This window comes from Phyllostomus hastatus, unplaced genomic scaffold (genome assembly GCF_019186645.2).
Source record: "Phyllostomus hastatus isolate PE091 unplaced genomic scaffold, TTU_PhHast_1.1 phas_contig_58, whole genome shotgun sequence".
In the NCBI taxonomy this organism is placed as follows: Eukaryota; Metazoa; Chordata; class Mammalia; order Chiroptera; family Phyllostomidae; genus Phyllostomus; species Phyllostomus hastatus.
The window spans coordinates 46,474,154-47,050,869 of NW_025333916.1; the positions used below are offsets into that span (position 1 = coordinate 46,474,154).

General features: G+C 35.7%; 1 protein-coding gene and 1 pseudogene across 2 annotated transcripts; one reads left to right on the top strand and one right to left on the bottom strand.

Annotated features, from left to right (window-relative positions):
• Positions 1-110: 110 nt before the first annotated feature.
• LOC123824566 lies at positions 111-685 on the top strand (annotated as a pseudogene).
• A 236,952-nt stretch (positions 686-237,637) lies between these two features.
• Positions 237,638-460,053, bottom strand: CDH12 (cadherin 12). 2 transcript variants are annotated; one of them, XM_045848011.1, is made up of 12 exons: positions 459,660-460,053; positions 391,564-391,858; positions 322,975-323,094; positions 312,182-312,349; positions 293,794-293,981; positions 282,651-282,904; positions 269,483-269,619; positions 250,174-250,295; positions 244,210-244,327; positions 240,943-241,194; positions 238,044-238,151; positions 237,843-237,927 (listed from the first exon to the last, which is right to left on the bottom strand). In XM_045848011.1, exons 1-12 carry the CDS (start codon positions 459,888-459,890, stop codon positions 237,908-237,910), a joined length of 2,013 nt encoding a protein of 670 aa, XP_045703967.1. In that variant the 5' UTR covers positions 459,891-460,053; the 3' UTR covers positions 237,843-237,907. The 2 variants fall into 2 exon arrangements, with proteins under 2 accessions (XP_045703966.1, XP_045703967.1); XM_045848010.1 differs by having other exon boundaries at positions 237,638-238,151.
• Between the last annotated feature and the right edge of the window lie 116,663 nt (positions 460,054-576,716).

The window sequence follows — 576,716 nt, forward strand, 5'->3', positions numbered from 1 at the left end:
GGAAGGGGGGAGGGAGTTGGTTGAAGTGTAAGAGGGTATAAGGGGGGTAAATGGTAATGGAAAAAAGCAGTAAAAAACATAAAAATTTTACATTATACTTTTCACTTTCACCTCGGAGGAGGCAAAAATGCAACTTTCTCTGGTCGTCCCCAACCAAGGTTCATCATATACCAGCTGCCTCCACCATGCTGCTGAAGTTCAACTCCAAAGACATCAAAGTCATATACCTGAGGTGCCCCAGTTGGGAAGTGGGTACCACATTTGTCCTGACCCCCAAGATTGGCCCCCTGAGCCTGTCTCCAAAAATGGTTGGTGATGACATCACCAAAGCAACCGATGACTGGAAGGATCTGAGGAGTACAGTGAAACTAACCATTCAGAACAGACAGGCCCAGGTTGAAGTAGTGCCTTCTGCCTCTGCCCTGACCTTCAAAGCCCTCAGAGAATCACCATGAGACAGAGAGAAGCAAAGAAACATTAAGCACAGTGGAAATATCACTTTTGATGAGACTGTCAACATTGCCTGACAGATGTGGCACCGATCTATAGCTAGAGAACTCTCTGGAACCATTAGAGAGATCCTGGGGACTGCCAGTCTACGGGCCGCAATGTAGATGGCCACCACCCTCATGACATCATAGATGATGACATCCACAGTGGTGCAGTGGAATGTCCAGCTCATTAAGAACTACAAAGGAAAATATTTCAATAAAAGATAATTTGACCACTAAAAATTTTTTTTATATTAAAACATTATGAATATACATTTTCTTGCCTGTTCTTCCCCATCACCCTTATCATTATCTCTTGTTTTGTCTTTTTTCCCCTGAGCAACTTTTCATAACATCACATTAATAATATAAAAATTATATGTGCACTTGAATTAATAATATAATTTGATGTTTATGATATTAATTTTAAAATTATTTAATTTAGCAACTATGCTTTTTCCCCTATTATCCCTAAGTGTATTTAATCAATCTCAAAGTGTTAATTTGTTAAAGAAAGAGAAATAGTATTTCCTAAGCAATTATATTATGAATATTTTTCTAAATTTTATAAAATCTGACATAAATGGTTTTAAATATACTTAACATAAGTAAGGTGCAACATACAATTTATTATAACAACTAGTCTTAAAACATGTTAAAACATTTAGACTTATTGATATAAACTTTGGATTGTTAATGGAATCGTTACATACAGGGTACTACTTTAGTGGTCTCTTTATTCAATGTACCATGTCACACATATCAGTTAGCTAACACTGGAAATGTCTTCTTCCCCACAATTAACTCATTCTGTGTGGCTCTGCTGATCTCATCTGAGATTGGTGTTCCGTATTTTCTAATTCCTCTTTGTAACATTCAGATTCCAACAAGTGCCAACACAGGAGATTCTTTGTATCAATGTTTTCCTTTACCTCTTCTGAAGAGTAGGCTCTAAAATGATCCTTAATGACCTCTGCATCTCTGTATCCTGGAGCAGTCTCCCTCATCTGAGCATGGGTGAGGTTTTTGACTTTTTTCTAACAAAAAAAATTGGTGTAATGAGAGACTACGTTTATGCTATGACCATGTTTATGCTATGTTAGGGTAAAAAAAAATGACAACTTGTTTAGCAGATTATTTTTGTTGCCTTTTTGGCTTTCTGCTTTGAGCAAACAAGCCTCCATGTCTGGGAGACCCAGTGTCTTGGAACTGAAAGCTACTCCATCCCAACAGGAGGCAGACTGAGGATGGCCTGCAACTGATGACCCACAAGAAGTTGCAGTCCTCAAGCTTACAAACCACAAACAGCTGAACTGGAACAACAGGCCCATGAACCTGGAGGCAGGTGAGCCTCAAATGAGAACATAACCCTGGCCAAAACAAAGCATTCATTGCAGCCTCATGAGAGGCCTTGAAGCCAATGGACCAGGAAAGTTGCGTTTGGGTGCCTGACCCTCAGAAACTGTGAGATAATAAATATACATGGGTTCTTAGCTGCTAAATTTTCTGAAATCTGTTATGAAACATTAGATAACAAATATATTTCTGAACATAGTCTCTTAGTTCTGACCTGACAAATTTTATGTGCATCCTTGATTTTGTGTTGATCATGTACAGGAGCCTCCCTATATATTTTTTTTTTTTACTCTCAGTTGTAGCCCCTTTAGAAATGCAGATGCATAAGTCTCTAAGACAGAAAGTGCTCAATCTGAAAATGTCTCCATTCTAAAATTATAATTCTTACAAAGAGCCAGACTTGTAAAATGTTTAATGAGTAATGGCATCCTCAAAGTTTTTAAAGTATGAAATAAGCATTACTAATAGTTGAATTCAGAAATTTCCTTGTCACTGGGGGTTGTTTTATTCATACGGATATGTTTATATATATACATATATATCTACTAGCTATGTCATGTATAACATATATATATCTACACAAACATTTTCTTATGTAAATATAGATATACATACACACATACATTTGTATATACATATATATGTGGTTAATATAAAACTCTACATAAAATTCCTACTCATGATAAATGCATGCCAAAATTATGTTGCATTTAAAATATAAGCCAAAGTCATGATTATTTTCCTAACATTATTTAGCCTTGCTAATGCCAACAGAAGTCAGTATTGTTGGACATTTTATCATCCATGACTCAAAAGAAAATTATATTTCTATCTTAATCCTACATATGGTACTAGCCTTTGTATGAACATGTTGTTCACATTCAGCATTTGCGACACCAGATTGCTGGTTTCCGTGGAATTTGAGATGACATGAATAGTAATTTTGAATTAGATAAGTCAGTGGGCTGTCAGTTCTCACAGGCCTTCCATTCACCTGCTGGAAAGTCCGGGTGACAATGCTATGATGTTGAATCCCTTTTTGTAGATTTGGATGGAAACTATTTTTTGTCCTTTTCAAATTTTAATAACTACTTGGAAGCACAGAGGGAGTAATCTAAAAGTTTCATGAAACATTTCGGCAGAGAACTCTGCCTTTTAAAGCTTCTAAAATACCTCTTTTTTTTTAACAAGGTTGAAGTAGTTAGAAGGCACTAATGCTTAACTGTAAATATACATGTATTTATATATATGCATGTGTGTATACACAGACATGTATATGTGCATTTTTCCTAAAGTTTTGCCATTCAGGCAAAAATGCAGAACATCAAATAAAATGTCTACCTTCTGATTTATGGGTGTGAGGGTTTCACTAAATTGGAAAAACTCTTTGGTGGGATATTGCAAATACATACTTTAGATACTCAACTTGAAATGTCAAAATATAAGATTTTTGGTACACATCTAGAATCTCAGAATAACCATCGTGGAGACAATATTAGTGACCAGAAGGCAATAAATCAGATATGTGTTCCTGTAAAGCTTTGAGTGGAATTTTGTTTCCTAGTTTTTTAATGAAGTTTCAAATAAAGTTGAAAACCGCTATAATGAGCATGCAAATATCCTCTAGAATTTTAGAAAATCCTCTAGATTTTAGAATATAAATAATTTTCTTTGTACTTAACTCTTTTTTATTTATCTATATATCATTTTGACAAAATCTATTGTAGTGGATCCCAAGATAATAATCACTCATATAATTTATGAATCACATATAACACCTATAAAATAAAAATTCCATGATGCCATTTAATATCCAGATAATATTTAAGTGTCCCCCAAAACCATCAAATTATTTTGAACTCTTATTTTTCCCTGCAGTCGGATTAAATTGAGATTCGCACATAAGTTTAGTGATTGTGTTACTTTGGGGCCAAAGCTTCTGATAAAACAGCCATGAGAACTATCAAATGTCAATTCTTTAGATAATATCAAAGAACCCACTTATTGAAGCAAAGCTAATTTATTAGAGTTCATTAAATTAAAATCCCCCTTTACAGATTTTGGTATTGTTTCGACATGGTAAAGTTAGGGGAGGATACTTAGGGATTTTTAGGGCCTCACTGAAATCAAGGAACTGGATGGAGCAGCCAGTTTATGATGTGAATGCTTTGCCTGGTCAGGCACAATCAGATGAGGTTTTAAAATGAGCTTTGGTGAGCAACTTGCAAATCAAGAAAAGTAAGCAAGTTTAGTTGATTCACAGACTCCAGCTAATATTTCCTGGAATAAACAACTAGCTAGCTTTTTATTTGTTTGTTTGTTTCTTCTCCTCATCAACTTCCTCCTCCTCCTTGGTCTCCTCTTCATTTTCATTGCCTAGACCAGAGTCATTTAGCACAGACAGAAAACTATGAAAGGGGGGCAAAACAAGAAAAAAGAATTATCTTCTGGAAGGCAGGCCCCTTGTAATACAGGCTACCCCAACTAGGTGAGTGTCCTAGGAACACACCTATATCAGTGTGCCAGCTGGCTTTGTTGTGCTTGGCTACCTTTGGCTTCAGAGAATTTTTTTTTGAGGACTCTTTCACCGCCTTTGCTCATTGCATGATGGGTGATTTATGAGCTCAACCTGCCTACACTGTGCTGAGTGTTCAGCAAGTTTTGACCAAAAAACAGCATGACCTCTGTGCCCCATACTCCCTATTCACCCAACCTCACCCCAAGAGACTTTCTTGCATTTCACCAGGTGAAAAAAGTCCTCAAAAGGAAACATTTTACTGATGTGGAAAGGTGAAAAAAATCACTAAAAAAAAATCACTAAAAGGCATCAAAATCTACAAATGAAAAATAGTTTTGAGCACTGGAAAAAATTCTCAGTAAGTGTATTGCATGAAATAGAGAGTACCTTGAAGGTGACTGAAGCTTAAATATGTAAGAATAAATACACAACTTTTATAGATAAATGCTGTGTTTTAGGGGATTCCCGCTTGTGTGTTGCTTTCAACTCTCAGAAACTATTAAATTCTTATTACTTCTACAACTTCTATAGCTTTACCTTTAATGTTTAGATGCATTACCAATTTTATTAATTTGATTTATTATATGAAGTAAGCATGCTATTATTTTTTTCCACATATATATATAAAGGTTTCTAACACCATTTATTAAAATGACCATCTTTCCTCACAGGAGTCCCTTGATAAATCAACTTTCCATTGCATTAGTTTCCTGGGGCTACTGAAACAAAGCGCCCGTAAGTTGGGCAGCTTAAATAACAGAAATTTATCTCTTCTTAGGTCTGGAGGAAAGAAATCTGAGTTCAGGGCTGGAAGTGTTGAGCATTTCTAGGCACCTGGAGGCAGATTTGTTCCATGCCTCTCTGCTAACTTCTGGTGGTCTCAGGCATTCTCTGATTGCAGAAGGCATTCTCTGTGTCTTCACATTGTCTTTCCTTTATGCACATCTATGTCCGTGCCTGTTTTCTCTGTTTACAGGAACGTAGACATTTTGAGTCAATGTTTATAAGGAATTTTGTTAGGTTTCATCTCCTTGAGTACTGCATTCACAGAATTTGGTTTAATGTAACATAAAATATAACAAAAATTTTGTGCATAAATTTTGTGTGGAGTAATCTCTACAATGCATAAAATGATTAAATTTAGACAATAAAAAGGTACTTTATTTTTGAAATCCCATATCAATCACTACAAAAATATTGGCCAGCACATATTAGTAGAGCTTATTATGTCTTTTGTACTTATTTTACCTCACTGACTTCACACAAACACTCCCTGCTTACCTATTTAAAAATATCCATGAAATAAGAAATATTATGCTATTTATTGAAAAATTAAAGCACAGAAAATCTATGACATTTTCCCAATGTCACATGACTAGTAATTATAGAGAGATTTACAGGCAGATTTAGCTAAATTCAGAATTCACATTTTTAACATTTTACACACACACACACATGCATTGTACTACATTATATATTTCACAAGAACAATGTAGAAATAAAATTAATATAGAAATAAAAATATTATTCTACAACCTCAACTGTTTAGTTGTTATCATCTACAAAAGAATTATTTTATTACTTGGATGTGATGGACATCAAATTAGATAACATATAAAATGCTTAGCAGAATTCCTATTATATATAAAAGTTCAACAAGTGTTAATCAGTTCGGTATAAAGAGTTTTAACAGAAAACATTAGAAGGAGACTTGACTTGGGGTGGTGAACACACACACACACAAATGCTACTGGACCGTGTCCTCAAATGTGAAACATTGGAGTAGGTATTGCAATGAAAAGCCACCCGCTGCACTGGGCTTCGTGGCGTTGGTCTGCTCAATGCTAGTGTATCACCTGCATGAACCATATAAATGTCGAAGTTGAATATGATGAGGAGAGAATTGTATTGCAGAGAACTACCAGTGTGCTTACATTACTCTCCAGTTCTCAGGGGTGGGGAACACAAGAATAGATCCCTAACACTGTACTTAAATAAGGGGAGGGGCACTTCGAGAGAATATCTGGCGTGGCTGACATGGGTGCCCTGAAATTAAAGGACGCAGGGAAACCATACCTACATCCTAACCTAGCAAGTCTGAGAATCAAGTTTCTTCTTTCTAGGGGAAAAGTGGGCCATTAAAGAGTGAGCCCAGGAAAATCTATGGCTCTTTTTTCTCTCTCTCCCTCTGTCTCTCCTTTCCCCCTCTTCTCTCCTGCTCTCCCCATGCAAGCTTACAGTGTGGCTTGGGGCATGCAGTAAGCTGTGTATCCTCCAGGAGTTGTAAGAATAATAACCCTTGAGTTTTCAAAGTTTACAGATGGCTTTTGCTGAGGTGCATCTTTCAGTCAGAAACACAAGGGCTGTTCCAGCCACATGACAGCATTGACTTAAGTGGGGCGAATTTCACCAGGGATTTACCAAAAGTAGTAAGCATTCATGTGAGTTCCTGGGCACGCCTAGCTATTAGCATCACTCTTTATAGGCTTACACTGACACAGAAAAGTATGTCTGTACATATGTATATTTATATGTATATTTGAATTTCTTCTTCTTCAAGCCTCATTTGTTATTACAAAGTTAGTAGTAGAGCATTTTAATACAATTGAGAATAGGACGATGCTACATTAAGCTAAATGTCATCAGGTTGGGGGATGAAGACAAGATGGTAGAGAGTTTCATTTTTTCAGTGTTGACATGGTATGTGTGTTTGAGTTTAGCCTTTTTTTCTTGGTTTTATAAGGGGAGTTACTCATTCCATTGAGGATAAATGACATCTGGACATTATTTTGGGGTCTTTTCATAACATAACTTTAACCAAATAGCATCTATTACTGGTGGCTATTAAGAAAAACTCATGTACTCCACAGAAAAAGAAGCTCTTTATTTAAAACATGAGTCATATATAGCTGTATTTAGCCTTTTTATTTGCTTTTATAACATGAATTACTGTTGGTACATGTCTCATAAAAAGAATTATTATTGCCTTTAATTAGACATTTAGTATACTGACTGATGAGAAGTTCTTAGATATCCAAGTATCAATGAGTCAGTATATTTCTAATCTTTATAGCTCTACCCAAACAGTCCTGCCTGAGAGTTATTACTCCTGACCAATAGCGAAGTGTAGGTATTAAAAGAAAAAGCCTATATATATTCTTTATTTCCAACTGCATGTTCATATGCCAGCTGCCATAGAGTTTATTTAGCTGGACATTTGGAACACATGGGCTACATTTTTATAGCTGCTCCAGATAGAAAATCTTCTCAATATTTATATTCAATATATCCAGACAACAAAAGCTACAATTTACAGTTAGCAGCTCTTCTGCACTTTCCTAGCTTCCTTGTGACTTAATGAAGTGATATATATCTTAGTAGAAGCATAGCACCAGGCATTTCGGTTCCCATAAGTAAGCCTTCCAGAATGAAATTGTTTTTATTTTGATTTCAAGTTCTGCATTTTCTATATTTGGAAATTTGTCAAAATAAACTTCTGAAAAAATGAGACTTTCTCCCATATTGCCACCATCCGCCAACCTGATGACATTTAGCTTATATAGCATCATCCAATTCTCATTTATATTGAAATGCTCTACTACTGACTTTGTAATAGCAAATGAGGCTTGCAGAAAACTCCATCCAGAGAGTCATGTTCTTCTGTAAATTTTATAATTTCCCCCACTTGACTACTGATTTATTTGGCCTTCATATGGGTAATTAAGAACAACAGAACTGTGGTAACTACCTAACCACATAGTATTCTGAACACTCACAACATCCTTTTAAAGCATGCCAATATAATTAAATACAATACATTCTGCAAAAGCCCACTTTAAATTAAAAAGTGATTTTACAAAAATGTATACTTGAAGGTTGAAAGCAGCTACTATAGCATTCCTTGTTCAGATATAATAAAGTCATAATGTGGTGTTGTGTTCATTCATAAGTTGTATCTCATTTTACTATAATGTGTGTGGAAATTTCCTTGAGCTACTTATGTAGAAAATATAAAATTTCATATATAAATATTTATTTTGATACATTACAAAGAAGCTTATACTTTACATTAGATGTTTGTTTCATGATTGCCTAAAAATAAAAGGAAAACTTTGTTTATAAAGGATAAAATGATCAAAGAATTTAATCATCGAGGCAACATTACTTTTCTAAAACATTCTGTTTGACTAGTTGGTTAAATTGATTTTAATAATGATTCAGTTTTCATTTGCGTTGGAATAATTCAACATAACCTGAAGTTGAATTATATTTATTTTTGCATTTGCATGAAATATTTATAGATTTCAGCATTTCACACTATCCATACATTAATAATATTAACTTAATTTCAGACACTTCAGTGTCCATTATAAGAAGGCAAATGAAGAAGTGAAGGAGAAAAGACAATTTGATGAACAGTATTCCATCTCTAACTTAATTGCCAAAATAACTGATTGTTCTCCCTTTTTAAATATGTGAGAGCAACAATGGGCTTAGAAGTGATGGTTTATTCCAACAATATTAAGGAATAAACTATGATGTTTTTCAGTCAATTGTTGGTAATTTCACTGTTCTTTATCTGTTACTAGTTTATGATTGATCAAATTCTGGCCGCTGAGACATCAAAGGACACCTGATGAGAGCCTTGTGGGAAAGATTATATTAATGGTGAAGGAGAAGGAGAGAATAATAAACAGAAGACCACTTCATTTTTGGGCTAAGAGATACTGTCATAAGAAAACCTAGAGCAGTGTTGGCTCTGTTGGAACAGTGATGTTAACCCAATTGAAATCACAGGAAATAAAGTTTAAAACACTCCATTGTTGAGCTACTGAATTAAGTATTCTGGAAATACCTTCCTCCAGAATATGTACTCAGTGATAGTGTTGTAGGTCGGGGTTAGGCTTTTCCACAGAATTGTGAGGAAACATTCCAAGGACTCATATGTGGGAGACTGTGGTGTGGCAAATGGAAGTTGCCCCCTGGGTTTCCAAAGCCTGTCTCCCTGTGTCCCACCATGAAAAAAAATCTAATCTTATCCTCAGAAAGCCAAGACAAAAGCCAGTGTCTATAGCAGGGGTGTCAAACTCATTTTCACCGGGGGCCACATTAGTTTTACAGTTGCCTTCAAAGGGCCAAATGTAATTTTAGGACTGTATAAATGTAACTACTTTTTAATTAGGGGCAAAGACCTTGGCACTGCCACAGGGTAGGAACAAGGTGCAGGGCTGGGTTTGGCCCATGGGCCTTGCATTTGCCACCTGTGGTCTAGAGTGTCTGCTTCACATTAAAGCTTACTGCTTTGGAGCCTGCAGTCAGTGCTAAGCAGTCTCAGTCCCCACCCAGGTGGCCTAGTTTATTCCTTGCTCCTCTGGTGGAAGAGTCCATGTGGCTGCCAGCCATGATGCTGCTAAGACCACATGGCTATGGAGAGAGAACAGAATGCAGGAATGCATGGGGCAAGTGCTGGTCATGAGCAAAAGAGAGAGTGGGAGAGAGAGAGAGAGAGAGAGAGAGAGAGAGAGAGAGAGAGAGAGAGAGAGAGAGAACGTCTTGTTCCCCAGGAATTATATATTTTGCTCTTGGCAAAGACCAGAAGTTTTTCAAAATGACCAGTGAACTTTCCAGGCATTTGTGGATTTTGGATGGGTCTGCACCCTCTAGTCAGACTGACAGCCCTCTCAGGTCAAGCAAACTATCCCTGTATTCCCCAACAATTTGGTACCAGATTGGGAAAAGAAGCAGTGTTAATCCTCTTGGTGGAGCAATGCTGTGGTCCACTGGACTATGAAAAGCTAATCTTTTGTTATCATTCTGTATTAATTAATATGTAAGCTTTATTAAGTCTTGGCCATGTCTTATTTTCTAATACACTATTTTCTTACAGTTGATATAGGTATTTTTTTAACTTATAAACTTAAATGTGTTAGATCTTCTTTTACTTCAATTGCATTTTAGAAGTGGCATATATATATATATATATATATATACACACACATATATATATTACTTTTTGTTTTATATTTTTAAAGGTAGCTTACAAGAAATTATCCTTTAAAATCTTTAAAATAGTTTTTGCTGTTGTGACTCAGTGGATTGAGCACCACCCCATAAACCAAAAGGTTGTGGGGTCCATTCCCAGTCAGAGCACACACCTGAGTTGTCCTGGTCCCTAGTTAGGGGTGCATGAAAGGCAACCATGCATAGATATTACTCTCCCTCTCATTCTGCCTCACTTCCCCTCTGTGTAAAAACAAATAAACAAAATCTTTAAAAAAAAACAAAGAAGTAATATGAGAGAGACACCAAGGAATGTGGGCAAATGAGTGGAAGAACACGTGACCGTGATGCCAGATACAAGAGCATCCTTGTTCAGCTCTAGAAACAGCTGCTGGGTTCGTGGCTGTACCCTTAGAATGTGATTCACAGCTTCCACAGAGCATCTGGCCATACTATTACCTTCTTAATGTCACTGGGAAATACCAAATTATTTCCTGCCCATTGGCTACTGAGCTCATTCTTCCCCTAGCCCCTTGTGTAGCATACTATTCTCCAATATCAATGTATCTCTCACACGTGGATGTTTCTCTCCCTCTCTTTCTTCCTTCCTTCTCCTCTCTCTAAAAAGTAAATAAATAAAATATTTTAAAAATATTTAAAATAATTATTATATCAGTTAATACTCTGGCATTTAATTTATCAAATGTCTTTATAAAATGCATATGAATATGTATTTGCATGTGGTGTACCTGTAGTATCATTTAAATGGAGTTTTAAGTATATATATATTATTCATGTTATGAAACTAAAAAGAAACATAATTTTAAAATATTTCCTAAATTATTTAATTCTTAATTTTTTAAAATATATTTTATTGATTATGCTTATCACAGTTGTCCCATTTTCCTTCTTCATTACCCTCCACCCTGCACACCCTCTCCCACCCACATTCCCCCCTTTAGTTCATGTCCATGTGCCATAAGTTCTTTAGCTTCTACATTTCCCATACTATTCTTGCCCTCCCCCTGTCTATTTTCTACCTACCATCTAATTAATTTTTAAATTTATAATGTTTAAAACTGTTATAAGAATTTGTATAAGAAAATAATAAAATCTCCATGTGTATATATGTGTGCACATACACAAACATAGGTATATCTATATCTATACATACATATATACATAGAGAGAGAGAGAGAGAGAGAGGAAGGAGTGGAAAGGGAAGCGGGGAAGGGGAGAAGGAGAGAGAAATACATGAAGAAATGCTTTAAGTTTATAAAATATTCACCAAAAATTAATGGTAGAAACATGTGATGTTGAAATTTATCCTATTTTTAGTACATATTTATCTGCCTTAATGGAATTTTAGACAACCGTCCAATTAAGAGCAGCTGAGCCAATTTAAAAACCACTAATAAACCATGTGGATACGAATGGTTCCTGACACTCAGAAAAGAGAGGAAATTTTCCTTAAGAGGGACACTAACTGCAGGAGTCAGCAACACTAAATTCTAGCTCATGACAATAGTTTTCAAACACAAGATAGATGCCTGGATAGAATGTCCAGTTCCTCAGAGGATTTGCCTAAGCAAGTGTAAAGTTTGTATGAAAAGTCAGTATCTATAGTTTTGATTTTTGAGTTTCTACTGTCTGAGATTTTTTCTTTTTTTACCTCATAGTTATCAGCTGAATTGTGTCTTCCCAAAATTCATATATTGAAGTTCCAACTTCAGATACCTCAAAACATAATTGTGATGGTTATTTTATGTGTCAGTTTGACTGGGTTAAGGGGTGTCTAAACCATGATCTGGGAAAACATTATTTCTTAGTGTGCCTGTGAGGGTGTTTCAAGAAGAGATTAATATATGAATTAGTAAGCTGAAGTAATAAGACTACCTTCACCAAAATTTGTGGGCATCAACTGATCCAGTGAGGGCCTAAATAGAACAAGTAAGAGGAGGAAGAGTGAATTTGCTCTCTGCTAGACCTGGGACATACATTTACTCCTGACTTTGAACTTCAGCACACCGGTGATTCTGTTTCTTGTAACTTCAAACTCAAAGGAAATTATATTATCAACATTCCTTGGTCATGCTTGGAGATATCAGATTGTTGGATTTTTTTCAGGCTCTGTAACCATGTGAGTATGTGTGTGTGTACACACACACACGCACACACACACACCTGTATACACACATATATATGATAAGGCAACAGAGGGTTGCCATCTGCAAGACAAAGAAGGAGGCAGAAAAAAACAACCCTACAGTTACCTTGTTCTTTGACTTCTAGTTTCTAAAACTGTGAAAAATAAATTTTTGTTTAAGCCTCTCTGTATGTGGTATTAATAAACTCATTAGCAAATTAATAAACTCACTAATAGGGAATAAGGAAGTTGAGGGAGCTTTTTCTTCTCTTATACCCTATACCTGGTATAGGACAAAAAGCATGCTACAAATACTAGTTGATCAAATTCCGTTCCAGAGGAATAGAGTTTTTGAAGTGTAGTCTCCTAGTACTATTATTATCAGCATCATCTGGAAACTTTTTAGAAATACACATTTTTGCTCCTCAAGCCATTTACTAAATCTGAAATTCTGGGTGTGGGATTGAACAATTTGTTTCAAACAGCCCTCCAGGAGACCTGAGGCATATTAAAGTTTAAGGAAAAGTGCTTCTGATGTACTTATCTAGAGACCAGACTAGAGACATGCATGAGTGATGCAGCCCAGGTGTAAGTCTGCAGGAAAGTTCTGGAATCATGACAGACTGGAGAAGGCACACATCTCCACTGGGTCAAGGCCAGTCAACCCAGCTGTTCAATGTAAAATGATTTTTTTAAAGTAAGAAAGCAAAGTGGGTTTGTAGAATATCTCATAAATTATAAATGTTGGTAGCCAATTCTAGTAATTATTAACTGATGAAATAAAACATGATTATAGGACAGTTCCATCCCAAGTCAGCTGTAATTAATAATGAAGCAGTTTAGAGGTGAGGGGTGTGCTAAACCTTTTCTCTTTTATCTGTAAGATGCCTTGCTACTGGATTCAAAGAAAAACAGAAGATATTGAGGACATTAAACTTTCTTTCTTACTCACTATGATTTTTTTAATTTTATTTTAATCATTGTTCATTATGATTTTTTATATGCGTTCAAGTAGAGATGTTGGTGTACTGTGTGCATGTAACTTATCAATCTGAAAATACAGTTTCAGAGTTTACAGTGTTCTGTTTTTCAGTGTTCGTATCCCAAGGCATGATTTTGCTTTTGGCTCATTTAGAAACAAGGCAGGCTGATCTTTAATAGCACGTCTCAGGTGGACTGAGATCTGTTTTCAGAGTCCTTGCTGCACAGAGCGACACTCCCACAGCCATCTGTGACTTGTATTTGGGGATTTAAAGATGGAGATGAGCTGACTGGGACAATTTCTCCTCCACTGACCATCTGCCACAGATGCGGAAAAAACACTGGTAGTATTTAATCTTCAGATGAAAGGTGGAATTAGCTGGCATGCATTTCTTACTAAATTGCTGGGCCTACTGTTTGAATGCCACTTTCTCTTGAAGGAACTAACCTAGGTTTTGGATGCTGTTGTTTGCTTATTTGAAGGGATATTTTGGCACCGTTTAAAAATTAATGCAGGGAGAGACATAAAAAAACATTTTACTAAGGTTTTAATGGTTCTAATGTCAAAACATTCACAGGTGTCCTAACAATCTGTTGTCTCCCTCAAACCCACCTCTACCCTTATTCCCATTCCAGGTCTATAGCAAAGAGCTTGAAGATGTGTTTTCTGCTAGTGGAACTACCACTGAATGTTGATTATTGTTGGAAGAACATGAAAAAAAGTCACTTTAAGTAAAAGACAAAAAAAAAGTTTATCAAATAACCTATACTATAATTAACAGAATTGCTAAATATTTTATCTTGATTGGTTCAAATATGATAATGTACTTAAACCAGCTTAAACCATATATCGAGTTTTTCATTTTGGATACATTAATGTTATTTTATAATTTAAGCCATTGGTTCTATTTAAAACAATATTAAATTAATTAGACACTTGTAAAAGAATTATGACCTTTATGATAAAGATACAAATGTTAATTTTGAGAGGAAAAGTAACAGATCAAACATATGACAGAGTTAGAATTCAAACTCTGTCTTAATCCAAATAATAGTAGTCTTTGTCTACACAATGAACTCACTTATTCCAGAACACAGAAATTCAACATTGTCAAATAATCTTGGTGATCTTTAAATTTATTAACTCATTCCCAAATTCATCAACTGATTCAAGATTCTAAAGGCTGCTTTGCTATACTTTTACATCTCAGGCAACAGAATGTTTCTCCTTATTTCTTCTCCCCAGACATAGTGGGAATTGAATAGCTCTTCATTATTTAATCCTTCAGACAGAAATTATAATACTTTTATGTATTTTATATGAGTTTTTCTGTGTGAAATCTGTGATCTTCAAATGTAGGTTTTTAGTGTTCCGTTAATAAATCTTTTTGGAAGTTTACTCATTTATAACTACTATGATTTCTCTCCTCTTCTTCAGGTCATGATATTTCATCTTTCTCTAAATTAAGGGTCACCTGAGTAAACTCAGAGCAGTGCTCAGAAAGGATTTATGCTTTACTTATATAGAAAAGAAGTACATATAATTTAATGTTTTCAGAAGTTAGGTGGCAGCTACAGCCTCAGGTTTCTCTCAATGAAATTACTATGAAAAGCAAATTTAAATTTATAAATATGTCACCATAAGTCCCTATACCCACTTCTCTTTCTTTTTTCTTTTAAGATTTTATTTATTTATTTTTAGAGAATGGGGAAGGGAGGGAGAAAAGGAGAGAAACACCAATGTGTGGTTGCCTCTTGCATACCCCCTATTGGGGACCCGGCCTGCAACCCAGGCATATACCCTAGACTGGGAATCAAACCAAGACCCTTTGGTTCACAGGCCCACACTCAATCCACTAAGCTACACCAGCCAGGGCCACCCACTTCTCTTTCTGGTAATGACACTGGAGTTACCGAATTCTGTCCTTCCATGGGTATATCTCATGTACAATAGATTATACAGCTCAGACAGAAACACTACTTGTTGTTTTATCTAGTAGCTAAATATATCCCCCTCAATCTTCCATTCAATTTATGTTTATCTACCTCACACCCTTATATGTAAATTATTGACTTTACCAGATACATTATTCCTTTGATGTATCAATATGACTAGGTTGCATTCCCCAGTTGTTCAACTAAACACGACCTTAAGTGTTTCTCTGAACATGTTTTGTGGATACCATTAAAATACATACTCACTGATTTAAGTAAGGAAGATCCTGCTAGATAATCCAGATGATCACTTTTCAATCAGGTGAAAGGCCTTAAAAACAAGACTAAAATTTCCCTATTGCCTCTAGGCAACAGCTTCAGCCTCTGCTCGGGTTGGAGTGTGCTCTTCCCGAATGCTTGTCCAACCTACAAATGTCAGGCTTGCCCAGACATCCCTGACAGTCGCATGAACCAGTTTCTTGCCATTAAAAACTAATATTTTAATTAAATAAAAATAATATCATAATCAATAGAGTGGAATTTTTTTTTACAAAGTTTATAACAGGAGAGAAAGCATTATGAGTCCAAATTTCTATTAGTTTTTGACCACTGTTTTAACATATTACTACAAAATCAGAGGCCGAAAACAACACAGACCAACAGTCTTCCAGCTCTGAAGGTCAGAAGTCCATAACACTGTGTTAAAATCAGAGTGCCCACATGACTGAGTTCCTTCGGGAGCCTCTTAAGTACAGAAATGCTACATTTGTTAATTTTTTAAATAAAATTAAATGCGGTGCTACATCTGCCTAAATTATTTTGTGAGAAAATTAAATATCTGTTATTTTAACACCCTTCTCCCTTTCTTCAATATTGTAAAAATCTTAGAAATTTTGTGGTTCAGAGAATTAGAGGAAGAGACTTCTGTTCCTCATGTATTCCCGCCACCCCTTAGATGGTCCCCACTCAAGCCCCCACGGGCCATTCAAAAGCAAACAGCCCCAGAGTTCACAGCCTTGCCCTACTGCTTCAGAATGTTTACCAATTAAATACATTGTTTTAGGGCTTCAAAGCCATACATTTATTATATGGACAAAAATATAACTTTAAACTTTAACTTTTCTATACATTTTAATGTTTTTGTTTTAAATTATTAATAGAATAATTTTTTGCTTAAAATTGAACTAAAACATAAATGCGTGGAGGATTTGAAGTACATTACTTAAAAAAGCATTCTGGGAAACATTATCACTTAATAATGTTTACTCTGTAAATTCTTGCATCCACAGATAAATCTTGTTTATTGCTAGAATGCAACAGGGTTAGAATCATTCCTGTCCCTATATTTTTATTTTTATAGGTTTAAGCCCTGAGAAATCTTGTTCTCAGAAATAAGTAGACGGGGAGTAGAAGGGGTTTTCTTATAAACAATGTCACTCGGTTCCTCCAAGAATTATGACAAATGTTGCAGAGTGATTTACCTTCAAGCCTGATTTATAATCATGTGTCTACTAACCACTCAATTAGATTTTACTTCAAGTTTTTTAAGTCATTCAGTATAAGTACCTCAGAAATCTTTTTTAAAAGGTTTTATTATCCATTCATTAGTCATTTACTATTTAAAAATTGAGATCAATGTTTTGAATTGAACCCTTTGTTTTTACATCCAAGTTATTCAAACTTGACATCTGAAAACTGACAAAATTATCTTCCTGTCCAGAATAGTCTTCACAAAGTCTTCCCTTAATTTTAGAAATAAATAGACCTTAGATTGCAATTAGAAATCTAAATAGCAAATTAATCAAATCAGTTGTATTTTCTGTAAAGTCAATCTGCAAATTTATTTTTCATTTCAATCTATTTTGAAGTGTCCCTTTGAAGACCATCTCAATGCTGAATTGTAATTCTCAATAGATATGTGGATTGTTACTTTAAGAAATTGCTACATCAGTCTCAGGCTGCATTTTATAAAGGACTGAATACAACACTGAACACATTACTGGTTAATAAGGGAACTATATCCAGCCTCACAATCTCCTCATAGCAACCACACACGGGCAGGAAAGCCTATGGAGTAAGAGAAGCACAGGAGAGAAGCCTTGCAAACCAGGGAGACAGAGGACTTCTGAAAGGTCCAATTATTTTTGTTCTAACAGACATTTTCGTTTCTCTACCTTTCCTACATTTTGCAGACCACAGGAGCAATGACACTTCAGAGATGAAGGCAATGGTGCAGTATCATTGAAGGTATTTGCTTGTGAAATGTCTTTCCATCTCTTAATGCAGTAGAAGGAATAACTGAGGTAGAGGAGTGCATTAATAAGATTGTATGCATAGACTTACTCCACAAAGAATATGTACATAACCTAAGGATATGTACATATGTACACATTCTTGAGATAAAGGCATTTGCACAATGTCCATTTGAAAGTGTTTAAAAGGACTTGAGATGCTGGTTTAAAGTTGTGACCCATCTTTACAGAATTATCAGAGCTGTGAAGGTTATAGAGGTAGCAGGTAAAGCAACCTTGTGCATCTCCACTAATACGTTAGTAACATGGATTCCCAGTCATCTTTATTATTTTAGCTATAGCAATGCAGGATTGTAGTAGGGTTCTTTGTATGAATTTAGGTATCACCAATTGGCTATCTCTGAACTGCCATATAACTCTTAATACATATAAATTTTGGAATATTGAGCAATTATTTATCAGTACATAAGACCAATTTGCACTGTTATGGTTCTTTCAGATGATTAACGTTGTATAAAGGAAAAGACTGGCAAGTAATAGGGCACTGTTTCTATTTTACTGTTTTAACTTAATAACATATAATTCTTAAAGAGTCAAATAGATTGTCAATTTTCTTTTTAATGTCTTTACCTGAAGCTATGAAGTAGAAAATAAAGATCCATACTCTTCAACATCACCAACTGTTAATACTGTGTACACTAATACTATCCTAATATTATCTATATAAATGTCTGTCTTCTCTCTTTCTCTCTCTGCCTCAGGTTACGTTCCACTTCCAATTAGAAGAATTAATTCAACTACCCAGGCAGATTGAGTGTTCAAAAGTAATAGCATATCAAAAACAAGGTTACCATTCTCTTTCCTAAGGTAGAAACTGCCAACAGATAATATGAGTTCAAGATTAAAAATCTGTCATTTAACCCTGGACGAGATGAGAGCTTCAATCACTACCACATAAATATGTGGTTTTACTTCATCCCTGAGGGACAAAACAGAATCAGGCTAAGATTAATGCATCTTTGCTAATGGTATGATATGTGGATTGCAAAAGAACCTCGTACATAGTAATAGCATATGTTTAAATATACTGTGTTACCTTGGAGAAGTAGTATTTCTATAATATAAGAAACCCATATGATAGCACAAAAATGAAAGAGGAGAATAAATAAGCAATGCAGAGCCTCTACTAATTTAGCAGCAACCACAAAGTTTTAGGACAAAGGGGTGTTCATCGGTAACATGGTCTACTAGGGGTGTCCAACCTTTTCGCGTCTCTGGACCACACAGGTAGAAGAAGAGTTATCTTGAACCACACATTAAATACATTGTGATACATAATCACAAAAAAATATCATACTGTTTTAAGTAAATTTACGATTTGTGTGGGGCCACATCCATAGCCATCCTGAGCCACATGCTGCCCGCAGGCCACATGTTGGACACCCCTGACTCCGAACAGATATTTATTTAGGTAAAAAGTAAAGATACATGTAGTGTAAGTGTTATTGCAAAGCCTCCTTATTAGTTGTGAAAATAAAGAAAATCCTGCCAAATGGGAATGAGCAAAGGATATTTTTCAGAGCTCGATAGGCAAGGGAGTCAACCTTTGTGACTTGCATTTGGCAGAGACTAAAAACCAGGCAGAGCGGTGAGAAAGATTTGTGGTGGAAAAAAAATCCAGAAATCTTCACATATGCCCTGATGGGATATTGCTGTCATGGGGAATCTGGGAAGTGGTCTAACTAGAACTGAGGGATCGATTAGGGCACATAATTGGCTTTTGGAGGTTGGTCCTAGGTTGGAGCTGGAGAGCAGAAATTAGAGAAGTTGTCATCATCTAGTATTTCTTGCCATGTAGGGCCAAATGCTGCAGAAGTTGTGGATCAGTGATCTATTTTTATATATGGTCAGCCCATATTGAATATGTTTTCCCATATATCCAATCTCCCATAGAAACTGTTTCAAAGTAACAGGTAATAGGGATTTAGCAAAATCACATAATACTTAATCTCTGCTTTCTAGATGTGGTGATTAGTCCAAAAAGACATCCTTCATTTAGGCTGCATGTATAACATTGTGCCAACTCCCACAGACTCATTAGATAGGTCCAGGAGGCTAAACTGGAATCCAGAGTCTTTCAGTAATATATTTGCACTTGGAACAAAAATAGAGTGGGAAACAACTAGAAAAAATATGTATGAGAATATGAAACTTGGACTTGACAATTCTACCTCCACAGCTGTGGCAAAGACCAGTCTAAAGACAAGGCTGAGATCCAGGGCAGAGTAGTGATGGAAAATCAGTAGAAAGAACATCTAAAAACAGAAAGGGCATAATTTTGTAAAATATGAAGCCAGCCAGTACTACTGCCTTCCTTGAGATTTTGCATAGGAACTAATTAATTCCTCTTGTTTGCCAACTGTATCTGTGTCTGTCTCTGGCAGTCACAGGGATCCTGATTATTACTCATTAGGCATTTATAAAGAATCTGTTATGTATCTGACACTGCACTGGTGTTTCCTGATACTTGGTTCTTTTTTCCCGGAGGCACAGAAGACTGCACTTCTACCTCCCATCCCTTTGCAGTGAGTAGTCAAGTGATTGGTTCCGGGCAATGCCATATGAGCCAAAGTGGCATATGTCACTTCTGAACTGAGACATTTAAATGCTGAAGCAATTGCCTCATCTTTTCTTGTCTTCTCTTATAAAATATTATGGAAGAGGCTTCATGTCACCTTCGTGACAGTAGGTGATGATCAGTAATGAAGCTGAAAGGTCACGGAACACTGGCAAGTGAAGATAGATTACAGTTTGGACTTTACCCTGGGTATGCAATATTCAGAAGAGATTTTTGATTATATATTCTGTTCAAAACAATATGCTTGTGACAACTGAAAGTGATTATAGCCTTTTTAGCAGGGAGTTGGCCGAGTCAGATTGCAAAGATCACTCTGGCTATCTTGTGCAGAGTAGATTAAAGAGAAAAATGAGTTAAAGGGAGAGACCAGGCAAAAAGCTTACAATCTGCATGAGACAGGAAAAGTGGTTATACTTCACTTTTCAGACTTCCATACACAACAGTGAATGTTTTGGGGGTTCTATGGGTTGGTCAGTGAAAGAGAAAATAATACATTCCCTAAAATGCCTAAAGTTTATAACTTAAAAAAATAGTTATGTGCCAGCCTGCTTATAATTTAATTTTTATGCCTGAGAGAATGTTCTATAAGCACATTCTAGCAACCCATAAAACAAATAAATTGAAACAGAGTAAAACCTATTAGACATTAGAACTGTAGGACCAGATTAAACACATTGCTACAAAATTTAGTATGCAATTTTATATCTATAAGCACCTTAAGTTGAAAGAAACTTTAACTGAATTTATGTAAATTAATCAATAAAATATGATGATTTATGCATCATTTTGGGGAATATTGAGTATTCTTAACCTATAAAGAACATAGATATAATGTCTCAGGAAATATCTGTTCTTTACACATTTCCTTTATAAAGTGAAGAAGAAATATGAAGAGTGATTATACCTTCCTCTTCAGTGTGATTTTGGTTTACGTTTATAAGACTATTGGTGAATAAAAGCACAGAACAGAAGTTTATCATTTTTATAATTTTTTCTACCTTTTAAAAATAAGATTGAGGTAGAGGCAATTTGAAGAAACAACTGTCTTCTAACAGCTAGCTTGCAGAAACTAAAACAACTTGCAATGATGTACAAAGTTGTTTAGACACTTGTAAATCAAAGTGTAAGAGAAATAGGAATGTATTAGAACTGTGTGTATATCTGCAGCTGGTGAAAATCATTATAAATGAGAGAGTTATGACCCCTGCTTCTGTCATAATTTGAATACAGTATACTAGTAATGAAAATAATAGATACATGTTAATATAAGAAATATTAGAGGAGTGGGTGCAGAGTTTGGGAGAATTACTTCTTTCCCTCATTCCCTGCATACATATGCATACATAAACTGAACCAGATTCAAAGGGGAAGCTAAAGAACCAAAAATAGACTGACAAATTTGATATTATAGGCTACTTAAATTACTATGTTTGATGTTCTCTATGTCTATCCCATGTACATTCTATTGTGTTTACTATTATTCTGAGTCTTCTTTTAATGCGTTAAATAATGCAGAAAAATCTGCAGAGCTATGCAGAAAATGTGGATGCAGTGGTTTTTTGCCACAGCAAATCCTAGTAGTTTTCTCATAGCACAAGATATTTCTTCAGAGCTCTGAGTGTGTGTGTGTGTGTGTGTGTGTGATTGGCTAATCTTAGTCTTTTCAAAGAAAAATAAATAGACAACTGACATAACAAAGATATTTCGCAGCTAGTGTCAACCAGCTTCTATTTAAACAAAAAAAAAATCAAATAGCTTGTGAGAATGTTAGGCACATATTATTTAAGACAAAACAACTAAAAAATGGAGAAGGGCATTTAGATGTGGATAAGTAGACATGCAAATAAAGCAGAGAATAAAACTATTCAGCTCTGTACCTAAAAACATATGATCATCTTTCCATGTTTCTAAGATCCTTCAAAGCAACAATGATTCTTTTTTAAAGCAGAATGATTTTATCATTTTATTTTTTACTATCCACATTACTTAGACCAGTGCTCTACAGAAATAGTTTGCTTAGATAACTTTATCAAATACCAGAAACTTTCATTTCACCACTCTAATTATCACAGCATTTCAGTGTTTCACTGAAAACCAAACCAAACAGAACTGGAATTGATAAGTGGTTGGCAGAAGGACCTTAAGTTTCATTTGCCTTTACTTCAAGATATGACAACCCCTTCCTGCCTGTGTGTGTCCTCTGTAGTTACCAATGTCATTAGTCACTTCAAATTCATGAAAAGGCCAGACACTGACATCACCTGGAAAATCAAATAAAACTTAGATATGAAAGGAATCCCATTCAAGTTCATGAAAAAAGAATGTATCAAGAGGTTGGGCACCAATGTTCTCATTAGGAGAACCCAGCTACTGATGATAACTTCTGAGGAACTAAAAGTAACCTCACACTTCAGAAAGCTCCACCTCCTTATCCAAGTGAACCCTTACACTCACAGCTTGAACCTTTCTTTTTTAAGGCTTGTTGAGACCTGGTTGTCTTCACTTATCATGATTTACAGTATGCAATTTGACTAAAGGGTACAGCATAGGTCAGTGCATTTAGGCGTAACAGCAGGCCATATTAATCATCCTCAGTGACTTCAGGCTAGGTAATCCTCCTTGAAGTTTTTATGTGTGCTTAGAACTGGAACAGAATTTCAGAACTAGAGTAAGGGTCACTAAGCCCCATGTTTCTGGAAGCTCATGAGATCCACTGTGCAACACTTGAAATGTCTTTATCCATAAGAAGGTTAGTATTTTACCACCATCTGTTTTATGCCCAGACTGTACCTCAAATCATTCTGGATTTGAGTGGGGAAAATAGAGTTTTATTTATTAGTCTCTTATAACAGCTTGGATGGCACTAGCTACTTTAACAAATAATCCTCAAGGTTGAAGCAGATTACAGGCTTCTTTTTTTCCTCATGGGCAATATTCAAATGAAGACATTTTTGTCAGTGGTTGCCTTTCTCAATATGGGAACTCAAGAACCTGGCCCCCTTCTCTCTTGTAGCTACAGTCTCCCATAGGGGCCAGAATTCTCCATTTTCAATAACAAATGTGGAAAAAACTGGAGGATTAGGGAGAGATTTATATGGTCCAGCTCTGGGCAGTGGGACCTACTCTGTCACATGAAAATGCAGTCAAGTAAAATACCTAAGGAGAAGAGAAAAGATTTTTGATGAAGAGCTCTCAATCTCTCTGTCTTAGCTTTTCATAATCCAACTCTGTGGAACATGGGTTTGGAAGACTACGTAGACCTTGTATTATGTAAAGCTGCTCACAACACATTTTGTTGTTATTACATACCTGACTGTGCCTGTGACATTGTCCCGTGAACTTGTAGCTTTTTGGACCAGTGGCCTTCAAAATTAGCCTGAGATAAAGGGGTTGTTATATACATACCCAAAATACCTGGAATCAAGTATTTACATATAATGTAAATCTTATTTACATTATATCAATATAAGGAAAACATGGTAACAGACCCTTAGATCAGTGAAAGACTCTTTCTATTATCCACTCCTCTCTATATAAATTTTTATATCATAGCACATGCTCTTGTACATAAAAAAATACTTTCAACCATCCAACAGAAATTACAGAAACTATAAAATATCTACATATTTCATATTCCATTAGTACAATTGTTATTTTCCATTTAAAATTATTTCTATTATTTTCTGCATATATATTGAATGGAGCATATTGATTCTGTGTTTTTCCTCCCCTATCTGCTGTCTTCCCCCAGCTATCGGTTCCCCATGCTTCCCCTACTGTCTAGTGTCTAGAATTCACTTTCCCACCATAGACCCTACTACTTATCAACACCCTATGATTTCATTAGGTATCACTTATGTAAAGTATAAGCCCATAATTGCAACATGTTAAGTTTTGCTTCCTTGTTAAAGTGTAATGCACAAATCATAGAGGTATAGATTATAATTTTCCCAATATCCTAAATGTTTCTACCATGTCCTATATGTTATATAACATTTGTTACTGGGAGTATAACTTTGGGTACTCAGTTGGAAATGGAAAAAAAAAGAGAGATTCCCCCTTGGAGTTGAGCAATGTCAGAGATTTGTATATTGCTAAAACAAAGAGATTCTAAAATACAGTGAATAAATGTAACAATTGATCTCTCTTTACTGTAGTAAATAGGCCAGAAGTCCAGTCTTGCATGACTATCCTACTAAAAATATATTATAAGCTAAGACATATTATGATGATATAATATAATTATATGTACATTCCATACTTTCATTTGATATGAGTATTGACCTCATCTACATGATCCAGAAAGAACAATTTTTGTAAGATCTCTAGTCAAATTCACCAATGACAAAAATTATACTCATCTGAAGCAAAAGACAGTATTGGGATGGGAAGCTCACTCTCCATCATGTAACACCATCTTTTGCTCTCACCCTAACATCATTTGTATATTATTTGGTAACCCCAAATAAAGGAGTTATATAAAGTATGGGCAATGGCATGTTAGCCTGGAGAATTTTAGCACTTACAAAATAACATATCATTCATATCATCCATTAATGTTCCATTACGCCCTACAGCCCCTAATGTGTGTCCAGATGAATGTTTTTCTCGTATACGAGAACAAAGTCTACATCCATTTGCCTTCTGTCGGGATCTTGGAAATCAGTGTTTGGTGTACAGGGTTACACGCAGGACACTGAGACCAAGCAGCTCTCCCACAGATTGTGGATAATGAAGCCTAAATGTGTTTGCTGCAGTGAATTCATCATATTCTGGTATGGCAACAATCTAAAATTATGTACTCATTTTATTGTTTAATAATGTTTTGTAAAATTAGAAATAACCCTCTTGGCAATGACGAGTTCAAAAAATGTGTGTTTAATGAAAAATCAATGCAATGTTGATGAGAACTGTGTTACTTGCAAAATTTGAGGGCTGCAGTTTTGTCACTAATTGTATAAAAACAGATGTATCAAAGCTTTTTTGTTTTTTTTTAAAGGGGAAAAAATAAGTGCTCTTTGCTGTAGCATAAATCCCAGGGTGGGGAAAGACAAAAGATTTTTCCAACAGCTTCATAATTACATGCAGAGGACAGAACATTCACCCTGAACAAAGATAATATTAACTAGGTTCAGGAGACTTAACAGGAGTATGTTTTCCCCCAGACATCTCATTTTAATGCAGCTTTGTGATCAATGTTCACCTCACAATTTCACAAATATCATTAACATCATAGGACCTACACATCTACTCTCTGTAGGAGATGGTTCCTACCACTTAGAAACCACTGAGAAAATTAAGAGTCATAGAAGAGGAAGATACTCTTTTGCAAACTCCTCTTTTTTTATATGAGCTTATGTTTCTGATTTTTTTTGTGTGTGTGGTTAAAATAAACCTGGGGCTGCCCTGGCTGGTGTGGCTCAGTGGATTGAGTGCTGGCCTGAGAACTAATGAGTTGCTGGTTCTATTCCTGGTCAGGGCACATGCCTGGGTTGCAGGCCAGGTCTCCAGCAGGGGGCATGTGAGAGACAACCACACATTGATGTTTTTCTCCCTCTCTTTCTCCTTCTCTTCCCCTCTCTCTAAAAATAAATAAATAAAATCTTAAAAAAAAACCTGGGGAAAAATTTCTTGTAACAATAAAAATAATTTAGATTTCAAATCATGTAACTCATACTAAAGCCTTTTTCTCTCTCTTCGATTATTTTTCATCATCAAAGCTTAAGACATATTAATGTCTTACTGTTACTGAAAGTAAGTGGGGTCCTGATGCCCACTGCTACCCTATAGGCAACATTCTGGAGGCAAAAGTTTGGTGAGAAAGGAATCTTTATTCAAAAGTTACACAGTTTTGAAATAACAGCTTTCCATGTGTATTAGTCACTTAAGGCTATCAATAAGGCTAAGCCCTAACACTAGTTACAGCTTTAATCACTTAAACCTATCAATGAAGGCTAAACACTTTAACACCTGAGTTCCTCCATCATTCCCTCTGTTAGTTTTTAATTATGTTCTTTCTACAGGGTTAGTTTATAAACTGAAACAACATAAGATACAAAAGCTACACAGTTTTGGAAGAATGGCAGCCTTTTACCTCAAAGCTCACCCCCTCTGAAACACCCAAAGAAGAATAACCCCGTCACCATCTGGCCAGCCCTGTCCTAGGCTACTCTGTCCTATACCCAGAGTTCCTTCCAGTCCAAAATCCACCCAAAATAACTCCCTTCAGGAAATGCTGGCAGCTGTAGCACAATCATTCAGGCATCTAAAGGAAGAGCAAGGGAGTCAGTCTCTGCCCTCCTTTTATTTTAAATCTTCTGGCCCATAATTCTGTGTGCTCTGGAGGCCTTCAGCTCCTCAGCCAGTCTCATCCTTGACAGTTTACCATTACCTGGGGCAACCTCCTCCTACGGCCCCTCCCTGATCCTACCCAGTGATCGGATCAGATCTCTCCATATCATTATCACAAATAATGACTCCAGGAGATTATACTTGCTTGGGAATTTCAAAATTATTTCAGAAGAATTAATTCAGCTGTTTCACATTTTTCTGGAAAGCCTAAGTAATATCTTTAAAAAGCCCAGTTGAATTGCTTTGGAAAACTATGTTTGACACTATATCCAGTCTTTCAGATGTTTTCACATTTCACTCTCTGTGCTTCAGCTCCTACAATGACACTTTTCTCTGTTTTATTCCTTTTTATAATTTAAAAGCATTAAGGCTTAAACCTTTTAAAAATCTATGAGATAGCATATGATTATCTATACATCCAGAATAATTTATTAAGAGTCTAATCAGAATTTAAATTAGTCTTGAATCTACAGAAACAAACACATACAAACCCTTTTGCAAAGGGTTCCAAATTTCATTAGAGGACAATGGGAAAACGAGCAAACAAAAGCAGACTATAATGTTTGGTTAGTCCCAAAATTGTGGCAAAGATAAAGGATGCTGATGGCCCATGGAGGGTTGAGAGAAGTGATTTTGAACTGAGTTTTAAAGATTGATGAGATTGTGGGCAGGCAGAGATGAAAGCTACTCTGTTATGTTGAATTGTATTCCCCCAACTCCTGGTTGATAATTATTGTCACCATCTTCAGCTTTCCCACTCCAGTTACATTGGGTACATGATAATAGTACACAAAACGTTAGGGGAAAGATTCCACTACATCTTACCCTGGTTGCTATGAGTTTAGAATAGAGGTATAATACTTGAGAAAAAGATCATTCAGTTTAGTCCAGTAATACAAAATTTTTAAGCTTTGGATAAATTTGATGTGACTTTACCATAACTACCTGTGGGTAAGGGGAGGTAATAAAACATTGTTTGTGGGACCACTCCCAGGTACAAAGATGATATCCTGGCCAGTTCATTGGAGGTTTGGAGGAAGAGTGTAACAGCAGCTTGGCCGCGCTGATGGCTTAGAGAGTAAAACCAAGGCACATACGGGTTTTTGTGAAGCTCCACTTCACAATGTTGATCAAATTGTCTAAATATTGATAAAATGGTCTAAGTATTGATAAATTATGGGTGAAGTCTAAGTAATCTGCTGGTCTTGCTTTGTATGGACTTCTCTTCCATCCAAATACTATAAACATGGGAAAGGACTGTCAAATTAGCCGTAACTTGCAACTATTTCTTCAATCCCTCACAGTGAGGGGTGTGCTCGAGTGAGCTCTGAAAGTAGCCTGTGGCGGTATCATCCTCCATCCAGGAACCCAGCAGACCAAATCCTACATAACACAGTATACTGCTCTCTCAAGAAATGTACTGAGTTAAATAAATAGTAAATCAGAAATGTTGCCAAAGCTAATGATAGCTCCATCAGAACTGAAGAGGGATTAAGAAAATATGTGTTCTAAATAGTCATGCAAGGAATTAGTGTTTCCTTCAAAAATAATCATGGATATAAGAACTATTAGATCCCACACTGATGGAATTTTAATCCCTATGTGGATAGATGGAACACACATGTTGCACATTATTTTTTATCATCTGTGCATATCATTAGATGATAATAGAATATCAGACTAAAACAACTCACAGAATAGTAAATGGGGTGTTAATAATTGCAAGTTTTTAATATAAGAAAGGGAAATTCTTAGTAATTAGCATTGGAATTTAAATTATGAATTTTTTCTTCTGAGCTACCATGATGAAAAATCAAAGAGAGCCAGAACTTATAGGACTTTCACATGAACTAATAACAGACAGAGTTCTTTGGTACTTTGTTTTATCAGTGCATTTTAATAATATTACAATGAAGTTTATAAGAATTTTTCAAAACCTAATAAATGCAAAAATAACAGAGAGATTAAATATAGAGATTGACATTCCATAACATTTTATTATTAACACTAAGGAAAGGATGAGTATTGTGTGTGATAATTTGGTTGGGCAGGAAAGTGTAATCACTTTGAAAATGTCTTGACATTGTTTGTATAAGGCTGGAATATAAAAAGGAAACAATGGCCTTGTTACCAGTGGAAATGAGGTCCTTCTAAGGAATCACAAGAAAAGCATCCATGGACCCATGTATGGGAAGATGAGGTTTAGTGGTAAGATTCACTGGGATAGAAATAAGAGACTGCCCCTTGTTCTCCGTGTCTCACTTCCACGCCCATCCTGCTGTGAAATGAGTCCAGCCTTGCCTTCATCAAGCCTAGAAGGAGGGCCAGGGTCCAGAAATTCTGTGTCATTAGTTGAGTCCATGCCAAATATTGTCCAGTTCAGTCTCTGTCCTCACCCAGCTAGCTCAGTCTCTGTTCCCTGTTGCTCTCTGGCTGGCCGTGCCCTGTTGTATCTAAGCCTACACTTGGAGCCCACACTTGGGCCTGTGTGAGTGCTAGGCCCATGTGGCTGAGAGAGATAGGGAGGGAGGGAGGGAGGGAGGGAGGGAGAAAGAGGGAGAGAGAATGTACAAATAGGAAACCACATGTTACTGTGTGAAAAGGCTGTGTTAAGCATTGATTACATTACCCTGGATTTTCAAACTGACCAATCTCTTTCCCAATCCTTTGCATGTTGGCCCTGGGCCTTCATCCCAACCAATCCATTTTCTGGGTCTTCAAAACTTGTTCCAAGTCCTCTTCCTAACCAATCTATTTTTTTCCCCCAGATTAGACTTCTCTCTTTTATGGGAACCATCTTGGCTCTTACTGCACACACCTCAAAGTAAAAGAACCACTCCCTGTCCCTGCGCTCCCTTGACCTCTACTGTGCTTGTGCCCAGCAGAAAAATCTCTCCTCCATAATTCAGGTACTGGGGGGACCAGCTGTTCCCTGGGGAGATCTCTCCCTACATGGGAAGGGGTGGGGGATGGACAGGTATCAATACCCTTGGAATAACAATGCTGCTATATCCTGGAGTATGTGAAGTTACAACTTTCAAAATAAGTTTAGACAGTTTTGCTTTCTTCTCTCTAATATTATGTAGCAAACTACCTACTCTACCAACCTCAGTAAATATTTGATAGTAATGTGCTGCAAAATCCAGTACAAAAAATATTGTTAAAATGCCTGTAGATTTCATTCAATTTTACTACATTGTGAATGAGAGATTTTATTCAGTGTCACTTAATATAAAATAAAACTTTTTGTTACCTCCTAAAACATTACATTTAGTTTTATTCCTATTTTATAATATAACAGGTAAAAATCTAATGAATGATAATGAAATGGTTTTAACTCGAATCATGGTAAAGGTAAAGTTGCTATGGAAAATACATTACTTAAACTAAAAGGATTTTAATTTATTTATTTTTGAAGTCTTTCACAGACAGTATGTATGTTTAAATGAGCATATTATGAGATATGATGAGTACACCCTAAATACTTAATATAGAAAAAAATAGAAATGTTTTGTATAATATCATAAAAAATTAAGCTATGAATCTGAGATGTAATGGATTAAAAATTTTCCAGAATCTAAGAATAATAAAATATTTGTATGATTTTTATCTGAAAATGTCTCAAAATAATTTTTAAAGACTGAGAGTTAACTTCAACCCACAAATAAAGGGTAAAACCAATATGAAAGCTAAATAAAATGGTTTTACTTTCCCAATATTAAATTATGATTAATTTCAAGCAGTATTTTTTTTAAGATTTTACTTATTTTTTAAAGATTTTATTTGTTTATTTTTAGAGGGGAAGGGAGGGATATAGACAGAGAGAGAGAGAAACATCAGTTTGCGGTTGCTGGGGGTTATGGCCTGCAACCCAGGCATGTACCCTGGCTGGGAATCGAACCTGGGACACTTTGGTTCCCAGTCCGCGCTCAATACACTGAGCTACGCCAGCCAGGGCCCAATTTCAAGCAGTATTGATTATCAATTATTGATTGTAATGAAAATCCAGAGTTCATAATATCTAATTATTTGAATGTTATGAATATCTTCACATAAAAAATACACATTTTATTTATGTGAGCTTAAATATATTTCCATGTAAATAATTCATTCTCTCAGTAAAGAACAAATGAGTGACTTTTTGTTTGGTTTGTTTTATGTATGAATTAAAACTTTGGAAATTTCCATGAAGCAACGGTGACTGTCCTATGTAACAGTGCAATGCTGTATAATGTTTCCTTTTTCTTCACCTTTTGGTTTAACTACTAGTGCTGCATTTTTCTTTAATGATTATTTTATCAGTTAAACTACATAGTTTGTTTATAACTGGAGAATATTGGACAACTATTAACTTTTTTATCATCTCTAGGGCATCCTGCCTGGGTCACCTTCCAGCCTATTTGTTTTTGCTACTCTACATATTTAATACCCGTGAATTTTCTTTTCATAATATTTGTTCACTCACCCACATCATTAATGATGTTAAGTGAGAACGAGCCCAGTACCAGGACTCCCTTCCACCTTGAAAGGTTGTGCTGATGTAGGGGTTGTATCTGATTGAATTCCTTTTAATTCTTCAAGGATTATTGATGTGGAGTCAGCTTTCCAGGGATGGAAATATTAATACATATTTAAAACAAAGTACTTTAATGCACACTAAAAGGGTGTCCAAAACACTGTGAGCACACTGATGGAGAATCATTTTTTGAGGTTCAGGGAAAAATGACAAGTAAAATCTGAAGAAAGGGTAGGTAGAGAAAAGAACAACTTTTTCTTTGCCAATTTCTTAAGGACCATTTGAGAAAATGTTTCAGTTTTGTAAACTCTAAAATGATACATTTGTTGAAATTATTAACTTGTTTAAATTGACAATATGTGTTTTCATTCAATTATTGGAATAGGAAAATTCATTTGTCAAGGAATTAGATTTCTAATCTGGGTCTATTTTCCTATAACTGAAGTTAATATATATATTTTGTAAAAAAAGTATTTTAATGTTTTTCTATTCTTTCAAAAGTCGCTCTATTTAAAATTGCTTAGACATGATTTTCATACTAACAGTGTAATAGAAACAAGTGAAATAAGAAATTTTACATTTTCTGTATTTAAATTAAACTGAGGATAGAAGAGGTTGGTAATTTTTTTCAGAGAATATATACCAAGCTTTGCACAACACAGCTCTATTTCAATAAAAATAATATTTCCCCAAAACAATATTGAGCAAGGAAATAAACTGGAAAACAAAGGCACATACTTTTAGAGATCATCTTATTTTTCCATTTTATTTGTCTCTTTCAATTTCCACTTTATTTTATCCTTTCTTTCTTTCTTTCTTTTGAATGTATTGGGGGGACATTAGTTAATAAAATTATATAGGTTTCAGGTATACGGTTTTATAATACATCATGATTATATTATGTTGTGTTCACCACCCCAAGTCAAAGCTCCTTCCATCACTCTTTATCACAACTTAACTCTCTCCTACTCTTCCTCACCCCTTTTTTCCCTCTCATAATTATCACTCTGTTGTCTGTCTATGTGGGTTTTTTTCTTAGTCCTTCAGCTTTTTCACCCACTCCCCTCCTCCTCCATTCTGACGACTGTCAGTCTGTTTTCTGTATCTATGAGTCTGTTTCTATTTTGCTTGTCAGTTTAATTTGTTCATTAGATGCCACAAATAAGTGAAACCATATGGTATTTGTCTTTCTCTGATTTGTTTATTTCAATTAGCTAATACATTTTCTTGACCATAGTTGTATTAAAATAAAAAATATAAGAGAGAGATTGAGAAGATCATCAAATATTTGGAATTTAAATAATGCACTTCTAAATTATGCGTATCTTAAAAAAATCCAATAGGATATTTGAAATTGTTTTGAATTAAACAAGTGTTAAAATGCAACATGCTGAAATGCCTGGACTAAAGCTAAATCTATAAACACACAGGAATTTTACATATCAAATGTTCATATTCAAAAGCCAAACATATCTAGAATCAATGATATAATGATCTATCTCCAAAACCAATAAGGACAAGTTCAAAAAAAATGAAAGCAAGAGTACATATAGCCAAAAAATTAAAAGTTAGATTTCAAAAAGATATTTGCATAAACTTTTTTCCTTATCATTGGCTAAACTCCTTCCATTAGCTGATTTCTTTGCTTCATTCAACCCAGTGTCTCTTTTTTTGTTCAACAGAATCCCCTGGCTCATGTCTCAGAGGCTTTGTATTGTTACGTCCTCTCATTAATTCTGCTGGCAACATTCCAACTCCGCATTCCGGGGTATCGTGTTAACATTGTGAAATTAGACATGGTGGGAGTACTGTACCCCTGAGAAATCAGCAAATACTATAAATCAAGGCTTTGTTATTTGGAACACGTTTTTATTAATACCACTACTTAGTAATTGTAACTTAAACTGGTTTATCAAATCAGTTGTGAAAACAGAGAGTTACATTACATACATATTTAAAAATAAAAACATGTACTTCTAAAAACTTCTTTATATCTAATTTATCTAATTAAACCTTTGGGACAACTTTGATATGTATCCCCAGGAGACAAGAGAGTCGAGTGATCACTTAGCAGTTAATTTTGAGGTGATGGGGATGACCCCTTGTGGAGAATTTGCAGTTCTCAGAACAATTAGATTCAAAGTGGGTCATAGCTTACATGATTTTTAGAACACCTCTCAAGAGGATATTTAATTTTCTTTTATTGTTTTTGGCCTTAAAATGTACATTAAGCATTTGTTTTCTGGCTTTTAAAAAATATACTTCTAAAAGTGGAGAAATGCTTGTGGGATAAATATACTGAAGTATTCATGCACATATTTTAATTACTTGTCATGGTTAGTATCTTGACTCTTTACTGACTGACACCTTGGTTTTATAATAATTAGTATTTATTCAATTTATTTAAACTAAAAGAAAAATACTTCACCCATTAATTAATAAATTAACACAAATTTTTAAATAGATATTTTCTTTAATTTCAAATTCTATTTCATAGTGAGAAAGTAATTTATAGAAAATCATGTTCCGGCCCTGGCTGGCATAGCTCAGTGGATTGAGCATGGGCTGGGAACCAAAGTGTCCCAGGTTCGATTCCCAGCCAAGGTATATTCCTGGGTTGCAGGCCATAACCCCCAGCAACCGCACATTGATGTTTCTCTCTCTCTCTCTATCTCCCTCCCTTCCCTCTCTAAAAATAAATAAATAAAATATTAAAAAAAAAGAAAATCATGTTCCAAAAATATCATTTAGTCCTAATCTCTGATTGAAAATTTATAAAGGAGACATTCTCTTGGCTGTATTAGTGTCAAAAGTGTTGGGAACCGCCCTGACTGGTATCAGAGGCTGAAACCCCCGCCTAAGCTAAGGCTAAGGGAACGCCCTTGGAACCGTAAGCCAGCAAGGAGACAAAAGCTTATCTCCCTGGCAGGAATGCTGCTTCTGCTGCTTTATTCATGACTGAACCCCCAAAAGCTTGGTCGGTTAGCCAAAGACGGGTAAGATTCCCCACGGGGGGAACGACCTAAGCCAGGCACGATCACTTTGGGAGGCCCCCCCCAAAAGAAGGACTTTGGGGGCTGCAGCAAAAGGGGGGTGATGGACCCTCACTCCTCGGCTTTGACAAAGTCTGAGTTCTCAGCGTCTGGGAAAAAATCTCCTTATCTCTTGGTTACCTAGTTCCCTTGCTCCACCTAAGCCTGAAACAATGACAGGGTGGTACAGCTCGGTACTGAGAAGTGCGGATTTCCCGGGGTGATCAGGCCTAAGAAAGAACATGTAAATTACTGTGAAACCTTCTTTGTTTAGAATGCTCTCAGTTGAATGAGAAGGGTCTTAGGAGGAAGTTAGTTTGTTCCTCAGTCTTACAGCTCTTTGACCCCAACTCAATAGACCGGCAGAGTTCTTTGTTTTCTATAGTTCCTTACTTCCCCTAATGAGTACTGTACTTTACCTGAATTATTATGCAAAATGAGCCTAATAAAAGCAGGTATGGACGGTAAATCAGCACGCTCCCCACTAGGGGGGTGGCCATTTCGTCCCTACTTCTCCACAGAAACTAGTTTGTCTCTGTGCATGTGGTGTTTTTTCTCGCGTGTTTATCGTCGAGCCATCCACAGCGTTCTGTGGTCACTGCTGGCCGGTGACCCACGCACAACACAAAAGTAGTCTTCCAACACACAATGATGGAAGACTCCATTTATTTAGATGGACTATTCATTCTAATACAACTAAAGAATGCAATCTTGTATAACACACATACATGCAAGCAATACATGACTATGTGGTGTGCTGAGACCAAGGTAAGCTCCTATGTTTGCCTCTGGACCAAACGGAGGCATTGATTTATTTAGGCTGCTGTTTGCTGGCTAACACACCAACCCTCAAGTTGTAACAGATATATAGTCTCTGTTTGGTCCAGATGATGGAGGTGTTTAATTTGTTTTTCCCCTAACATTCAGAAGATTGAGTAAACCTTCCCTTAGCTCAGTCTTGGATTTTAAGAAATCACTATAGAATCCCCAATGGGGAGGGATATTCTACATGGTAAAACTCCACCCAGGTGGTTCTTCCCTACTCCCTTCCAATGCTATGCCTTACTATGAACAAACTAGAAACTGATTGGATGAGCTAGTAATGATAGACCTTATTCAATTTCTGTACTCCCTGAGATGGGTATTGTTGAGGAAGAGCTAAGAACATGCTAGACACCAGAAGTGCATGTTGGTTTTTATACAATTCTTGAATTTTAGGCTGCAGTATCCTTGCCTTTAAGAAGGCAAATTTGAGGAAGTAAAAGATTTAAGGCAACCTACAATTTTCCCTTCATGATTTTGTATAATGTACAAAATATCACATTAAAATGTATGCATAATATATATCATATGTAAATATATATTAAATTGCATATTAAGCATTCACATTAAAATAGCATTTTTTATGAAAGCATTTTTCTATGAAAATTTACAGCAGTGTAATTCTTCACAAGTCTGGTATATGTGTGAATCACCTACCTGATTTCCTGGTTTTCCCCAACCCAAGGAAGTAAGCTAGGGAGTAAGGGAATAGTCTATTTTCAACATGACCAGGGGTATTAACTACTGATAGTCGTATAGTTGGTTGTATACAAAGACATAGCATAGGGGTTTGGGTCATGCTCAATTACTAAAAGGATTTTTGAATTAATTTTTATTCTTATGAAGGAAAGATCCACAATTAGTGGCAACAATAAAACTTAGAAATGCCTCATTTCAAATAGCTTGCTTAATCAGCAAATCTATCTTATGTGTTTGAAGTGTGACCAAAAAAAGCTATTCTTATCCAAGATTATGCTTTTGTGTCCAATGAGGTATTTACTTAAATCCTATTACAAAATTCTTAGCATGTCTCAGAAGAAAAATAAAACAAGCAAACCAACAAATAAGTAAACAAATAAAAGATTCCAAGTAATTTTAATGAGTCAAAACTGCCTGGTGTCACATTTTTTATTATAATTTTCATGACTTTTGCAGCATTTAGCTCTAATATCCATACAGCCCTTCATCAGTTTAAAAAAAAAAACTCTAATTTTTATCTGGACCCATGCTTATTGGGAAAAACTATTATATTCCTAATTATTCCTTGATACTGGGCATGACAATTGTGATTAATTTCTGGACCATGAATTGCAAGTGGAAACAATGTAACTTCTAAGAAGTTAATTAAATGTGAGGGGTCTGTCTTATTTTTCCTGCTTTTATCCTTCTTGGGTGAGGAGCTGTGGTGGCTGAATCTGGAACATCCAGATGAGAGCATAAGATGCAGCATTTTAAGGAAGGCAAAGCAACAAGGTGAAATGAGCCTGGATGTCTGATGATGAGGAGGACTTCCTGCCTCACCTGGGGTGTTTGCGCATAGCTAAGAGGAATAGAAAATAACCTGTCAATATTACTTAAGTGAATTCTTAGCCTTGCCTGTACATGAGAATCATCAGAAAAAGTTTCATAAAACATCAATGCCCAATCTTATAAGGGTCCCTGGAAAATTGCCTGTGGCCTGTAACTTTTCACTCAGTGATCTCTAACCCAATCTTACCCGTCTCTTATATACAGAGACCATAAGCTACTTCTGAGTCATCTTGCCCTCCCCATTTTCACGTATGGACTTGAACTTACTCCCTGCCTTTCCATAACCAGGAGTGGAACAGTATTTGTTCTTAAGCTGACTTTTGTGCTGCAGAAACTTGTCAAACAAACAAACAAACAAACAAAACACCTGAAAGTATGGTTTAATCTTTTTTTTAAAGATTTTATTTATTTATTTTTAGAGAGGGAAGGGAGGGAGAGAGAGAGAGAGAGAGAGAGAGAGAGAGAGAGAGAGAGAGAGAGAGAGAGAGAGAGAGACATTAATGTGCGGTTGCTAAGGGTCATGGCCTGCAACCTAGGCATTTACCCTGGCTGGGAATTGAACCTGCGACACTTTGGTTCACAGCCCGCACTCAATCCACTGAACTACTCCAGCTAGGGCTTAATCTTGAATCTTAAACTTAAATCTGTTCACATTCACAATATTTTAGAGTCCAATTTAGTTCATCTGGGGGAGGCCCAGGGACCAGTGCTCTTCCTTCTCAGCCAGATGGAGATTACTGGGAACATGTTATTGTACATTCAGCTACACAGAGCTGATCATAACCGATGATTTGGTTAATTGTACAAATTCAAATTTTTGTTAGTAAAAGTGGAATTCCAAACCATAACTTTCTGAAGTACATGACATGGGGTAAGATGAAAATCTTTGAGTCACAAATTTGATCATCACAGAAACAGAGATCTCCAGTCATTCCCTTGTACATTAATAAAAGAAAACAAGAAAGAATCAGAGCACCTACTAGTAATTTAAAGCATTTATTTTTAAAGTTTAAATGATTGAATCAAGCAAATTGTAAAGTTATATTGTACAGGAAAATTCTTAAGTCCTTAAAAAGTGACCCTTGTACATGATTTTATTTTATAAAACAAAAAAAGATAAAAGTTTTGATTTTCCTGGGGTTTTTTTTTTATATTATTGTCATGGGACCAAATTAGCTATCATTTAATTTAAATTACAATTAATGCTAATTTAAAGTTTTAAGTCTTATAGTAATTATAATTTATTTCAAAAAGGTATTCACGATATTACCATTTGATGAAAACCTATGACAATAGTACTTGTTTAAATAAAATGTTCAGATTTTAATTCTTTTTGATAATGGCCCATAAACTTGTAGTTGAATTTTTTTTCCTATTGTGCAAGGTTTTCATGTAACAAAGTATCAGAAGCCAAAGCACCCACATAGCATGAGTATGAACAGAAAACATTATTCCTGAACAAGTACAGGCTTTATAATTTAATTATATTTACACTGATGAGTGCACACAAAGGAAAATCAATTTGTGGGAGTTTATTTCATTGGTATTGAAATTGTATCTTCCTTGATAAGCTTGGCACAAAGTATGTACTTTGTCTTCTAAACTCATTACATCATTCTTTTATCTGTTTTCTGTGGTGTTTTGTATTTTTATGTGGGCTTTCTAGTTGCATCGTCAAAATTGCTTTTTCCAAACTACAGAATAATAACTTCCAATATGTACCAAAAAATCTCATTTATTATAGAGACACAGTAAAAGGGCATAAAATGAATATAAATATCCAATTTATTCAAGGTTCTTCTGGAATCATTCTGAAAGCATTAAAAAGAATAGGCTGAAAATGCGGGTTTATAACATTGATATTGTCTTTACTGACTTAATACCATTAAAGCTTGTTCAGTAGGCATTTAGAAATAAGAAAAAAGTATTTTTTTCTTTAACTATATTGCAAAAACTCCAGGAAGAAAGATAGAAAACAACTGCAATGTACTTACCCAAACAAGATGGCCATAGACATCCCTCCAAATCAATCAGTCAATCAATCAATCAGAAGAGCTGTCATTCATTCCCTCTGAAACTCACAAATACGTCCACCATAAACTTGCTGGTGTCCTGAATATGACCATCCCAGAAGCAAGGTCTTCATCTTCCCCGTGCCTTGCATATTAGAATTCAGAGGTGGAATCCTCACCTTATTTAATTTCCATGGTTTTGGAAAATTTTAATTCTACACCCAGGAATAGCATCATCTATTCTCCCAGGCACAAGCAAGCATTTGCCCTCCTGAGTGTGAGCTTTATCAGTTAAATTGTTGGCAGCAAGCTGATAGATCTTTCTCCTGTGTTCTGTTTCATTGAATGATATTTATAATTTATCTCACCTTAGTCTTCCATCCATTTAAGCCTGCCTCTCTCCAGATCAATCCTTTTATTAATGATCTGTTACTGTTTTACTTATTACACTGAAAGTCAGTGGACAAAACAAAGAAACATTCATGATGCCACAGTTTCTCCAGGTCAAGTATTAATTAGGTCCTATAGTTCATGGTCTCTCACGAAGCTGCAGTCTGGTGGTGGTCCTGGGCTGCCATCACCTAAGGCATGACTGGAGAAAAACCCACTTCCAAGATCATTCTAGAGGCTGTTGGCAGGGCGTAAGTCCTCACTGGTGTTGAGTGCTGACCTTGGTTTCTTGACATGTGGGTTTCTCATAGAGTGTCTTTCAACATGGTAACTGATTTCTCTTAGAGTGTGAGAACGTGGCAGAGATAGCTGCCAGAATAGAAATCACAGTTTTTATGCAATATAGTCCTGGAAGTGGCATCCTATCACATCTGCCATAGACAGTTTGAGAGAAGTGAGTCCGTTGGTCTGCCAGAGCTCAAAGGTGGCAGATTTCTCCAGGGTATGGCTACCAGAATGTAGGGACTAAATGGGGAGATTGTAGAGTGTTGGGGTCCTCTCTGCCATGCCTCAGGAAGCTGTAACCCCCATGGCGAAGGCTGAGTAAGAGACCTCCAAACCTGGAGACACTAAGGAGACAAAACTTATTTCTCTGGCATGAACGCTGCCTGTTCTAATGCCTGGCTCCCTTTGCATGATCGGCAGTCAATGACGGGTAACAATTCTCTAAAAAGAGGATGAATCTAAGACAGATGAGATCACGTGGGAAAGCCCTCAGGAAAGAGACTCAGGAGGCTGTGGAAATGAAGGGGTGATCGACATTGACCGACAAAGCCTGTCCCCTCGGCTTTGTCAAAGCCTGAGTCCTTGTTCTGGCTGTGAGAAATCCAAGTCTCCCGGCTGCCTTTGCCTCTTCTGCCCGACTCAGGCCTGCGGAAATAACAGGGGTGGTGCAGCCCTGACCAGAGTCAGCAGACCCCGGGGTAATCAGACCTGGGACATAGAATATGCAAGATCTTGTGAGATCTGCTCTTGAATTAGAATATGAAGGCACGGACAGGAAACCAAACTAGCCTTTTAAGTCCTGTAGTCTTTTTAAGTGATAAAACTCTAAAATCTTAGCTCAGAATCCCAGTGTGAGTTCTGCCAGCCCCTTTGAAAGCTACCTATTCGTTTGATCTTCCCTGCCAGACTATAATCCACAAACTGTATCTGTATTCTTAATAAAAGCCTGCTAGGGTGGGAACATGGGATTCTCTCCACTAGAGAGAGTGGCTGTTTTGTCCCTATTTCTCCATAGGACTTGTCCATGTGTATGTTTTCTCATGTTTCGAGCATCTGCAGCATTTCGCGGTCACTGCCGGCCAGTGGCTGCCTCAGTAGAGGCTGCCTATCAAGTGTCTAAAATAATAAATTACTGAGCTGCTGTTTACTAAATTAAGCACAGAAATCTTTTACCAATGTCCTGTCCACCCTGCATGTGTCAACAGTTCCCACTGTGGCTGGCCTTCTGCATCGTGAAGACTTCCAACCATCAGCACTTCCACTTTCTACCTTTCCAGGAGATCCTTCCTGTAGGTCAGAGGTGCCAAACTCATTTTCACGGGGGACCACATCAGCCTCGTGGTTGCCTTCAAAGTGCCAAATGTACTTTTAGGAGTGTATAAATGTAACTACTCCTTAACTGTTAAGGAGTCAAAATTACATTTGTCCTTTTGAAGGCAACCCTGAGGCTAATGTGGCCCCCAGTAAAAATGAGTTTGACTCCCCTGCTGTAGGTAGTTACTCCCTATGAACCAAAATGGTTTATTGCTTTTCTCAACCCTTGCTTCATGTTAGAATCAACTGGAGAAATTATTCAATTTCTGGTGTCCTGAAAAAACAGATCAGCCCAACCAGTATTTCTGAGGCCAGATATTGGGCACTAGTACTTTATAGCAGCTCCTATTATGATTCTAATATGCAGTCATACTTGGCAATCAACACTGCACATACTATGATTAAATAATTTAAAGTCTATTCCCAGTAACCGAAAACAGGGGTTGTCCAACTTCCTCTCTTGAGCTATACAACCTAATTTTTTAATTTATTGTTGTTCAGTTACAGTTGTCCCATCTTTCCCCCATTGCTCACTCCTATCCTGCCACCCCCACTCCTACAGTCAATCCCCCCCATTGTTTATGTCCATGAGTCCTGTATGCGCGTTCCTTTGCTTGACCCTTCCCCTTCTTTGCCCTGTTATTCCCCTCCCCCTCCCATCTGGTCACTGTCTGTTTGTTTTTTATGTCCAAGTCTCTGGTTCTATTTTGATCATTTATTTTATTGATTAGCTCCACTCATGGGTAAGATCATACGGTATTTGTCTTTCATCGTCTGGCTTTTTTCACTTAGCATAATGTTCTCTAGTTCCATCTGTGACTTTGCAAAGAGTAGGAGCTCCTTTTTTCTCTTTGCTGCATAATGTTCCATTTTATAAATGTACCATAGTTTTTTTTTTTTTATCCACTCATTTACTGACAGGCATTTAGGTTGCTTCCAGCACTTGACTATTGTAAATTGTGCTGCTATGAACATTGGGGTGCATAGGTTCTTTTGGATTGGTGTTTCAGGGCTCTTAGGATATAATTCCAGAAGGGGGATCACTGGATCTTAAGAAAGTTCCATTTTCAGTTTTCTGAGGAAATTCCATACTGTTTTCCACAGTGGCTGCCCCAGTCTGCATTCCCACCAACAGTGCACTAGTGTTCCCTTTACTCCACATCCTCTCCAACACTTGTTGCTTATTGATTTGATTATGATGGCCATTCTGACCATTTAATTATTTGAGGAAGCTCCAAACTGTATTCCATAGAGACTGCGCCAGATTTACATTCCCACCAACAATGAACAAAAATCCATTGTTATGATGGTCATTCTGACCAGTGTGAAGTGGTATGTCATTGTGGTTTTAATTCGCATCTCTCTAATGGCTAGTGATGTTGAACACTTTTTCATGTGACTTAGAGCTTTTTGTATGTCCTCCCTGTAGAAGTGTCTGTTCAGGTCCTTTACCCATTTTTTTTAATTGGATTGTTTGTATTCCTGGTGTGGAGTCATGTGAGTTCTTTCTATATTTTGAAGATCAAAACCTTGTCCAAGGTATCATTGGCAAATATATTTTCCTGTACGGTTGGTCCCTTTTCATTTTGTTGATGTTTTCTTTATCTGTGGAGAAGTTTTTCAATTAGATATAGTTCCATTTGTTTATTTTTTCCTTTATATCCCTTGCCCTAGGGAATGTACTAGTGAAAATATGGCTGCATGGAATATCTGAAATTTCACTGCCTTTGTTTTCCTCTAGGATTTTTATGGTGTCTCAACTTATATTTAATTAAATATTTTATCCATCTTGAGTTCATTTTAGTGTATGTTGTAAGCTGGGTTGTCCAACTTGCTGTGTCCAACTAACTCTGATATACTACCTAATTTTAAAACTAAGCTTTATTAGATCCCAGCCACATTTATGCATTATCTATGGGCTGGTTTTGAACTACAAGGTCAGCGTTGAGTATTTACTACAGAGACTGTAGAGCTCATAAACTGAAAAGAATCATAATCTAGCGCTGTACAAAGATTGCTGATCTCTGATCTGTCTGCTGTCACATCGTTTTTTTCACTATCATGTTGCCAGCTTCTTCCTTGAAGTAACTCAAGTATTTCTACGTATTTCTACATATTTCTCACCATTGAACACTACTGAAGGAAACTGTACAGGCAAAAACAATGCTTTTCTCTTGAGATACTGATCATCATTATAAACTGGACTCTTAATTGTGGCTGACACAACTTTTCAAAAAGTTCTACCGTCCCCTAATTGCTGACATCCGCTTCCTCTCCTCTCTTATCTCTCTCAGCAGATACTTTTGCCACTATTACTGAGAAAATAAAAGTCCCTGAACTCCCACTTTCTCAGCTTCCTGGCACTGAGTCAATGTACCTGGCTCCACTTGCAGCCATCACCTTCCTCCCTGGTCCTGTGAAGGTGAATGAGCTCCTCCCTCTGTTGAAGGTGAGTTCCTTTCTCTGAGCTCAGCATCTGTTCTCACTTTACTTCATGAGGAAATTTACATTTTTAATAATCACCTCTCTTTACTGTTAAATCAACGTTCCCACCTAGATGTTCTTCATCAATATTTATATAGATTGCTTGGTTTCTATGAATACTTTTTTATCAATAGTTGTCACTTGAGATCACTATTTTTTTAAAGCTTCATGTCTATATAAATGAAATTTCTACTGAACACATCAACATTCCCCCACCTCAGCTGGACAAGCTGCTCTAGAAAGTGAATCTTATACCATCTGCTGTGCTAAAAGAAGAATTGCTCTTTAATAATGGTAAGAGATTTGGAAACTTAGCTGTTCTTGACAGAAAGTTTCAAATTACACACTTGTATTTTCATGCCAAGCCCATCAACATTTTACTACCCCCACCTGATAATCCTCTGTAAGGTGTCTATGGTTTGAATGACTTCATGTTAAATTGACTTCTTCTCCTCACATAAAGACACTTTCAGTTTTGTTAAAGAGAAAATTTTATGGTGGACACTTGTTAGAAACAGCAAAGACTTTATTTAGGACTATTGCAATACTCGAGTGACTATTGCAACAGTGGAGAGAGATTGCACTCAACTGCAGATAAGCAAACACAGCTGGGGACTTACAGTGAAAAGGCAGAACTGAGTGAGGGCTCAGTGGAAGAAAAGCCATTAGATAATAAGTACAGGCATTCTTGTAAAAATGGATTTTGTTAAAGAGAGGAAAAGGTGATCCACTATCAAGAGTGAGGAAATCTAGACACACTGTTTGCCACGTTTCTTTGTTAAAACTGGAATTGACAAGAGGGCCAAGAGGAGCCTGTCTTTTTAATAAAGGATAGAGTCCCTTTTAGTTTCTTGGCTCTAAGTGGCTACTTGCTGGAGACCTTGTTAAGACACATGCATCCTAGAAGTCCTTTAATAAACCCTATTTAAGATTCAGGAGTCTTCCAGGACCGTTCATCCATATTAAAAGTGCATCACTTGCTTCTCCTAACACAAACAAGAAGACTTGCTCTCTGAACCTCTAATCACAAAGAGGAATTAAAATGTCTAGTGCACCTCTTCCAATTCTGACTGAAATATTAAAATATGTAAACATACTGCTAGCAGTATTTGGTTTTCAAACTATGCTTATGAATTTTAAAAATTAAAAGTATCTTATATTAATTACATCTTATATTTTACTAGTTACATGGTATATAAGTGTGCACTTATGTACATGTATACCCAGTTTATATTGTTAAAAGATAAACTGAGGCATATTAAATTTTTGAAGAGTTTATTCGAGCAAAAGTCGATTTGAACCAAGCAGCATCTAGCAGATAGAAGCTCCAAGGAGCTGTATGAAATAAAAGACTTCATAGGCAGAAGGGAGCAGGAACAAGGAAGTTATAGCACCTTAAAAGCAAGTTGATTTTTGCAGTTACTTTTCTTTAGGGGATGGAAGAGGTTCCTCATGCAGATTACCTAACTGGTATTTATCAAGCCATTCCTGATAGAGTAGTTTAGGAATCCATTTAGGGGAGAGCCAAAACTGAAATTAAATGAGTCTTGGTTTGATGATAGGGAACTTAGATAAGGAACTCCATTCTGGATGTGTTATCTTATCTTGTTCTTTTTTTTTTTTTGAAAAACAAGGAAACGGTCTCTACTTTTCTACTTTCTGACTTTTATTATCTCATCAGAAAAAGACATAAAAGGTACATTGGTAACAGCTCAGTTCTGGTTATGCTCTAATAAACAATTTGAAATATTTGACTGAGATACATTGATACTTTTTATTGTATTTGATGTTTCAAAATACAGATTCATAATTATATATCTACTATTACAATTATGCTAGATATGATAAGCTATACATATGATGATGCAGGTTGCTGCAGTAATCTATTGCTGGCTCAAATACCATCAGTAGTATTGCCATTGCAATAGAGTTTATTTTTCCTTTAATTTGAACAGTGGTTGCATTCTTGAAAATTGTTACATAAATTAAACCACTCCAAAGAGTCTACATGTGGAAGATTTAGTGCTTTTGTTACAGGGTGCAGCCAAGAGGGGGGACCCCAAATGGGCATTTGAAATGGGGTCCAGAACTTAAGGTGTCCAGGAGATTTTAAGATGTCTCCATCCCCCCACCCAGGGTGTGGGCTGGGGGAAGGGACAAATGGAGCAAGGCCATTGAGATCTGTTTTGCATAGCAACAGCCTTGCAGCTACCCTCTGGCGTGGTCATTTAACATATCTATAGCCTTTGGCTGGTCACTTAGATATGTTAAATAGCTGTGATCATCTCTGAGCCAGGGGAATGGAAGTAACTTCCCCACCAACATTTGACTGGGGGCAGATCCCCCAAGCTACAGCGCCTGCCTGCGTGGGAGCTCAGAGAAGATTGGCTCCAGGACATGGGGCCACGCCTGCCCAGACTCAAGATGGCAGCCCAGTAAAGCTGGAAGGATATGAATTCTGGCAAGTGAAGCCGAGTGTGGGAGGAGTCGGAAATGAGGCTGCAGAAGAAGATTGGCCGCGAGGATTTAAAACCCAGACTTGGCGGCCATTGGGAGAGAACCATGCTGCTTTGAGAAGGAGAGCCATGCGCAGCCCTGAGGAGGAGAGAACCATGCGGCTTTAGCAGAATACGGAGGACCTCAGCCATTGAGGGAGAGAACCATGCGTCTTTAACGGAGTGGAGGACCACGCTGCTTTAGGAAGGAGAGCCATGCGCAGCCCTGAGAAGGAGAGAACCACGCGGCTTTGGCAGAGTGGGGACTCTCCCCTTCCCACAGCCCTGAGAGGGAGAACCACGTGCCTGTGCCAGAGTGGGGACCCCTGCAGCTTTAGAAGGGGGAACCACCACCTGGTTTTAGCAGAGATCCCGGCGACTCAGAGGAGGGTGCCGGGAACCCAGGGAGGTCTCCCAGTCGAGATGGAGGACTAACTGGGAAGAACCAGAGGACTGCCTGAGCCATGGACTTCTATTTTCTTTCCTGAGATACGGTACTCTGGACTGGGCAAAGGGGGAAGGAAGGAAGGACTGCGTGTTTGTGGGTGTTTTGGGGGACTTTGGGATTTTTGATAAAGACATTAGGTCACTACTTTAAGTTTGTATAGCATTAAATAAACATTTCCTTTCCTTTTCACGAATCTCTGGCATTGAGAGACGTCTTTCCTCTGGCGGTGGACATAACGGACCTGGGGCCTTCTTTCAATAATAGTATATCGTCCCAGGCCCCCCACTTGTTGTGTTCTGTAACACTTTGACTAAATAATTACAGATAGTCAGGCAAATATCCTTACTGGAGCATTTGATGAGGAGCACTTCCTCACAGTGTAGGAAAGTGAAGAATTGCATTGTTAACCTCAACATGTAAAATGCAATTGACATCTTCCAACCATTGTTAACAAGTGAAACACCCAGGAATTTATGAACAGAGGAAGCTGGTACAGTAATATTTGAGAACCAATACCTCAGGAAGGCACATGAGCATTTCAGTAAGATGTCACATATATGACAAGGCCATAACTTAATTATTTTGTACATACTGATATTCTAGTATAAACGATATGTCTGAAGATATTTACCATGATATTTAGACATTCAGCTGATATTTTTTTTATTTTCTATACAAATGTTTTATATACTGTAGAATTTTTTCTGGTTTTCTTCATGATGACTTATAAAAAATGTTTGATATATTTTTACTCAATGATTTTCTCAATTAATATATGATATTGAAAACAAAAAGAGTAATGAATAACCATCTGTGTATATGTTTTGTGGTAATTATGGAAGTTAGCTCTAAGCTATATAAATTTTTTCAAATTCATACTAACATTTTATCCTTTGTATTTCTAACAAAAATGTGAGGTTGGAAGAAGCCAATTAACTCAAGAACTCTTAGTTCTGAAAGAAGTAATATAGATTTTCAGACTTTTTGGCATGAAATTTTCTTGATAATACTTTAATACATACCTGAATTTTTTTAGGTAAACATATATTTACATTGCTATCTTAATCTTAAAATAAAAATTATAATACATATATTATGTAAGTATAAAAACATTATTTTCTTTATGATGCTTGTTTTCCATTTTCAAAGCTAATACATTCACTTTATAAATCCTTATTCAATTAACACAAAAATGTAATGCTCATTTTTTGAATGAATTAACAAGTGATAAAAATATCATAAAATTTACCAAGACCCTGTTTAGTTTATAATTAATTCACATAAATAATATGGTTTAAGGAAATTAATTCTAATAGAGCATAAATATTTATGTAAGTAGACCCAGGATAGACCTGAGTGCAATATCTAATTACTATCTTTAAAAACTTTATTATAATTGCTTTCTAAGATTGCATAAAATCCAATTATGTATATTAATTTAATTATTAAAACTCAAAATTTTCTTGATTGGTGTGTTATTATGTCCACAGAGTGCTAAAAATATACCAGCATACAATCAGTTCTGCTCTAAACAATATTCAATAGTATGGATCAAATAACGCCCCTTTTTATTACAAAATCTTTTATTACAAAATCATAAGCATGTAATTCTGTAACATAATGATATCACACTCAAGCACAACATATGACATTTTACATGAAATGTTCACATTAAAACTATAAGTTACTACACCCATATTATTACCCTACCAACCACACTCAAGCAGGCGTTGCTTGTGCCGAATCCTGTATGTGTTTAAAAACTTTCTGCCATGCAACACTGGGCAATCAACACCGTGGGGTCAGTGGGAAGAACAGAATTAAGGACATAGCACATGTTGGGGAAAATAATAAATGGTAGCACATGTTTACATAAAACATGAATGGTTAAATACATAAATTCTACATTCAATATGGCACTTTACTTTGAAACTACCTGAAATTTGCTGATGGAAGGAGATGTTGGAGGGGTTTTAACTTGTGAGTTATCATGCAGTAGTGAAAGGAGGGTTTTCTGTGACTGGAAAGCCACAGCTACTCACATGTAGTTAACTAAGGTAGCAGTTAGATATCTGAGGTAGGCGCATGTTTGCATTTTGTGTGTTTTTATGTGCTGGATTCAACTGGCATCTTTTCCTGCATTCACCTGGTTTATCCTTAGGTCACATTGTCATATAAGCAAGCCCATCTCCACACCATATCTCTTTGTCCCTCAATATATTCATCCTGTTAGAACAAGTTCACGTTTTCAAAATAGGCATTAGAGTAGAACTGTACACTATGCTCCTTCTTTGGAGCAAAATATTTCAATGGCATGTATTTGTGTGTGTGTGCTTATTGAAAGTGCAGATTTTACTGAATCTCATATATGAAGAGATTCCAAAGAGTATGTGTGGAACTGGGTGGAATCATGGAAGATTAACATGGACATAAAAACCCCGTTACTTTGGCCTTTGATGAGTGACAATATTCCATCAGTCGGACATCTCCACAATCTAAAATATATTTTTTATACTGTGTATTCTTTTTAGTTATTTATGAGAAACTAATAACTCTACTAATTACCTTAGCTGTAAAGAACCAATAACTCACATAGACATTGTATATTTGTGAAGCCATTTTCAAGTTAAATTACAATTGAAGAGAATGAACACACATGATGACCTGTTGGCTTTCTGTGGTAGAGCTGGTTAACTATAGGACTGTTTATTATTGCATTGAAAGCAGGTAGAACAACACTATTCAATTAGAGCATTTATCAGTTCTACCAAACTGAAAGTGACTTTTGTCATTAAGTCCCTCCCTAGAGCACTGACCAGTCTTTAATTTGCCTTAACATTTAACACTGTTAAGATACACTATTTAGATTTTTTGGGTCTCTGTCTACTCAAATATAATTGAAGCTCAATAAGAGGAGGAATTTTTGTAATTTAGTTTATTCTTGTTCATTTGTATGTCTTCTATGTCTATAACCATTCCAAGTATACAACAAGTATTCATACTTCATTCTCTTTTAAAGAGAAGACAGAATTTTAACCTGAGTGGAGGGAATGCATGTTTGCACCTGGCTCTGATTATATATTCTTTTTGTGACTCTTTTTCTACCAAAATGGTGAATTAATGTTAGAAAAAAATCATTTAAAGTAATTTTATGTCTGCAGGATATTTTCCTCATATAAAATTTAAAAACAATGATAGTAATTTTGACTTTTATGATAATTCAATATTGGATAAAGTTTTCACAACACAATATACTATGCACTTGAAAACTCCTCATGCATTTAAGTGCTGGCATTTATGAATATGTAGTATGTAAGAGTGGGAGGAAGGATAATGAAAATCTGTATTTTACGTATCTCTTTCCCTATAACATAATTTAGTAGTATATTGATTTTTCTACTCTATTCCCCTAGTAAAATTTTACAATGGGCATTTTGGCAACTCTAGATATAAGGAGAAATTTTAATATGCTACACTTAGACAAGAGGTGACTTCATTTTGATTTTCCATTTAAAGTTTACAGTCTAATTAAAGAAATGTACATATATCTGGAGGTAATTGTGAATAATAAAAACATGTAATTATTTTTATCATTGAACATTACTACAACTGATACATATAAGGAAAAAAAACTATCAGCATTATGCAAATGTATATTCTCTGTAAGGATTAGTTATGTGAAAGCATTAAAATAATTCAACACATTCGGAGCTCATATACCATATCTTTTGTGACCATCTTTACAATGTATTCAAAAATATTTCTGTGTGCAAAGCATTTTTATGATGATCTTTTTAAATGAAAGTATTTAGCATGGTATAAAATTACATTGCAGAACACAATTATTTTTCTCTCTAGAACACATATAATAAAATACAATTATCTGTATTTTTTCATAGACATAATTTTAATGGTGTTACTTGACCCTGAAAAATATGGATACGTTTTTCTTAATATTACTGTAGGTAGCAGCTAGGAATGAGCAGCTGGAGGGGAAATAAAGCAGGGCCTCCACCATTACAATCTAACAAGAACCTAAAACGGAAGGCGGGAAACAAAAGTGAGACATGCCTCACTTGTTGACCTAGTAGTCCATAGCCTGGTCTGATAGGATGGTAAGGCATTCCCAACATCATGAGCAAAACTATGATAGCGCAGGAGGAGGGAAGTCCTTGAAAGTCTGTGTGCATCATTTCCACTAGCCGAGAAAGAAAGCCTTAACAACTGTGTATTAATCTCATGGTCTGAGAGTGAGAGTAGAAGAGTCAACCTAGAAGCCAATGAAACTATATAACTGCTGACCCCCAGTAGTCATCGCACTGGGATTAGCCAGGTGCCAACTTGCAGCCAGGTGCTCAAGTGTATAGAACACACTTACTAACAACATGTTTCCTCTATATATTTCATAAGTCAACTTGCTGTCTCCTTTCCATTATGTGTGTTTGCCTCTCATTTGAATCTGCCACTTGTGGGTGAGGCAAGAACTGAGGAACAGCATGGGGTAGGGGAGGCCCTGACTCTGTCTCTACCCAGTAACACCAAGGTAAACATAGCATAGTCATTATTCAGTCAGAGTGTAGTTCCATGTGTAGGGTCTGAAAACTTTTTCCTTCTTTTAGTCTAGGTTTTTTGGTCTAATAACGAAATGGATGGAAAACAGATTAACAGGAGTAAAACAAATTTTGTGTGTATAGGAGCCCCATAAAAAGGTGAGACTCCTGCATAGTCAGGTCACTGAAGCGTATGTACCACAGTGAGGTAAGGAGATAGGGTAGGAGTCTGGGGCTTCAATGGGGAGGAAGACAATTCACAGGAGATGAGAAGAGCAAATGTTTGGTAAACAGATGCTTGTCATACCCTGTAGATAAATGTTTCTGATATTAAATATTATCTCTTGTTGTAGCTCTCTGTTAGTGCAGGGCACCTCTCCAGTATTTTAGATAGTTAATTCAGGAGATATAAAATTCTCCTGAGTCTGCGGGGCCCTGGATTGTCTTCAGTTCCAAATAACCCAATGCCAATGGGGCACATTCTTGGGTGTCAGACACTGCTCCCCCGCACAGTCCAAGAAGAGGAGATCCGAGGATCATGCAGAGGGGCGGTGAATGTCTCAGTCCCTTAGAGTTCTAGAGAGAATTTGGAAATTCTTATTTGTTACCAGTGCATATAGACAGATGACAGTTCAACAGTGAACTCTACAAACATATAAAATCTCTCATTTCTCCCCAGAAAGCTTTTCTAAAGTAAATATATACACTTTCTCTCTACAATTCGCCCATTCACACCCGGAGGGATGCATTATTTATAAGGTTGGTGAGTGTCCTGGCAGGAAAGCCTGCACCTGTTTCTAATCACTCCCTTTATCTTCGTGTACAGAGTTGTCTCCATGGTCTGCACTCGATACACAGTGCAGTAAAAGGAAAGAACAGTCTCTTGTCCTTCAGTGCACTCCTGAATCTTCTTAGGAAATGTCATTTCAGATGATAAATAGGAAGAGCCCCCTAAGACCAGTTTAGACAATTTTTTCAAACAATAAGAGATATAGCTGACATTTTGATCTTTGTGTAATCACTGCTTCTGTAATTCTATTGATTCTCACATTGAATTAAGCAGGAAACTTTTATATTGTTATCAAGCTATAAACACAATTAGTATACTAGATAGCAAACAGATTATCATATCCCTGAACATTTATAACAATTAGGCCCTAGGCAGATTAATCAGATACACTGCTTTTGTTTTAACAATGAGGCTGAAGAAGAAAAGGACACATTGTGCTTCTCTGCTTTGATTACAGGTGAGTTTTCTTCCTCCCAGAGAGGAAAAAATAAACTTTACTACAGTATAAGAGAAAGATGCTTCACCCAAATGGGAGCAAACACAAGACGGAGAGCCTTAGCCATCATGATGGAGTCCTGCCCCTGACTACAGTCACTAGGACCCTTGAGATGCCCTGCTTCCTAGATATTCTCAGGTGAGCCCATGGCATCTCCAGTATCTGCGGTATCTTCATTTAGTCTAAAGGTAAAGTTTGGTTAGCGATGCTGCAAATGAAAGAGCTCTGACTATAAAGGCTCTCAAACCATTTATTTTCATTTAAATTTTAATTCTGATGGAATAATTATGTACTAGAACTAGTGCCTCCAAAAATTTAGTGAATGAGCACAAGATTATGAATAACATCATGTCAAAGCAGCATCCTACAGATTACTTAGGAACTGCAAAAGAAAATTGTCATCTTATATTTGAACCACAAATGTAACTTAGCATTAGCGATAATGGAACAACCCAGCATGTGCCTTATGATGTGGTAAAGAATATACCACTTATGAAGCATTCTTGCAAAAATGTGTAACCTAAAACTAATCAAGCCTCAGTAACATCCAGTGTGCAAAAGAATCAGACAGTATAGAGGCAAGATACTTGACACTAATAGGAAACTATTGACCAAATGCAGGAGGTAGAATATTCTTTCCAATAATAGCAACTGATCTCAACACTCAAAAAGTCAATATTGGTTGAAATACTGATAGATTGTTTAAAGAGACAAAAGGGTACAATGACCTAAAATCAAATGTGAAGCATAAAGTTGAACAGATAGTGCTTTTTAAAAGTCCACAAAGCTCAATTTTAAATAACTGGTAAAAGCCAAATGTAGACTAGATACTAGATAATATTAAATAATTTTATAACCTCTATTATAAAGGGAAAATCTAATAACCTGGTCACTGAATTCAGTAATTCAGGTTAGACATTTTGGAGAGTTTTATTTGAACTATTGTCAGAAAAATAAATAGAGGCTAATTGTCTCATTCAACTTTCAAAGAATTTCAAAAATATACAAGTTTAACTTCAGCCTAAATTCTCTCTACAATTTTAACATCCATATGAAATATAATCACTAACTATTCCTTCTAAAAATCTATTTCCAATGAAAACATTTATTTTTGTTACCTCCTATTTGCTGAGCATTTTTAACAATGCAAGTGATTTGTCCTTCAATTTTTATGCTACATAAGTAGCAAAACCCAGTAGGATCAAAGGTGATGCTTAGAAAAAGAAATTGGCAATATACTTAGAATCCTGTCAATAGCTGGGAAATCAATAAGATGATGTCCACAAAATGGCCCTCCTCCTGAAATAAGAGTAAAATAAATAGTTGCATACAGGTAAGTCTGAGACAAACAACAGGAAAAGAAAACTTACAAAATGGATTACAGACTGTACATCGAGAGAAGATATTATTTGGGGGGGAAATGTTAAAATCTGAAAAGGATAAAATCTTTTGTGTGATATAAGAAGAGAGTCTAGGTTTCATTTTTCTGCACATATCTACCCACTTTTCCCAACACCGTTTATTAAATAAACTGTCTCTATCCCATTATATTGCTTGCTTCCTCTGTTGAATATTACTTGACTATAAAGGTGTGGGTTTATTTCAGGACTCTCCATTTTGCTCCATTGATCTATGTGTCTATTTTTGTGCCAATACCATGCTGATTTGATTACTATGGCCTTAGAGTATAGTTTGATAGTAGGTAGTGTGATTCTTCCAACTTTGTTCATCTTTTTCAGAATTGTTGTTGCTCTGTGGAACTTTTTGTGGTTCCATATAAATTTTTGAAATATTTGTTCTAGTTCTGTGAAATATGTCATTGGAACCTTGATAGAAATTGCACTGAATTTGTAGATTGTTTTGGGTAGTATAGACATTTTAATGATGTTAATTCTTCCTATCCATGAACACCATATGGGCATCCACTTATTTGTATCTTCTCCTATTTACTTCTTCCATGTCTTATAATTTCCCAAGTATAGGTTTTTATATCCTTGCTTAGATTTATCCCTAGGTACTTTATTCTTTTTGAAGCAATTGTGAATGGGATTGTATTTTTAGTTTTCCTTTCTGTTAGTTAATTACTAGCATATAAAAATGTAACTGATTTCAGGATATTAATTTTGTATCCTGCTACTTTGCTAAATTTATTTATCAATTTTAGTAGTTTCTTGGTGGAATCTTTGGGGTTCTCTATGTACAGCATCATGTCATTTGAAAATAAAGACAATTTTACTTCTTTTTTTCCAATTTGGATGCTTTTAATTTCTTCTTGTTTGATTGCTGTGGCTAGGACATTCAGAACTATGTTGATTAAGAGAGGTGAGAGCAGACATCCTTGTCTTGTTCCAGATCTTAAGGGGAACATTTGTAGTTTTTGCTCATTGAGTATGATACTGGCTGTGGGTTTGTCATATATGGCCTTTATTATGTTTAGGTACGTTCCTTTTATTCCCACTTTGCTGAAAGTTTTTATTATAAATGGGTGATCAATTTTATCAAATGCTCTTCCTGTCTCTATCGATATGATCATTTGTTTTTTTTTCCTTCATTTTGTCTATGTGGTGAATCACATTTTTTGAATTGCAAATGTTGCACCAACCTTGCATTTCCAGAATAAATCCCACTTTATCATGGTTTATAATATTTTTGATGTACTGTTACATAATCTTTCTGATGTATTGCTATATTTAATATTGTGTTTAGGAATTTTAGCATATATGTTCATGAGGGATATTTGCCCATAATCTTCTTTCTTTGCAGCATCTTATCTGGTTTTTGAATTAGGATAATGCTGTCCTTGTAAAATAACCTTGTGTGCCTCCCTTCTCTAAATTTTTTTTAAATACTTTGAAAAGGACAGGTGTTAGTTCTTCTTGGAATGTTTGGTAAAATTCACCTGTGAAGCTATATGGGCCAGGGCTTTTGTTTGTTGGGAGTATTCAGATAACAGCTTCAAAATCACTCTGTATAATCTGTCTATTCAGATTGTCTGACTCTCCCTGATTTGGTTTTGGAAAATTGTATGTTTTTAGGAACTTATCCATTTTGTCCAGGTTGTCCAATGTGTTGGCACATAGTTGATACAAGAATAAATTCAAAATGGATTAAAGACTTAAATATTAGGCCCAAATCCATAAAAATCCCAAAAGAAAATATAGGCAGTAAAATTTCAAACATTGTTGGTAGCAAAATGTTTATTGATATGTCTCCTAAGGCAAGGGAAACAAGAATGAAAATAAACAAATGGAACTATATCAAACTAAAAAGTTTTTGCATAGCAAAGGAAACCATGAACATAATAAAAAGACAACCTATGGAATAGGGGAACATATTTGCTGATGCATCTGATAAAGGGTTAATATCCAAAATTAATAAAGAACATACAAAAGTTAATGCCCAAAAAACAAACACTCCAGCTAAAAATGGGCAAAGGACCTGATTAGATATTTCTCCAAAGAGAACATACTGATGGCCAATAGACATATGAAAAGATGCTTAACATCACTAATCATCAGAAAAATGCAAACTAAAAACAAAATAATCTATCACCTCACACCTGTCAGAATGGCTATCATCAATAAATCAACAAACAATGAATGCTGGCAAGAATGTGGAGAAAGGGGGACTCTTTTGCATTGTTAGTGGGAATGCAGATTGGTGTAAGCACTGCGGAGAGGAGTATGAGAATACCTCAAAAAAATTTTAAATGTACCTGCCTTTTGACCCAATGATTCCACTTCTGGAAATTTAGTTGAAGAAACTCAAAACACTAATTTGGAAGAACATAAGCACCTTTACATACATTGCAGCATTATTTACAATTGCCACATTATGGGAAGAGCCCGAGCATCCATCAACAGATGAGTGGATAAAACAATTGTGAGACATTTACACAATGGAATACTACTTGGCCAAAAAGAAGAAAAAATTATCCTTTGCAACAGTATAGGCAGACCTGGAAAATGTTTTGATAAGTGAAATAAGCCAGTCAGAAAAAAATAAATACTATATGATTTCACTCATATGTGCAATCTAGTGAACCAACTGAGGTGAAAGGCAAAATAGAAACAGACTAATAGTTAGAAAGCAGGATGACAACTATGGGAAGAGTTTTTGGCATACAGGGATGAAGCAAAAAAAAGAAAAGGACTTGGAAATCAGTGTGGAGATTGTGGTGAAGAGGGTGTATAAAGGGGCTAAGTGGCAATGAAAAAATATGAAAAATGTAAAAAGGATAAAACCATGTTTCTTCAAAAGAGAAAGTTAATTATTGTTCTTGTACTGAACTCAGAAATGCTGTTTGTTACTAAAAAATTCACATTGTAAGTAAAAATACTTCTTTTGATATAAAACAGCTTTTATACATAATACACTAAGCAAAACTGAAAATCTTTATACAATTATTGTTAAGTAGTCTATGAAGGTCCTTTTTTACAAGAAAAATAATAAAAGAAGGAACTCCTAAAGCTCTAACTTATTTTTAAACTTATTTTGGTGATCATTTTGCAGTGTATACAGCATCTAATTATTATGTTTTAAATGTTGACTTTACTTAATGTGGTGATCTTTCTGCAATGCATACACATACCAAATCATTACATTGTATACTTGAAACCTATATAATGTTATATGTCAACTATACTTCAATTTATAAAACCATTTATGTTGTACATCTAAACCTAATACAATATTATATGGCATTTATATCTCAATTAAAACATTATTTTTTTAAATGAAAAATATATATGGCTGTAATTTAAAATAAACATTTTAGAGGTACACAAGATAGGAGCAGATTGTACTTCATGGCACTCTGTCAAAATGTAACCACTAATTTATTAAATATTTATATCCACTTATTAGCACATATCTGATGAATGCCTCCTCCACCAATAGGCAGCGTGTGGGCATCCAACATACAACTGTTGGAGGAGAGAAAATGCACCATATTACTTAGCTTAGAGAAAGTAAACACAGACACAAATATCATTATTTCTAGGTGTAAAAAATAATCCACATCAAACAAATATGGACTGAGAAAATAAGCAGAGAATAGCAACTTAGAGTAAATAAAGAAGGCTTCACTGAGGCAGTTCCATTCAGGCAGAACCCTGACTTATGGAGGGGAATTAGCAGAGAGAAGGCAGTGAAGAGACCTTGAGCAACAGTGCCAGAGCAACGTGCACAGTCCCTGAAGCTGAATGAAGTTTGCAGTCCTTGGGGAATTAAGACCAGTTTTTCCTCACCATAATGGGCTAATGATTGAAGGACATGAAGAGATACAAATGGATCAATAATGCATGGCTTTATACAGAGATGGAGTTTGACTGCAATGCCTGTGACAAAGGGATCCATCGAGTGATTTGGAAAAGAAGGCCCATGGCCATTCTTTTACCATATAGGGTCTGCTGAGATGAGAATAAATAAGGACTTTAGAAGGTGGAAGCTGGGAGAATAAATTGAGAGAGAATTTTCCTCAGATATGACTTACCTTCCCCAAGTTTTTTTCATTTCAGTAGTGGTGGTTGATGTTTGGTGGGGAACTCTCCCACTTGATAACTCCTCTGCCCTGACTCATCCCTAAATAGCTTTGGGAAATATTTAAAATTTCAGGTCAGAAGACCTGATGGCTAAGCAGATCACTTCTTAATTAAATTCATCTTTTTAGATAGTATTCAAAATTTGTACTTTGATATTTTAAGGAGACCACAACATTTGAATATTTCAGTAATGCATATAACCCTTTACTAAACACAAGAGGATGTTTTTGCATCCTCATATTCTCTGAATCTCTAAATGATTCTATCTGTAGCACTGTTTTTGATTCAGATTGTCAGATAAGGGAAACAATGGCACTTGCCCCAATGGAGAGAAAAATATTCCTATCTCTCCCTTGATTACTTTGGACAATGAGAAAGGTGTATCACCATTTAACGAAGGAGGAATCCCTTCAGGAGCCACTGTAAAGTGCTTTCAGAGGTAGACTTGCTGAAGAAAAACAGATTGAAAACAATTAGCTGAGCTGTTCAGAAATTGGAGAGAAGGAAACAGTAATCTGTCATTGTGTGTGCAGACAAGTTGCTGGAAAATTGGGCAAATTGGAAATCACTGGAAGGCCACTCTTTTGTCCTTGAGTGCATTAGCTGTCTTGGGAAAATGTTATTAAATGGTGAACAATTGCTACTTAAAATTTCTAGCTGTTTGGAATATAAAGTTATGTGAAGTCAAAGATTCTATTCTTTTTCTAATAATAGATCAATCTGAATCTAAAGACAATGGATCCTATTCAATATTAATTTCATTCCTACTACACTGGTGTTTTAAACAACATGGGTTTGCCTGTGCTTGTGAATGTATGTTTAGTAAAGTAACCAAACACTTTATTTTTGTCCTTTTCTATTTTAATCCATTCAATAATTAAGAATATAAGACCCTACTATAACCCTACAAAGTCTACATTTTGATAAATCCTTAAGTCACTTACAAACTTGTTAAAATCTGATAAGTACTTTTTTATATTTTTTGAGAGTACAGCGTATAATACAAATTTGTCCCTCTTCGTAATTTTCAATGCCATTCTTAAAACTTAAAAAAGAAGTTCTACTTTATGACAATTAGCTACATTTAGGCTTTTTTTTTCACTATTCATGCTGCTCAAGACAAAAAGTATATTTTAGTTTTAAAATTATATTTTTGTGGCAATCCTTAATCCAGGAACCATCCTCTCCATCTTTAACACGTGTTATCATCACACAGTTCCAAGGGGACTAGGTTTTATCAACTACAGAATGGAATACACGATCTGTGGTCTATTTCTATTCAACTGGTCACTGCAGGGCCTAGTTCAATACCTGTGTTTACCCACAACCAAAATCAATACATCTTGTCCCACACTCTACTGCCCAACAGGTCACTAAAAAGCATGGGAAACTTAGAAACGCTTTGAACGTGGAAAGTTTTTCATTCTGTTTCAATTCATGCCTGCCACTTTCTCTTTTTTAATTAAAAATTGATTAATTTATATATTTACTATTATATCATTGATATGTCCATAATAATTGATAACAATGCATCACAGAAACTTCTCCGGTTTTTGTCAGTACCTCGATGCGTACTTAACACAATGCTGTGAGTTCTGAAGTGCACATGATGTTCTCAGCTACGGTTTCATTTTCTTTCGTTCACATTACATCTCCATATATCTTCAAACACACTTTTGTTTTTAAGCAGTGTGTCTCATGTAGTTTAAGAATAATCTCTTCCTTGTAAAATGTTGATTTCCACCTCTTCTAAGGAAATGAGCTGGTTTGCATTTATAATTAAAATGCTTAAAGCTTTTCTGCTTTTGTGCTTCCAAGCATTATCTTAAACATGTCCCTTTGCAACTGCAATAGCTATGAGTATTTATTTGCAATTACTTTCAAAATAAAATAAAGGTGTATATATTTTGTTTTTAAATAATTTATATAAATGATTTTATTTATAAAGCAAAGAAATAAAAATACTAAATATCGAACAAGGGATATGTTGTTTAAACAATGTTATTTTCTTATTTATTTTTAATCTGCAGTATAATCCCATTTGCTATAATACTTTAATTTTATGTCTTGCTTTTAAAAATAGTTTTATTTCACATTCTGTATAGTAACTATAGTTTTACTTAAATGCATCTAGTTGGGTTCATAGTCCCTAAAAGCATTTTTTACTTATTTCTGAATATGATGTTTTGACTAAATTTTTCAAGTGCAATTCCTTTTTTTCTTTTTAGTTTATTTAAATGTTTGAAAGGTTTTTATGTCTTATAAATATGAAATAAAAATTTCTGGCAGAAAACATTTTTTAAGACACAAAAAGTTTTCTTCATTTTTCAGATGTTAGAATACAGAAAAATATTCAAGGTAATCTAGCCATTTTACACTACAAATATAAAAATATTAATCTTCTGTGTTCATTATAGGCTTTTTCTTACTATTGTGTCTATAATTATATATATATATATATTTAATATTTGATTTATTTATTTTTAGAGAGAGAATGGAGGGAGAAAGAGAAAGAGAAACATCAATGTGCAGTTACTGGGGGTCATGGCCTGCAACCCAGGCATGTACCCTGACTGGGAATCGAACCTGCGACACTTTGGTTCACAGCCCATGCTCAATCCACTGAGCTACGCCAGCCAGGGCATATAATTTTATATTTTTAAGAAATGAGCTTATTTTTATTAATACAGTTAGAAAACTAGTTTGCATTTTGATTGACAAATTCAGCACTATTAAAATGTTTTTAAATAAACTCATTAAAATCTGCTTTATCTACTATCTTAGTTTGTATTTGCATAGTTTAAAATTTAACCTTCAATGACATCAAACCTGCAAAAAATGTCAGACACCTCTAAAATCTCATTCCATACCATATTTTAATAAGCAGGCCTAAGAGACCAAAATCAAAATCTCCATTAATTAATTTAATTTGTCCTTCCATGTAGAGAACTGGGTTGAGAGAACATTTTTCTTTTGAAATAACTAAAGTTGTATACACAGGTCTCATAGAAGCTAGTTATTATAATGCAGCAAAGTAAGTGCAAATTCAGTTTGGCTCCTGAGCATCTCTCCAGCTTAAAATCTTGATATTTCTGGACAGAGGTCCCACCAATTTTTCATATGAAATCAGTAATTCTCTAAAGATGTTGCACTGTGTTATCTAAACGATTTTGCATATACTCTCACCAACTAGATTAACCTCTCCCACCTGGAATGTTTGGTTTCACAAAGTCCTTTAAATTTCAACTCAAGCATCAATCACCTTTTTGTAACTCCTTCCTTTCAAGATTAATTAAGTGTATTTAGCTGTTACATCACCTATTCTGTCTAAATTATGTGATTTTGTCCTGTAAAATTTGAAAACTAAAATCATGTATCTCTGTTTCAGCGTTACTTAGAATAGCAAAATGTATGCAAAATGTCGATATAAGAAACTGAGAGCAAAGTAAATGTGACTGAATTTGGGGGGTTGCTGTTTGAGATGTGTTCTATTTTCCAGTAAATAACCAGAAACAGCTGATTAAATAATTAAAATGTAAGTATCAGCAATTCTATGTATAGGACATAGGATAGAGTTATATCCTGATAAACCTATCACAAGTTGAAAATGCAATGAATACACCTAATGTAACAATGATCATAGCTTTGCCTAGCTTAGCTAAATGTGCTTGAGACACTTACATAAGCCTAGGGTTGAGCATAATCATCCAACAGAATGGACACAGTGTAGAATATCAGCCATTTACCCTCATGATAATGTGGCTGAATCTGAGCTTCAGCTCGCTGTCCCTGCCTGGAATCAAGACAGTCCCAGCCTGGGCTGGTGTGGCTTGGTGGTTGATTGCTGGCCTGCAAATCAAAGGGTCACTGGTAAGATTCCCAGTGTAGGGCACATGCCTGGGTTGCAGGCCAGGTCCCCTGCAGGGGGTGCACAAGAGCAACCACACACTGATGTTTCTCTCCCTCTCTTTCTCCCTTCTCTAAAAGAGAGAGAGAGAACCATACTGTATATGGTTAGATGTGGTCAAAGATTAAACTTCAAAATATGCAGTACATATTCAAAAATTATATAAAACCAAAAACAACCCCAAATAGCCTCAGCAATCTTGCAATCTTGAGATAGAAGAACAAAGTAGGAGGGATCACAATACTCAGTCAGGACACAGTCAGGGCACAGTCAGGGCACATGCTTGGGCTGCGAGCCAGGTCCTCAGTAGGGGGAGTGTGAGAGGTGATGCATGGGTCCCCGGCCAGCAGTGACCACAGAACGCTGCGGATGGCTCGACGATAACACGCGAGAAAAAACACATGCACAGAGACAGACTAGTTTCTGTGGGGAAGTAGGGATGAAATGGCCACATCCCCTAATGGGGAGCGTGCTGATTTACCGTCCATACCTGCTTTTATTGGGCTCATTTTGCATAATAATTCAGGTAAAGTACAGTACTCATTAGGGGGAAGTGAGGAACCATAGAAAACAAGGAACTCTGCCTGTCTATTTTGAGTCAGGGTCAAAGAGCTGTAAGACTGAGGAACAAAATAACTTCCTCCTTGGACCCCTCTCATTCAACTGAGAGCATTCTAAACAAAGAAGGTTTCACAGTAATTTACATGTTCTTTCTTAGGCCTGATCACCCAGGGAATCTGCCCTTTTCAGCACAGAGCTGCACCACCCTGTCATTGTTTTAGGCTTAGGTGGAGCATGGGAACTAAGGCAACCAAAAGATAAGGAGATTTTCTCCCAGACGATGAGAACTCAGGCTATGTCAAAGCTGAGGAGCAAGGGTCCATCACCCGCTTTTGCTGCAGTCCCCAAAGTCCTTCTTTTGGGGGGCCTCCCAAAGTGATCGTGCCTGGCTTAGGTCATTCCCCCTTGGGGAATCTTACCCGTCTTTGGCTAACCGACCAAGCTTTTTGGGGTTCAGTTATGAATAAAGCAGCAGAAGCAGCATTCCTGCCAGGGAGATAAGCTTTTGTCTCCTTGCTGGCTTATGGTTCCAAGGGCATTCCTTAGCCTTAGCCTAGGGTGGGGTTTCAGCTTCACATACCAGTCAGGGCGGTTCCCAACAGAGAGGCAACCATGCATTAATGTTTCTCTTCTCTCTTTCTCCCTCCCTTACCCCTCTCTAAAAATAAACTTAGAAATTAAATCTTTAAAAAGGAAAGGAAACATATAGATAATGGAACAGAATTGAGAGCCCAGAAATAAACCCATGTCTTTATGGTCAATTAATATTTGACAAAGGGGGCACAGTCATAAAATGGAGTAAAAATAGCCTCATCAACAAATGGTGTTGGGAGAACTGGACTGGTTCATGCAACAAAATGAAACTAGACCACCAACTTATACCATGCACCAGAATAAACTCAAAATGGATAAAAGACTTAAACATAAGCCGTGACACCATAAAGTTCCTAAAGGGAAACGTAAGCAGTAAAATTTCAGATATCCCATGCAGATATATTTCCCCATTATATCCTCTAGGGCAAGGGGTATAAAGGAAAGAATAAACAAATGGGATGATATCAAACTACAAAGTTTCTGCATGACTAAAGAAAACATCAGCAGAATGAAAAGAGAACCAATCCTATGAGAAAACATGTTTGCCAATAATACCTTGGACAAGGGTTTGATCTCCAAAAATATACAAAGAACTCACATGACTCCACTCCAGGAAGACAAAAAATCCAGTTAAAAATGGGCAAAAAAACCTGAGCAGACACTTCTCCAAGGAGGACATACAGAGGGCCCATAGGCACATGAAAGAATGTTCAACATCACTGGCCATCAGAGAGATGCAAATTAAAAACACAGTGAGACACCACAGCAGTCAGAATGGCCATCATTAACAATCAACAAACAACAGCTGCTGGTGAGGATGTAGAGAAAAGAGAAGCCTAGTGTGCTGTAGGAAAGAACGCAGATTGGTGCAGCCACTGTCCAAAACAGTATGGGATTTTCTCAGAAAACTAAAAAGTAACTGCCTTTTGATCCAATGATTCCACTGGTGGGGTTATACCCTAAGAATCCTGAAACATCAATTCAAATTACTTATGCATCCTCTGGTAATAGCAGCATTATTTACAGTAGCCAAGTGCTGGAAACAGCCCAAGTGTCCATCAATAGATGAGTGGACCAAAAAACTGTGGTAATTTACACTATGGAACACTACACAGCAGAAAGAAGGAAGAAGTTCCTACTTTTCACAACAGTGTGGATGGAACTGCAGAATATTATGCTATGTGTTATAAGCCAGGCAGTGAAAGACAAATACCATATGATCTCACCTATAAGAGGAACCTAATGAACAAAACAAACAAACAAGCAAAATAGAACCAGAAGCATGGAAACTAGGAGCAAACTGACAGTGACCAGAGAGGAGGGGAGAGAAGGATAATGGGGGGAAGAAGGGGAAGGATGTATTTAAGGAAACGGTATAAACGACCCATGGACATAGGCTACAAGGTGGGGATTGACTGTAGGAGCAGAGTGAGGGCAGAGTGGGTGGGGCAGGGACGAGCAACAGGGGAAAATAAGAACAACTGTAATAGAACAACAACAAAAACATGACGTGCAGTTTCTACTGAATGTATGGCTTTCCCACCACCCTAAAGTCTAAATATAGGCTGAAGGACTGTAACTCAGAGCAGTCTGTATGCACACACACAAATCTAAACCACAGTAAAACCTGTAGAGATAGGGAGACAGATGGATAGATACAGAAATGTGTGTGCACATCACTGCTATTTCTTGTGGGACTGGGGCTGTAAAATAAACCCCTTCATTATCATTTGTGAAATATATATTTTATATAAAATCATGCAATATGCACTTACTAAGTGTTTAATTTTTCTTAGACAAAAATATTACTTTGTTCTTTAGATTCTGTTAAATATGAGTTCAGGCAGTCATATATAGTCAAAATAAACAGCACATTTTTTAATTCTGGAAAATATGTGCTTTAGAATGTATTATTACCTCACTTCAAAAGAAGAAATCAAAATTTCTGGCAGACAAGTACATTTCAGTCTGATAAAAAAAAAGCAATAGTGAGTTTAACAGATGGCAAATTGCTCACATATGGAAAAACATGGGACTATACCAATATCTGTAAAAAATGTTTATATATTGCTTTTAATTCCCTGGAGAGAAGTATAGAATTCAAACAACAATTCAATTTTTATTTCTCGATTTGTAATTATATAACTCTAACAATTTATTTTTATTTTTCTTTATCCAAATAGTTTTACCTGAAGCTTCAGAGACTTATGTGAAGATTATATAACACTGGGATTTTATTTACCTTCACAGGAACAGAAGGAAGTATATACTTTTATGCCCTGAAGAATTAACTCTTTTCTGTAAATGACACATGGTAGAGAATCTTTTAAAAAATATTCTTTTTATGCTTAACAGATTTTTCAATTTAAATTCATAACAACATATCAAACCTTAGCAATAAAAATGCAGAGCAACCAACTGAAGTAATATAGGACTCCATAATACAAGGTTTAAACAACTTCATAGTTGTTCCATTCATTTTAAGTTGAAAGTTTAGAGAAGACATTTTGGAGTACACTGACAGACAGAACACACACACACATGCACACATACATAACCAGCTGAAGGAAATTATCATAGCTACAATGATTTCACTGAAGATCAGAAAGTAATATTTTTATGATTTTCAGTAGAAGCTCATAGTAAGTAAAATATGATTTTTGTTTAATACTATTAATCAGTAACACACAGAAACTTTAGACTATATTTACCTTGCTTAATTATCAGAACTGAAACTGGAGGCGATATGTGTCAACATGATTTAAAAATTTATTTCAGAAAATGATTTTCATGAAGGTAGCGCTATAAACTAATAAATAACTTCATTGCTTGCTGCAAACCAATTTGTGTTTGCAAACAACTCTCCCCTCAGACAAAAGATGATTGATCATTGGGGCAGAAAGCTATTTATTAAACTGCAGTTTATTTATGAAGACTCACTTCAAGGCCTTCAATGCACAGTGTTCTTCAATCCTAAGTGCTTAGTGATAAACTTGACCTATTCTACACAATTACATTTCATCAGGTGTCACTTTCAGTTGCTTTAATTGGGAGCAGTACTTGATGGAATTAATCATTTGGTTTTCCAAAAGGAGCTCATATTAGAGGACTCCCTTCCAATCTCACCATGTACACAACACCTTCTTTGGATGAAGACTGGTCTTCGGTGTGGTTGGTGGTGGTTCATTTCATTTGTCCCACAATCTCTTCTGTTCAACAGTAAAGAGGTACTTGTAAAGTATCCATTTTTTAAAAATATTTTATTTATTTATTTATTTATTTTTAGAGAGGGAATGGAGGGAGAAAGAGAGAGAGAGAGACATCAATGTGCGGTTATGGGGGGCCATGGCCTGCAACCCAGGCATATGCCCTGGCTGGGAATCAAACCTGTGACACTTTGGTTCGCAGCCCAAGCTCAATCCACTGAGCTATGCCAGCCAGAGGTGTAAAGTATCCATTTTTCATCACCTGTTACAATTTGTTTTTAAAATGGAACATTTGTGTTATTTTTAAATAGAGAATCGAAAGTGGAAATACAGTCAAGGTTTATTTTGTTTGTTTGTTTTTTGTTTCTTCCTTATGTAGAACCCAAACATCAAAGTGATTAACATAATCAAGCTGGTTCAAATGATTTTCCATGCTGAGTTTGGATATTTTGAGTATATTAACTATCTCCCGTATGATACAACACTGATTGTTCTCAATTAATGTCTTGCTTTGGTTGTTGTCAACTTCAACTGGTTTACCCAGCCGATGGAGCAAGGTCCAGTGAGAAATATCCATCACAAAGCTGTGCAAACCACTATTGACACATTCAACCAGTCACAGCATCTTCTCTGTTCACTGCACAAATAATTTTGTGTTTCATTTGCATTTTCACCTTTCTTGAAATAATAAAGCATAATATGCCGAAAATGTTGCTTATTTTCTTCCATCTTCAATATTAAAATGGCTAAAAAATTCACCATTTTTGCTTTTTTTTAAGCACACTGATATAACAGCTGTACCAATACAACCTAGCAAAACTGTTTTGAATGAAGATAAAGACAACTCAGTGCTACTAGAGCCATCTTACAGGAAAAAAAAAAGGACCAAATGTTTTGGCCAACCCAGTGTTTCATTTAGCTTTGCCTAGTCAGTGTTTCAGTTGATATGGCAGGGAGTCAGTAGAGACCACTCCGGAGTTTTCCCATGCACCACACACCACCCTTTCCCACTGTGGTTTAAGATCCTGGCCCGGAGGCTGTTTGGATCATCCACTGGACATCAAAGTGTTGAAATAAGTTTTCTGTTGGATTTGAAATAAAATTCCTTTTCATTGGATTACCAAATTCTATATTTATTTTGACTCCTAGAAATGAGAAATGCTCTTTAGGATTCCTTTGATTGTATTTTATCCTTGACAAAAACATATCTTAATATTTATATTGCTGATTTAATCCATGCATTTTCTCACATTTTATAAGCCTATGAAGTGAAATTTATAGTAAAAAGAACAGGGTTTAGTCTAATAGATTTCTCTCTCAGTGTCACCTTAAAGGACGATGCGTTCAGAAGGTCTTGAGATCCACATCTCCACAGAATGCAGTGTGTCCTGAGTCACCTGTTAGAATTTTAGAGGAACTTTCCTTCCTGCTGCTATGTTTTACGGAATCTATTCCTGAAAGAGACCCCAACTCCAAACATTCTGCCTTCTTGGAACTGCAGATTATTGGGCCTCAATTAAAGAGATCTAAACACTAGGTTAGAGTCCCAAGACAAATTTCAGAAGGGAGTCCAGCTGTGCGCTGTTGCCCATGGGACAATTTGAGAGGCAGAGGTTTGGTGAAAAAGGAAAGAGGTCTGTATTCAAAAACTGCACCATCTGGAAGACTGCAGGCTGCTGCCTCAGAGCCCATCCCCTCCAGAACACCCAGAGGAAAACCCTGCCACCCTCTGCCAGACAAATCCCAGACTGCACCCTGAGTCCCTTCTCCCATTTAAAACACTGCCTTTGGGAACCACAGTTCCACACAACCATCCAAGCAGCTCAGCTTCTTTCCCCACCACTGTCAGTCCTCAGGCTCCTTCCTGGAGTCTGCATGTGGGACTGGCACTACCATGCTGCCACCACCGCTTCCCTTGCAAGGGGCTGGGGTTGCAATCAACCTCTACAGCGGGCCATGCAGGGACTCCATCATGCCAGCCGTGGGGCCCAGTGCCTGCTGCCCATAAAGCTCCAGCCTGCAAGCCCATGCCTGGTTCCCAGTGAGGAAGGGGCGCACGTTTCTCCCTTCTCTCAGCTTGAATGTCCCTGCCTAAGCTTCCATGCACTCAGGGATGGCCCAGCTGCCCTAGCAAACCCCATCCTTCTCCCAGGCTAGACTGACAGGGCAGCAATTCTCCCTGCAAGCATATTGACCTTTAAAAAAAAAGATTTTATTTATTTATTTTTAGAGAGAGGAAGGGAGGGAGAAAGAAGAGGAGAGAAACATCAATGTGGGATTGCCTCTCGTGCATCCCCTACTGGGGACCTGACCCACAACCCAGGCATGTGCCCTGACTGGGAACCAAACCCGCCATGCTTTAGTTTGCAGTCCTGCACTCAGTCCACTGAGCTACACCAGCCATAGCCCATGTTGACCTTTGTGGTATACATGCCACTGGTCCCGAGGTCCCACCTTCAATCAGGGATCTGAAGGGAGGTGTAGGGCTTTTTCTTTTGTCAGTCACTCTTGCTAACCTCATGTACTCCCTGCAAGGCCTCCTGTGCATCTGTGTGTGAGGTAAGGAGGCTATAACCAAGTGCTGTGCTAGCTTGTTTATTCAGGCAGCAGGCAGCGCGACAATGCCATGCCGTCTCTGGCAGCCTCCTTCTCTGCCTTCTCCCCTCTGCCCCATGGTCTGGCCAGGTCTGGCCAGGTCTGGCGAGATCTACCTGTACCAAGTTTATTTTAGTTTAGATCCATAACTCCCTTAGGTAGTTTCCTGGTTTTATAAATGTCCTCACAATAATTCTGTTTCATGGACTCATAATTCTAAATGTATACTTTTATCAATCATCATTTAAATCTAAGTAGCCTCTTTAGAGACCTTTTCATAAGATATAAATATTGGATGAATTTTTTATATTAATAATTGAACAAAAAATGTTAAAACTTTATATAATGCCCTGAAAATTTTCACTGTTATATGGAAGCTTTCAAAAGAAATTCAGATTCCAAACTGTTTTCCTAGAATAATTATAATTATTATTATAATCATTATCATCATGCAAAAGGAAATGCAGTGAAAAGTCTGAAACGAGCTCAGTTTTACTGCCCTTCCTTCTAAAATCTTGACTCGAGATCACTGTTTATTACCTACCATCTCGCCTTCTTTCATATTCCTTGTATTAATATTCTTTCTGTCATTTTTCTCATCCTAAATATACAAAAACTCAATTATCTCCTAAAATTAAATTTTATTATAGAGAAAGCCCATTGTGGTTACATTTTAGTCCTGGTATTGATCTTAGCTGAGATTTATTTTCTGAGACTCTCCAAGGCCTAGACAAGATACACAGAAATATATAGAGGGATTTAGAATAGTTTTAAAACATATAATTTAGAACTCCCAGATCTATATCAAACAGTTTATAAAATACAATGCAAAAAAAAGATAGAACAGATAAAGCTCTAAGAATGACATAACATACCCTCACTTATATGAAAAATTAGAACTCAGAAACCTGTACACATGGTGAAAGCCTACTGCTTTTCCCATTAAAAAGATGTTATTTATATACAGATATTTATATATAATACATACTAGACACAAGTCCAGTTCCAGAAGCAAAGAAAACATGTTCATTGGAAATGTTTTTGTTAGAGCCTGAAATACTTTTTTACAACATTTATAAATGGACCCTTATGCAAATGGAATGGCATCATTCTCTGCATTTTCTGTAAATAACCTTAAGCAATAAAATAGGGACTGAATATCAAATTAAGACTGGAATGGAAGATAGCCATATTGCTATAAGTCAACATCTTTTGAAGTATTTTAAAACTCCTTAAAAGAAAAAGAAAATATGAAACCAAGAACAGAGTTATAGTTCTACAAAAGCAGGTTATCAATGAGGATGTTAGAAGGGAGAATTAAAAATGGAATTTACCACTTTATCCATAAAGTCACAAGGTTAATTTTTCTGAATATTAAATAACTTAGCAAATTTTGAATTGACACAGGTGCTAAAAATATTAATCTTAACCCTCCTATCATTTTTAGAGGATGTTTATTAAGTTGGGGACAGTGAAGCAAGGAAGGGCCTGGTATAGCAGAAGCAACAGGGGAGGGACCAGGTGGGAAAATGAGCCATGACTCGTTGCTTTAGCTCACCAAGAAGTCAGAGAAAGAGGGACCTTGGGGACAGAGGAAGGGGGACAGCTTCTCTGGGCACAAGCTAAGGCCCTCTCTTGCTCCTGGGTTGAAAGCCTCATGGGGTCCCTTAGGGTTTGGGAGATGTGTGTCTGTGGGGGGTGAAGAGAGGTTAGGAAAAGGCACCGGTGTGCTTCTGGGAGGGAGAGCCACAAGGAACTTTGTTTTGAGGAATTGTGAAGGCTGGGAGTTTAGGGGAGGTCTGGGGCAGGGATCTCAATAGAATGTTAATCAGTTTTATGTGGACCTGCCACAATAAGATTTGTTCAATTAACTTCATCTGTCCTTGGGTGTGGTTGGAAAAAGGTACTAATTGGATTTCTGCTAACTCTGTCCCTGAGTAAGGTGATTTAAGCTATTTACCTCTGAGTTTAGAGGAGAGGTGAAAACAATTTAATCTTAAATTCCTTGGTTTAGGGAAGCTAGGAGTTTGCAATTTACTAGCTGGCTGCAAACTGCTTGTTTAACTACCTCAGTTTCCCTATTCTGCCGGTCCTGGCTTACCAGCCTGTCTCATTCTGCAGTCAGACTTCAACCTGTGAAATCGCTTAGAGGTGATGGAGGAGGACAGTATGTCTTCAGTAACTGCTCCTGGTGGGGGCACTCCAGAGTCAGAGATTTTAGCTTAAGTTGTAGTGGACAGGTTTAAGTGTGTAATGCCTGTAGAAAGCTGTTATTCCACGAATTGGAATGCATGACCTACCTGACTTCAGGAGGCTGTGGATAATTCAACCTTGTGCCCCAGGGGGTCTGCAAGTGACCCAGATGATCTATGAGCCTTTGTGTTCCAGGGAGGGAAGTCAGTGACTGCGTTACTTTACCAGGCAAAAGGGATTTTGAATGTGTGATTATGTTAAAGACACAGATGAAGATTATCTTGGGTTTTCCTCTTGGGGAAGAGCTAATCATGTGGGTTAGAAATAGAAAGCTTTTCTTGGATAGAATAAGAGGAAAATACAACTATGGAAAATTGTCAAAAACACAACCTTTGCTAGCTTTGAAGAATGAAGGAAGAGAACCACAAGCCAAGGAGTGAGGGCAACCTGTAGAATCTAGAAAAGACAAAAAGATAGATTCCTCCCTAGAATTTCTGGAACAGATCACTGTACTACCCATGCCTGGTACTAGCCCTAGCAGAGCAATCCCAGCCCTTTCCATCTCATGACATACCTAAACTATACTAAAATTCTGCGGCACACTAAAATAATATTTTTGCTGATCTGAAAAAATTGTATATTTTTGGTTACAAACAGCAAGTGGGGTCCTGCTGCCTGCCACCACCCTCTAGGCAAAATTCCAGAGGCAAAGGTGTGGTGATAAAGGAAAGGAGTCTTTATTCAAAAGCTACACAATTTTGGAATATCGCTTTCTATGTGCGTTAGTCCAGGGATGTCAAACTCATTTTCACTGGGGGCCCACATCAGCCTTGCTGTTGCCTTCAGAGGGCCAAATGTAATTTTAGGACTGCATAAATGTAACTACTCCGTAACTGTTAAGCAAGAGCTCAGCACTGCTGCTGGGTAGAAACAAGCTGCCAGGTCGGGTAAAACCAGGTGGTGGGCCAGATTCGGCCTGTGGGCCTGGTGTTTGCCACCTCTACATTAGTCACTTAAGCCTATCAATTAAAGTGAACCTCTTTACCCTTTAGTTACCTCTTTAATCACTTTAGGCTTCAATTAAGAATAAAAGTTTTAACTCCAGAGTTTCCCTATTTCATATCTTACTTCTGTAGGATTAGTTTACAAACTAAACATAAGATATTTGGAAGAACAACAGACTTCTGCCTCAGAGCCCATCCCCTCTAGAACAATCGAAGAAGAATAACCCCACCACCCTCTGCCAGGCCAGCCCAATCCTGGGCTGTACCCAGGTTTTCTTCTCCCGTGCAAAATCTGTCCGAAACTACTGTCCTTTGAAAAACTCAGGTAACTGCAGCACAATCATCCAAGAGCCAGTCTTAACACTTTTGGCCCCTAATTCCATGTGCTGAGAAGTGTTCAGCTTCTCAGCCAATTTGGTCCTACACTATTTGCTGTTGCCTCAGGCTACCTCTGCCTCTGGCCCTTCCCTACTCCTTCCCAGGGATCTGATCGCATCTCTCTGTATCATTTTGAGTCATTCACATCACATAGCTATTGTTGTGTAGGATGCTGTCATTTTTCTACTCTACAATAAAGGGGAAAAGAGGTCAGTGTCACTGACTAAAGAGTCAAGCATTGAGTGTTTTAAATACTCTTGTGTTTCCACTGTGCCTTTTGCAGCTTAGAGGTTGGAAATCTCTGGCTTAGTGAAACCCACTTCAAATATCTGACATACAGAACAGTAATATAATGTATTGTGTTGTTTTAAACCACTATGCTTATAGTAATTTGTTACATGAACAATAGTAAACAATGAAGAGTGGTTGGATAATGAAGAAAATATTATAAGCATGACAGTAGAATTTCTTTTCTTCACATTATTTATAACAAAAAAGAGAGCAACATTAAATGTACAAGATCCCACAAATTATTACATTTTAATTTAAGTGGATGTTATGCAAAAAAATGGGAACTCTTTAGAATATAGAAAACATTAATTTAACTTATTCTTAAATAGCAGGAAATGTTTATTATTAAGTATTATTTTGGTTGTAAGTAACAGTTATATTAAGCGAAAAGTGAAAGTTTGCTTTATAGTGACACAGTGAAAGGAAATATATCATAATGGTTTTAGGTATCAACCTTAAACCGAAAAAAAAAATTATAAGCAGTCTGACCCTTAGAAACGATGTGCCTGGTTTTAAAGATCACAGATCTAAAAAATGTTCATCCTGAATCAAGAGCTGTAAAAAATATATATACCTTAAAGTATTAGGTCATAAAATGTATATAATAATAGAAATTAATTCAGATGTCTCCATGCTGTCCTGCCATCTTCTTTTACACCAGCATGGGTAGATGGAATTGCCCTTCAGGGCCATGGAGCACATCCTGGGATTAAGCTGATGAAATTGCACACTCAATAAATAGTGATGAGACTTGGAAAAAGAAAATCATCACTTAGTAAAGAATGTTAGTCATATTTTATACTTTCTTGGCAGGTGAAATAATATCAAGAAGCTGTGTCTGTCCCTTCCCAGTTTTGCGTATGTTTGATTGTGTCAGCTGAGTTGTTTAGGTGACTTTCTCTCTGAAGTGTCAAGGACATTCATCCCGCATCTGGTTTTTCTATGAATATGTCAGAGTGGTGAGGATTCCTAACCACAAGTGAAAGGGGTGTCTGTGTTGCTTGATTTTCTGTGTGATTACTGTTTGTGTGGGTCCTTTCTCCCAAGATGACATGTAATTTTCTAGCACAGATCAGATTATTTTTCAAAAGAATTACATTCTCAGGTTTTGCAGAAAGAGATGTCCATTTACTGAAATGTAAACTTGAATTTCTGGAAAAGAAATATCAAATACTCCTATAAATCTGTGTAGTAGCTATGTGCTGTTATTTTTCAGAAACAGTTCTCTAAGTGGCTAGTTCTGATGTGTAATAGAAACAATGTTTTATTCCCTCTATTACGAGCAGAATATAACAGATCGTGGGTATGTGTGCATGTGCAAATGAGATATAATATTATGTCCAAGGAAAAAGCTCAGTTGACCAAATAAATGCTAATAACTAAAACAGAAGTTTTAAATAATACTGTTGGCTTTTGTCATTGAATAATTAGAACATCTAATTATTGGTAGCTGCTTTACTATACACAGACACAAACAAATGGACTCTGCAAATGACCTTGTATACTTGTGTGAGGAAAAAGTGCTCACTGAAAGTTGCTTGTTGCTGTGATACTGAATATGTCAGCAAGTTACCCGTTTAGCATAATACAACATGAAGCTCTGTATGTAGCCTTCTACAAGAATACACATTCAATGAAGAGATTGTCTCTGTGCATGTGATCTAATCGAGTACCTGCAGTCTAGCATGCACTCAGAAAAGTCTCTTTAATACACAGTTAGTAGATTTTGAAGTATTTCATGCTGTCTGCTGTATATACCACAGTCATAACCTTGTAAACATTTACTTTAACAAGTATTATTTTGTGTTTTTACCAGTGTAATCCCCCAAATATTATCAAATAAATTGCTTTTAAAAGTTTATTAAAACTCACTGTGTCAAGGAAATATGACACTGTAATAGATTGTTAGAAGCCTCTTAAGAGGCTTAATAGGCTTAATAGAACTCAGAGTAGGATTTTCTCTGATTGCGGAGCATAGGCTCACATGAGTTAAGTGACTTTTGAAAGGTAAGTAACATTGAAATTGGTCAGAATTGGTGGCCACAGCAAGGTGAAAATTGCAAAGCAAGTTTCGATCAGTAAACTATTGTCAAATAGGTAGATATATGCCCTGGTGGGTTGCTTCAAATATTGAGACAAACATTAAATTTATTTAATATTTGAAACTGTTTTTTTCTTGGGCAAAAGCTTACAGAAAATAAAAAGAAAAACAACTAAAGTATATTGACATAAGTTGTTTTATATTTTATATCCCTCCTTGTTATTCCTCCTTACCCTGAGTTTGAAGAAAGACCATTATTATTTGGGGATATGATCAATCCAGATGTATACTAGTATGTGAAGAGATGATTATATATAAGATTTCAGTTGAGAGATATTTTGACCTCGATACAGTCAGTCTTATTTCTGTCCTTTTGTTTGTATGATCACCTGTTGCATCATTTGATCTAAACAAAAGACTTTAAGACTCAGGAAGTCACATTTTTGAACAATGTTACCGACAAATACCAAAGGAAGGATTATGATTAATGTTTGTAGTCCATGCCTAAAAGAGCCAAGAAAACTCATTTTAGTCATTGGGTATTTGTTTTTCTTTTTGTTTGTTTGTTGCTTTCAGTTTCACATCCCACATATGAGTGAAATCACATGGTTCTTCACTCTTTCTGTCTGACTTATTTTGCTTAGTAAGGTATTCTCAAGGTCCATCCATGTTGTTGTGAATGGTAGTATTTCATATTTTCTTATGGCTGAGTAGTATTCCATTGTGTAACATACCACATCTTCTTTATCCAGTCCTCCATTGAGGGACACTTTCATTGTTTCCATATCTTGGCCACTGTGACTAAAGCTGTAGTGGACAAAAGGGTGTATATATGTTTGCAGATACATGTTTTCAACATTTTGAGGCAGATATCAAGGAGAGGGATTAATGCATCATATGGTAACTCTATTCTTAATTTTCTGTATCATTTTGTTATCAATGTTCAAATACAGTTGTCTCCATTTTCCCACCACGATTTTTCCCCTCCCCACCTACCCCCACCTCCCACCCTCAATCCTAACCCATATTCTTAATTTTTTAAGGAAACCTCCATACTGTTTTCCATAATGACTGTACCAGTTTACATTCCCACCAGCAGTGAATGAAGGTTTATTTTTCTTCACAACCTCTCCAAAACTTGTTATTTTATGTGTCTTGTCGATAATAGCCATTCTAACAGGTGTGAGGTGGTATGGAGATTACCAAAGAGAATAGGGTGGGGTTTACTACAGGGTAAAGTGGGTCAAATATATGATGATAGAAGATTTTACTTTGGGTTGTAAGCATTCAATGCAATATACAGATAATGTGTCATAAAATTGTACATTTGAAACCTACATAATTTTATTAACCAATGCCATTCCAAATAAATTTAATTTTATAAAAACAAAAAATGTTGACTTATTATATTGAACATCTGACACTAATATAACAAAATAAAACTGTGTACCAACTATACTCAAATAAAAATAAATTAAGAAAAAACATTTTGATTCCAAAAGATACGATCCTATTCTCAATTTAACAACCCTGAGGAGCCAGAGATGGGGGTTTTGCTGGTCATCTATTGCTATGTCAACATCACCCCCAAACATCCAAAACATAATGGCCTAAAATAATAATAAGCATTTATTAAGTCTTGCATTACTTGGGAGATTTATAATTTCAGACAGGCAGCTTATCAAATTGTTCTGGCTAAGAATCTTTCAAGACTTTACACTTTCTTGGTTGGCTGAAACTGTTGTCAGCTGAAGGCTTGGCTAAGTCTGGGACATCCACTTCCAGGGTGGCTCATCTGCATGGCTGGTGAGCTGCTATTGGCTGTTGGTGAACAGCCCCAGCTATTCTCTACCTGCATCCATCCATATGCTGTTTCAAGGTTCTCACCCTATGATGACTGACTTCTCCCAGAGTGAATGACCCAAGAGACCAAAATAGAAACCATCATGCTATTTATGACCTAGCCTCAGAAGCCACACACTGTCACCTCCACCATACCTAATAAGTTACCTGGACAGGTTCTAGGTTAATGTGGGAAAAGACTACACAAGCACATGGATGCCAGTAGATGAAGATAATTGGAGATATACTTGATGGTTGATTACTACAGAAGAATTTGCCAAATCATCTAATCATATTATTATATGTATCTCGGTATCTTATGTTTTCTTAGTATAATTAAAAATCTCATAAAATTCTCTAGATATCCATTATCCTTTCCCTACAGTATCCATTGTACCACCTGGAAAGGGCAATGTCAGTCTAGTACTTCTCGATTCTAAACCATAATTTGCCCATTGTCATTAGCTTCTCAGCCAAGGAGTTGCTGTCATTTTATGCCTCACCTTTAATCACTGAACCATCATATGTAGATATTTCTCAACTTCCATGCCTTGTGTAAAATGTAATGTCAAAAGGCTGGATGACAGCAGAAAACTTTACAGAATTCCCCATCAGTGGTAAAATTTCAGATTTTGACTAGATGTTTAGTTTTTCTTCTTTAAAATATCAAGTTGTTTAGTAACATTGTATTTAGTGTCTTTGTTTGCTTGTTTATTTTGTTATTTTTGATGGAATATTAAAATAATGGGCCAAAATGAAACCTGAGTGATTTCACTGACCATCATGAAAAATTCATTTGTTTACCAAAAGTATTACCGTATTTTTCGGACTATAAGATGCACTTTCACCCCCCAAATTTGGGAGGAATAATGGTTGTTAATGCTGCTGTTGAGTTCTGTTTGCATTTACATTGGTGAAATATTATGTTATTTATGTTACTAAATATTTTACCACATTTTTTCCTTCAAATTTTTCCTATTTTCTTCTTCTAAAACCTAGTTGTGTCTTATGGTCCAAAAAATACAGTACTTACCTATAGTTGCCGCAAAAAAAAAAAAAAAATAACACACATTCAATGGCTTAAAGCAACAGAAACTTTCCTAATGGTCCTTCAGCTTAGAAGCTCTCAACTGGTCTTACTGAGAAATACAATCATGCTTTAGTCTCTGTGGGAGAATCCACACTACTGCCTTTCCCAGCTTCTAGAGGAGAGCCGCTATCCATGCTTCATCCTCCTTCTGTTAGTCAGCTCAAGGGGCTTTAACAGAACACCGTAGCCTGGATGGCTTACACAACAGAGATTTTTTTTCAATTCTCTGGAGTCTGCAAAGTCAAAGATCAAGGTACTGACAGAGTCACTTTCTCAAGAGAGCTACTTCCTGGACTATTGACAGCTACTTCTTGCTTTGAGCTCCTATGGCTTTTTATCAGTGTGTGCTTATGGAGGGAGAGAACTATCTCTTTTATGTATTTCTCTACTCACGAGAGCACTAATTCCATCATGAGGACTGTCTTCATATCCTCATCTAAACCTATTACTTCCCAAAGGCCCCAGATTCAAATACCATCACACTGGAAATTAGGGCTTCAACATCTGTATTGGGAGGGACAAAAACGTCAATCCGTTTAATCACCTTTCTCCACCTTCTGAGTTATCAATAGTGCATCTTTCTGACATTATACCACTCTGGTTTTCTTTTCTGTCTTCCTCTTGTACTTACGAAGAGCCTTATGGTTATATTTGATAACTCCAAATCTTGGATAATATCCCTATTTCAAGGTTCTCAACTTTAATCACATCCACAAAGTCCCTTTTGCCCATGTAAGTCAACATACTCATTAATCCCAGCAGTTAGGATCTTTGAGAGCTCATTATTCTGCCTTTCACACTAAAAAGATTAGTTTCTGTAAAGTTTGCTTTAATAGTCACTAGGTTTTGGTACCACAAATCTAATTGTAGTTATGAGGGCTGATAAGTTTTATTATTTGCTTTCAGTGCCATTTTGTGTTAATCCCCTCCCCACACACACACACACATTTTGCATGGGGTGTAAAGAAGAGACCTCATCACTCAGAGGACTGGTCTATCTGATAGTTGTCCATAGTAGGTAGGCAACTACCTACTATACTATCTACTATAGTATAGTAGATCTGATAGGCCTTTTTTAAAAGTTCTGTAAATGTGAGAAAGATATTAAATGTATGCCATTTTATTTATTCTTTTTCCAAGACTTATGTTTCTGAAATTTTAGTTACAGGGCTGCCTTCTATACATGGTCCTTAATATTGTTCCATTTTATGTGTAATCTTCCCTTCCTATATGTGGCATAATTGAGAATTTAGATTCTTAGTTATCTGATATTCTTCTGTCTTCCAAATAAAATATCAATCAGGAATTAAACCAAAAATATTTCAAAAACTCTAATGAAGGTAGTATACATATTTATTAGTTGGACAGGCAGATTTCTGAGGAGCAGGAAAAAATGATGGTAAGTAAAAGGATTTGTAAGATACTGCTAAATAATCAATCTTCCCATATTTAGCAAATATACAAGTTGTATGTACACTATGCTCCTACCTTGGGGCAAAATATTCCAATGTTATATGTTTGTGTGTGTGTTTGTTGAAATCATACATTTTACTGGATCTCATATATGAAGTGATTTCAAAGAGTGTGTCTGGAACCGGTTGGAATAATGGAATATAAACATGAACATAAGAAGCCCATTACTTTGGGCTTTGATAAGTGACATTACATCATCAGTTAGACATCTTTGTAGTCTAAAATATATTTGTATACTTTATATTGTTTTTACTATTTATGAGAAATTAATAACTATATTTATTGCCCTAGAAGTAAATAACCTATGACCCAAACTGACTTATTGTGTCTTTGTGAAGCCATTTACATATTAAATTACAGTTGAAGGGAATAAACACACATTATAACCTATTGGCTTTGTGTAGGGGATATGGTTAACTACAAGACTGTTGTTGCATTGAAAGCCAGTGGAAGTAAGTTATTCAATTGAAGCATCTATCAGTTCCACAAAACTGAAAGTGACTTTTGTCATTAAGCCTCCTCCCAAGAGCACTGACCAGTCTTTAATTCACATTAGTATTTATAACTAACACACTATTTTGATTTATTTTTTATCTCTGTCTGCCCAAATACAATTAAGGCTCCATGAGAGGAGGTATTCTTGTCAGATAATTTGTTCTTGTTCATTGGTATGCCCTCTGTCTATAACCATTCCAGCTATACAGCAAGCATTCAAACATCATTGTTTTTATTTTTTGAATTTTAGAGAGGGGGGAGAGAGAGAGAGGGACAGAGAGAGACTTCTATTTGTTGTTATACTTACTTATGATTTTATGGATTATTTCCTGTATGTACCCTGACCAGAGATTGAACCAACCTTGGAGTATTGAGATAACGTTCCAACCAACTGAATTACCCACCCAGGGCAAAAATCATTCTCTTTTAAAGAGACGCCAAAATTTTAACCTAAGTAGAGGGAATAAATGTCTGCATCTGACCCTTATTATGTATTGTTTTTATGACTTTTTTCTACCAAAATGATGGTTTAATGTTAGAGAAAGTCATCTAACATGATTTTATGTCTGAAGGTTATTTTCCACACATTTAAGTTAATAATAGTGATAGTAATTTTGACATTTATGTTAATTCATTGTTGGATAAAGTCTTCTCATCACAATATACTATGCACTTGAAAACTGCTTGTTCATTTAAGTGGTGGCATTTATAAATATGTAGCATGTAAGGGTGGGAGGAAGCGTAATGAAAACCTGTATTCTGTGTATCTTTTTCTGTATAACATAATTTAGTATATTGATTTTTTACTCTCTATTCCCCAAGTAAAATTTTATAATTCACTTTTTGGAAACTTATGGAAGAACTTGTAATATGTACTATGAGACAAGCGTTGACTTCATTTTGATTTTTAATTTAAAGTTTATAGTCTAATTAAAGAAAATGAACATATATCTAGAGATAATCATGGACAATAAAAACATATAATTACAATTATCCATGGATATTACAACATCTGAATCACATACAGAAGTTAATAAAAAACAGTCAGCATTATGCAAATGAATATTCTTTTTAAGAATTATTTATGGTGAAAGTATTAAAATAAATTCAACACATTCAGAGCTCATATACCATATCCTGTGATCATCTTTAAAATGTACTCAAAAATATTTGTGTGCAAAGCATTTTTATAATGATCTTGTTTAAATGAAAGTATTTAGAATAGTATGGTATAAAATTACATTGCAGAATGCAATTATTTTTCCCTCTAGAACACATAAAATAAAATGTAATTATCTGTTTGTTTTTTTAAAAGCTTTTATTTATTTATTTTTAGAAAAAGTGTAAGGGAGGGAGAGAGGAAGAGAGATATCAATGTGTGGTTGTCTCTTGCATGTCCCCAATCAGGGACCTGGCCCACAACCCAGGCAGGTGCACTGGCTGGGAATTGAGCCAACTACCTTTTGGTGTGTAGGCTGGTGCTCAATTCACTGAGCCACACCAGCCATGATGATTATCTGTATTTTTTCTTAGCCATGACTTTTACTAGTGTTACTTGACCCTGAATAATAAGGGTATTTTTTTTCTTAAGGTAAATATAGTATAGTAATTCTCTACTTAGAGAGATTAGTGACAGTTGTGGGGTCTGAAAACTTTTCCCTTCTTCTAGTTTCTTTGCTCTAATAATTAAATTGACGTAAATCAGATAAACAGGAGAAAAACAAATTTTGTGTGTATAGGAGCCCCATAAAAATGTGAGACTCTTGGACAGTCAGGTTTATGTACCACGTGGAGCTAAGAAGAGGGCTAGGTGTCTGGGGCTTCAATGGTGAGGAAGACAATTCACAGGGAGATGAGAAGAGCAAATGTTTGGTAAACAGATGGTTGTCATACCAAATAGATAAGTCTTTTTGGTATAAACATTATCTCTGGTAATAGCTCTTTTCTCATATATGCTGTTTCTCAGTCTTTTAGGTAATTCATTTAAGGAGATAAAAACTCTTCTAAGGTCTTTTGAGTCCCAGATTATCTTCAGTTCAAAATAACTCACATGTCAAAGGGGTGCATTCTGGGGTGTTAGACTCTGTTCCCCCTCACAGTTCATGTAGAATAGATATGAGGATCATGCAGAAGCAGTGAAATGTCTCAATCCCTCAGAGTGCTAGAGAGAATTTAAAAATTCTTATTTATTATCAGTGCATATATAGCTGACAGTTCAAGAATTAACTCTCCAAATTTACAAAATCTCCTGTTCCTCCCCAGGAAGTTTTTCTAAAATAAATCTCTACAGTTTATCTCTGCAACTCACTCATTCACTGCATGGAGGGATATATTCTTTACAAGGTTGGTGGGTGTCCTGACAGGGAAGCTTGGGCCTGATTCTAATCACTCCCTTTATCTTCTTGTACCGAGTTGTCTCCATGGTCTGCACTCGATACACAGTGCAGTAAAATTAAAGGACAGGCTCTTGTCTTGAATCTTCTTAGGAAATGTTGTATCAGATGATAAATAGGAATGGCCCCTTAGGATCAAGCTTAGACGATTTTAAAAAAATAGGTTATAGAGGAGACATTTTAGTCTTTTTTTTTTCTGTTTAATCACTGCTGTAATCCTACAGATTCCTACATTGAATGAAGCAGGAAATTTATATGTTATTATCAAGCTATAAAAATTCTATAAATATACTACATATCACATGCATTATCATACCCGTGAGTACTTAAAATAATACTGTTTTCTTCCTTTACTTTTTTAACCTTTATTGATTGGATGCTTTATATTGATACCATTCATACTGTCAAACTCTGAATATAATGAAGATGTGGTTCAATGAAAATATAAATTCCTTTTTCTAAAATTAGAGTCTTAGAAAGAGTAAACTCCCTAAAATGGAATGTTTTTCCATTTTAAAAGTCTTTGAAAGTCTTGTTTTGTTATTATGTATTTCTATTATTTTGTCACTATTTTTAGTCACTTTTTGCTGCTTTTGACACAAAAACATGTACTAACAAATTTTGCCTTATTCCATCACAGAAATTTTTATTCTCACTATTTTTACACATTAATAGACCATGGGTATATAGCATTGCTTGAAGACTTAACTCAGTCAGTAGTCATATGTTATCAGAGATTGCTATTGACCTTCCAATGTTCATAGTTCAATGCTGAGTTAAAAAAAAAATTTAACTGAGCACAGTGCCACATTTCTCACTCTTCCTTATGTCTGGGTGGAACAAGGCAAGTTAAGTGACATTTTTTAGATTGTCCATTAAATGCAGTTGTCTCAGCAGAGAGTTATAGCATTGTTTTCCTTAATTTTCGTACCCTCTTTGCTGCTGGCCTGGAAATGCAGATTTGATGGCAAGAAGCATGGGGTTTAAAACAAAAAATCATGTGCTGAAGTTAGAGATAAGTATAATTGCTTAGATTCCTGGTGGCAACATGAAGCTTACATACTACCAATGGAATTATGATTTACAAACTTCTTAAATGTTAAAGAGAAAAACAAACAAACCACTCTGCCTTTTAGATTTTCTGCAGTTTGCCCTGGCTGATGTGTCTCAGTGGGTTGAATGCTGGCTTGCAAACCAAAAGGACTCCTGTTCAATGCCCAGTCAGGGCGCATGCCTGGGTTGTGGGCCAGGTCCCTGATTGGAGGTGTGCAAGAGGCAACCACACACACTAATGTTTCTCTCCCTCACTTTTTTCCTCCCTTCCCCTCTCTCTGAAAATAAATAAATAATTTTTTTTAAAAACCTACCTTCCAAGAAATAAATACAAATAAAAGAAAATTGCTGCAGTTGGATCTCCAAATGTTAGACATGTCCACAAATAAAAGTGTTATAAAAATTTATCTATCAAATAATCATATTTTACTGAAATAGTACTCTAGGAGTTTAATCCATGATAGATAGGCAGTCTGTCCGTGAAAACACAAAACAAACTATTATGACATGCTGTGTCTCCATGATACCTCTTAATTTTTATTGGCAAGAATATTATTTACATGAACACAAAAGCTACTATAAAAGTTTTGTATGTACAAATGAACAGTGTTTGTTAGAACTGATTGAAGAAGACTGTAATGACAATTTTTTTTTCATTTTCATTCAAGTGTCTGAAAATGTTTGTGATTGTGTTTTATAATACACATCAACTTAATTGAAATTTTATTATCTTCAACCCTTTTATTAATTTGATTAGCAAAGCAACACACAATTCAAATAGCAATGTATTGCCCCTGTAGGGTGCCTTTTGGAATAGTAATGTCTGTTCTGTTCATTATGACATGGACATCTTTAAGCAACTTCTAAGTAGTTCATTAATGCTTAAACCTTAAATCTGTGGCAAAATAGTATTATTATAAATGAGCCTATAGCTTTTTGAGAGCATACATTTCCAATTTATTGGAAAATTTAGCAACAGCTTTTCTAGAACCATTCCTTGATGTAGTTACTGAAAGGGCACAAGAAGAGCCTAGGCTATATATTAGGTTCAGAAACTCTCAGTATGTTGTACGTGCTGGATGCAGGCATGCGAATCTATCAGTGAAACTACTTATATAGGCTAGTTGCACTTCAGTAGACCCAATCAAAAGATAAACATCAAAACATAGTTACAAGTCACATGGCAAGAAAAAATCTTTCAAAGTGCATACTGTAAGAAATACCTAGTTATGGGGGGGGCTTCAAAGTGTTATACAACATTTATGACTGGAAATGTTAACACAGCACAGATTAAAAGGTAATCATTCATACTGAATTTACCTGCTTATGAAAGTAGAGTAGTGTGTTCCACTTTTCCTGACAGCAGGACCCTAAGACATATATCGCTCTGGTATAAAAGATGTAAGAAATGCATTTCTTAAGTTTGAAGGGAGAAATATAGAGATGCTTAGACAGAGGGCAATATTGATGGTGATCAAAGATTACTACCATCTCCAAAGTTTTGGCTCATTACAACATTTTCTGACTTTCCTTGAGAGTACGATTTTTCCATGGATGACTCTTTTTATATCCATAGAGTTTGAGAGTGAGAAGAGGGAATAAAAAAATGGAATAGCAGGGAATCAGTACAGAATCCTGAGCTTGGGTCACATCATGAAATAATGCTCAAGCTTAAAGCCAAGAAAGAATAAAACCTCAAATATTGTGAAGTTACTTTTATATAGATTTTCAGTCAAATCAGAATTTAGGATGTACAAAGGACATATCAAAGTCTGTCCAAAAAATGTCTAGCCACTGTAATATAATAAGAATGGTTTGCACAGCATTAATGTAACCTGATATCTAAGGAGGGTGGACTGGAATGTACATGTGTGAACATTGACAACTTCATTGTATTAGTCAGTGGGGGCAGTAGACACCGTTGAGTGAGCATATGTATTGTATGGCCATCACATTCAAAATGACTGAGTGAACAGAGCAGTGAATCTGCACCAAATTTTGCATTATGCTTGGGCATTTTTCCATGAAAACTATTTGGATGATTCAGAAGGCTTTCAGGGACAAAGCAATGAGTGCAGTGTAAATGAAAGTATGGCACAAATACTTCAAAGATGGGTGCAAATCTGTTGAAAGTGATCCATTTTCTGAAAGGCCTGCAAGAAGCAGAACACCTGAGAACGTTGCACATGTATGGGATGCAATCAACAAAGATCAGTAACTGACAGTGTGAGAACTAGAATCTGATCTGGGGATTCCAGGAAGTACTGTGTCTGAGATTTTGATTCAGGATCTTGACATGAAATCTGTTCCATGGCTTCTGCTACCAGAGCAGAAAAAATATGGTGCTGCAGTTGCTAATGACTTGATTCAAACTGCTACCAAAAAAACAGATTTCCTCAAGAAGGGCATAACTAGAGATGAATCATGGGTATACAGCTCTGATCTGGAAACCAAGGTCCAGTCATCCCAGTGGAAGTCACTTGGTTCTACATGCCCAAAGAAGCTGCAGCAAAGTCGTGGCAAGATTAAGACCATGTTAACTGTGTTTTTTAGTTAGGAAAGTGCTGTCCATCACAAGTATACTCTTCCAGGCCAAACAATTAATAAGAAATACTACCTCAATGTTCTTTGGTTGAGAAATGCAGTACGATGAAAACATAGCTATGGACAACTGGTGATGGGCAACTTCATCACAACAACACACCCACTCACGCATCATGTTTCATGTAGAGTTTTTTGGCAAAACATCAAATCACCCAGGTGATTCAGCCCTTTTACAGCCCAGATTTGTCATCCAGCAACTTTTGGCTTTTCCCAAAGCTAAAATCACCTTTGAAAGGGAAGAAATTTCAGACTGTAGCTGAGATTCTGGAAAATATCATGAGGCAGCTGATGGTGATTACAACAAAGAATTTTGCAGGGTTTCTTGAACAGTGGAAAAGACAGTGGGAGAACTGTATAAAGTCCCAAAGTGCCTACTTTGAAAGGGACTGAGGTGTCATTGTCTTACGTACAATCTTTCTTGAACCTTGCATCTTCTTCAAAATGTATCTATTTTTTCATAGCACTAGTATGGATACTTTCTGGACAAATCTCCAAGTAGCTTATCCAAAATGTCTTAGTTCAGAGTGGATTCAATGACCTTCCCCAGTCAAGACCCTGTCAGTTGTTTGGTGATCTCAGTAGCTATGTAGACATTAAAAGCCACTATTCTTAGTAATCCAGGTCCCAGGCCTGTCACCTTTTTGTAATTTGAAAATGACCTGGAGGTAGGAAGCAGGAGTAAATCAACATTGAAAGGTCTCCTCTATTTTGGTATAGGAAAATTCTTGCACCACATCTAAATTTTTCCAAACTGTATCTCTTTGGGTTTATGTAAGGCTTTAATACAACTCCTGGCCCTGGCTTACATAGGACACAAGTTTCTGCATCTAATCTTCAAACATAGCCGGCAGTTTGCCAGAATTGGAGGGGAGGTAAAGCTGGTGGTTGAATCATTAGAGATAAACTTTTTACATGCACTATAATATTCTTCTTATCCTGATTTCTATCCAGACTCTCTGTGGCCAAAAGTTAATCTTAACTCTTTTTGAAAGTGAATATAATATTTATCAATTACCCATTTTGACAAGTTGTCTCTTGTGAGATAGATGAGACTATCTAAGAATAATTTCTTATAAATATGTGTATGGCTTTGATAACAATTGCATATTCTGTCTATTTTACTGCTTCTAAATTCTAAAGGTTATTTTATCTGTACAAATTACATAATTTACACATCAATTTGCTTGCCAGGATCCTTGAAATTGTTGTCAGCTATCAACTGGGTAGGAGCCTGTTAGCCTCCACTGGGAAGATGATACTTCTGAAGTTATAATGAATTTACAATTGTTAGTATTTCTAAGGAACATTTGAATTAAAATGATGGCTTTAACAGAGACAGTCATTTGATAAAAAGACAACCTGGGGTTTTAATGTGATATTTATTTGCAAGTGGTATATTTAATTTCAAGATAAATAAATAGAAGGTGTGCCATTTTACTGTAAATTACTCTATGCTTCATTTTACATAGATGTTTTCCATATTATGAAAAAATATGCCACAAAAAGTTATCAAAATAATTGATTTAAAAATGATAAAATATTAATAAAATATTTTAGAATTATACATTCTAAAATATTTTAAATCCTAATGTAATATATATCTTTCTAAAATTTTTCCTGCCGTTATATTTTTCTGCAAGATAGTTTTTCTTGAGTAAAGTTTTAAAATAAACATTTTAAAGGGGTTTTGAGGAATTCAGTAATTTTAAGCATACTTTTCTTCTGTAAATTTATTTGTTAAGGTTTTAACTCTATTAGTGTTATACCTATATAAATAGCTCATTTAAATAACCAAATTTTAAAATTTATGATTTTACCCCTGGATTTCAAGAGGTCATATGCATTTTTAAAAATTACTTTTTTAATGCTTTACTTATTAATTATATCTTATCAAAGGTATAATTATACATGGTTGATTTTAAATGTTAAGTAAATTCTACAATGTTTACAAAAATAGAAATCCCTTATGTCAACCTTGTATTAATGCATGTTCACTTTTAAACCATATTCAGTTTTAATAGAGAGAGTACAACTTGCAGTTTTGAATAATATTCTGTTATGTAACTGCCTGCTGATCTACTTTATAGGTTTTTCCCTAAGTAAATTGAGATGATCAACCTCTTCTTCATGATGTAACACAAATGCAGCATATAGACCTTAGTGATTTTCTATTTTTTTTAATCCTGGAATTTCATATGGTACTTGAAATGCAGAAAGTGCATATTTATCCAATAACTAAATAAACTATAAAAATAACTTTACAAATTTAAATATTGACTTTGACTTTCTGAAACATAAAATCACTCTTGGCGTATAAACAATACCTGACCTAATAAAGAAAGTAAAAATACAAAAATGTCAATATATTTTATTTTATTTATTTAATCTTATTATTGTTCTAAACATAGGCAAAACTGACAGTGCCCAGTGATAGCACATTGAAAGCAATTTGGTTCTTCATTGTGATTGTTTCAAAGACCTCTCAAAGAGAGGCTATGCTGCACTTCTGGTAGCAATGTAAAAGTCCCATAGCCTGTCAGATGTTGTCTTGAATCTGTAAGTGTGGTAACAACCCTGTTATTCAAAGATGTTCATAAAGCTTCAGAGTCCTTGAAAACAAGTTCCTGAATATAATGAAGGGAAATTGTTCACTTCTGCTTCTACTTCCACTGTCTTTGTTGGGCAGTTAATTCTCTATGTATCAACAATCTCCTTACAGAAATAAAATAGGAGATTGAGCTTCATTGCTGAGTCCAAAGTTCTGTCCCAGCAACAGCGATAATGTAGAGAGGCAAAGTAGTTGTGTGGAAACTTGATGTGTTGGGGCAACTTTGTATTCAACTAGAAAAAAAAAGAGTTACATTCTGTGCAGAGAAGTTATCTTTTTCCCTTCTCTCTCATCTGTCCCTCCATCCATCCCTCCATCCATCCCTCCATTCATCATCCATCTGTTTATCTATCTATCTCTGACCTTTATTTCAATATTTCCCTCCTTATCTCAATTTTATGTGCTCCATCAACCCCCTGAAACTACCCTCTTCCAGGTAGATAAGTTAAGCTAATGTACTTCTGTCTGTATATATATTTATTTATATAGCATTTGTCTTATAATTTTTATTTTTCATATTGTATCAGGACTGTAAAATATGATAATGATCATCAAAGTCACCAAAATTGACTGAAGTTCTTCTTACTCTTAGACGACATCCTAGTCCATGTGGTTAACTCCAGAGTCTCATTCACTATTCTCTTGATGGCATGAAAGCAACCACTTGCCAATTTTCTCCACCTTGTTTTACACACTTCTTCACAAGTTTCTGTTGCGCGTGGGTCACCGGCCAGCAGTGACCACGGAACGCTGTGGATGGCTCGACGATAAACACGCGAGAAATAACAACATGCACAGAGACAGACTAGTTTCTGTGGGGAAGTAGGGACAGAATGGCCACCCCCCCTAGTGGGGAGCACGCCGATCCACCGTCCATACCTGCTTTTATTAGGCTCATCCTGCATAATAATTCAGGTAAAGTACAGCACTCACCAGGGGAAGTAAGGAACTATAGAAAACAAAGAACTCTGCCGGTCTATTGAGTTGGGGGTCAAAGAGCTGTAAGGCTGAGGAACAAACTAACCTCCTCCCAAGACCCTTCTCATTCAACTGAGAGCATTCCAAAAAAAGAAGGTTTCACAGTAATTTACATGTTCTTTCTTAGGCCTGATCACCCCGGGAAATCCGTACTTCCCAGTACCGAGCTGTACTACCCTGTCATTGTTTCAGGCTTAGGTGGAGCACGGGAACTAAGGCCACCGAGAGATAAGGAGATTTTCTTCCGGACGCTGAGAACTCAGACTTTGTCAAAGCTGAGGAGTGAGGGTCCATCACCCCCTTTTGCTGCAGCCCCCCAAGTCCTTCTTTTGGGGGGCCTCCCAAAGTGATCGTGCCTGGCTTAGGGTTGTTCCCCCCGTGGGGAATCTTACCCGTCTTTGGCTAACCGACCAAGCTTTTTGGGGTTCAGCAGCAGAAGCAGCATTCCTGCCAGGGAGATAAGCTTTTGTCTCCTTGCTGGCTCACGGTTCCAAGGGCGTTCCCTTAGCCTTAGCTAGGCGGGGGTTTCAGCCTCTGATACCAGTCAGGGCGGTTCCCAACAAGTTTCCATTAACTTATATGCATTTTTAATTATAAATCTAAACTGTTCATTTCTACTAAATAGAAATACATTATCTCCTTCAATGTATTAACTATTTCATTAGAGCAACTGCCATATCAAATCTTAAAATCATTCTCTAGCACAAGCAAGTGATATAATGAGGAAAAAAAGCAGCTCCCTCCCTTATCATGATGAAAAAAAACAACAATAGAAGTAGAATGAAGGAATGCATTCAGAGGGTAAAAATATATCCCCACTCAACTTCAGTTCACTAAATGCAGAAGTCTTATCCCCCTTGCTCACATTTGCATTGTCAAACGGTGTTCATTCCTTGATAATCAATCATTCAACAAATATTTTCAGATCCTCTGCTATGTATGAAGCCCTGATTTTGGTTGTAAAAATTAGGCAGTAAGCAATAGGCAACTCCTGACCTTAAAGATCTTAAATAAAAGACACACCAAAGAGATGTGACTATGAATTTATTCACTTGAGGTGTGAACCGCTTAATTTTAAGTGTAGCAATCTGATGTCATTAATGTTGTTATATCTCATTTGATGGTAAGTGACAGAAATCCAACTACAGAGAAAACAGGCAAGGAAAACTATATTGAATACATAGCAGTCATGTGATACAGTTTGGAAGAAGGTTAGATAAGCAAAGGCCAAAGAGCATGGGCATAGCTGGACCAAAAGGACACTGGTCAGGAGAAAGAAAGTGCTGCTGATCTCTCGGGAGGGTTTCTGCTGACATTTTCTGAACAGTATGTGTCAAGGATTATCTGTATTAATGCTGTAAATTGGGAGCAAGTCTAGCTGATATTTAAATCACTTTTTTTCAACAGACCGTGAAACCCGTGAGGACTCGGGTTCTTAGGTGAAAAGGGCAGGAGGGAAGGAAGCTTGCACATAAACTATCCTTTTTGTTAATCTGTCCAATAAAAGGTATTTTTACTTGTTCTAATTTCAAAACGAACAAAACCTAAAAATAAAATTTATGTAAATTTGTGTTTAACCCGAGCTAGGGGAAAAGCACTGTATTTACATTTTTAATATTTCTAAAGTTTCCTTTTCTCCTTGTCCAAGTCTATCACAGCACCTTACAGTTTGGAGAGGGTATTCCATGAAGGCTTGGACCTTCTTTTCTGGTGCATTTCCAGTCCTGGCCTAGTGCCTGGTAAGTACCAAATAAATATTTGATATATCTCTATGTTAATCAAGACAGAACCATACCATTGTAACAAACTATAGTGAAGAAATATAATTGGTTACAAGTGATAAAAACAATATGACTTTTTTGTACCTACTAAATGTTTGGCACTGTGCTGTTTTAGACTTGTTATTTCATTATATCTTTACTCCCTACCACATTAAAACAAGTTATAATTTCTCATATTATAAAAATAAGGATATAAGCCCTTAATAAGTTTTATTAACTGTGATATATTCTTGAGAAATTGCCAGAAATGTGTTTGATCACAAATAAATCTTGTTGCAAAGCCTATGTTTTTATAATGCCATCTGGTTTACTTTACTCTCTGGACATAAATTTGAAAAATGAATGTGTGGGCTGAATTTATAATATAATTAAAGGAACCAAAATATCCAAGTGCATTCTCTTGAAATCTTTTGTTAAAATGTATAAGGAGATAATTTTACTATGTAATAAATGACATACATTATCCATCAAATCTTTTAGGTGCTTAGGTTCATTTTATATTAGACAAAGACTATATTTGTTTTCTTCTTTTAAATCCAATCTTTAAAGTCTTCCCAAGGGTAAAGTTAATAAGCACTCCTCTAAAACCTTCTGAGCATAATATGTCAGAGTAGGAAGATAATTTGCTAAAATGGTATATATTTTTTGGTGTTTTCCTTCTCATATCTGAACTCTCCCATTTTGCTGAGAACCCCATGCGTGTGTAGGTGAACATTTGGAATCAAATTGAAAGCCAAATGCTTCAGGTGCCATTTGTGCCTCTTCCCACCTGATCAGTTTTGAGTAACCATTTCAGCTTTGCCTTAAATTTTAGTTTATTACTTTTTTAGCAGTAAATTAGAGATAGATTTTAGCTTTTATCTTAACACAATCTGATTTTTTTTAAAATAAAGAAAAATAAAATTTGATGAACTAAAATAAAGATGGCATGTGATTGAAAAAAGTATGTTTGATTTTACCTTGGAGAATATGTCCTTTACAGCAGCAACTGGTGAAATCAGATTACTATGTAATAGATTTGGTGGTATTAGTTATACAAAAGTTTCTGATGCCTAAAATAGTTAGTTAAATTATACCATTGTTCAGTCAATAAAAATCTATTAATATTTCAATGCATTCTTTATTAATTTCCATTTAGTATATTTGGACACAAGATTAGGATATAGAGCTACTTACATAGTAAAAGGTCATGTTTACCTTATTATATCAATATATATATCAATATTTATATTTGTGATAATTATTAAATATTTATGAAAATTTGTGAACTTTTAAAATCTTAAAATTGTGACAAACTATAACTATGTAATGCTTCAGTCTTATATAGATTTGTCAATGATAAGCATAGTATCTCAATAAGAGCTAATATATACTTTCAGGGTTTAAGAAAAAAAAGAATTTAAAAAAGAATGAGGATAGGGTAAGCAGCCCCTGGGACAACTTCAAGTGTTCCAAAATTCACATCACAGGAGTACCAGAAGGACAAGAGAAAGAACAAGAAATTGGAAATCTGTTTGAAAAAATACTGAAAGAAAAATTCCCTAATTTGGTGAAGGAAATAGAGACACAAGTCCAGGAAGCACAGAGAGACTTAAACAAGATAGATGCAAAGAGGCCCACTCCAAGGCACATCATAACTAAATACCACAGGTTAAAGATAAAGAGAGGATCTTAAAAGCAGCAAGAGAAAAACAGTTAGTTGCCTACAGGGGAGTTCCCATAAGACTGTCAGTTGATTTCTCAAAAGAATCTTTGTAGACTAGACGGAGTTGACAAGAAATATTGAAAGTCATGAAAAGCAGGAACCTATGGCCAAGATATCTGTACCCAGAAAAGACATCATTTAAAAAGAGCAGATAAAGAGCTTCCCAGACAATAAAAATCTAAAGTTCATTATTACCAAACCATTATTATATGAAATGTTAAAGGGACTTATCTAACAAAAAGAAGATCAAAACCATAAACAATAAAATGGCAATAAATACATATCTGTCAACAATTGAATCTAAAAAACAAACTAAGCCAACAGATATACAATCATGGATACAGAGAGTGTTTTAAAGGGCGCCAAATGGGAAGGGTTTTTGGGAGAACAGTTGAAGACATGAGGGGAAAGAAGTACAAGTGAGTAGTTACAGAAGAGCCATGGGGATGTAGAGTACAGTATAGACAATGGAGCAGCCAAGGGACTTACACACATGGCCTGTGGACATGAACCATGGGGCGGGTTGCCTGCAGGAGTCGGGTACGCTGGGTGGAGGCAGTCAAAGTGGGGAAACTGGGAAAATGCGGTAGCATAGTCAATACAATCGAATAAAAATTAAACAAAATCATTTTATTTTAGATTTGTAGAAATTATAATGATGTTCTACATAAATATCTTCTTTCAAAATTTAAATGAATAATCCTGGATTAAAAGAAGTGTTTCTGAAAAATACCACATGAACTGATTTGTATTTTTTTCCCCTCCATTTGTTGATAAATTAAAATAAAAGTACCCTTCAGGGGCCATACTTTGATAATAGGAAAAATTCTGAAATAATAGCAACAATCCTATACTTTGGAATTACTTTGTAATTTTTATAAATACTAGCCCAACTGCATGAGATTTAAAACTGCTAAAACTCTAGCGAGGCCTAAGCATAAAACTCTAGCAAGGTCTAAGCATCTGGCAATTTTAAAAATTCCATTTTTTCCCCGATATGCAGCCCTAGCCACACTGCAGAGTGTAAAGTTTCTCGAATGTATTTTGAACCCTAACACACACTGCACATCTATTCTGTTCAATGTTATAATATATTTTATTTAACTCAAATATCAAAAATAGCATTTCAACAAGCAGTGGATACAAAAATTATTCATGGAATAATTTAATTCATTTTTTATACTGTTTTAAAAATCCAGTGTGTTCTGCAGAACAGCTCATTTCCTTTTCTTGTATAATTTGCATAAATTTTCCTTTTGAAATGAAATGGCCCAGGCCTTCAACACTGGTCCTGGTGCCGCCTCTTTTAAGATTAAGGATTATGATACAGCAAAGTCCAAGTGACCCCAGTATGCTAATGCAGAATTTCCCTAGTATCTTCTGACATGCCACGCCATTAATAGCATAAATTAAAATTATACTAAAGTCTTTTATGTAGTTAAAAATGATACTTTAAAACTAAAACAAAACAAAACTATATAATAATAGTCCTTCCTCTTCCTTCTCCAGTTACTGAAACTAATTATCTCTTTATTTGACCACTTAAAAGTTATCCAACAAATAATAATACTATTATTAACATCAGAAACTGCAAGTTCACTCTCTAAAATGATCCAAAATGTCACTTTTGAGATTTATTTATAAATTTATTTTTCATTTGTATGAGGGACTTTTTTAAGAATAATATTAAGATCAATCCATTTTTCTGTATATTCATATTGTTTTCTACAGATTAAACTTCTCATCTAATATCAGATTCCATGCAGGAATCTAGATCTAATTACTCTGGTAGTTTTGCTTTAGAAAATGCAAAACTAAAATGTGGAGATTCATATTGGCAGATTTACTACTGGGGTTCAAGTACTTTATTAAATAAATTGTTTTGTTTAAAACTCTTAGTTTTGCACAATATAATTGAGACTCCTGAATATCAGAGCATTTAAAATAGATTCTTACTTTAAACCTGGCAGATGTCTTGTAATATATAATATAATTGCATTGAACGTATCTCTCTGAAAAACTATAAATATGATCAGAAGAGACTCAAACTAAATTAAGTTTTAGCAACCATCAATTTATTCTGCAATGACATCGACATGAAAAATAACTCATTGGGGTTTGTAAATCTTACACTGTTAGCTATTGCTAAAGATAGTCTAAAAGTTTTCTTCTCAGAATATGTAGTTCGAGACAAAGTTCTTTTATTAGTAATAGTATTGAGAAGATTTTTTCCTTTGAATGCACACATATGAAATTCTTAAGGTATTTCCAACATTATCTTCCATCCCTAAATTTATTTTATTTATAAACAAATTTCATTATTTTAAATATTTAAATTATTTAGTTGAATTTTATCTAATGTTTTAGTTCCCAGATAGATAGAAATTAAACAGTGGCATTCAATGCCACCAAATTATGGTCTCTCTTTTGTTGCTGCCAAACACCGTGACCTGATACATGTGTGAGATGCCAGTAATGCCTGCACTGTCTCTAGTTCACCTTCTCACACGATCATCACTAATTACACAATGATGCTTTAATGTACTAGAAGATGCGTTGATAAAAATGTATTGCTAAGCTCATTGAGAACCTAAAGTTATAACAGCAATAACAAAAAGCACATAATAAACTTTTATACTCAAAAGCACTCCTCAAAACTGATTAACATATAAATTCAAATATTATAAGTACTTAATGACTTCCATTTTTTTCTAATCCTCACCTGAGGACATGTTTCCTGATTTTAGAGAGAGGGGAAGAGAGAGAGAAATAGTCTTGTGAGAGAGAAACATTGATCAGTTGCCTCCCATACATGCCCTGAAAAGAGATTGAACCTGAAACCTAGGTATACCCTCTGACTGGGATTGAACCCGCAACTTTTTTGGTATATAGCATGATGTTCTAACCAACTGAGTCACCTGGCCAGGGCCTCATGACTTTTATTTAATTATGATGTTCTGTTAGATTATTTGCTTGATGAAGATACTAAACAAAGTATTCAAATCTACAATGGTTTTTTGGAATAAAAAGTAGCAGTGATATCCAGGCTAAAGTTACAACCTAAAGAAAATATTATTCACATTTGTTATTCATTTGTTACATAGCAAATATTTAAGTCCCTGTTTCTACCTTTTGAGAAGCCAAATATATATAATTTTTAAAAAACTAGGAGACATTCACTTCTCTCATATTCTCCCCTTATACTCCAAGAATTAGTTACTATAGTCACAAAATAAAAGGATATAAGATAAAATAAATATATATTACTTGTTCTTGAATAAGGTTAGAAAAAATATAGAAAATTAATTTTGCCCTAGAAAAATCAGAATATAGTGCATTAGACACTTATTAAAAAGTATTAAACAATACAATATAGTCATATCGATTTAAACAGATATATATATATATATAATCATATACAGCATTAAGTAGAATATAGTAACCCATGCAAAGGAGTTATAATATTATTAAAACACATCTTATAAAAATATTTGAACAATAAAATTCAAAAGTATTTAATACAAAATATTGTTATAGTTCTCTATACTTATTATCTGTCTATGAAGCCAAAAACATGTTTATACTTCATTATGCATTTATATTAAAACTCACACTATGTTACCACAAGGAAGATAGATTGACTACATTAGTTCTACCCCCTCCGTTTTCCCCACTCTCATAAACTGAACTTTGTTCTGGTATTTTGTAACCCCTACCCACCTGTGGAGTTTCTTTTCTTTTTTTTTAATGCTTGCCAGTTTCTGCTTCCCGTTTTCCTTCTTAGAGATTGCCTAAGAACAGGATAATGGAGAGATATCACAGTTTCAAAGAAGTGAAAAACCTGTGAAAGTAGTCTTGTTGTCCCAGGTGAGATCATCCTAGACCAGCCCACAGCTAGTCATCACCTAAACGTGAGCAAAAGCGCAGCTGAAATCAACAGAGCCTCCCATGTGGCCCACAGATGATCACATGGGGTGGACGAGTGAGCCTAGTCAATCACGGGACACACACAACAAGGCCAGACAAGTCAGAGACTCAAAAGGAATAATAAATGCTTTTTTTTTTAAGTCAGCAGACTTTGAGGTGATATGTTATGTAGTATTAGACAATGAGTTTTTGAAAAGTGAGTTGGCCATTCAAGATTTGATTTAAATTTTTTTTTCAGATTTTATTAAACTAGTTCTCATTTACTAGGCCAAACAAAGCTAAATGAGGAAACAGTCAACATCCTCTGTCCCTTCCCCACCAGTGGCTTGGTGCAGAAGTATGAAATCTACACAGTTTTAGGCACCATCTGTCTCATTGGTCTGAAACACAGAGTGGTTGGGTGACCATGTTGGGACCATGTGGCTCCAAAGTTAAACAGGGAACAGAAATCTAAAAATCTTGTGTCGTATAAAGGAGTTTTGCTTTTACACTTAAGAAGTGAGCTTACAGTTAAAAAGTATTGAGAATACAAATCCCAAGGAAAGTAGAGAGTTTTGGGGAACAAAGGAGTAGACAGACTGGAAACACATTATGAAGAACATGGCATCAGCGATGGCTTCTCGGTATGCTGAGCCCGCTGCCCAGTGACCTGGACACCCAATGTATCTGCACTGATAGTGCCATTTGTCTCCGTCTTGTTTTTTTTTTTTTGGATTCTGTAACAAAATTAAGAAGAATAAAACCGCAAGTCTGATCATCATTTAACATTCTAAATATGTGGATTGAATACATCTATGTATCAGGCAGTGGGCTAAGTGTGGAGGGTGGAAGGTTAAGATAGGTAACATTCCTGACTGACCTGTATAATATAAGCTTACCGTTGCTAGGCAAGGGAGCCTGTACAAATATAGTCAGAGAAGTGAACAGCCATTAGAAACCATAACATTTTCTATGCCTTATAAATACATGTAAGCAAAAGTAAGGGTGTGATGAAGCGTTTTGGTATTGGTTGTATGATTTGGCTTTAAAGAGCTATTTTTTTAAAGGTTTTATTTATTTATTTTTAGAGAGGGAAGGGAGGGAGAAAGAGAGAGAGAGAGTAAAACATCAATGTGTGGTTGCTGGGGGCCATGGCTTGCAACCCAGGCATGTGCCCTGAATGGGAATCGAACCTGTGATGCTTTGGTTAGCAGCCCACGCTCAATCCACTGAGCTACGCCAGCCAGGGCTAAAGAGTTATTTTAAAGACAATTCTGAGAAAGAATCAATTCAACAGAGAACTGAGAAGATGCACTGAGATCACCATCCAAAGACCAAGACAAACAATTCTAGGTAGAGAAAATGGTTCCTGTAAAGTCCCTGAGTTAGGATAGAGCTGAGCTTCTGGATGAATGAATAGAAGGAAACAGTTTAGAATATAGAGACTGAGGGAAGCAAACATAGACTATTGCTGGAATGGCAGGTAGAGGTTTGTAGGACAGATTGAGTTCTGCATTTTATTTTACATTCACTGACAAGGTTCTAAGTGTATTTTAAGTTTGGAAATTCACCATTGAGATATATTGAAAAATGTAGTCCTTTACAGTTTAGAGAGGTATTTGGGTGGAATTTCTGGGGATGGAATTGTGCAAATCAAAACAGGAGGTTAACTTTTTAAAATATTGTAATAATTTAGAAGAAATTGATAATGGTGGTGTTATAGGTGGAAATTGGGCTCTTCTACATGATCATAAGGAAAGCATTTCAAGGACACATGCATGGGAGAGTGTGGGGTGACAAGATGTTTTTTTCATGTGGAAATATGGTGACCCTCTGGGTTTCCAATGTCCCATCTCCACCTGTCTTCCCAAGGAAAAGCCCAACTATCCTAATCAAGGCCAAGACAAAAGCTAGTGTTAGAGTTTCTGCTCCAGATTAAAGAACAGCCCAGTCCAGCATCCAGCTAGCTTACTGTGTGTTTCCATCTACAGTTTATTGCTGTGCTGCAATATTCAGGCTCTGCTAAGTGTTCTCCATCTCCATCCAGGCAGCTTAACTTGTTCCTGCTGCAGCCCATCTCAGGCTCCCTTCTGGACCATGTGGCTGCTAGGACCATGTGGTCCTATGCTCTTGGGCAACAGAGTGCATGAACAAACAGGGTGAGTGCATAATCAGGTGGGCAAGAGAAAAAGAAAGCTTATTCCTTTTGGAGTGCATGTGTCTGCTGTGAGCTCAGTAGCTGTTAGACCCACATGGTTCTGTGCTCCTGGGAGAGAGAGTGCACAAATGAATGGGCAAGTGTGTTATGGGATGGGCAAGAAAGACAGCTTCTTTGTTCCCTGTGATTATATTAACTGGGTTTGGGATGGACCAGGTGCTCTTTCAAAAGGACCAATCAACTCCACAGACTCATGGCTTTGGATGTGTCTGCACCCCCTAGTCAGATAGACAGACCTCTTGGTCCAACACATTCACCTTCATCCCCAAACAATCCAGTACCAAGGGGGAGGGGGAGGGGGCTAATTCTCTTGGCAGAGCACTACTGTAACCCCATGGGGTGTGAAGCAGTAGCTTTCTGGCTAGCAGGCAAACAGGCTTATGTTCCTCAGTTTATTAAACTCAGTGTCTAGTTCCTTTTTGCTCTCCTTTTCTTGCTAAATACCAATGATAAAAGTGGCCCAAACAACCTTTTGTTAAAGGGAGAAGAAAATTGATGTATATTGTTGAGACTAACTTGACGAGACTAAGTGATAGATTGGATGGGGCAATAAAAACTGACTTACAATAGAACCATGTTCTTATCTGCATGGTAAGATATTTATGAGCACAAGGGGATATACCAGTAGTTGGTTAAGTAAAGTAAGCTGGAGTTCTTAAGATAGATTTGGCCTGGAGATACACATTTTGGAGCCTCTGATTATAAATGGGATTTCAAGCCAAGTGAGAGAATTGATTTTCCTAGTAAGAGGGTTTGGCATTAGAAGACATAAGATTAAACACACAGAAAATTCAAATTTAGTTGGCAGTTGTAGGAAGATGAGGAGGTGGCTCAGGGGACTAAAAATATGTAGTCAGAGAACCGAGAGTAGAATGCAATGATTTCAAGGAATTGGACTTTGGACTGACTCAAGAACGGGGAGATGGGAAATAGAGAAGAACTGAGTAGTAACCGGAGGGAACAGTACTGTGAAGATATTCAGCTCCAATTAGGTTTGCTTGCTTACTGCGTATAATGGAAATTGTTCTCGGAGAATAATAAAACTGAGAAGTAACATTACAGAAAGAGCATATGACTTAGCCAAAATAAAAGAAAATTTAGGAAATGGGGAACAAATATGTTTAAGGATAATGTTCTCATCTCAATGTATAATCTCTGTCTCTTTATTTTTTTTAGATTGTAAAGTAGCCATGTTATCACTTTTGTAAGGTGTTTTATTACTTGTTACTCATCATTCAAGCCCCAGGAAATAACTTGGGTTATGTTTGCTAAGACATTACTATAATGTTACAACATTACTATTACTATAACTATTATTAATCCAGTGGCCAGAAAACGTGAACCAACTTCCTTATCCTCTAGATAATCATGGAAAAAAGATGTTACATGAAGATTACTTAAAGAGGAGCGGTTTTTATTTCTCACATTTACCTACACATAGCTGTATCAATCAGTTTGATGAATGGATTAAAAAACCCACAGAGAATAACATAAAAAGCAAAATTTATAAGTAACATATAGAAAAATTTCTCCCTCTACAATTTTGTATAGTTGTGCTATTGTAGTCTCTTAATTGGTATAATTCATTTTTTATCCAGTAGTTTCTTAGATTAAACCATGATGTAAATAAAGCATTATAAAATAATGTGTGACTAAATTTAAAAACACGATTAATTTATTTAAAACTGGCCCACTTTAATACTGACAGGAAATAGCAAAGTGTAGTGATTTCTTCTAGCACTGCAGCTATTTACAGCCTGAAATCACCTCTCCCAGTCACAAATCAATATTACTCTCTTTCATTCATCAGTGATCATAAAGCTTTTCAATAATTCTAATTTTAAAGAATGATTACAGTGAGTACATAGTCATTGATTGCTTAAAGGTTGCAGCTGAAATGAACACAAAGGTAATTTTATCTTTAATGAATGAGCCTTTTTGAAAGTCAAGCATTTTTTCCTCTAACAAAACTTCACGCATTATGGCTGTGCATCTGATTATGGGTGAGCTGGCACTGTGAGTGTGTGTGTGTGCAGCTCTAGCAATAAACTCCTGTATTTTTCCACAGCTCAGAAATTCTTCTGCTTAATTGAAAATTCAGTTTAACTGCAAAAATATTTATTATTTTAAAGTTTAAAATGGATTTTAAATAGTTTAATGATCTGTGATAATAGTAAATTCATGGTCACAGATTCTTTGATATGCCTCACATCAAAAAGTAGAGCTTACTGCTCCTCCCCTCCGAGTTTGGGCTGAGCTGAAGGACTTACATCTAAGAGATAAAATACCACAGAAGGATTGGAATGCAACTTCCAAGTTTAGGTTGTAAAAAAACTACGGATTTTGACTCAAGTGACTTCTCTCCCTCCTTACAAGTGGGGGTGCTTTCTCAGTCTTCCCCTCAATTCCTCTTCATCCTCCTCTTCCACCTTTTTCTATTTGTTTACTCTTCTTTTCTCCTCCTTTCTCCTCCTCCTCCTCCCATCCTCCCTCCCTCTTGGAGCATGGCTTTCTGCAGAGGTTAGGCTCCTACCTTGCTGCAAAAATTGGGAAATAGAGGCGCTATAGTCCTAGATACAGGGTCCAGCAGAAGTAACTCCTGCTTGACTGTGGTTGATAGAGTAGTAATATGGGTGTAATAATTTACAGTTTTAATTTGGACATTTTACCTAAAATGTCATATGGCGTTCTCAAGCATAATATTGTTATGTTATAGAATTTCATGCTTATGATTTTGTAATAAAATATTTTATAATAAGAAGGGGCATTATTTGTGTGGGACCCTGTATTTACATTTCAAAGAGATGGCTCCCAAGTGCTTGAGAAAAACATTCCTAAGTGTTAGCACTCCAGGGAGCTTATTTAGCCTTTAAAAATTTTTGCTTACATCTTAAAGAGACAAAAAGAGAACTTACAATTACATATTTTCTAAAGTGAATGCTCTAGGAAAAGGGAGGAAAAATTAACCTCTCATTTTTATCATTTGCCCTAACAGTGCATATACTCTGCACTCAGTGAATAAAATGAACTGTCACAAATTATATTATTGACTTCTGCCCCAAGTGTGCCCTCCTGGGAAGATGAGGAAGATGTAAATAGCGTAAGCCCACTGGGCCATGGCCTTCTTTTAGCAGACACAACTGGACCCAACCCTAGGCCTCTCTTCCAGGACTCCCCTGGCAGTGCAGCAGACAGGTCCTTTCGGCCTGAGGCTCCTCACAGGGTCCCCCTTCCCTATCCCAAGGACCACCATTTTGCTTTTGGCTTCAGGGCCTTCTCTCTCACTGCTGGAACCCATTCAGCCTCATTCAAATAAACATGAAGAGCAGGGAAGTCTTCATCCCCAGAAAAAACTAGTGGTGGGGTAGAAGAGCTGAGGGATAAATGTTTCAATGTTCATCTTTCAGACACAATCTAAAGTCTCTATCGGTTAGCTCCTGGGAAGTTTTTGGAGAATTGAGCTTCCATTGCCCACAGCACCAGTCACAGCATTGCATCCTATACTGTCTTTGCATATTTTTTCTCTCACTTCTACTGCTACTTTTCTCCAGCCCCAGCCCTAAAAGATCCTTCAGTTTTAAAGATTCAAGGGTTTGTGTATCATACCAGTTCCAAATAGATAATCCAGGATAACCTATGAGTCTCAGGTGTGTAACACTCATAACATCTGCAAAGCTCCTTTTGTCATTAAAGCAACCTATTCGCTGGTTCCAGAAATTGGGGCATAGATATGATTGAGAGACCTTTATTTCACCTGCTATAACACTCACAGGCAATAACTGCATTTCTCTGCATATGTCCTGAGTAGCAAAAAGTGATGTGTGGAGTGGAGTCTGAAGTCTCTAGCATTTAATTTTTATAAGACATAAAAACAATAAAATAAGATGCACAAAAAATCAGATTTTGAAGGGATTAGAAAATTACTCTTACTAATCAAGAAGTTGTAGCATCTGAAACTTAAGCAAAAGAAATGTGGAAATGCCCCACGTTTGAATAAGCCATGTGTCAACATATTTTGTTTACCAGCCTGATATTAACAATTGACTAACAGCTCCAGGCTGTTCACTAAAATGTATCATTGCCATCACAGGAGCTAAAAATGTCCCCGAGGGCTTTTGGTGAAAAAAGATATGGAAACCTGACCACATTATATAATCCACACTTCCTCAGAGCCAATGAAACTTTATATAAGGAAATGTATTCAAAATAAAGATAAGTGGATTTGGAGAGAAAAAAAGAGGGGGCGATAGAAGTGAAATTGTAACAAAATGAGGGAAATTATGTTTCAAAATATCCAGTCCTTTTATAGGGGGATTATGATTCAGTTATTCTGTAACATTTTCAGTTTCTACTATGTGTCAGGCTTTGACATATATAAAATTTAGCTATTTATAAAGTTGTAGGTGGTGGTATCTTCTCATTCCCTCATTGGAGTAAGAGCTTTTTAGAGCTTTTTGGTATTTGGAACATCTGGTCCCCAAATCATTTAGCTTTACCCTAAAATGTGCTTAAATTGAATATGCAATGATTGAAGGGAATGGAACTTTTATATCTGTTATGCTTTCAGCCATAGCAATCGAGGAACATCAGACTAAATTTGTCAACAGCTAATAGATTAAGAAAGTGGTCATCAGGAAATCACAGTGCCACTGCCACCCCCTCTACTTACCCCAAGGTTAATTTCAGGACTTAACAGAGTGAGGACCGCCACTGCCCTTAATGACGCCTCTGCGGTCACTGTGTTTTATCCTTTCTAATGAACCTGACTGACATTCTCAACTTCGTATTTTCAATCTCGCTCAGCTTGTGTATTTCTACTAGATTCCAAAGTCCAGAGTCAGATTTGTTTTGAGAAAGTACTTTAATTTTTGGGCAAGTGTTCGTTTTGGTATCTGCAGACACCGTGAGAGACACAGAATACCAGAGCACTTTTTACCATCCCCACGGCATCCATCAACTGGAGAACAGCATTTCAGCTAAAGGTCCCCAGATTAACTCCTCCCCCTTTGGAGCTGTGGCCTTTGGGTGATGAATGTGTCACTAACACAAATATTTTAGCAGCTTTTAAAAGAATATTTTTTGTCAAAGCTTGGGACTAGGATATTTTATGAAATATTTGAAATAGATTTATGATATTAAAATATGATGAATGAGAATGGTGAAAAATAATAAACTTTAATGAGACTGAGCTTTCAAACCTGAGATCTCATGCCCATCGGGGAAATTGCAACTCAAGTGTTTAAATCTCATAAATCAGAGCTTAAGACATTGCAATCAGAAGAATCATGTGATAAATTTGTAAAACTGTAAATTATCAAATTGTGCACATAAATATTCAAGAAGAGTAATTAGGAATTTGAGTGTTTAACATTTGACCCTACATGGGTCTACTGAGAGATAGTGCAGAGACGTGATGAAGACATGGCAGTCAGCATATCAGCATTTAAATCCAAACCTCACCTCTTACTAACCATCTAAGCTTGGCAGTTTCTTTAAATTATAAGCATTAGTTCTCTTCACTGTGGAATGTGGGGAATAATTGCACCTACTGTGTAGGATTAACCATAGTAATGCACACACAATGGCACACAGTCCTCACAAACATTGTCTGTTGTCATTATTGTCACTGCCTATGGCAATGCAACAATATAAGCTTGTCTTTGCAAAACACACCATTTGTACATAGGCAAGCTAGTTCCAAGTAGATATTTTCTAAATATTAAGTGAGATGTCAGAAAATATTGTAAGAAATTTTCATGTAGGGGCTGGCGTATGTATACTCAACAGAAACACAGTTATCTTGTAATAATGGTTTAAGTGTGATGATAATTTCTGTGACTCACAAAAACCCAGAGATGAAAACAAACACTCTCTAAAATATAGAACAAAATGAATGTCTGTTCTTTTTGTAAATTATTTTTTTTAATCTTAACCTGTAGTTCAATCTACCCCCTGACATCAGGCAGTATTCACAACTCATTATCTGAGACATAGAGAAAGGAAAGCCTTCATTCTCCTCACTAGAGGAGGTCATACTTGTGATGAAATCCATATTAACTACCCACACTCTGGATCTGAAGCTGGGTGATTCATGTTATTTGATCAGCCTTAGAAGAAAGGTCAAATACGATTAGAAGTTCATGTAAGGAGATTGTCGGCATGATCTTTTCTAGCAGGGAAAGAAGGGAGTTAGCACTTACAGAGCCCTCGTTTTGGGAAATTTAGATCTCCTAAGCTACAAAATGACAAAGCAAAGCAGCCAGAGGCTTTCTTCTACCAAATTATACTCCAATTTGTAGAGCACAGGCCAAGATCTGGCAATAAGATAAAGCCCTTGGGTTTAAAACCAAGTAATAATGTCAAAACCTTAGGAGCACAAGTAGAATTGAGGTAGTGCTGTCTCCTCATTCAGTGTTGTTATAAAGGCACTTTTATTGCTTACTCTCAGATGGGGACAATATTTAATAAATAAACTATTAAGATTCATTAAAATAAAAAAAATGAATGAGAATCAGGTACCATAATTACTATCTGATAATCTCAAGCAGGATATTTAGTCTAGCAGGTAACACATCCTAGCCTCAAATAAATACAGTTTGGAGGAGATACCTGAATCATAGGCTGTAAGTCACCAAAAAGAATAACGATTTCTGAGTGTAGACTAGAAGAGTAAGAGCCAATGATTGATTTGATGCAGTATGTGTCTTGCACTGATGGGAACTGACCTACATTATCACCTTGATCTGCGGCCACCATCCCTGAGGGGTATCTAATGAGAGTTCTTTGTGAACAACTGAAGAGAAATGATTAAAACATCCTGGCTGTAAAGCTGCCTAAGGTGACTGAGCTGCCCTAGCTGAGCTTGAGTGGCTTGATGGGCAGGTGCCCCACGGTGCTTGATGCTTAGTGACTGCTGTGGTTTGAATTATGCTCTCCCTCATATGTTGAAGCCCCAGTGTCCATGGTGATGGTTTTTGGGAAGGGACCTTTGGGAGTTAATTCAGTGTAGACAAGCTCATGAAGGTGAGCCCTCATGATAGAAGTAGTGCACTCATGAGAAGAGACACCAAAGAGTTCGCTCTCTCTAACGATCTGCAGGCCAGGAAGATGATTGTCACAAGAAGCTGATCAAACTGGTACCTGATCTTAGACTTTTCAGCCTCTGAAACACTGAGAAATAAATTTCTGTTGTTTACTACACACAGTGTGTGGTGCTTGATATTGCATCCTGAGCAAGCCAAGAGAGTGACAAAATGATCCTATATGAAATACCAGGAAGGGAATGGCTCTAGCGCCATACTGGGCTTCCAAATACAGGTCACTACAATGTGAGTCATACCCATAATGCCTTAACACTTAGCCTTTAACATGCATTGGTTTTATGACTTTGGGCATTAAAACCAAGTAATGTCCCCTTGAAATTCATTAGAATTTCCTTGTACTTTCAAAACTAGAAACCATTTGAGAGTTCTCCTCTGTGAATAGCATGTGCATACCAGATCTAAAAATTCTATTAATTTGTTGGGTTTTAAAAAATGTTCTGTGTGTTCTTTATGAAGTTTGGCATCTAACAAGAATTAATTAAATTATGCTAAATTGGGATCTAGCATGGAAAAAATATATATATTACTTTTTTATCTACAACATTAAATATGTTGTAGAGAAAAAAATAAAATAATACCAGAAATAAACCTACAGGTTTATATGCCATTCATGATATGAGTTCATTATGAGTTACCTGGTCTTTTGTTTCACATAAATCTTACTCTGAGATCTATTGCTGAGCACCAGTCTCCTGGTAAGGACATTTCTGGTTCCCAGGGGCAAAGAAAAAGAAAAGAAACAAATGGAGAGTTGGCTTTCAAAGCTCTGACCCAGAAGTGCCATTGTTACACATGTCAACTATGATTGAGATTTTGTTCATCAAAGAAAATCAATGGCCACACAAGTTCTAAGTTGGCATTAGGCAAGTAAAGTAATCTCTGTCACATTTCTGAAAGGAAAAATGAAACAGCTCTTATACAAAATGGTACAAGTATAATCATAGTTAATTGGAGTGTATTTTTTTCCCTTTTGCTTCATTATTTTGTTGGCAGGGTGATTCCTAGAGAAAATATTTAACTGATAGAGTTACCGTATTTATTAAAGTTTCTTGTTAGTGTGTTTTAATGTTTTTAAATATTTGCCTACAGGCATTCTACTTTATATTTAATCTTTATAAAGTTTGATTTTTCACATGGACACTTTTAACTTGTCTGAGATATTTTTGCTAATCATTAATATTATAACTACTTCTCTATTTACTTAATATTTTTATTGATATACATTTTATATGCAATACCATACAAGTTTAAGATGTATGTACACCATATTGACTGGATACATCTCTAGTTGCTGCCAACTAGTTGTTGTCATGGCAGCATTAGCTACACTTCTACCAAATCACATAGTTATCATTTCTTTTTCTGCCGTTGTTTTCTTTCTCCATCTGTTACTCCTCCCAGGTTTGCCTTTGTTTTTCTCCTTCCCTCCTTTCTGTGCTCTTTCTTCTTCTCCTTCCTTCCCTTCTCCATTCCACTTTTGTTTCTGACCACCCCTGACTGTCAGGTACTGTGTCTACTCATCACATGTTGGACAAAAACCTGGCTACCTACCTTCAGTCTGAAGTTCAGAACACTGAACTTCAAGTAAATTATTGCAGCATAATGTGAATATTGCTCTATTTAATTCTCTTACTTCATTAATTTTTGTCCATTTTTTTACTAGGAGGCTTTGTGATATCAGCTTTGTAAATTTTAACTATACAGCATTTATTTCTAGAAACGGATGAAACATAAGCTATGTGTACTGCTTCATTATTAAACCTGACCTGAGCCTTTTTTTTTGCTTCCTTGAGTTTCTTCCATATTTCGCAGACAGAATAAATTAGGCTGAATCTATATATTTATTATATGTAAGCATGAAGCACAAATGAAACCGATAGCAGTCAATAATTATGTCAAAATACATTTGGTTTCATTTTATGATAAAATGCCAACCTCCCATTAAAAGCTAAATACTGTTTTTCAAAAGTTTAAATATGATACCACTTAAATGGAATTCTAGCATATTATATTTGGAATGCAGAATATGATCAATAGAAGAATAATTTCTGGCCTTATTGAGTTGTAGAGAGAAAATGGGCATATTTGCAGTTCCTAAATTGCTATGGTGTTGCAATTTTTCATTTTGTTTGGAACTGTTTCATTTTAAAAAATTCCCGTTAAAAAAGACATGGTGATAATGCATTCTACATAGGCATTAAAAATGACACAAGGTGGTACAATACATTGTATCACATGAAAAATGGTAAATAAAAATATAAAAAAGTAGGTTTGAAAGAGTTAACTATAGTATAAAGAATATACATGCACACAAATTCCTCAGTTTGCAGAGAAATATAAAATTACATTAAAAATATTCAAATTGCATTGGTAAAAAAAATAACAGCCTAAAACCTGTGTCACATTCTTCTCTGCCAATATGTTGTAAAACATCTCATGGAAATAAGTACTTCTACTTCTGGCATACCAATTCATCTTCCACGGTAATAAGTGTTTACAATTTTAAGCTCAAAAGAAAATCTATTTACATATAAGTCAATGAATATTTATTTCTGAGTACTAATATTACGATGTATTCCTTTTTATTTTATTTGTTATACTTATTTTCCAGAGAACATATATATTGTCTTTCAAACGAGGGTATCAATATAAAATCAATTTCAGAATGTAAAGTACATAAAAAATCAGCAATGCCTAATAATAAAATGATACACATTTGTAGTTTTGTTAACTTTGGCCAAAGACCTATTGCATTTGGACATATTTTAATACTGACGGGAAGTAAAAAATATATAGATTAAATCAATTCCTTATTATTTTAAGCAAAGCATTTAATTACATTCATAATGCATTAATTCTGCCATTTGACATTACATAAGTCTATTATTTTAAGGCATAGCTTGTTATGAAAATTTAAATTCAGGTTTTCAATAGTAATAAGAAAAATAATTATGTGTTAAATTCTGTGTTTCATGTAGTTCAAGAGAGTGGGAACATATTACTAAACAAATGAAACTATCATAAATTATGAGTGCTATGATTGATAGACATTAGGGTAACATAGAATCTGGGCCTTATGAGTTTAGTGGTCTAGAAGGATCTTTTAAGAAAATAATCTTTAAACTGAGGTTTAAAAATATAAAGAAAAATTAGAGAGAAAGGAGCTATTTGGAAAGAAAAATGATATTATGACATTAGCCCTTAAGAAAAAATACCGGAAATAGAAAAAACCTTTTCATCAATAAGCATATAAATGAAACATGTTGAGCTAAAACAGAGGGTTAGAAGAATATGCCAAAAAGAAAGCATTACTCTCTCTCTCTAATTTTATACAATTGGTATTCAATAATTTATATGTATGACATGCCTTTACAAGGTGGTATAATGACCCTATTGTTTATAGTAAATAATTTCCTGTTATGTTTCTGCTTCTTACCCTACTGTCATAAAATTTGCACTATATGGTTATAACTTTATTTAAAAGGATGCTGTGTGTGCTTGTATTTGTATGCATATGTTATAAGTAGGAGGACTTATTTCTTGTCTTATTTCTTGTTTCTTTATTGTGTGAATAAATGTTTCTTACCACAAAAGGTATATGAGCTGTACCTAATATGTTCTTTATTTCTTTGTTTATATAACAATGTTAAATAATGTATTAATTAAGGCAAAGTAACAGTAACTCCAATTGTTTCTGTTTTCTAGCAGGATACAATTATGTAAGTGCCAGTAAAAAATATATACCAAGTTCTGTCAGAAAAATCCATCCATTGTTAACATAATAAGAACCGTTTGCCAGACATTGATGTAACTTGACAGCCAAGGGGAGTGGACTGGAATGCACGTACATGAACAATGATGACTTCACTGTACTACTCAGTGGGGGTGCTAGACGGCATTGAGTGAGTATGTGTACTGTGTAGATTGTATTCAAAATGACTGAGAAATCAGAACAACAAATCTGCATCAAATTTTGTGTTAAGCTTAAACATTCATGCACAGAAACTATCCAGATGGTTCAGAAGGACACAACTATGGGCAACTGGTGATTGGCAGCTTCATTCTGACAACACACCTGCTCACAAATCATGCCTTGTGCAGAGTTTTTTGGTGAAACATCAAATCACCCAGATGACTCAGCCCCACCAAAGCCCAGATTTGGTGACCTGCGACTTCTGGCTTTTCCCAAAATTAAAATAACCTTTGAAAGTGAAGAGATTTCAGACCATCAGTGAGATTCAGGAAAATACGACAGGGCAGCTGATGGTGACTGGAACTGTGAGAGGTCCCGGGGTGCCTCGTTGGAAGGGGACTTAGAGTGATTGTCTTACATACAATGTTTCTTGTATCTTGCATCTTCTTCAATAAATGTCATGATTTTTGATACTATGTGGCTGGATACTTTCTGGGCAGACCATGTTGTATTTACTGCTGCCCATCAGTTCTTGCTAATTGTCAAAATCTTTACAAATAGAAACTGTGTGTGTTTGTGGGGGCCGGGCAGGGGTGGGTAGGGAGTCTAACCACTATCCATTAGTCCTGCATTCTTAGGAAATAAGTGGAAGTTAGTCTTAGTTTTGTGTTTGCCTGATTCTACAACTGCTTCAGGGAAAGTTATTACCAAAAATGGAAATAGAGAAGGAGGGTAATGTTTGTTAAAAGGTTTCTCTATGAATGACAGAACCAATACCAGTCATCATTTTCACTTTCCTGAAGAGATCTTTACTTTCGTTGTTAAAGAACCATATAAACCTAGAGAAATGAGACCGTATTCAGGTTAAGAGAGTACTACTTGGGTGAAAAAAAAATGGCATGTTGTTAATTTTTTTTAGTTCATGTGGTACTTCTCAAATGCAGGATATTATTAACTCTTTAATACACTAGGGGAACATTTAATATACTGAAGAACTTAATTTAATAGGACCCTAGGAACCTGAAAGAATGTACTCAGTGGGAGAATCTGTCTCATTAAGTTCAGTGATGCAGCACCCAAAGGTATTGAATTTTAAATGAACTCACAAACCTAATAAATCATCCTGGCTGACAAGTGAAATATAATTTGTGAAAAATTTATTACCCATGATTATCATGTATTAAACATAAGGTTTAAAATCTAAGCAAATATTATACTCCTGGTTGGATAAATACTCTACATTGCAAGGAGTCTTTAATGCCCTCTGATATCAAGCTGGTCATGGCAGAGTTTATATCTTTAATGAACATCAACTCAGTCTTCAATACTTCATCCATTACTTGTCATTCAAAGTAGTAAACCCATCCCTAGTCATGTCACACCCATCCCTGTGCTTTGACTTTTAAATCCATTCATCATCTCACCTTCAGTGCTCGCATATCTCCCATTCTTGATCCAATGTCCTCAGTGTCATTTTGTAGGGGACAACCAATAACATAGGTTCTGCAGAAATAGGTTGTGTCCACAAATAAACTCTAAATTCAGCTTTGTGGCTTATGTCTGCCCTTCAATGCAACAATGCAATTCAAGGAAACATATTTTTTTAACTCCTTTCTTGACCAGAATGGGTTATCCCTATCTGTGAAAGCAGACATTACCTATATCTTCATTCCTCTTTGTGCATGGCTAAAGATGTCAAACTTCACAAAATAAAACCCTAATTTCTTAGACTTATTTTCAATTTAATGACCTAGTGGAGTTCATCAAGCAATCATTCTTCTTATTGAAATTTATACTTTATCAATGCAAAAGTTGATAAGCATTTATTCTGCAGTATTCTATATGACCATACTAAATATAATTCAAACCCTGGCCTTTAGCAAGTCAGACAGCAGAGAACCATTTCCATATTAAAACACTGGTTGCTAAACATTCTAGGAAACTTCTTATAATCTATCCAAGTTGTAATTTTTAACGGTCTCCACATAATTGTTTAAAACTATTTAAATGAATTTGAAATGATGGAGTTTCTTTGTGAAATTTATTGTGGAGAAATATCAAGCTGTTCTTTAGGAAAAATATGAAACTTAACATTTACATTATAAATCAGAGATAATACATACAAATATGAAAAGAACTGTATATTTTAGAAAGTGTACATATATAATTTCTAAATAAGTTTTCCTTATTTCTATAATTTCTATTAATGCTAAATTAATATTGCATTCATTCATCTATTTGTAAATATATTTAATATGTACTTTTAGTCCCTACTTTGTGTGCCATGTACATAGCAATTAAAATCAGGCTTTTTGCGGGGATCCTTACAATCCAGTGTAAGAATTCACATCTTATGTAATAAGATGTATAAGTATTTACATCTTAGGTAATAAATTCCATGAAAACAAACAAAAAATGACTAGAAATTAGGAAGTGTGATAATATGTAGATAGATTTTTAATCAGGGGAATGAGCACATGAAAAGGCTAAGAGGTAGGATGTCTCTGGCACGTTCAAGAATAACAAGGAGGCTGCTGTTTCAGAGGAGGACAAGTAGGGCAGTCTGAGGTGACGTGATATAAGTGAGTTATGGCTGTGTGGGGTCAGGGATCAGAGGGCATTTTATGGAGCTTGTTAAGACTTAAGCTTTTATTCAGAGTGACATGAGAAACCATATAAGGATATATGACAAGTGACAAGATAGAATTCACCATTTTTTAAAATTTAACCTTTATTGTATTTTTTACTTTAACTTTTAGTCACCTTATACTCCCCTGCCCCCAGTAATCACAGCACTGTGTCCATGCCCATGAATCCTTTCTAATTTTTATTCAATCCCTCCACCTCCTAAGAACCCCCACTAGCTCTCCTCCTGCTCTCCAACTATGAGTCTGTCCCCATTTTACTTGTTAGTTTAGTTTGTTCACTAGAATCCGCATATGAGTGAAATCATATGGCACGTCTCTTTCTCCACCTGGCTTATTTCACGTAACATGATGTTCTCCAGGTCCATCCACACTGTCACAAAGGGTAAAATTTTATTCTCTTCTTAAGGTTGAGTAGTATTCTATTCTGTAAATGCCCCATACTTGTTTTATCCATTCGTCTTTTGATGGACTGCTTCCTTATCCCGGCAATTGTAAATAACTAATGATACAATAAACAAAGGGGTGCTTACATTTTTTTTTGAAATAGTGTTTTGGGTTCCTTCAGATATATTTCCGGAAATGGGATCTCTAGGTCAAAAGACGTATCCATTGTATCCATTTTTAATCTTTTGAGGTATCTCCATATTGCTTTCCACTGTCGTTGTACCAATCTGCATTCCCACCAGTAGTGCACATCCCTTTCTCCACATCCTCACCAGAACTTGTTTGTTGATTTATTGATGATAGCCATTCTGACAGGCCTGAGATGGCATCTCACTGTGGTTTTTATTTTCATCTCTCTGATGATTAGTGATATTGAGCATATTTTCATGTCTATGGGCCACCTGTATGTCGTCTTTGGAAAAGTGTCTGTTCAGGCTCTTTGCCCATTTTTTAACTGGGTTGTTTGTTGTTTTATGTTTTTTTTTTTCTTTTTGGTGTTGAGTTTTGTAAGTTCTTTATAAATTTTGGATATTAACCCCTTCTCAGACCTATCAGTGAATATGTTCTCCCATTCTGTGGGTAGTTTTTTCATTTTTTCGATGTTTTCCTTTGCTGTGCAAAAACATGTTAGTTTGATGTAGCCTCTTTGTTTATTTTTTCTTTTGTTTTCCTTGCCTGTGGAGATATATCCAATAAAAACTTGCTAAGAGCTATATCCAAGATTTATTATGTTTTCTTCCAGGATTTTTATGGTTTCAGGTCTAACATTTAGGTGTATCCATTTTGAATTTATTCCTATGTGTGGTGTAATGTAGTTCACTTATTTTTAAAAACTGCAATATAGAAAAATATACAAAAGAAGCCAATGTGTTCCATTTGGTGATTGTTTCAATCCTCTCTGTAAATATTTTTTAACAAGATAATAATACCCAGGAGAGCTGGGTTTTTTTTTTTTTTGTCTGTCTTCTACCTCTTTATCCATAATAGAACTGTGTCAGAGACATAGCCACTCAATCAATACTTTCTACTGAATGAATAGTGACTTGATTGAAGGTTATAATATATGGTGAGATGATAGAGTTCTGAATGTAGTTTGAAGGTAGAGGTAATTGTTTAAATAGTAGAATTTCATAAGCTGTCACAGAAAATAAAGATGAGTCTTTTGGATTAACTGGAAGAATATAGTTGCCATTTGCTGAGATAAGGAAAAAAAGTGTGGGAAGTGAGCTTAGGAACAGAGTGAGGAAATGTGTGTTGGAACTAATAAATTTTATGTATTTAACAGATTTCCAGATGGAAATATCAACTAGGACATTGAGTATATAAAAATGATTATATGTGAGAAATCTATTTATTTTTCGTTGATTACAACAATTTTACATTGACTTCAGTTCTTATGATGAGTCTGGATTTTATTTTCCATAGTAATCTAGTAAAAAGTGATGGATAAAACCTGTTTAAATGTCATGTAGGGTTTCAGTATAATGTTTTATAATCAGTACTCACTGGGAGTATCAAGCAGTTTATGAATGGCTTATGAGAGGAAAAGCACATTTTATGGCCATTGGGGGAAGGAAGCCAAGAAGATAACTGGACAAACTAGGTACCGATGACAGTGTACAATCATGAAAGCCTATGTTCAAAGAAGAATAAGCTGATTTTTCCATATATATATATATATATATATATATATATATATATATATATATACATGCATACACAGATATATATGTAATTTAATTTTTCAACTACAATTTATGTCCAATGCTATTTTGTATTAGTTTCAGGTGTACAACACAATGATTAGAATTTACAAAGTGGACCGCCAATATTTCAGGTATCCACCTGACATCATACATAGTTTTTACAATATTATTGACTATATTCCCTATGATATACTTAACATCCCATGGCTATTTTGTAACTATTAGTTAGTACTTCTTAATCCCTTCACCTTTTTCACCCAGGCCCCCAACCCACCTCCCTTCTGGCATGCTTTAAAAGTGACCAAAGCCTCTCAAAATTTGAGCATAATAGAGCAAGTGGGTGATGGAGGTCAATTAATTTAGTCAAATTACTACTTTTGTTTATTTTTGGTGATTTATTTCAAAGTCCCATAATGTAACAGGCAAGCAATAAGAATTCAGTTAAAGTTCAGTTAATCATTCAATATGTACAATATATCCTGCAAAAATGATGGTTAGCTCTGTATACCAGAGACCTTTAACTATTACTTGTCTTTAAGAAGAATTTTTGCCCTGGCTGGCGTAGCTCAGTGGATTGAGCGCGGGCTGCTAACCAAAGTGTCGCAGGTTTGATTCCCAGTCAGGGTACATGCCTGGGTTGCAGGCCATGACCCCCAGCAACCCCACATTGATGTTTCTCTCTCTCTCTTTCTCCCTCCCTTCCCTCTCTAAAAATAAAAATAAAATAAAATCTTTAAAAAAAAGAAGAAGGTTTTTATACAAGATCTAAAGAAATACTAGTGGGAGGGGGCAGAATATATAATTAATTACCTTATCCTAACATACTAAAAATCATTGTTTTGGAGTGTATCTTAATGGAAGCATGTTATCAGGCAGACTTTAAGATCTAAAACTATCTCAATAACATAGAACAGTTATTATAAATAAACATCTATTTAGTCAAATCTTAACTCTCCATATCAAGATAAACTCCCCAGCTTCCAACACATGCTTAGCACTAAAGCATAATACAAATTACATCTAAATTTCCCGGCCTACCAAAGTCTGCTGGTGAAGACCCTGACTTAGAGTTTTGTCGCTGCTCCTTTACTTTCAAAAATAAATGTAAACTAATAGAAAACGTTAACTGTAAAGGAAAAGAATGGGAAAGACCTCAAGGTCTGTTCAGTCATGATCTCCATTAACAGTTTGACATATTACTTCTATGTATAACTACTACATCCATTTAACCATGCTTAATATGCCTTAATGTTGTAGCAGATAGCATAGAAAGAACTCAGCAACTGCACCGCTGTTGCTGGCCAGTGTGGCTGGCTTCCTGGTTGCCAGGCAACACCTTTCAGCGTTCAGGTAGCAGCTAGGAATGAGTGGCCAGAGGGAAAATGAAAGTAGGGCCCTTACCATTGCAATCTAACAAAGAACTTAATACAGGTGGCTAAAAGCAAAGACACCCGTTGACCCAGTCATCCTGAGCCTGGTTCTGTAAGGTTTCCAGGCATTCCGAACAATGAGATAGTGTAGCAGTGGGGGAGCCCTTGAGAGTCTGTGTGTATCATCTCCACTAGCTGGGAGAAGGAAAACCTTGAAGCTCTGTATTCATCCCAAGGCCTGGAAGAGGGGAAAAGGGGATCTACAGCGCCCAAAGAAAAGCCCCTAAAACAACTTTGGTTAACTGCCTGCCTCCTGTCACGAATGCGAAATGAACAAATAGAGTCTGCACCAGGATAAGAATTCGCGCTAGCAGACTTTATACATATCTACCTTAGGGTAGTCAAATCTCCCCAGGGAAAAGCTGGCACCGCCTTTACCCATCAATCAAAATGTAAGTCCCTCACCCCCATCCTGCCAACCACATAGGTCCTCAGAACAAAAGACTCATCCCTTTTTGGTCACCCAGCCTCTGGCCACCCTGCTGTAGCCACTCTTGCTCTTGCCACCCTTGCTTTTGCTCTCCCATGAGAACTTAACACTAACAAACTTTGCTTGCATGCTAAATAAGCTTGCTGACATGTAACACTTGACTGCATCAGCAAGAAGAACCAGGGTTTCTCCAGTAACATTAAGATCATTATAACTGGCACTACTCATGATGGTTGACATTTCAAATTATTTTGAAAGTCACACACATAAAAGCTGCTCCAAATGTTTGTTTCTTGCTCCTTGTTTTTATCAACAGAGCTATTTGTAACTAATATCTCCCTACTCATATAGATTACTATAAAATGAAACTAAAGCTACCCTAAACATTCTGCCTAAAATAGCATGTAATCATAGAATAATTTGTTTTATAAAATCTACACTTACAACGGCCTTTCCAGTTTAACTATGGTCTCATACTCTCAATGCTATTTATTTTAAAGTTCTTTACAGATTTTCATAGTAAATATTTGAAACAAGTTAATAATATAATGTTCCGTGATTACAATTTCATAAAATGATGGAGACATATGGTATGCTTTTTATTGGATTCTTCTAATGAATATTTAAAATCAACATTTGCCTATTTAACAACAATGGATTACATGCCATAAACAACCATCCAAAAGCCAGAAAAAACTTTAATAATAAGGAACAGTTTGTTTGGCAATAATAATTCATTCAGTTCATCTGCTTAGCATATAAATTAACGTGGATCAAAATGATTAGTATAAATTGATTAGCTCTCTACAGACTTAGTGCTATCATGCTAGGCTGTATATTAGCATCTCTTATGAAAAAATACCTCATAAAATCCAAATATTTATTTAGAATTATTTTAGCTGAGTTCTGGAACTTCATATTTAATATATTGTTAATTGTTTCCAAAAATACTTAAAGCAGAAGTGAAATGCCACCTAAGATATTCATTTAAGCAAGGTATAGTTATAATTATTTGATATAATTTAATTTAAAATGTATTTGAAATGTATATTCTTAATACAAATCTTTAATGTTTAGAATGATTTTAGTTAATCACATAAGCCAGAAAATTTGTTGTTAAATAAATCACTTGTACATTAATATTTTTTTAACTTAAATAACTATTAACAAGTATGATTTTTATATAGACACATTTGTGAAGGTTTTATGTGGACATAAATTTTAAAAAATATTTTATTTATCTTAGAGAGAAGGGAAGGGAGGGAGAAAGAGGAAGACAAATATCAATGTGTGGTTGGCTCTCACGCACCCCTTACTGGGGACCTGGCCTGCAACCCAGGCATGTGCCATGACTGGGAATCGAACCAGCGACCCTTTGGTTTGCAGGCCTATGCTCAATCCAGTGACCTATACCAGCCAAGGCTTATCTCCTGGGATTTTTATAGTTTGCATTTTACACATAAGTTCATGACCATTTTGACTTAATTTTTGTGAAGCATGTAACGTCTGTGGCAAGGCTTATGTGGTTGCATGTGGTGTCTCGTTCTTTCAGCACCATTTCTTGAGGAGATTTGCCACACTGGATGGCCCTTAATCAAGAATTAGTTGATTACATTCATGTAGGTCTATTTCTGGGGTTTCTTTTTTTATTGTACTGATCTATTTGTTTATTTCTTTTTGTCAACACCACACTGTCTTGATTACTGTAGTTTTATAGTAAGCCTTGAATTTGGGTAAATTTCTCTTTATTCTTCAATATTGTTTGCTATTGTTGATTATCTATCTCTCCATATAATTCTTTGAATCAGTCTCTTGATATCCACAAAAGAACTTACTGAGATGGTTCATTTAAAAAAAAATTTAAATCTATGGATTTTCCCTTCATCTTTTTAAAATAATAATTGATTTTTATTCTATTGGAATGATTTCTCCTTCTGTAAACTTTCAAGGTAGTCTTAAAGAAAAATCCACTATCAAAACATTAAATTTTCCAAAAGCAAAGTTTCAATGATATAGAAATACACTCTCACCACTATTGATCCAACTATATCACTTAGTTTTAGATAAAAAATATTTTAATACAGCAAAAGCTGTTTATTAGTATTCAGCTTTTAAAATCAACTTATAAGGAATAAACGACCTGATTAGGGTTAAAATTTTAAAACACAAATCCTGTAAAATAACAAAAACTGGGAAGTAATGGAGCAGAGAGGGGTAATTGGCACATCATTTCCTAACATTTAACAGCAGAGTATGACTGCATGTGACCTGAAGTTGACAGAGCAAAAAATAGAAGTAGATTAAGTTTATAAAAATAATCACTGTAAGAACAAAAAGCAAAAGAATGCAGCAAATATTTTCCTTTGCACATTGGGGTTGGTCAGCAGGCCCAGTAATTGCAGACAACTTTCCTTTCTATACCGCCCGATTCTCTAAGGCAGCAATTTTCAACCAGTGTACAGCAAGAATTATTAAGACATGCAATACTTGACTAGCCAGGGCCACTGACCTCTTTTACTTTGGACTGTCAACTACAAAAATGACAACAGTTAACACAGTAGCCATTCTGTGTGAACAAGCCAAGATTATACCTATTTTTTACAGGTTGGCAAAAATATATATTTTTTGGCGTGCTGCAGTATTTTAGTAGCTTATGTGTGCCATGAGATGAAAGAGGTTGAAAATCAGTGTTTTAAGGAAATTAAGGCATTGCTTCTAAAATTTAAAAAAAAAAAACATTTTTCTATTACAATTTACATTCAATGCTATTTTGGATTAGTTTTACGTGAATAAATAAAAAAAAAGGAAGACAGAGGGATTAGGTACTGGATGAGGAGAAGGTCCACACAGCTGCTAAATTCATCGCTCATGCACGCACCGCGCAACGTCACCTGAAGAAGCATTCGGCAGTGCCTGGCCTCTACTTAACAATGACAGTCTCCTCAGGGAAGGGGCAGCACGTGCGTTTGCCCACTACAACATGGGCCAGTTCACACATTCTAAGTTTCCAATATAGAGGTTTTCAAACTCTGTTTTTATTTCACCAAACAGTTCCAAAAGTGTACTGCAAACGGAGGAAGGCAGTTTAGAATCGTGTCCTTCTAACATTTGTCTTTGCAGACCCGTCTTCTCCTACTCAGAACTGTCCGTCCTTAGAAAGGCTCTGAGGTTTGTACTTGCTTGGCTTAGCGAGCTGTTGAAAACTCCCGTTTTCTGCAGATGTCACTTCTATAGGGTGATGGATGCCCCGTCACTCCGGTCACTCCGGCAGTGAGCACTCTTGTACCAGGCGAGCCTGCTCCCCGTGCCGCCCAGCGCGCACTGCCACCCGTAGCTCCCCAGCCACACGCATCTGGAACTGACACAGACATGCAGGACCCTGACTCAGCTCTGATGCGTCCCCATTACCTGGCCCACCTTTTCTTCTTACTTATTTTATTCCTGAAGAACTTGGCATATTTGAGTTGTAGATCTTTCTATAGGTTAGATTTTCTTGATATTTTTTTTTCTGACTGCATATTCATGGTGAAATTCAATATGCTCTTCTCTCAATATTTCTGGCAAATTGACAGCTGAGCCAAAGTGTTGATCAGACTCCTGTTAAGTAATTTGGATGTAACTATCAAAAAAATATATATATATACACACATACATATATATTTAATGTTGGGCTATTTTATTAAAAAGAACATCGTATCTGTTCTTTCTCTCTTTTTAGTTATTTATTTTTTGTTTCGGTATGTTAGTAAAAGTTGATACTCATTACCTACACTCACTTGTTCATTGAGGACGCTGAAATGTTGCCATTCAAAATATCTTTTCTTTTGAGTTATTAGTTCAATTTTTGTTGTTTTTCAAATATGAATACTGGCACTTTTCCTTTAAAAAATGCATTCTTTTTTTTAAGATTTCATTTATTTATTTTTTAGAGAGGGAAGGGGGGGAGAAAGAGAGAGAGAGAGAAACATCAATGTGCGGTTGCTGGGGGCCGTGGCCTGCAACCCAGGCATGTGTCCTGAATGGGAATTGAACCTGCAACACTTTGATTTGCAGCCCGTGCTCAATACACTGAGCTACGCCAGCCAGGGGAAAAAATGCATTCTTATCTAATTGATAAAAACATTGTTATTTTTAGATGTGGGCATTGTTATTACTTCGGTTATAATACCTAATTGCTAATTATTTCAAGAGTAAATTCTAACTGAAGATTTACTTAGCACTGCTCATGTATTGAGTTTAAAAACCATAAGCTCCTTAAAGGCAGCTTCTTTTTGTCTCCATAGTGGACATCATGTTGGTTCATGCATGGTGTTGGTAATCTTTTAATAAATGAATGATTTTTAAGGTATCAGCAGAAATGACTGACTTAGAGAGCAAAATGCCAGCTAAAATGAAAGTTCCACTCATAAGGATGGAGTCCTGGTTCAATGGGACAATGAAACACTGAAACAACAAAACTCAAGTTTCTTTCAAAATTGACAGCTCAAATGTCCATGGCAAAGTATTGTCTTATTCATTCAACTAAAGTATTCTTTAGGCAGAAATAATTTCAATTTACCATGCTCAGCAATGTTTTATTTAACTGCTTCCAGTAGGTTCTTTGACCAAAATTTGAAGTGTGTGAGATCCTCAACAGCTATGTTTGCTGTGTTGTTCCCCAAATGTTCAACCACAATGACACCGCGTACCCTGACATACACTCCTGTCTGTTACCATGAACATCTCATTTGCAGTAGAACTTAATTGAAAGGTTTTTATGATGAGGATATGCATGCTTCGAGATGAGGTCTGAGGTGGCACTGCTGAAGAATTTATGAATTAGATTTGTCTGCTGAGCTGCAGCAAAGGTGACAGCCTCCCCAGTTTACAACCGTGTTTTTAATTTAGACATGTTATGCATGGCCAGAAGCGGCAACATTCATTTCCTTTTTACAAGCCTTATTACTTATGAATCATGACAGCAGCTTAGCTGCATTAATTTGAAGGGATGAGTAGATAACAGTATCAAAACTGCTTAATTTTTAAAAAATCCTATTCTCCGAGGAAGCAAAAGAAAAACAAAGTAGCGTTTTCTATGTTTTCACATAAAAAATATATGATGGCATTGAAATATTTAGAAAGAAGGATATTGATGCTGAAACTTGCTTTGGATGATGTCCTAAATTAAGAAGTGATCGTTACAGGTGGAGAAGTGAAAAGATGACCAGACAAACAAGTACAGTACAATGTTAATTCTAGTATCAAGGTGGTAGGTTTAGATTTTTGCTATAAATCCTATGCAAATTTCTGTATGTTTGAAAATTTCACAATAAAATGCTGGGAAATACAGGTTAAAATAGTTAGTACAGTTTTAAGGGATATGTAAAAAGTATACAAAGATGTATTTCATTTCACTGTTGCCAATTGTCCTTTGAAAATCGAAGCAAGTTGGGCTAAATTGCTAATACACTCTTGTTGCTGGTGGAAGTGGGGCTCTTCCACATGATCCTGAGAAAAGCATTTCACGGACCCACACACAGGAGACTGTGGTGTGACAAGATTTATTCAGCTGGATAGCTGCCCCTGTGTCCCATCTCTGTTTGTCCTGTTGTGGAAAAAGCCCAACTGTATCTTCATTCAGCAAGACCAAAACCAAAGGCCAGTGTCCCGAGTTTCTGTTTCATAGTAAAGCTTAGTCTTTCGGAGCCCACAGTTGGCTTCTAAGTGGTCTCCATCCCAATCCGAGTTTAGCACTGTTCTCAGCAGTGCTGCTGTACCCGGCTTCTGCCTGGACCCTGAACTTGGAGTCCACCTGGCTGACAGCTGTGTGGCTGCTAGGGTTACATGGTTATGAAGGGAAGGCTCACGAGAGAGAGTTTTGTTCCTTGGGATTATATTATGGTGGGCTTGGACTGGACCAGGAGCCTTTTCAAAATAGCCAATTATCTTCCCAAGCTTTTGAGGGCTTCTGATGTGTCCACCCCCAGCCAACTGATTCCTTTCCCAGGTTAGACTGACAGGCCATTATGGCCAAGATCCCCCCTGCACCATTTTGACTGCTATTGTGCATGTGCTTACCTTCCTATGTTCCCCCCAACAAACTGCTGCCGGAGTTGGGGAAGGGAGGAGTGTTAATCCTTGGCAGGGCGATGCTGTGATCCCCTGGAGTGTGTGAAGCTGTAGCTTCCTGGTGAAGTAAATAGGCCTATGATCCCTGGTTGATTGTGCTCAACAATGTCCAATTCCCTTTGCCTCTTTTCTTATTAATAATTAGCTTACTTTCTATGGTAAGACTCCATTTATGTTGCTAAGTATTTGGACATTGGAACTCCTATGTATTGAGTAATGCTCTGAAAACCTCTCTTCGTAGTGCTAACCAGTTCTACCTATGATAGATAGTTGAATGAACTTCACAGGTAGCATAGTAGATCCATTGATTATACAATTTTCCATGTTTATGACTAAATACGAGTCTAATCTATTGTATACTAATCAATCCCAATGACAATTAATGCTAAACTGCTTTCTTTTGAGTATTAATTAGTTATCCTAAGCTATTGATGCACATCAGCTGTCTCTTGCATTTTTCTCTTGTATTTTCACTCATTTGTGATAGTTCATACCATTCTCTATCAAAGAATATTGCTACAGGCTTTGCAACAAATTCTAGGTAGTATATCATATCAAAAGGGATGAATTAAATGCTTGGAGACAGCATGACGTTCCATTAACAAATAATACATGAGAGCTACTAAGATGGTATGTTGTGTGGGACTGAGAAACACTGAATGGCCGGGCTCTGGAAGCCCAGAGCTCTGCACAGGAACATGCTTCAGGCAAGGCTGGCACTTTTATTAAGACAAAATGGTGACTTGAAAGGAAAAAGTCTACCAAGTTTTTCGGGAAACAAGGTAAGGCTTGCAGACTTTGCGGCAATATAGTGTGATATTTAAGCAAGTCTCAGGTCAGAAAGCCTAAACTTAGAGTCCTCTTGTGTGCAGCTCAGAAGCTCTGCGGCCATATCTGAGTCCTGGAATACCCATGAGCCTAAGTTTTCTCATCTTCAAAGTTGAGTAGTAGTACCTTATATTTATAAGGCTTCTCATAAATTATCAGGTAAAATTATACACACTTATATTCTATAATGCCTGGAAAATAGTACATAATCAATAAGTGATCATTGTTATTAACACCTCTTCAGTAAGTAGCAAAGGTGAGTATTCAAAATTAGGTGTTGCTTCTTTAAAAGTAAACAAGTCAGGTATCATTTTGGAAAATAAGAAATATATAAATTTAGATTATTTAATAAAACTATATTTTTGTAGCTAAAGGACTGGAAAATCTACTAGATTTGTGCAGAGAGCTGGGTTTTTAAAAAATATTTATTTATTTTTAGAGAAAGGGGAAGGGAGGGAGAAAGAGGGGGAGAGAAACGTCAATGTGTGGTTGCCTCTCATATGCCCCCCACAGGGGACCTGGCCTACAACCCAAGCATGTGCTCTGCCTGGGAATTGAACCAATGACCCTTTGGTTCACAACCCATGATCAATCCACTGAGCTACCCCAGCCACATGCAGAGAGCTGTTTTAAAAAATATTGAAAAAATAATGGTTGCTGAATTTATATTTAAAAATATTTTTCTTTGGAACCATATTAGCTATGTTAAAAATAAGATATATTTTATAAGCAAATTAATAGAGCAATAATGCCACATGTTTTTAATGATTACCTGTATAGAACTGCACATGCATTTTTAAAAAATAAAAGAAGATAAACATTAAAATTAAAAATTGTTACTTCTAGGAATGGGGCTAAAATATAGTCTTATAAAGACAAGGTAGCCTGGTATCTCATGTCTTACAAAGAACGTAGATTTAACCAAGACCATTGTCCCTAGAGATGGCATATACAAACTATAGAAGTGAATCTTTAGAGTAGAAAATATATATTTTACACGCTTGCAATTAGTTTGTAATAATATATTGATTTATAGTATTAGTAGGCACTAAAGTGTATCAGCATTTCATAAAATATTGTTTGCTAAAACACCAGTTTTGACAGAATAGTTATTCATCTTGGATTATTCCTAAGGATCCTAAGGATATTTTTAATGATTAATGATATGTCATTGTTTTATAAACCAAAATAAAATAGATGCCAGGAAAATATTTTAAACACAAATATAAGCATAAAGAACATATTACATATTTTAAAGTTGACATATGTTGGATACTAGAAACTAAATTTTATTCTTAAAGGTAGGAAGAAAAAGAAATATTATAAAACTAAAGAGAACATATGCTATAGTGGTTTTTTTCTGCATTATTTATATATAATCTATATAAACTGAAAGAGTCAATGATAAAATCTTCCTGACAGTAGCAGGTTGAAAGAAATGAAGTGCCCTTCCATATCTTGGCTATCGTGAACAGTGCTGCAATGAATACAGGAGTGCGGATAACTCTCCCAGACCTTGGTTTAATTACTGTTGGACAGACATCCAGAAGTGGGATTGCTGCATCGTATGGTAGTTCTATTTTAATATTGAATTTTAATTTTTTGAGATAACTCCATACTATTTTCTACTGTGGTTGTAATAATTTACATTCTCACCAATGGTACACAAGCATTCCTTTTCTCCACAGCCTCACCAACACTTTTTATCTTTTGATAATACCCATCTTAACAGGTGCAAGTCAATATCTCACTCTACTTCTGATTAGCATTTACCTGATGATAAATGATGTTGAGCACTTTATATGACCTGTTGGTCCCTTGACCCATTCCTCTTATTTCTTACTGTGTGAATAGACTTTGTTTTCCTTAATAAATTATTAGCCCCGAAGACCTCTCCTTTAGGGTTTGCTTTATAGATAATCAAAGTTACAATAACCCCCAATGTTAGAGCAAAAAATTCAGTTTCATTCCCAGAAGGGTAGGGATTTATGAAACAGTTACCTACTGGAATCATTAGAAAAAGATAATGCCTTGGTCATCTAAACCTTTATAAGATCATTTCCTAAGGTTAATCTTTCCACTGTGGTGCCCTAAACTGATTTTATTTAAAGTTTGTATTTCTTTAATAGACACTGCAGAATTTGAGCTAACTCAGATCGGGAGTTTGAGCAGTGATTTCAGCAGATCAATTTGGCTCTGTTATATGTCCAGTGAAGCATATGCACAGCACAATCAAGGATGAACGACTCCTCACTCCACTAAGAATTTGTAGCAGTAATAAATAAAGCATATTAAATCTTATAAATTATGTTGATAAGTATTTCCACTTAGGCATAAATCAAATTATGATGTCTATCCACAGTGTGAGTATTGTACAGAATAGTTTCACTGCCCTAAAAACTCCCTGTGCTCCATCAATTCATCCTGCCCATCCTCACTCCAGGACTTCTAGCAACCAATGATCATCTGAAATGTCATATATTTGGAATCATACAGAATATAGCTGGCTCAAATTGATTTTCTCTCAGCAATATCCATTTGTGATTTTCTACATTTTTTATGGCTTGAACACTCATGTCTTTATTTTTTCTGATTAATATTCCACTGTATGAATTATCATACATTATTTACTCTTTCAACTATTACATTTTTATTGCTTCCATATTTAAAAAAAATTATTAACAAAGTTGCTGTTAATATTTGTGTGCATGTTTTTGTGTAACAGATTTTAAAGTTATGTAAGTAAATACTACAGAACACAGTTACTGGACCATATGTTAAGAGTATATTTTGTTTTGTAAGAAAATTTGACATTTTCTTACAAAACAAAAGTCTACCAAAGTAGCTATATCATTTCCAATTTAAAGAAAAAACCTAAATCTTATATTTATTTCTAACATTTAATGAGAACAATAAACTACAACAACTTGAGATTTCATGAATTTATATAATATTTTAGTAAAAATATATTTTAGTGAATACTTTTTTTAAAGGTGTAAAGAAATAAATATTGAGGTTTTGCCCAGGTGGTCATATCTGGTCATCAGCTCCATCACATTTTGGAAAGTAATAGTTTCTTTGAATAGAGCATACTAAAATATGTGAAGTCTTAGTTTCTGCTAAACATGTATTACATGTAACATTCATTATTCATTTTAAAGAAATTTCAATGTTTCTAAATGTATGTATGCTTTAGTTCTTTAAAAATTACATGAAATAAGATATTTTTAAGATGAAGAGTTTCAGAAAATTTAAGAAGTTTATTGTTATATCTCAAATAGAAGCCACTAAAAGTTTACAAAAGGTAATTTTAGGAGCATAGGACAGTCACTACTGGTAAAGAATCCAGCTTGTGAAACAGCTAGATTCCAATAAATCAGTTTATAATATTATGTGTCTCTACTTTTAAAACTGTTTCTTCTTTCTAAAAAATTCTATTACATCAATATTGCAGCTTCTAAAAATCTTTGGATAAGAAGTAAGGAAGTTGAAGCAATAAAATTGGTAATTTTCAGTTGTGCAGTGTTTGGACATATGAAGTCAGAGGAATGTTTCACTTCAGTTTTAGTTCTATCTGTACAAATCACCCAATTGCCCTTCTAGGCTTTCCCTATGGTGATATCTTACAGTGTCATCAAACACTGCAGAGTTTGAACTTCAATAGACTCACAAAAATGAGACAATACATACCATCAGTTCAGCAACAAACTTCTTTTTCTTATTACTTTTTATTTCTAACTGCACATATTCTGGTTGATGAGTCCTATAAGAACTTTTAAGGACTTCTAAGGTAAAACTTTGGACCATAATACCTGCATGATTTCAAAGTGCTTTTTATATATAAAGTGACATTGGATTTTAAAATATATTAGTCAGAATATATTAAAAATCCAATGTGTATTATTAACACACATTAAATGAATGAATAACTAGAAAACTTTAATGAAGACAATAGCAAATGAACTAAATGAAGTATTGATTTTTTATAAATCATTATCAACTTTAAGTATGTATATTTATACAAATTTATGTTTTAGATGTTTTTTCATGGTTTTATTGTTTTCAAGATTGTCAGTTCATAAAGATATATGATGTCAGAGGCATAGAAGGAAAATTACATTTTTTATTCTGTCTTCTCTATGTTTAAATTAAACTCACTGAAACTGATAAGCTTCAAGCCACATCTGGCTGCTGAAGTTGGGTCCTGTGAAGGCAAAACATAATTTTTTAATTATCTTTAGAGTGACCAATTGTGGATCTGACATATCAAGTCACCTAAATGATTTTTTCCTTTGTACCCCATCTATAGGAACATACAATACTTCATCTGAGATGATACAGTATATGACTACACATAATCAGACAGATTAAAATTGTCCCCTACTCTAGGAAATATATTGGAATAATATCAGATGTTGATAGCCAACAACAGGTTTGTCTCTTTCTTACAGTACCACAAAGAAGAAAACTATTATAATTTTTAAAGTTTGTGGTCATATTAACAAGATATAGCCTTATCACATAGGGCTCTCAAATATTGAGTAGTGTCAATAAATCCTTGGGGAATATATTTCAAGTTGAATATACTGTATATAAATCTAGAGCTCCAAAGAACAGTCTATGGTTTTGGACACATTTGGATACTTTGGATTTTTTTTATGATTTTATTTTTTTATTTTTTAGAGAGGGAAGGGAGAGAAAAAGAGAGAGAGAGAGAGAAACATCAATGTGGGGTTGCTGGGGGTCATGGCCTGCAACCCAGGCATGTGCCCTGACTGGAAATCAAACCTGTGACACTTTGGTTTGCAGCCCGAGTTCAATCCACTGAGCTACGCCAGCCAGGGCTGATACTATGGATTTTAGTGTCAGTGTTATCCATTTTGTATAATAATCCAGGGAAAATTACTTAGTATAAAAAGAAAGGAATCTCAAGATTAAAATTCCAGTGAATTCTCACTTGTATGTGCAGATACAAGAAAGAAAACCAAAGAAAAACTTAAAAACTCAGAAGAAAAACATAGCAAAGTCAGAGAATTCAAGGGACCAGAATTCTCCAGAAAGTAAGATCCAATTTCTAAAGAATGCAGATGGAATCCTTTAGAAATTGGTAGCTACTTTATATCACATACATGTCACTCATTTTTGCATCTCTTATTCCTATTTTGACACTGTTTCTTATACATGTAATTAAATTTTACTTATTTCCAAATCTTATTTATAGATGTATGATTGGTTTCCTCCAAAACCCTTTCCTATTCCCTCCTATTAAGATGAGATATCACCTTCTTTTGAACTGTAATAATGCTACCATAAAACAGCCAGAGCACTGGGGAGTGTGCCCCATTGGCCAAGATGGCAGCAAGTGGGTTGTTGTAATGAATACTCAGAAAGCTAGAAATCTCAATAGACAGGGTCCCAAGCACAGAAAAACATGCCAAGATAACTGGATAGAAAAAAAGTCCTTCCAAAAGACCTTCCTCTCCCATAACACCCATATCAGATTGAAAATGGGACCAGGGGAAAGCAGGCTCATGCACCATAGAATTCAAAATGGCAAGGGGAGGTGCTGGACCAAAGAAGACTGTCAGTCTAGATCAGGGAAAGGAGAGATTGGTTGGGAGGTGAATCCTGTGAAAGTTTGGAAAGTCGATTGGTCATTTTGAGAAAGCACCTGGTCCATCCTAAACCCAAGCTAGTACAATCCCAGGAAAACAAAGAACTCACTCTGGCCCACATGGTGATGCACTCACTGGTGCATTTGTATGCTCTCTTGCATGCTTTCATAAGGTACACAACTGTATGACCTTAGCAGCTGCATGACCCAAGCCCATTTGGGCTCTACATGCAGCTCCAGGAGGAAAACTGAAATAGAGAGCATCTGGAAACAAGCTAAGCCACCTGGATGAGGACTAAGACTGCTTAGCAACACCTGTGGGCTCCAAAGGACTGTACTTTAAAGCTGAGTGGAAACTCTGGACACTGACTTTTGGCTTGCCCTTGCTGAGAACATGGTTGGAGTTTTCCCCTGGTGGAAAAAGGAGAAGGTCTTTGGGATGGGAATCCATCATTCTCTCTGATCATACAGCACCCACATAAAACCTATTTCCTTTTGCTCCAGAATCTGCCCCACTCACTAGTTTGGCTTTTGTAACTACAGGCAGCCAAACCTCCATTTTTGTTCAGTTACCAAAACAGTAATTTCTATATTTTTGGTTCTGTTTATACCCCTAGAAACTTTAAAGTAGCAAAGTGGAACGCAATTGGTATCTTATCTCTCCATGTTCCAGGCATTGAAAGCAACCCAATCTTGCTCTTAAAAATAGCCCTCTCCCATCCATTGAAACAATTTTAGGATGTAAATTTTGAATTGAAAATTGGGCCATTGCTCATGAATCATCACATACCTTACCATGGCTTAACTGTAGTAGTAAAGATAATTAAGGGTGTATAATCTTGAACTCAAAGAACTAAAAGAAAGAAAGGTGTGAAAAAATGCAATGGAAAAAGGAAAAGTGATGTGAATACTGTTGAACCCAAGGCACTTTTAAATTTGATTTCTAAAAATTCTAGTGTAGGTTTGTCGATACATACATAACTAAAAAATAGAATTAAAAATATGGGGAATATACTCTGGAAAGAATATATATGTATACCCAATATATATTCTGTCCAGAAAAGTATCCATCCATGCAATCAGCTGCCCCATAGTGTATTTCTGAATCTCATCAATGGACTGAAATTTCTTCCCTTTCAAAGATGAATTTAATTTTGGGAAAATTCAGTCTCAGGGTGCCAAATCTCAGCTATAGAGAGGCTGAGTCACCTGAGTGATTTGATATTTCACCAAACATCTCTTTATGAGACATGGTGCATGAGTGGGTACATTGTTGTAGTGGAGATGCCAATCACCAGTTGCCCATAGTTGCAGTTGTTTTCATCATATTGCATCTCTCAACTGAGAAGGAATATTGAGGCAGTACTCCTTATTAATTGCTTGGCTTGGAGGGGGGCGTACTCATTGTGGACAATACCTTCTCAAAAAAAAAAAAAAAACACAACACAGATAACATGGCCTTGGTCTTGCTGCAACTTTGTCGTGCCTTCTTCAGCCATGGAGAACCAGGTAATTTCCATTGGGATGACTGGGCCTTTGTTTCCAGATCACAGCCATGGAACCATGTTTCATCTCTGGTTATGCTCATCTTGAGGAAATCTGGTTCATTAGCAGCGGTTTGAATCAAGTCATTAGCAACTGCAGCATGATGTTCCTTCTGCTCTGGGAGCAGATGCCACAAAATGAATTTTGCCACGACATTTTCCATGCAAAGATCCTACATCAAAATCTCAGAAACAATAGTTTTTGGAATCTCCAGATCAGCTTCTAGTTGTTCTTCCCATATTGTCAGTTACTGATCTTTGTGGATTGCAGCCCATACACATTCAACATTCTCATGTAGTCTGTTATTAGAGGCTTTCCAGAATATGGATCATTTTCAATAGATTCTCAACCATTTTTGAAGCATTTCTGCCATACTTTTATTTGCATTACACTAATTGCATCATCCCTGAAAGACTTCTGAATTATCTAAATAGTTTCTGTGAAAGAATGTTCAAGCTTAACTGGAAATTTGGTGCAGATTTGTTGTTCTACTCCCTCAGTCATTTTGAATGTGATGGCCACACAGTATTCATGCTCACTTGAGGGTGTCTACTTCCTCCACTGACTAGTACAGTGAAGTCACCATGGTCATGCACACTTATTCCAGTCAACTCTCCTTGTCTCGCCCATTACATACATCAATGTTGTACAAGCATTCTCCTTATATTAAGTGACAGGACTTTTTCCAAACTGCGTATATTTGTAAATGATAAATATAGTCTATATTTGTATATATAGTCTATATAGAGAATATATAAAATATGTATATTTTTATGAGAGATTCATGAAGTTTATGCTGAGTTCATGGTTATGTGGCTGCAGATGAGCATCCTCAATGAGTATGCAGTTTGGTCCAGATTAGGATAAACTAAAATGGGTCCATGGCTGTAGTTAGATATACTTAACCACATAAGGGAAATCAATACACTGTCTCTAGCACATGGTTTAATTCAGGGTTACCACATGAGCACCAAATTTTTCCATTTCCCATGAAATACTATTATTTTTCTTCTGGTTGGTCTCCAGATTGCTAGTAGTAGGGTTATTTGGGTTGGTGAAATTTTTAATTTAAATCTTGAGAACTGGTAGCAACCTATTTGAAACACAGGATCTAAATTGAAAACAGAAAGACCAACAATATTTATGTAATACTACTAATTTTACTAAAAATGTAGGTGCCTATAAATTTGTGGCTCCTAGGCAACTCCACCTGTGGAAGATAATTGCAGTTCTGCTGCTGCCTTTCTTGGTTCTTTGGGGTTATGTTTATTGTTAAATGTATACATTTCTTAATTGAATTTTAAAGATACTGGACAGAAGTACTTTCTCCAAGCTCAAGCCATTTGATACAGAGTGTGGACTGTGTCTGAGGTTTGTCTGCTCACATAAAGTTTTAGGCCTTGTCAAATTGTCAACAAATAATAATTTAATATGAAGTTTCACCAGAGAATCTACATAGGAAGCAAAGGTGTCCATTTTATTATAATCTCACCAAGTGAGCCTACAGGGGGCTTGTTTACATAAATTTGGATCTTTCATCCCAGTTATTGAAAGGCCAATGGCCTAAATAATAGGACTATCCATTAGGCACAGTCTAGGGATATGTATCAGTAAATATTAAGGGATATATATATATATATATATATGGATTATATATGTACATTATATATAATATATAGAATATATAAATATTATAAAAATATTTTTTCTATCAGCCCAAACAAGACAGATTCATCATCTTCCAAGATCTCGAAAGCAATACTATTAAAAAAGACCACACGATTGAAACATTTTCAAGGAATGACTGCACACAGTTTTTAGATGATCAGAAGGTGGAGACTCACACTGACTGCTGGTATTGTACTGGGTTACTAGCCAGCATAAGAATGAGTGATGCCAGGCTGTGGAATGAGACTTTGTCCTATCTGGTATGTGCCATATTCAATAATATTGGAGTTCTCATTTTCTGATCAGCCCCTTCTCTTTAATCTCACCTCTTAGGCTAGTGCAGTGTCTCTGCTTATTTATGTGTCACCTTGTCAGTGCAACATTTCCTGAGCACCCTCTGTTGAAAAGCACTATCTCTTTCTGATTACATTCAACTTAATTACTCTGCTTGATGTTTCCTTATGGTATATAACATCTGATATATGAATTTATTCTTTTGAAAACTTTATTATCTCTCTTCAGTTAGAATATAATCTTGAGAATTTGGTTTTAATTGCTCATGATTTTGGTCTTGATTCCTAGAACAGTGCTTGGAATATAGTTAGTACTTTATATCTCTAAAATGAGGGAATAAAGGAAGCCAGAATGGGAGGCATGCTTAGGCTAGAAGACACCTCATTGTTCAGAACTTATATTCTTTTGGATGTATTTTATTAATATGAAGTGGAAGGAACAATCCTACTAGATGTGAGACTTCCAGAAATAAAATAAAGTAATTGTTTTCTACGTAGTATTCTTGCTGTTTAAGAGACTGAAGAATAAATGCTTTTGTCTGTTCTTGAGCACGTTTGCCCTAGATGGCTGTGGCTCTATTGTCTAGGAGAGTCTCTAGCTTATTTTCTATTTAATATCCTATGTTTTTTTTGTAATAAAAATCAATAAATAAAGACAGAGCTTCAAACACAACTATTTCACAATTACTTTCAGCTACTATGGCATCAGTATAATGAGTAACTGTAGCATTTGAATTAGATTTAGGCCACCTGTTTTATGTCCACCTACTAAATTATGATATCACGCCAGATAATTTAAATACCCAGGTGGCTGAACAAACAATAAATCAAACTGCTGGCTCTGAAAGAAAAGAGCATTTTGTTCTTGATAACCAGCATTAGCAGTGACTCATAAGATCACATAAGCCAAATCAATGACTGCACACTGATCAGGAGTAATTAGGAAACATCCTTCAATGTGGAAATATGGTCTGTCACAGTTCTCATATAACTGTGGCAACCTTTTTTAAAATCTGTAAATGATTCTAATAACATTCTTTAAGTAATGGCCAACACTCATCAGATTTTTCACCAGCCAAACAGAGATCATAGTTAGGATAGTGTTGCCATTGACCATCACCTACCCCTCTGATTTTCATAGTGACAGTAGAACTTTACTTATCCTCCCTAAAATACAGAAATCATGATTTCATATTAATGGTTGTATTGTGGCATGATGACTTTCAGGACTGCCATTTTGATGTGCAAAAAAGTCTCCACCCTGTGTTACTTCATCCTTTCACACAAGAACTTCTCCTTCCCCCAGAACCACAATAAACCAACTGATGTGTCTGTTTACAGACGGGGGGAAGCCTCCGCAGGAAATCACCGTGGTTTTCTATGTCCAACTTGGACACCGTAAAATCTGGCTGCCTTAAATTATTTCTCCTCAGTAGGTCTGATTATTAATACAATCGCTGTTTTCTAAATCTCCTCCCAATTTTTGAACAACAGTGTTTGTCAGAAACATTTGTGTTTGAGTGTAGAACTTATGGTCTCCAAAGAGTTATTTTTATGAATTAATTATTTGGAGCAATAGACATAGGGATAAATCCAAGGAGGAGTGTTGCAACAGTCCCCTTCTTCTTGCTGATGCTATAGGTCTTGCAAAGTAGAATGAGTGTGTGTCTTAGTGTGTGTGTTGCTGCTGTTGTTGACAGGCAGGGACTGGCTTTTGTATTAATTTCCTAAGGCTGTAGTAACAAATGACTACAAACTAGGTGACTTAAAACAACAGAAATGTATTGACTCACAGTTCTGGAGATTGGGAATTCAAAATCATGGTGTGGGCAGGGCCATGCTCCTTGGGGAATCCTTCCCTGCCTCTTCCTGGCTTCTGATCACTTGCCATAAATGTTTGGCATTCCTTAATTTGTAGATATACCACCCAAATCCTCAAACTTCACAAGGCCTGCTTCCTGTGTTTCTATGTTCAGATGACCATCTTATAAGGACACCAGTGTGACCAGGTTAGGGGCCCACCAGGCTGCAGTACATGATCTCATTAATTTAACTGTGTCTGCAATGATGATCTTATTTCCAAGTTATGTCACATTTTGAAGGATTGGAGGCTAGGTCTTCAAAATGTCTTTTTTTGAGGGATATAATTCAGCTTACAGCAACCTACCTTCTTTATTTCCCTTAATTTGGTTTCTGGCTTTTGGGAGGGACACTGGTCAGTGTGTCCATGGCTGCCAAGTGGGCAATTCCACCACAGCTCTGCTGCAAGTGGAAGTGATCACGTGTGCTAGTTGAGACCTTGGACCCCTGGAGTCCAAAATTAATGAGCCCTGAGCAAACACTTGTCTCCATCTAGAGCGAGTGATTGTCATGTTGGCTGAGCAAATCCTTCATTACCCAGAGACAAAGACGTTTTTAGGGTTAGCTTATCCCCAGTTATAAGCAGCCAGCAAAATAGAGTGAATTTAAGAAAAAATGTACTTGAACTTCAATAAAAGGAAAATTGTCTTGTTTGTATTTAGTCATCCAATTATGGTGATGACTATAAAGATGTAGTTACTTTTTCACTAACCTCTTGGTCTTTTCCCTTAAAAGTGTACCTCCCTGTCCGGTGTGGCTCGCTGGATTGAGCGCAGGTCTGTGAACCAAAGGGTCAAACCTTGACTCCCAGTCAGGGTACATGCCTGTGTCATAGGCCAGGTCCCCCGTGAGGGGCACACAAGAGGTGACCACACGTTGATGTTTCTCTTCTTCTCTTTCTCTTTCCCTTCCCCTCTCTCTAAAAATAAATAAATACAATCTTCTTTTAAAAAGTGTTCACACTTTTTTCCACAGGTAGGATGTTGTTCACAGATTGGGGCTTTATAATCTGTGTGTTTTCCTGCTTGCTGTCCCAATCTGTGGGACCTAAACTCTTGAAGAATTGTATTTCTGTGATGAGGGCATCTTCACTGAGGTCTTCCAAACCCTCTGATTAAGTACTGCTCATTTTGTCAGTATATTTTGTTTAATTTTACAATCACTGGGTTAGCAAGATACCTGCTATATTTTACATGAAACTGAACAAGAATTTTAACTAATCATTGCTATTACCAGGTGAGTACATAGAGATGATTGTAACATAATAATGGCTTATCTAAGATGCTTAAACAACATCAGCTTCAGGGGAAAGGAAACCTCTTAAAGAAGAGAGAAAAATAAGTGTCTGAACTATGAGAAGTCTACCTGATCTTTCCTGCCTCTGGGAAAGAGGAAGATCCAACTTTAGGCATGATTGCTAAGCTACTGTGTCATTCATTTATTTCTACTTAAGGAAACAACACAAAATAATGAGTACTTATTTCTCATGATTCTGTGAGTTTTCTTGGGCACATCTGGTCTCACTTGAAGTCTCCTACAAAGTTGCATTGAGCTGAAAGATTGCTTGATAAATGTTTGTTTATTCTCCAAGACACTTTCCATGTGGTCTTTAATCATTCAGTAGTCTAGCCTGGCTTGTGTACTGCGTGACGACTGGATTTGACAATGGCAAATCTCTGCTGTCATGTTTCAGCCATCAAAGCAAGACACAGACTGGTCTATAATCAAGGGGAATACAGCAGACTCACCCCTTACATGGGGAGTGGTATGTGCGTACATATTGGGAATAATTGTTAGCAATCATACCTGGAGACAGCTTACTTAAGTATCAAATACCTGCAATTCAATACTGTCACTAATTTTACTTCTTACTGTTAATAAATGGTGATATCTTACTTTACTGAAAAATGTCCAGTCAGAAGAATGAAACCATAAGATAACTTGTACAGGTAGATTTTCAAATAAAAAGTTGAACTATAACAGGGTACTGAAATAATGAGGAATTTACTGGTAACAAAAGACCTCTAAAGATATTAAACTAGCATATATAAGAAAGACTGTATAGACTTAGATCTGAATTAAGGTACCCAAGTAAAAGTTATCTCCCTCCCAAGGAAGTTAGAAATGATAATAGCTTTAAAAGAAAGAGATATTCTATTTTTAATCACTTCCACTGGGTTAAAAATTATGGATAACAATGGTATGTAATTACAACATATTTTCCTTATTCAAGTCACTGAGAATATTTTCTATTAAAAACTAGAAATATGAAAATAACAAATAAGATGCATACATTCTCAAGATATAATGTACAGTATGGTGATTATAGTTCATGATATTATATTAAAATCTTGAAAGTTCTTGAGAGAGTAGGTCTTAAGTGTTCCCACCACAAATAATAAATGACAAGTATGTGGTGTAAAGAATATGCTGGCTAACACTACACTGGCAATCGTTTTGCAATATGTAAGTATGTCAAATCAGCATGTTATGTGTACACCTTAAACTTGCACAACGCTGTTGGTCAGTCAAATCTCTATAAAGCTGGGGAAAAACTAAAAAGTCAAAAGTATGATTATTACTGATTATAATAAAGAAACCATAAGAATGATACCAAGCAATATAGATTTTATTTATTTTGCCTTTTTGAAAAAAGTTACAAAGTGCTGCCACACTTTAAATGTCTACACAACTTTGCAGCACATTGTTTAAGGACAAATAGTGACAAGTTTCATGACATTTTTCCTGGGATATGGAAGACATATCACATGGCCAACTCTCTGAGATCCTTTGGCTTAAAAATAGTATTTTCTAAGCATGTTGTGGAAATGTTGAAGCCATGGTCGTCTATAGTTGTCTTTGAAGCTTTTGAATGAAAATCAGTGAAGAGTTTTTTTCACATAGACTTAAAAGAATGAAAGGTAGCATGCCTGGCAAATCTAAAAAATATAAAATCTTTCCTGAGAAATACCTTTTGCTTCAAATATCCTTAGTAAAACACATAAATCAACAACTTTGATTGTTTGTAGAGTCCTCAGTTTCATGATTTTAGATTGCAAATATCTTAATCTCTATGTTTTGACCCAAAAGACATTTAGACATTATTGTTTGGCATTGACAACTTTATATTCCCTGTGCTAATTATATGGATTATTAAACTAAACTGTGCAAAATAATCATAAATATATTGAACACCAAGATGGCCATTGAAATGGGTAAATTTAAAAAAAAAACAAGTGTAGATTATCTTATGAGGAAATGTTAAGAGATTTCTTATATAATATTTAGGAAATAACAGCTAACTCTCTTATCTTCTTCAGAGCAAAAAGTATTGCTGGCTGGCATCATGACAAATAGATTTATCAATCATTAAAATATGCATGTGATAATAATCAGTAACCACAGAAATAACAAACTCGCTGAGGAAGCACACTTAGTCTGAAAATATCGGTAAGAAATTGTATGATGTTATAGCAAATGTTAAATACTCAGTAGTCATGTTTAGATGATGTGAATTTGGAGAAACTAAGGGGGTGACAGTTATCTTGGAAAACCTACACGATAAATGTAGGTTTAAATGAAACTATTTTAAATGTCATTAAAAAAACATACAGCTGATGATAGAATAAAGTATTTTAATAAAAATAAAAATCTAAAAATGTTTTTTACCTGTGACAGTAAACCTGGTAGAAATAACATCCAGAAGAGCAAGCCCACAGTAACTAAAGTACAATCATCAAAATATATGGAATAAAACAAATAAATGAATCAATGCTAATTAAAAATTCTCAATATCTTGATGAAAATAATTGCATACAAAACATAAATGAAATGGGAAAAATAAATAAAACTGTTTTAAGTGCAATGTACCAAAAATTGATAAATGTTTTAAACTGAGTTAATGTATTTACTCCAGATAATACATTTTCCATAAAGATTCCATAATTCTGCAGAAAATGATAGGAATAACTGATTTTACAAGCAAAGAGTCAAAATCATCATGTCAAAAACACAGTGAAAATATCCATGTATGGCAGTGCTAAAAGTGTCACAGAAAAGGGACAGGGCCAAGGGGGTCTCCCTCCGGGTTGGCCTGTAGTGTATGGGTTGTAATGTTGCGCAGGGAAGATTTTGCAACAGGAGTCCAGGTGACTCTGAGAGTACATTTATTAAAACAAGAGATAGTGAAATAAGGACAGGCTTAGGACAGAAAGGGCAACAGGAGACAGGCTAGTCAGGGTTGTGGAAACCTCTAGAAACCTCACAGGAAAGAAGTGAGCTAAGGTGGGGCTGCTCTTAGCTCAGTGAGAAGTAAAAGTCACAGTGACAGGAATGAGCCAAGGCCTCATTCAGGAATGACCCAAGGCGGGGCCTTGGTTAGGTCCCTGGAAAGTCAGCAAAAAGGGGGCCTTGGAGACCGATTCAGAGGGTTAGCCCAGGATGAGTTGCCTCTGCCTTGTGCTCCCCTAGTTGCAAGCCTTGTGGGGACTCTTGGAGTTTAGGAGAGAGTTCACACCCTAGAAAGAGAAGGTGTGGGAGAGAATCCCGTTGGATCTTTTGTCTTGAGGCTTTTTATTTCTCTTTTGCAAGTGGGAATCTAAGGGGAGGTCTCAGGGCAGACTTTCAGCAGAATAGTCACCATTTTATTTCAGTTTTTTAAAAAAATATGTTGGTGTACCAAAACGAGTACATAGAAGGACCAGGGTTATTTTCTGGTCAGCTTGGCCTCTGTCTTGAATTTGTTTGGTTTTAATATGTTTTGTTTTGTTATTTATTCCCCTGACTTCACTGTCCTTGGGTTCGGCTGACACTAATGACACTAATTGGGCCTCTGTTACCTGTTTCCCTGACCAGGGTGATTTAAGCTATTTACTCTCTAGTTAGGGAGGACAGGTGTAAACCATTAGCTCTCATGCGACCTCGGTAAGAAAAGACAAGATCCTGTGATTTACTAGCTGGCTGTAAATTGCTTGAATTATTTGTCCCCACTCGTCTAACCATCTGTCTGAGTTTCCCTTTTCCCACTTGTCCAAAATTCTCCTAACATTAAACAGTCATGCTGAAAAGGATGGGGTCCAAGGAGCCGAGTCAACATTTCCTGTATCCAGCATGAAAGATACAGTTCAGGAAACACACATAGACTAACCAATTAAAGTGAAACCAGGATGTTAAATTTGGCTATGCTTGCAAAGAAACATTTAGGAAAATAAAGAAGCAATTATCCATGAGCTAAGTTTCAGACTCCTTTTGCTCAATGTTTTTGTATTCGTATAATGAATGGACAGCATTGTTAAGAGCACATTTAAGTTCCTTAGGATAGGACTGGCATCTAGCCAGGAAATTCAGCAAATGAGATTCTACGAGGAATAAAAAAGAAATATAGAAACACAGAGTAAAAGTTGTACCTTGCATTCCCTTTGTGTCTTTTGAGCTGTCCCAGAATACTTTTACAAATCAGTTCTACAGCAATGGGACACAATTCTGAATTTTTTCTTGAAGAGAACGGAAGCTGCTGAGATTACAGTTAGAGAACGACCTCCAGTGGCTGTTGTAGAATGAACAGAACAGCCCATGAATTACATCTGTCCCAGATCTAATAACCTCCATAGAATCGCACTGTTACAGAACTGACAAATAGCTTGCTCATGTCAAAGACATTTCTTATTCCCCAAAGAAGGTAACCTAATTTTAATAGTATTGTAATATCATAGACGTCTTCTTGGATTATTTGGTGGATCTCACTAAGTATATGCTTTGAGAATAGGTATATGCAGTCTTAGAATTGAACACGGAGCAAAATTGTGTGGGTTCCCGATGGAGCAAGAGATAGAGGAAACTCTAGGACATGAGCGCAGAAATCTGTAAACAGAGAAAGGGTCAGGTGAAGAAAAAGAGCTGAGTGAATGCATTCTTTGGATCAAAGGAGAACATCTAGTGGTGCAAGGAATGGAAGAGAAACTTTATTCTAAACATAATGTAGTTTTTTACACATTTGAAGAACTCTGTAGAGAAAGGATTCTTACAAAGAATCAGCAATTCCATACAAAGTTTGCAGGGAGTGGTGCTTAGGACAATCTAAAATTTCCTAGTACTTACATAAAAAAGACCTGATCACATGGATGTTTCATTTCATCAAATAATTCTGTTCCTGCTGAGACTGTGTTTCTGCCATGAAACCAGGCCTCTCTGGGGCATGTTCTCCAGCTGGGACAAAATGCTGCAATGTAGACACAAAGGGGGCAAGTTGGGAAGTGCAGGTTCTGGACTTGCTCAACATTAGCTCATCAAAAAAAAATGTAAGTTTGTGTCCAGATTTGGAGAGGAAATTATAGACATGAGATATTGGGAGGAAAACACCTACAGCCCTTGCCAAGTGGCAGCCAAGCGTGACTGAGCATGTCACACAGGGAAGAGGAGGCAGGGTGTCCCGATACACATGTCCATTTTCAAACTGAAAACGCAAATCTTGAAAATTATTCTGGGCAAAAAAGGAGGTCAAGCAGAATGAATGCTTCATCACACCATGCAGCTAATGCCTAAAATAGAAAAAGAAGGCAGACCACAACCACCACCACAGAGTTATCGCAAAGAGGCAAAGCAACAAGTATGTAGAGAACAAAACTCAAATCCAGCCTCTCATAAGTAAAGTAACAGCAAAATTGATGGGAGGGAAATAACAAACACCCACACAAACAAACAAACTCACTTTACATTGCAAATGAGAAACCCAGCGATTAGTGTAAATATTCAATAGTAGTCTCTCATGATTTTGAAGGTAGTTGACAAAGTGAAAGAGGAATAGATTCTGGAGTAATTTCTAGATGTTTCCTGCCTGGAACAATTTTCCCACACTCTGAGCTGGCAAGCAGGAAAAATAACCAAAATTGTTCTGTCGCCCCAAGTCTAAAAGAGCTCCAAGGGAAAGTGCTCTTCTCTAATGCTAAATTGGAAGATTTCATGTGGTCCATGAGTTAAATGGCCTAACTCCTGATCTCTCCATTTGCCAGTCTAGATGTTCCAACAGTCCGTTTGTTTTAGTTTCTGCAAACACAATCATCTAGTTTGAAAACCACAACTGCTTTTGGAAGGAGAGGGAAGGGGAGAGTGAATCGCTACACTAAAGTCATTTGATAGATTAGTTCTCCTGTTGTTCACGACATTCTTGGAGAGGAGTGTGGAGAGATGCAAGTGTCCAGGACGGTGCAGGAAAACACCCTGTTCACAGAAATGATGGGAGGAAAAGGCTTCTGTGACAAATGCCTAAAGCTGAGTCAACTGAAACCAAAGAATGTTTAAAAGGGATAATTTATATTATTCTGCACACAATGTTTTTAACATTCTAACCTAGGGATTATATGTTATAAAATTTGTGCATGTTCATCTCAATTCTGCCTTCTATGATAATAAAATAGTGTATATTCTATTTAAAAGTGAAACCTTGGAGTTGGGCTTCCTGAGGTTGGTGAATATTTATGCTATATACTAACTCTATTATTCGTTTATTGTGTGTTTGAAATTGTGAATAAATATGAAGCGTTATTAGAAGACATACACTCATTTTTGCACAACTCTGTATATTTAACACATTGCAATAATAGTTGCTTATAATTAGTATAGTTTTATTTGGCTATTATTATTACCATATTTTGCTGTGCATAATATGTGCCCACATTTTTGGCCTAAACTTTCAGGAAAGAAATCTTTTGTTTAAAATTTTTAATTAAATTTATTTATTTGTTTCTATTTAGATACTTGTTTTTTTTGTATTATAAAGGAATTTTAGCATTTATTTTCAACATATTATGGTACAAGAAATTTTATGTAACAAATAATTACAAAGTGTAAGGACAGATACAAGGTATTTCAGGTACTACCCATGGGTAACGTACATCCTTATTTTCACTCAGAAATTTGGGGAAAATGTGCCCACTATACATGGCAAAACATGATGGATGATAATAGAATGCACTTTAAAATACAGTTGTAAATCAAAGAAAGATACGAATAAAGAGTGGACTCAAATGAGATATAAAATTAAACTTTCTTGAAAGCTAATATCCTAAATCTTAAAATTAATTTACTTAAGTGGTTTTCATTAACATTTTAGCATATTTCTCTGATTTTTCTACAAATATCTATAATGTAAATTTACTTATAATATATACCAAATATATTTATTTACAAAAATATATTAGTTGTTAATGAATGAAAAGTGACTCCCTTTTTTTAAGTATGTATGTATGTATGTATGTATGTATGTATGTATTTTTAGAGAGAGAGGAAAGGAGCAAGAAAGAGAGGGAGAGAAACATCAATGTGTGGTTGCCTTTTTTTCACCATCAACTGGGGACCTGGCTCACAATCCAGGCACATGCCCTGACTGGGAATCAAACCAGTGATCCTTTGGCTCATACATCAGCACTCAGTCCACTGAGCCACACCAAACGGGGCTGATTCCTTTCTAAGATGCAAAATATTTGTTCTTATAGCTATTTTCAATCACATGGATTTTCCTTAATAGTAAGTTAATGCAAAATATAATTCTAATGATATCTTAGTAAACATTTTAAAAGTTCTTCATTTGTTTGAGTTTCTGGTATTCAAACAAGGTTTCTCTTGGGGGGAAATGCTTCTTTAAACAAGTCACTAAAAATACTGTTAAGATTTATATTCTTTGTACAAAGTAATCAGAAAATATCATTGTGAAATAAATTTAGAAAATAAGACAGGAATGTCTCCAACCTATTGATATTTAATTTCAATCTAGCAAAGTGGATTTTGAAATAGCACTTATTTCCACACTGTATCACACAGATTTATTCTTTGCAGATACTATGACATCTATGTTACTATGTTTCCTCACTATTTAAAAATACTCTCTAAACATCAGAATTGAAAACATGGTTTTTATAGATACCAGTATAAACCTTAAAGGTAAATTGATGGATTTAGTTGTACACAGATACATAAACCATGAGATTTTAATTACAATTTACTTATCTCAATATTTGGAAATACTGTTTTAAACATGCTATTATAGCTAAGCTAAGAAATCTGCTCCGATTTTGCACCGAAGTAGAAGGAAAATCAACCTAGATGCATTTATCTGCTGATGAACATAAAACTGGCTTTACGAATGGTGTGCAATAAACTGACTTTATGAATTGGGTAGAGATTGTCATTAATGGAAGTAAGTGGATGTGGGGAGACTGGAACCCTGCAGAGGCTTTCTTCAGCACACTTCCCAGTAAATAGACACCGGCAAACACTCTCCTATGCAAATTTATGCTGACATAAAGTGAATTCTTTAAAATGCCAGGGCGCTGGGACTTCTCACATGGCTCTAAAAAGGATTTAAGGTTGGTAGACACATTTTTACCTCCAAGATTGTCATAATTAGAAGTAAAAATATTAACTTTGCCTTAGATTCATTTTGGATTCCCATACCACTAACGGTTGTTATAAGTAATTGTGCCAATTATTTTTAATCATTACCAATTCCTTCACTATGTCCTGGGATATTCATGTCCAAAGCAATATAAAGCAAACAAATTTCTTAAGGTATTTTAACCTGACTGTGGGGAAAATTTGCCCTTCAAAATATCTCCAAATGATTTTCCTTTAATTCAAAGAAATAATGTGTCCAACTGAGCATGTTAACAAGCTACCGAGGGCCAATAACCTATCCTTTGAAACCAGGTTATTACCATGTGTTAATGTGCTCCAAAGAAAATCAAGAGTAGGAGGTACTTTCATCTCTTACTTATGCCACAGTTTATTACACATTCTGTTAAGCAAATTCCTTACAGAGAAAACTTAGCAAATCTGTCCTGTTGATTTTGTCAATTAAAACGTGTCGTTTTCTCTAAGAGACTTGGGCATGAGCCCACAGGTCATAGATGAAAGAATAAGTTGACTTATAAACACAATACTGAACTAAAAAAGTCATCATCAGCTCTAGCACTAACCCAATCTGTTTCGAGTAAACCTGTTTGGTTAAACCTTGTCTCCTTCTATTGTTGTTAATACACCCTTTATCCTTCTCTGTCCCCCGCCCACCACATTTCCCTTCTCTCTGGCATTTACTGTGTTGTTTGTTTCCATGAGTCTTTCTTTTTTTCTTTACTTAATCTCTTTACCATTCTCACCTAGCTCCCCAGTGCTTCCCTCTGACAGCTGTCAGTCTGTTCTCTGTATCCATGAGACTGTCTCCACTTTGTTAGTTTATTTTGGTTATTAGATTCCATGTATAGGAGGAGGGACCAAAAAAAGGAGACTTTATTTATTTGAAAATGTGAATTTATTCTTACACTTTTAAACTTCAATCACCTTCAAATTATTTTCCACTCGATGCAATACACTTATCAAAACTTTTCTCCACTGCTCAAAACAGTTTTTGAACTTGTTGAATTTGATGTCTTTTGGCACTACTGCCATTTTTTTGTTTCTTCTCTTCTACATTACCCAAACATTTCCTTTTGAGGACTTTTTTCATCCGAGAAAAAAAAAAAAGGCATGAAATTGGGTGACCAGGGAGAGCGGGACATGGGGTCAAGCTCTTTTGGGTCAAAAAATGCTGAACATTCAGTGCAGTGTGGGCAGGTGTGCCATAAATCATCCACTATGAAATGGGCAAACATGTTGAATGAGTCTTCAAAAAAACTTACTGAAGCTTAATGCAGCCTCTCACAACAATACCAGATGGAACACTGATATAGATAGGTTCCTAGAACACTCACGTAGCTGGGGAAGCCTGTACTACAGGGGGCCCACCCTCCAGAAGATAATTCCATTTTGGGGGAGATCGTCCTTGGTAAGTGAAATTTCATGGTCATTTTCTTTCTCGGACTAGCTTATTTCACTTATTATAATGCTCTCCGGGTGTATCTATGCTGTTGCAAATAGTAAGATTTCCTTCTTTTTTAATGGCTGAGTAGTAGTTCATTGTGTATATGTACCACAGATTTTTTACTGTTGGACACTTGGGTTGTTTCCAAATCTTGGCTATTGTAAACAATGCTACAGTGAACATAGGGATACATGTTGAATTATGTTTCAGTTTCTGTTGGATCTATTACTTGTAATTAGATTGAGAATTGGTATAACTACATCAGAAAAACAGTTTGGCATTTTCTACACAACTAGAATATAAACACGCCCTATCACTCAACAATTTCACTCTTTGATATATAATCAAATGCATAGTTATTACATAAAATACTTTTCTTTAAAGATTTTATTTATTTATTTTTAGAGAGGGAAGGGAGGAAGATAGAGAGAAATGTCAATGTGCTGTTACTGGGGGTTATGGCCTGCAACCCAGGCATGTACCCTGGCTGGGAATACATAAAATACTTTTATTGAAATGTTTATATGCACATTACAGATAATATCTAAATAATCTACATAATTTGTCACTAATACAATTAAGATTTTTTGGTATACTTTCTATAAAGATTTATTATAACATTGCGAAACTAAATCAACTATTTAGCTGCATAATTGCACATCAGTGAATCTTACAAATGTAATTCTGAGAAATTATGCAAGGTATAAAAGAATGCATGTTGTGTATATGACATTAGTTATGGATTTAGAAGTTAAGGTAGCAATTTTCTTTCATTGAGGGAAGAGGGATTCATGGGCAGGAAAGCCCATGAGAAGTTTTTTGTAATGCTGGCGATATTCCATTTCTTCACCTAAGAGTAGCGGTCACCAGGGTGTGCTCATTTGCTGTTGTGCACTTGAGATCTGTGATTTTTTAATGTATGTTACACTACAAAAAAGTTTCCTATAATTGTCTAAATATACAAAATGATTCATGTCATGATTATCCTAGGTAGTTCTGAAGAGTACAATGAGGGTTTTAATGAGCATGGTTCCCATAAATTCTTGCTCCTTCACTTTCATGAATGCTATCTTCCTCCAGAAGTAATATAGCCCCTCCGTATCTTCTTGTCTTCATCTGTAAATATACAATCATTTCTAAATACTTTTATCTCAAACATTTTATACCATATGCCAAAAGATTCCCTAATCAAACTCCTTAAGTCCTCATTTTTATTGCATTCCTAAAAATTAATATAACCATTACCTTAAAAAGTATATTTTGAAATCACTAACCCTAATGTTTATGATGAAAAGTACTGAAGAATCAAGCCACTGGTCAGTATTAGGATTCAGTATTATCCCCAAAGCCATGCTTTAGGCATTGAGACATTTACACAATGGGATACTATGCAGCCATAAAAAAAAGAAGAAAATTTTACTGTTTGTGACAGCATGGATGGACCTTGTGAATATTATGCTTAATGAAACAAGCCAGTCAGAGAAAGACAAATGCCAAATGATTTCACTTATATATGGAATGTAATTAATAAAATGAACTAACATGCAAAATAGAGACAGGCTCATAGATAGCAGAATGACAGCTCTTGGTTGTTAGTGGCAGAAGGTTAGAGGGTGGAGGTATTGAGCAAAAATAAAAAAGGACTCATGGACATGGACAACAGTGTGGTGATTGTGGGGGGAGGGAGTATAATGACAATGGAAAAAAAATCAGTAAAAATCCTTTTAAAATTAAAAAAATATATTTACAATATTAAACCTCATGTACCTTATCCAGCACTTTAAACATTTACAAAACAGCATCAGGTAAGCTGAGGAGAAAGTTGCCTAAATGAGCATGGTTATGTGATGATGTCTTAACGAGGCAACGGGTTTCCCATAGGGCCACCCCAGCTTCTCCTTGTGCTCAGTGGATAATTAACATACTATAATATTTTAAAAATATTCACAATTATGGCAACTAGTTTCACTTGATTATTTAATGTCACTGAAGTTCTTTTGTCTATCCTCTCTTAATGACAGGCATGGCTCAGTTTAGCCAGCAAAGTATTCTACTTCTAAGATTTTGACTTGCGATTAATCCAATTATCTCCTCTGCTATAAGGAGAAAAGATTGTATTGGATGGTTTTGTTTCCTTCAGCAAAGTAATTTTCTGCATGAGCAGCAATAATATAATGGGGGAGATTTTAATAAGAGGCAATTATTTTTAAAATTAAACCTTAAACAGAATGCAGATTGTAATAATATGGCAGAAATGTGCACAACATTAGAGTCACTTTAAGAACCATTAACCCTGTGATGTGCTCCATTGGGAAATGGTGTAATGAAAGATGCAAAAGGGAAACAGGAAATAGTTCTATATGTCCTAGAAACACATACACAATACTGAACCTGACAAGGTAATACTCCCTTCTTATGGCATTCCATAATTTAATGAGCTACATTGCTTTCATCCTTGAAGTTAATGGCCTGCTTTAAGACAAGGGAATGCTTATGAAAAAGGCATGCAATAATAGAGTGTGTGGCTTTTTGTTTATTTATTTTTTATTTTTTTACCAAAGAAAATATTTAATATTTGAGGTTGGAAAGTGATCAAGAATAAAAAGTGAGTTTTAACAAAATTAACTCAATGAGTGGGCTTTGGAAAAATAGAATCTGGCCCTCACTGCCATGGTATACAAATTAAGATTATTAATGGTTATCTCTGAAATCCAGGATCCTTATGACTTGGATTAAATTTAGTTTTGAATTCTAGCTCTAAAAATCATCTTTCTCTATCTACACCACTATTAGACCTAGTCTCTATTCGGGATAATTAGTAACCTCCTAGTCAACCACCTGACTAATGGTCAGAAGGTCTGGACCTCTGGCAGGCTAGAGTTAACATTTTGACCAAAGTTATGTTTCAGTTTCTGAACCTTAAGTTGGAACAACCCCTTGGCTACTTTTTTTTTGTGAAACCAGACAAAGGGGCCCAAGAACAGACGTCAGGGCTGTCCTTAAGACCTGACAAAAGGAATTACTGCCTTACCTTTTCTCCAACCAAACAGCTCCCAACACAAATCTGAATCCCCTAACCCATAGTGTCTCGTGATTTTGCCCATATAATCTGTAAAATATGCCATCAGGGAGTTGGGTCTTTCAGAGCACTACCTCTTTTTTTTAAGACTTTATTTATTCATTTTTAGAGAGGGAAGGGAGGGGAAAAGAGAGACAGAAACATCAATGTGCAGTTGCTGGGGGTTATGGCCTGCAACCCAGGCATCTACCCTGACTGGGAATCGAACCTGCGACACTTTGGTTCACAGCCTGCGCTCAATCCACTGAACTACCCCAGCCAGGAGCACTACCTCTCTTCAGTTTGGATTGGCCAATTCAATATTAAACTACTACTTTTCTAACTGCAAATTCCTGCTCATGCATTTTTTGGGGATCAGTGCATGTAGGCAGATGGACTCAAATATTGGAGTCTTCTAACACTATCTCAACTTTAATCATTGAAATGATCAAAGTTATTATTAGCCCTAGTGACAAGAGAGTCATAGACTGTTGATTCAGAATTAATCTTACATTTTGCAAGTCCTTGGTGTGTAGTGGAGGCCATGCAGAGTTCAACTACAATAGCCGTGTATTTTCTTCCCCACTGCAATAAAAGTATTTCATCCTATAAAACAACAAAGGGAAATTAAGATGGAGCCTCACCTCAAACCAGGGTTTTATAGTTTAACTCTTTATAACATCAATGAGCTTTGGAAGTCCCCAGATACTTTTTGCAATGAAGCTATATTTTTCTAGTGATTGAAATAGAAGTTTTATGTCAAAAGACCTGGGGAAAAAAGGGAAGAAACATGAAGCTGAAAATAAAGATGGACACAAAGATGAAGAAAAGGAAGAAGGAAGAACAGGAACGAGGGGAAGGGGGAGAAGAAATGGCCCAGAAGCACATTCTCAACCTGCCTCAAGGACTGGGCCAGTGTATCTAGATGTTAAAAGAACTTTGTTATTCAGCTATATGATAGACTCTTGATATGTGCTGTTCATTTAAAATGTAAATAAAATGTACAGTGTATTAGATGTAGGTAAGTGAAATGGAGAAAAATTATCTTTTCAAATAATTATTTGGAGAGCAGCCGAGGGGAGACTTCTTAGTTAAAATTTGTTACCAAATTTCCCAGTTTTTGTCACTCAGTTTTTAAAAGAACTGTAACTCAAATATCAATAAGTACCACTATGTGTAAGATATTTTGATATTTTTCCATTTAGAAACTTTATTTTTGTCTTTTGTTTTCACTTTGTAAAATGTTATAATGACCACATTTCTTTTCCTACACTCAACTAATGAGTTTAGAAGTTAAATTCCTTTTTGTTTTTGCCTCCAGTGACTTGATTGCAGTCTGACATTAATCCTAAACATTATTTTGAGCGTGGATTGCATTTGTTTCTAAGGTAACATTGTGTTTATTTCTAATGGAAGGAACTATGTTACCTCTCTGTCTTAAACACTCACTTCATTGTTTACACATCTTTATTTCAACCAGGTATCCATCCTCTATTCCAGAATAGAGCTTCTATAATTAATAAGCTGACACATGAAAAGTAAGCCAAACTGCTAAAGTATCAAGTGCTACCAATCATAATAATTCCAGGGCATTTTTTTTAAAAGAAGTTACAAGATGAAGCTAGAGTGTATTTCATAAGAAAAAAGTCATTGTAGAGATGGGTTTGAGATGAGACATTAAAATACTTCCTTACATTCAAGAGTCTGATCTCAGCCCCAGTGATTATTGAGCTTGCATCAGCACTGGCCATCTTTGTACGCTCCTGTCAAAGTCAGAAGAGCCTACCTAGCCTGGGTAGGTGTTCCATTTTCATCAGGCCAAAATGTGAAGCAACTAAATCTCAGGTAAGCTTAGGCTTAAAACCTTCACTCCAAGGAGAGAAATTATTTCAAAAAATAAAAATTATGACAGAGCCTAGAGGATTAAAGCAGATGCTGTAGAAAGTGTGTGGACACAGCAAGAAAATTGAAAATAGAAGGTTTATCTTTAGCTCATAAGCTGGTAGAAGTTGTCAGGAGAAACTTCATCAATAACACATTTAATGAAATTGTAACTGAGCCAGCCAGTGGCAGTCCTACTGCTTGCTGCCAAACAGGCAAAACTCTGGAGGTACAGTTTGGTGGAAAGAAAAAGGAATTTCTTATTTAATGACTACACAACTTGAAATAAAGTCAGATTTCTTCTTTAAAGTCCATTCCTTCTAAAAAATCCAAAGAAAAATAACCCTGCCACATTCTGCCAGACCAGACCAGTCCCAGCCTGCACCCAGAACACCTCTTCCCATTTAAAAGTACCATCCTTAGGAAATGTACGTAGCTGAGGCATGTTCTGATCATTGTCTGCTGTAGGCACCTTTGGAGTCTGTGTGCACTGGACAAAATCCCACTTGCAGCACACTGCTGCTTCCTTGGCTTCTGCTTGCATCTAGCACTTGCTCCCCATCTCTTCAGTATCAGCTTGCTGGTGAAGCTGTGCTCCTGGTCAGGCAGACCAGAAGCACACTGTCTCCGGTTTCCAGTACTTCTGTGACTTCCCATGCAGGGGGAAAAGCCATACCACCCAGCCATACAACCCCTTCTGCCCTACTGGCCCAGAACCTACTCTGCTCCTGACCAAGCGGGCCTTGGTGTGCTCAGGGAGGGGTGCCAGGAATGTTCCCAGGCCAAGTAGTATCCACAACCCAAGAACTCAAGCCACTAGCAGCCAACTGGACCAGTGAGGGGGGGCAAGAGAGCAAAGAGCTCAGCATGCCATGTTCTCTACTTTCTAAAGACAGGACCCAGAATCTCCTGTGTAGCCGAAGTAGATAGGAGGGTATGTCTGTCTATCCAAATACCTCTGTAGCTCAACACATGTACCCTACAGTTTCCTTATGCTGAGTAATGCCACATTACCCTGGTTGCTAGGACAATGAACCCTGGTTTGTACAGCCAAACTACAGCTGCTGCTCATGCACTGTCTTGGTGCTTCCCAACCCCTCCCTGATTTCCATGGGTGTCTACCTGTTACAAAATAGCTGAACCTGCACTGTGTAATAAAGAACCACTATACACTAGAAATTATTTTAACATAGTTATATAACTAATTTTTAAATAATGAAGATTTCAAGTCTTGAGATATTTTACCCACACTTCAAGTGCTCAATAGCTACATGTGGCTCATGACTACCATGTTGGACTGCACAGATATAAAACATTTTTTGATTTTAGGAAAACATTGAAAGTTAAATTAGACAGGGCTGAACTAGTCTCGTAAGAGAAGAGCAGAAGAAAGATAAGAGTTTTTTCCAGTCTGGGGTTCATGTAACAGTATTTTTTTGCAGAGAATTAAACACATTTTTCATGAATAAAACATAAATTATAAGGTCATGAGTAAAGGAAGATGTAATTGGATTTTTAGCCAAAGGCAAGATTATGGCCTTTTATGTTATTCTAAGTAACTTTGACTTTATAATCTAGTCAAGGTCATATTTCTATAATGTTTCTGCAAGCACAAATCCATGAGATATTGATTGGGGCTGAAACAAAAGAGGGAAGAAAAAGTTTTATAGACAAAATAAATATGAGAAAGCATTTGCTCTAAATATACCTTTTTACTGGATGGCCATGCACATGAGCCCACATGTTTAATGGCTACAATGATTGGTTTCCTTAGGAGAATAAAATTACAGATATTTGTTTTGTCCTTGATTGCCTGATGGATTACATTCCATCAACTCTGAATTTGTTTGGATCCTATCAGAGTTTCCTCAGTTTTTTTCCAAATTACTAAATATATACATTGTTGTGACTCTTGACAACTAATAAGCTAATTAGACCACTTGATTTATTTGTAGCTATTGTCTGCCTGTTTATATTTTCTGATAATTTAAGATATTTGCTTCCCGAAAGAGGATTTAAAATTTCCTTTCTATACTAGCTTACTGAATGCGAATTGTTCTCGCTTCTTGTGTTTACACATATAATTTGGGTGGCATTTGAATGTATAAAATTATTTGCTTCTAAAGTATAGATTTATGATTAAGCAATAAATTGCAATTCATATAATATATAAAATACCTATGATTCTTGTTAGATTACCTCACTGTAAAATACACTACTTTGTTGTCTATTTGTCTTTTCCTGTTAAGTGTACAGATGCGAGAGACATCTTGAGACAAATTAGCTTTTCTGTCCCATTTACAATTCCTATCTATCTAAGAGACTTATTCTGAGGAACAAGAGGTGCACTGCTTAGGAGAACTGTAACACATTTATGCTAAGATGTATACAAATATAAGTGTATGTATGTGGTATGTAAAGTTACTGTTTGCATTACTGTACAAATTTATTGTTATACAATGGATTACTTCTAATACTAAATATAACTGAACAAAATCCTTTGAGGACCACTTCTTTATCTAAAATATTATAATTGATCTAAGCCCTGGCTGGCGTAGCTCAGTGGATTGAGCGTGGGCTGCAAACCAAAGTGTCGCAGGTTCGATTCGCAGCCATGGTACATGCCTGGGTTGCAGGCCATGACACCCAGCAACTGCACATTGATGTTTCTCTCTCTCTCTCTATCTCCCTCCCTTCCCTCTCTAAAAATAAATAAAAATAAAATCTTTAAAAAAGTATATTTAAAAAAAGAACATAACAGTTTATTAGCTTGATTATTAATTTTGAACAATTTAAAAACTATCTAAGCCTCCATTTAAAATAAACAAACAAACAAACAAACAAACAAACAAACAAATAAATAAATAAAATATTATAATTGATCTGATTGAATTACGTTAATACAAGACAATATCTTTTAAAAAATTATTCTGTTTTATTTCCTCATTAGATTTTTGGAAAAAGTAAGAAATATACTATTAACAGTGTTCTGCATGCCTACATCACAACATCCCAAAGAGTGAATAACAATGAGCTACTTTCAGGATTTACCTGATCCAGAGAATGTTAAGCCTATGGTAATCTACATTGTCAAGATATTAACAAATGGATAATGGTTTTCACAGAACAAAAAACCCATATGCTTTAGATAGGAAACAACAGACATTTGATTTCAGTTTTATAAATATATGAAGTTAACAAATAAATCGAAAGTACTATACTTCTTACAGTAGATTATAAACATTAGAGTGCTATTAAAATCTCTGCTAAAGAGAGATAGTAGTGCATGAGCAAGTGAAAATCATTATTCCAAACATGGTAAGTCTGGAAATGTCAAGGATATACACATAGAATTTGGATGATTAATCCATAAGACTAAAGGAAAATTAGATGGCAATTAAGGAGCCCCTAAACAATGAGGTTGTTTTAGGTATGTTCTTAAATAGAATAAAAATGCTCCCTTGATATCACCTGCAGGAGGATATGGAGATGAATTGGCCACTGGCAATTTCTTATTCCTTTTTTGAATATTCAGATGAGGTCCCTTACATGGAACAGAATAAAATCCACACACCAATGCCCTTGTATATGCATAATGTGATTTATAAAACTTTCTTCAGATAATAGTGAAAGGCCTAAGCATACAGGTATTTACAAACAAGATCATCTTAAAGAATGTTTTATAAATACTGGAAGCCTACAACCAAGAATGAATTGGCTCATCAATAACACAAATAACACTATTTAAGGAAACAACGTACAAATAACAAGGCAGAATGGACTTATATAACAGAACCTGGGAACTCATCCAGGAATATTTTATGTTTTCTCTGAAAGAACATTTAATGTGCATGAAAAACAGGGCAATTTTTATGACAAAGTCCTAAGTAAGTGAGAACATTCAAATGTCATGAATTAGGCTTCCTCTAAAGCTAAAGTGTGAAATGTCCTTCTAATTTTTTGACTAATATAATATATGTGACGTGCTTCCTTTTTTCTTTGACAGATTCTTCTATTTAAGGTGCCAATTTCAATGTATTATCAGAAATTATAGTGACTGTATTCACTGGGAAAATATTATATTTATTCAATTAAAATATACAATTATAAAAATTGTTCCAAATGAAAGTGAGTGCCACAAAAATTAAAACTTAAAAAATTATCTTCTATTCCATATTTAGTTACCAATGGATGAATTAAATTAAAAAAATATTTTGTTTTCATATTTAGAAATAACCATGAGTTTTTCTTCTGTGTATCATATTTGAAATACTTGTTTTATATGTATAGATATCGATTAATGTTCATAATTAATTGGTACAGATACTTTCAGTAAATTTATTTATTTTTTAAGACTTTATGCATACTTACTTTCTCAAAAATATTCTTACAATGTCTTTTATGAAGAACTTGATAGCTAGTAAAATTTCATGCAGTATAGGACGTGTATGCAAAAAGTGAGGCAATAATCTTCACATAAAATGAACTAGTTTCCTAGATTTCTATGTAGACATTAGGTCTATAATGGTAGCCATGTCTGCAAACCTAGAGATGTATGTGCCTGTATGTGAGAGGGTAGGTTGTAGTATTTTCTAACATGGCAAATCACTCTAAATTATGTCATAAACACTTAGGCATTATGAGGGAAAACCCAAAGGAAGAAATGCAGAAGAGAAAAATAGAACTATGAGAACTATGCAAAGAAAAAAACAAATATATAGAAAGAGGCAAATGTCTTCTCATAATGGTGCATCCACATGTAAAGAGATTTTATGGCATACAGAGAATATATGTTAAGAATGCCAACTTATTGACTTCTGCCATTAGGAAATGGTATTCATCCTATTAAAAATGGAAATTCATTTTCTCCATCACAATGCAAACCAGTCTTCACTATGAATAGTTTCTTCAAATTTAAAACTGTCTTCTCCATACATTTACATTTTCTAAATTTTAATATCTCCTGCCAAAACCCCCTTTTTAAGTCTACATCTGGTTTTCCATTTCCACCTTAATAAGCCACTTGTCTAAAGGATAATGGATAAGCTGCTGTTTCCTTAAGATTTGTTCTTCTTTCTCCATTTCTTTTTCTCAAAAATGCACAAAGCCACAGAAATACCCAACACTTGCATGGCTCCTTTTCTGTCATACGCAGTAAGTCACCACATGACCTGTGAGTTATACACCTGGAGGGAGCCTTCTCTCCACCTGAAGCACCAAGGTCTAAAGTCCCAGCCAACTTGCTGCTTACTTTGTGGATCACTGATCTAGTATTAGATGGACCCCTTTGATTCTAGGATGATGCTGATCCAGTAACACCTTCCAATCTACAGAGAGTGATTTTTCAACACTGCAATCCTGTCTTTATTCTCAGATATACCTGAGGGTGAAGTGGAAACACGATTGTGAATAAGACTAGAAGGCCGATGTCTCTCTCTTACCCTACAATGCAGAACACTGCTCTTCTGAGAATCCTGCAGCTGCTCAATGATTCTAATATGATGTCTGAGTGCAGCAAGGTTGATGCTGAGGAAAGTACTTACATAGTTACACCTGGGGTATTTCCCTTGTTTCTCCTCAGAAAACACACAACATGTATTTCCAACATGTGTTTCTGGTATATCACCAAAAATTTCCCGTATGCCCCAGTGAAGCTAAAATAACAGACCTGAGAATGCGGGATTGAAGAATCACTTGGAGGAGTCCATAGCAGAAGTGGGGTGGATAGACAGCTGCATGGATAACAAACGACCACCACTGGGTGGGTGCATTTTATGCACTCACATAAAAATAAACAGTTAAACAAAATAAGGTAAGAAAGTTGTGTATGAGAATCCAGAGGCACCTAGCCAGATGAAAAATGTACAAATTAAACATAATAATTTGATATTTTTCTGCATGCATTCCACTTTCTAGCCATATTCTTAACATGCCCCTATATTACTAAATCTCTGTATTAGTTTATTGTTGCTGTGACACATTGATTGTAAAATTTTGCAGCTTACAACAACACAAAGTTATTATGCTACAGTTCTGGAGCTCAGAAGTCCTAAAATAAAGGTGTTGGCTGAAGTAGGTTCCTACTGAAAGGTCTAGAGGAGAAGCTGCTCCTTTTTCCAGCTTCCAAAAGCCCTCTGCATTCTTTGGCTCCTGAGCCTTCTTTCTAGGGCTCTTTCCTCTGCGTCCTCACTGCATCTCTTTCTGACTTGGTCTTTTGTCCCTGTATGGAAAATCATGTGACTACATGGGGTGCAACATAATATTCCAGTGCTATGGTCTCGTTTCACGATTCTTACCTTAATCATGTCTTCAAAGTCTCTTTTGTCAAATAATGTAAACACATTAACATGTTTCAGGGGTGGTCATTTTTTGAGGGGTGGGGCATAATACAGCCTATTACACTCTGCCAGAGTTTCCACTCAGATCATTTTAGAGTTATTTATTAATTTTTTAGGTTAAGGTGATAAGAACAATGGATATTATAGATAGGAAATGAGCAAAGGAAACATAATGAGAAGGAAAGAAAGAAGTAATGAACTAAGAAGAAGTCAATTTAAGATTGTTACAGTAAAAAATGTAGTATTTATCGTTGAATTGTTAAAATAAGACCATAGGATAGCCAGAACTACAGCTATTTTGAAAGGGGCATTTCAAATGACCACTTCAACATTTATTTATTTACATGCACAAGGATATTAATATTAATGTATTGTAATGTTAAGAGAAAAACTTTAGATTCTCAGTCTTGGTGACTTGAAATTATTTTAAAATCTCTCAAAAGCAGTCATATGTTATCTTTACAATATGTGTAAAACATACTTTTACTTTTCTAGCACTAAAGCTATACTGGTACCAGCTAGATCATGAAAAATGAGAGGGGTAAGATGTTGCAGTGTATTTTTAGCTCTGCAGCATTATCCCTCAATTTGTCCTACTGAGTGAGAATTACTGACCCTCCAGGCATGGTGAGAGATCTATTATTTCACCATTTTACAAAGCATGGTGTAGTATATAGAACCCATCTACCAACATAAAAGAAATTCTTTGTTAAACTTGGATACAATGCCTGCTTATTGGCTATTATTCAAAGCATGACTCTTGTTAAATAAAACTACATTTATAACTGTATACTTCAAATAAAAGATGTAGAAACAGTCTCTAGCACTAAGTAGGAAAGTAACAGGTTCTTACTGCATACAATATTTGTTCAATATATCTTTCTTTTTAAAAATTCATGACATAGGTATTCCATCAGTGGTGATATGTATACAATTTTCTCCTAAAACACAGGTTTTATTGAAGGAGTCATTTACTGTTGATATGGTATATGTCCCAAATATATCTTTTTTTACTGCCTCATAGGAAAAGTAGCTCTTCATTTATTTTATTACTGAAGGAGAACCCAGAAAATACTTTAAGCTGATTCATCTCAGAAAAATCTGTTCTCTCACCTGTAGTAGAGCAAACCTCCCAAATTGACTAATTTGTTCTAATGCTATTCCTTTTGAAGTTGAAGCAATATTTTCAATTACCTTTAAAGCAGTATTTATTGAGTAAGAGTTGCACTTACTTTATTGCCGTTCAGTGCTATAGATATTTTCGCTTTTCACCATGGGAGAAAGATCAAGTGCTTCCCCAGTGATATATGTTGTTTTGGATTTTGCTATTATATAAAGTGTTAGACACAAAGTCTAAATCTTTTTATTATATTGCCGGTAAGACAACCAGTAATCCACTGTGGATAGAAAAGCTTTCAGGGTCATTCTTCAACCCTTTCTAGAACAATTAGATGTGCAATTAGCCACGTCTTTGCCATCCTTTTAAGCCTTTACTTCTACTCAAACCTTCAGTGGCTTTTTACTCTGAATTAATTTAAAATTCCTTGAATCAGAGGATACAAGCCTCAAAACACCCTGCCTCTCTGCTCCTAATTCCCTGAACTAACTGCTTACCGACTCTCCTCGGTGTCAGCCATTTAGGCCAACATATTTTTTTAAACATGTGAAGGATCTATTTAATACTATGACAAACTGAACTGACATGTTTTCTGTGATGTTGGATTTAATGTAAAATTATTTTAAAAACATCATTCATGAAGTTTAAAAAAGGTAATTATAAGGATACTGTTAAAGTTTCTATAACCATCAAATGTGAATATATTTATGGTTTTAAAGATCAAGGAAAAACCCAATTTAAAAAGGGATGCAGTGATAGTGGGTGTTTTGCATTTGCTAATAAATTTAAGACCAAAAATAAAGTCTAGATTGACCCTTTAAGCAATGTAATTATGAACTGTCCAATGCAGATAGTGTTTTTTAAATAACATCAGAGATGGAGAAACATCTAAGAAACAAAACTTTTAATTCAGGTATTTCTCAACATAGCTAACTGGGGCATCTAAGAAAAGCACACCGATGCTTGAAACTAAACAACTTTGTTTCAATAGAAAAATAAATTAAAATGGCAATATGCATAATTGGCCAACTTGTTTTTAAATGTGTGCCTTGCTCTTGTCACCACACATTTGCACTTCCTTCAGCCTGGAATGCTATTCCTCTGCCCCCACGCATGTATAGAGCTTGCCCTCTTATCTCCGTCCAACATCACTATGCTTGATCACAGTTTGGAATATTGCAAGTCCATCAAAGCCCCCTTTTCCCTCCCGCACTAGTCATCTCCTAATTGTATAAGTAACTTGTTTTCTGTGTTGTATATAAATGTCTACTGGAAAGTAAGGACTCTGAACACAGTGATTTCTTTCATATGCTTTTTTATCCCCTAACTTAGAACAATGATTAGCACACAAGGAGTCAATGAGTATTTGTTGAATAAATTTCTACTGTTCTAAAATAAGGGAGGTTTTGTTCTCTTTTTGTGAATTATCAGTTATCTTTTAATTGATTGTCTTATCTACTTTTTCTTTCTTATAACATACAGTCTCAGTAAAGTAACCATTTATGTAAAATGTTTGCTCAACAGCTTTTGACTAATGGAGAAGTGGAGACGAAGAGAATTCTTAGAATGGGCAAGATCTAAGAGAAATAGAATATACTGGAACAAGGGCTGTAAAGAAAATGATTCTGCCACACACGCATTCCACAGAAGATGGTGCTGCCAAAATCGAGGTTTAATCTGTGTACAAGCAGATCAATACAAACATAGATAAATTACTTCTTAGGCACAGGATTTGTTTTCAAATTTTCATTGCCTATAGAACTACAAAGGAAACTAGTAAAAAAGATGGGGAAATTTTACTGAAAAAGTCATTATAATATAATTTTTTGGAAAATAAATTACTAATGTTATCTCTATAAAGTTAGAGTATTATCCTTATGTTGTATGAATATCATCTCTAATAATCAAATGCCAATGAGGCAATGTCAAAACACTAACCAAACACATTTTAAAACAGTTGATAAGTAACAAAGAACATCAGAATATGGAAGCAGAATCAAATGCCTTTTTAAAATGATAACCACTCAGTAGTTAGTATTAGGTTGGGGGGAACCTGAGGTAGTACAGAAGTTTCTGGGTCAATTCAATTGTTTTCAGGAAGTAGGAAATTTTCAAAATGTTGATGACTTCTTCCAGTAAGCAAAATTCTACAAATGGATTTAACAATGTTGAAGCAAAGATTTAAAATATTAAAGGTTGATGATAATAAATTTAATATAATTTAGAACCACAATGTTTCTCGTTGACAATAGTTATGGTACATGTCAATTAGAAGTAAAACACAAGTAATTATTTTCTATGTAACAAAGAGCTGATAATTCAAAGATTAAAAGACCAAACATGAAAAATTAAATTATATTATGTTTATATGATTAAAGATTAGGAACTAAGGCATGTTTGTATGATTTGATTATCCAATAGAACTTATTAAATATTCGATGATATTTAATAATTTATATGAAAATACAAAAATCAATATATATGTATATTTATATCCACCTATCTTTGATGTGACATTTATTAATAATTTGAATACTATTTGTCACCATTGTGTCCTATGAAGACAATGAACACAGAAAATATATTTCATTTATTCTGGTATTTTCCCATTATTCAAGTTATAAAAACTCCAAAAGATTTTATTGAATTGAATCCATAATTAAATAATATTTTTGAAATATTTTATTAGGGTAGACATAATCAAACATCATTTAATTAGGTACACAGCATTTAGAAAAGTTTAGTCTGTACTTTTTTAGCATTTTATTTTGGTATATTATATAACTTCTTCAAAAAACATGAACTGAAAGTGTGTAATTTTTAAGCATTTATGTTGATTAAATATGAGTTTGGTTACAAGATTCTTAGACCACGATGTTTGTGAAGAGTTTTTATTACCCTAAGTTCATGTGGTCATAGAGAAGTTCTGGTCAGCACTGGCTGGTGTGTCTCAGAGAGCTGGTTGTCCTAAAGACCTAAAGGTTGCAGGTTTGGTTCCTGGTCACGGCACATCCCAGGTTGCATGTTTGATCACTGGTCACCAATTGATATTTCTCTCTCACATTGATTTCTCTCTCTCTCTCTCTGAAACCAAAGGAAAATGTCTTTGGCTGAGGAAAAAAATAAATGCCTGGCCATGTGGTTCTTGGCTTCCTCTGTCTTACTTTATTGCACTTAGCATGCCATTTTCAAGGTCTGTCCAGGTTGTTGCAAAAGGCAGTATTTTATCTTTTCTCATTGCTCAGTACTTTCAATTATATATATTTTTCTTTATCCAATCATCTATCAAAGAATATGTTAGTTGTTTCTATGTTGTGGCAACTGTAAACAAAGCTGCCATGAACATAGGGATACATATAACTTTATGAAAAAATGTTTTCAATTTTTTTGAGAAAATACTCAGAAGAGGGGTTGCTGGGTTATGTGATAATTCTATTCTTAATCTTTTTAAGGAAACTCCATACAGTTTTCCATTGTGGCTGTACCAGTTCACATGCTCACCAGCAGTGAATGAGGGTTTCTTTTTCTCCACAACCTTTGTGACATATGTTATTGCTTGTCTTATTGCTAATGTTCATTCTAACAGGTGTGGGGTGTTATTTCATTGTAGTTTTGGTTTGCATTTCCCTAATAGCTATTGAAGTTGAGCATCCTTTCATATATCTGAAGTGTCTCTTTAGAGACAAAAGCTGATAGACATAGAAAGGGGGATGGGTGAATGGTAGAAAAGGGTAAAGGGCGTCAAATAGGTGGTGATTGAAGACCTGACTTTGGGTGGTAAACAAACAATGTAGTAGTAGAGAACTGTACACTTGAAATCTATATAATTTTAGTAACCATTGTAACCCCAGTGAATTTAACAAAAATATTTTAAAAGATCAGATCCCACACAGTCACAAGTAAAATTCTCAGTGGAATAAAAACTTTATGAGCTTAGCATTTTGCTGCACAATTACCAGTCCTTAAGGAAAATGTCAGGTTTAATATAAATTATTTAAATAATGATGTTTAGATATTACCTCCTTATTTTTTCTCTTCAAAAACCTTCCTTAAACTAGTAGGTACACTTGACCAGAAGGTTACTTTTAATTGGAAAGGGGTCATGTTTTCCAATACTGAAGATTATGCTCATAGGTCCTTGCATTATTTTCCATTTAATCATGAAATGGAGAGTAAGACAATGTACTGAAATTTAGGGGACCTGGCTCTTCTGATACATCATCTCACTGGGTCTTAATTTACTTAACCCTCCATTTAAAACCTTTCTTTTCCAATTTTTGTGTTTTTAGAGGCCCACATCTATCATGAAGCATCAACAAATATGATGAGGGTAACTTTATATTCAGTGAAAACACATCTGTAATAGAAATTAGCAGATATGCTGACACAGAAGTAATTTCAAACATAAAATGTGTCACACTAAAATCATTGCCATTCTGACAAAACCAGGACTTTATTTTAATTTTCTTATTTCCACCAAGCATCTTTCCTATCAATCACCCCATTCTAAATTGTGGAGCCAACCCTGACTCTAAGTTCGCATAATTTGCCGTACTCAGTTGCCTAACCCTATTGATTCATACTCAGGTGTATTCCTCAACATTTTTTTTGTTTTTTTTATTTACTTTACCAACTCTGCTATAATCCATCTTAATGACAAGTATACACCCACACAAATTAAAATGTCAGTTTTTTTTAACTTTTATTTTTTAGGAAATCTTGTTAAAATAGCAAATGCTTAACCTGGTATAGAAACATTTTCACAAGAAAATCTAAACTGCTTCATGGAATGTTTATAATAACAAACAGTAATTAATTATGTGCCAGGCATTATTTCAATCACCTTAATTTTATATAATTTGAATTAATTTATTTGTCATAATAACTTCACAAGGTAAACACAATCAGTATCACCACTATTCTTTTGACACACTGTTATGATCAGACTGATGATTTGAATTCAGGCTTCCGGGATCAAGTGTGTCCTTTAGTTGCACTACAATGCCTCCCACCTTAGGTTTTTGTTTTTGTTTTTTGTTTTTTGACCTCTGAACGCTTATTTATCTCAGTATGTTCTACATTTAACATGTATTCCTTGCTTGTTATCTCCTATCCAAGTATATCTATCTTTAAAAAACAAGTTGAGGAATCTTTGTAAAGTCTGACTCTATTACTTTGTCCACAGTGTTGTCTTTCCCTTTTAAAGTTGTACCTATTGTCTGTAGTAGTACCTTGTTATCAAACTGGTGCTATCTTTTGTAGGAATGCACATTATGTGTGTTGTGTCTCCTGTCTCAAGAGAATTGAATATGTGTCATATCACCAGGGCACCAAGCGCCGTCTTAGACATAAAAATTCTTCAATAAAAATGTCTGAATGCATAACTCACATGTATTCAAATAGGCTGCACATCAAATAGGCTACACAAAAAGTGTATTTGACCAGTACACTCTTTCATTGTGAACAGAAAATAAATAACTAGATAATTTATACAAATTTTTTAACGTGCATTTGAGAATTCACCACTGTTCTCTATCTGAATTTAAAGAGAACATTATTTTTCAACATAGGATTGACTTAGAACCCATAAGCATCAACCTGTTATTTGTGGAGCAACAAATAATCACTCATCTAGACAGTAACTTTAAGATAAATGTATGCTATATATTTTTGGATACACTATTAATATTGAGTTTTTCTGAGAAACCTAACATGTTATGTTTTTTGAGAATAATTAATAGGAAGTCATAAATGAAGTTTCTTATTAAATATTTCCATTTGTTTACATATCTATATGAATAAACATAAGAAAATGTGCTTAATTAAAAAGAACAATGATGAATAATTTAAAATAATTTGCTCATACAGATTAAAACAATATTAAAAATTTATGACCTTGAGGTTTTTTTACCTATTCACTTTAAATATGAGGCAATCGATAGTGAGAGATGAAGTGATACATTCTAATTTAGCAACATAAACTGACATAGGCAGATAAATTCTTAGAAATGCCATTCTGCCCTGGCTGGCATAGCTCAGTGGATTGAGAGTGGGCTGCAAACCAAAGTGTTGCAGGTTTGATTCCCAGTCAGGGCACATGCCTGGGTTGCAGGCCATGACTCCCAGCAACCGCACATTGATGTTTCTCTCTCTCTCTCTCTCCTTTCCTTCCCTCTCTGAAAATAAATAAATAAAATCTTAAAAAAAAAAGAAATGCCATTCTATATCCTAATATTATACCATACTGCTGTGTCAAATTATAAATCAAATTTGAAATTACTTACAATTTGTTCATATAATAATTTTATTTCATTTAATCATAGGTTGGAATGGTTTCAAAATATAAATACTGATAGAGTTCATTGAAAATGAATTACATACACTACAGGTGCATTTCAGAGCAAAAATGTGGAATTGGAATTAGATCATCACTAAGATTTTGTAAATAATAATTTGTTTAAAGACAGATATTGGAATTAGAACCATCACTTGTAGTAGCTAATGAATATTCTTACTTCCTCACATTACCAATGCTATGAAAATGTTATTTCATAAATTAATTAAAAACACAATAATAAGGTTTTATTTAGAAAAAAATTGCTATTTCATGTACTTTGGGTTTTCTCTATTCTATAACTTTACTTTTTGCTTCTTAATATAGAAAACTTAAATAAAATAACCAGACATTTTGTTAAGATTGACTCATTCAGAAAATTCACTCTTGTTTTATATAGTAATATTCACATTTATGGTTATCTTATTTTTCTTTTTTTTAAATTTATTTATTTTTTATTTTTAGAGAGGGAAGGGGGGGGAGAGAGAGAGAGAGACAGAGAGAGAGAGAGAGAGAGACAGAGAGAGAGAGAAACATCAATGTGCAGTTGCTGGGGGTTATGGCCTGCAACCCAGGAATGTACCCTGGCTGGGAATTGAACCTGGGACACTTTGGTTCCCAGCCCGCGCTCAATCCACTGAGCTATGCCAGCCAGGGCCCTTATTTTTCAAATGCTTAAAAATATCGATGGATTTATTTCATCCAAACTACCTTCCATAGTCCATCATGGCTCTCACTTCCATCCTCTATATCAGTTCTAAAGGAGGTTGTGAAATTAGCCATGTAGTTAATAATGATTCTCAAGGTTTATTTCAAAACTCTTAACTTGACATTTTTAATATTGTGATGTAGTGCATTTGGTCTTCTAAATTTATATTCAATACACTGTTTTGAAAGCAGGCTTCATAATAGCTGTTTGACTTTGGATATGACAAACACTAGAGTTCAAGAAACCTCCAAGAAATAAAAGGAGTGGAAATGTGGCTGTGCTTGAAGGCAGACAGACCGTGGGGGCCGGCTGCTAGAGGCGAGCTTTAATGACTCCAGAGGACTGCAGATCAGAGGAAGAAGGCAGTGAATGTACCAGATGCTGATTCAAAAAACTCTGGAAACTACTTAGAATTTTATAAACTACAGTCAACAGAGTTGGAATGGTAAGAAAGGTGGCTTAAAACATCTTTGAAAGAAAGCATATTGTGAAATTATTTTTGTCAAGGTATATGCTGATATTTCTTTCTTATTGAGTTAAAATCATGATTTAGATCCCTCTCCATCTTTCTCAAATACTGTTATCCTTCCTGATATGTTGAATCAGAGTTGCTGATCATTGACAATTTTTGACAATTTTATGTACTTAATCTACAATAGTAAATTAGTTCCTATTTCCATATCTATTACCGTATAAAAGTCTATCTTGATTCTCTCTGCTTTAATCCCTCTTCCTTATAATCTATTTTTATGTCAAAGAAAAAAAAAGACTAGCAGCTCAATTTGAAGATATTTCAACTAAAAAATAATATGATATTTTTAGAAGAAACAGAAAAGGCAATCTTATAACACATTGGAACAAGAGAGCAAAAATGCTTCAGCTGACACAGATCATGGTAGTACTAATGTGAATTAAAGGAGACCATCAGGGTGTTTCTGTTTCAGCACTGAATGTGTGTGCATGTTTGGGTTTATTTAGTAGAGTTGCTAAGTGAAGTTTGGAATCTTTTTAACTCTCATATTCAATTACCTTCTGTAATCATTTTTATTTAACTACTACTAGTTTATATTTTTCTCATACTCATCCTGCAAATTTCTTCTCCTCTTTCCTCTTAAATGATTTCTAAGCTTTTCATATTGTTTTTCATTGTTCCCGGTGGGATTTCTTTCATTATAAATACTAGATTGACATTGTTAGTGAGATAAACTTCTAATGTTTTTCCCTATACCCAACATTCTGAGACTATTCAAATTATGATAGTACCAGTTGCACCAAAAGAGATCATTTCTGCCTGACTAACTTTTGTTCATTAAAAATGACCTTGTAACTGTGAAACAACCATTAAACCTCAGCCCTCTCAGAGATATCTTTAGAAAAATGAAAAAAAGAAAGAATTCTGAGTCTTTCAGTCATACAACTTAGATAATATTAAATTCTTATGGTGTTATTAATATCATTTTTAATAAGATGATCATATGTCTTATTAAGCAAATAGCTGGTTGTCTCCAATGAACACTTCAATATTGTTAAAGATTCATTGTCCTGTGATGTTGATGTCTGTACTCTTTGTAACAAATATGTGCACTAATAGGATATGTGAAAAACACAAATTTTCATGATTCTATGATATGCTTAATTATACTATATTGAATTACAGTGCATTCTCCTTTTAAAGAAAAAAAATTTTTTTAATATAGCAATTAAGGGAGAGTATACTTTAATCATCACATAATAGAGTATAAAGATGATGTGTTATAGAATTGTACACTTGAAGCTTATATAGTGTTATTGACCATTGTAACACCAATGAATTTAATAATATATATGTATAAATATATGTGTGTGTGTATATACATATATTAAATATGGATGCTTATATTTAATTGTGTTTTTCTTTATTTTTCAAAGGTTAAACACATGATCTATTTTCAGTTTTTGGTTTTACTTCAATTGTAACTATCAGAAGAAGCATTAGTATGGCAAAATTTGGTGAAATCCTTTTAATATACTTTAATTCACCACTACCAACACCTCTGTTAGATTAAAAGATATTAGTTTACAAAAATAATACATATTCTTAGGGGCTCCTTTTCAATATTTAGTTAGATTTTTGTTCTATAATCAGCCATATATACATTTCACTAAAAATCACATAATATTGACTCTTACTACACATTTCTAAACAATTCTCATCAACTCTTTTTGCTATTATTTTTTACCACTTATAGACATTATCTAAATTCTCTCTCTACACACACACACACACACACACACACACGCACACATAAATAGTAACAGACTTATGTGAACTTTCTCAGTTACATTGTGACGATATAATGTGACTAATAAATATTAGAATTAAATACTGGTTTATATCTAGTAGAAAAAATACAGTTTATCATTAAAAGGTTCTACATCATATTTAGACATGAAAGTATTCATTTTTGAACTTGGTATTCATGAGATAATATTAAAGTTCAAACTGCAGATATCTATATAAAAGGTAAAATAAGGAAGCATATGTTTAGCAGTAATATGAGTTTGCATTTAAACTTAAAGCTTATATTTGCTGGCATGGATGAATAAAGGAAGTCCTTCTCATTACATTAGAAGAAATATTATGCTGCAGAACTGATTGGGTCTCACTGACAATTATATTGATGTTGTTGGTCACCCTGGGGAAATCATTCTTCTCTGGGCCTCAGTTTCCCCCTTCATAAAATAAAAGAATAAGACTAGGATCAAATTTCTCAAACTTAAATGTATATAAAACATATCCTGGGAGCTTTATAAAAATATTTATGCCCTAGTCCAATAACCAGAATTTGTCTAGAGCAGGTTTAAGAATTAGTATATTTTAAATTCCCTGGAAGTTCATAAAACTGCATTGAATGAACTTGAATATTTTTTGTAGTTTTAAGAACTATAAAAAATACTAATAAACTATTTGTTTATATTATGTAGCCTTTAGAAACCAGTGAACCTAAAATACATCCTTAAAAACTTGAAATGCCTATGCTATTTGAAAAAGAGATAATTCATATTCATTTCTTACTATTATGCACCACTGCCTGTGAGAATCAACATGTGTTTCTACAAATAGCATCTGCCTGGAGTTTTTAATGACCGAAGCATGCCACTCTTGCCATTCATCAAAAACACACACCCTGTGGGTAACTACTTTACAGTCTGCCTTCTATGAAAAGTGACAGCAATTCACTAAAGCAGTACAGTGAGTCCTATGGACCAGAAGCTTATTGCTCCAATTACTCTTCAATTCTTAAAAGGGAACAAAAGAAAATAAAATCTAGTCTCAGTTTGTTTCAAAGATATTTCTCCACCAAACAGAGGTATATGTTTTAGAAGATGAAACCAAAAATTTCAAAGAATGTACCAAATTCAACTTCTTTAAGACATATATTTAGCTACAAAGAATAAAGCAAACTAAAGCATAAAATTAAAGATTAATTTTAATTGCATAAAGTATGTAGTTAAAATAAGCAAAACAATCTTTATAAGGGTAAAATAATTAAAAATATTTTCTTTTCTATAAGCTGTAATCAAGAATTTCAATAAGCATTAGAATAGTTTACTAATTTAGATATTAAGGATAATTTAAATATATAATATATAATAATATTTATATTTATGTACTATAATTATACATAACTAGTATATATACAATTAAGAGTTTAATATATTTGCTTAATTTTAATAGATGGCCTTGCTTCCCACTATAATTTATAATCCAATATATTTCTAAATTATACTCTAATATATTTATATATTAGGAGTTTTTCAATCAGCTATTACTGTAAACAACCTGAACACAGAGTAACTTAGACAAATAATTTATTTCTCACTTATGTTTTTGTGGGTCAGCTCTGGATCTGTTGAGCTCAACTCAGATCAGCTGCTTGACTCTGAGAGGCTGGTTGAGTTCAAGTCCACACCATATCTGTTTCCATTCTGGGATCATAATTACCTGGGATGTGTTTTCTAATAGCAGATGAGAGAGCAAAAAATGACCAAATCAAAACTTCCTCTTGTGATCTCATCTTGGAAGCAGAATGATGTTACATTAAGCATATATCCTCAGCCAGAGCAAGTTACATGACAAAGGGTGGATGAACATTTGCAAATATATTTTGGTTCACTTCATTAGTTTATTGGTTTATATATACCAGGAGCAGAATATAAGGGTGGTACAATACAAAACACTGAAGACACAATAGTGAGAAACATAAATACGGCATCTTTCTTCATTGAGTTCAAAGTCCAGTGGAGCAAGAAATAATATAAATCAAACAATTGCAAAACACATTTATAAATAAATATTTTATAGTATATTTAAATAAAAACACTAGTTTTTATGTCATTAATACTGAAATTTAATAAATTCTTCCCAGAGCAAATAATAAAGGAGCTGAGAAATGTGCATTATGTTACCTAGCCATGGCAGAAACTTTCTTCCAGTTACCTGGCAGAAAGAGACAAGAGTATTCAAGACAAATGAAGGTGAATAGAGGGCTTTTCCACATCATTTCTGTAGGTTTCTTATCATGAACTGAATGGACTGTGGATTAAAAATATATTTTTTGTTATACAAATGACCCTTGAAAGTATAGTCTTTCAAGGAAGCGTTTTATTTTTTATTTATTTTTTTTTGTTTTATTTTTAAAATTTTTTCCCACCTCCCTCTCTTGCTTCCACCTCTGCCTTGTTTTGTCCATGTGACCTTTATAGTTCCTGAAACCCTTCCCTACTGTTCCATCCCCCCTCCTCTCTGGCTATTGTTAGATTGTTCTTAATTTCAATGTCTCTGGGTATATTTTGTTTGCTTTTTTCTTTTTTTATTATATTCCAGTTCAAGGTGAGATCATATGGTATTTGTCCCTCACCGCCTGGCTTATTTCACTTAGCATAATGCTCTCCAGTTCCATTCATGCTGTCACAAAGGGTAGGAACTCCTTCTTTCTCACTCCTTCTTTCTCTCTGCTGCATAGTATTCCATTGTGTAAATGTACCACAGTTTTTTGGTCCACTCATTTACTGATGAGCACCTTGAATACTTCCAGCACTTGGCTATTATAAATTGTGCTGCTATGAACACGCAGCAATATCTTCACCAATATGTACCCTAAAGTAAGGGACAAAAAGGAAAGACTAAACAAATGGGACCTCATCAAATAAAAAAGCTTCTGCATGGCTAAAGAAAACAGCATTAAAATGAAAATAGAACCAACTATCTCAGAAAGCATATTTGCCAATGATACCTCGGACAAGGTTTGATCTCCAAAATATATAAAGGACTCACATATTTCCACTCCAGGAAGACAAAAAACCCAACTAAAAATGGGCAAAAGACTTGAACAGACACTTCTCCAAGGAGGACATACACAGAGCCCAGAGACATATAAAAATATATATTTTAAAAGTAATGTCATTGCTGACATGTACTATGTAGTTACACCTACAATAGCTGCATCTGAAGTGAATACATAGATAATTTTTTCTTGTTATTATTCCCTAAACAATATAGTATAACAACTATTTATATATAGTTTACATTTTATTAAGTATCATAAGTAATCTAGAGATGTGTTAAAGTATACAGGAGGATGTTTGCTTGTTATATGTAAATAGTATTCCAGTTTATATAAGGGACTTGAGCATCCTGAGCAATGTTGGATTTTTGGTATCCACAGAGAGTCCTGGAGCTGTGAGCAAATGTTTCACAATACCAGAGATCATGTTTGTTTGAAGGAAATTTAATAAAGAGAGGCAAGAGGAATGAAAGAGAATGGCATGGGCCATTAGAGGTAAAGAGGTATACGTTGAGGGTAATCAAGCTGTCAAATGTTGAATTTTTACCTAAGAGCAAACTGATGAATGCTTTTTGATCTGTCAGATGTAAAATGTTCATATATCATTTCGGATTTATTAAAAACATTGACTAAGACAAGAGTGGATTTAGAAGTCGTTCATTCATGAGACAATGTAGCCAGTTCTATTTTGGTATTACAGAGACAGGTGCATTGGAGGAAGATGTTGAAGATAAAAGTCAACATACCTGGTGAAAATGTAGTGGGAAAAGTTTGAGGGAAGGGGAGCATCAAGGCTCATTCTTACAATTCAGGCCTGTAAAGCTGGGTGTCTCCTGTACTCTCAGAGGATGACTCCTTGACTGGTCTTTTCTTTCTCTTGCCTAATTATTTTAGGTCGTGCTGTCACTTGTCCATGAAACTACACAGTTAGTTACATTTCTACTACAAATATTTTCTTGTTTGTGTATTGGAAATGAACTAGAATTAGAATTAAAAGTTTTTTAAGTAAAAACAATGTAATCATATATAATCTTTCTCAAAATATCAAATTTTAAACTGATTACTGAAATCAGTTCCAAATTAAAAAAAAAAAAGTTTTACTAGAAAAAATTAGGGCTAATATTCTTGGCAATGGTAATCACAAATTTAATCAGTTAAAATTACTGCAAGTGATAAAAGTGATCAGTTCATATAAATCATTTGATGTTCCTCATATTGTATTAGAGATATTTTTAATTGGATCGATATGAACTAATTATGTAAGCTACTCTGTGTTCAGGTTGTTTAGCTGATTTGAAACTATTTTTGAGGGAAAAATGGATAGTCATTAATCTTTAATTTTAGCTCACAATACTTGTTACAAAGGAGGAACATTATTTTCCATTTTATTCTAGTCACTACTTGAGCAAATAATTACACATTTGCTTCCTCATTTACATCATTTTTCCTAAGATATATAAATACCCAATTATATGGGGAAAAAACTATTGGTTATTAATTTGGACAGTTATCCACATTAGTCATTCTTCTGAAAACCTTTCCCTCCAGTAATTTTTAGAGCTAAAAAATTTATCTGATAATAACTCAAAGTTAATGGGATTATTATATCACAGAGATCATAATTATTCAATTATAGCCATGTTAATGATCTTGCTAATGTCCATCGTCAATCTGATGGTATAGCAATACACAGGAATCATTAGAGCACCAAAATGAAAGTACTATCTTGAGACCAAATATATTTTGCAAGTTTTACTGAGTTTCTAATATACGCCATGGCCTGTGTTAGAATTGGTGATATATTAACCTCATCCTCAAGGACTTTAAATTCCAACATATATAAAAGTCTAGGTATTTTTTTATGTGTGTAGCATGGTTTCTATCTAAATATTGCTTTATTCTATACAGAATTTTAAAAGTGTGTGGTTTTGCTATAATTCTTTTACTTGTGAAAATTTAAAGCAGTAAATAATAATTTGAGAAGAATAAATGAGATTTTTAAAAATATGATAAATTCTGTAAGTTAAGCAGTAGTAAGGAACAGCTTTGCAGATAAATTAAAAACCTAAAGGGTGACATTGAAATCCAACAGAACTGTGATATTAGCTTAGTAACTTGGTAAGGTCTTCATTTCTCTCACCTTTATTTTCATTTTTTAAAATAGTAATTAAATCAGAACTAATATTATTAAGAACTTATATATACTAGGCTATGTTGGGAACCAGGAAATTAAGAACTAAATTTTAACCTTAATAGACAAGAACCACATTGTAGCTGAAAAGAAATGATAAAAGAGACAAAGTACAGTCAAAGCAAACATCCTGTGTCTAGCAGACACTCTCCCCTGGGTAGGCTAGATAAGCAGTGCTTTGTAGTTTTTTAATGAGAAAATAGAAAACTAGCTAGCTAGAGCCAGGAGATTACTAGGTTAATGAACAAACATCCTGCCTTCCCGCCTTATGAAAGAATGCTTGGTTTGAAATTCCCGCGCGCGGTCTTTGTAAGCTAATTACTAATTGCCACGTCTGCTTCTGTATAAGGCTTGCTTGCCTGCCCATATATAAGAAAGTAGTTGTAAGCGCTCAGCGCGGCTCTCGTTTGCAGCTCCTTGTGGGCACTGTGTCGCTGGACACTTTAAGAGTTTGCCCCTGCGCAGGTTAAACTTGGCCAATAAAGTAACATCTTTGATACCCTGAAAGTCTCCGATATTCGTTCTCGAGTTTGCTGGATGCTACAGGCTACAAACTGGGGCCTAAAACATACCATCTCTTTACTGAACACCCTGTTTTAAGGGGCTCTATTTTTATCCATCACCTTTTACAGAAGGGGAATAAAACTTAAATGCACAAACTTAGTAGGGAACAGAGATAGAAGTTTAACTCATTTTAAATTCAGAGCCCATGATCTAAACACTATAACAAGATACTAGTATAAAATATTAATTTCAGAGGGCTCTTTCCAGCTCCCAAAGAGATTTTTAAAAAGGCAGATGGCTGTCAACTGAGGGTCAAAACATGTTAATACTTGTCCTTCCTTCCATTAGAAATACAACAAGAATGTCCCTGAGACAAACACTTTCTAAACTAAGGAAGAGTAATTATATTTGCTATATATTAATCAAGTGATTTTCAACCGATGTGCTATAAGGGGCACACTGGTGTGCCCCAAGAATCTTCAAATCATGCAATGCCTGGCTACTTAGTGGCAATGACCTCTTTCCCTTTAAATTGCCAAATAAAAAATGACAACAGCTGACACAACCAGAGCCAACTGGTGTGAATGGATCAAAATTACACCTATATTTTTGTTGTCAGATCAACAAAAAAATCTATTTTTTGGTGTGCCGCAGAATTTTAATAATTACTTTTCATGTGCTATGAGATAAAAAAGGTGGAAATTTGTGTTACTCTAGCACTAAAATGTCAAACAAAGGTTCTCAAACTTTGTTCCTGGTACCAAGCTGACAGAGGAGATGCACATGCATAACACACCCCAGTCAGCTGTCTCTGCAGGATAGGGGTTACTCAATAGGTCAAGATGAGCTGGTGCAGGCACAGCTTCTGCAAGTGTACTAGTAAACACTGCAGCTTCTCCTCCACTGGCCCTTACTGGTGCCTGATAATATGACATGTAAGGCTGTAAGCATACGCAGGTTCCAGGCAACTCGTTCTTCCATGAACACTATACCTGTGCTCACTTTAATGCCTAGCACATAGTAGGGCACAGACTTTTGAATAAGTGAAAAAATTATTCAGGTGACAATGTTAAGTTTGTACTTGACAGTCTTCTTAGAGTAAATAAAAAATGAGTATGCATGTCACTTTAAGAAAGACCTAGCTAGTACCTATAATGTATAGTGTATATATGATGCATGTGCTTTAAGGGTATAGATCAGTACAAAAATTTTATCTGTATCTACTTGTTTAAGAACATGTAGAAATATGCCATTGGTACTTTAATAGGTATTGCATTGAATGTCTAAATTGCTTTGAGTAGTATGGACATTTTGATGATCTTAATTCTTCTGATCCATGAACACAGTATATGTTTCCATTTGTTTCTATCTTCCTTGATTTCTTTCTTCACTGTTGTGTAGTTTTCTGAGTACAGGTCCTTTACCTCCTTGGTTAGGTACTTGAACAACAATAAAAAAATGAAAAATAAATAAATAAATAAAACTAAGAATAAAAATAACATGTAGAACAGATCAGAATTACGCCACATTATTAGGATCAGAAAAAAAAACTAGAGGTGTATATTATTTGCCTACATATAAAAATATAACATGAATTTGTTGGACAGTGCCTCATAACAGATACATGGCATCTCATAGTCATTATCAAATGATTTCTTGGACATTTTGGCAAATAGACACAAAATGAAAATACAAATTTTCTAGCAACATTAGGTAGTCAGAGATCAAAGAAACTTAAATCATTTCTTGCTACCAAATTTTGCTTTAAACACATTTAGTTTCCAATGTACTTGTGTTTACCTAGGCTTTCAAATATACATTTAAAAGAGATTAAAATCTGTGGTAACAAGGAAGAAATACCTAAAGAAAAAAAGAAGGAAAAAATGATCATCACACTTTTTTCTTTTTATTGAATTTATTGAAGTTATGCTGGTTAACAAAATTGCACTGGTTTCAGATGCACAATTCTACAATGCACCATCATCTTACACTGCATTGTGTGTTTAGCATCCCAAGTCAAGTCTTCATCCATCACCTTTTATCCCCTGGCAATCAGCACACTGTTGTCTGTGTCCATATGCTTTTTTTGCTCTCTTTTTTCTTTTTTGCTCGTAGTTCAGAGTCTAAATCAACCTGGCTTATATGCGCTCTCTTTTTGGTGGGAATATTTTTTCAATGTGCAAAGAGAATTTCCTGTTTTCAGAGAGAACTACTAAGAAAAGTAAGTGGGAAAGATATAGAAAAGAGGTAATAGTCTTTTAATACTTTTTTCATGTACACATACCTATCTTTTAAATGAGACTTCTCAAAATTTCTACTTTATGTAGAAGTAAAAATACATATAAAATAATTCAAAATGCATCATCAAATATATTAAAATATATTTCTTCAAAGAATATAATGGATCATGTCTAATTAAATTTTTCCAAGTTTATTGAAATGTAATTGACATATAACATCATGTAAATTTTACGTATATAATGTGATAATTTGGTATTCATATATATCTCACACCATGATTACCATAATGAAGTCATTTAACACTTATATCAGCACACATAGTTACCTTTTTCTTGTGTGTGGTGAGTACATTTAAGACCTACTCTTGGCAGGTTTTAAACATACAGCACTGTATTGTTACTAAAGTCACCAGTCTGCACACTAGATCCCCCGAACTTTTTCATCTTATAGCTAAAAGTGTATACCTTTTGTCCACCTCTCCATTTCTACCACCACAATTTCAAGTCAACGGTTGTTAATGAGTGTTCATAAGGATTATTTTCCACCAAGACTTTACTATGTTTGAGTAAAACAACACTTACAGACAATGGAAAACTTGGTGACACTATTTCTGTATGAGATTAATCATTAAATGTTATAGTGTAATGAGTGTACTCTTCCTCATACCCAACCCCACTACCTTCCAATGTGCATATTGTCATAGGCCCTTTACAAATCAAGCACAAAGCATTCTCTCAGTGCTTTGATGATGCTTACAGATTTCCTTTGCTGTGGCAGAGAGGAATTTACTCATAAAAGGTCCTTTCTATGAAGATTCAGAAAAATTCATAGCATGATTAGGCATCTTTCTGATGAAAGGGTTGCTGGTGATGGTTGATGGAAAGCATAGTTCTTTAGGAAGATGAACTCCAGCCGATTTACTTGGCTTCAGGAGAAACAAACTGTTCACTTGACTTGTGAGCAAAATATTTCAGTGTTATTTTGTCTCTATTTGGCAGGCTACATAAGGTTCCTTTGTCCAAATTCCCCAGGTTATAAATAAAAATATATGTTCATATATATAGCCTCCTGTTTTGGCACTGAGTTTCCTTCAAGGCCATGACGCACTATCTCCTTGACTCGGTTCACGTTCCGTGTAACTCTCCTATGGGCTGCTGAATTTTTTTTTCTTTTCCTCTTTATACCATTTCTGAAGTTTTCTATGGAATCAATTTGATATTCACATACCCTCCACTTGTAATTTTTTGAGATTGAGAGCCTGGTGACAATTTTTTAAAATTGAAGTTGTGTATGTTTTTAACAGTAGAAATTTTTCAAGGTAATTCAGTTTTTACAAAGGAAAAGGAAAAGGAACAGGATGCATATAAATATAATGATTAATATTTTAAGATCTCTTCTTTCTAAAGTACCATAATAGAATCTACAGTTTAACTTTCCCATATTTTATTTTCACATTCCATTTCAGCCTACTGATCATATTTTAGCATCTGTCCTACATGCATCTGAACAAACAAAAAAAGGAGAGCAATGGTTTTACACTGATTCTTCAAACCAATTACTCCTACTGACCACAATTTCTTCTTGTCCATTTGTGTTGTCTCAGTCACCCACCCTTGACCACTGATAGTGATACTTCCATTCCCATTGTTATTATAAATAGAAGGCTGAACCTGTGATGCAACTTAATAATTTGTTCAATTTGAGTATTTTCCCCACTCATCTTTTCTACTAGATTAATTGTTATTAGATTTCTATGCCCATTGTTTTAAATATTATTTTAAGAATGCAACCATATAGAATATTAAATAGTTCAGAGGTGCTTATGACAAAAGAATTGACTGTTCCTGCATGTTTTGTTCCTAGTCTAATTTTTCAAACTCAGCAACTGGTATTTACACATAGATCCTTATTTATACATTACACACTTAAATGATCTTTTCTAAAGTATCAATTAAACATATTCATTCTTGATGATCTTCTAGGAAAGGTGAGGGTTTAGTTCACAGATATAAAACTTCACCTCTTTCTATCCTCTGAATGAAAATTATTTAGTCATTTTACTAAGTACCACTTTACAGTTAAATTATACATTGAATTTGAAGAAGAATTTGATTTGTGCCTTCTCTTTTAACAATGTTTTGCCTACTTTTCTTTGGAGTCCCTTCCTATTTAATGTTAAAATATCTATTTTTATTGCTTTTTTAAATATCAGTACTGGTTTCCATATCTTTATCTTGTGCAGTACATTGTAAAAACATTTTTTACTGAGGGATCCGTTTTATTCTTCTTTGCTATTATAAGATTATTCTTTTGATATAATTTTATTAGTATTTTATAAAAGAACAGAACAAATGCTGAACTCAGCCATCTGTAAAGAGAAATAATTGTATGAATCTTTCTAATTTACTTTTTGATGGTAAAACATTCTGCAATCCCCTGTTTTTTCATGGACTACAACTTTTGAAAGTCAGGCTCCCAAGAAAGCCGAAGTATGTATTAGCATGCATTCAATTGATTAGGGCATGTCCACAGGTAAGCAACTATGGGAGAAGGGAAGTAAACAGAACTGGGAACACTAAAACAGACTGTGATGTATTCATAACAGCTAAGTTAACACATCTTTGTTATCCTGAATTGTAGTCTAGGGGCAGAGCCCTTACAGCTGAAACAGCTATCACATGAGGGCTGTCCCCAGGGAGGAGCTTGACAGATGAGCGCTCTCTGCCATGAATCCCCCCAAATCAATGGAGACTTCAGTCCTCATTTCTGACGGTGAGACTCAACTGCTTAGCACCGTGTCAACTACAACCACAAAAATCCAGATTTTGGCCTGGAATTCAAAACTGTGTCCAGTCTGTCCTTAGTAGATTTATAAAGTTTTATGCCCACAACTCAACAGTATAAATCCAAGTATTCTACTAAGTATGCTCTATTTTTCCATAAACTATCTCTGTTTTCCTTTGACATCTGAGGTCAGCTTAGATACCACTTTACCTTTGAAGCTATTTCTGATCAGACAGGTTCACATGAGCTTTCATGCCTCTGAATTCTTCTAGAATATTTTAACATAGCCAACTGTACTTAATGACATTTCTCTGTACTTTGATCATTAGAATATGAATCTTATCTCATCATTAGAATCAAATTAAAGTGCTCCATAATAGTTATTAGCATAGTTATTAAGTAGTTATCAAAATAAGGGGATTTTAGAAGGAGAGTAAAATTTGAACTATGTAAACAAAGCTACAGGCAAGGATCAAATTTGAATTGGTTTCTCAAGTCTTAGTAAGCATGGCTTTCTTCATATGCTGGGACTCCTCAGGTTGTATGAAGGCTTGCTGCTCATAGTTTACTGTTTATAAGGCTCAGGGCACTTGTTTCAATACTTTATTGTTACGTGACCTCAGATGTGTGACTTTTGTTTCTGAATACTAGTTTCCCAGACTCTAAAGCATAATGTTTATAGGTATGTAAGAGGATTAAGTAAGATAATCTTAGAGCTATAAAAATCAATATTAAGTTGATTACAGCTTAACTTCAATCACATAAAAGAACTCCACGTTTTCACTTCCCTCCCATCTGCACATTTGGTATTACCAATGTCAAGACTGACATAATTTTATATTGTATATCCATTAACATAATTTTGCAGTTACAGGTATTTTAAATACTTTTGTGTCTTAACTTTTATACTATAGTTAAAACTACTATTGTGTTATTATAATAGTCTGTATCAATTTTTATATTTAACTTTATCAGAGACTTTTATACTTTTGTATTGCTGTTTAGTTTAATAAATGATAGTCCCATAAACCCCTTACACGTTCTTCATTCTTTTTCAGTTTTTTTTGTTTTTGCTCCTCTGACTGGATAATAAATGATCTGTCACTGATTCTTTCTTTCACTTGATGATGTCTGATGTTGAACTCCTGTAGTAAATTTTTCAGTTCAGTTATTGTATTTTTCAGTTTTAGAATTTATTTTGGTCTTTTTTAGAGTTAATATTTTTGGTTGATTTCTTCATTCTATTCATGTATTATTTTCTTAATTTCTACTTGCCTACTATATTCTCTTATAACTCACTATTTCCTTAAGATAATTATTTTAAATCACAGATCCCCATTTTTTACAGTCAAGTCACTGAAGATTAATTCTCTGATTGGGTCATGTTATACTGAATATTTTTTATCTTTTGTGGACTGGAATCTTGTATATTTGAATTAGTAACTGTGCATCAGTATTTGAAGGTACACCTCTCCCAGTCCATAGAGACCGACTTTGACAGGAGATGATCTTCATCAATTATCTTACCTCTCAAATCTCTTCCATGGATTTGCCTTCTCTGGCCTTGTGCACATACATTACTAATTAGATAGACTTTTTTTTTTCAAGAGATTGTGCTTACTTGCATTTTCAAGACACTATTTTGCCTCAGACCATTTTACCAAATACGCAGATGTTGGAAGATGTTCCATCTCTTTTCTTTTTATAGAACAGTCTCAGGTTCCATGCTGTCTCCTACTCTCACAAAGTTGTGTCAGTGACAGTATGTTTCTCTTCCTTTTGTTTTTATTTGTTCCCAGTTGCCCTAACTATGCCAGTCCTATCAGCTCCTTGGGTGAAGCAAAACAGAAAACGATCCCTCAGGCAGTGTACCAAAAACCCTGGGGCATTGGAATTGGTCTCCACTCTTTCTTTCCATTCAAGGGAGAAGTCCTGGGCAGAGGTGATTTCTCTTAGCACTGAGCTGTGCTGGTTTGAGGTAGGAAATAACTTTGGTAAAGTAAACAACTGTTCATAGTCATATCCGTGTTCATCTGAGGAACTGCTGTCCTTTAACTGGAATCTGGATTTTGCTTAAAGCTATGTTGGTCTGGATATTATTATTATCTGAAGATAGCTGAAGTTTAGAGAGGTTAGCTCAATTATACCAAAATCACAAACCAAGCAAGATTCAAATCCAGGGTTGGTTTTAACACGCAGCTCATCACTTGCCAAAAAACATCCCCGAATCGTATTTTACCCAAATACCCAATATACTCAAATGGTATTTTATGTTTTTTTAAAAAAAACACTTTCTCATAACCTACTTAATTTATCATGTGAGATATCCTTAATAGGGCTGTGGTTGACAGGAAAGACGACATTGCTCATCTGACTTGTCAAAGGAGATTAAAGGTTTTCCTTCAATTGATACACATACTGCTTGAGCTACAAGTAACCTGATGTAACAGAAAGAGTCAGAAGTCAGAGATGTTATTAACTTATTCATTCATCTTCTATACAAATAAGCATAAATATCTTCTGTGTCATAGGCACTGTGCTTTAACGCTCCTTTTGCCTTTGTTTATCGCCAGGATGTTAGGTAATATACTGCCTCATGATTTCATATAATAAGAGCAAGAGATACCTATTCAAACAGTTCTAGATAGAAATCTTAACATTTAATTTGTCAATTAAAAATATATCCAATGTATAAAGTTGCCATTATCCTTCTGATATTATTTGTGGAATAAAAACCACACATTATTTAATTCTTATTATTTCACTGATAATAATATAAACACTTTAAAAAATAAGAACACATTTAATCCTGATAACTCTGTAATAGAGTTATCATCATTATCACATCCATTTAAAAAGTAATTTTACAACTGAAGCAAAGAGAAGTTAAGTAACTTTCCCAAGATTATACCCCTAGAAGTGGTAGAGTTTGGATTCTAATCCAGAGAATCTATTTCCAAAGCATGCTTGCATTCACAATTTATGATGCATCATAATGTTGCTCTGAGGGTCAAATAAACTGGATAATAAATATGACACACCTAACATAGTCTGAGATGCAGTATATATTCAATAAATGTTAATATGTTTTCCTTGTGAGCTTAGGTTTTATGACTGAAAGTCTGTGCTATTTTTATCTTGCCACTTTGCCTCTATAAATAGTGACAGAAAAGAATGCTATGTAAGAGGGATTCTAAACAAAGGATCATGTTATTTATATCATAATAGCCAAGGAGAAAATTTGGTTTCCTATAAGAAAACAATTCTCCAGTAGACTTTTTCTTTCTTCAGTGTGAATTTTTATAACATCAGGTCATTGAGTATGATTTCAATGACTTGTGTTCAGACACAAATTCAAATCTAGATAGTTAATGAAACAATGCATTATTTAGCTGGTAAGAGAAGGCAATATATATTCTCGCACTACATTGAAATATCTCAGAAATGAAGAAAATCTTGGTAAAATAATTTAACTCTTTGCCTTCCAGATAACTGACAACCTATAATGATTTTGAATTCAGAATGTACATAAAATAGGTATGCATATTAATATAGTCCTTATTTTTGAAGATCAGGCTGACTCATACTTGATTGGTTGATTGATTGATTGCATGATAATATATTTGGTCATTGTATATGTCCTCCACTACAGTTTGCCAACACTTTATTTAGTTAGGGGATGAGAAGCTAGCAATTGTAACATAATTACAAGAACTCTAGAATATTCTCAGGCTGTACCAGGATATAAACCACATTTAGTTATCCAATAAAGACACAAGATCACTTCAGTAAAGTCAGGAAAAAGTAATACTTTTTTCCATTTTGTTCTTTAAGTGTGTAACAAATTAAAAATATCATGTTTTCCATGAAATTGGAATCAGAGATTGCTTAATTCTTCAAATACATATTTTGAAAAAACCATAATGTTCTGTTTCTCTGATTTTTTTTCTACCAAAAAATAAATTAGAACACTTTTTCCTTCATGCAATCTAAAAGCTCCCCCTACTGTCAGAGAAGCTGTTAAGAATTTACATCTTTCAATTTTAGCTTCTTGATCAAATCAAACAACCAATGCTTTGTTCCCTCTGTAGGACTAACCAGAGGGGAAAATTGAGTTGGGAAATCAAACTTGACATATACTTAAAAGGATCATATGGATTGAATAGGAGAAGGATGCTCTAACATTTGTTCCTTCAATCTGCCTCATTTTATACATGTTTTGAATAGTACGAATATTTCACCATGCTAAAAAGGATTCTAGACATTAAAGATATTTCTTTTTATAATATATATTTCTAATAAAAATCAACTCATTCTTCTGATGCTCAGCACAGAGTTAAATTATGTGTCCTAGCTGCTGGAGGAAAGAAGCATATTTTGGACTTAATGAGTAAAGGCACATCTAAATATGACCTTTGCTATATCACCCACAGTTAAAGATTGAGTACCTGAAGACAAACAGAATTTGTAGAAAGGATTTATGGGACTTCCCTGATTCTTAGGCCAGATTCCTTCAGAAGTAGACATTGAGATAATACTTTGAATGCAAGAAACTTATTTGGAAAGAATCCAGGACACAATAGAAGAGAGTGGAAGTAGGATAAGATTAGAAGAAAGCCAATCATTGTGACTTCTGAAAAAGGTATTCATTCCTCTTGATGAATGAGCCTTGATCATGTTAACAAACTTAGAGAGACCTAGCACATACCTCAGAGTTGCTTTCTTAGGGGCAAGAAAACCAATTTTCTCTCTGCCATTAGTTGATGGTTCCTATGCCTCAAACCATTAATTCCACCACAAACCAAGCTGGTCTGAAGCATGTGATGCACATATACATGCCCAGGAATGAAGATACCAGAGAGTCTCAGGTGTCTTCAGTAAGTGGCTTTGTGGTACATGGACTTTGAAGGGGATGCATCCTCAACAGTATCAGCTACTATAACAGTGGAGTCTGGCCTGACCATTGGGGTTGGGAAGAATCCCTGATCTGGTGCAAAAAGCTGCACTCTGAAGGAGAAGGGAAGGGTCAGAGAAAATCCACAAAGCAGTGGATTGAATCAGCAGCTGGCTAAGGAGGCTACTTGCTCACCTAAGGAGAGAAGGATTTGGATGTCTAGAATCTAACCACCGAGAGAGATTGGCAAGTTCCAAATGCAGCCCAAGGTAGAAACCAGAACCGGGGCATGATTCCATACCCTCAAGACAACAGTAAACAACTAACGCAACTCAGGACACAACCTTAACAGAGCCTGCATGAGCTGGGGACTGGGAAAGGTCACAACACACGTTAACAACGGTGCACTCTACCACAAGGAGAGACATGGTGACCCTGAGCAGCTGGAAAACCTTCCCACCTGCTTCCAGATCACAGCACCTCGAGGAAGAGCACACAGTGGGGCTGACTCTCACAGTAGACATTAGTCCTGCATGGACTGGGAATTTGGACGCTCCCACAGTGTGCAGGACTTGGGGGTAAAGATGGAAAATGGAGGGCATACAGAAATGCTTCCTTTAATCTTTCCCCTCACTTGCACAATCAGGAGCCAGCTCACAGAGGCTGCCACTCACACGGGATGTGTGCTTCACCAGCCGCAGGTCCACGGGCCGCCAGGCTCCTCTCATGGCTTTGGTCTTGCCCTACTTGCACTTTCCAGAGCAAGCTCGCATGGGAAGTCCACATCGCCAGCGGCAGGCTAGGGTGGGATTCTGCAACCCCGCCTCCCACACCATCGCCCCCGCCCCCGCCGCAACACACAGCACAGGTCCTGTTCTGTTCCTATTCTCTCACCCTGAGAGTGGCGCACAGATGGGCAGGCTGGGTACCTTTGCTGGTCCCCCAGGCCCAAGCAGGCCCGGAAACCAGGGCCCGGTGGACTGAGCCCCTTACACAATTAGCTGCAATAATCTGGCAGCGTGTCCCCTGCCTCAGGAGAGGGAGAGAGCTGTGCGGAGGTGATGGAGATGCCGCCTCACCAGTGTGCGCTTTGGAGAGAGAGAAGAGAAAGAGACCCATCTGTGTAGCAGCTTTGGGCTCCAAAGGGGCAGATGAGAATGGGGGGAGATGAGAATAGGGGGAGATTTCTGGGCAAGGACTTGCATTTCAGTCTTTTGGGGAATAAGGGTATTTCTGTGTTTTGCACAAAGAAATTACTTGGAGCAGAAGAGACTCAGATCCCCCAAATTATAAAAACCCTGTCCTTTCCACCAATCTTTGTTTTATGGTTGTGTACAGCAGCAAGTGGCCAAATCCCATTAACCCTGTAACACTACCACTGGTTAAAAACAAACAAACAAACAAATAATAGATCATCAAAAGGCCTTTTTACTCCATTCACACAGAATCATATCATCATGGCAACTTGATAATTTAACATTTTGAGGTTCTAACAATTTGTTCACCTGAATTGGAGGGTTCTCAGTTCATTTTTGTATGAGCAGTGAAGATTCTCAGGAAGCTTTGTGGATTATGCATTGAGGCATGTGGGGATTCAGTGGAGCAGAGAAGGGATATTATTAATACTACACAGAGACCCCAGCCAGAAGACTTTTTTGTTGCTCTTATGCTGTTATTTTCTTTTTCTTCTTTTTTTCCATCTGAAGATTATTATTTGCATACACCTTGCCAATGATGACCTAAAAAGAGTCAGCCTGTGGACATTCCAACAAAGGTAAAATTCACACTTGAAGTTAGCTGTGGACTCTAACAAAGTTTCATTCTAGTATAAATTAGAGCAAAGAAAATAGCCTCCATAAACCAGGCATACCTGTTTCTCATTAACTTCTTGAAATCATCTTTCAGGAAGTTTTGACATTGAATGTAAAATAGGTAAATGTCATTGTCTACTTTAAATTTAATCAGGTCATTTCTCTTTTTTTATCTGAAATTCAATCTTCACTAAGATGCTTTTAACATGTAATAGGAAGTTTTCTATTAACAGCGTCTGCTAGGGAACAAATAGTCAAACTGGCGAGAGCAAGTTTATTTTAAACTCAGTGTGTGGTACTATAATAGGCTATTAAAATAAAAAATAGAATAAACATTACAATTTTGTCTAAAACTTAACAACTGAAAGTTACTATATATGTTTTATCTAAATATATACAAATATATTTATAACAGTATATTGGAACTTCAAATATTATTTATGGATTCTTTTTTTTAAGATTTTATTTATTTTTAGAGAGGGAAGGGAGGAAGATAGAGAGAGAGAGAGAGAGACGAGACATCAATGTGCGGTTGCTGGGGGTTATGGCCTGCAACCCAGGCATGTACCCTGGCTGGGAATTGAACGTGGAACACTTTGGTTCACAGCCCGAGCTCAATCCACTGAGCTACGCCAGCCAGGGCTTATTTATGGATTCTTGAATAATATATTCTAATCCTAGAAATAGACTTACTCAAATGAATAGGCTGACTCAAGTATATAAAATAAGACATTTTATAGTTATATATTTTATTTAAATACCATGAGTTCAAACATTATTGAAAATTATACCATTTTTTGAAGAAAGTAATGATAGAAACACAGATATAAAGAAATCTATAAAGCCCTGACTGGTGTAGTTCAGTGGATTGAGCACTGAACTGTGAATTGAAAGGTTGCCAGTTCGATTCCCAGACAGGGCACATGCCTGGGTTTTGGGCCAGATCTCCTATTAGGGGCATGAGAGAGGCAGCCAATCATTTCTCTCGCATGTGATGTTTCTCTCCCTCTTTCTCCCTCCTTTCCCTTCTCTCTAAAAGTAAATAAATAAAAACCTTAAAAAAATCCTGAAATCTAAAAAGTGGTAAACATATGTTTTAAATAACTATTTTTAATTACAGTGGTTGTTGCAATTTAAGTTTGCCATTAAAGATTCTGCCTAGATGAATAATTATATCACTATTTCAAAATTATGTTTGGATTTAATAAAGCTGAAAGTGAATTGAGCTCTCTAGCTTAAAACTGTTATGGTTAAAGCATTAATTATATAGGCACTTGATTTGAGAAATAAAATATAGCTTTCATAGAAAAGATTCAGTTCCCAATTCTGATCCCAATGTTGAGGGAGGTAGATGCCACCCATCAAGCAATACCTGAGACCAGGAGGGCTTGGCCCTACAAGACTGCCTCCCCCACCACATGCGCACCTCGGATACCAATTACAAGTCCAAGTTTTTACCTATGCCTCATCCAGCTATAGATTGGAGATTCCAACAACTCTCCTTGGTTTGATTAATTTGCTACAGCAAGTCACAAGACTTTTAGAAACATTTTACTTACTAGATTCCTTGTTTTTTAGTTAAAAAGCATAATTCAGGAACAGCCATATAGAAGAGATACAAAGGGCACAGTGTGTAAATGCCTTCTGGCACACTGTTTTTCCAAATTTCTTCATGTTCACCAACCCAGAAGTTCTCTAAACCCTGTCCTTTTGGGTTATTATGATGGCTTCATTACACAGGCATGACTGATGAAACCATTGAGTCTTTGACTATTGATTCAACCTCTAGCCCCTTCCCCCCGAAAATGTTGAGCAGGGTGGGACGGAAAGTTTCAGCCTCTAATCACATGATTGGTACTCTTACTAACCAGCCTTCACCCTTACTGGTTAACACCCTGCTCTCTGTGCTCCTGAGTAAAGTAATATTAGGAAAGCCCTTTAATTCAGATTCTGTTCTTTGGAGAGTTTGGTATGTAAAAAATACTGAAATTTTAAAAACTTTAAGAGCAATAGTTTATAAATATTGCCAATGTGTTTTAGCAGATGTTAATGATTATGTGATCTAATACTAAAGGAAAAGAAAATAAAACATGAGCATTTGGGGTAGAAGGGGCATAGAATGAACAGAGAAACTCAATTTTTAATTGCAACTCTATCATATACTTAGTTCTGTAATAGTGAGAAAATTAATCTTTTGAGACACAGTTCTCAGGTGTATAATATAAAATTGATTGTCTAAATGTTGCAGAACTAGGTAGTTATCCCCCAAAATGTGAGTTTTAACTATTTTTAGCACTGAACACCTTTGATGGAAAAGAAGAAATGTCTCTCAGCTCCTGCATAATAAATCAAAACAACAGAGAAAATGAAACCAAAAGTAAGCACAAGAAAGGAAGTAATAAAGTCCCTGGAGAAATAAAAACACAGAAATGCAGTGGAGAAACCATAGTTGGTTCTCTGTGAAGATTAAAAACAAAGATAAATCTCATGGCAAATTGATTAAGAACAACAAGAAAGAGTGGGAAAGACACAAATTAAAACTATATCAAGAGTGAAAGAGGTATTATCACAACAGGTCTTTCCAATATTAAAAGGATAATAAAAAAACATAAATGACTGTATGCTAGTAAACATTATGCCTTTGATAAAATAAAAAAACATATTTCTCAAGAAAAATGAATTATATATATATGTATTCCTGTACATATTACAAATAAAATGTACTTTTTAAGTAAACAGTCCCACTAAGCAAATTAGCCCAGAAGGAAATGTGATTTCTAAAATGTCAGGAGAAATGAGAGTAGTGTCAAGTTTATCTTTTAACAGTCAGACAACTACAATATATCTACATAGACTACAGTACTTAGGACATTGAACTATGTATAGCAAGACATTATTAAGTTTCATTTTCCCCACCATATGAATAATTTTTATTTATAAGTCACAATTTATTAAGTGATGCTTCTTTTGTTTCAAAATTACTTGTTCATAAATTTTTCTTTAACTAATATGTCACATTGCTATTTTAATCTTAGGAATAAAGGGAGTTTATGTAAGCTTAAAATCATGTGGTACATTGCAATAAATAAATAGCAAATAATTTCTGATAGTCTTATGCAATTCAATTTATTACTGCCCTGATTTTTAAATATATGGTCTTAGAAAACCCTTTATGACATCATTTTTTAAATATAAAATACATGACATGAACTCCTCAAAGTTTCTAGTACTCTACCAAAAAACTATACTGAAAATTCTCACCATATATTGTATCTTTTCTTCCTTTTTCTAAAGAAAGTAATAATTTTACATCTGTGTTTGTATTTGATGTTTTGCTTATTCTTCCTTTGATATTCACAATTTGTAATTCTGGGGTAATAATTCACTTGAAACCAATTATAGAAGTGGATGAGTTATAAATAATAAATGAACAAATTTTTGTTGATAAATTATGAATATAACGAACATAAATAGTTAATAATTAACTGTATATCCACAATTTCAACACTCATGTCAAGGGAGAAATGTACAGCATATCAAAACCACTAATATGCTGTAACATGCCAAAAATACATGTATTCAAACAAATTCTGAACTGGAGAAAGTAAAGTTAATTATTCCCACCATGCTGAAAATAAATAATGGAAAAATATACAGCTGAGATACAGAAGTTATTAAAACATTAATGAATGTGGGAGAGTTTAACAGAGCACTTCAATTTGGATGAACCACAACTCTGAAATGCCAAATTTCTTTTAAACAAATCAAATATATTACTTTAGTAATTCCTTCCTTTGTGGATACTTTGTTCCAAGTTAGAAAACTCAAAGTATAGATTAGATTACCACAAGGCTGTTATTTATAATAGTTTCAACTACCAATATACTATAATGGTGCAGTGGAACACCTCCAAATCACCTTTTATTGCCATCAAAAGAGAGTGCACTTAGGAATCTCACTGCCTTCCAACTAAAAAATTTATGACTTCCAAATCAAAGGCTGTGTTGTGCTTTGAGAATCACGGGAAGTGAATCAGACACTTAACATTATTTAGCTGGGATGTCACTGGCATTGAGTAAAAATAGTGATGAATATACCCAGAGAATAGCTTTCTTTTTATGATACAGATACTCCACAGGGCACAAATTATGTGAAAATATCATATTCAACATAAAACTAGGTAATAATTCCAAGCGTATTAGATTCCAAACCATTTTAAAACATTTAGAGTTAGATGATGGCATTGGCCCTGGCAAGCATGCTTGCTAACTTCTTTGCTTGCTTTCTAACATAAACTAAGTTTAGGATTCAAAATAACAGAAGAAGTATAAGAAAAAAAAAGAAAGAGAAAGAATTCCATTACTAAAAACACTATTTATAAATACAAGTAAAACACTGGAACACAACATTTAAAATAAAATAATTAGAAATTAATGATTTTAAGAGCAATTAAATAAATTGATAAATTAAAATTGCAGAGCATAAGTCAATAATGGCCTAATTATTGTGCGCCAGCTTATTTATATTTTAAAGATTTTATTTATTTATTTTTAGAGAGAGGAAAAGAGAGGGAGAGAACCATCAATCAGTGCCTCTTCCACACCCCCCAGCCAGAGACCTTGCCAACAACCCAGGCATTTGTCTTGACTGAGAATCAAACCAGTAGTGACCTTTGGTTCATGGGATGGTGCCCAACCCACTGAGCCACACCAGTCAGGGCTATTGTATGTGAGTTTATTAGAGTATTTAAGTTTATGTATTGTGATACACCATAAACTCTGAGAGCATAAGGGGTGTTAAGCCATCTATAATTTAGCTATATGTGAGGGTGTCTAAGAGCAATTTCACTGATAAAATCAACTTTATTGCAGCAAAGTAAATTTCAGGATGAACAGAGTTTTGATAAAATTAAATTTCAAGTGTACAAGAATAAAAAGGCATTTTAAAGTAAGCAATATCAAAGTGTCACTTCTAAAATATGAAAATTACAAAATTTTAAGCCCTACTGTAAACATTTATACATTTATTGCATGAAAAAAATTTTTTTTAATATCTGGACAACAGTGGCAACATTTCAAAATATAAAACACCTATTAAATAATCATAAAATATAGCAAACAAACTCTAAATAGAAATGGCAAGCCTAAGAACATAATTTAATCACATAATGCAGACTAGGGGCCAATTTGTAGAAAATATAAAGTAACTAGATAAAAAAATAAGCAGCCAATTTAGGAATATGAAAGCAACTCTAGAAAATAACTATTGTGCACAATACACTCACAGACATATTGGTGGTTATAGAGTGTATGGGAAAATTCTCCCAGTCAACATTAATTTAATATATGGATAGTGATAAAACACCAACAGAATGCTATTTTTAAGCTATTATATTAACTTTAATTAAAATGTTTAATAATATGCTTTAGTGGGAATTAAGCAAACATGTATACTGGTCATTCTAGGAAGTATTCATACATTGTTTATAATAAGAAAGACAGAAACAAATATATTGGGTTGACCAAAAGGTTCTTTTTTTTTTTAATTTTCTTTAAGATGGCTGTCGTACTGCTTAGTTGTCTTTAACTTCATTCAAAACAGTTTTGTTTAATTGTATTGTGACAGTTGTCATATGAGCATGCATTTAAAAAACTTATCAAAATTGGTGAATTTTTGTGTGGCCATTTAATATTGAAGGTAGAAAAAATATGCGACATTTTTGGCATGTTATGCTTTATTATTTCAAGAAAGTTAAAAATGCATCTGAAGTAGAAAAAAATTCAGTATATGGGGGAGGTGCTGTAACTGACTGAATGTGTCAAAAGTGGTTTGCAAAATTTCATGCTGGAGATTTCTCGCTGGACTATGCTCCATGGTCAGGTAGACCAGTCGAAGTTGATAGTGATCCAACTGAGACATTAACTGGGAACAATCAACATTATACCAAGACATACTAAAAATATCCAAATCAATAAAGTTACTGTTAAAAATAAAAAATGTGTCCTTTATTCTATGGGAAAAAAACTAAACAGAGTTTTGGGCCAACCAGATAATGTATGTGTATGTTTATATATACACATATTTTTAGTTTATTTTTTAAAATATAGTAAGTGTAGTGAAAATATTAGGTAGAACTCCAAAATCTACCACCATTAAAATATTTATTTAACCTCATGGCTTCTCTGTAAATTGTCATTGTATTTAAGAATGAAGCATTAGCTGTAACCTATTTAAAAGTAGTCATTACACAGATCTCTAAGTTGTACATTTTGTAAAGCAAAAAATACCAAACTATAGGATTTAATAAATAGATTAACTTGGGCAAGTTTTGAAGACTTAATTGAATAGTTTGGTCAATATATTCAGTATGGACTCAAAATTTCTGACATATAATAAATTTTAATTTAGTACTTAAGGAAAATCTACCTTTTGGAAAACAGAAAGGCCATCTGATATGATACTTTTTTAATAACAAGTAACTAGTTTATTTAAAAATGGAATATTTATGAACCCTGGCTGGTGTGGCTCAGTGGGTTGAACTCCAGACTGAGAAGCAAAGTTTTCCTGGTTTGATTTCCTGTCAGGGCACATGCCTGGGTTGCGGGCCAGGACCCCAGTGAGGAGTGTGCAGGAGGTAATCACACATTAATGATTCTCTGCCTTTCTTTCTCTCTCTCTTCCTCTCTCTCTAAAATAAATAAATAAATAAATAAATAAATATTATTAAAAAAGGCAAACATTTATGAAGTGCATAATGCATTCTAGGCATTTTGCTAAATGCTGGAAATGCAGAGATTAAGTTAAACTCATTCCATTCAAGAGGCCACCTATCAAATACAGAGATCACCACCCAATATAGAGTTCACTTAGTGAGGATTTCAACAAAGAAAGACATAAAATATAAAAGTGTACCAATTAGAACTTATCAAGTTACAAAGTACAGTAGCAGAATTAAAATACTCAATAATGGGATTTGACAGCACATTATATCTAGCATAAGAAAAGATTATTAAGCTCCAAGACAAGTCAGTGGAATTCATTCCAATGGTGGAATAAAAAGCAAAAATAAATAAAAATGAAGATAGCTCAAGGGATGTATGTAACAAGAGCAAGGACTCTAATTAATATACACATTAGAGGTGTACTAGAAGAATAGAGACAACAGACATAAAATTTATTCAAATAAATGATGAGTGAAAACTTCCCTAAAATACGGAAAGACACAGACATCCAGATCCGGGAAGTGAGGAGAGTTCCAAATAAGATGAATCTAAAGAACTGACACAGAAGCACATTATTTTTAAATTGTCAATGTTATGATAGAGAGAAAATCATAAAAGCAGCAAAACCTGGAAGCAAGAGCAGTTCAAAAGGGAAGTCTATAGTAGTGAACATCTACACTAAGAAACAAGAAACACATCAAATAAACAATCTCATTTTACATCTCAATGAACTAGAAAAAAACTAAACCCAAAGTCTGTAAAAGAAAGAAACTAATATTAAAATTGAAATAAATAGGGACAAAAAGACAATAGAAAATCAATGAAAGTAAGCTTTTCTTACAGTAAACAATAAAGACAAACCTTTAGCTAGAATTATCAAGGAAAAAAAAGAGAACACGAGTAAGTAGAGTTAGAAAGAAAAAGTCAGAAAATACAATTGGTAATGCCCCAATACAAAGGATCATAAATATTTATATGTCAGGTTGGACAACCAACAAGAAATAGACAAATTTTTGGAAACATACAACCATTCAAGACTGAATCATGAAGGAACAGAAAATCTGAAACTATCAATTACTAGTAAAGAGATTCAATCAGTAATGTAAATCCTTCAAACAAATAAAATTCTAGGACCAGTTTTAAAAAGTAAAGAAAGAAGAACCATTGTTTGTGGCACAATAATATTACTGCAAGTTTCTTGGCATTTTTTCCATAGAGCATCAGAATCCATTTTTTTTTTTTTTAATTTGCATGAGAACTAACATGGCTACTCTGACAGAATGTGTGGCAGAAAGGCTCAATGCCGGGGCTGGCCTAGCATTTAAGAGGACTGGCAGTTTCTATTTTGGAATCTCAGAGGTCTTGTAAAAACCTCTGACTACCCTGAAAGAGAAATTACATAGTAAGCCCTGATGAGATAGGAGCAAGAGACCCAGCCAGGCCCAGCTGCCTGGAACCTCAGAAAAGTCAGAAGCAAATCTGTGATGTCATCTTGGATGTTCCTCATCAGCGATACTGCCAGCTGGACACTATTGCCTAGAAGCCTCGTTGTCCCCACGAGGAGTTCAACAGTCACTGAAGTGAAATCCTGACTCTCAAAAATCTTCGTATATTGTGAAATGGTACTGTTTTAATCCACCAATTTCTATATAGATTTTAATATAATGTAATGGATAACCACAGTATGTTTCCCCTGTATTTTAATAGAAATTGATTTTCTACGTAGAATTTTGTTAAATTACATTTCAACAGTGCATTGCATGATATATCTAAATTATGTAAATGTGAAGATTTGCAAATTTTAAGAGAAACAAAAATCCACACACCTCCACAAAATACAGTGATTTTTAGTTCAATATTTACTCCTAAAATGCGTGTATCTAGTTGGAGAATGCTTTTGTAGTGAACAGAAAGGGGTTAAGGCCTTATTATTAGAGCAAACAGTTCTTTAAACCTAGCCCAAAGCTCTCTAAAAGCCCAATTGATGGAACTATAAAACAATTTCTTCAAAAATATATTTTTCTCCTTTGTTGAAGGAATGAATCTTGCACAAGTTCAGCTAACAATCAAATACTGCTCCTAGACAAGCAGTAGACAAGATGAAATTTTCCTTTTAGCCAGAGACAAAATAAATATTGCAAAAAATCAAAGTAAATCTTATGATGTATGATATATTGGAACCAAACATTGCCTGTCCTGTCTATATAAAATATATCTCATTGGTTGACTTCGGAGCCTTTATTATCAATGAGTAAAAGAATTTTGTCCTGGGACTGAAGAGAGAGAGCATTTTTTCATACACATGTAACCAGAACACAACAGCCATTTTTGCTTTTACAAAAATTGTTCCCTGGATGTAAACAATTTATATTGTATTGTTTGGTTCACTCTAAAATACAAATTGAACCATCTTCTGCATCCTCATTCTGTCTAGAGAGTTATTAGTATAGTGATTCAGACCTTGACGTCCACAGCCCGAACTGCTTGAGTTAGGATCCCAGCCCCAGTTGGTAGCTTTGGGTCTGTGGAGAAGTCATTTAACTTTTCTCTGCCTATGTTTTCTCCCTTGTAAAATACATATGTTCAAGGGCAGGGGGGAAAGTATGATTAATGTTAAACACTTGGGAGTGGGTTCATGGTGTTGCTCATACTCCTTTTCTGAAAGTGGAACTCTAGACTAACCCTTTATATGCAACAAGAGAAAACAAAAATACACAGAGAAGAAATCAAATGCCTACCTGAGGACTTTGACCTTATAGTACGCATTGAAGAGTCAATGGAACTATCTTGTTTGGAAAAATATAGAGTTAATGAAACTTACCCTAGATTATCTAAGGTTACTAAACAGAATATTTAAGAAAATTAATGAAAATTAAAAGATAATTTAATTGAAATTTTTTGTTTCGATTTACTAGATTTCACATTCAAAATGCATCAAATGTACTCATGGCAATATATATTTACCAGTATCTTACAATGTGTTTGCTTTAATATATAAAAAAATGTATAAATAATCAATCATAAAATAAATAAAAATTATAATGGAGTAAAGTTTAGATTTTTATAGTAGTCTACTGAAGAAGCAAAATAAAAAAAATTGCTTGAAGAAATTTCATTTTAATGCCTGAGAAATTTCACTTTTTATAAGTGCTTCAAAGATAGTTTTTACTCCATTAGCTTTTTGAAATGAGAACTATAAACTGAGTATAAAACAATTTCCTTCCTCTGACCTCTTTAATCCCATAATTTGGTTTAGAACTATTAACATTTCTCAGTGGCTCTGAACACTGTTATTAGGGTAGTGTAGTGCTATTCACTCTCTGCCTTTTACTGTCAGAAAATCATTATCAATTGATAAAGTGCTGATAAGACTTTCGTGATTCTACAGGGAAAAAGAAGTACTCAGCTCTTAGTGTCTACCTTGAATAAATCCTATGAAGTGGCTTTAAAGTAGTAATTTTAGTCAATTATTGTACATTATAATAACTTTACTGAAGTTGCTTTTACAAGCGAAAGTTGTTTTTAATTATTATTATTATTATTATTATTTTAGAGATAGAGGGGAAGGGAGGTGGAGAGAGAGAGAGAGACGGAAACGTCTATGTGAGGGAGAAACATTGTCGGTTGCCTCTTGCATGTGCCCCCACCTGGGACTGACCAGAGACTGACTGGGGCCAAATCTGCAACATAGGCATGTGCAAACTTTTTAAAAGAGGAAAAACAAATTTGATTATTCATAAATATATGTGGAAATATTAATCTTATGCAAACATTTAGTATCCACATTGATGATATCTTTAACATGCATTTATGATTAATATCATAACTTAAAGTTAGAATGCATTAAAAACTTTTGGAAAGACTTGTAGACAGATACAGAGAACAGACTGATGGTTGACAGAAGGAAGCAGGTTGGGGAACTGGGTGAAAAAAGGTAAGAGGATTAAGAAGTACAGATTGGTAGTTACAAATTAGTCACAAGGCTATAAAGTATAGCATAAGGAAGAAAGTCAATAATATTATAATAACTATGTATGGTGACAGATGGTTACAAGATATATCATGAGAAACAGTTTGTAAAGTATATGATTGTGTAACCACTATTCTGTATACCTGAAACTAATAAAATAATATTGAATATAAACTGTAAATAAAAATGTATTTTGTAAAGAGAGAAGGGCCAAGGAAGATTTGATACGGGCACGGAGAAGAAGGCCATGTGAGGTGATGACAGAAACTGGCCAGAGGTGGTTATAAGCCAGGAATGCCGAAGTAACTGGAGCTGGAAGAAACTCTCCCCTAGAGCATCTGTAGGGAATATGGTCTAGACAAAAACCTGGATTTCAGGCCCCTGGTCTTCAGAAGTAAAAAAGAATAAATGTTAGGGATTTTTTAAATAATAAAATAAAAACAAATTGAAAAAGAAAAACCGTTCAGGCCAGGGACATAGTTCAGTACTTGGAAGAATGGGAATACCTCCCTCTCTTCTGTATAATCTTAATGGGCTAATTTTCAGGTTTGTGGATTCTTTTTTCTCTGCCTCCTCAAATATACTTTTGAGCTCTCCTGGTAGAATGTTGATTCAAATTTTGTACTTTCTAACTGCAGAATTCCAGTTGGTTCTTTGTTTCAAATAACTGTTAATGGATATTCTCTATTTGATGAGGCATTATTCTCATACTTTTCTTTAATTCTTGAGACTTATAGTTCCTTTCAGTTCTTTAAACATACTTAAATAGCTGATTTAAAATTTTTGTGTAGAAAATCCAGTGTCTGAAATTCTTTTCAATAGTTTCTGGGTTTTTTTGTGTGTGTGTTTTTTTGGTGTGACTAGACCATATATACATTTATGTTTCTTTGCATGCCGGTCAATGTTTTTGTTAGAAAATTGTACATTTTAAACTTTTTTTTAGTTTACTTTCTGAAATAATTCTGTAGATCTATATCATTTATCCTATATCACCATTGACATCTTTGTCTGTATCAGGGGTGTCAAACTCATTTTCACCAGGGGCCACATCAGCCTCCTCGTTGTCTTCAATGGCAAATGTAATTTGAGGACTGTATAAATATAACCACTCCTTAACCGTTAAGTGAGAGCTGGGCACTGCCACGTGCCAGAAACGAGGTGCTGGGCTGGACAAAACAAAGTGGAGGGCTGGGTTCAGCCCTGGGCCTTGTGTTTGCCACCTGTGGTCTATATTACTGATCAGATTACACAGAGAGTTCCTTAAATTCCTGAAACCAATAAATCTCTCATTCTCTTTGCTGATTGGTTCAGTGGGCATGTTTGTGCATGACTTCGAAACTCACGGAGCAGTGTACAGCTCATCCTAGCCTTTACTTTCTGCTGGCACGGACACCTGGGCACAGGTGAGAGGCTTGGGCCTCCTCAGTTATTTCTTGTGCCTGGACACAAATCTGGGCATGGTCACAGTCCTACGTACACCTGTGGCCTTTTAGACATCAGGAATGTGTGAGAGCATCGCAAAGTCCTCTATGAACATCTTTATCTACAGCTGTTCATTAAATTCTTCATTTAGCCTATTGTTTTTCCCAACCATCATTTACTTCCTCAGTTAGTGATAATTTTAAACCATTGCCTTGGATAATCCTTGAAAATGCATCACCCAAATGTTTGTTTTCTTCAGACAAGCTTCGAGTCAAATAGAATGAAGACGACCTTGTAAGAGGGAAACGGAGACCACCGGACAGCTCAGACGGTGACCGTTCCTTGGTCATGGGCGTTGGAATGATCACCAAGCTTACTCTGCTCCCACAGGGGATGCCAGGCCACTGATTTCACCCTACTGCTGGCTGCTGTTTTGCAACCCACAGAATTAAGACCTGGACTTGATTACTAGTCAGGTCTACCCATAGGCAACACCTAGGGGTTAGGTAAAACTAAGAAATGGGACTGAGATTTGCCGCAATACTTGTATTTATTTTAGGCATCCTGTGAAAGAGGTTTCTCAGCCCTGCCTGTCGTGTTTTCTATCTGCCAAGGTGTGTGCCAAAGGTATAAAACCAAACCACGCCTGGTAATGAATTTTGGATCATAGAGCCAAACAATTTTTAAGGCATTCTTTGAGACTATTTCATTTTAAAAGTTAAAAAAAACATTGAATAATGAATTATTATCCATTTGTTTGTTTCTAGTACCTAGAAATAAAATTTAACTAACCTGTTTATTTATTCATTCATTTATAGTATTTTAATTTATTCATTGTCATTTATATATGGTTGTCTCTATTTCCCCCCCACCATTCCCCCTTGCCCCATCTACCCTTACCTCCCACCCTCCATCCTTACCTACCCGCTTTGGCTTTGCCCATGGGTCCTTTATACATAGTCCTTGATTACCCTTCCCTTTCTTTCCTCAGTAATCCCCCTCTGCCCCACCCTCGGTTTGTTCTTTAAGCCCTGGCTGGCGTGACTAGGTGGATTAATCATTTGTATAATTTTTAATTTAAACTTTCAAAATTATATCCTGTGACCTTGACAAATCACTTATGAGACTTTGAATGATTTTGTTTTGGTAGATTCTAGGAGAGTTAGTTGTAAATGTGTTAAGAAGGTATCAACTCTACCTTCTTTTTTATTGATGTTTTCCCAAATGGATATTCTTTAAGTGATTTCATAGATTACCTATGCTCCAAGATTAAGAATATAATCTAATTATATTCTATATTATATTCTAGAGAATATAATCGCTAATTATATTTTAATAAACTCAGTTGGGGAAAATAATACTTGTAAACTATTTTCTTAGATGTATATATAAACTACTTTTTGTAAAACCCCAATCTGTGTTTTTCAATGTGTTGTCCTGGGCCACAGGTATCAGACTTACGTTGTTATTTAAAAACCATGCATTAGAAGTCAAATCTGCTGAGCAGAAATGTGATTAAAAGGGTTTCTTAAATTAATTTATTTGTCTTAGATTTTTTTATTGTTGTTCAAGTACAGTTTTCTCCATTAAAACTTTTAAGAGAAGAATCTGTACCTCAAACACTGTCCGCAGAACTCTAACTTTGGAACTACCGATAGGATTGTCTAAACCTTACTGTTAAATTATGCTGACATGTAACTTGCACAGAAATGGTTTCTAATTGTGCAATTGAACTAACTGAGGAATATCATCACTGTACATAAACAACCTTAATCTGTACAGTATTAAAATTTGGTCAAACGTGTCATACAAAATCACTAAAGATTTTCTCTATCAAGAAAGTGTCCAGGATTGACTTTCTCAGGTCAATCAGGTAAGTTTTTTTTGAAAAGTGTTATAAAAAAATGGTGATACTTAATTTACTTACATGTGCAACTAAAATTACTGATATGTAAGAGAAATGACTCACATTTACACTGTCACCAAACAAAGAGAAGGGAAGTTTTATAAATTAACAACAAACAAAAGAACACATAGAGAAAGTCAATGCAAAAGGGAAATGTGTAAGAATTTGTTGTGTGTTATTTTCCCCTTCCTTGGCAGGCTGATTTGCTGAAAACTATCAAGAAGAGCAGTTTTCCCTGGAGGAAACTGACTCAGTTATAATGGAAAGTAATTTCAGTTATTTATAGGTTCCAGAGAAGCCTTGTGAATTCAATACCGCCTTGTTTATCTCTGGGCAATGGTGTTGTTTTTTCTTCTGCTGCACTTTCCTCTTACTTCAGCTAGAATTGCCCCATTTCCCTCTTTATGATTTCTCAGTGTGCTGGTATATTAATTTTATGAACAAGTTATAAATTTTGAAACTTGTTCATCAAGCTCACATACCAGTTACAAGTTTTGAAAGTTGCAACTGAGTATAATTCTCTTTGTGTTTGGGCTGCCAGAAAGCTACAAACTGATTTTGCCATCCAAATTTAAAAACTACCGAATTTCATTGCACACATTTCTATGTTTAGGCTCTCACCGGTTCAGTAGTACTCTATGGTTTCTACCCTGTTCATCTCTATGTTTCTATACTACAGGTGTTTGTGTAATCTACCACAAATCCTTTGGAAAATATGTGAAATTGTTTTAATGTTTGGTTTGAGAGCTGAAAAATTGTTATTATTAATATTTCCTCTCTGGTGTGCTTTTCCTTCAACCAGGCCCAATATATGACACTAAATACCTTGACTGCCCTATATGCTTAATTCTGAGTGCCTGAGATAACTGAGATAAAGATATCTATAAATCCATATTTTTAATAATAAAAAAATCTCTGAAGTAGAGAAACATAGGAACTATTAAAATGTAGGTCATACTTATAGAGCAAACATTTTGAAATTAAACAGAATACACATTCTTAGTGATAATTTTAAATTTTTCATTATTCCTTAGTGTTATCCACCTATTGCAAGCCCAGTCTTAAGCAAAAGCTTTGATTAAAAATTCTCCAACATACTTTGAAATCCAATATGTAATCCAAATTCATCCCCAAGGCTTACAATTTGCTTTGGAGATTGAGGAGAGCTTGCCAACACATTCTTATAACTTCTCATGCATTAGTTTGGGATATTTCAATTCAAAAAATAACATATTTTCTTTCATTGTTTGGTACTAAAATATTCCCTGCATGTTTTAGTAATCATTTTTTTTCTCTCTTTTTCACAGTACCTGCAACAGTGGGAGAAAAAAGTACATAGAAAGCATTTTTTTGCTGACCAAATCAGGTCATTTTTGATTTAGATCTCTCCAGTAAAATGACATGAATGTGTATTATGGTACTTACTGCATTCAAAAAAAGGGCAGAATTCCCCCCAAAACTAAATATTATATTTGACCAAATATCTCTTGTTAACCAATATGCACATTTAGTAAAATGTGGGCAATCAGATCCCAGTGATTTTAAGGGAATGAGACCTGTAAATATAATTCACCCTGAGGAGGCTGCCCGAGTTTCCCACAGAACACCTTTGCAGCTCCTTTGTGAGAAGGCCCCACAAACCCATTGCTTCGTGAGGCTTCCCATTGGTGTCTGTCTTCAAAGTCCTGTTGTGTGTCTATTTTTTACATGCCATCAACAGGTTTAACAATGATTATTAAGGCAGAATTATCATTCACAACGTAATCAAAACAAGTTTGCCAAACTGGTCACCAAACAGAGTTATACATACACGTGCCTTGGATTTTCAGATGGAGTTCGAGTTATCCACCGCACTCTCACACTTAGGCCCTATTTCATGTGCTGACTGCGTTTACCTCAGAGAGAACAACCAGCAATGCACGTTGGCACTGTGCCTTCCTCACAGGTCCATCTCATGCTACATTCTTTTGATGGGAATTTAGTCATAGTTAAAGATTTCTATCAGTTTTGAAAAAAATTAAATGCTTTAATTTTGGTAGCTAGCCTTTAATTCTCCCAGAGAAGCTGTATTCCCCCAGAGAATACATATAGCTCAGCTTTGAACAGATGAGATAGTTTCAACAAGACTCTACTATTCATGGTAGCTATGTGATCAATACCTCCCAAAGTTATTTCATGCACAGATGCTTCTCTTTCATTAATATCTTATAGATTTGTGTCAAATCTAGATCTGTTTATTGTCTTTAATTAGTAGACATCAGCACACATACACATATGCATGTAGATATACAGATACACATACATAACTATATGCATACCTATATATGCAATTATAGCACATACATTATATAGCACATATAATTTAAAGTGAAATTGTTCAAACACTGAATTCAATTACTTTAGCAGGACTTTAATTTGTATGTTTCAAGTTTGTTGATTCTATTAAGTGAATATATTCCCTGTCAGAAGGCCCTGTTTTCCAATGTTAGATAAACTGCATGAAACAACGTGAACATTTTGTAATTTACCAAAATACATCACAGTTTTATTTTGGATATTTGAGCATCAGAGCATCAATTACTATTGATGTCTTTCCAACAATTAGCTATTTTCTCTTCTCACATGAATTATTTCATAATTGAAGTCAAATTTTATAATGCAACTCTATTATCTGATAAAAAATGTACTTAATTATAAAACAGTACCCTGATCAAATACAAATATATAGATATTTTCATGCTATCATTATTTGTAATATCACATAAAATACTTTCAAGTATATAGCACAATATAATTTTTTAATATAAAGGTATCAGGACTATAAAGTAAATTTTGTAATTAATATACTATTCATTTGACAAATTAACATTTATGACAAAAATATAAAAAATAGTATTTTTTAAAAAGTTACATTGTAAGTGAAAAATTCTTATATATTAACTATACTAGTCTGCTGGGCAGTCATAACCATGTACCATACACAGGATGGCATAAAAATCAGAAATTTCTTTTTATTCATATTTCTGGGTGCTGAACGTCCAAGATCAAGGTGTCAGCAAGTTCGGTTTTCTGAACCCTCTCTCCATGGCTTGCACAAGGCGGCCCTGCTCTCCCTGGGTCTGCTCATGGTCCACCTCTGTACCTATCCGTGTCCTCATTTTCTCTTCTTGTAAGGACAGTATCCATAGTGGTTTAGGGTCCACACTAATGAACTTTATTTCAATGCAATTACATCTTTAGAAACCATAAATGTACCATGGAATTTTTATCTGTTCATCTCTTACTAATGGGCACTTGGGCTGCTTCCATATCTTAGCTATTGTAAATAATGCTGCAATGAACACAGAAGTGCACATATTCTTTAGAACAAGTGTTTTGTATTCTTTTGACACATCAAATGATTATTTGATGAAATCAACAAGTTTCTAGGTATTGGGGGTGTGACAAGGGTAGAATATAAAAATGACATATTTGACAGAGTGGAAAAGAAGAAAATGAAACTCTACCGAATTCGGTGAGGGGTGAAGTAGAAGAAAGCGGTGATAATAAGCTAGAGCAGAGAGTTCTGTTACCGTATATGCCATATTTTCCAACAATTGCAAAACATGAGAGCAGATATAATCCCAGGTCCTCACAGCAAGAAAAAAAAGAAAAGTATATCCCCGTCTTTAACCCTCAGCAATCTGAATCCAGTACCTGCTATACAGGAAGTTATGTTGTTGGATACTAGAGATGTCATCAATAAACTAAACATTTTATTGTGTAAATAAACTCTCGATGTGAAGAGTAACAAGTAAATGACCTAAGGTTACTCATCTAGATAACAACAGTTCTGGATAGGACTAAAAACCCCTTCCTTTTATTAGCAAAGAAAGAGGCTTAATTTGTAAAAGGGAAATGGAAAGCATTTGAGGTGGGAGATTCCAACCAAGAGACAACAATTCAGGTAGCAACCAGAAGTGTGCCCTGGAGAGAACAAACATGGTGGGCTTTATAAAGTCTCAGGTGGCGTATGCAGTCTTCAGTCTGGTCTTCCCACATAAACTGAGATGCATGGTCTGATTGTCTTTGAGGGGAGGAGACAAGGTTTTCCAGCCACCTGAAATGTTCATGGAAAACTGTGCTGCTGTGATGTATCTCCACAATGAGCATGTCCTGAATTAAGGGCAGCATAAATTATCTAACCAACAACCAGTTTACCAGGTAATTTATGATTTTCCTTGACCATGATTTAGATTATGCATATACACCTTCTTTCAAAATTTACTGTACTTACTAAAATGTTGAGTTTGCATCATTCAGTAGAAAAAAACAACAACTAAGGATCCAGGACAAAAACTTCATGTGTTAAACTACTCTATTCTGAGAATCACTTCATCTGTGAAATAAGATACTGAAAACTGTTGTGAATATTTTTGCTAGAGCAGGTGTAAGTGAAGAAAGGAGTTCCAGGAAGGGATTATACAACTTTTAGTAATTATTTATGATAAAGCCTTACTCTAACCATGCGATCATCACACACAGTAGACTGTTGTGTTTAGAAAGAAGTTAGTAAGCTTCGTCTCTATCTGGTTGTATGAAAGGAAGAGTGGAACTACATTTTATTAAGCATTACATTTGTTATGTATTACTGCAGAACAAATGACCACAAATTTAGTGGTTAGAAATGACATGAATTTTCTATAGCACAGTTCTGCACAGTTCAGAAACCTTTGTGTGCCACGGGGTCCTTTATTTAGCATCACATGAACAGGCTTTGGATGAACAATCCACTTATAAAGCTCATGTAGATCCTTAGCCAAATTCTGTTATTGCACTTCCAGGACTGAGACTCCCCACTTCCCTGATCGCTGTCAATGGGGAACCACTCTTCTTTCTAGAACCACCTCCACCCCAATTCCTTGGCCCATGGCCTCTTCCATCTTCAATCATGGAGGAAGCATCAATGTCTTCTGTATTTTGAATCTCTAATATTCTATTTTACTACCTGTTGAGCAAATGTTGTTTTTAGAAGAGTTCACATACTTGAGTCACAGCCACCTGGATTATCCCATTATTTATAGGTCAACTGGGTTTAATCTTTACCGACATCTGTAAAATCCCTAAAGAGTAGCCTCTCATTTCAGGTGTGGTTCAATAAGCAGAGATCGGGAATTATAAGAGATGTGCTTCATCTTCAGAATTCAGCCTTCCCTAAATATGTACTCCCTGAAACACTATTAAATACATATATCAACACCTAAAAATAAAGACCAGAGTAAATTTTGTCAATGCCTTTAGTGTATGAGAAAATTGAGTCTTTTAATTATTTATTTATTTATTTATTTAGTCTCAGATTAGTCCATTTAGCTAAATCCAAATTTAATCCCAGGGATGTCTGTGTATACATGAGGCTCCAAGTTAAATTACAAGTATTTTCAAATAAACATAAGTATTTAAGAAGAAATAAATATAGGTATTTAAAAATAGAAATCTTTACTAAGCTGTAGGGCATGTCTATATTAAAATGCATAATTCTAATAAGTATTTTATAATAGAAAAGTGAAGTAACACAAAGCCTAAAGACTTTTTTTTTTTTGCTCAGCTCTTTCCATTGTCTGTGTTTTTTAACTTGATAGTGTTTGTTCAAATGCTTAAGCCTTGCTTCTTAGCGTTTCACTTCTTAATTGTGGTTCCTCTCCATGGGTTTTGTGTTATACAGTCCTGGTTTCAATTTACTGTTTTGTCACATTTTCAGATTTCAAGCACCTAGTCAGTTTTGAAGGATTAGCAGTATAAGCTTCTTAATGTGTTGGTTCCTGAGAAAAGGTGTCATTAGAAGGAAGCTGGAAAAATTAGTTTAAATTATTTTTTACAGTATAGATCTTTAACTTTCTGTCATGTATAGCAAAAGGGTTTTATTTCCTTACTTAAACTTTTACTATCTGTTTTTAAAGACCATTTTAAGTATTTCAAATAAAACAAAAAATCACTTGAAATATTTTGACATTAGATCTTTCCTTCTTACTTATACCACATTTAATTGGCAAGTTCATATAAGTATATAAATACATGAGTCGAAGAGGGAAGCAGGGAGGACGAAAGAGCTAATTATTAGCCCTAAATAGATCTATACATTTAGTGTTTAGTAGGTTTTGTTGACTTAGTTTGATCAGAAATTTATCTTGCCTTGTATGTGACAAACCTATCACACCTTTTATATTGTATGTATGACTCCTTTTTAGTTGCCATGTGTCTTTATTAAAGACTGAAAAACGAACATGCCAGAAAAGTCATCAATTGTAACCTTAATTCTATGACTCTTATGGAATGTATATTGTTTGTAATCATCAACTTAATCTAATGCATCACTCTAAAATGTTTTGTTGGCAGTCAACCCCAGCTCCCATATTCTATGCCAGGAAGCATATCATTATATATATATATGAATATATATATGAATATATATATGAATATATATATTCATGAATGTGTATATATGTGTGTATGTATGTATGTAATACACACATTGCTTCTATTTTTAGAAATTTTATTTAATTGGAATAATGCAATACCTAATCTCTTCAGTTTGGGTTTTCACTTAGGATGTTGCTTTTGAGAGCTGTCCATGCTGTTGGGTGTATTTGTGTTTTGTTACTGTAGGTAGTTAGCTCATTGTTAATTTAAAAAAAATAGGTAGTGAAGGGAATTGGGCATTGAGAATAATGAACTGGGAAGCAAAATCATGTTTGCTTCATGAGGAAGCTACAGTTTCACATCCCAGGGTATTATGGAATTGTTCCACTAAAGGAATTAACACTCACCCCCTCCCTCCTTCAGTATTGGATTGTTGGGGTGCACAGAGGGAGGTACTTGACCAAAGAGGCCTGTCAGTCTAACTTGGAGGGGGACTTATCAAAAGCCTGTGAAAGCTTGGGAAATAAATTGGAGTTTTGAAAAAAGCACCCAGTCCATACCTAATCCGAGCTACTATATAATCCCAGGGGAGAAAAGAAGCTCATTCGCCCTTTCCCTCTCCCTCTCCTTCTCCTATGCTAGCGACCCACACTCTCCCCATTTGTTTGCATGTTCTCTCTCCCAGGGGCAAGCCACCATGTGGCTTCAGCAGCTACTGGGGCCCACAGCAGATGGCACGGGCTCCAGAAGATTAAACTCTAATGTGAAGCAGAAACTCTGGATGTTGGCTTTTGTTTTGCCCTTGCTGAGTACATGATTGGACTTTTTCCATGGTAGGATGGATGGAAAGGGGACACAGGGGCTGCCTTCTACACTAATAAACCACCTTGTCATACCACAGTCTCCCATTGGTGGGTCCTTGGAATGCTTTTCTCAAGATCCTGTGAAAGACCCTGATTTCCACCTACAACAGGTCTTCCTTTTTATTACTTGGTAGTATACCACTCTATTGATATGCTATAGTCTGTTTACCCATTTACCAGCTGGTGACTATTTAAGTGTAACCAGTATGTGTCTATAAACATTTGCTGTAAGTCTTTGTGTAAACATAGTTGTTAATTTTTCTTGGATGGATATCTATGAGTACAATCCCAGATCATATATAAGTATGTATTTAACCTTAAGAAACTGTCAATCTGTTTTTGAAGGGACTCCACATTTTATGTTTCTACCAGCAATGTTTTGCTTTTGTTACATTCTTACCAACACTTGGCATTCACAGTCTTTGGATTATAGCCCTTCTTGTGAACAGATAGTTCTATCTCATTTTGATTTTAATATGCATTTTCTTTATATCTAATGATGCTGAACTTCTTTTCACGTAAATAGACAATTGTGTGCATTCTTTCTTGAAATAGCTACACAAATTTTTGTCTAGTTTTTATTTGGTTTGTTTTATTCTCTTATTATCCAGGTAGAACCACCCTAATCACAAGGGTCCTTATCAGAGAGACACAGGAAAGTCAGTGAGCAAAGGTGTGCTGGAGGGAGTGGGAGTGGGAGTGATTCCATTGCTGAAAGGGCCCTCAGAGCAAGAGAAGGTGGGCTGGCCCTACCAGCTCTTTTGTCCTCAGCATCGTTTTCCAAACAGTGGCCACAGATCATTTGCATCAAAATCACTTGCAATTCTTGTTTTAAAATTAACTGAGATCCAACATTAAGCTGCATCAGAGGGTTTGGTGAGGAATTCAAATTATACTGTTTAAAGGCACACCATGTGATTTTCCTTCATATGGTGTTCCTACTCTTCTTCAGAAAGCTCATTCTCTTTTTTTTTAGATTTTATTTATTTATTTTTAGACAGGAAAGGGAGGGAGATAGAGAGAGAGAGAGAAACATCAATGTGCGGTTGCTGGGGGTCATGGACTGCAACTCAGGCACGTACCCTGACTGGGAATCAAACCTGCAACACTTTGTTTTGCAGCCGGCGCTCAATCCACTGAGCTATGTCAGCCAGGACAGAAATCTCATTCTTAATATGATTCTACCCCCAGCAGAGACCTCAACTTCCAGCCATTTTTGTACCATTATGCTGATCAGAGAACTCAGAACTTGGGTATCATCCAATAGCTATTCTCTCTCAGATCCGAGACATTCTACATTGGTGTTTTATTTATTTTTTGTATGTTTGACAGGGTGTTAATTTGACATTGTCATAGCTGATGTTAACACCTAAAGTCAGGGTTTCATTGTGAATACTGAATACTGAGAATTTCAAGGGAAAGAGAAAAATGTGAATTTTATTTCCCTCAAAGTATCCATTCCCTACAACTTAGAATGTGGAGATTCAGCTTCACAGTTCATGATCTTATGAATATTTACCCAAAGTAGCAGGTGCAATTTTGTTTAAATTTTAAAGACTTCTTATGTCTTTAAAAGTTTGTAGCCCTAGCTGGCGTAGCGCAGTGGATTGAGCGCGGGCTGGGAACCAAAGTGTCCCAGGTTCGATTCCCAACCAGGGTACATTCCTGGGTTGCAGGCCATAACCCCCAGCAACCGCACATTGATCTCTCTCTCTCTCTCTCTCTCTCTCTCTCTCTCTCTCTCTCCTACTCCCTCCCTTTCCTCCCTAAAAATAAATAAATAACATATTTTAAAAAATTAAAAAAATTGTGTCTGGTCTTTTTTCCTAAGTTTTGAACATAAGTTTTGAATCTGTGTCTTCTGTATGAGAATTTCAGCAGCTGCTCCTTGAATGGAATATTCAGAAAAGGAAAAGCAGAGAGGGTCTTATGCACACTGGTCAAAGACTGAGCCTGTAAATAGGGTCAATAAGATAAGAGATTATGTAAATCCATGTTCATTAAAATTATTATTCTTAAAATTCAGTGATAAATGTAATAAGTGAGAAGACATGAAAATAAAATAACTCTGCATTGCTTAGGATTAAGTTTGCTTTTAAATGATCATGAAAATGTCCACATTTTAAACAACATAGAGGTGTGTATAACAAAGTCCACTCTGAAAATAGATGATCTAGGGAAAGTGAGATGTGACATCATGTTTTTATCCCTTATTTCAAAAGTTTTTCCACTCGGAATTTCATGAAAGCTTTTTGAAAGTTAACTATTAAGTCTACATTTCAGCTAGCAGGAGGCAAAAGAGATTAAAAAAACAAACTCATTTTTCCCCTTCGAGAACAATTTTTACTTACCACTTCCAGTAAAATTTATTTGACCAGAACTTATTCACAGGTTGAGTTTTAAAATTGTGGGCTTCCCCACCTCAGTATGTGGTCATGTATCCACAAAGTATTCAAATTTAAAAGGATAAAAAAAATAAAAATTGTTGCATAACTATGAGTTTTTATGAAATGGTGGTCTTATAATCTGTACTATTTAAATTTTTAATATATGTGTGTGTATATATCTATATATACCTATATGTATGTATATATATATAATTTGCATTTTATAAAAACATCCTATGATTGGCTGTGCACTTTAATCTTTGGCTTATTTTATTATTTAACTTTCAATTCAGAATACAATCCTCATGCTTCTTATTTTTAAATGTAACACAGATGTGGTTATAAAACTCCAACAAGAGTAAATTGGTTTCCATTTCAACCTGCATTGCTAACTCAGCTACAATGTTTTCAAAATGCCAATTATGTCCTGTGTGAAGTAGTTACTCGCCAGAGTTCCTAGTAGTTATCTTCATAAAAATCAAAATGGTTTGCATTCTTTGAATTAGAGTCACTCCTTCATCCTGTGTGCCTTAGAATTCCTAAGGCAATCATCTTCAAAGTTTTTTCTCAGCTGGATGGATTGTCTGCACAGCATTTCACAGGGCTTGTGCTTATTCATTCTGCGTGGACCTAACAAAGTTCCTTCTGCAATTACCCAGCAGATAGCCCGAAGTCAGGCATTGGCTTTCTAGTTTAAACTGACTGAAAGTTGAGTTTTCATTTAACAACACGTTACATAGTTGCAACCTAATCTGAAACCAACAATATTATAACCAAAAGAAGGAAATAAGTCACCTTCTAAAGAAATCAGCAGAACAAAGTTTATATTCCTAATATGATAGAAATAGTGGTCATAATATGTCATTAAGTGAAACAATTACAATAAAATATTAACTTCTTGGGTTTTTTTGGGGGGAGGTCTCTTTGGAATAATTTCTAATTTTTTACCAATTTATTGATAAAGCTGCCTGTAGTACCTCAGTGTTAATAAAATGAGTTTCAATCAAATGCTATTTTTATGTTCTTAATACAAAACTAGGAAACTAAAAAACATTTAAAATGAATATTTTGATGACATTCTCTCTAAAGTAATAACTTCTTATGAATTTTAATCTAAACACAATTTACATTTAATTTTGTCAAAAACTAAAGTTTGTGTTTGGCCTTCATAATTAACTATCATGTACACTAATTTCACATAATTTAAATGATTTGCTTTTAATATACAATAGGCAGTCACAAACACTTATAAAAATATAAGTATTTATGCAGTGTTTTTATATCACCTCAGTTTTAGGAAATAGAGTGAAAAATCAATATGTAACAGAAAGATGTTTTCCTGTAGGAGACTGTTATGCATGGCATGGGCCCAGCTCCCACTCGGAGATTCACAGGACTCACGCCCATGGATAGGTTCTCCCGTGGGGAATCAGGCCTGCAATGTACCTAGGACACTTTGAGTCTTGCTTTTTGCTAAAACTCCCTCATCCTGAATTGAGACAGCAAGTGCTTACTGTAACTTCCTACAGTCCATGCTAAACCTTCCAAGGATGAGTGTGAACTGGTTCAACCACTTTCGCCTTTTCATTTGCAAATATCCCTCTTCTGTGATGTGATTAGCAGCACTGGCTCCTTTGTTTTCTGTAAAACAGAACCACCCAAAGCGAACCTGTGCATAGTAAATGAGGACCTTCATGTAATGTGCTGAGAATAGAAATAAAGGCCTATCATGGCAGAGGCTGAGGCTTTTAGCTCCTCTTGAGAGCGAAGCCGCTCGCCCTTTTCCTCCACAAGACTCTGTAGTCCGTGTGAACGTCTCTCCCCCATCCACAGTGTCTCAAACCCCATGAGCCAGGGTCCACATCACGACTGGTGCTTAGATGATCCCTGTCTCAGCAGAAGGGTGTGTTGGAGAGAGCTGGAATCACAACAAGGCAGCTGGTAGGAAAAACATGAATATCAGAAAGAGGTGATCTGACTCCAGAATTGAGACTGTGTTTTCTGTGCAGTTTTATGGTGCTTACCTCTTCAGAAAAGTTCTTCTATAATATTATAGAAAGGAACCCATGGAGATATCTAAATTATTCAATGTTAATTTTCAAAGATATTTAAACTGCGTTGGGAGAGGGGCAGTCTGTAGCTGGCCTCAGGCTGCCCGGGTGCCGAGGCCACCCTGAGAACACTGCCTGAAGCCAGCATTGGCACTGGGGTTAGTCCTGACTTAGAGACGCAAGGAATCAGACAGTCAAAATTCTGGGGGTGGAGGTAGTGGGTTTTTTTTTTTTCCAGAAAACAAAATGAATAAACTTTGCACCAAGAGTGCTAGGAATTTTGAACAGGTCTCTTTCTAGGACACCAAGCCAACACAGATCTTTTCTGTGGCATTTGCTTGAAGAGAAAATTGCAAAAGAAAAGAATAATGGTGGGAAGGAAACCAGGCCCAAATCAAGCTACACAATTTATAGGGAAATTGAGAGAGAGAAGGTGATTCATGATTATTAGAAACAATGTTGTGGAGAAGCTGGACAATGATAGATGAAAGCAGCAGAGTCAGTGGCCACATGGGACTGGCGAAGCCGTTAGACTTCAGACCCCTACCTTTAGCAACACATGTGACTCCGTGGTGTAACCCTGAATGTCCCGAGGAAGGCTGTGTCCCATTGGGAAAAATGATAAACTTGGTGACAACGGAGTGCTCAGACATGGCTGGGCTGATGATATAGATCTTCTCTGTGCAACACACTTTGTCATCTGCCAGACCTCAGCCCATTATTCTCCACACTATCCAGGGATCAAATGGAATCTAGTTCTCCACACGTGCTCTGTGCTGATAAATAACAGCCCAATCCAGAGACATTATATGTAACTTTCATCAGGGGTGAGGGCGGGTAAATTAAAGCAGTCACCTCCGAATGTAGAGACCCTGGACAAGACCACAAAAGGAAGATGGTAAACATAGTTGGGAAGGTGCAGCTACTGGGAAGCTGGGTTCCCTTTTTCCATGAACAGGTTTGGGAGTTTTAATGGGAACAGCAGCTAACAAAGTTACAGGATTCTTAGTAATTTAATGTTTGAATCGCCTTTAGGAAGATCACTGATTAAAGACACTGCATTTGTGAGTTTTAAATGAATGACATTTGTCAATATGCATGTGCAATCTATGTTTTATATAAAAATACTATTTATAAACATATAAATAAAATAAATGAGTGTCTTGGATTTTGAATTCAAAATGAGTTTTGAAATGGTAGAAAGCCAGGTACTTGGTGTTAGATTTAAGAAGCGTGCTTCAGTCCCAGAGAAGACATCTTCCCTTGGTAGGGCATTGAGTTTTGGTCACCACCCGGCATCAGTGCTCTCATCCCCATGTCCCCTCGCAGGCACCCTCTTCTTCCTGAGTGCGTGTCACACTCATTCACCAGTTCCTGAGATTCCTTTACCCTACCTTCTTGAATTTATTTTGACTCATTTGTAAAACTCCCTATATCTTTATATCTTCATTTCATGTTATTAACAGTCCATTTGGCTTGCCCTAATAAAACCCTGCTGTCCTTGAAGGCACTTGTTACCTCATACAGTTTTTTCTCTCTTCCCCAACCTCATCCTCTTCATCTTTATGCTCTGTTTGTCTCATACACTTAATGCACTCTCTAATTCTAGACTCAGTCATTACTAACCACAACGATGCCAATGCAATCTCAGTTTTAAGGATCTCCTTCTCAAATGCCATCTTCTTCCCCAAAAGCCAGATAATATGCAGTAGTACAATATAGAAAGCATAGAAAAATCTTGAAATAAAGCAAATCTCCTCCTAAGTGTGAACTCTGAAAAGTTCTAACATGGCCCACCCAAGTAAAAAGAATTCAAAAATTATGCAATGTCCTTCTCAAAAATCTTATTTCAAATTTAGTGATGAGCTTCATATGGAAGTTTCTAATGAAATTAACTTATAAAAGACAAGATTTCCTGCTCAAACACAGTGTCACCTCCTTGTCCTATGTAATGTAAGATAGAATTTAGAGTATCTAGTAAAAAGGATAGGAAAATCACTTCAGTGGCTTTTCATATCTTATTAGAATTTGTAGTTGCAGTCAAACCTTGGATCTCGAATGTCTCTCATTTTGAAGAATTTGTTTCTCAGCCAAGTTGTTCACAGAAAAAAGTGTCTTGGTTGTTGAACGAAACTTCAGTTATTAAGCCAACAACCCTTTCATGCCGATACCTGCACTATCAGTCACGCACCTCTCAGGTGACAAACGAAGAAGGGAATGTGCACGTATGAGTCAGCTTATTGCTCAACCTCACCTTGTTAACACCTCAGGAGATTGTGCTGTGAATCTTTTCATGTTTTATTTTGCTTTGGTTGCTGCTTATTATTATTAAGTACATGCACTAAGTCACCATGGGTCCTAAGAAGATTGACTGGTGATAACAGCAAGGTGAAAAGGGAAGTTGTGAGAATGATGCTTAAAAATAAGCAACGGCGAAATATGATAGAGGCGTTCACACATCTGCTCTGGCTACCATGTTTGGCCTGGAGAAGCCAATGATGGGCACAACTTTAGAACAAAAAGAGACCATCAAGAATGCTGATGCTACTAAGGGTGGGAAAATGCTCACAAAACAGTGCTCACAGGCAAGTGAAGAGCTAGAAAAAAATTGTTGGTTTGGAAAAACAAAAAGCAGTTACCCGGTGAGAGCATCCAGAGGCAACAACGTGAGAAAAAACAAAGATGCTGCCTGTTGACCCCCTGAAAGAGAGCCCTGGGACAAGTGCTGCAAAGGATTCTTTTAAGGCTAGTAGGGGTGGTTTGATAAATTTTAAAAAAGAAGTGGCATTCAGAGTGTAGCGAGGCATGGGGAGGCTACCAGTTCTGACAAAGCAGCTGCTGATAATTTTGTGGCACAATTTCAAGGATATTTAGGGGCCAGAGCATTTTCTCCCTAAAAAGTGTTTAATTATGTTGAGACAGGCCTCTTGTGGATGAAAACGCCAGAGAGGACCTACATCACCCAGGAGGAGAAGCCAGGCCAGGACACAAACCAGTGAAGGGCGAGCTGATGTTATTGCTGTATGGGGACTTCATAGTGAAATCTCCACCCATCTACCATTCTGAAAACCAAGTCGAATGTGAGGTGGGGGCCTAAGAGCAAAGCTTAGGTAAGCTGGCAATTTTTTACCAAGTGGACTGATGAAGTGTTTGCCCCAAGGGTGAAGAAATTCCTCTGGGTAAAACAGTTACCGGCGATGCTCCTGTCCACCTTCCAGGCTTGGAGGCCAAGTTGGTGGATTCCAGTTTGAGCAGCACTGGGTTCTTACCACTTAACACACCCCCTCTCCTCCGGCCCATTGAACCAGAAGGACACTTCTGATTTTAAGAATCTCTACACAAAGGCTGTGCTTCGGAGGTGTTTCGAGTAACATTTTAATATCCTCGCTTATTTGAGACTCATAGAAAAAGCAGGGTGGAGGGAGGGAGTGTCTTCTAGAACCACGTGATCCATCTGGAAGAACTTGGGGCCTGAGTCTGCTCCTGAAAGAGACTTGGAGGACTTTTGAGAATGAGCCTGTGTCTACTGTGGGATATACTGTGTATCTGAATAGGCGCACTGGCTTGGATGTGGATGATGATGATGTCGGGGGGCTGGTGGAGGACCCTCGAGGGATTCCAAGACCTTCAAGGGGAGCAACAACAGGTAGCAGCTGAGGAGCTCTTTTCAGAGGAGGAGGAGAAGGGAAGGGGGGACATTCTAGCTTCACTAATGAAGGAAATGCTTGGGAAATGGGGAGAAATGCAAAGTTTTATTGAGAAATAACACCCTGGCAAAGAAGTAGCAAAGTGTGTGATAAACTTGTTCAATGACAATGCGGTGTTTCACTTCAAGAAAATGTTAAAAAGCAGGCAAAAACACACATCTTTGGATAGGTTTTTAGTGAGACGCCCCGCAAGCCTGAAGTGACTTGTAGTGAAGCAAGGACACAACAGAGAGAGAGAACCCCTGAAGAACAGCCGCCTGACATTTCTATGGAAGGGGACTCCCTTTCCAAACAACAATATCTCTCCTTCCTTCCATTCCTCCTCTCCTTATTCCATTGTCAGTAGTTCTCAAAATAAAGGTAAGTTGTAGTGTGTAAAAAATTCCATTTCTTACTGTACAATTCATTTCTTTTGTGTTAAATTTTCACTTACGTTCCATGTCTTTTTGTTTTTAAAGTGTTTATTTATGGATTCAACAGTACATTAGGCATTCACTGTATGTAAGAAAGGTATAAATGGGGCATCATTTTGGGGTCTGGAATGGATTAATTCAATTCACATTAGTTCTAATGGGGAAAAAATGATTCAGTTTTCAAACAAATCACTTCTTGAACTGCCTTCTGGAACGAATTATGTTTGAGAACGGAGGTTCCACTCTAAACACTCAGTGACAAATCCACAGTGGTAATTGGATTGAAAGCCTCAGTTCTAACATTATAAATACTTGCTGTCCATTGTAAATATGAAATACAGTGTGAGTGAACCAGTGAGGCTCACTTTCCTTCACAGTTTTATTGACATATTTTACATATCATAAAATTTTCACTTGTTTTAATGTACAGTTCAATGAACTACAGAAAATAACATCTTGAAGTCGTACCATTAAACTTTTAGAGAATAGCTTAACACAATATAATTATTTACAGGAAAAATAAAGCAATGATTTGATTACACAAGTAAAATTTTCTTTCTCTGAAATAAGGACTGAAGCCATCCTGATGCATTTTATAACCTGGCACCATAGTTTCTTATTATCTGAGGGAGATTGAAGAGAATTCTTAATTGTTTTATCTACCAGTTAGATAAGCAACAGTTTATAATTTTACTTTATGATTGGGGGCCTGGAATCTTGTCATTATATATTATTTGTTTGGTGTAGAGCTATCTGTTTTAAATACCAGAAAAACAAATGCTAGGTTAAAATTTTACTATAAAACTAGAAAAGATAAAAAATTCTTGCTTGGATGAGAATTATCTCACTAGAAAAGGATGATGGGTCAGGGTAAGGAAAGCCACTAAGAGTTTATATAGATAATTTCAAAATAAAACGTAGGGTACCTATATTGTAGCAAAAAGCTATGTTAGGATGTGTGTGTGTGTGTGTGTGTGTGTGTGTGTGTGTGAGATCTTCTAAGGAAGGGTGAATAAATTAACTATTCTTGCATCAAAGTTAAATGGGAATGTGTAGAGGATAGGATATAGCTAATTCACTCTTTCTGAAATTTAAAACAAAAATATATATTGAATAGTACATATTCAAAGTTAATTTGAAGTTTCAATAAGTGTATGATTGAAATTCACTCTGAAGTTGAACACTGCATTTCCCCAAGACCCAAGGAAGTGTGATTTATTAAAGTAAACACTGAAAAGTGCACCTCAAAAAATCAGTTAAGTATACTTATAAATTCTCAATCTTTATAGTAGTATCACTGTTTCTTAAGAATAATATAACTGATACTCATAAGATTATAAGGCATATTATTTTACAAATTAAATAATTTACTTTATAGTATTTTATTTATTTATTTATATCATCATCTGAGGATTTTGTTTTCATTGCTTTTAGAAAAAGTGGAAGGGAGAGAGGAAGGAAGAGAGACAGAGAAACACTGATGTGAGAGAGAAACACTGATTGTTTGCCCCCAGTATGTGTCCAGACCAGGGATTGACCTGCAATCTAAGTAGGTGCTCTGACTGGGAATCGAACCTGCAACTCTTTGGTTAGAGAACAATGCCCCACCAACGGATCCATACTGGCTAGAGCTATTTACTTCATAGTATATTTAGAATTTTTTTACAAATTAATTACATGAATTATCGCAGTTTGATGTTTTGGTAGTAATAAAAATTTATTTTAGTTACCATAAAGTAATGGCATAGACATAGATTTTTATAGAATCAAGTCTTATGGCATGTATTCATTTTCTATAAGGATATCTGCTTTGATTAGCAGACATTTGGTCCTATATAAAATGTCCATGGACACGTTTGGTTCATGCTGACCCATCTACCTAACCCAACCTACTACCATCATGAGCTAGGCTACTGAATCAACAAACATTATTATTGGCAATACAACTACAACAAAATTATTGGACCAATATAACATGATAGTATCTATGTACTAACCCTGCACATCAAAAGTGTAAATAAACTTTACGGATTATTTGAACCCATTTTTTATACATGGATGTTTTTGATGACCAAATTTCAAAGACTTTTTGGTGCAGACCAAATGTCTCTCCATGGTTGTTTTGGACAAAACCAAATATTGTGCAAGGCTTATATGTAACATAAAAATATGTTGAAACTTATTTCTTACTCTAATTATAAATAACTCTGTAAACTGTTTTTATATTTCTATGCTAAAAATATAAATCATAATTATACTTTAACATATATTTAAAATGTGTTTCTGTTTTTTATTATCGCTGCTTGGGTAGAGAGAGAAAAAACTGAATTTTATGTAATTTACAGTATTTTCATCTAGTGTCTATTCAGCATTTTCAAGAGCTATATCTATGATTCAAAGAACTAAAACAAGTTCAAATATTGTATTAATAATTTTAGAAAGACCTTCAAAATGACAAGTTGAATTAAATATCAATTTCTAAAATGCATGTTAAGAGGATTACAAATTATCGTGGCTATTCCATGCCCATCTACCAGCGTGATGATATGCTGGGAGCACTAACTCAACATAAAGTTAAGCTCACAAATAAGATTTATGGCAACAATGCTTATAGTATTAGAGTTGCAGGAAAAAAGGTATGCTTAAATTAAGGCCAGAGGGGTCAAGTGGAAACTTTATTGTCCCACTCTAGGAATTGTAAGTGGACTGTCATAGAACATCAAGGGAAAATGCAAGAACCTAAAACTAGCAACAGTGGCTCTCTGAAATCTCAGCCTTAATGAGTCAATGGAGAGATTAACAGAACTGAAGAGGAGACAGAGTCCTGTAGAGTATGTTTTACCGAGAGGAACAGAGACCTTCTGTTGAAGGAACTGGGTTATCCTGGGGCTGCTCGGCAGGGAAAAGAAAAAAAAAGACAATAAATATTCTCTCTTCTTATTCTTCAGGTCCCTGCTTGGAGTCCTCTTTGGTCACCCCCACTGAGAAGCCAGAGAACAAAACTGTCTACTGATATAACCTCTACACACTGTCTTAGAACAGTGAGTAAGGTAGGCAAGGATACAGGGTAATCTGGAATGGCAAATGGAAAACACCTTTTTTACTTACTGATAGAAAAGACAAGCCAGATGGTTCTTATTTAGACAAATTCTAAACTTCATGGGAGTATTTAAATTTTTTTCAATTATAGTTTGCATTTAATATTAGCCGCATTAGTTTCAGCTGTACAGCATAGTGAGTTGACAATAATGTACTTTACAAAGTGTTTCCCCTATCATTTCCATACCCACCTTGCACCATACAATGTTACTGCAATATTATTGACTGTATCTCCTATGCTATACTTTACAGCCTTGTGACTATTTCTCAACTACCCACCTTCTGACTATTTTGTAACTAATGATTTGTATGCATCTTAGTCCCTTCTCTTTTCATACTCAAACCCGCCAATCCCCCTCCACTCCGGTGACCATCAGTCTGATCTTTGCATCTATGGGTCTGTTTCTTTTTTTTTAATTTTATTTTAATCATTGTTCAAATATAGTTTTCTCCTTCTTATCCCAATCCAGCCCCCAAGTTTCTATCATGAAAGTATTTTAATGCAACAACAGACTATGAGTTAATGGAATGTAAAAGTATGGTTCACAATTACATTTCTATTCTGATTCAATCACATTTAGGATACTATGGGGAAAAATCACAGAAGAAACTACTGACACATTAATGGCATGTTAGTAGCTTGAAAATAAATACTTCAGCTAAGTATTTTTTTTTAAGTTTGGAAGAATTCTAAGTTAATAATTTTAGTGAACGCACCTGTGAGAAGTGCATTAGCTGAGTTATGAAAATATTAAAAGTAAAATAAATCTGTTTATATGCTGGCTTTAAAAATAATTAACATTAATAGCAGGTTATAAAAATTAAAATAAGGTATATAAACACAATTTTACTTTAGGCAATGAATACACATGCTCAATATAAAATGACATTTACTTAATTTTTGTCATATTAAATAAAATGTTTTTCACATGATCCACTTAACTTTTAGAAACCATAGATTTTTGTTTTACATTAGAAAGAGTAAAAGAAAATAGAATGTTTGTGCATTTTTGAGGTGTTTGCTAAAAACTAAAGAAACAGGTGTTTGGATTCAGCATTAACACTTAGAGTTGCCTTTAATGGGAGATACTGGTTTCTGTTCTTAGCCCTGGTAAGCACAGAACTTAATCTTCTAGTCACTCCGGGCTCTGTTGTGGCTCTGCAAACACAGCTACATTCACTAGCTTATGAAAACACAAAACTTTTGACAAATTTTACTTAAAGTAAACCTTTTTTATGATCGTGTCAAGAATCTGTTTGGCTAGAATATGGATTTGTTTTCTGAGACAAGTATTGAGAACTCTGCTACCTGCTTCAAGAGATAGCCATTAAATATAGGTTATGAATGTGTAAGCTGCATTGTTTTTGGACCAGAAATTCAGACATTATGCAGTGTGTTATGTAGAATTTGTGTAAACTTATTTTGCCACTGTTTTAAGCATGCAGACTTTTGCCTGTTTCTTTTTACACTCGGGTTCTTCAGATTGCTCTACTACTACGTGGTGGCTGCCCTTTCCTTTCTGACCCCTTCAGCATAAGAGGAAATTATTTGCATTGCTTCTACCAATGGGGAAATGAGTTCATTTATCCAGGAACTATGCTCTCAATTTCCAACAGAAAATCAATAACCAACCGTCTCCAGGTAAATTTAAAATAAATGAAAACTAAATTGAAAATAGAAAAAAATGTTTTTGCATCTGTTAAAGTAAAATTCAGTTGCTTGAATTTAACTTTCGTATTTTGCCATACAAGTTGGAGAATGGGCTTGCTGAGTCCACTTTTATGTCCCATTAACTTGTGGTTCAGCCCATTGGGACATGCTGTACTCAAAAACATGGAGAACATTATGCTATCTTCAATGGTTAGTTTTCCTGTGCTTAACCCTGTCTCATACACACACATATTTTGTTAGACTGTCTATGGGTGCCCAGACTTCATTGCTACAAAGAAAGTTATAGATGCTTCTACGATTGAGCAAGAATGGCATTTGTACTTTGGGTGTCAGGCAAGAATGGAGGTTGAAGAAATTATATCTCCATTAATTTAGAAATTACCTTTAATTATAGCAAATACAAAATTAAAAAAAAAATCTAAATATCATTGAACATTTCTAGGCTGTGACATCTCTAGAGCAAACATGGCATTTGAAAATGAGTTAGGCCTCCCTTGGGCCCCAATGTGTGTTTATGTGTTTTTTATTATAGGTATTGAACTATTTAGAAGTGTAATTTCAGATTGAATATTGAAAATGCACTATTCTATTTTTTAATTTTTCTTGTTCATGTTCTTCTAAAAGTACAAGGGTGAACAATAGTTGATTCGCAGTTATGAGTATGTGAAACAGTTTATACTTGTAATGTTATTTATTAATTATTGTATTGTTTTCTATACAAACTGCAAAACTAGTTTTTCACACCCTGTACACTAACCTTTCATTTGTCCACTCAATATTGATTTAAATATACATCTGCTGAGTGGATTAAATTGAAAAGTATAATTTCTACATGTGGAAAAGTTAAAGGTAAGATTATGTTATACTTAAATTTAATCTTAAAAATTCAATATGATGCTAACATTTGATATCATAATTAGATCATGACTCAAAAACCATTCAGATCTGGTGTTTTAATAATACTTAGGCTGAAATACAAACATTAAATGTATTTATTTTTTATTATCTTACAAGTATTAAGTACATTTTCACTAATAATTTTAAATTATGAGATCTCTTCAAATTCCTTCAATCTGATAAAATATTTTTTTCTGCATATCTTTTTTATAAAAGATGACCCAATATTCATTTTAATTTATTATGGCTTTTAACTAAAATTTTAAATTTTTTATTTCAAAGTCAGTGTCTAACAAATGAAACAAATAAGAACATATCCTCAAGGTTAAAAAACAGAAAATTACTTTTAAAAGATACTAAACACAAAATAAACACGCTAACAGTTGCGTCCTGTACCTCTGGAGTAAGGGCAACAAATAATACATTTTAATAAATCACACATGGTGTATAGTAAACATTGTGCAAGTAATGGAGGAATGAATCTGGCTTCTATAGATGACGTGGATTCATCCAATATTTCCAAAGCTCTTTCCCCCTTCTCATCCTAAAAACTAAAGGCACTTCAGCCCTCCTCACAATGACCAAAGGTACACTAGATCTGTGATAGAAATTTTGCTTTCTATAGGTTCTTCCCCCATAACGTTTACTCTCACTAACCCAGCAGATGCTGGAAAAAGCCAGTGACCAGGGTGAAAGTGGGGAAACTCTTCTGATGAAACATTGTCATCAGGCAGTGTGGTCATTGCTGTTCCTCTCAGTATGTGGCATTAGTGGTTGCTTTCTCAAGAGAAAACGATGCAAAATAAATAAGCAAACAAAATAAAAAGAGACTCATAGAAAGAGATCAGACAGATAGTTGCCGGAGGGGAGGAGAGTTTGAGAGCTGAGTTAAAAATATAAAGAGATCAAGCAGTACAAATTGGTGGTCACAAAACAGTCACAAGGATGTAAAGTACATCGTAGGGAATGTAGTTTACAATATTGTAATAACTGTGTATGGTCCCAGGTGAGTACTTGAAATAATCAGGAGAACCCTTTGTGAAGTGTTTTCTAACCACTACGCTACACACCTGGAACTAATACAGAATAATATTGAATGTAATCTGTATTGAATTTCTGTTAAAGAGAGAGAATTTGATCACTCTGTCATCCTTTCTAGTCTTTTCTGCTCTGTTGTTTAGTATTTTCACATGACAAGCATAAGTTAGTAGGGTATGGATAATTAACAACAGTCACAATGATGGCAACAATAAAGAAATAAATTGTATTTGAAAAACAATTAAATAATCATTATCCAATAAAAAAGAAAGCCAACATCAAAGTCTTACAACAACAACAACAAATAAACAAATTTTCTCTTTGAGAAGGAAAAGTATAAATCAGAAATATGAGTATCCCTTTGAGGAGAGATTCAGCTCTAATTAAAGGAAAACTGTGAGTTAGTACTTTGTTTAGTATTAATTAGTGTTAATATTAGTACATTAGATAGTATATATAAATTATATGTCATATGGGATGCATTAATTGATTATGTAATACAATATGTTAATTATGGTATGTATATAGCATATTGACATAAATAAGTATTTTGTTTATTCAGTTCCTTCATTATAAGTCTGTCCTGTGTGCTGATAACAAAACTAAAATTAAATACTTTTTAACTCATAAAGATCATGAATGCTTGTTTAATCAAACATATAAAACTTTTCCATGTTCTACTATTTATCACAAACATCCAATTTTTGTTAATAGCTTTTTCTTCCCTTTACAAATTTTTGTTAATAGCTTTTTCTTCCCTTTAATGTGTAGAGGCTAAATGTATCTGTGTTATCAAATTGTTTCATTGTAAGGTCTTATCTCTCTCCAACTGGAATGTATACCTCTATTCATTAAAAACATTTTGGTAATTATGGAGGTGATAAACAATGATAATTTTTAAATTAGAATAAAGCAGATATAAGATAATTTGTGAGACCTGGTTTGTTTAATTAACCAGATATAACATAAATTGTTATTTAACTTAAACAGATATAACATATTTGCAAGATTCCTAAAAAAATATATAATAAAAGTAAAAACCCCTAGCATTTAGGTAAAATAAAAGTGTTTTAAACAGTTTTAACAACATAATACAGAGCTTTGCCTGTTCTTAAAGGGCACCACCCTTGCACTCTGCTGAACTTTCCTTGAGAATGCAGTGGGAAAGGACCAGGGGCCACAAGCATCCTCCTTCCTTCACAGGTCAGTTTAATCTTGTGTCACATGCTCTGGATACATGCATCCAGTCACATGACAGGATGGTGTGTTACAGGATTTACTACTTTGTTTTAAGGCAGAAGCTATGTTATCATTACTATTTTTGTATGTGTACTATCTATAAAACCATGCTTTGGCCATCAAAAATATCTAATTAATATTCCAGTTATATTTTGTAAAGCAGGAATTTTTTTTTAGTAATTAAATGATGATGACAAGCAGAGGTCATTAGGAAAGCTGAAGCTATCGAAACTCTTCTGTGATGACTGAATTAATCCCTGAAATTATTTTACTTTATTTAAATATTTTATTTATTTATTTTTAGAGAACAGAGAAAGGGAAGGAGGAAGAGAGGGAGAGAAACATTAATTTGTGGTTGCCTCTTTCACGCTTCCTCTTGGGGGTCTGGCCTGCAGCCCAGGCATGTGCCTTGCATGGGAATCGAACCAGCGACCCTTTGGTTCCCAAGCCTGCACTGAATCCACTGAGCTACACCAGCCAGGGCATAATCCCTGAAGTTATTTTAATTCGATACTTCCTGAAGTGAAAAAAAGCAAACACCCTTGACTTTTCTTTCCTTTCTAGTGGAAATGAGGCTTCAAACACTAAGGTATAATAATTATTTTGAATATGTTTCATGCATCAATAAATCAAGGATTTGTTTAGAAGTTGCTATTACAACTGATATGTTGCATACATAGATTACTCATTCTTAAGTATGCATTTCTTTTATTACAGTGTTCTCGGGAATCATAGTGTCATGAATTATTGATATTTTTAGAATAGTAAGTGTGCAATAAGCCTATGCTCCTTGTTTTGGGGGAAGTTTTTGTTGGTCGCTGCTGGATGTATTTTTGCTCCTTCCTCAAGCCTTCTCTGCCTGGAATATCCATGACAAGGGAGTACCTCTGGTCCTTTTATGTCTTTCTCCAGGATGCTGAAAAACAGGCTGAACACATATCTAATACAGTTTAAATAGATAATTATTGAAAGGTTAGAGTTCCCAGTTGTTACGCTGTACGAGGACTAAAAATTAAGGTGATATGTAACAACCCCACTTGAAACAAAGGAAAATCTTAGCCTCACAATTTATGACTTTGAAGGATCATTCATTTGCATGCTTTCTAAAACTCAGTTTTTCTCAATCTTTTCAATACCTCACAGTGTGCTTCCCTCCCAAAGTAGGACTTGAAACCTTCTCTCTCTTTTCTAGTTTATATACCTCCTTTCTCGGGGACCTTCAGTTCATTCGTGTCCCCTGAGAGGGAATCAGCTCAGTCCCCACTTTGTATCTGGCGGACTCTGGCTGCTTCCACGTAGCGGCTGATGGGAGCTTTCCTTGCTCCAGTGGTTAGACTTTGAAATGGAAATGCACTTCATCTTCACAGAATTCAGATACTTTCTGTTCTTCATTTTTTCAGAACTTAATTTTTGATGTAACTTAAAAACTATAAAAGAACAACTCTGCTCCTTTATCATGAATTGAATAATTGATGCTTGGTTTTCAAGCACTTTAATACTTTACAAGTTCAATAAGGTTGGTAATCAAGCCAATTAGCAACCACCTCCATTCAATTTTCTTTCAAAATTCCTCAAAATTCTACTAATTTTATCTCACAAAGTCTGTTTCTCCAGATATTTATGTTTTGTTCCATATTATATTAGATAACATTGCAACATTGTTTTATTGCAGAATTTTTAATATCAAAAATTATATTCATTTTTCATACCATAAAGAAAACATTTTATTTTATATGGTACCTTTTTCCTGAAGTGAAAAATAATGGTAATATTTAAACAGAGAAAATAAATAATCTAAGTCATGATTAAATACAGAACAAGAATCACCTTATAGAAGAGTGAAAGTAGGACGTTTAACACTTATTGTATTGTCTCCCCAAGCTGTATTCCAAATGTTTATTAAATTAATTTAAAGAAGAAACATGACCTTTTGGTTATACCCTAACATTGTTTTAGTTTATATTTTTTAAAATATTTTAGCCCTGGCTGGCGTAGCTCAGTGGATTGAGCGCGGGCTGTGAACTAAAGTGTTGCAGGTTCGATTCCCAGTCAGGGCACATGCCTGGGTTGCAGGCCATGACTCCCAGCAACCACACATTGATGTTTCTCTCTATCTATCTATCTCCCTCCCTTCCCTCTCTAAAAATAAATAGGTGAAATCTTAAAAAAAAAAAGAACAAACTGACAGTGACCAGAGGTGATGGGGAAGGAGGATAATGGGAAATAAGGGGGAGGTGCAAGAAAAGGTACAGACAATGAGGGGGAATTGACTGTGGGATGTGGGGGCACTGGGCATGGGTGAGCAATGGGGAGAAGGTGGGACAACTGGAACTGAAGACAATTTTAAATAATTAACAAAACAATAAAAAAGAAAATTAAAAAAAATTATAGCATAGACAGAATAAAGCAATTTAACTCCCTGAAGTCTCCAAACATTTCAGAAGAGTGTAGGTTTTATATGTTAATTTAACAAAAATCAATGTATATGTGTGTATAAACACACACACACACACACACATATATACATGCACACACATATACAGAAACACACAAAGAGAGAAAGATATATTTAAATTAATTTCCCAGGAATCAGGGAATGTGAATGTTTTGATGGCCTTCATTTCTCCAATGTGTAGCATAATGTGTAGACAGAGTAAGTCATTAATACACATGCACTGTGAGAAGAGATGCATCTTGAACAATAACAAAAATAAAGATGTCCACTCTATTAATAAAGTGTTGAAAAGTATAAAAATGAAATAATTAAATTGAGATATCAAATTGCTGTAGATGATTTTTAAAATCAACTTGGCATCTGGTTGTATGCATGAGCTCATTTTTTATATGACTACTACAAAAAAAGTTAATTTGCTGATGCAGTTTGTAACAATTTATTATGGATTACAGAATAAAATTATTTTTAAATGCCCTAGTGACATGCATTAGGATATCATAATGACCAGAACCTGATAGCTTGGAAAGTAAAATCAGGTTACTTTAAGTTACCTTTTCTGATGCCTTATTCTTTCTTTTGTGATAATTTAAAGAAAAGGCAATTAGATATACATTAAAGACAGTTCATGTGGGTGGGGCATGTAACTACTTCTAAAATTAAACAATTTTTTTCTAAATTTGTTATAGTCTGTCCTTGTTTACATAAAAGTAGAATATATGTATACTTTTCTCCTTTGAAGTTTCTTTACTGAGAGATACAAATTAGATACATAATGAATAATATTTCTTAAAAGAATAAATTAATGACAATAAAGTTGTGCAAGAGAACATAAACATGTGTTATTATTGTCTAAAGTGACTGGGGAATTTTGATAACTCAATAACAAGCAAAATAAAAGAAAAATAAGTTTGTATTAAAATATAAAAAGTACAGTGAGGTGAAAATTATATTCTTTGGAGCCTCATTCTTCAAATTCCAAAATAATTCTAGGTTTCAGATATTATGCACTAGTGCAAGACACTGTGGAGTTGGCACTTCTAAAAACTATGTAAAGATACAAGAAAAAGAATGGGTAAAATCTGTGGAACAAAGAAGATTAATAGGTACTTTATAAAGTTGGAGTCTTGATTTTTTTTTCTTAGATATGTAGGACAGGGAGTGATGTGTGGCAGTGACTGGGAGAAAATCTAACAGCTAATTTTTAAACACCTTCTATATGGAACGGAAAATGAAATAGGCTGGAGATAAGTAAAAGATTATCAAGCTTAGGTATATCAAGGGAAGACAGAAATGAGATGGAAAGAGCTTAACCACTGAAGGCAATCTAACAGATGTCCATATCAGGGTTTTGAAAATTATTAGCTTTGAGACCATGGGAAATTATATAGCTTCTCAGTGCCTCCATTTTCACATTGAATAAAAAATTAAAGGTTCAAATGTTATAACTAAGAAGTTGATGAAAATGCATTTTTCTTTGAGTGAACTGCAAAGTGAAATACGATGTGTGTGTAGTAATACGAAGTTTTCTTTTCAAATGTACCGATTTTCTTCAAGATTAAAATTCGTTTGACAGAATGGCCCACTTTAGAAGTCAGGTTTCTTTGATCTTGAAATAGACAGGATAACACATGTATTTTTTTAAAATTTATGTTGAAATAGTGCTTTGCAAGATAGAAAATTGGGAGCTTTTTGAAAATATCACTGATTAGTTGCTGCTGTTTCTACTTGCTTCTACTTTTCTCCTCAGAATTGCCATTTAAGAGTGATGTGACTGTAAATATGTCTTGAAATCAGGTTGAGAATTTGATTTGTATTTCCATTATGAAATGAGGGATATTAATTTAGTGGAATTGTATATATCACATTAAAGGTATGAAAGCATATAGCTATGAATAAACAGGCTGTTATCACTAAATACTCATTCATATCTTCTTCCAGTACTAAAAATTGTATGACTAAATATCTGAAAATAAGAATTGGGTTAATCTCTAAGTATTGTTTTCTAATGTAAGAATTTTACTATTATTTCTATAAAAAGTTTCCCTGAGCTTTTTAAATCACTTATATACTTGGCTGTACACAAGGAAATATTTCTACAAGAGCAAATCTGAGAGAAAAATGTCACATCCTTATAAGAACAAAAGGTTTAAATATATTTATAATATGCTTTCTCAATGTACTTTATCTTTTCTAGCTAGTTTATACATGGCATCATAACACTGGATTTTTAAGGATAATTATTTCAGATTCCTCTTTATGTTGCGTCCTTAGCTGTAACATTCATATTTTGGGCACCTAATATGGTTTTGTCATTTTATTGTGCATATGGTCTTTTTGCTATTTCAAGAATTTAAGGGATGTTATAACGAATGCTTACTGAAAACTATAAATAGAAAAAGCTGGAATTTTGCCCATTCTTTGTGTCTATCACCTTAACAACATGATGAAAACAGTAACTTTTCTCACTTTACCTTCCTAAACATTAACCTGGTATTCTATGTTGTAGTTGAACAAATGTGTATATGGTAGCTACCAAATACCAGATATTACCTTCACTTAATAATGCATTTGGATTAAATACATGATAGATCCATGATATTTAATACTTCAAGTGATATAAATGTACATAAGTATATGCACACACAATGAAGCAAATATATTTAAACTTCATGCAGAAAAAACTTTATGCTCACAAGTTTTATCACTTAGATGTAATGAATCAATTTCTTGAAAAAACAAACTACCAAAACTCACACAAGGAGAAATAAATAACCTGAATTTTCCTGTTCCTATTATATTATTTAAATTCATAATTAATGTAATCTACTATATAAACTGGCTAAAAAAGAAAATCATTTCATCAAGACATTTAACATAAAAACACGTTAGACAAAATCCAAAAACCTTTCATGATTTTTTAAATTTCAATAAATTGGGAATAAAAAGGAATGTTCCAGTTTAAAAACCTGATTTTTTAAAAAACAAACAAACAAAACAATTGCCATCACCCCTAAGTTTGGAACATGGCAAGAATGTCAGCTATCATTACTGCTAGTAAGCAGCATAGTTCAAGAAGCACATTCTTATATAGAACAATAAGAGAAGAAAAAGAAATAAAAGGAGCATATTGACTAGAAAGGAAGAAACAAAAACCATCTTTATTTGCAAATGACACCAATGTCTATGTATAAAGTTCATATCATCTACTAAAAAATCTTAAATAATAAACATAGCATAATTGCAAAATATAACTTTAAACAAAAACCAATCATTTTCCTATTATTGTCAATAGCAATGAAAATTTAAATTATAACACTTGTAATCACCTTAAAATAAATATTTAGGTATAAATCTAATAAATTATATACAAGTCCTATATGCAGAAAAATTTCAGAAATTATGAAACACCTAAATTAAAGGAGAGATAGTCTGTGTTATAGGTAGGAAGGCTGAATATTGTTAAGATATTAATCCTTCCAATTTGATATGTAGATTTTATGCAATCCCTATCAAAGTTCCAGCAAGCTACATTATAGATGTAAACAAATTTCCTCTAAATTTCATAAGGAAAAGCAAAAACTTAGGACAGCCAATGTAACACTGAAGACCAAAGTTGGAGTACTTGCAGTCACATTTCAAACTTACTAAAGCAAAAGTAATCAAGACAGTGTGATTTTGTGAAATAATAGACACAGAGAAACATGGAACTGAATAGAGAATCCAGAAATACATCCACACAAATACAAAAGGTCAAAGACAATTCAATGGAGAATGGAGACTGTCTTTTCAACAAAGTGTGCTGGAATAACTGAGTGTTCATCAGCAGAAAAAGTGCTTAACACACACAATATAACTTTCATGAAAATTAACTCCAAATGAATTTGAATCCATAAAATGGAATGATATTCAGTGATAAAAGACAATGAGCTATTAATGATTAAAACTAGAAATGAGCTATTATTTCTGATACACAGAAAGACATGAATGACTTAAATTTGTATTTATAAGTGAAAAAACCCATGTGAAAAGGCTACACACTGTATGATTCCATTTATGTGATAGTCTGGAAAAGGCAAAACTATAAATACCCTGGCTGTCCTTGAGTATGTGAAGAAAAGAGGATTTTTTTAAAGCAGCAAAACTATTTTATACAGGACTGTGAGTGTGGGTGTACACTATGCATTTGTCACAATCTATAAAACTTTACATTACAAATTTTTAGGAGTTTAGAGGACCTAATGATTGATTGAATGAAGAATCTAACAAAACAATCCACTTAACAAATGGGTGAAACAACCTCACTGAAGCTACAGAGTGAAAGAGAATGTTACCTAAGTGACTTTGGAACTAAGTAGAATCTGTAAGACTAGAGACCTACAATTCTGATTGCACTGTTTGACATGTGAGTGTGGGTTAATAATTCTGAAATACTGTTGGAATACTGTAGGAATTGGGAAGCAGGTTTCTCAGTTTGGAAATAAGAGGTTACATATAAGTGAGAGAAAAGCCTATAATCAATAATATAGAATAATCCAGTTGATAATGTATTTGAAATAGAGACATCACTATGTACAAATCTGTGTTCAATAAAGGTGCAGGTGTTTACATATAGAAGTTCGCTGGTATACAGGTTGGCATACAAACATATTTCCTTGCTCTGTTATCCAAGTGGACCTAGAAATACAAATACCTCAGGAGCAAGGAACATATCACATCTAGATCTTTGTGTGACACAATTTTTCAATACAAGGACACAAAGATTTTATGAGGAATAGCTGATTCTACAAGTAGGGCAGGAAATTATGAGCTGATCCTGGAGTTTTAGTGGCAGAAAGTAAGAAACGGCCCAAGTATAAACAAACGAACTGAAACCGAAACTAAGCAGTAAAGGGGTTATGCATTAGGCCCAGGCACCAAATAAAATAGCTTTGTAAATAAAGTAGTATTGGATTCTGAACCAAAGTATGAAATAAATGAGTCCCTCTTCAAGTATATAAATAGTTGAATAAATAAGTGGAGAATGGATAAATTATCCACGTGGCACTCCAAATATGTGATGTCATTGTTCTGTGCTTGAGAGACAGGGCTTAACTCTGTGCTCCTCAAGAGTGGGCTGCCTAGGGTGACCTCCTTCCAAGGGGTAAAGTATGAGATTGGAGGATAGGAAGGATTTACAGGGAAGACATATAACACATTTTCTCAGCCAGGTGATCAAGGTTAATGGCAGTAGTCATACATCATTTTGACAGTACATTACTTTGATTTCATGTCATGAGAGTGACACTGTACCTCTGTGGTAATCTTCCCCAAAATGCATATAACTGGCCTAATTATCAAGGGAACCAATCAGACAAATACCAGTTGAGAGACATTTTACAAAATACTTGACCAGTAATCCTCAAGGCTAGCAAGGTCATTACAAGTCTGAGAAACTATTACAACCACAGTTAACCTATGGTGACTGAAATATGCTATAAAGTATGGGTCCTGGGACTGAAAAAAACATATTAGATAAAACTAAGAAAACAAGAATAAAACATGGACTTTAATTAATAAAACAGTATGGATATTGGTTCATGAATTGTGACAAAATCACAAGTAGTAATATTGAGTATTGAGAAATTGTGTGTGGAATACATGCGTATTTTTTATACTGTCTTAGTAATTTTAAAAATTTGTTTTTTTAAAATGTATTTCAATAGTAAATTAATAATACAATGAGAGAGTCTGTGAAGAAGGAGACATCAGTCCTAGAAATGAGAATAATCAATATCCAATTAGAAATATATTGATATACTAAAGTAAATAATTTTATCTATCTATCTATCATCATCATCATCATCATCATCATCATCATCAATCACCTCTCCTTCTAGAAAGAGCACACACAAAAAGACCCAAGTTCAGAGTCCAAGTAACAACAAAAATACTAAACACTGGAAGACAAAGACATAGACTTGGAACTAATAAATTTAAATCTAGTGGAGTGACCAGGTTTATGTATATAGAAAATAGAAAATATATACACATAAAATTTCTTATCTTACTAAATGAGAAAATGTATATAGATTTATGAAGCCTTTGAATATTTTTATACAAAGATAACAATTAATATTACAATAAGAGCTCTTCAAATACCAATGATATAAAAAAAGAAATGAGAACAATTGGAAGAAACCTATGGTATTAGTTATGTAGGTTGTATACAAATCATTGTACAGGAAAAAAAAATGAGTGAACCAAGAGGTGGAAACATAAATTTGAAGATGAGATATGAAGGTATATTAAATGCTTTAGATAATGCAGAAAGGTGAAAGGAAGAATCATTGGAGTGTTTTTAATTATGAATTTGCCAGTGAACTTCAAAAGAGCATAGTAGGAAAAAAGACCAGATTTTAGGTTGTTACAGTCATAAGGGAGTGAGGTGAAGAGCGGTATACTGTATCTCATGAGTAATGGGGTGAAGTTGCCTACCATAACTGTATTAGAGTCCTGACACTGCCCCTTGTTAAATGTGTCTAAATGGACAAGCTCCATGTATAAGTTTAGTTCATTCATGTGTAAAATAAATATTATCATAGTATAACTCACCAAATTCCTGAGCATTAAATTTTTTTGACTAAGTAATGCTCAGTGGCTAGTAGCTCTTTTATTATTATTGGCACATTTTTAAAAATGTTCACAGAGGAAGAAAAATGAAGACTTGTTGATCGTCTCAGATAATTTTCAGTGACAGCATATCAGAATGGCAAATACCGTATTCAGTAGATGATGGATTGGAGAAGGCACAAGTTAAGCAAATTACACTTAGAAATTGGAAGTTAAAGTGATAATAAGGATGAAGGTATAGCTATCATGCAGGGAGCTGAATAGAAAGAAAAATAGATTTCATTGGATTGAACAGTTCAGGACAGTTAAGGCCAGGATAGTATATAGATCGTTAATGTGGATGCTTAAAAGGAGGTGAAAATTGATATAGGTTCAAAAGATTGATTGTTGGTAATACAGAGATCAACATTTTCAACTGTACAATAAAGTTTGTATCTGTATTGTAGGAAGCTATTATGTTTGAAATCTTGATACTTCAGTAATTTACTGACATCAGAACCAATGAAATTGAGGCTCTTGCTTCTTTATATGGAAGTGCAATGATACCATGGGGTGCAACCCAGAATTCCCATGTTAATTACCCTCATCATTGCACTGTAGCATAAAACAGTGTAGAAGTTGGAAAAAGAGTGGAGAGACCCTCAAAATTGAAGTTGAGATTAAATTTACTTAAACTTTTCACAACTGAAAGTCTCTACTACCTATAAGTTTATGATTTCTAAATTTCATATAGGTTGTTTGAACACTCTTACCTTCTATTTCTTTAATCTTAAATAGAGGCAATAAAAACAACATACAATTAAACTCCTAACAAAGTTTAAGAAATTTTGGGACATTTAATGAGCCTGACTGCTATGAAGATATATTACACTAAGAAATATAAGGAACTTCAATAAAGGGATTAAGTGGCTTTCTAAAAATTTTTGCAAATTGGAATTATCAAACATTTAATTACATATGTATGTGTGAAAACTATAACACTAGGTATAAGAGAAAAATGATCAGTTTTTTTATATTTGGGGTCATTATGACTATGCTTATATAGTATATCACTTTCATGCTAAGACAAAGTTATAATGATAAAGGAACTTGATGATAAGCAGGCATCTATTTGTAAATAATATGTACATATAGCATACTACTTAGATGCATATACAATGTGCTATGTAAATACAATATGTAAATAATATTTAATTCCCTATAGAGTATTGATATTTATTTATATAGTATATATAAGTATATGTAGGCATGTATGTGTGTCCACAATAAAGAAAATGGCTTATCGTCCATTAGCAAATAAGCATGTTGGGTAAATTACAAGAAGGCTAATGGAATAGTACTGAATGAAGCCAGGCATAACAACTGCAGAACAGAAAACCAGTGCTGCAGCACAGGAGAGAACTTGCTTTCCCGTCACAATCCTGGAATATGTCAGGACTTGGACATATCAAATATGGCAGAGAACTGGAATGAGACATGAGTTGAAATAGAATGAATTAAAATGAATGTCTGTATCTGTATTTTTTGCATACTGTGTTTGAAACATGTAACTCAGAGAAAAAAACATTACAAACTTTTCAAAAGAGCAAGAGATTAATATCCAAAATATATAAGAAACTTGTACAACTCAACACCAAAGAATCCAATTAAAAGTGGGCAGAGGACCTGAACAGGAATTTCTCCCAAGAAGACACACAAATGTTCAACAGATAATGAAACAATGCTCATGTTTACTAGCAGGTAAATGCGAATCAAAATTACAGTGAGATAGCAACTCATACATGTTAGAGTGGCTATTATCAACAAGACAAGTAATAACGAGTGTTGGGGAGGTTACAGAGAAAAAGGAGCACTCGTTCATGGTTGGCAGTCATGTAGACTGGTACAGCCACCATAGAAAACAGTATGGAGATTCCTCAAAGTGTTAAAAATACATTTACCATATGACTGAACAGTCTATCTTCTGTGTATATACTAAAAAAATCAAAAACATTTATTTGGGAAGATATATGTCCCCTTATGTTCACTGCAGCATTATTCACAGTGGCTGCAACATGGAAACAACCCAAGTGACCTTTGATAGATGATTGGAAAAGGATGACATGGTGCATATATACTACAAATAGTACTTAGTGATAAGAGAAGATGAAATATTGCCATTTGGACAACAACATGGATGAGTTTGGAGAGTACCATGCTAAGAGAAATTCAGATATAAAAAGTTAAGTACCATATAAAATTTCACTCATATGTAGGACATAAAACTGAAAGCAACAAATGAACAAACAAGAAAAACAAACAAACAAAAACTTATAGACATAGCCGAGGGTATGATGACTACCAGAGGGATGGGATGGGGGACAAATGGTGACAAAAAATTATTTGACTGTGGGTGGAGGGCACACAATTCAATATACAGACCGTGTATCATAAAAAAGTATACTTGAAACCTATATAAGCTTGTCAACTACTGTCACCCCAATATAATTTTTTAAAAAGAGCATTAGGAAACATCATTAGAGAGACTGAAAAAACAAATTACTAAAAAACAAGATCAGAATAACAGGAAAGACAGAAAACAGAATAACACAACAAAAAGTTCCTGAAATTAAAAAAAAGTCATTACAAGATAAAGCATCGAAAACTAGCAAAGATAAAATAATAATCATGAAAACAAAATAAAATAGAAGATAGAAAGTGATAGTTAAAATATAATACAATTAACCCAAATCTAGGACATAAAATGACAAATACTAAACATTGTACAAGGACCGAAAAGAAAAACACACGATAGAAACCCATCAGAATAAATACTAGGAGATCTCCCCAAACTGAAGAAAACACGGCTCCACCCTGCAAAGGTTCCCTGAGTGTAGTCCTGGAAATGACATCAGACTCATCTCAACACATCAGTGTGAAATTTGATGACACCAAGAAAAAATAATCTGAATATCATTACGTAAACAATCTTATTACATATAAAAGAATGATATATACCTCATTCTATTTCACAAGCTAGTTTGGATGCTAGAATATGATAGGATAGAAAACATCTTCAAAATATTAAATAAAAGATGGAAATGAACACTGTATGCCTAAACTGTTCAATTTGCTGAAGAGGCAAGAGAAATTCTCAAACACAGAGAGGTTTATAAAATTATTTTCCTACCTATCTTTTTTATTATTATTTTTAGTTTTAAAGCAAACCGACGTTGCTTACTTACAATTTATTAACTTTTTTTCAGACAGTTTGGGTTCTAAACCTAATATATTTTGTCTGCATATATACATCAGCTTTTAAAATTCCCATTATAAAGCAAAACTTATTGTAACTTAAAGGTATTTCTAAAATGTCTTTAAGATGGGATAAAGCACATTTCTCCTAATTTTTTCTTCATATTGCTTGTTTTCCTCTTTGCCTCAAGATTTAAGCTCTACTTGTTTTAACACTGTGTTTTCTCACTCTCCCTGTATACATCTCTACCGTTCAATCTTGCTGAAGAATTTCAAAAGATATCACTTTAAAATAGTCGCCTGGCTCTACTGTTATTCATATTTTGTTTTGAAGTTCTCTATGATTATCACAGCTTTTTGTGATTAGTATGTAAATGGTTTAATGAATTTCATGTTATTCTAACTACACCTCAAGAGTCAAAACTCTTCAGAGGAAATTTAGATAATACCAAGAACAAGAAGTTAATTTCACCAAGAGAATAAAACAGAGAGGGCCTAAGTTTTTTGCCCCATAAACATTTCCAGTTAAGGACAACATTTGGTAAAAAAGCAATTTTAGATTATTTCTAGTATATCACTGTTTCACTCTTAAGTGTTGATAGAATACTTTTTTTGAGCATAATTAAAGGTTACATTTTATAAATACATATAAGAAACATACACATACTGAATATAATATATGAACATATTTCTGTGAAAGTAAACATTCAATATAATAAAAAGAAATTATGATATAACTATTGTTAATGATCAATATTCTTTATGCAAATTCTAAACATTTTCATATTGCTCAATGTCTGACTGAAGGCCAATGTGTTATTATATTAAAGAAGAGAAGAACTTCAAGTTATTATAAGTATTAAAACATTAGGTCTAGTGCTTTTTGGAGTTTAAAAAATATCCCAGAATACTTTCAGTTTATGAGCACCAAAGACCACTTTTCGCTGTAATACTCCTCTTGTTTCCCCTTGTACCTGACATTATTTTCATTCAAGCTTATTTTTTTTCACCTTTATTCATTTCATTATTATAAATTAAATACTTTAAAAACTGCTGTTAACATCGTGTGGTTGTTATGGGCCGAATTATGTACCACTAAAATTTGTATTTTGAAGTCCACACAACCAGTACTTCAGAATTGACTGTACTGGTGGTAGGACCCTTAGAGAAGTAATTAAAGTGAAAAGATATCAGGTAAGTAGACTCCATATGACTGGTATTCTTAAAAGAATAGGAATTAGAATATTGGGAATATCATGATGCAGAGAGAAGATGGCCATTGACAAGTCAAAGAGAGCATCCCTTAGAAAAAAACAACTCTGTGGACACCTTGACCTTGGACTTCTTCCCTCCAGAACTGTGAGGAAATACAGTTCTGTTGTTTAAACCACCCAGTCCGTGGTATTTTGTAATGGCAGCCCTAGGAAAGTAATGCAATGGTGTAACAAAACAAAGTGATGGATGTACCAAGAAAAGACTTACTAGTTTGGAGAAAAGACCCACCAATTTTATATTTTCACTTAGTGTCTCAGTCTTGTGGTTGAAAATGACCTGCCCCAACCAAATTTTCTCCCTGCCACCATTTTCCAGCTGTGTCACTGTGTGCAACAGCAGTTAGAATCTAACAGGATGCAAAATGAAGGTAACTCCTGGCAAGAACAAATTTGTCAGCCCAAAGTGGTCTTGCATTTTAACATTCTCTAGTATGCTTATAATAGCTTTTAAAAAATACATAAACATTTTCCAAAGCATAATGATACTGAAAACTATTAGGCTGTAGGAGTATTCTAATGCCCTTCTCAGGAGTGAGGCAAAGGTCTTGCTGAGGTGGTGAGGGATAAGAATCAGTTAAAAAGTTGTTCCCAGTAGAGGCAACAAGGCGAGTATTTGACATAAAAAAGGGAGGGGAATGCAGATTCAAATGGCCACATCACCACAACATAATTATTAGTTATATATTTTTGAAATAAGCATTTAATAAAGGATAAGGCTAAGTATAAGTTGTCTCTAATATTCTATTTGAATTTTTACTTTTGCAAGCTTTTGAATATAAATGTATTCATAAATATTTCATAAATACAGCCAAATATTATGGATAAATCAGGATGGATCTATAACTTTTATTTTCCCCATATATAGTTCCAATATTCCAGTAGCCACTTGTATACTTATAACATTAAGAAAATGTACTTTTTATAGTTACCTGGTTTGTTTAGTACATTTATCACTGGTGTACAGTTTAGTTGAAAATAATGTGTATGAGTATAGTTTATGTGTGTTTTAAAATCTAATATTTTTAGAAATCTATCACATTAAACAGTAAAAGTTATTTACAAAAGGAGTTGTAGGGATAATTTATATTGAAATTATTGTAGATAATAGTGTAACAAAACAACTCTGAGACTTAATATAATAACAATACTCACAAAGTTCAAGCCCATGTTAATAAAATAAGTAAATCAACTGCCTCATTTTGCATTTGTGTTCATTTTAGGAGTTAGTTATTGGCTTGCATTTTCTAAAGATCCTGATATTTTGTTCAGTATTATATGATGAGTAATTTTTAGATATGTCACACTCTATCCTGTATTATTTGATATGTATTTTATTTTCTTTGGTTATCAAATAATGACTAGATTGTAAGAAAGTCTGAGAAGCTATATAATGCATATCTTTATTCATATTTAAATTAATGGTGCTTTTTTCCCAAAAACAGTTTTAATGGAAACACAACTTAAAGTTTTTTCTGTGGTAGAAAACTTCAAAGATCTAGTCACTTGTTAAAACCAACCTTCCACACACCAGCAGAGTATTAAAACACAACCAAAATTTATTTTAATGTGGAATTTCAGCCCTGAGGCCTCTCTTTATAAAGAGGGTTTTTTTTAAACTTTAGTTTTTTCAAAATTTTATTTTTTAATAAAAAGTAACACTTCAGTTAATGGGTATAATATGAACTAATGGTAAGATCAAACATTGCTTTTAAAATTCAGGACTTACATATTGAATTTGATATTATCACATTTATTTCAATGTTTTGAAAGGGTGGGGCAAAACAAATGTTTTGGCATACAGTTTAAAAAAACTTTGCATTAGAAGAATATGGAGTTCAGAAAGTATTCTCCTTTTGTCCTCAAAAGGAATTAGAAGTCAGCATGTTGCTATTGCTCCTTGACATGTAAAGACAACATCTTTGTTTTATGTCCTTTGTGTCTCTGAATCCCGCAATGCCATCACAGCAGAGTGCACTGTACACCACTTTAAATGATAAGAGTTTCAATAGGCACTTTAGTGGAATTAAGAAAAATCTAACACTCTTCCACCGTGATGCCACATAGCTATCTTCATTCTAGGTTGTCACGTCAGTAAATTGTATTAAATAGGCCTGAGCTTGTCTCAGTGTATTTCCAAAATAGCAAAACAAAACCAAGCAAGTACATATAATAGGATTTATCTTGTGTTGGCAGAATAAACCAAAACTGACAATATGATAAATATAGCAACTTGCTAGAAACCAGATAATCAAAGGAATCTTGTCCCATAAAGCCTGTGGGGTGTGTGTGTGTGTGTGTGTGTGTGTGTGTGTGTGTGATATTCTATTTATGTTTCTTTTCCTTAAATTTCTCTTGTTGGTTTAGTCTTCACTTCTCCCTTAAGTGACTTTATCAGGGTTATAACTCTCTTCTTCACCAAACATGTCTGCCAAGACTTTAAAGCGCGGTCCCCAGTCTGTCAGATAGTCGTAGTCCTGGTCAGCCTCCGTGGTGAGAGAGTCTATAGAGCTGAGGGAGTCTGCGACTGATCCATTTCCTTCGTAGGCGTATGTGGCCAATGAGTCGTATGGTGGGGCAGTTGGGTCCACGTCATTTTCCTGTAGCCTTTGATTAATGAAATCCCTTATGTCTGTGTTATCTTCTACTGGTGGTCTCTGCCGAGGAAAACAGAGAGAGTCTGGTTTTATATCCCTGCGAATTTTGTTCTCTTCAATCACTTTTGGATTTCTCAGAGCACCGATGTCAAAAGCCTGGGTGTCCTCCTCCCCACCTCCTTCATCGTCATAATGGATGACGTTGTCTCTGATGTCTTCTTTAGAGGTCATCAGGGTGTCTTTCTTCTTCTGCCTTCGCAGAGCAACGTACAGCACCACTATGGCTAGAGGAAGACAAAAATTGTGATTTGAGATTCTATCAGTTTACCTCATAAAAATAAAATTGAGCAGGGCTGACTGAGATTCTTTAATACCATCTTATTATTTTCAAAGTAAACATATTGTAATCAATAAGAATCAGACCTAGGTTTACATTTTTTCCTTGTCTAAACTCAACTTCATTTGGAAATTGCAACTAACAAGAAATCATAGCCAAATTATTCACAAAACCAAACAATTATAGCAATATATTTAACATGAATTATATTTAAATATTTTACTGTCTGATAAAAGTGTTTTACCAAGTTATAAAAAGAAAAAATGTTCTAAGCATACCGAGAGCTGTATAGCATTGGTATTATAAAACATAAATGTTAAGCTCATAAGTAAGTTTGGATATTATTTACACCTGGATTTCCCAGTTGTGTTGTTAATGTGTTTCTTATGAAAGAAAATCAAATCTTCATGTAGCAATCACTTTTAAAGTCAATAAATAAGCAAGGAAGAAGAAAATATATAATACAAGGGCCTTAGTTTTATAAATCATATCAACTAAGAGCTTTAAATATTTACATTCTGTGTCCTATCATGTTGAAACATTTCCCAAACCAAATGTCTAGTATTCATATTACCTTCATTAGGCATGATTATATTCTGAAATAGTTTATTTATTCACTCTCATTATTAAATATCTCTGTTTCCAGTTGACTCACAGCCATCATTAAATAGTGTTTCCTTCTGTGGGAAACAGGCACAGATTCAAACCATGAAGTCAGCACTCAACTAGTCAAGTACCCCTGTCCTCCACAGTGGTGGTGGTAACGGGTTGAAAGACAAAGTGTGTTTGATTTACCACAGCAGAGCCTGAAAGACTCAGTCCCAGGAATAGAAGTAGAGGACTGTGTGATGATGAAAACCCATTCATTCCCTCTTCCTCCAACATGAGAGCTTGATGAATTAAAAAGAGGGAAGAGAGACAGCTAGAGCTCCTGCACAATAGGCCTTGAAGAGATGTTTATCATTCAGCACTCCTCCCAGGGTTCAGGCAGACTTCTGAACTAAAGAGGCTATTTATTGTTTGTTTACCCAAGGAGTGCATGAGAGACTGCAAACCGCACAGAGAAGCTCTGCATGTAAAATAGCTTTAGAGTTGCCACGAGTGAGAGAGAGACCAGATACATGGGCTTGAAGGCTAGAAGTCATCCAGGCACTGCAAGATTCTCATGCTTTCCCTCACCTCAGAAAGAATGCAAAAATGGCTAAGAATGAAGTGGAAGATATAAAGGAGCCTGAGATTGGTTAAGAAGGTCAAGCAATAGACAGACATTTAAGCAGACCCCACATCAATGGTTACTGCTGTACACTAGCAAATTCACAATGCTAGATCAGTGCAGGTGCACTGTGGACAGTCAGTAAGTACTTGGAAGAAAAAGTACCTGATGACAATGCATGATAAGATTGACCTGAGAAAGATTAATTGCTACATTGTAATAGGTCCAGTGCCCAAAGGAAAGCATCCAGATTATGCCAAGTCATGCTAGGTCGATATGCAAATACTCTAGAACTCAAAGGCTTTTAAGAGAAAAGAAGAGTATGAGATAAAAATGATTGTTTTGAATTTAAGCACCTAATGCTTAATTGCATAATTGCATCATATGCAATTTCAGATATAAGAACATTATTTTGAATCTGCCATTTTAAAGTTTATATCATCAGCAAAAACAGAGGCCAGATATAATTTACTATAAATAGTAAGTATATTAACACGCTTTGTTCTACACACAAGTTTATTTGTGTGGAATTGATGACTTCATCATGCAAATTGGACTAGAATTTACTCTTGAAGCCAACATGAACCTATGACCAGCAATTTTTCTTCACAAACTCTTATATCATGCTTTACTCTATGCTTTACACTCTAGTATTATAAAGGGAGATATCGACATTTGTCAGGATTTTTTTTGTTAAATAATAAACATGCATACATAAACTGATTCCACATTGTCAAATCATGTATCTGTTGCAATCTGAATGTAAAAGAATGACAAAAAAAAAAACCAAAACAGAAAATCTCTCTTTACTCTTGTGATTCCGGTAATTAATTAGTAAGGGAAATGGAGTCAGCTGAGCAGAACTGATGGCAGAGAGAAACCCCTAAAACAGGATGGGGTTTATTCTCATAGAGACATTACAGAATCCATTTACTTCAATCCATTTCATTTGGTCTGCTTCTAGAAATGTAAGTGTGGCCTGTGCTGTTCCAGCGGAAATGGCTAGAATTTTGATGTGAGGAGATGGGAGAAAAGTACAATGAAAGTTGCTTCTGGCTGGCAGTTTAAACAGAAAAAAATAGAGGCCTCTTTACTTTGTATATCTTTTTCTTTCCTCTTTTCTTTATTCATTAAACTGATATTTGAGAACTTCTTTTCATCGGGTGTATTTTTTAAAGGTTATATATAATAGCTCAGGGAGTAGTAATTACCAAGATGTAAAATAAATGGGGAAACCATTGCTGTAAATAGGATATTTGTTATAGAAAATTTCATTGCAGCAAGTTCCACTAACTATATTACTTGGAAATCCCCTAAGGCTTGAGCAAACTTTTGCATTTCCGATGATGCTTAATGCTATATAACCATGAAGTATGAAATAGAAAACTAACTTTAATAAAAATATAATTCAATCTAAATCTTCCTTCTAAGCAAATAGGGCATCTCAGTGAAGAAACATTTATTTACATTGTACATTGAGGACATACAGTAGATGGAGAAAGAGATGATTAATATTGAAACTAACCTAAGAGTATAACAATGCACAGTAGGATTGCAATCAAAGCCCCAGTGCTGAGTCCTACAGGTAGAAAAATTGCTTCCACATTACAAGACAGGATGGTACCATCAGAGTCACACCTACAAACTCGAATAGTCATTGTGTTTGTGCTGCTCTGGACAGGGTAGCTGCTGTCTTCTATGACAACAGGGAGGAAATACAACTCTTGCTGCCTCCGGCTGTATCCATTTCTTCTGGTTTCAATTCCAGCTGTGTTGTCTACAAGACATGACATTTATGATAAGATTGTTACTATGAACTTCATCTCAATATGGATGTCTGTTAAACAGTGGGAAGCTTTTCTTGAATTAGTGAAATACATCCATATTTTAATTCGTTTATCATGAAAGCTGCCAAGATATAATCAAAATATTCCTTAGAGAAAGAAGAAACATTAACCTTCTCTTGTATAATAATTAAAATGGCTATTTAGAAAGAATACAGAATGGTTTATAAAACAAGATATGTGTTTACTTATTTTGTTTGACATCAAGATCCCATTGGGAAAAATAATTCAGTGGATATTTTCTTACGTGTTAGCAGAACAAATTATTACAAGTATGGATTTGCAAATAAAAAATTTGCCTTAGAACCTATTATTAAACCACAACAAACATCAAATTACTCTTTCAGATTAAAACTTGATTTCCTCCAAAACTCTGTCCATATACACACTTTAACTTTTGCACATTAGAGTAACATGGAAAGGAAAATAAAATCATTAATACCATTAAATTCATTAAAAATTTTAATATCGTTATGAATCATAACACTTTAATTACAAAAGTATTTTTAGTTTTCCTAAAATTAACACTGGCAATATTTATTTGGAATAACCCAAAGAAATATAATAATTAATTTTATATAAATTCAATTAATATTTCTATAAGAAGTGGCATTATTGTATACATTTTTTACCTATTTTATTTCTACACATGGATGTGAAATTTTTATTTTATTATTTTTAATGAGAAACCTCTTTTATTACCAGTCTTTATTTTTTTTATTTTAATCATTGTTCAAGTACAGTTTTCTCCCTTTGACTCCCAATCCCGCCCACCCTCCCAACCCTCCCCACTTCCCTCCCATTACCACCCTCCCCCTAGTTTTTGTCCATGTGTCCTTTAAATTTGTTCCCATAAACCCTTCCCATTGTCCCTTGAAATTCCCCCTGAAATTTTTATTTTTTAGAAAACTTTTTAATTTTTTGTCTTTTAAATAACTTCTAAAAACATTTTTCTAAGAATAGAAAAATATTCTATTCTTAGAAAAATGTTAACATTTAGTTTACTACTGCCACATGTGATACTTTGGAATCAGATTTTAAAAAGCCATAAAAACATTACTATTTTAATAATATTTTATTTTTCTATTTGTAAATGCTACTTTCAGCAACTGAATATTAGGCAGTTTCTGTGTATTCATTTTAGGAGGAAGCACCAAGATGATAAAGCTTGACATAATGAGATGGGGTTTGGTATGGGCAGAATATCTTGTTACTACATAATTAAGAAACAAAATGTCAAGATACCAAAATGTCTATTAAGATATCTCCAATGAAAATTGGTGGTGTCAGGTGCTTGTGGGGACAAGAACATGGTAAGTCTGAGGCAGTAATGTATGTGTGGGGACTTTAGTTGGTAACTTTGCATGGTATGTACAATTTGCTGAAGGAATAGAGTATCAATGCTATCACAAAACAAGAAGGAAAATGTGAAATAATGAGGTAACAAAATGTTCCTACCCACTTAAAAAAAAGGCTTACAATGATAAATATAACAAGATAAAACAGAGAATATGGTAAGTGGTATATGAGTGGCACCTGCTCAGATCATGAGGCAACACTGTGTATGAGGCAATGTGATCAGCTTCATATTGTCACCATTAATTAGATACAGGTTCTCCAGCAAGGCTACAATGGTGGGAAAGAGTCAATTCTATGTTCCTGAATGATGTGATCATCAACCTAATAGTCTGTCAATAATCTGGAAGTCTAATTAGTCTTCTTCTCTACCATAATCATGTATAAAACCTAGATGATCTAGCTTTAAACGCTATTAATTTCTCCTCTACCCACTTACCTCTTTCCTTACACGCATTACCCTAAACTAAGACTGTCTGAACTAATTTTTGCAATAGTATCGGAAGCAATTTATGTTTCTCTATATTCCAGTCTGTATCCAAATGGATCTTCCCAAATACAAATCTGAACATGGGATACTCTTGCAGAAACCTTTGAAGACTTTACAGGTCTTTGAATCTAAGTTATAATCTCTTTAAGTGTCTTAGGTAGAGGGTGACCGTGTCTGGTTTTCCTAAGACAGCTCTATTTTATGTGCACTGCTCTAATTTGAAATTACTGATATCGCTCACTTCTCTAGAAAGTGCTCCATTTTTCATGATTACATATGTATTCTCTCTACTTCTCAGGCCCTTCAGATTTTGGACCCTGTTTCATTGATAGCTACCCCTCACATTTCATTACATGATGCAGAAAACCTTACTGAATTTAATTGTGGGACAAAATATGGGGATTCTTATTTCTTCCCCCTCAGTATTTTTAGCAGATTAAGTTTTCTCAGAATATTCTTTGACCTTTACCCATCACCATCATCATAATCATCATCATGATCATCACCATCGTCATCATCATGTCATTGCAATCTGTTTATCTATTACATAGCATCTCAGGTGTTTTTAATCCCTATTTCTTTAGACTATGGAAACTTAGGTGATAAAATACTTAAAGTCACAGAACAAATAAAGTCAGAACCACTAAGCAGTTTGACATTAGTATAATTTAATGCATTAAGTGTCTGCCGTTTCTGTAGACATTCTAATTACACAGCCTCTGTTTTCACTCGTGCTGTGCCATGTGTTATGCAAATAAAACAGTTGTTAAAAAGTCATCAATTTGTATGTACAAGAAATGGGCATGTGGAACAAATGATTATGTAAAATAGAAAAAAAGTTCTATTTCCCAGAGAGCCATTTCTTTTAACTTGACTCATGAAAGGACTATCCACATTATGAGTGGAAGTAATTTGCCTCATTAGATACGGTGTGTACAGATCAATTATATTCTTTACTTTTACCTATAGAATTTTTTAATTCTCATAGATGGATTTCCATATTTTGTGAATTTGAGTGCTTCTAGGAAAATCATTGATTTCTATCTTTATGTCCTTTTACAATGTTGCATGATAGCATACATTTTTATGGGGTTAAACTTACTTCTGAAGTCACGGACTGTGAAGTTGGGTTTGACGGCAGCTTCCGGGGACAACCTGAAGGAGAACTGCTGCCCCGCGGGGGAGAGGTCCCGGTCTGCCGCGCTGACTACCTGGATGATCTGAAACAAAACTTTGAGTCAGCGTCAGTTTCAAGGGGAACTTTCCATGCCAGGCTAACGGGTTTATTTAATGAAGCATGCAGGTACACAGAAATGACAATTATTTACAGGTAATTTTATAAATAAGCATGGAAACATTTATAGCATATGGATTACCTCCAAATTTATATCTGCATAACTCCAAAGCTTAACAACATTGAATATTCTTACCAATATGCAAACTAAAATTAAAATGTACTTATGTTTCAAATTAAATGAAATAAGTGCTTTTTAACCTCAATATGAAAATGCTTATTATGACTGAATAGTGTTTCATAATATATGAGAATATTTCATTGTACATATCACAATAATGTTTCTTTATACATAGCACATTTCCCTTGTCCATTAATCTATTGATGGACACTTAGGTTGCTTCTAAGTCTTGGCTACTGTAAATGATGCTGCAATAAAAATGGGGTACAGTTATCTTTTCAAGTTAGTGTCTGTGCTTTCTTGGGATAAATACCTAAAAGTGGAAGTGCTGGATCTATTAACTTTTCTTTTTATTTTAAAATTGTATTTTTAATTTAATTTTATATTTAAATTACAGTTTGCATTTAGCATTTTCTGTATTAGTTTCAGGTATACAGCATAGTGGTTAGATGATCATATACTTTCCAAAGTGGTCCCCCTGACATTTCAGGTAAACACACCTGGCACCATGTATCAGTTATTACAATATTTCAGTATTACAACATTGTTGATGGCACACACTGATTTTTGGCATAACCACTTCACACTGACTTAATAGACTACATATTATTCAGTCATCAAATAAAAGAAATCTTGCCATTGTGACAACATGGATGTGGCCCTTGAGGGCATTATGCTAAGTGAGGTGACACAGACAGAGAAAGATTAATGCTGTGTGACTTCACTTACATGTAGAATCTAAAAACAAAACAAGATATAAACCAATCTCCCAGATACAGAGAATGGATTGGTTGCTAGAAGCAGGAGTAAATAGTGGGTAAAGCGGGTGAAGGTGATTAAAATATATAAACTACCAGTTATAAAATAAGTCTGGGGACATGATGTACAACATGGTGACCATAAGTGATAACACTGTATTGAATGTTTGAAAGTTGGTGAGACTATAGAACTTAAAAGTTCTTATTATGAGAAAAAAATAGCCCTGGTTGGTGTGACTTAATGGACTGAGTGCTGGCTTGTTAAGCAAAAGGTTGCAGGTTTGATTCCCAGTCAGGGCACATGCCTGGGTTGCAGGCCACGTCCCCATTAGGGGATACACAAGATGCAACTACATGTTGATGTTCCTCTCCCTCTCTTTCTCCCTCCCTTCCCCTCTCTAAAAATAAATGAATGAAATCTTTTTAAAAAGAAAAATATATTTATATTATGTAAGATGACAAATGTTAACTAGGCTTATTATGATTGTATTGCAATATACACAAATACTGGATCAATATTTTGTACATCTGAAACTCATATAATGGTTTATGTCAATTATGCCTCAATAAAAATGAAAACAAAGAGAAAATGCTTACTGGAAACAAAATCTGTAAGTATATAAAAGTCCTCACATTTGTAAAGTTTCAGCACAGTTATATTGTGAGAATGATTTTTTTTTATTGTGGTTCAGTTACAGCTGTCCCACCTTTTTCCCCATTGCTCTCCCCTGCCCATGCCCCCACTCCCACAGTCAATCCCCCACATTGTCAATGCCCATGAGTCCTCTATTTGTGTTTTTTGGCTTGTCCCTTCCCCTTCTTTCCCCATCATCCCCCTCCCCCTGCCACTCTGGTCATCGTCAGTCTGTTCCTTGTTTTACTTTCATAAATACATAAAATGATGAGAGAGATACAAAGGATGTATATCTTTTTTTGTTGTTGTTATGTTTGTTTCCCCTTAGTGGGTAAATTTAAAAATTGTGTTTTCATTGAGTCTTTAAAAAAGTAAAACTCTTCAGTATGTTTCAAAAGTTTTTTTCTAAATAGTTCCCTTTGTGTATATTATAGTTAAAATTCTGGTATTTCAACAGGATGCTTTAAGAATTTGGAGATTAAAAATTACTTCTGAGCCCACATGTGAAACTGGTAATTTATTACATAAGTAAGCAAATCAGGATGGTTTTGAGGTACTTATTAATATGTCCAATGGATTTTGCATTCTGGAAATTTGTGTTACCATCACTACTTAGGCAATGATTGATGAGAAAGGAAAGCAAAAGGGAAGTAGACATTAAGTAAATAAAATGGGCAGCATGAGCCTACTTGCTTCACTAGGAAGCTACAGCTTTTCAAGCCCTATGGGACCACAGCATTATGCTCTGCCAAAGGGATTAACACTCGTCTTCTCCCCGTCTAGTGCTGGAGTGTTGGGGGCATGGTGGGGAGGTGCTGCACCAAGAGGTCTGTAAGTCTAACTAGGAGGTGTCATCCTATCCCAAACCCCAAGAACTTGGGAATTTAATTTGGTCATTTTGAAAAGGCACATGGTCGATACAAGCCCAAGCTAACAAATCCAGGGGAATAAAGAATCTCTCTCTCCCCCCATCTCTCCCTCTCCCTCTCCCTCTCCCTCTCCCTCTCCCTCTCCCTCTCCCTCTCCCTCTCCCTCTCCCTCTCCCCCTCCCCCCCTCCCCCCCTCCCCCCCTCCCTCTCCCTCTCTCTCTCTCTCTCTCCCTCTCTTTCCCCCCCTCTCTCTCTCCCCTCCCTCACCTGACTAACACAGCATTGCAACAGACTGCAGCTGGAAACACAGCTAAGCTAGCCAGATGGGGACTGAGACCAGTTAGAAGCTGCCTACAGATTCCAAAGGCCTAAGCTTTAATACAAAACAGAAACCGTGGACAATGGCTTTTCTCTTGGCTTTGCTGAGGACAAAGGTGGACTTTTTCATGGCAAGATAGATAGAGATGCAACACTGGCAAGTATAGAGAGGAACCCTTTTAATTTTATATCATCAATAACCCACAAAACACAGCCCCATCCTCCTATTCGGGTCTTAGGAAATTCTTTTTCTAGTGACAGTGCAAGAACTCGTTTCCCCCCAATAACAGAAAGAGCAGTGTGCTGGTCTATTGGTCATGCTCTTTGACTCTGTCTGAATTTGACAGAGGAAGTCCTTAGGAAGGACTCTTGCTCTTTGACTCTGTCTGAATTTGACAGAGGAAGACACTATACCCTTGTGGGAGGGGTAAATGATGCATCATGTGATCTCAGATCAACATCATTAAACATCTGATTTAATCTACTACTTTTTGTCATAATTTTATGGTTAAAATGCAATCTTATGAGTGTGCTCAACCTGTCCATACAGCTGTGTGTGCATGCACACACATGAACACAGACAGAGACACATGGACTGAATGTCTTGTGCAGTATTAGCCATTTATAATTTGACAAATGGGTCCTCTGGTGAGGATTTCAGTTCTCTGGCTCAGTGTGAATCAGTCTCACAAATCCATTTACCCTTTAGAATTATCATAGGTTAGACTTTCATTATTCAACACCAAAGGTCAGATCATGGAATGTGGTAATTTAGTAAAAAAATCACCATACAGACCCTGTAACACTTCAACTTTCCTTCACATAAACCCATATGTTCAGATCACTCACTATATATCCTTTATAAAATGTTTCTAATTATTTGAGGACTGATATCTGTCAAGTTTTGTTTTATTTTGCTTTCAACTACTTACAAGTAGCACAATCATTTACTTAATAAAGGTGTTTAACATTAAGCTATTTTAAGAACATAACTTTACAATAAGAAAGCCATTTAAATAACAAAGAGGCATGGAAATTGGGAAATAAACCGTCACTTACTGGAATTGTCCCTTGGGAGCTGTTGCCCTAAGGAGACCAACTCCCATATAAATCTGTACTGATTCAATATATACATCTTTATTTGTATACACAGCATCATCTTTCTCTCTTCCCTGTTTCTTACTGAGATAGATACATACACATACATATACATTCAATTGTAGTCCAGAAAATACAAATAGCTCCTATGCGTAGTTCCTAGGAGAGGGACTGAATAGTTGGGGTCAAAAGCAGAAAATGCTCACATACTACACTCTCTGAAAACTCAAGAGACATTTCAGGGTTATGCTTTCCACGCAAATGTGGCCCAACAGTACACAAATTCCAATAGATAGGTGTCAGCAAAAAGCCTCCAAGGACCATCATATGTCTCACAGATTTTTCCAAATATAAGAAAATGAAGTTAATGCTAATAATTTCTACTATTCCCAACTTTTAAAACTCTTTAATTTAATAGTCAAACATAGATGTCTTAAGAAGAATTCTATTCCCAAAAAGCTTTCACTCAGTGCATTATGAAGCTCTAATTGATATGAAATAATTAATGCCACTCATTACCTAAAAATAAAAGATTGATGTTTGGTGATGGGGGTGGAGGGTTGTTGAAAGTAAAAAATAGCCAAGTTGTGATAAACTTCTTATAGCTTCCCAACAAAACTAACTCAAGTTCCATTATGCAGCATCTACTTCTTTAGACACTAAAACAGACACTGGGCTCATCCTATGTAAATTGTAGGTACATTTAAGCTGATAATGGTTACAGCTTGATTTAAGCACCTATTCACAATTAAAGATGCAGATTTGTTACTTGGGAAAATATGACCACACTATTCATACTGGAATGAAATTAAAACTGACCAATTATCAACAGAAGGATTACAGCAGCATAGTCCACTAGGAGCTTCTGTGCTAAAGGAATATTCTCTATCTGCACTGATGGAAACGGAAGCCATTTTCACCACTTACAGCCATCAAGTACTTGAAATAGGGAGAATGTAACTCAGAACATTGATTCTTTAAAATTCAATTTTAATTTAACAGCCCTATGGGTAATGGGCATCACATGATTAAAACTATGATATGAATGACCTATGAAGCATAGAGGACATTCAAATTGAAACAAATACTATAGATTAAAGAATTACTTTTTCCAATAAAGATGCTATTTCAATATTAAGATTTTTATTGGGTGAGAAAACTTTTCATATTTACTTAAAGAGGTAGTTACACTATTTAAAGTTGTTTGAAATATATAGCAAATGAAAACATATCAACATTTTTTTTTCTTTTAGAACATAGGCATACAGGTTTGTTTAATCATTTTTTAATAAAACACTCCTTATTTGCTTATATCTGATGTATTTTATTTTATTTCATTTCATTTTACTTTATTCATTCACCCACTCACTTGTTCATTTATAAGGGGTGGAGAAAAAACTAGCTACCCGTCACCACCCCACATAAATCCTAGAACATTGACAGTAACTTTCATTAACTATGTGGCCTTCTGTCATGACAAAACACTCCTAATAAGTTAGAGCAATATTAACTTAATAAGAAAATATTTTTCTGATATTTTGAATAATTCAGATAATCTTTTTCAAGTCACCAGAGAAGGAGGCTTTACAGATTTCATGAGCTTACGTGATTTTCAGTACTCGTTCACAAAAGCACATGAGCAAAGCAAAAAAGCTACAGAAGGATGCACTGCACAGTTGTTTGCTTATGGGTTTATAGTCACAAGTTCTTTAAAAAGTTGACAGAGAAGGAAAGGCAAACATAGCAGAATCTGCAAAGCATGGACTTTTTAGTTACACAAAGATTGTTTACGAGACCATCGTAACTTTATCCTCCGTGGTACTAGCTACACATGTACACATGTACACATGTACACATGAACAACTCTTAAGTTTTTAGAGTTTACTAAAGTGTATGCCTTAAAGCCTTAAAACCTAAAACACATGCATATAATCAGTCTTTATGTACTCTTAATCAACAATATTAATAAGATACCTGTCCAGGTTTGGCATTTTCACACACAGATGTTTCATATGGCACAGCTAATTCTGGTGGAAATTCATTGACATCTAGGACATTAATCAATATGTTGACTTTGCTGGTTAATAATGTGTTACCTGTTAAAAACATAAAAAGAGAAAAGAGGACTGTAAAATTTGGTCGGTTATTGTTTTTATTGATAAATGGTATCACAATTTTTTTAAATCAACTTTTATTTGGAATCTGAATGACCATTCTTTATGGAAAACTCAGAAGTGTTGTGTAGAATACAAACAAGAAAAAGATAAGTGAGGTATCTGTGTTTTGCTATCAGAGCCCTGGTAGTGCAATGCATCTGTGTTTGTCCCTGAAACTCCCCATCAAAGTAAGGTCAACCATTCAGCTGTTTGTTGATCACAAGTGTAGCCATCATACCAGGGTTAGCTCATAGAACCAATCACCAAGAGTGATATTTTTCACTGGATAAATCATGTATTTTTATGTTGTGTCTGTATAATTAAAACTGTATTGTCAGCTGACGTCTTGAAAGAAAATTTATAGGCAAGAAGCAACAGGAAACAAGTATTCTAAACCATGAAAAGCAAGGACCTACATCCAAGAATACTCTATCCAGCAAAGCTATCATGTAGAATAGAAGGGCAGATAAAGCACTTCCCAGATAAGGTCAAGTTAAAGGAGTTCATCATCAATAAGCCACTATTATACGGAGTGTTAAAGAGACTTACCAAAGAAAAAGAAGAAGATCAAAACTATGAACAGTAAAATGACAACAAACACGACTATCAACAACTGAATCTAAAATAAAATCAAAAACAAACTAAGCAAACAACTAGAACAGGAACAGAATCACAGAAATGGAGATCACATGGAGCATTATCAGTGGGGAGGGAGAGAGAAGAAAATGGAGAAAAAGACACAGGGAACAAGAAGCATAATTGGTAGGTACAAAATAGATAAGGGGAGGTTAAGCAAAGAATAACCTTGAAATGAAGAGGCCAAAGAACTTATATTTATGATCCATGGACATGAACTAAGGGGGAAATGATGGAGGGAAGGGGGTACTGGGTAGAGGGAATAAAGGGGAGGGAAAAATCGGACAACTGTAACAGCATAATCAATATACTTTAAATTGGGGAAGGGGGGTAGAATCACCCAAAATGATTCTCCCAAACTCTCCCAAAAAGATTCTTCCTAGAAATAAATAAGTTACAAGTAGAAAGAAAGAGAGAGGACTTTTTATAAATAAAAATTAAGGTAACAGATGTAAGGAAGTAGAAGAGATAGAATATGGAAATTTCAGATACATGTTAAAACTACTTGCTAGTGACAAAAAGGAAGAAAGAATATGTAAGCTTTTCATCCTGCAGCCCCAAAATCCCATTTCAAGTTTTAGCCCTTGTGTATGATGCTCCACCTTCATTCATGTCCTTGTGGAAGAAGACTAGAAATAATTAAACTAACACAGCTTAATAAATGTATTTTAACTTATTTATTATAAAACTTTACCTTATAAGTTTTACAGATGGATAAGCTACCCCAAACTGTTGAAAGCTCTTGCCCAGATTCAGACATCTAGGGGAATGAGGAGTTCAGATTAAAACCCAGGAGTATGGAAATGTGAATGGCATGTTTGTTCTACCATCCCCTCCCTATAACTGATTTATACTAAACTCCTCATTGGCAGTACCACTGAAGATTCATAATATCAGTGTTCCTTTAGATATCTATCTGGCTTCTTATAAAAAAAACTATCTGGATTCTTACAAAGATTCTATCTGGATTTTTATAAAGAATTCATTCAAAACCTTATCACATGACTGATTGTGACAACTTTACTATAACCTACCATGCTAAAATTTATTTTAAACTAAAAGCTCTACAAGTAGTCAATAGTTGTGTAAGAATAAACATATTTATGTATGACATAGTGAAGTCCATTATTATGTACCAATACAGACACAGGTATCATAAAGTGAGAATAAAAGCTACATTTCATAATATGGGGTATGTTTTTATGAGGTATTTGTAATCTTGGAGAAAGACATAAAAATGTCTATTATTAAAAATTAATATCAGTTACAGAGCATTTCACTTATTTGATAGAAAAGGTTTGGCTCAGTTTTTGTAGGTTATTTAATCTTTCTTCAATTTAGGTATAATTTTTCACATAAAATGCATGATATTAACATGCATTAATGCATGAGTTTGATGTAGTAAAGAAACAGTATTTTACAAAATGTTGGATCCATTTTGGTAAATTATCATTCCTCATTACTAACTGTACTTTGTGGAGATTATTTAGCCCTGCTTCTGTTATTGTTATTAATTATTCATACAGCATAAAATGTAGATAAATTTCAACAATTCGTTTAAACTATGTTCTCTTTCTTAAACAAATCTGTTGTTATAAAAAATAACAGCAAAATGAATGTCAATAATGTGTAATGTTGACAATGTACCTATAGTTCAAAACCCACTAAATGGATGAACTCTGTGTTTACAACAACCCTCATAGACATTATTATCATCTCCATTATCATGTCTGGAACTCTGAGGAAAAGAGGAAGAATGTAACTTTTCCAAAAGCCATAGTTAGCTTTTTAACCTAGGTGTTTTGGTTCCAAGTCAATATTGTTAAATTCTATTATATATTTCATATTTTAAAACACATTGGACAATTGTATATCGATTTAACAAAAATAGACAACTAGTTCATATTTTAGGTTAGAGTTTAGTAAATTCATGTGACTTCAACTCCTATACAACGTAAAAATTTGTCTTTACTGCCTGTTGTACTTGGCACATAAGATACAAGTTCCAAGGCCGTATGAAGAGTTGCTTTTTTTTTTTTAAATTTTTTCCATGATGACACTTTTTATTGTGAGTATGGGATGTCTTTAAAAGGGGTCCAGTTTTCTCCCACAATTTTATTTATAATTCAGACTTACCCTCATAATGCATTAAGATGTTACTACAACTAAAGCCAAATTTTACCCCCCAAAAAATTATGTTGATAGTTTTAAATTAGTTATTTCCTAGCCCTGGCTGGTGTAGCTCAGTGGATTGAGCTCAGGCTGCGAACCAAAGTGTCGCAGTCAGGGTACATGCCTGGGTTGCAGGCCATGACCCCCAGCAACCACACATTGATGTTTCTCTCTTTCTCTTTCTCCCCCCCTTCCCTCTCTAAAAATAAATAAATAAAATCTTTTAAAAAATTAGTTATTTCCTGCAATATGGTAATATGTCACAAAAACATAATCACTGTTGTAACACATTTTTAAAAAGTGTTTCCCAAAGGTATGCTTTCGGTATTTTAGCTAAGACAAATGTTTGCTGTGTGAGATTTCCCTGTGCTCTGTCAGATTTGCAGATTTACTGAAAATTAAATGTCACCAGTCATCACTTGGCAGTTACAAAATAAATGCCACAACAGGGATAGAGGGAAAATCACAACAACAAAAATGACACATTTGTGTTGCCAAAAGTGAGGGGTGAGCTTATTGGTGTCATTATTTCATTCTCTCTTCTGTTGCAGATGTGTGAAACTTTTCATAATTACAAGTTTAAAAATATAACCTTATACTTTTAAACTCTAGCTAGGGAAGAAGTAACATCTTTATTTTAGAAGTACTGTACTGATGCTAGCATCAAATTTGTCCCAATTTAATGTAATTAGAGTAATAGAATTTTTTCATGTATGCATATAATTCACTAAACTATGTAAAAATTTACTGACATTTCTTTTTTGACTCATCTACAATAATCTTTATTTAGGAGAGCAATAATGAAGTCTATTTAAACTTGATTAAGCATGATCATTATTACCCAAGCTGTTGCCATGTAGAAACTAGTTATCATGGAAAAACGAAAAAGCAGATCCCAATGTATGTGTAATAAATATCAAACAATCAAAATCCTACACAATTAATTGCTGTGTTCCTAGTAGTCAAACCATTTAACTCCAATGATCATTGATGCACATTGCTTATATTTAATAACCAGCTTATTTATGTTTGGAAGCTCATAAAAGATAATCCATAAATAAGTCTATTCTTATACCTCATTGCTTTAAAAATGTCATTAAATCTGTTCCCCTTATGCCTTGGTGATATCTCAGTCACCTCCCACAGTTAGAATTAACCTTATTGTTCATATTTCACAGTACAGTTTAAACTAAGAGAAAAAAAGAGATGAAGCCCCAATTATCAAAACCAGGAATGAAGAAGGAGACATCACTTTTTATCAAAATGAATTAAAATGTTATAGAACAGTGTTATATGTATTATGTGAAAAATGTAATCAACTCAACATAGACGAACAGAAAAAATTCCTAGAAAGACACAAATGATCAATACTGATCTCAAAAATAAATAGAAAATCTTAATAGACCTAACACAAATGAAACAATGAAGTTGTCACTAAAAATCTCTCCACCAAGGAAACCTCATGTTCACATGTTTTCACTGGGGAATTCTACCAACTAACTAAAGACTGAGCAATAACAATTCTTCACACTCTTTCAGAAAATAGAGGAGGAAGCCCTAACCAGCTCATTCTGTGTAAAGGGATACCAACACCAATCAAAAACATAAAAAAACAACAGAATCAACTAATGCCACTATGAGCATAGGTACAAATATTTAAAACAAATATTAGCAAATAAACCTCAGAATAATATTATTGAACTAACAGGCCATGGCATTCATCCTAAGGATGCAAGTTTAGTTTAATGTCCAAGAAAATTAATATGTAATACATTATATTAATAGAAGAACAAATATCACATTGCTACCTCCATACACTCAGAAATAGCATTTGACAAAATCTTACATTTACTTATTATTAAAAAAAAACCCACAAAAACTCTGAACACATAATGAACTGTGAGCAACATCTTCAACTTGACATGGTCTGTCTACCAGAAACCTACAGCTAACATCATCCTCAGTGTTCAAAGACAATGATTTCTCTCTCATATTAGGCACTGGGCAGGAATGTCTGTTCTTGCCACTAAGGGTCAGCATTGCACTTGGTAGTTTATCCGGTGCATTCAGATGAAAATAAAACTTAAAGACAAATAAAAGTACCCAGATTGCAAAGAAAGAAATCTAGTTTTGTTCAAAAATAACATGACACTGGGTAGGAGATCCTAAAGAATTAAAGAAGCTAACAGATAGAATAAAGGAATTTGTCAAGGGCATTGGTTAAGAAAACAATATAAAAAAGAACAATTTCATATGCTAGCAAAGAATGAACTGGAAATGAAAGTCAGAAAAATAATTCAATTCACAATAGAATCAAATATGATAAAATATGTAGGAATAAATTTAGCACAATAAATGTATTATTTGTAAACTGGAATTCATAATTCATTGCTCAGAGAAATAAAATGGGGTGCTGATGAAAAAGATTGCAAGAGGAAATATAAAATTGTATATTCACTCTGAAAAATAGGCAAGAACTATCTTTAAACATTATATATTAAATTATAACCCAACAATTCTAATCCTAGGTACCTACCCAAGATGCTGGGAACTGCTGTGCCTGGTTTCAGAAACTGCAACCCCTGCCAAGGCTAAGGCTGATGGAGCGACCTTGGACTGTAAGCCACTAAGGAGACAAAAGCTTACCTCCCTGGCAAGAGCGCTGCTTCTGCTCCTTTTACTTCATCCATTACTGGCCCCCAAATCTTGGTTGGTTAGCCAATGATGGGTAAGATTCCCCAAAGGGGAGAACGACCTAAACCAGGCACGATCATGTGGGAGGCCCCCAAGGAAGGACTTGACGGGTACAGCAAAAGGGGGTGATGAACCCTCACCCCTCAGCTTTGACATAGCCTGAGTCCTCATTCTGTCTGCAAGAAGTCTCCTAATCTCTTGGTTGCCTTACCATCCCTGCCTGTCTTAAGCCTGAGACAATGCCTTAAGTCTGAAACAATGACAGAGGGTGGTGCAGCCCTGTGCTGGAAAGGGCGGGTTTCCTGGGCAATCAGGCCTAAGAAAGAATATGTAGAGTCCTGTGAAACCTGCTTTGTTTAGAATTCTCTCAATTAAATAAGGGTCCAAGCAAGAAGTAAGTTTGTTCCTCAAACATTTTATTGCTCTTTAGCTATCTGACCCTGACTCAAAATAGGCCCTCAGAGTTCTTTGTTATCTATTGTTTAATACTTATTGCCTGACAATGATTAATGAGCTTTACCTGTATTCTTGTGCAAACGAACCCAATAAAAAGCCCATTGAGGAAAAGGCTCCTGGCCCTTCTCCTTTGAGATATTGGCCACCTTTCCTCCCCAAGCAGATCATGTTTTGGTAAACTTATTCTCATCCATGGTAGCCAGATGGGGGGCCTGAAGGCAGAGCCCCCCGACACCCAGAGAGTAAAATAAATGGCCACACACACACACACAAAATGTACATATATGTACACAGAAGTATTACGCATATAGTCCAAAACTAGAAACAGTTCAAAGGTCCATCTTTTGATGTGTGGATAAATATTATGTGGCATACAATAAATATTTCCTCAACAACAAAAAGGAACAAAATACTGGTACATGCTACCAAACCATGAATGAACAGTAACTATATCATGTTTCATTGATACAAAAGAAAAGGCTGACATTATTCTTTCCCTTGGACCTTGATTAGCTTGGGAAAGCATAGGGCCTTTAGGTTTCTGAAGTTTGGGAACTTTCAGAAGACTCCAGCTCCCAGCTCTCAAATCTTCCAGACTTCTTGGAGCACATATTAACCTATTCTTATTATTTATTAATTAATTTCTTATTGTTGACACTATTACATTCTCCCTCCTTTTGCCTGCCCCCACCAAGTTCCCCACCCCACCTCAGCCTTTGCCACATTGCTGTCTGTGTCCATGGGCTACTCACATGTCTGTGCATGCATTTCCTTTGGCTTTAGATGAACACATTTAGAATCTCTGACCCAAAGAAATGCTATGATAATTTTTTATGCAGCAACAGATTATTAATCCTGGTGATAAGAAATACTAAAATACATATTAAAAGGAAAAAAGGATTCTCACTAAAGTTTGAGGTGGGACGGACCCTGCAAGGACAGATGGTGGAGGCCCCTAGTGGGGAGTGCGGTGTCCTCCCAGTGGTCATGCAGGAACTTTGCCCTGGGAGCCTGTCGCTAGGGGTCAAGCTTTGCTTACTAGGATAAAGTGTTCCAGGTCTTCAGAAACATCCAGTGAGGCTTCTGCTTCCACAGAAATCAGCTATTGCCACCCACAACCTTCTGACTACCTGAAGTGGAGCTGCCACAATTTGAAGCCACATGTCATCTTTCCCTGACCCACAGGGCTCTCAGCCCACCTACCTGCTGCCATCTGTGGCTGTGTTTGGGGACTGAGCCAGGGCCTGCTGGGGCACAGAACCTGGTGTGGAGTGGTGAGTCAGCAAGACCGAGGAGGTGGGTGGCTGTTCCTGGAAGTCCCTGTCTCCATCATCTCCAGATGGGAATCTGGAAACTCCCAGGAGTCTCAGCCCAAGTCAGACCCTGACCAGGAAGTCCATGGCCCACTGCAAAGCCTAGATCTTGAGTGGGAGCAGGACTGTTGGGATGAATGATCTGACATCTGCATGGACAAGGAGGACAAGTGGGACAGTCCGGATGCATCTTCACCAACTGCACCCACGTCCAATGACTGGACTGGCTACCTGTGCATGTGGTAGAAGAGAAGACAGAAATTCCCACTGGATGTCACACAGCTGGTCCTCAGTGTGGGGTCCACTCATGCCACATCATCCCCCACAGTTTTGGGGTGAGCAAGTAGACTGAGAAGAAGCAAGGCTCGGGCCAGTTGGATGAGATGCCTTTCAAGCCTGACTGTATATACCTGCACCAACTATCGGCTAGAGACCCCAAACTCTGGCCCTACCTGACCTGAGAGTGTGCAGCTGGCCTTTGGGAGTAAGATGCTGGGCCCAAAAGTGTCCTTAGGTGGCACACAGTCTGAGGACAAGGTTCTTCATGGTCTGTGCCCTGGCCATGGCTGCATTCAGCACTCCTACTGGATCCTAACAATTCTTACCCCAGCACCCTGTACAGGGTCAATGTGTGTGTAGAGGGTGAGGCTGCAGGGTAGGCCTTTTCCTTTGTTTTGTTTGGCAGGGGGTGGAAATAGGAGCCCTCTCTCCGTGGACTGTAACAGAGACACGGCTGGGAACAGGGGATGGGGGTGCAGGTGCCTCAGTAAGAGGGGAGCCTCATCCTCTTGCCAGTTAAAACCTCTTGGTTTTAACTTTACTCTTTTGTAGAAGGATTCTGAAAGAAAACCAGTAAAATACACCCAAGTCACCAAAAACAGGTGGGAGGGGAAGACTGACATTGTTGGTTTGAGTTGGTGCTTTTTTAGCTGAAATCATCTTGTTTCATTTATTCACATGCCTGGTACTTGATGCTGGAGGTTTCCTAGAAGCCTAGATGGAGATGTAGGCAGGGATACTCATGCATGGTCTCCTTATGGAGGCTGAGCTTCCTCACAGCATGATGGCTAGCGTACCAGGGCACACATTTCAAGAATAGGAGAAATCCAAACAGAACCTATTGTTTTTATGACCTAACACAGTCACATATGAACACTTCTCTATTGCAGTCAGTGCAGTCAGCAGCCCATTTCCTTATTCAAAGGAAGGGAAGATAGATCTCACTTCTGATAGAGCAAACATTGGCCTCATGGCCAGAAAAACTTGTGAGATGGGATAGACACAAAGGTATGGTCATTTTTGGAACATGAATTTAGAAATCTCTTCTAGAAATGGATACACTAGTAGCTAGCATTGCATTTGATAAGTCCTAGAAAAAAATAAACTTTATGTCTAAAAAGAATTTAGAATTTTTATAATCTTGTGGTTCTCATGTCATCCTCCTTGCTATTACGGGAGTACTCAAGGGGCAATGAGAAGACACTGGCTTTATGCACATTTCTCTTGATGTAATATACTGGGACTCCATGTAAGGTTTCATTGACAAAGTTTCCTGATAATTACAGATTAAGAAAAAATAAACAAAACAACCCTGGCTGGTGTGACTCAGTGAATTGAGTACAGATCTGCGAACTAAAGGGTTGCCGTTCAGTTCCCAGTCACTGCACAAGCCTGGGTTGCAGGCCAGGTCCCCAGCAGGGGGCGTGTGAGAGGCAACCACATGATGTTTCCCACTCTCTTTTTCTCCTTACCTTCCCCTCTCTCTAAAATTAAATAGTTTTTAGAAAAAGATAAGTAAATGAAACATTTATAGGTGCAAACACTTTGGCATAACCTTGCCCTGTGATTTGTGTCAGAGTCAAGACTGGAATTGAAGTCCCATTACTGTGCTTTCCACCTCCCTGTGACATGTATCAGCTAACTCACAGAGCAACAAGGCGCTGCCTGAGATCTGCCCATGTAAATGGTGATGACTTACTTTCAATGAGTTGCACTTACGCTGAAATGTAGCCACTGTGATGCAAGGAAGAAAACTTCGCCCTTGAAAGTCAAGGTAATGGATTTTTTAAATAAAATTTACACAGTAGATACTCGATAAATACTGACCAAACGATAGAATGTTTTCAAAAACTGATGAGAAGTATAATTGAAAATGTCTTGAAAACCATACAGTACCAACAATTTACTTTTATGTTTAAATATACTGAAGTTATTAGGGTTATTTATTTTAAAAATGACATCTTATTTTGAATAACTATAGGAGTTAAAATTCAATTTTGTAACTGTGGACTAAATTACAACTACAATAACTCCAAGAATATAATCTTAGCCTTTTATGCCAAAAATCTGAATTACACTGCAAACTGAGCAAGATACAGTGAGTAAATAACACAAGCTCTCTCCGTCTTTCTTCTTTATATCCGTCTACTTTAAAATTACATGATAAACCATGTCTAATAAGAACTCTGTTCAGCTACATTATACGATCTATAACAGACTAGGTAATCCCTAACAAGAATTTAAATTATTCATATACACCTATTCTTAAGTCAAATATTATGTTCTCTACTACTGGTGACAAAAACTGATCTCCAAAGAAAAAGAGATCTTTAAAAATACCACCAATCTATTTTTTTTCAGTGAAAATAGTAGGGGAAGCCTATCATTGATTTTAAATATTTACAACAACATAAAGCCTTAGATATTCTGAGTTCCTGAGAGCAGGAACTTTATCATGTTTATCTTTAAACTTCCAGAGTTTAATACAATGCCTCGTAGATGCTTGCAAATTGAATATGTCAATAAATAAATGCTTTCAAAAACAGAAGAAACAAAGGTGGATAAGATACAGCAGTGAGAATATCATTGTGCACAAAGAAAGCTGAATTTTAGCCTTTACCCTTCCCTTTTTCCTATGTTCCTCATCAAATTAGTTGACCAAAATGTCTCTCTCCCCCACAGGTCTCTCTTTTCACTTTTACCCACCATCTTGTTCGCACTCATATCTTCACACCTATCCCTTTTCCTACCTTTAAATGGCTTAGGTACACATTATTGCCTTGCTTTTCAGTTTTCATACTCACACACTCACTACAGTCTATGTTAATTAATCCTAAATGTATGTATCAAATCTAAACCCACTCCTGATTTCTTTACCAGGGACCACACAGATTGCATGACTACTTGGATAGGCAACAAGAATATCAAATTCAATCTGTTCAAAACTCAACTCACAATCTGGGTGCAGTGCATCTCTTCAATTTTTGTAGTTTCTACAGTAGTTTACGGCACCATTATCTTCCCTGCTGTTGGTCTGGAAGTCTGATGACTAACGGTGACTCCTCATTCACCTCATTCCCACATCCAATTGATATTGATTCTTAAAATATCATCTCTTAACTTTCTCTAAATGTCTCTATTTCTTTTTATCCTCCCTGTTATAATTTCATGTCATCCAAGTTTTTTTTCTTAAACTGTTACAAAATCTTTCTATTTTTCTACCATCCTCCCATCCTTCTTCCCTCCAATCCTTTCACCACTTTGCAACCAGAATGCATTTTCAGAAACACCAGTCAAATCAAGTTCTGTCTTTGATTATCTCTTCCGTATTTCCTTAATTACTTCAGGTTCAAATGAAAACATCAGGACACTCTGGGAAAGAAAATAAACAAATTTTTCATATTTCTTATTTGTATTCTCTTTCTTAGTGGGGAGGAATGACCTAGGGGAGATAAGTATAGAGAGAGAAGAGACACAGAAATACAGAGATAGAATGACAAGTAGAAGAATTTTACCTTTCAACCACTCTCATTCTCCCCCTACATTACATTCATTTATATTTCTTTCAGTATTCTATGTTTTTCCACTTCTGGAGATTGCTATATTCCATTTCTGTCACTTAGCATACCTTTTTAACATTCTTTCACTATTTCATTCTAATATTTTAGTTTTCAGTTTAGATGCTGTGTTCATCTTAAGGATTTCCCTTGTACGCTTCTGTGTGAACTCATAATGGCCTTATTTGCTTTTTTTTTACATGTTAACATTGTACCATGGTATTCTTATTGCCAATTGACTTCATTTGATGCCCATTAGACTGTAAGCCCATCTGAAGAACATTTCTATTCTTTGTAAACCTTATGCCCTGAACACAAAGGATGGTGTTTAATAATAAATAAGTAAATAAATAAATAAGTGGTAAAACATCACTGATACATTTATATTCATGATAAATATAAATTTCTTGAAAAAGAAATAAATGTCATGGCATACTGTTAAGACATAACACTTTTTTTCACGGTAGTGCAAAGCTACTCACAATTGACTCATAAATGCACACATATTCACATGTCCCAGAATATGGTAGACCAAGGGCATCAAAGACACTTCAGAAGGTTATTATTTTCAGATCATCAATTTTACTCATAGATGGAATAAAACATGGTGCGTAATGTCAGGAAAATAAAATTTTCCATGTAAAAATTGTTGCCCATTTTTGCATTCCATTTTTTGGCATGGGATGATGTTAAAAGGAATTTACTGCATATATCCATACTTTTTTAATCCAAATTTAAACCTTCAGGTGAAAAGCTCATCATGTAGGTTAATTTCCTGAGGAAACTGGATAGTAATTAAGAAAAAATAAGACTAGCATTACTGTTGTGTACATGATTCAGATGGAGCAATTATACTGATTTAAAGGACTGTTAGCAGCTTGACTATGGCTGTATACCATAGCAGTTGAAAATATAAAATGAAATATAAAGCATTACAACATAAATATGAATCCCATTGTATTTATACAGCATTTAATAGTGAGGAAAAATGGTATTATTTCTAAATTAAGTTGATGATTATGGTGGTGTTAATGATTATTATTTCCATGTGAATGACACAGTGAAAAACTTTATGAAATGGTATGAACCTTTACAATTATATAAATTATGTAAATGAAGTGATTCTCTCTTCAAAGTATTAGTCTTACAGTACTACTGAAAATGTTGCCAATAGTAGTATAAACCAAACTTACCTTTCCTTGAAGATACAAGATAGTTTTGTATAGTTGCTTGGTGGGGAGGAAGCAAGAAATTACAGAACAATAGATAAACTACTTAAACTCATACATGTAAAGCAAGGCACCCATGAACAATAAGAGAAAGAGAATTATTTGAGCAATAGAAGGAAGAGAATAACTTCAATTTAGGAGTGAAACCAATGGTTATATTTAGTCCTCAAAGGTCAACTATAATCTGATAAGTGTAACTATTCATGATGACTGATTTTACTGTTTTGCTTTCCACAATCAATGCTCCTCTTTATGGCATTAGAGAATTTGGCATGTTGGTTCCAAAATTGGTGCCTATTAGAATGAGGTAAGGAGCTTGTTTAAAACAAAGATTTCTTAGCAGCATCCCCCGAAATTCTGATTTGGTATGTCTTGAATGAAGTCCCATAATCCATCCTTTAAAAACTGTCCTGGGTTATTCTTATGCAGGTGACCATGGTTGAGAAGTTGAAGAACAGTCGTAGAGAAGAGAGGGCCAATTCAAGCATTCTTATTCTCAATTAAAGTGAATAGGAATTATGGTAACTTTTTGGGAAAAAAAAAACTAGCCAACTCATGGAGGAATGTGTGCTGCTTAAATACCTCAAAGAATCTAGACTCACTCTTGTTTCTTTATCCTGGTTAGGTTAACCACAGTCACCCAAGCAGATGCCATGTAAGCTAGTCAGTGCTAGCTTAAGGGAATGCAGGTCCAAGAACTAACTACCTTCCAAATCCACAATTTGGAGAAGTGATATGTCTTTTTGGATATCATGTTAAGCTGGGGACACATAAAACAGCAAGAATAAAGATAGGCTCATAAAAAAGAAGGGGGGAAGAATTTTCAGGAACAACTATAAAGGACACATGGATAAAACAAAGGGGGGTGGTGGAAGCAATTGAGGGAGGTGGGAATGGCTGGGGGGGTGAAGAGGTGGGAGATAAATGCAGACAACTGTACTTGAACAACCATAAAATAATTTAAAAAAAGATAGGCTGAAAAACTTTTACAAATTCTCCCTGAGGCATTTAAGTCTTTGATAAAGCCTCAGGCTTTTTTTTTTTTTACTTTCTTAAAATGAAATATAATTGACATGTAACATTATATGAATTTCAGATATGCAACGTAATGATTTAATATCTGTGGAGATTATGAAGTGGATACCAAAGATGAGGGGTGGGGGAAATGGGTAAAAGTGGTCAAAAGGTACAAAATTCCAGTAATAAAAATAAGCTTTAGGATGTAATATATGACATAACTATATTTAATAACATATCATGCATATTTAAAAGTGGCTAAAAGAGCAGAAATTAAAAGTCATTTCAAGAAAAAATTTGTAACATAGTTACAACTGATAGATATTAACTGGACTTATTGTGGTGATCGTTTTGCAATATGTACAGATAGTGAATCATTATATTCTGCATCTGCAACTGGTATTATGTTATATGAATGCATACCTCAAAAATAAATAAACTAGTAATAGTGTGTCATATATTTGCAAGGTGCTAAGAGTATAGATCTCAGGCTTCCTTTTATCTGTTCTCAACATCAACTTGGACACCTCTGTGTCATTACTTAAGATGCCTCTCTAACCCAGAATACTCTCCTTTCTGCTCTTACAATTTCTTTTCCATATTTTAACAACAACACCCTGTAACTGTTCCTCCGTGACCTAGGCCTTGCCTCCAAAAATAATTTTAATTATTTTCTCTCTTACAGCACTTTATGTTTTCATTGTTTAACTAATGAATTCAGCCAGACTGTTGTGTTTCTCATAGTATATCGTGGCCAGGTGATATGGACTCTAAACACTCTGCAAGTTTACTTAGAGTGACTTGTCAAGTTGCCAAGAGCTGATATGCTAGGCCACCTTCTGAAATGGCTCCCAACAACCCCCAATTCTTGATGAACACACGAGTTACCTCCCTGTAACTCCATGCCCTTAAGTGTGGTCTGGATCTAGTGGCTTGCATCTACTGAATGAAATGTGGGAAAAGTGATACCAGTGATGTCAGAAATAACATATTATCATTTTTTTCAGAGAAGTAAGACTATATTTAAACTAGCAAAATCCCATGTTGTCATCAATTCCTCCTTCTTTCATGTGCCTCTGCAGATCTGGCTGAGAAGGCCACAGCCCAAGAATGTGCACGGGTAATGAAGTCTTCAATGATTTTTTTTTTCTGCTAGGCTCATTGATGACCTTGTTGAGCCTGTCCTCATCCACCTCCATGCTCACGCTGTGAAGGATCTTCTGGATGTCATGGGCACTGGGAAGGCATGGCCCCCGAAAGTAATCAGCAGGTAGGAAGAGATGCAGTGTAGGTACACAAAATCTTTCAATATAGAGATAAATTATCAAAAAGGATCCTACACAATGAAATCATTAGGAACTCTTATAGCTTGAGACTGATCTGGTACTAAATTATACACACACACACACACACACACACACAAACACACACACACACAAAATATTCCTCAAATATGGTAATTAGTAAGTCAATTCACTGGTGTTAGACTTATTCCACAATGAGTGGAAACAGTCCATTGTCATTCAGATAATTACATAACAAAGAAAAGAATTTTCTCTGGTACCATCAATTTATATTATAATTATAAAAATATATTCTGGGGTTTTAATGTAGTTATTTTCAGTTATTTTCCCTAAAGATATTTGTTATAGTAACCTCCCAGAAAAGAAAAAAATATTACATGTTGAAAATTTATTTTTTGTAATTTATTTTATGAATTATGACAGTAGAGTTGTCCCGATTGTTTCCCCCTTTAGCCCCCTCCACCCAGGATCTCCCTTCACTCTAGTAATCCCCTCCTTTAGTTCATGTCCATATAAATTATTTGGCTTCTCCATTTCCTATGCTATTCTTAACATTCCTGTTTCTATTTTGTACCCACCAATCATGCTTCTTAATCCCTGCACCTGTCCCCTCATTCTCCTCTTTCTCCCTCCCAGCTGATAACCCTCCAAATGATCTCCATATCTGTGATTCTGTTCCTGTTCTGGTTGTTTCTGATAGTTTGAATGAAGTCAATTTTTGGAGCTTCTCTCTCTCTAAAAAGTTTCAAGATTAATATAATAAAAACAGCAATACAGCAATGCTATTTATTAGACTTCAATAAAAAATTATTAGAAGTCTAATAAAATTATTTGGACCTCCAACTAGAGCAACACTGATTAATGACTGATTTTTAACTGATTGGAAGTTGTTTAATCACTGTCCCATTTCATTTCGCCTGAGAGTTTTTAGAGGAGTCAGGGCCAAACGTACACTAGTGCAATCTGCAGCAAGCTCCACTTTCACAACTTTGTTCTTCCTGGCAGGGCTACTACGCACTATTTATTTCTCTGTCATTCAGTATGATGATAGTTTTCTGCTCAGCTGGCCAGTTTAATCCATGAAGATCGGGTTATGCAATAGAACATGAATAAAGTTTACTTTTAAACTTTGTGAGTTCAAGAAAAATAAAGCCCATGATAAGCTGTTCTTATTGCAGAGTCTTTACCAGGAGAACTGTGTTAGCCTCTTTATTTTTCACAGATATATTGCATTTACCCCAGCAGACTTTTAAGGGCACTAAAATACTGAAATAGGCTAGCAGGAGGTAGATATTTTAGAAATACTAGCTTGCCATCACTCATATGTCGTATATACATAGATTATGTATAGATTATGTGTCGAAGTTACAGTTCTGCACATGCCCCAGTAGGGCCAGCATAATTTATGACACTCCATACACTCGAGTTTCCTAATTTTCACTTGAGTAATACAATAGTCAGCAGGGTAGTGTGGCAGAGCCAGCATGTGCCCTAATTGTATTGATATTTTTTAAAACAGCATTCCCTAAGTCTGAATAATGTAAGTTTTTGAGGATCTATGACACTTGCTTCCACTGTTAAGAGTCCATAATCTCCTTCCATTTTCCAAATGGTTGAAGATTAGGGCACTGAGAGTTGGTGCCAGACCTGCTACTGCAAGTCTCCTCACAGTGTGATGATGGTCTGGGTGGTCTGGGGAGCCACTGGCGAGGAAAAGGCCATTCAGAGCTACAATACGGGTAGCCCATGCACTATCTGCAGACTCTCAACTTAAGGTACAGAGCCTCCTCCTCCTACTTCAAAAAACATGCACAAGTGTTGTGTGTACATTTATAAGGAGGTTTAGTTTAGATCAAAGAGTATTCTAATTGATAATCTATGAGCAATATCTCTTTAAAGAATAGAGGTTACTTGAGGAGATGGCCTCTGGTCACTTGTCACTTACTATGTCTATACCATTAGACTGAATGTGACATGGTTCACAGAGGTCCTATGCTCAATAACTTAGACAACTCATTTCCCCTACATTCCCAAACATTGTAGGAAACTCAAGCTAATTTTCTACAGGCAACATGGTTAAACTCTCTCCAAAATTCTGGGTGAATGAAAGAATAGAAAGATAGCTTAAAAGGAATGCTGAATAACATATGTAACTGTAGTGGGATGTAGTATTGGAGGGAAGAGAGATACTAAGTGTGAAAGGAGACTTTAGGGAAACAAAGAGAATGAGATGGGAGGGACTCCGCAGGGGAGACCGGCATTCTGTTCACATATCTCTGCTCAGACAGCAGGCTGGATCATCTGTGCCCAGAGCCTGACTGAGCTAGGAGGGCAGGGGAGGGCAGGACAAAAGATGTAGGAGAAGAGTAGCCTGTAATGTGCCTACTTAGCATGACAAAGATGCATGAATTTCCTCAGGGTTAAGATAGTACAACACAAAGAAGGTGAAATTGAGAGATTATGCCATTAAATCACCAAGGAAGGTTGTCTGATGGTAAAGAAAACCATCAGACAACCTTCTGATGAAGAAGCTGTAAGGTCTCCCACTGGCTGGGCGCCCATATCAATGTCCTAATCAGATGAGATGTTAGACCACCTGCACCATTAAATAACTATAAAAATCACAGGAGAAGACAGTGTTTGGGCAACCAATTTATTGCCAATCCACTTTGGTCATGGATGCAGTGGCAACCAAACACTATATGGAGGAAGGTAAGAAAGAACTGTGCATTTTTATTTCCCTCTTCCTTTCCAACAGACTACAGACTCTGCACCCCCATAAGCAAGGACCCATAGTTTCAGTTGACAGTGCCACTGAGTTCTGCAGTAATCTAGTGCCTTGTAACAGCAAATGGCTACAAAATGTAGTTGCTTGAAATAATTACATATTTTGCATTTCTTACAATTTTGTGGGTAAGAATTTGGGCAGGATTTGGCTGGGTGTGTATTCATTCCACATGGTATTGACAGAGGCATGCCGTGGTGTTCAGCTAGCAAGGTGCCTGGGCGAGAGGTTCCGAGTTTCACTCACATATCTAAAACACTGGCGGGTTATACTTGGAAGGCTAGGCTGACCTGCCATGGTTAACCTTGCCACCAACATGTGACCTCTCCAGTACGGTAGCCTCAGGGTAAGCAGTCTTCTCACCTGACACGCCATTGTTCCAATGCAAACTGTGGAAGATACATTTACATTTATATGAAGCTTACCTTTAGTAATCAGAATAACCTAAATGTAAAGACATTAGCTAAAGATTTCATTAAGGTCTGGGAATAGGTGTCTGACTAATCATGTTTGGAAGCAGTTGTTGAAGATAAACACAACTGTTTCTTATTTACTCCCCACCGAGATGAGATTGATCAAAAACCCCTGAAACAGAAACATTTGCAGTTAGCTGTTCCCTCACGTTGAGAGGTGAAATTAGCTGCTGACATGTTTATACCAGATGCACACAATGAAATAAGAAGGAAACAAAATGAAAAATACTCAGAAGGGATTTCCACAGATCTTTCGAGAGACCGTAAGCAGAAAGACTGGAAAAGTACAGTTTTGTTAGGAACAACTCTGTTGACAGCCATATGTCACCACTACCCCCTAATCTGTTACTTTAGGGAGTTGTCATAATATCCATGATTGTCCAGCCAAACAAATAAGACCTGTAGTCACTCTGTCAAGAGGACTGTCCTCTGGACCATGCAAAAACCAGCACAAGGAATCATTCTTAACCATCCTGTAGATCCTGAGTGACTCCTTGAAGAAGTGTACTTAAAACTACTGTATATTCCACAGTGACACTCATTTAAAAATCACACTCTAATAAAACTACAGAGAAGAGGGATAATTTAAAAAATGTTCAATTTTGCCCTGGCTGGCGTAGCTCAGTGGATTGAGCGCGGACTGCGAACCAGGATTGAGCGAACCAGGCATCGCAGGTTCGATTCCCAGTCAGGGCACATGCCTGGGTTGCAGGCCATGACCCCCAGCAACCGCACATTGATGTCTCTCTCTCTCTCTCTTTCTCTCTCTCTCTCTTCTTCCCTTCCTTCTCTAAAAATAAATAAATAAAATCTTAAAAAATGTTCAATTTCAGGAAATACTTCAGAACAGATGATTTTATATTATAATTATTTCCTCATCCCTGGCCAGCGAAGCTCCCAATAATACAGGGGGCCCAATGCGGAAGAGGGTTGGGACTCCCGTGGATTGCCAAGGGTACAGTGCAGGAAAGGATGAGGTCACACAGTGCAATGCAGGACTTAGATATGCGTGCAATCCTGCAAACAGGGACTGGCAGCTGTCATCATTTCCCTGGACTTATGCTATGAACAAGAGGAACAGGTTCCTGAGTTTCCCCGGGAGACCACTTAGCTGTCAGTCCAAAAATGAAAAACACTTCAACAGGGACTCGTTTAAGTGTGTTAAATCCAAAAGCTGCAGTATAACATTGATTCCATCCATGCCATACTTACTAACTTTACTCGCAATTATGGAGAAATTATACTGCGCAGTGATTTCTCTGTCTAGCAATTCTTTAGTGGCGATGGTTCCTTCAGTTCCATTTATTGTAAAGTAGCTGTCCCCATCACTCTTCCAATCTATGAAGTACCTGTATATGAAAAGAGTAGATGCAAACGTGCAATGATTACACATTAATCATAATGGCAGTCAGGCTTACTTGACACAGTTCCTTTTTTTTTTCTCCCTGTAGCTATTACCTATCTTGCAATAAAGAAGAGTGTAAATGACAGCTTCTTTATTGCAAAGTCAGTATGCTCAAGGGGAAACTAGAAATAATGAAAGATTTAGTACCCCTGCTGTTCATATTATTTTAGGGTCCTGACACCTTGAAAGCTCAGCAGAGACTAAAATTCAAAAGCTGACCATGGGTTTCCTTAACCTGCTGAATATTAAAACTTTTTCAAGCAGTAAAAAAATACATTAATGGTGGCTTTGGGAGGAGATGGGGGTGAGGGAGGCATTGGGAAACAGCTACAAAGGACTTTGGCCAGAGCAGAAGTAGAATCTTTGTTTTCACAGACAGAAAAAAAAATCACATTATGGAAACTGAGGAGAAATTTTTTAGCTGACAATGGGTTATTGCACAAAAATATTTTTCTCAAATATATGTGAAAGGGCCATTGTTGTTTTATTGCTTTGTATATCCAGACACCTTTCTAAAAACCGGTGACCTTGGCTAATACTGTCTTCTTATCTTCTTTATTAACTAACCTTTTTGGTGATAACCAGTTTTGCTTTTTGTGTGCATGTGTGTAAAGCAACTGGACTAAAATCTCTAAAAAAAAGAATAAAAACACAGAAATTGATTTTATATAAATCTTAGGTAACAATAGAAATGTAGTGATATATAAGGTTATAATTATTTTCAAGCATATTTCAATCAGAATAATAGATAATTTGAAATCTTACCATGTGTTAGATATTTCCAAATGTTTACATATATTTACTTAATATGCAAATACATGCATATATATTTACAAAGGCCCCCAAATGGGTATTATTAATTTTCCCATTTTATATATGATTAAATGAAGCACAGAAACATTAAGAAATTTGTTCAAATTCACATAACTAGAAAGTTTTAGAGCTGATATTTGAACCAGCTCATCAATTGTCCTTATAATTATCATCATATACTATTACCAATTTTAAATAAACATTTTACATGAAAGGGCTCTGCTAACCAAAAGGCTCAATGCATCATATATTTATCATTATTATTCTGGCTGGCTGCATCAAGGCAAGGCCATTATAAACAGGGGCTGAAAGCAGATGAAACCATCATAATCAACCCATAAACCCCCAGGCTGAGAAAGTGATCTATTCATTCATCATGGGAAGTTAGTTAAGATATGCATTTAAAAAAGACAAGGTATTTTGTTTTGACAGACTGGTTATTTGAAACTAGGGCAGTTGCATAACATTTCGGTGCTAAATCAAAACAACTTTTCCTTTATAGATAAGAGTTATAACTCTTAACTTGTCAATATTTGTTAGTAACTGATTTCTGAACTAGAAGTTTGCTGAGTGTTATACAATCTGGGTATTACTAATGCTGTTAATCTGCCTTTGATAAGACTCTTGTCGATCTGAGGGGTGAAAATGCATTGTTGTCTTATTATTTCAATGTTGTACCCTGTCTCATAGGGAGGTTTTCAAAAATCCTCAATGAAGTTAAGACATATGTAAAAGTCAGGAGTATAGGATATAATGGGTTTAATTCTATTACATAATCTCCTTTTCTAAACAAGAAAGCATTTTTTTTCCTAGTATCTACATCTTTAGTCAATTGGACTCATGCCTAAATTAAGAAGAAAATTGCTACTGAATCTCTTTAGTGACTATAACATTAGTGACTCAAAGAATATTGGTGTAGATTGTATTCAATTGTATAATGTCCACAGTGTTCTAGACACAATACAGGACTGAGACATATAAAAATCAATAAAGTACAATCCCCCCAATGAAGAGTCTCATTGGGCAGACACATATCAACAGAAGATTTCAACATCTGCTGGAGGAACAAGCAAGACATCACAGGGTGCAAAGAAAAGACACTTATTTCACAGCTATTATTTCAGACAAACCTTCCTGCTCATGATGTTTGGCTGATAGTAGTAGACTGAAGTAATTATGGAGGAGCAGAGTGAGGAAGATAGAGGGAGGAGAGGAAGAAAGATATTTCAGGAAACTGCAATAGCAAAGCTGTAGTTTGTGTGGGAAGCTGACTATAACTTTTTGGGAATTATGGAAAAAAATATCTAGGATACAATAGCATGAAAAAAAGTGATTTAGATCAAGGAGTGCCTCACAAATTATATGAAGGTGGTAGAAATGATCCTATGGGTATTGAACACTATTAAAGGGTATAACTAGGGTGTAGGGTAAACGTTCATAACATTTTAAGGCATATGGTTGGTGTATTTAAAGGGGACCAGACTGTAGACATTTTCTGTATATTAGAATCTTGCCAAGAGACAAGGAAAGCAACCAGGGTTATAAAAAGACTTGATTCAAATGGGTATGAGAAGTGCTTGAAATAACTAAGAATATGCAGGCTGAAGGAAGGAGACAGAAGAACATGTAAGCTGGCTTTGATTTGATAATGACCCTCATGTGAAGCGGGTGTTACATCAGGAGAATGCAATCTAATTATTATTTCAAATAAATATAACAAAGACATATTAGAGCTGCCCAAGACCATAATGAATATCCTCAGGGAGCAGTAAGCACCAGGAGTAATCAAATACTGACTGCCCAAATGCTTGGTGCAGATGCGGTAGAACAAATTTAAATACGGTTGGAGATTCTGAAGGTACTTTACAACGCTGAGATGTTGTTGCTATTGTCTACATAGAATGGAAACTATTTCTCTTACTTTGCATGGAATGCAATATTTTCCAATCATTGTTTCCGACCAGCACTCTTGTTCTGACTTGTACAAACATATTCTACAACAACAACTCCAATAAATTCTCACTTTTCAAACACACAATTAATTTTTTCATTGCATTTAAAAAATAATAGCCATGTTCACATTTCTATAATTCCTTCATTCAACCTGAGTAATTCAATAATTTTAGCATATTCACAGTTGTTTTTTAATTAAATTTGTTAGTTCAGAGATTTTTCATTTAACAGGGTGAGCTCCAATTATTTAAAAATTTCACTTGTATAAGATAAAAATTGTAATTGGTGGGGTGTTAAGTTCTTATAACTCTCCTCTGCTTACTTTCTTTTGCAAGAAGTATTTCCACTATGATATTAATTTTTAATGTTCTTACCACATTTCCGAGGCTTTTGTTAGTGTCTGCTCTAGGTTTTACCATATAAAGCTGAACTTATATTCTAATTCATATTAATTTAAGCCTCATAAAATAGAGAAATGCTATTTTTATGTAGTTATGTTCTATTAAATACATATGTATACACATTTGCATATATTTTATCTACATCTATATATTCAAAAGCCCAATAAACATTGTTATAAGTATTACCTTTTATAACCTTACATCTATTAAAGCTAAAAAAGTAAAGCAAATATTTTCAGAAGAGCTTCTGAATTCTCTATTCTTACGCACTTCCTCTAACCCTGGAGAATTCTCTGAGGCACTGTGCCAGGCACTGAGTGAAGGCAGAGAGCAGTCTTCTCATTTTGGCTCCCCAGGAGCTTGTAAAATTACACAAATGACTGGGCCCATATTACCTGCCTGCCAAGTACAGAGCCCATGCCATAGGAGTGGGGGAGGTGGGGGAAATAAGCTGCCCACCTTTGAAACACAGAGGAGGAGGGCATGAGGAATGCTAGCATCCTGCCCCTCCTTATAAGATGTTACATGTCTCTTCATTGGGAGCTGAGGTGAGAAGAGCCATGTTCTCTCAACCACACCTGCCTAGGATGGGTTTCCTGTCCAACTGAGTTGGGAGGTGGAAGTGGGAGGGAAGGGTCAAGTCCTGTCAAGTGCCAGTCTCCTGACATTGTCAAAGTGTTTTAGCAGATTTTCATCAGTACATATTTCTTCATTTGTTATTTGTTTTTAGGAAAATTTCCAGATGCAGTAAATAATTAGTTTTTATTTTTTTATAATTTTTAAAAATAATTCCCACCATTTACGCATGTTTCACTGAGGAGTATCTGCAAAATAACACCCCCAATCTTTGACAAAACAGAGGTGAATAAATCTTAGCCTTAAGAAATTTAAAGGGTTTTGGATAGAAAAGACAATCATGTGCACAGATAGTATGTAAACTAACATTTACCAAAAGCTATCTCAAAATTGCTGCAACTTAAGTACTATGTAAAATTCAATGCACAGATTCTATTTCCTCTACCTATGTAATAGCTAAATAGTTCTTCTTGAAAGCAACATACTCAGGGTTTTAAGAATGTCTAAGTTAAGACAATCATCTCTGTCTGGTTTGTGAGGATGTTCTCAGTTTTAGTACTGAAAATCCTGAGGTCTGGAAAACTCCTCCATTCAAGGCAAAATTTGGACAATTGAATGTTTTACTTCTAGTTAATTATAACTTATAGAAATATTATAATTTACAAGACTGTTTAGAAAAGAAGTCTACTTTTTATGATGAATCAATGTACATACAGGTCATTTTTAACTATAAATTTAAGTTTTAGGGGTAACATTTAAAGATTCAAAACTTAATGTATACATAAAATAACATGTCTATCTTTTTTGTTTTGTGTTTCTATATACCTATCAACCCAATCCAACATCTTGCAAATTTAGTAAGCCAATTAATTTATTTGGTCAGCTCAGTCTAGTGCTGACATAGAGTTTGATGCCATGAATTAACTACCAATGAAATGTAACAAAATATAGGATGAACACTGACTTTTTGGACAGAGAGAACTAGGGTGATATACTAGTTCCTTCACTTACCTTGAGCCATAGGTGGAAATAGTTCCCGTTATGCCCATTCCCTTTGTCTCCTATAATATTTGGACAATAATACTCATCAAACAGTGTAATTGTGAATGTTGGAAAGTTGAAATGCGAGACGGTATGTATGTGCCTTGGCATAAAATTGTGTGTGTGTGAGTATGTGTGTATGTATGTGTTCTTTCCTTCTTCTCTTAGTCAACATTGATTACGTTGTATTATTTGCCAGCTTAAAACAAAAAGTCCAAGTGTATGCTTAGTTCTAGGACCAAGTTGTGACATACCTAGCCTTCAACTTTAAAACATCTGGGCTAAAGTGCTTCTCTGCAAACCCCAGAAGTACAAACTGTGAGCACACATATCCAAGCCCTATTTCACACTGTAGTTCTTTAATTTCTACCTCCACCCCTCTGTGAGGTTCGATGTCCCCTTTTCTATGAATGCCATTCTCCCACAAAGCTTACGCCTTCTGGAGTGCCACTAAAACTTATCTGAAATGTTTATACTCAGCTGAACATCTTCAGCATCGCCTCATAGCTGGTCAGTTTCTAAGACTGTACTAGGCCCTGCGGTTTCCTGATGTCTTATCTTTATGTGACTGACAAATCTCTGTGTATGACTCAATGATAAATATGGGACAACACTACCATTTTTTACTGTAATCAATTTCACCACATAGCAATGAAGAGGTATTTATAAGAAATGATCATCAATTGATTAAAATGGAACTACTCCTATATTTCCTGAACATTTCAGAAAATATATGACCCAGTTCTAAAATATCTAGATAATTTTTAAAATGTCTATCAGAGTGAACCACCAGTGTGTACATTTGTTTTGAAACAATCCATACTCAATCTTAGGGCAGAATGATGTTTTAATTGCAACTAATCACAACAGTATAATATGAACTAATTTAGCTTAACTCACTTATTTAAATGAGCAAAACCCTTAAGCATAGAACTCCAGTTATAGTTATTTGGTGAGTAGATGGAATATGAAATAAAAAAAAAACAGAAACATTTATGAACTACATAAAATGAAAAAAATCCACAGTTGGTACAAGTATGCACGGTGACTGTTGCTAAGAAACCAGCTTTAACAATGTAACAGAAATCAGAAATTAAAGCCTGAACCCGACCAGCACATGCTACTTGACAGAGTGCAATGTTATTACTTCACTGTAAATTAGTTTTCAGAAATGCCTTTAAAAAGTTTTATTTTCTTCCTTAGGTAAGCATTCTCCTTAAAACTGTTACTTTTAATTTGCCTAATAACTTTCTCACAGTTAATAGAAAAGCTAACTTTTACCCTGCCCCAATTCTCAGATGAATTTTTTAGAAAAGTGCTTGATAATATAGTTACACTAAAAGTATTACATCTTATTCTTTAAGCAATAAAGATGTAGGAGTATTGATTCAAATCACAATAGGAAATATTCATTTGTTCAAGTAATAATGAGAGTTCAAAACGTCTTATATTTTTAGTTAGTTTTTTTTTTATTTTTTTATCTTGTGGCACATAATAAAATGAAAGTAAATTCAGTTCAATTAATTTCCACAAACATGTTTTTTTGTGAGAACCTACCCCTCATACAGCAACATTTAGACTGTAATTGCTTCAGCAACAATCACAATTAAAATTTTTTCTTAGAAATCTCAGCAGGCTTTTTTCAAACTTTGTTAAATAGTAGTTGTTAATTTCCTACTAGTTCCTATTCTTTCTTTCTTTTTTTTCTAATCCTCCTCCTCATTGTTATTTTCTCTTTAGTGGAATTGAAAGTTAAATCTCAGATAGTTTAGATAGCATCTAGTTTGTTTGATGAGAAACTAAATACAAAATTATGACAATTTATAAAGGCATCATTCTTCTGTCCTAACCTTGGCATTTGGAAGTATGTACTGTTAAATTATATTTCTAAAAAAGAAAACTGCATCATAATAAAATATTATTAAGACTATAATTGTCATATTTTTATTTCCCTCTAATTGCTTAAGGTTTCACCATTTATTTTGATCATTTTTTAAATAGTCATACATGATCTGACTTTGTATCCTTTTCTGTCTGAATCCTAACTTTCATCTGCTCCCAAACTTTACACCTGGACTTTAGTTTATCCTTCAGAAACTTGGAAGCTGTTTGGTTTAATGTAAGACAGTTTGGCAACTTCTTACAAATCTAAGTATATTTTTAATACATGATCCAGCAATCACACTCCTTGGTATTGAAATAAAGGAGTGACAGACAGATGGTCGGTCAATAGACATATGAGAAGATGCCCAATGTCACTAATCATCAGAGAAATATGCTAATTAAAAGCACAATGAGATTATCACCGCACAGCTGTTGGAATGGCTATCATCAATAAATCAACAAACAACAAGTGCTGGTGAGGATGTGGGGAAAATAGAACCGTTTTGCACTGTTGGTAGAAATGCAGACTGATGCAGCTACTGTGGAAAGCAGTATACAGACACCTCAAAAAGTTAAAAATAGATCTGCCTTTTGACCCAGAGATTCCACTTCCGGGAATATATCCGAAGGAACCCAAAACACTAATTCAAAAGCACCCCAATATTCATTGCAGTGATATTTATAATCTCCAAGACATGGAAGCATCTAAGTGTTCATCAGTAGATGAGTGATAATAAAATGGGACATTTACACAATGGAGTACTACTTGACTGAAAAAAGGAAAGTCTACCCTTTGCAACAGTATGGATGGACCTGGAGAATATTATGCTGAATGAAATAAGCCAGTCAGAGAAAGACGAATGCCATATAATTTCTCTCATATGTGGAATCTAATGAACAAACTGAACTAACAAACAAAATAGAGACAGACTTACACATAGAGAGCAGGATGACAGCTAGATGGGGAGAGTGGTTAGGGGGTAGATGGATCATCAAACAAAAAGGAAAAAGGCCTCACGGGCATGGAAAACAGAGCGGTGATTTCGGGAGGAGGAGGTGTAAGGGGCTTAAATAGTAATGCAAAAAATACAATAAAATAAAAAAAGGGAAAAAAAAGATGTGTACCTACATGAAACCTACACACAGATGCTTATATAGCCTTATTAGTAATTGCCAAGACTTGAAAACAATCAAGATATTCTTCACCGAGTAGATAAATATTCCAACCAAATAATAGAATATTATTCAGTATTAAAAAATAAATGATCAAGTCATGAAAAGACATGGAGGAATCTTTATATATACTACTAAAAGAAACATGCCAACCCAAAAAGCCACTGTATGATTCCAACTATATGACAATCATGAGAAATTAACTGTGGAGACAGCAAAAACCACCATGGTTTCCAGGCATTGGTTTGGGAGACAAATCCTCTGTATGACATCGCAGTGATGGCTACGCATCATTTCACATTCGTTCAGACCTGCAGAATGTATAACACTGAGAGTGAGTCCTAAGGTAAGCTAGAGACTTGGGGTGACTGTGATGTGTGGGCTCGTCAGTTGCAACAGATGTGCTCCCCTGGCAGGGATATCAATAATGCTGGACGCTGTGCAGAGGCTGTGGCAAGAGGTATGTAGGAAATCACGGCAGGTCGGAACTTAAACTGTTCCAAAAATATAATGTCAATAAAACTTAAAAAAAAATAAAACATTTTGTACCAATGCTTTAATTAATCAACACAAAAATCTTTCCAAATAAGTAAAAAATAAAGAATGGACATTTTTTTCCAATTGTTAATCTTGATAATGTAATTTAATTAAAATTTAAAAATAAATTGCAGAAGTTATTATAGGATACCACTTTATTATTGGGGTCTCTCTTTTCTCTAAGCATGTTTTGGAGTTGAGCTTAGTTTTTTGCCCATGTAATAAAAGTTTTGATGTGTTATAGAGGACTGTCAAATAAAAACCAGCTATATGACAATCTCTTAACCCAAAACAAAAACAATCGATTACAATTGATAACATAATACTCTCCAAAAGTGTAATGAACAGGTAAGATTTGGGATATAAGATAATTTTAAGTAAAATGCAGTAGACATTTATATATTAACAACCAGTAATTAATTGTTTAAAACATTATATTTTACTTGTGATAACTAGTAATGGTTTTCTATTTATTAATTTTTCTACTTGATTTTAAGTGATGTTTTTGTTGAAAATATTATTAAACAAAAAGAAATGACATAAAATAAGCTGTTTTATTATTCTATTGCATAGTGTAATTTTTTAATTTATACATGGAAGTTAAAAGGCATTATAAAGATTTTACTTTAAATGATCAATTTCTTATCATTCAACACTTGCATGGAATCAGTTTAAAATTTAATTGTTAATTTTCTCATTTTATACACAAAATTAGTTTAAATAAATTTTATTTTAAAATTCATTCATAAGGTGACTAAGAGTTTCATGTGTTTGGAACACAAGTGGCACACATTGAACGAACCCATTCACTAATATTTCTCTACAACTCAAATCACTCACTCTGAAAACAGATGCTACTTTCCACAGCGATAAGATAGTCACCTATTTTAAATTTCATTTCTAAAATCAAGAAAGGGCTGTTTTGAAACTCCCACATCACTGGTTGTGGTTACACTCATTCTACCCTTATACAACCCAGTAGAAATCACTCCTATGAACTACATAATGAGAAACTCAAAAGATCAGATCATCAGAGGGAGGAAATCAGTGCATCTAAAGGCAAAGAGTAGAAGAGTAAAAAAAAAATACAATAACTAGAAATGAAGCTCTGGATGAAAGAACATATCCAATAATGGTACATCTGATAAGGGGTTCATGTCCAAAGTTTATAAAGAACTCATACAACATCAACAATAAAGAAAACACAAACAGTTCAATAAAAAAGTGGGCAGAGGACCTAAATAGACACCTCTCCGAAGAGGACAAACAGATGGCTAAAGACATGTGAAAAGACAGATTCTCAACTAATCATAAGAGAAGTGAGAAATAAAACCGAAAGCAATACCACCTCACACCTGTCAGAATGGCTACCGTGAATAAAGCAATAAACAAGAGGTGTTGGCCAGGATGTGGAGAAAGGGAACCTTCATGTACAGTTCATGGGAATGCAGATTGGTGCAGCCACTATGGAAAACAGTACAAAGTTTCCTCAAAAAAATAAAAGTGGAATTGCCGTATGGCCCAGTAATTCCACTTCTGAGTACATATCCTAAGAAACACAAAACACTAATTCAAAAGAATATATGCACTCATACATTCATTGCAGCATTATTTGCAAGCACCGAGAGATGGAAGCAACTCAAATGCCTGTCGGTAGGTGAGTGGATTAAAAACCTCTGGTACCTATACACAATGGGATCCCAGGGGATACAATGGGACACAATGGGATTTCACAAAAAGAATGAAATCTTACCATTTGTGACCGTATGGATGGACCTAGAAGGCACTGTGATAAGTGAAATAAGTCAAAGTGGAATTTAAAGAACAAAATAAACAAACAGAAGTGAAACTGACTCATAGATACAGAAAATCAACTAATGGTTACCAGAGGGGAGTGGGATGGGGGACTGGGTACAAAAGGTGAGGAAATTGGAAAGTAAAAATTGGTAGCTATAAAATAGTCACAGGGATGTATGGCACATCAGAGGGATTATAGTCACTAATATTGTAATAACCATGTATGGTGCCAAATGGTTACCTGAAACACTGGGACGGATCATTTTGTAAGAAACATAATTGTCTGACTGCTATGCTGTACACCTGAAACTAATGCAAAATAATACTGAATGAAAATTCCAAAAACTGAAATAAGGAAATTAAGGGCTGGGTAGGGGGGACCCACCAGAAATGGCATATTTGAATGCATCACTGTTAACTAAACTTTCTTCTAATCTGTTTCATACCTTGAATAGTGCCATTGCTTTCTTGCTCTTTGCTGTGCACAGTGATGACAATAAAATAGTAATATTAATAAATACCCAGTAGTATAGAATAGTGTAGTCCTAAATTAATATCTAGCATAACAACTAAGTGAAAAGACAGGCAATAGAAAATGAAACCACATACCTAAATACATCAAGTAGTTTTAAATTTTGATGCTTATTTTTCACAACATATTTTCTACTACCACTCTCAATTGAGCAAACATGTTTTCAGACCACAAAAAGATGATTCATACCCAATGTTTGCTCAACTGACATGATTCAAGCTTCCTGTTTACTTCAAGGGCACGGAAGAAAGAGAACTTTCATGCTGATTCCATAGGAGCTTTATCCTTTGACAAGCCCCATAGCAATCCATCTGTGTCTACAGTTTCCGTGAGTCAGTGCCCATTAGAAGTAGGACTGGGGGTACTATTTTATTTCATATAAGGTAGCAGTTGTCAGGCACTAGCTCCTGTGACACCAGAAAAAATACCGGGCTTGTAGCTGCTACGGGTTTCTCTAAAATGTAGCTTTCCCGTATTTCTCACACCGGGGTTTTCACTCTGACCATTCCCTTGTATTTGGAGGTTAGTAAGTCTCACCTTAGCTTTACTAGGTGGTGTTTTTATACTTACAGACTCTCGATTTTTTTTTGTTTTCAAGTATTACATTAAATAATACTGTATTCATATTTAACCTCATGATGTTTTATCAGTCCACAAAAATAGGACATATGGTAAATTTAAACAGCGTAGTTTGTTCTCCTAGATAACATGTCCCACTCTCCCAAAATTCTCTTCACTTATCACACCATAGGGAGTATTATCGTGTATTTATTTATTTGTATTACTTTTTTTACAATCTTCGATATTTCTTCCATAACTGTTTACATTGAGAGCACCTGTAAATCTATTCACCAGGCACCTCCTACTTTCCCAATTACCAACAGCACAGGGAGGAGCTTCGGGAACAAGATTGATGAATGATGACAGGGTAACGTATAACAACCACTAACATGGCAGATTCTTGAGAATACCCCTACAAACACTGGCGATAAATAAGGTTTTCTGGTGTGCAACTGGAAGTGAATCATGTCACATGGACAAGCAGTACAACAACTTGAATCCAATGAGTAAATTAACCAGCATTTGACCTGATATGTAGAGGCACTCAGTAATTGCTCTTTGTCTGTCTTACCTTTCCCAAGACACATGTTTAAATTTATTTAGAGTCCTCTCCTGATCACAGATATGCTGCAAGAAGGAAGTTATTTGGGCCACCTGGGGGGATGATTTTAGATGAATACAAACAACAAAGCTGGCATGGTCCCATCATTTCCTGAGATTTTCTCATATGCTATGAATGTGTGGAGGTTACGGCTTCATGGGTGATCCACTTTAAAAAAATTATTTATTATCCCATGGCATAAAATCTTATGATACGTGTCTACATATTTTCCCTATAACAGAAGAGTAGTGTTTTCCATTGAAAGCCTACTTAAATTTTCTTCGCTCTGGTTCTTGGGTACCTTTTCGTGGTGAAAGATTCAGATTCACATTCTCTCTTTCTTCACCTCCCCCATACTTGCAGGCATGTGGGATGTGCAAGGAATTTAAGCATACAGGAGAAGCAAAATCAAATGAGAACAAGCCTCAAAATATGTTGCAGGATCAATGAATGAGTGAGGAAAAGGACAATCCCACTCTGTTTCAGTTGTGCACGTAATTTATGGGTTTGAGGGTGTGGAGAAGGAGATTTTCTTACAGGGTTTTGCTCCATTGATTGTTTTGTTGCTCACTACCCAGCAGTCTTATGGCAATAGGAGCTGCTGGCAAAGTCTGGGTTTTGAGAAATTTCTTAATTCATCATACCCAAGGGCTGACTCCACCTGCGCCTCCACCAGCAGACACAATCATCGTAGTGAGAAAATAAACTGCAAGTTGCAAATGGTGAAACTATCTCTTTTAAACACTTTCCTTTGGTGAGAGGCAGAGGCTATAGATGAATTGATAGTGTATTAAATGTCTGTTATATTCCAGGAACTGTAAAATATCTTACTATCATTACTCATGAGAATCATCCTTTAAGGTTGCATCATGAAATCATTTTATAGATGAAACGTTGAGATTGGTTTGCTGGAGAGGCACGTCCCACATCACACCGCTGCTAAACCCTGTCGCAGGGATTTATGTCGGACGTTTTTGTTCAGCTGCTCTGGTTCCCCCCCCTAATATTTATGTGAAGTCATTATACTTGCATGCAAGTTTGGAAAGAGTATTTTTTTAAGTTTTTATGTCTTTCTGACACAGAAAAAAGAAGTTTCTTTTCCTTACCTAACAGCACTACTGCCCACATCGAGGTCTTGCGCAGTGACAGCACCAATGATGGTCCCGACCTGAGTGTCTTCGTAAACCTCCATGGTGTACAGTGGCTTGCTGAAAACCGGGGGCTCTTGCACGTCCGTCACGCTGATCTTCACCGTGGCGGTGTCTTTGAAAGGGCCCATAGAGTGAAACCGTTGGTCAAGGTGAAGGTTGGAGGCTTCCACTTTGAAAGTATATGTCTTCTTTGTTTCAAAATCCAATGGCTATAGTGAGGACAAACCAAGAGTGAGCAGGTACATTCATACTGAATGTGCAAAGATAGTGAACACTGCTTCAGATCATTTGCAGGTGGATACAAAGTGTATTGGTTTTAAATGTTTTAAGAAAAGAATCCCTCACTAGTAGAAGATTGTGGGTATCTTGTAAACATAATCAGACGCATACATTCAAATGACATATATGTGCACAGACACGCTAGGTAGGGTTTGGTTTGTTCATTTTACATGGCCTTAAAAACAGCAAAAGGACTGTCAGGAAAACATTTTCTGCTCTTATACAATACTGCCATCTAGTGGGATTTAGTAGTAATGAAAACATAGCAATTGAAACTGGATAATTGAGGATACTCATATTCCACTTAAAATTTTGATATAACAGAATATCATTTTTTTCTTAACCACTTTCCCTATTTTGACAATAATATAATTTTATATTAAAAACACTTTTAGATGTCTAGGTATTTTCACTAGAAAAAGGCTATATCAGGATTTTAAAAACACGCAGTGTTCATCATGAAAAGAGTTTTAGTCTATTGTTTCCTCAGCATTGAGTATATAATTATTAGGCATCATTGGAATATTTTACCAAGAATTAGGTTTTGAACATACATAATCAAATTAAGGAAGACTGTGGAATATAATATTTGGAAGTCATTTGTCCATAAAGTCACTGATTTTTTTATTTTAATTTTACAAATGTTTATATTGATTTTTATCCTGAATATAAATTTTATGCTCCTAATAACTAAATATATTACATTCTAGAAATATGGTGTTGCTGTGGTGTTTTATATGAATGAAAACTTGAAGGTCAATGGCTGTGACTTCTAACCACCTATGGAAAATTAAGACAACATAAAGTTAACATTAGCATAGAGGTTTACTGAGGCTTTTAAAACTTCTGTTTTCTAAATTAATTCCCTCTAGTCCGAGCCCTACACCTTGCTAGACTTGCTAATTGCTGTGTTGACGCATGTTTTTTTAACCTCAACACACCTGGGGGAAATAAAGGATGTATTTTTCTGTCTTTCAAGGACTAGATTGTTGTTTCATATGTTCTCTTTGAACATGGAAAAAGAAAATCTAAATATTACTGTAAAATCTTCAAAAACTAATACAATTCTGTGGAGCTTATTATAGTAAATAGTAATACCTTTTGGACTTGACATTGAGTGTTTTTCACAGTGAGTTTAATTCGGAGGGATTTGTTTATTTTCCCTGTAATTACTCCCTTTGTTTTATCTCATTCATCCAGTTTTTATTCATGTTTCTATCTGCTTTAAATTTAATGCTGTCTTTTACTTTTTATATTCTTTAGTTGCTCACCTCACAGTTATTTATGTATAATATCGATTTTCTTCCCTTTCCACCTCTCTCCTGTTAGGGATTTTGATGTATATTTTAAGGCAAAGTAAAAAATGGCATGTTAACTGCCATGGTTGATGTTATAACTATTGGGTATGTGAATACATATACAATATCTTGAACAAGAGAGTTGATAATCCTATGATGCTTTTGGTTTGATTGGCCCACACCTTGTTTTGTTAAAGATATTAAACTCATGAAAAACACCTGATTTGCAAAATAAGCTAGAAAACATTATTTAACTGCCACATGTGTTGTACAGCTGGAAGTGCTTAGCCCAGAATGAAGATCGAAGCAAGACAAGACACCCATTTTCACACATTGAAAGACTGTCATAAATACCAGGTAGCCTTAAGTCCTTTACTCTCCAATAGAATGAATAATTTAAATTACTAAAATGGTAAACTTCCAGTTTAAAAAAGAAAGAAATCTTTAAATATCAAACCATTCAAACTCGAATTTATTTAGAAACTATTGATGGTCTATGTAGTGGTAGTGCTCAGATGCCTCCCGAGGACAGAAAGATACGGTGACTATTAAGGTTAGTTCTCTTTCCAGTCAACCAACTCAGGCTGGTGAGAAACATGTCGTCTCGTTTAGAGAATGAGTTGTTTGAAGAAGTCCTAAATTCCCTATCATTTAAAGTGTTCAAAGGAAATCTGATGCCTTAGGAGAGAGATGAAAGTGTACAACAGAGGGATGCATTAGCTAATCCAGATTACAGAACATAGAAAATATGTTTTCTGATTTTGCAATCTATATGCCCTGAGAATGATAAAGGACAAGATTTTTCTATTATAGTGATCCCTAACTGCTAGTGTCCAAGAGGATTTTGACTTTGACACCTTCAGTCCTTTTGCTAGGAAAGCTTTTTCAGTTGCTCTGACTCATACTCCCTTTTCTGGCCCAAGATGAACTATTATCCTAGAATGTAGGAGTCAATAACAACTATTCCTCACTTCCCTTTATACTTTCTCCTAGAGATTAAAATGCCTCCTATTTGATTAAAATTCCACAGCTATGTGATGAACTTGATTCTCTAACATCCATTTCAAGCCTAGAAATGAAGGCATAATTCTGAAACCTTTTCTACATTTTTTAAGGAAATCAGACAGAGCTTACACCTTTTAAGAACTCCTTAGCTAGCACAGCAGGCAAGCATTTGGTGGTCAGGGAGATGTGGAGTAAGATGAAAGAACCTTTCCGTAGGTACATATTTTTTTTGTAACTGAAAACCAAGGTCCTGCAGTGATCAAAGAACTGGGGAAAATTAAAGGAGAAATGCCACAATAACATCCAAATGGCCTTACATCTTCATGACCCTGTCCCTTAGGCAATGCCACTTTTAAAATGGAGTGATGCAAAAAGAACAAAGGTAAATACCACTGATGTCTGTCTAGTTGACTGTATCCAACCCATGTGACTGACTACCATCCACCTGAATGAAATTCATCTACTTTACAATCAACAAAAACTCTAAACTTTGAAATAAATATAGAACAAACAAGATTAAAAACATTCTATTGCAGAAATTCATTATTACAGAGGTGAATAAATTCAGCTCTTTCACAAGAAAAGAAACCTTTGTGGCATTGCTGGGAACCCATTCCATTTTAAGCACCTTTCTAAAATACCAGGAAAATGATCAATTAAATGGAATTCAGCTGAGTAACTCCTTGCTCCTAAGGGTGTTTCAATAAAGGATAATTGGTGAGAACAGAATTTTCAGAAAACTTTTGACATTGTACAAAGTTGCAAGGTAAAAAACCAGGATATGGAGGAATGGAATTCAATATATTTAATTATTTATCATAATATAAAGGGGGATTTGAGCAAGAAATCACTTTTCAACATCTTTGTTTTTAGCCACTTTTTTTGCTCTTTATTGAGGTCCAGGTCATGAAAAGCGACATAAAATATTAAGTGCCAGATGGTTTTCTCCCGTTCCAGAAGGATAAGTAATTTATGGCATGTGGAAAACAATACCAGCTGAGCTGTTCTAAACGGAACCAGAGCTGCTGTTCCAAAGGGACTGCATTGTTTGTCTTATTCCTCAAACCTTTGGAAAGTAAAACTGACAAAATAACCTTTGGACTGGGCCTCAAGTCGCATCGTATTCTAACCAAATGTATCCTAAGCTAACAGAAAAGCAGACGTTATGACTACCAGACCAATATTAAAGACATTCTTTAGAATCAGCATTACTATGGTAGCTTATCCACACCTATATAAATCCCTTCCTTCTTTTTTTTTTAATATCCGTGGAAATGTCTTCCTTCTATTTAAGTATTCCCCTTTCCCTTTTTATAAATACTCCTTGCCTTCCACTCCTAATTGAAATACTATTTGGGTCTCTGCCTAAACCAGTGTTACTGGATAGCTATTTTTAAAATGATTTTACTTACTTACTTTTAGAGAGAGGTGAAGGGAGGGAGAAAAAGAGGGAGAGAAAAATCAATGTGCAAGAGAGAAATGTCAATTGGTTGCCTCTGGTGCAACCCTAGCCAAGGACCTGACCTGCAGCCCACTCACCTCCCCCAACAGGGAGTTGAACAAGTGACCTTTCAGTTGGCAGGCTGGCACTCAGTCCATGGAGCCGCACCAGCCAGGGCATGCACAGCTCTTCTTTTGGACCTCAGATAAATGCTTGCTGTCTCTCAATTTGGCCATTTATTTTTAGGTTAACATATTAAATATGAGAAAATATCTTTCTGAGCCCTTCCAAGACTCATCATGTTTCTAGATAGACAATGTAGAGTAAAATGCATATATGTTAAAAAATTTTATAAACTGCAGCTTTGGTAGACAGAATTCCAAGATATTTCCAACATTCCTGCCCCCCAATAGTTACCAACAGTATTTACCTGGGAAAGGGGAATAAAAGGGAACTAGACATTGAGCTTAATAAACAGGGGAACATAAGCCTGTTTGCTACCGCTTTTCACACTCCAGGGAACCACAGCATTGCTCCACCAAGGGGATTAACAATTTTGCATTGTACCCTTCAGTACCAGATTGTTGGGGGGTAAAAAGGGGAGGTGCTGGACCATAGAGGCCTGTCAGTCTAACTAGGGGCTATGAACCCGTCCAAAGCCCTTGAAAACCTGAGAAATTGGTCATTTTGAAGAAGCACCGGTTTGTCCTAAAACCAACCTAATACAAAACAATCCCAAGGGAACAAAGAAATGTGCTTGTGCTCGCTCTCTCTCTCTCTCTCTCTCTCTCTCTCTCTCCCCCTCTTCCTCACCTGGTGATGCACTCCCCCTCTTTGTTCATGTGCCTTCTCACACAGTGGCATGAAGCCACATGGGTCTAACAGCTACCAGGGCCCATGGCAGACTGTGCGGGCTCTAAAAGGACTAAGTCTGCTTGTGCTTTCTCTCCTTCTCTCTCTCAATCTCTCTCTCTCTCTCTCTCTGTGACCGGCACTCACACCATGCACTTGAGTATCCTCTCTCCTTGGCCATATGGGGACTCCACACACAGGCTGCAGGTGGGGGCCTAACTACTGCAGCACAGCACCAGACCGCAGCTAGAAACACACACTAAGCCAGTTGGATGCTGGGCTGGACCATACGTTAACATGGAGCAGAGACTCTGGACACTGGCTTTGGTCTCGGCCTTGAGGAGGACATGATTTATCTTTTTCTACTGTGGGACAGACAGAAATGGGATATTGGGAAGTCAGGAAGGAACACCTTTAATTGTAGCTCATCAATAAACCATTCCACAGAGTCCTACCCTTCCATGTGGGTCTCAGGAAATTATTTTGCCCTATTTAACTCGTTTTCCATTGATAACACGAGGATTTGTACTTTTGTATAATCCTGTGCCCTTGAGTGTGCTAGGGGCCTGTGAATTGAATGGGACATTACCCCATGAATTTGCTGTTTTATAAAAAATTAATTATGTAAATATAATTAAGGTTCTTACTCAATGTTGAGTTAATTAAAAAGGATACTTTACTTGAGGGGCCTGATCTAACCCTGTGAACCTATGGAAGGAAGAGTCACTAAGGATGATTTGCCCCTGGCCTTGAGTCAACCTCTGAGCATGAGCCCACCTAGCAAGTGCGTAAGGTGTGCCTATCGGAAATGAGACTGGACTGGGGCCAGTAGCTAGCAAAAAACTAGGGTCTTCAGTCATAAACCCCCCTCCCCGTAAAAAAAGAATTCTGTCTTCAGCCAGTAATCTTGGAAAAATTCTGTAAGTCTCAGCTCAGATGGCAGCCTGGGTGGGCACGTTGATTCCAGCCTTAGCGACTCGGTGCCGGAGGCCCAGTTACCGCACACCCTGACTCTCAACGGCTGAGCTTCCACCTTTCTTTACTATTTACTCTTCAATAATGCTTCAATTTATGATGTATATTTTACATGTATACATGATATAACATGTATAAGTTTCACTAACACAGTAACATCACCATTCTTAAAAGCTAGTACCCTTTAGTAATTAAGATGCTAATGTCTTAATTTTATAACAGTGGGCCTTAATGGTTAGTGGGGAAAAAAAATGTCAATGAACCCAAATAACCAAAAACTATAGGTTTAGATAAAACAGACGGGTGCTTTCAAGACAGGAAGTTTAGAAAACAGATTTATGCCGGGCTAAACCAGAATGAAAAGACAATAAGAACAAGTTCCTGTAAAGCAAGGTTGTTATACCAAGAGGAACCACAAAGCTATCACTGTACCTCAAGCGTCATTTCAGAGGGAACTGTTTCCCGAAACTTAGGATTATGATCAACAGAGCAGTCAGTTCACTCATGTGTTTGTGACACGTTCTCAGTCCACAAGAAATTCTTCTAAAGCTCCACCGCCCCTCAGGTCACATCTAAAGCCACCCAGAAACGATGTCTGCACCTTCTTCTTTAATTGATTTATTCCAAGTCCACATAAATCCTATCAAATATTTGGTTCGATTTTACTGTGCTTCATGGTAGGCCTGAGGATATAGTGGTTAACAAATTAAGTCTATTTTATCATGGATTATACACCCTAAAAGGGAAAGCCACAACGGAAAATAAATAAATATTTATAAGATAAGATTTAGGAGGAAAACAAGGTAACGAAACAGAAAATTTGGAGGTGAGGGTGACATCACATAGAATAGATAGAAAAAAACATCTCTGAGAGGTAATACCAGAATTGAGACAAGAAGAATTAGGTGTGGGGAAGTCATAGAGAAATGAGCCTCAGAGAAAGTCAGTGAGGGGCCTGTGTTTTTCCTTTCCACAAATACTTCTAGAATATCCTACCATGTTCCAGACATTGCTGTAGATGTTGGAACAAAGCAAACAAAAATCGCCACCCGCACGGGGCTTGCTGCCTAGGCAGGACACTTAGAGCAGAGAACAAAGGCCTCATGCTCTGCTTGGCTCCTTCTCTGCCTGGGCTGGGAAATCACAGACAGGGCCTTCGCTGACGCCCTGGTCCTCTGGTTTCCCCTCCCCATTTCCTGTGATTAGGAGGGCCAAAAATAAATCCCTATATAAATCCCTATATAGATAGGGCAAGCTGCTTTGGCAGTCACCCCACCCGGGTCAGAAGCAGAGGAACACCCTCCCTTGTCCACATTTAACCAAACCTTCTACCCAGATCCCATCGGCACGTTTCATTCTCCGAGGTCACCAGCTCCCACTCCTCCAGTGCAGACCATCACTTTGATAAATTTACTGTGTTTTGCTAAAACTTCTGGTCACGCTCTTGGGTTCCTTCTTGTTTCATGACAAGAACCTGGAGCTGGTAGAGGCCTCCCTTAGCTTCCCTGGGTGCTGCCTGGCATCACTGTCTTCTGGGAGACAATGACATAAATAAGCAAAATGCACACAGTATGTTGGGTGGCAATGAGGCCTATGGAAAATTTAAAGCTTGGATGCCATGTGTGTCTGGGGAGATGGGGGCGAATGTCCATGTGAGAGACTTTGGGTGGCAGAGTCTGTGCAGATCTCGTCATCACTGCGGAGGGGCGTCAACTCGGCATTTACCCCAATAATAGTCACATAATTATCTGATGAATGAAAGCTGTTATATTATCAGGTAAGAATGTATGCCCCTATAATAAAAGGGAACACAGTCAAACATCAATTTTTAAAACCTGGATATTAGTTTTGACAAATGTTAATAGTATTTCAGTTTTGAAATAAAAAAAATTAGGAGAATGATGGAATTACCACACAAAAAGTGTTTTTTAAATAAAAATGCTAAAATGAAAACATGTATTTTATACAACTTAGTTCTAAAAAACTTTGTGACAAAACTATTTATTAGAAAAATATTTAATTTTTTTGTGGGCAATTTCCATACTGTAGTTTTTACAGCACTACACATTTTTGACAGCTTTAATGAACTTACTTAAGAATCATGGACATTATTTCTCTTTCTATATTTTAGTGACAATAATTTTGGAACAAATTCAGTAACTAAGATAAAACAAAGCAAAAAAGAATTAGAAGAATTTCTGGTGCTTCTGGTGAACTTAAATTTAGCTGTATATTGGGCTACGCATAAAAAGGTTTTCAATTTTTGTTTCATTTTTAATTAGTTTTTTCAAAAATTAGCCACGTGATGGTGCTCTGATCTCAAATCATTTGAACTCACTTCCTTGCCATTTCAGGCTATAAGCGAAAATGAGTTTCAGTGACTAACAGGACATAAGGGAAATATGTTTCCACTAGGACCAGGTAGGAGCTTAGCCTACTTATTAATGAATCCTGGTGAGGAGTAGGTGTTTTTATCTCCTATGTTTCTTAAGAAAAATAAAATAATTCTGCTTTGGTTTCAATGTGATCAGAGCTATGTTTATTTGAAATGAAATAACAATGCCAGGCAATATCAAAATATATAACAAGAATGTTTTTAGTTCCAGGAAGGTTTTATTTATTTTAAAATAAATAGGAAATCATTTCAGCATTCTTTATTTTAAACACGGTATCATTATTTATTAGTTCCCAATAGATATTTTTGTAAAAGTGATATGGAATTCCTTGATAAATTATATGATATTGAGTTGTTCTTTTCCATAATTTCAGTATTTGTCCCACTATTTAATTGCCTAAATTTCTTGATCAGCAACAAGAAAGTCACACTGTTTCAATAAATATTTATGTATTTCAGTCTTTGAACATTTTTAACTCACATAACTTCATAATTATTTAAATATACAGTAAGTATGTATTTATCCTGATTTATCCTATAGAAAAATATTGGCTAAACTAGAGTAAATTTAGCTTTTCACTTAAGACAATTGCTGAATTTAAAACACTTTATTTTCTGATTTTAAATGTAGTCATATAATTTTTAGATGTGTTGAAAAAATTTTAAAGTTTTATTATTCTGATTTTGTTCACTTTTTTACTGTTATAATACTTAACATGTAAAGCACATTTTATTTGCTTATACTTTACTCAGTGCGATAAGATATAAAGACAAAGTAAGAGAATTTTTTAACCAATATCTTGTGCCTTGGAGAGATTTATAAAGATTCATAATGTTATTCCAAATTCAAAGTGACACACTGAAATGGTGTTCTGTCACAGTGCTCATAAACTGAATCCAAGTTCTGCCTAAAAAATAAAATTTAAAAAATCGCTTATTATTATTCTCCATTCATACAAACTTGACCATCATTTTTATCCAATTAGATCCCTCCTATACAGAGAAAAAAGAGAAAGGGGAAAATAGCAATGAAAAAGCAAGTGAAAATAATAGGGACTAAGGGATAATGAAATATGTGCTTCAGGAAAATTCAAGCATTTTAATTTATTTTAAGTGAGCTAGAAAAGGAAAACTGTCTGAAAGCAAAAGATATCATGCTCTAATGTTAACCAGCAAATTTAAATAACTGATGTTTAAAAAAAATCCATTTTCAAGTGTGGAATAGATATTTTTGAACTTTCTAAATGTATTTAGTATATTTAATAATATAATCCCTATGTAAATATGGTTTCACATCAAAATCATTGTAATGACATGTTTAGATATTGAAGGGAAAAGTTTCAAAAAGCCCTGACCAATGTGGCTTAGTAGGTTGGGCATCATCCTACAAATTGAAAGGCTGCTGGTTCAATTCCCGGTCAGGGCACATGCCTGAGTTGTGGGTTGAGTGCCCCACTCACACAGATATTTCTTTCCCTGTCTTTCTCCTTCCTTTCCCCTCTGTCTATAAATAAATAAATACAATATTTTAAAAATTCCAAAAAAATAAATCTAATTCTTCTAGGACACCTAATGATCAGTTCAAAATCAAGTTTTCTCAGAGCTTACTGAATATATGCACACATCATTGTATCATGTAGTCTTCATTTGGAAAAAAACTCTATTTAAATAACTACAAACTAACAGGGTCATGGAAGGATGTTCAACATGATTAATCATCAGGAATCAAAATCACAATAAGAAATTACCTCATTTCTGTTAGAAAGGCTATTACAAAAAAACAAGAAATGACAAGTGTGGGCAAGGTTATGGAGAAAAGGGAACTCTTGTGCATGGTCGGTGGGAATGTAAATTGGTGACGCCACTATGGAAAACATAATGGAGTTTCCTCAAAAGATAAAATAAAAATTGAACTATCATATGATTCAGCAATGCCACTTCTAGGTATTTATACTAAGAAAATAATAACATTAACTTGAAAAGATATATGTACCCATATCTTCATTGCAGTATTATTTGAAGTAGCCAAGATGTGGAAACAACCTAAGTGTCCATTGCCAAATAAATGGATTAAAAAAAGGTGATAAATAAATAAATAAATAAATGTGTACACATATAAATATATATATATTTATATATATATATATAAATGGAGAGAGAGAGAGAGAGAGAGAGAGTCAGTCAAGCATTTTCTTGTTTATGGAGGGATAGGAGAAATAGAGCGTCAGTCTCTGCTGCAATTTCACCCTAACAGAGAAGCCCCTTCTGACCACCTCACTGTGAGATACCCACCACCCTCCACTTTATTTGTATCCCTTCACTCTGCTGATGTTTGTCTAACTTGAACTTAACACCACTGACAGTGATTTTGAATCTGTTTATCACCCTCAGTGCTTTTACTCCTCCAGTAGTAGAGCTTGCCCAAACCAGGATCCCTCCACTCTGAAGCCAATGTTCACCAACACTGTGTGAGTTAGACATGCATATTCTCTGAAAAGTCATAAAATGGGCAAGACCAAGCCTTGTGGGGTTAGAGTTTACTTCTAGATCTTATTTTAAAATTAATTTTCACCTACGTTTCTAACAATAAAAAACTAAAAATCTTCAAATTCTGCTATGAATTTTAATGATTTAATCAAAGCAATAAGCCTAATTGTTTCAACAAAAAAAATCATACCTGTGTAATCACAGTAAAAGTGCCAGTGAGAGTGAATACTTCATAATCAATTTGACCTTTTTTATTTGAAATATTGATAATTAAAAAAATTAAAATTATTGTTATGTTCAAGTTTTAGTCTTTATGTTTTTTAATTATTATTGGGTAGTCCACTGTGTAAAAACTTGTCTATGTACCTTTTTCAATTTGATGACTCCTTCTTGTGTGTCCTCATCTGTGACAATATCAAACAGATTTCCCCCATCTCCTGGAACAATGTTGTATTCAATTTCTGCATTTTGTCCAAAATCGGGATCCACAGCTCTTATTCTTCCAATAGCTGAGCCAATAGGAGAAGATTCAGGAACTTTCAGATGGAAAATGCCTGATGGGACATAAATAATTTGTGTTGACAGTGGACTTAGTAAAACACATAATAAGATTACTAGGTTGGAAAAATATAGCCTATAGAAATTAAATAAAATGTAAAACATTTGTAAAAAAATCAAAAGGCAATATGCTGTCAAGATAAAGATTATGATTTTCTAGAATTTTAATTAGGCACCATAAATAGTACAGTGTGTTAAATTAAAATTGCTGTGAGGAAATATTTTACATGTTAGCAACATAAAGGTGTACCTAATATCAATGTGAAGGTAAAAATATCTATGAAATAGATTGATACTGATACAACAGAATGCAGTATATAAAACCTAGATAAAAATTCATAAATAGATGGTGTATTGGTGATAAAAGATAGATATCTAAATATTGATAGAAAGGTAAAGTTCTGTTCCCTAAAATAAATGATATATAAAATAATATAAATATAAAAATAAACTATTCAATTAGAATAAATCATCAAACTAGAAATGCTCTGTGAAATGATTATATGTACAGGTAGCCAAAATGTTTATTCATAATGAAATGAAGTCCAGTAGATTATAGATTAAAATTAGAATATAAAATTCTAACTCCCATTTTTTAACATAAAAAAATAAATAAAATGCTTATTTTTTACCACCAGGTGGAGCACTTACGTTACTGTGACTTTCATGCTGAATCAGAAAAATCTAGAAAAATCCTTGTCTATGTAAAATTTAGCAGAATCATAAAAAAGTTATAATATTCCCCCCAAATTAAAATATGTACATTGTTTAAGAGAATTTTCAGAGTATTGTAAGGTTTATATACACCTTACAAATTATTATAAGGAAAATATATAGTATAAGCTATTTTACTGACATGTAATCAAAGAAGATATTAATGAATTAAATAGCAACCTGTTCAAATCAAAATAAGGAAAGCTAGAAAATGGGACAACATAAAAATACAAAAGCAAAACTAAATACAAAAATACGAAATTTGCATTTTGATACTGACTTTTCAGTTTAGATGTCTATTAATAGATTTTGGATTACACTTCCCATGAGTAAAAGCAACCAAGGTAATTAATTTGTTTTGGACTTTTAGTTATATCAATTAAAATTAAATTGGGAAGTCTTTAATAGGTTTTTGAGTGAAGTTCATTTAACAAACTACACATTGCAATATAACATATATTGGCTTCAAGAAGCAAGAGAAAAAACATCAATCAACATTTTATGGAGATTCTGCCACATAGACTTCTTTCTTTCCACTTATTTTTAGAGGGCTTGTGGTTTTTTCACAATCAGCTCCAACATTAATTTCATGAAAACTGTAGCCATTAAATTTTGCCATGTGCTCTGTCCATTCCTCTCAAAAGACATCCACCATTTGCTCTTAAAAATGTTAAAATTAGCCTTATTTACATCCAACAGACATTACCTCAATAAAACATGTGATATATTTAGTTTCAAAATAGCTAAATATTTACCTAAAACTTGTTTAGTTTCATGTAAAAGATAGAAAGTACATTTTGCAGTGGTATAAAATACTTGCTTAATTAGTTGATTTAATAGTTAATTCATAATATACCTGCCTTTGGAGGAGCTATGAAGAAAAAAATTAAGAAACAAACAAATAAATAGAAATAGATAAAAAGTACTCCAAGATGCAATAATGAAGTGTTATAGATACTATAAAGTAATTTTGGTTTCCAAAGTCATATTAACCAAACTAGCAGCTTCTCATAGGCTAGAATTACATTCCATTGGGTTTTATTCCCTGAACACTTCATACCGTGATGTCATATAGATATGCTGGATGTTTGAAGACTAAAGCAGGATCTGATCTTGAGGAAACCAGAACAAAGAGAAAGAATGAAATCATAGGTGATATTTCACATTGTCAAGAAGGAGACTAAATTTGTCTGAGTCCAGATGATCATGATCACATAAGTAGGACCTAATGTGACTTTCACAACCAGCTTTCCACGGAGCCTCAGTGTGTCCCCACAGCCATATTGAGTCCTGGTCGTACTGAAGCACACTCCCCGTTTATAAGCAAATATGAGGATGTCTGAATTCCTGTTTCGTGTTTCAAGAACGTGTGTGACAGTTATTTAAAGTTATACTAAACTTCTCAGGGACAAATTGCAAAAAAAAAAAAATAGACAAGGCATAGATATCTGAGCTGTTTTTATTTTCCTTTCTTCTTCCTTTCTTCATGTATATTACATAGAAGTATGATTTATCAGAAATGTTACCACATCCTTTGCCTCTCAGCTTGTGATGGTCATAAAGAACCTGAAGAATCACTAATAACCTTGAATATATAGTAGATTGGTCATGGTCCAATCTCAAGGTATATTAATAATTGAGAAGGAAAGCCTTGATTTTTTCCTAGTAAAATTAAGCAGTGGAGGTCTGTGTTGAATAATGTACTGTGAATTGTCCTCTAACAGTATATAGTTAGTAAGCTATGACAAAATAATTATCAAAGACATAGCTGTCAGGTAGAGACTTGAGAGAGAGAGAGAGCGCTCTCAAGTCCAACGGACTCCAGATTTCACACATGTCCAGCAGTGCAGGGTGATAATGGTGGTGCCCCCCTGTGGGGGTGCAAGTGTTGAATGCAATCTGTAGTAAAATATGGGCATCTAACTTTTTTAAAAATTGGATATTCCTGCTTATTCTATGTGATCTAGGGATCAATCTCAAGTTATATATTAGGTTTATGACTTAGCTTTCCATCTGAATATTTTAAAGCAAAAATAAAAGAATCCAGACTCAAGGGAAATAATGATGGTGTCATCATTAAGGAATTATGATTAGTGAAGGTGAAGAGTCCCACCAAAACTGAGACCTTCCAATGTCAGGAGGATTTTGAAAACTCCAGAAGTAACCAGAAGAACATCAGATAATACACATTATTAACAAAGCTTCCCCCCCACCCTTTCCAAGGCAATATGCTGAAATATGAGTATTATGTACTACAAAAGCACATTTTGCAAGGCCAATAGCAGGGAATGTGTAGACACCTATTCCTTGTACTCTACCAATATACATCGACTAGCAGTTTTTAACAGAGTTAAAAAGTTGTGAGCCTAAAATATGCATAAAAGTTCACAATTATCTAATGGCACTGAAAAACTTATGATAAATTGAAATACTAGTATTGTCCAAAAATATTGACCTAATAGTATTCCAATAACCTGCTCTACCAAAATCAAGATATAATAGAAGTAAAACAGTGATTCACTACTGACATCTGTTTTATGCATTGAGGTTTTTGTGTACATGAGACACATATATAAAGAATGCTGAATTTTCTGTTTTTTACCCAGCAGAAATATATTTTAGTAAGGTGGAAGACATATTAAGATAAGAATTTTTCAATAAAATATTGTAGTTGGTAATAAAGTCTACAGAATATAGAACAAGTCAGAGAAACTCTGCATTAGTCATGTCAGATTGTTTAAGTTTTGTCATTTTATTTCCAATGAGTTGACATTTTATCATTTCTAGAAACTCAACAGCAATAAAGTTGGGGTCATTCGGATTAATTCAAAACTGAAGTAATCTTCAGCTCTGCCAAAGTTAGATCACTTATGATGTACGATGTAATTACACTGCCAACATCTTCTAGGCACCCTACTTTTGACGCATATGAAACATCTTAATGGCACTACCTGTACAACACAGATTAGGAAATAAAACAGGTGACAAGAAATTGTTCGCAGAGTCAATCAAAATGCACACTTACATATTCATCGAATATGCGTACTGTGCTGAACAGAAATAACCAGGTTCTCATGGAAAAGGAGAAAATTGCAAGTAGTGAAGTAGTGGAATTTTAGTATGCAAATTCTATAACTTCTTACAAATCATGATCCTTGTTAATTCAAAGTAAAAGTATCTGTTCCTCAGTTATAGACTGAGTAAACATCCTCTCAGTAACTATGCTGTTTAAAAAAACTACATTTGATTATGACTCACTGGGTGTTGGTCAAGGGCATTTATTGACACCCAAGGACAAAAGATACACAGTATACTTCCTTTCATTTTTCTTTGCAGAAATTCTCAAATGTTGATAACAACACAAAAAGACATATATTTACTTAACAAAATATAAATTAATGTTATATTAATTTCTTAGCAAATTATAGATTTAAAGATAATTTTAAAGGTCATAGAATCTAAAAATATATTAAGTGAATAAATGGATTATACAATACTGTAAAAACATTCAGTGATGAGAATAACAAATAAAAAGAAATAGTCTATTATAAATTCTCATATGACATACATTTTATTTTATGTTTATATAGTAATAACTAATCTAAAGTTACTCAAAAACAATATATGAAAAGTCAATGTTCAACTGTACCTAAAATTTATCTGTTAAGGCAAGAAACTAATTTGGAGGTAAATTAATATTTTAAAATATCAGTGTGGAAGAACAGGGACCACATGTGAAACTTAACAAGCTCAGGGGAGGCCTGCATGCCAGCCTTACAGACACAGAGACTTAAAGAACCACATAGGATGGTCTAAAATGAAAACTTCCTGAATAAAAGCGGACCATGGCAGGTACTCATGCCGTAGCTGGATGTTTTTCCCTCACAAAGGTTCATCTTTACCTCAACTGAGCCTCTCTGTTGCCTTTTCACATCTATGATAGCACACCTTTGGAAGGTCAAATTTCCTTTTTTTTTTGGACTCCTCAAAGCACAGGTGTTGCACCTGAGGAAGACCGCCCATTTTCTCGCTGTATTATTATTATGCTAACTGTTGGCTATTAACTGTCCTGTACCCACCTGTGGAAATGTGTACATCAGTTTACTTTCTATTCATTCTTAGAGATTGTCTCATTTTGCTTTCTCCTGCCTCCCTCACTTATCATCAATGGATTCCTTACAACCCCATTATGCCTCCTCTTTTGCTTGTAATATATAAAATAAAGTGCTAAACTGCCATTCTCTGGAGCATTTCTCAATCCGCTGAGATTTTGCTTCCCAGCATTTTTCTGTTTGGCTTAGATGAACTTACAAAAATTCTCTACAGGTTTGAATGTTTCGTATGATGACACTAGAGTGCTAGAAGTGCTAGAATTACTAGAAGGTTTAATTAAAAATTATCTTAAATGATTAAGAATGTTAAACATTTTTAAGAAATTGAAAACATATTTCAAGGCCAGCTAAAAAAACAAGCATTTGAAGTACTACTTGTGTTTAAACTTTAGAAAATAAATCCATATTACTACAAACTGTCGATTCAGTGATTGAATTCAGACATTAACTGGTTTAGTCATTCTCTATGTTTGCACCTGTGTATCTAAGATTTACCTCCATGTTTGCATGTGTGTGCCTGAGATTTATATTTGCTTAATTACTTAAACAAATATGAACACATGAAATGATTTCACTTTAGCTTAAAAAAACCTAATAATGAAATGAAAGCAAAAAAAGTGTTTGCATGAGTAAAAGGGAACTTTGTCTAAAAGGTATACCAGTTAAGGCTGCCATTAGCTTTGTGTCATTAAGCAAAATATTTAATCTTTCTATTCCTAATCTGTAAAATTGGGATAATAATAACAAATAAGTATAACTATATTATTATAATTTTTATTATCATACCTATCTGCCTTGTGGATTTGTTTGAAAAGCCACATATAATAGTGCTTGAGACTATCTATTATTACTAGTTATTTTTAAATAGTATTTTTGTAGATAATATTCTATATCTATATTATAATATTTTCCTATTGAAATGACAATAATCAACAAGAAACTGCCTGCAGAGGCCTGGAGATGAAGCAAAGGGAGGCGTTAGAAAGTTCTGAAAAATCACGTTAATTTTAACTGACACATTTTCCTTCATCTTGAAAATTGAAGGATTCAGGAATAAAAATATTTAGATGGTTAAAGAACACCTTATGCCCTCTATGTCCTTAAAAGTCTGAAGCTTTGTGTGTTTTCAATAAGCCCGAATTAAAGTAATAGAAAAGTAGTTCACAGCATCTTTAAAAAGCTGGGCTCAAGCTGTATTTTATTCAAGCATACTGAACATAAAGTGAATGGAATTTCTCAGTAATGACAGAGAATTCCACTCCTGTTCAGTCATAGAAAGAATATAATCTGAACAAATTTTTGGAAGTGTCAAATTTATACCAAGAGTTTTATTGTTATAGCTAAATCACTTCACCTTTATGAAATTTATAATTGTTCAGTCTAGGTTTTAATTAACCATATACATGAATATGAATTACCATGTACACGATATCCAGCATATTAATGGATTAAGTTCTATAAATTCTATTTAATGATGGCAATATTTCTTTTCTTAGAGCAATGAGAAATTATATCTTCCAAACATTTTTAGTTCTGAGTTGCCAAACAGGACGCAAAAATTGAAGGCTAGATACTGCCTTGTCCTTTTAAAATTCTTTGGATAGTAGATTAATTGTTAAATCTTCCAGCACCTTAGGTTATTAATGTTTGATTCAACTACAATTTTTAATGGCCTCCTCGATGGAATGATGAAGAAAAAGAAACAAACAACAAACGATCGTGTTTGTTCTGAGGGCATTTTCCTCTAGTGGGGGATGTGATTTATTCAAAGAAATACAGCTCTTACCTCTCCTTCAGTTTCTGTTTCTGGCACAGTGTTTCTAAAACACCGGAAGAGCTATAAGGCTTCTTTTGTTATGTTAATAAGGTGACTTTTGTGTCGTGCTTAAGGATGAGGGTTGCTTGCAAAGAGACCTAACCTTTTGATTAAAAGGAAGGGATTCCCAGAGCTTTTTGGCTGGTGAGCCTGCGAAGGTGTTGGGGAGTGGTGCTCCATACCTTGTCCTAGAGTTATATCCTTTTTCAACAGCCTGGTGATCTAGTCAATAAATGTTTGTCTGAGTCCTGTAAACCACTAAACAACTTATTGAAACCAGAGGAAGGGGTTGTGGGAACCTCTGATTTATAGCCAGTGTCTCAGAAGCAAAGATGACCTGGACTTGTAACTGATGTCTGAAGTGGAAGAACTGTCTCTTGTGGACTGACCTGTACAATCTGATGATGTCTCTGGGTAGGCAGTGTTAGAGTAGAGTTAGATTGTAGGACACCCGGCTGATGTCCAGAGAATTGCTTTTTGGAATGGGGAAATTCCATATCCTCCAATGCCACTTTGGAATTGGGTCCAGGAACAAAAACTAAAGTAGACATTAATTAAATAATCATACAAACAAAGTAAAATTGCAAAGTAACATCAGTGCTACAAAGGGAAGTTACATATGTCTATTCCAAAGACATATGTCCCAAATGTCAGTTTTTGGGACATTTAAGCTGAGAGTCTGAGCTGAGTCAACTAGGCAACGTTGGATCCGTCATGTCAGCTGATAGGAAACTTTCCAAAGAGAAGCAACCATATGACAAAATCAATATCACCATAACCTCCTGCCTTTCCATTTTTTGTTCAATTACTCTGACTACAACCTATCAACTTTAATATTTGATATAGATGCAACATGAATATATTCATAATATAGAGCAAATATCAGTTTTATTATCAAATTTAAATTACTATTAATTGGTATCAGTATCTCCCCACATCCAACAATCCATTATCATTTCCCTTCCTTCTTTCTTCATCCCACCAAAATACATGGTTTATCATTTCAATAGCATATATAACCCCTGCCTTGTATAACTTATCCTTATACTTCTGTTGTTGCCATGTGGCAAACTCAACCATGGATGATAGTTATCTTCCTTCTTAAGAAGGAGGTGAGGTTGACTGAGGAAAAAAAAAAGACAATCAGGGCAGCTAGATATCACTATAAATATCACTAACCTCATATAAACCTTTTGGAGTGGCTCCAACCATGCAAACTAGTGAAGGTAACCATTTCCCATGACTTTTCTAATTTTTTTTTTACTTTAGTTAGTTATTTTTAGAGAGGGGAAGGGAGGGAGAAAGAGAGGGAGAGAAACATCAAGTGTGGTTGCTTTTTGCACACTCCCTACTGGGGACCTGCAACCCAGGCATGTGCCCTGACTGAGAATTGAACCAGTGACACTTCAGTTTTCAGGCCAGCACTCAATCCACTGAGCCACACCATCCAGGACCATTCTCCATGACTTCTAAAGTGATCAACTCTCTGCTTTGTAATTTTCACTATTTCTTTTTCTTTCTTGTTTCACATTTGACAAGAAAATATTTTACAAAGGAGATAGCTCAGCTTCCTGAATCTTCAAATCATACCACATGTGTTAACTGTTAGTTTAAAAAAGTACAACATGGAAGATGTAATAAAATGTGTTTTTCTTTGTCTCCTGCTATCCTTTAGACTCTCTTTAGTGAGGGTGAGCTTTATATTTTCTGCTCATTGTTAAGTAATAAACAGTCCAATATTCAATTTAATTCCCCAAATCCAAGTTTAGAAATCAGAAATTTCTAGTGCATTATATTAATCTGTATATCAACCCTCATATAAAATTTAAGACTTCTCCTGTCTACCACCTGCCTTCAAGTCAAACTGGGCCAGTAAGAGATGAAACTTGAAATAGTAATATGGATTGCTGGGCAGGCTTTCCTCTGTCTCATCTACTTGCTAAGAGTGTTTTCATCTTACCATAGGAGGCAGTAAAGCTAGGGCATTGGGTTTTTCTTACTTGTGTGGATAGTTTTTGCCTCTCTTAGATTGATTCTGGTGGAACTTTTGGGGGCTCTTGGAAGCATCTACTGCAGACCTATGCAAAGGCATTGCCTCTGCTTTGATGTACCGTTCTCCTTAGTGTCTTCACCTCCAGACCATCTATTCCACACCCAGGAAAACCTGTTGGGCAGGACTCTGTGTTGGTTTTCCCTTTTGTTATACAGTTTCTAACTCCTCTCCTTTTTTGTTGTCTATCATTACTTTTCCAAAGAAAAACTTATTCCTCTAACCTTGTTTTTTTTTCAACACACTTTAATATTTTTAAGCATGAGGCAGGCATCATTCTGTGGATGTTATCCATGTTTGGGGAAAATGTATTTGGACTTTATGACTGGTCCTCACTGAAGAGGACACTTCCTTCAACAGACATAAGTGGAGTGAGAAAGGCGACCCTAACCCTTATTTTCATTAAATGAATTCAGAGTGGTTTCTCCAAAGAAATCTTTCACACAAATTTTCCCCTCCACTCTAAATTCTATAAAAAGTATTTTATAAGCATGTATTTTATCTGCTTATTTTATAAGCAGACTCTTTTTTAAGAGTCTAAAATGCATCCTGATATTTCTATTGAAAATTTTAAATTTTGTTCTGGAACCATATTTGGCTGTGTGGTATCCAATTCATCTTAGCTTCCAGTGGAAACTTTAACATAAATCTATTGTTATATCTGTAAGGCTTCTCCCTCCTTTTCTCCAGTTTCAACTGAGGTGACCTTTATCTCTGTTTCATCTTACTATACTCCAGCCATTTGTAAGTATTTTACTACTCATTGAAGAGTCTCTCTTCTATACATTTGATACTTTCTTCTGAATTAAAAAAGCCCCAAGAATTTTCAAATTGCTCATAATGGATTACATTTCAAAAATGTTCCCTTGTCCACAAATCTTATTCTAGCTAGCCTCTTAATTTTCTTTTCATTTTCCAATGGTACTTCTCAAAGTTATTAGTTACCTCTTCCTACCTTATATTCCTACATTATAATTACTCTACAAATAGCTTTAATCTGGAATTTGTACCCACCACTCTATTAAAAAGTTTCTCCTGACATGTCCATAACATCTTTGCTCTTAAATCCAGTGACAACTTAATATTCTTCAATTTATTATAAGCAGCATTGAATACTCATATCTATTCCATCTTTCCTGAAGCACACTTGTCCTTAAAATCTGTGACACTCTATTTCTCTGGTTTTCCTCCAACTCACATCTTTCTTCTTCTTAGCTTCCTGTGCTGGTGTTCTCAAAGAGCATCTAGATAATTCTCAAATTTGGCTGCATATTGACATAGTGCAGAAAGTTGAAAAAAAACTAAAAAGGCTGCCCAAGGGATTCTAATTTAATTGTTCTAAATTTAGACATGAACAGAAGGCTTGCTTAAACTGTCTTTTGTTCTTTAAAATCATGACCAAGAACCATTATCTCAGGCTAGCTTCCTCCAAGTCTTCTTCATCTTAAGAATTCCATCAATACCTTCACTTCATTTTCTATCTTTATGCTAAAGCTTCTTTATATTTTAATTCCAGCCTACACACATATTTTGAGTTTTATATGTGGCTAAGCATTATCTGCTTCCTTTGATATCTCCAAGGCACCTCAGACTGGACATATTCAAAACTGAGCTCATGGACTTAGCCAGGTCCCCAGAAGAAGACTCTCCTAATGGCCACTGCCCCCCAAGTAGTGCTATAATCTATGCAGTTCCAAAACTAGAGTCCTCTCTTTTCATGGCAAGTTCATTAATATTGTTGAATTTTTACCTTTTAAAATAACTCAAATCCATCCACACAGTGCCATTTGAACCAAGTGTGCCATCATCACTGATTACATAACTCACAGCTCTTGTCTGTATCACTACAATTGTCCAACTGGCTTCCATACATCTGTTCTTCCCACCCTTCCCCACATGCAATCTCTGCCATGCTGCAGGGCACGGGTAAAGGGGATCATGCCTATCTCTCTCAGTTAGAAACTTCATTCCTTCTGTCAGGGAGAGGGCTGTTGGGAGGCAATGCATAAGCCTTTAGAAAATCTATGAGTATCAACATATTGGAAAAAAATAACTTTTAAAATATGCACCATTCCTTAAGTGGAATGAACACAATAAATTACAATAACAACATCAATCATTTGTACAATGCTTTCTATTTTCCAAGGACTTTCTAAGCACCATTCCTTATTATAACTAATCTTATCCTCACGTTAAGACTATGAGATAGATACCATTATCATAATTTCCATTCAGGGATTTCCCAGTACATGCTTAACTATTAGGTCAGACAGGGAGAGAGAACAGTTGCAAGCCCTTATTTTTGGTATTTATCGATTTTGGTCGTGTAGGTACTCCTACCAGGGTGGATTTCAAGCCTATGCGACATCACTAAACACAGAGCTGGGGACACACACAGCTGGTCCTGAGGTTCTGGTGGAGCCAGCTCGAACCCACCAGTCTACCAGTCTACAAATGGAGAAGCTGGGGAGGGTACACTGGTCACAGCGGTGGCATGAACCAATCAAGTGACATGTCTGAACTAATTACAATCTCTCATTTGGTCTGCCCATTTCGCTTCACTTGGTTTTATTGCCTGCTAGTCAAATTGGAGACATTATTGGGCTTTAACTTAGAAGGTTTTCTAAAATGCAAATAATTCAAAGTTTTCTTAAACCAGCTACACTGATAAATGTGAATTCCAAATACGGGTGGATTGAGTGAGTTGAATAGACTTGGTAAAAGTTTCTCTTTTCAGTGCTTATGGGACAAAATTAATGAAGATCAAGAGAAAAGAATTAGGAGATGTAGGAACATTCTGAAAAAGGGATATCACTTTAAAGTTAAATTGACCTCAAGAACAGAAGGAAAACCTATTATAACTCTTTCTGTCTTTCCAATCGTCCCTTCCTTATTACATAGCTCCTAGCTTTGAAGTACAAATGTGTATGTTTAATACAAACATATCTATATTTCCTTGCAAAATGAATCATTTTTATAACTTTTAAGAAAATTGCATTAGAAGGCCAAACCAAATTCCACATGAGCTATGAAAAAGCACTGATATTACTTAATGAGTGCCAAAATGAAAAGTGTTTTTGATTCTTAAAAATATCTATTTTTAATCAATGTAATTTATATACTACCCACCATCCCCATTATAGAACAGTAAACATGACGGAGGTCTTGGCAAGTGTTCACAGCATTTCAAATGCATTGATAGCTTTCCATTGCTCATCCATTTTATGGCACAGATCTAATATTTCTTTAAAACCTCCATTAAATATGTAAAACTTTCTTTCATCAAGGTAATTTCTGATCCATCCAATGAAATTCAGTAGATGGGCAATTCTCAGTGATATTGCCCAATAATTTCACAAAAAATATACCACATTACTATTCATTCCAACGTATGAGTAAATTTAGCACCTTATGAAATAAGCTCCTGAAAAATGTTTGGAATTCAAATGTACATGGGGCTATTTATTCACCCAGAGCTTTGATTTCTCACAGGTATATTTTGAAACATTATAAGGATAATCTAGAAAAATTAAATTTGTTAATCGTCTTTTCCCACATATGTTGGTTTCTTTTATGCAAAATAATTTTTCAATAGCACCTAATTTATGTGCAATTGAAATGATGTGCAAATGTATTTCTGAATATGCATCACACATTCACCCATCATGTATGTATGCAATGGTTTAATTTTTTTCTAATTGCATGTATTTTATTACTTCAGTGCCCCCCATCTCTTCCTATTTTATTACTTATGCCTGAACTATTCCATTTACCTACTACTTTTTATCTCCCTTTATCTCCCTTTATCTCCCTTTGCATAAATTATATGCCCCATTCTTTCAAGAACAACTTAAATCTATTTTTGATTATTTTTCTTGTTTTGCACTTCCAGGTTTTCTCAATTCTTTAAAATCCTCTTAGAGCTACTCTAGTTATTTGGGTGCTGATGTCATACATTTATATGGTATTGTGTGCACAAGGGTATCATTTATTTTACTTCAAGTAATATAATTGCCCATTAAATTAACAATCTCTGCATTATACATAAAGTTTCTGGAGGGAAGAGGTTGAACCTTTTTATCCCCATTATACAGTACAAAATATCAATATTGACTTTTTTTTGCATTTACCCTTCAATGAAACTAACAGTCAATGCAACATTTTTCCTTGAAAAATATAATTTTATCTAGTATTTGTCAATAAAATAGATTTATTATGTACAAAATGTTTTATTTTTATAATTTTGGTATTGACTATAATCTATCTAACTCTTCTAAAGAAATGCTTTAGAAGTCCTATACCTTTCCCTATATAAACACTAAGATCAGTAACAAAGCAAATATAAAATACAGAAATTTAAAATATGAAATAAATGGCAACTTTATGATTCCTTCATATCTGTGGTTAAAAGTCACCACCACTGTCAGAAGTCTATGTAGAGGGTGGGGCAAAAGTAGGTTTATAGTTGAAAGTATGCAAAACTGAGTTTATTCTTGCATTATTATTTATTAATTATTGTAATATTTGTCATGCAAATAACTGTAAACTTATTTTTGCTCCACATTGCATTAAAGTTTTGATGTGGTTAGGTTTAAGGTTTTCCTTATATCTTTGTCCATTCTCCTTCCTAGATTTCCTTGTATCCAAAATGTAAAGAGAATTGTGTCCTCATTAATCTGCCAAATTTTACCCATGCCTCAGACCTCATTTATCACTTCCATGTTTATGTCTGTAGGACGTTTTTCTTTGACTTGCCCTTCTCTGTGAGGATCCCTCTATTTTCATATTTCAGCAGATCAACAGAAATTGCCTCTATATTTAAATTAATTCTTCACATGCTCTTTATCTTACATATCTCTGAATCTCATATATAATAAAGTGCTTCCTATTCTGCTACCCAACACATCTTTTAGTTCTGTTTCTGTGTATCTCAGCTTCCCTGGGTTGGTGCCACATTTCTAGTCTGCTTCAGCCTTTACCAAGTGGCCAACATTACTTTTGATACATACTGATATGAAATATTGCCCTCCACTCAAACACACACACACACACACACACACACACACACACCTATGTTTATGGTTCAGGATTGTAGCAGTCTGTAACCAACATCCTCTTTTTTCATTTTTTTAAAGGTTTTACTGTATATTTCTTTTCAAATGCTATGTTCTTTATTATTTTCTTAATCCTGGTCAGATCTAATTACCATATTCTATTCATGCGAAAAAATTATGATCATATTCCTATTTTGGAATTTTATTGTCCTTGTAATGTAGTTATACATATATGTATTTATTACATAAAGGTTGCAGGAATTTTAAATTGCCTGCAATGTGACTTTCCTAGACTGCAAAAGAGTAAAATAAAACAAGCTTTCTAGGAAAACTAAGGAAATTATGTTAACAATCAGAATATTATTTTAATCTCAGTAAAATTACTTCAATTATTATTATTATCATTATTATTATTTACACCCACTATACATACTGTTACTACAAAATTATTTTGGATAAAACCAGTAGATACTAGTCTAAGTGGACAGGGAATCACTTAAGGTTGCTTACTTTCTTCCACATATATGCTCTGACAGAATATGAAGACTAAAACTTCACATGAGAAAAGATTTCTGTTTACTTCAGTGGTAATAATTTGGTGAATATCAAGCAAATAAAAACTTCATAGATTAATTTGATCCTTCAACTGCATTGTATTCAGGCTAAAAGAAAATTAAATCAGCATTTCTATAGCTAAAACAGTCAACATAAACATGTTGGTAGGCATTTTGGCTAAAACAATTTGCTTACAAATAGTGTTTTATTTATGACTAGGAAATTATTTTAGAACAAATTGAATATCCTATTTCTATTGATACCTTTGATCTCATTAACAACAACAACAAAAAAACAAAAACCCACAGTTCTCTTACTCTCATTATATGAAAAAAAGAAAAAAAGAGCAAGTAATTATTTATATTTCCTGTAAATGTTCTCTTTTCATTCAAAATTGCATTTGAAGTGCTTCATTTCACTTAAGTTGTTTTTATATTCACTATAAAATTTTTATACAGCAAAAAGGATCAAGTGGGAAAAGTAAGAATGTTTTGCTGTGTGTGAATTAACCACATCACTTAATTGATTTGATCTCATAATGCATAATTTAGATCAGCTTGTTAGATAGATTTGTCATTTAATATTCAAGTAATAGAAATAATCAGCATATTTCTATAACTGGTTTTAACACATGGAAAACTGCTATGGATATTGCTGATTAGAGTTGACGGTGGCTTTATAACTATATGAAAAAGATTTTGCAAAGAAAATATTTTGCCACTATATAATGGCAGGGAGAACTCTTCCAACACACCACAAATTATTTATATTTGTGAAACAGTACTACTACCTTTTTTGTGGATAGTTTTCTGGGTTATGTGCAGGATTTTTTTTTTTTTTGCTAAACATAGGCCTCAAGGACAAATTGCTTTCTAGAAAGGACAGTAATAAAAAGTTAGAGTTCAGAAGTCCATGCATAAGATTAGATTTTAGTTCTTTCACTTGCCGTGTAATCTTGGAAAAGTTACTCAAATTATTTTTAATAATATAGCTTTTCTATTTTCTTTTTAAAATTGAGCTAATACTATACTGTCATTTCTACAGTTAAATGGGAACATACATGCAAATCACTTTGCCTAGCACATGACATGCCAATCATGTGCTAGCAGATGTCATGGTCACCCTGATCATATCCAATTTGCGGGAAGTTCTGATATCTTGTGAGCCATGTATTTGACAACAATGAAACAGCAAATGATTTATTTTGCAAGATACAAATGGATATATTATTCACTTTTATCTAACAGATTTATAGAAAAAATGAATGCAATGGGTGTTTAGCAATGTCACATATGTGTAAACACACACACAAATCCACAGATTTGATTAGTAAATATTAAGAAATTATCTTGTGCATTTTAAACAATGAAAAATGTGACTCGTGAAGTTCCTCTGAAGGAAGATTTTTTTTCAATGTAGTAATTTAACAAGCATGAAGGAATATAGCTAGTTAGTTGCGTATAGAACGTATGTTACCTTGACTGTTACATTCAAAAGACTATTGTTTCAGCCTGTAATTTTATGTCATATGTGCAGTTTAATTGTTACAAGAAATATTCCTGCAAAAAAAGAGCATTGGCTCCTAAGGGGATGGTTTTCTGTTTATAAATGGATTCTGTCTTTTCCTCTGAAGGATGTAATTCAAAGTGACAGTATAGTAAAAAGGGCTTGGCACAAAAGCATGTAACGTTTCAAGGGAATTAATATTTTATTCATGCAAAGTGTGAAAGCTCCCTTTTTTCTCATGATTCAAAAACATCTCTCACCTGTTATAGTTCAGACTGTAGCTCAAATATGCATGTAACACAAGCAGAAAATAATTGATCACAGAGATCTACTTGGTATATTTCTCTGCTGTCTCATTTCTCTGTTTATGTTGACAGTTCAACATATGTCATGTGACTTTTTTGCAGCTGTGTTCTAAAAAATTGGTTTTAGAGGCATAGGTAAAAGAAAAGAATAACTTTTTGATTTTCATATTCACACTAGAAGTAATTTAAACTTTAAATTCTGTCACATCTCTAAGAAGTTTTTAACCTTTCTAAGCCCTGGCTTTCTTAACAGTAAAATGTGGGAAATCTGTACATTCGAGTATTATAAAAGGAACTAAGATAATAATCAGGTTTCTGGCACAGCATGTAAATGCTCTACAACTCCCAGTGCCCTTATGCCCATGATCTTTCTTGGTGAGTGTCATCTAGTTACCCTTCAACCTACAGATGCAACTGAAAACGAGCCCGCTGCCTTACCCAGACTCTCTTCCACTCGGTAAGGCCCAGAAGTGACCTTTCTGTTTCAGTGGGACCTCAGCTCACCATCCTGGCTTCTAAGCATACTCCTCTACCTTCTCTCCCACTGAAACATTTTCATTCTCCTGCCCAAACTTTTACAAACCGTAACTTCATCCATGTCCCCAAGAGCTATATCTCTCCATTGGCTGAGTTTAACATTCCTCATCTGAAAAATGTCATTACCATCCTCATGAATAAGGATACTGACACTCTCCAGGAAGATTTCTGCAATTTCTTACACTCAACACTGAACTTGTCTTAATAGGCACAAAACCCCAAAAAGGACCCACATTCACAAAGCCACATTTTATTTAAAAGCAAAATAATATCCAAACCATCTTCCTCAACTATTATAGATTGTCTCATGTCATATACAGTAGGAAAAAAAAAGCCAAAAAAAAGCAGTGTTTTCTGGATTGGGAACATATCCTTTATTACTGTCATGTGTTTTTCCTTTTTAATATTTATTCATATATTTTTCTGCTTCCCTTAGTAACAAAGTAAGGGAAAGTGTCATTCTAAGATATCCTAGCCATTTTCATATATATTCCATTTGGTAAAGTGTAATGCTTTCTAATTGCCACTTGTAACACTAGCAAGTAAATTTTATGATCACTAAGTAAATATATTCCATAAAAATTGATGATGAATTTAAGAAAAATAACAAAGTGGTAAAATACGAAATCCATACAGATAAAGGACCAAAAGGCACATTTTGTTACATATTCTTAGTGTTACACTTTATTAGGTGAACTTAAACTCTCCTTCTGGAATCAGAAGAAGAAAATCATTTTGTGTGTTTTTTTAAACTATTCATGCAAATGAATACCTTTTGATTTACTCAAGTTCCTTATTTAGGCAACAATAGAAGCATTTAGTTTTTGTGTAGTAAACCCTAAGAACACTGAACTAATCCTTGATCATGTACCAGAAATGCAACATATACGGACCGCTGTGAAGTATAATACTACACAAGAAAACTCAATAATACACAAGTAAGAAGTATTCATTTTCAATAAGAAATTGCATTAGAGAGAAGATGTGTGAATCATTCTGTTATCATAGAAGCTGTAGCAATATTTAACTATTCTAAAACTAAAATAAAATAGAACTAAAGTAATGTGAATACCATCACTTTAATATCATCTGATACATGAAAGTATATGAAAATGACTCAACAGATATAATCACTAGAGAACAAACAGAAAGCTTATGGTAGTTAAATGATATAGCAAAGAATCTGGTGGCACATATATCAAACATCTTAAATTACATTGCAATTTCCTGTGTATGACTTTTTCAATTAATAATAAATTAGAGCAATATCCCAATTTACTGTGAATATTTTACTTTAATAGAAATATATAGCATAAGACTTATTTGTTCAATTTTTGACCCATTTATAGTATTTTATATTAAAGTCAAACTGTACACGAGTCTGATGGAAAACTGAAATCTGAAGTCATCCAATTTTTATCCATAACTTTTACATCTTAAATAACAAAAGTATCTGGAAAGCAACTGGAATTCCTGTAGCATTTAATAAAATGTAGGAAAGTGTTTAAAAAGCTGCACCAGTTTAGACTCCACGAGAAAAGACATACTTTTGGGGAATCGAGGAGGGTTGTCATTGACGTCACTGAGGGTGATGTTGACGATTGTGGTCCCAGCTAGGCCCCCCAGCTGTCCGCCCATGTCCTTGGCTTGGATGAGGACTTGGTATTGTTCTTTGACTTCTCTGTCCATGTTCGGCAGAGCTGTTCTAATAACACCTTAAAGGAAAAAAACAACAAAAGATAAATATTGCAAATGCTGTATTTTCCAAAATAAAACAGCCTGCAACAACAACAAAAAAATGATTCTACCTAGATTCACTAGCAAAGACACAGCAACAAATATTGTGTGTCTTTTAAAAAGCCTAATACCCAGTATATGGTTAGAACATAATTAAACATAGTATGGTAACGGCCATATAATGAAATGTGCAGCACTGTGGAATATAGTTAAAGAACAATATGTCAGCTCTAAAAGATGGCCATCATTCATTAAGTCAACCAGGTCCAATGTGATTTGTACAGAATGATCTTATCTTTAAAAGGAAATGAAAATGTTAAACGATAGGGATCAAAATATATATACAAAAACACAACAGATTACCTGTGTGAAAGGTTTCTAAATACTGTCTTTTTCTTCTCCATTCTTATTTTTTTAGGATAAATATATTACTTTACTGTTTTAAACATATTAGGTATCTCATTCATATGTATTGTTTTTCAGGATCCCTCATAATTATTGCAGTCACACATTTTTTTTACTTAGATCTCATTAGACTTTGCCATTGCAGGGACCTTGTCTCTCTTGTCACCAAGCCATTCCACCATCTTGACAGTGCCTGCCATTTAGAGGGAATTCAGTGAGGCCAACTGTCTAGATGAAAGACTGGCTGAATAAATGAATGAATCTATAAATAATTAAATTTAAAATCATGAATCATATTGTATATACACATATTTATATATCCTATTTATTTTCTGCTCTCTGTCCAAGTGTGGAACTAATTTATATTTATATTTATTCATAGTGAAATAGCTAAAACCTTATGGATTGGTTGCAAGTTAAAATTATAAATAAATTTTATACCATATCCCAATCTATAGCCAAAGGTTTTAGCATAAGATTGCAGAGGATTTGCCTTAAATCCATGTGTCTTTGATAGTTTTGTTTCTTAAATAATGCAGCACACAAAGTACAGCATCCAAATGATAAACTGGTATCAATCTCTGCCTGGGTTTTACCCCTCAGCAGATATTTAGTTGCTATAATTCTCCTCATCTTTGTACTATTCCTTTTAACCTTGTTGTCAAAGGTGTCACTTCCAGAATGCAACAAATATGCCGACTTGTCCAGCAGAGCCATCCTGTAACAACGCCATCCTGTGGGCATTGCACACCCAACTCCCACAAACAGCTGGCTGACTCGGATTTTGCAAAACCCTTCTTCCCTGTATAGATACTCTCTTCCTCTTTTGCTCCTTCTTCCTTTAGCAGATAGAAAGACCCCACGGGCCTGGGAATAGACCAGACTCTGACCCTTTGATCTCATGAAGCAGTTACAGAAGATTAGATTTTCATATATTTACTCTTATAAAAATACAAGCCTCTCCGTCTTCAGGGGGGAACGTTACCATCAGTATTTAACTGACTATTACTAGGAAAGGGGAGAAAAGGGAACTAAATATTAAGCTTAATAATGTGGGGAGCATGAGACAGTTGACATCACCAGGAAGCTACAGCTTTATACTCCAGGGTATCGTATCATTGCTCTGCCAAGGTGGTTAACACTCCTCCCTCGCCTCCCTCAAGTACCAGATGGTTAGGGGTGATAGAGGGAGGTGTTGGGCCAAAGAGGCCTGTTAGTCTATGTGTTTGGAAGAGTGTGGCATCAAAAGCCTGCAAAAACTGTAGAACTAGATTGGTTATTTTGAGAAAGCATCTGGTCCATCCCAAACCCAAGATATTGGTTATAACCCCAGGAGAAGAAAGAACTCCCTCTCTCCCTCATGTTCACGGACTTGCACTTGCCTTATTCATTAGCATGCCCTCTCTCCATGGCCACGTGGCCTTAACAGCCACATGGCATATGGCCACAGGAACTCTACCTGCAGGCTCTAGCAGGGAGCCTGAATACCTCAGCACAGCAGTGGACTGCAGCTTGAAACACACACTAGTCTAGCTGGATGCTGGACTGGACTTTAGCATGGAGCAGAAATTCTAGGCAGTGGCCTTTATCCTGCCCTTACTGAAGACAAGAGTGGACTTTTTCTATGGTGATATGGATGGAGAGGAGATACTGGAAGTCAGGAGAGGAGCGTCCTAATTTTATATCATCGATAAAATTCACCTCTGAGCTCCCGCTTCCTGTGTCAGTCTCGGGAAAATGTTTTCCTTGCGCTAACACAAGAACCCGCCTTTCATCCATAACATTCCCACTATCCACTTACCAAATGCTGTTTTGTTGTTAATTCAGATTTAACTACAGTCTAAGATATTTTCTAACCCTTGGCAGGAAATATTGCAAAAAAGGCAAACTCCATTTTTTGCTACTACTGTTTTATTCATGTGTTGGCACTGACACCCTTGAATTTCAATCTGTCTTTCCTCTCTTCAGCTCAGAGTCCTAATGTTTCATGCCCAAGTCTCTTCTGCACCTCTGCATCTCAATGGCCTGGGCATGCATGCCTTAAGCTGTGTGACTTCTGTTTGACTTACAGTGCTTATATTTTTAAAATAAATGCCTGGATTTAATTCATAGGCATTTACACTGCCTTGTTGTTAACCAGATCTATCATTTATTTCCAATATACATATATATATATATAATTTTACTCAATTTATTTCTAATATGAAGAGTTCCAATATGAAAATGTATAAATGTGTTATATATAAAATTTATATGCACATACATTAGGCATGAGGTTTCCTTAAGACTAGATTTTTTTCTGATGATTGTTACAATTGTCATCACCTCAAGCTCCACAGCCCTCCTGCTCCAACCCGAGTCTGGTGGGTTATGTCTCTGCTTCCTCTGGCCCCCCTTCCAGTGCACCGCTGCCCAGTTGGAAGCTGTGTCAGAATTTAGAGAGCAAACAGGGCCATACATGCAGTTTTAAGAAAATCTGGACTGATGAGTATGACCTGCTTCTGCGCCCCCACTACCATTGTAACTTACAACACCCCCCGCCCCCGTCTCTGAGAAATAAAACGAGGCATTTGTAGACTTTAAATTGTTACAATTGAATCTGAAGAATCAGGCAAAGTTTCAATCTGAGTGAACATCGAGGGTTATTGAATAAGCCTAAGGGAAGAAAAACATACTTTCCAATAACTAATTCTTATGTGTACACAGTGTTTTTTAAATTTCTCACATTAAAACCAAAAACACAAAAGTACATTTCATGATCTGAAGCACAGAGGAACTTTGTCAAGGACTTGGCCTAAGTGCTGGTGGAACGTAGCCAGCAGAAGGAAGTGTTATTTCACGTCTTACATTCAAGTTCATTTGCCCATCTCTATTTTTCCATTGTTGCATGTAAGGACAAAGTGACAACTTTGTATGATAATAGCTGAAGCCTCAACAGAAAAAAAATGCACTTCGTGAAACAGTATAAGTACTTCATAGGAGTGATACTGCAAACATTAATTTGATATATTTCTGAAATATTATGGGGAGAAAAAGAGTAGATAGTCAAGTATACATTGCGTTTTTGTATGATTTGCACGTTTTAAACCTGATTAGCCTTTCAACCTATATAATTAATATAATTAGAGTACAAACAAGAATGAAAGTATAGATTTTATTTCTGCCAAGAGGATTGAAGATATATGGCTGAGACAATTATAAATTTAAAACAATATGTCAAAGGACATTAGTCTGCTGTGTTTACAACCTCCCTGTGAGATCACCCCCATGTATGCAAGACCCTTAATCTCAGTGGACCCCACTTCTTTTGTAAAAATGTATTAAATATGCTGATCACAATTAGAAGTAAGAATGCAATATTACATATGAGAATTAACATGTTATCTGTCACAACCCAGGAAATGGTTTTAGTTGCACTGCTTCTTGAACAGAGGGTGAATTGGAGTACTGCAATGTGAAACACTAGATTCAGGGAACCTTTGTGTGAAAATGTTTCATTTAGGCAATGTTATTAGGTTTAAGGCTATAATAGCGAACACTCTCCTATTTGGCTACTCCAGATTCACTTCATACACTTTTCTAGACTTCTTTCTGCTTTCTGACTTCTGGCTGCCTTGCGCCAATTGCCAGGAAATCAGATGGTATGAGAATGAGATTGGGGTTTTACTTCTGTGCATCCCCCACACCTCCTGTTTGGTCCCTCATCCTCCAGGCACATGGGTCTCTAGGCCCTTCTGGTTCTTTCAGCCTTAGTGTTGCAACTGCTATCACTTGTGTTCCTTGTCCAGATTCTGCCCTATCCCTATGGTACCCCTACGTTCTGCTTACACTTTAATGAAGAGCTTTCTTATTAAACAAACCTCAAATAGCCAATTGGGTGCCATCTGTTTCCATATGGGATAATAATTAATGCAGCTTCTGTACAAGGTATTTTTTGTGGAACGGACATCTAATGGCTGTGTGCTCATGTGGAGTCATAAGGAGGTCTTAAGGAAGTACTTAAATAATTAAGTTAATTTCAGGTGGTGATTAGTGCTGTGAGGGAAAAGAAATCAAGTGAAATTGATGGTGGTATTTGAAAACTACTCTGAGGAAAAGCTTTAGAGCTGCAATCTCAGAGATGTGGCTATATCAGACCTGGAAAGATCACAGGGTGGGATACCCCAGGGAAGGGGAGCTGAGGAGCTTGGCCCTTCAAATTATCCAGGAAGATCCACGGTGGCTGCAGCTTCCTGCTCTGGGGAAAGGCAGTAGAGCATAAGACCACAGTGGGGGAAAATCATATAGTGCTTTCCAAAGAAAAATAAACCCTCTGGGAAGCAACTTGAAAACCACCAAGTGGGACTATATCACACTAACAGTCTCCTGAACAGCAAAATAAACAGTCAACAAAATTGAAAGGCAATCTGTGGAAAGGGAGAAAATATTTGCAAATCATATATATGATAAGGGATTACTATTCAAAATATAAAAGACACATACAATTCAAGAACCAAAAAAATCTGTTAAAAAATAGGCAGGCAAACTGCATAAACATTTTTTCAGTGAACTTGTACACATGGCCAATAGGTGCATGGGAAGGTGCTCCACATCAATATTATCAGGGAGATGGGAACTAGAACCACAATGAGGTATCAACTCACACTTGTAAGAACAACGGCCTTCATAAAGGCTAGAAATAACAAGTGTTGGAAAAAAGTAAGGAAAAGGGAACCCGTGTGCATTGTTGGTGGGGTTGTAAATTCATGCAGATCCAGCAGTTCTGCTTCTGGACATATATCCAGACTAAATAAAAACAGAATTCATAGAAATATCTGGACCTCTGTGTTCACTGCAGCATTTTTCATAATAGCCGAAATATAGAAATATCCTAAGTATCCATCAGCATATGATTAGATAGAGAAGATTGGATATGTATAACGGAGTATTACTTAGTTACAAGAATAAAGGAAATCTTGGCATTTGCAACATGATAAATTAAATCAGCTCATCTACTTTACCATTTTCAGTAATTAAAAGCACATATTCTCATAAAGTACTCCTCTAATTTATGAAAAGTATTAATACCTTTTTTGTGTAAAATGAAAATTCTTTCTTTACGGAACTCATACCAGCCATGAATAGTCCTTTTTGTCTCCAGCAGCAGAATACAGCTAGTTCTCCTTGTACCTGAGAGCTCTACCCCTTCCCCAAGCCCTGCATCACATCTCCTGGAGTATTTTCTTTTTAAAGCCAAATTGTCTTAGTTTTTGTCTGCTGATGTGTACATTCCAGGATTTTAAGAACTAAGGCAAGTGAAGCTCACACAGGGTTTTCACAAAGTGTGGCAATGCAGAATACAAGGAAACCATGGTCTGCAGTACATTTTAGTCATGTTGTTTTACTACAGACATTCACAGTATCCTAAAATAGGCAATGTGTGTTGTTCGATCTTCATGCTTGTCTATTTCCCTAACACATTTTTCTTTCTTATATTTATTAGCATCTATTGTTTTCCTTGGTCTTAGTAAGGTCATATCAACAGTACTTGTCTTAGTGAAGAAAGGAAGAAAGAAAGAAAGAAAGAAAGAAAGAAAGAAAGAAAGAAAGAAAGAAAGAAAGAAAGAAAGAAAGAAGGAAAGAAGGAAAGAAGGAAAGAAGGAAAGAAAGAGAAAGAAAGAAAGGGAAGGAAAGAAAGGAAGGGAAGGAAAGAAAGGAAGGAAGGAAGGAAGGAAGGAAGGAAGGAAGGAAGGCACAACTTTTTGTTGGCAAATACGCTTTTTTTGCCCTTGAAGGAAAAAGAAAAGTCATCTCTTACTAGCACCAACTGAGGTATACAGATGTTGTAAAACTTAACTCTGAATTAATATCAAAAGCATTTTCAAACCATAAAATATTGATATGTATATAGTAATACAAAGTATAGCTCAACATACACAGTCTGATCAATGTTTTAATTTTAATATGTGCCTCAAAAACACCAACACATTTTTGAAGTCCTGAATGAATCATTACCATCAGGATATGGAAGGAGGTTTCAGGTAGGACACAGGCTTGAAGATTATAATCTTTGAATAAAAGGTGACAGTGAAATTTAAAAAGAAAAGGTCTTGGGAAAGTGTCAGTTCTCTCAGCAACCCTTGCCAGATTTACTTAAAGAGACCCCAGAATAGGTGCCACAGCACGAAATACCACAATTGTGAATAAAGGGGGTGGGGGAGTAGCTTATGCATGCAACTCCATTCTCCCTGAACTATTTTCATATGAATTCTATGAATCTATGCTTAAATACATAAATAAAGCATGTAAATACACATGATTTTTGACAATGAACATGATGTAAAAATGTTTTAGAGAGAGATGGTGGGAATGGTCACCCAACAATGTGAACGTGCTTAACACCATTAAACTGTACACTTAAAATGGTGAAAATGGTAATTTTATTACATATATTTTGCCATAATAAATTTAAAGCCCATAGATTTAAAAAACTATGTTTTGATAAACAATATCATAATGCTCTCTCAAGTAGGGCTCACATCATTTAGAAAAATGTGACGTGTCACCATATGGTACACATAACAGCAATATCTACTTATACCACACAGACTAGGTATTGAAACCATTTATGGGAAAAATTAAATAATTTTAAGTATAAGTTAAGGCATGAGGTAAATCATCCACAGTACTGTTTGTTACCTGCAATGAAATAATACCATTACCAATTCTGTGGCTCTATTTAGCAAACTAACTTCATGCACTGGTTAAAATACTATAATGTCTATTGTTTGATGTTTTATAGATTATGAATGTTTTTCTAATTAGATTTAAAGTATAAAATGAATGTAGTATAACATGCTAATACAATAAATATATAATATTTCATAAACATTAATGATAAGTTTGAATGCTATTTAATGTTTTATAGATTTATATTTGTGAGTTTTTAAAATATCATTTAATAGTCATTTGAGGCATATATGTGTTTGACTTTTAACTGACAGTAAATCATTTCACAGTAAAGCCAAGAAATTGCCACATTTGACAATTTTAAAGAAACCTATTGTTTCTGGGCTTATTTTATACAATGTATCAGTTTATAGTGTTCCTATATAAGTTCACTATAATCACTTAAACTGAGATGCTAGGAATGTTTGTCAAACATCAGTATCAATAAAGAAATCCTTTTTTTCTTTTCTTGTTTCAAGTAAAAAATAAATGGTTATATGTATTTCTTCATAAATATTTAAGTGCCAGAAGTTTTGATGAGATTCTTCCTTTAAAAATTCTTTTTCACTGAGTTTTATATTCAAAGGTGGAAAATTTTAGATGGCATTAGTTTTTCATTCATTTTATTTAATAAAGCAAAAGGAATCATAAAAGGAAGCTATATGTCTGGAACAAATGAAGATTATTTCTGAGAAATTGTAATTATCCTTGATTTTTTATTTACTTTTATTAACCACAGAGTAATAAATTTGACAAGAAATCTCCTTAATGGTTTTTGTACATGTAAAACTAGTTATCATTATATTAATGAAATATTTCATCATCCATTCTTTTCCTCTCTAGTGGTCTGAGGTATCGTTTAGTACCAAGACTTCTGTCTCCAGTGAAAATCAATGTTGCAAAAAAATCTATTTCATAGTTTATGCCAGAATTGTTTCACATTTACTTCTAAATAATAAGCATTATGTAATAAATACAAATATGGAATTACAAAAGTCATATTATACATATAATACTCCTCTATAAAATACTTTCTAAAGGCATTACAATTTATCTAACATTAATTATGAACAAGTCAAGTCAAGGGGAGATCAAGTGTTTTGACTTGTATAATTACTGCTTATCTAGTATTAATTTGACTATCATAATCACATTCTTTACCCATGATTTCTGCCTAAATTTATCTTTGTATGATCTTACCTTATTTGTTTTTAAGATAGATATTGGCTCCATTTATAGTTATTTCATCATACAAAGTCCTTCATCTGTCTATTCCCACATTTAATCTGAATACATAAACTCACCTACTCTATAAAGTTAACCACTGCAAGCCAATAACCATATTCTAATACCGAACCTCCCTCTTCACTAATCTCTACAGACACTCTCTGTCTTCTTTCATCTCCTCTGTCTCTGAGTTATGCTTCTCAGAGGCTGAACTGACCTAAGAGACATGTATTGTTCATACTTCTATTTCTGTTAGTTTATTAATTATAGACTGTTTGGAAGAGATAGGTAATTATATAAGAAACAATAGCACTGACTGGTGTAGCTCAGTGGATTGAGCATGGGCCTGTGAGCCACAGGGTCACTGGTTTGATTCTCTGTCAGGGCACATTCCTGGGTTCCGGGCCAGGTCACCAGTTCGGGGAGCATAAGTGGCAACCACACATCGATGTTTCTCTCCCTCTCTTTCTCCTACCCTTCCCCTCTCTCAAAAAATACATAAATAAAATCTTTTAAAAAAAGAATTTTAAAAAATCATGCTTTCACCTGATAAAATCATATATAATATTTTAGATAATTTCTCTTCATTATTTGTCTATATAGTTATTCTATTGTCCAAACCTTTTTAATTTCTCCAGAACTTTGTACATTCATAAACTTCAGTGAACAACTTCTCCAACTCTTTCCTCAACAGTATTTCCCTTTTTTGTACAGATATATATGGCTTTTTCACAGTTAACAACAACCACAGAACTTCCTTAACACAAATATTGCCAAAAATCTTCTTACCTTCAGTGTCATACTTCTTGGAAAAACTTATATAGTAAGTGTAATTTCTCCCATCACACACTCTTAACATGGCACTCTGGCTTCTTATCTCTGACCCTATTTCCAAATAAAAGAGCTTCTTCAGGTGGACATGGAGAGCAGGCTGACAACTCGTGGCTGGGGGTTGGGGCTGGTGATTGTGGGGGAAGGAGGTGGGTGGAGGTGGAAGAGGGTGTAAGGGGGGTAAATAGTAATGGGAAAAAACACAATAATATATGAACTATCAGAAAACATTTGAAAAAGAGCCTTTTTGTCTTGAAACCTTTTGGATTCTCTTCAGCACTGATGTTCCTTTCTTAAAGGCCGGGTGCTGTCCTTATTATAATCTGTTCTTTCTAAGAGTTATGAAAGACCGTGACCCTCTGCCTTATTCCCCTAACTTTTTGATGACTTGTGTCCCATATGGGCTTAATGAGGAGGGTAAGAAGTGAGAGGACAACGGTGGGTTCAATGACAGAAAGTGTGTAGGTTCTCAATTTACACTTAACGGACTTTATGTTCCAAGGCAATATTAACTGATTGACCTATATCTAACTGATATTCCAGATTTTAGCACAGACTTTGAGCAAGTATAAATTTTGAAATGTTTAGCACATTTACATGTGTTGAATTCAATATGTAATATATTATGGTGTACTATATAAGAGTTGATAAAATAACTGTCATGGTGGAATTTCTGTTTAAACTGACATGAAACATCTAGTTTAATCGCTGGTCAGAATGAATGAATCTCCTTAAAAACTTGCCAGCATGTATAAACAGATTCTCTCAAAACAGGAGTACCTCATTTCATTTAAAAGAGAATATAAAACCTTCCTTGTATCTTCCTTCCCTTTCTAGACTTCCTATAGATTCTTATATGTTTGACCTTGAAAACGGTAATTTAAATGGCTTGACTTGACAATGATACTAGCTTTAAAAACATAGACCAGAAGAATCAGCGATCTTGCTGTTTCCAGTTTGCTAACCGTCTCATTTCTTTACTGGAAGCCTAAGATTGTATTAATCCGAATCCATCACCCATAACCCTTGATAAAGAGAGCAGTAGAAGCTCCAAGATCTTACCACATGCTGATAAGGCCCCAAACTGCACACGACTGAACCCAACCAAGAAAACCTGAAATAAAAGGCTGTTTTACCCAGAAGAATAAAAAAAATATGCCCAGACTTTTGAAAATTCAGAGTAAATTATACAGAAAATTCTAACAAATTGGGACCTGACGGATATATGTAAAAATACTTATATTTACACAAAGTTCAATCCAAAGGCAACAGTTCATCAGCAGCAAGGCAGGATCCTACCTTCCTTTGTTTCACTGAAGCACGCAGAAACTTTTGTGCGGCACTAGAATAGGCAACTACCCGTGCCAAGATTCAATTAAAGTTTGAATATTTGAAGGCATGGTGATTATGTTATCTCTAATAAAACATTTACCTGTCTTGGGATCAATAGAGAAATAAGGTTGTCCCTGAAGAATGCTGTAAACGACTCTGGCACTGTTTCCATAGGTCGGGTCGTCTGCATCTGTAGCCTTGACCTGGAGCACATATGCACCTGGAAGATAAGACAATATGACTCTAGCATCTTTACTTTACAAAGCTCAAGGTCATGTGATTTATCTGCTAGACCACTATTTTTTTTAATTTGTCTTTAATTAGTGATTCTGTGGATATATGATGTCTCTGAAAATAATTTAACTGTTATAACCAAAATGTTAGGCACCAATATAGTCAGTGCAAATGGTACATACTTTAAATATCTAATTTTAAAGCGGTGCTCATTTCCAGTAGCTACATAATTGAATTCAAAGTCTTCACGATAACTTTATTGATTTGTACACCAAAGAACCCATGACACTGCTTACATTAGCTCTTCTGCTTACTACAGATGCTTTAATTTCATGATTAGTATATCAATAGAAAAGCTAAAAGGTTTTAAAGGCTTATTGAGCTTTCAAAGGTGTAATTTGTAATTGCAACTTAAAAATTAACAGTTGCATACCAGCATAAGGAAGCCTTTAATTAGGACAATATTTGAGAAATTAAAGAACCAAAAATAATCGCAATCATAGCTGCAAGAGCACCTCTATGTCTCCAGACTAGATTAACCGAAGGGCTCGTTGCCATAGGAAAACATTAAAGACAATCCTAACTATCTGTAGCATTCTCATGTTTTCTGATACTTGATCATGCTACTTATGCACCAAGAGAAGTTGAGGGAGGTTTGTGTGTATTTTTGTCTTACATGTATCTTTTTCCTGAATTTGGCTTTTATTTTTAAATATATTTAGCATGGAACCATCATAAAACAAATAACAGTAAAACACAAAGAAATGAAATAGTATCAAATAGGAATTATAAAAATAAGACTTCAAACAGTTATGCTGCCCAGAATAGGGACATCTTAAATGATACTTCTGGATAATCAGATATTGTACTAAAGTAATTCCACACCTGATGCTCATTTATATGGAAAATTAATTCTCTTGTTTATGAAAAAGTTGCTACAAATACACTTAATGTTAACCTAATTACAATTGCACTTAAAAATATCCCTAGTCATAGTCAAGTCTTTCTTTAATAACTTTTTTGACTTTTTATTAAGAAATCTGTTATACAATCTTATATTGGTTATTTTAGTGTACATTGCAGTTACTTAACATTTTTATATCTCACAGTGTGATAGCTGCAATATTCTAGCAATGATCTGTCACCATGTAAACTTATCATAATATAATTCATCCCCTCCCATTTTTTATTGCTGTGCAAGTACAGTTGTCTGCAGTGAGTATGTCTTCTTTTTTTTTTCTTTTTTTCTTTTTTTTTTAAAGATTTTATTTATTTTTATTTTTTTTAGAGAGGGAAGGGAGGGAGATAGAGAGAGAGACAGAGAAACTTCAATGTGCGGTTGCTGGGGGTTATGGCCTGCAACCCAGGCATGTGCCCTGGCTGGGAATCGAACCTGGGACACTTTGGTTCCCAGCCCGCGCTCAATCCACTGAGCTACGCCAGCCAGGGCGTGAGTATGTCTTCTTAATGTCCTGTTGGAGGCTACTATTCTGGGTCGAGAACAAAGTGCTCACAACAATAAACCTACGTCTGGCCCCACCATGTATGTTATGTCCTACCATGGATGTATCTATTATATATATTTTCTTTTAAATGATTGTTTAAACTTCATATATACATATAATATATATATATATATGAATATGTATGTGTACACACACACACACACACACACACAACCAAGCAACTAACAGAGAAATTGGCTATTTAGAGTTTTATGATCACACCAAAGAAAGACCAGGCATTAGGAGAAGCCCATATGATATAAACTGCAAACTGAAAAAGGGCGTCACTAATACAACTAAATTACTATGAGTTAGAGTGTTTTAGTATGTCTATAGAGGTGTGTATTAAAATGTATTTGAAAATAAATTCTATATAATACACTCATTCATAATATGTTGAGATCTTAATCTTTGTCCAAAAACATCCATGTCACCATAAAATTCTGAATAAAAAACTTATTAACGCCCTGGCTGGTGTAGCTCAGTGGATTGAGCGCGGGCTGGGAACCAAAGTGTCCCAGGTTCAATTCCCAGTCAGGGTACATGTCTGGGTTGCAGGCCATAACCCCCAGCAACCGCACATTGAAGTTTCTCTGTCTCTCTCTCTCTATCTCCCTCTTCCCTCTCTAAAAATAAATAAATAAAATCTTAAAACAAAAACAAAAACAAAAAAAACTTGTTAATGAGGGAAAAGTTACCTGCATGAATTAAATTATTCAATATTATTCTATACAATTTATGTTGAAAACACAAATAAAAGTCATAGTGTTTGCTCTAGCAATTTCAATTTGATACTTTATACACATATATCCTATATGGTCAGGAAATACACATACACAAATACAATTAGTGGTTTAATAGTTTCTTATGGCTTCTCACAAAGTTATGGGCATTCAATCAGTTACGTTTTTAACAAAGATACACTGATTCTTTTTTTACGTTGTATCAGGTCATCTGTTCTACATGCTAGAGAAACAAAATAGAGAAACCCAAAACCTCAAGAATAATATTCTATGTGAAGGAGAATGGTAAGAGGGATGCATTTTAAAATAATAAACGTATGCATAGAAATAGATGTAAGTGTAAATACAGATAAGAAATAGAGATACAGATAGGGATAGGAACACAGATATAAATATAGATGATATTTCATTGTGATGAGTGTTAAGAAATAAAATATGGCAGTGTAAGAAAATAGGTGAGGGACTCTTTTGTATGGTAATAAGGAAAATTACTTTGGAAAAATCATATTTATGTGGAGATCTGCATGAAGTGAGGGTTTTTTTTACAGGGGGAGGGTGTTTGTTTTTTGTTTATTTTAATTTAATGTATTTTATTTCATTTTATTATTTATGTTTCCAGAGAAAATTCATTGTCACATGCTAAGGGAGCTTTGAGTCCTGAAGCAAGGGCATTTTGGAAAAGTTGAGGGAAACCTCAGAGAAATCAGGAAAAAAGAACTTAGTTACTCTGCTAAGACCCAGAAAGAAAAGAGATGGTGAAGCCACTGCTAGCAACATTTTATTTTGTTTATTTATTTATTTCTACACGGTTGACTATTTATTTATTTATTTGTTTTAATTGTTGTTCAATTATAATTTTTCTTCCAACATTGATTGATCTCATCATAATTATGTTTGTCTGGACATACTAACCTATATTTCAAATTTTATTTATATAAAAGAGATAAAAGTAGTCACACATTCTTGAATATTACTCATTAAATAATATATTGGACAGCTATGTTATAGAAGCACATAACCCTTTTTAAAATAATGAATATTAGTAAAATAATATAAGCACAAAATTATTATTTTAACCAATCTCCTTTTAGCAGATAGTTTGTCTGAAGACTTGTGAGAATGATGTGTTCAGACAATTTTCCTATTACGAACAATTTTGCAATTGGCAAGCCCCTGCCATTGGAGCAGCTTGGTCCCAGAGCACATGAATTCAACATGCTGACATATGTTGGCAAGTTGACTACCAAAATGCTGTATTATTTACATTTCTACCAGTCTGGTATATTTTCCCACATTCTCACCAGCCTTCATTGTTCTTATCTGTATTTTTTCATATTATTAATATATTTTAACATCTATATTTATGTTATTTTTATATAGTGTGTGTATGCATGCAAATTGTATTCATATTTTAACCCCTTTTAGTCGTGTAGTTTATATCTATCTGTCTATTGAAAATATATTTACCATCTTATGTCGACTTCATTTGTAGTCATTGTATTCATTTAATGGTCACTTTAAATGGCTTTCCTTCATGTGTATAAGCATATTTGTGTATATGTATATTTGCATACCTACCTTAAAAATAGTATTTTTTAGCTATGTTAATTGAGATTAAGTGGCTTTTATTATCTCTTCTTTCTAAACTCTATACAATGAGCATGTATATTCTGGAGCTCAGATAGGCAAAGCTGGTTTGCCTTTATAATGCAACCACACATCCCTAGCTACAGCTAGCATTTTGTGTGATAGTTATGTTTTATTCATTTGATTTCATTAAGATTAATATTATTGAGGCAGAGAATGAATTTTAGAAATATTCTGATAAAATGTCTGAATTTCACAAAATATTAAAGCACAGTCATTTTAAAGTAGGCATTAATTTGTTGATTCATTCAATTTTCTTTTCAATAATCAAGTGTTCAGTGGTACACACCATGCCCCAGGTACTATTCTCAACATAAATAAAATAATATGTTACATGCATATTTACTCTGTCAAATGCCATGTCCAACATGGGAGTTTTATATTCTATACATTTTTTGCATCTGGTGTATTAAATCAGCAAACTCTCTAGAAATACATGAAAACTATAAGTGGATTAATGTAATCTAGGTCCTCTATAAATTATTTCCTAATTTCCCAGATTTATATCAATATTACATTTATTGAATATATTCTTTTCTTTTTACCATCCCTGCAACTGTGTCAACTGGCTTGCATCCTTCTTTATAACTCCAAGGCTGAAAAGCATCCTAATTACTTTCTCCTTTAGCTTTTTTTTTCCCAGGAACATCAGGGTCATTGTCCCAAAGCACAAAATCAGTCACAATACTCTCCTTCATTTAAAAAAAAATGAAGTTAAAAATTAAAAACAAAATCTAATAGGTTTCTATTCTATTGAAAGAAAAATTGTCTAAACTCATTGACATACAATGAATAGCTTGACCTGCATGGGGTTCAATATTGCTCCCAGAGTAGTTTCCAACTGTACTGCCAGGGACCTCATGTCAGAACTTCACAGACGTACAGACATTTATTTGAGGCTCTCTCAGGCCTCCGTGCTCTTGCTCAAGTAATCCTATCTGGAGGACATTCTCCAGGAAGAAATCCTACTCCCCTTTGATGTCCCAGCTCCACTGTAACTTCTGTGGATCCTTGTTTTCTCTTCCCCAGGCAGAGATATTTTCTCCACTAGTATGTACTCCTATCAGCTTTATTACATATCAATTATTAAAAAGTCTTAAAAGCAGCAAGAGAAAAGGTAAGAGTTACCTACAAAGGAGTTCCCATAAGACTATCAGCCTATTTCTCAAAAGAAATCTTACAGGCAAGAAAGAGCTGGAAAGAAGTATTCAAAGTCATGAAAGGACCTATATCCAAGATTACTCTACCCAGCAAAGCTATCATTTATAATGAAAGGACAGTAAAGTGCTTCCCAGATAAGGACAAGTTGAAGGAGTTGATCATTACCAAGCCCTTATTAGATGAAATGCTGCAGAGACTTATCTAAGAAAAAGAGGATGATCAAAAATATGAACAGTAAAATGACAACAAACTCACAACTATCAACTACTAAACCTAAAAATCAAAAACAAAAGCTAAGCAAACAACTACAACAAGAACAGAATCACAGAAATGGAAATCACATGGAGAGTTATCAGTGGGGAGGGGAATGGGGAGAATGAGGGGGAAGGTACAGGGAATAAGAAGCATAATTGGTAGGCACAAAATAGACAGGGGAAGGTTAAGAATAGTATAGGAAATGGAGAAGCCAAAGAACTTGAATGTACAACCCATGGACATAAACTAAGGGGGTAATGCTGCAAGGATTGGGGGCAGGTTGGAGGAGGATAAAAGAGAGGGAAAAAATGAGACAACTGTAATAGCATAATCAATAAAATATACTTATAGAGAGAAAGACAGTATATTGTGTGTTCTCATGAACAATTAAATCTTTTACATCAACAGCCCTTCCGTGTACATTTTTGTATATGTGGTATCTATCATGAGGTAATTCCCTAATATATGTTTATCAGTTGGATACTTATAATACTCATAGACATACACAAAAGGACACAAGTACTATACACACAATACTCTAAATGTGTGACCTGGCAGTTATGGCCTTTATCATATTTTTTAACACTAAATTGGGAGTTGAATTTGTCTTGAATTTCAAATTTATCAATGTTCTCATTTAAGAAAACAGAACCAAAAGTGAGTGACATTACATTAAAAAAATCCCACAAGTAAGACTTAGCCACAGTATGGAATGCAAACCCAAAGGGATTTAATATAAATTACTTTGCTGAATAGTGCCAACCCTTCACACTGATGCATAAAGAGGAAAAGAGAAGGATACCTCACATGGCATACCATTTTCTTTTTGCTCTTGTTTTATGTCTGTTGCATTATAAACAAGAAGTAATAACACTTAGAGTTAGGTATAAAATGATAAATACATACGAATTCACTCTCAAACAGGATTGGAAAATAAATGTGCATATTATTACATTTAAAAAAGGCACTAGGCAGCAGAGAAATGTCAAGCAGAAACGTTTTTGTTTCTGTGTGTGTGCATGCGTGTGTACACCTGAGTCTTCACAAAGGACCTGGATACTATAAGACTGGAAACGCAGGTCTGCTAATGCAGAGCTTAATTACAAAGTTAAATTAAGCATAGATACACAGCAGGTGAGTTTAGTCTTTAAAGTAACTGTGTCCTTTAATCCTCTTTCTCACTGCTCTGCCATGAAACTCGCCTCTTCTTTCTATGGATTCTCTTCCTATATTTGCCCCCGAGAGTTGTCCCTGAGAGTTGCCACTGAGAGTTGTAAATGACACCTCCACCTTCTTTAGCTTCTTCAAGGGCTGCATATAAGGCATTTACAAAGACTAAAAATAGCAATTCCTGAGCCCCCATCAGAAAGCCTATTTTAATTGTTTTGGGTGTGCCAAGTATCAGAATTTTTAAAAATCTTATCAGATAGGTCTGATGAGTACCCAGGCCTGAGAAGCGCAGTCCCAAAATTTCCCTAGAAATTTTCTTTCACAGAAGAGCTTGCATTGCCTGCTACTCTGAGGGCCATTTCTGACTCTGGAGACTTAGGGCCTAGGTCTGAATCCTAGATCGATTCCAAGCTAATTAATTTTGGATTACCCATGTGCAAACAAGAAAAAAGTAAAAAAAAAATAGTATCCATTTCAGCAGTACTAAATGAGTTAATATTTACAATGACATTATGTGTTTCCCACATAGTGTGTTCTGTTTAGGTGTGTGTAAGTAACATCAGTGCATCTAAACTCACTTTCTCTTCTGCACCACGCAGAGGGCAACAAGTCCCCAATGTAACACCAGCATGATTCCTGTCCACAACACCCACACCTTAGTGTTCTTATACTAATCTGAACTTTACCTCCCATGTTAGGAAAATGCAATTTTAGAATAAATATTTAAAATATATTCAAATGCAAACCAGTAGACTATGATGATTGGACCTCTTTGTTAGAAGCTCAAGAAAGAAGAATTTGCATACTGGTGAAATTTGTCTGAAGTAGTCATAACTTTTAAAGATTAGAAAAGACCTATGTCACCAACACCTCCCAGAGTAGAAGCCATGGCCCCTTGAACGATACTGCTAGGGATCAGAGCAAGAAATTTGGTTCCTCTCTGCCCCAAACACGTACACTGCACAGCCTGCCCTTGCAGTATCCCCTGGCACCTTAACACTGTGACATCAACTTATGATTTGTTACTCAGCCCAAGGACGCAAAAGCACTCTAAGGTTATACAATTTCCTCCTAGATATGTCCTAAAAATTTTAGGCTATACATATTTATACTGTGTGAGTCAACTGTACTTTGATGGATAAGTGAATCCATTTTTATGAGCCTTTTATCTCTCCTTTGTGTGCCAAAAATTCTGTACCAAGAACACCAGAACAAATGCTAATGTCTGCTCTCAGTGACACTCACTGAATCCCAATTTCCAGTGATGGGACAAGTTGCCTCCTTTGCGCCTAGTGTCATTTGAAAATTATTTTCACAGGAAATTCCACAGAATTCATGATGAAATTTATAGGTTTGGAATTCATTCACTCAGTAGCGTTAAGCTATAACTCAGTTAACTCTGCCTTCTTTTTCTTCTGTGCAGCATTGTATTTTGAAGGATAAATAAATCACTCTTGATTCAAATACGTTTAGCCAAGATGTTAGGATCTGGTTAAAATGAACAATTAGTTTATTTAACACACATCCTACACACCTAAATTTACTTTTTTTGTTTGATTTGATTGGATGATTCTGCCATGGTAAGGGCAAGAAAAATATTTTTACCTATCTATCCATTCAGCCACCCATCCATTCATCTATCAATTCATCTATCCATTTATCATGCACCTATCTATCATTTATCTATCATCTATCTATTTGTCTATCATCTATCTATCTTCTCATCCACTAGGTATGCATTTATCTGGTTTTAATGAAAGGAAAAATACAAATTGAGTATGTGTATGTGTGTGTGTGTGTGTGTGTGTGCGCGCCACAAGTCAGAAGTATATATATATACATATACATATATATACATATACATATACATATACATATACACATATATACACATATATATATATATATATATATATATATGATGTCTGTCCAGAAAGTATCTAGCCACATACTATGAAAAATAGAGGCATTTATATTGAAGAAGATACAAGATACAAGAAATATCGTACACAGGGCAAAGGCACCTCAGTCCCTTCAAAGTAGGCACCTTGGGACCTCACACAGTTATCCCAATCACTATCAGCTTCCTCATCATATTTTCTTGAATCTCATAGATAGTCTGATATCTCTTCCCTTTCAAAGGTCATTTTAGCTTTGGGAAAAGCCAGAAGTTGCAAGGTACCACATCTAGGCTATAGGGAAACAGACATCTGGGTCAAAATTTGATGTTTTGCCAAAAGACTCTTCATGAGGCACCATGCACGGGTGGACAAACAAGTTGTCATGACAAAGCTGCCAGTCACCAGTTGCCCATAGCTGCGGTCTTCTGAATCATCTGAATAGTTTCCCCAGAGAAATGTTCAAGCTTAATGCAAAATTTGATGCAGATTATTGCTCTGCTTGCTCAGTCATTTTGAATGCGACAGCCACACACAACACACATGCCCACTCAGTGGTGTCTACCACCCTCACTGACTCGTACAGTGAAGTCGTCATTGCTCACGTGTGTGCATCCCAGTCCACTCTCCTTGGCTGCCTTAACAATGGCTGTGATTTTCCCAGACAGACCTCATATAATCTTTTGTAAGTTATTTTCATTTTGTAAAGATAATAATGCAATTTAAGTGGATAGTGTAGTAATTCCTCAAAATTAATCCCATCTAATATTAAAAAAGTGTTTATACACATATTCATATATCACTATCTCCCCCACACTTCCTTGTATGTTGGAAAAAGCTTAACTCCTTTCAAAGTATTAAGCTTAAGTCTCAGTTAACAAACACAAATCTTGTTTTCTGGCTAATAATAACTGATTAGGGGGTATAAATATAACCCATTTCTACTCAATAAAACCTGAGGAGATTTTTCTGAGACCTTCTAGGGAATGTTCTCTTTCTGTTTTTCTCTGGACTCTGGCATGCAAATGTCTGGAACTTCAATAGCCACTTAAACATCTTGGGAGACAAGTGAAGACAGACACAGGGAAGAGAAGTCACAGACTTGGGAAGTTCTCGGGGGAAATGGGACTCTTGATCAAACCTGGATGAAGCTGACCTCCAAGCATTTCAATTATTTTAGACCATACGGCCCTTTTTGTGTAAAATTGTATACTTTGATTTGGATTGATGTTTTCTGTTACTTCCAAATTAACAAAATGTTGGCAATCCACTGAAACACTCTAAACTTCTGTTTTTCTCTAATCCAAAATGGGAGTATAAATAGCTGGGATCTCATGGAACTCATTTGTGAGTTAATGCATAAAAATTGCTTAGCATAACAACTGGCACATAGGGAGCCTGTGTAAAATGGTTGTTAAAATTCTTCATCTTTATAACAAGGGGTAAGATTTCATTATTTCCTTCTACTTGCAGTAATGTGTTTTACAAATTGAAACAATATCTAATCTTAACTCCAAAATAACTTTCTCATTATTGTACATTAATCTTTCGGTTACAGGATTTTGAACATTTCACTATCTGGACAACTTATTCCGTGCTGTGCTGTGAATTGCTGCATCCAGTCTGAACCTCTTCAAGACCGTTCACAGTCTGATATCCATCAATTTTTGTTTTTGTTTGTTTGTTTTTCTTTTTTTTAATTTTATGTTTCATTTTTTTAAGATTTTATTTATTTACTTTTAGAGAGGGAAGGGAGGGAGAAAGAGAGAGAGAGAGAGAGAGACATCAATGTGCAGTTGCTGAGGCCCGTGGCCTGAAACCCAGGCATGTGCCCTGACTGGGAATTGAACCTGCGATGATGCTTTGGTTCACAGCCCGTACTCAGTCCACTGAGCTATGCCAGCCAGGGCTTGTTTGTTTGGTTTTCAATTTAATTCCTCAGCTTCTCCAAACTTCCTCGCTGGAGAAATCTGTTTTATCCATTATCCAATAAAAATTAGAGCTCCAACAATGAATTTTTGGTGAACAGCCCTCAGCATCCCATCTAGGAACTAGACACATATCTAAATTCCATGAAAGGATGGCAGAGTATAATCTATGTAAATCACCTGCTTCTGGTTTCTTCCACTATTGCCTGCTTGCTCTTCAGTCTCTTCCCAAAGCCCAGGCTAACCTTGGAAGTACTACAGACGAACTCACTCACTGTAACACATTCACAGATTAGTTTCATTGTCCTCATCCCTTTATTAAAATCTCGCTCTCCTCTGATCATATTACTTCCTATTAGCACATTTTAGGCCAGCAACTATATTCCTTCAGCTTTCTAATACTGATTCAGTTTCACTTTTCCTGTTTATCTGTCTTCTTGGAGGACAATTAATTGGTTGAAACAAATAATTTTCCTCAAGTTGCCACCACCTATGGCTGGTTCCCTCAGCATCGTTTATTCTCCCCTTTCCTTTGTGATGCTCATTTCTCAGTCTTCTTTACACACCCCTTTCCCTCTCCCTGCTCTTTCAAGTTCTCACTGCACTTTCAAGTGTCTCCCACTCTGTATGCCTAACTCTACAATGTCACTCATATTTCTCCTAGGTGTTAGTGACTATCAGCTATATTATACAATTGTTTAAATCACAAAACTACCAATTAACTAGACCAAGTCACACTCAAATTCTTGGTGACATTCTAAACTCTTTTTAGAAAAATCACTTACTGTTTTACATCTAGTCCAGTGTCCTTTATTGACTAAACATCAATACACTATGCTTATCCTCTTTAACCTGCCACTATTTTTCTCTACAACTTTACTGTTTCTCACCTGAGTTATATAGTGTTATAATATTTAATAATCTCCCTGTTACCTGTCACAAACTATCATCCTCCATGTATATGTAAAGCCACACTTGTCTTTTAAAAATGCAAACTTGATTTTGTCCTCAGCATTACTTCTAGTGCTTTTTATGAATAGGCCCCTACCTACATGTCCAGGTTCATTTCTTGCCATGCTTTTTGTCTACTGCTTTATCCTGTCTCAACAGAACATTACTTCCATAAGACATAGTGTCAATTCATATCCTGCTCTGTGTAGATTCTGTTATTGATATCAGAAATGTTCTCCTTCATCCAGGTGAACTTCAGCCCAAATTAAAGACTGGCCTCAGTAACTCCTCTTCCAGAAAATCATTTCCGTATGTTCACAGAGCATCTTGTTGCACATCACCCATGATTCCACCAGGCAGCAAAAGCAGTACACAGAGTGAAGACTGCTCACAATTCCTTTTGGAATTCTAGTACAACACCCACTATGGAGCTTGATATGCAATAATACTAAAAACATGTCTCTTGATGAATTAAATTTTTAAAAATAATGAGTTTGGCTTAGAAAACATGTTTTGATTGACTAAGTTAAAAGTTTACAAGGGAACCTTTATGATGCTGTTTGACTCAGGCAAAAGGCTCAACATCTGTCCCATCCCGGAGCAGTTCTGACAGTGATGCGGCTTTGCTGTCTGTCTCAGAAATCAAAGGCACAGTTTCACGTCAAAAGTGCCTTCAGAATTCTGAATGCGAGTGGCAAAAGAATACAATAAATGAATTACTAAGATGATGTTAATCCTGACACATCCAACTCTTCTAAGCCTATAGAAAAATGTACAATTATGCTCATAGTTTCAAGGAAGAGAATAAACTTCTGTGAAATCAGGGATTATGTTGAGGTTATATTTATAGAAAACTTATTATAATAAAGCTTAGATCTTGTTATAGCAGTTCCCTGGAACAAAGCAGTGTTGATTATTGATTACTGATTATTTCACAAATTCTGAGACACGATGTTGCCACATGACATGGCGATGAAAAAGTTCTCACAAACCCACATGAATGGTGACAGGAAGCATGTTCCGCTAAGACTTAGCAATAATTGCAGCCATTCTGGTTGAAGTTATTGTAGCCAATAGAAAACCCTGTGCTAGCTGTGCTTCGGTGCTGTATTTTAATATTAAGGTTTTGTTCCTTGTATGTTGCTGTGGTTAAATGCTGCATGTGATTTAGGTTGAGTTTTAGTTTTAGTCATTGTTAAAGAACAAAAGACTTGGAATTCTACTTATTTTGCTAGATTCATTGTAACCCAATTCATCAGGGCTGAGAAATTCAAACTTTACTAGGTTTCATATGTCTTCTAATCCAAAGTATCCCAATTGATGAACTAATAATAATGGTTAAGCAAAATAACCTATTCTCAGTTTCTTTATCTCTAAAATAAGAGATTTTAGACTCTACTATATAAAAATTAATTTTAATTCTACACAAAGAGCCTAATCAGATTGATAGTGGATAAAATTAAACAGTTATTAATTTATCAACTTAGTTTCACTTCAAAATAATTTGTATCAAATTGTCATTTCATACGTTTTTACCTTGAGAATTTAACCAAAGATTTAGAGTTCAAGGAATTATAATTTGTATGGTAATGTATATTTTTTACTCATAAAAACTTTAAAAGTTGGAGATGAGTTTTAAACTCATCAAAAATATGTACATTATTATTATTTTATAAGAAAATGATGTGTTTATTAACTATTTCGAACTTTTCAGAGTAAAATACAGAAAAGAAGATGAATGCCATTATGTCAAATAACTTCAATTTTAATACATACTATTTGATCAGCAACTTTAATCTATTTAAGTTGCACAATATATGCCAATAACTGGGAGGCATTCCTATTATTTAAAGCTATGAAATAAATAAGTATGTATATGTGTGTATATATATGAATATATCTTTTAATGCATTATTGATGACAAAAATAGAATTAACTATGCCATTATTTCCAAATGGAATCTATGTATCTTAATTAGTTTACTATTCCATTATTTATTATGAACTTTCTCCCATGACACAATGACTATTGCTTTTCAATATTTTGATATATTATTATATGTACTTTTCATAGAGTATTTTTAAAATGCTTTTAAGTTGTAAGCCAGCCATGAAATATAGTGCGAATTAAGAGATAAAAAATTATCACAAGTCTAAGAGAGAGTGAGTTATAGCTAGATGGGGTTACCCATGAGTTTATTTTATGACCCAGCTAAGGAGACAGAAAAGAGACCAAATGCAAAGTGAGCAGACAGCAGCAGATGATGCTCTAGGAAAACAGAGTATTCAGAATAATAAAGTGATGAATTCCATTCATATCTGATTTAGAGGGAAGATTGAAAACTTGGTGGAAGGCAATTTTGCTTGGTCCAATTGTAAATTATAGGTTAGTAGTGTTAATAAAAAAAAAGCTGTGGAGGATAAATTTCAGGAAGGGGTTTGATGTTCTTGCTTGAAAAGCTTTAATAGCTGGCCCGAAATCCACTTGGAAATCCATTGCCCATAAGAAATGCACAGACAAAGATTCAGTTTCAAGTGTCCTCTTATTATTCTACCACACTGAACCTGGGGCCACATGGAACAGAAATTTCCATGCCTTTGAAGTTTTAGATAACAGCTTGCTGCACTTCCTAAATTGTACCTGAGTAACTATGATTAAAGTGGAGTCGTACTTCCTGCTGCTGCGGTTTCCCTTATGGTCTTTTCTATAGATTCTGATGATTTTCTTCCACTTCATTCAGGCTCAAGAGTGGGTTTCCTCCTAATTTGTGACTGTAGGACACCAAGCTGGGACTTGCCTTCTAATGAAGACCATCCTTCCACTGGGTTGCTCTGCACATATTGCTTTGTGCCATCAGCCCCCGCGCCGCCCCCCCACTCCCATATTTTCTTAGCCTTAGGCAGTCAATCCCTGTGAATTCCAAGTATTAAAGAACAGGGTCCTAGTGAACCCCATGTCTTAGAATTTCTCATCTGAAAAATAACTCTTCAGCATCTCGAGGCTTCCATCTCTTAGTTTTTTTTGGTTTTTAATGTATAATGCAGCAATTAGTTGGCCATTGTGGCAGCTAACACTACCCTATACACTGAAATTACAAGAATAAAAAAAGAAGCAAAAGCAAAAGAAACTCTGTCCTTTAAAATATAGTATTCAAGAGAAAATACAATATTCAAATAACTTAAGTTTATTCTAATCCGCAACTTCCTCTTCTTTCCTAAAATAAAAATGTTGGAGTACTTTAATTAATGTATATGAAACTACTGCAATGCATCAAATACTGCAAAAAATGTTTCATATGCATCATTTTATATAATACTTGAAACCATCCTACCTTCCATAATTAGCTCAATTTTTATAGACGGTAAATTACACTTAGGAACTGTGGAGCTGGAGAAAACTCAGGCAGTTCACAACCAAACCTGTGTTTGCTGCTGCTACTCTGTACCACCTTTAGGGAAGAATGGAGCTATTTCTAAAGTGACTGAGCTATTCCATTTTGTGTTACCGTACTTGGTACAAACTCCCTTTTATCTATTGTAATCTGTGATTGAGCTCTTAGAAACATACTACTTGATTTAAGTGTGTACTTTTTAAAGATTTTTTTGAAATTGATAAGTGTGATGCCTCCAGCTTTGTTCTTCTTTCTCAAGACTTTTAGCTATTATGGGTTTTGTGTGTGGTTTTGCATGAAATTTAGGATTGTTGTTTTCTATTTCTCTCAAAAATGCCATTGGGATTTCTATAAGGATTATATTGAATCTGTAGATTGCTTTGGATAATAACATTTTAACAGCATTGTCTTTGAATCTTAGATGACTTTTTAAATTTATTTTTATCTTTTAAAATTCCAACAATATTTATAGTTTTCAATGTATAAGTATTTTAACTTCTTTATTAAACTTATTAGTGAGAATTTTATTATTTTTGATGCTATTGTAAATGGAATATTTATTTCTTTTTTGGATAGTTTGTTGTTAACAATAAAAATAAAACTTCTTTTTATATGTTGGTTTTGTATTCTATAAGTTTACTTAATTCATTTATTAATTCTAACAGTTTGGGGGTATCATTAAGGTTTTCTGCATGTACTATTATGTCATATATGAGCAGAAATATTTTTACTTCTTCCTTTCAACTCTAGATTCCATTTTTTTTCTTGCATATTTTCTCTGGCTAGACTTTCATTATTATGTTGAATAGAAATGGGCAAGAGTGGACATCCTTGCCTTCTTCCTGATCTTATAGAAGAAGCTTTCAGTTTCTCATTATTGAGTATTTTGTTAGCTGTAGACTTTTCAGAGCGAACAAAGACTGTGGTCGTTATCCCCTTGAGGTAACTTCCTTCTATATGTAGAAGTTTCTATCACTAAACGGTGTTGAGTATTATCAATTTTTTTTGCATTCTGTTTATATGTTTACGTAAATTTTATCTTGTATTCTGTTAATGTAGTATATCACATTCATTGATTTGTGTATGTTCAAACATCATTGCATCCTAGGACTAAATGTATAGACCATTGGAGCAGAAGAGAGATCCCAGATAATTCCATTAGGCTCAGCTGATCTTGGATAGGGGAGAAAGAATATATAACAGGGAAAGGATAACCTCTTCAACAAGTGTTGTCTGAAAAAAATGGATATCAACTGAAAAGTATGATATTGGGCTCTTATTTTGTTCTGTATACTGGAAAAGAGCAGCTCAAAATGAATTTGAGATTTAAATGTAAAAATCTGAAACTGTAAACATTTTCAGAGAAAACAAAGGGGAAACCTTCATGACATTGATGTAGGCAATTATTTCTAAGATATGACACCAAAAGCACAAGCAACAACAGCAAAAGTTGACACGCGGGCTCTATCGAGCTGAAAAGGTTCTGCTTAGCAAAGGAAATAGTCCACAGCAGGAAGAGGCAATTTACAGAATAGGAACAATTATTTGCAGACCTTACATCTGATAACAAGTTAATATCCAAAATATTAAAGGAACTCCTACAACTTAATAGCAAAAAACAAACACATAAAAAATAAAAACTCCACAAACAACCCAGTTGAAACATGAGGAAAGGGCTTAAGTATAAATTTCTCCAAAGAATACATACAAAGAGCCAACAGTTATATGGAAAGATGCTCAATATCACAAATCATTGGGAAAAATATAAATCAAGACCAAAATGTGGTGACACTTTACATTGGTTAGAACAGCTTTTGTAAAAAGAGGTAGGTAGGTAGGCAGATAAGTAGATAGATAAACAAGGGCAGGCAAGCACCTGGAGAGTTGTACACCTGCTGATGAGGATATAAAATGTCGCAGCTGCTATAGAAAGCAATATTGAGTTTCCTCAAAAATTAAAAATAGTGCTATTGTATGATTGAGCAATCCCACTTCTGGGTGTACATTTAAAATAATTGAAATCAGAATTGCAAAGGGATATTCACAATCCATGTTTATTGTAGAATTATTCACAATAAGCAGGATGTGAAACCACTTAAATGTCCATGAATGGATGAATGGGTAAGGAAAATGTGGTCTGTACATAAATGGAATGTCATTCAGACTTGAAAAAAGAGAGGAATTCTATCATATGAAATACTATGAATGAACGTGGAGGAAATTATGCTAAATGAAAACAAGGCCAGTAACAGACAAACAGTGCATGATTCCACTTATATGAGACATTTAAAATAGTCAAATACAAAAACAGATTAGAGTAGTGATTTATAGGAGCAGGGGGAAGGCAAAAATAAGGTGCTGCTGTTTAATGAGTAAAGTTTCAATCATACAAGATCAACAAGTTCTAGACATCTGCCGTATAACTTAGAGCCTATAGTTAATACTGTATTGTGCACTTAAAAGTTTATTAACAGGACAGACCTCAGGTATGTTGCATTATTACCACCATCAGAAAATAACACTACTCATTTTTAATTCAAATAGTCAAATACTCTATTTTGTCAAACTTAGTATTATTTTTTTAGTTTTAGCTTGTCTGATACTAACTGGTTACTGATAGATCTGTAAATATACACAATATTTTCAAACTAATTGTATATTAGGAAGTGCATAAGAGATTTTAAAGTAGTTATATATCTAAGATTAAATAGGAGGAATGCACATTGAGGCATGGATCTTTTTCTTGAAATCTTTTATTTTTTAAATTAAATGTATTGGTGTGACATTGGTTAATGACACTATGTAAGTTTCAAGTGTAATTAATACATTTTAAAGTCTAGCACCACTGTAGCGCATATGTTCACATTCAGGAAAAGTGAGGGAAATTTATCTTGTACCGAGGCCCTGATTGTTGATGCATTTTGACATTTCATAATTTATTGATTCAGTAATTTAAGGTATATAATAAGTGTCTTACTAAACTAAAATGGATTGCAAAGCAATATTTGTAAAACTATATCAAACAATTATTGCCGATATTTAATAAAGAAAGACTGCCTAGGTTCTATTGTTACATTTTTAGCACCAGGCAGATTCAGTAGATTTCTTTTTCCTGCCATAATAAACTAGGCATTGATGCATCATGCTGGCTCTCCCATTACTGGAAATCACATTTTGTCAGAATTAATTCTTATGTCAAGATGTTCATGATGTATATGTAATTTGCTTTACTGCCACAAACTCACACAGACACATAAAAGGTTCTGTAAAACAATTGTGGAAATTAATAAACAGATTTATTGTTGCTTTATCAGTGCTTTCAATTGAATTTTTCATCAGGAAAACACGTTATTTGAGCCAGAAATAGATTTGTTGTATTTCTCTCACATTTTTTTCAGGCATATGTGTATTCCTACTACTACATTGAATTCTACACTTTTATCATGTTATATTATTCAATATTGTAAGTTTTCATTTTTAAAATATATTCACCAAACTTTTGCAACTATTCTCTAAAGTATGACTTATGATAATAGGCTGTCTTCTAAGCACTTCATATACATTAATGCGTTTAATCCTTACAGCTGTACTGTAAGAAAGATACTACCATCTACCTTTTACAGATGATGGAACTAAGGCATTGAGGTTTTATGCATCATCTGCCAAGGTCCAACAGCTATAGAGCTTGTGTTGGCTGGTGTGGCTTAATGGATTGAGCGCCTGTTTGTGAAGGAGAAGGTTACCGGATTGATTCCCAGACAGGGCACATGCCTAGGTTGTGGGCCAGGTCCCCAGTAGGGGATACAAGAGAGGCAACTGCACATTGATGTTTCTCTCCCTCTCTTTCTCCTACCCTTCTCCTCTGTCTAAAAATAAATAAATAAATGCTTTTTAAAAAACTATGGAACTAGTTTATGCTCAGCTAATTTGATTTCTCAGGCACCAATCTTAATCACTATGCTATATATCCTGTTAGTTTACATAGAAGTGGTTACATGCAGATTGAATTGGGTGGCTGGTAGCATAAATTTTAGCTTTATAATCTTCCACTCTTTCAATGAAGACTCATGCAAGTTCACCATATCTGGACAGACACAATTGCAGATGGTAACTAGAACCCATTACTTGGACAATATAATTTTATAAGTCACTGTTCTGAATTAAAATTGCACTTCAATATGTCTTGTGTAGTGATTGATACATGTAAAGCATACATACATGTATGTTTACCAAAAATAACTTTATAAATATTAAAAATAAAAAGAATATATAATTACATATTTCTGATAGGAAAGTAAATATATTTAAGATGCTACTCTCATAGCTTTAATCAGAAAGCTAAAAGATCAACATGCTTGATTATATATAGGCCTGATAATAACATAATGTGATAAAAACATAAGGGCATAATGTTTTTATCCTTTTCTTAAATAGTTTTTCAATTAATTAAAGAGAAAAATGATACCAGAATTTTCTAAAAAGTAGAATTAAATCATAGAAAGTTATTACGGTCTTAATTTCTGAATCAAAAAATGTATAAGGGATATGTTTCTTTTAAATATGCCGTGCGGAAGGGGCCTTCGGTCTCCTCTGGCTCACCGCAGGGGAACACCGCCGTTCTGATGAGAAGGCCCAGCGCTCTGTCAACACACGCCCCTCCCTGGCACCATGGTTTGAGAAAGGCTGCAGTTCCCTGCACCTGTGAGGAGGCACTGCCTTTCCGGGGTTATACTTTGAAAGAAAAATATGACAAATAATATGCTCTGAAGTTAGACTTCTGAAGTTTCTTTTACAAAAGTAAGGTGAAACAAAACATTTTACCTTAAAAGCTTCTTCTTAGTCTATGCTTTTACACAGGTGTGGACTTGATAACATGTCATCAATTTCTTGAATGCTGTACAAAACCATGAAGGCACATTCTCCTGCTCTTTTGTGTTTTATGCATCAAAAAGATGTTCATTTTCTATTTTCTCATTCTCTGTGCTACAGGGAAGTAACCATATCCACTAAAGCAATACTAATGTTTCTCCATACATATGATGGAGAGCGGCCGCCTTTGCCTATAGCCATTTCTGTGCTAACATCAGAGGCCAGGGCTGCCTTTCTTAGCAGATCAGTTACTCCACACTGGCCAAGTCTGACTTTTATTGCCAATAGAAAGAGGTGAAGTATCAGAGGTAGTCTAAGATACTTACCCTTATAATATAAACTCCAACTGACTAGCAAAATATGTCTCAATGCTTCCTTCTATATTTCAGGAACTACACAAAGCAAGTTTAAATAATTGATACTTAAATCAATTAATTCCAGAAATAATGTCCCATTTTTTGCTTTGTCAAATTAGGATTAGTTTGCACATTTGTTTATGTGGTTGTGTGTCTGTGTTTTATGTTTATTTCTTTCTATTTCAAGATCAAAGCAGCTAGTTTATTTAATTGTTAAGATTTACTTTCCTCTCTCATCTTCCAATCTCAGGTATATATCCAGCTCAGCAACCACCACAAATATTTAACTAATGGCTACTCAGCTAACTGAATACCCTCTTTATGAATGAAACTGTTGAACAAATCTATAAAGTCATCTATTTGGTAAAATGGTTGATGGAAAATAAGAAGAATAAAAAAACCTGCAGTATTTCACATAATTATTTGATTATGAAACAATTTCATTTGGTATGTTTTTCTTGCAATTTTACCATTTTAAGTTACACTTGGATTCAAGCTCAGTGAGGAGGGATGAAAAATAATTGCATGTTTTATATGTGTTCATTTGCATTTGCATGTTGCTACATATAGACATGTTCCACACCAATTAAAGAACAATTTTAGAGATGGTGTGACTGTACATATGTAGGTTTTGCAGAAGATGTGTATATAAAGTAAAAGAATGTTTGTGATTCTCTATATAGTTGTAAAGTAGAATAGCTCAATAAAACTATTTTTTTAACTGCACCAAAAATACAAGAACATTTTCAAGTTTAGCTTCTAAAATAAATGTAAGTAGCATTATTTGGGGGAAAACACCTAAACTAAATTCTAATTTTAAATTCTAAGCTAAATTTTTTAAGTAGTTAAAAAAAATAATATAGTTTTAGCCCTGGCTGGTGTGGTTCAGTGGATTGAGTACCAGGCTGTGAACCAAAGTGTTGCAGGTTTGATATCCAGTCAGGGCACATGCCTGGGTTGTAGACCAGGCCTCCAATAGGGGGCACTCAAGAGGCAACCACACATTGATGTTTCTCTCCCTCTTTCTCCCTGTCTTTCCATCTCTAAAAATAAGTACATAAAATCTTTAAAAATGTAATATAGTTTTATATTAAATAAACTCACCAAAGTAAGGAAGCACCTTGTAAATTTAAAAAATCTAACTTTTTAAAATTGGCTTATCTATCTTCATAGGATGGAAATTGGAATCCTAATAACTAATGGCATTAAGTCCAAAAGTTGTGATATGCCAATATATATAAAATACCTGCCTGCATATTATCATGGCAATTCATAATTCTATATGACACATATTTCTTTTCAATTTATGGTAGAAAACTTTTAAGATAAAGTAGAATAAGAAGAAAATTAAGGGTTCTTGAAAATGCATCTTTAGATTTTTTATAATATATTCCAATTTTTTATACATTGAAAGCAAAATTAATTTACAAATGTGAAGTTTTCAAGCCCAGCACTATTCCTAGAAATTTAACAAGAAATATTAATATTGGACTTTGACTTTTTTAATCTAGAATTTACTTAAGATAAAATCTTTTTAACCCTTTCAATTTTTGGAAATGGAGAAAACAGCCAGAGAACGTTCAATGAATTACACCTCTTGTGGCCTTTTACTATCACAATTGGGAAAAGAAACTATGTCTCTTTATTCTCAAGGTGATGCTTTTTTCTCTGCCCAACAGTAAACACTGTCTTTACTCCATCAGTTTTTCTTACACAGGCAAATTCTGAGGGTGGGAGAAGGGTATGGCTACTGAGGCAAACACAATTATAATTAATGTGTGTCTGCCTCCTTTACTGTGTGTCCTTATCATAAAGTAACACTCTGCAAGTCCTCCCCATCTATGAAACAATAGGTAGAGGTCAATTTTTGGATAAGGTCATCTATATTAGGCTGTGACCAAAGTAGCTAAATTTATCTCCATGAAAGACAATAAAAGTTATCTTCAAGCAAATCAATATTCCATAATTAGTTTCTATTTTTACTTAATTCTTCTTGATAAATGTACCCTATTAATTATTTGGGAATGAGAAGAGAGTATGTAGCTTGGTCAAACTGAAATTTTAAAGGAAGGAAGGAGGGAGGGAGGAAAAAAGAAGGAAGGAGGGGAGGAAGGAAAAGAAGGAAACAAAGAAGGAAAGGAGTAAAGAAATGAGAAAACTGGGGAAAAAAAGTCCGTATTTGTGCTTAATCTATAGCTACTAATTTGAGTTTTCTTGGACTTCTTCCAACTCTGTGTTGAGAAATTTATCTGCATACTGATTATTGTGCCAAGCTGATGTAAGACATTCAGTTTTAAATCCATTATATGTTTGACTTGAGATTTAAATCATATGTAAATTCCTACCATTTTCAGCAAGACATGTTAAAATGGTAACAGAGCTGTTCTCTATTTTGAGAATAAAAAAATGCATAACATTTTGAAATAACTCCTAAAATAATGTTAGTAATTCCACTGGTTTTGGTTAATAATAGAAAATCAATAAATGATAAATAGTTCTTGGGCTTAGACATATAGACATTTGTCAAAGCTCAGAGTAACATGGTTATTAATCATGATGATGAGCTTTCTTGTTGGTTGAAATTGATTATTCCTGGAATGCAACAAAATCCACTTTAACTGTAGGACTCCTACAGGTTTAGAGCAGTTGTTGATTTTAGGATGGCAGTGGGAGTACTTGGCATATTTCATTGTTGTCGTTTTTCTTAGGTTTCTCAATCACATGCAGACAATTTCTTAGGTCCAGATATTAATTTGGATTATAGAAATAATAATTAGAGAAAGAAATAAGCCTTCCTTTTTGGTCTAATTTTATTCACCAGAGTATTAATAGTCACAAATTCTTCGTGTAGCAGAAGCTTATGTTATATAATGAAAATGTTTAGTTTGAAGTAACTATATGAAAAAATACATGTAAGTATATCTTATAAAAACATTTGGACTGAAGTAAATTTATTTACAATGGGAAATCTTTTGGAAACTAGTGGAAAATCATTCTCAATGAAATGGATGTTGCCTGAATTAGTTTTGGTAAAAGCAAGCACATTATATTCATCTATTTTCTTTCTTACAAAACTTGATTAATCCAATAAATTTACTTAAATAAAAATTTAATAAAATAACTATATCCAAAGTTTAATAAGATGGTATAGAACAATGATTTTACAATACTATGCCTCAAGAATTTTTAAAACATATGATACCTGACTATTTAGTCAGGGTCACTGGCCTTTTTCCCTTAGACTGTCAAATTAAAATATGACAACAGCCAACATAACAATATCTATTCAGTGTAAATGAATCTGAATTATACCTATTTTTTTGTCAGATCGTCAGATAATGTCGTGTTTTTTGGTGTGTCACAGAATTTGAGTAATTAGTTTACGTGTTACAAGAGATGAAAACGGTTGAAAATCACTGGTATGGAGTAACAGTCACCGAGAGGAACCAAACAAAAACCAACATTTCACTTAGAACTAGTCTTGCTGTGGAATAAGAATTGAGTAGACCAACTTTGCCTCTGGTCAGTGTATCTTCAACCTCTACCTTTTGCCAGCCACTACTTAACAACATTCTTCTGCATCTTGTTCTCATCCTCATGTTTTTGAACATCAATATCTGTTAGCAGACACCTCGCTTGCACTATACTTTAAATGACTTAAAACAGTTTTAATCATTACCTTTCAAGTTAATGGCTCTCTATCAGATACATCTAACAATATCTTTGAATTTTTGGTGCAGTACTACAAAATTAGTTTTTTTTAACTAGTCTGCTTTTTTAAAATAGAAAATACAAATAGTGTTGTAATTATGATAGTTATTTACTACAAAATGTACGTGTGTGGAGTCACTCAACAGCTAAGATTATTTTTAATGAGTGCTACAAATTTTCATATTTACTGACATATAAAAATAAATATACAGATGTAACACTTAGAATTAATTTTATTTCTTCCCCACCACTGGCTTTGAAGCGCTATAGTGATATAAAGCCAGCAATTCATAAAAGAAATATAGGAAATAAAATGTTTTCTTAAGCAAATAATTAGCTGCAAATAAGATCTCTTTCTGTTTTTTGTTAATCATAAATGAAGAATAAAGATCTTAACATCATAAAAGAAAGATTCAAGAGTTTCATACTTTACTTGCTCAAGAAGCCATTCAATGCTTGTTATAGGTGCTTTGCTATGTGATGGTATTTGAACCTCAGTGAAAGAATTAGATCTTAAAAACTAAAGTATCATAAGTGCTTAATAAATGCAGGCATACACTTAACTGTGTATACATGTGCACACATGCTTGCACAACAAGTATACACCAAAATAAAATGCAATGGGTTTAATAGGTGTAGAAATCCATGCAGGGCACACATACACACATACAAGAAAAATCCCCAAACAAATGTGCCATTGGAAAGAAACACACCCTAGTCCTGGTTGGTGTGGCTTAGTGGATTGGGTATTGGACTATGAACCAAAGGGTTGCTGGTTTGATTCCGAGTCAGGGCACATGCCTGGGTTGCAGGCCAGGTCCCCAGTGCAGGTGTGCTACAGGCAAACACACATGGATGTTTCTTTCCCTCTCCTTCTCCCTCCCTTCCCCTCTTTCTAAAAATAAATTTTAAAAATCTTAAACAAAAGAAACACAACCTAATCTTTTTTTTTTAACCTGGTAAATCTGTTTGTAATTGTATCCAAGTCATATAAAGAACACTACTTGTTTATGATTTTAGAATGCATGTAAGGCCTTCATTTTGTTTTCTTACCAAGCTCTGAAAACAAAGTAGAATTAGTTGTTTTATTTTTGTTTATCTTTACCCCTCTAGCAGCACATAAAGACATCTAACACTTCTGTATAAGTTTTTCTGGGTAAACTGTGACTGTTCTTCATCTCTCGAATAGTTCCCATATATTACAATGACAGTGTAGAGCAAAGGAGGTTAATAATATTTACTCAAATGAATTGAAATATGAAGAAAAATGAATTTATATAGTAAGTAAAATAAATAGGACTAGTTTTCAGACAACTACTACCTATTAATCTGTTACTCTATCATTATTTATTTGACTTTTTAAGTGTTTAACTTCACTCACTATAAAAGCGGAAATGGTGGAATACTACACCAGAGAGAGCACACAGCTATGCGGAGGAGATGAGTAAGTCTGCAGGGAGCTTTCGGGACGTTCTTCCACCATCTACCCTCCAACTGTCTCCCTGTCCCTCATACACCCTTTTTGGGAACTACTATTGGAGTTAAGGTATACGGTACAAACCCAAATGGGTATTTATTTGGGTAGCAAGAATGAGCATTGTGCTGCCATGTGAAAAGAGAAAAACAAATGAGTAGGTTTGCCCTCCTCCTATATTTCGATTAATACGTGGAGACTTCCTGACTGTGCACATCTCAGAGGGATGCTCCTTCTGTTAAAAACTTGCCGTTCCAGAAACAGTCTTTTGTCAATTAGGGCAGCAGGAATTTTTCTTCCAAGGGCCATACAGGACAACCTGGGAAACTACACGAACCTCTAAACTACACTGCTGCCCTTTCTTCCCTCAGGGCTGGCTCAGCATCTGGCCCCTGAGGGAGTAGGTAACCTCTTGCCATTAGAAGTGTGTCAGAGTCCAGAGGGGTCTCTGCTCCACACCCATAGCTGCTAAGGATGGGAACCCAATCTTGCCATCCTAGAGAGGCCCAAGTCCTGACAAAGGCGGCAGGTACAAGCACCCATCTATACATGTGAAGGTAGATAGTGGGAGGTTTCCTTCAAATAATCGTGTGTGATGGAAAAGATGGTCAGACCTCCCAGTGTGTGAGAGTGCTGACAAAGTGTAGGAGCTCACTCCAGTGCTGCACAGGGCCCCTCAAATCCCACTTCCACTCAGCAGTACAGGACTCCTGGCTGCATCCCAAGGACCAGGGAAACAATGGACCAGGCTAAACAACTTTTATCCATTGGAAGCCAGCAGATGCCTAAAGGGAAAGTAAATTGGCTTTCTTACCTATACCAGTGTCAGGATTAGGTAGTGAATTCTGGTTAAAAGTAAGGCACAAGACCCGCCCTGCCTGCTGGAATGACAACCAATCATATATACTTAATTTGAAAATAAATCTGGCCACCAAAGGACTGCGAGAAAAAAAATGTGTGTGCATTTTTATTCTTGAAGAATTATATTACATGTATCTTTTGATGAACAGCTGGTGTGTTTTAATACCCACTCTTTTCCAAATATGGATCATCTTCACAGTTTGGGCAATTAAGGAGTGGCAAAAAATAACTTTTCCAAACTCTGAAATCTAAGTGATGGCACACTCTTTTTAGTAAGTCTAGATTATTTCAGAAGCTGTCACATGAAAACCGTGAGGTCCAGATTGTAAAAATTATCAGTTGATTATCAAATTCACATCTTTCCCTTCTACAGAACAGCAGGTTGTCCTAACAACTTTTAAAGACTGAACTTTGTAGAGACACTGAACGCAGTTCAAGGTAATCTATAATTCAACTAACATATAAGCAAATATAATTTAGCTGTCATTTAAATCAAATAAATATCAACTCACTAAAAGTGCCAAATGACTGAAAATCAGTGAGATGAAAGTAACATTTCACTAACTACTGGACAGATGGCTGAACTTATTGACACTCCCTGCTTCCCGGACCCTTTGGAAACATTAGATCCACCAGGTGTTAAATGTACGGTAACTCACCTCTTCTGAGGTTCATTTGCTTATTTTTGGGTGAATATAAATCTTCTAAAAGCACCAGTAAAAAAACCCAATTTAAAGTAGTGCTGGAGAAAAAGTCAAAAGAAAATAAGTAGATCTTTTAGATTTTTATCCTTTATTTATAGAACAATTGAAAATACAAAACAACCAAACTGTTAAACAAGTATTTATGACTGAACCTGAAAAAAATGGAAAAAATTAACATGAAATTTGTATTTCAAATGAAATTTCCGGAAAAAGTAAACAACTGAAATGTTGTTCAATGAGGATCAAAAATTATTTAAAAATTGTGAATAAGCCACATAGTCACACATTGTCATTTTCAATGACCCCCTAAACTAATAGTCACAGATTTCCTCAATAAATGTGATGGAGAAAAGTTTTCACTATCAATCAAGGAATTGACATTCATTGGCCAGAAATATTGGCTGCATATGACTGTGGATATCTAGAAAGCTCCTGGCCTATTCTCACAGCTTATGTTATTGATCCCTTTTATATTTTGCTAAAAACAAAGTCTCCCGAGGGATACTATGTTACTGAAGTGAAATGAAGCACAGAACATCGTTATGGTGAATGAAAATTTACTATCAATGTTAACCTGAAGTTTTCTATGGACAGAATCATTAGCCTGTCTTTTAGGCCTCAAGTTTCTGAGTTATCCAAAAATAAAACTGACAGAGAGAATTGTTGTTTTTTTTTTCCCACTGTATTTAAGCCAAGTCTAAATAATCATAGAAACACAAATATATTATGTTAGTTATGTATACATTTGTTTGCAATAAAGATGTTTATAAAAATTTCACAAATATTATGGTTATAATTCATAAGATAAAAACAGTATTATGCCCTGGCTAGCGTAGCTCAGTGGACTGAGCACGGGCTGGGAATCAAAGTGTCCCAGGTTCGATTCCCAGCCAGGGTACATGCCTGGGTTGCAGGCCATAACCCCCAGCAACTGCACATTGATGTCTCTCTCCCTCTCTCTCTCTCTATCTCTATCTCTATCTCCCTCCCTTCCCTCTCTAAAAATAAATAAATGAAACCTTTAAAAAAAAACCAGTATTACAAAACATTTATCAGAAATGTTTTAAAAATAAGTATAAACATGGCTCACCTAAATTTCATCCTTTGCACTCTATTAGAATATATCTTCCTGTACAATAGACACTCTCAAAAATTAAAATTTTGAGTACTTATATACCATTATTAATTATAGAAAGCAATATAATTAGTATGATAAAGAAAATTGGGTTATATGCCACTTTCTATTTATAATACATTTAACATTTTTATTAAAGTCATCAGAAAATTAACATGTATCTTTTTTAAAAAATATACATTTTGTTGATTATGCTATTACAGTTTTCCTGATTTTCCCTCCTTTGCCCCCCTCCTTTGTGCACCCTTCGTGGGCACTGAGTACGCCCTCCTCTTTTAGCGGAGCTTTGGTTGCTATTGGCAGGTCGACGGGAGGGATTTATTCAGGCCAGTCAACTACGAGAATTGGCTGTGACCACTGACCATTGACCTCCTCCATCCATGGAGGATCAGCGCTGCAGGGGCAGAGTGGTGGTTCTCCAGCGTGGTCTGTAGCTGTCCACTGGCTGTGCTGGCCCTGGGGTTTCCAGGATGGTGTAGGCCAAGGTCAGCCCCCACCTTTGTTTTGCCCAGAGTACCCTGCCTGAGCTGTAAAGCAATTTGAGATTGGTGCAACTTGTGCCAGGCTTGGAGATTCCCAGGTGAAAGCAATCTGTGAATATAATCTGCCTGCCTCTAGGGCTTGCTGAAGCCAGCTGTTGCTTGTTTGGTAGGATTTAGGAGATAAGACCAGCCATTCTTATGGAAAAGCAGCTTGGGTGGGCCCACAAATTGGACAGGGCAGAGCCTCTGTGGATCTCCAGGATGGGGTGAACAGTGTTAGCCAGGTTGATGGAGTCCAGATATGGCACCAGCTTGCTGGCTCTGTGGCTCTGTTGGGGGGAGATTAGCAAGAGGGCAATGGCCTCTGCTCGTCTTGATGCCAGGTGCTTCAGTTTTTCCCTGTATACAACTGGTGCCTTTCAACCTGCAAGTGCAGTGCTGGAGCTGAAAGGGAGTGAGTCTGGTCCATGTGTGGATTCTTTAAGAGGAACTGCTTGGAGCTCCAGAAATTTCTTCTGCAGACTCAATCTCCACTGGTTTCTGCAGGCAGAAGTTGTAGGGACTTATCTTCCTGTTACTGGGATACTTGGATGGGGGACCTGGTGTGGGTCTTGGACTCCTCAATCCTTACGTAACCTCCTGAATTTTTATCCACGTGCGTGCTGGACCAGCCCGTTCCTTGTCTGTGCCCCTCCAATCAGCCTGGATGGATGAGGTTTCTTTAATTCTGTAGTTGTCAGGCTTCCCTTCAGCTCAATTTCTGACCTTCCTGAGTGGTGGTGGTTCTATATTTTAGTGGTAATTTTGATGTGGTTGTGCAAAGAGGAGAGCCATGTCTGCCTATGCCACCATTTTCAATACGCTCTTGACTTGTTCCTTCTTAAATGAAAGGTATAATCTTATGTATTAAAAGTACTGTTTTGAATATTCAATGACTGCTTAAATCATCAGAATTAATCAAAATGTTGGTTTTCTTTGGGAAGAAATTACAGAAATAATTCAAACACTGCTTTTTATTGATAATTTTACTGTGTAAATAAAAGCATAAATAAATAATAAAAGTCAAAGGTATAGTTGAGGAAATCTCCAAGAAAGTAGAACAAAAAGGTAAATATAGATAGAAAGTAGGATCCAAAACTGGAAGGAGGTATCTGAATAATAGGAATTCTAGAAGAACAGAAAAAAGAACCCAGAAAAATCAACAATAAATTTCCCACTTTATTTCCTAAAAGTAGAGACATCTACTTCCAGATTAAAGCATTTCACTAACAGTCCTAGCATGCAGTGGATAAAAATAGTCCCACAACAAGACTCAAGACTGGAAATCTTCACAATCTCAGGGATTCCCCCTGTACATTCCCTTTAGAGAAGCAAACAATCCAACTTCAGGCCTGCTCTCTGTTGGATACTTAGAGCTACTGTCAACTTTGCTGCTTTCCTGACATAAATTCTTCCAATAATCCTCATTTCACATGTTCACTATGTCTCTTTCAGGGTGTTTGGCCTCTTTTCTATCGTAGGACACAAGCCTCAAAAATCGTACCTACCATATATCCAGTCATGGGAATTGGCTGGGGGTGGGTCTGTGCTCCATCCGAATGAGGAAGCACACTAAGGCAGAAGATCAGAAAGTTTAGTGGAAAAGGGGCGTGAACACAAGACAAAGATGGAACTAATAAAATGAAGATGATTGTTAAGGGAGAGTCCACAGCCCCTGGGGGCTGGAATTTTAGAGAGCAACCAAACTGGATTAGATTAGGTCAGAAAAGACCGAGGAGGGGTTCTTCAAGATTGTAAATTTAAAAAATACCTCATGTATTGAGATGTAATTTATGTTACTGGGAGGTAATATTGAAATTGCATTAATAATAACTGCATGAGAATTCCCCGCTCCAATGATCATAAAGTTTACAAGTTTTGTTTAAATTGAGGAAAGCCAAGGAGGTATGCATTTGCGTGGCCATACAATTTATTCTTTGAATGTCACTAACATTCTGTCTTTATGGACAGAAGTTATATAGATGAAAATAATCAAACAATAGTTTTCAGTGGGTACTAGTGACAGCAGGAAATGGGCGGAGTGAAGAAGGAAGTCACCAGACAGCTTTGTAGAGGATAACTTTGCTTTATATTCTTTTAGAACTCTTTGACTCAAAATCTACACCTTTACAATTCAAACAAAATTTAAATATGATAAAAACAAGGTTAAAATTAAATTTTAAAGAAATAGTAGAATAATTGTATACCGATTGTGACCATGTCCTAAGTTTATCAAGGACGTTCCCCAAATACTTATAAAGTGCCAGCCAGGCAGTATCCCTGGAACTGGCAACAAAGCAATTAATAAAATAGATGAAAATTATTGACTGTGTGGATTCTGTCATCTCTTCACTGGTAGATTGGAAAATGATTCTATGAACTAAGTCTGCCTATAATTTTCTAGCTGAAGGTTTTAGATCTTGCAAGACTGGCTACAATTGAGAGGCTCTGATCCCTCCTTCCACCACTCTTGCTCTGACTTTCTCTTTGTGGTCAAATATGTTCTCTTCACAGTCTTTGCCTATTTTTCCCCAAGGGTAGAAAACTCTTCCTCTCAGATCTCCCAATTAGCCCATTCATTCCTGTCTGAAGTCAAAGGACATCTGATCAAAGAGGTCTCCTTGATTATTACCTATAAAATGTCTACTACACAAGTGACAAAAGCAAAAATTAACTAGTGAGACTATATCAAACTGAAAATCTTATGCACAGCAAAATAAATAATCAATAAAATGAAAAGAACATATAGAGTAGAAAAATATGTTTTCAAACCAAATATCTGAAAAGGGGTTAATGTGTATATGTGTGTGTAACACACAATTCAATAGTGAAAGAAATAAGAAATTTATTAAAAATGGACAAAGAAACTAAACAGACATTTTTCCAAAGAAGACCTGCAAAGATCAAACAGGTGCTATACATTACTAATCATCAGGGAAATACACATCAAAAACACAAAGAAATATTACCTCATACCTCTTAGAATGTCCATAAACAAACAGACAAGCGATAACAAGAGTTGGCAAATATGCGGAGGAAAGCAAACCCTTGTACTCCTGGTGGGAATGTGAATAGCTACAGCCACTATGGAAAACAGTATGGCAGCTCCTTGACAAATTAACAACAGAACTACCATGTGACCCAGCAATCCCATTCCTGGATATGTAGCCAAAGGAAAAAAAATCACTAATTCCAAAGAGATACCTACACTCCCATGTTTATTGCAGCATTAATTACAATAGCCAGGACATGGAAGAAACCTGCCTGTCTATAAATGAAAGGATAAAGAAGATCACACACACACACACACACACACACACACACAAAGAGAGTAGACTGTTATTCAGCTATTGAAAGAAGGAAATCCTGGCATTTACTGTAGGAGACTGTTCTGCGTGGCATAGGTCCAGCTCCCACTCGGAGATGCACAGGACTCACGCCCATGGACAGGTTCCCTAGTGGGGAATCAGGCCTGCAATGTAACTAGGCCACTATGAGTTTTGCTTTTTGCTAAAACTCCCTCTCCCTGAATTGAAGACATTTAGTGCAAAGCAACTTCCTAAAATCCATGCTAAACCTTCCAAGGATGAGTGTAATGGTTTAACCACTTTTGCCTTTTCATTTGCAAATATCCCTCTTCTGTGATGTGATTAGCAGCACTGGCTCCTTTGTTTTCTGTAAAAGGTAACCACCTAAAGTGAACCTGTGCATAGTAAATGAGGACCATCATGTAATGGGCAGAGAAAAAAAATAAAGGCCTGTCATGGTGGAGGCCGTGGCTTTTGCTCCCCTTGAGAGAAAAGCCATGCTGTCCCTTTTCCTCCACCGGACTCGGTAGTCTGTGTGAATGTCTCATTTCATCCATAATGACTTGGACACTGCAGGCCAGTGTCTGCATCATTTACAACAACCAGAATGAACTTTACAGCCATTATGTTAAGTAAAGTGAGTCAGATACGTAAAGACCAATACTGTATGATATCACATACTTGGAATCTAAGCAAGTCAAAACTTATAGAAACAGAGTTGAATGGCGATTTCCATAGGTTATGAGGTGGGGGAACTAACATATTAGTCAAAGTGCAAAAACTTCTATTTATAAGATAAGTAATTCTTGGATCTAATGTATAGCATGGTGACTATAATAAAAATATGTACTATATATTTGAAAGCTGCTAAAAGTAAATCTTAAATGTTCTCACTGCACAAAAAAAAATCCAAAACATAGTAACACTGTGAGGTGATGGATGTCTTTTCTAAGTTTATCGTGGTAAATATATATAAAATCTCAGATAGTCACATTGTATACCTCAGTTTTATAATGTTCTATGTCAATTATATCTCAGTAAAGCTGGAAAAATTTAAAGAAAGTAAAATACCTACCAGTCAGTCATTCCTTTTTTTATTTCCTCTTTACCTGCTTTATCTTTATAGCACTTACAGCCACATGATTTAATATGGAGTTTTGTTTATCTGTTTTTTGTCAGAGTTTTCTTAATACAAGCTAAGACATATGAGAGACTTCTCATGTTTATTTCTAAATTTATGGTGTCTAGTACACTTCCTGGCAAATATTAGTTTCTCAATATTAAAATTTGCAAGAAAAGAAGAATTGAAGAGAAAAAGTAAAATAATCTATAGAAATAAAAGTTTAAAACCATATAATGCATCACTATATGCATACATTTATAAAGTTACTTAAACTTCCACTCTTTAAGTAATGTTTAAGTGCTCTCAGAAGACTGGTACTTCAGGCAGTTTTTAAAAAATAAATCGGTGTTCTAAAATAGTTTACGCTACTTTCTTGAAGCCAAGTGTTTTACGGGTGTGTATGCAGTCATGTGAAGCAGGCAGGTCCGGGTTTTTCGTGAGCTCTGCCATGCGCGTGGTGTCCTTGACATGTTTATTCATTCAGCAGACTCTTGTTTCTAGGCATTTAGCAAAAGATGAAATTTGTAAGGCTCTGTGTCCAACATAATGAGGTTTTGACACATACTTTAGAAGTTAGCAACACATGATTAGCCCAGGATAATAAATAGATACTAAAATGAGAGAACTAGACAACTCTAAATTTCTTCTTGTCACCTTAATCTTCAGGGAAGGAGAAGGTGTTAAGAGGTGTTGAAAATAATCACAGAACAGTCATTTTCTGACTCTGTTGTCTTGCTTGATTTACAGAACATGACACTTCAGATTGCATTTGTTCCAGCTCCCATGGGAAGATATTCATTTTTATTGTGTTTAGGGAATCACAGAGTTTAGGTGATTCGGTAAGAACTCTGGGGCCTGACACTGTTTGCATATACGGGTGCCCAGTGTCGCCCTTGTGTCTCTCAGCTACCACCAGCCTCCCTTTCTCCAGCTGCTGCCTGGCATTACTGACAGATAGGAAGAAACAATGTTTTTTGTTGTTGTTGTTGTTCTAGATAGGGCTAGGCTCCTATGAAAATCAGTAGCAAATGCGATCAATGGGCTATTACAAAAGACAGCCTCAGTCTTCCAGGAATATAACTGACATCGATACTGTTATTTACTGGGAGATGGGACATGTAAACTCCAACAGCATCTCTCTGTCCCCTAGGAAACCCGCAGCGCTGCAGGTCTGTAATGTCATTGTGAGTTAGAGGATGGCAACAGGAATGAGGGAATTTTTTATAAAAAGCCCAAATAGGGAAGAGTGAAACTGAAAACCTTTCTGCTAAAGACCTCTTGTGTTTGTCTGATGTGGGAGAGTGAGGATTGGAGGTGGGTGGAGGGTAGAGAAAAATAAGGCAGCACAAAGCCAGTGACCCAGATAGAAAAGGAAGGGAAAATCGGGCATGGTTCTCTCCCTAATCTTGAGAGCACTGGGTGAGAGTTAAGTGGAGACTGTGTGCAAAGCTGCGGAGCAAGCACAGGAAATATAATTTGCTTCTATGTTGGCAAAGGGAGGGGACTGACTGCAGGTGGGCCCTGAGATAATCTGTGTCATGCAATGCAAGCTTGATGGAAATAGCTTCTGAGAAGTGTGTAATTGCTGCAGCCAATTTAAAGCTGGAAGTAAAATATGATTATTCTGTATCTGGGAGTTCCTACCTCCGCCCTACCCCAGGTGGGAATCAAAGAATACCCACTTGCATGCTTCCTTGCAAAATCTTAGAACTACTCAAGGCCCCCAGGTCAGAGTACTGGTAGAAATGAATTTCTGCTGTTTTACCAGGCTTGGAATTTTGTTATCATATTTCAGTAGTAGATTCTAGTACCTGTCTTCTTTAAAAAAAAAGAAAGAAAGAAAGAAAAAAAGAAGATTCTCTGTTCAGAGGTATTCTACCCAAATATTTTGAATACCCAGAATAATATCACCTCCTCAGTAATCCTCAGTTTTCTCTTTTATAAAATGGGTGTAATGATAAGGGCTTTAAGCTCAAGGGAGTGACCAGTGCATTGTAACTGCCCCAGTTAGGGAGAAATTGTATTACATGTCCCCTCTCTTGAGTTGCTGAAAAGATGGCTTATGTCTTTGTTTTTCTCTAAGGGTAGTATTTGAAGCATTTGTATTGAGGGAAAGTGGTGAGATAAATCTGCTTTGCAGATTTAGTTTAATTTGACTTACTTAAACAGGAGTTGGATGGCTGGGTGGAATCATAGCTTGGGGCAATAGGAAAAGAGGAAGCAGATTAGTGCAGAACTTGGGAACGTGAAGAGATAGCATTCAAAGAGAAGTCTTATAAAGTTAGTTATATGTTCATAATTGTAACACAATAATGCTCTGTAATCACACCGATGCTTTGCAACAAATGCCCCGAGATCCATTAGTAAATGATAGAGAGCCACCACTTGTATGCTCCTGGTTCTGGACGTGCAGGCTGGGCAGTTCTGATAGACTGTTTCAAACTGCAGGCCCAGCTGCACTTGGGCGCCCTCTATGGGACATGTTGAGGGCTGATCCACATGTCTTCATTCTGGGGCCCAAGTCATATGAACAAGTATCTGGCTGGGAGAATCTCTCTCTGTGACATTTTGAGGTAAAACAAAAAACTCAACTGTGCATGCAAGTGTCATTTCAACTTCGTCATGTCTCTTAACATGCCACTGGCCAAAGCAAGTCACATCACCGAGCCCCAAATCAAAGAGCAAAGAAGCCTTTCTGGCTATAGTTGGATAAAGGCCTTAACAAAAGGCAAGGATATGGGAAGGAGAGCCACTCTTTCATACAATGTTACTCCATCCTCTGCTGTTACCATCTGTTAATTCCCAGAAGAGTCTGTATTGTTCTCTAATGTTTTTTGAAATCAGATTGTGGGTGCAGGCTAGCCTTTTGTTTGCTTTATGCCACTGTCTGTGAGATCTTCTCCAGTTTAGGAGCATGGGACAAATGGTAGCAGCCAAAAAGAGTACCGATTTATTTTACTAGGATTTTTCCAATTTCAGAGTTTTCTGGAGCTTGGTGTTGGAGAATCATGATTCTTTCTTTGCTTGTGTCTGTTGTTTTTCTGTACTCTCTCTTTAGAACAAACAAACCAAATAAAAACAATGAAGACTCCCACTCTGCTCTGGTTGATGTGGCTCCGTTGGTTGAGCATCATCCCACAAACCTAAGGGTTGCAGGTTCAATTCCTGGTCAGGGCACATGCCTAGGTTGCAGGTTTGGTCCCTAGTTGGGGCCCATATGATGGGCAACTGATAGATGTATCTTGCATCGATGTTTCTCTCCCCATGTTTTTCCCTCTCTTCCCCACTCTCTAAAATCAATAAACATATCCTCAGGGGAGGATGATAAAAAGATGAAAAGAAAAAAAAGACTCATTTTCATTGCTCAATAATTTAGACTGCCCTGTCTGAATATCACCATCATGTAAGTGTCTAAAGAAGCCATTCTCATTATTCCAGAAGCTCCCACTTCTGTGTGTGCCTGTTGAATCTGGGATGTGAATTTATCCATACTTCTGTGAGTATATCACACTTTGGCTTGTATTTAACTTATTTATTTAATGTCCCATAGAATACATATCAGATTGGGGGCTACTCCAAACTCCTTTCATCAGATAACACTGAGTGGCATACAAGGAAATCTGAACTATTTCTAAGAAAGCAGAAAAAAAATCAATGTTTTAAACTTCATGTTTGGTTCTCAATTTTGCATTGTCCTTTCATGAAAGATGAGTTGTCACACATTACGATTAAAATCAAGAATAAAATATTTAGTTGCAATAAAACGCTGATTCCCATAGTTTGAGATTTCTCAAACCAGTATCCTTTCATAGCCTTTATAACAATGACAACAGCAATACTAATAAGGCTTGGGCCCAGTACTACAGTTGTCTGTACTTTATTTTAGTGAATAAGGTCAGTCAAAAAAGAAAAATAAATATTCCACATCTCTACTGCAACTTACAGATTCATTTTCCTTAGAGGCATTTGCAAGCCAAAAGAAAAAAAAAAGACAAAGCTAAAGGATCTTCACCTGATAAAAAGCAATTTAGCTGTGGACAATGAGACAGTGAAAAGCGTGGCTCTGTCCTGTCATTCTCCCATGTTGTCACCCATTGGCGATAACTTCATCAGACACTGGAACCTAGAAATCATCCCTTTAAATAACTTTATGTTTAACCTACCCACTTCAGGAGCAGTTCGATTGGTGCAAAATTTCCAGTGCTGTGGGGGTCAAATGGAAATCTTTGGTCACAGTGAGAAAATAGCTGTTATTTGACACAGAACTAGATTGTTGCAGTTAGAGAAATCCATGCTCTTCAGCTAGTTTACTACCTACAGGAGTATCCTTTGCAGTCATTCCCCATTTAACACCCAGGCCACCACTTATCTAAATGAGTTGCCATGTGGAAAATGTGCATGCACTTGCAGGCAGAGCATCCTGGATGCATTATTCAGAACTCTTTCAGCTACAAGTGATAGAAAATCAACTCAAACTGCTTAAGGGGGAAATGGACTTTATTGACTCACATAACCTAAAAGTTGAGAATGGTCTGACTTCACGCATATCAGATCCAGAGGCTCCAAGGAGATCATCAGGACACACGCTTTCTCTTTGGGGGCTTTGTTTTCACTGCGGTGCCTCATTGCTCAGACACAGTGACAAGCCTGCCAGGGGCTCCAGGTTTACAAGTTGCCTCTCAGCTATGGCAGAAGAAGGAAAATGTCCCTTTCTTACAAGAGGGCTCCAGCATTAACTTTAGAATGTGAACTCACTGGACCAGAGCTGACTTTGGCAAGGACTGTGTGTCATCCCTGAGCTTACAACTAATTGGCCAAATCTTTTTGCCCCTGGAGCTGATGCTGCCGCAACCTGCCACACACGAGTGGAATAAGTGAGAAAGAGCTCGTTCCCAAGGGAAGAGCAGAAGATTATATATGTACATACACATATACACATACGAGGGCGCTGGGCACACCAACATGCAGATTCCTCTGCTCTAAAACACCTCGTTGCCTAAACCCCCTACTGAGGCTTTCTACCACCAAAGTCATTCCCTCTTCTATGCTAATTGAAAGGCGATTGACAGATAGGTCCTCTGTGTCTGCCCTTCCAAAGGCCCAGATAACTCAGATCCAAAAGCTTAATGGAACTAGAGGTCTCAATAATGCAAATCCTCCTAGCAATGTCTCTCTTGAATCAACATGTTCTGGAGGGATATTTCCTCAAGGCTTTTGCCTGGTTACAGGATACAACCTAATAATATGCCTGTACTCTTTAAAATAAATTATTTTGCAAAGTTAATTTACAGGAAATTCAAATACATATGTGTTGTCTCCTCCCTCTAAGCAAGTGTTAAATTTACTCTGTAGAAAGTCCCCAGATAGATCTAGTAGATGTTTCTCCCCATTGATGGTCATTCCATTATTTGTCTTACCTGACCTCATCCTTAGGAAAACCCTTAGCTCTTTATTAAAGTCAGAATCTAAATTCTAGCAGGCAGAAGTATCAAATTCCAATACAACTTATAAAAACAAAATCATCCTTGGGCTATAAATTAGAGGTCACACTCAGCGATAATTTTAAATACTTATTAGAATTCTATAATTAACTCTTGTTCACTAGTTGACTTCTCCTGAAGAGTTCGTAAAAGAGAGGCTGGTACATACAATGATGTAATTATTGTCAACCATTTTAAAGTTATTATTAAAAAGCTACTGCAAAAAGGTATGTTAGAAGATACAGAACAATTAAACATAGTTTTGTGTCAAATATGAACTAAGGATGCATAAAATCTAACTTTGGTGTAGTTGATCTAACTACACGGAAAACACTCATCTACACCTGTGGCTCTTGAAGAGAACAAGTAGGCTGTTGTTTTTTCCATCACAATCACTCCTCATCTTAAAAATGGAAGCACAATTATTTCATATAATGTGCTATGTAACTATTCAAATATCAATCTTCATGTTTAGCACATTCATGTTGTATTTTATTTTTAAGTTAAATTCAAGCTCAGAAGTCTTTTTTTTCCCAGATGGAAATGTCTATTACTTCTGTGGTTATATTAAATGTGTTTGGAATTATGATGGTTGTGTCACATGAGTTGAACTACTTTAAATACCCCAATTGCAAAATCCATTGCCTAACAAAACATGGAGACGTGTGCAGAGAAATTAGTTCAGACAGTTTCTGTTGAGTTCTCATCGTAAAAGTCAAAGGAACAGCAAGAGAGGCTGTTGCTGAATATTTACCCATAAAATTATCAGCTGCTGTGTATTCCAAGAGAAAACGAAGAAGTGAGCGTGTGCCTTTAAGGTGGTCGGTTTTGGTATTTTTGATCCTGGTAAATATTAAGGAAGGCGAATATGTATTTAAAGCCTGAGACATAGTATGCTGTTTGAGTGAAAACAAAATGATACACAGGAAAGGAAATGGACTGGAAAATTGTTAAGCAGATTTTTTTTCTGTCCTTGGGACTTAAATAACTTGTAACCTTATCCATCAGTTCTGCATTCAATCTGGTCACTTCAACAAAACACAGCACCTGATTTTAAGTGGAATTCCTGCATTCTCAGAGTTTTGATTGAAGCTCCAATGCTGAGAATAAAAGGTGATTCCAAACCAGTCCACCTCAAGTGGGCCGTGGGCAAGCCTCCAGGTTACTGTCTAAAGACTCAGCCTCCTTGGGGGTGTCAGTACAAAGGGTGACTTCAGAGCACCTTTGGCAACACTTGGTCACACAGAACGATCATTACAATTGCTCAGGTCGTACCGGAAACGTTGCACCCCAGGCTCTGAGAGTGGAATCCCAGCAGCACTGGTGCTTCTGAAGCTCCCAGGTGAGCAACGCCAGTGGGCAGGGAAGTGACACACGGTCCCGGCAGGGATCTGTCTTTTCTCTTTCTGTCCCCATGCTGCCCAAGACAAAGGGAGAACTCGGGAAAGCTTGAGAAGGCTCCACTAGTGTGCTGGGAAGCTTGGGGCTCAGAAGGATCCCTGACCCACGCCTGGAAAAGTTTACAGGAGGGAGGGCCACAAAAAGTGGCCCCGTGTGAGGAGGGATCAAAAGAACTCTGAAACTTTAGCAGGAAGGAGCTGTACATCTGCCAACTCTCTGGTAAAAGCACTGCCTTATGGGAGCCGGATATGGATAGTCTGAAATAGAAGTATTCTTGTTTCAAAAACTATTTCATTTTAAAAAATGTCTAAAACTGGGGAAAACTGCATAAGTGGAACCTGTAAACACAAAAGCCAGCAAAGGGAGCAATGCCTGGGCCAGAAGCTGAGTCGTCATCTCTGGTGTGGACCCTCCAGGTAGCCCTCTGAGCTCCCAGGGCAGGGGTGTGCTCAGGACTTTGAGTTAGCCGTACACAGAGAGCACCAATCAAGATTACGGCTGTACTCGCCTGTAAAACTTGGTCTTTCTCCTTCTATCCACCCTCCAACTCTGGGACCAGCGTCAAAGGGACCAAAAACAGATGTTCCTTTGTGGGGGAAGAGGAAGCATTTTAGAATGAGTAAGGAAGAGGGAAGAAACTAATTATGCTATTCCTATTTTTCCAAAATAGCATCTGATAAGGCCTGATCTGTGAGCCAAGGGAAGATTTAAACCCAATGAAAATAACATTTGACAACTGGCCTGTGGGGAATGACCATAAATGGGATACATTCAATGTTCGAGTTGTAATCTAAAGGCAAAAATATTCTAATGGAGTTTGTTTGAAGACAGTGGAGTAGAAAAAATAAACTTATTCTGTAATTGTTCTCTTCCTGAGTCCATCTCATTGAGTTAACATGTAACTTAAGTTTCTAATTGCCGGATACTAACTTAGTATAAAAAAGGCAAAGATAATTATATTTAAAAGGTATCTAACATGTAACACTGAATTTCTTGTAGACAGAAAACTTACGTAAGCATCGTCATCACCGGTGATGTGATGGTATATATGAGCAGTAAAGTACCATTCGTCCTAAGGACCAGGATCCCCTACATGTGGCACTCACAGATGTTCAAAATGATTTGGTGACTTGATAAATGAAGAAATGCATAAATATGAATTAGAGTATCATGGAGACAATCACTTGCTTATTATGAAGTAGTAAAACACATCCTTTCTAGTTTAAATTTATTTATTTTTGCTAATTAACAGTCTTAAAGTCTTGCTTTCTTCTCTCCCCAACATGCCCACCCCTGCCCTGGAAGCTTATTTTCATTTTCCTTCTTTTAATTTATTTTGCTGACCTCTTTTCACTCTTACACACACACACACACACACACACACACACACACACACACACACACACACACGGTCACAAATAGGAGTACAATTAAAATATAAAATGAAGTGACCAAGTCATTCCTGACACTCCCTGAAATAGCTCACACTGAGAAGAGACCACCACAGGGGTGGTGTGAGTGGTGTCACGTGTTTTCCCAGCACACTGACCCCGCTCCACCCCTCACCCTCACTCATCCACTCACGGGAGGGGGCAGGCGTTTGCGGCTCTTCCACTGATCCGCATGGTGTGCCAGGGGGAAGAGAGGGATGGTGGTGGGGGCTGTGACCCAACCCGCCACAGCTAACAGCTAAATCTGTCTAGATCTGAGATTTCATTTTTGAAAACCTCTTTTCTGCAGATTATAACCTATACTCACTACTACCGATCTTATTAGAAACGGATGTGGTATTTTCGTCTCCACATGCTTCCCTCCTGTGCCTGTTCTCAACTGGCTCAAAATTCAGGTCAGCAGAGGACTTGCTCATTGGGGCCCTTTCAAATGGCCCTCCTTTATCTGGCCAGATCTTGGCAGTTTAATTCCCTGGGGTATTTGTTTGTTTTTGTTTGCTTGTTTTCCCTCATCTTTACCTTCTTCTCTCCATACTGCTGTCGACACTGTTACTCTGTGAAACACTGTCTCTCACTCAGAATGTCAAAGTGACATTTGACCCAGTCCTTACTGATCTCCAGTCTGTTGTTCAACCTCTGCTCTAAAATATCACACTCAATGTTCCAAAAGACAGATCTCATTATGTCATTCATTGCTGAAGAACTTCCCTGGCTATTGGTTACCTTCAGAAAAACAATGACTTTTCAGCTTCTTTCCAGGACAACTGGACCTGCCTTTCCAGTACTGGATCCTGGTTTCCCCCTCACACAGCCCTCCGCCTGGGCCTACCCACGCCTAACAACGGCAATCTGTGCTGCGTTACTACTCACGTGACCTCTGAATTCTTCAGCCTTTGTTGTAATAATCATACATTCCAATACATTTCTCACTCTTTAAACAAATGCACACTCTAGCCTGCCTTCCCGACTTGGAGGCAGTTGGTGGGATGGTTAATTTTATGTCTGAAGTTGGTTAGACTATGGTACCTACTTATTTATCAAACATTCATGTAGATATCACTTTGAAGATATTTTGTAGATGTGGTGAATACCTACTTGCAGTTGACTACAATTAAAACTTCCTTCAACAATGTGAATGGGCCTCATCTAATCAGTTGTCGGTCTTAAGATAAACAATGAGGTTTCCTGGATAAGAATTTCTGCCACATCAACTCTCGCCTGAGCTTCCAGCATGCTGCCTACCCTATTGACTGTGGATAGTCACATCATGTGAGCCAATTCCTTAAAGTAAATCTCTCAATAGTTAGATAGATAGATGGATAGATAGAGAGACAGGTTGTATAAAGATATGCAAAATATAAGATACCTATATATTATTGGTATGTTTCTATGGATAACCTTGATTGATTCTTCTCTCTGTTACTTTATTTCTGTCTAAATTATACCACTCCTGTGTCTTTCAACTTTTTAAAATGTGGGCTGTCTGAAACCCTCTTATACTAAATTGTATCTAGAAGATGCACAATAAATACTCCATCAAAGAGAAGAGCAAAAGTATTTGTGATTCCATCTTAGTCGTCTCATGTCAAAAGCCTACTTCAATGATTGTTTTTTTTTTTTATAAAGTAGAATTGAAAGTGTGTGTTGTCTTGGGAGACTGAAACTGGGAAGAAAGGAAGCTCTGTACATTGAGACCTATTCAGGACAACATGCAACTTATTCCCTCTCTGAAAAAGAAAGGACCCAACTTATTAAACACTAAGGAACTACAGTTTCAAAGTATGGAAACTGTTCCTTGTCTTCTAATTAATACATGTGAAATATTTTATATATGAGTGTGATTAATGTTAAAAGGTTTTCCCTGGCTGCTGGGGCTCAGTGGACTGAATACTGGCCTGCGAACCAAAGGGTCACTGGTTCAATTCCCTGTCAGGGCACATGCCTGGGTTGCAGGCCAGGTCCCCCAATAGGGGGGGGTGTGTGAGAAGCAATGACACATTGATACTTCTCTCCCTCTCTTCCTCCCTTCTCTCCCTCTCTCCCTCCCTTCTCTCTCTTAAAAATAAATAAATAAATAAAATCTTTAAAAAAGATTTCAATGCAGAGATGTTTGATTACATTTACTTACAGAATTTATCAGAATGCAAATATTCCTTGCCAAAACACAAAGATTCAAGTAGATGGTTCACTTGTAAGTCAATACTTTACTTTTTCTGAATTGACAATTTAAAATATATTTTATTGCATACAGAAACAAACATGTTAATGCTTCAATTCTACTTAAGATGTGCCACTATTTCATAAGCCGCCTATTTTCCCTCTTCTTTCATGTAAATTTTTCTTAGCTCCTCTTAGCAAAACTGTCATGTTTATACAATTGACCCTCAAATTTCCACGCACCCTCAACCTCAGTCTTGTGCAGTATTTACCACCACCACTAGATGTCACTATTCTTTTGCAAAAACAAACTGTGAAGAGTTGATTCACAGAAAAACACACTGATAAGAACATAATTTATTAAATCTAAAAGTCAACACTGTGAGAAACCATTTGGATGCAGTGAACTTTTAATTACTATTATATTTACTATTTAAATATGATTATAAGCCTGTCACATGGGGATCAAGCACTGACAAACATTGTCATTGTCATAGACAGTCAGAATTAATGTTAGGGCTTCTAAATAACTTCCCCTCAAATATTTAAAAAAAGAGAGAGAAAAAGGTTTCTACATCTGTCATCATTGTCTATGGCTCCAGGGATGATATCAAGGCAAATATCCCCATCACGTTTTACAAGAACTGAATGACAAGATATTAAACATGGCTTATTCACTCTATATTGTCATTTCTCTTTTGGTAACTTTATGCCATATATCATTTAAAACACTTAATTGTATATATAATTATCATATATTTGTTGCAAAGAAGTTCAGAATATTGTAAGTAACTTCCACTGACTTGCTCATTTGTCAACAAATATTTATTGAGAACTATGATGCCCAAATACTATTAGCACTTGCACTATGGCAGCGAGGAGCAAAATCTCACAAATGTCACCACGTTGGTAGAATGTGCATGCTTATGGGTGTGTGAAAAATCTTATCAATCATAAGGAATAGAAATATTTTGACTGAAAAAGAGTGACCTGACTTTAAGGTCAGACCTCTTCATTTCATCAGAAGATATTTAAAGTTTTAGAGAAACACCAATTACTTTTTTTTTAAGATTTTATTTATTTATTTCTTTAGAGAGGGAAGGGAGCGAGAAAGAGAGAGAGGGAGAAACATCAATGTGCGGTTGCTGGGGGTCATGGGCTGCAACCCAGGCATGTACCCTGACTGGGAATCGAACCTGCGACACTTTGGTTCACAGCCCAAGCTCAATCCACTGAGCTACGCCAGCCAGGGCTACCAATTACTTTTAATTATTCTGGAACTACCTATCAATAACCCCCAAGTCAAGGTAGCTTCTTTGTGACTAGGCACAAACACCTATCAGAGAAACAATGCGGCAACTCAGCATGGTATCCTGACGCGTTGGACGTTGTGTGGTATGTCACTCCTTAACGTTAGGTAAAGGTAAAGTTAAGTCACTCCTTAACTTTATCTTGTTTTTCTAAGCCTCCAACAATCCAAAGCACAGAAGAAAGTAACTGGATGAAACAGGAATAGTAGCAAGGGGAAGCAGTGCCCTGAGTGTTTTGATAGTTGCATTTGCTTCAGCGAAGGAAGGTCTCCTTCTGCAGCAGCTGCTTGCAAACTGCAGATTCTTCCCAATTATCCATCTGCTGCTCCCACTTTGGGAAGCAGTTACATGGAGAAAAACCTTTTCCTCGGAGCACTCACACTGTCATCTCTCTTCTGTGCGTGTCCTTGAGGGACAGGAAGTTGGTCCACAGTATTTCTTGAGGACTTTATTCCTAGGAAATGTGGGGAACTTAGAAAAAACATTTTTAAAGGCACAAGGCCTACTACCCCACATTTTAGAAGTACAGAGTTACTGTATGGCCCTGAGTGCTACTATCATAAATTCTTTTTAAGTCTTCCAGTCATAAATGAGATAAATTAATATATGGTTAGCATTACCCATGTACTTATCATAAAACATCAAGATACGTTTGGCAAGGAAGATCCTACATCTGATCCTAAAACTAATCTCCGTACTTCATTCCTAAAGGAAGAGCATATGCTCTTTTTTTTTAATTTACTTTTGTTTACTTACATTAATTTCCCTCCCTGTCTGCCTTTATTTGCAACCAACGTGCTCTCTGATTTATGTTTGTTTTTTGTTGCTGTTTCTCTCCCAATCAAAATCATATGAGGCCAGAGGCAAGTGTTAGAGACTATTACTATTTCATTCCTGAAGATCTTTTTTGAATTAGGAAAGCAGCCTCTGTGTGTGAGTCACAGCAAAGTGTGCTGGGGTCAGTCCAATCACCAGATGAAAAGGAAACACAATCCTCTCCGTTCCCTCAGCCCTCCTTGATGCCACTTCCTTTTCCCTTTCAGATATGATGGGAGAAAAGCTCTGCCCCTGTGGACTTCCCTCTGTGCAGAATGAACTGAAGTTCTGTTATTTGCACATTCTGGTGACTTCAAAACAGACAGAATCCATCCCTGTAACTTCAGGGACATCAAAAGAGACATAGAAGACCATTTAAAGTGTTCCCCTGTGTAAAACTGCTGGTTTTCTTTGTTATCTGCTAATTTTAAAATGACCCTTTATCTGTGTTTCTTCAGACTACTTAACTCATTGGCAAAGTCTCAAATTGCTTTTAAACAGAAAAAGAAAAACCAAGAGTCTTTTCATACAATGTGTAAATGCCAAACTTGTTATAGGAATTTCTTGTACTCTGGAGGTGCCCCAAGTAGACAACTTTAATTGGTACATTTCAGAAGAACGTGTCATATTAGAGGATGACTCTTTTTAGAAACATTTAAATAATAATAAATAGATACTCTTATTTCATAAAGATTATTCATCAAATTGGTGGAAAAATAAAGGATAAAAATAATCTCTACGTTCCACAGATCAAGCTGGGAGCAATTATTTCTATCATATAGATTTTTTAAATAATTATTTGTTGTTATTTCAAATAATAATGCTCATTATTACCTTAATATAGGTTACTGCGTTAATAGAAAATAGTGGTTACCTGAGTATAGATTGCTTCTTGAAAAGTCGCTTCATATTTAAGCACAATGTTATTCCGAGTCTACTCTATATTGAGATAGAGCTGATGTATGAAGTTAATTGATGTGAAAACACTTTTGTCAAATATCATTTGATATCACTTTCTTTGACTAGGTAATTGAGATACATCTAACCTACATAGTTAAATTAATAATCAGGAGAAGAAGCATCAACAAATAGAGTTCAAAGTCACAAACTCTACCACTGCTTTCATTACTTAATGTCTTCTTGAACATGAGGACAATCTAGTATTTGTTAAGTCTCAGTGACCTTAACTAGAGGGTGGAAGTAAACATTCAGTTACTCACTTGTTTGTTCAGAAATATGTGTTAAGCATCTTTTCTGTGCAACATTACACATATTGTATTTATAACAATGGGCTGATATGAAAATTAAATAATAGGATAGTTATTTTAAAATGAGTTCCAAGTAACTACAAAATCATTTTTATAAAATGAAACTAATTTTAAAATTTGAATTTACTGCATGTAAGAGCATAAAAGAAAAATGGGAACCCAGTGTCCAGCCTCAGTGGACTGTTCAACTAAATCATGCTATAGCCACACAGTGGCCTATTTAGATTTCTAAAAGGACAAAGAAGTATACACAATATGGAAAACCCTCCAAGACCTGTGTTAATGCATAACTGAAGGTATAAAAGAAGCTTCTGTGAAAAATATGAAACAATACAGAGATATATGTGTATATATACACAGGGACACACAGTATGTGTGCATGTGTGTTTCTACATATAGGCGTGTGTGTGTGCTTTCTGGTGGGGAGAAGGGATTGTGGGAAAGACAGCTAAGCTTTCTCCTTGTCTTTTTACTCCTCATACGTGCTCATCTTTCTTCTCTTCCTCTCCTTCCTCTCTTTGCATTCATTCTTTCTGTCCTCCTCTTCTGTCTCTTCTAGTCATGTTTGGATGGTTCACCATTCACTGTGTTGAGTTTAAAAATTAAAGTGTTTTTTCAGTGATGGGATCATAGGCTAATTTAAAATATTTGCTTTAATTTTGTGTGAATTTCTATATTAAAATATTATGTGTAAGTTAAATTATTCAGTTTATTATTGATTTTATTAGTTCAGCATTGATTTTTGAGGATATTGGCAAACTTTAAAACTTTACAAATCTGAATGGGGAGATCAGAGAAAAATAATTCTTGTGAAACTAATGAATTTGTGATAAATAAATATGTAACATTTCCTTCCTGACTTTTTCCCTCACATTTCTCAGTTAGTTAATTGAGAGAAAATGTTCAGTCATAAATATGCCTTCTATTTCTTAGGTCCTTTCATTCATTCATTCATTTATCTATTTTTCATTTATTTACTTATTTATTTAATAGACATATTAAATGCATACCTTGTCTCAGCCAATGTTCTATGTGATAAGCATACAAAGATGAATAAAACATTAAGTTTGTGCCTTTAAGAAACATAAAGGATCCAGTCATTCAAACTAAAATATCTACAAAGTGTGTCAAGTGTTGTAGTATACATATGCTGATTGTAGAGGGATGGGAGAGGAAAAAGTAAGAGAGCTAAACCTGTTTTGTGTTGATGTCAGGAATATCTTAGCAAAGAGGAGACTTCAATAGAGTCCTTAGAAATCACTGTAATCACCTAGTGTGTGAATGGAGCACATTATTTTAGGAAAGGTGATTAAAAGCATAGCCAAGCAGGATTAAAACAGTTTAGGAGAGAGCAAGGTAATGGTGTAAGAAGGAGTTCCAAGAGCTCAAGCACAGGCTGAGGATTGTATGGTGATACAGAGAAACATGATAGAACCGGGGAGTTCTGAGGGTTGGGTCACAATGATGAAAGGTTAAAGGGGATTTTACTCCAGAAAATGGGAAGCATTTTATACACATAAAAATATTGGTTCAAAATTAGACAAGGTAGTAACTTTAATTTTTGCTAACCTTACTTTTCCTCTAATTATACATTTTTTTCCTTCTTACCTTCATTCTATTTGTTTTCATAAGTCTCTTTTCAAGATCTCAAGAAGTAGAATCCTTGTTTATATTTCTTTTCTTTTTTTAAAAGATTTTATTTATTTATTTTTAGAGAGAGGGGAAGGGAAGGAGAAAGAGAGGGAAAGAAACATCAATGTGTGGTTTCTTCTTGCGCTTCCCCTACTGGGGACCTGACCCTCAAACCAGGCATGTGCCTTGACTGGGAATCAAACTGGAGATCCTTTGCTTCATAGGCCAGTGCTCAATCCACTGAGCAACACCAACTGGGGCCTTCTTTTTATTTCTATTCTCCCTCAATTTCTTTCTCCTCCTCCACCAGACTTAGAAGGAGAGCAAGTAAGTGAGGAAAAATTCTTAGAAAAATCTTGGCTCTCTTGAAATACATACCTAATTGAAAATGTATATACATTCTAATTTATATGCATATATGATTGATATACTTTCCATGCAAATATAAAATCATAGAAAAAAACTTTGAATATACAGTACATAAAGAATAGGACAAAATGGCTGTACTTTAAATTTCATGTATTCTGAATTTTTTAAACTTTTCAAGAATACATAATAATAATATTTTTAAAATACCAATATTTATAAAAGGTTTACCAATAACATTGGAGATATATATATATATATATATATATACATATACACATATATACACACACACACACACATATATATATATATATATATATATATATATATATATATATATATACATAGGGATTTACATGATATTGTTCCAGTTTCATTCAGTGAAATACTTAAGTTTATTGCTTTCTCATTTTTTCTTATTAAAATAAAGCATTAGCATTCATCATGAAATTAGTTTTAGGTTACAGAAATTATTTCAGTAATAATTACAAATAATGCAGCTCAATTACTAAAGTGTACAAAGTAGGGAGTTGTAAAAAAGTGACATTATGCATAAATAGCTTTTAAGACAAAATGGAAAAAGATTAAAAATTGCATTGTGCTTTTAACTCTGCAAACCTAAATATCTATTCAGCTATTAATTCTAATCACTTCAAAAGCTTTATTTGTTCTTTGGATATGCTTTGTCAGATTTTACCCTAATGAACCCACATTTTTCCTTTCTTCCTAATGATTAAAAATATCTAAGGAAACCATATTAAAAATCATTTCATATGCATTCATACAAAATAAAAATATTGAAAGCAATATATACAAAGAGATATGATTTGTTGAAAGTCTCAGATTCCAAAAGCAGGCCAAACTCCCTTAGCACTTTGAATTTCATCATGGAAGGCGTGCAAACCTGCTTATGTTTGAAGTACATTAATTTTATTATCATTTTTTTAAAAAATAAAACCTTTACAATCTGTATTTATTTGACATAAATGAGAGAATAATAGTACAGTTTTTGTACAAGCAAAAACTCTTGTCAAGTTTATTTCAATTGTGAAATTTACACCTGTTTCAAAAAATGGTTGAATTGTAAAAACTCATCACTACTCCCACAAGCACAAAAACCCTGAGAATAAATAAGATATAATAAGAAACTGGGTTAGTATTCTATTAAATCTATTTTTCTTTGGAAAATGATTTATTTAAATCTGATTATATGCAGTTATTTTGTGTTGCACAAAGGTGACCTCATTATTAGATAACCCAAATGTAATGGTCACAGAAAACTTCGTATGTATGTTTGGGCAATCCCTTTCTCCTTCCCTCTCCATCTCTCTGTCTGTATTCTTCACACTTGTTTTTTAAAACAAAGCCATTCATCTGTGATTATCATGAAAATTCCAGAACTGTCTATAAACCATCTTTATGCTTATTTTTTTACTTGAAACTATTATGCGCATGAGAGAGTCAGCCTTCCCAGTTATAAATAGTCCCTTCCCTTCAAAAAAGATTGAAGTTCTGAAATGAACTTTTGTACACCTATTTGAATATTCACTGCTGCCTGCAAGCTAGCTGCAGGTCCTTTTAGTTACCAGAGCTGCACTAACTTACAATATTTTTCCATGACTCTTTGTAGGTAAAATTTTGCAGGCACCGCCTCTAGCCAAAGGTAAGCTTTAGGATAGCAACATAATCTCTGAGGAAAAAATGTGAAATAACCTGATTACCCAAACATCAAATGTAAATACACCTTGCTTGACAATTTTTTGAAATAAGATAATGGTTTCAGAGATCGTTCAACATTTATGAAAACATTAAAATTAAGATAATAGAGTCATTTAACCAAATGCATGCTTAAATCAATAAAATCATTTTATTATATAAAAAATTTGAGCTCAAATGCTTTCAATTATGAATAATTTGTCAATTTATGCTTAAAACTAAACTTGAAAAATGTGACTGTTCCTTCCCATCAAGAAACTTTACTCAAAGCCCATTCCACTAAATGAAGCTTAAATTAGTGATGTGCACTTAGATGTAGTTGAATTCAAATAACCCTTTGGACCAAAACATTTTACTATATACTCGGCAAATTGGTTGGTGTTCCTAGGCCTTGCAATATGATATAAATGAAGTGACAAGGTATTTAGTAGAAAGAGCATTATGTGGAATGTCTCTCCACTTTAAATCAGAATGAACGGTGGAACCATCCTCCAGTTTCAATGTGGAGAATTTAAATAGGGAAACTAAAGAATATCTAGTGTGGTGAATGGAACAATGGCTCCCCCAAATGCCCACATCCTACTGCCTAGAACCTGTAGATATGTTACCTAAATGGCAACAAGGGTGCTGCAGATGTGACTATTGGTGGATCTTGGAATGGAGAGATGCCTCTGGGTGATCTGAGTGGGCCCAGTGTAGTCACAGGCATACTTATACGTGTAAGAAGGAGGGTTACAATGAGAGAGGAGACGAGTGACATGAAGCAGAGGTTGAAGCAACGTGATTTCAGGTAGAGAAAGAGGATGTGAACATTGAATGTAGGTGGTCTCAAGAAGATGAAGGCAAAGAAATGGATTGTTCTTACAGGCTCCAGAATAAGGCAGCTTTTTTATTTTAACCTGTAAGTCCATTCCAAACTTTTTATCTCCAGTGTTATTAGGTAATAAATTTGCTTTTATGTTAACCCAGTACATTTGTGGTAATGTGCTGCAGACACTAAGAGGCAAATGTGGTGATACAGATACTTAGAAAAGTAGTAAATCTAGATGTAGATTTTATGATTTTTGCCTAGATTCTTATAGTTTTAATTATATATAGCTAGTGTTCTATCAATTTTTCTCATATTTCCTTTTTATATTTAAAGAAATTATTAATCACATTTTATATATAAAGAAATTATTTTCTCATATTTCCTTTTATATTTAAAGAAATTATTATAATCATTAATTATATAATCACACATATGATTATATATGAACAATATATTAATATATAAAAACATATACATTCATATTAAAAATTCTGAAGCATTTTACATCATGATACTAATAATATAACTCTCATTTCTATTTGTTTAAGTGGCATCTTTTTAGCTTTGAAGTGTATGTGTAGTCTAATTGTGATTTGTTAGACTAGCCTGAAAAAAATCACAGGAGTAGCAGCAATATAAAATCATAATATTTTATCTCAGACAATGTCAAACTCCCACCTGACCCTTTAGTGAGTTAGCACTGACCAGTGTGAGTGACACATGAGTCGGGCACAGAGTCCATATATTTCCATATATTTTTTTTTCTATTTAAATTTAGCTAAAGGAACAAAAAAAAGTTTACAGTAATTTTTAAATTAAATCTTTATCGTATTTTTTCCATTACCATTTAGTCCCCTTATATACACCTCCCCCCAGCAATCACTGCACTGTTGTCCATGTCCGAGTCCTTTTTCTTCAGTCCTTCCACCCACTAACCTCCTCCCCACTGTAGCTGTCATCTGCTCTCTGAGTCTGTCTCTGGTTTGCTGGTTAGATCAGTTTGCTCATTAGAGTCTACCTGTAAGTGAAATCGTATGGTATTTGCCATTCTCTGACTGGTTTGTAGAGCAAAAATTTAACTAGGTATATTTACATAATACCTAATTTATTCTTAAAATTAATTCAACCAATTATTGACATATGTTTAAATCCAAAGTTGACTTTATTTTTTCTGTGTCATAATTTTATGTGTGTGAACGGTACTTCTCCCTAATATTGGTGTGCAGAAAGAATACACAAAGTGCTAATTAATTAAAGTTTTGACTTAACCAAAATACGGTAGCCAATGACAGCACACAGTGGTTCACTAGGGATGCGTCACTGTTGAGAGCTGCACTGACTACGGTAGCAGCTCCAGCATGGACTGTACTGCAAATGATAAAGAACCACCACAATTATAGAATAGAAAATAGGAGTTAATACTTCAGTGTTGCTGTGTAAAACAATTTAGAATTTAGTAATTAACTTCAGAAGTCATTTTTTAATCATTGTCTTATAAATTTGGTAGTTTCTAAAGAGAAGTTTTATTAATGAATAAGCAAGACTAACTAAACAAATGTTTCAGGATCCCATGCAAAATTAAAATATGGAACACCTTGTTCAAAAACTACTAAAGCTTCATCATGGTAAGAGCAGAGATTTAATGAAACGCAGGGCCCTTTCGCCCGAGAGCCTTGTGCAAAGGCAGAGGCCACACACCTCTACTAGCGGTCCTAATATGAGGTAGTCACACACTGAAAAGTTTAGGGCTCTGGTCCACAGCCATCTTTTCATACAAAACAGCATACACTCTGTGTCAGTACATATGCCTATGTACAATCTCGAAATTAAATTTCAGAAGGATTTTATAAAGTACCTAGTCTAGTCCTGTCTTATTACAAAGGAGAAAACTGAACCACACAGCACTTTAATTACATCAGTAGTTGAGATAAGAACCAGTAACATTATTGTAAACACACTTAGGACTTTCTCCTGGCAGCCAGTTTAGTGCTCCTTTTATCACGGTGGTAGACATCCCTGCTTTCACCATGAGAAACTGAACTGCAGATCTGCTCTAATTCAATGTTTGCAATAGTCTCTGAATGGGTTGTTCCATTCTGTCTGTGTTCAACAGGGCAGAGAAGGCCCATGGCAAAGGGAGTACTGGGATTCTGAGAGATTGCGTGATGATTGTTTATATGGTAAGGAAAAATTAGAAGTGGAGGAACTATTCAATTTGTTTTCGGACCTGGGATGCTTCTGAGAGCTGAGACAATAAAATGTTGGGAAAGCAATGAAAATAGTATTTCACTATAGTGTAATAATGCTTTTCAAAAGTGGTATTTTCTTTATTATTTATATTATTTATTATAATTAGATATATTATTTATTCATTATACTAATTATCTTATAATTTGGAATGTGCAGTTAGTATTTATGTAGACAATTCATATTATATTTATTAAATTTAGGAGTAAAAATTAGGCATTACAGAAGCTTTGTTTCTTGGAAGCTTGCTAAAAACGAGAACATGATGTCTCTCAAATCTATGAAAAAAATATATGCAAATAGACACCAATTATAAGGTAAAATTCCTAAGTGAAACTACATTTTGAAACTCTGTGCATTGCTTGTAACTATCAGAGCATCTGTCTGCTTTTTTATTATGAAATTAGACATTTTACTACTGGATAAACAACTGATGTTCTGAAAAAGGAAGAGATTGGTTATTCATTGAATCAATGTTTGACTGGTCTCAGTTATTTTTGTTCTCTAGGTACTACTTGATGATGATGAGAAAAGAATTTATTTCCTCTGAAGTGCAAGCAGGGGACGGAAGGAAACTGTGTGGGTGAACATGGCTTGTTTGTTTGGGAGAAGCACTGGCTCCAGCCGATATCAGCGGGGTTCATATTGTTGAGTAGAGTGATCACACAGAGAGTTCCCTTGGGAATTCATATCTGAGAACTTCAGTGGCAGATAGGATGGTTGATGGCACTAATTATTCAGTTCTGGTTATTTTCTGGTGCAATGTTAGATTGTCATACGTCAAGTTCTTGTATACGGCCTTCCATGTACCCATTTTAGAAATGAGAAGTTCGGTGTTCATAAATGTCAAATCACCTGCCTATAGTTATTCAGATGGAAATTAATGGAGTTGATATTGTCTTAATCAAATGTCAATCTCTTTTCTCATAATATAGAGGTTCCATAATGGTACTAAAATAAAATTAATTATAAAAAGACAAATGGCTTAATATATAAAATATGCCAAATATGTGAATGAGCAGATGCAATCTCTAGTAACACAGGGATAAATTATCTGAAGTGTATGTTCCACTCAAAATAACAAAAAATACCAGCTATGTACATTTTAAACAATATTTCTGAAGTAGATATTTTAAATATTCTATTTTATTTACACCATTGAGTTTTTTAGCGTTGTTATATATTGTTCAATAGAATTTCTTGGATCTGCACATTGAAAATTTTCTTTTTTAAAAGATTTTATTTATTACTTTTTAGAGGAGAAGAGAGAAAGGGAGAGAAACATTAATGTGTTGTTGCCTCTCTTGCACACCCTACTGGGGACCTGGCCCACAACCCAGGTATGTGCCCTGACTGGGAATTAAACCGGTGACCCCTTGCTTCACAGATCAGCACTCAATCCACTGAGCCACACCAATCAGGGCTTAAAATTTTCTTAAAAATTAGGAAACTTTGGCAATCATTTCTTCAAATATTTCATGCTCCATTTTCTGTCTCTTATCCTCCTTGGACTTTAGTTATACAAATGTTTGATGCATATCATTCCATATCTCTTAATATCTTATTTAGCTCAATCATTTTCTTCTTTATTTTGAGATTGGATAATTTCAAAGATTCTGTTTTCAATGTTTATTTTTTTTTACTAGTTACAATCTGCCATTTAGTTCTGTCTGTGAATTTTTTATTGTATTTTGCACTTTTAATTTTTATTATGTCTATTATTCATCATTTTAATTTTTTATTCTACCACTATGACCATATTCTCATTAGTCATAAAATACCACTTGAAATAAATATCTGTTAATTTCAACATGAATCATTATGATGTCTATTATTGTTGACTGGGTTTTTTAATTCTTGATTATTGATCAAATATTTTTGGTTTTCAGCTTAACCTATATTTTTATTACATGCTAGATATCTAGAATAATATGTTGTAGAAAATATAGGTGTTTTCTTCTTGTAAGGACTTTAAGATAGTTGCAATTTAATTATTGGCAGATCCTTTTAATCTTGTCAGGCCTAGTTTAACTTTTTGTTGAGGAAAGTCTCTTACATTTTTGTTCTTAGACACAGGGCATAGCTGTTACTGAAGATAATGGTCTTCACACCTTATACAAAGTCTTTCTGGTGTATCACATAAACGTCACAAGGGAGAGATGTTCAGTGAAATCTCTCCCTTGTGCCAAGTCAATAAATTCAACATCTCAGCATCTCCCTGACCAGTGGATACATCTTCACAGTATTTTTTGTATTTCATAACCATCATATCTCATTTCCTGTGTTCTGAGTGCTTATTTCAAATATTTTAGATAAATAATATTCACAAAAATATGTATTTTTAGAAGGACATGTTTCTAGAAAGGTCCTTCTAATGTGATTTACTAGGAAGAAGAATGAAGAGAAAACAAAAGTAATTGATGACATATTTCCACATATAAAACCCTGCAGGAGAAAAAGCTGTTGAAGAAAGAAGGTGGGAAATGACTAACATTCATTGAAACCCTTCTAGGGTTTAGTTTTTTTACAACTGGCATCTCTCAGAATCCTTATGACAATACTTAGTGTCAAATAACACTTACCGTCCAAACTTTACACACACACACACACACACACACACACACACACATTTTTCTAAACACTTTTTCCACTTCTTCAAAGCTTGAATTCAGATCATTAGTACTCCAGGGTCCATTTTGTTTTCCCTAAATAGTCTGCCTTTCTAGAATTCAGACATTTTGTTGTTGCTGTTGTTATCAGTATTCTGCAAACACTTTTAGTCTTTCTCTTCCTAGTTTTACTAATCCTTTTTAAAGGCATTTTCCAAAAATCACCCACATGAAAAATAAATATATGGACCCCAAAAATAATCTTTGAAAGCCTTCTTTCTTCTCTTTACCAAATAATAATCTTATTACTGCAGTAAAAAGACTCTAAAATGTTTAATTCTCAGAGCTCTCCCTGATTAAGAAGTTCTAAATCTGCTACTATTATTGAAATTGTAGACAAAGACAATGTTCTTGGAGATTGGGTGTGGGGCTCTCTTATGGTTCAGATAACATACATATAATATTTTTTAAAATACCAAATAGACCTTTTTATTATATTTATGCTACATTTTATGCAAAGCTGAGACCTATTAAAAAATGAATTCTTCATAATCCCCTTTGTATTTTGATATTTCAAATTCTTTGGTAGTTTAAGTAGTGCCAGATTTTTTTTTCTGAAGCATAAAATATAAGAAATATAGGTAGTAAAAATTTACATGACTTTGAGTAACTCTAGAATGTTCATTCAGACTAATTAGGCAAAAAAAGAATAGTATAAAGGAACTCAGCTTAAATAAATAAATAAATTTGACAATAGAAATACAAACACAATCAGGTGAGTGAGTCACTTCTACTTGAGACCTCTGGCTAAATAGACACTAAATATTAGTTATGAGAAATATTCTACAATGATAATAAATTATTTCAAAAGTGGGAATTATATTTTTAGAAGATTTGGGAAAATGGAAATATTTTCTGCTCTTACAATACAGTTTCTACTAAATTCTTGTGATAACATTGTTTTCAGTATAAATCATTTCAATGTCAAACAGCTTATACTTGATTAAACATAGGCAAAAAGAGAAGAAAAGGACATGGAAAAAATCATTGCATATTCAGGCAGCCAACAATTTATTTCTTGTCTAATTTAAAATGTGCAGTAGCTAATCATGTTTTGGCACTTTCTAACCATCAAAACATTTCATGAAATTATCTTATTACAATGTCTTTCCTACAGGAATAGTTAACATGGAAGGCAGTTTAATTGATATGTTTTTTCTTCCAGTCCTGTGGCCAATTAAACAAACTGTACCAAATTTTGATATATTCATCTTCGTTAATTTTTGTAAAATTGTACCTTCTGATTTTCTTATTTGCAAGTTTCAGACTTTTGGTCAGAAATGAAAATAGTGCCAACCTTGATAAATTCCCCCTAACCTTATTTCTGAACTACTTCCCTGTAATAGCTCTTGGGTAGTCTTTATTAGTGTAGGCAGTTGTTATTAAACTTGTTTTCTCTAACTCTTCAGTTTCTCTTTCACCACTAATATCTCAGTGAGGCAAAAAACCCACCTTATGAATGCTGAAAATTCATATGGAGTAGGAATGTTTCAACCCAATCTGAAGGTTATCCTCTTTCAACCTTCTTAGTTTTTGTTTTAAACTTTTACCTTTTTTAAAAAAGATTTTATTTATTTACTTCTAGAGAGGGAAGGGAGGGAGATAGAGAGAGAGAGAGAAACATCAGTGTGCAGTTGCTGGGGGCCGTGGCCTGCAACCCAGGCATGTGCCCTGACTGGGAATCAAACCTGCGACACTCTGGTTTGCAGTCTGCGCTCAATCCACTGAGCTATAAACTTTTACTTTTTAAAATATGGATACCTAACTGAAAGTAGAATTATTGTTACAGGGAAATAAAAGTATTTTCACCTGAACTTTTAGTATTTTGAGACAATGTTTCAGTGATTTTAATAAAGTCAAGCCACTCCTTTCAGCGTGGGCTGAATGGAGAGTCTGATTTTATCCACATATTAGTGTGACTTGCCTCCACTCTTCATTTTATCCCTGTTCCTGTTATAATTTCCTTCCTTCCTTCCCACCTCCCCTCCCTCCTTTTCTTCCTCCCTCTCTCTCTCTCTCCCTGCCTCTTCCTTTCTTATCTTTTTGAGGAGGTATTTCCCAGAGTAAACACTCTTTTTTTTCCTCACAGGTGCATTTAAAATATGGATTGTATTATTTTAATCTCCATCTGATATTCAATCCAGTACTCATGTCTCAACACATTTTCCTACAAAGGGCTGATAGCAAACACTTTAGCCTTGGGGGCCACAGGGTCTCTGTTGCCAGCTCTCCCATTGTAGTGAGAAAGCAAGCACAGACATTACATAAATGAATGCATGTGACTATATTAAAAAAACAAATAACAAAACAAACAAAAAAAACAGTGATGTGCTGGCTTCCTTCCACAGAGCATAGTTTGCTGCCCCTGCACCAGACCTTTAGAATGGATGCTTTCTGAGGACAGGGGTTTTGTCAGTTATTCTCACTGTACTAACCCCAGTACCTAAAATAATAGGTATCCCATTGGAACCTGTTAAATATACACCTAGAATAACACATGTCACAAAATACAGTATCATATGATTTGGAAAAACACTTGGATCCTGTAAAAATCTAAGCATCACCAAGTATTTGGCTTGATGATGAATTACTGTGCCTTGAATGATAAAATTGATTCTTTTTATTTTTTCATTTGACTCAGGTGCTGCATCTGGCTTTTATTGTGAATTTGGTTAAAAAAAACAGATTTCCTAGGTTAATTTCTGGATCGATTGTATACAGTGACATGTTCTTCGCTGTTTTTGAATTTGAATTACAGGCACTTGTCACACTGAGTTATTTCCAGACATAGATCTCAAACCCTTCATCATGTTTGGGTTAAAGATCTCATTAACTGAGTAGTCCTGCCATCTTGTCTGTCTTTGAGCCTGTTCACAGGATGGCACATTTTCACCTTGATGGATGGGTATAATCCATCAGTGTCTGGTTGCTTGAAGTTATTTTCCTTAATACTAAGCTTAGTTTATGTCGATCTTCAAACCCGAATGCATCGCACAGTGGCCAGCAGAAACAAAAATTGTTTTAGAAAATTCGGCTGCCAACCACGTGGAATACCCAATACAAGCCATTGAACCTCAGAGCACTCCTGTTGCCAGCAGGGTTTACGAAGGTGTGATTGCTCTCCCGTGATCACTTACCGTAAAGCAAGAGACCACTGGGCCAGGGCAGACTTTTGCCTGCTTTTGTATACACACACTAACCAGAACAGAGCAAATAAGGAAAAACAGTCCCTCAGCTGGAAGACAACTTTAAAGAAAAATGATGTGCATAGCTATCCCGCCAGTAGCTGGCAAAGCAGTTTTTACAAAACATATTTAATGTTTACAACCACTTGGAGGCTGGGGAGAGAGTAACACTTTGAAAATATGTTTAATGTTTTGAAGTACTCTGTGGCCAAAAAGCAACTCCTGCTAACATATATTTAATGCTTAGAGTCATTTAGCTGTTAGGGAAAAAAAAGGAACTTCTTGTTAATTTTTAACATTTATTGCTGATCAGTGGCTGCTAAAGCAATGATCAGTGTAGTGTGGTTTATGTTTGGGGACACACGGTGCTGCTACAAAAACAATTCATACACTTCTCGCGAAGCCATAACAAAACTGTCAATAACATTGCCTTTGCGATTGTACTGCTAATAAATTCATAGGACTCAAGCATAGGAATAAAATGCTCCCTGAACACAGTCATAACATCCTATGGCCCTGAAAATAGTTCTGCCATGCTGTGTGCTCTGGACACATCACTGCAGACACCGGAGCGATCACCAGGCCTCGCTCGACTTCATCAAAGGTGTTTAAGTGACTCAGCAGATTGCAAAGCAAAAGTCTCATCTGATAATCCATGTTTCTTACAAATTAAGAGGTTGTCTCCACTCATTAAGGTAAAAGAGTACTCTACACTAAAGAAAATTTAAATTGGAATGGAATATCTGTTAGGTTTTTAAATAGGTTTGGTGCCGTTTGTAAAAAAAAAAACAGTAGAAAACATTGAGGTCATGTGTCAGAGGGAGCGACTGTATAAAAAGGACTCAGATAATTAGCAGGGACCTCTAGAACTTTGGCTTTTTCTCCTGCTAGTTTCCTGAGAATCATCACCAAATTTTAACAGGATTCTTCCCCATTTAATAAGCACATTTTTCCAGGCACACACATTTTCTCTTTTATTGCTTGCAATAACTCTGGGAATAACGCATTTTTATTCCTCATTTGTAGGTAAGGAAACTAAAGCCCAATGAGTCCAAAAGCCTATGCAAATACTTAAAAAAGGAAATGGTAGAGCAGGGAACTGGACCCTTAAGTTCACCCCCTACACTGTGTAACTAGAGCATGCCACCACAGAGTCCTGAGTTCTGTCCACTTTCTCAGTGAAGTCATTTCTTTCCTTAATTGACTGTAAGAATAGAAATGATACTTTCTAGCATGTAAAAGATGTTTCAAAAACCAGTGTTTTAGAAAAAATGAATTTTGGGCTTATCAAACACTTCTAAGGTCATTCTTAGCCTCTAAAATAAAAATTTGGGCAGTTCAACAAATTAAGAAGCAAAAACTAAAAGAAGGACCCCTGATTTAAACACTGTTAATGCATGAGCAGACAATCTAGAGACAGTCGATTTTAGGAACACTTTAAGTTCCTTTATGAATCAAAGAGGTATCTTTCCTCTTTGTTGATCTTCTAGAACAGGTTACTTCTCAATCCTAGCAGGGATGGGGAGAGGAAGGCTTTTGTGCTGGCAGAGATACCGGGATGGAGTTTGGCTGGATCTGCAGCAGACCAGAGCGAGGTGTTGGAGCTGGAGCAGACTGAGGAAGTTGTCCACATAGAACTGCAGACAGTGGGTATGAGTGATCCATTGGAGCGGGGAAGCAATCGGTGTGGGAGGATTTAGAGCATTCATGAGGTGAGCCAACCGCACAGTGAGATAGACAAAACCATGGAAATAGTCAGTTCAGATTGTCAAGGCTAGAATGGAGTCATCAGGGCATCAACAAAGGGTTTGACCAGCATAACTCAGTTGGTTGAGCATCCTGCAAAGTAAAAGGTCGTAGATTGGATTCTAGTTAAGGCACATGCCCAGGTTGTGGGCCAGTCCTGGGTTAGGGCGTGTCTGAGAGGCAATTGATCATCGATGTTTCTCTCCTCCTTCTCCTCCCCTTCCCCTCTCTCTTAAAATAAAAATAAATAAAATCTCTCTCTCTCTCTCTCTCTCTCTCTCTCTCTCTCTCTCTCTCTCTCTCTCTATATATATATATACACACACACACACACACACACATATATGTGTGTGTATATACATATAGATATGTAGAGATTTTTATGATATATGGCTCTTTTTTATCATATATATGCATGATTTCTCAATCTCAGAAAACAGAGTTATAAATTATAAAGTGTTGAAAAAAAACTGGAATAAAAATGGTGTTAGAGCTTTCATTGGCCAAATCTAAAACAATTTCAATATTAAAATAATGATACTAACAGATTAGAACCATTTAATAGAGTAAGAAAACTTGAAACTACACTGATATAAATTTTAAGGTAAATAATTTGAAAGTGTGATGACAACTGGGTTATCTCTCTAGTTTTAGAATACATCTGGCCAAAATATGTAATAATCATAAAGAGATAAAAAATAAGTTTATAGTAAAATCATTATCTAATGTAGGGAAGGCCTACTTCCAATAGTTACACCATTGTCTAATCCTTTTGTCTAGAGTCTGGAATGGCCTTACCAAGGTGGTCCTAATAAACGGAGTGTCAGAGAAGGGACAGGATATCAATCCCAAGCTGACAACAACAGGAGTGGTCCTGGGGTGTACTGCCCCAGGTGATTTTCCGGTGAGACCACATTCTCACCTGAATTGCCAGCTTGACACTACATCCATGGAAGACTTTGAAGCAGAGACACCCAACGAAGTTGAGCCCAAACGCATGATTCAGATAAACCAAGAGGTAATACAATTTGTAGTTTTCGACCTTCAAATCCTGGAGTGAGTTGTTATGTCATAGTAGATAATACCATTTTTTCCTTTTTACCAGGTAGTGGGGTACTGCCATAACAAATACTTAAAATGAGAGAATGGTTTTGCAGTCAGGCATTGGCTTTGAAGAGAATGTCAGAATGTTTATTGGATGTTGGGCTTACAATGCAATGCAGGTGAGGGCTTGCATGAAACTAAAAACATTGCGTTGGAATCTGGAGGAAGATAGATCATTATCATGTATTGACAGACAATTTAGCAAAACTGTTGCCTGCATTTACTTGGACAGCAGAAAATAGACCTGTTGATGTTTAAACAAAAAAGGGTATATATTGCCCTGGCTGGTGTGGCTCAATGGACTGAGTGCTAGCCTTCAAACCAAAGGGTTGCTAGTTTGATTCCCAGTCAGGGCACATGCCTGAGTTGCAGGCCAGGTCCCCCAGTAGGGGGTGCATGAGAAGCAATTACACACTGATGTTTCTCTCTCTCTCTCTCCTTCCCTTCCCTTCTGTCTAAAAATAAAATAAATAAAATCTAAACAATAAAAATAATAAAAATAAAAATAAAATATTTCAAATAAAAGACTTATAGCTTATTGATTTTAAAGATTGTTAGTCTTTCCAGATGGTAAATGATGGTAAAATTAAGAAAGAGTTTCTAAGGATAGATTAAATGCAGGAAACATGAAGATTGTGTATTGTCAAAAGATAAAGCCATGGTAGTGACTATAAAATCTTGTATTAAGATTTTAAAAAGATCAAGATAGTCCATTGACTGACTGTCTAGTCAATCAAATTCTCTCTTAAGAGATTAGCTGTATATATGATATGGTTCAAGGAACCTCTCTGCCAAACAGTAAGGATCCCAATTCAGGAAAGGGCTTTTTCACTCATACATCTCATTTAGGTCCAAGGTGAGGAAAGACTTATCTTTAAGATATTTGTTGATTAATTCAGTTAACCCAAAGAAAACTCATGGGATACCCATACTACCTATACAGATTTTAAGAAGTTCCATGTGTAAAAACATCACAAAGTGTGGACTGATAAACAAGAGAGAGATTGTACAGTGAGGGTAGGCCTTTGGACCCCTTGAATTCTATTTGCAGGAAGATAAATAAGAGAGCTGCTTGGTTGCAAGTAGATGTGATATTCAGTGAAAAAGGAAGGATTACTTCAGCAGGTAGAACCAAGATCCCAGACAGTCAAAGTGGGGACCCTGGACAACTATTTCTAACCCTTGAACCTAACCAAAGTGCTTTCAACATTTACCAGCTAGATTTCAGAAATGTGGTGGATCATTAACTCGTACATGCTGTGCATTGCCCCCAATTTTGAACAGAAATGTCTAATGCAGTTATCTCATGCATGTCTGACTATTGTAGGCTGAGTGTGTGTGAGGTAAATAACAGGTCTCTTCAGTATCGCAGGTCTACAAATTAGGAGGAACTAAAGCCAAAATATCCCAATCACACCTTGATTTAGATGAGTTTCTGGACTTTGAACTTGTGCAATAATGTGACAAAAATGTGGGCATCCTAGAAAGGGGTTAAGTGTATTTTACATGGCAGAGCAACATGAATAACTGTGGGCAGATGGTGGAGTGTGGTGGGCAGACTATAAGAGGGTCCTCAATAATAATCCCAGATCCTTTGTATTCATGGCTTTGTATAATCCTGTGCCCTGAATGTAGGCTGGATTTACTTCTAACAATTGAAATATAGCAGAAGAAGTGGTACCTCACTTTCAAGATTAGGTTATAAATAATTTGTGGCTTTGATCAGAGATGTTTTCTCTCTCTTTTATACAGATAATCCTGAGGGGAGCTTGCTCCCATATCGTCCCTTAGTGAGGTCTATGTTGCAAGGGACTGCGTGGAAGAAAATTCCTATCTCCTCACAATTATGCCCTTAGATCAGACCATAGCTCCAGCCAGTAACTTGGCTGCAACCTTTGGGAGACCTTGACCCAGAGATGCCTCTCTAAGCCACTCGTCAATATCCATGCTCCTGTGAGAAGTGAATGCATGTTCTTTTACACTGCTAGGTTCAGGGTTAATTTTTTTCTGCAGCCATAGATAACTAATACAAAACCTTTATGAAGTAATAAAAATAAACATTATGTGTAATGGGGCAAATCAAAATTACGTTTCACTTGATAGCATACAGAAAGAATACAGCATCACCTCTATGATGTACCTAACAAAGATGCATATGCTGAATTAGGAGGAAACAGAAAAGCCCAATAGGGGTGTCATTCTTTTTTAAAATCTTTAAAACTGTTAGAGTCACAGAAGTCAAAAACAAACAAACAAACAAACAAAAAACCAGTAAGGAACTAAGTAGGAGGAAACTAAAGAGACATGGCATTTAAATGCAATATGTAAATTTGGATTTAAACATTTTGTTATATAAGACGTTATTGAGGCATTTGATGAAGCCCAAAAGGGGTTTAAGGATTAGATTGCAGTGATGCATTAAAGTTAATTTCCTGACTTTAAGCATTATATTTTGATTATTAAAAAAAAGAATGTCTTTGTTTGTAGAAAACAGCCAATATTCTGTCTCTACCTTCCTGGCAAGGACTGTGTGGGACACAGAGAAACCATGGATATTGCACCTGCTCCTCTTGTACTACGTGGGCTGCTATCTGCAGTCACGGCTGGTTCATGAGACAAGACAACAAATCGATTTCATCATTTCTTGGTTTGTCTACCATGGCATTTCCATGAACACAAGAAAATGTGGATATTTATCCAGGTTTCTAAATATATTAATGATACAATAAGGTGATGTGAAGTGTAGTCGCAATCTTCCTATTTCTAGTCTGGAATTGGATTATTTAAGTATGACCATGTAGAAAGCATTCTGTTTAATAACCTGCTAAAAGTCTGCCAAAATTTTCATCTTAGCATTTGTCTCCAAACTTTATGTAAAACAAAATAAAATTCATGTTAAGAAAACAAAGGGAAGCAGTTTAATAATTTTTTTTTAAGTTAGCAGTGTAATTCCCTTGCTTTTTAATGTCAGTGGATAAGAGATATCTATTCCACAGGTTTTAACTGGGGACATTCATTCTCAAATTAATATAATTAACAATATAATACAATATGTATTCAAAAGAACCAGGTCATTTGAGATGGAAAACTAAATGTAAGTCCCCCAAATATTTTAGAAATCACTAATAATAAAAGGCATAATTACTTGTGATTAAGTTCATCTAAAGCTTCTGAGAGTCATTCCTACTTTGTGATACATACACCTTAAGTTTTCATATAAAAATAAAGATCAAATAGTAAACAGCACTGCAGGAATGTGTTGTAATGATTAAATAAAATAGGAAATAAAAATATCTACTTAGATCTTCTGGCCCCTCTCTGTTGCTCAGAAAATGGTAGGTCTCCACATAAATTATGATTCTGAATTGATATATATTAAACATGTCATAGAGACCTGGTTACCAAAAACCCAATCAGCTGCCTCAAAATGGCTTAACTCAGACAGAGGAAGATACTGTAAGTGTGAACATGGATTTGAAGATGTTAAACCTGCCAGCACTCCAGGAAAAGTAACTTAAACTGCGTACCCTACTGATGCATAATTACCAGGCATGGAAGAGGGCACATTACTGTAATTCACTGTTACTCTGGTGATCTTAAAGAATTAAGACCACATTCATAATGACCAAATTTGTCTCCAAGGAGCAACTCTGAGTTGGGGAATCTGGATCATTAAGTAATTTCCTTAGGTCAGAGTAAAAGCACTTTAACTATGAATATTACTTCTGTGGCATACTGGATATCGCACCAGTTCGTAACAAAGTGACCTTTCTCTCAAACAATTCATAGATTCACTAGAATTTTCTACAACTCTCAGGAACTAAATATATTCCACAGTCTTACATGTCTTAAATATTGATTTTCCTCTGAAATCTTTACTTACCCTACTCACTACCATCTCCCCTTTATACAATTATGTTTTTTTATAATTTTCACTTTATTTAATCTCCATTCCAGGTTTAATTGTTCATCATCCTTTCAGATATACACTCCATTCTTGCTAAATAGACATTTACATAATAAATTTTGTTTCAACGTTATAATATATTTTGGTATTCTATAGTACAAAATTAGCTATTGCACTATATATATTTTTAGACTGCTTGATCTTCTCTTTTATGGAAAATGAAATAGCAGCATTCTCAATTATTGGGAAAGAGCAGTTATTTTCTAGAGAATATCCCAAACACTGACACATATATAAAACTGACAGAAGGATTTGCTACACTGCCCAATACACCCCTGTGAGCTCCATCTGGTCTTGACCAAAAATTGCTTTGAAATTCTAAGGAAAATGATACAGGGTTTGCCTAGAAGGGGTGTAGGGAAAGAACATAGAGAATAAATAATTACTGGACAAAATGACTTACAGCAGTGAAGCATTTCCCTGTGGTAAGAAGGGTATGCTTGGGAATGGAGTTCAGGAGTTCTGGGAAAATCAATATGATATCTGGATGCAAGTTGATTTGGTTAGACTTCGGTTAGCTTTTGGATGGTCACGTAAAAGCTAAAGCATCAAATACCGCAAATCTAACTGGGACTCTTGTATTTTTTTGTTGTTGTTACATGTGCAAAGGCAGGATTGCAGAGAATGGCAAGAGTAGTGCATGGCAGGTGTTCAATTTCTAATATTTAATCTCTATGTGGTGTTTATAATGTTCAGTATTTACTTGAAAAAAGTATATTATGTAGATGCAGTATATTCTACCATAGCTCCCTCCGGTACCTCGTGGCAGCACAGCAAACAGTGTCTCCACCAAACAGTACACAAAAGCTGTTTTGTTCTCTCACTCACCTAATGCTTGCCTAGTTTTCCAGATTTATTTCTTCTTCAGGAACTAGCTGTGAACTCCTGATGTAAGGGCCCAGACTCTGCAACTACCCTTTATCCTAACTGGCACTACAGGAGACTTAATTGTTTATATTATAAGAGAATGTTCTAATACCGCAGACAGGTGTGTGTTTGCTTTCAGGATGCTGTTTGGGTAATAAAGTGTCATTGAGGATCATGATTTCATGTAAATATCTTCAATTTTCATGAAGTCAGCACCAGGCTAAACCATTTATTACTCAAAAGCATTGTCTTCTTAAAAGCCATACTGTTTCTCAAAATATTACCTTCATTTTTCTCCCCCTGTAAAAGCAAAACACACTTTTTTAAAAATTGCACTTCCCCATTTTCAGGGTCTACTTTTCTAATAAGACATATTCCAATTGTATTTTTAAATCTCTAGCAAGCATAGTACCACATAAAAGGCAGCTCAAAAATGTAGCAGAAACCTAGTAATGGATATGCGGCCTTGAGTATGCACACAAAAATTTTACATTTAGGTGAACTACTCTGAGGTGATTTCTCAGGTTAAAGAAAGAATATGGTCTTTGAATGCCTGATAAGGTCACAGACACAATTTCAAGTGTATTTATGGTCAATCTATGTGACAACTCCTATAACCAGTAACCTGATTCTGCCCTCAGAGTACGCTGTGCAAACTTCTTGTGTGTATATGACCCATTGAAAGGGCAGCAGAACCCCCACCTCACTCCCAAAGACTGTCAGACATAGGGAATATTAGCAACTGCTCACATAAGAGTTTCATATTGTTGCCTGAAAGTGATGAGTAGCTTTAACTTACAAATGTGTTAGAAACTAAAATTCACTTTGGAAAAGCCTGAGGGATTGGCAGTGGTGACAGAAGAATAAACACTGTAAGTTAAAGTTGTCATTGAAGGTGGAATCCTTAAGTCATCAACCTTAAGATACATATTTCAGGACTTTGTTATTGAAATGTGATTTTTTATTTTATTCATTATCAAGCATCACAACAATACCATGGGTTAATTGTGAAATTATTCCAATAATAACTGTATAATGATGTTTATTTTCTAGTGTGGTGGCTTAACTGCCACACGTGATCTAAAGCCACAAGGCAACACACCCCATTCTGGACCACCTTCAGACTCAGACGTGATACATGCTTTGATAATTTACTTTCAGCCAAGGATTACTACCTGGTATTTGGTGAGTGTGGTGGTGACCTCCAACTATGTAGGTATCTGGAATTGTACTGACAATCAATTTCAGTCCAAAGTGAGTTTTGCACTTAAAGTACAGAGGAATTCTAGGAGTTCAGGGAAATGCAATGATTGGACAAAAGTGAAGAATATTATATATCCTAGATATTTATGTGTCTATTTATGTATTTAGAATGCAGCAAAAAGAAAAATTAGAATTTGGAAAAACTAAACAAAAATAATTGTATCCTCTAGGGTAATCCTCTAGAGTAATCTTCTGGGCTACAAATAAGATGTTTATATCAATCTGCAGAAAATAAATATGAAAAGATCTTGTAGCAACTCATAGAATTTTGGTCTGTCTACTCACCCACAGGAGACATTTCAGGGACACTGGCAACATACGGTCCATCCAAAAACTTTGGCTCATTATCATTAATATCCTGCACTTTGATGATGAACTCTGATTCGGGCTCCAGGGGCTTCCTGGTTTCTATGTCCACAGCCTGAGCACGAAGTGTGTAGAAAGGTTTTTCCTCTCTGTCCAGGCTCCTTATCGCATGAATGTCCCCTGTAGTCTCATCAATGGTAAAAACGGTGCCAGCGCCATCTCCTGAGAGGGTGTATTTAACAGTGCCCTCTCCCTTATCTAAGTCAGAATGGAGCTTTAGGAGGGAGGGGGGAGGCAGGGGGAGAGAGACACAGAGAGAGAGAGAGAGAGAAAGAGAGAGAGAGAGAATGAATGAGGCCATTAAATGCCTGGTTCTAGGTTAAAAACCTTACTTGCAGTGTAATATTTTATAAGAAAAGTTAAACAAAGCAATATGGTTCTTTTTTTTTTACTGTTTGTCTTTATAAATACAGAAAAAACAAAGTTTGAAAAATGTGTGGCAAGCCTCTGTATATCCCTAAAATTCCATTTATCTTTTAACCTACTTGACTTATCACATAGATAGATCACATCATCTCAGTCTTCTGTCAATCACCTTTTTTCTTAATATATTGCAGAAATCAGAAGTAAAGCCCCTAAACATATCAGCATGCATTAAATGCAACTATTTTGAATATTTGTACCTATTTACTCCTTTTATATACTTTTGGGGAAAATTTTTATTAAAAATGCACAAACCTTAAGTGTACTTATTGTTTCATTTTACATACTTATAATTACAATAAATTTGCTCATGAATACAAAATCTTATATCCTCCAAATATCCCGAAGATAGAAATCAAGAATCTGAATTGAGTGGGAGACAAAGTAAAGGAACTCAGAAAACATTGGGTGTTTTCATTTGAAAGGAGAGGAGAGTTTTGGCAGACAAGGACAGCTTTGTCATGCATGACACAGGTGTCTCATCTTAACAGACTAACTTTCATTGAGTTACTGAATATTACTATCCAAATGATGGGGAGGCTCACTGGTTATCCTTCCATATTCACAGACAAATGGCTTGCTCAAATTCACTCTATATATTTGAAAACTTAGAGAAGAGTTTTGAACTTCTGTTAATTCCTTCTGAAATTCAACACGTATAATTCACTGTTGTAGCATGAAGAAGGATCAACATAAATGGCATCTGGTAGAAGAATGAAGAGAAGAGAAATTATCATTGTAATATAGTAAGTCTTGGTTTTTCAGATGGAAATCCAAGAATTGACGGAAGATAGATCTAGTCTTAGAAATGTATAAATTATTCAAATGAGTAAATGTTATATTTATTAAACTATAGAAATATTGCATTATATGCAACTGTTTAATAATATGTATAGTCATAAATGTATTTTGTAAATAATTAATGTAATTTTAAAAAATATGTAGCATTCTTATAAATAAACTATTATTTTTCATTCAGATGCTGTTCTAAAATGTTTTAAATCATTCTCACTCATTTGGATACAGTATCTGATTTCAATGTCCAAGTTTTTATATTTAAAAGCTCATTTCAGTCAACAGATCAGTCAGAGGAAAGTGTTAAACTTTTAAAATGTCCATAGCCATTTGGGCTATGCTTTAAAATTTGCAGACAACCACAGCTCTCATGCAAAACTCTGGGTAAGAATGAGTTCTGTTTTTGTTAATGGTTCAACACCAAAGAAAAGCAGTTTTGAAAGTATTTTAAGTTATAGAAATATACTTTCGCAAACAGACTTTCTGGTATTAGTATTATAAATATAAATATAAATAGTATAGATACAGATATAGATACAGATATAGATGATATAGATATAGATATAAAATTAAGAGAATGAAAAAACAATAATGATATGTAGGGAACTGTTTCATATGGCTTGGAAATGTAGCTCAGCTCCCACCTGGAAAACCAGTGGAAAGTGAGTCAGCACGCAGGACCACGTCCACAGAGAGGTTTTCCTGTGGGGAGTCAGGCCTGCATTGTACCTAGACTGCTATGAGACTTGCTTTTGATAACACTCCCTCACCCTGGATTGAGGCAGCAAGTGCTTACTGTAACTTCCTAAGATCTGTGCTAAACCTCCCCAGTATGGAGTGTGACCAGATCAACCACTTTTCCCCTTGGTCTGCAACACCTTTCTCTTTAAAGTAATTAGCAACATTCTTTCCTTTGCTATCTGTAAAAGGTAACCATCTAAAGCCATCCTGTGCATGGTAAATGAGGACCATCCTCGATGTAATGTACCCAGAGAAGCAATAAAAGCCTGTCTAGGCAGGGGCTGGGGCACTCTCTCTCACTTACAGAGTGGCCATGCTGTCCCTTTTTCTTTTTTCTCCACAGGACTTCTGTAGTCTGTGGGTATTTGTTCGTAGCAGCCACAACACACATGGATCCTGCCAGCCAGGATCCACAACAATGATACACTAGATTATGATTTTTCTTTAAAAGTTCTTGTATATTTTACTCATGTCTAAGAAAAATGCTATGAATGATAGAAGGAAGTTTCCCACCCTGCCCCCCCATTCTTTATAAACTGCTCTTAAGCATAAGAAGTTTCAAGTATAAAATCAAACTGCAGATAAATTTTCTCTGAACTTAAGGATTTCAAATTACAAATTTAAACCATACTAATAAAGTTATTCAACATACTTTGTATTCCTTTGGCTTTTAAATTTATCTAAAGATATGAGACAGGCAAAAGCTCAATGCAAAAGCAATGGCTTTATAAACTGCATCCATTTTGCCAACGGTTCAAAAAATATGTGGTAATATTGTGGAAACCAAATGAAAATTCTAAACAGGTTTTACAATGTGGTCCAAGTAGTTAAAAAAATCTTCATTTAGCTAAAATCAAAACAGTTTTCTATTCGAGCTAAGATAATAAAAAAGCAAATGTGTTTTCGGCTCTATCCAAAATTCAAATTAAATTCAGTTGTTTCTTCTTCCTCTTCCACCTTTTCCTTCTAATTTAAATCTGAGTTGTATAGAGATTGAAGCTTCAAAGAAATATGTGAAGAAAATACATTAAAATTTGAACTGAAAATAAGCTTGATTAGTTTAAAACATCAGAGGATTAGAATTTTATAGTAACTCATTGCAGAATAATAAATTAAATCGCATACAATAAACTGCATCAACAGGTAGTACTCAAAATTAGTTAATTGGTGGTAAGTCAAGCACGTGGGTATCTGACCTAAACTAGAGGTGTTTTTTCCACAATCAATTCCAGTATTAAATAAATGATGTTTTTCTGATGGTGGGTATTGTAGAATTTTCTTCATATCACATATAAAATAATTTGAATAGAGAATATTATAAAGTGAAAATCCCCTTCAGTCTCTTACCTATGGATAACTTCTTTGATCATTTTTATATACTTTCAGTTATATTATATATAAATAAATGTAAATAAGTACATACATATCTGAAATCATACATATATAAGCATATTCATAGATCTTATATTTGCATATATTTTTTCTGATTATGAATACATATATGCATAATATTTTAAATGATGAATGAGTCATACCTTCAATAATAATATAGTAATTTTTCAGTGTCATTTGAAATTATTAAAAGTTAATTTGTAATGTCTGTATTGTATCCATTTAAGGAAGTTATTGGGTTTTGCTTACACTTTTATAAACAATGTGATGAATGTGTGCATGTTCTACTGTTTAGTTTCTTAAAATAAAAGGGTAATTTCTGAGATCAAAATCATGATAGTTGTTATAAAAATTTTGAATCCTGAATGATCCCAGAAATTGACATGTATAGATGAAATTATTTTTTTTTAATCTTTCAGCAAGGTAATTTAATTCAGGTTTAGCTTATGTTGGGAACCGCCCTGACTGGTATCAGAAAACTGAAACCCCCGCCTAGGCTAGGCTAAGGGAACGCCCTTGGAACCGTGAGCCGGCAAGGAGACAAAAGCTTATCTCCCTGGCAGTAATGCTGTTTCTGCTGCCGAACCCCAAAAAGCTTGGTCGGTTAGCCAAAGACGGGTAAGATTCCCCACGGGGGAACAACCCAAGCCAGGCACGATCACTTTTGGGAGGCCCCCCCCAAAAGAAGGACTTGGGGGGCTGCAGCAAAAGGGGGTGATGGACCCTCACTCCTCGGCTTTGACAAAGTCTGAGTTCTCAGCGTCCGGAAGAAAATCTCCTTATCTCTCGGTGGCCTTAGTTCCCGCGCTCCACCTAAGCCTGAAACAATGACGGGGAAGTACAGTTCGGTACTGGGAAGTGCGGATTTCCCGGGGTGATCAGGCCTAAGAAAGAACATGTAAATTACTGTGAAACCTTCTTTGTTCAAGAATGCTCTCAGTTGAATGAGGAGGGTCTTAGGAGGAAGCTAGTTTGTTCCTCAGCCTTACAGCTCTTTGACTCCCCAACTCAATAGACCGGCAGAGTTCTTTGTTTTCCTATATTCCTTACTTCCCCTAATGAGTATTGTACGTTACCTGAGTTATTATGCAAAATGAGCCCTAATAAAAGCAGGTATGGACGGTAAATCAGCGCGCTCCCCACTAGGGGGGGTGGCCATTCTGTCCCTACTTCCCCACAGAAACTAGTTTGTCTCTGTGCATGTGTGTTTTTTCTCGCGTATTGTCGAGCCATCCACAGTGTGCCGTGGTCACTGCTGGCCGGTGACCCACGCGCAACAGCTGGCGCCCAAACGTGGGGCAGCGATTCGGGACCACAGAGGTGGGACCCCGTTCGAGACCACTTGGAACCAGCGGCTACGAGCCGTCGCTGTGGACAACGCATCAACTTCGGGTGGATTTGCGCGCTAACAGCCCAGGTAAGGGCCAACGACCCCGAACTCTTTCTCGGGCTTGTCGTGGGATGCGTTGAATTTTCAGGGAAGTAGGTCTTTCTTTTCTAGGTCGTTTCTCTCTTCGCGACCGCCTATAATTGGGTAAATAGTAATCTAATTCTCAAGTTTGGGGAAAAAAACAAACGATTTGCCTTGAAAAAAAGTAATCAGGTGATTTGTTTTGGCCAATTAAAAGTAAATAAAAGTAAGCTTTTTTCTTTAAAAAAAAAGAAGGGAGGTAAACATAGGTTGTAACTTATCTAAAGGGCAGAAATCTTTTCTGCGTATATTACAACAAGTTCTTAAAGAAGCAAAGTATAAGGAAGTATAAGAAAGTATAACAAAGTATAAGAAAGAAAAGCATTTGGTGCAGCTTTTTGCAATCTATAAGAAAATGTTGTCCTTCATTTCCTGATAGAGGGACGTTAGACATTGATGTTTTGGGAAAAAGTGGGTGAAAGGTTGAAATCTTTGCAAAACAGTGGTATATCTATTGGTGCACACACCTTTGTAACCTGGAGGCTTGTCAGGGATTCTCTCGAGTTCATTTGGGCAAAGAAAACAGAGCTAGATGATGATGAATCTGATTCTGACAGTGAAACGGTGTGCAAATTGAGTGAGCAGATCACGGAGGCCCCACCTTCACCCCCCACAGAGAAGGATGGATTTTACTCTGTATCTGCTCTGAAAAAAAAATTGAGGATTCCAGGGAAGGTTGAAACTTCACACTCTAGGAATGTAAATGGGAAACTGTAAAGATAAATGGAAAAGTAAAAGTTTTAGGAAAGAAGTTATGTGATGTTAGTTAATAATTGAAGGTATAAGGCATGGAAATGCAATCTTGGTGAATATCAGAAGGAGTATGAAAGAAAGATTAGAAGGTTTGTGAATGTTGCAGAAAATCTGTGGAAGTAAACGTTTTAAGAAAGAATTATGTGGTGTGTGTTAGTAATGGAAGGTATAAGGCATGGAGATACAATCTTGGTGGATATCAGAAAGTGTATGAAAAAGAATAGAGAGTTTGTGAATGTTGCAGAAGGTCTGTGGAAGTGAAAGTTTTAAGAAGCCTGGTAGATATCAGAAGGAAAAGGATTTTCCTTCACACTTTATATTTTTCTCCCTACCTGATCCCTCCAGAATTTGGCATTCTAAAGGAGTGAATGATGACATAAGGTCTCTTTGCATAAATCTAACAAGATCAGTCGTTAATAGTGGTTATGATTTAATTGTGCCTTCCAACTCTTTCCAAATCTGTTATCTCCAGAATATGACCAAAAAAATGAATGAATCCAAATGGCATTATAGCATTTAACAATGCACTGCTCTCCTTATGAGTCCGACAGTTTGTTAACACCTGGTTGCACTTATGGTTTAATCAATGCTACTTTAGAATTAGTCCAACAGGCTCAAATAGATCAGGAGATCCTGACCCGCCTTTCTGCAGTTGAATCAGCACTGGACTGGATTGGCGAACGCCAGGGACGCTCTCGTGATTCGTCAACACCTAACCTGTGACCCTGGTTTCTCCAGACTGTGTGTCACACCGCTACAGTGGAATTCCAGCCAACATACTTGGACTGATATACAACATCGCTTGAGGGGAGCTTTCTCCACTAACTTAAAAGGACAAATTGATAAATTGCAGTTGGAGTTACATCATCAGCTGCAGGACATTCAACGTTTAACCAAACAGGACATTTTTCGAGCCCTTAATGAAAATATTAATTGGCTGAATCCTAAAACATGGTTTGATGGAATTAATTTGAGAATTTGGGTTTTTTGGAGCTGCTGGTTGTTTACTGATTGTGATATTGATTTGTGTACTTCGGTGTATTTGCAAATTGTTTTCCCAGGGTCGTATCAGAGACCAGCAGGTAGCCACCTTTATGGAACCCTTAGCAGTCCTAACTGAAAACAAGGGAGAAGGTATGAGAAACCACTCTGGCAGGCGTAAAATTAAAACTCAACACCCACGTAAGAAAGTAGGTGATGAGTCGGTGCGCAGAACTGCACCTGTTAAGAAATCCTCTTGTAAAAAGTCAGGCTTGCATTATGCTCAAACTGCCTTGTAATTTGCCTTTCCTGATATCTATGTAATTTCTCTCAAAGATTGAAATGTAATCAGACCTATTACTTTTGTTTTTCCCTTAATATGTTTTCTTGCACTGAATTTAGAAATTTAGGTATTCACCACCCATAGAATTTAGTTTCTGCTTTATATTTCTATTATTGCCTTATGATGTATGTAGATGTTGCTTTTCTTCTGATTTGCATTCGAAAACAGCAAAAGTAGGTTTCACAGGCTTAACGACCACAATTGATTTTTAAAAAAAACTAAAAAAAGGGGGATATGTTGGGAACCGCCCTGACTGGTATCAGAAAACTGAAACCCCCGCCTAGGCTAGGCTAAGGGAACGCCCTTGGAACCGTGAGCCGGCAAGGAGACAAAAGCTTATCTCCCTGGCAGTAATGCTGTTTCTGCTGCCGAACCCCCAAAAAGCTTGGTCGGTTAGCCAAAGACGGGTAAGATTCCCCACGGGGGAACAACCCAAGCCAGGCACGATCACTTTTGGGAGGCCCCCCCCAAAAGAAGGACTTGGGGGGCTGCAGCAAAAGGGGGTGATGGACCCTCACTCCTCGGCTTTGACAAAGTCTGAGTTCTCAGCGTCCGGAAGAAAATCTCCTTATCTCTCGGTGGCCTTAGTTCCCGCGCTCCACCTAAGCCTGAAACAATGACGGGGAAGTACAGCTCGGTACTGGGAAGTGCGGATTTCCCGGGGTGATCAGGCCTAAGAAAGAACATGTAAATTACTGTGAAACCTTCTTTGTTCAAGAATGCTCTCAGTTGAATGAGGAGGGTCTTAGGAGGAAGCTAGTTTGTTCCTCAGCCTTACAGCTCTTTGACTCCCCAACTCAATAGACCGGCAGAGTTCTTTGTTTCCTATATTCCTTACTTCCCCTAATGAGTATTGTACGTTACCTGAGTTATTATGCAAAATGAGCCTAATAAAAGCAGGTATGGACGGTAAATCAGCGCGCTCCCCACTAGGGGGGGTGGCCATTCTGTCCCTACTTCCCCACAGAAACTAGTTTGTCTCTGTGCATGTGTGTTTTTTCTCGCGTATTGTCGAGCCATCCACAGTGTGCCGTGGTCACTGCTAGCCGGTGACCCACGCGCAACAAGCTTACACTGCAAAGCTCCTTCTTTGTTCATGTCCACAAGAAGGGAGGGGTACAGAAAGAGGATTCTTGTGCTTTCGTTCATCTTTGGGTTGTATTAACTGGAAAAATAACCTGATGCCATCTTATACAGGGGCTTTAAGCTACAGATCCAGCAAAATAGTAATTCCAGCATAGCCGTTTAAAAATAACAACAAGCAATGTTTTTTTATTCCAATAATTTTTAAAGAGCTGTTTCTGAGTAGGTGCTGACTGTATTTACTGATGAAGCAGCCAACTCCAATAAAATCATCTTTTAGTATTGACATTTAAAATAAAATTTATCCTAGAAACAGAGTTCCATAAATGATAGATGTAGAAACATGTGGTGTACAGGCAGTTGCTTTGTAGAAGTGGTGTTGTTATTTTCTGATGTTCTCCAAGTCATTTCACATGGAGCGTGAAAATGAGATGCCAAAAGAAGTTTAAGAAAGACACTAAGGACTAGCTGCAGAGTGTAAGTGAAGCTGAATTCTAGTCCTTAAAATTTGAGTAAGCTAATCTAAAGTTAAGTATTTACTAGCATTGCTCTGATTATATCTTAGAAACTGCTGCACAAAAAAAGGAATTTATTCTTCTTTGCCCTGGGTTGAAAGGTGCACATAAGAATAGAAAATGCTTTTATATTACTAGTTCTGGTAGTGATTTTATTTTCATTTGCTCTTTGCAAGGGTAGGGGGTGGTGACTAGGGGTGGGGAGAGAATGGAGTCTGTTGAAAGGAGAAATTGTTTTATTTACATACAGGATGTGTTCAGATAAACTTGCAAAAATGAGCATAAGACAATTTTATGTGAATTTCTTCTGCTGAAATAATTTTATTATGTACAAAAAAACACATTTTGCTAGATTCTTTTTGGTGAACGAAAAAAAAAAACTTAGTGTTTCCTTTTTTGTAGTTGTTTAGTTTCCTGTTATGCCAAGTCTGTGCCCAAGAAATAACAGTGGTGACTGGATAAACTACAAAACCATCCATTTTTTTAATGCATTGCTTATTGACAAATGAAGACTAGATCTGGAGATGATTTATAAGTCTATGCAATGCAAAATTTCTCTCTTTCTGCAGCCACTGAATGCTCAGGAATATTCGACATCTACTCCATTCTGCTCCTGGAGGGGACTCATTTTTAATTCCTAGCTTGATGGTTGCTATTTGAGCAAGAGGAATACTACTTTACAAGGTTAGGAATTCCCTTTCACAGCCCAGTGGGAGCCAAAAACTCCCTTACCTGGGTTAGAGACCCAAAGCTATTTGTCATCTGAAAATATTTCAACTTCTATTTAAAAAGTAGAAATCAATTTCAAAAAGGCCTGCGTTTCCCAGAGGTGTACCAAGGAAGAGCAACGAACAAAGGCTATTTGCAATTCTTGGGAGCAACAAAAGCTAACGTCTTAGGATATGTTCATTATACACCTGTTGTCAAAAAGACACAGCAGGACCAAAACTGAGTCACTTGTGCTAAGTAAGCCCCACATCACTAAACCAAGTCAATACCTACTAACATAAGGCAGCCTCAACTTCTCTCAGAAATGTAACCTTACCCAGTCAAGCAGGAATTACCTGGTCAGCACCAGAGAGGTAATCCACCATATAGGGCCCCCTTTCCCCTTAAGAGGGTGACCTTGCCTGAGACAATTAGTACTCTGCTAACATAATTTCCTTTTACTACCTCCTTTCCATGGTTAATGAAACTTATTTTCTGTAGTGTGGCAGAACTCCTTTATATTTGCTACACAGGAAGCTGCCTTTTTCATGAATCATTGAATGAAATCCATTTAATCTTTCAATGTACTCAATTAAATTTTTGTTATTTAACAATGTTATACAAAAAAAATATGCTATTCACCTGATGTTCTTCTTGATCTTGTTTTTTTTTGGCCTTAAATATTGCATGTGTGATTATATATGAGCATCTGAAAACTAACTAATTTTCCAGATTATCATATTTTACAACATTAGCTCATCCAGATTACCTTATATCATTTGGGGGTGCCACAATATATTAATAGATATTTCTGTAAAAGTCTGAGAGGTCATTGGCATGGTGCCTGGATTTGAAAGGAAACATATTGAGGAGAAGGTTAAAATAATTTTTTTTACTACATTTCCAAAGTTGTGGAACATTTTCCTCTGAGCCATGCTTCAGGTAACAAAACATTTCCAGGCAGTAAACTATTTCGACCCAACCGTCAGTGATGGAATCTTTATTTGAAATAAAAGTGAATTTTATGTATGATTTCAAGTAGCTATTTCTCAAAACTGGGTAGATATGTATATTTTATTCTAGATTTAAGATAAATACCAAAATGTATGGGTCATTAATAATAACACATTATAACAAATATATATTTAGTGTTAATTTGTTATTACTAGTTACTATTTTTCTACATTATTACTTATATTACTAGCTCTTAATACCAATCACTGTGTAATAAATTTTATAATCTTTATTTAATTTTCAAACTAGTAAGTGATGTGCTAACAAGATAAAGCTGATCAAAGAAATATTTTTAACTAAATTTTAATAGTTCAAAATGTAAAATTTAAATATCAGAAACACCCTAACCACATAGCATATGCCTTTAGTAACTCTATAAAGCATTCAGATTCAAATCTTAACTTTAATGTAAAACATAGACTGATCCACAATCCACGATCATGCGCATCAGGCATTTGGGGTTAAAATTCCAAACCCATTTCTTCTTACCTGGATGTTATTGTGCAAGTTACTGAGTTTATTTGGATGTCAGAATCTTCATATGTAAAATATGGATTCTAATAGTTATAAAATTTGGAGGACATTGTAAAGTATTTAACTTCATAGCATCCTTTATCCTTCATTTCTCTCTATTTACATTCAAATGAGCCCAGTGCAGCAAGATTTGTTTCCATTTATATTAATTTATATTCATAGGCACAAGAAAACTAATTGGATACAAAATAATGACAGAAAACTCTATCGAGCTTCTACTACTTGCTAGACAACTTTCCGATGACTTTGTAAGGCTAAAACCACTTCAATGTTCAGAACAACCCTGTGAGTACAATCCTATACTTACCCTTATTTTGCAGCTACAGAAATTGAGCACAGAGAAGCAAGGGACTTTCTCTGAAGATACGCAAATAGAAAGATACAAAGCTGAGATTCAAGTCAGTTACTCTAACCCCATGTGCCTTTGGGACTTGCACTTAAACCAAATCAACTCTTTAAATTTGATTAATGTAATGTCATATGTCTTAACTTTCAAAACTAGGTCTCTCTTGAGAATGACGACAAAAAATCATTGAATTTTTGGTGAGAGAATCAGATTGGCCGCTGATACAAACCACTCAGAATTGGTTTTGTGACATCAGTTTCTGTAAAACTAGATTGTATTATTATGGATGCATTAATAAAAATAGATTAATTAAAATACCTCGCACTGCCAGTTATTGATTCCAGGAGACACCGGAATAGAGCACATTACTTAGTCCTTCTTCTTAAGGAGACAGAAGCTCCGTTGGGAACAATATGGGTCATAACAACAAAAATATTCACTCAAAACTGTATCTTTGTATAGTTTTGTGCTTCTCAGTTCACACTTTTCTACTGAAAAATTCAATAAGCATATATTATCTATTTCAAAAAGCATGTTATGTTTTATTTAAAATACAAAGTGATATATTTACAGTTAGAAATATTCCAATAATATACAAAGTGTCAAATACATATTTGGAACAATTAATATCCATCTAGAAAAGTGTGAATGATATTTATGGTGAAGGGAATATACTTTTATATTAAAATTTCAATTACAACTCAGTTTTTTCTGTTTCTGCATATTATTTACACCATAATTTGCTTTGAAACATACAAACACCCATTACATTAAAAACATAGTGGAGTAACTCCATTCAGGTAGAGAAACAGTCATCAACACGCATCCATTCTCTCTCACAAATAACTAATGGCCATGCAAGTAGACATGGTCATGCACATGAGGACATTTAGGTGTATGTGTGTTTACAGATTGCGTGTGGGGAAAAAAGGAGAATAAAAGGTGTATGTGTTTTCTTGTGCTCACATGTACACATTTTTTTTCAAACTAAATGAAAGGCTAAGTAGATATACCCACTGTGAAGCGATGCTCTTAAGAATGCAATCTGAAATTACATTGTCTGCTTATTTTCAAGGGTGGTTTGAAGGTGACCCATTTTCTGCTGCATGCATTACTGTAGGGATTGCTTTATGTTTTAATCACAAAGCCACCTCGTTGAAGCCTTTTATTTCCTTTCCTCACTTTCTTATACCTGCTTTAAATGGATTTTGAAAGTATAACATTACAAACACAGAAAAAATAAATCCAAGTATAGGCTGTGCTCTTTTTTTTTTTTTTGGTATAATGAGTCAAGCTGTTTTATGTCAAATTTCCTGTTTAGTATTCATATTTCTCAGTCTTATACACATAAATACTATCTTGTTTGTATAGTGTTTAGGAATTAAATATTCAATTTTTGCCCAAAAGTAAAAACATGAGTAATCTTAATGGTATATTTCAATATATTAATAAGAAAAAGAAATAGTAATTTCTGTGTAAGAAATCCAAACTGCAGTAAGTTGAACCTTGTATCTGAATGTCGGTTAGCCACAGATTTACGTTTTAAAGCTCTTGTTATAGACACATTAAAGAAGGAATCATTCTCAGGGTTCACTAGTTTCCCACTAGGGTTAATAAGATTCCAAATAAATCTCCAAAGATATAATAGTTCCACTTTGACTTCAAATATATAAATAAAAACACATTAATGAAAAAAATAAAAATAAAGATATCCCTCACAGATGCTGAAACCTCAATTTTGACTGCTTTTAACAAATATATATTATTGGATGCTTTAGTAAAATAAATTTATTTCAGGCTATTGCATTTATAGAGGTCAAAGATTTTTTTATGAGAAATTCTGGATTATAAAAGCAGCTGTTTAATTTGACATCAAGTGATATCTTAAATGACAAATAAGTCTCTCAATGTTCTACTATTTTTCAAAAGATACTGAATTGCTTTGTTATTAACTTTTCCTAGCAATTCAAGGAATCTGTGGAATTGAGCATGTACGTGTGTTTGTACCACCATTTACCCAAGCTAACACAAAAAGTATAGGGCATATATTTGTATTATTTCCAAAATTAAAACGTAGTTTATTTACTGATCTCCATTCATTCCGTTTTACAATTTTCAGCTCTCAGTATAACATTGGTTATTATATTATTGTAGATCATAAAACTTTTGCATACTTAATAGAAAATTAAATCTAAATCAAATTTTAATTCTCAATTATGATTCAATTGAGACATATGGGGTGGTAAGCAGGATTCTACAATGTTGCCCAAGATTTCTCTCCCTTGGGTATACACTCTCCACATAATCTCCAACTAAGTGAAGCCTCTGGATTTAACTCTGTGGTTATCCTGGGTGAGGCTGACTTAACCATAGACCACCTTTAAGCAAAAGTCTTTTTCTGGGTGTAGAAGGAGGAAGTCACAGACACATACCCCAGCTGACTTAGAACACAAACACCCATGTTGATAATTGCTGATGCAGGCGGATGACCTAGAAGAGTGGAGGGCAGTCCACACATCACTGCTGGCAATAGAAAGAGGTTGTCAGTTGTAAAATGGCAAGAAAATAAATTCTACCAACAGTGTGAATGAGATTGAAAGCTGATTTGTCTCCCAGGCTCAAGAGAGAAAAACAACTCTGCTGGCACTTTGGTTTCAATTTTGTGAGACCCTCAGCAAAGGACCCCTGTCTTGCTATTCCGCATTTCTACATGCAGAATATGAGTTAATAAATGGGTGCTGTTTTCAGCTGCTAAGTTTTGTGGGAATTTGTTAGGCAGCAACAGAAGACTAGTACATACAGTTAATTAGAGAAAGCTAATATTGTTACATTAAAAAAATATTAATAATAGCCTCACCTGAAGCATGGTACTTATAAAAATATTCATAACAATTTTTCATCTCTTGGCTATGTTCCCTGATTTTCTGACACATTATTTAATTTGTTTGCTTCTTTAATTTTCCTTGCCAGTATCTTAAATCCACTATTTCTAGTGAGCACATCTGCTCCTTCCTTTGTATAAGTGATCCTAAAACAATCCATCCTGTAAATCTAATGCTGTTGTTAATTACTGCATTTTTTTCCCTGTGGCCATACTGTGATCAGACATGTCCGGTCTGGCCAATGTCAGAATCTGCCTTTCCAGTCAGCCAAAAAGTCTGTCTAACTACTAAGAAAGATAATCTGTGCACCCTGGACAACACAATGGAAGCACAATGGAAATAGAAGAAAATGAAGTCTACACACAAAGGGAGACTAAAATAAAAGAAATCAAGAAGAGAGGGAAGGAATAGTTATGATGACATCATGTCAATTCCAAGGTGCATTCTAACTCTTCCTCATAGAATGAACTTAAAATCTTCTACCTGGAACCTATTTTTGTCTGTCATATAAAGAAATCTTGCTAAGTTCCACCAAAGCAGAACCATCTACTTCTTTTTGCCATGCTATAGGCATTGGTAAATGCTGATTGTGTTCAAGTGCTACAGATCTGGGGACAAATCCATCACTAAGTCCCCAAAGATGAACAAATCTAGTCCATATCAAAAGCAGTTTAAAAAAAGGAAATGTGGCAGATTTTACCGTTGCACTAATTCATCCTTTGCACAATTTGAAACAACTCTGCTTTTTGTTTTACATCAGAGCGAAATACATCCCAATTTTCACTCTTGAATGAGGGGAAGCTAAGCAAATGTTCTAGGGTGTGGTGAGTTCAGGGTGGAGGGCAGGCCTTGCGGCATGTAAATCATTGAGGAAGCCCAAAGGACGTGTCGACTGACCCGGTACAGACTGGTTGTGGCACAGGTCTGCTCCCGCCACTCAAGTAATAACAATTAATTAGACTCAAACCAAACACAGAGATTCAGTAATTTGATCACACTCTATACCAGTATTCTCTAAGCCAGCCATTCTAAGCATTTTTTTAAAACATGGAATTTCATAAAATTAAATCTTAGCAGCTCCATCAATATGCAAAATGCATGTTGAACGAAGCAGGGTCAGTGTTCACAGTTCTCTTCCTCGTCCCCTTCCCCAACTCATAATCACAGCTACACACGGGAGTGTTGTGCGTGGGTCACCGGCCAGCAGTGACCACGGGACGCTGTGGATGGCTCGACAATAAACACGTGAGAAAAAACAACACATGCACAGAGACAAACTAGTTTCTGTGGGGAAGTAGGGACAAAATGGCCACCCCCCCAGTGGGGAGCACGCTGATTTACTGTCCATACCTGCTTTTATTGGGCTCATTCTGCATAATAATTCAGGTAAAGTACAGCACTCACCAGGGGAAGTAAGGAACTATAGAAAACAAAGAACTCTGCCGGTCTATTGAGTTGGGGGTCAAAGAGCTGTAAGACTGAGGAGCAAAACAACTTCCTCCTAAGACCCTTCTCATTCAACTGAGAGCATTCTAAACAAAGAAGGTTTCACAGTAATTTACATGTTCTTTCTTAGGCCTGATCACCCCTGGGGAATCCGCACTTCTCAGTACCGAGCTGCACCACCCTGTCATTGTTTCGGGCTTAGGTGGAGCAAGGGAACTAAGGCAACTGGGAGACAAGGAGGTTTTTTTCCCAGATGCTGAGAACTCAGGCTATGTCAAAGCCGAGGAGCGAGGGTCCATCACCCCCTTTTGCTGCAGCCCCCCCAAGTCCTTCTTTTGGGGGGCCTCCCAAAGTGATTGTGCCTGTCTTAGGTCGTTCCCCCCTTGGGGAATCTTACCCGTCTTTGGCTAACCAACCAAGCTTTTTGGGGTTCAGTCATGAATAAAGCAGCAGAAGCAGCATTCCTGCCAGGAAGATAAGCTTTGGTCTCCTTGCTGGCTTACGGTTCCAAGGGCGTTCCCTTAGCCTTAGCCTAGGCGGGGGTTTCAGCTTCTGATACCAGTCAGGGCGGTTCCCAACACGGGAGAACTTCACAGTTCACAGAACATATTTGACATTCTCTGCTTGAACCTTTATGAACCCACAATTTAGCTGCTGCCCAAGCCAGTCCCCCACCTTTTGTGGGGAAATACTGTACTGAACATGATTTTACTTTAATTCTAATTTTTCATTCCTCGCACATAAACAGCACACAAATATTACTGTATTTTAGTTTCAAACAGGCTTCATTTATTGCCTTATAAAATGTTGAGTACTTTTGCTTCTACGATCCTTCTATTCTTGAAGGTATAACAGACTCGTCATCCATTTTATATCTTGAAGCCTTCTCTGAAAAGGTGCCATATCATTAGCTGATTTTGAGTACCCACTTGCTACTAATGGTGCTTGAAATGTATTGGCCTTGTTGAGAAAAGCAGAATAATAAGTCATTTGAGCAGCCAGATCCTATATCAGTTCATGTACAGAAATTTCTTTAAAAGCTACATAACAGAAGTTTAGACGATGTCTTTCTTGTCCTAGAACTATTCCATGACCCTTAACTGACCAGTCCAGCTCACTTCATAATTCCTAGGCTGAAGAGAATGACTACTCAGGCTGTCACCTAATTAGGCTGATCATAGGCAACTATTAAATCAAATGGAAATACTTTGGAGACACGTGTTCCAAAAATATTGTTAATGCAATTTGAATTGTTAAGAAGGAGGTAGAGATTAAGAGAAGAAGAAGAAGAAGAAGGAGAAGGAAAAGGGGAAGGAGAAGGAGAAGAAGAAAACATGGTGTGAACGCAATCAATGGCTTTTGTCGTGACGTAAAATCAGGCCTTGGGATTTAAAATTCCCTTGGAGAACATTGCTTCAATTACTTCTTTTCACAAATGAGGAAATTAAGAACCAGAAAACCTAAGTGATTTTCTCAATATTATTGAGGTAGTTAATTACAGGAATCAAAATAGAAACTGGGTTATCCAACTCTTTGCCCAGAGTTCTTTCCATTAAAGCAAGTAAAATTGCCTGCTCCTACTTTGGGGCTACGGAGCAATGAAATCAGCCTTATAGTGTTTAATGATTCAGAATGTTACGTGCCTATTTTAAAAGTGTAAAAGTAAGATAAACTTAGTTTTGTAATGGTTGCAGATAAGATAAATTACATTAAATGCACTGCATTATGATTTCATATGTAAATGTGTAATGGAATTTATATGAAGACAAAGTCAGTACCACCAAAAGGCATCAGGGACTAAGAAGAGATCAATGCTGATCTTACAATGCACCACATCAATTTCAAGGTCCATTAGCGACACAGGAAAAGTAACATGGAGTAAAATTGAACAAGGCCAATGAGTAGACATAAGCTTTATTATTAGACTTGGGTCTGTGTGTGGAGAACAATATATATCAAATGAAATGGGATCATTTGATTATTCATAATTACACTAATCTTTTCTACTTAAATAATTTATAGAGATGTACTAATCATTTTATAAACACTGTCTTCTTTGAGGTCATTAATAATCTTTTCCACTTTAGCAATGAGAATGAGGAACCTGAAGCTTGAGATATTAAATTAGGTCTCTAATATATCACAGCCCAGAAGTTGAGGGACTGGAAACAAGACTCAAGTGCACTAACTTAGTCTAAACAGTGCGCAATCCTTTGCACTGTGTTCTTTATTGTACTGTAACCTAGTTTGTGTTCAACAAAAAAATGGTAATCTTTCCCCCCATTTAACCTTTCTAAAGTCCCCAAACCTGCAGATATGAAAAGGCAGTAATGGAAAATATTGTCTGCACTTTACATTTTTTATCACATGTTATATTTTGTGGAACATAAAATTTTATGAAACTGTAGTTACATGCTTGAAATGGATTTTAAATCTCTTCATTTTCCATGTCACAAGCAAGAGCTGTAAAGCTGAAAAGTTAAAGCTGCAATATAATTTATCTTATCCATAAATAGTTGACTATACATTATGCAGCTTTGAAGTAAACAATGATAGATAAGACTAAGAATTATATTTCTTCATGGAAAGCTATGTGCAAATAGCTAGAGATGTCATGACATAACTGTCATTAAATCATCTGAACATAGAAAGGAGACTCTAAGCTCCCTACTTTTACACACAATAAAATGTGTATAGTTGGTTCAATGAGTAAAAGTTTATTTTTTAATGAGCACATGAATCCTCCTTTTTCACTCTCCTTACTATATATGAAAATGTCAAATAATACATATATTATAATAATTGTTTTTGTTTGTATTTCAAATACAAACAAAAACAAATAAATCTGTAATTTTCAAGCTTACAAATTATATGTAAAGTAGTGGACCTGATTGTTTAGGAATACTTAAAAAGCTCCAGTGTTCACACTTCACATTGTTGTTTTCAATTGAAATAAGAATTTTAAAAGGCATTACATGATATGAAGTCTCTTTGTGGACTGTGCATACACTTGCTTAGGAGGAAATTGTTATAAAAATTGAGTTTAAAAAAAAAGTGTTCTTCTTTTGATCTCATTCAATCAGGTAGATTGAGCTTAAACACAAGGTCAAGACCAATGTGTAAAGGGGACAGAAAGAAGTTTCAATGTTTGGGGTTTGGATGGTGCTTTACCCCTCCTATACCATGTAACTGTTCCTTTTTCCCTCCCTGACCCAGTGCATTTCTCTCGTGTCAGTAGAATGGATATCCTAGGTGAAGCACAGTTGGTCTTCCAAAAAGATGATCCACCTTTGGTACGTTATCTGGCACCATGCGTTCTACTTTTCTTTTTTTTTTTTCTTTCTCATGGTACATTGAAAGAGTTATATTTGCAATATTTTATGTGCATCTAAAATATTTTTTAAAACATCACATTTATTCAATTAAATATTTAAACCTTAAAAGGGGACTTAGTTCTCCATTTCCATTCACAAAGCTTAGATGGAGTGCTTCTCCCGTTTACAGTTTGCAAGGAATTCTTTAATAAAGCAATAGTGGCTATTGATTTATTTCTTTTTGAAAAAGCTAACTTGTATTCACTAAGCTTTCTTAGCTGACTCTCCTTTGTTCTTTTTCAAGTAGCAATTAATTTAGACATTGTTCCACCATAAGAAAATTGTTCAAAAACCTCCAGATGTTTTTTTGTTACATACTTTTATTCTGGTCTTAAAAATGAAGCATGGGCATTTAAAAAGCAAACTGGAGGTAGCATCTTCTAACATTCCCATCACATCTAATATTATATGATTCAAAACACGAGGCTAGGAGCAAATAGAAATGGACTCTTGTTCTCCATTCAGAATGCAAACCTGCTGATCTATCCCTTCAGGTTTGATGTCCCATCAGTTCACATACACTGTTTTCACAAGAAATATGATTTGATCCGAGAAGAACTGCAGCTGCCTGAAACATCTATTCCCAGAATGTGCCTCTAAGTGTACTGTAGCCATTAAATGTCTTCCATAATGTCTGTGATAGATCTTACTATTAGCGAACAATACCAGTTAAAGGCATCTCTGGTCTAGCCTACAGGTCCCACCTCACTATAGAGTTTTCCAGTCATAAGTGTAGATAGGTCAATCTATTAAGGTGTCTCTCAAAGCTCTGAACTCAAAAACAGTTAAGGCTTTCTTTTTAATTTATTTTTATTTTATGCATATCCAGTATGGAATAGTATTTCAAAGCAGACTTTGGAACTGAGCTGCCTGAGTCTGGTGCTATGATCTTGGGCAAAATAGTTAACTTGTTATGTGTAAAATGGGAATAATAATGCTAGTTAATAATAATAATAATAATAATAATAATAATGTTAGTTATATAAGATAACAAAAGTAAAGTTTTATACAGATGAAAACATAAACACTACTAAGTATTAGCTACTATTTCCTTCCAACTGCTTGTTCTTATTTTCTTGTTCCCGTTGTCATTGCTGTTATGACTGAGGTTTAGTCATGTTTAAACTCCTGCCTTCTGCTGCTTATGCTTAATGGTCTTCTGTTCTTTTACTCCTGTATAGATAGCATGAGCCAACATTATGTGTACTCTATCTATGCCCCACGGGATACTGAGAATGGGATCTGCCTAAGATCAGTGTTCTCTGCAAGACAAAATAGGTCATGGAGCATGTGTAAGTCTCTGAGAGAGGAGAGGACTATTCACAGACATGCACTTTGAGCTGGTTAACCAAGATCGAAAAGCAAGGGGCTGCACTAAACCTCTTGATTCTTGTTGTTACAACTCAGTATTGGTCCATCACCATGACTGTTTCTGGGTATAAAGTGACCTAATTGTTGTTGATGCAATGTCCACTTATAGCGTGCTAACTGTTGCTGACCAGAAATATCGCAGCAATCAGAGGGACCCTCACGTCTATGCCATATAAAAGAAGCAAAGATACTACCTTTGATGTCTGAGTGAAGCCAGAATATTACAGGGATATTTTTCCTGCCATGCATGTAAACACAGTCAAGGTACAATTCACTTTACTAGATTTTTCAGTTATGAAAGCATGTTTATGCTGTATTGAATATTTAATTTAAATAGAGCCTGTAGCATTTCTTACTATCAGCCAAATTATTTACTTAGAATTGTTTTCTTACATTATTAGAAAAAATAATGATCAGAAAAGTTTCATTGATTTGAGAAAAATGCAATTTATCTGATAATTGTGGATACCCTCTATGCAAAAATAACATGCTTACTCTAAAATATCTCCCATGGTATAAATTAGAAAATAAATACCAAGAGATATTACCAATAACTTACCAAATCCTACATAGCTAGAAAATAAGGAGTAAAATTACAGGTGTAAATGACTCCACACTCTAAATTTCCTGCCTTTATTTGCTGCAACTTTCAGTAATTTATTACTCTAGAACATTAAATCATAAAAAACAGCAAGATATGCTATCTTTGATTTGACTAAGGCTGCTTTTCCTTCTGGGATCTGATTGCAAAGTTGATAGTATGGCAGTCACTGCTACTGGCCTATTCAATATTTATTTCCCCTCTCTACTTATTAATATGATTCTTCCATATTAGTGAAATCTATTACTGATGGGTTCTTTCTTGGCTAGCAGTGTGCCTAGTTAAAATGCTCATCTCCCATGGTACTTTGGAGCTGGAGTGGATATGGAATTCCATTTTGGCTAATGGGATAAACATGATCAAAACTTTTGGGACTTTCAGGAAAAACTTTTTTAATGGACACACTTATCTGGAATGTATGTTTTCATGCTTTTCTTTCACATTTCCCTCATTTTTTCCCTTCTCCCTTTCCATGTTTACTAACATAATGGTTAGACTCATAGATGCTACTTTAAGAACATAGAAGAGAAAACAGAAAGCTTAAGGTGATGGACAGGAAAGTTAAAAGGCCTTCTTTATGTTATCTTGGGCCTGCTTAACCAGACCTAATATTTTGATCTTTGTACTGTTTTTAGGTTTTGTGGATTTTTTTTGCACAGGACAAATAAATCTCTACTTGTTTATGAGATTATAATTGAGTTTCTATTCCATGTCCTGAATTCTAACAGCAGATATTTTTCTTCATGCAATAGTATTTATGTTTGTAAAAATTATTAATAATTTATAGTAAGAATCAAGTCTCTGTAAACATACATAAAAGAATCTTGAACTCATTTAATTTGCTCTATAAATGCTCAATTGATAAATAGGGTATAAGAATAATCTAAACATTTTTTAAGGAACTTAGACTATTTTCTCTTTGTTTTTAAGATTTTATTTATTTATTTTTAGAAAAAGGAAAAAGGAGGGAGAAAGAGAGGGAGAGAAACATCAATGTGTGGTTGTTGCTCACATGCCCCCTACTGGGGACTTGGCCTGCAACTCAGGCATGTGTCCCGACTAGGAATTGAACGGGTGACCCTTTGGTTGGCAGGCAGGCATTCAGTCCACTGAGCTACACCAGCCAGGGCTAGAATGCTGTAAACACTATTGACTGTACTATTTTACTTTGTATTTTTTTCTAAACATCTTATTCAAAGAAAGCTGTATTAGAAACTCTAATAAATAATAAAACAACTATTTTATAAAGAATTTTCAAAGATAAAATCTAAGGGGAAGCATCTATAATGGAAACACAGCTACGTTTTGCTGCAAGTCCGGAAATAAGTCTGTGTACTAATTTGCATAAAATTGCTTTGAATCTTGTGCTTAATAATGCCATATTCATTGTTTAATTATATTTTGTAACAAATATAAAGTTTGTATTTTAAAATAATAATCAATTCTTTTTTAAAATTTCTTCCCCATATCTTTTCTGCAATGTAGTTAAAATTCAATCACATTAATTACAAATTGCTTAGTTTTAAGCTATCTATTTGAACATCTGTATATATGTTTGAACAAAAGTAATTTTTTTAGGAAGGGGAAACATGGCAATTTTTATTGAGAAACTTCTGGTCAATTATTTTAGTACAGAATATTGTATAAAATCTGGCCATAATATTTCATGTTTTTCTACTAGTATGGGCACACATCATGTGCTAAAATATTTCATTAGCCTGTAGAGACAAGATACACTGGGCACAACAGTATTGAAAAAAAACATCATAATGAACATTGCATAAACTCAGATTTCCTGATTAAAGTGCGATTTTGTGAAAACTGACTGGGAGGGAATACGAACAGAGGTGCTTGTTTATTGGCCACTCTGAGACATGTTTGAAACTCATTAGTAACTGACTAGCATCTGATTGGCCTTGTCTGAACATTATTAATTGCACTTTCAAAAATAATATCATAAGTTTAAAAAATATTCAAACAAATACAAGCTTTTGATTTAGTGTATATATGCCTAAAAAGTGAATATTTTTCATAATTGTACCCATGTGGGAACTACATATGAGTGTTAAGGGATATTATTGCCTGTCAGAAGATTGAATTTGCTTCTAGAAATTTATGAATAATCTTTGCCTTATATAGTAAATAGGATTTTCGGATGTTGCATTTATAGTAAATGTGTATAACAGGAACTATAATCTTCACATTATTTCAATATTTATGTGAATAATGTGTGAGTTGAGGGTAATATCAAGGTTTTATTTAACCAGAATTAATAAACACAGTCAACTTCCACTGTTAATTAAGATATGATTATTTTATTTCATTGCTTTCTTATTATCAAACTAACCTTAAAAAATCTTCAGAAACAATCATTAACACTTGAAGTAAATATTCTACTTATAGGTCTAGTAATTTTGAAGATAACAGTTGTATTTAATCATGACTCTATTATATAAGGAAAGGCAAGGAGAATATATGAGAATAAACACTCTTATTGGAAATCAACTCTTGAAATCGATTCAGCGGCATTCACAGCGGGCTGTCTGTCTTTCCAACGCTGCGGGAAAGAATCGTTTCAGTGAACGATTCCAGCGCTGCACTGCCAGGGCTCCCAGGGTGGGTAATTGACACGTGCTTGTATGAAGGAAAAGTAATGGACTACAACATGGAAGATAAATGTGGAGATAATAAATAATTTAAATAGCAAATCATAAAATCAGTACTTGACTTTCCAAAAAAGTACTGTAATGTCCAACCAGCTCAAAGTTAGAGCAGCAGGTGCAGAATAAAGCAACTTTAGTTCCTCTCCACCTTCCCTCCAATAAGCAAATTTGTCTTACATAAGGTAAATGAAAATATAGTTTAGTTTATCTTACTCCTAATAAAACAGTTTGCTTCTACAGAATTTTGTGGATCCATTTGATTTTATTCTTAAAATATTGTGTCTGTGTATTTCAATGCATGTATTATAAGTCACATATCATAGTTATCACTTCTTTATCCTGATTAATATTTACCCAAACAAAATTATGAAGACTGCATTGCTGTAACATTGATTTGTCTTTGGGGCATGGTCCTGAAGGAGGGATGTTCTTGTAACATATTCTAAGAAGTCCTTTTTTGTCTGGTAAGCCATCTTCTATCATTGTGTCCTCTTAGAAGCTCTGTTCAGTCTGTCCCATGCCTTCACAGCACATAGCTCCTCCACTAGTCGTACACAAGGCATTCTTTTCACCTCACTGTCAGCTTTTTAAAAATTCTTAAGAGTAATATTTCCCAATATTCATCTTAATTATTTGTATATAGTGGCTAAGTAACTGTTCATTTGAGGGAGGGTGGTTAGTTTCATGAGTAAATGAATGAATGAATGGTCAGTAGGACTGACCAAAACGTTAGACTTTTTCAGAACCAAATCCCAAAGTACAATATTTAATTTTTTGAAATGTATTATTAAAAGCATCTTTCTGTGTTCAAATATTTTTGGTTCAGAATTATTTTTTTTCTCCTCTTTTCCTAGAACCTCCAAATGGTAAGGATTTGACTAAGAACCAGATGGTCTAAAGCTGTAAAAAGCTCAAATTCTGGATCTACACTGAACATATTTATCTTCTTATCAGTGAATGAAAACTACAAACACCCTCATCAAATTCCCCAGTCCATTTTCATCTCCTTTTTTCCAATACAACCAATCATTCTTCTCCCCGTTCAGTATCAAGCTGAGAACATATGGTCTTGCATTTTCATAAGACACTTGTCAAAAGTCAATTCTTTTGTCACTCTGTCTTTTTGTAGGAACTGTTAAAACTGATTGTGATGCCAACTCTCAATACATACAATCCACAAATGGAACACTCATGGAGAAAGGCAGGGACGAGCGTGCATTGTTGGCAAAGTAAATGGCTCTTATTTCAGTCAGTTAAAGCTAAATCCTTGCAATGGCTTTCAAGTCCCTTTGTTTTCTGGCCCTCACAGCGTATTCTCACTGTTTACTATGTTTAATCTCTTTTCCCTTGCTCCCTGGGTTCCCTGCGCACTGGCCTGCCAACTCACAGAACTTGCACCGGCTGGTCCCTTGCCTAGAGTGCTATTCCCAGATGTCCACGTGACTAACTCTTGCAGTCAACATCATTGCTCAGATATTACCAAAATTAAATATACTTGAAAACTCATTTTAAATTGCAACTTGCTCTCACCTGAACACTATTGACCTTCCTAAATCTCATCTACTTGTTTTTTCAATAACACTAGTCAACTTTTGACATGCTATGTCATATGTCCTGCCTGATATTTCTTCTTTTCTTTTCTTCCCTGCTAGAATGTAATTTCTAAGAGATCAGGGATATTTGTATGTTTTATATACAAATGTGCATCAGCCAGTCAGAAAAGTTCTTTGCTTACTAAGATTATACTGTAAGTGCTTTATGAATTAATGAATAAATTTGATTGCTACTCCAAATGTCTTTTTAAAATTACCTGAAATTGTACATTTTGTCAACTTGTTCTCCTACCTTCTGCAATAGTTATTTCAAACTTGTTCAGTTGACTTCGAACCTCTAGTCTCATCCCTTTACCAGGGCAGCTAGATGGGGTTATCTAAGTTCTCAGATTGGCTTAATCCAGTGGAAAAGCAGTAAGTCCTCTCTACCAGCCTTTGAAGCTGTTTACCCTTCAATTTTTAAAATCATCTTTTGTTGGAGTCGGAGATACTACTCTGGCCTGATTCTCCTTCTGCCCATCTGAGCCTCTCATCCATTCCCTTTTCAGGTTTATAGTACATCTTTCTCCACCTACCGAAAAACCATGTTTGCATTTCAGGCCACCTTATCTTCTTAACTGAAATAATTTCTCAACCCTGGCTGGAGTAGCTCAGTGGATTGAGCATGGGCTGCGAACCAAAGCATCGCGGGTTTGATTTCCAGTCAGGGCACATGCCTGGGTTGCAGGCCACGGCCCCCAGCAATGGCACATTGATGTCTCTCTCTCTCTCTTTCTCCCTCCCTTCCCTCTCTAAAAATAAATAAATAAAATCTTTTTTAAAAAAAAGAAATACTTTCTCTGCTAAGGGCATTCACTTTCACTGCTTTGATCCTTATTAATACACTCAGACAACCCATTCCTCTAAACTTCTGCTTTTAAGTTTCAGACATTGAATAGGAATATTACTGAGTTTAAATGTGACATTTCTACATATTGAGCCCCACATCTCAACACTTTAGTAAATTGACCTCCAGGCATAATGTTTACAAACTAATAAATGAGATCTGGGGCCTTGAGTCAGACACTGGTTTCAGTCCAGGGGATGGATGGGTAGATAGATAGATAGATAGATAGATAGATAGATATGGCATTATTCGTTTTCTTATCTTCTCTATTCCTCACTGTCCTCATCTGTAAAATGTTACACTATCTGTAACTAGCCTAAAGGGTCACTCTGACTATGGAAAGATATGATGCATATAAAGTGTTTACACAACAATAGACTTGCCCCAGTTCTTCAGCAAGGGGTTTCTGTTTTCATTATCAAAATTTATCTCATTATGTGGCTTATTCTCTTTCTTATCACACTTTAAAAACTTTTTAAAATAATGAGCCGTTTTATTTAATATTGGAAGAAATTGGCCTACAAATAATAAACAAATAATTTTGAGAAGGGAAACAGCTTCAACAATCTGTTCCATTCAAAGTCACTGAACTTACCATTTTAAGAAGGATCTCTCTTAGACTGGGAAAAATCTATTAAGATGAAATAGCTAGAAGAAGATAAGGAGACTAATAATTTTAATAACAGACAGAACTTAGATTCAGACTGTCGTGAATGCACACAAGATGAAGATGGCAAGCCCGCAAGCCTGGACCACAAAGTAATCATTGTTGTTTCTACTCTGTTTTGAAAAATAAGACATGTTCGTGTCTGTACCAACTGTTATGCAAATCTAGACCAAAGAAAATATCTTGTCGTAATCATAACACATTCTGGTCTTGTTTAATTCCATTGTTATTACTTGTTGAGAATTCTTACAGAATAACTTTATAGAGATAAAAATGGAATGCACTAACAACTAGGCAAGCAGCTGAGAGAAGAAATTCTTCCTAGATTTCTTTCATTTATACTAACCACCCAGCAGCTAGGCTATATAGTTATTTGTTGATTTTTCAACGTATGTTCTCTTGTCTTGTGACTTTTTAACATTTGTATCATTTTATTGTTCATTTGTTTACTTATTTTAATTTGCCAAAGAAATGTGTGTGTCTCTGTGTGTTTCACTATATGGGAAGGGAGATGGAGCAAGAGAAAGACACCAGAGACAAGAGATAGAAAGAGATAAAATAAGGGCCAATATGGATCTATATTTACTGGAAGGCTAATCCCATGAAGGCAGTGGGCTTTTTCTGTTTCCCAACCCTGCTGTATTCCTAGAGCTCCTTGGCACTCTATGGCCACACAAACAGAGTTGTTGACCATGTGGTGCGAATTACAATACCTGCCTTACAGGATTATTGTGAAGAGGAATGAAGTACTTATAAAAGCAGGTAGAACTCTGTCCAGCATGTAATATGCACGTTCTTTAAAATGCATTTTTTTGTTATTAAAACACTCAAGTTTTACAACCACTTCAAATAGGATTATATATTTGGCTTTTTCTGTCATCTTGCTCATACTGACTTTTGTCTTTTTTGTTGTTGTTTAGGTTTTTGCTGGGAACTCTTTTCCTGGGTAATTTATCCAAGGAAATCAGATTTTTTGAGGCCTGAGTGTAAGGATTATTTCTCAGCAGGTGATTTGGGATTGCATTTCTCAAGTATCTGGGATAAATTCCAACCTGTAGTCGCATGTTAACTACATGTTTGACTTGCAGGCTTTCTGGAGCCACTATCCAGGATGAAGGAAAGCCCACGGATAAGAATCGTCTGAGGAGTTTTCTCTTTCCTTTTCCCACACTGAGCAACTTTCTGAGACTGCTGTGCTTGTCTTCCATATGCTTTTATGGGGTGAAACTTGCTTAATTTTTTGAAAGTTTTACCCTTATTCAAGAGTACTAATCTAAGCTATGACCTTCCTTGTTTTTTTTTATCCCATACTTGTGTATGGCCCATTAATTCTCAGCCTCTAGCCTACAGAGACATGATGGCCATAGAAATGCACCATTCAGGTCTCTTTCAACAGAACCTGATGCAGGGAACCAAGTTGATTGATTGACCTTGCACTTGCCCTGCATTGCCATCAAGGCCATGCTCTCCTCAGGAAGTTCCCCACTAATAACTAAGCGAGACAGAACTATTAGCACCAGGCTCCCCATCTGCCTGGCCAATAATACCTTTTTCAAAATTGCCCTGTCATCTGAGGGTCTTCCTACTCATTCTTCTTCCTTTCACAGCTATCAGATCTCCATCACATTGCAAAGACTGTCCCTCTTTTTTGGTTGGATCTTTTACATGCATTTTTCCTACAAGTCTCTTGCATAAGTAATCACATATTGGTGATTAGAACTGACACATGCGGGAAATACTATTCTAGGACAAGCATAATTCTCTAGAGCAGCATTACTTATTGATTGTCTCCCCCAAGCATTTACTTTATATCAACAACTGTGCAGTAAAACACAAATAATAATAATAATAATAATAATAATAATAATAAAAACATTTCATTTTAAATGTTAGGCCTTCTAGGAAAAATATTTTTGTTTTCCATATTGCTAGAAATGAACCTCGATCCTATCTTTTCCTTATCAATTTAAAATAATGAAGTAGGCTCTTTGGTTAAAAAAACATTAAATGCACTAAAGAAAATTTTATATAAGCTCTTTTTATCTTAACTATTGCTTTTATACTTTTGTTAGAGTATTACCTTTCCATCATATTGAAGGGTGTGTCAGTATTAGCCTAACATTTTCTGAAATTCTGATAATACATAAATATGACTGCATCTTGTGCTAATAAAATTAATAGTTTGCAAATGTTTCCCTGCTTCTTCAACTTCTTCCTATGCAAGTTTTCATATTAAGATTCCTTTCTCCTTTTTTCTCTGACCATGACAAGGTTGAACTAAATATTTAGGACTATTATACCCCCTTCTTTTTTAGTGTGTGTACTCCATGAGCATTGGATTTAACCAGGGTTGACTAAGCTAGGCTTTTATTCCAGTTGAGCACCCCATTTCACCCAAATCAGGAGTGTGCTTTGCTTCATGGAACTCTATTGCTTTTTTTTCCCCAGAACCAATTATGTCTTAGCTAAGCTCTTGCCCCTTTAATGTTCCCTGATAGTTTCCAGAATAAAATGTGCAAACCACTAATGCATTATTACTCCCACTTTCTGGTTATCCTACCATGGATAAGGAACAAAGATTGTCTGTCTCCAGTTTATTACAAATTCACTGTTCTTGATCATGCCTAATATCAAAATTTTCTTTGCACTGGGTCAACAATATTTTCTGTCAACTCTGTTATTTAACCATATGTCTCTCATAACATACTGTCTAAAACTATGTACATATCATTGCAGAGCATTGCAAGCAAAGGATCTCTAAAACTTATAAGACTATTTATTATAAAAGTAAATTTTCTTAAAAATTATTTTAACTGTAAGTATATTGTTGATGGCCATTGCTTTTATTACTGTGTACCCTCTTAAAAAAAAACAAAACAAAAACAAAAAGCTAGTGGGAGCTCTGGATGGTTGTGTCTCAGTGGATTGAGTGCCAGCCTGTGAACCACAATGTTGCTGGTTAAGTTCACAGTCAGGGCACATGTCTGGGTTGCAGGTCAGGTCCCCAGTAGGGGGTGCATGAGAGACAGCCACACATTAATGTTTCTCTCCCTCTCTTTCTCCCTCCTTTCCCCTGTCTATAAAAATAAATAAAATGTTTAAAAAAATTAGTGGTATATACTCCTTTATCTCATTTAAAGGAACGATTTGTCATTTTATTGAACAAAAACAATTATGCATGTGCGTGTACACATGTGTGTGCATAGGCTTTTGTTTAAATTCTGGAAAGTCTGATCATATAACTGTGTCATAGTTTCGAAAAGCAGATGAAAAGCTTAAAACCTCATGTGAAACTTGCTTCTAGAAAATAATTTATCTTGGCTTGGATTTTATATAATAACTTTATCCCTGATTTCATAAAATTTTCCTTACTCTGATTTTCTCTCTATTCTGATGTCCTCTCTCAATTAATTGTATTTTATTTTAGCTTTTTAAATTATATGCAATTAAAAGACACATTAACCCTTCCTGAAAAATACATAAAATAAGCAAATATGCACAAGAGATTACTAATCTATATACAATGTAAATCTCATTTTTTATATACTCTCAAACTGTATGCAGTATTTTGCATTTCATGTATAATTAGCATACATTTGTTTGCCAAATAAAGAACACAGGAGTTTTTAAAACAAAATCATTTTTGCAATATATTTTGTGTGTTTTAAAGAACTACTAGAGCCCTGGCTGGCGTAGCTCAGTGGATTGAGCGCAGGCCTGTGAGCCAAAGCATCACCGGTTTGATTCCCAGTCAGGGCACATGCCTGGGTTTCAGGCCATATCTCCAGTATGGGGTGTGCTGGAGGCAACCATACATTGATGTTTCACTCCCTCTCTTTCTCCCTCCCTTCCCCATCTCTCTGAAAAATAAATAAATAAAATCTTTAAAAAAAATGAAGAACTACTAGAGTGTATAATCCTGGCTGGTTTTAATCTCAATAAAGTCAAGTAAGTCTCTATTATCAAAGTACAGACTAATGGTTTAAAAATGAACTACATTCAATATTTTCATATACATTTTATGTAACTAAGATGCATTGTATTTTTGAAAAGTAATTTGATTATTAAAAAATTAGTCTACACATCTAGAAACATCAGAAAATGTCTGCTTTTGGAGCTTCTAATGAACAACTAAACTGGGACGACAATGGCATATAAATTCATTTTCCATTGTTTGTACTGTATTTTTAAACATCAAAAAAAGAGAAAAATGAAGTATTGAACATTTTGCTGTATTATAGATTTTGAATAATTGGAAACTTTGGTAGACTAGAAAAATGTATCACAACCATGACAAGGAGAATAAGTGATTTGTGATATGAAAGAAAAAAATGAATGAATATATCATGAATACCAAGTGAGATCTTTCAGCCAAATGAAAAAGCTAATCATTGTCTCTCTAACTTACAAGTTCGGTCTCTTCTATTTTAAGAGTTAACTTTATTTGTCTTTCAGCTGACAGCTAGTTATAGGCGAAGAGCTTTCACGCTGATGATTTACAGAACTGCTAAAATGTCTATGTGTGATTCCGCAGAGAATCGTAATGGACTTTGGAAGAACAAAAGCATGAAAGATGTTTCTGTGTCTTTAATCCATTATATTTAGTCGGATAGGTTATATAACATTTAAAAATGGAGAATGAGAGGTTGCCTGAAAATCTTGATTTTAATGTAGCCTTTGTTACTTAACTGGATATGTAGCAGATTTTATCATTACTCTCACACTATTTTCTCTGTTTTGCATGAAGATGGCAACATTACCCTTCTTTCATGTGGATTATTATAAGGTCAAAATTAATTAATGTATATGTACATATAACTATTACTTGGTTTTCATTATCTAAAACTATTAAGTGAACCCTGACCCTCATGATGTAACAAATGTCACCTGCAAGTGCTCATGCAGTGTTCTCTTTATTTGATACAGTTTCATCACATGAAAATTTTGTGATAGTTTACACCAAGTTACAAGGTGTCAGAAGAGGTGAGCAAATGACATGGGTGTATCAAAACATAAGCTAAAGTGCACAAATGTTTAAGAGCTCATTCAGAGGGTCACACATGCTTCTTCTTCAATCCTAAAACCATAAGCAAACAACTAGAACACAAATGAGTATAAGTTCCAATAAACATCTATGCAATGTTCCATAACACACGAAGTATTTAAGAGTTTCCAGGATTATGGCCTCTCATATTGGCTGGGCTATATCATCCATAAAAGGAATACACGTTAAATTCCCATTTCTTAGCTATTTTTTAGAAGAAAACTCTAAGCCAAATGAAAAGAAAACTTGGTTGTGAGATTCTACAAGTGAATACTTAAACCTTTCAATTGTTCCCCCCCCAAAGGCTAATTGATTTTTTTTATTAAGAAAACAGTTTTTTTATGTAGTCTACATGTCTTTTGTGAATCTCATTTTTTAAAGTTTTTCTTACTTGAATATATCTCTGTTTTTAGCATTGGCTTCTAGAAAGACTCATGAAATAAAGAAAGAGAAGGGATTTTACATCTTGAGACAGGAACTTTTTTAATTATGTGCAAGTGAAATAAAGGAAGTTCTCTGGTCTCCTATTGCTTGGAATATACCATCACACCATGTATGTTTTGACAATAATGAAAGTTCACTGGGTGCATGTTGATTTAAATATATGAATTTTCAGGATGTATATATATATCGTAAACCTATATCTACATATTATATTTCAGTTACATTAAATGACTATCTAGGTTTTACATAGAATGTATGTTCCTTTTCTATTGAATATGTAATAAAAATTGATAGACAAATCCTTTAGCTGATGGTACAGGTTAGAAATAACTGATTTATTTAGAGTCAGTTAGCACAATTTGAGCTAACCATGAATGAATCCGTGTTAAACAAGACCATGCAATAGAGCCATCTACGATGCAAACAGAAGCACAGATACAAAATGATTTACAGTGTAAGAAACATTTAAATCATTAATGATGTCATTCATTTACCTTCCAATTATCTGGCTTATCTGATCAGCCATGGAACCGTTTAATTTAAAAAACTACAGTAAGCACATTTTGACCATTTCAGAATCGGATGGTATATTCCCTACACATATCTATGTTTGATGGCACTGAATTTCAGAAAAACTGATGTGTATTAGAGGCATGCACTTTAAAATATTTATGCATAATATTTCAAAATTTAAATATGCATACATAAGACCTATGTAGCCATTGTGAAAACGCTATAAATACCAGCTCACTTATGAATATCATGATCACCTTCACTGTAAATGGAAGGCAGCAAAAATCATGGGAAATTTTCCAGTGACTTAAAGCAGGAGATAAAGCTGTAGAAGTATTTGCTTAACCATTAACTGCGAAGCAATTTGTTTCATTTTCTGCCAGTTCATTTTGTTTAATTAGGAAATAGCATTAACTAACTTTGCAGTTCAAAAATCACTGCAAAGAGAAAAGAGGGTCTTTGACATACTGTGTCTTTCCTGCTTAAATATATATATTTAATATAATAATTTACATATGCTAAATACATATATAAATTATATGTATCATTTAGTGAACGTTTAGTACACATTACTGTGTTGCATTATTTTCTCTGAAAGTAAGATGTTTAAATTTCAGAATAGCTTATCACAAAAAAAAAATATATATATATATATATATATAGCACCAATTTCTCTTAAAGTCAGAGCTAACATAGCATGAGGGAAACGTAATTCAACTAGAGAAATGAAAATTTACATTTTTTAAATCTCTGAAACTGAACACTGATTCTTTGGAAATGATTTGCATTAATAAAGCCTGTCAAAATGTGTTGAATATATGCAACATTTAGACAAATGCCATCATTATCTCTTGCTCAGATATGGTTTAAGGCCCATGTTCATCCTGCTCTTTATCATATCATCCATGCATGTTAAGACTACGAATGACTTTCAGCTACTTACATACATAATCATGATATAATGTCTGTGGCTTTATAGAGTCTCAGCATAATGTTGTACATAATATTTTTCCATCTTTGTTCTTTTACAGTGAACAGATAGTTATGCTGGAGATTTCTGAAGCAAATAATCAGTATGTATCCATTTAGCTTACAATATCATATTGAATGCCCATGGATGGTCAAAAAAAAGGGCAGCCAACAGATTTAGTAGAAAACATCACTTGATTTCCTACCATATGCCTATAATATGTGATTAGATTTTTAAAGGTAAGTGGAACGAGGAATTTGTATGATAACACCTTATTTGCTAGAAACCTATTACTATCTTATTGTGTAGCAGAATGCCAGTTATACAATAGTATCTTCAGAATTATATTAAGAGCCCTGGCTGGTGTATCTCAGTGGACTGAGTGCCAGACTAAGAATGAAAGGGTCACTAGTTCAATTCCCAGTCAGAGCACATGCATGGCTTGTGGTCCAGGTCCCCAGCTGGGGCATTCTAGAGGCAACCACACATTAATGTTTCTCTTCTTTTCTCCCTCCCGCTATGTCTCAAAATAAATAAATAAAATTCTTTAAAAAATAGAATTATATAAAGAAAATTTGCTCTTAAGTTTTGACCATTGATAACAGCTAGACAGCTGGATTAATTATAAATGTCATTGTTTTGAAATTGCTGTTCTTTGATATTTGTGATCATTGATTACATTGCAAAATGAAAGACACCATGACAGTTTCCTCCGATCGCAATATGTGATATTCCTAGGTAGTCAGTAGCAATGGAGATACCCTTCTTTGAAAGTGTAAATGAAGCACTTTTGCAACACTTGTTAATCCTAATTGAAGGATTGAGGTCAGGTGTTTGTAGGCATGCACAAGCCAAATCATGTGCCATGTTTTATGTTTACCCTCATAGAATCATTTTCATGAGATGTTAAAAATTCTCTAGGTTAATCAGCACTCAGTGTGGGAATATGATACACAGCAATACTTGCATTTATCCAATCCTGCTTCAGTAAATTTTGCTCTTCATTGAAGGAAACCTTTCCCATGTATAGACGAGTTTGACTGACTTGTCATTGTGTGAGCCATAAAAGTCATTATTTTCTCAGTAAATGAAGTTATTGAAACCACATTTATGAACCTTGCTTCCTTTCTGTGTTGGACTCTGTTTCTATGAAAATTGCCTCTGTCATATCCAAAGAAGACTTCAGCATCTGTTTCTCATCCGTGACCCACTATCACTGACTGACTGTAGTCAGTGAGTGGACACGAGTGGACACCTGGCTCAATATGGGCCACCATGTTAACTGAGACTGAGGCTAGCATGTGTCAACCCGAGCCTTTTTTCTCCTATTTTCCCTCCTTTTCCCCTCTGCTCCACCTTCTTTGCAACTCTTTCTCCCTTGAACCTGACTAACAATAACCCTGATGGCTTCCAGAAAGGATTGGACCAATGATCAGAAAGAAGGAACATCGAAACCTAGAAAACAAAATCAATGGTTCCACAACTTTGGTAGCGATTAAGATGAGGAAAACTGTCCTCTGAACTAGCCCATAAAGGCCCATGTCCCTCACCTGAGCCTCCTCCATGAAAGCACCAGTCCGGCTGTAGAGGAGATCAGCTGGTCTCTGGATGCTCCTGACTGTGCGGTCAGTTGAATAAAGTTTTCCACCTCTATTTGAGTAAGAATATGGAGAAAACTTGTTTTTAAATTTTCAAAATGTATCTATTTTCTGTGATTTTTGGGCTTGATCATAAAGAGGCTAATCTCATGAAATGCCCTACTATTTAATGGAAAAGATGTAAACTTTGGAGCCCAGAATGCCATGCATTTAGAGAAGCAAAAAAGTAAAGGTAAAAGAGAGAGAGAGAGTTTGAGATGCACGGATATGGGAATATCTGAATTGCTTTAATTTTTTTCATCTGAGGTCTGTGTTTGCTTTGGTTTTTACCATTATTGAGTCCAGGTTATCTGCTTTTCTTGGATATTAAGAAACCGCTGTGTTTTTCCAATATATATCTTTGCTTTCCTCAAGTAAGCTAGTGTGAAGTGCTTTAATTTCCAAAATCTAAAGTAACTTAACAGACAGTTTAGAAAAAACAAATTTTCTCTTTTTTCCTCCTTATGATAAATATTGATAAGTGCTTGCCTGAAAAGAGGCTTATGAGAGATCGCCCAAAAAAGACTATTACACTCATGTTTATTTCAAAACTTGAAACATTTCAAAACTTTATCATAACAAAACTTAATATAATCAGTAAGAAAAGATATGGCATCAAAGTTGCATTGATGAGGATTAACTGGGTAAATGTAACTCAAAAGAACAGCATGAGTTTCATGATGATATTCTGCACTTGGTCTACATGAATTGTATGCATGTTGGCACTTAGTATTATTTGTTGAGTAAATAAATGAATGAACAAGGATGCACAAATATTCTTGAGACTACAAACCAGGTTGTCTGAATAGAAGTAGGACTATATAATTTTTAGAAGTGAGACTTACAACTAGACCTTGCATAGATAAACAAGGGGCTTTGTTTACGATTGTTACATGAAAACCATTGAAATATCTTTCACACGACTATCACTTCCCAGTGTTATGGTGCCAGTGACTCAGTGGTAACATTCATAAAAATATGATTTAATGTAAATTAGGGCTTTTGGTAGTGTTAAGTACAAAAATGTTCTAATGATGTACTGAAAAACAGAAATGTTTCAATGTTTCCTGATTTTATCATTTTGATATATTATTTGAGATAAATGCCCAGCCCTGTCTTGCCATAGTCCCTGTTCTGAATGTTGGAGAAATACCTACAACAGGTGATATCTTTGCCTTTATATGCCTTCTGTTTATGTGGGAAGTATAAAAGTGAACATATACATATATTCTGAAAGTATATTTAAGAAATTGAAGAGTTATATTTAGAAATGCCTGTGCTGAGTGTCAGAGTGGGTACCCCTGACCCAGGGTAACTGCACCATTTATGAGCAGACACGTAACATTTCACACCCCGCCCAAAAGAAAAATGCATGGATGTAATCATTTAGGATAGAATGACTGAAATAACCTTCTGGGAGTGCAAAATAGTTTCATCTGATGTGAGTTTCAGATACATTTACAGATATATGATTGAAGATGTTGATGGTAACACAGTGGAAAAACTACTTTTTGAAACAGGATACAAGTCTGCTCAGGCTACCGCAACAACATACCACAGTCTGGGCGGTGTATACAACAGGAATTTATTTCTTATCGTTCTGGAGTTTGGAAAGTCCTAGGTAGAGGTGACAGGGAACTTCATTCCTAGTAAGAACAACCTTCTTCTTGTTCCCTCATATTTGAGCTATGTATCCTCTTTCCTCAGCCTTTGTGTGAGAGTGAGGGAAGGAAGGAGGGAGGAGAAGAGAGAGGGAAGGGGGGAGAGAGAGAGAGAACCCCCTTTTCCCTAATAAATCAACAAAATCTATGGGATTACAACCCCACCTAATGACCTCATTTAAACCCTAGGTGGCCCTATCTCCAATAGAGTCACATTAGAGGTAGAATTTTAACATTAAGATTTTGGGGTATATAGTTTAGTCCATAGCTTAGGAATTCTGGTAAACTCTTCACATGATGTATTGGTTTAAAATATTTCAAACTTTCTATAAGGTAGGGATGATTAATAACCTTATTTTAAGTGTTATTTTAATATATTAAGCCAGGCGGTTAGTGTTTTTTCTTGGGGGAAGAAAAGAGGAAATGGAATCTGTTAAAAAAGGAAAGGTGAAACAAACTGCAGAAGATGTGAGCAAAGTAGGATGACTCCAAGGAAATACTGAGGCATCAAGACCACTTGAAAAGTCAAAATAGACATATTGAAATTACACAATATGCATTTTGAAAATAAGACTCTAACAAAACTTTTAGGAATGGTTTCCATAAATCCTTCCTTGATTCATAGGTAGGAAAAGAGCCACCCATTTGTCAAGTGCAGGGGTAATAAGAGGAAGTTGAAACATTTTACTTGAGGATGGCTTCTTGGTTTCTAACCCTCCTTAGAACCGCAGATGCCGGCCTCAGGGGCCTGACTGCTGCAGAAGCCACTTTGTCCAGCTGCTGAACTGATGGCCCAGGGAGCCGTGACCAAGGACTTCCCCATGATCCTTCTCAGGATCTCGTTTTGTCAAGAGAGCCAATCACATGTCAATGAAAGAATGTGAGTAAAAACAGCAGCACAGTGGGGAACAGGAGATAAAACTGGTGCTCAGATTGAGTACGGTGAGTCAGTGGCCTCCTATGAGTGAAAAATTATATAGATTGTATTGGCTTGATCAATCCTAAGTGCAGCTAGATAATTGGTTCAGTCCTTAGAGAAAATAGTTACAATAGCCATCTGGCTATTCACCTTAGACATCCTATTATGAATGAGAATTAGTTTATTATATTATGAATAAAATTGATAGAACAATATATTAGATATGGCTATTTTACTCTTCTAAATAGCCATTGAATATTAAAGCCTGCAGATCTTCTTTCTATCCCATAATTTTCTTGGCCCTATTACATAACTTTGATTTGAATCTAAAAGCCAGATTCCAGGAACCACCAAAAAATCAAGTGATGTAAAATATTCCAGTAGAAGTTATCTGATTTACATCCCAATAACACATGGACTTCATCTCCTTGTTTTAGCTCCATTCCTACCTTAAAGAAAGACTAAAGTACGACAAAATAATCCAGGCTGTCTCTTTCCTTCCATCCTAACCAATCTTCCAACAGTAATTTTAAAGAGTGACTAGAGAAACTTAAAAAAAAACAGCTATTAGATCATATTCTCCTCTCATTCAACCCCTTCAATAGGTTTTGACTGCATATAGCATAACATCCAAATCTCTTTGTCTGCAATGCTATGCAAGATCTGCACTTGACTTCCGTGACTGCATCCTGTCACACTCTCCCTCATGCTTACCAACCACCCAGCGCATTCGGATCCTATTGAAATCTAGATCTTGTCTGACTTAGCCATTGCCATTTGTTTTTCTACTTTGTAGAACTGCTTTCTCCCTCACACTAATGAACTTTATAAAGGATGCTTTCCACTTGGGTGTCATGTATTTAAGTATCCTGTTATTTATTTTTTAATTATAGAAATCACAGTTTGCCTAATAATCAGTGCATGGAAGTAATCAAAGTCATGTGTTGAATAAATGAACACACAGTTTGACAGTTTGGGATATATATTTCAATGATTAGGGCAGGGTCTCTGGTTTCCTGAAGCTTTCCTTCTCTCTGGTATGTATAAAAAGCTTTCTACAAAGCTAAGTGGAATGAACTAACACTATGATTTAAAAAAAGCAGACTGCAGTGGAAGTCAAGGTGGAGAAGATACTAAATGTATCATGGAGATAAAACATGTCTTCAGGTGCGTATTAACATAAGCTTGGGTAGCCTGGCTAACACATTAACTCATAAATATAAGTAGTTAAATATAATAACAGTTTAACTTACATCAAGTTGGAGATGTGTTTCAGGCATTCTAGGAAAGGCTCTTCCATAGAATAAATCTAGATGGAGCCTAATGTGGTCCTGCCATCTCAGCACATGCCTTTCAAGTTACTGATGCAGACAAAGACATCTCTGAAGCACACCACCTCAACTTATACTCATTGGCCAGAGGTAGTCAAGTGATCCCGCCCAACTGCAAAAGGCCTGAGAGATGAGTGGGGAGCACATGGGTCCTCTGTGATCTGTAAATGTTTGGGGTGCCTTGGGAAGTGTTTTTGAGTATTCAGGTGAGGTAAATTTATTGACAAAGTGAAGTGTCAATGGTGATTATTATTTTTGTCAATTGAAAATATAATGTTACTATCTTTAAAACTATACTATGTAGTGGCTACAGATAGAGAAGATAGTTGTGTACTTTTTTCAGAATCTACTGTAGCATTTTGTCCCTTATTCTTTAGAATGTTGCACCTAATATATCACAATAATCCTTTAAGCCTGTGATATAAAACTGCTTATGCCTCTTTGACTTGACTTTAAATTAAAAAATAGCAGACAATAATCTTCATTTAATTGTGCATTTTCTTACTTAAAGAGACACTGAATGCTTTTTTAAAATCTAGTGAAAACAAAACTACTCAACTTCAGTAACATAAAACATCATTGGGTGTAAAAGCACTTTTACATTACGTGAAAAATTAACAGGAATCTAATCAACAAAACAAACAAACAAGGAAAATATAACGAAAGACACTGAAATAGAGAACAGGCTGACAGTGACTAGAGGGGAGAGAGGAGGGAGTTTCAGGGGAAAAGGGGGAGGGTTTGGAGGAACAAGTATAAAGGACACATGGACAAAAACAAGGGGCGGGGGGTGGAAATGGGAGGGAGGTGGGAGGTCTTGGGGAGTGGGCTGGGATGGCAATAAAAGACAGTAAACTGTACTTGAACAACAATTAAAAATAAAAAAATACCATTTAAAAATTAACGTCAGTGGAACGATTTTAAAGCACAGCCTGAGCAGCCGTTTCAGAGGAAGCCCTTGTATGTCTTGTTCCTGGAAGCTTCTGGATGTTTAGACCAGGCATAATTACCTTCAGACTGAGCTAAACCAACAATGTCCTAGAGCTGTTCACAAGGACTGATGATCACAGACATTACTTTAAACCAGTAACCAGCTGTGTACAGTTGACATGTAACCTAGCTTGTTAACACCAATAGAAATTCTTTTCTTTCATTCTTGTAGTTATTACTCTTCCTTTTCTCATAAAACCACCTTGCTTTTGCCCTGTAAATGAGATATAATTTGAGCTTCTGTCTGAATCTGTGACCCCAAATTGCAATTCTTTGATCTCAAATAAATGCTTGTTACCTCTTGTTCTGGCTTTTTTTAAAGGTTAACCATTAGTAAACAGAAAATCCAAATGTATGCAATGGCTGGTGCCCTATTAAATTATTTTAAATTTTTTAAAATATCTTATTTGACATTTATACCAGTCATTTTATTTTGTCTTTATAGAAGTCCAGCTAAAGAATGGAAAGGATCATGTGCATACTGAGTGAGTACTTATTAACAAATTTCCTGCCAATTCTATTGGGTTTCCAATGTAATAACAAACAAATGAAAAATCCAATGACTTATCTAAGAAGCCTGAGACTAAAACAGACACACACACACAAAACACTACCACTATAGACCTGATTGATCATGTGTATATGAAAAGAGGAAGAGAAAAAAAATCACCACCGGGTTTAAAGTTTTACGTCTTTGAATTTAGAATTCTCAGAATCTAGAATTATGGAATTAATGACACATTGACCTTGGCTAACAGAGAATATATATCTTTTTTAACAAAAGGAGTTTTTCTTCTTGATTCTTTAGATCAATTAATGATAAATCTAATAGAAATACATATACAGAGTATCTGTTATAGAGAGATATGAACATTCTATGCAATGTTTCCATCTACCTCTGTACAATATATTTTTTAAATTATTGATATAAAGCATAAAATACATTTCTACAGCCTGAGGAAAGGGAAAAATGGTTTTATTGCAGTAAATTCATATTGACTTCTGATTGTATTAAAGTACATGGGATTCAACTTTGAGAAAGGTGGCCCATTTGCTTATCTAGACTTTACACCTCAAAGGAGAGAGAATAGCATACAAAGGAGTACTCCCAGTGCAGAGTGCTGAGAGAAGTTCAGGTTGTAATGGGCTACATAGCAGGGTTCAGAGGAGAACAAACAATAAATCAGAAAAGTGGGGAGAATTTTCTCCACAACTTTCTATTGTTAAAATAAAGCCTCCTACCATATGCTATGAGACCATATATAATGGACATCTTGTTTTATAAAATGGGTGGCATGATATGGTCTCACCATCGAAAGAGTGACTGAAACAAGCAAGGTCTATTGAACAATCCAGTCTCTTGTCCGAGGTGTGGTTTCATCACTATTATCTAGATATACATTTGAACTCTTTCATGGCAATCTCTTAACTCACAGGTTTCTATCATCTCAATTTCACCAGATATAGAAAGAATTAAAACCTTTTTCTGAAAGGTTGCAGAAGTGTTATTCACAGAGAAACAGACACTGATGTTTCAGATGAGTCAGTTACATAAAATCTCTTATTTCTGTGTCAGTTTTAGAAAAGATGAGTTCTCTATAAACACCAGTTTGGATCTGCTCTGAATAAAAATATCTACTTAAATGTTGATGGATGTTTGAAATCGAGATAACGCCTCTGAAAGAATTTTAATTCAATTATAGTAACTATTATTAATTTTATTATTATCATTTATGACTATTCTTTTGCAGACAAAATTAGCAAGGATAGGTATTGAAACTCAAGAAAGAAGAAAAAGGGAAATACTTAGAGTCAGGTAAATCAGTCCTTAAAGTGGCAAGAATCACTGTCAACTCCACGCCAGGGTGACAGCCTACCGGGTGCCCACACTATTCCTTTGTCTAAAGCTTCAGATGTTCCACTGTGGCACTTCACAACTTTTGTAATTATGACCGTGTGTGATGGTTTGACTAGTGACCCTGTCCTTCTTAGTTTCTATGAATGTAAGGATCATGAATATTTTCCTACTTGTCAGGCACACTGTAAATCCTCAACATATATTTTAATAAAGTCACTGAATAAGAGATTAGAAAGTGATTTCATAAATTAATAGAATTCTGATCATTTCTCAAAAAGGAAAATGCTCACATTTTTCTATATTATGAGCAAAATTGAAAGGTGCCCAGTGTGTCTCCAGGCACCTGTGGAAAGAAAATACTGGTGCGAGGATCCATATAGACTCACTACCCACAATAGAGATCACACAGTAAATTCAAGATTCCAGCTCTCTCTAGCTTCATGGCATTGATCTGTGAAGGATAATTTTCTAGAATCATTCTTTCACATAGAAAGCATATTATCAATTACATGTAAAACACAGACTGGCTAGTATAAATAAGCCTTGTAGAAAATCAAGCTTTCATAGTTGGAAACTATTTTACTGTAACTTTTGAGGAACTGTTGGGGGGGCGGATAAGTCAACGGTGAGTTTTCCAAATAGGTAAGAAAATTGTGTTATCAAAATTAAAAATGAATTCTCAAAATTATATTGAAGGCTAGACCATTACTCTTGATATAAGTAACTTTACTAATCTATAACTTCTGGGTTCTGAATAAGCAAATGACACCCGAACAGTTCATGTAGACTCCCCATATCTGCTTATGTACAGTCACCCACTGGTATTCGGGTCCCTGGTTAGACTGCATTCTGAGTGCCGAAAAGGTCAGATTTAGTCTCTATAAGTGTTCTGGGTCTTGTAGAAAATTGGAATGATTTGGAATTACAGTGTTTTGTTTTGTTTTGTTTTGTTTTGTTTTGTTTTGTTTTGTTTTAGCACTCAATGACCTAGCCAAATGGAAGAACGAAGTAGAAAGTCCATGTTATTAGTCATCAGCAGATCAAGGGTACAGATCCAACTTATATAAATTACTAGAAGCATTAACCTTTGGCAAGTTAATTTTATGGCCTTAGTCATATTATAGGACATAATACCAACTACCTTACCAGCATTCGATCTTATGGAGAGCAGTAAGGAACATGAAGTCTGCTAACTATGAAAACTGTTAAGGAGCTACATAACATCCAATGTTTTACTATTTAATACAATGAGAACAGCAGATGCCATGGGAGTAAAACGTATTTACAACTCTGAACGGAAAATCAGAAAATTGGATGATTGACCATTAGGTGTTCTAGATTTGACCTCAATTTAGGATAAAGTATGGATAATAAAAGGTTTAATTTGTGAAAAGACTCCCTTCCTTTTTTTGTATTTAAAACATAAACACACATACATACAACACAGATGATTCTAAAACTCTGATTTTGATTAAATGTTATGAAAACCTAAAACCTTTCACATAGTCTAAAAGGGAACTTGACCACGACTTCAACTCTTCATTACACGAGTGTTTATGACACCCGTTAAACCGTGCAACTGCCAGCTGCCAGAATTCATTAGGATTAAATAAGAGTCCCCTTTTGAATTCTCAGAAACCCACCATTTGATTCTGAGTATCTACCACTCCTATCAATTAAGGTTAAACTAGAAACAACTACATATTCTTGGAGAAGCAGCTGACATTTTCATATAAAGCCATTAACTGCATACTATTATGCAGCTGTAGAAAATTTAAAAAATAAACACAGTACCTTAGATGGTATGACTGGTGCACTGAGCTGATAATGGATATGCTTTTTGCTCTGGCTTACTGTTTATCAATTGAGACAGCTGCTCTTACAGGAGAAAAAGACAATTTTTTAACTTTGGTTTACTACTCCAAACTGCACCTATCGTTTATGCTGATTGAATGCTAAGGATCATGGAACACGCTGCAGATGGGAGCAGTAAAGCGTCACATACCCGTGCACGAGGGATTATAGGCAGAAGCACTGGACAATAATGGGATTTATTTCCAATATGGTACGATAATGCGGTGTGATAATGATTCGATTATGGGCTGGTCCAAGATAGAACTTTGTCAAAACTCCGGAAATGGAAGACCGTTTCAGAAAGTCACATGTTGGCAACATTTTCTTTAGGGGATAGTCATCTATGGAAAGACAGAGACATTAAATTCTGTTGTTGGGTTCAGTTTGGAGGTATCTTTGTTGACTTGTTTTAGAATAATTACTACATGTCGATTTTTAGAGCCATGACATCGCTAATGAGCCTTATGTATACAGGGCATACTTCTTTGTCATCTGGAAAAAGAAAGAATTATCAGCCTTTGGGGGCTATAAAATTTAATCAAGCTTTAATTGATGTTTTAAGGCCCTATAAAATTTCCCTTAATCAAGATTTCACGAACAAAAATTGTAATAGATTTTTCTAAACTACTATCTCCTAGCCAGATATTCCAAAGGACAGCTCTGAGAATAATGCATCGCCTTGATTTAATGCAGTTATTTTTCCTAATCTAAGATAATTTTACTTTTGATTACTTGGAAAATGAATATTGAATTTAGAGAGGGAGTATGAAAGAAAAATTAATATTTATCTGCAATCATCACCTATATTTTTTGTTATCAAATTATAAAATTGAAGATGGAGAGAACCGAGAGTACAATCAGCTGAACCTGTGAAGGTGGATCAACACAAATAAATCATATATTAACACAGACATAAAATATTAAAATGCCTATAAACCATAAGCTTCAAAATCCAAACCCAGTGTGGTAGACAACAGTAATGCTCTTTCTCCCTTCTTCTCAACATGGCCACATCCTGATCCCTGGAATTTGTAACCTTACTACTTTATGTAATCCTGAATATGTTACCTTACTCGGAAAATTGCTGTTTTGCAGATGTGATTAAATTAAATATTGGGAGGTGGAGGAATTACCCTCGATTATCAGCATGGAGTCAAAGTTAACAGAAGGTTCCTAAAGAGAGTCAAACATGGAGATTGGCTGTGGAAGATTAGACCTGGAATGGTAGAATCTGAAAAAGACCGCAGCCATAGATAGACACAGAATGCAGGCAGCCCCTAAAAACAAGTAGATACAGGGAAACAGACTCTCCCAGCATCTTGGTTGAGATTCATGTCAGACTTCTCACCTACTAAACTGTAAAATAATAGTTTTGCATTGTTTTAAACCACTGACTTTGTGGTAATTTGTAACTGCAGCCATAAAAAACAAATGCACCCCATTCATTCACTGTTATTAGAGAGCAGCCTTGATGAAGTAAATATAAAAATAAGCCTAAACAGAATCACAAAATTATAAACAATGTTGAAAAAACTATTGGCTCTTTCCTTGTTCCAAAAGTGTGGCTATGCTGAATTGATAATAAAACCAAAAATATGAGCTATTATACATTTGGATAGTTTAAGAATCTTTACAATTAAATTCATTATCTATTTAATAAAAATTTTATAACCTCAGGACAGTTTAGCAAATAGTTAAACTAAAAGTGGCCCAACAGTACTGCAGTTCTGGTAAAGTGGGAAGAGTCCTAAACCCTGAATCCAAACATTTCCACCCTCATTCTGTCCCCAGCTACTAGCTTTATAAACCTGGAAAGACCATTTTACTTTCTTAGAGCTGGATTTCTTAAATCTGTAAGGTCAGAATATCACCCCGAAGAATCAATAGCTAAAGTATGTGTGAAAAGGAGTGTGGAAGGGTGACACCTGGTTGAAAGATGTTAAACACACAATGTGAGACATTTTAACAGTAAACCTGATACACGAAATCCTCCACACTCAAAAAACATTTTCTCTCATTGTTCACTCTCACTTTTTCTTTTACTTTTCCAGGCAGAAAATTGACTTCATCTTGGAAATATTCTCTAAAAATTACAGAATATCTCATCATTTTTGTCATTTTTTTGCTAGAGGGTGCCTGAAACCCACTTGGTTAAATGTTGGGGACCCCCCTGCTCAGATGTGTATGTGAAGAAGGGCCAAGGTGTGGGGGTGTCTTCAGGAACAGCTGCTGCTCTCTGCAGCCCCTCCCTAACTGTTTTCTGACATCTCCCACCAACTATAAGCCTAAGTCCTGAAAATATATACAACTCAGATACCATCCACAGACCTTTCTGCTCAAAATGTCCAACTTTTAAGCAACCTGATCTGATCCTTTTGTGTACATAGTACATGTAAGTATCAATTAAAATTTGAAATCAAAATGCAAAGACTAAGCCCTGGCTGGCATAGCTCAGTGGATTGAGATCGGGCTGCGAACCAAAGTGTTGCAGATTCAATTCCCAGTCAGGGTACATGCCTGGGTTGCAGGCCATGACCCCCAGCAACTGCACATTGATGTTTCTCTCTCTCTTTCTCCCTCCCTTCCCTCTCTAAGAATAAATAAATAAAATATTTTTAAAAATGCAAACACTTGGGAGAAGGGTCTGTTCAGGCTGGGGGAGGGGTAAAGGGTAAAGGGACCACATATATGGTGACAGAAGAAGATTTGACTTTGGGTGGTGGGCACGCAGTGCAATATACGGATGTTGTAGTGAGAATTGTGCACTTGAAACTTATATAATTTTATTAAGCAATGACACCTCAATACATTTAATTAAAATGATAAAATTTTAAAAATGTAATGAGGAAATAGAAATAAAGGAAAAAATGTGTTTCTTAAAAATATAATAAATATGAAGACTCCTGACACTCTTTATAATAGCCATTCATGAAACCTTTATTCAGTATACTTTCTTGCCAAGCACTTGGTCATGTAAATAGAAGAGGTTTACAGCTGAATTCCTGCTACGTGTGGATGCTTGTATCCACTTCCACTTTTTAACTGCCCCAACATGCTATTGACTTCCTCATCTCTAAGTCTAACCACTCTCCCAAGTTCATGCATTGAACTGCTGAATGGTCACCATCAAAAACCCAACATATCTAAATTATTCTCATCATCTCATTCACATTTTAACAACTCTTCTAACATTTTCTTTTTTTACTGATGGTAGGATAATGTATGTGAAATGATCACACTGAATCCTCTGAGGTATAACTAGTGTAGTAAAAAAAATGTAGAGTATATGTGTGTATATATGTATATGTATATGTGCATACATATACATATATGTATGTATATATGTGTGTGTGTATATGTGTATGTATGTATACACAATCACACACAGATACTCAGAGTCTGGCAGAAGTAAGTCCTGCCTGAATGTGGTTGGTAGAGTGATAATAAGAATGCAATAATTTAGTTTTAATTTTATGCTTGAATATGATATTGCCATGTTATATAATCACATGCTTATTATTTTGTAATGAAATATTTTGTAATCAAAAGGGCATTATTTGTGCCAGAGATGTGTGTGTGTGTGTGTGTATGTGTGTGCACATGTATTTAACCAAGCTCTAGTCAGTTTTATTTTTCAAAAATTTGTGTGGCTTGCAAATTTTTTCACCAATCTGACCTGGCACTCTCCCAATGATGTCAGAATCATCGTCTCTCAGTGAGAGACGGTGTGCATACTCTAGCGTATCTTCTGCATGCTGTGCCCAGTTCGACACCATTGCCGCAGTGGTGATGGACCCCGGTCTTGGTCAGTGTGGCACAGGATGCTAGCTATCTCGGGTCTCCTCAGCATGGTCATGTGTTGGTGAAAATGACCAGTTTCTCTTTGCCTTCTCTGACCATCTTCAGAGTTTGTTTGCACTCCCGCACACACTTTCCAGCTTTCCTAAAAAGTTGGAGCCTGGAGTTGATCAACTCCAGCAACCTTTTCATCTTCTTTCATCAGCCACCATCTTCCCGCTTTAAGTGTGGATGGCCCCCAAACAAAAGCAGCTGCCAAGATGGCTGAGGAGCTAGAAAGTAACGTTTTTTTTTAGTGGATCATCCCTATTACACTGTGAGATTTTCTACTTGCCTTTATAAATATCAGTCTGGGGAGGATTGCCAATTGGGGTACTCCTGTTTTCAAGGTAATAATATGCAACAAGCTAGATAAATGATTGTAACCAATTCTACAGTGCTCATGAATTGGGCATGGGAGATAACCTAGAATTGGCAAGGAAGAAGTCTTCTTCCTCTCTCACCCTATGGCTAAGAATGGATACATAATAAACTGACTATGGTTATTGCTTTCAACTTGTAGAGACACATGATCTAACAGACTAAAGCCATATTTTCTTTTTAAGAAGCAGAGGTGAAAGACAAAAAAATAAGAAAGAATACTGATGATGCTTGAAAATTTTTAGTATATTCTTCAGAGTCCAGAGTGCTAGTCATTGTACCATGGAATCTACCCAGTTTCAGTATATTCTTAACAGTTTAAGGAATGTGTTTTAGTTTACATGTAGTAATAATTAATATTTCCTGGTGAAAGAATGAGGTATTGACCACAAATAATAAAATAGCCAGGAGAAAATTATATTGATAACTTAAAATATAAAAAGATAAAATAATTGAAGAAAAAGAGAAAAAGAAAAATGGAGACATGTAAGGGTAGAATCATGAAGAGAAATATATTATTATATGGAAGTATTTAGGTTAACATGACAAATGACTAGCCCAAATTTTTCAGAACATAGAAGATAAACAAATAAAAAGCCTTTATAGAACATATTTATGAGAGTTTCAGAACTACTTCAGGCAGAATTAGTAAGGGCATTATGTAAACAATAGTAAGGGACATGAAAAAAGGGAACACCACCCCAGCACAGAACTGTGGTGTGAGTAGTCTATGTAAGAATGAAGATCTGTGTATCTGGGAGAAAGATGAATCTATTAATATTCCAAACAGACACTATAATTTCCTGTTATTTATGAGTTATACATATGAAATATACAATTTATAGCTTATTGCTTATATTTATGCTTGGATTAACTCTAAAGTAATTTGCATATAATTCTCATTACAGGGTATGGATTCAATCCTTGTCAACAAATTCTTAGGTTTAGTGAATTTATGAATTAAAGATTCCCGGCTGGTATTGATACATAATATATTTGCAGGAGTTAATATATACATATGCTGGGAATTAGTGGCCCTTATCTATTATCAGCACAACTCTGGTACCAGAATTTAGCAACTCATGGAAAATTATTTTTAAACATTCTTTCTATTCATTAAGTTTTATGTCATTGCACTACCATGCACCAAATCATGCAAACTGGTAATTCTGTGTCTTTCCATACTTTTCTTACCCAAGTTCGGCTGTTTTTAGTTCTAGAATATGTATCTAATTTGTCCTTTTGTATGCGTGCTAGGTGCTGATGTCTCAGTTCAAGCCCTGATGCCTGTGCCAGCCTCTTCATAGGTTCCCTTCCTCAAGTTCAATTCACATTCTATGTACTTCTTTTTTTATTTTTACTTTTTATTAATTTTAGAGTTAGAGAGGAAGGGAGAGAGACAGAAACGTTGAACTTTCCGACCTTTCATACATTCATTGGTTGCTTCCTGTCTGTACCCTGACTGGGGATCAAACCTACTACCTTGGCATATCGGGATTACGCTCAAAGCAACTGAGCTACCCATTTAGGACTCAATGTTCTTCTATGTTTTGATCATGAAGGTCTATCAAAATAAACATGTGATAAATCTTCTCCTTTGTTTTAAGCCTTCTAGAAAATGCACTCATTTTCTACAGAAAACAGACCAAGTGCCTTATTATGTATAGAATAGCCCATAGGAGGTAGATCACTTGGAACACCTTCACATCGAAAATATCTCTTTTCCTCCCTAAACTCTTACATTGTGATGCTTCAGATGCTCTGAACGTCGTTGAGTTTCACCGAAGCTCTGTTATCGATCTCTGCACTAATACTTTTCAAACACAGCTTCCTTTGTTGTATCTCCATGCCTTTCCTATTCTCCACAAGTTGTTTTAAATGCTCAGTTTCTATTATTAAAAGTTAATGTTACCTATTACCTAATGCATAAAGCCTTGCTGGGTGTTGCCCAACCTCTCTCCCACCTACATTTCCAACTCCTTAGTCCCTCACCGTTGCACTGAAATTAACCACTTGTTTCTATAGCACATCTGTAACCTGGGTTTGCATAAGTTTGAACCTTTCATGTCCTGCTTATATAATTGCAAATATGTTTGATTATGAGCTTGTTATGATTTGCCCATAGAAACAAACCTGACACGCAGTAGGGGTTCAGAAAAATTTGTTTAGTTAAATTAAACAGGTTTAATAACCTACTGACTTGTAGGTAATTGTCTAGTAGAAAGCTTCTGCTGAAGTTGTTATTGTGTATCTCAGCAGTTCAAAACTTCTCAACATCCATTACATGTATTTTCTGCCTACTATTCCAGTTCATCTGCTATACAATTATCACCCTTTTAGGCTACAAACACCTGGAATTAATTTTGTCTTGGATTACTGTGACAATTTCAAACTGTTTTCTGTGGTACATTGTGAGCAATTGAGGAAATTACAGTCTGTTTTAATACTTGATATTCCACGGAGAGTTCCCAAAAAAGCTGACAATTTGGAACCTAAAATTCCCTGGTGAGAGTTTAAGCACGAAACCATCATATACTGTGAGAACTTCATCTGTCCTATGTGCACTGATCCTAAAAATTAGTGGCTAAGAGGTAATTTTACCACCTATCAGTGTTTTGATGAAGTCCGAGTTGATGTTTCTCAAAGTGTGATTATTGGGACATCTAAATCTGATTCCTGAGGATTTCCTCTTACAAATGTAGATTCACATATCCTACCCAAAACCTGCTCATGCTCTGTCAGGAAGGAATCTGAAAGTCTGATTTTTTTTTCTTATAACAGTTAACTCTAAGCAATTACTGTAAAGCCTAAGTAACATCATAAAACTGACAGCTGTTGCACAGACTCGGATGTCTGAACTCTCCACAGCCACACTCAGTATTATTTGAATTCTCTATCTCTCAGCTTGTTACATAGAAGTCTCTTAATAATTAAGAATTGTAGTTCCTTATTTGTCTACATTATGACAAAGTCAATTCTAGGGGAAATTCACTTAGAGTCCAAGTAATAACCTTAAAAAAAAACTAGTTGAGTTGGCATTTTTAAAAAGATTTTATTTATTTATTTTTTAGAGAGTTGGGAAGGGAGGGAGAAAGAGAAGGAAAGACATGTCGATGTGCAGTAGATACATTGACCAGTTGACCTGGCCAGCAGTCCAGGCATGTGCCCTGACTGGGAATTGAACCTGCGACCTTTCTGCTTGCAGGCCAGTGCTCAATCCACTGAGCCACACCTGCCAGGGCTGAGTTGGCATTTTCAATGAAATATAATATTTCCACTGTATAGATAATTGTCCAATATCACTATATGCAGTATACAGTAAATAGTTTATAGTTGGGGAAGACTGATGAATCCATGTTAACTTTTTGATTGTTCTTGTTAGATACATATAATCAATGTGGCTCATTTCAAAGAGGTAGGGGCTATGCTTACTCCACTCAGAAGAGCAATTGACTTTGGCTACCCTACATAATTTATCTAAGTGTTTTTTTTTGTAATTTCTGCAACAATAGTGCACATGTGACAAGATACAACTTATCAAAGTAAAAGAGCTACTAATCTTTCCCTTTAGAAGGTAATAACCTTCTTAAAATGACTCTGACACTTGGATCTCTTCAGTCATTTCTCCTTCCTGTCTCTTTACGTTTGACACAAAATAGAAACCCTATTGGGCATTTCTAGTCAAACAAAGGAAGGTGAGAGAAGAATGGTGAGAGAGAGGAACACCTGGAAACCACCTGTCAGAGACTGGGTAGGCTGTGGTTCTGTTACAGGGTGCAGCCAAGAGCGAGGGCCCCAAAGAGGGATTTGGAATGGGGCCCAGAACTCAGGGTGTCCAGGAAATATTAGAAAGATATATAAGATGTCCTCACCCTTTCGCCCACAAGTGTGAGCTGGGGGAAGGGACACATGGAACAGGGCCATTGAGAGCTGTTTTGTACAGCAACAGCTTTATAGCTAAACTTTGGTGTGGTCATTTAACATACCTATAACCTTTAACTGGTTGCATAGATAAGTTAAATAGCTGTGGCCATGCTCTGAGTCGGGGGATGGAAGTAACTTCCCCACCAAGATGTAACTGGGGGGCAGGTCCCCTGAGTTACAGTGCCTGTGTGGGAGCTTGGAGAAGATTGGCTCCATGATATGGGGCCACACCTGCCCAGATTCATGATGACAGCCCAGTAAAGCTGGAAGGATATGAGAGTGCTGACGAGTGTAGTCAATTGTGGAAGGAGTTGGAAATGGGGCTGCAGAGGAAGACTGGTGCAGAGATTTATACCCAGACATGGCAGCCACTGGAGGGAGAGCCACGTGGCTTTGCCAGAGTAGGATTCCCTTGGCCATTGTGGAGGGAGAACCACACGGTTTTGGCAGAGTGGAGACTCCCACAGCCATTATACAGAGACGACCATGCAGCTGTGGCAGTAAAGGAGAACCATGTGACTGCGGCAATAGAAAGGAGAGCCATGTGACTTTGCCAGAGTGGGGACCCTCGCAGCTTTAGAAAGGGGAACCACCACCCGGCTTTAGCAGAGACACCGGCAACACAGCTGATGGTGTCGGGAACCGAGGGAGGCCTACCAGCCATGATGGATTACTGGGAAGAACTGGGGGCTGCCTGAGCCACAGACTTCTATTTCTTTTCCTGAGATACAGTACCCCAGACTGGGCAAAGGGGAAAGGAAGGACTGTGTGTGTTAGTTGGTGTTTTAAGGGACTTTAGGATTTTGATGAAGACATTAGGTCACTACTTTAAGTTTGTATAGCATTAAATAAACATTTCCTTTCCTTTTCACAAATCTCTGGTATTGAGAGACGTCTTTCCTATAAGACAGGGGACATAATGAACCTGGGGAGTTCCTTTTGGTAATAGTATAATGCCTTTGGCCCCCTTGCCCTCTGTAACAGTTCCCCAAAAAGTGTTCTGTGGGGAAAACATAGATAATATAAGACAGAGACTACTAAGACTTTAATATTACTTGGGGATTATATGTTTCATTCATTTTATCCAAAAAATAAAAGATTTGTTTATTTTCAAACTTCTCTTATCATGTGAAATACTTGTTTTTCACTGCAATGCTGATCTGGGATTTAAACAAATGGGTCACATCTTCCTGCATTTCACAGCTCCTTGGGTAAAAATCTTGTGAGTAAAGGAAGCCATGTGTGAAAAGCCTTCAAAACTTTGCCCTGCACAAAGAGCGAGTAAAATTCGGCCATGCAATCTACTAAAATTATTTTTCTTCATTTTTCTTTCTCTCCTATAATCTTGTTTCAAGTATATTTCTGCTACATTGTTCCCTAATATCGACACAACATTAAAGGAATAGGAATTTGTTGCTATTTTATTTTACAATGTGTTGGTTTCACATCAATACCTGTAACTGACAGGCTAAAACTATGTGTGGTTATCTTCTTTCAGCCATATTCCACAAAACACTGTTTGTGAATATTTTCTCAGAAACCGTTCACCTATGACAGCCCACCCAGCCTCCCTCTAAATGCTCCTTTATTCATAAATAGCAACAGACCTGAAATTTGATTTTGATTGCGTTTGTGTAAACACACTGAGGTGTTGTATTTGCTTGTCTGTTTCACCCATTTGCTCTCTAATAAGACATAAAATAGCAAATTTTACTCAGCTTGTTTGGACTTGCAAGATTTGTTTTTTCCCAGCCATCAATAAATTGTATTCAAAAGTTGATTTGACAAATGGTATATACATTCACTGATAACTTTTCTTGTCAACCTTTATGGGATCTCTTTCTCAGGTAAAATAGGCATTTATTACATTTTTTCAATTTACCTTAAAGTTTGTTGGAGCATGGGATTAGTTTTTAAACACCTTGTCATGGAAGTAAGCAAAACAGGACACATTAATAGCATAAGCTTTAACCAAGGGACTATTCAAAGCAAAGTTGAAAACCACTTAGGAATATACTGTTGTATATTTTGTCATACGATATTTCTGTGTAGCAAAAAATGTTTTGCATTTATATCACATATAAAAGAGAAACATGAGGAAAATCTTAACAGCTCTAATATATTTATTTAATGATTATATTTTTCAGATTGTGTTTCCATTTAGGAAATCTGAGAATCTCTGTTGTTGGAAGAAGGAGTCATCCCAGATAAGCAAAGGAGAATGTCCGAGGTCCCACGCTGTACTGCTGACTTGTCTAGGGATATTTGGAGCAGTGTCTTATAAGTCCTGCTGCTCTGAAGTTATCCATTTCACTGGAACGTAAACTCCTTTGGATGTTCTTTACCCCATAATTGAGTAATTGTGATGTCTTTTTTTCGGGTCTGAATTAACACATGTCTTAAGTTTTACCTCTTTGAAACAGACATCATGAGAATGAACAATATGTGTAACACTGCCCGCTTTCCCAGACCTCTTCGCCAGCAGCCTGGGCTCTTGTGGGAGTCCACTTTACTCCCTGTTGACATGCCTTATGTGCCAGAAAGTGGACTAAGCAGTGTCAGATGTTATCCTGGCCAGGTAGGCACATCACCCACTATTCTGGTTAGAGGGCCTATTTTTGGACTCCAGCACCCCAATTTTATGAACCGCTCAGGGCAAGTAACAGAACTTCTGTATGTCTCCATTTATTACATTTCATATACAAAAACAACAGCATTACACTCTTGGTGGGAATGAGAGTGTTAATGAAATAAATCCTGAACACTTTCCACATGGAAATAAAAAAAATATTAAATTCTGGGTATAATTATTGCTATGCTATAGTTCACCTCTAACATTTACTCTATCACCCCATGTCTCCCAGGCATTTCAAATTCCTCCTATTCTTATCATTCCTAAGCTTTGCTTCACAGCCATAGTTTCCTGTGCTTAAAACCTTACCTCTTGAGTAGCACTGCAGTAATCATATTACAGCCAGCAAGAATAATCTTCCACTGTCATGGAAAATCATGGTGGGACACTTCTCTAAAGTTAAAGTGGTTTCCAGGAGCATCAGAATTGTCAAAGTGGGCAACAACTGGAAGAATATAGACTTTTATTGTATTAATTTTTGTTCTTTATGTAGCTATGTATGTCTCTCTTATCATAATGTAGTTTTTCCTATCAACCCTGGTCAAGAAAACTTTTTAGTCTACTTTTGTATTTGACTTCTAAGCTATAAGTCACTTACTAAACACTAGAAATATTCTTCTTTTAGGAAACATTTCTGGAAACATCTCCACTGAATTACCTCCTTCCAACTTCTTCATCTACTTAATCCTGTAAAAGTTATAAATAATTCCCAGAGGTGCAGAAACCAATGAGTTTATAGTTAAATTATTTCTCAATATAATAATTGTGTGTATCTGGTGGAGTTTTGATTTTTACATATTGGAAACTGGAGAGTGTTTGACTGGAAACTTCCTAATTAGATTCTGCTTTCTAAAAAGACTAACATTTACTTTGACCCAAACTTTTTCTTGGATCTGGAAAGAATGAATAAAAGGGCTTACTTTAGTCACACACATATATGCTACAGAACCTTCTCACTGAAGTGAGGGCAACGTTTTCTAATAGGACATTGCAGTATGGCAAAGTTCAGCCCAAATCTTAGCTGATAATGACGGTTAAAATTAGATGGCACTTTTTCATTCCTGTGTATCTATTTCACTTGAAATTTTCTAAAAGAACACAATATTTTTCTGGTAGTAATATAGAGGATTCATGTTGTTAAGTATGTGCAATGTATGTAGAATCCCAAACTGAAGCAAAATGTTCAGGATAATAATAGGAATTCCTAAGGAAAAAAAGTCATAATAATGATCAGGAAACTTCTATGTCAAAATCAAGACTAGGCCACAGGAAGAAGGGTATTAACTAATCCTAGAATGCAGCTGATTCTGGACACTCTGCCAGTCAAATGCAAAGCACATGGCTCCAGCAAAATAGCTGTGTGCATGGTGTGGTTTAATATAGCTGTGACGATATGGCCTTGGCCTTCAGGGCCAGAAAGTTTTCTAAATGATGTATACTCTACGGTGGTCATAGAATTGTCATCCATTGGGAATAGCTTTGAATGTAAATATGGGTGCTCTGAGCAATGTCTCTCTAACATCAGGAGTAACCTTATACCCAGCTGGGTAATTGCTGAGGAGAAAACAATGTTTTGCATCCGCAGGAGCATCCCTGTCCCTGGAAAATCGACAGAGACCTGCACGGCAAGGCCAGGCAGAACTGGGACAAGGACATGGTGCACTCTGCCCCTCACAGCCTGTAGAAGCAGCTGCCAGGGAATTTGCTCCTGAAAGGTGCAAGGCACGTGGGAAGGACTAGACCCCCTACACACCTGGCAGGTACAGACTTGTTTTCTACTGATCTAAAAATAGCAAGTAAGAGTGGCCTGATTTTGTAGATCTGTATCATTGAAGCCTAGGACTTGCTGGGGAGAGTACCGAAACCTTTATTTTCATCCTCACAACATTCACTCCTCTCTTGTATTTAAGCTCCTATTTTAGTCATCCTAAAATTCTCACAGTCCCTGCTCTTACTTATTTTTCTATCTTCTTTGTTCTTTTGAACTCTCATCTGGGAAACTTAGTATATTGAGATGGTATATAATTATTTTTCTGTGGGTAATAGTTTTGCTTAATTGAACTGGAATAGTCCCCTACTCTGTCAATTATTAACTTAATAATTGTTCTAGATCACTGTTTAGTTTGGAAAATCATTTAGGAATATGTATTCATATCCATTAATGAAGGCAACACCTTTGAAATATGACTGCAAGCATATCTCAAAACTGATTGATAAAAGTTCAAAAATTATTTTAAAATATATTTGATGTCCCATGTGGTAACTAAAGATGGTACTTAATCAAACAGTGCATGTTACAGAAAAATCTAATCAACGGAGGCAAAAACTATAAATATGCCTGGCAAATTAATTAATGAGCCCATGTTTACTCATATTGATAAAAATATATGTCCTGACTATCCTGACTAACTTGTCTAAACTTTGAATTTAAACATTGGCACTGCAAATAAAATGAAATCTAAATTTCTTCCATAAAAATGCAAAAAATTTTTAAATGTATATGTAGATGCAAAATTCATTTGTAATCATTTCTTGTAATGGATATAAAGGAGACAGATATTATACCTGATAAATGTTTAAATCAGCCAGGAAAAGAAAAGTGAGATCTTTTTAGGATATAATCCTAGTAGTGGAATTGCTGAGTCAAAAGCAGTTCCATCTTTAGTATTTTCAGGAAATTCCATTACATTTTCCACAGTGGTTGCACAAGTCTGCAATCCCACCAGCAGTGCACTAGGGTTTCCTTTTCTTCACAACCTCGCCAGCACTTGTTTGTTGATTTGTTTATGATGGACATTCTCACCTTTATGAAGTCGTATCTCATTGTGGTTTTAATTTGCATCTCTCTGATAGCTAGTGATACTGAGCATCTTTTCATATGTCTCTGCACCCTTTGTATGTCTTCCTTGGAGAAGTATCTGTTCAGGTCCTTTGTCCATTTTTTTATTTTTTTTTTGTCTTTCTAAGGTGGAGTTATGCGAGTTCTTTATATATTTTGAAGATCAAACCATTATCTGAGGTATCATTGGCAAATATGTTTTCCCATAAGGTTTGTTCTCTTCTCATTTTAATGCTATTTCCTTTAGCTGTGCAGAAACTTTTTACTTTAATGAGATCCCATTTGTTTATTCTTTCTTTTATGTCCCTTGCTCTAGGTAACATATCAGTAAAAATATTGTTGTGTGGAATATCTGAGATTTCCCTGCCTATGTTCTCCTGAAGGACTTTTATGGTATCATGACTTATATTTAAGTATTCTATCCACTGTGAATTTATTTTTGTGTATGGTGTAAGTTGGTCCAAAAGAACCTATGCACCCCAATGTTCATAGCAGCACAATTTACAATAGCCAAGTGCTGGAAGCAACCTAGGTACCCATTAGTAAATGAATGGATAAAAAAACTATGGTACCTTTACACAATGGAATTCTATGCAGCAGAAAGAAAGAAGGAGCTCCTACCCTTTGCAACAGCGTGGATGGAACTGGAAAGCATTATGCTCAGTGAAATAAGCCAGGTGGTAAAAGACATATACCATATGATCTCTCCTCTAAGTGGAACCTAATTAACAAAACCCACAAGCAAGCAAAATATAACCAAAGACATTGAAATTAAGAAAAATCTGACAGTAACCAGAGGGGAGGTGGGAGGGAACAATGAGGGGAAAGGGTGAAGGGTTTTCAGGAACCACTATAAAGGACACATGAACAAAACCAAGGGGGGATGGAATCAGGGGAGGGAGGTGGGGATGGCTGAGGTCAGGGGGACAGTTGACATAAACCAACAAGAAACAATGGGATTCTTTAATAATTAGCATGAGTATACACTAAGAGTCTATTCGACAGTGGTTACACTGATAGGTGTTATATAGGAAATTTTCTTTAGACCATCTCTGTGGGAAATTCCAGGGTTGCTTTCATAATAGTAATTTTGTACATTAGTTAAAGTAAGTAAATGTCAGTAGCAATAAAATATGTGGTGCCTCACAAACAACAAAATATATAGAAATGGTCCCTTCCATGATGGTCATGTCATTTTTTTTTCAGAGTCAAGAAAGAGGAATGTTTGTCTATAGATATACTATGCCTCATGTAGATCACATCTCAAGTTCATTGTAATGAATATGCAACCATGTATATATTAATAAACTCTATCTTGTTAAAAGATCAGAATGTTAAACTTGGACTTTTATTGACATTTTTATCACTCTGTACTCCCTATTTTAGTTGTCTTTTCATACAGGTGGCCTTTCCCAGGGTACTTCTCGAATAATTCCAGTAGGTTCTTTCTCTTATCACCTGCTATGAAATACAAGTTGTAGGTGTTCATCATGTTAGATCAAAGACAGCACCATTTTCCAAGGAATCCAACTAATGTCTTGTCAAAAAGATTTCAATAACACATGCACACCCAGGCACACACATACTGCATGAACTGTACTGTGAAGTTGTGGCATTTGTACTTGAGATATGCCTGGTGAATATGTACTCTGAGTATGTGATATCACATTCTGTCATTAGTGTGAACTGACACAGTTGTGCTTAAGCATTTTTGCGTTGATAATTATTTAAACACCTGCAATTTGAATCAAAGCCTCCTTGCTCTTTATCCCAGCTATTGCATAACTATAGTCCAACAATGTCCATAAAACAAGATTGAAATATAATTAGATGTAGGGTGGAAAAGCAGCAGAAGGAGGAAGAGATGTAAAGGAGAAGAAAGATAGAGAAACATAAAAATAGGGGTGAAATCTTAATGCTGTCGAGGTTATTTTCAAATTCTGGTTGTAGTGATTCATATATTGACTTAAAGACAGTTAAATTTCATTAAAGGTCCTTCCAATTCAATTAAAGTAAACACATTAAAGCTTTATGGCATTGCTATTATAAAGAGCATGCCAGAAGCAGAAAATAAACTGTGAAGGAGAGAGAACTGGCATACAATGGGCATTGACTTTTTGAAAAGTACTTTATTGTGTTTAGTGTTCAAATTACATTTCAAGCATTTTTTCTTTTAAACATATTGCTATCTAGTCACATTCAATGATGATTATTTCAAAGATATCCCGATGTATTGAGAGAATCTATAAAACTCAAGGATATGATTAAGAACCAAGGTGTACAATAAAATATCATGCTTATCTAAAGATTCTTTCTGATGTTTTATTACAGAAAGAACAGGTATCTAAAGATGCTTTGATTAGCAGCCAGGTCAATACATTTGGCAGCTGCAAGGATTATAAACAAGACCTTGATTTAGGGCACTTGAATACACTGCAAACATTCTTATATATGTAAGTGAGGCAGGAGTCAAGAGGATGAAAAGGTTTTAAATCTTCTGTGAAGACTGAGTTAGTACAATGAACCTTGAATCTCAAATGAATGGGAATAACTCTGATATCTAATGCTACATTATGAGCTTCTCTTAAAGCTATGTAACATAGATAGATAGATAGATAGATAGATAGATGATAGTTGAGTCATGAAAATGTCTTTTAAATGTGTCAGTATAACTTTATTGTATAATTTGCATTATATTTTGTGCAAAGGGATATAGTCAAAATATTGCTATAACATCGTGTTAATTTAGAAGAAATTCCAGATAGTCTTTATTTTTGCAATTATAGCTATTTTAATAAGCTGTCTTACTATCTCTGTCTTTTTTCTTTCTTATTCCTTTTACTAATCCAAAACCAAATTCTTCACATAATTCCCAAAATATCCATTGCCACTGCCCTGACTCTCCTATAGAGACAACCCCCTATTTTTGCGGCTAGCTCCCTTTGGAACTTTAGTATTTGTAGTGCGACCCTGGTTTCTTGTAGACTTCTTTCTTGGTACCCTTCCCTCTCTTCCATCACACAGAGCATATAATTTTGCAACAATCAATCCATACAATCACCTGCTCCTTCTTGTCCTTTCCTAGAGTGTCTTGATGGTGTCATTGCTGTTAGTTGCACCACCTGAAAATCCTGTAAAAAGTTTTCTTTGAATCCTAAGAGTCAACTGCACTTCCTTCTGACTAATCGGCCATCTCATTTCATTAGCATCTACCTGGGTCTAAGATTTCTATGAAAAGTCATTGTTCGAGTTAAAATAGCTGGGCCAGGACGCCCAGATATTTGACTAAACATCATGCTGGATGTTTCTGAGAAGGTGTTTTTTGAATGAGATTAACATTTAAATTGGTGAACTCTGAGAAATATAGATTAACTTGCACAATGTATCCATCCAGCTGAAAGCCTTAATAAACCAGGGACTGACATCTCTCAGTCAAGAAGGAAATTTGCCAGCAGAAAACCTTTCAGCTCAAAGTACAGCTCTTTCTTGGTTCCCTGCCTGTCAGCCAATCCTAAAGATTTTGGACTTTTATATCCTCAATAGCATGAGCCATATGTATTTAAAATAAATAAAAGAATATAAATATACAAGCCATATATATCCTATTTGTTTTGATTCTCTGAAGATCCCTCATTGTTACAAATTTTGGTACCAGGAGTGACAGATGATTTTTCCCAATCAGTTCTGTGGTTTCTGAAACTGACTCTTCTAATTAGAGTTAAAAACACCGACGACCCTATCGCCCATACTGAAGACAACACTGGTGGTCTCTGAGGTGGGGTAGCAATAGAGATATGCAGAATATGACCATTGGAGACTCCTAATTAAACACTTAACAAAAGGCAAGAATTTGAGTGATCATTTATATGATACATTTTTTATCAGAGATTCGATTTATTTATTTTTAGAGAGAGGGAGAAAAACATCAGTGTGAGAGAAAAACATCAATTGATCGTGTCTCATAAGTGTTCCAACTGGGGGCTGAATCCACAACCCACACAGGTGCCCTGACCTATGACCGGGATGGAACTGGCAACTTTTTGCTCTGCAGGGTGACACCCAACCAAGCCACATCAGTCAGGGCATATGATCCATTTCTGTCAAACTCATGATTATAATGATATGGCTGGTTGCTCTTTGTGTTGCTAGATGTCTTAGTCTGTTTGAATGGCTATAACAAAATACAATACAGCCATTACTTTATAAACAACAGAAAGTTACTTTTCACTGTTCTGGAAGCTAAGAGTCTAAGGCCAGGGTATCAGAATGATATGATAATGGTGCTCTTCTGGGTTGTAGACTTTGCTGTGTTCTCACATGGCAGGAGGGGCTAGGGAGCTCTGTGGCCTTTTTCTAAAAGCACTAGTATAATTCATGAGGATCCCATCCCCATGACAGAAGTACTTCTCACAACCCTGTTCCATAGTGTCCCTACTTTAGGCATTAGAATTTCAAAACACAGATTTGGGGAGACACTTTCAGATTATAGCGTTGGAAAAAATACAGAAAGAAACAAACATGCTTAGGGATTTGAATTCTCAACTCAAGTTCCACATAAATAACCTGAGGACTTCTATGTCTGCCAGAGAGAGAACTTTATCCGCTGCAGCCGCAGAGCTGAGATTGCTGAAAAGAAGTCCAGCATCTGATCCTGTGAGCTGCTGAATCACAAGGCAAGAAGCCCTAGTCATACAATGAGTCTGCTTTTGAAATGAGTGCTCTGATTGTGAAGAAACGGGGTTCTGAAATTTGGAATGCAGATGCGTGGGAAGACCCCGAGGAAGCTGGTGGCATTGAGACCCGAAATCCTGTGAGGGTTTTGGTCAGCAAAGCTGCTTTTCCATCTCCATCTAAGGAAATTAACCCCAAGTGCCTGAGGAAACTGCCATATTACATATAGTATGTAATATGAATACATATTATATATACATGTATATATGTATAATTAGAATAATTAGAATAGCTATACTGAGTTTATCTGTACTGCTTCCTTGCTTATCCAGCATGCTGGCCTACTCTGCAGATTTTGGACTTGTATTGACACAGTCATGTGAGCCAAATTCCTTAAGATAACTTTCTCTCTCTCAATGTCTATCTCTTCACCTCTCTCTCTCTCTCTGTCTTTCTACACACACACACACACACACACACACACACACACACACACACACACACACACTATTGGTTCTCTGGAAAACACTAACTAATGAGGTATTTATCACATCGAATCAGGCATATCATAGATCAATCTCTTTCATCTACACTTTTGAAATCTACCCACTGTTCCCATCACTTTCTCCTTTCCTTAAGCTCTACAGAAAACCATTAAAATTATTTTGACAAAGCTCACTTCTGGCTCACTAACTGCCCTAACCAGTACCAGTCATTATTTAACTTGATCTGTGAAGTTTTACATGATTTGTCTTTCCTTATTCTTAAAACTTTCTCTTAATTTATTATCCGTGACAGTACCTAATTCTTCTTCATGCACTTTGCAGTTAAAAATCAGGGTTCTCCCATTGTCTCTGTTATTTTTTCTAGGGTATGTTATTCACTTCTACGACAGGTATGACTTCCTACCTGTATGCCAATCACCTATGTCTCTGTCTCTACTGGCAGCCTGTTGGTGAGCCCTAGATGACTGTATTCAGATATCTCTGAGATAGCTCACCTGGGTAATTATAAGTAACTATGGAAGTATAATGTCTAATAAAATTAATTTTTCCTTCCTTTACAACCAAGCCTATGCCAAATATTAGCAAAACAGAAGTCAGGAATATATGCATTTTTTCCTTCTTCCTCCCTTTTTTTCTTTATGTGCAATTCTGTACTAACTTTTTGTCTTGTTCTTACTGTTCCTATAACCCATGGATCTTGAACTCTTTTGTTGTATCTCTACCTTTCACACCTTCAACCCTAGTATTCCGTTTCCTTCATTACTTCTTACACAAGCCTACCCTAACTTTTTCCTGCATATAACTTTTCCCTGTCTCTGTGCTTGTTTCTCTGCCTCCAGTGAGTCTTTTAAGTGGCTCTCTGAGTGATCATTTCAAACCTGCAATTCTGTCCAAGTGAATCCTCAATGAAGACACTTTTGGTCGCTTTTGACACCGTTAAGAACAAATAATACTGTAATGTGTATTGAGATGGATACAGTTAATAATATTTTAAAGTTGATAATAGAGTGAATCATAAAATTGTTCATCATAAGAAAAATTACTGTAACTATGTGTGGTGATGGATGATACCTAAACAAATCATGCTGATCACTTCACAGTGCATACAACTATCAGAAAATTATGTTGTATACCTGAAACTGCTATTACATATTGTGTTGGTTATATCTCAATTAAAAAAAAATAAACAAGAACAAATAAACCTGATCTTGGTACCAGAATGGAACCTCTACACATTCTCTGTATTTATTTATTTTAAACAGTTAGCATCACATTCTGACTATGTTAAAATATGTTTACTTAGGCCCACTGTGAACTTCTAAGCCTCAGAGCATATAAAAATGTTTTCTCGGGGAGAAGGTTCGGGTGGGAGAGGGGAGCAGGGCAGAGGGGAATGAAGGGGGAAATGGGACAACTGTAATAGCATAATCAATAAAATATATTAGTTTATTTTTCTCAGACTATTTGTTCTGAAAAAGTGGTATCGTCCTTCAAGACGCACCTCAGGTGCTTCCAGGCCTGGGAAGCCTCTCTTGAACCCTCCCCCTATCTTTCAGACCCAGTGACAGACTGCCCTTTTTCTCAGCCCCTGACAGGTTCTCCGCCACAGTACAGTCTGATGGAGTACTGAAATTAGCGTTATTTAAGATCTTTAAAAGAAAATACACTGTGATATTGTCTGGTGCAAAGGAAATAAACTACCTGGCTTAAAAATCCAGTTTCAGCATTTGAGTGTTGTGACGTGAGCAAGCTACCAAACCTTTCTGTGCCTCAGTTTTCCCATGTAGAAAACGGGTTGTTAACACATATTCTTCAAAGTGCTGCTGTGAAGATCACATGGGCTATGCATACACAGCGATGAAAGCGGTGCCCAAAGAAGCCCTCAGTAAAGCTTACCTGCCATAATTGCCACATGGGGACCTTCATATAAAAATACCCCACAATGTTTAGCCCCTTTTCAAACTTTAATACATCGTCCATTGAAAATATGGTGAAGAAACAGATGCTTCCAGAGGTAGGGTTTAGGTAAGTTTCAGTTTAGATTTTGCAGTTCTAAACAATTTAAAGCTAGGAATTGCTGCCAACAGAGATTATTAAAAAATCACAACTCAATTTCCTGATTCTTCTTTGAATATAAACTGAGTAGCATTTTCTTGATACACAGATTTGAGACTATGACAAAGTCAGAGCTTCACAGACATAGGCACTCAGTTCCACATGTTGGTGTAAGCACCCAGCTTAGATGTCTGTGCATGTGTATGTATGAGATTAGTAATGCCGGCCTTACTGAGGGAGACTGTGGGCAATTGAAAATGCGTGAATTAATTTTTCCCAAGTTAATTTTTTTGTTACTATGCAATATGGTACCTTATACTTATTCAGATCTTACATAAAATCTAATGCGTTTATTTGAGGAAAGCATTGGCTTTGCCTCTGGACACACTTGTGCTTTCCTTGTAGATAAAGTAAAGTAATATTCGTTTTAAGCAATACCACTGTTTGGTCTTTCTTGAAAGGACGTAGATGTTAACATCTCTTCCTTTTGAACAAGTGTTGAGGCTAATGTGGACTAAACCACTCAGAAACCTCTCACCTGATAAATTTCTACATGAACTTTATTTTAATATTTGAACCTAGAGAAATTCATTTTTCCTCTCAATAAGTAAAACTCCAATGACGGAAACTATACAAATTAACGCTTTCCATAGATACTTTTGTTGTAAAGAAACAAAGTTAATTTGAAGCTCAATTATAATAGTTTCGCCGATCCTTTTGTTGGTGATTTTGCACTTGCTTTTTTCTTTAGCTCTGTATTCTATATTATTTATAATACTTTTCTTTTTTATAGAATGTCTCAAAGCCTTTCTAGAAAAAATTTTAAAAAATAAAAAAATGAAAAAGCTATAGCTTAAATATATGTCTATATGTTTACTCTTACATGCAATAGCTTTCATCAGTCCCCATGTTGTCATTCGACTATTCCCACATCTAGAACCATTAAGACAGAGTTAATTAAACTTTAACTATGCCCCATGTGGAAAGGAGATTTTGGCAACTGCTGTTTCATTTGCATTAGAAGCACACAGTGCCTGAGAACCCTGAGTTTATATTACACCTTACAAATGCACAGCCAAGAGCCTGTGAAAATGTCTTAATTTTATAATACTTCAATTTTATACCTCTTTCTTTTTAATCTATTTAGAAATTCCAATTCATTTTTTAAGTGATTTGGATACATTTCCTTCTATTTACATTGGTAGAATTCTTTAATATTTGCATAAGCAACTCCTAGTTCCGTTTGTTTCACGTCCACTAGGAGGTAAATGCTCCTCTACTTACTTAGGGCCGCTAGAAGTATTTCATTAATTTTTCCACAAAATGTGGACTGCCTCACCTCAATGTTCAGCTAAAGACTATAGATGTGCTTCCACCCCAACCAGAGCACACCTTTCCTCTGACAGTTGTCAGAAACCCTGACTCCGTGCCCGAGTCTGTCACAGGCACAACTGAGAGAACCGCCACCCGTGAGGCAGGCAGTTCGGGAGCTATGCTGCCCCACCATTTGTCTGTGTTTTCAAAACCCAAGATTATTATATTAAAGCAACTCACCAAAAACAAGGGTACCGGCACAACAAGAACCTATCTCACTGTTAAAAATATTTTAGTGATTATTATATTCCGTAGTTGTAGGGAGAAATCATGTAAGTAGAAGTAGTGTACAGTAACACCAGAGGACTTCCATGTTTTGGAGTATTTTGTCAGGATTTGCTGAGACTGCTTTTGTGCCCAGGCTAATCTGTGGGTTGCAGGGTCATCTGGGTGGGGTGCCCTGGGCTGGACTGGAGCTGCTGGGGACTCAGTGCCCATTTTTCCCATCAGCACCGAATAAGAAACTGACTTTCTACACATTGTCAGAGCTCACCCCATGCCCGACACTGGACCTATGGAGTTGTTCCAGGGCCACATGATCAGCCCGATTCCTAGTAGGTGGGAGTTCTGGCAAGAACAGTGATGCTGCTTAATGACACTGAAGATTGTTTACAAGATTATCAGAAACTGGATTTCCAGGATGGTACTCAAACGCTGATTTGATGCGATTCTAATTATATCTATCAATTGATCAATCTACGTCTATATAGACAGATATGGATATACACAAATTGATAGATATATAGATATATATAGATATACCGATAGATAGATAGGTACCCCACGTAAAATATTTGTCTTAGAGCTCATATACCGTAGAGCAACCCTGGTTATATACTCATTTTCAACAAAGGTTTCTATTTGAGGACCTTCTGCAATGTGTTCTTCAATGTTCCTTATATACTTTTCCAAAACAAAATTCCAAAAATGTAGGGCAAAAAAATCAAGGTCTTCAGTGGATTTTTTTTCTTTGACCTAACATTAAAATCATAAGATGCATCATGTTTCTCATTAGTGTAGACTTCCAGAAATTTCTGCAGACTTTAATGTGCAAGAGACATACTCTATGCCAGCTTCCTAATACTCTTCTTACTATGGTTTCCCTTTTTGGTCTTTGGATTTCTTTTAAACTCTCTTCACACATATCTTTTACTACTACTACTACTAGTATTCTTGATTAATTAAAAACATGGAAAAATCTTAAAAAATTAAAAACAGAATTAACAAGATCAAAATAAAATAAGGTATCCATTTTTCTGAAAAATAATTGCCAATGCCATTTATTACTTCTATCTATTCTAGGCATAGATCAAATTTTTTATGTAAGAAAAATAGCAATCAAGCATAAGTGGGCTGAAACAGATAAACTATTTTGGTGAAAATATAAATTATATAAACTTGAAATACCACTAGAAAATTGTGTGTTGTGTTGAATATTGACATGTACATATTTGGGTTCCAACATTTTTTAAATTTGTCCATAAATAGCTTCATAAGTAGCTTGCAAAGCATATAGTAAATAAATTATTTATAAAGCACAGTCAAGCTAACTCAAATACTTCAGAACCACAATTCTAATTATATATCCTGTTTTTAAAGGGGTAAGGAGGAAAGACATCTTGGTCATCCAAAGAAAGCAACAGCATTTCAAAGTATTTACACCTGTGTTTTTTTTCCCTACACCTCTCATTGGAAAATAATTTCTGATTGTCTGTGAGAAATAATGTGCGATAATAACACTTTTAATAAGTTTTTATATATTTTAACTTTATGTTTAGCAAAGAATGTCAAAAACGGAAACAAAATATATATTGATTTCATGAAAATAACCAGTCTAATTAAAGAAAACAGGGATTGAATGATATTCCAAAGCTTACCCAGGTCACTGAGTCAGGAATTAAAATCAGGTGTCCTGAGTTTATTTCCAGTGTTCAACCACCGGTTTGTTCAACCCCTGTGCAAAACCTCCACATAGTGTACACCGCATAAACCCCCTGGTTGTCCAGTGGTTGTCAAAAGAAACAGGCCATTACCTTTCCCACGTACTGCGGTTCGGAGCCCATGTACTCCTCCAGCACGAAAAACTGATTCCACACCCAGCCACGCTTAACTCGTTGGAGATGCGGTCGCCGTCCTGACAGGTGGATAACATTTTCTCTCCGTTCTGTGGCTAAAGTTCGCTGTAGCTGTGGTTGAAGTGGTGTTAGGAGACCTCCATCAAACAGGACCCAGAGAAGCAGGGATAAACAGTTCCTTGTAAGCATTGGCGAAGGCTTTCCTACCGCAGAGTAATGCGAACTCCAGCACTTAATGCAGAACTGTGGGATCCAGGCTGGAGGTGTCTGTGGCCTCCACCACTGAGCGTTCGGTCTTACTGCAGAAATGGTAATGCAGGCATTAATCCTTCTGATGAAAAGGTTTCTGCAGCTTTATATTCCATCTAAAGGGACCTGTAAAACAGATTAACAGAGATGCATTAAATTGATAGAATTACATTATCAACATCAAAACTCTCATTTTATCTGGCAACGTTTGAAAAAGAGAGGGAAGATTTTTAGAAAATTATATTGATAAATGTTCATTGCTATTCAACCTGTTAACTTTAATAAACTAAGCATCCTACAGACTTGAAAAAGTCTTGATTACAATGAGGCAAAAGGTGCATCATAAACAGAAGCAATCTGTTTTTTTTAAAAAAATAATTTTAGGAATAAAACAGGGATCAGTGTTTTCAAAGTGAATTAAGAGTAAGGTTTCACAACCTTAGCATTGTGGGCATTTTGGGTTGGATAATTCTTTGCTACTGGGGAGCTATCTTGTCCATTTTATGATTTTTTGAAGAATCTCTTTTCCTTTGGTCAATAGATAACAAAATAGCATCCTCCCCACAAGAAAAATATCTATTGACATTGTCAAATATCTCCCCAGAGGAACAAAACAGGCCACGATGGAGAACCACAGACTTACAGAATAAGGAACAAAGAAAATGATTTTTAGAAAGAAAAAGATTCCCTACTAGATAATACAATGAATAAGACATATAGGGAAAAAGTGATAGATTATTAATTATAAAAGTAAATTATTGTTGGGAACCGCCCTGACTGGTATCAGAAGCTGAAACCCCCGCCTAAGCTAAGGCTAAGGGAACGCCCTTGGAACCGTAAGCCAACAAGGAGATAAAAGCTTATCTTCCTGGCGGGAATGCTGCTTCTGCTGCTTTATTCATGACTGAACCCCCAAAAGCTTGGTCGGTTAGCCAAAGACGGGTAAGATTCCCCACGGGGGGAACGACCTAAGCCAGGCACGATCACTTTGGGAGGCCCCCCAAAAGAAGGACTTGGGGGGCTGCAGCAAAAGGGGGTGATGGACCCTCGCTCCTCGGCTTTGACATAGCCTGAGTTTTCAGCGTCTGGGAGAAAATCTCCTTATCTCTTGGTTACCTAGTTCCCTTGCTCCACCTAAGCCTAAAACAATGACAGGGTAGTACAGCTCGGTACTGAGAAGTGCGGATTTCCCGGGGTGATCAGGCCTAAGAAAGAACATGTAAATTACTGTGAAACCTTCTTTGTTTAGAATGCTCTCAGTTGAATGAGAAGGGTCTTAGGAGGAAGTTATTTTGTTCCTCAGTCTTACAGCTCTTTGACCCCAACTCAATAGACCGGCAGAGTTCTTTGTTTTCTATAGTTCCTTACTTCCCCTAATGAGTACTGTACTTTACCTGAATTATTATGCAAAATGAGCCTAATAAAAGCAGGTATGGATGGTAAATCAGCGCGCTCCCCACTAGGGGGGGTGGCCATTTCGTCCCTACTTCCCCACAGAAACTAGTCTGTCTCTGTGCATGTGTTGTTTTTTCTCACGTGTGTTTCGGCGAGCCATCCACAGCGTTCCGTGGTCACTGCTGGCCGGTGACCCACGCACAACAAATTATCTTAATAAAATATGAATGATTAATAAATTATTAGATGGCTTTATAAGCTTTAAGTTACAAAAATTTTTTTTCTAGCCTTGGCATAGCAGAAACCCTGGATATGTGGGAGTTATTCTGTAAATGGGGTCCAGCTCAGAGCAACCTTGGATCCCTACCATGTGGACACCCTCTCCTTTGCATTTAGGTAAAATGAGCTTACACATCACTTGATAACAAACATTTGTTTTTCATTCATTTATCTAAGGTTCACTGAGCACCTACACTGTACCAGGTCATATGTTATACAGTAGATAAGAAAACAGACACAACATTGCCTCTCCTAAATCAGAAACAGAGAACAAATTGACAGTCAAGTGCATAGATGAGGGCAAAGTGAGCTCATGGAATATGCTGATGCAAAACTGAAGTTAGCAAACTAATTATATACAATTAAAAATTCAACTCTGAATGTTTTCATTTTAAACTACATAATGGAATGTTTTAAAGTTAACTTCTGTTTTCAAGTAATAAAAGTAGAAAACTAGGAATTGTAAATATATAACATGATTAACAAACTTCGTCAAAGTTAAAACTTAACGATTGCTGTTAGTTTAAAAATGCATGTTTTTTTTTCTTGTCATCATTTAAAATACGGAGAAGAAAAAAAATGAAGCCTTTTGCATTTTGTTTTCATGATAAAGTAGAGCCGAAGGCACAGATACCATTCCCTTCAACCGAAATCTGACTACTTCTGGGTGTGTCACTGTCAAAAATGACACAAATAAAGAATTTGATAAATATTAAAAAAGTTAGTAAAGTAACGTTGGTAAAAGCCTGTCATGGGTGACAATTACATTGAGAATTACCGGGATAGGAGCGTCCCTGTATTTTGCAAGCAGGGACGGGACAAGCATTGCTTGAGCCAGGGTGACTTTGTACATTTGCCACTAGAGGCACAATGCCCACAGCCCAGGAGGTTTTCAAAGGCCAACAATGTTGGAGGCCGGAAATTATATATAATGCTCCCAAAATAAGAGAACTCAAGTCAAATCAATACACATTTAATTAAACATCTATAAAGCACGTCATTTTGTTCACCTGTCAGCTGCAATTCAGTTCATAATTGAATGCTTATTCAGTTACATATAACGGAAAATTACAATGCACTCTTCACAAATATTCAAATTTCAGCATTTAATGTGGTAGCAATTCCCCATGCTTGAGATAAGATGGTGTATCATAAACAGAAACAATCTAATATTTACAGAAATATTTATTATTTGTTTATTCTTACTAATATTTTCATAAGATGTGAGGTGGGAGTGTTCAGAAGTTGTACTCTAAAAGTATTCTATAATGATGCTCCCGAGAAGAGAAATAAAATAATAATGCATGGCAGTTGTTTCTTTTTTTCCCTTTTTTAAAAGTTGTTGTTCAATTACAGTTGTTCTGATTCCCCCCAGCCAGTTTTTGCTCTCTCCTGCCCCGCCCCCTCAATCCCCACCCTGCTGTGCATTACTATGGGTCCTCTATACATGGTAATAAGGGTCCTTCACCTTTTTTCTCCTATTTTCCCTCTTCCCCCTTCCCTCTGGTCGCTGTCAGTTTGTTCTTTATTTCCATGTCTCCCGTTCTATTTTGCTTATTTGTTTTTGTCCATGGTATTTTTATAGTTTTAAAGGATGTAACTTTTAGACAAAAACATAAATAGGATATGTATTTACTTTATTGCATCTTTTCACTCCGGAGAATTAAGGTTCATAAAAGTTAACTTTGACCTATATTGTCTAATATAGTGACCAGTAGCCCTATGTGGTTATTTATTTGAAATTCAGCAATTTGAAATTGAGATATGCTCCACTTTCAAATTGTATACCAAAATTCAAAGACTTAGTACAAAAAATGAGAATTTAAAATATCTTGTCCTGGTTGATGTGTCTCAGTGGATTGAGTGCTGGCCTGTAAACCAAAGGGTCACTTGTTCAATCTCCAGTCATGGCACATGCTGGGTTGTGGGCCAGGTCCCCAGTAGGGGGCACACAAGAAGCAACTGCACATTGATGCTTTCCTCGCTCTGGTTCTCCCTCCCTTACCCTCTCTAAAAATAAGTAAATAAAATCTTTAAAAAAATAAAATGTCTCATTATTCATTACTATATGTATTACTTTTGAACATGATGATATTGTGTTAAATATTAAGTATTAAATTAATTTTATCAATTTATATTTACTTTTTAATGTGTTTACTAGAAAAATTTAAATTGTATACCTAGCTCATACTTGTAGTTTGCAATAATTTATACTGAACAGTACTGGTTTAAACAATAAAGTTTAAGTCACAAACTGTGATCTCCATTTAAGTAATTTATTGTTTTTTTGTTATAAAACAAGGTTTATTCTGTAATACCTTATCATGATGAATTGCATCTCTTTGGTAAAAATAAATTTTATAAATATTTTAGTAATCAGAGGTTATTAGCATTCAGATGAAATGTCAAACACGAACTGCATCAGATCTGTGCGACAGCATATTTAAGAGATTAGAGGATATTTGCCACTATTTTCAATAAGCCTGTGTAAGCACACTGTGCATATTCCCCTTATCTGTTTTCAAGTTTAAATTGCTGACAGGGACATCCAATATGTTAGTGTCTTCCATGCTTCTTTCTATACTTTTGTCAGGCGAGCTCAGACATACAGGGAGGTAATTACCAATAGAAAAGATGGAGGCCAGAACTTGAACTGCCCAAACATAGTCTAGCATAGGGGACAAATTAGACTGTATTTCTGCTTTCCTGTCCCATGAAAATTTTCTCCAGTTTCTCTCTTTTTTTTTGATGTGAGGTATCAAAAATCAGATATTAAAGGCCATTGACATCTAAGGTAAATTCTCTAAATTAGTACCTTCTTATTTTATAGTAGAAATTACTGATATTGGACATCAGGCTATATTCATCATTACTGTCACCATCTGATTCTAGCTACCCTTCCCCTATTAGAGTCAAAGGTATCTAAAATCTGAGTTTTGATCCCCTACTGGAGGAATCTTTCAGAAACTCTAATCTATCCATGTCATTCCCCATCTGTTATGCTAGAATGGGTGTCTCCAATGTGAGGGGATTGATTTACAAATGACTGGTAAGTAGACAAGAATGTGAGCATAACATGGAAAGCATGTTGTTTCTTAAACTAATTTCCCAGCACATCAAAGAGTTGCATCACCAAACGCATCAGCTACACACAAAATACTGTAATAAGGCTCAAGTTAGCGGGAGCCACACAGGAGTACAGCATGGAACCCAATTCCCATTCCCTCACATCCCCATTTGCTCCTTCCTTTGTCTCTCTTTGGACACACACTCTGTCTTAGCCTGTTGTGTTCTCTACTGCGTGTGTGCACATTTCTCTCTGCCTCCTTCTCTAAGAAGGCTGATCCTCACTTATCTGTGCCACCAAATTACTTTTCCCATTTTTTAAAAATATAATCTTATATTAATAGAAATATTTATCAGTGTATTAGTCTTGCTAATATTTTCATTAAAGTGATGATTGCTAAGGAGTAATTGCACAGGTTTTGGGATCTGCACAGTCTTTTTTTTTTGCATGAGTACATTTATTTTAATGTGAATTCTGCACAATGAAAGGGTTTTTAGGGACTCACATATCAAATTGTAGTAAAAAAAATCTGTAATTAAAAATGTAAAAGGTGCATTTATATAATGATTTGTTCCTGTTTTGTAGGTGGAGTGAAGAGGGTCTATGACTGTGGCAAAAATGCCTCTTGCAGGAAGTGCTTGCCTCACATTGTCAATGACTTTTTGGAACTGCTATGAAACAAGGTTTTCCAGAACCCATTTAACCACAGCCACTTAAACAAGAGTTTAAGTGCCTCATCAACATTATAACAAAACAACGTTGAACAAAATGATGTTGTTTGAGGACTTGCTGTATCTGGCATATGCTAGGTCCCAAGTACATATTTCAGTTTGCGTGAATTAGTCACTCAATAAATCGCTGACTTTTGTTGACTTACTTTGTTTCACATAGCACTGGATTTTCTGTATCTGTACAACTGCTTTGTGAAAGGAGTGCTATTATTTTACTCGTGTTACAGATAAAACAGGAACAAAGCAGCTAAAGGACCTGAACATGGCCCAGAAATGAACACATAGAGGCAGACTTGAACCTGGGCAGGCTGACTGCAGAGCCCACCCCCTTGGACCTTCTTCTGTGCCACCCCTGCATTAATGAACGTGCAAAGAGATGAAAGCATCAACGCTTTCAAGTCCCAGAAAGACAGACAATATAAACTTAAAGACCTGAGTTCCAAGTTCTTTTCCCAAAGCTACACAGGTGATTCAATATTGGGCAGCTTAATTATTTTTAGATTGATTTAGATCTTCTGTAAAATTTGAGGATCTAATCTGTCAGGTCAATATAGTTGCTTTCAAGTCAGGATATTCAGGACTCCCAGCACTCCCCTACGAGGATCTAAAAAGAAACACATACTTCTAAGCAGAAGCAGGAAAAAAAAACACCTAAAGCAATAAATGACAGGACCAGTATGTTAATAGAATCGGATGGCAGCTGAACATTAAGAAACTGCACAGCAAACCAGCTAATCCACCCATCAGGCACTCAACGGGACAGGTGACCCGATGTAGGTGCTGTACAAAGAGGGAGGTAAGTAGTTTCCAACTGTGTAGGTTTCTTCCAGTTCTCTGGAAATGGGGATGTCGTGCTGAGAAAACCAGATGAGAAGGCTGCCTACTAAATGTACTTGACAACTCCAAACTCGGTGGTCACTCCCAGCCTTGGTATACTTTAAACAAATCATAAAAAAGATGGTCTGTAGAACAAGGTAGATCTGAGGAATAATTTTTAGTGAAGTCACAGCATACTTGTACATTAAGTCATGTCTGTTAAGTAACATTTGTGCTGTGAGGACACAATCCACAATGCTGTTATGTCTGTGGAGCTATATATATCATAAAACAAAAGACTTTCTATTTCATCATTCAATTAGAAATTGTGTGCACGTGCATTATGTAATTCACGTCATTGCAGTAGAATCCTAAAATCCATTCCAAGACCCTACAGCACTGCAGTCTTTCAGCAAATAGATGAAGAGATTATTTCCAGCACAGGATGCTGCTCCCAGCAGATCCCAGCCTCCAGCCACCGTTTCCAGCCAGGGAGCTTTTAAAGTGTCATATCACAACAAAAATAATGCAAGGAGATTGAAGGATTCCTATTCTTAAGTGAAAGGAAAACATCTCCCTTAAGCATGAAACATAGCCTGAATTACAAGAAAAACTTTACAGAGCCATCAACCTGGGTACACTTTGCCTCAGCACCAATGGTGTTGTTATAAGAGGAAGAATAACAGACTTATTCTGAGGTGTCAGCACCCTATGGAAACATGTGAACCTTGAAGAAGACTTATTTGTTACAAAGCACATCACCAGAGGTGTGTTTTATTCCATATACTGGATTTGGACAAAGTGTTTAAAAATTTATATTTGTCCATTACCCCTAAACTTTGTATAGCCAACATGGCTTTCAAACACTTTCCAAAGCTGATGATGAGCCTCTGGAGCCCAGTAGTCCTTTTAGCAGAAGGGAGTTTTTTTTTTTAATGGTCATATTTCAAAACAGGGGGTACTTAGATGTAAAATAGCCAATGACAGTTTTCCTGTTAAGCGTGTCCAAAGCTAACAGTCATCCAAAGGCTGTGGCTGCTCTGTTACTTATTTAGTGTTGGATGTGTTTGCTTTTAAGAATAGCTTCTGATTTTAAAAAAATCTTATTTTATATAAATTACACTGCAAGGTCTACCAATGTTAGAAGAGGTTTTCTTATACTGACATGCATGCATTATTATAAGTGGTTCCCTGTGATGGATCACAGTCTAAGGCTGTCGGTGTATTGAATAACACTTTCCTGGTGACTGTGCCTATGGTGTGATGATTTTAATCACAAAGTTTAAAAAAATATATATTTACATACTCTCCTTTCTCATGAAATAGATGGTCTTTTAATCTGAAGTAATACAGAGAGAGGCCTTCTTTTTTCATACAGCAAAAACAGGACAAAATAATGTATATAATCCCCAAATTATTGAAATGTCAAAAATAATCTTTGACTGACTTCATATAAACCTTTACCTTAAAAACATGTTTTAAAGGCTATTTAACTTTGCATTTAAATTTTCTGCTTCGTATTTTATAAATAATATCTTCAATAATTATTTAAATATTTCCAGCCAATCTCGTAATCTAAGAATTTGAATTCTATGAAAGTTATCTGAAGGTTTTAACAGAGGTATTGTTATGTATAAACAATTTAATCTTTGTCCAAGAAATAAAAGTAGGTCTTAGATTGCCTTGGGAATGAGCAGACATTCCTACTAAAGCTCACTTGGTCCTAGTAAACTCACATCAAAAGATAATTTTGCCATCTCTGTTGTGCAGTAAAGCCCTAACCCCAACCCTTCTGTTTCATAAATTTGACACTGAGAAGTAGAGATGGTAAACCAATTTTCATTGTTGCTTAGAAGTAAAACAAAGATGCCTGAAGATGATCGTTGCTCTATGATCTTAATCTGCGAAATTTATTGACCATTACTCTCTGACTCATCCACATACTACTCTCTAATGAGTACATTCAAGATCTGTCCAGAAGATATCCAGCCTCATACTATGAAAAAATAGATACTTTTATTGAAGAAATACATGATACAAGAAACGTTGTGCATAGGTCAATGACACCTCAGTCCCCTTCAATGTAGGCACCTTGGGACCTCACACAGTTCTCCGAATCACCATCAGCCCTGTTTTATTTTCCTGAATCTCACTGATGGTCTGAAATCTCTTCCCTTTCAAAGGTGATTTTAGTTTTGGGAAAAACAAGAAGTCACAGGGCACTGCATCTGGGTTATAGGCAGGCTGAGTTACCTGGGTGATTTGATGTTTCACCAAAAACCTCTGCACAAGACATAAAGCATAAGCAGGCATGTCGTCGTGATGAAGCTGCCAATCACCATTTTCCCATAGCTGTGGCTTTCTGAATCATCAAAATAGTTTCCACAGAGAATGTTTAAGCTTAACGCAAAATTTGATGTACATCTGTGGTTCCACTCGCTCAGTCATTTTGAATGTAACGGCCACACAGTACACATGCCCACTCAACAGTGTCTATCACCTCACACTGACTAGTCAGCAAAGCGGTCATTGTTCACACATGCACAAACCAGTCTATTCTTCTTGACTCCCAGGTTACATGGAGGTTGTGCAAACCATTCTCCTTATATTAACAGTGGCTGGATGTTTCTGGAAATACCTTATAAATACATATACCCATGTACATTTTTTCCCCAGTGGAAGTGGGTCTCATTCATTAAATTGTGAGAAAAGCATTTTACAGGCCCAAGCACCAGAGACTGTGGTGTGGCAAGATTTACTCAGGGGGAAATAAAAGCTTGCCCCTGTGCCCCATCTCTAATCATCCTGCCATGGAAAAAATCCAAACTTCAGCAAGGCTAAAACACAGGCCAGTGTCCAGAGTTTCTGCTTCATATTAAAGCTTAGTCCTTTGGAGCCCACAGGCAGCTGCTAAGTGGTCTCAGTCCCAATCCAAATGGCTTGGTGCTGTTTCTGACTGTGCTGCTTTACCCAAGCTCCCAACTGGAGCCAGCATTTCGAGTCTCCACAGCTGCTGGGCTATGCAGCTGCCAGATCCACATGGTTACTATAGAGGGAATGTGCCAAGGACTGGGCGAGCGTGAGTCACCAAGAAAGAGCTTCCATGTGAAACTGGATTATATTACGTTGAGCTTGGGGTAGACCAGGCACTTTTAAAAAAATCAATTTCTCAAGCTTTTATGGGCTTCTGATGTTTCCACCTTCCAACCAATCCCTTCTTCCCCTAGGCTACAGTGTCAGGCCTCTATGATCACCATGTTAGTTCCTATTGATGTGCCTCATAGAAGCACTGCCCTTGTGTCATTCTGACTTGGTACTGAGCATGTGCTTAGTTCCCTCCACAGTCTAGGCAAGTGGATGGGAAAATTGAAAACATAGCCCTTTCCTGTTTGGGGGAGGGAGGTTGTTGATCTCCTTTTCGGGCAACAGTTGTGATCTCCTGGGGAATGTGTTAACCTATAACATCCTTGTGAAACAAGTTTATGCTCCCCAATTGATTATGCTTAACAATACTGATTTCCTTTGCTTCCTTCCTTCATTAAAAGCTACAGTAGCTACTTATGGTACACATATGCTGAAATGATACTGGTATCTCCAGTAAGCCAAGAAAAAAAATTTTATGGAAACAAGCAAGAATGTCAATCTGGGACATGTTTCTAGTACATGATAACAAGAGACACAATCAATCTCTCTCTCTCTCTCTCTCTCTCTCCCTCCCCCCGCCACCCCTGAGATGAGAGATTTGAGAACATATTCACATTACTGGTGGAAATTTAACTGCATTGTTAGAACACCCTTGGTATGATGTTCTAAAAATGGCATGTTGTTTGATCTTCTTCTGAAAAACCCAGTAACATCAGTCTAATCACCCAAAAAACATTAGACACTTCCCAACTGAGTAACATTTTACAAAATACTTGACCAGTACTCTTGAAAACTGTGAATCTCATCAAAAAAAAGAGAAATCTGAGAAGCTGTCAAAGCTAAGAGGCACCTAATGAAACATGACAAATTAAATGTAATGGATGGGATCCTGGAACAGAAAAAGGACATTAAGTAAAACTAAGGAAATCTGAATAAAGCATAGACTTTAGTTCATCATAATGTATCAATATCGATTATTTAATTATAACAAATGTACCATGCTAATGTAAGAAGAGAAGCATGGGAGTGAGTATGTATAGGGCACAGTGAATTCTCTGTACTATCTTTTCCATTTTTCTGTAAATCTAGACCTGTCCAAAAAAAAAAGTTTATTTAAGAAAATAAAAGGAAAATTTGGTATTTGTAACAAAGATATTTAACAGAAGAGAAAGGCAAAAGGAATTTCCAGGAAAATAATAGAGGAGTTTCAGGAAAACAACTGTATGCAGACTCAGGGAGCACTAGTCCAGCTGGAGCAGAAGAAAGAATTCCAAGATGTATAACACCAAGGAGGGGAAATGGATGGACACAAACTAATGCACTACATGGTATCTTTAAATGACCAAGAACAATTCACACTTCATTGGAGAATTTGTTGATGAAGTAATGATTAATATTTAGAAAAATAAGGAAACAAAGAGGCAATTATTCATTCCTTGGAAACAAACAAAACTACCAGAAATGAAACTGGATTATATCATTGCATGATTATATTCAAATTTGAGACAACTTTTGCAATGTTATCAGCTTCCTTTCTTTAAGACATGAATGACATACTTGAGCAGCAGACCCAAAATGGAGTCACTTGTGCTAGGCCCCATGAGAGCTAACCAAGACTTATTTGCAGTTTTGGCATGCCCCAGGAAGGTGACCTCTAACCAGTCAATCTGGAATTGCCTGCTCAGCACCACGGAGGTAACCTGCCTGATAGACTCCCCTTCCTGCCCTTCCCCAGAAGAAGGTGATCTTGCCTGAAATTATCTATTATTTTCTAGAAACTTCTTTTTTTCCCCACCCACTTTTGCCTATAAAAGCCTTTCATTTTGTACAGATGCTTAGGGCTCCTTCTCAGGGTTAGATGAGATGCTGTCTAATTCACAAGTCACTAAATAAAGCCAATTAGATCTTCAAATTTATTCAGTGAATTTTGTTTTTAACACCAAACTTTCAGTAGAAAATCAATTCTTAAGAAATTAGAACCATTTTTGTAAGTTGACAAATTATAGTCAAATAAATGAGAAATTTTAAAAATATTTGCTAATAAAATGAGGGATCTCATTTTCTAGAGGCTTGGTTAATGGCTAAAAAATGGTACAACAGACTTTTGTACCAGGAAACATTTACATGGAGTAATGGGACAAGGGCAGGAGAAAAATAATATATTTAGAGTCCTCTTTAGAGATTACCTTTGTAAATGATGGAAACCTTCAGTATTAGAAATAATTCAAGGCCTAAAAGCCATAGAATCTCCATTCTGAATGCCACTTCACAATGCCTGAAAGAAGTACATTTTGTGTTGGAAAATAGCTTGGATTTTTATCCCGCATTCAAATTCTGTATCTGCAAAATGTTCTAGTTGTGGCAGATTAAAGAGGATTTACAGGAAGTCCATCAGGAGGAAATGATTGATAGTTGCTCAGAAAATCAGTTTAGGGTAAGATTAGATTGAATGCCATTGGGTTTGTTTTATAGCAAAACATCCAAGACTGTGAAGAATCTTAAACTTTATCACACTCCTTCAACTCCATCTTCCTGAATTCTCAACTTATGCAGTTTAATCAGGACTGACTAAAAACAAACAAAAAATGTGGTATATTCTGATAACAAAACTAAATAGTATATTCCATAATTGTGGAATGGCATTCAGCCAACACTCTCCACAGCACAAAAACAATTTTATTGAGAAAATTATTTAAATATAATTATTTTAAGTTGCTGGAAATTGTCTTAGGCATACATGGCAAGTGAAGAAACATTCATTCAAGGAAGTCGACTAATTCTTGGTAAGAACAGCAAGAGCCTGTGACATTGAACCATGACCTGCTTCCTTAAATGGTATTTTTAAATTTATGTATTTCAGGTCTGTGTTACAGAAGCTCTCTCCTCTGGGCAGGTATAGGCAAGAAGTTGGAGGTTCTCTCTCTACCCAGCTCCTAGACTGGAACTGTGGTTTCAGCCTGGAAAAGAAGGGGACAGCAATGTTTCTTATCTCCCCTCCTCAGGCTGTGTTGCAGAAACCTTATTTCATGTAGGTGTGGTGGGGAATATAAGCCTCCATTTCTCACCAGCCCTCACTCATAGAGTGAAATTCTACTTCAGACACACCAGGTTTCGAATACAGGGGCCCATCCCTCCCACTAGCTCACTTGACAGGCAAAGATTCCACATATGTAACAGCAAAATGAAGATGATCAGGGCTGCTACCTCCTGTCATCGCCAATGCCACTGAGAGTAGGGGTGACTTGCTGGAAAAGTGGGTCTTTGCTCCCAATTTTGTTGCACTGGTGTGGGTATTCTTCCCAGGAGGGCAGAAGGCCCAAAGGACAAAGAGATATACCACTTTGCCTGAGAGAACACACTTCACTTTGAACACAATGTGAACTCCTTGTCTAAGGCAATTGTTGAAAAAAATAAAGATCTTAGTGGAGTGCAGTTATGAAGGAGTAGGTAGATCAAATGACAGAGCAACCAGAAGTTTAATAAAAGCAAACGATTTTAGTAAATAGATACAAGCAATGTCAGAACAAGAAGAAGTTTAATAAAGAGAACTAGGCAAAGAGACGACCAAGAAGATCCCTTCGGGATCAGTCAGCTCCAAGGGGTGGGGAGGTTGTGTACATATGCTAAGCTGTACTCAATCAGCAGCAACCCCTGGAGGGAATGAAGGAGAGGTGAGAGTTTCTCTTAGCTGCATCAGACCCATCAACCCTCACTGGAACAAGAGGCTTAAACACACCTTCCAATACTAACTGAGAAATAAGCTACTGTGACCCAGGGGTAACTCCTAGGAAAACAGTCTTAAGAATCATCCTCAACTGTGTGCTCTGTCTCAAGAGGAAGTAGGGATGAAACCTTCCAGGTACTAGTCCCCAGTGAAACATGGAGCAAAAAAATGAAAATTCACTGATCAGTAATAATAGCCTACAAGACACGCATATATCCAACAGTAGAGGTTAAAAATCTAACAGGCTAAGCAGGTTCAAGCAATGCTGTTCACCAACAGGTGGTTTATGCTGGCACAGGGCCAATACTGTAAGTAGCCAGGTTAAAAGAGCACATGAGAAAACACATGAGCAAGGATATCAGAGGCTGCACACTGTGGGCATAATAAACTTTTCTGAATGAGTGCATCCAGTTTCACTGAATATATAAATGGCCAAGCAAAAAACAAGAACAATACCCAGGGAATGGGATTGGAGGTTCAATGTCCACTACTGCTATAATATATCATTTATAAAGTTCAATTTTCAACAATTGTATGACATGCAAAGCAAAAGAAAAGTGTGACCCACATACAGAGGGTAAAAAGCAATCAGGTGAATTGGATTTCATAGGGGCCCAAATACTGAACTTAGAAGACAAGGCATTAAGCAGCTATAAAAAATGTGGACTTTTGAACTAATGGCTCTCAGCTTGCAGAAATAAAGAAGCAAAGGGCCTGTTTACAGAGTACAGCATATTTATACAACATTATGCAATGAAATATTATTTAACACTGAAAAGGCACAAAGTACTGATGTTCGCTACAACATGGACAAACCTTAAAAACATGTTAAATGAAAGAAGCTAGTTACAAAATACCGTGCATATGGATTGTATTTATATGAAATGCTTACACAAGGCAAGTACATAAAGACAGAAGGTAATAATAAAAATTAGTGGTTTCCAAGGGCTGGTATTTGGGGTGGGGTGTATAGAATGATTACTGGGTTTCTTCTGGACTCGACAAAAATGTTTTAAAATTAGATTGTGGTGATGGTTACACAGTCATGTGACTACACTAATAAAATTTTAAGTTGCATAGCTTACACATTTGAATTGCGTGACCTGGAGGTTACATCAATTACAATAAATATATAACCAAAAGATAAATTCTGTAAAAAAATGACCAAATAGTAGACTTGATATTCAAGACTGTGGACTATAATTAGGAAACCTAAAATTGTTTTGTTTTATTTTTTTGAAATAAACTGAATCAAGCACAATCCCAATGTACACATTATATTTTATACTACAGTGATCAGGATTTACCTCAATATTCACTGGGGCTCATATTCAAGAGCATGCCCACTAAGCTACATCTGCTAGCACCTCAGGGTTTCAGTATGATCACCTAGGCACACATACATCCTTTAAATGTTTATGTAAGTTATCTGGACTAGAGATGGCCCCACATTTGTTCCTTCTAGGTTATATATTCAACAGGAATTGAACACACATGATTTTTTTCCAACACACAATGAATGACAATACACTTCTTTAATTATTACTGGAGGAAGTGAACTTGGATGAAAGAAGAGACTGAATCCCTGTCTCAACTTATTTGCCAGATTAAGCCTTACAGATGTCCCACAGGAATGTGACTATAGTGAGCAAAAGATTTTTTTGGTTGCAAATAAAGGTACCAAACTATTCATTACGGACAACAGGAAAGAGTTAAATGATACTGATACTGAATGGAGTGAGGGATTGATTCACCAGAATTCCAGAAAGATCACATCTAGATAAACAATGAGGCTGAGATTTGCACCAACTCTATTTCTAAGAGGAGTGCACATAAGGAAGAAAGTAAAGATAGGGAGACCATGGTGACAGTGAGGGGGTGGCCTGAGGTGAGGAGCAAGGGTGAGAAAAAGAAAAGGAGATTTCAGAGACGGGTTTTAATCTGGAGGGTGGAAATGGGCATAACAGGCATCAGGATGACCCAGCTACATGCTGGTACAGACTGTAAGACACACAAGGAATACAGAGTACACAGCTATCACTGGAATTTTTTAAAACCAAGAAAATGTTTTGTCTTTCTCAAATAAAATATACTTTAAATTATTAATCATTTTATTTTTTTAAGATTTTATTTATTTATTTTTAGAGAAGGAAGGGAGGGAGATAGAGAGAGAGAGAGAAACATCAACGTGTGGTCGCTGCGGGTCATGGCCTGTAACCCAGGCATGTGCCCTGACTGGGAATCGAACCTGAGATGCTTTGGTTCACAGCCAGAGCTCAATCCACTGAGCTACACCAGCCAGGGCTAATTATTAATCATTTTAAATGATTGTTTGATTACTAAGCCTTACAGGAACTACCAGAAAAGTTTTTCTTGTAACTTACCTGAAGGATAATGAGATCTCTTCAGGATCAAAAATGAAGATTGGATTTTGATTCTTCAAACAGAAAAATAGCAAGGGCGGGGTGCAAGAATGGGATCCATTATAGAAGAGAAACAGGGAGCATTAAACATTTTCTAATTCCATAATTCCAGACAATACTGAAATTGCACAAGACTCAACAGACTTTTTTTTTTCCCCTCAGAGTTACCTTGCATTCTTCTCTAAGCTTCACTCTTGGTGTATGTACTACACATCTTCAAATATAATTCCAGAAAACCATAATGTGACTCTAAAGAGGCTTACCAACATCAGCTCTTCGTTATCTACTATATACCACATTATTATTTTTTTTAATTCTAGAATCCACTGTACCTTTAAAATATTTCTTTAAATTTTAAACTACAGAGGGGAGAAGGGAGGGAATTTCAGGGTAAAAGGGGAAGGGTTTACAGGAACAAGTGTAAAGGACACATGGACAAACACTAGGGGAGTGGGAAACAGGAGGGAGGTGAGGAGGGCTTGGGGGATGGGTTAGGATGGGAATAAAAGACAGAAAACTCCACTTGAACAAAAATTAAAATAAAATAAAATGATGAAAAAAGAAAAAAATAAACTACTATAATACATTGTAGATTTATTAACATATCTTCTATGTTATGGCCTTCCTGGAATCCATATGCCACAAGGGCATATGTGGTGTTTCTTTTGGGAACTACTTTACAGTCCCACTCATTGAGATATATTTTATTTTATACTCAATTATTTAATCAGTTGAGGACTATATATTACTTACCCAGGTTTGAACTATGCCATGTGAACTTTGTCTTTAATCTCTTTTGCCATAATATTTTACTAGAGTATTATTTTTGAATTATATCAATTTTGTTACTTCTTCAAATAACGAATTATAAATAACAAATAACAAATTTTGTTACTTCTTCAAATTTCCTCTGTAAAAAATTACTTGTATTTAAACCCTTCACCCTTTCCCCCATTATTTCAACCCCTCTCCTCTCTGGGGAGAGGTGGAGGGGAAAGGCAGAAAACTGTACTTGAACAACAATAACTTTCAAAAGTATTTAATTAAAAAAAGGTTAAAAATAAAGTTATATTTATAACAGATCTTTTTTCTAGTTTCTGCCACATACAAATATTCAGCACCTAATATTCAAGTACAATTTTAAACACTGCAGTTATCACTTAACAAAACTGACATAATTTCCCATCTACACGTGCTTTCACTAGGGAGATTACAAAAAAGATGGTGATATAATTATTTGAATATTTTTATTTCTATATATAAAACATTAGTTGTGTACCCTGTGTGTGTAAACATGTTATATGTTTATATGTGCTATTATGGGAAATTTAGAGTTGACTTGCAAGATTATAACATAATTTCTAAAATTATTCTTCTGTTTGCATGTTTCCAAAATGTTCTCACTTTCAGGGCCTCATTAGAAAACTTACAAGGCAACAACGGCTATTTCATTTTTTCCAGAATGTGAAAGGTGTAGTGTCACCAGTGATCCTATGGACAACAGCCAAGTCTATCTTAGACTTCAAGTATGCCTATCTAGAAGAGTTTTCATGTTTATAAAGGTGATTAAAAGTAAACAGAGAGAGTTAAAAATAAGTAAAATAGAAAAAGTGTCAAAAGTGAAGCCTGGAAAACAACATGAATCAGAAAAAGTACTCAATTTTTTTTAAATCTCATAAATCAAAGCAAGTAGAATAATATTTCCAAAACATTCTATACAAATGATATAATTCTATAAACTGTAGATGAGGAAACTAAGAGTCATATATCAGGTATCTATTAATATTACAATATTGCATGTAAAAATACGATGAGAAATATTTAAGGCTTTGTGGGCCTCAAGGTGTCAATCATAAGTACCTGCCATTACCATTGTCGCCTAAGCGAAATCATCAAAAATATGTAACTAAATGGGGGTGGCTGTGTTCTGATAGGACCATATTTACAAAATCAGGCCGTGAGCAGGATTTGGCCATAGCCTGCTGACCCCTAAAATCTGAACATCTTTTAAATAGTACCTTTTGAGAGGCACAGTAGAAAAGTAACTTTAAAGTCACTGATAATTGGATATCAGCATTACACTTTCTATGCCAGTAAGATCATTGTGTTTGCTTAATTCTTTCAAATATATGAAATGCTTTACAATAAGCTTGGGAATCCAGAGTGGTATTAAATAAGACATTATGATGCCCAAGGAGCTTCCTCCATCTTTAGCCAATATTTATCTTTGTAATTGAGAGATGCACTTTCAAATAATGTCCCTTGATTGCTTTGAAAGTGTAGGTACCCTTCAATATACAGTGGAAAATATATACCACACCCCAGAGTGAGGGATAGATACTAATATGCACTGACCTACATCATTAGAGGCTCTGAAATAATGTCCCCAGTGTGACTTATACGCACATTCCTTACTCTCATGATTAATGAATGCAGTATTTCAGCTGATGCCTGCTTTGCCTTTCAGCACTTACGCACACCAGATGGGTGACAGAAAGAAAAACAAAAGCTGTAATTCCATGACAGCTTCTAATATTGAATTTTGATGTATCTGGTCTCAAGGAGCAGATCTAATGACATTTCTATCTTTTTTATTATTACTATATATTTTTTTTCACCCTGTCTCTCTCTCTCTTAGGAGTTGTCATGCTCTTAACATTGGTGCAAAATACATTAACATTGAACTCTAGGAGAGGAAGCAGGCTGCTCTCATCGTTACCGCTAACAACCAAATGATGAGGTTGGGGAGAGGGAGGGTCTTAGCACCTGTGCAGCTGCTCTGAGCAGATTCTCTCGCATAATAAATAAACCATCCTCTCTTTGCTGGTGTGAACCTGTGGACAAATATTGACTTGGACAGGTGCTGAGGTTTTCTTTAATTTCATTTATTGCATTGCATTCCCTCTCAAGTGCCACCAGAGTCCTTACCACTTCTTAGGCAGTTAATCATTTCTTGCTTATTAACAATTAATACAACCCAGAACCTCGACTGCTTTACAGATTAAAAAACCTATTCAATATAAAGGACCCATGGACCCAAAGGGGGACAGGACTGAGGGTGGGAAGTTGGGGGCGGGTAGGGCAGGGGAAAGCAGTGCTGGGGAAAATGGAGACAACTATATTCAAACATCAATTTTAAAAAAACTATCCATATTTACTTTTTAAAAATCTCTAAAAACTTTACCTACCTAAAATATACCAAAGAATAATATTTGAAATAAAGAAAAAAAAAAGAAACCTATTCAAAAAGTCTTGGTCACGCTAGGCCTTTCAAGCTGCTGATTCTGACTTGAAGGTTATGTATAGAAGGCAGTGAAAATAATACAGCATTTCTCGTTCTTATTTATTCAGGTTATATTTTTCATGTACTTCAGATAACATTATTTTGAATTGAATGTGTATTCAAATGCAGTATCAGCGACCTGTAAGTATATGAAATAATGGTACTATGTAAGTAAAGGAAGTCATAGCTGCTTCTCAGGTCAGGTTTTTGGCAATAAACATAAATTTGTCAAGCTATTGCATTTTGCATCATTACATCTTGGAAGAGAAATCAATAGTGCATTTGTAAGGGTAGTACTTATTGAAACAAAACAAAGAAACAGCCCGTGGTGAGGCCACACTTAAGGCGAAGTCACAGTGGAATGTTTTAAGAAAATTTAATGGCAAACAGATGGTTTTATAGATTGAGAAGCTAATCAATCAGTACTAAAAACCTTGCTAGTAGATAGATCTAACACCCACTTTATACTGGATAAAGGATACAAAATAGATAATATGCTATCTTTATAAAAATATTAGAAAACTACTTTTAAAAAGTCTGGCTATCAAATAACAATTGACAGTTTATTTGCAAAATCTTGAATTAGATCATATAAAATTAGTACCATTTTACATGGTTTTAGAGCTAAGCTTAGGAAATTTTAATTTTGGTGTGTCATCCAGTCTTTTAATGTATGCATTTGGAAAGGGATGCTGCTTCATTTGGAGTCAGATTAAGTGAGGGAGGGAGGCAGGAGTGGAGAGAAGAAGAAAAGAAAAATGAGTTAAAATTTAGCTTTATTATTATCAGGGCTGCCCGGGAAGAACAGTATCCTTTGAACAAGACATCTATCCTGACAGGTACAGAAATATGTGTATTTGAAACACTGTCTAACATTATCAAATTTGACTCCAAAGTAAACACATCAATTTACTCCCCCACACAAAGTACATGAGAACCTGTTGCCCTTGGTCCTCCAAAACATTTATTTCCAAAAGTTTTGATCTTTAACAATCCAATAATAGGTAAAATATGTAGAGTAAGTTGTTTCAATTTGACCTTGTAGATTATTATCTCAGGTTTCTTGTCTCCCAATACATGCAAGGCTCTTGGTTTTCATCTATAATTAATTATCTGTTATTGGTTTTGTCTGTTTTCAGGTGGGAATGTATTAATGTGCTACGGCTGCTGTAACAAAGACCACAAACTCTGCTGCCTAACAAAAACACACCTTTTGACCCACATTTCTGGAAACTAGAAGTCTGAAAATAAGATGATGACCTGGTTCCTCTTGAGGATTATGAGGGAGACTCTGCCCCATGACTCTTTACCAGCTTTGGGTAACCACAAGAGTTTCTTGGCTTATAGATAATGCTCTATTTGTGTCTTCATATTCTCTTCCCCCTGTATGTGTCATTGCCTCTCTGTGTATCCATATTTCCACCCATTTTTAATAAGGTCACCAGCTGGGTGACATTAAGACCTACCCTAATGTGCTCAGTTTAACTAGATTGCCTCTATGAAGACCAATTTTTAAGACAAATACCATATGACCTCCCCTATAAGTGGAACCTAATCAACAAAACAAATGAGCAAGCAAATATAATCAAAGACAGTGAAATTAAGAACAAACCGACAGTAACCAGAGGGGACCGGGGAGGGGATAATGGGGGGGAAATGGGAAGGGTTTTCAGGAACATCTATAAAGGATACATGGATAAAACCAAAGGTGGGTAGGATCAAGGGTAGGGAGTGGGGATGGCTGGGGTGGGGGGGAAATGGAAACAACTGTACTTGAACAACAATAAAAAAAGTTAAAAAAAAACAAGACACTGAATTTGGAGAGTAAGAAAAATGGTTTTGATCAACTATTTCTATAAAGCATTTTAAAAATACAATAAGTATAGTCTTACTTTGTTACTTTTAATTTCTTGGTATAAGAATATTTGCTATAGTAATCAAGAAATAGTTATTAATCATGTATTACTGGTCTTAAACTGTTCAGGGAACTAAAATAACAATATTTAATTTTAAAATTAAACAAACTACCTTTTAAGAGCAAGCTCTCTAACTCTACGTAACACCATTTCCTTGCATATAGTAATTGCTATATTCAATTGACACATAGTCTTTTACTAACCTATAAATTGGATGATTCTATATTCAGATATACATTCTGTAATGTAACAAAACTGTGTATGGGAAGAATTCTGAGTGGCTGGGATAGGGACAGCAACATAATTCTGAATGCCCCACATTAAAAAAAGGATGATTTTTAAATAAGGTCACACTCTGAGGTACTAGGAAACTTCAACAGATGTTTTGCTGGAGGGCCATACATTTCAACACATCACAGGTTAATCTATCTTTTTATTTTTTTTTAAATTTAAGAGCTTTTAAGATATAACATCATTCAGTTATGTTGTGAATATTAATTCTAGGTTAGTATATGTGTTTTATTAGTTTTGGGATTATTATAACAGCTGAAATTTCAGTTTTTTATGGTCTAATTTGTTACTCTTTCCACTAGATTTCTGAGTGTTGTTTCTACGTTCTGATGTTTTCATCTAGCACTCTCATTTACTTGTTGTGTAACCTTTGGAAAGTCCTGGAATGCACTTTGACATATAGAATGAGGTAGGTATTCAGCTAAATCTAGATATGCCAATTGCCCTAATATAATTTATTAACTAATAAATGTAATAATGTTATAATACAATAAGAGTAAATATTTATTGAACTTGACTATGTTCTGGGTACTCTTCTAAAAACTTTATGTTGTTAGTCACTTAATGCTTATAAGAATTCCTATTTTTTATCATCCTTATTTTACAGTGGAAGATATTGAGACACAGATTCAACCTGCCTATCCTAAGGGTTCCACGTCTCCCTTGGTCCTAGTTGACAAAAACTCTAAAAGCTCTTCAAATTCTAGAAAAGAATGTCCTTCCTATAGTTTGCACTAAAAAAAGACACTGTCTATCCACTAGATGATGTGTATGCCTATGCATGTCTTTCCTACTCTTCCAGGTGTATCACACAGTGGAACCAGTTTCATGTAGTGTAAGAACACATGGCTAATGAAGTCACATGCATCCTAATAGAAATGAAATCCTAAAATTAGAAGACTACAGATCTCATAGGCAGCCTTCTTATACCACTCAGCTGGTAGGAGAGGTGATTAGGACGGTTTTACTTACTTCTTCTGGACTTGGTCTTGTGTAGCCCTGTGTTTTTTCCTTTCCCCTGTTCTATGGAGCCCCAGCCTGTTGCAAGCCCAGTCCAAGGGCATAATGTCAAAGACTGACTGTAGGACATGCCACATTGCCACGTCTCTACTCCCCTTGAAGTAGACCTACTTTAGAGGTTTAGTAATTTGAGTAGCTTCACCAGGCTCATTTCAACATAGGAAAGCTCAATCCCATGGGACATCAAAATGGAAAGTTTAATTAACTCAATAAAATAAAAAAAATACTAAAAAACTTTAATATATAGACTTATTAACAAGAAACTTATAATAATATTCAAGAAAAAAAGATAAAAACAAAGGGACTGAACAATTATGTAAAGGTTACTGGCTCTCAATTAATAATTAGAAATTAATTAGTTTTAATTAATGTTTCTGCATAATATGATGACCTGTTTCTCTATGAGTTCATTAGGTGATAGGCATGAAGATATTTTATCACTATCATTTTTTGTGGACAGAAACTAGAATTAGGCACATGGCTGTGCATCACCTCAGCAGCAGGGATATAAAATCTGTTACAGGTATAAGATGAAATACTATAAAGCAATCAGAAATAATGAACTGGATTTACATGTAGAAACACAAATAGATCTCAAAACCATAATGTTGACTAAAAAACCACGAAACAGGAAAATATTTTTAACAAAAATATTGTCTGCATTATAAGAAATAGACATAAACAAAATGACAATGATATTTTGTGACACTATCTAAGGCGACGTATGGAAATAGGATTGGAAGGAAACATCTAATATACTCTTGAATAACTGTTTCTAAACATGTAAAGGCATGGGAGAGAGATGAAGGGAAATTATATAAAGAATGAAAGGTATAGCTCTGGCTAGTGTGACTCAGTGGATTGAGTGCCAGCCTGAGAATCAAAGGGTGGCCAGTTCCATTCCCACTCAGGGCACATGCTTGGGTTTCAGGTCAGGTTCCCAGTAGGGGGAGTATGAGATGCAACCAAACATTGATGTTTCCCTCCCTTTTTTCCTCCCTTCCCTTCTCCAAAAATAAGTAAATAAAATCTTAAAAAAAAATGAGAGATAATACATTGGGCAATTGTGCTAGTGAGCCATAATCTGAAACATATGATCAACTTGGTTTTATACACCTGGGGTCTGACAGAGAGAACAAAGAAGCTAGGACCTTGTCATGTGGGCAATTTGGGCCAGAATCCAACACAGAAATGAAGTGATCTTATTGCCAGAGAAATGTCATCCTGAGTGATAACAGATGACAAATGATGACAGGCAGTAAAAGCCTTCTCTGTAATATCTTATGTCACATTAGTCTCATAATAAATTTGAAGGGGATTTGGAGCATTTATCAATATTTATTCAGCAACTCCCTTAAGAAAATAGAAGTTTTGTACACTGGTACTATATTAATTTTAAAATTAAAACTATATCGCAGACAAGAGAATTATTTTTAGATTTTGGAATGCATCATTTGAACAAAGTTTATAAATTTTACCAAGCAGGAAACAGGCTATTTTGAGTCAAACCCTTGGTAAAGAGAACCATCATTAAAATGTGTGGGAAAGTGCACCTGCTCTGAAAGGCACTGATTATCATACCTCATACCACTGTTTATATTTTAGTTTGAGGAGGATAACTGTCCACGCACCCCTTGTCTTTCTGCATGTGTTGCAGTGAGGCACTCACTGCCTTTGGGGATTATCTTTTCAAGGTTGAAAGACAGAGATGGGTTATTTCTCTGGAGCAAAGGGAAGAAGTACTTACAGTCTTGGGAGATAGACGTAATCGCACCATGTAGTGCTTATCACCTATTATAAATGATTCTGGTTGTGGAAGTTACAGAGTCTTCTCCTGTAATTCGACTCACTATGTGTGTAGATGACACTGGTTTCTTTTCACATCACCATATGGGATTCAAGGTCCAGAAAATGGCATAAGAAAATGCTGACACACTGGCTATTGCTGTCACTCTGAGTAATTAAGTACATTGTCTCTGACCATGAGTCTCCTACCACCTAATGGCACCTATGAAATTATGGCAGGCTAACATGTTAGTTTGAAGGAGGGGTAAAATCTCACACAGTTCCTAACAGTAAACAAGAAAAAATCGTTGGACACTGTCTAAACTCGGGATGTTGCAGTCTGTGCCTACACCAAAAATAAGTATATCTCATGTATGGATGACATTAGAAGGGATTCTGTAGATTTAAAAGGATGTACGACCATGGATTCATCACAGAGAGTTGAAGTACTCAACTAGATCACATGATCTGAATACTTCAGAATGTTCCTTAAATTATCATATTCCTGTTTTTTGTTTGAATTGAGTGTATAATATGATTCTGAGACCAATTCTAACTTCTGTAGGGGGGTTCCCCCAGGCCACCAAGCAATCCTGGGACACTAGAAGCTAGATGTCTTACAATTCAACTCAGTTCTGCCACTATCTACCTGGAGATAACATCAGATCCCATGGTTTAGTCCTTTGAGACTGTACCCTCCTACACACTTCAGAAAATAGTCATAAACCCAGATTATCAGCTATGATTCTGACCTAATGGACATAGATTGGAGGTTCCAACAAAACCCTCTGTGGGTTCATTTAATGTGCTGGCAGGTGTCACAGAACTCAGAGAAACAGTTTACTTACTAGATTATCTGTTTACTATGAACGGGTATGACTCAGGAAAAGGCAGATGGGAGATTTGAATGGGGCAAAGTATGTAGGGGCGAGCTCTGAGCTTCCATGTCCTGTCAGGATGTCACTGTCCCCATATCCCCAAGTGTTTACCCATCTGGAAACTTTTAGAACCCTCTCCTTTTGGGTTTTCATGGATGCTTAATTACATAGGTACATTTGATTAAATCATTGTCCCCTCCTGACAATTTATTCAATCTCTAGCCCTCTCTCCTTCCATGAGGTCTGGGGGTAGACATTTAAGTTTCAACCTTCTAATCACAAGGTTGATTTTCCTGGAAACCAGCTCTCACCCTTAAGCATGATTCAGAAGTCAAAACCTTAACACCACAAAAGATACCTTTGTAGCTCTCAACATGGGAAATTCCAAACATTTTCAGAACTGTGTGAGCTAGGAGCTGTGGAAAAAAACCAAATATATATAAGAAACATAATTTGATCATATAAATGCCCAAATATATATATGTTTTAAATATATTTAATTATGCTATTACAGTTGTCCCAATTTTCCTTCTTTGCTCTCCTATACCAGGTACCTCCATTCCCTCCTGAATTCCCCTTGGTTATGCCCATGGGCCATACATATGAGTTCTTTGGCTTCTCCATTTCCTACACTGTCCTTAACATCTCCCTGTCTATTTTTTACCTACCAACTTGTACTTCTTAATCTTTGCATCTTTCCCTCCATTCTCCCCCTCCCCACTCCCAACTGATAGGTTATCCAGATCTGGACACCCACTGATAGGTGTCCAGATTATCTCCATACCTATGATTCTGTTTCTGTTCTGCTTGTTTGCTTTGTTTGTTTTTAGATTCAATCATTGACAGTTGTGAATTTATCACCATTTTAATGTTCATAGTTTTCTTCTTATATAATTCCCTTTAACCCATCATATAATAATGGCTTGGTGATGATAAGCTCCTTTAATTGGATCTTGTCTGGGAAGTACTTTATCTGCCCTTCCATTCTAAATGATAGCTTTGCTGGATGGAGTAACCTAGGTTGTAGATCCTTGCTTTTCATCACTTTGAATACTTCTGGCCAGTCCCTCCTAGTCACAATACCACTGTAGGTGTTGGTAAATAGTTACTCATTGTTATTTTCCTGTGATCTCTTTTCAAGTGATACCAACATTCAGGTAACACTCAGTTATGAGTAAATGTGCGTTCAATTGTCAAGTTATTTTCTAAAATGATGGTAGTGACTTGAAAAAATAAGAACCATGATAAAATGGAATTATAGAAAAGAGACATGCTTTCAAAAGACACTCTTTATTCTACAATAAATAAAATATTAAAAGTTTAGGTAAGAGGAATGTGAACTATATATAGCTATTTTCCCATTTTTGTAGAGTCCAGCCATTTGTGCTATGGTCATAAATCCAGGAACATTGTCTATATTTTGTTGAATAATTCAATTTAAATTTCACTGTGTATTTGGCACTCTTGCTTCCACTTGAATCTTTCATTTTCATAATCGCATTCTGCCCTCTTGAATAGTCCCTGTGCAGTTGTGTTTCTTAATATATTTGTTCATCATCTGTACTCAATTTTGGTCAAGAGATTCTTCATATTTTCAACACTTTGCATGGCAATTGTGTCACCCCAAGAGTCACTTTTGTTAACACACATCTTGCTTCCACACTGTCACTAAGATGCTTTAGGCTCTTACTGGCTGAAAGATGAACTGCCTTTGGAAGTTTCACCTATCAGAAACCAAGAAAGTACCTCCAAAGCCATCAAATATATATGTGGAACTTTAAATGCATACACACACACACACAGTTGCTCTAGTTGTATTAAGAAACTGTTGTTGATGGGAATTAGGCTTTTCCATGTGATCACAAGGAAAACACTCCAAGGATGCACACACAGGAGACTGCTGTGTTGCAAGACAGTTTATTCACATAGAGATAGAAGTTGCTCCCTGGGTTTCCAATACCCCATCTTCCTCTGTCCTACCATGAAAAAAAGTTCAGTCTTATCTTTAGTAAGTCCAGGATGAAGGCCACTGCCCAGAGTTTATGCTCAATATTGAAGTCCAGTCCAGTCCATTATCCAGAGAGCTTAGCCTGTATTTCCAGCTATGATCCATTGTTGTGATTTGGTATCCTCCCTCCTGGAAACCACGGGCCATGTGGCTGCTCTAGGGCCACATGGAGAGAACAGAAGAGTTCACTGTGCAAGTGCAGGTCAAGAGCAAGAGAGAAAGCTTTGTTTTTCCCCCTGAGTTTGTATTAGATTGGACTTGGGATGAGCCGGGTGTTCATTCAAAAGAACCTGTCAACTTCCCAAATGTTCATGGGCTTTGGATGGGCCCAACTCCCAACCAATCCCTTCTCTCCCCAGGCTAGACTGAAAGGTCTCCTTCAAGCAACCTCCCCCTGCTCCATTTTGATTGCTACAGGCCATGTACTTGCCTTCCCCTGCACCCACTGGCAATCTGGTACCGGAAGGGATAAGGGAGGAGTGTTAATTAATCCTCTTGGTGGAGCACATTGCTGTAACCCCCTGGGGTGTGATGCTGCACTTTCCTGGCTGGGCAAACAGGCTATGTTCCCCAGTTTATTAACCTCAGTATCTAAGTTCCTTTGCTCCCCTTTTCTAGCTAAATACCAATAGTAACAGAACTACTTAAAATAACGACTTTGAGTATGTAAACATACATGTAAGTGACCAGACTACATAAATTACAAATGCAGACTTCATTTTAAAGTTATAATGCAATGTAAAAATGATTGAATAATACTTATATTATTTATTTTTTCTTTAGGTCATTGCCTATAAGATTATAAAGTAAAATATTAATGTAGTAAGAGATCATTCAAGATTATCAGATAGAATAAACCTCACAGCTACCATTTTTCATCTGATGATTTGAAAAGAATATTAAATATACATATAGATAAAATATTTTTCTTCTTATCAAAGACAAAAAAAACAAAGATTCCAACTAGACTAAAGTAGTTGCCTGGCTTTTACTAAAAACACTGTCATGTGAGAAATGTTTATATGCCTTGAAATCTTTTTCCTCTGGTCAAGGGTCTATTTTTTTCATTTCAAAAGGAAATATGTATTTGTTCTTTATGATACCCCCATATGTGTGTACACACACTTACACTCAAATATTTCTCTTTGTTATATTTATCAATTTTGACTAATCTTACAATACAATAGAAGCTATGGGTTCAGTTATGTTTTCTAATTAGATAATGAAATGAGTCACCAACTGAATCACAAACTAACTTAAACAAACAGATCAATAAAGTTACGTAAAACTTACTCTTAAAAATATTTTCTAATGTAGATTAATTATGTGATCTATCATGGTCTTTTCCACCCAAATTCTGATTATATTTAAAAACTTTCAAATATTAAGATGATATTAATCTCCAAGCTCAGCAAAACTCAATCAAACTATTTACGTCATATTTAACAAAGTTTTCTAGCAATGCTTCAAGGAAGCACATAATTCAGTGGCCAAAGCCATATTTTGAAGTAAAAACCTGAATTTAATTGCCCACTCTTACTTTCTGTCTGTGTAATTTTATGAAAGTATTTTGTTAACTATTTCTTAGTAACTTTCCCTCAAATCCATTTCTGTTATTTTATTAAAGGGACAGTTTAACAGAACTTTTCAGCTCGTAAGTTCTGAGCTGTGACAGACGAAGTGCAGAGAGAACAGCACTCTCCATGGACCACAGTGAGCTCCCAATAAGGGGTAATACTGGTTATCTTAATATTCAAATTAAATGATGACCCAAGAAGCAGTTATGCAAAAAGATATTTAAATAAAATACAACCTTCACTCATTTTTCTGTTTTCATTATTATAATTCCCTCTGAGTCATGTAGGGTTCATCTCTATTTTAATAATTCTTCATTGCTCTTTGCTTTCCTGTGGGACTTTCCCTTTGGCAAAGAGAAGGTCCTGGTCTAAAAGGGCAAATATCCAACTAACTAGATTGCTGTTAGATTTTCAGCACCAGCTTTCAGCAACATCTCTTTTTTGCTTAATTTCAGGAAGTGTGATATATTGTTATTAAGAGCACTTTAATAAAATTAAAACTTGTATGCAAGCATACACATGCTAAATTCTAATATAATTTTCATTTTGTTTTTGTCTATGTTTTCTATTAACTGATATGTGCTCATTTTAGGAACTTCACAAACATATAAAGAAGTAGAACATACATGTCTAAAAAATCACTAAATCTATTTTGAATAAACCAAATGTTACAACATATGCTATATCTTGCTTTCTAGATATCATCATTGTTTTAAATGTAATTTCTTATTTGTTTTATCCTAGTTTAATTTGCTTACCAGTTCTGAGGTTACAGTATTTTGTACAGAGAGAGTAGAATTTGATTTAAAAATGTAATATAGATTTTTATGGATTTTTAAAATTACAGATTTTTTTTCTATAATATTTTCCTTAATAGCTGAGTGAACTGAGTCACCAAGATATTAGGAGATGCTGAGTCAACACATACCAAAACATGTGAGAAAAGTAAAAAAAAAAAATCTAGAGGTTCTGAATCTTTATTTTTCTGCCACTGCTATTAAGCTTTGAAGAGGAAGAGGAAAACAGAAAGAGAAAGTTAAAGACAGACAAAGAGAGAGGGAAAGAGAGTTATGTTTTTAAACAAGATAAATAAAGATTATACTGCAATGTTAAACAATGTGCCAGAGGTAGTTTATGGGCAGTGGGGTAGAAGGCTCATTAGATACGGCTCTTTGGTTCTCAGATTGGTTCTTGCTCTAGTTCTCTTTGGCTGGAATGCAATGCGGACTGATTTACAGCTAAGGTGTCAGTTGGCTGCCTTCTCTGATTTCAGCCACTGAGAATTTCAAAGGGCAACTTGAAAGAGAGAAAAGCCTGAATATTTCTTCCGCTCCAACACTGAGACAAGTGGCATCTCCAGCAACTGGCTCCAGTTACCACAGGAGGACCTCTTGGTTCCAGCTCCCCCTGGGGGACCCAGCCCCAGGGATTTAGAGTTAGTACATGCCCCCACTTTGTCCTTCCAGGCAACAGGTGTGGTGGGTTTTTGTTAGGCTTCTTTACCAGTTGGGGTCTCAGCCAGTCTACCTCCTGAGATCATTGTTTGCACTGAATTCCCATTGTTTCAAATACTCCGGTAATTTTTTTTCTTGGCCAGAGTGTGTCATTGAAATCATGCTTTCTATGCTATCCCTGCATGATCTAAAAATGTATTATTTTCTCTATGATCATTTCTTAATGGCATAAAATATATCTTTAGTCTTTACTCAGGGCATATGCGTCTGGCCTTTGATTATGCCTTAAACAATTGTTTATACCTACAAAACATCACTAACTGTAGAAAATATCACAAAAAAACTATAAAGGTGATTTTTAACAATTGTTAAGGAGTTCATTTACTACTAGAGAAGGGGAAAAAAAAACATGTAACAGCTGTTATCATGAAAACTGCTGCACATTCTACCATTTGTTGTTTTAAAAAAGAAAGTAGTAAAGTATTCTTCATTTTGTGTTGTTGCTCAATTTGGGGGGAAAAGTCATACTGTTGGTACAGAGAAATCTGATCAGATCGCTGGAGAGAAGAAGGGAGGGGCTGTAAGAGGAGTTCGCCTGAGGCGACAGTAAAAAGTTAGCACCTACATAATAGATCTCCCTACCCCCTGGCAAAGATGCTGCAGGCTGGCGAGTGTGATTGATGGAGGTAAAAAAAAACTTCCTAATCATTTCTGGAGACTTGACTAGGGGAGGTTTAGACTTGTGAATACACCCTGGGACAGGCCGAAAAGCTGGATGTTTCTGGGATGCATGGAATTATGGGCTGGAAGATTTAAACAGATGAAAAGCAGAGTCTCTTTTTCTATTCCTCAGGGCGTCCACGTGGATGATCCTGCAGGAGCCTCCTGTATTTCCCAAAGGATGGTGTTTTAAATGGGAGAACTCAAGGCACAGTCTAGGATTGGGCTGGCCTGGCAGAAGTTGGCAGAGTTATTTTTCTCTGGGTGTTGTAGAGTGGATGGCCTCTGAGGCAGAAGCCTGTCATTCCTCCAAAATTGTGTAGCTGTTTAATAAAAGAGTCCCTTCCTTTTTCACCAAACCCCCTCCTCCGGAGTGTGCCTATGGATGGTGGGCAGCAAACCCCCACATTACTGTTCGGTAACATTGTGGTTTCCACCTATGACATTTTGTGTGTGTAAGCATTTTACTTGGAGGCATATTATATTTGCTTCTTCATTCACATTGATACACAAAAGAAAATCAGGATATTAATAAATATTCCATATCATCTGTCTCTTAAAGGGAGAAACAAATAAAAGTGTGCAGATCGCCTCTCATGTAAGAATAAACTATAAAATGACTTCCAGTGAAAACAACCCAGTGGGTTTGAAAACAAAAAAGGGAAGATTTTGAAGCATTACCTTTATGTGATAGCAACTGCAAATCTCTGGAGAACAATATTGAGGCTAACAATCCAGGAACAAAGAGGCTTAACGTTTACATATTGGTGTCAGGCTGCGAATCCCAGGGTAGTCTACATCCCCTTTTAACCATCCAGATAAACACTCTTTTATTTACATAGATCCTATCTGATAGCATTCAGACGCTATGAAGTCTTAATGCTCTTGATAATATTGACAACAGGACTTTCGGTTATCTGCTAGGACTGCCTTTTATACACAGAGTTTGTAGAACTATGCATTTTGGTCACAAAATCACATTATCTGTTTCCATAACTATTACATTTATGGCATGCAGCTTTGGTCCTTAGATGGCTTAATTTCATTTAAAAATTGTGATTTATTCTCAATGTTTTTAGAACTTTTGCATAGCTAAAAATATATATTTCTACTCAGTTTCAAATATAGGTATGATAATAAGATCAGAATCTACGTTACAAGATTAGTCGTTATAAGGGTGTCATACTGCCATCAACTGATTCATGGAACAATTTCTTACCATTAATTGTATTTTTATCTGTATCCTCTGTTCATAAAATATCTAGTTTAATTTATATAAATTGGCTATATACTAGGGTGACAAATGTTTGCCTTTGGTTGTTTGGCCAATTAGAAACGCAGCAAATTTGAAATCAAGTCCGGCACCATTTGCCTTTTATTGTTATTATAACCTTGGGTTGAGTGGGATTAGCAAAATCTTGCCTCTCCTGACTTTTACCCCCTGGTGTCATGGCCATGAATATGTCACATTACATGGCAAAAGGAATTTGCTGATGTGATCAAGTTACTGATAATTTAAAATTTAAGATAATTATGTTGGATTATAATGACAGGGCCAATCATATCACATGAGCCCCTAAAACAGATCTTTCTTTCCCTTAGTGCAGAAAAGGAAGCCTGAGAGATATGGCAGGGGGTTAGTCGGGTTCAGAGCACTGGGATAGTACATTCCATTGGTGGCACTCCAATGAATGGGGTGTGTGTGTCAAAGAAATAGGGGCATCAGTCCTACAACTGCAAGGGACTGACCTCTGCCAACAAGTAGTGAGTTTAAGAAAAACATGTGAGCCCAATAGAAATGTCACCCTAACTAACACTTTTTAACCCAGTGCTGCCTTGAGCAAAGCATGTGCTATGCCACATCAGACTTCTGCTTTTCACATTTATGAGGTAATCCACGAGTGAAGTTCTGAGCTTGTGATAATTTGTTATAGCAGCAATGGGTGACTGACTCAGTGCCTGACATCCTCTTCGTGCAGCTCAGCGGGAGCATCCACAACACTCCTTTTTGATGCTCATGGTTTCTTCAGTGTGGAGAGAAGGACCGAAGTTTAGAGACAGGAGTTATTTCAGGCTTGTGGCTGCCTTGCTGCCGTTGGTCAACTCACTCAAGTCAGGCAGCCTCCCTGTGCCAGGAACTCACCACTAGTACACAATACGCTCATCCTGATGTTTATGCTAGGGTTCAGGTTCATTTGATGCAGATCTGGATATCAGAAGGAAGCTACATTTTATAAAATAATTATTGAGCTACTTGTATAATCTAAATCATTTTTAATAGCTTTGAAATATATGAAAGAAGTTTAAGAAAGAGTCTATATGGCTTATTCATTTTAAGTAACCTAAGTAATATGTGAAAGTCCTTAATGAATGAGAGCATAGAATCAAGTTCTGGAATGTGTACTTTAAAATACAAGGGCTATTCTATTCCCTAAGAAAGTATATCTTTGTGACAGATGATTAGTCCTTGATTTAAAAAGTTGGACGTAACCTAGTTCTGAAACTATGACTGAAAATATCATTCACATTAAATTCATAAATGCTAATGAGTATTTAAGTGCTGGACTGCAGTAGAGGAACAAAGATAAATGAAACAAAACCTCTGATCTTGAGGAGGTTACAGGATAAAAGGCAGACACATGTGTATACTAATGAGTATAATAGTATCAATAATATTAATGCCAATAACAGCAAGCTTCCTTTATTGAGTATTTTTATATACCTGATTTCACATATATTAAATTAAATCAGTTAATTCTTATAATAATTTAATAAGTGTAAGTACCATAATTACCCTGATGCAATAAAGAGCAAAGTAGCAGCATCAGTAATTTAAATAAATTTTCCAGAGTTATATATCTAGAGAGTGGTAAAAAAAATTATTCATACCAGGGACCCCAATTCAAAATCATGTAGATTCAAACCACCGTCCTGTAGCTTATTCAATTCTTTCCTAGGAAACATAGATCAAATATGCCAAGCTAGTTATTTAGTATATGTATGTAGATAGAAACAAAAGGTACAAATATTTAAAAACCAAATTCTTGATTTTTTTTTGCATCCAAACTTAGTACTCTGTACTGATGCCCATACATGCGAATGGTACCTACATCTAAGTAACTGCACATGCCAGAACCCAATTAAGCTAAGTTGAATCATTCTTCCCTACTTTCTCTTCCACAATTATAATTCCTATCCAAAACCCAGGAGGTTGATTTAACCTCTCTGTCTCTCAGACCCATTTATTAACTTGGTCTCTACAGTCACCATCTTTCTGCAAGTCACAGTCATCTCTGGCGGTCTGGCCCAGACCACTACACACGGCTTCATAATCAAAACACTGCAGAGGACTCCCGATAAAAATGCATTTAAAAATAGAAAACTTAAAAATTGACCTCAAAGTCTCAATAGTAAATTTACTCTACTCAAATATAAAACAGCACAAAATATTTTTATTAAAATTTCCCCTTTTCCTTATTCTCTGGGATCCTAAAATGTCAAGGAATACTCACCATTTTACTTCCAAACGATATTCTTTCTCTCTTGTTCTTGCCTATCCACAAACTCCCATCTACTTTGTATTAATCTCTTCCCCTTCTCTTCTCCACCCTCTACTACATCATTATCTCAGACCATGTCAAATGCAGCTTCTTTAAGAAATATAGTGCGCTAGTCATCCTAATTGCTTTTCCCGTTATCATATAAAGAGGCTATATACCTGGTGAGGGGGAAAATTGTGTGTGAAGTAGTTTTGGCATTTAGGTCACAACCAAATGTTCTGCTCTGGGGAGTTGTAATTGTTGTCATTGAGTGTTGACAGTGAAAATAATGAGAAGAAGTAAATGTGAATGGGAAGACAGAGGTAAGTTGTCATTTTACTTCTTACAGGTTTCTAATGAAAACAGCAGTAAGCACAGAGAGAGTCAAGTCCATGTGCATTAGATGCAGATCTGGAAACCAGGAAGAAGACAAATACCAAACCTTGCTCAATTTCAAATTTCTCTTTGGTAGAAAGTAGTGAGCATTGAAATTATGTTTGCTTTCAATGTACTCATATTGCCAATGAACAGAGTTACATTGAACACTGATAAGTTTTTCATTTCTTAAGTTTCATTGAAAGAAGAACTTGACTTTGAATATATGTTAGAGGTTCTTGTCACAGTTCTTTATGTCTTCATAGCCAAAAGTGACTACCAATCTCTACAAGCCATTTATGCCTGGATTATCTTTGTTTTATTTCCTCACATAAAATAGAGCCAATATTTATAAGGAAAAAAACAAAAAATGGGATATACATTCTAATTTTATAATAACTATAACTTCAACTACATATCAGAGTGCCTGCATTGCTTGGGGGTTACAACTTTTGGGGGTTAGGCATTGGTATTATTCTCTAAATAAAAGGATGCTAAACTAAATTCCATTAAAGTGGATACCAATTTGCATTGGAACAAAAAAACTCTATTTCAAAAAGATAAACATTTTTAAGCAAAATTACAATAAAACAAACTTCTCTTACTGACTCATTATTTTTGTATCCCTAGAAAATCAAGGGAAAAATATGAGATATTTTATTTTCTTCAGTGTTGTAGAAAACAATTATCACTTTTATTCTACTAGCTGAAACTCCCAATGCCAAATAATATTACCAACGATGTATTAACTATGTACATATAAGTATATATATGCTTATACACGGATATGAGAGGGGGAGCCCCCAAAAGCTGAATTATCTTCTGAAGGGTGGGCCCTTGGAATGCAGGCTTCCCCCCACTAGCTGACTGTTCTAGGGACACATCTGTATCAGTGTAGCAGCTGGCATTGTTGTGAAAGGCTGCGTTCAGCTTCAGTGAATTTCTTTGAAGACTCTTTCAGTCAGTTTGCCCATTTCATGATGGGTGGTTTACAAGTGCATCTGCTCACACGGCACTGAGTATTTAGCAGTTGTTGACCCTAAACTGACCACATGATATCCCTGCCCCACCATCCCTGTTCACCTGATCTTGCACCAAGTGACTTTTTTTTGTTTGTTTTTCCTGATGAAAAAATCCTCAAAGGGAAAGAAACATTTCACTGATGTAGAAGAGGTGAAACAAAAAATGGCAGAAGCACTAAAAGGCATCAAAACTGACAAGTTCAAAAAGTTGTTTTGAGCAATGAAATAAACATCTTGATAGGTGTATCATTTGAAATGGAAAGGACTTGGAAGGTGACTGGAGTTTAACCATATAAGACTAAATACACAATTTTTCAATAAATAAATTGCAAGTTGCTTGTTTTTTGAGTCTCTCTCTCTCTACACACACACACACACACACACACACACACACACACACAAAAGCATTATATATGTGCTTACTTAAGCATTATATAGGTATATAAACTTTTTTCATAATTGTTAAAATTTGGAAGCAACATAGACATCATTCAGTAGGTGAGTAAATTGTGGACTTCCAGACAATAAAATATTATTGAACATTAAAAAGAAATGAGCAAGCAAATCATGAAAAAGTAAGGAGAAACCATAAATGCATATCATTCATTTATTTGTATTGTTCAGTTATAGTTCTCCCCATTCTCCCCCTTACTGTCCTCCTCCCTCCCTACCCACCCCCACATCCCACATTCAATCTTATCCCCCTTGTCTTTGTCCATGGGTCCTTCACACATGTTCTTTGATGACCCTTCCCCTTCTTTCCCCTGTTACCCCTCTCACACCTCCTTTCTGGTTACTGTCAGTTTGTTCTTTATTTCAGTGTCTCTGATTATATTTTGCTTGCTTGTCTGTTTTATTGATTAGTTTCTACTTATAGGTGAGATCACATGGTATTTGTCTTTCACCTCCTGACTTAGCTCATTTAATATAATGCTCTCCAGTTCCATCCATGCTGTTGTGAAGGGTAGGAGTTCCTTCTTTCCTTCTGCTGTGTAGTATTCCATTGTGTGAATGTACCATAGATTTTTTGATCCACTCATTTACTGATGAGCACTTAGACTGTTTCCAGCACTTGGCTATTGTAAATTGTGCTGCTATGAACATTGGGGTGCACAGGATCTTTTGAATTGATATTTCAGGATTCTTAAGGTGTAATCTCAGCAGTGGAATTGCCAGGTCAAAGGCAGTTCCATTTTTAGATTCTTGAGGAAATTCCATACTGTTTTCCATAGTGGCTACACCAGTCTGCATTTCCACAACAGTGCACTAGGGTTCCTTTTTCTCTACAACTCTGCCAGCACTTGATGTTTGTTGAGTTGTTTGTGATAACCATTCTGACGGTGTGATAGGTTATCTCATCATACTCAATGGGCAAAAACTAAAAGCCTTCCCAGTATGATCAAAAATAAGACAAAGGTGTCCACTTTCACCAATTCTGTCAATATAGTACTAGAAGTTCTAGCCATAGTCATCAGACAAGGAAAAGAAGTAAGAGGCATCCAAATTGGAAGGGGGAAATTAAAACTGTCATTGTTTGCAAATGACATGATAAGGTACATAGAAAACCCTGTAGAGTCCACCAAAAATCTACTAGACTTAAATGCATATTATCAACTAAAAAAAAAAAGAATCCAAATTGAAAATTATCCCTACTGTATGACCCCAACTATACAACACTCTGAAAAAGAAAGAGACTAAGGAGACAGTGAAAAGGTCAGTGATTGCCAGAGTTTGGGGGCAAAGTGATTGATGAATAAGCATAACAAAGAGGATTTTAGGTTAATGAAAATTCTGCATGATACCATAATGATGGATACATTTGTCCAAACTCACAGGACTCACAACATCAACAGTGAAGTGTAATATAAATTAAGGACTGGTGATAATGATTATCAATTTGGCAGATAATGCAGGTTCCTCAGTTACAACAAACATATCACTCTCGTTGGGGATGTAGACCATGGAGGAGCATATGCTTGTGTGAGTGCAGTGGGTATTTGATTTCCTGGATGTGTTTTTTAAGAACAGATTCTTCTTCTTCATTATGTTGCTTTCCTCCTACTTTGCCTCAGTTAGTTAATATGTAAATAACATTCTCTATTGGTCTTTTTAAGCTCCTCTTTCCCTGACTGTGATCTTCGCCTTGGTGTACTTCTATGTAGGCCTGTTCTTTGCTCACAGAATGTGTAGGGACATTCTTTTTAAATTGTGCCCTATCACTTTAGGTCTTGTGTTGATACAGATAGTCTGGCGGTAAATCCTCAACCCAGGTCAAGATGGCAACAGGAGGAAGTATTGTACAGAGCACATGCAAAGTTAGTGAGACCGTTGGACTAGGAGTGGGGGGGGAGCCCTCCTACCCACTTCCGGTCCCTGATTGGGAGTAGGATGAGGGGAACGTAAACGTGTGCTATAGAGGTCAGAATGGTCAGGGGGAGGTGCAGTATGGAAGAAACCAGTCAGTCTACATGGGGGAAAGGAAGGGATTGGTTGAGAGAGTCAACCTTCCCAGAGCATGCAGAAGTCTGGGCTGAAAAAGTACCTGGTCCAGGCCACAAGAGAAGACAAATATAAACCCAAGGGAAGGAAGGTATGGGTCTCTTGCCTACCTCATGGACATACTGATTGATGTGTTTGCAGGACCTTCTTGTGGTGCCAGACCCATATGCAGGTTTCAGGGAAGGAGTCTGAGGCCTGACAGTGTCCAGGAGAAAAGCTGAGCTGCCTTCATGACCCCTTAATGGCCACCTGCAGTTCCCAAGGGACAGTGCTTAAAATGGGAGAAGGAACTCTGGATGCTGCCTTGGCTTTGACCTGGCTGAGTGTGGTTGGGGTTTCCTCTGGCTTTCCCAAAGGAGATGGGCTTTGAGACAAGAGTTTGCCATTCTTCCAGATTGTGCAGAATTTGAATAAAGACCTCTCTCTGTTCTCACTTACCTCTACCTCCAGAATTTGCCTGTTATGGGGGGGGCAGCTGAACCCCCACTTTGGTTTGGTAACAGTGTGACTATGCCCCTCAGAACAGGTGCCTGAGATGTTTATTTAGATCTTCAGGGAAAGCAGGACCTAAAATGTGGTCATCTGAAGCTTCCATTAGTCATTTTATTACTGCATTCTTTTCCTTCAAATTAATAATAATAATAATAATAAAAATAATAATAATAAAAGAAGAGAGTAAGTCTATTCAAGAGGGTGTCTTATTTGTTCCTGTGTAAAGTTTATGTGTCTTGCTGCTTCCATATATGTTGGTATTTTTTTTTTCAAAATATTTATATTGTTGATCTGAGTTGATATAGTCGCATTATTTTTGTTTTTCTTTTGTTTTGCCTTGACCTGCTTAGACATCTTTTTCTGTTTTTACTATATTCCAGCTTATAAAGTATTTTATCATACACTTTATTCTATTTCTACTAATAATATCTATGGGAGAATGCTCCAGTAATTTTCTTTCCTGGACCTGAGCTCCCATGTACTCACACTGAGATGGGTTATAGGTAAATAACCCCCAGTCCTTCCCCTCTTTGCCAGCATGCTGGCCTCTATCCTCAGTTCAAGATCAGTAAGGTTTTTGAGATGTTGTTCTTCCTTTCTGTCAAACTACACCCTCTTCTGCAAAGAAAACCACTTTGCTCACTTCTTGAATGTTCTTTTAATTTATTTCAAAATTATACTTGGTCTGGAAAACACTTCTTGAATTTTGGCATCAGAAGCTGGACACTTCTCTAGTTTCAATTTTTTTACAGATTTTATTTATTTTTAGAGAGAATGGAGGGGAGGGAGAAAGAAAGGAAGAAAGACATCAAGTGAGAGAGAAACATTGATTGGCTGCCCTTTGTATACACCTCAACTGGGGAGTGAACCCGAAACCCAAGCACGCACCCTGACCTGGAATGGAGGGTGTGACCTTTTGCTTTGTGGGATGACACACAACCAACTGAGACACAGCAGTCAGCGCTAGCCTCAGGTTTTATTGGGATATTTAAAAAATAATAATTTGTTTATTTAATTCAGTTTTCGGGGAAGAAATTCTACAAGCTGCTTTTCTGTTATCAAATTATATTTTCCAAAATTTACATTAAATTTTGTAAGTAAAAGATATCATGGGTTTAAATAAAGCTTGTATAGAATTAAAGTATGCATAGACCTGAGTATATAAAAGTGGACATTTATCTGCATTAAAATAATGGACCTCACTTTCCACAGACTACAAGTTGCTCGTTGGTGCTCAGTGCAGCACTTAGGGAAATGCACTCAGCCATTCAGGTCACCGGGACACTAGGTTCTATTAAAGGCAAGTTGGAGCCATTAGCTCCCTAAGTGGCCCTTCCGTCCATCCTGCAGAGAAATAAAAACTAATGTGTTCTGCTGCGCACCTCATTTTCTACTGTTAGGTGTTATGAGGCACTAAGAAAATGCTACTGGCTGCATCACATCCTTCTTTGGTCTGAGATGAAAAGAATGACAGAAACTCTATCCATCCTGGGAAGGTCATTGGTGTACATATACAAAGGTGTACAAACTGTTTTCAGACATCACTTTATCTTGCATATACATCGCTTGTATGTTTTTAATAACATATAAAAACAACAAACATCAAGAAAAAGTTATTATATGATAAAAATGTCATGTTCTTTGCTGTTATTTATTTGTCATATATGGTTGATACACTTTGGGATTTATTCTATTTATAAAGTAGGTAATTACTCTATTAGTGAAGAGTTGCAGCCTCTCATGTCTTCAGCCTCACCCCTCCCTCCACCTCATCCCTCGCAGAAGTGGCAGCAACGTCAAAAAGTCTGGTTACAGTCTTTGAAAATGCCAAACTGCTGATTGTCAAGATCTTACGAAAATGGCCACTTTCTGATATTATCCTCAGCGACATTATATAAAGGCTGCTAAACAGGTCACTTAACGTTTCCTACACACTGATTCATTCCAGCATTAAAAGATGAGCCACTGAATAAACAAAATGCAATCAAACAAAGAATGAACAAAACACTATGTGTTAAAAGAGAGACTCTGGCTAATTTTAGAGAGTAGGATAAAAATTCTCAAAATGCCTCTATGTGGGCAGGGTATTGAATACTCACAACAGTTCACACATGTTATTTTTAAGCCTATCAAAAAAGACTGTGCTGGGCTTTTTCAAATAAGCCCCCTTAAAGAGAAGACTATGAAAAACAAGAGAGAGGTTGAAAATAAATGAAAAGGTAGGTAAAATAATTAAATAAACAAGAATAGTTCAAGAGAAATTTTAAATACAAAAATTGGAAAAATAGCTTTAGTGTTTTTTGAACCACATAATATTAACCTAAATCTTATTTTCCCCCCTCAAGACTTTAAAGTTGAGCACTATTCATGCCTTCCACATTTTCTATGCACTCCAAAACCTCAAATGCATTCCTACACTTTCAGAATATATCATTGTGCAAATGAATCTCAGAACTAGGAATGCTTTGTTATGTGAGGGTGTGCTGTTCAGTGTGTGCCAGCATCCTTCTGCAACGTGGGGGTCCGTAGTGCCACATGCAGTCCTGGGGAGACCTTTAAATGAGATATCACTAAGGTAATATAAGCAGTGATTGTTCGTCTGGATCTTGTTTTACTTATATAATTAGATGTGTGGTGATACTTTCTGACTCAGAGTATTGACCTGGCATGACCATCTTGTATGTATAACCTGCTATCCCTAGGGGTCCTCTTGATGAAAGCTACAGGTTGTGACCTACTGCTCATTACACTTAGTTTCTGAGCTGCCAGAAATTGATGGAGGAGCCCAAGTATATCGTTGCTCTTCACTGGACTTTTGTATGTATTAACCATGACTCTGATGCTAATGCATTTGCTCTTTTGTCAGATTGATGTTCAGGGTTAGATGGGCTGATGAGCTTCTGATCTTGACCAGAAATGATTCCCCTACTGACAATTAGAAAAGGAAAAGGACAAGGTAGAAGTTGAACTTGGAATTGGTAGAAACAGTAGGTGCTGAGGGTGCATAATAATACTCAATAAGATAATGTACTCTCTTCTTAAATTGAAAAATTTACATAGCAAAGAGCCTTATTTTTGCCAATCAAGCAAAATGTAATCTCATGAGAAATTGTCCAAATAGTTTTTATTTTATTTAACTATGTGCAGAATATAGTTATTTCTGTTAAATATATGTATTGTTTTTATGCGTTTAAATATATCTCTCTTATTTCACACAAATGACAAAAATAAAGTATCACCTGATTATTTTTAACACACAATCTTTCTGGATAAGTGAATACATCCTCCTAAGAGTACATACATTTCACTATAAACATAAACTTAATATTATGGTAGGAGATAATTAATGGAAATAGAACAGAACAGTGTTTTTAATTCATTTACACCCGTTCCTCCAAGATAATCTCTCACCGAGGAATTTTTATCATGGAACATTCTCACTGAGAACCACGATTCAGGAAATTTACAAGAGGTGTTAGTATTTACAAACAATAAGTATTTTTGAACAAAAGCAGTTAAGCATACTTTTCACTTATTTCTCAAGTGAATTTTCTAAATCAATGGTCTAGTAAGTGAGAAGTATGCATATTTGTATATCTCCTTATCTTATAAATATTTGCTACCTTCTCTAAGTAAATGTGGACTTTAAGATACATGAGAGATCATTGTTGCCTCAAACTGCTAGCATCCATCTTGTAGAGACAGCTTATGCACAGATGACTAAAATGTAAGCTTCTCAGTGACAAGGGACAAAATAAGTTTAAATTGCAAAATCTGCTCAGGACGATGAGGAATAATGACTTCCAACTTGAAAACAGTAAAGCTTTCATTTTTTCTTTTATCCTCACTAGAGGACATTTTTTTTTGCTGTGTTTTTAGAGAGAGAGGAAGGGAGAAACATTAATGTGAGAGAGAAACATCAATTGGTTGCCTCCTGTACGTGCTTGTGCTGGAGAATGGAACCCACAACCTAGGTATGTGCCCTGACCAGGAATCCAACCAGCAAATTTTTCATTATGGGCTGATACTCCCACCAACTGAATCCCATCAGCCAGGTGTGACAAAGCTAGAAAGGAAGATGTACTACACTAATGGGGCAGTGTACCCCAGTGAAAAGTGTGAGGATTTTGTGTGTGCCCAACTTCTCGATTTTACTATTTGCATGACTATAGCAAGTTAGGTAACATCTCTGAGGTTCCATTTCTTCATATGCAAAGTGGATAAAACAAACCCCACTTTATGGTAGTGCCTTGAAGGTAAAATGCAGGCATGGGTGCAAAATGGTAGGGAGAATGGTCTACATTATGCACTCTGTGAATGATACTTACAATTTTTGTGCTTACAGCTATTATCATCATTCAGGAAAGTGAGAAAAACCTCAGCAAAAAAATAAATAAATAAATTTGGGCAAGCTCTGAGCACAATTCTTTCAATGGGTTTAATCAAAGAGTGCTTGGAAGCACTCTGTGGGCTTTAGCATTTAACATTTAGCATTTAACAATTCTGTGGGAAATAGCATTGACAAAAAGCACTGGTTGAAAGGAGAATGAGGAGCTCTTTGAATGATGGGATGAAGATACTGGGCATCCTCACTGATCTCTCTGTGCCTTGCCATCAGCTCACGTTTGCTCTTTCTCAGTTTTCAAGAAATGGTTGTTTAGTTGTTTTTGTTTGATTCAAATGAAATTTTCTGATGGCCACTGAAAACTGGCAAGCAGATCAGACATACAAACTGAGTTATGCTTCAGTGATGTACCTCAGCAGTAATGTGTAGGCCACATTAGAGAAAACAAGAATGGAACACTTTTATAATTATTAAGGTAATTGCAAATGTAAACTGTTTATCAGAACAATTACAGATGTGTGCTGGATATGAGGGACACATTCAAATGAAAATCCTGGTATTTCACTAAGTAAGTGGCATAGTAGATGCAAGGGAAGAGCTGAATTATAGGTTGAAGTTTAAATTTGAGGTTCAAAGTGTTTTGGGTAAAACATACTATATGTTAAATTTGAGACATGATGAGTTTATGTGCAATGTCAAGACAAGTTCAAAAATAAATGAGAGGTAAGTATTTAGAAAATATTACCTAAGGATTATGAAAAAGAACATGAGAAATAAAACTTTGGTAGAATTCTGGATTCAGGGAGGTGTTTGAAAAGCTGAATGGAGAGATTACAGAAAGACCATTACAGACGTAAGAAGGAACCAAAAATCTTAAATAAGTCAGAAATCTTAAGCTGAGGATAGATAATATTCTAAAGAGACAAAAAATTAAAGAACAATTAAAAGGCAGTTATTAACTTTAAAAGCTAAGAATTATGGGAAATGGTGACCCACTAGTGACTTTTGCCTTTGAGTAAGTTTCAGTAAAAGAGTGAGGATGAGCCTGAGAATATGAGGGTTGGGATGAATCACAAAAGCAGAAACAATTCGTGTCATTCATTACATAAAGACATTTGCACAGAAGACACCAAGAAACAAAGTACAGTAAGAACTTAAAGCTTTTGATTATTTTCATATTTTTAGCAGGGGAAAATTTTTTGGACTTAAAATCTTGAGTATGAAAAGAACAGTATTCTTCTATACTAGAAGAATAAATTTAAATAGACTTAGAAGTTCCCCATGGTCCTTCCAGCCCCTGAGCACAGGTGACCACTGACCCAGATTCTGTCACAATGGATAAGATTTTTCTAAATTTTATCTAAATGGCATTATAAGTGTATAAAAATTTGTTTCTGGTTTCTTTATATAAGCATAATTGTTCATAATTTTCCATATCATTAAGTATATGAGTCATTAGTTCCTTATTGTTTGTGAATGTATTTTATTGTATGAATAATATCCATTCATTGTATTTATTTGACCCAATTAATCCATTCAGTTAATGATGAACTTTTGGGAGGTTTCTAGTTTTAGGCTAATCTTAATAAAACTACTACAAACACTGCATAAATCTCTGCGTAGATATATGTTTAACTGAGAGCTTCTATGTAAATTTAAAAACATTAACTATCTTTTAGGACACTGGGGAAGTAGGAATTTGGAGTCTAGCATTGGCTACTGTATTTAGATGGGATATTATTCATTTTCTAATTTCTTAGACACCACTACCATACTCAGGGAATGTTTCTTTACCAGTTTGTCATGTATATTGGTTTTGCAGGTGATTGCTTGTGTGGCCCTGACTACAGTCCTGACCCACAATGAGTCCACAGTTGATGGGCTAGGCTAGATCAGTTTTATCTGTTAGTGTTAGTCATCCTCCTACTACATGCCTCTCCCAAAATGATCACAGAGTTTGAGAATCAGAATGGCAGAATGCCTCTCCTGAGTGGTTAAACAGCTCTGCTACTGTTCCATGCACCTGCTTCCGTGGTGAGACGGGCCCTGAGCCTGGCTCTTTCCTGCCATCCTTGTGCACACTCTCATTGGGAGGGAATGATTTCCACAGCTGCATGCGGGAGCATTTCTCCATCTGTTTCATATAACTGCAAGAAACACTCTCAGATATTCCAGACCAAAGGAAAGATAAGCACACATCCCTATAATTTACACAAATATTGGCTGGGTAGAGAGTCCTGCCTAAGAATTAGATCTGGCCTAATATAAAGAAATACGGGACAGTGATCTCAGATCCCTTGCTGGTTTTCTACATGCTGAGGGGAGCTTGAAAGACCTTGTAAACTGCCCTTTTTTCTTAAGGATCAATGTGCATGGGTAGATGGCAAAAAGTTATAGAAAGAATAATTTAAATTGTGTTTATAAAAATGTAAAATATCTCTCTCTGTGGAGGGCCTGGGCAAATTTTTAAGGTATATTGTCTTTAAGAACTTTTTTCCTTTCACTGACGTTTCAATCAACCCATCTACACAGATAGGTGAACAAGAGAGCGAGAGTGAGATTGAAGTCTTTGATTAAAAGTGTTATGACCCCATGGATTGTTGAGGGAAAGCCCCCGAAGGAATGGAGAGAGGAGGGAATGAAGATGAGAAGTCTTCTGGAGGGAAATGATACAATGTTCTGAAGGGACAGAAGAAGCAAAGTGAGCTTGGGAGACAGACCTACAGAGAGTTAAGCCTAAAGAGGTGCCTTTACTACTGCTGTGTTTACATTACTTTTCGTTCCCTTTAGACACCTTGACCAGTTATAATGAACATCTGTAATTTTAAGTTATTGCTGTTTGGTATTCTTATTTTTCCCCTTCAGTTAGTCTCAGACTTCAGGGATAGCTGATACACAGCAGCCTTGTACAAGAGGTATCATGAGTAAATAGGAGAGGAAAAAACAACACACTCCTTGAGGACAACTGCAGGGAGGCAGCAGACAGTAGTGGTTTAAGGCAAATAATAACAAGGAAGCCCCAGACTATTACCAAGTCAAAAAAGGAAAGTCACCAGGCTGACTGACATTGTGGTCAGATACACCTAAAACAAAGAAGCAGGGCCTGATCCAGGCAAAACTCCCCCCCACCCCAAAATACTTTAAAAGAAGGAGAACATTGAAGAAGGAGGAGAGTGGCAAATATTTAGGTTACACACAGTTGTCATCCTGCTTGGCTATGCACCTCAGGTCCAGGATCCCTTCCAGCTACTAATCACACCAAATTCCAGAGACTCCTGCGCTGGCTGGTGTGTCTCAGTGGATTGAGCACCAGCCTCCAAACCAAAAGGTTGCTGGGTCAATTCCCAGTCAGGGCACATGCCTGAGTTGGGAGCCAAGTTGGTCCCCCTTTAGGGGTTGTGTAGAGGCAACCACAGATTGATGTTTCCCTCCCTCTCTTTCTCCTTCCCTTCCCCTCTCTTTAAAAGTAAATGAATAAAACATAAAAAAAAAAAACATATTCCAAAGACTTATGACTTCATGTTCCATGCTTTGCTCAAGGACTTTTGTTTTGATCAAACTTATTTTATTTTCAATTATTGCAAATTTCATTCTCCAGCAAACAAATATACTTTCCAGAAAATATTTTGTTATTTTAGAAACTGATACAAGTCTATAATGATTATATTCATATGAATGCTTCGATGATCATCCTAAACACATAAACTGAAATTTAACATAAAAAGTGTTAGAGGTTGACATTACATAAGATTGTTTTTCACATTCATAAGAAATGAGTACAATGATTTTTTAATGTTTATATTTAATATTTTTACAGTACTTCTGTATTTTAACTAGTGTCTTATAACTAGAGAGTATCAGTGTCTTCAAAAGAATTTTATTGGGTGTCTTTAATCATTTAACACAGCGAGTTTGTCTTTCAGACTGCTTTGCTCAGACTGTGGAGAGTTTGCATTAGGGAAGTCTCATGTGCATCCTTCAGTCTCAAGTTATAGCGCACGCATTGTTCTAAAATCAGATCAGACATTTATGGGGGGATTGAATGTGGGAGGTGGGGGTGGATAAAGCAAAGGAAAATATCAGGGGGAATGGGGACAACTGTGTTGTTCATTGTAATTGAACAACAATGAAAAAAAGAAATTTATGGAATAATTATAGCAATTATGACATTTCAGAAATTGGTTAAGATAAATTAAAGCAAAGGAGATAAAGGGGACTGTGAATTTCAAATAAAATAAAACTGTATAAATCTAATTGTCATAACAAGGACAATTCTCTTATATGATTTTACTGACAAATACCAGTAATTCTGAATATGATAAAGGCATTTTGATTTGAATTAATACGTTAAATTGTTCATAGTGTGTGGGTTTGCCTTAGTCTCTTTTAGCTGCCATAACAAAAATACCAGAGCTTGGGCGTCTTCAATGATGAACATTTATTTCTCACCATTCTGGGGGTTGGGAAATCCAAGGCCAGGACAAAGATATAGTATCTGATGAAGGCCCACTTCCTGATTCACAGGCCACTGTCTTCTACCACTGTCCTCCCACAGCGCAAGGCACATCACTCATGTCTCTGCGTGTAAGGACAGTACTGTCATTCATGAGAGTTCCACCTCGATGACCTAATCACTTCCCAAAGACCTCACCTCCAAACATCATCACATTGGGGATTCCAATTCTGACATAGAAATTTGGGACAGGGGTCAAGGACATTTAGTCCATTGCAGAGTTTGTACATGAATACTTATGCACACACACATTTGAGTGGATATTCTTTCAATAATAAAAAACCAATAAAATAAAGCCTGTCAGTCTGCTTAACTAATCAAGTATTTTAATCAGTAGAAATAAATGTTGTTAATTTTTAACCTAGATACTTAATTTCATTTTCAACTCTTCCCATCCACAGATGTTTTCAGATAAATTTGAAATCAAAGAATGGTTGAGGATGAGGAACAGTCACGTTTTGAACAGCAGGGCACAAGTATGAAAATGTGCATACTTAAAACCAAGAAATTATAATTAATTATAAAAATAATTACATAGAACTATTATTTTATGAGATCCTTAACTTCAGATAATCTGTCTCATTCTGAAAATCTGTTACAGAACAACAAGGGCGGCCTGGGACGATATACTGTTACCGAAAGGAACCCCCCAGGTTCGTTATGTCTGCCGTCTTATAGGAAAGACGTCTCGCAATGCCAGAGATTCGTGAAAAGGAAAGGAAATGTTTATTTGAGGCTATACAGACTTAAAGTGGTGACCTAATGTCTTCATCAAAAGCCCAAAGTCCCTTAAAACACCCACAAACACACACAGTCCTTCCTTCCCCCTTTGCCCAGTCTGGGGTACCATATCTCAGGAAAAGAAATAGAAGTCCGTGGCTCAGGCAGACCCCAGTTCTTCCCAGTAATCTGTCTCAGCTGGTAGGCCTCCCTCAGTTCACAGCACCATCAGCTGTGTCGCTGGGATCTCTGCTAAAGCCATGTGGTGGTTTCCCTTCTAAAGCTGTGGGAGTCCCCATTCTGGCAAAGACACATGGTTCTCCCCTCACAATGGCTGCAAAGAGAGGGTCGCCATTCTGGCAAAGCTGTGTGGCTCTCCTTTCTATTGCCACAGCTGAGTGGTCCTCTCTGCACAATGGCTGTGGGAGCCCCACTCTGGCAAAGCTGAATGATTCTCCCTCCAATGGCTGCCGCCTCTGGGCTTAAATCCCCGAGCCAATCTTCCTCTGCAGCCCCATTTCCGACTCCTCCACAATTGGCTACATTCGCCAGCACTCTCATATCCTTCCCGCTTTACTGGGCTGTCACGTGAGTCTGGGCAGGTGCGGCCCCACATCACGGAGCCAATCTTCTCCAAGCTCCCACGCAGGCGCTATAACTCCGGGACCTGGCCCCCAGTTACATCTTGGTGGGGAAGTTACTTCCATCCCTGTTGCTCAGAGCATGTCCACAGCTATTTAACATATCTATGCAACCGGTTAAAGGTTATAGATGTGTTAAATGACCACACCAGAGGTTAGCTGCAAAGCTGTTACTATGCAAAACAGCTCTCAATGGTCCTGCTCCATGTGTCCCTTCCCCCAACCCACACCTGTGGTGGGGGGTGAGAACATCCTAATATTTCCTGAACACCTTGAGTTCTGGACCCCGTTTCAAATCCCTATTTGGGGTCCCCCCTCTTGGCTGCACCCTGTTACAAGTCTATACTTATTTTCCACCAATTCATGAAGCTGGCAGGACCTTTCACTTCATGGCACTTTCAGATTTTGGGAGCTGGAAGATGGCAGAATTTCACATCACCTCTCACAGGTGAGAAAAGCAAGGTGTCCAGACACACTGCTTTGGAGAAAGAACAAGGCTAAAAACGATAACCTGTGTGTCCTATTAGCTCGCTGTAAACATGACTCATCGCCAGTGGCATCAGCTCTACTGTGCAGCACTAATGCAGAAAACCCCAGAGCTGTTTCTTTTCTTAATAAAATATTTTCTAGGATGACTGGTGTGGTTGTGGGCCCGCCAGAAGAGCAGAGAAGGGGAGTGGGATGGGAACGCTTGCCACTGAGGGAAACCTGAATGGGCTGTGGCACCGAGGGGCTGGGACGTTGGCTAAAACAGACTCACTCAGGGAGACTTTACATACACCTTTCATATTTTCATAAGAAGCTGGGTAGAAAAAAAAATAAGCAGGGGGAAAGGAGGGACAGGATAAAAGAAAATGTTTTTTCTCATTTTTTCATTCTTACAGGGTCCAGATTCTTCAGCTTAGAGCTTTAAATATGTTCCTAAGTACTTTCTGGAGAGACTCCCTAAAGCATCCACAGCTTTAGGAGACCTTCTGAGCTCCTAAAGCTGTGGATGCTCTGTAAAGCTACAGCGTCAATTTATTTCTCTCCATAATCCCAGTCACTTTCCCTGTCTCCACATAAAAAAGAGAGAGATGTAACATTTCATTGTTAATTACAGCAACGGCAAACTGGCTGCCAGACTCAACCCCCTGTGCACTTCCCCCACCAACCTGCTGAGCTCTCAGCCATTTATTCATTAAACTTATGTTGTTGATGGGGTTTTTAAAATCTGCTGTTTGCAATGGACAGTAGACCTTAACATCTGTCATAAATTGCTCAGTTGAGGATATCAAACAGCAAAGAGAGTGATCCCGCTTAAGAGCCGACAAATTGTGCCATAAAAGAAAGTTGTGTCTCTAACCGAGCTTTCATTTTTACAAAGACTGCGAGGGCAGCGCTGCGACTCTAAGTGGATGCTGTGGGATTGCTTAACCGGGAGTAGTTACTCACAATAAAGGGCTGAACACACAGGGGAAAAAAGCACCCTGAAGTGCCTTTTAGTTTTGTTTTTAAATAGTACAATACTGGAGAGTACAAATGACTAAATCTCCCATTGAAAATACATGTCCCTCAACATTTTAATAATAGACTACATGAAAGATGAAAGCATAGTTCAATGTGAGTATAGACCAAATTAAAAATCTAAGCACATGATGGAATTTTCTCTCCCATCTCGTAAAAGATTAAAAATTCACATCACTTTTGATGTTTTCATTCGCTTTTTTTTTTCAAGAAATACTAGTTAATCCTTCTATGGACCAGCTGTTTTTTGTTTGTTTGTTTGTTTGTTTGTTTGTTTGTTTTCCTAAGTACTCTAGAATAAAAGAACGGGATAGACAGAAAACATGTCTTCCATTGAGGGAGATAGGAAAAAAGCAATAAACATAATACATACTTAAATAGCATACTTGAAGAGGGTAAGAGATTTAAAAATTAGGAAAAGTGAAGCAGGTAAAATGAGATTAGGAGGTCAGATGTGGGGGCAGGAGTATTGGGAATGTGAGTTCACAGAGAAGGTAACGCGTGAGCAAACATTCGGGAAGGGAGGAAGCTGGCAACACAGACACTTGGAGGGAGAAGCATTATAAAGCTGCAGTGGCCACCTTAAAAGCTCCAATTGGCTGGGGACAGGGCATCTTCCAGTTGTATTCAATAGAAAGTCTTGTAAACAAACAGCCAAGGAGTGGCTTGCTGCCTTGATGCCCCGTGTGAAACAGACCTTTCTATGTGTCAGGACTCATCCAAGCTGATCATGCCACTCTGCAATAATAATATCCATGAAGCACCTTTTCAAAGGCCTATATTTCAAAGGCCGTTATAAAAAAGGAGTTGTGCCTGTCTGTGCATGTGCCTCTGCCAACCTTCAATATTTTATATATATGTATGTGTGTATATATGAAATTTATATATAAACGATATATTATAAAAAGGTCGTATTCACACTGACAATAACTTCTGCTTTACTCATATTAACAGAATAATTTTTCTAGCATTGTAGTGTTATACTAATCAAATATTTAGGGTTTTATTTTTTTAAAGATTTTATTTTATTTACTTTTAGACAAGGGAAGGGAGGGAGAAAGGAAGGGTAAGAATCATTAATGTGTGGTTATCTCTCTCTCACTTCCAACAGGGGACCTGGCCCCCAACCCAGGCATGTGCCCTGAGCTAGAATTGAACCAACAACCTTTTGGTTCTCGGGCTGGTACTCAATCCACTGAGCCACACCAGCTAGAACCAATTATTTTGAGTTTTAAACCCCAGGGTCCTCATTTACTTGGGTCATGTAGCTATGAGGTTGGAGAGAAAGAAAAAAAGAGACTGCTGAAAGCATCATTGGAATGATAAAATTCAGAGAAAGTCTGCAGTTATGATTCAGGGTACCATTTAGGATCTGAAATCCTTTCCACATAAAAATAAATGATTTTGGAACCAAACGTAATAGAACAAGAACTGATCACTAGAAAGTCACCAAATATGAGCTGGCATCACTAAAAACAAATCACAAATTCATGAATCATTCTAAAACCCAAACGTGTGTTAATTTTGAGTATGTTCATGTGTGAAACTGTCCTTACCTGACCTTCCAATATGATTAGCAAAGCACACTTGCTATTTCTAAGAGCCTCTAACAACTCAGAACTTATCTCATGAACTTTTCTAAGAAATAGTCTTGACAGCAAATGTACACAGTATGAATTACAGGTTTGTTTTCATATTTTGTACTTTAATTGGCATTCAGATTTCACTATTCCATGTGGCTATTCCTCAGCATATGTGACTATGCATGCAAGTTATATTAGCTCAAACAGTAAAATGTCAATATAATTCTGAATCATCATATAGGTTCTTTTCGTTCTTCTGTGATTCATAGTAATTCATATTCTCTCTCTTTCTCTCTCTCTCTCCCCCTTCTCTCCCGCTGTCCCTCTCTCTCTCTCTGACAGCCTGGGTGCTGCTTTCAAACATTACCTAACTATACTGTGCTTTTCTCAATGATTAGTGACAACTGGATTTGATGGCCATTTTCCTTTATTGTAAGTTCCCCTTTACATTTGTGATTTTAATTGTGAAAAATAACCATGCACACTTATGACTGCTTGTTCCTCTCAATCCGTCTCATCAATTTCCCAGGAGCGATTGGTGCAGTTGAAATTTTCATTTAACTATTCTCCTTCCATTGTAATTAGTAGTATCTATTTTTAAAGTAAAGTCTATTCTTGTACTATTTTATTTGGCTAATTTATGAGAGCTCATTGCCAAAAACAGGCACATGGGCAGTAAAAATAATGTAGTCAGATAATGGTAAAACAAAACCGGGCCTGATGGATGCCTGGCAGTGAACTCTCATTAAGCTCGGGGTACAGACATGTCTTTAATTTCTCTGAATAGCCATCTTATGTCTCATTATGTACTACTATGCATTCCATAAAATGATAATTTTGAAATACACCAGCACGTTGTTTAAACAAAGAATGAACGAATCATAGAATTTAAGGTATATCTTATTAAGCCACACATTTAGTTAAAAAAAAACAATAAATGTGCATTGATAAAAACATTACTCATATAGAAGCAATAAGATTTTTACTGTAGAGCTAGAGATATTTCACCTTTTAAAAGCTTGTTCTGTTTCTGGTAACTTTTATTTGTTATTTAAATTCAACTTGATCTTCCTTGTCTTCTAAAACTAAAAAGAATACTTGTGGTCTCTTATTGTTTTTAGGCACAGTTTAAAGAAAATAATTTAGTGTTTTATCTTGGCTCAAGAACTATAAATATTTAAGTTCTAAAGGTTGCTCATTTATAAAATGGCTTAAGTACCTCATCTGCAATGTTAAAGTTTTAAAAATGCAAAAAGAAAGTTTAATTTTATAGTACAAAAATTAGAGATTTAAAAAAGAATTATACCTACAAACCAATTCTGAACTAGTAAGTAGATTCATGTGTTTTTTATCTAAGTGAAATTTTTAGTTGCTTCTTCTTAAAAGTTATTCCTAAAGTGTTTATTGATGTTTTAAAGAAATTAAAATTGAGAACATTGAAGCAAAATGAAAATGAATGTGTAACTTTTAAATTTAGCAAAATGCCCTTTATTGTTTTTGAACTCATTGTGATATAGTGGGCAGTTAGAGAAGGGAGAACGGAGAGGAACCTTAGGTGAGGTATGGAAGGTCATGGGGCGGGGGCGGGGTGGGGTGGTGCAGAATGGCCCAGGTGCCTAGCAACAGACAGTTGTAGGGGGTGGGGCCTTGCCTCCAGGGTGACTTTTGCTCAAGCATAACACTCCTCAAGCATTTTAGACCCCTGACCTTTCACATCACTGGTCTTGCTGTTTGGACCTTCCCCTGACCTTTCTTTCCCTGGCATATCGCTTGTCAGGTAGTTCTAGACCCCTGTAGAGGAAGAGCAAGGGAACCAGAGAAAAACTTACATGAATCCCTTCTAGGACCACTCACTCCCTTGAGCATTAAGCCCAAGAGTTAATATTTAAACCTCAGTTGTATTTCAGCTCCAGACCCAGAAAAGCAGCAAAGCTGGGAAGGGCAAAGCCATGGCTGACATCAAGAGCAGTTGCCATGACTATTTACCCCCTGCCCTGGTGCCAGCCAAGCAGTGGAAACCATGGCCATGAAAGGACACATCTGGAAAGCTGATGAATATTCTATTGTGATGCTCCACTCTGACCTCCAGGTAAAACCCCTTAAGAACGAGTACTCGGCATACTGTCTCTCTCACTCTCACAAACCCACAACTTTTCCTCCCCCTTTCTTCCCTGAAGGCTTATTGGTACCTTTGCTTTCTTTCCTTTCAGCTCTAAGACCCCTTCTTTTGCCTTATCCTTAACTTGTTGTTTGCTGAGTCCATGTAGACAGGATGGATCACCTCTTCTATCTCTGTGACTTTCTAAAAATCTTTGCTTGTATAGGAGCCTTGGCTGTGAATTCTTTCTTAGCCAAAACTCAAAGACAAAGGTTTACCATTAACAAGTGGAAACCTATTTCAAATTTAAGTTAAAGTTTAACTCATTAGAAGCATAGTTGAATAGAAGTGAGATCAAACAGATTTTGAGCCATTTCTACAAGATCTTAACTTTAACATCATGCAGATAAAAGCAAATATTTAACATTTATTTTACTGTCAATTTATTACTCTGACTTTTGACTTTGTCAATTCCATATTTTTTATTTGTTAACTTATACAGGACACATTTTTGAACATGGAGAGACTAGAGATGAATAGAAATCCTGTCGATTAACCAATGTTAGTCATCTCAACATCAATCATAAACTAAAACCCTACAGACAAAACAGATAACCAGATACACATTTACAACTTTTCTTTTAAGAATTTAAAGTTTAAGTGAAGTAGGGCATCAATCTATTTTTCCCAAGTATCATTCCCTTCCACTAAAACAAACACCTAAGAAGTCTGGAAGTTTAACACACTGTGATTTATTAATTCAACCCTTATAGTTAAGAAAATAACCTTCATATTTAAAAAAATACTCTATTTACCACTCAAAGTATTGGTGTGCTCCTGTTCAGGTTAGCATTCACAGCAGAAAGCCACTAAACAATTGGTGAAATTAGCATCATTAGTTGAGAAGCGCATGCGTGTTTACATTGGAGGAGGCACTCAGGAAACCTGAGGGTTAGCAGAACCGTGTGAAAAAGCGTCTACACTGACTGTCTACATTATGGTTCCATTTAGCTGGTGTCATCACTCTGTCAGTCTCACCCATTCCATAATTTGCACAAAAGGAAAGCCAACTGCAGCAACTCTTTAGATTCTGGAAATGTGTGGCAAACTGTCAGTTTCTCTTCCATAAAGTTGTTTATCTCAGGACTTTCCTCAGCATACACTTTCTAAATAGATTTAGCCTCTTTCCAAAAAGCAAAGGAAATCCCAGTGATCAATGAGGATCTCGGTGCTTATCAACATCCAAACGAGGACAGCTTAATTCCTTAGATTAGTATTGGGCTCAAACTGGCAAAGGGTTCCTGGGAAAATTACTGTTAATATATTTAAACGTATCTAATTTTATCTTCCTCCTATCAGCTGAAACATAAGCCAAGGCCTTGTGGCTTTATCTTAATCACGTTTGAGATTGAGAGCGATCCCTTGAAAGTCCATCTCTGTTCATAGATATGAGAGACTGTGATAGTTTAGCATTTCCTACTGCCAAGTTGCTAAGCGATAAAGCTATCTTGGCCCTTTCCTGCCAATTTATCATGAAGATCTACTTTAGTTTTGCTTAGTCTCTTGATGAAACAAATAGAAGGCAGCTGTACCAAACAGCCTTTCAGAAACATGCTGCCAAACAAATCCCTGGAACTTGTATCCCTTTGCATGGCTGAGATGTCTTAAAGCAGAGAAATCCTAGAAGAATCACATCTTACATAATAATGATTACATTTATACAAATATTATTTCATAATTGTAGCATCATGCTGGTCCCTCAGTACCTTTAGCCAAGATAAACATAAGTGTGATGATTAATCAACTAAAGATACACTTTTTTCATACTCGATCATACTTGTCAAGCTATGTGGGTTAAATTAAATACATATTTCTGCTTAAAACTTACTTGTATTTTAAAAGTTATGATCACGCAATTCCAAAAAGATATGCTGGATGGATAATGTGTGAAAACGGAGAAGTGTATAAAGTAAAAACCTACAATTCCACATTAATGTAAGTCCAGCTTTCATATATAATTTTTTAGACCTCTGTGTGTGTGCACTTGTGTGTGCATGTGTGTGTGTTGTACAAACTTACAGCAAAAACTGACATATCTTTTACTACTGTTAAGGTTTTTATTAAATTTGAATCAGATCCTGAGTCGTCAGCACACCATTATGTGAACTAAGATCTCCCCTTTCATCTTGGAGGTGTCAGAAAGTCTCTAAAGTCTTGATTAGAGCAGCACAGTATGGGAGGTGTCAGAAGTTCCTGAAGTCTCAATTTAGAGCAGATACGATGCGAAAGCCCCAAGGCTTACAATACATGTTTCATCAAAGAAATATCCTCCTGCAAACTTACATCACTCTAAGAACTGACCACGTGCATCTCAGTCCTGCAGAGGCTATTCCTGCTCTGCAGAGTTGGCAGGTGGGGTTCTCTAGGCCTGCCCCCTCACACTTTAGCACTTTAACCCAGCCAGTGCTTATTCACTTTAATCTCAGCTTGAAAGTACAAAGTGTCCTTATGGGGGCCTTGTCTGTCAATGTAGATGAAGTGAGGGACTGTCACCCTACTGAGCAACATGAAACACTCTGTGTATCTCCTTCATAACACTCCTCACACTTGTTTTCTGTGCTTCTCTCCTGAACTGTGATTTCAACCAGAGCAGGGCTTAGTGCCAGGCACAGATACCTATCAAATATCTGCTAAGGTGAGGCTATATGCCACATGCTAAGGATAAAGTGATATATCATAATGGTATGATTCTCCTTTTCTTTGAGGAAGATGTGAACCTTACCTTTGAGGAAGATGTGAACAAAAAGTTACACTAAAGTTTAATTAGAATAGTGACAACTCCATGAATAGAAAGTGTGTATGTCCATGTGAGCATATGAGCAAGTTGGTCTGCTGAGAGAGCAAGGATTTGTCACATTTAAGTTGAGACCTGAAGAGCAAAAAGGGCATCATCAGAAGAGAGGGTCCATAACTACTTTGTAGAACTGGAAGGTGTGTGTAGTAAAGAGCTTAATGAGCAATAAGTGAGGGACATATAATAGAGATGAGAGGTAGACTAAAGCTTGTTGGTCAACAATGTTTTTGTGTTATTAAATACATTTATCTTTTTTTTAAGAATATTGGGAAGCCATAAACAGTATTAAGCAGGTCAGTAATATGAGTAGTTTAGAACTTAAAGAGATAATGGTGGATCTGACCAAGAAGGTGAAAACAAAGAGACTGGGGTTACAAAATATTTTGTAGTTAGAAATGGGAGACCTTGGTGATGAATTGAATGTGAAGGGTCTGGGTTAAGGAATATAAAGGTAAACAATAATAATAAAACAATAGGTAACACTCATATACCACTTGTGGGTACAAATCACTTAAATCATTTCACCTTTATTGGTTCATTCAATTCTTACAACAGCCATATGAAGTAGTACTATTATTACTTTAATATCATAAAGTAAAGCACAAAGACATTAAATAACTTGTCCAACTCAGAGAACCATAGAGTAGAGCTGGTGTTCAAACTATGGGGTTTGACTCCAGATACTGTAGCTTGAACATTATACCCAGGTTTTGGAATCAGAAACCAAGTGGATGGTGGTACCAAAAACTGAAGCAGAGAACATTAGAGAAGAGAATCTGGGTTTAAATATAAGACTTTGAGTTTTGGACTCTCTGAACGTGCTATGCCATCTATGATATGTAATTGCAGATGACAGCTCTGGCTTGCTAAAGTTGAATGTGACAGGAGGTATCACTTTGGAACTCATCAAAGTATGGATGATAACTAAAGCCAGAGATGAATGAGATCCTGTTGAATTACACTACAGAGTAACGAGAAAGTCTACGCTCAGTAGAGGAAAGGGAGCTGGCATAGGACTCTGAGTAGGAATTGCCTAAGTAGTAGAAAAAAATGGTTGGAAAAGCTACCATAAGAGCCAAAGGAATACCTTTGTCAAGGAGAATATACTCAATCAGTACATTTTAAATTCTCACAATGTTTATTGATTTACTGATTGTTCATTAGACTAGTTTAATATCTATATATTTTTACTTGAGTTTTCAGATCAGTTTTTTATGCATAGACCTATGATTGTAATCTATGAAAGGTCAGCCCTTTTATTCACAATTTTAGGAAACAGCACAATTTTAGAAAATAAATTGTTTTCTCTAAAAACATATTTTTTCTCCATCTAATAAGTTGTTCAGAAAATAGAAATAATTTTTAAGATCTACAAATTAGCAAATCTTGAAAACAATATTTATTAGTTAAAGTCCAATACACTTCTAAGAAATAGCAGAAAGGGATCTTTAATTTATATTATGACAAGCTTATACCAGTTTGACTAATGTATTGCTAATGGTAACAATATTAGTTACTTTACAAGTACAATGGAGGCACAAAGGAACTCTTTCTATTGTTTTTATTCTTTTGGTCAATGTTTCATGGTCAAAAACTTAATTTAGGGTTTTGCACTAGAGCTAAAATGTAAAATTGGGATTGATGTGTTCAGTGTGTTTCATTTATTATGAAGATGCAACTGTCCTAACACCAATTGTAATGCTTTACCTGTTCAGATTAAATAATAAGAATTACGTGAAAATGTGCTCATGACCTTGTTATAAGGAAAAAATGGCAAGATGTCAGCTGCATACTAATACCAGAATAGTTAGACATCAGTGTGTGAGTGTGCGTGTGCGTGTATGTGTGTGTGTGTGTGTGTGTGTGTGTGTATATATATATATATATATATATATATATATATATCAGAAACTCATGACACAGCCAAATAAAATTTTCACAACTAGATATATAGATTCAGAACCAAGTGTCAGGTAAATTTTATGGCACATATAAATACTTTGGCAAGTATAATACCTTGCAATATTATTTAAATTAAATTAAATTAACCTGACTTCAGGAACACACAATATCTATTGTCTGATACAGTCACCTCTCAATATTGTAAATTCCTCCCTAAAAGTGGTTTCCATCTTATTCTCTTGACTTTCCAAACAGTATCTAGTACTTGTATGATAGTTGCTTCTCCACTAATATCCACACAATATGCAGACAACATGACTACACAAGAACATAAGTTACAAACTTGTGATAAACTATAAAAGTTCTCCTGGCCTCCTTCCTATTCCTTTAATAAGATAATCTCACCCCTGCATCATGAACAATGACTGCTTTGCCTTCTGCCAGAAAATCACTTTCTTCACATAGTTTAAGGTATCCACACAAATATCCTCTTCAAAGAAACCCTGTGACTTACTCATCTTGCTTTAGCATTCTTCATAACTTTTATCAATACTTAATATATTATTATATTTATTTTACTAACTTTTTTCCTTTTTCATTTTTTTTCTCTTTTCAGAATTCAAGTTCCTTAAAATCAGGATTTATCTCCATTTTTTATTGTTGCATGTACCCCAACATAAATGAATGAATGAGTCACTAAAGATTTCTGATTGTCCTATCTTGTAACTGTTCTTATTTTTCCCCAATTTGAAAATGACAATCTTTTCACATGTTAAGCTCATAATTTTGGACACATGTACAATGTTAAATATAAAATTAAAAACAGATATTACCTTATTAAAGTGGTAATCATTTTTATTCAAATTACCTTAATTTAAATGACAATCATTTTTCACTTTCTTATTATGTATGCATTAAAAGTTTATTGAAATTATTGTGCAATTTGAGTTCTATGAAATTAAAATTTTACTTAATTTTCAAATATGATCCAGTTAAATAAACCATGTATTTTTTAGAATCCACCACAATTATGGCAATCTTGTAAAATTTAAATGAATTTCCAAGTAGGGAGACTAATTGTATATTATAAAAAAAATAGATTACGAGAGCTGGGTTGTAGCACAGAAACTCTAAGCTGTTATATTACTCATCCAAAGAGGTGAGGGATTCTGGAAACATGGTAACTCAAATCCATGTTTCTTCAATCCCATGTCAAGAGAATCAGTCATCCTTCATGAGAAAATGGCTACTAGCATTTGTGATAAAATCATATATTAAAATCATATATACATAATTGTTGGGAACCGCCCTGCCTGGTATCAGAAGCTGTAGCCCCCACCACCAAGGCTAAGGCTGAGGGAATGACCTTGGACCATAAGCCAGAAAGGAGACAAAAGCTTATCTCCCTGGCAGGCACACCGCTTCTGCTCCTTTTACTTTACCCTGCCTGGCCCCCAATGCTTGGTTGGTTAGCCAATGACAGGTAAGATTCCCCAAGGGGGGTAATGACCTAAGACAGGCATGATCACATGGGAGGCCCCCAAGGAAGGACTTTGGGGGCTACAGCAAAAGGGGGTGATGGACCCTCACCCCTCGGCTTTGACATAGCCTGAGTCCTCATTGTCTGCAGGAAAATCTCCTAATCTCTTGGCTGCCTCACTTCCCTTGCTCCACCTAAACCTGAAACAATGACAGAGGGTGGTGCAGCCCTGTGCTGGAAAGGGCGGGTTCCCCAGGTGATCAGGCCTAAGAAAGAATATGTAGAATTCTGTGAAACCTTCTTTGTTTAGAATGCTCTCAGTTGAATGATAAGGGTCCAAGGAAGAAGTAAGTTTGTCCCTTAAAGCTTTTTACAGCTCTTTAGCTGTCTGACCCTGACTCAAAATAGGCTCTCAGAGTTCCTTGTTATTTCATCCTTACTTCCCAGCAATGAGTAATGAGCTTTACCTGAATTCCTGTGTAAACGAACCCAATAAAAGTCATTGAGGAAAAGGCTCTTGGTCCTTCTCCTGTGAGAGATCAACCACCTTTTGTCCTCAAGCAGATCATGTCTTGATAGACTTATTCTCATCTGTGGTAGATAGGGGGCTCGGTGGACAAAGCTACCCACCACACAATTACATAAACAATACATGTAACTTAACTATAAGTAATCAATATATAATTATAATATATGTTATATATTTTATATAATCAATTTTATAATTGTTCAAAATAATAATTGTATATATATTTGTATATGTATTCACATATAATATATAAACTTAAATTATTAAAATATCTTCAAAACAATACAACTAGCTATCACAGGATCTAGGAACACATCACCTTTTAATGAGGCCTCTGTTCTTTTTATTAGATTTCTTAGGTTGTGCATCAAGGAGCTTCTTAGTTGCTTACAGAAATACTGTGAGTGATGGTGAATCAGGCTGCCACATTGATCCTGACAGGTACTATTCAGATTCCCTTGTCTTCAAGCAAGTAAAACTTGAAAGTAGTCATTCTTATTGAGATTTTTTTGCCTGTGGTGTGCTGCTATGTGTCCCAATTCTCTAACTTTCCCAAGAACATATATACATCTATCCATTTCCTACCCCAGTTTGATAGAAGTCAGAATAGATACAAAGGAAGAAGGGGAGGTGAATGGTGGTTCATGGCAAAATAAACAAAAGAATATTCAGTCAAGCATTTCATTTCTAAAATAGTGTAAACTATAGCAGAAAATAGCTTCTAGGCAGTCATAAATTAGGGGCATAGCAGGTATGAGGTAAACATTTGTTAACAGAATGAATTGATACATTGATGAAGAAAAGGATTTTCAAACTCACAGATGAGTAGAGAAAGAAATGATCTAAGAGTTGAGATTAAGAGTGCAGAAATTTCTGAAACATAACACAGTTCAGAAATTGAATATGAATATATTCCAATTCCCTGTAATGCAATAGACAGTGATTGTCTGTCTCTTTCCATTATATAAGAAAAACGCTAAACAAAATAAAACAAAACAAAACATACAAATGAACAAAACTTCATAGCATTTAAATGTTTTTCTAGCATAAAAATGTGCCTGGGTTATACAGTGTAAACTTTACCTAAATGATTCTAGTGGCTGCCAACACTTAATTGTAATGACCTACAAAATAAGCAATGCATTTTTAACACAGAATCCTGATCAGTATTTGTTAATGAAGTATTCATGCAGCAACTCACAATACCTTTTAAGTTCTCTTAGTGACCATCATGATACAGATTCTGTTTATGATATGTATAAGTTTTTAATCTTGCCTATGATAGTGTAAATGAAATACATATGACACACCTTATATAAAAAACGCAATTGAGAGCCCCATAACATTACCTTAAAAATGTTGATCTGCTATAGAGAGCCATAAAAATATTCTTGTTATAGGTATTTTAATATTTGATCTTTTATGAAGCAGGACTATACTTTAAAATTCTCATATGTTTAACAACAGATTGGACTTCCTTATGTCAACTGCCTACCTTTGAGCCTCATGCATCTGTCACTGTTATTTCTATAACTAAAAGCTCATATTTATTAAACATTTGCATATATGTACTTCAGACATCACTCACAGTTATTTACTTCTATTGTCTCACTTCGTACTCACAGTCCCCTGAGTTGTAGTTTACGTTTGGCCATTATCCATAGGATTTCATTGAAATTACCATGGATTTTAGCTTATTTTTATTTATTGTAATTTTAAAAAAGTAATCCCACTCCACAGAAGCAATGCAGAGTTAAGATTAAATATTCAGGGAGACTATGCTTGAGTTAATGGAAAGAAAAAGAAAAGCCACTTTTAAAAGAGTACAAATGAAAACAAAGTCTCTCTCTATAAATATATATATATAAATATACAAATAAAATGAAAATAATATATATAACTATATATACAGCTACTAGATTTTTATTGTACATTTTAGTCACATAGAAGAAAAACTGTAAAAATAACATGTTTCCAGTTCACATGGTCTCTGATCTTAGAGCTTCAATGTTTGCAAACAGAAATGATGAAAAAAGAAGGTCTCGGTAGTGCAGAGGGATCTCTCTTTGATGGGGAAATAGCAGATGTCATTCATCAGTGTGGTTTCATACTCAGGGAGAAAAAAGGAAGCTAAGTCCACCTTGCTATTTCCTAAGGGCACTAACTCATTGGCTGTGGGGCTGCTGCGTCCTCCCTATCTCATTCAGGAATTTTCTGGCCTGCCCATACTCCCAGGAGACTGGATCCCTAAAGCAACAAGTGTGCCTCCATAGAGTCCCTGCTGAGCTCCAGAGGGACAGAAGCACTAAGAACTTTCCATCCTAACCCTCTATTGTTAACCTCCATCATAGAAAACTGCAAGAACAACCATAAGTTGTAAGTTGCTTAGTATTAGCAGAAAATATGCTTGACACATAGGTGTACTTTAATTGTTAAAGAAGATTTTGTTAGTCTTTTTTTACAGAAGTGTGAAACGATAGGGATGTCGGGATGAAGTGGTGTGCCTAAGGCCCTAGTGTCAGGATGGGAATTAATATTCACCTTTATATCTGATGTGCAGATGAGTCACCTGAAGTTCTTGAGAAAATGCAGATGTTGAGCCAGAAGATCTGGGTTTGAAATTATGCCTTTCTAACAAGACCCTGAGGCACAGGTTTCACTTGGAGTATCTACAGACGTTGCCAAATTGCTTGTTTTCTTCTTAGCACACACAGCTGAGTCTCTGGGATTCAAGTATCTAAGACCTTGTAAGGGAGAGTCACGTATGTGGTCTCTGCCATCACACCTCTTAGTTTTATATTCTGGATTTGAAAGTTAATGATCATTTCCCCTTGAGGAAAACAAACTCTTTAAGCCTCAGTTTCTTCATCTGTACAGTGGGAATTAATAGTAGAACCATTTCACACTGAAGCTGTAAAGACCAAATTACAAACTCCATGCAAATAGGAACATAATGCTTGGCATATAGTAAGTGTTCAATATGTTTTAACAAATGCTTGCAAATTAACAAATGGCTTAGAAAATTCAAGGAATAACCATCCACTGAACTTCTTCAACCTATATAACAGTGTATTATTTGGCTATTGCTATATACAAAGCACTGCCATGAATTAAGCCACTTAAAACAATACATATATATAATTGAACAATCTTTGTTGGTCAGGAGTCTGGTACATTTTAACTGGGTGTTCTTCTTGGGGTCTCATAAGGCTGAAATGAACGTGTTAGTCAACTACATCCTCACTTGGGGGCTGGACTGGGGAAAAATGCACATGCTGACGAATCTGTGCAGACAGTTGGCAGAATTCATTTCACTGTGTGTGCAGGACTGAGGTTTCTATTGTTTTCTAGCTGTCAGTTGGTGAGTGATCTCAGCTCCTTGATGTTGTCTTTGGGTTATAGCATGTGGCCCTCTGCCTCAGCAATGAAATGAACTTCCCTCACATGAAAACTCTACCGCCTCACATTGCTCTGATTCTCATTCTGACCAAACTTTGTATTTAAAAGTCTGTTGTGGTTAAATCATGAGTTATCTGAAGGTCAACTGTGCATATATCATCATCAAATCATGCGAGTAAACTCTATCACAATCACAGTCCCAAGGATTATGCAAGAAGTGTCCCACAGTGGGAGGGAAGTTTTGGTGGCCAAGTTAGATTATTGATTACCACAAGCATCACGAGGGCCACTATATAATTGTAGTGCCCCAAACTCTTAACTTTTCAAGTAAGAAATAAAAAAAGAAAATGAACTTGAAACAAAATATTAAGAAACATGCATAGTTAGAAATTCAATTTTAAGCAGACACAAAGATCTTAAACCATGGTACCATTTAATCATGCTATTAAAGAACAATTGGGATATTTTAGTTTTTAGAGGAACATAGTAATTTCCTTGGAATGATATATTTTGTGCATCATTGAACATAGATTTTTTCAAGCACTTACAAATCTTTAAAGATAAAGTTCATTTTTTTTAGCAAAGAAAAGAAGTTGCTATTGGATGAGAAATATTGCATAAGCATCTAGTTAATGTCTTTAAGGAAATATAGTTCCAAACAATAGGAAGAAATGAAAGCAACACTGATTAAAAAAAGATTTACCGGCATGAGCTGCATACACTTGTTTTATGGACTAGAACAATTCTCTGCCTTCTAGAATTAGAGAGTATGCAAGGACTCATTCTGCCTTATGGGCATTTTAGAGCTTTTAATCTAATAAAACCTATATGTCAGCTGGTAGCGTGTCAAGGTCTCATTACGCTGCCTATTTGGCACTTGATGTGGAAGGTTACATTCCTGTGCGAATGCACCTCTTGGGGCTCCCTGAGGAGGAGCTGTGCAGGTTTGCATCTTCACTTACTGACAAAAACGGGAAGACAAGATAACATTAAATATTCTGTTCCTGTTTTCACTATGCATTCAGTAACAACGATAAAAGTAGAGATTATGTGCCATGGCCTAAGGACTGTGCATGAGCATGCTTTTTATCTTACTCATTTCATCAGAAGTCAGTTTCTAACCATATTCAGGAGACAAGCTTGCTTGCTCCCTCTCTGATATAATATCACATAAGCTTACTCAGAGATCTCCAGCAAACAAGTTCAGCTAAAGTGATCCAACTAATACAAGGAAGGTCACTTTAAATTGTACTTTAATGAGAAAGAATATATAAAGAGGATAGACAAAGGCTTTTCAAATACAACTTAGTGAACATGATTTGTATCAGTGAATGAACCATATTTGCCAATGAAGTCTTATTTAAATTGAAACAAATGATAAATGTTAGAGAGTCCTTGTTTGAATTTTATGAAGTGGCAGCTATCTATGCTCATTAAATCATTGTGAAAAAATTTAAAGAATACATGCATCATTTAATTTAGTAGAAAAGTGAATATGATCTAAAAATACACAAATTTTACATATAATACTAAGGGGTTGGCTGGATTTGCTGCTGTTTCAAAACTTGAAACCTTTAAAATAATAATATTAATAAAACTTCAGTGAACACTAGGGAACTGAGAAGTTTTAAAGTAAAATTATAAATGCACTTAATCTCACATTGTCTTTTTAGGCTTTTTGACATTTTAACTGTGGTGACATTTCAAACTAATATGGCACGTGTTTTTTACATATGCATAATGTGTAGCCTGACATGGACACTGGCCCACAGTATCCCTGTTCAGGTGCCAGGTGACTCAGACACTGGCCCTCAGTGTCCACGGCGTTATGGATGAAATATGAGACAAATTCAAATGGACTACTGAGTCCTGTGTGGAGGAAAAGGGACCCCACGGCTACCCTCTCAAAGGGAGGGTGCCTCGGAGTGGCCTGGCAACTCAAGAGGAGAGCGCCTCAATTCTTCCCTTCACAGGTTTTTATTGGCTTTTAAATTGCACAGGAATACAGGTAAAGTTCATTAATCATTGTCAGGCAGTAAGAATCAAACAATAAATAATATACAAAGAACTCTGAGGGCTTATTCTGAGTCAGGATCTGTTAGCTAAAGGGCTACAAAACTTTGGGAAACAAACTCATTTCCTGCTAGGACCTTTATCATTTAATTGAGAGCATTCTTAGCAAGGCAGGTTTCACAGGAGTTTACGTATTCTTTCTCAGGCCTGACCACCTGGGGAACCCGCCCTTTCTGGCAGAGTGCTGCACTGCCCTCTGTCAATGTTTCAGGATTAAGTCAGGCAGAGGAAGCAAGGCAACCAAGAGAGTAGGAAACTTCTCGCAGGCAGAATGAGGACTCAGGCTTTGTCAAAGCTGAGGGGCGAGGGTCCAGTACCCACTTTTGCTGCAGCCCCCCAAGTCCTTCCCTGGGGTTTCCACGTGATCATACCTGTCTTAGGTCATTTCCTCCTTAGGGAATCTTAGCTGTCATTGGCTAACCGATCAAGCATCGGGGGCCAGTTATGAAAAACGGAACAGAAGCAGCACTCCTGCCAGGGAGATAAGCTTTGTCTCCTTAGTGGCTTCTGTTCCAAAGGTCCCTCATTCAGCATTAGCCATGGGGGGGTTACAGCTCCTGAAACCAAGCAGGGCAGTTCCCAACAGTAGCCTATGTGAAGTGTACTGACTACTGTATAGACGGAGAGTCGGGATGTTGGAATTTCCCCCACTGCAAACTTACTGAATCAATTTTGTTCTCTCCCTTTCACTCTTTAAGTGGAGAAAAGAACACATGTATTTTTCAATGTCTCTATGTTATATGAACTCCAGTATAAGCATTAATAGGCAAAAAAAGGCATAGTTTAACAAAAGAAAGACTAGAAACTTGTATTTCATTTCTGCATGGTAGACACTGCAGGAAAATCAATAACTCCCTTTACGTCTGGTGATCTAGTTGCTTCTGAGAAATTTACATTTCCCTGACGGGCACTTTATATGGTCTGGTTTACTTGGGCCACAGGAGTCCACATAATTTGCATCTTGAGTAATATCAACTTTTTCCTTTTACCTGTTCCATGAGGAAGGAAGATTGAACCTGGTTATAAAAAGGAGCTCATCATGTTTCAGCTAAGAGTAATTTTCTGGGTGTTCTTAGAGTGCAAGAGTATCATATAATCATAACATTTCTCATAGATTCTCAGACCTGTACTTACAACAGGAAATGAAAATAACATACACTGAGGCCTATTTGATGCATTTGACCTGACATTCACCAAATAAAATTGAAATGTCTCATCAAAGTCATTGATGAAATATGATTACAAGATGACATACAAATCATTTACCAATAAGCATGCAAGAGGAAAAATATTTAGTTTACTTCTCATAAATCTGAAAATATAATCTCCTATATTTTATTCTTCCCTTTAAAATTTACAAGGTCTAAACTACAAATAAATGTTTATATTATTATATGATAATGGCACCTAGATATTTTCATTGTCTGTGTAATAAGCTTAGTTTAAAATATATAAAAATCAAGAAAGCAATGTTGAAATATTTTTGAATCAAAAATAAATAAAATAGCATATATTACAATTAACTCTTTGGTATACCTATTTGGTATACCTATATCTTACTAATGGTTCATCTGAGTGAGTGTATTTGGATATCAATCTGAATAAATATTTGGCATAGAGTCTAAAATCCAAATGTAGTTCAATGTGTTGATTTTAGAATGAAGATTATATGAAATTTAAGTGCACTAGTGGTCATCTTACATTCATGAAAACTCCTGTCTGAGTATAAATGAAATATCTTACTACAACTCACTATATTGTATGCAAACCCAGTATTTTGAGCCTGATATATAAAACAGAGAGAAACTACAACTATAAATAACATGGGTTGTATGTATCTACTTCATTGAATTCATCTTTGCAATTTGGGAGGAATCTCCTTAAAAATAAGTATACATTATTTATTATTTATTATTTAGGCACTTACATCAACCTAGCAAAGTCTTTAGTGTTCTTGGACTCGAATACTAATAACTCTGGCCTACATTGGGATTCCTGGAAGTAGCCCATAAATCTCGCAAAAAGATTCTGGTATAGTATTGGTTCCAAGGCATCATCTGGAGAGGGAAAATGGCTTTATCAATATCTAACATGCATATTTTCATCACTGTTTTGCGTATCATAAAATATATGACATTTAGTGAGCTTTAATCAAACCAGATGTCATATTAAGTGATCCACGAGCATTTTCAATTAGTCCTCAAAAAATTGTTCTGAGTTTGGTAGAGCACAGCTCCCTTTTATTGAAGGGTCCATTCGTGAAGACTTTGCACTCACATAATGAAAGATTAATTTGCACATGGAAATAAGTAGAAAAGCTGAATGGGTGCATTCCCTAGAAATACAGTGATAATCTGGGTTTATTTATAATATTTCTAAATCTGGTGTCCATCACACTAAATGTGGTGGCATGTTTTCCAGCACTAGTCCTTGTACACCCAATTTTCATATAATTAAAAATATATATTTTTTTGGGGTGATCCCAATACACATTATGATATTTAAAAGCATAAGCCTCGTAAGCACAATCCCTACAAAGATTCTAACACACTTCAACGACTGCTTGATTTACTGCTCATTGACAAACTAGCTGTAGTCAGCCTTTCTTAAATTATCTAATATACTATTGCTATAGGAATATATTTTTAAAAAGGCAAGGTGTGTAGTGGTGCCCTCTCAGCTTTGAAATTTTGTGACACTTACTAATAGCTTTACTTTCAGCGTTTAGGAGTTTACATGTAAAAGTGAGACTTTAATATATACAAATTTATTCATAGTTACAGTGTTGACATTGTTTCCCTAGTCTTTTGAACATACATTTTCTGTAAAAGGTTAATAGGTTCCCTAGGTAGATTTTATAGCAGTGGCGAATTTGAAGCAGAAAATGGAGGAGGGATGTGATATACAAGTAAAAATATCAAATCAGCTGAAAGAGAAACAACTATTATTGTACATCCCTCACAGAAAAGCCAGAGGAGAGAGGAAAGATGAGATCTATTGACAATACTACATAAAGAAGGGAATAAGAACTAAAGAAAATACTGCTTTTCAACAGTCAATGTGGTAATTTATTATCCAACTACCACATGATAAAAATGGCCAGATTTTTTTTACAATAATACATGTTAAGGTAATAGGGATATGTCTATGATTACACATATTTGTGCTAACAAAGTCTCATTATTTTAATCAGAAAATAGTACATGAGGTAATTTTTTATGACAAATCATTTTTTTAAAATTTAGTACCATTTCTTTCTATTAGATGTGTTAATCCATACCATATTATCTCTTTCCAATCTGTATGCATGTCCTACATAGTCCAGATGAATTTTCTCTCTGGCAGCTCCTTATCTAACATAATCACTCTTGACAAACATTATTAATATTTTTTAATCAGCCAAGTAAAAAATTTTTGTTTCCATGCATTGCAGTGTTTGCAGTGCAGATATTTAAATACTGAATACCTCCTGCAGCAAAAACTCACCTGGGTTTTTATCTGATAGGAAAATTGCTTATCTATTTAGTTTAAACACATAAAATTCATTATAGCCTATCTACTGGATGGATATGAATTTACTGGAATCGATTTTACCATGAAATAATTTTTATTGTATGTTAACAAGGTTAAAATCATTACTGCTTTCTGGAAAAGACAGATCAATTAACTTGGTCATAAGGATAATCAGGAACTTAGTGAGGACCTCCACGACATAAAAAAGATCCAGTAAGAAAGGACAGATATACTAATCAAAATAAGAACAATTTACAGGGAAATAACAGTATAGTGGATGAAGCTGAGAATAAAATCAATGATTTGGAGCATAAGGAAGCACAACCAATCAGAATAACAGGTAGAAAAAGACAATGAAAAAAATGATGATAGTGTAAGGAGCCTCTGGGACAACTTCAAGAATGCCAACATTTGCATTGTAGGGGTGCCAGAAGGAGAGGAGAAAAAGCAAGAAATTGGAAATCTATTTGAAAAAATAGTGAAAGAAAATTTCCCTAATTTGGAGAAAGAAATAGACATGTAAGCCCAGCATGAGATTCTCAAACAAGATAGATGCAAAGAGGCCCACTCCAGGGCTATCATAATCATAATACCAAAGGTTAAAGATAAAGGGAGATTTTTTATAATATCAAATAAATTTAATAAGAATCCAATTTTAAAAACTTTTTTTATTGTTGTTCAATTACAGTTTTCTCCATTTTCCCCATTACTCTCTCCTGCTCTACCCAACCCCTACCTTCCACTTTTATCCTCCCCCACATTGTCTTTGTCCATGGGTCCTTCTTTACACATGTTCCTTGACTTGACCCTTCCCCTTCTTTCCCCTGTTACTCTCCTCCTCCTACCCTTCTGGTCACTGTCAGTTTGTTCTTTATTTCCATGTCTTTGGTTCTATTTTGCTCACTTGTTTGTTTTGTTGAGTAGGTTCCACCTGTAGGTGAGATCATGTGGTATTTGTCATTTACCACCTGGCTTATTTCACTTAGCATAATGCTCTGCAGTTCCATCCATGCTGTTGTGAAAGGTAGGACATCCTGTTTTCTTTCTGCTGTGTAGTATCCCACTGTGTAAATTTACCACAGTTTTTTGATCCATTCATTTACTGATGGACACTTAAGCAGCAAGAGGAAAGTACTTAGTTACCTACAAAGGAGTTCCCATAAGACTGTCAGTTGATTTCTCAAAAGAAACTGTGCAAGCTAGAAGAGATTGGCAAGAAATATTCCAAGTCATGAAAAGGAGGAACCTATAGCCAAGATTGCTCTACCCAGCAAAAAGATATCCTTTAAAATCAAAGGGAAGATAAAAAGCTTCCCAGACAAGACAAAACTAAAGGAGTTCACCATCACCAAACCATTATTACATGAATATTAAAGGTACTTATTTAAGAAAAGGAAAATCAAAACTATGAACAATAAAATGGAAATAAATACATATCTATCAACAATTTAATCTAAAAAACTAAGCAAACAAGAAGAGCAGAGATAGAATCATAGATTCTTTGATGGTTTGCCAGATGGGAAGGGGTTGTGGGTGAATGGGTGAAGAGGTGAGGAGATTAAGAAGTACAAATTGGTAGTTACAGAATAGCCAGGGGGATGTAAAGCACAGTGTAGGATATGGAATAATCAAAAAACTTAAACACATGATCGTGGATATGAACAATGGTGTGAGGACTGCGTGATGGGGCTGGGTGTCCTGGGTGGAGCAGGACAAAGAGGGGAATATTGGGACAAATGTGATAGCATAATCAATAAAATAAAATTAAAATTAATTTAAAGGATAATTGAAAAAAGTGTGTGTGTATGTATATTTTATGACTCCTTTGTCTATTGTGTCAGACAAACAAATAATAGACATGATAAAAATAAAATACATACTAGGTCCACAAAAATTCAAAAATTCAGATAGATATGTATTTATTTCCATTTACAAAAATTCAAAAATCATCACCCGTCTTTTGTTCTTCTGTCAGAGCACAACTATACAGGTATGTGTTCCACAGAGCTCTGTAGTTCCTCAAATAATCATTTCAGCAGGGTATCCATCATTTAGCACACACAGTTAAAATTGAACATGAATTCAATCTGGTAGCAATATCTCCACAGAAGGCATTTTTTTAACAGAAAAACTTAAAATAAGTGTTTAATATTCTATGTTGGATGTATTAGATGTGGTATCTCCTTGGATGAATATTTTCACGAACTCTCAGTTTTTATTCTTAGATTGAGTAGTCACATGAATAATGCTTAGCAGGAAGAAATAAACCAAGTAAACCATTCATTCAAATAAGATAAGTATCCAGGGGCATTAACATGTCCTTAAATGAACAAACCAAATGAATATCAATATTAAACACTATGATCAGAAAGTAGTTAATTCTAGAGGTTCCTTGGCAAGCATGTTTGAGAAAATTGACCTTATATGAAGTCCTTTTTCTGATTCCCTGTAATATACATCGCCCCTGGAATGCATGCACTCTGTGATTTTGCCAAATTCTTAGGTTTTCATACCACCACTCAGGGAGAAGATAGAATGTGAAGAAGATGCATATTGAATTGAGCCTTTATATAAACTTTGCTATATCATTGCTCTATAATCATATTTGTGTCTTTTATCTGTAATAGTACCCTTAGTCTCAATGAGTTCTTTCTTAGTGTGATATGCTATAGAGTTTTCTTGATCCCTTTTGAAAATCATTTAATTATTTGGAGGCCCTTGTAAAAAAATGAGTCAATTTTGGAAGCCTAAAAAATAAATCATTTAAAAGAGAGCATGTGTGTTTGTAAGCATAATAAAAAACAGGTTGAAGAAAGAAATCCAAGCACTTCAAATGTATTCATTAACTTCAGTTGGACGTTAAATTTATACTTGAGATTCCTAAAAGCTAAGATACTAAAGAAATATATATATATATATATATATATATATATATATTGATATACTTGTCACACATGGTAGCTTAATTATTGTGTCCGATTAACAAAAAACATTTATGCTTATCACTGAATGGGGGATTCACCTTCAAACAAACTGCTATTGTAAAAATCACATCACTCAATTCTGAGCCACATCAGACATGGTTGAATACCTCCTTCTTCTTAGGTGGATTTCAACACATCACATTCTCCTCCTCTCACCACACAGATTATCCCTTGATGGCCTCTTTTGTCAGTTTCTCCTCTTTAGTCTGGCCTTCTAAAGTCTTTCCTAAGGACTCAGACCTTAATCCTCTTACCTACTCTGCTTGCGTACACTTGACTAGATTTCTCATCTAGTGTCAGGACTCTAAATGTCCTCAGTATGTGGCAACTACCAAGTGTCCACCACAGATCTCTCTTCCATCCTGTACATTTCATGTTAATGATACGGAGACTCAAATATCCATAACATTCACCACTTGCATGACAGATATGAATCTCAAGAAAAAAAGTCTGACCCAAACATTTAAAGTCATAATTGAATCCTCTTTTTATTTTGTAATCTACACTCATTCTATTAGTAGAATACTATCCAAAAATATCATAATTAGAAAGCATTCATCACCTCTGCTGCTCTTCCCCAGACATGAGCTACCACTGTTCTTGCCAGGAGTATTGCCATCTGCAACAACACTCAGGATTGGATTATCAAATGACATCCCCATGATTTAGGGAACTGATCCAGTATCAAGTCTATTAACAATTTCAAGGTTACAAGTAAGCAAGGGATACAAGTGGGGCAGAGAATTCTAGGACCCTTAGTGATTCCCTATGCACATTTTTTATCTTATAAAATGTGATTTTTCCAAGAAATAGATGAAAAGTCTAATGAAGTATTTGGCCAATTCACTTAAACAGAAAGAATCATTTAGATGATGGAACAGTTCTTTTTCATACTTTAGAGTTATATAATTTACACTCTATTATCCAGAGTGTTATGTATCATAAATTTATACATTCCAGGTTTACTTACTGAAAGTTGTCATAGAGTAAGAAATGCTACCCAAAACTTTTTATAGTAACCACTCTTCTCCTAGCACAAGCTATTTTTAAACATATTTTATTGATTATGCTATTGCAGTTATCCCATTTTTTTTCTCCTCTTTATTCCCCTCCTCCCTTTACCCCCTCCTGCCAGCATATACACCCTTAGTTCATGTCTATGGCTCACACATATAAGTTCTTTGGCTTCTCCATTTCCTATACTATTCTTAACCTCCCCTTGTCTATTTTGGACCTACTATTTATATTTCTTACTCTCTGTACCTTTTCCACCATTCTCCCCCTTCCCACTCCCCACTGATAACCCTCCATGTGATCTCCATTTCTGAGGTTCTGTTCCTGTTCTAGTTGTTTACTCAGTTTGTTTTTGTTTTTTATGTTCAGTTATTGATAGTTGTGAGTTTGTTGTCATTTTACTGTTCATATTTTGATCATCTTCCTTTTCTTAGATGAGTCCCTTCACCATCTCATATAATAAGTCTTGGAGATGATGACTTCCTTTAACTATTTTGTTTAATTGCTAGGTCTATCATTGTCATGTTTAATAGGAGATCAAACTTCCCACTGAATTTCTTTCTTTCCCAGGTGTCATTCCTGAGTACAGGAAATTAATTTACTGAAGACCTGCTGTGTAAACATTTATGTCCCACCTCATAGTAGTGTCTCCACTTTTACTCCTCCCTCCCCACCCACATTCGACTCTCATACAGGAGTCAAAGGGACTGGTCAAAATGTTAATCTGATGAGGTTATCCCCTTGCTCATCATACTGCAGTTTCTTGACATTTATTTTGGGAAGAGTCAAATTTCTAACAATGATCCACAGGCCCTACATGATCAGACCCTCAATTTCTCTCAATTCATCCTCCCTTACTCTGCTCTTCAATTTCTCCTCTGTAGCCACACCGGCCTCCTACAGAACCCTAGAATATGTCAGGTGTGTTTCTGCTATTCTTCTCATAGATACACATGAGGATAATTCTTTAAGTCTCTGCTGAAGTTTCACTTTCTCGATGGATGAATCCTTCCTGACCTTATTGAAAACATCGCAATAACCAATCTTGCTCCTGCCCGTACTCACCAGTCATTTGTGATCTGCCCCCTTACTCTGTTGTGAGTTTTTTCCCTTGTCCATTATAACCTTATTTGTTTATATTTTTTAATATAAACAAATGTCTTAGTCTACTAGAATGCAAATTCCAGGAGGGCAAAATTTCTTATCTTTATATATATATATTGGAATATATATATATATTCCAAACACCTACACGTGGACCTGGTATATAGTAGACAGTAAATATTTTTGAATAAATATATGACTGCAGCTGGGATGAGATAACTACTGATGTAAATTGGATCATCTCTTGATAGACACTCATGTTTTGTTTTGTTTTGTTTTTTTCCCCATGTCCATATGTTACTGTCTGATGGTCCATGGAGAAAATAACATCCTTAAAACATCCTGCACTTAAAAAACACATTTTCTGTTTCTGAAGTTTTAGTAATCAAATAGTCAAACTAACACTTTCAAGTATTTTGCTAAAAGTATTTAAAGAATAGTTCAATAAGAATAAGTATGAAAAATCACTTTTACAGTCATTCATTGTCAAGTCCTTATATTGCACAATTTTGCTAAGCTATAAAAATATATACGCATCCTTAAAATATTTTGACAGGCAGAAAACTGGTTTAACAATAGTTTTAAATGATTATAGAGAAGAGCTTCAGTTCATAGAAATACTGTACTTTTAGTATTTTATTTCAGATAGATTTTCAATTCAATGTTTATACTTAAAAATGTCTTGCTCTTACAAATGATTGCTCCCTGGAGCAAAAGAATAATTTTTTAAAAGATTTTATTTATTTATTTTTAGAGACGGAAGGGAGGGAGAAAGAGAGAGAGAGAGAAACATCAATGTGCAGTCGCTGGGGGTCATGGCCTGCAACCCAGGCATGTACCCTGACTGGGAATCGAACCTGCGACACTTTGGTTCACAGCCCGCACTCAATCCACTGAGCTATGCCAGCCAGGGTTAAAAGAATAAATTTTACAATTTTGAAAAGTAAGAAATGGCCCTGACTGGTGTGGCTCAGTGGGTTGGGCATTCTCCCGCAACCCTGGAAGGTCAGGGCACATACCTGTGTTACAGACCAGGTCCTAGGTTGGGGTGGTGCAGGATGTACGAGAGGTAACTGATAGATGTTTTTCTTGCACATCAATGTTTCTATCCCTGTCTTTCTCCCTTCCTTCCTCTCTGTCTATAAATAAATAAAATATTTTAAAGGAGTACAAATGATGAAGAAAGTCTATTTGAATCTAAGAAATCTTTGAACCGATGAGTAGTATTATTGTCAGTTAATACTGAGGTTCAGAATACAGTTGGGATTTTGATACTCATTCTTTACATTTCATATGAAAATATTCTTAAAAAGTGATTTTCTACTGAGAATAAAAAACTACCTTAAAATTGTAATATACCCTTTGTAGGCATGTATCTTTAATGGCATGAAACATACATACGAATAAGAAAACAAGGATCTAAATTGGTATAGATAGACCCATATCAATCAACAGGAGGAAACACAAATGGAAATGGATTTGTATTTGGTTTGTGAGACAGTGTGTTTGACTATCTCCATTTATATTCTGAGGGCTGCTAGTCACTTGAATGATTTTAAGCAGAAGAACATATAAATGTCAATCAAGGAAATTACTCATGGGGAGCCAATGCCTTTCCGGAAGAAAGATACCCCAGGGAACAAGAATGACCTTACACTGCCAAACACATGCAGATTAAAAAGTTTAAGGCTGTGGTCAGATTTTGACAGTGATAATGGCATTGGTGTCCTTGGCTTGTTCCTCCTCTGGGGACTTATAACTTTAAAAGCTTTGATTTTTGTTTACCAGGACAAGTTCTTTAAATATATAACTTTTTGGACTCAATGACTCTGGCATGCCCCATTTCTCTAGGTCTGGAATCAACCATGAAAAATAAAACATGGCAGCAATAGTTTTAAAGGCATATTTTAAATCTGTAATTCTGCTTTGGAACACATAAATACTATACATTTATAGTGCTATAAACAGATAATGATATCGTAATGAAAACTAGATTTTCTCATTTCATATAGGCTTGCGTATTTTATTTTATGATGTAGTTTGTGTATCATTCCTCTGGGTCTGGTTTCATTAGTGACATTAAAGTGAAGCTTGAAAAATCCATATTCCATTTCTAATAGCTTTTCTCTGTCACATAAATATATATCTGACCCAAAATACATTTGACCCAAAGGGAGACACCAACCTGTACTCTCTCAATAACATTCATTTCTTCAATCTCTCCTCACAACACCGTTAAAGAATGGATAGCATTCATTATTTTAATGGTCATCATTTTCCTCCTAATATTGTACACAGAACTGTCATGAATGGTAGCTGAACAAGAACAAGAGAAGTCTCAGGGCACCGAAGGTGGGAAGCTACGGTTAGTCAGAGAAAAGTGGGTTTTTTAAAAGTAGTAATTTTGGATTCTGCATCAATAACATCTTTGTTCTGGTTCAGTGTGATTCTAAAATTTGTCATTTGATAGTGCCCTATGTTTATATGCCTAAAGATAATACCCATGCATGTAGGCATGTGCTAATTTTGAATTGATCACAAAATAAAATGGTCTGATTCTTCTCTTTGTGTCCCATCTTCTGTTATTACACTGCTGGGCTCCTCTAAACTCATTGATATTGTCCATTTTTCTGAATTCTGTTTCCCAGTTGGAGCTCAACTCTCCAACTAACATGATGTGTTCTATTTATACACAGTGGTTGCTCATATATTTTGCTGTCCTCAGAACTCTTTAACAGACTTTGCTATCTTAAGCTACTTGAAGGAAGGAGTCATTTAATTTTAAAACAGTTTACTTAGCATACATTACAGAGTCAAATAAAGCAGATGGATACACACTTATGGTAATTTTAATGCTTACTTCTCTCCCATTTCCTTTACATTCCATAAAAATTAAAAGCAAAAACAAAATTTGGCTCTCGTTTGTGTGTATGTGTGTTTTTTTTTAACTTTTCAATTTCTTTCCATCCTGACTCTGGCAGCTTACATATACAGACACATATTATTTGTGTTGCACATGATTCAACTACTGTTTTGATTCATGTGGTACAATGTCTGATATATGTAGTATATAAAAATAAAGGGTCTAATATATTCCTTCAAAGAATAATCAAGGTAAATAATGTGTGCATGGGGCATATACTGCAAAAATAAATACCACACAGGGACAGCAGCCCTTGCAGGGAGACACAAGTTCTCTTTGGTTATCTCCCACTGACAACAACTACACTCCACGAAGGAAGAATAAGGACCCTTTCCTATGTCAGACAAAAAGAAAGTACTACCACCTTTGATGGGTTTTATTCCTTCTTCCTGTCTGCCAGTTTCTCTGCTCATCCAATGTCTATTTCTCTGGTCTAATTCACCTTCTTTGACCTTGTTTCCCTTTCTTCATGCTTATGTCTCTCTGTCTTACTCTGTCTCTGACTCTTGCTATCTCTCTGTCTTTCTATTGTGTCTCTCTCTGATTCTTGATCTCACTTTACTTCTCTGTTTTCTCCCTCACGATTTTTGTGTTTCCTCTACATGACCACACACCACACAGACACCCTCCCTCACATCTCCTCATTTTCACTTTATCCTTTTCTCATATTTATATAGAAATATAGGTACATAATTTACACTTTATAGGTTGAACTCATTACTGTTCTGCTCTCTTGCGTAGTAAAAATCAATCACACTAACCCACTTACTGAGCCGAAGTCCTTTCTTACAGTCGACAAACCTCCTAAGAGTCTGAAAATAAAGAGTCTTATCCATAATGATGACAGCATTCATTAGATTTGCATAGTGCCTTTTCAGTCAAATTGTGATACAACCATTTAGACCTCTGGCTTCATGAATGCATACAGGATTTTTTTTTATCACGATGACCTTGATAAGTCTCACAGTAACGTCTGGTTCTGAGAAAATACCACCTGGAAGAAACATGATTTACAGCCAACATTCTCAGTCCATGCCTACATTATATGATGTAGGGGAAAGGAGGAAAAGGCATGATTATTTATTTGTTGAATGTACATTATTTACTAAACACAATTTTAATTGTTTTATATGTAATATGTCATCTATTCTCTATGTCATGTATTTATCTGAGTTATTTTTACTTTGTTTTATACATGAATAAACTTAAGTTTTAAGAAAGAAAATTGACTTGCTTACTGTCATAAGTTTAGGAAGTGATATGTTTGGGATTCAACTTCAGAGCCTTGGGTACTGAAGAAAGGTACTGAAAATATACCTTTCTCTCCTTTTTAATATATTGTTTCCATCAGCCCGTCCCCAGTGTTTCCTAATTCCTATGAGAGTTTCAGGATTTTTTTTTATTGCATAACTTTACTGTTTACTAAAAATATACTTACTTGGAATAGCCCAGTAGGCTTTTTTTAATCCTCGCCTGAAGATATGTTTATTGATTTGAGAGAGAGAGAGATTGATTGATTGGTTGACTTTCATACATGCCCTGCATGCCCCAACCAGGGATCAATCTTGCAACCTAGGTATGTGCCCTGACCAGAAATCAAAACAGCAACTTTTTTGGTGTAAGTAGGGGATGATGCTCCAACAAACTGATCCACTCTGTCAGGGAACCCACTTAGCTTTTATTTGCCATTTGTCATTGCCAATTCATTCTTTTACAGAATTATTAGTATCTTCTCCCAAAAGCAAGCATATAGGAATTTCTGAATGAGTAAAATGCATAGCTGAATAACATTTATAAAAGGGCAGAAACCTGAGTGTCATCAAAATAGTTAAAATCATTTTTTGTTAGAAGATCATTATAGCCACCCCTGCTTCTGTTGAAGGTATTTTTTTGAAGGGATTAATATCCAAAATAGGAAAAAAAAACAATATGATCAAACACTTGAATTTATTCTGATTTTCTCGGGACGTCTGTTTTGAGGAATTCAATATGCTGAATGAGTCAACTGACTTCCCACAATCTATTTCAACTGACATTTGCTGAAAATCTAATGACTGGATTCCATTAGGCAGTTTTACTTCTCTGACATTGTTCAAGCCTCACAACAGTCCTAAATTGTAGACATAATGACCTCAATTAAATAAACAGCTAAGCTGTTTCTAGGATAGTTTTGTGATGTGCTCCAAGTTAGAGATTTGAGAGGTGGTAAGTAAAATGAGAACTCAAAATTATTTTTTCCAAATCCATAATTACCACCAAACCATCATTCTTCCCAATCTATTTCCAGCCTGAATTTTATATATCGAAGGAATATATCCAGTTGAACATCGTGAAATTCACCCACTGGCGGCAGAACCAACTTGTGATAAAGCTAACTTTAACAGTAAGATAATTTTTTTAACCTTCAATTAGATCAAAACACAAAATTAACATCTACCTTATTTTACTCATCATCATCACTATCTATGGCTAATTAAAATCTTAATTAAGCAGTATTCTAAGTTGTCAGAATTCATGAGCATCTCAAATCGAAAGGTTAGTGGATGCATGCTCAAAAGCAGGTGCTGGCAGAGGCGCACACACTCTTATATTTGCTGCTTTTAACAGTTGCAGGTAGATATGCTTACATATTATTTAGAAAAACACGATTTAAGAATATCTAGTTCAAGAACTAGCCTTATCCACTTAACATCATCTTCAACAGGGAATCGGGACTTTGTTTCTATTGCTAGCCACGCACTGAACCAGCCCTTCAGGTTTAGCAAGTAACTCACCGGTGTACATTCTTACCATTATTTCTAACACTGAGATAATAACTCTGACCTGTCACACAAGGATCTGTAATGATTAATTGGATAATGTCTTCTAAGTGCTCCTAACTACTTGGAACAGATGTACTATATGGCTGTTAAGTGTTGTTACAGTATAAGATGTTGCTCCAATATAGTATCAGTCACAGACAGCTCCATGATTATGAGGAAAATTACTTCCCCTGATAATATAAGCACAATACATATTGATTTAAAAAATGTATCCTTTGTAATACATTTAGACTTTCTGAATGAGAAAGCAAAGGGTAGCATTCTCTACTGTTTTTTTAGTTGCATATGTAAGTGCTCACTATCTGCCAGGGGCTTTTATAAAGTACTTCCTCCTAGCAATAATTCTGTGTATACAGGCTCTTTGATCAGTTTCTTTTAATAGGAAGAACTTGGGACACAGACATGTAAATGACTTTCTGAAAGCCACAGAGCTGGCAAAGGGTAAAACCAGGGCACAATGCTTAGAAATCTGACTTCAGACCACCTGTGCTTAACTATTCAAATATACAGTACACCTTTTATGTTTACACTTACATTACATGTATCTCTTTTTTAATAAGATTTTTTTTTAGATTTTACTTATTTATTTTTAGAGAGGGAAGGGAGGGAGATAGAGAGACAGAGAGAAATATCAATGTGTGGTTGCTGGGGGTCATGGCCTGCAACCCAGGCATGTACCCTGGCTGGGAATTGAACCTGCGACACTTTGGTTCACAGCCCGCACTCAATCCACTGAGCTACTCCAGCCAGGGCTATATGTATCTCTTTACTCAAGAACTAGGAAGTGTTTTTGCTGTGTATCACTTGCATATTTATCTTATTGAAGAGAAACTATGCAAGATTTGTCCAGGAAGAGTCACCAGTGGCAAACTTAAGAAAGTACTGAGGTACAAAGGAGGCAAGAGGGGGATTTAGAAATATACCTCCTTGGGCTTCCTGTTCCACAAAACCTGCCACTTACTTCCTATTTTTAGGGTTAGACATTTTTAAGTTTAGTGTTATCTTAGATTTAGGTGTCCCCAATCTTTTTAAATGCACATAAAATAATGAAATGCTCTATAAAGTTATTTTATAACATCTGGGGAAGAAACAAATGTTTTCATCTCTATTTTTATCAGAATAATTTGGGCAGTAAACAAAATAAAACCCCAGCACAAAGTGTTTAAAACCATACAATGAATTATCTTTCAAAACAAGAATTCCAGGGATACAGTGGTTAAATTTAACGTGTAATGCAGCATTTTAACATCATCATCAAGGACCTAGATGCTTTCCATAGTTCTCCTCTATGTTCTTTTCCTGTGCCTTGTCTATCTTTCCTGAATCACATGGCTTAGTAAGTGAAGTGGTTTCCTGGTGCAACTAGCATTCTCTTAACAAGAAAGAAAGGGATGTCTATTGGGTAGGTAACTGCACAGAACCTGCTATTATTGTTATATTTTCCTGAATGCATTTCAATTTTTTGTTTCCCATCCTTGATATTACTAACATAAGAATAAACGTATTTAAGTGCTATTAGTTATAAACACGCCCTAACGCAAGTTTTACACAGCAAAGAAATAGGAAGATATAGTCCACTCAATTCTGTGACACTGCACTAAACTAAACTTCTTCCTAATTCTATGGCCCTGAGAATGATTCACAACCCATCTCTTCCTTCAAGTTCAATTGCAGACAGTACCCAAGATTCAATAAGCAGGCACCTGATATTCATGTCATATGTATGATGTCTGAGATGTCATATCAACATGTAAAGTTCAACACAGGCATGCAATCTCCCCCAACCAGTCTGTTCATTTCTAGACTGTGCTGTCTCTAATATATTATTTAAATTTTGATTATTAATTTCTTATTTGCTATAGTTTGGTATGGTGTATTTATATACACATATACATAAATACTATATATGGTATGTATATTTGTATATATTATATACATAGTTTAAATATAAACACATTCATATATATGTATATGTATGAATATATATTACTGTTGGCATGAACTCTCAAACACTCTAACACCCAACAATAGTAATATGAAATATTTTGAGGAATTAATTGATGATTACAACATCGATTAACACTTCCTTTCTATGAGAAGGCATAACACCATTTGTACTGCTCTTATTATATTGAAAATCCACTGCGTGCTGTAGCTATTCATGTAATTACATTTTCACTGCTACTAGACTTTAATAAAAAAGTCACAACTAAACTTTGCATAATGTATAATTTTCTCAGTATTTTTCATTGTACAATTTTTTTCAGGGCTAACGGGTACCATATGACAAAGGAAGACAGTTAAGTAAATCTAGAGAATACTAATTTAAGCAAAACTGTTGAGTGTGTATGTATTATATGCAACATGGCAGTCTAAGTGGAATAAATATAGTATGCTGTGTTTCCCAAATATATTTGACAAGCAGTTACTTTTCGCTGTTGTTGAATTAGTAGCAGAGCTAGTTTTCTGTGAACTTCATTAGGAAAATGCTAGTGTCATGAGTTGTTATAATTGATAAGATAGTTTCAGAATATATTTTGTTTAATTCTCACCAAACAGTTAAGATAGTTAGATCAAGAATTGATATTACCTTTATACTGTGTAATAAAAAGGTGAAATTGAAAATAGGTTTAATCCTAATGCAAAAATGAAGGGGCTCATAATTTAACTAAATCCTATAATTTCTTCAGTATGAATACTTAGTGCATGCATAGATCTCCACTTTCTTTGTATATCCTTCAGCTCTTGCAACAGCCAGCACCTTAGACCTTGTAAATAACAAAACCTGATTCAAATTACATTTAATTTAATAGTAAATTACTATTAGAAAAAGAAATGAGCAAACAAGAAATATTATTTGGTGCCTAATATTTTGTGCAAATGTTGATGTAACAAAATTATTTTTCTTTAATTAGTTCAATATCTATGGCTTTTCCAAAAGCTTGTCAAAACTGAAAGTAGGTACTGTCTTCTTTTCTATCAAAACTACATGTTTAGAATTTAGTGAGAAGCCAGTAAATCATGAATTGTAAAATCTGTTTTCACATAGCTCTAGGTAAGAAGTGGGATGATTAAGCCAGACTGTAATGAATATAAATGGTGTTCTACCTGCTTTATTAAGTGAACCAGAGGAATTAGTCAATACAGTTTGTCTTAGGACAAGTAAAGATTGAGTCAAATGTACACTTAAAAAAGTTATGTTATTGTGGACTTATAATTAACAAGCATCACCCATGCTCTGGTCATTGATGATAAAAAATATGAAAACATATGTTTTATAACACAGATATACCTGGTGTCAACTCATTTTACAAAGCTGAAAGCTTCAATAAAATATTATGTATTGTATTAATTATAAAATAAATTTAGCTATTTTATAAATATAAGACATTGGGATCATCTCAATGTTTTAATGATTTCATTTAGTTTCTCTATCAGTCTTTCCTTTTTGTCTGTAAATGTTATTGTTATAAATGGTCTGTATCAAATTACCCAGAGTTAAATTGAAATTGTCAACTAAATACCAATTAATTAAAATGTGTATTAAATTATTTATAATGCACTACAAAAATATTTATTTTCCAATCAATTAGATATTTCAGTTAAAGGACAAAAAACTTGGCTTTGTGAATTACATAAAATATAAACACACCTCTTATTTTAAGGGTGAATAAACTTTTTGTTCATACTTGATTTAACAGATTGCTAATATTTTGCTAAGTATCACATATGATAGCATTCATTAAGAAAACTGTACAGCTGAATATACCTTTGGAAAACAAGTAAACTATCCATTGTTAGATTATGGGGAAATATATGTTTATAATACAGACAAAAATGTGGTAGCATCTCCTATGTCTACAGGGGTGGGCAAAAATAGGTTTACAGTTGTGGGCGGGCAAAGCACAGAGTTTAGTCTTATATTACTATGTATGAATTATTACATTATTTTCTCCATGACCAACAGAAAACCCATTTTTGTGCCATGCTGTATTAGGTTATTCTTGCAAATGTGGAGGCACACAAGTTCAAGATCAAAAGAACAGTCAATACAGAATTTTTTTGAAACCTGCAAAATAAACTGTATATATATATGTCTTTGCCTAATTCCTATTTTTGAATTTTCCTAAACATAAGTAAATTTTTATAATTAAATTGAAGAGACAATGGTGTTAATTATTTTTAAAATACAGCTAAGGGTTTATAGGCTGGATGGAACAGTCCTGAAAAAGGAATCTATAGAGGTGGCATGTATGTAGGTCAAATTGCAATGGGAAGTGAAAATGCCAGTGGGAGACTGAAGTCTAATCAGGATGAGGAGAAACAAATCTGGGTACCCCTGGAGGCTCATTTCCTCCACCCTTCCAGTGACTTTGCAGGCAACTGGTTCAGCTCATCTGAACTAGTTCAAGGAAAAGGAAAAGAACACCATGATACCAGGGACAGGGCTAATGAGGTTTCATCTTTTAACTCAGCTGCTTCCTCAGCCAGAAAGCACCCATCATAACAGAGTTTCTAGATGTTTTTGCTCCTTCCCCCAAAATCTGTGGGCCATTACAGGGCTGGGGTCTGTCTACCTGAGTCTGTCTTGCAGTAAGTTCAGGCTAGCCTTAACTGATGGGAGCATGCCTCTATGGATTATTGAGAGGTTGGGGGAATCATATGTATCACCCTACTTCTCAGACTATATATTTTCCCCACACTTTATGTATACAGTTCTATTCTATATATAATCTTATAATACTAGTGATGTGTTTATCCCTGGTGTCTGTAATACAGGACAACATTAATCTAAATGCAGTAGCAAAATCTCAACATTTTATATTAAATGAAAGACATAAAGGGGTGTCAATTTTTTTGCTCTTTTTAAAAAATCTGTTTCAAGGTAAGTGTTTACTGGTCAATACATATTATCTTCAGCACTGTGTTTTAGAAAAGGCATTCTCATACTTTTATATAGTCCTGTTCAAATGACCACATCAGTTATGTGACATTCTCTGATCAAGTACCTCATTTCTTCTTCTTCTACTGGCTTTCTCACCTAAATAACTGGCAACTTAATTTGTCATACTGAATTCCAGATTCCAACATTTATTCTTTTCTTATCCATTCTAACTGCTGTTGTGGTTGGTTCTAAGTCAAATATCTTCTTGATACTTCCACTTGACTTCATCTGTCTATTACAAATACCCTTCTCCACTTCCTGCCTCGGCTGTCTTCCTACTGGGTCTCCCTGCTTCCACTGTCCCTCTCATCAAACCATATCTCTTTCACAGAGAAGCTCAAGCTGTCATTGAGTCCGATCATACCACTTCCCTTCTGCTAGGAGCAAAATCCTAAAAGAGTCTCTTGGTACCTGGTGGTTTTCTACCTCTTGTACTTCGTGATCCAACAATGTCCCTTCATTTTTCTCCCTGTTCTGCAGCCCTATTTCTTTAGAAGGCTCTTTGCCTGGACTTTACTTTCCTCAGGTCTCGATTCAAATGTTATTTGGTCAGAGAAACCTTTTCTCACCACTGGTTCTCACACACAGAAACATAGTCATCCTCTATCCCTTTATCTTTTATTTTTATTCTTTACTACTTATAATAATGCATATTAACATATTTTTTTTGCTTACCTGAGTATAAATGCTATAAAACAGCTATTAGATTTTCTACTTTATTATTGTATCCTCACTATCTAGCATATTACAGGCTTTGAAGCATTATCATTAATAGAAGTGCTAATGCAAATCACCTGGTCATATTATGGCAGAATCAACAAATCCCCAAATTGTGTAGAATGCTTCTAGAATCTGTTTGTTCTATAAAAAAATGGGTTTGCTTTGTAGCTGTTGATGTGATTCTTGTTCATGTTTCTTACTTTTTGGACAAAATAAGAAATTATTGAAAAAAAATTAGGAAACTTCCTCATATTTGGGTGTGGGAATCACCCTGTAGAATTTGATGAATTTTGCCTCCAGGGGAGGAGAGTTTGAATTCCATGCTTACATTGTGTATCCCAGGAAGTAGGTAGAGTGTCTCCCTGTTAGAAAAGTGTATCGATTCCTTCAAAATCCAATTATTCAAAGAAAATCCACAATCAAGCACCAGCTATAATTTGGAGTTACTCTCCTGTTGGATCTGCACGTACCTTGGAAAGGGATTAGAGCTATGCAAAGACTGATTTCTGCATTTAGAAATTAATCATAGCCACGTCTTCATTACAGCCATGGTGACTGAGCCCAGGGCAACCTTGCTTTGTTAGTTTATGGACACGTGGTTGGAATCGCCAACTACTGCACAGCCAAACATGCACACACAGCCAATCACGGGGTCGCTTTACATGGGTTTTTCACTAAAACCCTGATTTGGAATTTTGTCTCTTAACTTTTCAAAATATTTATACATTTTTAAATAGGACAGAGAAATCATTTTGACTAATAGAAACTAGTAGCTTGAATTCATAATCTAGCTTGGTCAACTCCTAATACCGGCAATAAAATAGTATTTTACTATCTCCCAGTTATGAAATACAGGCAATAGGAGATGTCGGCATCAGTACTGATAGTGAAAGAAAGGAAATTATTTGCCTCCTGTCCACTCTCTCAGCTACACCTTTCTACTCTGACTAGCTTCCCAGCATCCTCCAACACTGCCAAAATATAATCCTGAACATTCAAGTCTTTCTCTCATCTCTGTAGGGTTCCTAGATCATGCCTCTCTGCCTAGCAGAATTTTAACATCTCTCTTATCTTCCGGTGAACTTCTATTCAGATTTCAAATCAGAGTTTAAAGTTAAACTCCTCCAGATGGCTACCTTCTCCCCACTTATCCAAATAAGCACTTAACCCTAGGACAGTGAACTCAATTCAAATACCACATATATCATAAGATGTCAATGACTTAATTATCCACATGTTCATTAACATATTCCTTGGGTTACTGTAAAACATTATTTTTATAGAGGATACTATTTATACTCAGAATTATAAGTATCTATATATGTAAAGAGTAATGCTTTTGAAGGAAATTTGTTTTTAAATTCTTATTTCTGGTGTTTAAAAGCATCTTTTTTCTGTTATAAACAGCATTGCAATAAAATAATGTTATCATACATCTTTGTATCTTTTTTATTGTTTTTATTAATTAAATAATTAGTAGCTAACCTGGGCATATGATGTTTTCAGTTAACATGCATTGTTAAATCACCGTTGTAAAAGTTTGTACCAATTCTTACTCCTTACTGATAGTCCATGGGGTACTCTTTGTTCTCAAATTCCGCAAACTCCAAGTGTTATTGTTTTAATTTCACAATGCTGAGACATGATCTATGTTGTTCTGTGAATATTTTATACCAAAAGAAAACCAAAAAATATAGAAAAGAAAGTCTTAACACCATTATGAGTTTAGAATTAAAGGGACTTGATCATTTTCTATTTTATACATATCTACATTCAAATTTGATTCAGTGAATCAATTATAGCTTAATATTAACAAATGCACTAAAATTATTTGCATTTGAAAATTGCTCTGAAAGATTAACTCTGAAAAGGCAGTCTTGCACAAAGGTTACGATTTTGGTTACGATTTTGGTTACCAAGCCTAAGCTCAAATTCAAGTGCAGTATATGCACATCTAGAATGTGATGGTGATAATATCTTCTTAGGGTTAAGAATGATCTCATACGACAGTTTTAACTTCCCTTTTCCAATTTGGATGTCTTCTATTTCTTCTTACTTTCTGACTGCTTCCAGTACTATATTGAATGAGAGCGGTGAAAGCATACATCCCTGTCTTGTTCCTGATCTTAAGGGAAATACTTTTAGTTTTTTCCCATTGTGTATGAAGTTAGCTGTGGCTTTGCCATTCATGGACTTTATTATGTTCAGTTATGATTCCTCTATCCCACTTTGCTGAGAGTTTTTATCATAAATGCGTGCTGGAGTTTATCAAATATTTTTCCTGCATGTATTGATACAATCATGTGATATTTATCCTTCATTTTAAAATGTTGGAGGCTCACAGAAGTACTCAGCACATAATAGGCAGTCAATAAGTGATGGCAATGAGGAAACTGATGATGAATGTAGCATCTCAGATTTATGCATTTATCAACACTAATTGGAATTCACCTCTGTACTTAGACAGCTATTCCTCATGATGCTTTTTTTCCAAAGATAATGAATGTAAGGAAGTAAACTAATTTGAATGTGATTATTTGTGTTGTTATTTATGATATATTATAGTCTATTCTTTGAAGTAGGTTAATTGCATTTGTCCAGTAACAGATTTAGTACTATAAAGAGAAAACAAAGGTTTTTGGAATTTGTCTTAAAAGTATTTAATTGAAATTAAATATACCCCATGATATTTTGCTCATCATCTTGAAGTTAAATGACTTAAATTAAATGTTTCAGAAGTTAATTATTTTAATACAAATCTAAAATTCAAATTATAATTATTCTAAATGTAAAAAACTAAGAGACTGTTACTCAAAGTTTTTTTTTTTTTATTGTAGTTTATGGCACATAGCTCCCATGTTCTAGAATGTTTAGAATGTTCTAAAAAAATGTTTGTCACTCTGACCAGCATGGCTCAGTGGGTTGAGTGTCACTCTGCAAAGTGAAAGGTGACTGGTTCGATTCCAGGTTAGAACACATGCTTGGGTTGCAGGCCAGGTCCCCAGTTGGGGGGGCATGTAAGAGGCAACCCACTGATGTTTTTTTCACCATTTCTTTCTCTCTCCTTTTCCCTCTCACATAAAAATAAATATATAAGTAAAATCTTTATAAATGTTTCTAAATTCGAGCAAGTTTGTATTTCCACTAGATGAAAATTAGTAGTGCTATGTAGAATTAAGCAAGGGCATCAGAAGCAAATTCAAAAGAAACTCACACCTAAATTAAGTGATTGAACAAATTTGTCCTTCCATCTATTGAATAAGTGCCTACAAAGTCGTAGACTTTAGAGACTTCGGAGTTTATTAACAGTGGAGAATTTATGTGATCTGTATCTTAAAGATTGAGGAGCATTAGTTCCCAAATACAACTGACAGGTACTACCAAGCACAGTAAGCAACTAACAATGCAAAAACAGAGGGAAGAGCTTTAAAGTGCAGTCAGAAAGAAATGGTGTTTGTTGTGTGGGAACACTCCTTCCTCAGAAAAATGAGTCCAAGGAAAAAGGATTAGGTAAAGAAGAGTAGATCTTACTCACGTTTCCTACTTATCATGGAATTTGGAATGTCTCACAGAGATTTTATCTTTCTCATAACATCTACTGAGAACATGGATGACATCATAAAGGGCATAAGAAATAATCTAGATTATCAATTATTTAACGGTCTAATCTTGCTACCTTTTCTACCTAAATTAGCTTACTATAATTTATATTCTCAATACTTTTAACTTTAGCTACACTTTTAAAAGATCATCTTGTCAGCTAATTGGTTAAGAAAATTAGATCTGTGCATTGAAATTTACCTTGACATTCTTTCTTCAGTATAGAAATTCACCTAAATATACAATGACATTTTTTAATGGTAGGTAAGTCATCTATCTTCTTATGTAAGACAGTCTTTTACCAAAGTGTTTAATCCTTGATGGAAATATTAAATTTTGAATGAAATACCTTCAGGATATACAATGCAGTTACTCACAGAATCTATAACAACTTACTGCTTTAGATCTGGTTGTTTTGCCAACTCAAGGTCACATTTCTTATTAGATGTCTATCAGCAAATGATTTTGGGCAACTTGAATTATATTTTCTCCCTTTTATATATTTGACATTGATTTATTAACCAAATCTTTCCTCTGGGCATACAAAGCACTGAAGTCATTTAAATAAATAAATAAATAGGCCCTGTGATGGGCAGCACTTCATCCTCTCTTCTCCTTCAAAGGCAACGTTACTTAGAAGTGTTAGGTACTGTCTAAATCTCCATTCCCTCCTTTCTCTCTCACTAACATTCCCAAATTACTCTAGAGTTCAGATTTCTTTTACTCACAGAAGCTCACCTATACAGCTCTGCTGGACAAATCTAATATTCACAGGTGGTTTGCCCTCATAGCCCTAAACATACTTAATCAGTCCCTTCACTTTGAAACTTTTCCTTTTATATTTATCACATGCCAGTGTTCTTTTTTCATTCTTAGCATTCTTTCCTCTCCCCAATTTGCAGCCTTCTCAGGTTTGTCACCTTCTATAAGGCATTAAATGACACCATTTTTAAAGATTCACCTTTTTCTTTCCTTTGAGATATATATATATATATATATATATATATATATATATATATATATATATCATTTCCCTATATAATTACATTTATGCCTATATTTATAATTATTTGCGTGTCAAAGTTCCTGAAATTTATATTTTAATCTTGGTTTTATTTATGTTCATTCACAATATAACATTTTTCAGTTAATCCCAAGTGTTGAAGAATTTCCATATATTATTTGGCATCATCATGTTATATGTTGTATAAGCACATTAAACTTAATGTATGCAAACACAGGCATCAAGCCCCTGGTCCTGTTCGTCCCTTCAAGATCTGCCCTCTTTTCTGATCTCCGACCAGTGAATGATATCTACATTCATCCCTATTGGCTAATAAACAACTAGGAGTCACTCTTGAGATTTCCTTCTCTGTGATTCCTCTCTCTTCCCACCCAATCCATTAACAGGCACCTTGAATTTTTAAACACAATTTGAAAAATCTACTCATAAAATAAGCCTTAAACCTTGCCACCTCTTTCCATAATCGTCACAATCTTCCTGTCCTAAGTTATCTTCATCTCTTTCTGACAGTACTTTCTATTGCTTCTTGGTTTCTACCTTGATGTCTTTCATCAATCTGTTTTCTAATTATATCACTTTCCCTTGTACCCTTAAACCCTTCAATTTAATTGATTTCCTTTGAATTTAAGGTGAAGATCAAACTTATGCCTTTTACAACCCTGATTAATTAGTTATCATGTTCTATTTGTTTTCTGTGTTCAAATATACTAGTCTTTCTTTTCCTGAAATTTGCTGAGCCTTTTTCTATTTAAGGGATTTTGTTCAATTTATCCCCTTTTTTTGTTTTGTTTTGCTTTCCTAACCTACCTTTTACTATTCTTCAGTTTTCTACTTAAAATCTCCTTGCCTGAATTCCTATGTTCCTCACGCCATTTCAGTATGTGTTCCTGAACCCTGTAGGTTGTGAACTTATATTTGTTTGGTATGTTATCTGATTAAGGTCCCTCTCACTTGCTCTAAGAGCAGCTTCAGTGCCGCCGAGGTTCCTTTAGTAGCAAGCATGGCAGATAGTTCAATCTCCACTAGTGCTCACTTGCAAGAATGAATATGTAATGTTCTGGAATGAAAGATATTGAAGATAATTATGCAAGCTAGGAATGTGCTTAATTGTTGTTTTTAGACATTATACACAGCAGGAAAATGAGAGAATATGAAGGAGCAGAGGCATTCTAAAATATAGAAAAATTGGTTAAGAGGTGAACAGTCTAGGCTGCTGTCTAGACTGAAGATATTGACTAAGGCAATAGCAATGGCCTTAAAAAAGGAGAAAGCAAAATTGAGAAAAAAAAGAGAGAATAATGCAAGGCTTGGTTCTGGCTGGCTGAGCTGGACCAGAGGAAAAAGACCGTATGAACAAATGAACGGTCCTCTGCATTATAATGAGACATAAAGAAGAAGGAGACGTTTGAGGTAAATTCTTCCTTCTTACTTACATTTTACAGAAGTTGAATTTGAGTTGTTTGGCATGGAGAACTCCAGAAGGCTGTAGATAAGTAGAGGGTGTTCAAAGGGAACTATGGACATGTGAAATCAATTTGGGGGTCATTGGTACAGACCACAGCATGGGGACAATTATATTTTAGAAGGAGAATGAATATATTTTAGCCCAAAGAAATGATTGGAAATCACAAAAAGTTTAGAAATAAAACAAGAAGATAATTGAGTAATATCAAACATCAAAATGAGATATTCATAAACAGATTAGTGAATCAAGATGAGGACTAAAAAAATAGCACCCATGATATTTGGTGATTAGTGTCTCTTTCAGGAATTAGCAAGTGTATTCTTATTGGGGGAAGATGGCTAGAAATTAATCTGTTTGAGTTAAAAAGTAAATAGAAAAGAAAGCACCAGAATGTATAGTACAAACTACTCTTCAAATACTTTTGGTTGTAAAAGGAAAAAAAATAGCAACATGGTGGTAACTGGAATAGAAAGCAAGGGAGATTAAGTGTTTCTGTCTAGTAAATTTTAATGAAACTAAAAAAATTTACACTTATACAGCACTTATTATATCTCATGTTAGTCACCAAGGTCCCTTCCTGGCCCTGCAACAGAGGGCTCACTTGAGGTAGTACTCAGAGGCTCATCAGGAAGAATCTCACTCAAACCCACAGGAAAAAACTAAACCAGTTAAGCAAAACAGAACTGACTGTGAAGATCAAGTGGAATGTTAAAAATTCAGAAAGCCAAAAGGCATTTTGCAAAGTCATTAAACTGAAAAGATCGAGACTGCACTTAAAAAATCAGAGATCCCACCAAGTAACAGTATCAACAGTCAAGAAAGACACTGTCATAATGACTAGAATAGAAGGAGTTATTTGTGGCTTATTTTTGTGGCCTGACCTAAAATATGAAGGATGACTAGCTTAGTGATTAAAAACCACAATGTTTAGAATTAGAGATAACCTGAGTCAACCTTCTAGTTTTGGAAATCATTAACGATTTAACTTTAGACAAGTCACTAACTACCTCTTCACTCAGTTTGTCTATAAAATGGGCAATACCTACTCTTAAGATTTCAGGGTGGTCAAAAAAACACTTAACATGTAAAAGCTGATAAAAATCATTCTCGTTCTTGATGCATTTCTAAATTGAAATAAAATTATGGAATGAAATAGCAAAATTGATTCTCTGTTTTTAAACTACAAAAACTTTTTTATTTACAAAAATATATTCTAGGTTGTCAATAATAAAAAAATACAGCATTCACTTTTTCATTGGGCTGAAATTCATGGCAGAATAGAATTTCAGAGCCACATATACTCTTTACCTGGAGCTCTTGCTTCATTCATTCCTCAGAAGCTCTAGAAAGATATTTTCTTCAGGCCTACCATTTCTATTACTAGTAACAGTGCATCTAGTGGCCCAAAGCAAATGAAGAGTGACTACTTTTGATATATGTATATAGACAAAAATAAAAACAGCAGGACCTAACCTGCTGTTAATTCTCTCAAAAGGAGAGAATTAACTAGAAAAGATTTTTTAAAAGCCTTAAACACTATTAATTCTTCTCACTTAGAGTCCCAGGCCTGGTTTCACATTGCAGAGTAGGACAAAGTCAAGGTGTGAGCTAGCCATGTTTTGTCACCTTTCTATGAATGTCACTCTCCAAACAGTAGCCCACCACTCTCTGTTGTTTTTTTTTCCCATGTGGAAAATGAAGCCAACTCAAGATTCTTCCTTATAGCTAAGTTCCATTAGTGCAATACTTAGTATTATACATAGACAACATTTAAGGTATGTTTTTGATTGTTTTGTTATTTTATCAAGACTCTGTTTACAATCTCAAGATGTTTCCTTATGAATCTTCTTCCTCCTTCCCATTCTTGCATATGAAACATTGCACTAGCTCATCGATAAAAAAGAACAACATCTTGACACACATATTAAGAATTATTACAAAACTGATTCTGGCAACCTGAATTCTAACATGTTTGGAAGAAATAGTTGTGGACTACAGAAACAAAGAGATCGTTACCATGACATTCACAGTGTATCTCTTCAGGTAACAAGGATGATATTATCATTCCTTTTCTCAAGAATATTTAGGCGCATGAGTCAGAGAACACTGGTATTTCTGTCTCATCAGGTAAGTGAAGAAGCTCCATGGAAATCACTATCTGATGATACAGCAGGGTGTTCTATTTTCTATCACAGCAGAAGTTTCAGTGATAATCTATCACTGAAATCTGACATGAAATAGGGATTGAGGGATCAGTTCCATTTACATTAATTCCACTACAGAGATTTCTATCAATGTGAAATTCTTTGTATATCCTAAGGTTCACAAAAGAAAGATATGCTATGTTATTTTCACTAAGAATGTGCCCTGGCTGGCGTAGCTCAGTGGATTGAGCTTGGGCTGTGAACCAAAGCATCGCAGGTTCGATTCCCAGTTAGGGCACATGCCTGGGTTGCAGGCCAAGGCCCCCAGCAACCGTACATGGATGTTTCTTTCTCTCACTCTCTCTTTCTCCCTCCCTTCCCTCTCTAAAAATAAATAAATAAAATCTTAAAAAAAAGAATGCTATAAAATAATGTTGATGGGCTTTGGGGCAATGATTAGGATATTCTAGTCAAGTCGAACACATTCATAATGTCCAGAAGTCTTTGAGGAAAAACACTTGAGTCATTTGTTTTGTTCCAAATACATCTGATAGAAATCCCCCTCATGGGAATCTTCCCTCTGTAAGTACCCTTGAGTAGGAGTTTTCTGACAGTCAAGTGCCTAACATTATTAAGAATCTTAATTTTGTTCTGCCTTCTCGTGCAAGAAACATAAACTTTAGGGAAAAGTAACATTTCCTCTCTCAAAGTCAGTTTAAAGTACATCTATAAGAGGAAAGCTTTTAAGTAAAAAACTATCGTCATTTGCTGAAAATCTGGAAGCAAAATGTAGTAATGCCAGTCATTTGTCCACTTCTTATGACTTGATTTCACAGAGAAAGGTTTGTTGTTCATCTCTAAAAATACAGTCCAGATTTGTTGAATTCATGTACATAAAGAAAAAGAAAATCTATTTGTATAACTTTTTGACAGTAGTTTGAGAGATACAGCAGCCAATCTGTAGGCACAATCCATAGCTTTTTACATACCCGCCAGAGACACTTGGAAGGAACAAATTAACTTTTAATAATGCAGTTGATAGAAACTTGAATATTTATCTTTCTAATATGGTATAATACAGAAATAAAGGTATGTTAGAAAAGTACTCAGTAATACAGGAAATATTCCTGAAAAATAGCCAACTGAGTGCATTTCTTAAAGAAAATGATTTTAACTGCAGTTTTAAGGATGCTGTTAAACTCCAAGTTTGAGTGTTCCAGAATATTTTAATTTCTTTAGCATATAAATTTATAAAACTAACTTGATATTAACATTGAGAGCTCCATAATACAAACAAGGGACTCTTGCAGAATAATTATAGGATATGACCTTAGTTTTCATTTGTTAAGTCATGATTTCTATTTCTTTCTTAAGTGTGCTTTTATAAAAAATAATTGGTGTTGCAGACAAGTGCATGTGGTTTGGCTCAGGGTTATTGTTATGCAAACACTCACACAAATGCACGTGAAGTCCCATTGGAGCAATAAAGCCCTGCCTGGCACCTTGGCAGATGGTGCTTTAGTTGCTGGCAGGTGATGAAGGTGGGAAAGACACTTGTCATCTCAAATCCCAGAGACCAACACTTTCAACTCAGAAATGAAAATATCCCACTTATAAATCCCTCAGGCAGAAGAGGCTGCAACCGCAAATCATACTAAACCACGCCTCTGTATGCCAGTCAAAAGAAAATAAAGAGGTTCCCTTTGTTTAATAAGCAACTGCAAGTTTCCTTTCATGTCTTTCATAGCTTTTGGCATTCACCCCAAGAGTGGCCATTTAATCAAGATTCCTTTTAAACTTGTGAGTGTTTGCTGAAAATCTCAAGAGGGCTGATTCCCTTCACTTTGAAGTCCATTTTGACCCCAAATGCATTATTCTGGGCTGCCTACATTTTTTTCCTGTGCTGTCATGCAATATATACTCCGCATAAAATAAAGAACATCGACCTTGAAAGAGAGAGAGAAAAAAAGAGGAAAACAAAACCACAGTTAGCAACCTAAACCAGAACGTAGGCTCTGTCAAAGTGATTTCTTATTCCATTTGACTGAAGCGGCACCATGCTTCATCACTTCTGAGTTCATGTCTTACAGCTGAGGCAACCCACTTGAATCTGTAAGTTGCTCTGCTCAAGTATATATGTGCTGTTCAGGTTGTCACTTGGATTTAAAGTGAGAGAGGTATTCTGTAGGTGAAATATATGTTAAATGGAGAGAGGCAGGGCCTAGAAACAGTCAATCATGTATAATTAACAGTTCTGATTTTTGCTGGTCATTGTCCCTCTTTTTAAGGGGTGATGTGCAGGCACCCTAAAGCTGAAAGGGCAGGGTGCTTAGTGTTAAAGGCACTGAATTTACTCACACCACCCTAACTCTTTCCTTCAAGTTGACATCAGAAATAGGAATAGGTAAAACAGGTCTGATCATTGCAGCTAAATTGGACAAATTGTCACCTACCTGCACTGTTACTGTGCTGCAAAATCTCACAAAACTTCTATAAAGGTTTCTAGCCTGTTAGCATGTTAAAGGGCTCTGTGGACATCGTTCTCTTATTTTGAAGCTAGGGATGTTTTATTATTCTCAATTAAAACTCTTTCAGAAGCAAGATTGGCAAGCATTTATTTATATATTTTCCTTAGAGGCGACAAGGGAGGCATGGATTTTGTAAAGTAGGCAGGGTGCTGTTCTGTGCAGAATTGAGAGGCAATGCTAGTTTGAAATAATTCTCCTAATGTGAAGCTATCCCCATTAAAACATAAACCATGAATGTGGAAAGCAATTTGCTCAGTAGCAGAGAACTAACAGAGTTTCTTATTGTGATTCAATAACAAGGGAACATGGAGATGCAATGCTGAAAAAGCTCCCCTAACTCTTCTAATTTTGTAGAAAAGTAATTTTCTTCTGTGAAACCAGTGTGAAAAGTTTAAATCGTTTCCATTATACTCAGAAGAAAGGTGTATATGCATTTCATGTAAATTAACATTTTCAGACTTCAATAAATGTAAACACACTTCTATTCGCACATTCCAAATGTGAATTAATAAAAATGTGAACCCATGGCACTGCTGACAAACAGTGAAAGTGAATCCACAGTTAGGTCATAGGTTGATGTACTCAGAGTTATAATCAGTGTTGTCATACTTTATACATACACCACTTCCCTTTCACTAATAATTGAGTATAGTTCAATAAAGATTTTATGCCACCATGAAATATTAATAAATATTAATAATACATATATTGAAAATCAAGAGCATTATTAATAGAATCCTTCCCAGATAATGAGGTCAAAATCAATAATAGTTTATAAATATATCAGATGATGAGGTACTATATATTATATGACACTAAAGTCAAAATCAATAACTTTTAAAGTACCACATAAGGCTCCTCCCATTACTATGTAACAGGTATACTGGGACAAAAAATGGCCCAAATGAAAGAACAGATCAAAGCTCCAGAAAAAATACAACAAAGTGACAAAGAAATAACCAACCTATCAGATGCACAGTTCAAAATACTGGTAATCAGGATGCTCACAGAATTGGTTGACTATGGTTGCAAAATAGACAAAAAAGTGAAAGCTATGGAAAGTGAAATAAAGGAAAATATACAGGGAATGAACACTGACAGGAAGGAAATCAGGGCTCAAATCAACCTTTTGGAGCAGAAGGTAGAAATAAACATTCAACCAGAACAGAATGAACAAATAAGAATTCAAAAATATAAGGAGAGGCTTAGAACCCTTCAGAAAAACTTTAAACATTCCAATATCCAAATCATAGGGGTGTCAGAAGGAGAAGAGGAAGAGCAAGAGATTGACAATTTATTTGAAAAAATAATGAAGGTGAACTTCTCCAATCTGGCAAAGGAAATAGACTTCCAAGAAGTCCAGAAAGCTCAGAGAGTCCCAAAGAAGTTGGACTCAAGGAAGCACACACCAAGGCACATCATAATTACATTACCCGAGATTAAACATAAGGAGAGAATCTTAAAAGCAGCAAGAGAAAAGGAGACAGTTACCTTCAAAGGAGTTCCCATAAGACTATAAGCTGATTTCTCAAAAGAAACCTTGTAGGCAAAAAAGGGCTGGAAAGAAATATTCAAAGTCATGAAAGACAGAGACCTATATCCAAGATTACTCTATCCAGTGACTCTATCATTTAGAATGGAAGGGCAGATAAAGTGCTTCCCAGGTCAGGTAAAGGAGTTCATCATCACCAAGCCCCTATTATATGAAATGTTAAAGGGACTTATCTAAGAAGAAGATAAAAAATATGAACAGTAAAATGACAACAAACTCACAATGATCAACAAGCAAGCCTAAGAATAAAAGAAAGAACAAAAACAAAAAAGAACTAAGCAAACAACTAGAATAGGAACAGAATCACAGAAATGGAGATCACATGGAGGGTTATCAGTGGGGAGGGGGAGAAGGGAGGACAGGTGGAAAGGTACAGGGAATAAGCAGCAAAATTTGTAGGTACAAAATAGACAGGGGGAGGTTAAGAATAATGTAGGAAATGTAGAAGTCAAAGCACTGATGTGTACAGCCCATGGACATGAACTAAGGGGTAGGGGTGGAATGCGAATAAGAGGGGGTGTGCAGGGCAGAGGGGGAGAAAGGGGAGAAAATGGGACAACTGTAATAGCACATTCAATAAAATACATTAAAATAAAAAATCAATAGCATCAATCAAATATTCCATTTTATTTTTTTATACTTATAATAAGTAGATATTTCATCTGTATCATTTTACTTTATTAGATATAATGTGAATCAAGCAAATATGCAAATAGAAGCCATAAATGGTTCTAATAAATTTATAAAAACATAATTATTCGTTGAAAATCTGTTGTTAACTCATCTCTTTTCATGACATTATCCACTTGTGAAAGACAGAGAACAGAAATATCTTCCTTTTTTTGTCTGTTTCTAATGGTAGCACCCAGTAGTGAGTCAAACCATGGCTTGCAATGTGTACTCCCCTGAGGAAATAACGTGCATACTCTGCTGGCCTCGCCCGGACCCAAGGTGCTACATTACACCAGCTACTGGGTGCTTTTCTCAGGCCTGCTCACTTCACAGCTGGTGAGTTGACACTTTCCATTGCTTCACCTCTTGGCAACAGATGCCTCTCACTTAGGCACAGATGCTGCATATTCACCCATCTCTAACATTAGCCTTGTGTTCGGGACTAATTGGGCCAGCAGAGTTATAATTAAAATTTGAATAATTAGATAACGGAAATGATTACTTTTGTAATTAATCCTCATATTGAGTCATCATGATCTGTCCTGGGTAATGACCAGTGGTCTATACTTAATTCAAATCGAGATGATTCATTTTAAAAGCAAAGCATTACTAAAAATATCCCTCACGTCTACCCCAGAATGAATGTATTTTTAAAAAAAAAATAATGACACAATGTATAGACACAGAATTTTCATTTTTCAAGTACATTTTATAGTGATCTGTTGGATGATGAATACTCACTTTAAACCATGCTATTTTTTTTTCTTTGTGGTGGTTTTTAAAGAATCCCACTTTGACTTCTCCTTGTGTTGGTGCTATATGACCACATTTAAAAAAGAGTCTTTTTTTTTCACCTTTCTCACAAAGTTTACAGGTTAATGAAAGCACATACATAAAACACATTGAAAATGTACCCTGTCCTCCTTCTTGATTGCACTGATCTACAAATGTTGGAATTTCTAATGGTTTGGCTGTGAGTTTCTTCTCTTATTCCTCTCCACATTCTGTCCACATCTGTGATGCCCAGAGAGTCATATGGTGATAAAAGAATTCTGATGGTAAAAGACACCTAGAGTCATTAGGCCAAACACACCTATTAGATTTCTCATCTCTGCTGATTTCACACAAAAGCTGGCCCATCTTGATCTGTCTCTTAATAAAAGAACTGCCACCCCTGAAAGTCAGTCTTTGCATTCATTCCTCTCACCTCTCCTTCCCACTACCATCACACTCAGCTTTATCATCCAATGATGTTGACTTTTCTCTTTAAATATTTCTCAAATCTACCCATTTCTCTCCATCACCACAATGTGGGAGAATCCTGATATATTTCTTAAGTAACATAAGAGGTTTCCTCCCTCATTCTGCATCATTTCCAACCCCCTTCTCTGAGACTAGGTCAAAACCTAGTCTCCCATGGCTGTGCACCTCCATCTCTGCTGTGACCACCCTGATTTCTCTCAGTCATTTGAGTACATCGACTTCCCATTTGCCATTGTGTGAATTCTTCCATTCATCTGCACGGCCTTCCTTCCCTCTCCATCTAGTTAACTACACATCCCCAGATCTCTATTCAAACACCAATTTTTCTAAGGCTTCTTTTGTCTTTCTAAACCAAACCAGGCTCTTCTTTTCTACACTCTCATAAAACCATTCACATTTCTTTCAGAGCTCTTTCCACACTTGTATCTCAATGAATCATAAAGTAATACTATACTGAAAAAGGGCCAAAGTGCATAGTTAGCAAAAAAGGATGGGGGAGGTATCAGAAGCTATTACTCTGTTTACTTATAACTAGGGCATATATATATATATATATATATATATATATATATATATATATATATATATATCGAGTGTCTATAAAGAACATAGTCTTTTATACATGTGTTTATGTAGTACAAAATTAGTACTAAAGTAGTATCAATGTGACAAACACAGTGCAGTTTACCAAGTTTATAAAAAAATAAGACATATTCTAAGCTTGCATAGAGTTTATAATCTATCAGTTAATACAAATCTGTAAAGGGAAAATTAGGAAGCAATATGGCAAATGTAATAAAATAGATAATCAATTAAGCTGATGACTAGAGATCAGAGATAGCTTCACAGTGAAAGTGATGTTAGTTTTGAGTTTCAAAGAGAGACTAAGAAGTAGCTACAAAGGTATGGAGGAGTAGGAGGCTAATAAGGGGAGGTTCAGGTATATTTTAAGCATGATGAGCAGCACAGACCAACAGCGTAGAGGGCCAAACATACCATTAGGGAGGGATAAGTGTATGTGCACGTATGAGCACATGCCTATTCCTGTGACTGCAAATTATTCACAGTGACTAAAGGTGATGCACATGGAAAGGAATGGAGAGAGATAAGAGACATGATAGAAGATGGTGTGTGTCCTCAAAGTTCATGTCAGAAAGACTGGAGCTAAATTTGCAGATAACTGCCAACAGGCTTTACTCTGGAAAGTGGTAAGGTTAATTTGTATTTTACATAGATCACAGTTTGGAGGACTGAGTGTGAAAGAGAAGAGAGTGGAGACCAGAATATCAAAGTGCAGGCTGAGTCCTTCCAGAGTGAAGGCCTGGATTTAGTGGAAAAATAGCAAATGTTCAGGTGGAATTACACAGTTAAGGAATTAGGAGGAAAAATGAGAGCCATGGCACAGGGAGGAGGTGTGGGAAAAAGTGTGATAGTTTAGGAAGACATGCATTTTCAAACATGCATGCTGGGGAAAGTGGTAGGTTTACTAAGTATATTTGAGCTTATCTCAGTCATGCATTAGAGTCCTACAGACAAGGCTTTTGTTGCTTTTGAATAATATTCTTTTCATTTTGGATGCATGCATAGTCAAAGGTGAACCAAAGGTATGGCTTCCCAAATTGGGGCTTAATGTTTCTAGGAGAAAATATGTTCAGAATTCTAAGCAAGAACATAAAGAAATGTATGGGTGACTTGGTTGAAACTAGATTCCAATGTAGTGACTTTTGAATCTGTACATGTTAGATGAAGGGAAAACTCCCATTTCCTGTATGCTTTCAACAACATATATTGACTTATTCCTCCCTTTTGCTGGGTGTTTATGACTACAGGTGGACTGGTGAGAAACCCTTGGAGGAGGGTTTCACTTGCTCCATCAACCTGTTTCTTGAATGTGCGCAGCTTGGAATAGGAAGCTAATCATTCTCTTATTATTAGAAATTAGAACTGGGTTTTTCAAGTTGCTGCTTCTTTGAATGATTTTTCTGTGCATTTATACATCTTTGTTTAAGCTCCCAAATTTGTCAGGTGCATTTTTGGGGAGATCCATGTTCGTATGATTGTTCACACAGCTGTTTTCCAGGAGCAGCACCCCAGGAGGATTGTTGAATGGACCAGCAGACTCCATCACACACTTTTACTGCAGAACAGAATGATTAAGAACTGGGTTTGGTTCATTTCAATTTACTGGATGAGTGATATCCTCCACATCTTATCATTTACAGATGACTAATACAGATTGAATTTATGTAGGATTATTTTCTTGTATTTTTAATAAGAATAGCTTACTGGGTAGAAGAGAAGAAGGGACTTTCTTTTTCATTGACGGAAGAGCACATTCTCACAACATATACTCACACAAGTAATAATCAAGACACTAAAGTGAAAGGCCTACATTCAAAGTCTAGCTTGGAGAGAGTTCTGAGTCACGTCTGTGACTCGTCATTGGAGGTGCATGCTGGCCTGTGACCCAAAAGATGTACCTGAATGCAGTCAGTGGGGAAGAGAAAGCTGGCCCTGGGCAATGACAAGTGGGGGTAAACAGAGAAAAAAATGCCCAGGTGCCAGGCCTGTGGGCTTTGAGTTGACACATTGCCTTGTGCTTGATTTATGTCTACTATATCTTACTGATACAGGCTGCAGCCAAGAGGGGGGCCCCAAGCAGGGATTTGGAATGGGGTCCAGAACTCAAGGTATCCAGAAAATATTAGAAAAGCATATAAGATGTCCTCACCCTTCCTCCCCACAGGTGTGAGTTGGGGGAAGGGACACATGGAGCAGGAACATGCAGAGCTGTTTCGTACAGCAACAGCTTTGCAGCCAATCCATGGCATGGTCATTTAACATATCTATAACATTTAACTGGCTGCATAGATATGTTAAATAGCTGTGGCCAAGCTCTGAGCCAGGGGGATGGAAGGGACTTCTACCCAAGATGTAACTGAGGGGCAGGTAGCCCGAGTTACAGTGCCTGTGTGAGAGCTTGGAGAAGATTGGCTCAAAGACAAGGAGCCACACCTGCCCAGACTCACGATGGCAGCCCAGTAAAACTGGAAGGATATGAGAGTGCTGGCAAGTGTAGCTGATTATAGGAGGGGTCGGAAATGGGGCTGCAGAGGAGGATTGGTGCGGGGATTTAAATCAAGACACAGCAGCCAAGGAGGGAGAGAGCCACGTGGCGTTGCCAGAGTGAGGACCCCTGCAGCTTTGGTAAAAGAGGACCATGAGGCTTTGGGGTGTTCCCTTTGACTGTGTGGCTTGGGAAGCAGGAGAGACTTTGCCTGGAAGAAAGGTGAAAGAACTCTTGCCAGTAGGCCATGAGAAGGTGCCACATGGCTTTGGATTAATTAGAGATCCTGCCTGGATGGTGACACAGCGGATGGTGCCAGCGGGCTAAAACATGGACTTTTGCTTCTTTTCTGGAGTTACAGTACCCCGAATTAGGGCAGGGGGAGAAGGAAGCATTGTGGGTGTCTGTGGGTATCCAAAAGGACTTTGATATTTTAATGAAGACTTTAGGTCACTACTTTAAGTCTGCACAGCTTTAAATAAACATTTCCTTTCCTTTTCACAAATCTCTGGCATGGAGAGACATCTTTCTTATAAGGCAGTGGACATAACGAACTTAGTGGGGGGTCCTTTCGGTAATAGTATATAGTAACCCCCCTTAGCCCTGTGTGTGGGTGTGTTCTGTAACAGTTTTTGACATCCCTGGGTGAGCCAATAATTGCCACCCCCCGGGTCTGTTCTGTAACATTATCCCTACCATTATTTATTTACATTATGAAAATACTTGTTTCTTGATCTGCATGTGCTGTGTGCCTCAAGGAAACAGCCAAGTTCAAGCTGTAAGCAATCAGCAATAAAGGGGCGGGGGCAGTGTTCTTTCCCTATAGCTGCACTTGTGTGAGCAATGCAGACCAGAACAGGGGACCGTGTGGCTCAGAGGAATTGCCATTTCTCAGGAGATGTCATCAGGACAAGCCTCGCCTGGAAGACGGCAGGGGGTCAGAGAGAGAAACACAAGAGTCTGATTTCCAAGAGCACAAGGGAGCCCCTTAGGAGCTTCGACAAACAGCCAGGGGAGCCTCGGAGTGGCTCAGGAGCAGCAGTCGAGTCAGTGGGTCCTGAGCCATCCTAAAGGTGGCACTTGATGAAAATAAGATCCTATTTTATTGTCCAGGCTTAGACATTTGAGTTGTCCTGGGTCCTCAATAAAATTTAATTTTCCATCCTCTGGGTAAACAGTGGCTGTTCTAGCTTGAGGTTTTTAGAGACCCCTGAGGGCCAGTTTGTAGCTTGGATCAGTGACAAGGATCTTGATGTCTCTGACACTGAAAGGGGCTGAGAATATCCATGGGGAAGCCAGCAAAATGGTGGGCCTGGGACATCCAGGTAATACTTAATAGTCACATCCCCAGAGGCAACGTGCCTCTGGCAGGCACTTTGGTGGCTCCAAGGCAGGCACTTTGCTAAGAGCATTTGTTGTGGCATCTCATTATATAACACCTGCTGAGGTCACGAATATCACCTGCATGATATGAGAGGAGGAAACCAGGCCCTTAAAAAGTATACAGCCTGAAGTTACAGAAGTAGTAAGTGGGGGAGTCACACTGGAAATTCAGTCTGCTAAGTTGCAAAGCTCTTTTAACTACTTCACACTATTTTATTTAGATGGACTTTGCAGTCCTGGAGGTTTTCCCGATGACCCCACTGAGGTTGGGAAAGACAAAGGAAAAACAATCTTCTTTTTTTCTGAAATTGCTATTTACCCAGCACTGTGATGGATGGGCACTTTCTGACACCTCATCTCATTTAATTCTCTAACCAGTCAACAAGAAAATGTAAAAATGTCTATTTTATACCTTTTAAACACAAAGAAGCAAAGAGCCTTTGACTCTTATTCTGTTGCCACCACATATGTTTCTTTGAAGAGGGTTTCTCTTTCATAATCCTTTGCAAAACAGAGCATGTTTTGCCAGTTTTTTTGTCACTGAATTTAGCTTCACACTCAGGAATAACAGTCTGGGGATCAAATGTACACTCATTTCTTTTTCTTAATGGTATCTCTTTCACACACACACTGATGTACACACACACAGCCCTGCTATATATTTCTATTTTAACCTATTAGTAATAAGGCAAGGCAGTATGCATGCATGTTGATTACAAAATTTAACTCAAGATGTCTAGATGGATTTAAACAAGAACATAAATAAGAACACGTTGCATCTCACTTTTATGCATATTATGTTATAGAATGCCTGTGGAAGTTGCATGTATAAATATACATGTATAAGGGTGCATATATATGAATGAATAAAAGTATATGTATGTATAAAATGTATGTACAGTGCATATGTATACACATCTATCTATCTGTGTACTACACTTTTAGAATTTTCTGTATTGCTTTCTGAATACTCCATTTCAGTAAGCACCTTTTATGTAAGCCACATATAAAAGCAGAAACTGTATACACTGAACTGACACCAAATACACTGCTTTCCGAGGGCTCTTACTTGTTGCCATAAAATGGATATCCGCATGGTATAAGGGAATTTATTCTGACATGCCAATCAATGCAAGAACTATTCCTGAAGGACCCTCAGCCCAGATTAGGCCTCTCTGTACCCTTTTCCTTGGTGCCTCTGTTTGCTCTTCCTCACTGACCATGAATCTGGCACACACCATAGTTTCTTGCTGGGTTTTCTGTCCCTTTGATTATCCTGTGCAACAGACCTTTCTTCTTTTCACAATCCTCTGTGTTTAGGGTGGGTCAGTCCCAAATACTCAACCTATAGCTAATCCAATAAAAGGAGATCATGACATTGATCAGTAAGAAAATGCTGTTGCATTTCTAACACAACGGCCTTCAGTACCCCCATCTGAAGGTTGGAAATGATATTGGGAAATGCAGGCTTTGTCGTGGAGCTCCAGGGAGACGCTCTGGGAGGGAGGGAGCTTGCAGCAGTGTTGCTTCTGTTATATTTAGGCAGCTCTTCTGTTTTATTCTCAATTGGTTTTTATTGCTTTTTATGAAGAGCATGTATTGGTAAAGTGTCCTTATTATAGAGTCCTCATCTAAAATTATGACATTATCACTTTTTCCTAAAATGCATCTGTACAATAAAAAGTTTTGGGCAATTACTTCAATTTTTTTCTTGAACCGCTCCCCAGATGATCTCCTCATACACAAAATCATTACCTTTAAAATTAATAAAGTCTCAAAACAATATAGATTTTCAGAATTTATAAATTTGTATGCTCCTGGAAGATAACTTTTATATACTTTTGCATTTCTTATGAATCTGTATGCAACCAATTTGAACACAATACATGATTTCACATGGTTCTCTTAACTTGCAAATTTTGGGGAAAAATGCTTTAGGATAAAAATAACAAAATAAATATTATTTATTTCACCGAAAAATCAGTATCAACCTTACTTGAAAATAAAATGATAATTTATTATAAAGTTCTTAGCTAATGTGAAATGCATTAAAAAATTATTTAAAAATCATACTATGTATATCTGTGAAGTGTGTATGTATGAATCTTTCTCTATCTCCACCTATTATCTATCATCTATCTATGATCTATCTATTTATCTATGATTCCCATGTAATTACCATCCACATCAAGGTACCCATTTCTAGCACCTCAGAATCCTCCCTCTTTTACTTCTTCTCAGTCATTCCCCCCATTATTCAGCTAAGTGAATAATCCTATAACATTTTTATTCTTTTCATTTTACATCATTACTAATGAGGTTGAAACTATGCTTCAGATGCAACTTGCACATCAAAAAAGTATCTTTTATGAACATGATATATCAATGATAGCTGTGTTATCTGACAATTTACCTAGTGGAAAATGCTAGAAGCAGGCATTTCTAAAATTCTTCAATATTTTTATTTTGATGTGGGGATCAAAACTAATGCCAAAAGAGCATAATGCTTAACAAACTGTTTCTGCTATTTAAATTTCATCTAGCAACCTAAATTCTGAGCTTGTACCATCTGCACATGTTGTTATGCTTTTGTCAGATTTAGATAAGTAGCTTTAGGACCTATAGAAATTCTATTTTTCATTAGTACCTTACTTCGACAATTCAGCTATATCCTGTAAGTACTTCCTATATAAAATTCAAGGGCTAATTATTTTTTATCCTTACTTGAGGACATGCCCACTGATTTTAGAGAGAGAGAAAGGAAGATATGGTGAGAGAGAGGGTAAGAAACATCTGTTGTTTACTTTCATATGCACTCCAACATGCGATTGAACCCACGACTTAGGTATAACCCTTGACTGGGAATTGAACCTGCGACCTTTAGGTTTCCAGGATGATATTCCAACCAACTGAGCCACACTGGCCAGGGATCAAGGGCTAATTTTTGAAGACATCTTTTACTTCCTTTGGTTGTGGCTCCATATGGACAAAACCATTGTTAATTCTGGAATTTTCTTTTAGGATACAAAATGTATGAAACATTGCAGTATTAACACACTAGCAAGGTTATTCTCTTACTGGCCTCAATCCTAACCCTAACCCAACCCTCAAGGATTTGAAATATTTACCCACCCTAACAAGATTTAATTTTTGAAACTGGATGCTGATTATACATGAAACAATAACATATTGAGGATGCAGAGCCTGGACAAAATTCATAAATAAACTAGATATGGAGGAGACTTTTATATTGCTCTTTGATTTGTTAATTTATAATTCCACTTTTTCAAAACCAACTGAAGGCAGCCAAAGAATATTTGACTTATACATTTCTAAGAAAAATTATACCTATGAGGACACAGTTCTCCTTAAAATGGGAAAAAGTTTTCCCAGTCAGTTTCCACCGAAAGTGGAATAAACTGCTTTGGGAAGCAAAACAGTTTAACTTGACTGCTTCTACTCAAACAGAAATCACCAGATTCTTGAGTAGAATGCTACGACAACACACACACACACACAGACACAAGACAGTAAAGAGGCTCTATCGTCTGCAGCTGTGCAGCTGCTTAGTCTCAAGGGGTAGATAACCCAAGAGTTTGTGAAAACCAGACTCAGAAAGATCTAAAAGGGAGGGGGTGAGTGGAAAGGTTGGCAGTTTCAGAAACTGATCTATTCCTCAAGACCTCGAGCAGCACAGCCATCATCACACAACCGTCTTGAATTGTCTAAACAGAGCAGTGTGACACTTTCATTACTTTGCCTAGAAGTTCTTGTGTTAAGCGTGTTCACTCACTGCTGCTTAACTCTGTGTTGGACTCCCCCTGACCCATTCCTGCAGGCCAGAACACAATTGGGTCTGCTCTTTTTCTCTAAAACATCCTCAAAACAAAATGCCATAATATCCAGTAGATGAAAAAAAATACTGATGTCTAACTGGATTTCCAGGTTGATACAGAATCGTGGGGCATTAAACCTTTTACTCCTTTTCTTTTCTGATGAGATATTTCTCTATTATCTTAATATTGTGTTTCTCCTGAGACACCAGTCCTCGAATTTATCTTGGTATTATGCTTCTCTCTGCCTTTCAGATGTTTGCCTTCGGGGGCACTGATAAAAATATTATATTTGTGGATCTGCATTAAAAGTCACTTCTTTTCCTGACAAGCTATTTAAAGTGTCATTTGTGCTTTGTGAAGGATTTTAGAAAAATGCCGAGACCTGGACTCCGATGACCCAAACGGTTTCTGCAAGGGTTGCAATTTCCTTTTGGGGATTATGGTTCCAGGGAAGATTGCTTCTAAATATCTGCAAGACACATAGTTTCCCGAATTAATGCTGTTGTTTAATCTGTATTGATTTCACCTTACCCCATATAAAGGATAAGTGATAATATAGAGTTTAACTATGATAAAATTAAATAAAACAATGTAATCATTGCTTAAACATGAGAGATTGAAGAGTATGTATTCACGATATGCTTTTGACAGCTGATTCTCTCAAGTATAGAAAATTGTTATTGTTTGTTCTATCAGTTATTTTGTCCTTAAAATATCAAAAAACCTAAGGATAAGAATCAGTGTTGTCTCCTGCACTAAATATAATCAATTTATGAAATAAAAAAGCTAGAACGATGGTACTTTTGAAAAGAATGGACTTTTGAATTAAAATATGCATGTTCATTGATCACAAATATATCTGAAATGTCAACCAGTTATTACACAGAAATGAGCTGACTGAAAACAGGTGACCTTTATCAATGTGTGGGAACGAATTTCACTGTGCATTCAAGGATAAGGTGTCCACATAGTCCAAAACGTGGATATAATATGTGAAGTACATGAGATAAATTTCAGTGGTTAGAAACTGGCAAATTTTTGAATTAATCTAATTATATTATATTTTTGTGTTTTTGTCATTTTATGAAAGTGACATGGAGAAGCAAAATTCTGCTCAGAATGGCAGGAATCTAACTGCCCAGGTGGAACGAAAGAGCTCATGAATAAAAGATGGTTCTTGAATTCAGAGAAGTGCATTACCTGCCCTTTTTTCCTTATAACAAAAGATTTGTGTACGTTAGTGCCTGTCACTGGGAGTGCAGTAGTGAATGAAACAGGCATAGAGTCTGGTGTGGAAGAGTTTGGGATTTAGCATTTTTAAATGATGTAACGAGTTCTGTGAATGGAGTGGAAGAGGCATGGAATGTGCCGTGGAGACTGACTGGTGGAGTACTTCAACTACAATGGTTGGGGCCAAAGAAGTTTATTCCAATAAAGTGACACCTTGAGTTTTAAAGCTCAAGAGATCTTACCATATAAAATGTCAACTTAATATGAGAGTCAGGAATCATGAGTTTCAAGGGAAGGAACCAACAATGATTGGGAAATAGGCTGGTAGAAGTTAAGCAAGGCAAGAGAAAATGCAGCATCCAGCATTGCATAGAAACGATGCCATAGGAAGGCTTGGGTTAGATTCTAAAAGAGAATGGGCACTAAAAGGGAAATCTTTAACATAGTACAATGAAGTCAGGTTTATGTTGAGAGGGGTCAGTCTTCCAACAGTAGGGATCACTATTTTGTGGAGGGGAGAAATATAAAAAAGGGACAGGGGCAAGTGACCCATCAGGGTGGTGTGACCTGTGGGGAGGCGAGGATGAACACTCATGTAAGAGAGAATTAGAAGGTGTAATTGAAAGCTTGATGACTGGATGTGCAGAGAGGGTATGGAAAGTGATGAGGCAAAGATGACTGCTGAATTTCTAACTTGACCACTGGGCATTACCATCAGAAGGTTCTTTGTTCTCTTTCTTCCTTCCTCTATTCTTTTTTCTCTTTTCTCTTTTATCATTTCTGTTCCTTTCTTTTCATTTTCTTTTCCTTTCTCTTCTTTTGTTTTTTTTTTGTTTCTTTTATTTCCTTTTCTTGTCTTTCCTTTGTCTTTTCCTTCCCATAACATATATAGGCACTATCTATATGACAGACACTGAGCTAGGTACTGAGGCTTGAACAGTGAATACAAATAAGGTTCGTATGTTCACAGAGCTTACAGCCTCATTGGAGAACCCATTATCAGGCAATGACTATTACATATTAGGTGAATAGTAAGCAGAAAGAAATGGAGGCAGTGATGTTTTGTACATAATGGTGAGAGAAAACTTCTGTGAGTAAATTACTTCCCCTACTTAATTTTAGTGACAGTTAACAACAAAATACTGCAAAAAAGAGACAGAATTTCTGCCAAGCAGAGTAACACCTAGATTTTACTTCTGAAATGAAAGGGTCAAAATGTTATCCTCCAAAGAATGTGAGTGAAATTTAATTGGAATAGTTCACTTTGAGTTTGATTTTCCAGCAAAAGTAGACACAAGAATGTGGGCCTTTCCATTGGGTCACAATCGGGAGAAATGTTAATACTTCTCCATGTCAATACTAGTAGATGTGACCATCCATTGTCTGCCATTTTTCTGAAATTAAAACTAAAATAAATTTGTCCACCTAATCATGCAACAGAGTCCCTGAAAATCTCACATAGTTACAAAATTGGCCAGATTCATATTCATTTAACCTCTCATATGTTTCGATTTCCTACACCTGAACTTTCATATAGGTTTGGCACAGAATTTTAAGAATGTCTTAGTTTGTTTCCCTTTCGCCCTTTCAAAAACTATTTTTTTTCCTGTGGTATTTCTGTTTTGTCGACTTTTATGTGTATGCATGCATATATAAATATATATATATATATACACAATATGAAGTACTGAAAAATAGAATGTAAGATTCAAAATAGAGCACCAATATATCTGTCCCTCCCATTCTCAAAGCACTTTATAGGGACCCCATTGTCCTTGGGTTGATGTTCAAACTCCTTACATAGGTAAGTGGGAAGTTGCCCCTTCTTATACATGCAATGCACCATTGTCATGCTATAGCAAACTAATGAGATCCTGGGGGATATCAGCAACTCTTTTATCATATGTCTGTGCCTTTGACATACTATGACTTCTACTAGGAACTTATGATCCCACCTGTTGAAATTCAAGCTGTCCTTCAATTTCTAGCTCAGGAAACTACTTGGAAGGATTGCATGGTCCCTGAGTTGAGTTAGAAACTCTCTTGGTGCACTAGTAACACTCTCTATGTATCTTCCATGACCACACACCAGACTGTACTGTAGCTACTATTTTCCTCGTCTGCTCCCTTACCCATAGGCAGTGCACTGCACATAGAAACTAGGGCTTGTCCTTGTGTCTCTAGCAGCCTAGCACAGTATTAAACCATTAATTGTAGCTCTTAATAATTACTGAGGAAATTAAGTGGAGGAAGGTAAGTCTTTTAAGAAAGGTACTTGAATTTTACTCTTAAGCAAGAGTAAAACTATTATTATTTAGGTACTTACTTCAATACTAACATATAGGCCATGTAATTAAGCAATTAGTTGGAAATATCTACTCATTCTTTGTTCAGTAGATAGCTTCTGAGAATCTTTCTGAACCAGGCATTATTCTAGATGTTGAGTTACAGTTATGAATTAAAAACAAAACAAAACAAAAACAAACAAAACAGTCTTCAAAGAGCTTATGCTGCAATATTTAATAGATTGCCAGAAAAAAATAATAAAAAATAAATTGAAAAGTATATGGTTAATATGATGTTATGCATTCTAGAAGAAATAAAGTATAAAAGAGTAATGGGGAATTCTATGGGCAGGTTTATAATATTAAAAGTGATAATGTAAATTATCTAAAATTTGAGTCTGTGTTAATGAAATATGGTATATCCTTAGTATTTTATAGGTTTTTATCAATAACAAGAACATGAGACGGTTGGAAATCAAAAAGCAAGAAAAGGTTAAATTGGAGGGGAGAGCCTTAATCAATATCCTTGTCACTTAGTTTTGGGAAAGAAGCAAATAGAACTGACAAATAATGAAGCTTCAGGACTGCATTCCTGGGATGAATAGAACTGAAATGCTATCCGAGTAGTCAACTTTTCTGATAAGTTTTAAACTGCAGTATGGAATTATCCCAGGTGTTGCTAAAGGCAAACATTTCTACACATTGGAAAATAGTTGGAAAAACAACGATTGCCCTGTTCCCATGTAACTGCAAAGAATTAACTATATTGGCAATGTTTACCTAAATACATTGTTTTCTAAAATGTTTAACTACTCTAGTTCCAGAATGAGTAAGTGGTATCAACAACAAATTAAACAACAACAACAACAAATAAGTTTCTCAACTTTAACCTGGCTCAGAACATCCCATCACCCCTCTTCAATGTAGAGAGATCCTTGAGAAATTTTATCAAGGTGAGCTGGGCTGTAAGTCTTATTTTGTGATGGGTCCTTGATTATTTTACCCACCTGTGGCTATCCTAAAGTGGGGATGGGGCAGAAAAAGAACAGAATTCCTTGACCAGCAGCATAAACGCCCCTCAGGCCCCACTCCAGACCCACTGAACAAGAGTGGCAGGTGATACGCAGCTTGTTCATGTTGGGAACTGCTGGTAAACAGCAGCAATCTGCAACCTCGTTTGCACATTAGAATGGCCTAGACATTTGTTTACATCCAGGTGATCTGGCCACATACCTGTCTATTCTGATTTCACCAGAATAATCTGCATAAGTATCAAGCCTGTGACTCCTGAGTAATTTCTCAGAACTACTAAAACAGAGCTCCAGGTATGAGACCAAGGACCTGGCTGCTTTAAGACACAAAGTCATCGATTCCTTTATATACCAAAATATAAGAATGTGTGACATGAAGAACAACAATGAATTTCATTGCAGAAATACATTTCTTCTATGTTTATTGATTGAATCAATATATAAAATTTGGAATACTTTTGTGTAAGTGTATATATACACGTATAGATGCACATATGCATATATATATACACACACACGTCTTTATGGTTATAAATAACTTTTCAACATTTATAATTAAAGGATTTAAATATCACAGTGAAATATAGATGAGTTAGTAGATAAGAAGAAATGATAAGCTTGAGTCTATCTCAAATTAGACATTTAGATAATTATCTTCAAGATATTTAAAAAATACACTACCAAATATTTATTTTGCTCATAATTAAAAAATTGGGCAACATGAATTAATTTTTCTACTAAACAAGGAGTCAACAAACATTTTCTGTAGGAAAATAGCAAATACTTTTATTTTTGAAGGCTCTACATTCTTTCTGATTCAACTATTCAACTCTGGTTTTGTAGCAAGCAAATAGTCATTGGTAAAAATAGGGTTTCTCTAAACTGCATCCTGAATCTTCTTTTTTCAAGAAATATCCACTTATCTGTCTAAATCATATATATAACTTTAGAAATTATATATATATATATACTGATATACTGATATATATACTGATCAAATATACTGATATAAACACAATGTTTAGTGGTTCCAGGACCTTCTGATAAGGTTCAAGTGTGCACTGATTTTAGGAAGAGAGAATGTTCCTAATTTTCTCTACTTGAAACATAAGGTGAGGAAATAAGAGCAAAGTTTCTTCTTTATAATAACAATGGTCATTTCCCAAGCACCTGGACAATAGTAAGAATGTTATATCATTTATCTCCTTTATTTCTCACCATACTACCATGGGATAAGTACTATTCTTATCTCCATTTTGGAGAATAAAGTTTAGACACCTTAACTGATTTGCCCAAGGTCATGATCTAGCAAGTTCCCTTAGTAGGATTTGAACCCATGTAAATGAACCCAAAGCCTGAACTTACAGCCACTATACATTTCTTCCCCATTGATTGTCAGCTAAGACTAGGGATATAAATGATGTTAGGCCAGTTATAATCTTTTAGTTTGTAAGATACACAGATGTGAATTGAATTGATTAATGAGACTGAAACAACAGAGAAAAATGTGGAAAAGCAGGAAAAAAGCCTCACCACGGCATGGCATGTTTGGAATATGACCCAAGATCTCCCAGAATCATCCAGACTCATTGCTGCCTAAAGGGAACACTCTCTCCTTGTGTCATTATGGTGAATAAAAAAATGCATCTCTCCCAATGGACCTGAGGGGATTAGCCTTTTTTATTTCCTTCCTACCAACCTCATGACTTCAATTTATTCATGGTTTCTGCAGCCCAGACTATCTCTGTGTTTCTCAGTGTTGGCTCCTACTCTTCAACTACTGATTATCCACATTTATTCATATTTAATTTCACCAAGTTCAACATTTGTTTTCGAATACAGAGTATCTGTTATTGGCAGGTCCTATTGTAAAGCCATAGGGTAGCTACTGGCCACTCTAGAGATAGCTGTCTTCAAACTGGAAAAATTCAGTTTTGGTCAAATCTGCTGTGGCCAGCTGGTCCTAGGCACACAGTCATGTTTTCTGGTTGGGGAAACCTATGCATTATGGACACTCAATATAAACAAGCTCCTCTGTAATATCAATTTTTTAAATAAGTCATGTTCATTCCTCCAGAAGAGTAATAAAGGAGATTATCTTTATATGCTTTGTTTTCTATCATTCTTATACACAACTAGACTAAGCCAATAGCTTGACATAAAACTTGAAGAAGGGCAAGTAAGTTAGTGGCTGTATATTATACATTCATATTTCTTGATTATTATTCTAATCATAACAGAATACATAAATTGTAGTGTCTAGTATATGAAGGGAGATCCAAAAAAGAATTTATTTATAAAAATTTTGTATTTATTCTTACATGTTTAAACTTCAGTCACCTTCAAAGTGCTCTCCATTTGATGCAATATACCTATTGAGACATTTTCTCCACTGCTCAAAACAGTTTTTGAATGCATGGATTTTGATGCTTTTTATTGCTTCTGATATTTTTTTTATCTCTTCCAAACCAGCACAATTTTTCCCTTTGAGGATTTTTTTCACCAGGGAAACAAAATAAAAAGTTGCTTAGGGTGAGATTGGGTGAATAGGGAGGGTGGGGCATGAGGGTCATACTGTTTTTGGTAGAAAAAACTGCTGAACAGTCAGCATGGTGTGGGCAGAAGTGCTCATAAATCACCAATCATGAAATGAGCAAATGGATTGAAAGAGTCTTGAAAAAAAATTCACTGAATCTGAATGCAGCCTCTCACAATAATACCAGCTGGTAGACTGATACAGATGGCTTCCTAGAACACTCACCTAGTGGAGGAAGCCTGTACTATAAGGGATCCACCCTTCAGAAGATAATTCTAGTTTTGGGGGGCTCCCCTCATATTACTGTTAAAATATCAGCATAATAAGCTACAAGATATCTCTGTAAAAAATGGAAGTTTATATAAAATCAGTAGAGCAAATAGACTCCTATACATTGAAATGGTTTTTAATCCACTTTTCAACATTCAGTTCCAGCTGTTAATTTCTTTATTTTTTCTAATATTGTGACTATCATTTTCCCTGAACATCAGTTCTCTTTAACTTCTTTTTCATCTAAATTTAATATAATAATCACATCATATTTATATCTATTTTTATTTGATTTTATCCTGAGAGTATGTCAACTCCCCTTGGAAAGATGTACACATTATAGACACTAAATTTCAGTGCTGATTATTCATATCGTAGAGTGCTCTTGCTGTCAATACTAATCAGAATTAGCTTGATGTGAAGACTTGAACACTAACCTATTTCAGAATCTAAAAAATAAAGTATATGCTTGTTTCAAACACTGATGTCTATGAAATTTACAAAATCATTTATTTTGAGGTTGCCAAGAGTTAGACTATTCTGAGGATAATATAATCAAGCTGTACTATCTTAACAGCTATTTTAAAATATTCAAGAGCATCACATCAAATATTGCAAAAAGATGCCATATACAAGGAGATAAAGAAGTACAACATAAAGACTGTGAGCTTTAAACACAGCCTGAGCTGAGCTTCAAACACAGATCCAGGACCTCTGGTATGGCCTTAGCCCAGTTGTATACCCTCTCCCAGCCTGGGTCTCTTCGTCTGGAAG

Bases quoted from the DNA above. Each gene is read 5' to 3' on its own strand.
- CDH12 (XM_045848010.1), bottom strand. From the start codon at position 459,890: ATGCTTACAAGGAACTGTTTATCCCTGCTTCTCTGGGTCCTGTTTGAT. The intron at 391,859-459,659 runs GTAATGGCCTGT...TCCCTCCTAAAG, and splicing joins AACCGCAGTACGTGGGAAAG to CTCCATTCTGACTTAGATAA. The intron at 323,095-391,563 runs GTGAGTAGACAG...CTTATCTTCCAG, and splicing joins CCCTGAAATGTCTCCTGTGG to GTGCATATGTGCTCCAGGTC.